This window comes from Zootoca vivipara, chromosome 4, assembly GCF_965207765.1.
Source record: "Zootoca vivipara chromosome 4, rZooViv2.hap1.1, whole genome shotgun sequence".
NCBI lineage: Eukaryota > Metazoa > Chordata > Lepidosauria > Squamata > Lacertidae > Zootoca > Zootoca vivipara.
The window spans coordinates 85,680,097-86,153,550 of record NC_142587.1 but is presented as its reverse complement, the minus strand read 5'-3'; the positions used below and the strand labels follow the sequence as shown (position 1 = coordinate 86,153,550).

The window sequence follows — 473,454 nt, the reverse complement described above, 5'->3', positions numbered from 1 at the left end:
CTAGGGCTTGCTGATCAGAAGGTCGGCGGTTCGAATCCCTGTGACGGGGTGAGCTCCCGTTGCTTGGTCCCTGCTCCTGCCAACCTAGCAGTTCGAAAGCACGTAGATAAATAGGAACCGCTACAGCGGGAAGGTAAATGGCGTTTCCATGTGCTGCTCTGGTTTGCCAGAAGTGGCTTTGTCATGCTGGCCACATGACCTGGAAGCTATACGCCGGCTCCCTCGGCCAATAATGCGAGATGAGCGCGCAACCCCAGAGTCGGTCACGACTGGACCTAATGGTCAGGGGTCCCTTTACCTTTACCTTTTTACCCTACCCTTTAGGTAATGGCTTACAAAAATCAATAAGAACATAATCTTGCATAAGATAGGAAGGAACATTTCATTTAGAAATAATGACTATAACTTTAAGAGAAATGAAAGGCTTCTTGTTTTGCTCGTGTGCCTACTTAGCCTAGTGTCCAGGGTGGGCATCTGGGTGAGTAACTTCGAGGCCCATCTGCCCCTTCTTCTTACGGTTCTGAACCTTTAAATAGGAATTTGACCGTCCTTCAAACAGAGAACTGGCAACCCTTCAGATAGAGGCCTGGACTCTGCAAAGTAGGACACACAGCCACTCCAGCCACTCATATGCATGTAGCCAATTGACATTCCACAGTCAGCAACTGGCATTGGCAACAAATGGGCCTGATCTCCGAAATGCAGCTTAAAACATGAGAAAGCTTCCTGACCCAACCTGATCCGGTTATCCCTGCTAGCTCCACAAAGAAGTTCAGTGGACAGGCTAATCCAGGGTTTCCCAGACTTGGGTCTCCAGCTGTTTTTGAATTGCAACTCCCATCATCCCTAGCTAGCAGGCCCAGTATTCAGGGATGATGGGAAAGCCACTTCCGCTTTAAGGAGGAGGTGGTGTTGTTGTTGGCTGTTCACGACCTTCCCACATGTGCAGGGGGTGGAAGGCCAGCCCTGCACGACTGGGGGATTCCCGGCTGCGTCACTCACCCAGCCAGCCAATCAGGTTGGTCTGGGGCCCCATAAACGCAGGGCACAGCCGGGAGATCTTTCTCTTTTCCAGCTTCCAGCTGCTCCGGTGTTGCAGTTACACACCTCTTGGCTTCTTCCTTCCATGTGGACGCAGGGTAAGGGAATTTTACGGCTGAGGCAACCCCCCCCCATGGTTCAGCGTCTTCGGTTTTACTGCCTGCTTCTTCATGCCGCTCTTGCTGCCCGCAGCCCGCGGAGGAGCTTCTCTCTCTTTTTCACGGAGCTGTGCTGCATGGAAGGGTATTCTGTTTAATGAGTCCGGGGTGTGTGGCCCTGTCCAAAGCCTAGGGAGGTTAGGGCCTAAGTCATGCCCCTAGCAGTGACCCCCGGGGAGCTCCTAGTTGATGTGCATCAGCAGGACTCCCCCTACTGGTGGTTAACCCTTCCCAGACTCCCAGCAGATGGGCTGGAGTCAGATATAGTCGGTTAGATCCCACGCCTAAGCCAATACCGCTCATCACCTGTAATCAATAAAGTTGTGGCCTTTTCCAGCCCATTAACCTTAAATAATGGTGTCATGTGTCATTATTCTAACTAAGGGGTGGTCGGGAACTTGCTACTCAACTGTAGTCCAAAAACAACTGGAGACCCAAGTTTGGGAAACCCATCCTTAGTCCAATCCTGATGAACTTTTCAGAATCACACTGGAGCCTTGAGTCCAACCTGCTCGCAATGCTCACCCCAACATTGACTTGTCCCTCTCTGCCGCCGCCAGCATAAAGCAGACAGAGGATCCTATCAATGTCGGGAGAAGCACAGATCGGCACAGAAACTCATGATGTCATCAGAAGAATCTTTCATAAACACTCCTCAATGAATTGGGTTTGGGGGTGTCTTTGTCACCTCACTGATGAAGGAATGCTGAAATTATGTAGACCAGGGAGTGGGTTGCTCCCAACACTACATGCAACAGGAATCCTGTATGCTAACATTCTTCTTCTTCTTCTTCTGGATCATAAACAATGACTGTAACTCAACAAATAGGAATGACATATAAAGCACAGCTTTCCAAGCGCAGTCCACAGAAAGCAAGAGTTCGTTATAGGCATGTTCTGGAATCCCATAATAACCTGCAGTGGGATCCCTGCATGTTTGCAAGCTTGCAGCACATCTCACGTGACCAGTGGGCTTTTCTGAAATATGTCCCCAGGAAGGCCCAGGAGATTGTGCCATAGATCTGAATGGCCAAGCTTTAGTTAGAGCCCAACATCCCATTGGCAAATTACATTGCAGGGTTGCAAAGGGGTATGTTTTCTTTCCAGCCTGTGCAGAACGTTGTATGTTGCATCTTCAACCTATTAATAAACATGTTTTAAATGTTTGCCATCTCCTTTGTAGAAGATGACATGTCCATCTTACAACGCCTATTTCTTGATGTTATTCTTTTGTTTGGAGGGGTTGGGGGTCTTTGGCCTTTTTGCTGCAAAAAGAGGTTTGTCAGTTTTATTCTTTTTTTTCTGTTTCCTTTGGATGAGATTGTAACAGAGCAGTCCAACTTAACAGGGAAGACTGTATTTTTGTATAATGTCATGATAATTTTAAAAAAAGATCATAGGAAGAAAAAAAAACTTTGTTCAGAAACCGAAACAAAGTCCTGTCTCAAAAAATGTTAGATATCTTGTATACAGCGTGTATATATTTACTATATATAATGGTATATACTATGTGAAAGACACAGTCAAATACTGGTTCCTGTGTACTGTTCTTGTAACATTAGATCTTTTTAATAAATTATTCTCTTTTTATTGACTTTTATCTTATGTCCTGTCAAATGCTGAATGGTATGGTTTCAATTCTGCATGTCCAGAGCAGTGACGAATGGAAAGCAGTTTTGGGAGAGAGATCTCTGGAATTGAAGATTACCTCCATACGCACTCCAATGTGGACATACAACTCCTGAACATAATGGTTCAGGAGTTCCATTATGCTCAGCAAAAGCCACACGTGATATATTCTGCAAAACCAATGGCATTCTTTGAACTTCACTTCACATCCACTTGAGCAGGCTCTTTCAGCAAACGTCAGCCTAGCAGGCACATATTGTAGTAGGATTGCTTCTTTTTTTTAAGTGGTGAGCTACATATTTGGGTTTGGACAATGAATGAAAGCAGCCAGACAAGTGCCAGTGCTTGTAAATACTGCAGGGGGTCACAAGACATAATAACATATGAAGAAGTTGCTGGATCAGGCCAGTGACCAATCTACTACAGCCAACCCACAAGCAAGACCTGAGCACAATTGCACTATCCCCTCCTTTTGTTTCCAGCAACTGATATTCAGAAACACAACAGAGGATTCCCCAGGCCCATTCTCTCTCTCTCTCTCTCTCTGTGTGTGTGTGTGTGTGTGGTTGTCATGGACTGGTTGGATGAAGAGGAGTGGTGGGGGGAACCATTTGGGGAACCCCCAAAGGCACCTCACAAGGGAAGATGGCTCAGAGCCAGGGAAATGGTGGTGGGGTGACGGTGAGTGGTCAGAGGGAGAAGAGGGAGCAGACTGGGAGGAGGAGGTAGCAGAAGCCAAAAAGCTTAACAGGGTTTAGTGAGCAGGAAGAGGCTGTGGCAGAGAGCAGTCCAGAATCAGAGGCAGAAGTGGAGGCTGGAAAGGAGCAGGGTCACGAGTCGGACACTGGGCAGGCTGCTGAAGAAGCCAGGGCGCCTCCCTCTCTTACTACGACCAGCTCCCCTTCTACCTGGCCTCCCAGGACCAGAAGAGGTATGAAGAGGGTGGAGCAAAGACAGACAAGGTGGAGAAGTCTCAGGGTGCTCAGGAAGGACCCTGGGGAGGAGAGGACTTAGGCAGTTGTGAGAAAGCAGGGACCTTCCATCCTCACAACAGCCTCATTGGGAGAAGAGTTGCTGTGACCACTAGGACTGAGCTGTTTTGGTTTCTTTGGATAAAAAGTTAACATCTCTGACATCAGGTGTTTTATTGCTGAACTGCTCCTCACTCCAGCTCCTGACAATAATTCTATCAGTGTTCAATTGTTTTTGAATGATTGGGTTTTCCCTATGTTTTTATGCATTCTTATTTTTATCTGTAAGCTGCCTTGATTCCCCGTTGTGAAAAAGTGAGGTATAAATAAATAAATAAATAAATAATCTCCCTGATAGGAAGCTTACCTAACGCTACATTGGAGACAACCTTCTATAATGAAGACTTTTATTCCTAAAGGGGTTTTTATGTTAAGGAAAGGCCTCCAATCTTTACTGACAACCTCTCTGACCTTTTAATAATTTGACTTATTGAAGGTTGGGAACTTTTCTAAGCACTCCTCACTATAGCTTTATGGCATGCATATTGTTAAGGGCGCGTGACTTTGCAAAATCATAACAAGTTTTCTTCCTTTCTTTTTTAACCTGGGGAATAAAAATAGATTGTTACTGTCTGCCAGAAATTTCAATTATAGAATGGCTGTTGCTTAAGTAGCATATTATAAGAGGCCTTGTTGTAAATTAGCTATGAATGTCACAGAAGGCTGTAATGACCTGGTGCTTTTCGCTGATGCAAACAGCATATATTGAAAATCCATAAGCCAGTCAGAACTTCTATCAATCTGCAATCTGCTCTTGTCTTTTCCATGAGGATCATCATCAATCTTGTGTAGACAAAAGGTGTTTCCTTTCTTAATTACTAACTGGGAGGAGTAGCAAAACAGACAGCAATAATAATAATAATAATAATAATAATAATAATAATAATAATAATAATAATAATGTACACTCGGTATTAGCTTCATTTTTCTACCTATTTCTAGAACAATTATTTGCTTCCAGACCCACAGATGTCTAAACCCACATGCAACTGGCTTCAAAAACAGGAACCTCGAAGTTTGAGGGTGTCCTTAACACGATGCCCCTTACTACATTTATTCCCCCTCCCAGTGGTAGTATCTATATTCTATATTCAGTTTGGAGGGATTATGACCCTGTGTCGCTAAAGTACAACTCGCATCATCCCTAACCATTGGATGTGCTGGCTGGGGCTGCTGGGAGTAAGAGTCCAACGATATATAGAGGGATACAAATACACACACACACACCGCTCGCTTTTCTAGTGAGGCCACATGGAATCTGACCTTGCAGACTGGACACAAGGCAGTCTACACTGGCTGAGTACAAATTGGGCCTAAGTCGTTTTGCTTGATAAATTGTACCCCATTCTTGAGGTTCTCAAAATATTTTCCTACTACAGAGTTCGCTGTTGCCCCTTCTCTGAGTGAGACAGAGACAATATGCCTCTTGTTTGTAATTGGGAAAGTTTAAGTGAATACGAATATAGAAAAATAGAAACAGATCCCTGCTTGACGGCCACTTATATATGCAGATGAACAACTGGGGCAGGGGGCAGGCACCTGCCAATCAGGAGTCACAATACTCAGCATATTTTTGAATCCCTGATGTTGTTTGTGACAGGAAATTGCACCGATTTCTTTCCAGAAACAGAAACCATCTGATGATTATGATTATTATTTAAAGAAAGAAAAAGAGGAGACAGTGAAAGCTTCATGAAGCGTATCGGTGTCAAAGCCCTAGCAAGTGGCATTTTATGCTGTTGACCTCACGCCTGGCTGAGCAAGCTCTTTCTGTCGTCTAATGATATGGCATCTTATCTGTGACACGAAGGAAGCTTTTTGAGGTGGCGAGATCCAATCGTCCTTTCGAGTGCCCCTTTTTGAAAAAAACATCACGAGCTTGCAAACGCAGTGCCAAACCAACCCATTATCTTTGGTAAACATGTTTCTAAATCCATCCATATATCGAAAAGCTGTCCTGGGAAGAGCATTGTATTGTACTGGATGCCACCTGAGATAAAGATTATCCTTGGTGGATTAGATGCGTACCTATGAACGCTACCTTAGAACTAAGACAAGAAGACATGTGGTTCCTTTATGTTTCAAAACAAATACTTTAGACAGAAGAGAGAAAACATCCTTGGGTGTTCTTAGAACAGATTATTGTGGCTGCACTTTGAATGTTGTCTGCGGAGTGGGTGGTTTGCCTTCTACAGTGGAACCTCGGTTTATGAACACCTCGGTTTACGAATTTTCGGTTTACGAACGCCGCGACCCATCTGGAATGGATTAATTCACTTTCCATTACTTTCAGTGGGAAAGTTCGCTTTAGTTTATGAACGCTTCAGTTTATGAACAGACTTCCGGAACCAATTACACCCATGCTTCAGGTCAAGTACACTTCAGGTTGAGTACTCTGCAGACCCATCTGGAACGGATTAATCCACTTTCCATTACTTTCAATGGGAAAGTTCGCTTCAGTTTATGAACAGACTTCTGGAACAAATTGTGTTCATAAACCGAGGTACCACTGTACTGCTATACAGTTCCAGAAAGTGAAGAAACTTATGATGTGCTGATTTTAGTCCTCAAGCTACTTTTCCAAACTCATGAGCCTGATTTCTTATCTTCTTCCAGTTCATGACAGTGTACTTTCAGGACTGAAACCACTCAACCCCTAAATAAATGTCCCTGCATAGCAGATGACCAAATGACCCTTTGGAGAAGTCCTTGCATAAACAGGACAATTTTGTCAAATGCGACCCAATACGGCTGCAGTCCTGGTTGCATATACCACCTGAGTTTGCTATCATAAGAACTGATCATGATATACAATGATGTTGAAAGTAGAACCATGACTGCACTGTCTTGGTAAGACCAAGCATTACCCCACCCCACCCTGCATCGTCCAACCCAGACACTGAGGTCCAGCTCTGGTGGCCTTCTGGTGGTTCCCTCATTGTGAGAGGTGTGGTTACAGGGAACTGGGCAGAGGGCCTTCTCAGTAGTGGTGTCTGCCCTGTGGAACACCCTCCCATCAGATGTCAAACAGATAAACAGCTATGTGATTTTTAAAAGACATCTGAAGACAGCGCTATATGGGAAATGGGTGCAATGTATGATAAGAACAACTATGGAGGGGAATGATATGCTACTTGCACATTTACATCTTCTAATTACTTATGGACTAGTTCCTTGAGTAGCCCAAACAAAAAATGCAGCATGTAACCCTTGCCAAGCATTGTCTACCTTCCCGTGATGAGTTCATAGGTTTTTCCAGCAAATGCTCTCCTCCTCCTCCTTCTTCTTCTTCTTCTTCTTCTTCTTCTTCTTCTTCTTCTTCTTCTTCTTCTTCTTCTTCTTCTTCTTCTTCTTCTTCTTCTTCTTACTTTAGCTTTATGCTGAGCACACTAAGCAGATTGATTTTGGCTTAATGTCGGAAGAATGCCTGATTGATGTAGGTTATAATTTTAAAACCTTAATTTTCAGTTTCCAAGTACTAAAGTACTCCCCAATTAACTTGAACAGCAGTTTATAAGACTGGTTTTGACTCTGCCCATTTAATGAGAGAAATCCAATCAACCACCCTGTTAGCATAAATGGAAAATACATGTCTGTAAGAATGATAAATAACTGATTGCAGTAGTGATTAGCATAATGTATCTCCTGGGAAGTTGTTTGGTATTCAGGCCTCAATCATGACTTTGAAGGATGGTGCTAAGTCTTACATTGGTATAAGCTTAGGAAAGAAATCTTTCTGGGTCAGACTTGACAGATCTACATTTTGATCCCTAGGAGAAAATGGATCTTTCTACAGCTTACCTAGAAATCTCTGTAGACCATTAAAAACTTGTGCATTTATTCCATGACAGTGGCTGCACTGACGCATCATTCATAAATTTCCATATTTTGTAGCTGATGTTAGGTGGACCTTAGAAAGTTGCACCAGAATCCACTGTACTGAAATATGAGCTTCTCCAATAAGATGTTCCAAAATGTAGATTTTCTGATTAACTCAAAATGTAGATTTTCTGATGCATCCGTTTCCTGTGTCCACTCTGCTTTAAACTCAGCCTTAAAAGCCTGTCTTCTGGTGCCTCTGCCCTTCAGAGGTTCCTGGAGAAAGTAGTTTTTCAGAGGTGGCACCCAGTTGTGAAATTCCTTCCCATTATAACACTGCATGGGTGGGCAAACGCCAGGGGCTCTGAAGCCCTGCCAGGGACCAACGCTGGGCCAGTTGGAGATAGATACAGATATTTCCTCTGCCGGTAAAAAATATCTGACAGAAGCCAGACAATTCCCATTGGTCCTGTCCCTGACATACCACCACTCCTAAGTAGTAGGGTTGCCACCTTTGGTCTGGCAAAATACAAGTCAAGGGTGGGGATTGACGGGTACACACACTCTCATGATACCAAATTCTCCACCGCTTTGGGGAAGGGATTCCCCTACATTCAGCCTCCTGCCTCCCTCACCACCCCAGCCCCATCCATTCGCTTGACTCACATAGACGGCCAGGAGCCAGGGGTAGATGGCCAGCTCCCAAGTATGATTTGAGCTGCAGCTCCAGCCTCTTGCCCATGCTGGCATCAGAAGAGACTGAAGGATGAAGCAGGAGGAGGGAGGAGGGAGGATGAGAGGTCAGGTTGGGGTGGCAGAGGGGGCCAAGCAGCAGCGAACCAACACCATACTAGACCGTGGAACCAGTGAGGAGGGGCACCAGCAAGATGGAATGAATGAGGGGTGAGGAAAGGATAATCATAATCATACTCATAATCATAATAAATTTCTACCCTGACCATCTGGCTGGTTTCCCCAGCCACTCTGGGCAGCTTCCAACAAAATATTAAAAATACAATAAAACTTCAAACATTAAAAACTTCGCTCACACCAGGCTCCTTGTCAGCTTCAACAACAACAAAGTAGGCACCATTTTGGACAGGATGAACTCTAATATGGGGGGGGGAAGGGTCCAAATGGGACAGGTGACACTTTTGTCCCAAAACAAGGTGATCCCATTTTTCTAGGGACATGTAGCAACCCAGCCTAAGGTCTATCTGTTACCTTCTACAGCATGCATCAAATATGAACATGTCAAGGGCGATGACTAGGCCAGAATCCTTTTGTGGGATTCCCAACTTTCTGTGTGCAAGGATCTGTTTCTAATGTGGGGAATCATTCTGCCCTGCAACATGCACGCCTACAATCCTCGGCCGTATAGTTCTGGAACGGTTTTACAAAGCAAGGAACGTCGGGGTGTCCCTCCATCATATTTCAAGGGGTACGTTTCTGTAATGTTGCCAAACCATTTCCTTCAACGCCTAACCAATTTGAACAAAAGAAACCCCGCAGCTTCTGAAGTGAATCACTTAACAGTTCAAATTAAAGCAGGTTTAGATAATGGCTCCCATTTTAGGGTTAAACTACCTCCTAGAGATTTGGTGTAATGAAATGGAGAGATAAATTGCAGCCTTTTAAAAGAAATCATTGGCTAAATGAGTTGGGCTGGGGGAAGCAGGAGAGGTGAGCGTGGCAGTTTCGTTTAATGGTAACAAAGGGAGTCCTCAAAGCCACTCGCTCAATTAAAACAATCAGTTTGCAAAGGGTGACGGTCGTGAGCAGCTAAGTGAGGAGACTCTCAAGAGATGCTTAATCTAAGGGTACTTTTCAAATAGCACCTCTTAAAGTGGCTCCAAGGACCACACGGTGAATACTTGGGTCACCGGTAAGCTTTTTTAAAAATTGAAACTCATCTTCTCTCCCCTGAGAGCTGCTGTATTTGGACTATTTCTGGCAGTTTTCGACTAACTGTTATGCCCAGGGGTCTAACAGGCTCATGCCCCATGGGAAGGACTTGGGGGCAGTGACCCAGGACCCAATTGGCACAGTGAGCAGAAAGATCCCCAAATGCAGCATGGTTGGTTTATCACTGTTCTCAGTAAGCGAAGCACTTTACCATAGAAAGGGAGGTACATGATGATGATGATGATGAATTGCATGCTGCTCAGTGCCAAAATGGGCTTCTACAAGCAGTTTAGAAAGTATAATAAAAAAACCACATAATCATTCAAATATAAACATTAAAAATTGAAACAATGCAAGAAAATCAGGAGATATGGGGCCAAAAAGTCATCAAGTCCAAGGCCTGAAATGTTAATTATGATTCTTTAATTGCCCACTAAAATGGAGAATGCCGGTATGTATAAGGCTGAAGGGGTTTAACACTGGAAAATTGTTCGGCATACTAAAGCTCTCTCTGAGCTCTTAACAGGTTGATAATTAACTGTTGATGTTCTCTGCTAGCTTTCATGTGAGTGTTTAACCTTAGATCATATGCTTGAGGTATTCAGTTGCGAATCTGCTTTTTAAAAGGGAGTTGCCTCTTGGTCTTCTGTTTCCAGGCACAGAGAGGAGGAGAAGGGTGGATGTGATAAGATGCATCTCCAGGAGCTGCATAGCCTAAGGCTGGTGCAGGTTATGGGAGACACAGAGCTTTGATTTTTGCTCTGATTGTAATTATGTTATATATTTAAGAAGAAGAACCTATGTTTAAATATGCATATGCTTTGTATAACTTTCTGGATGTATTGTGTTGCACCTGTTTTCAAGAAGTTCTGATTAGTAAAGCATTGAATAATATTTATAGGACTGGACAACTTTTTATTTCCCAAAGGAATGAGTTTTTAGGCATCCAATTGCTTCAAGCTACGCAAAACTATTTCTCAGCATCATATAAGTATATTGGCATATAAGTAATATATATTGGCAATATATATATGTATATTGGCATTTTGCCTTTCAAAAAGATTTCCATTAAGCATTTCAGTGCTTCCGCATCTCCATCATAATTAGCAGAAATACAAACATTACCTGTCGGCTCATTAAATAAGCCAGCATTATTTCTCCTTGTGAAATCAACGGTCACTAATGCTCATGATTGCTAAGCACACAGTTAAAGCAAAGTTGCTGTTCATTGTGGGGGTTTGGCAAGAAGGGTGTAATTCAGTATTTCCATCCTTTGCCTTCTGAAAATATGTGTTTGTGTGCCTGGTCTTGTTTTCTTTTTAAGAACTAGAAATTATTCTAAGTGGTACTCAGTTGTGTGGTCTAATTAAGATAAAGCCTTTTCAGAATAAGAATAATAAAATTCTTTCCAAAGACGCAGTAGGAGTGTCTCTGTCTATTAGTTTGCATTTTGCTTTGACCCTTCAACTGTACATGCTAAGGAAATCAAATGAGCTAGAAACTGCTCCTTGCAGTGCTTGGAATTCAGACCCTGACAGGGCAACCCTGTGTAGATTGACCTAAAAAGTAACCTCTCTCCATATATACCCAACTGATCATTGCACTCAGCAATGGTCTCCTGCAAATACCATCTCATCAAGAGATCCAATCCCTACAATGTACGAATTGGGCATTTAGTGTGACAACATTTACCCTTTGGTAAATCTTATATGAGGCAGGTATCATCACGCGGGTGGTGCTGTAGTCTAAACCACTGAGCTTCTTGGGCTTGCTGATGAGAAGGTTGGTAGTTTGAATCTCCGCAATGCAGTGAGCTCCCATTGCTCTGTCCCAGCTCCTGCCAACCTAGCAGTTTGAAAGCACGCCAGTGCAAGTAGATAAATATGTACTGCTGTGACGGGAAGATAAACAGAGTTTCCGTGTGCTCTGGTTTCCGTCACAGTGTCCCATTGCGCCAGAAGCAGTTTAGTCATGCTGGCCACATGACCCGGAAAGGTGTCTGTGGACAAACGGCAGCTCCCTCGGCCTAAAAGCGAGATGAGCGCCGCAACCCCATTGTCGCCTTTGACTGGACTTAACTATCCAGGTGTCCTTTACCTTTACCTTTTCGATACCTCTTAAAGATCTCCCTTTTTCAACAAGCCTTTAAAGTGAGGGCTTTTATTCCCGTTAGAATTGGATTTGTTTTTTTTTTTTTTACACACACACACACACACACACACACACACACACACAAACTTCATATATATATAATGTTCGAAGCAGTTTTACATATTTTTTTAACACTAATCAGTTGGGGAATAGTTGTAGCTCATCTGTATGGAGGAGGTCCCATGTTCATCTCTCCAGTGTCATCCCAATGTCCCCTGCCTGAAACCCTGAAGAGATGCTGTGTCATGGATTGGGTGGCTGCAGAGGAGTGGTGGAAGGCACCAGCTGGGGAACCCCCAGGGAAGAAGACTCAGAGCCAGGGAATTGGTGGTGGGATGTTACAATGCTTGGTCAGAGGGAGAAGAGGGGACAGACTGGGCTGGATCTAGATACATCAAAAAAGCATTTCAGGAAAACGTGTTGTAAACCTCATAGTAGGAAATCACGTTGGCAAAAGACGGGACTCCACGTTATAACACTGTGACACCAGATGTCACAGACACCATCTGGTGTCACAGTGTTATAACGCTTTCTCTTTACTAATGTAGCTGAGTCCTGGGAGGAGGAGGGGTCAGAAGCTGAAGAGGCAACAGGGTTTAGTGAGCAATAAGAGGCTGTGGCAGAGGGCAGTGCAGACTCAGAGGCTGAGTGTAGGCAGGCTATAGAAGAAGACACGGAGTCTTCTCCTCCTGCTGCGATCTGCTCCACTCCTGCCTGGTCTCCCAGAACACAGAGGTAAATAAAGAGGATGGAGCAACAAGAAGCTGATGTTTTAGGCAATTAGGGAAGGAATATTCAGTCCTCACAATTGCTTCACAAGACCAGACCCTCCAAGAGTCCCTATTTTCCAGGGACAGTCCAGGATTTACAGACACCATCCCAGTTTCTGATTTGACCCCAGAATGCCCTGCTTTTCCTTGTTTAGTTGTTTAGTCGTGTCCGACTCTTCTTGACCCCATGGACCATAGCACGCCAGGCACTCCTGTCTTCCACTGCTTCCTGCAGTTTTCCTTAGGACGTCCCTATTTTCATCAGAGAAATGGTGGAGGGTATAGAGTTATGTGACCCCCGAGCAAAGGAGATAAGTAACTATGCAACCTTTAGGAAACATCTGAAGGCAGCCCTGTATAGGAAGGGCTTTTAGTGTTTAATGTTTTATTATGTTTTTATATATGTTGGAAGCTTCCCAGAGTGGCTGGGGTAGCCCAGTCAGATGGGTGGGGTATAAATAACATTGTTGTTGTTGTTGTTGTTGAAGAATAGGAGGTTCCTATTTTCATCAGTGTGGTGCCAGTGTGGTGTAGTGGTTAAGAGCGGTAGACTCCTAATCTGGGGAACCGGGTTCGCGTCTCCGCTCCTCCCCATGCAGCTGCTGGGCGACCTTGGGCTAGTCACACTTCTCTGAAGTCTCTCAGTCCCACTCACCTCACCCCAGAGCTAAAAAATGGGGGGGGCTGCCCCCCGCTTGCACTTCTCCCAAACTCCCTGCCCTTCTGCAGAGTGCACCTTTATCTGTCATTTACAACTGGACACAGGCCTCTCCTTCCGCTTTGCCCTCTTGCCAGTGTGGTGTAGTGGTTAAGAGCTGTGGACTCATAATCTGGTGAACCAGGTTCGCTTCCCCACTCCTCCACATGCAGCTGCTGGGCGACCTTGGGCTAGTCACACTTCTCTGAAGTCTCTCTGTCCCACCCACCTCACAGGGTGTCTGTTGTGGGGAGGAAGGGAAAGGAGATTGTTAGCCGCTTTGAGACTCCTTCGGGTAGTGATAAAGCGGGATATCAAATCCAAACTCTCCTCCTCCTCCTCCTTCTTCTTCTTCTCCTCCTCCTCCTCCTTCATCATCAGAGAAATGTTGGAGGGTATGCAAGACCTCTTGGAAAGAGTTCCTAAGACTACTAGACCTGAGCTGCAGTTTGTTTCCATGAATAAAGAGGTAACTTCACTTGCCTTGGGTGATTTACTGTTCCATTGCTGACCTACGCACGATTCCAACCCTGACATGCTGCATGCCAGTGTACGCAATATTGACCAATATTGAATGTTTTGATGGTGTTTCCTGCTTGGCAGGGGGTTGGACTGGATGGCCCTTGTGGTCTCTTCCAACTCTATGATTCTATGACCATGGTGTGCCAGTGGTCTGATTCACTATAAGATGGGCTTCCTGTGTACCTACAGGAAATTATTCATAAATGGAATGAAATCCATCACAACCCCCACTGAGTTCCATGAGGCTTTGCCCCCAAAGTCCCTGTGTGACTGATGGCAGCCGCCGTCAGCTAACCAGTGCAAAGAGAGAAATAGAAAAAGAAAGCACACAGGACCACAGAAGTATAATCAGTTTAAGAGATTTGGGGTTGAGAAGAAGCTTCCTCTTGTGGCTTACAGCATTGCTAGTCTCAGCAGCTCAAAGTTGACGCTGTTTCCATTTGTCGAGGCCAAGAGGCAGGCTCAGGACGTGTGAGGCTTACAACTAATTTCTGGTTTTGAACAGAAGTATAGATGCATAGCTGAACAACAACAGGATCCTCCACACAGCAAGCTGGCCTCCTCTAAGAAGAAATGGATATGCATTTTTGAAAGATAGGTTTAGGACAGATCTGGGGCCTAAAAATTTGCGCAGCGCTTGAGATAATGCAGGAAACGTCACATCACCAAAACAAATGAGAAATTCTCATTAGACTAAGCAGTCCACCTCCCTCCCACCCACCCGGTCCCCCACAGCTGGTTGTTTGGGAAATAGAGAAATGCAAGATACACACATATACACAAGCAGAGACTGAATGGAGTAAATATTTGATTAGCTTTGCAAATGCTCACATGCTAACTCGAGAGTCGCATCTCATTTGCGGGCTAATCCACAGTATCCAATTCAAATGTATGTGGATGTTTTAATTTGTTTAAATTTAATTTTGAAGATGCCAGCAAAGATAAACACAGAAATCCTAACGAAAGATAAGGCCTGGAATGCCATGTGCCAGAGGGTAAACAACAGGGAAAAGGCCGAGGGGGGAGAGAAATTCAAAGTGACTGACATTTTAATTCAAAAGTACTTAAATGTGATTGAAACGGCATGTAGACCATCTCACATCTGAGCATTCCAGAGCACATCCATCAGTTTATGTCAGATAAGGGCTAATTGAGGCATTATTGGAAGCATCTTGTATAATGGTTGCTTATTCCAGATTTATGCATCAGTAACTGAGCCTGGGGAAATGTGACTTGTCCAAGTCTAGCGTAGGGGGGTGGGGACTCAGTGGCTGAGCTGAGATTTGAACTCAGGACTTCTCAGATCCCACATTTTAACCAACAGGTTTAGTATGGTTAAGAACTGCAACCATTCCCTTGCCTCCCTGCTGGATGTGGTCATATATATATATATATATATTCCTTTTATTCAAATGAAGAGAAGGCAAGTGAGTAGAAATGATACCGTTGCATAATATATTAGCAGAATTATCTATGGGGTGTCTGTTTTGCAAATTTTCATGAGGCATCAGCAGCTGTTTGCAAGCAAAGCATAAATCAAAAACTTAATGGGAGAGAAAGAAATTAGTCTGACTCCTTACGTTTATTTTATTCATTTTTTTAAAAAAAATAGCCTACTCAGCTCCAATTTGTAAAAAACAAACAACAACCACACAATAATATTCCAATCCGTGTAAACAAATTACAGCCCGAGTCGAAATAATAATACAACATTTTAAAACCCACCCTTCACTCAAGAACAGCCCATTTACCATAGTGATTTAAATAGAACTGTATCAGAGATCTGAAGAAGATCTGTATTGGTATCTGAAGAAGTGTGCATGCACACGAAAGCTCATACCAAAATAAAAACTTAGTTGGTCTTTAAGGTGCTACTGAAGGAATTTTTTTATTTTACTTCGATCCAGACCAACACGGCTACCTACCTGTATCAGAGATGGGCAGACGTACCGCCGGCATTAGTTATGCCACTTATTATGGCAGAGCTGGGAGGGGATGTGCCTGGCAGTTGCTAAGGCAACAGACTTTATGTAAGTGTTATCAGAACAAAAAACCCTACACCGTGAGCACTATGGCCAGGGAGATGCCGTGAGAGTAAATGGATGAAGGCACGGGAGCATGTAGCCCAGTGTTAGAGCACTTGCATGCAAGGAGACCCTGGTTTGATCCCTGACCTCTCCAGGTTGGGCTTGGAAGGACTCCTGCAAAAGGGAGCAAAAGGGAGCACGTGTTTACGAAGTGGATGGTTAAAAAGTGGAACTCACTCCCACAGGAGGCAGCGGTGTCCCGTCCCCCCTAATTTGGATGGCTTTAAAAGAGGATCAGACAAATTTGTGGAGGATGAGGCTACCGGCCATGATGATGGCCATAGCTGCCAAGTACCCCGTTTTCCCCGGGAAACCCCCGTTTTTACTTACCTTTTCCCAGTGGCCCCCCGTATCACTTCGTCTCCTGTTTTTCTCCATTATTTTCTCCTGCCGGCAGCCATTTTTGATGCCCATAGATGGGCGGAGCGACACCGGAAGTTGCGCCGACGCACTTCCGGTCATGCGTAGAAGCAACTTTTGAAGCCGGCGGCAGCCCATTTTTGTGCCCATAGAAGGGCAAAGCGACACCGGGAGTTACGTCTACGCAACTTCCGGTGTCACCCGGCTGCTGGTCCCGGATTCTGCAGTCCGGGACTTGGAAGGTAAGGATGATGGCTATGCTCTCTCTTGCATGGTCAAAGGCAGTAATGAGCACTCACATTTTACATTGTGGGTGCCCTTTGCAGGATCATGTGCAGTGCTACAGTTCCCAAGGAGCTTACTGGCAAACAGGGGCTGAATTGCCTCTCAGTGTTAATTTTTGGAGGTTCATGCCCAGTTTCATTGCTGGGAGGTGGGGCCGGTCCCATCATTTATAGGGGGTGGAGCTGACAGTAGCCAGGCTGTTGGCTCAGGAGATTCACCCACCCTCCCCTCCCTTAATTTAATGTTTTCTTGTTTGCAGGTTAACTTTTTCTTCCTCTTTAGTGGGTGCTGCTACAGTTTTTGAAGGACCAGGAAGAAATTTTCCTGCATTGGCAGGTTTTGTCTTCCCCGTAACAATTCATCACAACTTTGGCAGTTTATTCCACAACTTTGGTGGAATCCTTTAGTCTTTTCTTCCCTATAATGGGGTGGAGGTGGGCGTGAAGTGGTGACTCACCCTCCCCTGCGGCGGTGATTCCAGTGCCCCCTCTTAAAAGGGGTTCTATAAAGCGCGTTCTCCAATTAGGGAGAGCGCGGGTTGCGGAAGGGTTAAAAGACATCCCCTGGGTTGGGGGTGGTGCTGTTTGAGAGGGAGTGTGTGTCATAGGACCATCCTGGGTTGCTGAGGGGGAAAGCATGTAGCGATTTTTGATTGACAGGTACTGACCCTTAAAACCTCAGCGTCCAGCAGTTAGTTTCACTTTTGCAAAGTGCTTCGGATCTCCCTCCCACCCACCGCCTTTTCTTTTTTCAATTTAAAAATTTTTCCCCACCGCCTTTTCTAATGGTTTAGCCTGACATTGCTTTGCCTGTCATGGGGTCGCTTGCTTTGCAAGGGCCCAGTAGGAATTTTGCCATATGGCTGATTGGCTGTTGCCATTGGTTTTTGCCTACTGCTTAGCAAATCGTCACAACTTGTTAGGTTGGCGGTTAGGCATTGGTTAATAATTCTGGCTGGTGAAGGGGTTTGGCATGGAGGCGCCTTCCCCTCATTTAAATGCTGCTCCACATTTAAAGGAATCCTGGGGCTCCGGGGCTCTAGTCCATACACCCCCGCAACAGGCGGGGCTGGGGCCATTACAGAGCATGAGCCTTGGGGAACATTTCTGGTCGAGGGGAGAGTGCCTGGACACAGCTACCTCCTCTTCCATGGGGTGTTTACTTGACTTTCCTATACGGCTAGGGAAGTCAGAGCTGATCTGTCCCAGGCGGGGGACAGATGAATTAACCAATGCCTAAGCCAACACTCACATTTAATGTATTTTTAAAATGTTGTGGCCAAATTAATGCCAAAACCCAAACCAAAAATTCTGTGTGTGGTGTGAGTTATTTAGGGGGGATGTCCGGCAACCTCGTCACGCAATGGGTGTCACTGGCCATACACTGAAAGGTTGTCAGTGAACTACCCTGCGTGCAGGGATATGGGCTGGGCTGCCTGCGTACACATATGTCTTGCACTGCACCCCCCATATCCCACTTACCCTGATGTTCCCCAGTTCCACCGGCTGTGGGGCTGGGAAGGATACATGCTCAAGGCCTAAGCCAAGGTTTTCCTACATTTGGAAGTTTAATAAAGTTGTGGCCTAAATGTAATTCCATAACACGTTGTCAGAGTCTTTATTCCTTTCTTATGATCCCAGGCGGCTCGGGCTGTCACGGCCTGGTCACACAATGCGGTGCCATTTGCTGGAAACTGCAGGAGGGGAGAACATACCGGTGCCTGCTTGTGGGTCTAAATGGGCTGTGGGAATGATCCAGCAGTCTTATGTTCCCAGAGCTGTTGCCAAGCCAAGGTCAACAATACTGAGCTGGTTGGACCAATGCTAAGCAGTGGAGAAATGTGTATATCTGTGCTTGCCAAGTGTTCCAGAACTTACAGGGAACCTCCAAAGATGTACAAAGGGTTCTTTGCTTCCGACTGTTGAATTCTTGGATTTGGAAAGTGCGGGAAATAGTTACAGAAGAGGTGGAGTTAGTGTGTGTAGGGTAAAAATGAAATAAGTGAGGGAAATGACCGTTGAGCTTCTTTGTGCTTGGTGGGTTAGTGGTTGCGCAAGGCTGCTTGATAGAACTACTCTAGGCCCCGTTCCGCTCCGGGTCGTTTCTTTCTCTTAAAGGATTGTAATGGGAAGGGAGCTGTAAGTACAATTATTTCCACTTGCTTTAGCTCTGGAAGAAAGGTCATCAGTATCTTTAATACATTCTGGGGTAGGAACTTTTCTCTTTTTTTCATGCACATTGGTATAGCTTGTAAGCTGCCTCTCCCAGACATAATTTCTCATGTTGAAGCAATTTACACCTGATAGTCCAGTGCTTTTACATGATTGCTTAAATGCTTAAGTACTAAAAAAATACTAACTCGCAAGAACTGTATGGGTCCTCCCACGGGCTGGAAACTGCAACAATATTTGTGGAAACTTAATTAGCAGGCCTAAACAAGACTTCACTTTGCATGATAGCAAAAGGGGCATCATGTGCCCCGATGGGATCATAGGAAACTGATATATACCTCAGACTGGTTACAGGTAGGTAGCCGTGTTGGTCTGGATCGAAGTAAAATAAAAAAAATTCCTTCAGTAGCACCTTAAAGACCAACTAAGTTTTTATTTTGGTATGAGCTTTCGTGTGCATGCACACTTCTTCAGATACAGTGAAATGGAAGTTTCCAGGCACTTATGTAGAGAAGGGGTGGGGAGGGGTGGGGATGGGGAGGGGGGATCACTCAGAAGGGTGGTGGAAATGGGTGATTGACTGACTGATAGCTGTTGATGACCGCAAACGACTGCAAATGGTTTTGCATGAAAAAGCAAGGGTTGAGATGGCTGAAGATCGCTTATCATGTATAATGAGATAAGAACCCGATATCTCTGTTCAAACCAGGTCCCTCCATGGTTTTGAGCTTGGTGATAAGTTGCAATTCGGATGTGACCAGAAAACACCATCGCTTACAACAAAATCTAAACCATGCTGAAAGGAGAGCCATAGAAAATCTCAGGAACAACCCAGACATTATAATTAAAGAGGCAGACAAGGGTGGAGCTGTCGTCATCATGAACAAAACTGATTACATCCAAGAGGCCCACAGACAACTTTCCAATACTGCCTTTTACATGAAATTGGACTCAGACCCCACACAAGCATACAAAAAAGAACTGAACAAGATTATTAAGGAGCTACCCCTACACATCCAAGAACAGATCCTCACAAACACACCAGCGGAACCTCGGCCAGGAACTTTCTATCTTCTACCCAAAATACACAAACCAGGAAACCCAGGACGCCCCATCATCTCAGGTATTGGCACCATTACAGTGGGTGTTTCCGGCTATATGGACTCTGTTCTGAAACCATATGCTATCAGTGCTCCCAGCTACGTACGTGACACCACAGATTTTCTGAGGAAAATACAATATTTGAACAATCTTCCTAACAATACTATACTAGCCACTATGGATGTGGAATCCCTATATACCAACATCCCACACAATGATGGTTTACAAGCCATAAGGAACACCATTTCAGATAAAACCACAGCGGACTTTGCTACCAAACTCTGCCACTTTGTCCTTACCCACAACCACTTCAAATTTGGTGATGACCTGTTCCTCCAGATCAGCGGCACAGCCATGGGCACCCGCATGGCCCCACAGTATGCCAACATCTTCATGGCAGATTTAGAACAACGTTTCCTTAACTCCTACCCACTCAAACCTCTCCTGTACCTGCGATACATTGACGATATTTTTATTATCTGGACACATGGACAACAGACCCTGGAAACCTTCCACCAGACATTCAATGACTTTCACCCCACCATCAACCTAACAATGAACCAATCTATGCAAGAAATACATTTTTTGGACACTACTATAAAAATACAGGATGGACGTATAGACACCACCTTATACAGAAAACCAACTGACCGACAAACATATCTACATGCTTCTAGCTACCATCCCAAACATACCAAACAATCCATCGTATACAGCCAGGCCTTACGTTACAACCGCATCTGTTCCAACTCTACAGACAGAGAATCTCACCTAAGAGATCTACAGCAAACCTTTTTAGAACTAAAATATCCACCTGATGAAGTTAAACAACAGATCAACAGAGCCAGACAGATACCTAGAGAGAACCTGCTGCAAGACAGACCCAAAAAAGAAAATAACAGAACACCACTAGTCATCACATACAGCTCCCAAGCTAAAACAGTACAACGCATCATCAGAGATCTACAGCCTCTCCTGGACAATGACCGCTCCCTTTCTCAAGCTCTGGGAGGAAGACCTTTCATTGCCTACAGACAGCCACCCAATCTTAAACAACTCCTCACCCACAATAATACAACCACCAGACTTAACATGGACACTGGTACCAGAGCCTGCAATAAACCCAGATGCCAACTTTGCTGCCACATACACCCAGACAACACCATTACTGGCCCCAACAACATCCAACATACCATCTCAGGACTATTTAATTGCTCATCCTCTAACATTGTGTATGCCATCAAATGCCAACAGTGCCCTTCAGCTCTCTATATTGGACAAACAGGCCAAACCCTACGCCAAAGGATAAATGGACATAAATCTGACATCAGGAACCAGAAGACAGAAAAACCAGTAGGAGAACACTTCAATCTCCCAGGACATTCTATACAAGATCTCAAAGTAGCTGTCTTACTACAAAAGAATTTCAGAAATAGACTGGAAAGAGAAGTTGCTGAATTGCAACTTATCACCAAGCTCAAAACCATGGAGGGACCTGGTTTGAACAGAGATATCGGGTTCTTATCTCATTATACATGATAAGCGATCTTCAGCCATCTCAACCCTTGCTTTTTCATGCAAAACCATTTGCAGTCGTTTGCGGTCATCAACAGCTATCAGTCAGTCAATCACCCATTTCCACCACCCTTCTGAGTGATCCCCCCTCCCCATCCCCACCCCTCCCCACCCCTTCTCTACATAAGTGCCTGGAAACTTCCATTTCACTGTATCTGAAGAAGTGTGCATGCACACGAAAGCTCATACCAAAATAAAAACTTAGTTGGTCTTTAAGGTGCTACTGAAGGAATTTTTTTTATTATACCTCAGACTGTTGATGCATCTAGCTTGGTATTGTCTACACTGACTGGCAGCAGCTCTCCAGGGATCCATACAGGAGTCTTCCCCAGCCCTCCCTGGAGATTTCAGGGATTGAACCTGGGTACTTTCGCAGCCACATCATTCCCTGTCCCACTGAACTACGGGCTCTTCCCCCAGAAGCCTGTGCAACACGAGAGCCAGACAGCAGCATAGTGCTGATATAGTACATGCGCAAATTGAAGGATAAATATAATAATTTATAATAATAATAATAATAATAATAATAATAATAATTTATTATTTATACCCTGCCCATCGGGCTGGGTTTCCCCAGCCACTCTGGGCAGCTTCCAACAGAAAAATTTAAAATACATTAATTTCTTAAAGATTAAAAGCTTCCCTAAACAGGGCTGCCTTCAGATGTCCTCTAAAAGTCTGGTAGTTATTTGCCTTTTTGACATCTGTTGGGAGGGCGTTCCACAGGGCAGGCGCCACCACCAAGAAGGCCCTCTGCCTGCTTCCCTACAACTTGGCTTCTCGCAGCGAGGGAACCGCCAGAAGGCCCTCGGTACTGGACCTCAGTGTCCGGGCAGAGCGATGGAGGTGGAGACACTCCTTCAGGTATACTGGACCGAGGCCGTTGTGTCGAGGCCAATGTGTCGATTATGACAATTTGCTTCTTTGTGGGGAAAAGACTTAAGGGACATAGGAACTGGTCTCATACCGACAGAGACCATTGGTTCATTTACCAGCTCAGTATTGGCCTACAGCAGTCCTCACCAGCATCTCAGTCAGAGGTCTTTCCCATCAGAAGTTTGGTTGGCAGCAGTCTGTCTTGGGAGACAATAGAGAAGTATGTCTCATCTGGTTGTGCTGCTGCAGATGAACCATGATGTTTCTTCTCTCTGCGTTCCTCCCAGTGGCCATTCCTCCTCTGGTCACTGTTATGGATGCACAAATTGACCATCTGTTCCCAGGCGCTGCAAGGGATTCCCACATGGTGGGGTTGATGTTGCCAGCCTTCTTTCCATGTTTGCAGGCATCTTTGTAACACAGGGTTGGTGCTTAAAGCCAGCTCCCTATAGAGCACCTCCTTGGGGATCCTGCCGTTTTCCATTCTGTGGACATGACCAGGCCAGTGTAGACATCGCTGAGACAGGAAATGCTATAAGCTTAGCCTGGGATCTTCGGGATGTACTGTGTGTGGTCTACCACTAAAAATAGGGCCCCCCTCCAAGAAGGGAGAGCCCACCCACTTCCAACTAGCTTCTATGGGTCTTGAACCAACAGCCTTGTTGATACTAGCACCGTGCTCTGACCCACTGAGCTAGCAAGCCGAAAAGATTTGGAGCTTTTTCCTGGAAGTTCTGTAGACAAGCCTAACTTACGAAGATAAAAATGCAATGGAAAAATTGTGAAATGCTGATCACCAGCTATAACTCTGTTTCATGGCATTGAACCCTGTCTTGGTCAGGTGCGTGGGTGGCGGAATATATTGTCCTTGTCCCCGGTAATTATCTTTGGTCTATTTGTGCTCCAGCCAAGAGATTACTTTTTCTATACACTGTAAATGACCTTGGTGTCAGAAATTAATTAGGTCTACTGTACAGACAGACAATCATCTTCAATCAACTACACAAGGAAAATAAATCTCCTTGCAGTAGATCTTTCACCTTTTTTATATGTAAAAAAAAAAAGCACAGCCTAGGAAACAAAAAATGAAACACTTGCAAATGGAACACAGGTGTGCTGGCCTTTTTATTTTATTTTTAAAAGAAACTATTGGATTGCATCAGCCATTCCACTTTTACTGATGTTATGCAGTTGTTTTAAACATAGTGGTTGTAAGCTTACTTAAATTGCAAAATAGAGGCACCTGGTAGATTGAGGGTGCCATTTTAGGCATGCTTACTTAGGTGTACACTCCACTGAGCTCAAGAGGACTTATTTCTGAATAAATATGGATAGGATTACATTGCTGATACTACAGGGTGAGTCTTTTAAAAGAGGCCCCATGGAACATGTGTACTCTGTATCCACGGGGCCTCTTTTAAAGGACTCACCCTGCATATAGGCCAAATTCACAGCGTACATTTCAGGGGTGCCAACTTGAATAAAATATCACCCCACACAATTGATCACAAGACACACACCACTTGAATGGTAATGCCCATCAACTTTGTGGGGAGCCCTGCCCCTTCAAATATTTTGTTGGGTAGGCCGAAGGAACTCTGGCCCCTAGGAGTTGGCTCCCATGATACATTTAAAGCAATATGTTACCACTTTAAACAGTCAAGGCTGCCTGATGCTTGCCTGCATGATGCTTGCCTCCATTTCATGCACTTCCCTAGGAGTAAGGAACCGTAATGTCAGGAATGAGCCAGCTCCAAGCGAAGGTTTGCAGCCAACTGAAGAAAGCAGTCAGGAATAGAGAGGCTTATATGTTAGGCAGGGGGGAGCCGGCAGCTGCAGACTTCGGCTCTTCCTGGCCTTGATGGGCAGGCTGATAAGGCAGTAGCTGAGAGCAGGCTAGAATACAGCCAAAGCTTACAGTAAGATGTTGGAACTGATCCACTCAGTCTGAAGAGTCAGCAAATGGGAGGGCTGCTAGATAGGAAGCAAAACAAGAGACATAAGAGTCATAAGTTCAATATCCTCTGTCGATGCCGGAAGGAGTCCTCAGAAGGGTCACCTTGAGTAACGATGCCGGGGGCTTTGTTAGAGCCGTCCAGAGCCATCTGTTTGTTTTTGCAATAAATCCTCTTTTTTAATTACCTATGCTTACTGTGTTATCAAGCAGAGAACCTGGACTCCTGACACGTTACTCGGGGGCCTCTCTACCTGATCTTTGCAAATATCCCAGGCAACACCTCCTCCTCCTCAACTGCGCCCCCTCTCCCCAAGCCACATCCTGTTCCTTGATGTCACCGCCCCCTGGCTGGAATGCATTCTTGAACTCCGGTGCTGCTGCTTCGCGGCCTGGACAGATGGAGAGGTGTGCTTGGGTGCGTATAGAAACTAACCTACTGTACAAAGGTAACATGTGCATTCGTGGTTCCTCCCACATTTGCCTCTGGCTCCGCCCACTGCTGGTATGTTGCCCCTGGAAGGTTTCCCAAGGGGAATGTGGCTCCCAACCTGAAAAAGCTTCCCCACTTCTTTTCTTCTTCCATATTTGTGAATAAATAGGCAGAGCAATTCTCGGGTGGGGCCTGGTGGAATGGAATGGCCCATCCACATCCCGATTTCTGCCAGCTCGCGTCAGCCAGAGCACACAGAAAAGGATGTGTGGGATCTAAATCTATCTCCCTAACCGTTTTCTTCAGAATTTGGAGTATTTGAGACAGCTGAGTTTCGAGACCTTGGGGGATCTGTAAGGGTTTGGAGCCAATGGGTCTAAAGCCACCAGCATCTTGCCACAGAAACAGCCCACCCAAATGGCACATGTACTAAGCTTTTTGCTTCCTACAGCCAGTAACAGACCAACTAGCAATAACTTTCCACCCACCTGGGTCCCCAGGGGCAGTGTTTGCTCCCTGGTAAGACTGCAGCCTAAATAGTTTGTGTGGGGGTGGGTGGGGTAGAGAACACTTCATTATTTAAAGTTTTGCTCGTGACAATGTCTAAGTACATTTTAAATCTTCTACTCATTAAAATATTTTCACCCTAGTAAGTCGCTGCACACAGCCTTTGCAGTTAAGAACTGGGCCCCTATTTTGTGGCCATTAATTATTACATTTTAAAATGTGCTTCTTCAAGAAAGATTCTACCTTGACAAGTTGAAAATGCCCTTTTGGCTACATGAAGAACAGCAATTTTCCACTTCTCGTTAATGCCTCGGACAATCTGTTTTTCTAAAAGAGAACAATGAGTCTGTAAAAAAATATCTTTCACCATATGGGACTTCTTGAAAATCTGTTTAACAGGCCAAATGATCCTTACCCTTTTAAGAAGGCAGTGGTGGGGGCGGGGGGGGCGTTGCTAAGCAGGACATAAAATCTCATCTATCCAGTAACATGCACTTGGGAAAAGATCACAGAACAGCAATTAATGACACCCCTTGATCAGAGTCTCATAGACAGGAAGGGTCCTAAAAGAACACTATTTGACTTAACTTCAAGCACAAAAGGAATCGAAAAGTCCCAAACATTGTAACATTCCTTCATAGTGAAGTTGTTCCAGCACCACGGTCATTTTGCTTGCCCTTTATCAGCTGTACAATGTCCTTTTTGAGATGCGGCAGGCAGAACTGCTATTTCTCTTTCCTTTTAAAAGGAAGGATTTGTGCAAAAGAGTTACTGCATGAAGAACTTCCTGGCTGCATCAAAACCTGTGTGCAGTGGCGTAGCTAGCCGCCTGGCTGCCCAGGGAGGCAAACCCGTCACATGCATGTGTCATGCGTCATGACGCACGACGCAAGCGACGCACGATGCAAGCGGAGGGATGCGCCGCAGTGCCGCGGCAAACCCCACAAGCAAGCCGAGAGTGAGGCACTTTCACTTGCATCGGGGCTTCTCCTGCCCAGCCTGCCACCCGGGGCGGTGCACCCCCCCATTACTACGCCACTGCCTGTGTGCACACTGTCCATGCCTCAACATCCCATTTGCAAAATCAGCCCCTATCTGGAACCACCCTGTGTTACCCATGGAGAGATAAGAAGGCATCACTTCTTTTCCTCTCTGTATTCATCGCACACAGCACTGTTTCCTTTCCATTGCAGTTCACCTTCTGCCCAAAATTGCATTGTTTGCCTCACAGCCCACTGTGGCAAAATTACACGACTTTTGTAATTTGCTTAATTAATTACGTAAATTATATAAATTACATAAGTCACACCGTCATTGCGCTATTCCACCCAGGGGAGGAGCTACCTGCCCTGGGACCTGGAATGGTGCGTGGACGGGGCTAGCCGCCTGCTGCCCACGCGGAGAGCATGAGGGGCCCCACTACCTACCCACGGCAGCAGCATCCCTAGTGGTCTGCAGCGAGCGTGGAGGGGTGGCATGGCAATGTCACCCCCCCCCCTCACAACTGACACCCAGGGTGAGCCGCACTCCCCGCAGCCACCTTCCTCCGCCAGTGATTCCACCCCATTCCGTTCGATGCAAAGGGAATGCAGTGCAAATGAGGAGAGAAATGTAACCAGTTGCACCTCGTTTGCAGATTGAAAGCAAATAATGATGGTTTTTGCTGGATTGATTTCTATTATGGACATAAATAAGTGAAGGGATAAATAAGTGACGGTCAGCAATTTTGGCTCCTGCTTGTGTTAGAATTCTGCAACATCCCTAATGGAGACCTACTGCACTGGGTGGATTAAATTTCCTGCCCACATTTCCCACCCACCCCAAGCATCTCTGCAGCCCTCGGACTGACAACCAGAATCCAACTTTGAAAAACCGAGTAACCAAGCTGAAATCTGTCCATCTTCCTTCTACTTTACCAACAAAGATGTCAAAGAAAAAGCAGGAAAGGGCTCTTTTCCATTTTACGCTACTGCTTTTGCTGTGCCTCATTACACCGTCTGCCTGCCTTGGCTGCCTTCATTATCAAAAGCATAACCTGACAATAGCAATGTTTCTTAACTGCTTAATAACCGGGTGAACAAAGACCGTCGTTAATATACAAAAAGAAGAAGCCATGAATTTTGGATGATGTGCCCCCCAGTTCACTGGGAAGGCAGGTGGAGAGAATCTGGATAATTGAAAGGAGAAAAACATGTCACACTGTGGCGCAGAAGGAAATGCTCACTGAAGACAGAGGCGCTCGGAGGACAGAGTGCGTGAGCTTACAGGAATGAGGGCCATGAAGAGCTTTGAAAGAACGCCGCAGCTATGGGATGCGAGCTGCCTGATGTTTTCCGTGTCAGAAATCAAGGTACTCGCAATTCAAGGGCTGGTGGGGAATATACGTGCATGCGTTGCAAAGAACAAGTCAAAGTTTCAAATAGGTGGAGAGGGCATTCTGCCACACTCCTCTGAACCCAGCAGTAATCTGCTCCTTCAGTCGAATGCAGGAGACTTTTGACCCCGTCGGCTCCCACCGCTTGCTCAATGCAGGCAAGAAGTCCTGAAAAGTGTTAGTAAGAAGGAAATCAAGCTTTCTTTCACTAGAGAGAAGGCAAGGAGGCGCCTCTGTGACAGGGCTGCTCCTCTTGATGGAATCAACCGATGCATTCTCCAGCTTGGCTTGTTGTTGTCTGCCAAGGCTTTGCAGGATGGAAGAATCTGAGCTTGCCCTCCAAACATCACCTATATTAAAATGTGATGGTTTCCTCTTTGATGAAAAGAATCGATACTGTTTTGAAGACTTAAAGTCTGTGGATGTTCTCAGTGTTTTCTTATGAATGTTTTAGGCTGCTCAATATAAACTACTCGGAGATTTTTATTTTATTTTTCTATTAAACCGTCTGTAAATTTTGGTAAGGGATGCGGGTGGCGCTGTGGATTAAACTACAGAGCCTAGAGCTTGCCGATCATAAGGTTGGCGGTTCAAATCCCTGCAACGGGGTGAGCTCCCGTCACTCGGTCCCAGCTCCTGCCAACCTAGCAGTTCGAAAGCACGCCAAAAAGTGCAAGTAGATAAATAGGTACCGCTACAGCGGGAAGGTAAACGGCGTTTCCGTGTGCTGCTCTGGTTCGCCAGAAGTGGCTTTGTCATGCTGGCCACATGACCTGGAAGCTGTATGCCGGCTTCCTCGGCCAATAATGCGAGATGAGCGCCGCAACCCCTGAGTCGTCCGCGACTGGACCTAATGGTCAGGGGTCCCTTTACCTAAATTTTGTTAAATAAAAATGAAATAATTCAAGAGGAGCCGAGTGTCAGTCTGCATTTGCATTGACCTCTGGGAATGCAACACAGAAGCCCAGCATTTAAAACCGCTATTTCTCCCCCCCCACCCTGCATCCTGCTATCCTTTCTTTACTGTTGTTCAAAACTTCCATTTTCTTCTCAGTTCCTTCAATTTCTCCTTGTCTCAAGCTTCTGCAGTTGTTTTAAACTACCACTCTCCCCGTCACTGTCTTTCTCTTCTCACTCCCAAAATGAAAGCCTATGGCTATATTTAGCCAATTGCATTGATCCAGCCCTGCTTTTATCCAGGAAGACTATTCTCTTATATGAAATGGGTAGGTGGGTGCCACCAACCTCTTGCTTGGACCCCCCCCCCAAAAAAAAACCCACACGCCTTAGAAACCAGCATTATTACCTTCACAATTTTCTTTGCTTGAAGGGGAATCACAGTTTAGAAACCTACACATTTCACATAGAACTAACCGCTCTGCCCTTGTTTTTCTGGCAGGTTGTCTTTTAACAAAGCACTCAAAAGAAAAAAATTAATGAATGTCCATCCAAGTTGGAGAACTTTCCTTCCGCAGCCAGGGTGGAAGCAAAGCTTTTATTTGCATGTTTAAATAGGCAGGATTTGCATGCCTAATGATTCAGCTGTTTGGCCATGACAGATGGGAAATGTTCATGCACAAGTCTGCAGCTTTAGTTTAATATATTGGCTCCAGCTCCATGTAGAGATTAAGAGTGCTATGTCTATTAACAAGCGAAAACCCATCGAGAAAACCTGTCTTCCTTGGTTATCTTTCACAGTCTCCGGTGTTATATCATGTGCTGTTGACAACCGGTCATGCCGAAACGTCTATTCTTTCATGAAAAGAACTGTAAAGCCCATTTAAGTTCTGAAAATGGTTCGGTGCAAGTAAATTCCTCACCATGTCTTCAACGCAGACAGATGTCTGTCTGTGCTCCATGGTTGCAATGAACTACCGTACTTTTCTGTGTATAAGACTAGGTTTTTTTTCCTTTAAAAAGTGTGCTAAAAAGTGGGGGCCGTCTTATACATGGATTGCACAGGGTGGACGTTTGATTGGTTGCTGCCACGGCTGTCAGCAGCTATTTGGCGTGTTATTGGTGGCTGCGTCAAGGGCTGGTGTTGATTGGCTGTCGCTGCGTCATTTGGGCGGGCGATTTGCAGGTTCTGCCAGCGATGGGACAGACAAGAGGCAGATTCTGCAGCATGTGTGGGTGAGCAATTTTCGGCAACCCCCCCTAAAATTTTAGTCCCCCAAAATAGGTGGTGTCTTATACATTGGGGCATCTAATACACAGAAAAATATTGTATGTATTTTGAAACATAGAAGTATTTTTACCTACATTTTTTGCTGCCTTTGCAGCAATACAAGACTGTTAAGTAAGTAAGTGCTATATTCTAAGCTTACTTTATACAGTGGTGCCTCGGTTTACAAACACAATTGGTTCCGGAAGTCTGTACTTAACCTGAAGCGTACTTAACCTGAAGCGAACTTTCCCATTGAAAGTAATGGAAAGTGGATTAATCTGTTCCAGACGGGTCGGTGGAGTACTCAACCTGAAGCGTACTTAACCCAAGGTATGAGTATAATTGGTTCCGGAAGTCCGTACTTAACCTGAAGCGTACTTAACCTGAAGCGAACTTTCCCATTGAAAGTAATGGAAAGTGGATTAATCCGTTCCAGACAGGTCCGCAGAGTACTTAAACAGAAAATATTCAAACCGAAGCGTACTTAAACTGAGGTATTACTGTAATTTGTTGCCTAGTTCTTTTATTAAGAGGGAAACAAAGGGCAAGCCAGCTAATCTTCATTAGCTAGAATAGCTCAGAAAAGGAAAGCATCACCTCCAACATTTCTCCGATGAAAATAGGGACATCCTCAGGAAAAGCAGGGCATTCTGGGATAAAATCAGAAACCAGGACGGCTTCTGGGACTGTCCCTGGAAAATGGGGACACTTGGAGGGTCTGAGGAAAGGCTTCACAGCCTAGTTCCAAAGCTTCTATTTTGGTTTTCAAGGATGGGATCTTAACACTCTCCTTAACCCACACACATGGGAGACTGGAGGGATAAATTGTGTTTAGTATATCCTCTCCTTGCCATCAATAACCCATCCCACAGCTTCAGTCCAGGTGAGGTGGGAAAAGGCCCACCCATTTGTCTCTATGACAAGACAGCAACATAATTGAACATGTAAATGGCAGTACTTAACTGGCCAGCTAAAGTCCATAACCTTAACAAAGGAATTGGTTTATAGCACTATATGTGTACCCCACATTTCCCCCTCCACAAAAGAAATTGCTCATATCAGTTTTCAAATCTAAATGAAAAAAACAGCAGTAATCCCACCATGGATATACAAATCATCAAAGTAAAAACACGCAGGCAGATGCTGAACAGATAGGAGGTGGTAAAATAAATCATCCCTGGAAGTGTTTTACAGGAAGCTTGACAGGCCCAATTCAGATTCGAGCAACTGCATTGGGAAACTAGAGTTTTCAGTGAGTAAAGTCAGGCTCTCCTCCCACTTTGGCATTCTCCTTATATGGTGTTGTCCTTAATAACTGCAACACTTTGGAGACAGCCTGGCTTTAGAAAGGCTGCTCTTTGGTTCCAGATAGGCACAAATCACTACAAATCGAAGCGGGTCCATGCAACTCTGCCAAGGGGAAGGGCTGTAGTTCAGTGGTAGAGCACCTGCCTTGCATGCAGAAGGAGCCAGCTGCAGTTTTCAGCATCTCCATAAATGTCTGGGAGAAACCCGGGCCTGAAATCCTGGAGAGCCATGGAGAATATGATCAGCAGCTTGCTAAATGGACCAGTAGCCTGGCATAGTATAAGGCAACTTCCTATATAATGCAATTTATCTGTGGATGCATCTGAGAATGGGATTGCACCCCTTAATAAATCTTTACAATTTCGCCTTCTGATTTCTCTTCAGGGGGTGACCTTGCAAAGGTAGCATGAGATTAAATAGTGCTGCTATGACAATTTATAGGCCACTTACATTTCCTCTTCCTTTGTTGGGAACGTTGCTTTATCCTATACGTGATTAGAATTGATGTGGCGACTCTGCAAGAGCAGAAGAATTTCAGCCATTGGAAATTTGGCGAAATTGGCTCTTGTAAATCCTTTCACTGACTGCAAAATAAAACCAGCACAACTCATATTCTTTCTCCTATTTCAACTTGGGGTTGTTCTCCCATTGTATTTTGTTGCATGAAATCTCATGGGGTGTACATCCCTGCTTACTGTACTATGTGAAGAAGTCATACCTTTTATCTTCCTAGAATCTTCCAACGCTCCTCCTTCCTTGGAGGTTTTTAAGCAGAGGTTGGATGGCCATCTGTCATGGATGCTTTAGTTGATATTTTCTCCAACCCATGCGTAAGTGTATAAACTTCTACCATGTCGCCTCTCCCTTGCCTTTTCTCTAAACTTATCTGTTGTTTAAACAAAGGTTCTCAAATTGTGACAGAAATGCGGAAAACCATATTTATTTATTTACTAGCTGGCCCAGCCATGCGTTGCTGTGGCTCATCCCTGTGATTCCCCCCACCCTGTCCTGACCCATGACCTATTCTGTCCCCTCCTCCCCCCAACACCCACCCAGGCGAGTCCCCACCTCCATTCGGCCTAGTCTGTAAAGGCAAGGTGAGGTGGTGTGGAGAGGGAAGGTTTTCTAGCTGCAGTACCAGTGTAGCCACCGATAGAGGGTGCTGTTTTGCAACCTTTTCTGGCTTCTTTTTCCCACCATGCACTTTTGGGTGATTTGTGTGTTCTGAAACACAGGGTTTGGGGGGTTTTACGTTGCGCAGGGGTGTCATCTGTCTATGCAAAAGGTATATGCTTCCTCTCACAGTAGCATGGGACATTGTGTGCAAATTTGAACGCTATCAGTCAAGCGGTTTTAGTGGAAACACACCCACATGCCATTTTAACATTTATATATATATAGATTTAATTGAAATAATTTTTATTTGATTTTACAAATATAGAACTATAACAATATAAAATACATATCCATCTTTAGATATTTCTCTGAATCTCTGAACTTCCCACCTTCCCCTCCATGAGTCCTATTGTCAACCTTTTCAACTGCATATTATTTCATAATCCATATTTTATGTCTCTCCATTTTGTCCATAATATTTGCTACAAGTGTTTTTTACAATCCTGCTAATGCTTTCATCTGCTTACAGTGGAATCCTAGATAAATTATACCCCACACACACCACCATTCTTTATTGAAGTTTTGGTCTTGGTCCCTGAGCTTTTCTTGTCAGTTTTGCCATTTTGGCATAATCCAACAGCTTAGTTTGCCATTCCTCTCTGGTAAGGACTTTGTCTTCTTTCCATCTCTGGGCTACTAACATCCATGTGGCTGTTGTTGTATACCATATTTTTTCGCTCCATAAGACACACTTTTTTCCTCCTAAAAAGTAAGTGCGTCTTATGGAGCGAATGCATGGTCCCTGGACCTGATTTGTCGGGGGGGGGCAGATCATGCTTTTTTTAAAAAAATAGAAAGAGCTAAAGGCTAACAAGAGGGAAAGAGAACCCGCTCAGCAGCTGACTGCAAGAGATCGGGGAGGGAGATAAGAGACGCTAGCTCCCTTCCTGGCCCCACCCCCTTGCCCAGGCCCCCATTGTTGTGTTTTTGCAGCAACATGTGACTGGCTGATTAGATTATCTGTCTGGAAACTGTAGAAATGGCTCCCTTTCCTTTCCTAAAGAAGCTGCAGAACTGTGAGTTGAACCCCATAAAAACAGGATTTTTTCCCTTTGCAAGGTAAGCTCAGCAACTTTGAGCCGATGCTCAAAAAAAGGAGCTTTCCCCCTTTGCAAAAAAGCTGCACAGCTGTGAGCTGATCCCCCCAAAATGGGGCTTTTCCCATTTGCAAAAGAAGCTGCAAGAAGCTGCACAACTTTGAGCTGATCCCCCCAAAAACCAGGGGTTGAGTGGCAGGGCTAGAACCCACACTTCATACTCCGCACAACAGAATCCTAAACACAAAGCCTCACATTAAGCAGTAATCTAAGCCGGAAGGGGTCTTGTATGCTTAATAATAATAATTAAACATAAATGCTAATAATTAAAATATAACTAATATTTAACATGGTGTGGGTGTGAATTGTTTTTAATTTAAAATGTAATTTAATTATTTCTCATTGAAAATATTGCAAGAAGCAATTATGAATAAAGTCAAAGAGAATATTAAACAGTGATTTTGTTATTATTGGTATATATCAATTCAAGACATTTTCTCATTTTCTTTAAGTATCCCCCCCCCCCCGGAAATGCACAAAATTGTAAGGCTCCAGAACTAGTTTGCAAACTTGCCCTCACTCTGGGAACCAAGGATCCTTCTAACACGATGGGACAAATTCTGCTTTTAGGGGACAATCCAAACCTAAGAACTGTTGGGATGTGTCAGGAGTATGGGCAGGAGTCAGGCTCTGGGGCCTGTAGTGCTTTGCAGGACTGGGGCCTGCCTCAGCTTGTGCTGGAGAGGCAAGGAGTGGCCACTCAGGTGAGACCACTTGATATCTCACTGCACCTGGTGGCAGGAGCTGGGAGGGATAAAAGCTCAGCATTTCCCTTCAGCTCTTTGCCACAGCAAAGCTATCCCTGCCTGGTTGCATCTGGCCTCTTGCTCCTTGGGCCCTTGCCTTGCCGACGCCTTGCTCCTTGGAACCTCGCCTTTGCCGACGCCTTGATCCTCGACCCTTGGACCTCTGCCTTGCCAACGTCTTGATCCTCGACCCTTGGACCTTTGCCTTGCCGACGCCTTGCTCCTTGACTCCCAGACCTTCGCCTCTGCCTTGCTCCTTGACCCTGCGACTGCCTGCTGCTGGACCCTCAGCCCTGCACCCGTTCCTGCTTCTACACCACCATCTTGCCTCTGGTCCTGACGTCCTCAGCCAGGGCTTCAACCGCCCGCCGACCAGACCGTGACAGGATGAATGCGTTGGGATCTTCTTGCAGGTACCTCTGCTCAGCAAAGGTGCTCCCGTTTAAGTCCCCAAGTCCACCTCAACCAAAAATATGCTGCCGTAAGCCCCTCTGCCTAGTACTGCATGCTCTGGTAACTTCCAAATTGGTCCAGATTGATCACAAGGGCCATCCAGTCCAACCCCCCCCCCCAGGTGAACACCTGGGATAGTGGCAAGCAGGAGACCCAGATGAGCCCTGGACTCAGGCTCCGGGAACAACCCCACACAGGGAAGACCAACCATGAGTCCTTGGATTCCTTCTTAAAGGAATACCCAACACATAGGGATGGCTAGGCACCCTGCCACCCCTATCCACCTGAACCAGAGCCTATCCGCAACCTTAGCAGTTGTGACGATTTGCCACGTGACAGGCAAAACCCAAATGGCACCAGCCAATCAGCCAAGTGGGGAAAATTCCTGCCATGCCCCTGTCCCAACTACAGGTGACACACGAAGGCATAGCAAGGTCAAGCGCAACCCCTTAATATAGGGAGAGGTGGGTGGGTGTTCCGATGCACTGAGCCTGAAAGAGGAAGCTCAGGGACATGTACATCGGGTTAAATAGTGGTCCCTCGATCGCTTTGACTGGTGTCCCTCAGGCCCAATTGCTCCTAAGATCAAGGGGCCGCCAATAGGGTGTTGTGGCCGCTCCAATGTTCCCACCCACAACACAGGGCCTGGTTGCCAGGTCCCACCGCAACATGTGCCCCCTTGTTCGGTTTGGGAGGACCCAATTTGCCATGCGCTGCACATGGGACTGCACTTGAAGACAGCATACGAACTTTCATTGGCCCAAAATGCAGCGGCTGGATTACTGGTTGGGGTTCCATTTAGAATTCATATAAACCCTGAGAGTGAGTGGGGACAAACTGATGCTGAGGGAAAACTCTTCTGTTCTAGCAATCATGTACGAATGGAGGATGGGGTGAGGGGCCGGGAGCGGATGCTCTTATGAAAAGGAAAAGGAAACTCCAGGGGATCAACCAGTCGATCGCGATCAACCTGTTGGACATCCCTGCTATAGGTGATCCAAGGCTCCCAAGCATCACACTGTGGACAGGATCACATTACTCAAAATTCCTTGATGCCATGAGAGCAGATTAGGACAATGATTTTAAAGGGGGGGAAATGGATGCTTTTCAAGGAATGTCCAAGAAGCATAAAAAATGAGGATGTTCTAAACAAAATAAAAAAATCCAAGAAGCCGTTTTTCAACAGCTTATTGTTTGGTCAATATGTGGCTTTACTGGAATGAAAAACATCGTCTTTTTTAAAAAAAAGTTTCTTTCCTATTTTCATGTGATATCATCCTTCAAAGAATAATTGCAGGTAATCATATCAAGAGAAGAAACATATTCTCTCAGATGGGTTATTTCATGCTGCTTTTAATTGAATCATTTAGCTATTTGTTTCTGCCTTTCCGAAATGTATGTTTTATGTGTTTTCTCTTAATTGGGAAGGGATGATCAGATTTCAGTTTCGCAAATAATCTGCCCCCTTTGCTTACTTTCTGCTACATAATTGGCACACAGGCAGGCAGGAAGACCCCCCTCCCTCCAGAATTAGACTAATGATTTAACTTTTTAATTAAACTTTAAAAGCCTTTAATTAAACGCCTAAATTGCAAAGAAACTGCTTCAGTTTAAATTGTCTTTAGATTGCTGGATGCGCGTCTTCCTGTTGCATCTTTAGTGACCTGGAAAGTAACAAAGACCAATAAATCACGTTTACACTTCTTAATTGGTACCATTAACACTTCTTTCATTATCCTGACAGACGAAAACTGGGTAGGAAATGCTGCAGGTAAAATAGAAACTAATGCTAGTAATTGGATGGTTCCAAGCCTCTCTTTCTCGCTGTCTCTCGCTCTCTGCAACCTTCCTCTGCAAACATTTAAGGCGTATTCAGAAATACAACAGAGTAACCAGCCGATATTCTCAGTCACCAATTTATAGACATATAACACCAAATGACAAAATCATACACACAAGAATATGTAACATTCAAACATCATAGAAAAACGTACGACAAGATTCAGTCCAAATACCAGTTCAAAAAGAATCAAGTCTTAAATACAGCTCATATAGGGCATGTAAAAAGGTTCCAAGATCCATACGGCATATGAAAAGGTTCCAAGATGTTTTCAAATACAGTGGAACCTCTGTTTATGAACACCTCGGTTTACGAATTTTCGGTTTACAAACACCACGGACCCATCTGGAACGGATTAATTCACTTTCCATTACTTTCAATGGGAAAGTTCGCTTCAGTTTATGAACGCTTCAGTTTATGAACAGACGTCCGGAACCAATTACACCCATGCTTCGGGTTAAGTACGCTTCAGGTTGAGTACTCCGCGGACCCGTCTGGAACGGGTTAATCCACTTTCCATTACTTTCAATGGGAAAAGTTCACTTCAGTTTATGAACAGACTTCCGGAACCAATTGTGTTCATAAACCGAGGTGCCACTGTAGATGAATGAGGATCTAGGATCTACGCCTACATTTAAGACGTAGACACAACCAAGGTTGGCACAGAACTTCCGTTTGGCTTGGAGGTTAGCAAGGACGCTACTGAATTTCCAAACCAAAGCACAGCTATCCTTAAAAATGTGCGCTACTTAGAGACTACGGTGATGGAGCTGTTTACAGCCAGCTGAAATAAATCACAGGTTTCCAAACCTATTTGGCCTACTGCCTCCTTTTTAGAAAATATGTATATGACCCAGCACCAACCTGGGCTCAGTCCCAGGGGCAGGCCCGGCACCACAGTCCATCTGCCATTGGCCAAATGGGCAGGCAAGCTGTGATCCACTTCCTGGGTCTTGGTGAAGCCAAAAAGAGTTTATCCAAGGCTGGGGAAACCCCTCGCCTCCAGCACGATCTGGTGGTAAGCATCATTACAAAACAGGTGAAACATGTATGAACGGTTTTCCAAAATTGCCCTCTTTCTTTATGCTTCCACCGTCCCCTTATTTTTATTCGACGTCCCCCAATTGTACCCAAGGCTACTATCACAACCCTGGATCATTCCAGCGCTGCCCCCCCCCATTGGGATGGTATCACCCACTTTGGGAAGCCCTTTAAATACATGAACAATCCTTCACAGTTGTCTGAATTTTGTGGTGCAGTTTTCTAACCAAATCATTTGCACCATAATGCTCCTGTCAGGAGAATTTTGCACAAAAATGCAGATGCAAAGGGCTCCCCCTCCCCCCAATGCAAGCTGATGTAAAATCATACCTGCCAAGTTGCTGTCGGAGGAATAAGGGACTGGGCGGAAGTAGCAGACCGGAAGAAGTGCTGCCGGCATTTTGGAACTGGGCGGAGCATGCTCAGAAGTGACTTTTGATGCTGCTTTGCCCAGTTCCAAAATGGCCACCGCGCCAGAAGTCGCACTGCAGCCATTTTGGAACTGGGCAGAGCAGCATCAAAAGTCGCTTCTGAGCATGCTCCGCCCAGTTCCAAAATGGCCACCGTGCCAGAATAAACCAGGAAAAAACGAAAAAATCCATTTTTTCAGCTAGGAACAGCTGGAAAAAACGGGGATTTCCCGGGGAATAAGGGAGACTTGGCAGCTATGGAAAAATGCGGAGAACCAAACTGAAGAATGGACAGGTAAGAAACTGGAGGAAACCAAGAAACTGAAATTGACCAATACACAATACACATAAAACACACACAGTGGTGTACATTCACATATGCCCATCATCAACACCTGGTGTACTAGGGCCCACTGAAACAGACACTTATCCCGCTGCTTCCACAGGGGCCCTTCCCCAGCACTGCACCAACCACCAGAACTCTTAACCGACATTGCTGCTGTCACCGCTGAGTTGCATCTTCCCCCAGAAGCACTCCCCCCCCCCCGGATAATATTTTTGTAGGTGAGCAGAGCCACTGCTCAACTCCACAGCAGGCAGCCACCATCTTAGCAGGAGAGAAAGCAGAAATTGCACCAAAAGGAGGAGGAGTACTACTAAGTAAGTTTTTTAAAAATACATATCAATACTTCTATATGGCACTTTCTGGATTGAAACACTTTGCCTCTATTATCTTAGTGTAGCAGAGTTGAGGCAATGGGCAAACAGAACTCAGGAGCCAGAGACCAGACCAGCCTTAAATAAGAGTAGTGTCTCATGTCATGTTAGCCTGTTCCAATGTCCCTGAAACCAGTCAAAATGGGTGTGGAAGTTGGAATATTTGCTGCAGGATAATAATAATAATAATAATAATAATAATAATAATAATAATAATAATAATAAATTTATTATTTATACCCCGCCCATCTGGCCGGGTTCCCCCAGCCACTCTGGGTGGCTTCCAACAAAATATTAAAATACAGAAATCCATCAAACATTAAAAGCTTCCCTAAACAGGGCTGCCTTGAGATGCCTTCTAAAGGTCTGGTAATTGTTGTTCTCTTTGACCTCTGGTGGGAGGGCATTCCACAGGGTGGGTGCCACTACCGAGAAGGATGATTGGACTATAAGTAAAAAATACGACCACCACAGTACTGGGATAGGTGAAGCCCAGCGCCCTGATGGGGATGTAGGTTGCCCCTCCTGGTCACCAGATAGATTATCTTATGTTCAAAGAGGAGGCAATAAATCCATGGACCAGCTAAGAAGTGCTGGTTGTGTCTATGTGTGTACTTCAACATCAACTTCGTTGGACTGGTCATGTTGTGTGGCGATACCCCGATCCTTCCCAGAATAAATAAAGACGCAGGACACATTGCATAAGGTTAATGGGCGTAAAAAAGGCCACAACTTTATTGATTACGGATGTAGAGAGGTATTGGCTTAGGCATTGGATCTAACCATCTATATCCGACTCCAGCCCGCTCTGCTGGCAGTCTGTGAAGGGTTAACCACCGTTGGGTGAGCCCTGCAACGCAGATCAACCAGGAACTCACCCTGGGGCCACCGCCAGGGGGCGTGCCTTAGGCCCTCACCTACCACGGCTTTGGACATAGCCACGCCCCCGGACTCCTTAAGGGAGTACCCTTCAGCATTTTGGGGGAGGAGATGGCAGCAATCTCCCCCCCCCGGTACCCTTTCAGAGATAATCCAAAGTTGTGACAAGTTGCTACAAGGTAGGCGAAAACCACAAGGCCTGAGCCAATTTGCCAAGTGGGAAAATTCCTACCAGGCCCCTCAACGGCGACCAACCGAGGTCCATAGCAATGTCAAAGGAGAGCCCTGCCTAAAGGGAGGGTGGGTGGGGAAATGAAGTGGCTGGGGGTCAAGGAAAGAGAGGCAGACTCCCGGCCGCGCTTGCTTAAATCAGTGAGCCACGCCCCCTTGGAACGTCCGGATTGGACGCGCCAAGGGAGCGCCATGTCCGGGAGCCAGCCAATTGGGTTGGGAGGAATGGCCACCATTCCCCCAGCATGTGAATGCCTCGGGGTGCCCACAACCCCCCCTCCTTCTACGGCGGAAGGGGCTTTGTGTGGGTGCCTGATTACTGTATGCCAAAGCAACTACTCTATTCCGAACTTAAGAATGGAAAGCGTAATGCTGGTGGTCAACAAAACAGGTTTAAAGACTCTCTCAAGGTAAATCTAGAAAAATGTAGTATAAACACCGACAACTGGGAAACACTGGCCTGTGAGCACCTCAACTGGAGAACAGCCTTTACCAAAGGTGTCATGGGCTTTGAAGACGCCAAACTCAGGATGAAAGGGAGAAACGTGCTAAGAGGAAGGCACACTTGGCAAACCCTCACCATGATCAACTCCCGCCTGGAAACCTTTGTTCCCCACAGTGGAAGGACGTGTGGATCCAGAATTGGCCTCCACAGTCACTTATAGACTCACTATTAAAACTGTGTTTATGGAAGACAATCTTACTCAGTTTCAAGCGATCGCCAAAGAAGAAGAGGAAGACTATGTACGGATCTGCATAAATACCAGTTGTGGTTTCTCTCCATTTCTCATTTTTTCCAACTTAAGTTGAGTTTTCTACATCACTTTGCAATCATTATTTTTCAAGTCCTTATGAAAATCCCCCAGCATTTTGATTAATTTTTGTTTTTAATAGGACATTTTTCTGTGCAATTTTACCTAATATATACCCATTTGCAAATCAATTTCCCCCGTAATAATGATTTTGTACATTAATTTCACTAATATATGTATTTATACACATTCTTTCCCCTATGCATTTCTGTACACATTGCATGGCTAGAGAATTGTATCGCAAAATTCAGCAAAGTGCAAATTTCAATGGGTGGCTGTTTTTTGGTTCGTCCATTGTTTCAGAAAGTTCAAACTAGGTAGATCCGCCATTAAGTACAGAGCGATTTGTGTTTCTTGCCCATTCCTAGTGCTGTGTGAGAAATTATGGGTTGCCCCCCCCCACTGGCATACAGAACAAGGAGGGCCAAGAGTAAAGGTAACCTTTGACACAACCACCCCAAAAAAGGCTAGTTTACAGCTATCCCTGGAATAGGAAGATTTCCTAAGGTATTCCTGTGAGTTCATAGCTGAGTTGAGCTATTAAACGCCCCCATTTCACAGTCTTAGTTGTTATATCACAGCAACACTATTATTATTAAAAGTTGCCTTCAGTAAGTGGAAACTGGCAGCAATAATTCAATTTTAAAAATTAGGTGACAGGGTTGGTAAAGTTCCATTTCTTGCAGAAAAGGAGGGAAACAACAGCAGCAGCAAAGCAACCTCTATTCTTCTTCCTGAAGCCGTATAAGCTATTAAGCTATACCAATGAACAAAGCATAACTTTCATGGGCTAACTTGGTAATCCATCACTCTGAACCAGCTTTGTGTTCCTTGCTTCCCAACTCTTCAGAGGGCGTTCTTTCAGAAACAAAGCTGTGTGTCTAAATAATGCTGGCGAGGGGGGGGGAATTAATTCAGGCAAGGTGGAGTTTCTGCACAACTGGGTTGGGGGGGACCACTTTTGTCAGGTGGAATGGATCAGAAAGTGCCCAGTCCTCAATGAGGCACATTTGACAGATGGTGGGTACAAGGAATCTCCTAGCTTGCAGATGACCAACTAGCACACAGCTGTTTAAATAATTCAATTCATACTTGCGAATGAAAGGAGAGATATGGAGAGTCCTTGTGGCTCCCGAGGAGACCCTCCCCGAACCCAAAGAGGAGTTCATTGAGGGCAGAGAAGAGACTGGAGGCTCAGTGGGGCGTTGTTGAGGCTGCTCAGCTTCCCTGCCTAACAGCTGATGTGTGTGGCAGCACAGCAGCAGCCTGTGTGTTTTTCCACACGTCTTCCAGCCTCCAGTGGTACATTATCTTTGATCTGGATTGGAGAGAGAGCAGCAGAAAGGGTATTTTAAAGGGCATTTAGAAGGTGCTCCCCACTTACGTGATTTTCACTTATGCACGTGGGGTGCTGGAATGTAGCCCCCCAAATATAGGGGTAGTCACCTGGCAACCACCTGGAAAAATATGCATTCAATGCCAAAGTTTAAAAGATGCCAAATATTAAGCTAGGGTTGCAGAAAAACAGTAAGACACCCCCTGCCCATTGTTCCATTGCAACCACAGCTTTACCATCTTGCACCTGACTAGGGAGGGCATTCTACAACTGGAGAACCACCACTGAAAAGCCACCACTGAACCTGTCATGATTCAACATCAACTGGCCAGCACCGGTGTCAGGGACTAGACCGAGGAGAATGGTGGGGGCCGTCCCCCCTCCTCCTGAACCTTTCACGAGAAGAGGAGGACAGTATAGATTTACAACAGTGGTTTGCAGAAGTTCAGAGGCTGCAGAAGGGAGAAGATTGGAAATATTGGGAGGGGAGCAGCAGGAAGAAGCAGCACCAGGGGAGAGACAGGTGATAGACTCAGTGTCTTTAGAAAGCATTCCTGACCTCTCCCTCCCAGGACCAAGCGAGCATTGAGAGTAGTAGAACAGAAAGCTCAGAGGCAGAAAGCACAGATCAGCTGGCGCAGGGATGACGTACAATAGGAGATACAGAGGGGGTGGGACTTTACACCGAGCAACGCCATTATCTGAGAGACTGTTTCCTATGTCTTGTTCTGTGAATATTGAATAAAATACCTTGGTAAGAGTTTCCTGTTTTTTTTTTTTCCATTACTGGCAGCGTGTTGTAAGGGAGGGGGATCAGATTCCCTGGAGCCTGACAACTGGTGGCACCACCACTGACCACCACCAATATATATCTTATCTCTTTGTGTTGGTGTAGCCAATGATGTGCCCTCCAGATGTTCTGAATCCTAAACCCCATCAGCCCCAGCCAGCATGGTCCATAGTCAGGGGTGATGATCAGAGTTGTAGTCCAAGTACAGTGGTACCTCGGTTTAAGTACACAATTGGTTCCGGAAGTCTGTACTTAACCTGAAGTGTACTTAACCTGAAGTGAACTTTCCCATTGAAAGTAATGGAAAGTTGATGAATCCATTCCAGATGGGTCCGCGGAGTACTCAACCTGAAGCGTACTTAACATGAAGTATGAGTGTAATTGGTTTCTGGAAATCTGTACTTAACCTGAAGCGTACTTAACCTGAAGCGAACTTTCCCATTGAAAGTAATGGAAAGTGGATTAATCTGTTCCAGACAGGTCCTGCGGAGTACTTAACTGAAAGTACTCAAACCAAAGCGTACTTAAGCCGAGGTATGACTGTATACCTGGAGGGCAACCATTTTGTCTACCCTTGCTTTCAGCAGTATTTTAAGACCTGCAAAATTATGAGAGGCTATATCTTTCGGCATGGTACAGAAATTGAATTTCCGTCAAAGAGCATTGTTTCTTTCTCTCTTAAATTTATATACCAACATTTTAGGGTCTCTCTCTCTCTCTCTCTCTCTCTCTCTCTCTCTCTCTCTCTCTCTCTCTCTCTCTCTCCCACCCCCCTTTTTTACTTTTGCTGTAGACTAAAAAAAATGCTGTTCAAACAATAGAGAAGCTGGTACCTGTGTATATAGTCAACTGGCGTGATTAATGGAGGACAAGATCAAGGTTTCATGCAATTTTAATTTTAATGCTGTGGGCTTGATGGGCAAAGGATTTGCGCCGGTAATAGAACGGTTTTGATCACTGTAATACACTTGGCAGGGAAATGAAATGGCAAGAGCTTGACTCATTAGCTCTGCATGAGGCAAAAAAAGTGACCCGCAGCCTGATCAACATCAGTCTTTCAATTAGACAGAGACTGCAATCTCGTTCTCACTGGGATGGTAAAAGTGTGCCTGGGGTGTGCTACTTCAGATCGAGCTCCCTTGACTGCATGCAGCACCATCCAGAAAATACCACAGTTCACAGAGAATATAAGAATTCCAGTAAGAAAGATGGGTTTTTTGGTAGCCCAGGGATAGAAACAAGGTACAATGGGAAATTGGCCTTAAAAAGCAGATCATATTATAGTTACAGGAAACTCATTCACCATCTCAGAGTTTTGCAGGGAATTGCAAAACCAGAGGATTATGCAACCGTGTGGTAGACTTTCATGACGTACATCAATAATCACCCATACCTTAATATGGAGGAGTTTATCTGGAAATACAGTGGTACCTTGACTTACGAAGGCGATCCATTCCGCGGCGCTCTTCGGAAGTCGAAGTGTCCATTTTGCGCATGCACAAAGCGTGAATTTGCGCTAGGAAGTCGAGGCATTCGTAAGTCGTGATACCACTGTACCTCCGACTTTTACTCTGGCTGCCTTTCCTCTTTGTATCTTGGGAAATGCTTTCATTATCTCCTAGCTTTGCTATGGATATGTTTTACACTGCTATCCATTCTTGCAGTGGTTTTCAACCAGTGTGCCGTGGCACCCTGGGGTGCCTTGAATGATGGTCAGGCATGTGGCGGGCAACACTGGCCTCTGTCCCTCTTTCCTTCCCTCCCTCCTCTCGCGTCTCTGCCTCCCAAGGGCTTGCAGGGTTGTTGTTTTTTGCAGCAGCCTTGGCTACAAGCTCCCCTGGTGAATGGTGCCTCTGGGGGTGCTTCCCAGGCCCCTGTGGGGCAGTGTGAGGAGGACCTCTCTTTGGGGTGTGTGGGGGGCAGCTCAGAGACCAGGGCAACAAGTGCAGCTGCCCAGAGAACTCCTAAAAAGAGGGGAGAAGAGAGGAGACTGAGGGAACAAGGGAGGGTGTTTGAAGAAGGGGGAGGGGCTGCCACCTCTGCAGACAAGGGGTAGCATAACTGGAGCTCCTGAGCCCCACAGGGGTGCCGCAGAAAAAATGTAGTTGGTCAAGGGAACAATGGATTCAAAAAGGTTGAAAACCTCTGCATTATTGTAAAGCCTCTACATATTGCTCTGTATCCTTACCATGCTCTTTGCATTCTTTTATTTGGCTCCCTTTTCCTCTTACCCAAGGCTGTATACTGTTGAAATAAAATGAAATGGTGCAGTCCGGACACAGGTCTGCGCACTGTAATGCTTAGAGGTGTATAAAATGTTGCATGGAGGAAACGAATAGGGAGACATTTTTCTCCCTCCCTCATAAAACTAGAACTCAGGGGTCATCCAACGAAGCTGAAAGTTGGGAGATTCAAAACGAATAAAAGAAAACACTTATTTGCACAGTGCAGAGTTAAACTATGGGATTTCTTTCCACAAGCTCTGGTGTTGAGCAGTGGGCTTGAGTGGTTTTTTTAAAAAAATGATTTGACAAATTTGTGGAGGATAAGGTTAGTGACTCTAACCACAACGATTATTTTCTGCCCCCACTGTCAGTTGCTGAATACCAGTTGCTTGGAATAGCAGGTCATAGAATCAAAGAACTGTAGAGTTGGGAGGGACCAAAGGGTCATCTAGTCCAACCCCCTGCAATGCAGGAATCTCAGCTAAAGCATCCATGACAGATGGCCATGACAGATCCAACCTTTGCTTAGAAACCTCCAAGGAAGGAGAGTCGACAACCTCCCAAAAGAGACCATTCCACTGTCAAACAGTTCTTACCGTCATAAAGTTCTTCTTGATGTTTAGTCGGAATCTCCCTTCTTGTAACTTGAAGCCGTTGGTTTGAGTCCTACCCTTCAGAGCAGGAGAAAACAAGCTCACTCCTCCTTTCATGTGGCAGCCCTTGAGATATTTGAAAATGGCTATCATAACTCCTCTAAGTCTCCTCTTTTCCAGGCTTAACATACCCAACTCCTTCAACCATTCCTCATAAGGTTTGGTTTCCAGGCCCTTGGTCATCTTGGCTGCCCTCCTCTGCACACATTCATGTTTGTTCTCATTTGCTTGTACGTGCTGTTGCTCTCGGGTCCTGCTTTTAGTCTTCTCATAAGCATCTCATTGGCCTCACTGAGAACAGGATGCTGGATTTGATGGGCCATTGGCCTGATCCAGCAAGCTTCTCTTATGGTCTTATTTACAAAGAATGCAGCCTATTGTCTTGAGCCCGTCCTGACCATGGAGAAGGAGCTCTGTTACATTTTGTGGCCCCTAATAGGTTCTCCAACATGTATTCATTTTTTTTTTCATTTCTTCATTAAATTAGCATAACATAATCTTCTCCTCAATGTTTTCGCTGGAGACACTAATAACTTACAGTCTAAACCTTTAATAAGTTCTCTTCTACTAGCAGCCAGGCTCATAATAATGAGATAATGGGTGAACTTAGAGGGTACCTCTCTGACACATTGGTGGAACAAAATATGGCAAATAGCACTTCTGGGAAAATGAAATAATATGGCACAAGGCCTGAAGCACAAAGACTCCTTTGGAATTGATTGGCACAGCTTTATTACGTAAAAAATGGAAATGGAGGACCTCCCTCACATTATAAAACTTTTTCCTTAACGCCGACTGATTATTGCCTTCTATACAAATACTAGTCTGGAATAAGAACTTAATGTTATTCGGTTGTTATTTTTTTTACATATTGCTAAACACCAGCTTCTGGGTCAGTGTCAGTTATTTTATTATGTAGTTTTATGTCCTTTTTGTTGGTGGTAGTGTTGAAAGCATTTAATATTTAAAAAGAATAAAAATAAATTAATTAACATAGTCCAACTGTATTATTATTATTAATTATTATTATTATTATTATTATTATTATTATTATTATTATTATTATACCACCGCCCTTCACCAAAAGATATCAGGGCAGTTCACAGAATAAAACACAGGATAGTAAAGGGACCCCTGACCATTAGGTCCAGTCGTGACCGACTCTGCAGTAGTGGACCGACATCTCGCTTTATTGGCCGAGGGAGCCGGCATACAGCTTCCAGGTCATGTGGCCAGCATGACTATATTATTATTATTATTATTATTATTATTATTATTATTATTATTATTATTATTATTAAGGCGCTTCTGGAGAACCAGAGCAGCACACGGAAACGCCATTTACCTTCCTGCTTGGAGCGATACCTATTTATCTACTTGCACTTTGACATGCTTTCGAACTGCTAGGTTGGCAGGAGCTGGGATCAAGCAATGGGAGCTCACCCCATCGCGGGGATTTGAACCGCCGACCTTCTGATCGGCAAGCCCTAGGCTCTGTGGTTTAACCCACAGCACCACCCGGGTCCCTAATCTAATCTAGTCACCAATCTAGCTGCCGGATTCTGGATTAGTTGTAGTTTCTGAGTCACCTTCAAAGGTAGCCCCATGTAGAGCGCATTGTAGTAGTCCAAGCGGGTAAGATTAGGCATTGTCTATATATTTTTCACTCTCATTCATGTACCTTCCAAACACAAAGAAATCACGGTTTCTTTTCGAAACCACTGTTCACCCCATGCAAATATGTGCAGGTTAATTCTTTTCAGTTGTTCAATAGAAACTCATTTGATTAATTAACTGGGATTTCTCCCATAGGGTAACAGCCCTGCTCCTGCATTCTATCTCATGTAGTTTCTTAAATCAATGAATCCTCATAGCAACATGGCCTATGCATGCAGTTGACTGATGACTTTAAATGCAAATGATGTAGCAAAGCAAAATATTTTTTTAAAAAAACATGCCTGTGATAAAGTACAAAAGAATAATACTATTACCTTTTCAAAGATCCAAAAGATACACATCTAGGGTTCATTAAATACAAATGGTTAAATCTTAATACCTTGATGCATTCCTGTTTTCAGTGACTTAAAAACAACTGTAAGATTTAATATGAGATATTACAATGAAAGAATTCAGATGAAGCATGGATTAGGGAAGGTCTCAGATGACCATCTTGGGAGATGGCCAGTGGGCGCCATCCCATGAAGAGATGATAGAACTGAAAACCTGTTAAACTGGACTGTCCAAGCAACCCAGTGTAAATTAAGTTGGTGTGATATTACACTAGATCCAAACTTCACTCAGCAGCAAGGCTGCTGCTCTGTCTAAGCTTAACACAAGGAAAACAAGCCATTTGTATAGTGTTCTACCCAAGGTTGCCAGGTCACACAACCAAGCTTAGGGCTTAGAATCCTGTCTAAATTCCCCCCCCCCCAGTCCTGTCCCTGCCATGCTTCCATCATGCCCCCTTTTTGAGACTTTCACAGGAAGGATAAACTTATGCTTCCTCATCTGCCTAATAAGCACTAGAAATTTGCCTCCACATTTTGCTTTCTAATTTTCTTCATAAATGCCATATTGATTTTCTTTCTTTCTTTCTTTCTTTCTTTCTTTCTTTCTTTCTTTCTTTCTTTCTTCTTTCTTTCTTCAAACCTAAGGGTCCAGGCCTCCTGCTGGGGACAGGGGGAGGGAATAATATCAAGAAGAACTTGAAATGGTTCATAGTACTACCCCCAAATGAACTTAATTCACCTTTTACCCACCAAGCAATTACGGGAACTATTTTCAGGTGCAGTTCAGGAGATTTTTGACTTAGTTCAGTGAACTCTATTCAGCTGAACTAGTGCATGCCAAACTCTGGAAATGCCGTGGATTGAACCTGGGACCTTTTATTTACCAAGATATCCTCAGCCATTGAGCATCAGTCCATTCTGATGCCTTGCTGCTCCCAGGAGATCCATATCTCCGTTCAGCATTCTTACTGATAATTTATACTATGTATTTGCATCATGAACTCTATTTTCATGTTCTTTGAACATTGTCCACCTCACTGCTCCACACTCAGCATTCAGGAAGGCAAATCACATGCAGTAACCATGATGCATTAAACGCTAGAACTGCAGTGCCAGTGGGATTCGGTGTATTTATAGAAGACTATCTATTGGAAACAGATAGGCTGGGTAAATGCATCTGGGCAATTGATGGAACCATTCATAAACGGATGCCATGTTGTTTCAGCTGGAAATGGATGAATTATAACAACTGTTAACATCTTTAATCACTATAAGGCCCTCCACTTCTCTAGATGCAGCCAACTAAATCATAAATGCCGTTGCATATATTAGAGATTGCATACATTAAACTTTATGAAATAACATTCAGCTAGCTACTTTAGCAAGTAATTATGATGGTTAATATTATGCAGAGGATAATTAGGAGAACAAACTCCTGGTGGACTATAATGGTAAACAACCTAAGCCAACACTTTAAGCTGTATTCATTGTGTGTATGCATTTGTTTTTAACTCCGTTGCTCTATAATTAGTTATATCAATTCAGAAGAGGTTTATAGGCCAAACATGATTAACCTGACTAATTGTTCATGGACTTCAAATTTTTACAGGAAAACACACACACACACACACACACACACACACACCGAGAGAGAGGGGGGGTCATCTAGTCCAACCCCCTGCAATTCAGGTATCTCAACATGCGTTCTTCCATCCAATTTTAAACCAGACCAGACCCTGCTTAGCTTTGCAAACATGCTAGCAGTTTTATTAAAAGTGAGTGTGTGCATTTCGGTATGTTGTTGTCACTAATATGTGCATTTTTTCCTGCACACTTTACCCAACTATATGCATTTTTGAAAGCATTACTTTGGTGCAGAATGACATTGCCCATTTCGAAGGATGCTTGTTTCAGTTCCCTTATTGTTCTGGGAAGTGAAAATTGGATAGGTTTGCCTTTAAATGTGAAATGAACTGAACTGCTGTGTGAGCGGCATCCCATACAGCCTGCGCATGTGTGGCATCCCGCATGGAGTGCGCACGCGTGGCAGCCCGTACGTTCACTGTGCGAGAGGCAGCCTGTACAGACACCCATATGGACAGCACGCAAGAGCGGCAGCCCGTCACCATGCGAGGCAGCCTTATTATGTATTACTTATATCTGCCCGTCTGGCTGGGTTTCCCCAGCCACTCTGGGGGGCTCCCAACCGAATATTAAAAACATGATACAGCAATTAATCAAAGTCTGATCTCTAATTTTTGGTCTAGTCTTAGACAGAAATGTTTATTGCTCACCATTCTGTTTTCCTTCTTCTTCAGTCAACAGAAAAGCATTAAAACCAGGCTGAACACAGCTATCTACTTTTTATGACCCTAAGTGATCCCTCATTGATTTGTCCCCAGGGAAACAGCATGGATGGAACTTTTTTATTTTTGGCACTCCAAAATATTATAGACCTGTGTATCTCATAAGCTCTTTGGCCTTTTAAAAAAAAAGTACAGAAATTCTGTCATCTCGTCCTCTCTCGGCAATTAGACTGACTCATCTTGCGGCATGAATGAACAAATCATGAAACAGGGAAGAATTTTAGGGATTGCTGCTAAGGAGAAATTAGATTTGGGGTGTGTGTTTTAATAAGGAACTGCTTAATTCACCCTTTTTGAACAAATCCATGAACTGAAATGTGCACTTCTCTGAATTTTGCGATGCAGTTACCCAACCCAATAATGTGTACTAAAAGGTATTTTCTTAGGGGGTGGGACTGCTTGCCAAAATGGGAGCAATTGGTTTGGCTTGCATTTTTTAACTACCTGATTTGCACTTTCTGAGACAATGCATGGACTGAAAAACAGCTACTCTGCGAAATGCACATTTCTCCAAGTTCTACAATGTACTTTTCCAACCCTGTGTGTGTGTGTGTGTGTGTGTGTGTGTGTGTGTGTGTGTGTGTGTTATATGCAAGCAATGTGCTTATCAGGAGAAAGTGTGCATTTATTTATGAAGACAACATGCAAAAATGAATTATATTAGAGGAACTTGCATGCAAAATGATGTGTATATTAGTCAACATTGTATACAAAAATGTGTTTATTAGTATGCTAAAATGCTATGTTTATTTTCATGAAGAATTTTGAAATTCCTAAGAAGGACATCAGACATACGTACCTCATAGGATCATAAAGTTGGAAGGGACCCTGAGGATCATTTAGTCCAACTCCCCGAAATGCAGGAATATGCAGCTGCATCAAACCTGAAACCTTGGTGTTGTCAGCCCCATGCTCTAACCAACTGAACTATCCAGCTATGCAGAAAATTTTATGGTTGTTTTTATAAAGCAAACTAGCTGGCCCGGCCACGCATTGCTGTGGCTCATTCCTGTGACTGCCCCCACCCTGTTCTGACCCATGACCTATTCTGCCCCCTCCTCCCCCCACCCCCGGCTCATCCCTGTGATTGGCCCCACCCTGTCCCGACCCATGACCTATCCCGGCCCCTCAGCCCAGTCTGCCGGTTTTCTAGCTGCAGTACCAGTGTAGCCGTCGCTAGAGGGTGCTGTTTTGCAACCTCTCCTGTGCTCCCAGCATCCCCGGCTGTCTGAGTTTTGTGTTTGGGGACAGTGGGTTTTACCTGCTTTACCTGCCATAGGTGTGACATCTATCTACGCAACCTGTACATGGTCGCTTGCATATTCGCTTGGGATGCTGTGTCCAAGTTTGAACGCAATCGCTCAAGCGGTTTCGGAGAAAGGTGGAGACTAACCCACATGCCCAGTTTACATTTATATATATATATATATAGATTGCAGCTGAAATGTGGATAAGTAAATGTAATACTGGAAAAATGAGAAGCTGGGATCACTAATTTTGACAGCTGCATCCATCCCTAATTGCAGCCTTAATCAACTAAAATTGTGCCCCCTGATTCATTTCACTTATGTGCGTGTTATTTATATATATAATTCTTGATTCGAGTACAACTTGTAAATAACTGCAGGTGGCAAGTTCCAACCTTTTAAAAACTAGTTCACAGTCTCCTCAGAAGGCTGGAGATAAAGTTTGGAGACAATGAAATTCAGTGCTTCCTCTGACCTCCCTTACTCTATCTCTCCTCCCTACTTTCTAGACCTCAGTTGATCTAGCACAGAAGGTTCCTCCCTTGGCTTTAATTGATATAAAACATGGAAGAAATTAATTGCGCTGAACCATACAACCCTGCCGCTTTCCAATTTAGGTTTTGTTAGCTTAAGCCTTGTGTTAAGAACATAAGAGGAGCCCGCTGGATCAGGCCAATGGCCCACCTAGTCCAGCATCCTGTTCTCAAAGTGGCTGGCCTGATGCACTCTGCCCACCTGCAATTCCCAGCAAATAGCATTCAATTTCCTCTACACAAGGGGTGAGCAGATTGGAATCTACTGGTAGATCCCTGGGCAATCTGGAGGAGATCACACAGGATTTCTGACTCTCCCATGTTTAGCAATGACATTACTGAAATGGCTCCTATTATATTCCTGAAACAAAGTAAGCTGGTGGGTCAAGGAGAGACAGAGAGAGCTGGAGTGGATTTTTGGGTGAGTTCAATTCAGTTCTGGTACTCAGAATAGATGCTTAGGGGACAAGACAGTCTTTAATTCTACGTTTGATTCTAAGTGTTCTGGACTGCCCTTAATTCCCCCCCCCCAACCCATTACTATGATCAGTCCAACCACCACTTTAATTTCCCACAATGCCGCTCATCGTTCAGGAACATTTGGAGAAATTGAAATGGCAGCTAGATCCTGCCGCCACTGTTGTTTAACCATTTACCAGTATTCTACTGTTTGTCAGGAAAGTCCAGCAAGGGAGGAAATTCATGAGGCGACACTTCCCCCAGTGTGTGTGTGAGAGAGAAAATTAAAATCTTGAGCCATCCCTGATGGAGAGCCACAAATCTTTCATTGTCGCTGTCAATATTTGTAGGCTGCTTTCCCAAATTATGCTCCTCATGGCAAGAAGGGCCCTGACAGAGCCCACCAAAGTAGTGGAGACTGGTGTGTTGGGTCAGATCTTTCCACAAGGGTCGACATTGATGCCAAAATCCAGCATTGCCTGAGCTCTGCGAGTGCGGCTTTCTCCCGATTGAAGTGCAGAGTGTTTGAGGACCGGGACATTCGCAGGGAAACCAAAATGCTTGTTTACAAAGCTATTGTACTACCATCCTTACAATATGCTTGTGAAACATGGACCACTTATAAACACCATCTCCAACTCCTTTAAAGATTCCATCAACGGTGTCTCCAAACATTTTTACACATCACTTGGGAAGACAGGCAAACTAATACCAGTGTGCTGGAAGAAGCAAAGATCACCAGTGTTGAAGCAATGATTCTTCAACATCAACTTGGTTGGACTGGTCATGTTGTAGTGATGCCTGATTATTGTCTTCCAAAGCAACTACTCTATTCTGAACTTAAAAACGGAAAGCGTAATGGAGGTTTAAAGATTGTCTCAAGGCAAATTTTTAAAAATGTAGTATAAACACCACAATTGGGAAACACATGCCTGCGAGTGCTCCAATTGGAGAACAGCCTTTACCAAAGATGTCATGGGCTTTGAAGACACTCGGACTCAGGATGCAAGGGAGAAATGTGCTAAGAGAAAGGCACGCTTGGCAAATCCACACTGTGTGATCAACTTCTGCCTGGAAACTAATGTCCCCACTGTGGAAGGATGTGTGGATCCAGAATTGGCCTCCACAGTCACTTACGGACTCATTGTTAAAACCATGTTTATGGAAGACAATCTTACTCTGCTACAAGTGTCACCAAAGAAGAAGAAGAAGAAGTTAGTGTAGGTCAAATGGGGCAGTACCTCACCAACTTCATTCTGCCCTCAGCCAGCACCCACCTGCCTGCCTTTGAAGTTAGAGCTGGTCCAAGGAGTCGTTCCACCTGCTGGATTTCTCCTCCTTAGTCTCAGTGTTGCCCTTGTAGAACTCAGCTGGAAGGAGCACAAGCTCTTCCTATCGTTGGCTGTGGCTCCAGTTATTGTTGATCTTCCTGCTTTCTGCCTCACCATTCCCAGTGGGCACAAGCCACCACAGGACCAAAGGCCTTTCTCATCCAGTCTCCTGCTTTCTACAGTGGTCAACCAGATGCCAACAGGAAGCCCACCAGCAAGGTATGAGAGCAATAGCTCCCTTCTACTATTGTCCCCTGGTATTCCGAGGCTTGGTGGTACTAAAAAAAGGCCTGTTTTTCTGTACAACATTATTGGTTAGCTGATCCCGAGTGTTTTATTGAAGTGAGAGTTGAGTAGATAGAGTGGAAAAAAGTGTGAATGTTGAGCAATTCTCTATGTGGTGACTGTGTTTTTATATTGGATTTTGGAATACAATGTGCATGCGAAGGATTTTGCTGATTGTATTATTATGTGTGCTTCTTTTTGTAATTATGGGATTTTCATGATGATATATACTGTAATTCTGTTGCATTCTAATGCATCTTGATGTGTGTGATTTGCTTTGGTGGTTCTTGGTTGCTTTACATAGGCATCTTGTTTAGAGATATTTATTGCTGTTCACTTACATTATTATTTTCTTTAAAAAAAAATTGAATTAGTATTGTTTGGGCTTTGAATGTGGGATTTATATTGTATTTCTTATATTGATCCTTTTTGTGTTGGGATATGCATTAATTAGCCACTTTTAGAGTTCTGCTGAAATATGAAATGGTATATAAATTAAACTCTACCAAAACTGGGCTACTCTTACTTTCATGCTTAGTTAAATAAAATCTCACCACCCTCTGTGGGAAGATGGCAACTTATTGCATAAACTACACCCCCCCCCCCAGGACTGCAATGAATTACAAAGTAAGAGAAGCACAAATTGACTTTGGGTTCTTTTGTACATAACTGAGTGCACTTTCGACAGAGTGTATCTCATAAAGCACTGCCATGGCTGTCATGAATCACACTCCAGTCAGTTGAAAATGTTCCTGGAAGTCTGTTTCCTCCGATTATTGGAGATAATCCCCCCCCCCCGGAAATATGCAATTATTGGAACTTGGCTGCCAAAAAAAGAGTGGGGTGGGGGTGGGGAGGAAACTGGGAATGCTCATCAATTAGAAATCTCTGTCCCGATTAAAACCAAAATGAACTAGAATACGCAAAAACAAACAAGGATAAGCATTCTTTTTCTCCCATATACACTTGACAGATGCATTGTCGCCAGAGTTATGAGAGACAGCAGAAGTGCAAATGATGCCACATTTGGAATCCAATAAACCCTCAGTATTATACTTCAGAAAGCTGTGTAGTGGCCCTGAGGCTCAGAAACTGGGACTTTAATGGAATGGGGCATGTTGTTTTATGCAGCAGCATTATGCTGGTTGATAACTTGCCAAAAGTACGATAGGGGAATATGACAGAGAAGGGACAATTTTACAACTTTGGGGGGTGGGGGAAAGCATCAATCTTTTTTTCCTCTCAAGCAGCTAATGGGAAACTCATCTCTAATACTAGATCCTTTATTGTGCCGTTTAGCGCTTGTTAGGGAGAAAAGACCCGCTCCCATTTTCACTGGGCACTTTATGAAAGCTATGGGGAAAGGTCCCGAAACATGCAACCAAAATGATGGAGGAACTCCCTTCTGGACAAAGCTTGCGAATTGTGGGTCTTTTCAGCTTCGGGAAAAGACAAGCAAAGCAAGAAGGTTTGATAGAGATGCAAAGAATTTCTCCCTCTCTCATAGTAGTAGAACTGAGGGCCACCTAATGAAGCTGAGCGTGGGAGATCAAGGACAGAAGCAAGGAGCTCTTCCCACAGCGCATAGCTAAACTATGGGATTCGCTTCCGCAGTTTGTGGTGTTGGATGCCAACTTGGGTGTCTTTGAAAGAGGATTCGTCAAGTGCATGGGGAATACGGCTATTAATGGTGACTAGTCACATGACAAACCTAGACAGCATCTTAAAAAGCAGAGACATCACCTTGCCGACAAAGGTCCGTCTAGTTAAAGCTATGGTTTTCCCAGTAGTGATGTATGGAAGTGAGAGCTGGATCACAAAGAAGGCTGATCGCCGAAGAATTGATGCTTTTCAATTATGGTGCTGGAGGAGACTCTTGAGAGTCCCATGGACTGCACGAAGATCAAACCTATTCATTCTTAAGGAAATCAGCCCTGAGTGCTCACTGGAAGGACAGATCCTGAAGCTGAGGCTCCAATACTCTGGCCATCTCATGAGAAGAGAAGACTCCCTGGAAAAGACCCTGATGCTGGTAAGGATTGAGGGCACTAGGAGAAGGGGACGACAGAGGACAAGATGGTTGGACAGTGTTCTCGAAGCTACGAACATGAGTTTGACCAAACTGCGGGAGGCAGTGCAAGACAGGAGTGCCTGGCGTGCTCTGGTCCATGGGGTCACGAAGAGTCAGACACGACTAAACAACAACAAAAGTCACTGCCAGAGGCAATATGCCTCTGAATACCAGAGCTGCTTGGAATCACATGTGGGGAGAGGTCATGCTTTGGGGCTTCCTATGGGCATCTGGTTGGCCCCTGTGGAAACAGGTTGCTGGACCAAATGGGCCTTTCTGATGCTCTGATTTCTTGAGATTTCTCAAGGGCTGGATGCAGGTTTGCATGCCATGGTAGACATGAGATGGTAGTGCAGAGGTGGGCAACATTCAGGGGTGGAGCAAGGTGGGGGGTGGGGTAGGACCGCCCCGGGTGTCAATACTGAGGGGGGGTGACATTTGGTGCACCACCCGCCCGCGATTCCGGCCTACCACGATCCGTCGGGGGTGGAGCTGTACCACTTTACCAGTGGCCTTCCCCTCTTTCCCCTTCGTTTCGACAGCCCTGCGCTCCCGGGCTGCTGTAGGAGGCAGGCAGGCAGGCAAGCAGGAAGAGGACGGGAAGGAGGCAGACAAGCAAATAAGCAGAGGGGGGAGGGAAGGAGAAAAGCAGAATCTCCCTCGCCTCAGGACCCAAACCCTGTAACCCCAGAAAAAGCTCAACAACTTTGGTCAATCCTTCCCTTAAAAAAGCTCAGCAACTCCTGGCAATGACAATGGGTAGATCATAGCCAGTCTTTTATACTGTAAGTAGATCGCAGTATCTTGGGAGTCCAACTAGATTTCAATGTGTGTGTGGGGGGGGTGGCAAACAATTTTCCACCCCGGGCACCAGCTGACCTTGCTATGCCACTGGCAACATTTTTTCCCTGCCACTGTTTCCAACATTCCATCACACACCAGCAAGAGACAGAACCCAGCACGAACCTGTGCAGATCAAGAGGCACAGAGATTCAAATAAGAAGAAACTTGATTCTGAGGAGCTGTGGTCACCCAGCGTGGGGTGGGGGGGCACGTTTAGGAGGATGCAACCTTGACCTCTTTGGAGGACAGTTGGGGTGCAAATGCAATATATAATCTATGTTCCTGTTGCCTTATTGCAACGCTGTTAAAACAAAATGACTGCCTTGGTTTCTTCCATCCGTCTGTCTGGTCGTTTTAACTGTATCTAGTTTTGAAATTGTTTTGTGGGTCTTTGGACCTCAATAAAGTTTTGATTTGATCTGTAACGCTGCTGCATTGACAAAGCAATTAAATTCAGAAATAAGATGACAACATTTTGATCCTGATTTTTATTTTATTTTCGACTACTGGCATTTTAGTGATTTGAATTAATTGATGTCAGATTTGTTAAGTTGAATATGTCGTGGGGCTTGTGACAACTGTTCTTGTTTATGAAACAAATGTTTTCCATATGTTTAAGGAAGATTTAATAGTATCAAGTTCGTTAGCTTGCTCCTGTGGATATAAATTTTGGCTTGCATTCACAGTCAGACCTACTCAGAGTAGACTCATTTAAATTAATGGACATAAACTGAAGTTGGGTTCAATCATTCTAACAGGTCTGCTATCAGTTGGACACAGCCCATTATTTTTATGCACCTGGGATAGCTGATGATGTTTTTGTTATAACTATATATTGCTCGCTTTACTTGTGAGTTGCTTTGAATGTAAGGTTGGAAAGTGGCATATAAATAAATCTGATGACAGGCAGAGCAGAAACCTTGCCCATCAGTGGGCGGGCTTTGAGCGCATGAACAATGGCAGGAAAAATTGTATGTTGGAACCATGCCAGAGGTCATTTAAGAGTCTTGCGTCCATCATCAATTGATGCGACTCGAGAATTGCCAATGCAATTCTGGGCTGCATCAATAGGAGTATAGCATCTAGATCAAGGGAAGTAATAGTACCACTGTATTCTGCTCTGGTCAGACCTCACCTGGAGTACTGTGTCCAGTTCTGGGCACCACAGTTCAAGAAGGACGTGTCCAGAAGAGGGCAACCAAAATGGTCAAAGGCCTGGAAACGATGCCTTATGAGGAATGGCTTAGGGAGCTGGGTATGATAGCCATGTTCAAATATATAAAAGGATGTCATAATAGAGGAGGGAGAAAGGTTGTTTTCTGCTGCTCCAGAGAAGCGGACACGGAGCAATGGATTCAAACTTCAAGAAAGAAGATTCCACCTAAACATTAGGAAGAACTTCCTGACAGTAAGAGCTGTTCGGCAGTGGAATTTGTTACCAAGGAGTGTGGTGGAGTCTCCTTCTTTGGAGATCTTTAAGCAGAGGCTTGACAGGTATATGTCAAGAATGCTTTGATGGTGTTTCCTGCTTGGCAGGGGGTTGGACTGGATGGCCCTTGCGATCTCTTCCAACTCTATGATTCTATGATTCATCAGTTTAACCTTCATACTGCAGGGACTCCTGCGTTGCTTGTCCATAGCAGATTCCTGCAAGGCTGAGTGAGATAAATATTGCCAGCTCCTTGTCACCATTGCCAAGCGCTATATCTAAATGATTAAAAAAGGAATCCTGGAAAGGAGCAGAGATTTTGATTAATGCACCGAGGAAACACAAAGCAGTATCAGATGAAGGTCCTCGCCTGCTACCGATTGCACCTGAATGGGTTACCAAGAGGTAACATGATCAATGACAAGCCAACAGTGTTGCTTTTGCTAACCTGTCAAACCAGTCACATCTTGAGGAATTATAGTCAATGACAATCTTTTTACAGCCATCTAATCAATGTTACATCCCTCTCGGAGAAAGACATTTCAAGATTAACTGTTCCAGCGAAGCTGAATACTTTATTATCAGCAACAGGCAAGCATTTCGATAATAGCCGCGGAATAGCCTGGTTAAGGGATATACACTTGTTTGGAAAGCATTAACGATTGATTGACTTTGGATTCATTTATTAGATTGCTTTAAAAAAGAAAGAAAAGAAAGAAAATACATTTTTCCACAGTAGGGGTTCCTGGGATTAAGCCAGAGATCTCTAGAGTGAATAATAAGTCCATTGCTTATGAGTGAACATGCTCTGATTGCATTGAAAACCACTTACTTTAAACAAATATCAGGCTCCAGTTTCTTTGAATGCGTATGAGCAAATCCTTAAATGCATGGATGAAATGCCCACAATTTCCATTCAACAATGTCTGGCTTTCAAGAGAACACAAGAAGAGCAAAGCTGGATCAGCCCTTATTCCTCTCTAGCCATAGAACCATAGATTTGTAGAGTTGAAAGGGACCCCCAAGGGTCCTCTAGTCCAACCCCCTGCAGTGCAGGAACCTCAGCTAAAGCATCCAGGACTGGTGGCCGTCCAACCTCTGCTTAAAAACCTCCAAGCGCCCACAACTTCCCAAGGGAGGCTGTCAGAGGTCTCTTACTGTCAGAATGTTCTTCCTGATGTTTAGTCGGAATCTCCGTCCTTGTAACTTGAAGCCATTGGTTCAAGTCCTATCCTCCAGAACAGGAGAAAACAAGCTTGTTCCCTCTTCCAAGTGACAGCCCTTGAGATATTTGAAGATGGCTATCCAGCATGCTCTTTTTCCACAGTGGCCAACCAGACGCCCGCGTGAACCCCACATGAAAGGGGGGGGAATGGTAGGAGAGAAATGTGAAAATGGGGCTGTAGTACAGGGTCAGGGTATCAACTCTGAAAAAGGTTTCCCAGTTCAACCCGATTACAGTGGTACCTCAGGTTAGAAACGCTTCAGGTTACAGACTCCGCTAACCCGGAAGTAGTACCTCGGGTTAAGAACTTTACTTCAGGATGAGAACAGAAATTGTGCAGCAGCAGCGGGAGGCCCCAAAAGCTAAAGTGGTACCTCAGGTTAAGAAGAGTTTCAGGTTAAGAATGGACCTCCGGAATGAATTAAGTTCTTAACCCAAGGTAAAGGTAAAGGGACCCCTGACCATTAGGTCCAGTTGTGACCGACTCTGGGGTTGCGGCGCTCATCTCGCATTATTGGCCAAGGGAGCCGGCATACAGCTTCCAGGTCATGAGGCCAGCATGACCAAGCCGCTTCTGGCGAACCAGAGCAGCACACGGAAATGCCGTTTACCTTCCCGCTGTATCTACTTGCTAGGTACCTACTTTCTAGGTATCTACTTGCATTTTGACGTGCTTTCGAACTGCTAGGTGGGCAGGAGCTGGGACCAAGCAACAGGAGCTCACCCAGTCGCAGGGATTCGAACCACCGGCCTTCTGATCAGCAAGCCCTAGGCTCTGTGGCCACCTGCATCCCTTAACCCGTGGTACCACTGTACTATTATTATTGTTGTTGTTTGTTTGTTTGTTTGTTTGTTTGTTTGTATCCCACCCATCTGACTGGGTTGCCCCACCTAGATAAAACATTAAACATTTCCCTATACAGGGCTGCCTTCAGATGTCTTCTAAAGGTTATGTAGTTCTTTATCTCCTTGACATCTGGTGGGAGGGCGTTCCACAGGGTGGGTGCCACTGCCGAGAAGACCTTCTGCCTGGTTCCCTATAACCTCACTTCTTGCAGTGAGGGAACTGCTAGAAGGCTTTTGGCACTGGACCTCAGTGTCCAGGCTGAACGATGGGGATGGAGACGCTCCTTCAGATATACAAGGCTGAGGCCATTTAGGGCTTTAAAGGTCAGCACCAACACTTTGAATTGTGCTTGGAAACGTACTGAGAGACACCTTCCTATCTTGCTATGCTGATACTACTTGACAACTAATGTTTTGGTAGTTGCACAAAACAATTTCGTAACAAATATATCCCCTGCAATAAGTAAACCAGTACAGTCATACCTCGGTTTAAGTGCGCTTCGGTTTGAGTACTTTCAGTTTAAGTACTCCGCGGACCCATCTGGAGCGGATTAATCCACTTTGCATTACTTTCAATGGGAAAGTTCACTTCAGGTTAAGTACGCTTCAGTTTAAGTACTCCATGGACCGTCTGGAACGGATCAATCCACTTTCCATTACTTTCAATGGGAAAGTTCACTTCAGGTTAAGTACGCTTCAGGTTAAGTACAGACTTCGGGAACCAATTGTGTACTTAAACCGAGGTACCACTGTATGAAATATAATAGGAGGGCTTGCTTGGAAGCACTGACTTCTCACCCGGGACGAGAACCACACAGAAGACTGGTCCCACGGTTTAAAAGTAGAGTGGTAGGGGGCAGAGTCAGTATCTCAGTATGCCTCTATTTGGGGAAATTGCTTCTCTAAACTGTGTTCATTGGGCAGAACTGCATTCCAAAGGAAAAATTCACACTAAACCGCTGGCGAATTGTCATGAGGAATTTCACCAAGTCATAGAATTGTAGCATTGGAATTCTATGATTCCATGAAAGTCCTCATGGAAATTCATCAGTGTAGTGTGAATTATTCCTTTGGCATGTAGTTCTGCCCAGCATACAGAGTTTAGAAAAGCAAAAACAGATGCATTTTGGGATGTTACTTCTTTTTTAATGGCACACTGATGTGGAAATGTGGAGAAAATGAGCTTCCAATGGGAGAGACCAGAAGCTAGATGGAAATAGATGGATTGTTAATTTGGTTACTCTTTAGCTATATGTCACCTTTCAGCTGAAAAAAGGCCCCCAAGGCAGCTTACAAAGAATAACCCACAAATTCATACTCAAGTACAAAGAATTCAAATGATATAAAGAAGTGTTACTAGTGGTGAGTTAATTAATTGCAAGCTCCTGTTTGGGCAACGCATTAAGGCACCCCATTGACCTCCAGATGTTATGGGACTACAACTCCCATCTGTTGCTGGCCAGGGTTGACGGGCATTGTGGGTGAACCAGATCTGAAATTTAAATTTCCCAGGGTTTAATTCACTCTTTCTGCCTTTAAAGATTCTTTGTGAAGTTGGAGTGTCTTCTCTCTCTCAACACTAGAGGGCATTTCAGGACCGAGTCATGCAAACTGGGGAGAAAAAAACTTTTCAGAAGGAGCAGTTCGAGGCTGAAGCAAGTTTGAGTGAACCTGTTACCTAATCCATTCTAACTTGGGCAAATAGTCGAGCCAACTATTTTTAGGCTTATCAAAAACCTGGCTGAACCTTTCACCTAATACATTTCAACTTGAGCAAATGTTTGCGCAAACTATTTTTAAACTGTGTTTTTAAAAGTGCCACTTTAATAACAGCTCTTCCCTCTTCTTGTGGGGAATTGTCTGGAAATGTTGACTTTCATTTCTTAAATTGGAAATGTTATGGCTGGAGGAATTGTTTTATTTGCATTGGATGATATAAGGAAGAAAATAATATTCTAGTGCCATGTTATTGAAATCGTGTTGGGGTTTTTTGTTTTTTGCTTAAATGCAACGAAGCACCTGTATTCCCACAACATTTTAACTGTTTTATGTCAAACCTTCCTCATTCTGATGAGCGAAGCATGCATGTAAAAATGCATAAAACCCATCATGCAATGTGATCACAGCTGAAACCCATGTACAAAAATATTATTTATTTCCTTATCTAATATATTTGCCTCAGCTTCATGATACTGTCTTCCACTGCCTCCCGCAGTTTGGTCAGACTCATGTTCATAGCTTCAAGAACACTGTCATCTCGTACTCTGTCATCCCCTTCTCCTTGTGCCCTCAATCTTTCCCAACATCAGGGTCTTTTCCAGGGAGTCTTCTCTTCCCATGAGGTTGCCAAAGTATTGGAGCCTCAGCTTCAGGATCTGTCCTTCCAGTGAGCGCTCAGGGCTGATTTCCTTAAGAATGGATAGGTTTGATCTTCTTGCAGTCCATGGGACTCTCAAGAGTCTCCTCCAGCACCATAATTCAAAAGCATCAATTCTTCGGCGATCAGCCTTCTTTATTGTCCAGCTCTCACTTCCATACATCACTACTGGAAAAACCATAGCTTTAACTATACTGTCGGCTAGGTGATGATATAGCATATATTCAACAAACAAAAAACAGTGACCATTTGTTGTTGGAAAAGGACAACTGGACATAGAAATGGCCCCATTACCTTTAGTAGCTGAGGGCAGGCATAGGCAAACTCAGCCCTCCAGATGTTTTGGGACTACAACTCCCATGATCCCTAGCTAACAGGGCCAGTGGTCAGGGATGATGGGAATTGTAGTCCCAAAACAACTGGAGGGCTGAGTTTGCCTATGCCTGGCTTAGGGCCTCATCAAACCTAAATCCGGCCCTGTGCGTACGAATCCCTTGCAGACAACAACAGATCCTGGAGACAGTCAGGTCCTGCATGCATACTGCATTGACCAGAGGAGGAATGACCGCTGGGAGGAGTGAAGAGAGAAGAAATGCCATTGTGCATCTGCAGGTAGCACAAGCGGACACCTGGGCTACAAGAAAACATGTCTCTCACACATTGGTCTCTAGAGCCACAGCAGGCGTTGCAACCTTCCAACAGTTTGACTTCACCCCGCAAAGGAGCACTCCTCCATCGTCTCCCAAGACCGAGGGATGCCAACCAACACACAGTTTTAAAAGCGGGTGGTTCTTGCGTCGTGGAATAAATTTGATTTGCGGGTCTCCCACCAAAGAGAACGAGTAATCATTGCTTTCTTTCCTGTGAATCAGAAATAGTTCACCCTGGCCTCTTCACTTGCTCAGACTGCACAGCTTCCTTGCTTGGCTTTGCTTCATTGCCAAGGTCACCCGTTCCTTTCCTTTTCGGTTCCCATCCTTCATTTCCTGCCTAATTACCGCCCTTGCTTCTGATTAAACAAAAAACAGCAATCAAAACAACCAACAGGAGAAAAGGAGCAGTAGGGGGAGCCAGAGAGCACCAAAAGGAAGGGGATTCAGGATGAAGGATAAGACCAGAGTTTTGTTTCAGAGAGTTTGGGAATAAGTGGGAGCAGTTTAAATGGGCCTGAACCAAAGCCAGGGCAGTCAACCACAATGCTGAAATTTCACAGGTGATATTTCAGCTTTTCTCATCATGTAAAGCTTCGTTTGTCAAACTCCACCGTGTCTGGGACTGTTAAAGGTGCAGGATCCATGCTGGGGAATTGGCAACGTGAAACCAGATCTTCTTGGGAGAAAAGCAATGACAAACCTAGACAGCTTCTTAAAAAGCAGAGACATCACCTTGCCAACAAAGGTCCGTATAGTTAAAGCTATGGTTTTCCCAGTAGTGATGTATGGAAGTGAGAGCTGGACCATCAAGAAGGCTGATGGCCTAAAAATTGATGCATTTGAATTATGGTGCTGGAGGAGACTCTTGAGAGTCCCATGGACTGCAAGAAGATCAAACCTATCCATTCTTAAGGAAATCAGCCCTGAGTGCTCACTGGAAGGACAGATCCTGAAGCTGAGGCTCCAATAGCTTCACCTCATGAGAAGAGAAGAATCCTTGGAAAAGACCTTGATGTTGGGAAAGATGGAGGGCACAAGGAGAAGGGGACGACAGAGGACCAGATGGTTGGACAGTGTTCTCGAAGCTACCAGGATGAGTCTGACCAAACTGCGGGAGGCAGTGGAAGACAGGAGTGCGTGGCGTGCTCTGGTCCATGGGGTCATGAAGAGTCGGACACGACTAAACGACTAAACAACAACAACAAGAAACCAGATCTAATGAAGCAAGCCATGCTGGTGCATAGGTATTGGCGGGGGGGGGGGTAAATTTGATTCAGTTTGAGTTTAAAGGTGAATCTTCCTAAGCTTTACATCCCAAAGCAAAAAGCAAACAGGGTCCTTCAAATTTGCACTTTTCTGAATTTTGCAGTGCAGTTCTTCAACCAAGGAAATCCCCACCCCCCCTAAAATGCATGGTCTAGGGAAAGGGTTTACAAACATGCATATATTTGTGAAAATAACAGACAGAAATGCCTTTTATATTAGGGAAGCCTGTTTTGCAAAAATGTGGACATTAGGAAAAACTCCATTCAAAAATGTGTGTATTGAGAGAAAGCCGTACTAAAATGCTGATAAATGTGTGTGAGGATTGTAAAAATAAATCTCAGGCTGATATGGAAAGTGGAGAATGTGAGACTGGGAAAATGAGAAACAGAAACAAAAATGGACAAATTTATCCATCCCTGTTACTGTGTCTAGAGATCTTTCTTCAGTGCTGGAGACTGAAGCAGATACTGTATTCTTAGACCTGGGCCTGTCCTGTATACTAGTCGTGAATTCATTCTCCAAGGCACTCTCCCATTTACTGGGCACTCACTGCATTTCCAGTTCTGGTTTTTAATCCTTCTTTACAGGATGTTATCCAAAGTGCATAAAATACCACTGTTCATTGTGCTGTTTCTCAGACCAGCTTCACACTGATTGGAGTCTTAAGCTGTTGCTAATTCACCTCTAGCCAAGCCTTTGCATAGGGGGAAAGACACACCTGGCCTGTCAGTGCCACCCTGGTGCACATGCAAACAGAAATGAATCTGACATTAATGAAATCATGCTGATGTGAACAGCTGGGGGGGGGGAAGCACTGTGAAATGCACCGAGGGAGGGGGCCACTTTGCTGCATTCTAAGGGAGCAAACTTGAAGAGTGGACCCTTGTGATCCCATTCTCCAAGAATGGGTTCCAAAATGGCACTGCCCATCCTTAGGAGGCAAACTGTTGGAACTGGGAGTGGGGATGAAAAACTAAGTGGGAGCAGGAACAAAATGAGTATTACGCCTGGCTGGTTGGAAGCCCTCAGCGCTGCAACATTTTGCTGCAGATCCTACTTGTCATTTTTCTTATTCTAAAGATACATTCAGCCAGATTTTTTTTGGGACTCCAAATAAAGAATATAGGGGAAGATTGCCCAGAGTTGTTAAGCTTTTTTTTTTTTTGAGGATTACCCAGAGTTGTTGAGCTTTTGGGGGGGGGGGAATTGCACAGAGTTGTTGTTTGGGGGGGATTGCAAAAAAAAACAACTCACCTGCCTGACCGATGCTGCAAATCACACACAAACCAGCAACCACCAATCGCCTGCTCAATTGCCACAGCAGCTGCCACTGCCCAATCGCTGGTGACAATCTCCTGCTCATGACAGCAACCAATCACCAGTCCCCCATATGCACTAGGTAAAGGGACCCCTGACCATTAGGTCCAGTCGCAGACGACTCTGGGGTTGCAGCGCTCATCTCGCTTTATTGGCCGAGGGAGCTGGCGTACAGCTTCCGGGGCATGTGGCCAGCATGATTAGCCGCTTCTGGCAAACCACAACAGCGCACAGAAATGCTGTTTACCTTCCTGCCCGAGTGGTACCTATTTATCTACTTGCACTTTGACGTGCTTTCGAACTGCTAGCTTGTCAGGAGTAGGGACTGGGCAACGGGAGCTCACCCTGTTGCGGGGATTCGAACCGCCGACCTTCTGATCGGCAAGCCCTAGGCTCTGTAGTTTAACCCACAGCGCTACCCACATCCCATATGCACTATCCGTGTATAAAACGACCCCTAATTTTAAACTTCGAAAATTTGGGAGGAAATATACACTGAAAAATACGGTAAGTTGGGATGGTTCTCAGGAGGCATTGTGCTTTTCGCCTGCCTAGCTCTTGTCAGTGGAATGTATCTTGTGCAATGTGGGCTGCAAGTCGTTGCTTCTGCCTACCCACCCACCCACTTTCCCCATATAAATACAGAAGCCTCCCATCATTCTATAAAGGAAAAGGTTAAGTCTGAAAATGAAAGAGCAGTGATTTCCCAGTTATCAATGGAGATGTTTGGCTGGTGAGATCAAGTGGATCATGCTGTCTTTATGACAGATGAGTAAGTGGCGGGACACACAATAGAGGCTCTGTTACAAGACGCACTTGTGAAGAATAACAATTAATTAAGGGCCAGTGGATTCCAGCATCCACTTATGTCCTAATGCTCTGGTACTTTGGCTGATGTCATGAGGTCCCCGTCCGATTTTCCATTGCAGGTTCTCATCAGAAGAAAGCTAAAATCCTCCATGGGCGACTCTCAAAACAGTGAAAGGGAGAGAAACAAAGCCTGGCTCTATTGCACTGCCCTTGAAATGCACATCCGTATCACAATAACGGATGGCTCATCAGAGCCAGAAGAAGAAGAAAACAGATTTTATGACACATTTTCATTGGGTTCCCGGCTCTGTGCATAGTTTTCCCAGGCTGCAAATCCAGCACATCTTCCAAAATTAATGCAATCGGATCACCCAGATAACAGGATTCCTGTGTAAATCTTCCTTCTCAATAATATTAGACTTGGCAATAGGCTTGTCACATACAAGATGTCTAAAAAGCAGAACTGCATCACCAACCGCCTGCAAACCCCCCCCCCCAAACAGAATGTGAAGGTCTATAGGTTCCCCCATCTCTCTGATCTAACTTTTTATTTTTAAACAACTCTTAGGGTCTAAGTGCGTGTTACCTACAGTTACCTACCCGCACGATTCCTCAGCCAGTCTTTCCCAACCAGGTGTCCTCCAGATGTTTTGGACTACAGCTCTCAGTACTGGCTGGGGCTGGAGGGACTTGTAGTTCAAACAACTGGAGGGCACCAGGCTGGGAAAGATCTTCCGTCTTCTCCCTGCCTGGCATTTATGCAACAAATTTAAAGCACTATGATCAGGGCCGTCTTAAGCATATCGGGCGCCTGGGCGCTGTGGTGCGAAGATCGCTCCGGCGCCCCCCGCCACGTTTCCCACGACAGCTGTCTGGCGGGCGCAGCGCTGCTGCAGCGGATGCAGCCGTGCAGCGCCCCCCTGGCGGCCCTGCACCACCCAGCCTTGCCTTAGAGCCGGCCCTGACTATGATACCACTTTAAACCATTGTGGCATTCCCTAAAGAATTCTAGGAGCTGTAGTTTGCTAAGGGTGTCCTCCCGGGGCTACAATTCCCTGAGTTTCCTGATAATTGTAGCTCTGGGATGGGAATTGGGGGTCTTCTCGGAACTCTCAGCATCCTTAACAAACTACAGGCAGGGGCATGGGAAGATAGGGGCAGTAGGGGCGGGCTCCAAGGGGTGCTTGCCCCACCCCCAAAACGTGTGCCCCGCCCCCAAAACGTGTGTCCCGCCCCTCCGGGAGGCGCACCACGCCCCCGGAACGCGCGCACCACGCCCGGAACGTGTGTTACGCCCCTCCGGGAGGCGTGCCACAACCCTGGAATGTGCGCCCCGCCCCCGGAATGCGCCCCCCGCTCCTGCCCCTGGTGCCGGAGCATGAATCTCCGCCACTGACTACAAGCCCCAGAATTCTTTGGGTGGAGCCATGACAGTTTAAAGTGGTATCATAGCATTTTAAATATATGGTGTGACTCCCTTTGACTCAATCTCCATTTTCTCCCTCTCCCTCTTCCCTCCTCCTGAGGTATCAGGCGGCAGACACTAGCCCACCCAAGTCAACCGGCCCATGCCTCAGGGCTAGACCACAACGCTGTTTATTTTTCCACAAACTTGCAGGCTGCTGTTCTTCGGATTCTGAACCCTGAAGTGGGGGGAGGGAAGGTCTGACCTAAACAAATTAATCATCTATTTTCACAGGCTCGGAATGGACGGGCCCAAGATGGTTTATAATGAACGTGATATGTTTTGAATCGACGTGGAGACGGGTTTGCTGCTCCTAAGGAAATATCTGCAGGCAGCAACTGAAAACAGTGCAGTGGGGTGTGGGTGAAAGATGCCGAAGCACCAGCGCTCTCTGAACTGGAATAGGAGAAAAGGCACAGAATGGGAAAATATGGATGATAACCATTAAACTGCCCGCGGGAGGGCTCTCCCGTAGCTCCCATAATGCAATGAAAACACCGGGATCGAAAAAATAACAAAGCATCGTAAAAGGCAGTGTGTGTGGAGGGAAAGAGTTCAAGCAAAGTTCATTTCTCATTTCCCCAATAAATACTGACTACACTTTTATGGCCAAGTCTATTGAAATATGCATATTTCCCCCACCCACCCCATCTCGAAAGTGAAGCTTTTTTGGGTTGCTGTAAATTTCTCCAGCACCCAATTTTTGGGAGGGTCTGATGAATCATAAAACTAGGGATATATATTTTATTTATTTATTAAGGGTGGTGTCCTTAAGCAGTCCATAAGGACCTTTTTAGCTGGGAAATGAAACTTCTTTGTCTTCTCCTCTGTACCGGGGGTTCCCCTAGTACTCCAGATTTAGGAGTCAGGCAAGGGGCACGTGGAGAAATAAGGTGGTGAGCTGAAAGTCCTTGTGCAAGTGGAAGAATTCAGTCTGATATTGCCCCACATTTTTATTTTTAGGCCCGCCTTCCCTGCAAGGGTTTACCCCTCCACACATTATCCTGACAACAGCCCTGCGGGGTAGGTTAGGCTAGGACACAGTGACTGGTCCAAGGTCACTCGGTGAACTTTGTGGCTGAGTGAGGATTTAAACTCTGGTCTCTCCCAGGTCCTAGGCTCTAGGCACTCTAACCACTACCCCACACTGCCTTTCAGTACAATCGGGTATATATAACTGTTCCCAAGCAAGCCTTGGGGTGGGGGGAGGAAATGTAAACCTCCCCTGTCCCTTCCCCCCTGCAGCCGTGTGCTTGGAAGGGCTGTGGAAGATTTGGACCCTCTGCCTCGGTTTCCCTACCTCCCCCCTCCCCCGCCTAGCAGGATTGCTTTGCCCAAGTTCCATGAATGATGCTGCTGTTAATTATTTCCAGAGGAATGGCACTATAGGTTCTTTGTAGAAAGAACAACCAAGAGTCTCGTGGCATTTTTAAAGACCAGCAAAGTTATTATGGCACCCACTTTTAGAGAAAGCAGTCAGTTTGCTCCGATGGAAGCGTTATTGTTGGGGATTGTAAAAGTGAGGTCAGAGAGAAATAAATATGAAGCAATGACAAACCTAGACAGCATCTTAAAAAGCGGAGACATCACCTTGCCGACAAAGGTCCGTCTAGTTAAAGCTATGGTTTTCCCAGTAGTGATGTATGGAAGTGAGAGCTGGACCATAAAGAAGGCTGGTGGCCTAAAAATTGATGCTTTTGAATTATGGTGCTGGAGGAGACTCTTGAGAGTCCCATGGACTGCAAGAAGATCAAACCTATCCATTCTGAAGGAAATCAGCCCTGAGTGCTCACTGGAAGGACAGATCCTGAAGCTGAGGCTCCAATACTTTGGCCACCTCATGAGAAGAGAAGACTCCCTGGAAAAGACCCTGATGTTGGGAAAGATGGAGGGGACTAGGAGAAGGGGACGACAGAGGATGAGATGGTTGGACAGTGTTCTCGAAGCTACGAACATGAGTTTGACCAAACTGCGGGAGGCAGTGGAAGACAGGAGTGCCTGGCGTGCTATGGTCCATGGGGTCACGAAGAGTCGGACACGACTAAACGACTAAACAACAACAAAATCCCTGTCTAAACTTTTCTGCATTGTATTTCCCGATGACCTCACTTTTTACAATCGCCCCACCTAGCAGCATGCTTGCATATTTGCAACTCGTGATAACACTTCATGCATCTGATTAAAGTGGACTATTGTCGACAAAAGCTTATGCCACAAACAGTTCTCTTTGTCGTTGATAAATATGATAACTTTATCCTCTTCCACACATTGTTATATTTATAGTTTGGATGGTAGCATTATCTCTAACCCTAACCCTCATAATATTATTTTTCCCGTTTCTGTTTGCTATATTTATTGGGATATATTATTTCTGGCCTGTCTTACAGGCTTGTTGTGTAAGGATTACTACGGTAAGGTAATCAATTTGTGTGTTCTGCACATGAAATATTACATGTACAGTATATTTAAAATGTTTTCAGATTTCTTTTTAAAATGTATTGTTTCGCTGATCTGTTTGCCCTACTGGGATCCTTTGAGTGAGGGTGGATTAAAAATCCCCATGTATGCCTATGAAAACTTTTGTATGAAACCCCATTGTAGAAAAACTCAAGCCCTTTTGTTAGCCACTGGTGTAGGCTTAAGACAAAAGTTTGGAAGTTGCTATTTTTATTGGCCTGTATACAGTATTGAAATTGTATATATACTGCCTGCTTTTGAACTTTACTGGGTTGCATTCAACTAACTTTCCTTCAAAGCGGATCCCTTGAAATTAACGAACCTAAGTCATGCTCATGAATTTCAAGGAATCTGCTCCGAGTGAAAGTTAATTGAATACAACTCAGTAAAGTTCAAAAGCATGCATGGCTATGCGGGTTTTATCTTCTTTTTATTGATCTGTACATCCTATTGACTTTTTATAGCTTTTTTATTTAAAAAAATACTCTATGTATATTTTTAAAAGCATGCACAATACACAATAGAGAAACATGCAGCCCTCTATAGCCTATAACAGCACCATTTTATCACAAAGATAAAATAAAAACTATTTTCTTCTATATTTTTAGAGGGAAGCACTAAATTCTGATTGACAGCTGCATTTTCAAATATATACAGAGAGAGAGTGCGTGTGTGCCCCCACCCACCCACCCCGGATTATAGCTTAGTCGGGAGAACATGAGAGTCCTAGGTTTGAGCCCCACCTTTGGCAAAAGATTCCTGTATTTGTAGGAGGTTGGGCTAGATGACCCTCGTGGTCCCTTCCAACTCTACAATTCCGTGATTCTAAAAAGGATGCAAACCATTATAACATATGTAACAGCATCATTGAAACCTAGCGCAAATATAAAATAATACTCTTTTGTTTTACTTTTCTGGAGGTAGGGAAGCTCTTCATTTTGTTGGGCTGCTGAGTTTTCAAAAAGGTACATATAAAGCATGCATAGGCATATAGCGCCAGAGAGTTAGTCGATTGCAACCCATTATGACCTAGATTGAACAGCATAGTTTGAAACCTATGGCAAATGGAAAACAAATGCTTTTTCCTTTTCCTTTTTCCCTTCCCTTTTTGGAGGTACGGAGGCTCTCACGTTGGAATGTCCTTCCAAAAAGAACTTTCCCCAAGTCTTGAGCAGGATCCCTCGGGGGCGTGGCACCGTGGGCGCGGGAGGGGTGGGTGGGTGGCGGCCGTGCGCCCTGATTGGGCCAGACGCGCGAAACCAGAACTCTCTCCTCTCGGTCTCCCCCCCCCCTGCGGCGCGTCTCCCTCCCTTGACCTGGGAGGAGAGTTTCTTTGGCCCGGCCGAGGGAGCCTCAGAGAAGGGTTAAGCGCGGCTGGGCTGGCGGGGAAGACGGCAAAGCCCCGGTCTGCCGGAAGAGGAGTGCGGCAGCAGCGGAACACAGCCATCGCCGCGCCGTGGCTCCAGCGATGCGCCTCGGGCTGCGCCATGTAACCAGCTGACAGTCCCATTTTTGCGCGCGGCTTGGGCTGGAGAGCGGGCGGCGAGACCCTGCACCCCGGAGCCCGCGTGCTTCGTCGCCGTCCCCCCGACCCTTCTGCCCTGCGTTTCCTCCTCCTCGTGCTCTCTGCCGGTGCCATGGGGCTGCCCACCTTGGAGTTCAGCGATTCGTACTTGGATAGCCCGGATTTTCGCGAGAGGCTGAAATGTCACGAGGTGGAGCTGGAGAGGACCAACAAGTTCATCAAGGAGCTCATCAAGGACGGCAGCCTGCTCATCGGGGCGCTCCGGAGTAAGTAACCGCAGGATGAAGTGCGGGGGAAAGCGGGTGCGGACGGTGCGCCGGGGGGGGGGGGAATGCCCGGCGATGGCGCGATCCCCTTTGCGCGCAGGGGGCGGGGAAGGGGAACTGTTCTTTTGTTTGAATGGATCCGGCGAAAGCGCGCCCCTGTCGGAAGGCGAAAAAGTTCTCTGGCGGCGCCGTTGTCCCGGGACTGGGACACGTACGTGCTCAGCGGGGAAGGGGCGTAGCTCCGGGCCAGGGCAGCTGCTCGGCATGCAGAAGGTCCCGCTGGTGGCATCTCCAGCTGTGTGCATGTGCGTCCCCCTCCTTGTGTGAATGGAGAGCCGCTGCTGGCCCGTTTATTGACCCTTATTTATTTATTGTTATTTAATTACTTTATATACCTCCCTTTATCGAAAGATCTCAGGGCGTTGTACAGCGTTAAGAACACATTTTACAGAGCACAATAATAAAAACATTAAAAGCATAATAAATAAATAGCATGATAGTAAAATAATCATCATAACAATCCTTGCCTCCACAGCGTTAAAAGGCCATAGATTATTTAATGGTCAAAGGCCTGGGGGGAAAAGGAACATTTGTGCCTGTTGGAGGGGCTGAAAATATGTAATGATGGTGCCAAGTGAGCCTCTCTGGAGAGAGCATTCCAGAGATAGGGAGCCACCACAGAAAAGGCCCTGTTCTTGTGTTTTCACCCTCTGAACCTCCCAGGACTGGGGACATAGCATTTATAATTTATATTGCATTCATAATCCACCTTTCCCTCCAAGGAGTTCAAGGTGGCATGCATAGTTCTCCCCTCCTCCTTTAATCCCCACAACAGCCCTGTGAGGTAGGTAAAGCTGAAAGGCAGCGACTGGCTCCCAGTGAGTTTTATGGCTGAGTGGGGATTTGAACCCAGCTCCTAGCCTAACAGTCTACAGAGCCACTACACCACACTGGCTTTGCTGGCAGATGGGTCAAGCAGCTTTAGGAGAAGTGTCATAATTCAGTAGCAGTGTGTTTTATTTTCCTTCCTAATTCTTTTTTGATAGCCTAATAATTCTACTAGTCTCATTCAGAGTTGCTGTACAGGGTCAAAACCACAATGATGGGCCCCTGCCTCCTGGGAGTTTACAATCTCAAAACTCTTGCAGCTGGATCTTTGTGCATGTTTTCTCAGAAGCCCAACCCATTAAATGGTGCTTCCTTTCAGGTAAGACACCTGTGGGTTTGTAGTTGTCTAGTGGGTTTACTCAGAAGTAGACTGCACTGTGGTCAATGGGGCTTACTCCCTAGCAAGTGTGAGTTAGCATTGCAGCCTTAATTCCTTTTCCATGCAGTTCCTCGAAGCGGTGTCCCAAGATATTAATTTTTTGCAAGTCGCTTTAAGTCAGTATTGTATCTCTCTTCTGGTATATCGCTGTTATAGAAAGAACACGGAATGAATGGGAAGGGTGGAAACCAATTTATAAAACAGAACCAGGCAGAATAAATGTGCAGAAACTAAAAACCTTGGGTCAAAACTTGCAAAATACTCCTCCTAAACTTACGGCAAAAGCAGTTGGCAAGTGAAGTTCATCCACATTCTGCATCTGATGTTTGTGTTCTTATTTACAGGGGTTTGTTGATACTGCATGGTTCTGTGACACACATTGTTAGACGCACTCCCATTGAATTGGGTGGTGTTGCTTGTCTGTAAGAGGGCAGTGTTACGGCAAGATCCTCTGGGATGATTAGCAATTTAGGATGCATGCAGCAGGTCTCTGGCTAGGCTATTTAATTCTTGGCTCAGCCTGTGGCATTAAGTCTCCAGACTCAGTTTAGCTCAAGATATGCTGGCATCATTTCCTCATCCAGGTGAGCCAAGGATGGTGTAAGTCCCTGCAAAAGGGGGGTGGGTTCCTGGGGATGTGGTGGCCGCAGGACAATAGCTGCCAAGTCTCCCGTTTTTCGCGGGAAACCCCCGTATTTAAACACTTTTCCCGCTGTTATCCCGAATAGAGAAAATTCCCATAAATCCCCCGGATTTCCTACCTGCCAGGGAGGCTCCTTCTGCGCATGTCTGGACATGCGTAGAAGCGACTTCCGGTGCCACGCCACTGCTGATCCCGGATTTTTCTTACCGGGAGTTGGAGGGCATGCGCAGGACAAGAGGGGGTGGGGCTACTATTTCAAATCCTTGTTGCCCCTCTGCTGGCCTTAGACAGTGGTACATATATTTCCCCCCAGAGGGTTTCATACATCATAGATTGTACAGTGGAACCTCGGTTTATGAACACCTCGGTTTACGAATTTTCGGTTTACGAATGCCGCGGACCCATCTGGAACGGATTAATTCACTTTCCATTACTTTCAATGGGAAAGTTTGCTTCAGTTTATGAACAGACTTCCGGAACCAATTACACCCATGCTTCGGGTTAAGTACGCTTCAGGTTGAGTATTCCACAGACCCGTCTGGAACGGATTAATCCACTTTCCATTACTTTCAATGGGAAAGTTCGCTTCAGTTTATGAACACTTCAGTTTAAGTACTCCGTGGACTGTCTGGAACAGATTAATCCACTTTCCATTACTTTCAATGGGAAAGTTCGCTTCAGTTTATGAACGCTTCAGTTTATGAACAGACTTCCGGAACCAATTGTGTTCATAAACCGAGGTACCACTGTACAGTTGGAAGGGGCCACGAGGCTCATCTAGTCCAGCCCCTGCAATGCAGGAATCTTTTTGCCCAAAGTGGGGCTTGAACCCACAAACCTGAGATTAAGAGTCTGGTGCTCCTTATAGAATGAGTGGGCATCTGGAATTGTGAACCGAAGCACATGCCATGATGCGAAAGGATCGTTGTTCTGTGTGCCGTTCCTTGAATTCGATTCTGGCTGCCTCTCTTCTTTTCAGTGTAAGTTGACTTCCCATAATTCTCCCCCAGAAATATATTTAGGAAGCAGGGAAAAGAACAGGAAGCTCTGTTCTTAACCCTTGCCTAACCCTGTTGCTGGAGGTAATGATTGCAACCCCTGCTACTGAGGTCATTCTTGCTAAACGTTTATGCTTTGTCTCCTCTCCAACTGCTATCTTGAAGGGACAAACTAGCATTAAATGTGATAATTACTGGGAGGGCAGCAAGCAGGAGAGAGGGAATTTAACCCTTTTGACCCCAATTCCAGTCTTCAGGAAAAAGTTCTGAAACTTTGGGGAGTAAATTCTTTCATAGGTGCCAGTGGGAGGTTTTCTTCCCAATGCAAACAGCACTCCCATAGGAGGGATTTTCCCTCAAGACCACACATATATGGGGAGGAAAGTGTTAAACTCACTTCTCTGCCTGCCCACCTACTGGTATCTCAATAATTATCAGCTCCTCCCAGCTGGTGCTATTTGCAGTTGTTGTTTTTTTAAAAAAAAAAACAACTTGCATGTTGTTACGGTAATGTTTTTTTTTATATACTGTATATATAAAAATGAAAAATATAGCCCACGTGGAAAAAAGAGGGAAATTGATCTGTTAGATATGTTTAAGAGAAATATTAAGTGTATGTTTTTCTTTTGGCTGTTATAGAGGAAAAGACTAGACAGGAAGGTTTAGTCCGGGCATCCCCAAACTGCGGCCTTCCAGATGTTTTGGCCTACAACTCCCATGATCCCTAGCTAACAGGACCAGTGGTCAGGGAAGATTGGAACTGTAGTCCAAAACATCTGGAGGGCCGAAGTCTGGGGATGCCTGGTTTAGTCGAATTATGTATTAGATATCAATTACTTTTCAGATGTAAACTTGGAAGTATGATATCTGTATGAACTTTTGTATTTTGAGTTCATTTGTTTTGTTATGATTTGATATGTTTTAATTAAAATCTCAATAAAGTTTCTTTTAAATTTAAAAAAAAGAAAGAAAAGAAAAATATAGCCCACCCTTTCGTCCATGGCAAGCACAACAATTAAAATACGGTAAAAATGAGAGGCAAGAATAATGCAAAATAATTGGGCAGATCAGAGGTTACAAGTGAAATGCCACTGTCTTAACCCAAGGATAGCTACCCTGCCGCTACCCTGCAGATGTTCTTGAACTACAACTCCCAGCAAGCATGACTAGTGATCATGGAAGATGGGAGTTGTAGTCCAAGAGAGCACCAAGTTGGCTACTCCGATGTCTTAACCTGATGGTGAAAATCTGTAGTGTTGGCGCCAGTCAAGCCTCCGGGGGGGGGGCGGCATTCCAGAGTCACCACTGAGAAGGCAGATTTAACATCACATCTTGTTGGGCCTTAAGCTGAGGAAGGACGCTTCCAAGTGACGTGTTTATTGAGCATTCCTCCTGAATTGTTTGCACCAAGTTTGCGGGGAGGTTAAACGGCCACCTCCGCTGTTTATCGAACATTCATTTGTTTGCACAAAGTTAGCAGGAAGGTTAAGTGTTCATCCTGATTTGTTTGCAAGCGGGTGAGATGACTTTGCATCCAGCCGTTGTTATCCTCCACTTCCCAGTGCCTTTTTCTCTGTCCATTTCCTTGCCATACAAAGTTCTATTTTGGTGTGTGTGTGGGGGGGGGAGGAATTCAAGAGTACTGAATATGTTGTAGTTTCTCAAGCTGAACTCCTCAGAAAGTGAGTGAAGGGGAATGGGTTGCTGCATGCCTTGTCATTGCAGATCTTTCCGGGGAAATTTGTAGGAACTCAAGGCACTGTATGCCAAATATTCAACTGCAGTTTTTCCTTATTTATTTATATTTTTTTTAAAGGAGGTGATTGCTTAATGCCAGGAAAATAGCAAGAGTCTGAGTAGTTGAGGTCAAAGAACAATAGAAGCATAGTATTGTAGAGTTGGAAGGGACCACAAGGGTCATCTAGTCCAACCCCCTGCAGTGCCGGAATCGTGGGACTCGAACCCACGACCTCATGCTCTATCGACTGAGCTATCCAGGGGGAATATGCTATAGACAGCTTCTTATTTTAAGATAGTTATGTCTTTATTTAGACATTTTATATACCACTTAATGGCAGTTGTCTCTAAGTGCTGTAGACAGTGTCAGAAACTGAGAAATGAAAAATTGGAGCTAAATGGCATCTTAAGGCTAGGTTATGGACAGAACAATGGAATGTCTAGGCGCGCTTTTTTCATAACAAGAATACAAAGCTGGAAATGAATGAACTGCAGCTAAAATGTTATGTTTATTTTTCACACGGTCTAGTCCAGGCAAAGGCAAACTCGAGCCTCCAGATGTTTTGGGACTCCAACTCCCATGATCCCTAGCTAACAGGACCAGTGCTCAGGGATGATGGGAATTGTAGTCCCAAATCATCTGGAGGGCGGAGTTTGCCTTTGCAAATGCCCACCCATCCCCTAATACAGTGGGACCTCGGTTTATGAACACCTCAGTTTACGAATTTTCGGTTTACGAACGCCGCGGACCCATCTGGAACGGATTAATTCACTTTCCATTACTTTCAATGGGAAAGTTCGCTTCAGTTTATGAATGCTTCAGTTTATGAACAGACTTCCGGAACCGATTACACCCATGCTTCGGGTTAAGTACGCTTCAGGTTGAGTACTCCGCAGACCCGTCTGGAACGGATTAATCCACTTTCCATTACTTTCAATGGGGAAGTTCGCTTCAGTTTATGAACAGACTTCTGGAACCAATTGTTTTCATAAACCAAGGTACCACTGTATTCTTAAGAGGGTGTCTTTCCAGTCTTCAGAGTGTAGCCGGAAGTGGGGAGGCAGAAAAAGGTCCTCCTTTTCTTCCACTCTGCAGTTTTAATCTGAAATCTTAGGTGCAGCACTGTGCCCAGAGCTCAGAAACTGCTTGTGCTAATGAAATTTCCTGTCGCAAAATGCGCCTAGAACCATGGGAGGTTTGGACACTGGCTGTACAATTAGGATTGCAGCCTAAATTACAACCTTCCCTTCCTCTCCATGTCTTTAGAACCAGGTGACTACACTTCTTGCTTCCTGCGAAGAGTTAAATATTTGCAAGTGGCTTTCATAAGACTTTGTGCCTTGAGGGGTTGGATTAAATAAATAAATACAGTATCACATTCTAAAGGTTTCATCACAGTGCAACATTGTATCTAGTATAAGGACAGCAATTTTGACGGGTTATTCCGAAGTGTTCTGGTTTGTTTTTAATCCACAAGCATAAAAATACAGTCATTGAAAACATTTTATCGCATTTTCTTTTTTCTTTTTTTTTGACCAATAAATTTTTATTCAATTCAATTAAACAAAAATACAATAATGCATCTATACAACATAAGTCCAATACATTGTGACTTCCCTCCTCCCACCAAATGGTAAACTATTTCAATCTTCTCTCGTATTATCTAACTTAATTACAATCTCAGCGATGTAGGAGTTATGCCATTACCGCTAGCGATTTCATTCCCTTGCAATTGTCCTTAGCATAATCAATAGATTTACTCCATTCTAACCGAAATTTCTCATCGTCCTGGTCCCGAACTCTATGGGTTAATTTGGCCATTTCCATATATTCCAATACCTTCGTTTGCCACTCTGTAATTGAAGGAATCTCCTGTGATTTCCATTTCTGGGCAATTAATATTCTAGCAGCCACGGTGGCGTACATAAAAAATCTTTGATCCACTTTTAAGATTTCTTTATCTACTAGCCCCAATAGAAAGGCCTCTGGCTTTTTTTTTTTTGGAAAAGTATATCTCAATATTTTTTTAAAATTCATTGTATACTGATTCCCAAAAGTTTTTAATCCTATCACACTCCCACCACATGTGATACAATTCCCCAACTGATGTAAAAACATTTTATTGCATTTGATGTTGGGAAAGATTGAGGGCACAAGGAGAAGGGGACAACAGAGGATGAGATGGTTGTACAGTGTTCTTGAAGCTAGGAACATGAGTTTGACCAAACTGCGGGAGGCAGTGCAAGACAGGAGTGCCTGGCGTGCTATGGTCCATGGGGTCACGAAGAGTCGGACACGACTAAATGACTAAACAACAACAACATAAAGCATACAGCCCAGGAGTGTATCCCTAAAAAGGCACGAGAAATATAGTTTGCATTTGCAAAAAGGTGGCCTGAATAATTCTAGTAGTTTCCTCCCACCCACCCACCTCTGGCCTGAAACTTCTCTGCCATATTACACTTCAGAAGTCAACTGCCTCTGCTGTGAGACAATAGCTCCAGAAAGGCTAAGATCTTGAACATGCCCTGTTGATCTCAGTAGCACTCCCTGCTCATAATGAATTTAGGAAAGAGCTGTCAAAACTAACACGCCATTAGCAAGAAAAAGCTCGCCTGACTTAATTTCTGCAAATTGAATCTCTGAGTCCCTTTTACTGCCTTTGACTGGACTTGGCAGCAACAAAGCTAGCTGCTTTGTGCATTTTGCAACTGTTTTGTTTCTGTTTAGGGAAATGTATAAACCGCTCAATCGAAAAACAAACAAACCTCAAAGCAGCGTACATAATAAAACCTAAAATAATGTCTGGTAATGCAAAGAAACTTCCTTATACTGGGTCTGATCACCACCAGAGTATCAATTGCTGACTGGAAGAGGTTGTTGGACCTCAGACCTGCACAGGTGAAATCAGTAAAAATATAAAGGTAGGGCTGCCAGGTGGAGGTGACGTCCGGGGGGCGGGGCGATTTCTGGAAGCCCAACAACTTTGGAGTTTGTCTTAGAAAAAGCTCAACAACTACCAGGCTGTCCTGAAAATAGCTCTATTTGGGGGTCTTCCTAAAGAAAAAGCTCAACAACTTTTGGGGTTACAGGTAGGTAGCCGTGTTGTATCTGAAGAAGTGTGCATGCACACGAAAGCTCATACCTATGACAAACCTAGTTGGTCTCTAAGGTGCTACTGGAAGGATTTTTTTATTTTTTGTTTCAACTTTTGGGGTGTCCTGGTTTTTACTTTTTGAAATATGGCAACCCTATAAAGGAAGTACTAAATTATATGCAGTGGTAGGCTACCTTGGATGTCGAACGGCTTGGCTCCCGAACAAATTGGCTCCCAAACGCTGCAAACCCGGAAGTAAGTGTTCCGGTTTGCAAACTTTTTTGGAAGCTGCACATCCGACACGGCTTCTGCGGCTTCCGATTGAGTGCAGGAAGTTCCTGCAGCCAATTGGAAGCCATGCCTTGGTTTTCGAACTGTTCCGGGAGTCGAATGGACTACTGGAACAGATTAAGTTCAACAACCAAGGTACCACTGTATGTGAATATACCGTATTTTTTGCTCCATAGGACGCACCCGACCATAGGACGCACCTAGTTTTTAGAGGAGGAAAACAAGAAAAAAATATTTTGCTTTCTTTAATTGTCCTAGGCTCTTGCGCAGGCTCTGGCTCTGGGTGGGCTATGGTTTTTCGCAGTGCTCTGGCTCTGCACGGGCTCTGGCTCTGGCACTCGCATTCGCTCCATAGGACGCACATAATTTCCCCCTTCCTTTTTGGGAGGGAGAAAGTGTGTCTTATGGAGCGAAAAATACGGTATATGTGAATACCTTTACTTTACCTTTTCCAGATAGCTTCACTTTGCCGGATCAGTTTTAAAATTTCACAGCTTAGGTACCCAAATTTATTTTATCGTGAAAGTAGAAAGTACAGACGACCCACAAGAAATGGGTCATATTTCATATTTCTGCGTGTTTGCAATTTTATTGATGACAGATACTGATAATTGCACAGGTGTTCATTTTCTGGAAGGAATGCTGCGGGGAGATGGGATTTTAGACATGTGCTCTTGTGACCTTTTTCTGCTTCAACGCAGCATCAGGCAGTGTTGCCTTTTTTTTAATTCTCATTTTCATGAAGAAGGAAAACCCAGTTAGAGCTGAGCAAGTGGCAAGCTGAACAATGCGAAGACTCCGCTTCAGTTCCTTGAAGTCCTCTTACGCAGCCTCTGGCGCAGGATTGCCATCGCGATAGTAAAGATAATTTAAAAGGCTGTGCAGTAATCCTGAGTCACCTCTTCCGGCAAGAATAGTAGTCCGTTTCACCTAGTTAGTACTTTAAAGTATGGAGCAGTCTTGTGACATTGTAAAAAACTAGCAGCCCACATCACACAATACACAAAGTGTGATTCTGATTTGGCAAGTGTATATTTCTTTCTGGTATAGTGAGAATTGTAGAGGAGTAAGTTCAGAGGGTACCAATCTGCACTACAGTGGTGCCTCGACTTACGAATTTAATCCGTTCCGAAGGCACCTTCGTAGGTTGAAAAATCCGTAAGTCGAAAAGCGCCATTGGAAACGCGATTTCCCATAGGAATGCATTGGAAACGGAAAAATTCGCAAGTCGAAGCAATCCCATCTAAAAATTCGTAAGTTGATAAAACCCTATCTAGAACCGCCATGGTTTCTATTCGGATGTCGAAAAAAACGTAAGCGCCCGGCCATTTGCCCCATTCGTAAGTCGAAAAATTCGGTTGTCGAGTCGTTCGTAAGTCGAGGCACCACTGTATTTTGATTTCAGGGAATTGTTACTGCTCTTTTTGCATTACGTTTCCCCTTGACTTCTTTCTTCTACATTGATTTATTAGTAACTACCGATAAGTGTGTTGTCTTCGTTTGACACAGATTTCAGTCGAGACCCGTTAGTCAAAGCTTGACTCACGTCCCATCGATTTCAATGCGAGCAGTTTGGGTGCTTCCAAAAGTTGGCTTAGTTTGGAAATGGGTTGTTGGCTGCATTCCTTTCCTATTTTATTTTATTTGGGGCAGGGGATACACAAGGAGCACTGATCCCACCGATAAAATACCTATTTGAATCCTTTGTCCAGGTCCAGCTCTTAGTCTTCAAGACGCTCCAGGATTATTTGGGGGGCTAAAAAATGTTTTGTTTTATTTTATTAACATTTTTACTTTTAACAATTATCATCAAACACAAATCATAATCATTTTACAAGTAGGATTCTCAGAATCCTAGAACTTCCCTCCCCCACTCTAAGGTTTCCCCTGATATTCTTTTCAAACTGCATCCTATCATATTCCCCATGTTTTCTTAAAACTCTTTTTTTTTCATAGTTCTCGCTTCAGTGAAAGTGTTTTCAAAATCCCGCCAATGTTTCCAATAATTTTACAGTGTTCTTTCAGGTAACTTAGAAAAATTCCCCATTCTTTGATAAATTTATTGTTCTCTTGATCTCTGATTTTCCTGGTCATTTGGCATAGTCCATTCTCTTTCTAAAGATGATGGGGGTAGGGGCTAAAAATATTAACATGGCCATCTGTCTAGAAATTTACAAGTATAGTAACTTTACTTATCTAACCTAGTATATTTTCTAAACCAAGAAGTAAGTATAAATTATTTACTTTTCCAAAACAAGACATTTCTTCTGTCAAAACCTATTCATTTACAACACATATATCCCAACAGCCACCTAAAGAGGTAGACATGTAATAAGTGACTCAGGGTTAAAGTCTCTCTATAGCCCCATTTTATCCCCCTCAACCCTGTGAGGTGGGCTAGTTTAAAAATGTTCTCTCAGTGACACTCTCAGCTGAGTCTGGATTTGAAATTGGGCCTCTCTGGCCCGGTACTGAAACAGAGCCATAGAAGAAGCACAGACCCCAGGGCATGAATGCGGCCCTCCATGTCCCTCTTATTTGGCCCTCATGACTCTTATAACAGTAATATTTTTATTATTTGCACCCTGTCCATCTGACTGGGCTCTTCCATGGCTACAACCCTCCCTGGCCTTGCTTCCCACACCAAGTGTTTTTGCCTGGCTGGAATGTGTCTCATAATGCTTGCCTGGATGAATCACAGAACTGTAAAGTTGGAAGGGACCTCGAGGGTCATCTAGTCTGACCCCCTGCAATGGAGGAATCTCCAGTGGGAAGACTGTAGGAACTAGCCTGGTGTACAAAGGTAAGGTGTATTATCTTACAACGGTATGATTGCTCCGTCCACCCACCATTGGCATGTGGCCCCTAGAAAGCTCCCCAGAAGGGAATGTGGCTCTTGGGATGAACAAGGTTCGGCCACTCTTGCACCTAAACCAGTTTTGGCGGTTAGGGATGGGGGTGGGCTTTGGGCTTTTGCATTTCCCCTTCTCTTTTCCCATGCTAACTCTCACGGTGCTTCCCTTTTCCGCTCTAAGTAACAGCGAAGGATTCTGCGTGTGTAATCGTTTTTCACATCTGAAAATTTCGCACTTGTTACTGTTGAAAATGCCCTGAAATGTAAGCTCAGAAGAAGCGCATATTTCTCACGGTGCTTTGGAATTTGTTTACTTTTACAGTCCTTTGCGCGAGGAAGTTTCATGTTCAGTTTTGTTGTTTTGCTGCCTCTCGGCCAAAGCTTGAGAAATTCCACTAAATCTACGGGAAACCGCTTTGTCGATGCAAGGAAACAACTTGGCCGTTCCCTTGGATTTTGTGTTGGGTACAGTATAGGGACATTTCACATGGGTGTTGCATAGGACCCCGTGATATGTTTGCAAAGAACCAAGTATGCAATTTTGAAATCCCTTGAAGCCAATTTGCCGTCAAACTCCTGGGCTTGTGAGCCCTTCCATGTTGGGCAAGTGAGCAAGCATACCTTCTCCCTCCTCCAGAGACATATAACTTTGTAGAGTGTGGGCTTCTAATCTGCACACTTATCCCCCCTTCCAAAAAAAAGCACTTCTTCTTCTTCTTTGTACAGAAGTGTCCCACATTCTGCACAGAAATATTTCTAAGAATCAAGGCTAGGGCGTTAATTAAGATGCTTTTAATCTGCAACTAGGGTGAAAGTTCCAAATGAGTTCCATACTAAGAATAATTTTAAACGTAAGTGATTAAACTGGCAAAAGAAGGCAATTCAGAATGCAGGTTGATGGTGCAAAGTTTTCCTTGCGAAAGAGATGGTTCTTGTGTGTCCCCCCCCCCCATTCATCCATAATAAGCTTCAGGCAAGATGGTTCTTTGAACCTTCATGTCGCTGAACTGTGGCTGGTGTTCATTCTTCACAGAGATGTGATCTGCTGCAGCTATTTCTGATCCTTTCTCATTTGTAAGGCAGCCTAGTAATCAGGCGTTTTTATTTTTGTTTGTTTATTGGGGGTATATTTGAAGCTCGATTAAACGTACCAGTCGCTTGTTACCTAAAATGTCTCCAACCAACGTAAATTTAAAAGCATAAACATAAATCCATTTAAAGGTTCAGAATACAGGGTTGCAGTAGACCCACTGGGTTTAAGTAACTTACGTATTTGATGCAGTGAGTGTACTCTGGCTAATGTCCCACAATGGCTGCAGTAGAATCATAGATTTGTAGAATTAGAAGGGACCCCAAGGGTCATCTAGGGACGCCCAGCAAGGCAAACTTTAATCAAGGGTTTAAGTTATGAATATTTGCCATCTGGCCTTTTCCATTCCTGCTTTATAAGAGGTGTATAGTGCATACTTTTGCATGTCAGTACGCAAGTAAGTCCCGTTGAGTTCAGGGGCGCTTACTCACAGCCAAGCTGGCATGGAATTTCAACCTCCTTTCTTTTGCATCACACTTCTTACAAGATGGGACGCGGGTGGCGCTGTGGGTCAAACCACTGAGCCTAGGGCTTGCTGATCAGAAGGTCGGCGGTTCGAATCCCTGCGACGGGGTGAGCTCCTGTTGCTCGGTCCCAGCTCCTGCCCACCTAGCAGTTCGAAAGCACGTCAAAGTGCAAGTAGATAAATAGGTACCGCTCCAGTGGGAAGGTAAACGGCATTCCATGTGCTGCTCTGGTTTGCCAGAAGCGGCTTTGTCATGCTGGCCACATGGCCTGGAAGCTATACGCCGGCTGCCTCGGCCAGTAACACGAGATGAGCGCCGCAACCCCAGAGTCGGTCACGACTGGACCTAATGGTCAAGGGTCCCTTTACCTTACTCTTATGAGATAAAAAGTTTCTCCTCCTAAGAAAGTAGTTTTTGTGAATATCTCCCCCTCCCCCCCAATTAAGAGTGGAAAAAGTGACTTAACAGATCCTGTATGGATTCTCTTGGGGGTTTGCAGACTGGGAACCAGTTATGTCAACCTGGCAGTTTCCTGTTAACAATTAATTCAAAATGGTTTTCTGCTTGAGCTGTTCCCTGCAACATTGGTTTTGTTTTCATCAACCATATGCCAAGGACAAAACTTACTTAAAAAAAAAAAACTTGCCGTTGAAAGGGTATTTCTGTGTTTTCTTTTTCTTTGGAGAAGAGAACAGCATGCTGAGAACTCCTAGTAGAGTCAACATTTTTCCCAGAGTTAAATATCTAGGCTTATATAAAGCAAACAAGTTTGGTCCTTTGTCCACAGCACCCTGGCGAAAAAAGATGCTACTATTTTGTCCATCTGGTGTCTTTTCAGATGTTTTTGGACTACAACTCATATCAGCCTGTGTGCTGAGTGAGGCTGATGGGTATTGTAACCCAAAACCTCTGGAGAGCACCAGGTGATTTAACCAATTTTCCATTATATTCAAAGCAGCTAAGCACCTGGTTTGCAATCCAGTGGCTCCTTACTTCTGGGTAGATAGTGCGTAGGATTGCAGCACCAAAACCCTTCCCTAAAATACCCAAGTTGATGGAATGTTGCAGATTTAAAGCATAGGGTGAGCATGATAATTGTCCCCATTGTTTGTTTAAATTCCAGTGTTGCTGGGTTTTTTTTAATAGGACACAGAACAAAAGTTTTCAGGGTGGCTCCTCGCGGGAACTAAAAACAACTTGAAATTCAAACAACAGCATACGTTTGCATGACAGCAGTCACAGTGAAGAGAGAGCCAGCTGAAATCTAAAAGAGATGAAAAGGGCTGGGGAAATTCGCAAAGGTTTTCACTTGGTACCGAGCAATATCAAAGTAGATGCCAGGCGAGCCTTTCTGGGGAGGACATTTCGCTGCTGGGACATTGCTGCTGAAAAGGCTCCCTCCATGGGACCCCCTCAGCACTCCTCGTTTATGTGTCCCTCTGAATTGAACATGTGTTTCCAACCCAATATATATTACCCATCAGTCAGCACGCTACTGCTTCCCATTAAGCCCTAGTTTATTTTAGCTATGGCTATTGTATCGTGCAAGCCAGGGACTGTCAGCCCAGCCTACACATGAGAAACTTAAATACTGTCTACTCCAAACAATCAGAAAAATATTGTTTCTATTCTGTTCAGTGAACTTCTTGAAACTTAGCACTGAAGGGGTTGTTTCTGTAGTCATAGGTTTGTAGAACAATAGGATTAAGGTCTTTTTCTCAACTCTGTTCATGTTATAACATTTTTGCTGTGAAGAAGAGGCATGTGATCTCTGTTGAGTCAAATTCAGTTTTGAGAACTGCAAAAGTAAACCAATATCTTATAGGCAGAGAAACTGCCCAATAATCTTACAAAAACCTCTGGAAGAGCATGACATTGTGAATGGATTAATGGGATTTATTTACCCAAAAAATTAAACATATACAACCTTAGTCTACATAATTTAAAAACTAATCTTTATTTCATGATGGAACAACCTTTGGATGGTAATATATTTTCCTCAAAAGGCATTTTATTTTAAAAAATCTGATTTAAATCAAAAAATCGATTTAAATCAAAAAAATCATTGATTTTTATCCACCCTGCTTTAACTATTAACCTCAGTAGATTTAAACTACTTTTACCAGCCTCTCTCTCCACCTGCTTTAGAAACTGTCTTGAGTGGCCATAATTCTGTTCTGGGCCAGAAATTCCGTAAGCTACTTATGCATTCTGAAATGATCCTCTTTAACCAGGAACCTGTGCAAAGCGTTGATCAGATTCCTCTGTCCTTAATCTTGTTGGATTTTCTTTTCTTTAAATGAATCTGTAATGTTTTCATATAGTGCTTTTATGCCTGGCTGCCATCCCTTTAGGGATCATCACCAAAGTAGCTTATGATAGGATATAAACTCCAAACTATGCTATTGTTCATTTGGAGTGGACATGCTTAAATTCTTCCCCTTCTTGCCATGTACTTTGGAGAATCTGTAGTGAACCTTGCATTCAGTTCCCCCCGCTCTGTGTATATTTTTAATTCACAGGTCTCCCCCCCCTCTTAAATGCCCTATTGCTTTCTGATTCAGCATATATTGAGAGGAGCCCATTTGATTGAATATCCATCTCTGCGTTTTACAGCTCGGTGTCTTCTCTAATATATTGAACCTTTGCATCTGCAAGCCAGAGGTCAAAAAGACAAGTTGAAAGCATTTCAGCTTGCACATAAGGGTGTTTCCTGTTTATGTTCCTTGGAACCTTTGTGGGGGTTAGTAGGAGAGATTAGTACGTCTGCCATGTCACTTTAAAATACAGTAGGCGTCTGTTTTTGAGAGAAGATGCTTTGTGGAATTTTCTGCCTCGATTGCCCCCACCCGCCCCGGAAACGGTGCCCTGGTCTCCTGATTGTAGTTTCAGAATAAGCTGCAGGGTGGGGGAAGTTACATTCAACTGAAATAGGTATGCAGGCAATAAAAAGAGCCCGAGATGGGCCCTGCAGGATCAGGCCAAAGGCCAGTCTAACAACAGAATCATAGAATTGTAGAGTTGGAAGGTACACCAAGAGTCATCTAGTCCAACCCCCTGCAACGCTGGGATCTTTCACCCAACATGGGGTTCAAACCCATGACCCTGAAATTGAGAGTTTCATATTCTACCAACTGAGCTATCCCAGCTGTGGGAAGTAAATACTCTCTCTTGTCTGCCCTGAAGCTTCCAACATTTGGCTTTGTTGGATGACCATGAGTTCTACAATTTTCTAATATTTCCGAGGTTCATTTTGTAAACTGCTTTGGGGTGCTACAATGAAATAATGTTACGAGACATGGAAAAACTTATTCTGAGCTATTCTGTCCTAGCTGTTTCCTCCACACTATACATAATTTTATATGATTTATCATGACCCTCCTTACCTGTGGACAGTCCGGGAATCAGTGTGTTTTTACATGAGTAGAATGTGTCCTTTTATGTGAACGGCATCTCTGGGTTATTTGTGGGGCAAATTCGTTTATCCCCCCCCAATATATATATATATATATATATATATATATATATATATATATATATATATATATATATGTATATGTATATATATATATGTATATGTATATATATATATATAGAGAGAGAGAGAGTCCGGCCCCCCACAAGGTCTGATGGACAGTGGACTGGCCCCCTGCTGAAAAAGTTTGCTGACCCCTGTTCTAGGGTCAACTCTGCATGCTGCGATTGTTGTGGGAAACACCAAATATGTAATGTACAGATGCAATACGTGCATTGTTTTGAAAACCCTGTATACACTTGCTTGGTAACTCTGTCCGATTCAGTTCTCACAGATGTGTGCATGTGCATGTTTTATGTTCCTGAGCAAGTGTGTAAGGCTGGCATTTCCTGCAGCAATTTTAATGCAGTGGACCTGCCCTTGCTACTGGGATTTTCCTGGGATTGCCAGTTGTATTGTTTACATTTTCAGTACAATGGTCAAAGGTGGCCCCATTGAAACCAATGAGGCTGTTTTGTAGCATTATAGCTTTAGAAATTTCTGATTCAACAGAAGAAGGCTTTATAGCTCCATTTGTGCAACGTCTATATTCATTTTAGTAGGGCCAAGCGAATGTGCTTTTGATAGCAGCCTTGGAAGTACAGTGGTGCCTCGCATAAGGAATTTAATTCGTTCTATGAGTCAGTTCATTTTGCGAAAAATTCATCTTGCGAATCCCATAGGAATGCATAGATTTTTTTATTATTATCTTTTTGCCCATAGGAACGCATTAATTGAATTTCAATGCATTCCTATGGGAAACCACGATTCGCTAGACAATTTTTTCACAAAACGAATTCGTCTTGCGAGGCAACCTCCGATTGCAAAACCCATTCGTCTAGCAAAAAATTCGTCTAGCAGGGCATTCGTCTAGCGAGGTACCACTATACAGTTGCTCTGCAAGTTGTCTCCTGCTATGGAGATCAGACAGACAGCATTTCTCAGGGAACTACAGGGTAGAGATGGATTGTGTACACAGCTTCAAACATCACCAGTGGAAGAGCAATCGAGTTCAGCATTGTGATGGAAGAAAAGGAGATTGCGGATGTAATTTCAGAGCCTTTGTCTTTTATCTTTGAGAATTCTTGGAGAACAGGTGAGGTCCCTACAGACTGGAGGCGGGAAAATGTTGTCCCTATTTTCAAAAAGGGGGAGAAAAGGAAGACCCAGGTAACTACCAACCGGTGAGCTTGGCATCGATACCAGGCAAGGCCCTAGAACAGATAATTCAACAGTTGGTCTGTGAGCATTTAGAGAAGGATGCTGTGATTACTAAGACCCAGCATGGGTTTATCAAAAATAAGTCATGCCAGACCAATGCGATTTCTTTTGTTTGATGGAATTACAATCTTGGTGGATCAGGGAAATGCTGTGGACATAGTGTATCTTGATTTCAGTAAGGCTTTTAACAGAGTTCCCCATGATATTCTTGCGAGGAAGCTGGTAAAATGTGGGTTGAATGAGGTAACTGTTAGGTGGATTTGTAGCTGGTTGACTGACCGAACCCAAAGAGTGCTCATTAATGGTTCCTTGTCATCCTGGAAAAATGTGACAAGTGGGTTGCCACAGGGTTCTGTCCTGGGCCAGTTGTTGTTCAACATCTTTATAAATGACTTAGATGAAGGAATTGAGGGGATGCTCATCAAATTTGCAGGTGACACCAAACTGGGAGGGGTAGCTAATGCCACAGAAGACAGAATCAGGATTAAAGAGGACCTTAACAGATTGGAGAACTGGGCACAAGCTAACAAAATGAATTTCAGTAGGGACAAATGTAAGGTTCTGCACTTAAGGTTCTGCTCTGGTCCATGGGGTCACGAAGAGTCGGACACGACTAAACGACAAAGCAAAGCACTTAAGCAGGAAGAACCAGATGCACAAATATAGGATGGGGGACACCTGGCTTACTAGCAGCAAATGTGAAAAGGATCTAGGGGTCTTGGTGGACCACAAGCTTAACATGAATCAACAGTATGATGCAGCAGCAAAACAAAACAAAACAGCTAATGCTATTCTAGGCTGCATCAACAGAAGTACAGTTGTACCTCGGGTTACAGACGCTTCAGGTTACAGACTCTGCTAACCCAGAATTGTACCTCGGGCTAAGAACTCTGCTTCAGGATGAGAACAGAAATTGTGTGGCAGTGGGGCGGCGGCGGCAGCAGCTGGAAGCCCCATTAGCTAAAGTGGTACCTCAGGTTAATTACAGTTTCAGGTTAAGAACGGACTTCCAGAATGAATTAAGTTCTTAACCCGAGGTACCACTGTATAGTGTTCAGATCATGGGATGTAACAGTACAGTGGTACCTCATGTTGCGAACGGGATCCGTTCCAGCGACCTGTTCACAACATAAAAAGGCTGCAACATGAAGCGCCGCATCTGCGCACATCATTATGATACCGCTGTTCCCTCACAGAGCCACAACTCCCAGAGTGTCTTGCCAATCAATCCCTCTTCCCAGGGAGCTCTAAGAATTGCAGCTTTTTGAGGGGGGTGGCGCCCCCCTAGCAACTCTCAGCACCCTTCGCAAACCACAACACCCAAAAAATCTTTTGAGGAAGGCAGTGCTTTAAATGTAGGGTGTGTGTCCTTTGCAGCACAATTCTGGGGTGGCGTGTTACTATAGAAGTTGTGTTACTGCTCTCTTTCTAATTGCGTCTGAGCATCTTTTGGTGTTTAGCCTGCGATTCAGATGAGAGCAGCTCTCTTCCCTGAAACATGTAGTTTTAAATGCCAGGATATAAAGAGTGTCTTCTGCTTAACTACACAGTAAGGGCCTAATTTTGAACAGGGTGTTCCAACTATTTTGAACTCTTCAGCCCGAAGCTTCCTTGTCAGTGGGCTAGGCCTAGTTATCTCCATTCCCACCCCCTCTTTTCGTTTTGCTGAATCCCAGGAGTGAACGTAGGGTTCAAGAATGGTTGGGTCCTGGCCGTGCATAAACAGCGGTTGCACACAATAGTTTTGCTTTGTATGTGTGCTTATGAGGAACCAACTGCTTTTTGCAGCCCTGAACGTCATGTGAGCGATCCGAGCTTTGCGATCAAAGAAAGCTAATCAGCGGCTGTGTGTCACTGACTTCTTAAGGATCGATGGAATTTGCTGCAGAATGTGTTTCATTTCCTTTAAAGCAAAAGGCTTCCCCCCCCCTTCATCCCTTTTTCTTTTTAACCAAATATGCAGATGGCTCTCTAATTCTGTTGCCGTCCCCCACCTCCTTTTCCCATTCTTGCAAAACACAAATTGCTCTCCACCCAAGTGTAGAAAATCTTGCCAGGAAAAGGGGTGAGCGAAGCTTCTCTTTCCCATGACCCTCACTAGAGCTGCTTCTCTTGTTGTTCCAAGGGCTCATTACTCGACATGCCTAGATAACCACTCTAATTCCATATGTGCTCTGTCTTATCCACCCTCTGCTTTCCAAAATGCTAGGCAGTAAATTTAGCCCAACCTCAGTTACATTGCTTTCCCCCTTACACTGCCACTATTTTTGTCTAACTTACTACATGCAGGATAGTATCTTAAGCAATTTCAGTGCTGATTTGTAGGAGCACCTTCTATTTACCCTTTTAATTTATTTGTTACGTTTATATCTCACCTTTCCCCCGAAGAACTCAAGGTAGTATGCACTGTCCTCCTCATTTCGGTATCACCGGTACCTTCAGAACTTCCCTGTGAGGTGGGCTAAGAGTTTATGACTTGCCCAAAACTGTGTGGCCTGGTTCAGGTGTAATGCCCTTTGTTTTATTCATAAAACTGTGAATTACCAGATGTAAGAAGAAGCATCATGACCTGCCTACACCTTCGTCCCCCTCCCTTTGTGCATGCTTTAAGTCAACATTTGTTTAAACCACAGTTTCCTGGTTCAGGTGCAATGGGAAACTGTGGTTTATAATTTCCATTAACAAACCAGAATCTTAATTCTGGTTTTGTATGCAAAGGTTCACCCACAGATTCCTAGTAATTTCAGTGGAACCTTGGTTCCCGAACTTAATCCGTTCCGGGAGTCCATTTGACTCCCAAAACGGTTTGGGAACCAAGGTGTGGCTTCCAATTGGCTGCTGGAGCTTCCTGCAGCCAATCAGAAGCCGCACTGGACGTTCAACTTTCAAAGAATGTTAAAAAACCCTGGAACAATTACTTCCGGCTTTCAATCGTTCGGGAGCTGCAACATTCAGCTCCCAAGGTGTTTGGGAGCCGAGGTTCCACTGTACAGTGGTACCTCGGTTTATGAACACAATTGGTTCCGGAAGTCTGTTCATAAACCGAAGTGTTCATAAACCGAAGCAAACTTTCCCATTGAAAGTAATGGAAAGTGGATTAATCCGTTCTAGAGGATTAAAAACACCCCCTAAAGCAGCAATTTTTTTCAGCTTTCTCAGAGCTGAGTGAGGCAAGGGGTGCTCAGGTGGCGGCGGGAGCAAGCAGCGGTGGTGGCAATGGCAATGCAGCGCTGGCAGCCCAGTCCGGGCCGGCTCCTTCGGGCCTGACCTCCGGGCCCGTCCTCTTTCTCTCTCCAGGCCTTCGCTCCGATGCCTTCGCGGAGGCCGGGGAGCGCTTCTGCGGCTGCAGCCCAGTCGCGGAAGTGCTCCCCGGCCTCTGGGAGGCATCGGAACAAAGTCCCGGCTCCGATGCCTTCTGGAGGCTGGGGCTTTGCTCCGATGCCTTTGTAGAGCCCGGGGAGCACTTCCATGGCCGCAGCCCAGTCGCGGAAGCGCTACCCAGCCTCTGGGAGGCATCGGAACGAAGGCCCGGCTTCCCCGAAGGTATCGGACACTCCAGTGTCTTCGGGGAGGTTTGGCCTTCGCTCCGATGCCTTCCGGGAGGCCGGGCCTTCGCTCCGGGCCTCCAGGAGCCATCGGAGCGAAGGCCCGGCCTCCCCAAAGGCATTGGACACTCAGTAGGCCTCGGGCACCTTGGTTTACTAACTTCCGGGTTAGGAGTGTTCGTAAACCGAAAATTCGTAAACCGAGGTGTTCGTAAACCGAGGTACCACTGTATAAGGAATGCGGAATCTGCATGCAAGAAATGTGTTCCACAAAAGCAAACTTGTTTCCGCTTTTCGCTTTCATTTTACTTTGTCAAATATGTATTAAAAAAAAACTTCTTAGGCACAAGCTTTGGCACAGAAATGTGTAAACCAGCTTTTAGAGACACGTATTCAAATGGCCCAGTTTCTCTTACCGTGTTTTTTCTGTGCATCTTACAGTAGGCGCTTTTGAGAGTTTTATAGGGAGAAGCAGGTATAGAATGGACAAACAAATCCTAATGAAAATAACAATTCCTGTCTGCGGGACATGACTTACTGCTCTGGACTGTTCCGAGGATTAATGAGGAGATGAAAAATTGCACGCTGCTGTTTTTGTGGCCAGCATCCAAAAAAACCAGCACGGCTACTTTCATGCTCTCAAGGGAGGCTCTGGGCTTGTGTTTCACAAACTTCAGCCCCTTTCTGCCTTGCATGGCAAACAACTTCTGCATCTTGAAAACGGCTGTAAAAGAAGCAAAACATGTGATGGTGGGAATGGTTTGTGGGTTTGGGTTGCCTGTTCTTCCAAAGGCCAAGAAATAAGGATAAAAATCCCACTGGGTGTGTGCAAATTCCTGGGTGTGCACTTTCACCCGTAGAGCAACTTTTTAAACCCAGAAAACACCCATGAATTTCCAGTTGCACCTGAGCTCGGCGACCATGCTCAATGCAGGCTGTAATAACTTGAGTGCTTGTGGTACCTTTTAATGCCTAGCAAATGTGTTGCTGCGCAAGCTTCTCCATCCCACAAGACAGATGTATTTGTCTATAAGGCAGCCTGGGGCTCTCATTTACGTTTGCTGCTTCAGATGAGCACAGCTGCTGTTCTTGAAGAGATCACAGTACAGTCTTTGCAGGCGTGAATATCAGTTTTTCTTACTGTGTTTTTTTTTCCTGTGGAGGCTGGTGTTTTTATGAATTGATTTGTTAGATATTTGGTCATTTTCTATGTGTTTGAACTTCTTCTTCTTCTTCTTCTTCTTCTTCTTCTTCTTCTTCTTCTTCTTCTTCTTCTTCTTCTTCTTCTTCTTCTTCTGTCGTGTCCGGCTCTTCGTGACCCCATGGACCAGAGCATGCCAGGCACTCCTGTCTCCCACTGCCTCCCGCAGTTTGGTCAGACTCAAGTTGGTAGCTTTGAAAACACTGTCCAACCATCTCGTCCTCTGTCATCCCCTTCTCCTTGTGCCCTCAATCTTTCCCAACACCAGGGCCTTTTCCAGGGAGTCTTCTCTTCTCATGAGGTGGTCAAAGTATTGGAGCCTCAGCTTCAGGATCTGTCCTTCCAGTGAGCACTCAGGGCTGATTTCCTTCAGAACGGATAAGTTTGATCTTCTTGCAGTCCATGGAACTCTGAAGATTCTCCTCCAGCACCATAATTCAAAAGCATTAATTTTTTGGTGGTCAGCCTTCTTTATGGTCCAGCTCTCACTTCCATACATCACCACAACATAGCAAAACAGGTCGAAACAGAGAAAACAGTGGACACACTAGAACAATGCTTCATATGTAGTGGGATTGCTGTGTAGTTCAGAGACTCCGGACCCAAACTTTTGATACTCTGTTATCACCTCACAAGTATTATTCCTAGACCCAGCCCTGGCGCTCCTATCCTTGGAGTGGGGTACCAACTTGAACAAACCTCTTGTGTTTATGCTTCTTGCTATAACCAGATTGTTAGCGGCCTCCCATTGGAAGCCCAGATCAACTCCTTCCCAAGAGCAGTGGCTAACGGGAGCATGACACATTGCACTATCTTTTTTTTTTATAATAAATTTTATTCAATTTTCCAATTTAACAAATTAAAATAATAATAAAAAACAATCTTTTATACAAAACATCTTATGTTTTCCTCTTACATCTTGCTCTGCCGAGCTGTGACTTCCCCCCTCCCTTCATGCGGGTATCTTGTTAACTCCGATATTTGCAGTTCCTTTTTAACTTTTTTTTTAGTCAATTCGTAGGATTTATTTCAATCCTGCAAGTGTTTTTAAAGATCTACAGTTTTTCTCCATATAGTCCACATATTTACTCCAGTCCTTTTGGAACCTCGTCTCTCCTTGGTCTCGGATCTTGCAAGTCAGTCTAGCTAATTCAGCATAGTCCATCAATTTCATCTGCCACTCATCAATTGTAGGTACTTCCTGTAATTTCCATTTTTGGGCTAACAATGTCCTAGCCGCGGTTGTCGCGTACATAAACAATACTTGATCTTATTTTCTAATCTCTCCTCCTATTATTCCCAACAAAAATGCTTCCGGTTTTTTGGGGAAAGTATATTTAAACATCTTTTTCAGTTCGTTATATAACATCTCCCAAAATCTTTTTACCTTGTCGCATGTCCACCACATATGATGAAATTCACCGTCCCTCTCTTTACATTTCCAGCATGCTTTATCACTCATTCTATACATTTTAGCTAGTTTAACTGGTGTTAAATACCATCTATACATCATCTTATATACATTTTCCTTCAAGGCAGTACATGCTGTAAATCTTAAAGTTTGATTCCATAATTTCAACCACGCGTCATATTCAATATTATGCCCAAAATCCTTTGCCCATTTAATCATTACCTCTTTTGTCAACTCGTCTTTTGTATACCATTCTAGCAACAGATCATACATTTTTGACAGAAGCTTTGTTTTGCCTTCTAGCACTTCCATCTGGAATTTGGACCTTTTGTCCTCAAAACCTATTTTCCTATCTTCTCTAAGGACATCATTTATTTGATGGTATTGTATCCATCCTGTTAAAACCCCTTTAATTTCTTCATAAGATTTCAGTCTCCAGCCTTTTTCAGTTTTTATCAAAATTTCCTCATATGTGGCTCTCCTCCCCTCCATGTTTACTTTCTTGACTGTTAATACCTCTGCTGGTGATACCCACCATGGTGTTTTAGTCTCTAACAGCATTTTATTCCTTTCCCACACCTCATACAGAGATCTTCTTATCACATGGTTTGTAAACCCTTGATGAGACTTTTTTTATCATACCATAAATATGCATGCCATCCAAATCTATTATTAAAACCTTCCAAATCTAGCAGGTCCGTATTCTTTAGAGTTATCCACTCTTTTATCCAGCACAGACAAGATGCTTCGTAATAAAGTCTCAGATCTGGTAGGGAGAATCCGCCTCTTTCTTTTCTATCTATCAAGATTTTATGTTTTATTCTAGGCTTTTTCCCCTGCCAGACAAATCTTGACAAAATCCTCTGCCATTCTTGAAATTGTCTTGTGCCTTTCACAACTGGTATGGTTTGAAATAGGAATAACGTCTTAGGTAACACATTCATCTTTATTGCTGCTATTCTTCCCAAGAATGACATTTTCATATTAGTCCATCTTTCTAGGTCTTTCTTTATTTCTCTCCATACTGGTTCGTAATTGTCACTATATAAATTAATATTCTTTGCTGTCATCCATATTCCCAGGTATTGTACTTTTTTTGCCACATCAAATCCGTATTTTAGCTGTAGCTCCTGCATTTCCTCCTTCGTCATATTCATTACCATGACCTTTGTTTTCTGTCTATTTAGCTTAAATCCTGCAAGTTGGCCAAATTTCTCAATTTCTTCTATAGCTTCTGCAACACTTTCCTTAGGGTTTTCTACTGTTAAAACTAAATCATCTGCGAAGGCTTTCACTTTGAATTGTTTTGCACCGACTTTAATTCCTCTAATAGAAGAAAGATCTCTTAGTCTGTTCAACAATACTTCCAGGACCATAATGAATAATAGAGGGGATAAAGGACAACCCTGTCTAGTTCCCTTTGTGATGTCAAAATATTCTGTCAATGTATTATTAATTATCAGTCTTGCCTTTTGTTCTGAATATATTGCCTCGATCCCATTCAGAAATAAATCTTTCCCAACCATCGATTCCAAGTTTCTCTTCATAAACTGCCAAGATATATTGTCGAAGGCTTTCTCTGCATCCACAAACATCAAGACTGCTGGTTTATCTATCATGTTTTCCAGATATTCTATTACATCTATTATATGTCTTACATTGTCCTTTAGCTGTCTACCAGGAAGAAAACCAGCTTGGTCTTTATGTATCATTTCCTTCAATACTTCTTTCAGCCTCTTAGACATTATATCTGCAAATAATTTATAGTCGTTGTTCAATTATTGGACACATTGCACTATCAGGACACCTGTCCCATAAACGGATAGTCCTTAATGGTTCATTAAAACCAGATTTTCCTCCAATTCTTTTATTTTATGATGGTCTGGTCTGGGGAGAGTTCTGAGGGCAAAATACAGTGGTACTTCTGGATATGCACACCTCTGGATGAGAACGCGGCAAACCCGGAAGTGTTTTTCTGGGTTTCGCCATGTGCGCATGTGCTGAAGCACTCCACCGTGCCGTGCACATGCGCAGAACAGGCACCTCCGGTTGCAAATTCCTCGGGATCTGACCAGAGCACCAGAACGGATCCTGTATGCAACCGGAGGTACCACTGTAGATTCCCTTAGATTCCCCACCTCTTTTTGAAAGACGCTAAATACACAGTTGCTTGGGCATGCGAAGGAGCTTACAGAAGCCTGTTTGGTTATGATGATATAATCCATTCTCTGTTATTTTCTTTAAAGATCCATCTGGGAATGCAATAGCCTCACCTAACAAGGAAGGCTGGTTGCAGCAGCCATGTTTCATTCTAAAATATATGTACGATTGCAAGCTGCTTCTGTCTAGTGAGTTGAGTTTGCAGTTCATTGGGGAGCAGCAAACTGTGAATGGCGCCATGTATTTGGAAAGGGTAGGTCTGAAACACCTCGGAGTTCCGGTTTGCCTAGGCTGGAAGCGTTCCCTCATGGCAATAGTCTATAGAAATCCAAAGGTCAAGCAAGTCCACCGTTGATTAGTGTACCATAAACTGAAGTCCCAAGAAGGAAAAGGAGTGAGGAAAGCAGATGAACAAGTAAGGATAAGCGCCACCGATTTGAGTGAAAGAGCTGAAGTCACACTTCTTGACGGTTTTGCAGTCATAGAATCATAGAGTTGGAAGAGACCACAAAGGCCATCCAGTCCAACCCCCTGCCAAGCAGGAAACACCATCAAAGCATTCCTGACAGATGGCTGTCAAGCATCCGCTTAAAGACCTCCAAAGAAGGAGACTCCACCACACTCCTTGGAAGCAAATTCCACTGCCGAACAGCTCTTACTGTCAGGAAGTTCTTCCTAATGTTTAGGTGGAATCTTCTTTCTTGAAGTTTGAATCCATTGCTCCGTGTCCGCTTCTCTGGAGCAGCAGAAAACAATCTTTCTCCCTCCTCTGTATGACATCCTTTTATATATTTGAACATGGCTATTATATCACCCCTAAACCTTCTCTTCTCCAGGCTAAACATACCCAGCTCCCCAAGCCGTTCCTCATAAGGCATTGTTTCCAGGCCTTTGACCATTTTAGTTGCCCTCTTTTGGACACGTTCCAGCTTGTCAGTATCCTCCTTGAACTGTGGTGCCCAGAACTGGGCACAGTACTCCAGGTGAGGTCTGACCAGAGCAGAATACAGTGGTACTATTACTTCCCTTGATCTAGATGTTATACTCCTATTGATGCAGCCCAGAATTGCATTGGCTTTTTTAGCTGCTGCATCACACTGCTGACTCATGTCAAGTTTGTGGTCTACCAAGACTCCTAGATCCTTTTCACATGTACTGCTCTCAAGCCAGGTGTCACCCATCCTGTTTTTGTGCCTTTCATTTTTTTTTGCCCAAGTGTAGTACCTTACATTTCTCCTTGTTAAAATCTTGTTTGCTTTGGCCCAGTTGTCTAATCTGTTAAGGTCATTTTGAAGTGTGATCCTGTCCTCTGGGGTGTTAGCCACCCCTCCCAATTTGGTGTCGTCTGCAAACTTGCTCAGGATGCCCTCAAGCCCATCATCCAAGTCATTGATAAAGATGTTGAATAAGACTGGGCCCAAGACAGAACCCTGTGGCACCCCACTAGTCACCACTCTCCAGGATGAGGAGAAGCCATTGATGAGCACCCTTTGGGTTCAGTCAAAGTAAAAGAAAAGGCTTGCATGCCGAAGGCCCGACCTAGCGCTGTCACGTGGGTCAGTCTCAAGGTACCTTGGCCAAAAAATGTTGAGCGTTTGCTCAAGGGCAGGTCAAGCAGCTGTCAAGTGCCTCTTGGCAGTTAATTGCTTCAATTGCTTCATAGAGTTAAAGTCCTGCTCAATTCTGGGCTGTGGATGAAAGGGTGCCATTAGCAATCTTGGACTTGATCCTTAGAGTCGGGTTCGTTTAAGGGAAATCATGTGAGCTGGCCCTACAGAGCACCGCCCAGCAAGGGCTGAGTCGTACATGCGTGTGCAATGCTCTCTGACATGCAGCTGAATCCGTAAAATGCCTCCATTGAAGTGTTGGGCACGTTTGGACGTTACTCTGAACTAGACTCTAGACCAGGCATCCCCAAACTCGACCCTCCAGATGTTTTGGGACTACAGTTCCCATCTTTCCTGACCACTGGTCCTGTTAGCTAGAGATGATGGGAGTTGTAGTCCCAAAACATCTGGAGGGCCGAGTTTGGGGGTGCCTGCTCTAGACTCTCCTCAAGGTCACATCCTTCCCTGGCCCTTGCTTCTTGGCTGTTTTTGCATGGCTGGAATATGGTCTTGAACTCTGAAAAGGCCTCTTGCATTCCTGATGGAGGACGAGGAGGCACACATGGGTAGAAACTAGCTTACTACCGGTATGCAAAGATAAAATTTACATTCATTGCCGCATCCATTTCTCCCTATGACACCACCCACCGCTGGAAGGTGGCTAAGAAAGGAACGCAACCCCTGACCCAAAAAAGGTCCAGCACTCTTGGTGCTAAACCATAGTTTCTAATGAACTTGTTTGAAACACACCATAGTTCATATTACAGTGGCACCTCAGTTTAAGGACAGTCCGGTTTAAGAACGATTTGGTTTACAAACTCCGCAAAACCGGAAATAGTGCCTTGGTTTGAGAACTTTACCTTGGTCTAAGAACGGAAGCCGAACGGTGGAAGGGCACTGGCAGCGTGAGGCCTCATGAGGGAAAGTGTGCCTCGGTTTAAGAACGGTTTTGGTTTAAGAACGGACTTCCGGAATGGATTAAGTTCGTAAACCGAGGTACCACTGTATGTTGTACTCGTGTGTCAGTTGGAGCGAGTTGATATGACAGACTGCAGTGAAGTAACAAGTAGTTTACGGGTAGCTTGACACTGCTGCTTTAATTATGGGTTGATTGAAATCATGGTTCAGTGTAGGGGTAGTCAATATGATGTGCCACAGATGGAAGTCCCATCCGCTCCAGCTCTAGCCATGATGGTGATGATGGGACTTCTATTCCAGCAACATCTGGAAGTCACCACATGGGCTACCTCTGATTTTAGCACGGCGTAAAAACCGGGCGTTTTGGGCTGATGCCTGTGCATGGGATGAAAAATCTGTCTACAGTGGCATGATAGAGGTCTGATGCGACATGCCATCCTTTGGCATCGCTGTTGCTGAGTGGTGGCTGTGCATGTAAAACATTTCACCAGAGAGGCTGCCATGCCAGAGGAATCCTCTCGGGAAAGTAGTGGCATGTTGCCGTCAAAGCTCAGAAGCATATTTTCCAACATGCTTCTTGCTCAGAATATGCCTTTATATGCCTTTATATGAACTCATTTACTGAAGCAAAGTTCAGGGTGTGCGTCCTCTCTGCCTATGCGCACACAGAGCCTGAGTCATAGCCTCTGTCAGTGGCTGTTTACGACGAAGATGACAGATTCCCTTATTTAATTGGAAAATGTGATTTGTAAACCACTTGCTCAAAACTGCTAATCTCCAAGCGGTGTACAGATTTGGTAGTATATCTTCTTCTTCTTCTTCTTCTTCTTCTTCTTCTTCTTCTTCTTCTTCTTCTTCTTCTCTTCTTCTCTTCTTCTTCTTCTTCTTCTTCTTCTTCTTCTTCTTCTTCTTCTTCTTCTTCTTCTTCTTCTTCTTCTGCGATCACTCAGAGCCGAGTAAGATTGTCTTCCATAAACACAGTTTTAACAATGGGTCCGTAAGTGACTGTGGAGGCCAATTCTGGATCCACACATCCTTCCACAGTGGGGACATTGGTTTCCGGGTGGGACTTGATCACGGTGTGGATTTGCCAAGCGTGCCTTCCTCTTAGCACGTTTCTCCTTTGCGTCCTGAGATCGAGTTTCTCCAAAGCCCATGACACCTTTGGTAAAGGCTGGTCTCCAACTGGAGCACTCGCAGGCCAGTGTTCCCCAGTTGTCAGTTTTTATACTACATTTTTAAAGATTTGCCTTGAGACAGTCTTTAAACCTCTTTTGTTGACCACCAGCATTACGCTTTCCATTTTTAAGTTCGGAATAGAGAAGTTGCTTTGGAAGACGATCATCAGGCATCCGCACAACATGACCAGTCCAACAAAGTTGATGTTGAAGAATCATCGCTTCAACACTGGTGATCTTTGCTTCTTCCAGTACACTGATATTAGTTCGCCTGTCTTCCCACGTGATGTGTAAGAATTTTCGGAGACACCGTTGATGGAATCTTTATATAAAATGTGACTGAATTAGACCTTTTCAGACTCCATCTGTCTTTCCTGTCGGCAGGCAGTTTCAGCTGGCGCGATGTATTGCTGGTCTAAAACTGATACAGTGATCTAAACTCCATACCAGTTTTGGACAATTTACCAATATATTGCCCAGTTCTAGTCATGAGCAAACTAGATCTGCATCTGGTCCAGAACATGGTGGCCAGGCTATCAAGAATGACCATATATTGGGAGCATGTGACTCCCCTATCAAATTGGACCAAACTGGAAAAGAAAATGAAAGGCAAATGTGATCGTAAAAACCCTTCGTACAGTATGGGGCCTGGATAGCTGAAGGACCGTGTTCTCTTCCTATAAACATCTACCGATCTACTAAGAACTTTGGGACACAAGAATAGGGGCGATGCCAGTATCCCAGAAATATTCCTAGTTGGGAACAGGTAGGTGACTTCTTCAAGGCTCTTTAAGGCCTTCTTCTGAGTGGTTAGAATTTTTTTTTCCAGGGAAGCTTTTGGGTCGTGAATGGTTGCCCCCTCACAGGATTTTAACTTACCAGACAGCTGTGATGCGATATTTTTAATGACTATTGTACTTTTAAATCCTTTTATTCTTTTTTTTTGCACTACTGATATATGTGTGTGTTTCAGGATTTCTTCAATATACGTACTGTTCATTGTCTTGAGCTCTAGCTGAAATCTAAAACTCCATAGCTAAAGTCCGATTCGCCACATCAAAGAACTTTGGAAATCTTGACTCCTTTGCCTTGCACCAACTATACATTTCAAAATCTTACGGTTACCACTATGTGTCTATTTTTAGTGTGGTAGGCCACTGGAGACTGAAAATGCTTTAAAAAAGAAGTAGTAGTAGTATGCAAAGCTTTTGTGGACCGGCAAATTTCTGTTTGGTTTGTTTGCAGTGGAGGAAAGTTGAAATCATGACAGCAGTAAGCCAGATCTTAGTGTGCAAGAGCCAGTAATAATAATAATAATAATAATAATAATAATAATAATAATAATAATAATTTATTATTTATACCCTGCCCATCTGGCTGGGTTTCCCCAGCCACTCTGGGCGGCTTCCAAAAGAAAAATGAAATAAAAAAATCTATTAAACATTAAAAGCCTCCCTAAACAGGGCTGCCTTCAGATGTCTTCTAAAAATTTGGTAGCTGTTTTTCTCTTTGACATCTGATGGGAGGGCGTTCCACAGGGCGGGCACCACCACTGAGAAGGCCCTCTGCCTGGTTCCCTGCAACTTGGCTGCTCGCAACGAGGAAACCGCCAGAAGGCCCTCAGTGCTGGACCTCAGTGTCCGGGCAGAACGATGGGGGTGTTCAGGTATACTGGACCGAGGCCGTTTAGGGCTTTAAAGGTCAGCACCAACAATTTGAATTGTGCTCGGAAACGTACTGGGAGCCAATGTAGATCTTTCAAAAACTGGTGTTATGTGGTCTCGGCAGCCGCTCCCAGTCCCCAGTCTAGCTGCCGCATTCTGGATTAGTTGTAGTTTCCGGGTCACCTTCAAAGGTAGCAATGTACATAGTGAAAAATGGAAAATGTTAAATCAGCCTTTGCCAACCTGGTGCTCTCACAGATGCTGTGGACTACAACTCCCATTTGTGCCAGCCCAGCCATTGTAGTCCAAAACATCTGGAGAAGACTAGGTTGGTGGAAGGCCGAGTTTGATGATCCACAGGTTGTATTTCAGGTCCTGAAAGAGCGAGAGTGGGGCAGTAGAGGATCACTTTTTCACCTTTCTTTTGTTGAACGACTTCAAATGTACGGAAGAAGAGGAATAGTGGGACTCCTGTTTATAAACCTTCCTGCCTCCTGCCTCCAGTCCACTTCTTTATATTAGGAGCAGTTCTGGCTTGCATCCCTAACTTTGAAGAGAGAAGTCAACCCCCAAACGGCATAACATGGCTCATTATTATTCTGTTGCTTGCAAGCTGACACACGACGGAAATGCAAAGCATTGAGCAGATATGTGAGAGAGCATTCACTGACGAGGACAAAAAATGCTCTGTCGAAAAGGCCTTTTTGCCTTTGCATTTTTGGGCAGGATGTGCTCTGCTCTGCGACAGCGTGGGTTTTCCCCTTTGACTGGCTGACGTCTCTCGCAAACAACCAGCAAACAGTCACTGTCTTTATCAGGGTAGCAGAGGGGTTTTGAGGAGGCTGCTTTTGTCTCGTTTTCGCTGCCAGAGACCCTGTTTTATTCTGACCCGTGAAAGGCATTATTACAGGTGGGAAGCCATAAGAGTTGTGTTTGAGAGAGTGGGGGGGGGGGAATGACACATTATGTGGGGTGATGAACTACCTTGGCTGACTGCAAGCCTCAGGTTTCCTGCCCTGCATGAAAATATAGCCTCTTTCCGATTCATCATAAGGGATTTCAGAGTGGTGATAGAAAAGTGTCCCCATCCTTTTGAAGCAAAAGATAGATAGATAGATAGATAGATAGATAGATAGATAGATAGATAGATAGAACAGTGGTACCTCGGTTTAAGTACTCAATTGGTTCCGGAAGTCTGTACTTAACCTGAAGCGAACTTTCCCATTGAAAGTAATGGAAAGTGGATTAATCCGTTCCAGACGGGTCCGCGGAGTACTTAAACTGAAAGTACTCAAACCGAAGCGTACTTAAACCGAGGTATGACTGTAGAGTTACCTTTGTAGAAATGTTCAAGCTTGCCAGCTCAGGCACTGGTTTTTGCTGAGGGGGCAAGCTGGACCATAGACCTGCCTTCTGCAAACTGATGTCCTCCTAGTTTTGGACTATAACTCACACCTGGCCACAGGAAAAAGGCTTTGCACAGAGAGGCTGCTGCTGGCTGCATAGTTTCTGTCTCTGCACTGTTAAAGGACTGTTGGTCTAAGCCAGTGGGTTTTGTAAAAAAAAAGTTTACAGAGTCCCTCCTGCCCAGCTCTTTCTCTCCCTGATTTATTGTTGTTTCTGTCTTGCCTGCACCATATATGTAATGCATTCTAACCGTACCCCTTTGAACAATCATGGCTTCCATCATGGGTGTAGGCAGGGGGGGGGCAGGAAGGGGCAATTGCCCCCCCCCCGAAGCAAAAGGCTGAGGGGCACAGGCGCGGCAGCCCCAGGCTCCCACTCCCGGCGCAAAGCTCCAGAGGCGCACGGGGAACGTAAGTGAAGTAGCGCTAAGCAGGAGTGGGGAGCGTAAGCGGAGGAGGCAGCCACAGGCTCGCGTTCCCCACGCGCCTCTGGAGCTTCGCGCCGGGAGCGGGAGCCTGGGGCCGCCTCCTCGGAAGACCGGGGAGGCGCAGGCAACGTAGCCCCGCCCACACTCCCACTGTGGCTCTCCCCTCCTGCCCCTTGCCCCCACCCCTTGCCCCCCCTAATTTTTATCCTGGGTACGCCCCTGGCTTCCATCAAAGAATCTTGGGCGCTGTAGTTTGTTAAGGGTGCTAAAAGAGTTGTTAGGGGGCCTCTATGCCCCCCACAGAACTACAAGTCCCAGAGAGTTTCCTGGGAAGAGGGATCGCTAAAGCACTCAGGGGAATAGGACTCTCCAAATAACCCTCAGCACCCTTTTTTAAAAAAACTACAGTTCCCAGGATTCTTTGGGGGGGGCAGGGACTGCTAAAGTGGTATAATAGTACTTTAAATGTCTTGCATTGGCTGCTAATGTGTTGCAGCATGCAGTTCTTACTTCACTGCTACTACTTTAAAATATTTTTATGCACATTTGTTTTTTCCCCTCTAGCAGTTGAGAGGAATGGGGTGTTTGTGAAAAGGAGGTTTAAAATCAGGGTTGTAAAGGGGGAGGCTACCAGAGGTGAAACAGAATAGGATGGTTGGCAGTAAAGACTTCAAAGCCCCCTTATCTGTTCCTCTAATCCAGGCACCCCCAGACTCGGCCCTCCAGATGTTTTGGGACTACAGTTCCCATCATCCCTGACCACTGGTCCTGTTAGCTAGGGATGATGGGAGTTGTGGTCCAAAAAAACATCTGGAGGGCTGAGTTTGCCTATGTATGCCTGCTCTAATCGTTGGGCCCCATTGGATATGCCCGGTAATATTAACTTACAAAATACTTCTTTATTCATATTTTAAAGCCATTTTAATTCTTCTAGGCTTCGCTGAGCATAATCGCTTTACCAGCTGGCGTGTTTACAATCTTAGCTGTGGAAAAAGAAAAGCGGGGGGTGAAAAAAGGGAGATGTCCCACGGTGGCATGAAACCCAGCCAGACGGGTGGGGTATAAATAAATGGTTATGATTATGATTATAATTATTAGAGAGGGGGGAGATCCTGAGATTCAAAGCACAAACACCTCATACTAGTTAGCAGTCTTGTCCTCCTTTATTTATAAAGTACACACCCCCACTCTCTTCTATACTGTGAAAATGTACCAGAACAACGGCTAAGTGGAGAACTCAAATGTTTTGTACAATACAACTGCCGAAGCTGCAAACTGAAGGGAAGGGGGTCTTCTCCCTTGCCCCTCAGATTATTTTCCTGCCAAAGAATCACCGCCTCGCGTTGTTTCCTGTTGCCTCTTTTTAAAAAAGCTATTTCTCTTGCTTTGTTTTTAGTTCGTTTTTTATTAGACAGCTTGAGTACCGCATGAAAGAAAAGCAGGGCGGATGAATAAACCTGCAAGCAGTCTTGTATGTGGTATTGCTCAGGAATGATAACACCACTCTCCAAACTTGGTGAAGCTTTGAAAAGTTCAGACTGCCATTTCGATTCATCCAGTTCTATCAAAGTTGTGAAATTGGAAGGGACCACGAGGGTCATCTAGTCCAGCCCCCTGCAATGCAGGAATCCTTTGCCCAATGTGGGGCTCGAACCCACAACCCTGAGGCAGAGAGTCCTATGCTCTACCATCTGAGCTGATGTGGGAAAGCGATTCTCCGAAAGCAGGATGTTCTAAAAAACCACTGCTTTAAAAGCGATCGTTACCGAGGGATGTGTTTTCTCCTAGTGCCTTCATCTCGCTCAGTATTTTGCGTAACAAATGGGTTTGGTGTTTTACAACCCTAATAACATTTCCTTTTATAAAAACCCTCCCTATGCCATATGTTTCTGACTCGACACATCAAGCTGTCTGTGGGTTGACGCATAACCCCCAAAGCAGAGGGTGTTTCCATGCAATTGCTGGTTATAATGCTTGGGCTTTTATAGGAGACGCACACAGCATTAGATCGCTTAATTCCATAAAATTTATATGCCGTTCAATTGTAGGAAAAATCCCTCAGTGCAGTTTAGTAGTGGTTTAATGTAGTAGATTGTATTCAGAATGGTCACAGGACCAGTGGTGGGTTGTTGTTTAGTAGTGGTTTAATGTAGTAGATTGTATTCAGAATGGTCACAGGACCAGTGGGTTGTTGTTGTTGTTGTTGTTGTTGTTGTTGTTGTTGTTGTTGTTGTTGTTGTTTTCTGTGTGTGTAGGGCCTTTTCAGATGTACTGTTTGTCGGACTATAGCTGCTGTTTTCTTTCCAGGTTTTCCTGCATGCTTCCACATAGAAACCTAGAGTTGTAGAGTTGGAAGGGACACAGAGGGTCATCTAGTCCAGCCCCCCTTCAATGTAGGAATCTTAGCTGAAGCATCTATGACAGATAGCTATCCGACCTCTGCTTGAAGACGAATATTGCAGACATGAAAACACTTTCTCTTTTCTCACAATTGCAAAAGATTCAGAATAGTTCTGAGTCTTTATATTTATTGTGTGTGCAAGGAAATTTGTGTCGTTTCCCACATTCTGTGTGGCATTTTGGGTATATATTTTGAGCAACTGTCATTTCATGAGCCATTTTTGGCAGGATGATTATTATTATTATTATTATTATTATTTCTTTATTAAATTTGTGTACCGTCCTTCATCCGAAGACCTCAGGGCAGTTCACAGCATAAAAGTACAAAAGTTATCCCTAGCTCAGACCAAAACAGTTAAATCAAGAAGTTCATGATATCTATTCTCCTCCATGAATAGGGTGAAAATCTGGAGTGTGACTACAACCACAGTTCTCAATCGAAACACATCCTGTCCTTAGTGTGGATGGGGAAAAGTGTGATATCTTTCCCCAAAATGGTGACATTTGACCAGTAGGGAGAACAGTCCAGTCCACTTTGCTTCCAAAACCATTGAAACAAACAGCAGCTGTAGTGCTACATCTGAAATTGGGATAAATTTAAATGTGAATCTTAAGAAGCATGATCTGTAGATGTATTTATAACTCATTATGAAGGGGCACTTGGGGGATATAAACCAGAACTTCAACTTCCAGACATCCAGTTTAAAAACACACCCACACACCCCTGCAACAACTGTGTTTCGTGGATTGGATGTTTGGCCTGTCAGCCCGCTATTTAGTTGCTGAATTTTGGAACAGGGTGCAGCCATTCCCAGACTATACATAGCAGTGCTATTAAACCACTTGTTCTGTTCTGTTTAATGAGGTCATTTCATCTTGCACCCATGGCTAGTTCCCCTCTGCAACTGCTTCTTGCTGGGTGCGGCCCGTCATTTATTGTGTGATGCAGCAGCTAAAAAAGCCAATGCAATTCTGGGCTGCATCAATAGGAGTATAGCATCTAGATCAAGGGAAGTAATAGTACCACTGTGTTCTGCTCTGGTCAGACCTCACCTGGAGTACTGTGTCCAGTTCTGGGCACCACAGTTCAAGAAGGATACTGACAAGCTGGAACGTGTCCAGAGGAGGACAACCAAAATGGTCAAAGGCCTGGAAACGATGCCTTATGAGGAACGGCTTATGGAGCTGGGTATGTTTAGCCTGGAGAAGAGAAGGTTAAGGGGTGATATGATAGCCATGTTCAAATATATAAAAGGATGTCATATAGAGGAGGGTGAAAGGTTGTTTTCTGCTGCTCCAGAGAAGCGGACACGGAGCAATGGATTCAAACTACAAGAAAGAAGATTCCACCTAAACATTAGGAAGAACTTCCTGACAGTAAGAGCTGTTCGACAGTGAAATTTGCTGCCAAGAAGTGTGGTGGAGTCTCCTTCTTTGGAGGTCTTTAAGCAGAGCCTTGACAGCCATATGTCAAGAATGCGTTGATGGTGTTTCCTGCTTGGCAGGGGGTTGGACTGGATGGCCCTTGTGGTCTCTTCCAACTCTATGATTCTATGATTTCTCCCCCCCCCTCCACCCGCGGTGACAAGTGCCTGCTCACCCCCTCTGATAAACTCAGAAGCAACAAAAAAGGGGGACATTTCCATTGAGCTGTAAAGAGTGAATGTCCATTTCACTGAAGTGCTTCAGACTTTACAAATATTGCAGTGGCGTTTCTGTTTAGCCTGACCTCTCCTGTGGAGGCCAAAGCTTAAAATCTTCATGTGCATTTATTTACTTAAGATATTTCTAGCCTCCTCTCTTTGTTACGAAAAGGAATCCCAGAGCAGGTTACAAATGCAATGATAAAGCTATCAGATAATGAAACCATAAAACGCGTGTAGAAGTTACAACTGATAATCCTAACCACAAACTTGAGAGACACACTCGCCCCAAGACCTGAGTAAATAAGGAGGTCTATCTGGTGTGGAAAAGTCTTTTTAGACTTGGCACCAACCATATTAGGAAAGTAGGAGAGCTGAAAATAATTCCAATATATTTCACACCTGGCAACCCATGAACCCTTTGGTTTCAGATAGTACATGGGAAGAATTGTCTAAAACGCCCAGCGCAGAAATTTTCATGGCTCTCCAGCACTATGGTGGCTCATTTACCAGAAGTAATGTATTTTGCATTAATTACTGAAGGGTATACTGTCGTACCTTGGAAGTTGAACGGAATCCATTCCGGAAGTCCGTTCGACTTCCAAAACGTTCGGAAACCAAGGCACGGCTTCCAATTTGCTGCAGGAAGCTGGGCGGCTTCCAGGAAAACATTAAAATACAATAATTCATCAAATATTAAAAGCTTCCCTAAACAAGGCTGCCTTCAGATGTTTTCTAAAAGTCAGAGAGTTGTTTATTTCTTTGACATCTGGTGGGAGGGCTTTCCACAGGCCACTGCTGAGAAGGCCCTCTGCCTGGGTTCCCTGTAACTTGGCTTCTTGCAATGAGGGAACTGCCAGAAGGCCCTTGGCGCTGGATCTCAGGTTGAACGATAGGGGTGGAGACGCTCCTTCGGGTATATAGGACCGAGGCCGTTTAGGGCTTTAAAGGTCAGCACCAACACTTTGAATTGTGCTCGGAAACATACTGGGAGCCAATGTAGGTCTTTCAGGAATGGTGTTATGTGGTCCCGGCGGCCGCTCCCTGTCACCAGTCTAGCTGCCGCATTCTGGATTAGTTGTAGTTTCCAGGTCACCTTCAAAGGTAGCCCCACATAGAGCGCATTGCAGTAGTCCAAGCTGGAGATGGTGCTGGAGGAGATTCTTGAGAGTTCCGTGGACTGCAAGAAGATCAAACCTATCCATTCTGAAGGAAATCAGCCCCGAGTGCTCACTGGAATGACAAATCCTGAAGCTGAGGCTCCAATACTTTGGCCACCTCATGAGAAGAGAAGACTCCCTGGAAAAAACCCTGATGTTGGGAAAGATGAGGGCACAAGGAGAAGGGGACGACAGAGGACGAGATGGTTGGACAGTGTTCTTGAAGCTACGAACATGAGTCTGACCAAACTGTGGGAGGCAGTGGAAGACAGAAGTGTCTGGTGTGCTCTGGTCCACGGGGTCACGAAGAGTCAGACACGACAAGGCAGGGGAAGGCAGAAGTGCCTGGTGTGCTCTGGTCCATGGGGTCACGAAGAGTCGGACATGACTAAACGACTAAACAACAACAAACAACAAAGCGGGAGATAACCAGAGCATGCACCACTCTGGCAAGACAGTCTGCAGGCAGGTAGGGTCTCTCAGATGGAACTGGTAGACAGCTGCCCTGCACACAGAATTGACCTGCACCTCCATGGATTGCTGTGAGTCCAAAATGACTCCCAGGCTGCGCACCTGGTCCTTCAGGGGCACAGTTACCCCATTGAGGACCGCGGAGTCCTCCATCCCCCCCCGGCCCCCTGTTCCCTCAAAACAGTACTCCTGTCTTGTCAGGATTCAACCTCAATCTGTTAGCCGCCATCCATCCTCCAAATTGTACCTGTTTCCTATCTATCTGTGGTGTGTGTGTGTGTTTTCTGTTTTTATTTTCTTAAATGTTTACATCAAACAAGGTTATAATGTGATCCTGCATTATCCTTCTTGTCTGCCCTGAGTGTCTTCAGATGCATCCTATAATTGGATTTGCAGTCTTTAGATCTGCATTGGAGTGGTCCGTAGTAATTTTAGTGCCATGCATTCCAATCCTTTTCCTAGCCTATAAAGTATCAGATTCACCGGATGCATTTTATTTTCAGCCAGTTTGGCAACACCTTGAATCATGTAATCAAGTATACCAGGATACAGGAGAGAGAGAGAGAGAGTGTGTGTCTGTGTGTGATCCAAATATGTATTTCTCCGCAGTGTACGCTCTGATCATTTTCAATCTTTTTCTTTTACAGATCTATCCATAGCAGTACAAAAGTTTTCCCAGTCGCTTCAAGATTTTCAGTTTGAGTGCATTGGAGATGCTGAGACGGATGATGAAATTAGTATTGGTGAGTGTTCTGCACCGCTTCTGCTCTCCTTACTAAGATTTCAATCCGATGCAAAGTAGAACTTGTTAGATTTACAATACCAGTCTTCTCTTGGCACTTCTGTTCAGAAGCCAGGCATAGGCAGAATGATGGGTTTTCAGTCTGTGGGGAGATCGCAACAAAGAACACAGCGGGAGACAGAATGTGGATCCGGAAGGTCGCCCAGAATGAAAGCAGGCGCCCCCTTTTATTGAAAATTTTAAGAACTGTCAATGTTTAACCAGAGGTGCATCCTTCATCCAATGACAATTGGTCAAGCCCCAAAGAGGTGGTGTTCTTGCATAGGTCACATCCTGCCAACACCCCAAAAACCCACCATAAGGGAAGTCCCTGTTTCTCACGTTCACCATGATCATGCTTTTGTCACCTGCCCACTCCTCAAACATCCCCCTCCTCTCTAACTCGTGATCCTTGGGTTTTTTCCACCACTCTGCCATTTTCTCATTGTCTTTCTCCTCACCTGGGTCTGACCCTTCAGGTTTGGACTAGCCTCCCCTGTTCTAACCTGCTCTAACCGGTTCCACCAGGATCCTCCCAACTCTGGCCAGTCCAGTAGTGACCTGCTGCCCTCTAATGTCCTCCTGACCCAACTTGTGGATGCGTGTTTGTGCATACTGACGTACAGGAAGGTTTGCCAGCACTGTACGTTGTGTTTGATAGCTGAGGGTTTTTATAGCTAGTTTTTATCTGATGCGGTTTGCCGGCATCAATCTAAAATCACTGCTACATCAGTCTTCCTAATGCAAAATATTATAATTGCAACATTGCAAGATTGCATAGGTTGTGCGAGACAATAATTATAATGATTCTCATTGGAATACTTTTAGGATTGGATCTCGGCTGGGAGAGCCAGCTACAGAGTTTGACTGTCCTATCTAGCATGGGTGCCACCTGCTCTCCTTTCTGCCCTCTGTATAAATATGCCATCTCTACATGCATTGCAGTTTTGAACTTGCTTCAAATTGATAGCGTCATGCTATGTTTCTCCCATTCTTGGCTAATATCAACAATCACTTAATCCTTTTTATAGCTCCTATTCTGCTTCACTGTTTCTAAATCAGTTGGACAATGTATGCAGGAGCTGTGTAATGTGCTCTTTCATATGAACAGGATCACCCACTGTTCAAATTTCAGATCACCAGTTTTTTTTTATGCTGTGGATTTGTGCGAGTTCAAGCTTTTCCAAGGCTGCAGTGGCGTAAGATTCATGGCTCTCATCCTGTTAGCTTGACTTTTAATCAATGAGATATTGAAATGTAGCCTGAAACTGTTTGGGGTTTTAAAAATAACTGTTTACATGTGGTTAATCAGAGAGAGAGAGAGAGAGAGAGAGAGAGAGATGCTACAGCTGAAGAAAGGCCGATCATTTTGACCATCTATGGGGAGAGATGGCTAGAGAGAGATGGCAGAATGTGAAGAAATGAAAACCATGTAAAAATCCATATATTTTTAGCAGTTATCTGTGTTATCTGTGGGGTGGTATGATATGTCCATATTAATCCTTCCTAGATGGACATTAGATTGAAAATGCAATACATCATTCCCCCTATTGCTAATGACTGCAATTCCTTCATCTTCCAAAATGACACTTGCAATCTTTCAGCCGCAGATGATAGATGCATTATCATGAAGTGAGCTTTCATCTCTGAAACTGGATAAGAACTATAAATTGGCAGGGAATGGGTGACATTTGGATCAATTCCATGTCAAGTGCCTGGTGGGTTTTTAAAAAAATAAAAATTCAATGGAACTAAAATGAGAGTGTGTTCACTTAGACTGTGCTACGAAGTTCAGGTCTTGTTTTTGGGACTCCCATAGACATCTGGGTGGCCACTGGGAACAGGATTAGTAGTAGTAGTAGCAGTAGTAGTACCGGTAGTAGTAGTTATTGTTGTTATTTTATATGTTGCCCATCTGACTGCATTTTTGGGCCATTAACTCTTTCTTTTGTTTGTTTGTTTGGCACATAAAAAGTATAGCTGGCAGTATTCGTCCAGGGTGAGGGACCCCAACCGCTTCAAATTCCACAGTTGGGTAATACCTTTTATTAGGACCAACCAAAATGCGACAGGAGTTTGGCAAAGCTTTTGAGTTCTCTGGAACTCTTGATCAGACAAAGGCATGAGGAATGAGCGGGATGAGGAAAAGAAGAGGGGAAATGTAGTAAAAAGTTAGGCAGCCAAGAAGTTCATTTCCAAGACTCAATTCCAAGATGGTGACCTCTCGGGTCCACACAGCCACGATTCTGGTACGAAGAAGCAGTGCCTGCTCCCCGTATGTGACAAACGAAAGGCTGACTTTGTAACTCAGTTTTGCCCCAATTTTAAATGAAACACACATTTCTGCAGTTGGCAGAGCTACTTGGCTTCAACTGACTCTCTTAGCTTAGGCTCACATTCAGACCATACATTTCAAGCTCTTTAAAAGCCACCACTCCCCTCAAAGAATACCGGGAACTGTAGTTTGTGTAGGATTCCGAGATTTAGACCCCTCACAGTACTGCAGGTCCCAGATTCTTTGGGGAAAGCCATGACTGTTGAAAGTGTTTAAGTGTTTGGTATGGTTTACTTCTGTTCCCTGCCTAACACATGTGTTTTGCAAAAGTTCTCCAGGCTCACTTACTCCTGTCTCCCAGCTGTAAAGCCCTATTTGCACTGGCTCATTTATCACTGCTCTTGGGAAGCATTCTCTAGACAGGGACATTCTCAGATTTCCCTCTCTTTCCTGAAAGGCAACGTACGAAGCTTGCCTTGCAATGTCTCTTCCCTCATTCCCACTCTTCTTAAGGGTCAACTTCACAAGGTTCCCCCAATAAATGCACTTGTCTCATGCATATCGAAGAGTTGAGCAAAATTTGGGCATGAGCGGATCATAGTAGTTTGCTGGAATCAAGGTTCGTAAATCAAGTCAAGTAAGAATTGAATCTGCAAGTTCTGGTCTTGACGGTAGAACTTTTTTCCCTTTGGGGAAGGGCTGCAGCTCAGGGGCAGACGTTGAATGCAGAATGCCCCTCCCTGGTGCAACCCCCAGAATCTCTAGGTACGATTGGGAGAGACCCCAGTCCAAAACACTAGAGAACCACTGCCTGTCAGTATAGATAAAAAACCAAGCTTGATGGACTAATGACATAGCATAAGGCAGCTTCCGGTGTTCAAATGGAAGCAAGGTCTCTCTTATCACAAAAGGGCAAGTGACTTAGGTGGCACTAATGTGTGCAAATATTTGCCAGTATGTAAACTCACAGCTATTTAAGTCATATAGCCTCCTTAACAGCTCCCGTCTTTGTCCTTCGTGCTTGCACAAATATTCCTCAAGGTTACTCCCCAGAGGAAATATCTTGTTCCTCTCTCCTCCCTTTTCCCTGCCACTCCCTAAGAGTGAAGGTAGGTGTGTGTGGCGGAAGTGGCTTCAGTAGCTTGTTGAGTTTTGAGCACCTTTAAGTATGTTAGAGCTAATGGATTTAAAAACCTCTCCTCTTGGGTAATGTGCATTTTTGCTTGTCCGTAATGTGTCCTTGAAGTGTGCTAAGGACTCTTGCCTTGCCTAGATGGAGGCCAGAGTGGGGCCATTGCCCATGTGGGTGGAAAAAGGATCCCTCAACCCTCACTTAAAAGTCAAGGAAAGACTCATTTCATGAATGAAAACAAAACATAATGGTAACAAACTATTTTTGAAGTTTGTGTCTGGAGTGCAGAAGTAGAGGGTGGATTTGAAGAGTATTACAGCTGCAGTGGTGGCAATTTTGATAGTCACAAAATTGATGGCAATTTTGATAGTCACTGCAGTGGTGGCAATTTTGATAGTCACTGCAGTGGAAGGTAGATGGGGTTAGCTGAGTAGGAATGGGGGTAGTCTTTAGGAGATTATTAGTTCACCCCAGACTTCAGATCATTGTGAAATGATTTCCACAGATCCTCAGGCACTTGTGTTTATTAGTCCTGGGTGCAATGTGTGTTTAAAGGGCTTGAAAACCTACCATGATACTTACCTAGTGCTCTTAGCCCAGTAAGGCTGCGACAAAGCCATTTCATAGAGTTCCCAGATGTTCTCACCTCCGAAAAGCAATACCAAAAGCCTTAAGCTGTAAATTACAAGGTGTTGAGTAGCTTACCTAAGAAACCCACAGCCACCTACGGTTCACAGAGCCGGGAGAATGTGGCTTCCTGGTTGGGCTGCATAATGAAGCAGAATTCCTCCTCTGTGATGTGGTGGAGAAAATTAGTAAGGGATCACTGAGCGTTAGCGGTCACGGAATCAGATAGTTTTTGATCTGGCGTAGATTGCTGGCTCATGATTAACTGTGGCCGATGACTCCTTGGCCTCGGGCGTTTGTCTGTGTTGTCCTCTAGTGCTACATGTGTTTCGCTGAATGTTAATAGATAACGTAATTCGTTTTGTGAACCCAATAGGTCATGCACTGGTAGCTTCCCACCCCCCCCTCAGGTGTGCATGGGAAATGCATGGTGGGGGAGGGGAAGGATCTCTTGCTTTTCCAAAGTCACAGAATGACTCCCTCCTCTGCATCCCTCCCCTGACAAGCTGAAGACCTTGGAGGGTGTTCATGCTTCCTTTCAATTTTTGGTGGAAGACCAGGTGGCTTAACTGGAAGGGTAGAAGCATTTTAGCAGAGAGTTTGTAGGAGAGTTTGTCTATCCCTAAGTGGGGGGGGGGCGTGCACATGAGTGACCCCAAAACTTTCAGGTCTAAGAGCATGGGGCCATTACTCTTGCCCCTGTTCAGATGCATGCACACAAAAGCTCATACCAATGACAGCCTTAGTTGGTCTTTAAGGTGCTACTGGAACGAATTTTTTTATTTTGTTTCGACTACGGCAGACCAACAGGGCTACCTACCTGTAATATTTGACTGAATTCAGCTGACTAGTTAACTGGTGCTTGGGAATGATGTATTGACCAGACTCCCAAACCTTCATTTCTGCCAACTTTCCAGCTAGTAAGTTTGCTTAGTGTGAAGACTTTGGCTGTGGGAAAATATGTTGAAAATTCTTCCGTCTCTCTCCCCCCCCCCCCCCCCGGAGTTCAAGAGTATTTTGGGCAGGTGTTCTGGAAAGCAAGAAGCTATTTAACGAGACACAAGTTTTGCTTTGTTTTTCAAAACCCTTCCACTGCTTTTTATTGCTTCACCCACACGCAGCCACCCACATGTAAAGATTATACAGCTGCAGTTATTGAGATGTCAGGTGTGCATGTGCCTTACGGACTCCAAGTGGATAGCAGAAATTGTTTCTCCATTCTGTAGCGTGTGTGCATGTGTGCTTTTTGTGCTAAGAGGTATGGGTTTTGTTTGCAGACTAATATTAGCATACAAAAAGGGACCCAGGTGGCGCTGTGGGTTAAAGCACAGAGTCTAGGGCTTGCTGATCAGAAGGTCGGTGGTTCGAATCCCTGCAACGGGGTGAGCTCCCATTGCTCGGTCCCAGCTCCTGCCCACCTAGCAGTTCGAAAGCACATCAAAGTGCAAGTAGATAAATAGGGACCGCTTCGGCGGGAAGGTAAACGGCGTTTCGGTGCGCTGCTCTGGTTCGCCAGAAGCAGCTTTGTCATGCTGGCCACATGACCCGGAAGCTGTCTGCGGACAAACGCCGGCTCCCTTGGCTTATAGAGCGAGATGAGCGCCGCAACCCCAGAGTCGGACACGACTGGACCTGATGGTCAGGGGCCCCTTTACCTTTACCTATTAGCATACATACCAGAAGGCTGGGCAGGGCGCGGGGGGGGGGAGAGATAGAGCATTGGACATGGCCTGGAGAGTGTTGGGCTCAAAGCTTGGCTGTTCAGCCTTGAAGCTTGCTGGGTGGTATTGCACAAGCTACTTGTTTCTGTCTAATCCACATCTTAGTTGTGCTGAGGATACAAGTGGATGAACATGCGTTGGAAAGGAAAAGGAAAGGCCAGTGCCAGCTCCAGATTTTCTTAGAAACATGGAATCATAGTGTTGGGAGGGACCATAAAGATGATCATAGTCCAACTCCCTTTTGCCCAACATGGGGCTCAAACCCACAACCCTGAGATTGAGTCTCATGCTCTACCAACTGAATTAAAGGCATTTTTGAAGGGTCCTTGGGCATGTCAGCTTCTGTGAACCACACTCCCCTCTGCAGAGACTCTCCGCCATTATCACCACTGGATTCTTCTCATTGCTGTCTCTTGTTTGTTTCCTAGCCATTGAGCAATCCGTACGTGGCATCTTAATTGAACTTTCTTTGCCTACTGCTCTACCATTGGCTGGGCCGATGGCAATTGCTGAAGAAGAGGAGAAGGTCCGGGGAGCTTTGTCGGTTTGGGTGTAGCCCCTTCACAAGAAGCTCAAGTGTGCTGTGCATTGACACATGTGGAAAACCATGTGGAAACCCAACCAATTGGGTCTGTTGTGCTGGAGGCCACCATAACTCAGTGGAACAGCAGCTGCTGTACATGCAGAAGGTTCTAGGTCTAAGAATGTTTTCTATTTGAAACCTTGGAGAGCTGCTGCCAGTCAGTGTAGACAATACTGAACTAAATAGACTGATGGTGATGATGTAATCATCATCATCATCATCATCATCTGAGTATGGCGCCTATCCAAGTGGGTTGCCCCAGCAAAATGTTAGAAACACACGAAAACATCAAACATTAAAAACTTCCCTGTACAAGGCTGCCTTCAGATTTCTTCTGAAAGTCAGATAGTTGTTCATTTCCTTGACGTCTGATGGGAGGGCGTTCCACAGGGCGGACACCACTGCCGAGAAGGCTCTCTACCTGGTTCCCTGTAACCTCACTTCTCGCAGTGAGGAATCGCCAGAAGGCCCTCGGAGCTGGACCTCAGTATCTGGGCTGAGCGATGGGGGTGGAGAGTATAAAGCAGCTTACGCCATCAATTTTAGACGTCACTCTTACCATATCCATCCTAGTTACACAGCTAGGTCTCTATGGAGAGCGTTGGGCTCAAAGCTCAGCTGTTGTGGTCTCTATGTAAGCTCATGAAATAATGCGTTTTTGAAAGCAAACAAAATTCCCACCCTTCCGCCATTGATGAAGTTCATGCCCACCTGCGCTATCCTTTCCTTGCTTTGCCCAGTTCCTCACTGCATGGCTCATCACCTGAAAGAGCTAAGTGCCTTCAGATGCCATAAGAAGAGAGGCCAGAATTGAGTGGCACAGCTCGCCAAAGATCCTGTGCATTATGTGCCAGGCAAAGTCAGAGGAGCGTTGAGCCTCTGGGCCCATCAATTCTTTTTTTTTTTTTAAACATACTTTTTATTAATTTTACAAAATACAAAAAAAAGAAAGAAAAAGAAAACGGTACATACATAAACACCTTTTCCACCTCCTTCCTACCCACCCACATGGGTCCTCCCCTGCCACAGAAGTATCCCATGTATGTGAACAGTCAGAGATGGTCCATTTTATGCTTGGATTTCTGTCCTCCTCCCCCTCCCCTGACCCCAAAGCCCCCCCCTGCCACCAGGGAGCTCCAGCAAACCAGGGCAGTACGCAGGAGGCCATCCATCCAACCATCTATTGTCATACCAAAAAAAGAGAAAAATAGAAATAGGAAAAAAGAGAAAAAAGAAAGGGCAAAAAAAGAGAAAAAAACAATACAAAACAGAAATTTTTTTCTTACATTCATAATTGTAAAACCATATTTTGTGGGCTTCCCCTCCCCCCCTTCCCCGGTTTTCATCCCTTTTTTATCATCTGCAACAGTTTCTTACTTTATAAAAGTACACCTTTGTATCTTATACAACTTATAAATCAATTGTTAACATTTTCATCTAATATTCAAATCACTGAAAAATCAAACTCCCATTTTATCTTCCCGTGCCTAATTTTTACTCCCTCTATAAGCCTCCATATTTTCACATTTTTCCAAAATCCATTCACTTTTAAAACTATAACTATTCTCTATTTAACCTTACATCCCCGATTACCGGCTCCACCCCCCCAATCCAGCAAATTCCATAATCAGCAGACCAGTTATAAACCTGTTAATCCATCCTTATAATCACAACATCACTTTCCCTTCACCCCACCCCCTGTTTACAGTCTTTTGCCATCCAGGCCACCATACAGGACCCCTGAATTTCTTCTCTTCTCTGCATATTTTTTCCTTCTTCCCTGTGGGCGTTCTGGAGTTCCAGTAATACCAATCGTGCCCCCCTCAAAGGCAGGGCACTCCATCCAACTTTTTGTAGAGTAAAGTCATCATTTTTTTCGTGGTGTGCTTCATTTTGTGTTGAATCATCACAGTCCTCATCTTCATCTTTTCCTTCCAAATCACAGTCACCATCATTGTCATTCTCACATTCATCTTTTTCAGTGTCAAAAGCTTCATCTTCTAAAAAATCAAATTCTGCCATCACCATCTGAAATTGTTGCTGTAACTCTTGCCGTCGTGTCTCCTCTTGACATAGTTCTATTCTTGTTTCCCACATTAAGGTCAAAACAGACCGCTGGAACTCAGGGGAACACTTTTTTGTTGACATAGTTCAATCCTGCCAAGGTCAAAACTTGTCACGTGGGGTGGAATATAATCACAGTTTATTTTCTCGACTCCATTTTAACAAACTGGCTGCATTCTTCAAGTCTTATTAACAATAAAGTTCGAACTCACATTTCACAAACATTTAAACCAAAAAAGAAATTCCACAAAGTCCAGAAATACAAAGTGAAATAAAAATTGACTTATAAATCCTGATCAACTCACTGGGTTGTCTGGGCTGCTGGCTCCCGAGGAAAAGAAAGGTTTTTCTTAGTCTTTACCTCTTGCTGCAGGGCACTCACAACCACAGTCTCTCTCCCCTTTCACCCTGCATCAAAGGGGAGATTCTCTTTGATGCCTTTGAGGGATCCTTTTGAATTGCAAATCTTCTGTTTACGGCTTCGGGTTTCTATTTACTGTCTCTTTTGTTGCCGTGGGGGGGGGTGGCTTCCTCTTTTCTCCCCTCTCTCCCAGATCCAAATTGTTTTATAATCCAAATCGTGAGGTTACTTACAGTCTTGTTTCCAATCGTTTTATTTTCGGAAGAATCCAGCGCTCTCCGCCTTCGGCTTGAAGCTTCTCCCTGCTAGAATAACGTTGCCGCTCAAAATGGCCCCCGCGACTTCTACCCTCCTCGCTCCGGAGCTCTTATTAGAGCTAGCCGAAGGGTTGGGGAGTCCGGATTGGGGCTGTGCCGAGCAAATTAGCCCCCGGGACGCCCTTCCCGAGGTTCTAAGGGGCGCAGCGTCGCTCTCGCTGCCCTCCCCACTCCTAGCAGGGACGGGCCGTCTCGGAGACGAGACGAAACCCTGCCGATCGGCGCTGGCGCTGAACCCGGAAGCCCTGGGCCCATCAATTCTTTTCCAGCTCCATGGATATCTTGAGCATTGGGGTTGTGTTGGTCACATGCTCACCCAGTTCCTGGCTCCAAGGTTTTGCCCTTTGTTAACATTTTTCCTCAGGAGGGATGGATTCCTCTCTCTCTCACACATACCCCCATTAATTTCTTTAGCACGTCTTGTCTTCTCAACCTTGACCAGTGACGAAAGCAATAAGTAATTCAGTAAAAAAGAGACCGTGTGTAAATTTATTGGGAAAGAAACCAAGTTAATAATTTAGTTTTTAAGAGTGATTTACAGTACCCATTGTTAAACTTCTCTTGGCATAGATGTATGTGTGGTGGATCAGTATAATCCATCTTCTGAGAGAGGATGGGCAGTTCCTTGGCTCTTCGACTCGAAGTGAAAAGTTCACATTCCAGGCTAGGTGCAAATTGGCTCAAAATGTGGAAGATTTATCAAGTGTTCACATGATTAAGGAAAGGGACTTGGAAGCAACCATGTCAGCAATTCAAGATGATATATCGATTGGTTGGAAGAAACCCCCTTGAGACAAGGATCTTGCTTCACTCCAGTCAAATACATACAGGTGTTATTTATGACTTTCTAGATAGCGGATGGACCAAAATATGGCCTTGGAGTACTTAATTCTGTGGCAAAAGTTTGCTTCGCTTTTGAAGGGATTAACCTAAATTCATTGCCTGCACAGGAAGCCACTATGATCCCCATGCAAAGTGGCCTCAACTTTCCGAAGGATCGATGACATTAAAGTATAATGAAGCAGCAATCATTTTAAGATCTCAAACAACTTCCCTGTTCTGTGTTTAAACATTGATTTACACATTACTCTGTAGTCCAGTCCTTTTTAGCTAACGTAATCCAGAGCTTGCTGGATCAGGCCAATGGCCCATCTAGTCCAGCATCCTGTTCTCACGGTGGCCTGCCAGATGCCTGGGGGAAACCCACAAGCAGGACCTGAACACAAGAGCTCTCTCCCCACCTGCGGTTTCCAGCAATTGGTGTTCAGAAACATTACTACCTCTGCCTGGGGAAGCAGAGCCTAGCTGTCATGAATGGCAGCCATTGATAGTTTTATCCTCCGTTAATTTGCCTAATCCTCTTTTCAAGCCGTCCAAATTGGCAACCATCACTTCCTCCTGTTTCTTTATAAAGTGTGGAACTTCCCTTGTCTTTATTTACAACTAGACCTAGTTTTTGCCCAACTGCTTCTGGTATTTTGGGGTGTGCATCTGAATCCTTGAGACAACCCTTCTCAGCATGGATTTCCCCTGAATTCTTCAGAAGCGGAGACATTGTCCTGTGAGCCAAAATTCGGGAAGAATTTGGATTCACATTCTCAGAAGCGGTTCAGATGGAGCTGGGGTGGCAGCGCAGTGTTCGAAATTAGCCAGGTGCCAGGCGCATTTTGCACCTGATTTTTGACCACGTGCAACCAAATGAAGATGCCTGGGTGCCAGGATGGTGCCTGACATATCCACCATCTGGAGATCATTGGATCTGGACTGTTTTCACACACTAATACCCCATCCTGTAGAATTCCATTGGTTATATTTTATCTGCACAATCAGAATGAATTTCAGGAATGAAATTGCTTTTTCTGTGCAGCCTGAGCAGGAGCAGTCACCATTAAGAAAAAGAGGTAGAAACTGGCCAATATCTACAGTGGTACCTCGGTTTACAACCACAATTGGTTCCGGAAGTCTGTTCTTAACCTGAAGCGAACTTTCCCATTGAAAGTAATGGAAAGTGGATTAATCCGTTCCAGACGGTCCGCGGAGTACTTAAACTGAAGCGTACTTAACCTGAAGCGAACTTCCCCATTGAAAGTAATGGAAAGTGGATTAATCCGTTCCAGACGGGTCCGTGGAGTATACAACCTGAAGTGTACTTAACCCGAAGTATGAGTGTAATTGGTTCTGGAAGTCTGTACTTAAACTGAAGCGTACTTAACCTGAAGCGAACTTTCCCATTGAAAGTAATGGAAAGTGAATTAATCCATTCCAGATGGGTCCGCAGTATTTGTAAACCGAGGCGGTTGTAAACCGAGGTATGACTGTATATGGACTGTGCCTGGGGCAAGTGACTTTTCTTTAAATTCTTAACCTACCTCAAGGTTTTCATTTGAAGTAGGCAGGTGTTTAACTGAGAATCAATCACAGTCAGTCCGTCACTTGGAAAATGAAATTTGATAGCCGTCTTGCCCCCAAATGGCAACTAGAAATTCTGCTTGGGCGAGTGTAACCTTGGTTTAAGGAGACGTTTGGCGCTTAGCTTATATACCTGAGTTTCTAACACTGATATGTGTGCAGACGTTTTGGACTACGTCTCCCATCAGCCCTAGACTGAGGGCAGTCTAATAAAACACCTGGAGGGCATCAGGTTTGGTGAAGGCTGATAAAAAGCGACTGCGGTTATAATTATAGTTTCCTTGCAGTGTCATGCATTTGCAGGGTTTGGGCATGTCCAGTGGGATGTTTGGTTTATCTCAAAACTCTTTTTGAAACTCCCTGCAGTCTCTGAAGTGCTTTGAGAATTTGCATCCAGTTCGCATGGGGGAATATGGAGTTAGTTAGACTCTGAATCCAAGCCAGCGTTCTCTGCAAACTGTTTCTCTAATGGTAGTAGGTTTCTGAATACTACCGTCATTACAACATCCCTGTAGCCCTCCTGGAGTGATCTCATACTTCGAACTGGCTACAGATCTTACCTCCTTTGCAAAGTTTTCATGTTATGAATACCGGACCATATCTGCCAAACTTTGTGGGGCCTGGTGGTTGAATTGGATGAAGAGCTTGATAAAATACAGTTGATTACTATATCAGGAATGAGCATTATACCCATGCCTTTGCCCATTCCTAATTTTGTACACCAGTTGCAGACTTGTATCATGTTTACTTTGAAGCAGAATTTCCAGGAATGCCGATACTGTACTGGGAAGCTGTGGCTTCTTTTGGACCCTAAAACTCAATATGAAAACAGAAAACATTTCAAGTAGAAATGCAAAATTTGGGGTTTTGATCTTGGTGGTTTGTGTGATTTTAAATGCTTGCCTTGATGGAATATAGAGGAGACGTGGAGTTTTGTGTGTGTGAATAATAATAATAATAATAATAATAATAATAATAATAATTGCTGAAGCTTGACTCTAGAGCTGAAAAAGTTTCCCCACCCCTGACCAGCTACATGACCTTGCCTGTTTCAGAGTGTGCGGAAGGAGGGTTTGCCATCTACCCTGAAGCAAGGGCTTCCCCATTTTATTTTATTGTTGGGGCTACCTCTCCACATACAATAGTGCCTCGGACATTTTGGCAAACAGCATGAGGCTGCTTCGGGGTATTGGACTTCCCTTTCAGGTTTGATTAAACCAATTAGGTTATGCTTAAGATGTTAGTAATATAGTACTTTATTGGTTTAAAATATTTATATCCAGCTTCTCTGCCCACCAAGGGCTCCAAGGCAGTAAACAACAGTCAAAATCATCATCATCTAATTTGAAACTGATGCACAGTGGTACCTTGGTTCTCAAACTTAATCTGTTCCGGAAGTCCGTTCCAAAACCAAAGCATTCCAAAACCAAGGTGCGCTTTCCCATAGAAAGTAATGCAAAATGGATTAATCCGTTCCAGACTTTTAAAAACAACCCCTAAAACAGCAATTTAACATGAATTTTACTATCTAATGAGATCACTGATTCATAAAATGAAAGCAATAATACATAAATAAGCAGGACAGTATTGTAGATGATCAAAATAATATTTTTTTTGCTTACCTGCACTGATGATAGTAATTTTTGGGATGGGGGGCTTTCATCCATTTCCGCAGTCATGCAATCAATCAATCAGTAGCTGAACTGGGTTCCACACAGTCACAAAAGCAAATTAACAGAAAAAGCCTCAAAAACAAAAACACAAAACAAATAGCAAAAACAGAAGCGCCAAACTTGTTATGTATTAGTCCGTTCCAGAAGTCCATTTAACTCAAAAACCAAGGCACAACTTCTGATTGGTGCAGATGCCCCAGAAACAACAGCCGACAGCCTCATCAGATGTTCGACTTCCGAAAAACGTTCAAAAACCGGAACACTTACTTCTGGGTTTTCGGCGTTTGAGAACCAAAGCATTTGCGAACCAAGGTACCACTGTAAGTGGTAATAAACAAATAAAACACAAGCTCGGGTAGGAATTAATGAGGCGAGCTCGTTTTCTCTCTTTGTCTATATCATTAGTAACATAAAAAGGTGGGGATTTGTATTTCATGGGTTTAACACCCGAGGGTGCTGATCCTTAAGTTTCAGGAAGGGCAGCTGAGGGAGTCTGGATGAAACACTGCATCTGCCTTGGATTTGCCTCATAGAGGGAAAGTTGACTTCTCTTGACTTCTCTGTTAAATCTGCTTTTATGAACATTTGATTCGGGCTTAACAAAGATTCAGTGGGGCACAATACCTGCACCCATGTTTTCCTTAGATATAAGCAGAATCAGAAGGAATACTGATACGTTCCTGACAAATGGGGTTAGGCCTGAAGTACAACCCATCATTTTTGCTCTCTTCATTAAAAAACCTGTTTAGGAAGAACACCCGGAAAGCGCTTAATTTATTTATTTATTTTGAAAAAAAAGAACATCTGTCTGTTTCTGGAAACAAAGCCCTGTACATATTAATATCCATAAAATATTTTTCAACTGGATGATGTCTTTGATAACATTTTATAAATAATCCGAGTGAAGGGAGTAGAGCTCAAGAGAATTTATTAAATCATAACACAATAAAACCTTACTTTGGGTTTTAAGCTTCCATTAGTATTAGTCAACGAGAGACACTTTTTTTCGCTTCTAGAAACGAATGGGTTTCCTTTCCGTAAAAGAGTACAAAGATTTTAAGTGCTCCAGACAATACGTACTGTTTTTCAGGCTCTTTCTGGATTTGGGAAGGCTCCAGAGAAAACAGCTGCAAACCTGTTTTGGCTTTGGGGAAAGAAACCACCAGACAGAAAAAACAGTTGCATATTCATCCTGTTGTATATGTTAAAAGTTGGTTTCAGACGTTGTTCCTATTATAGCACAAAACGCGGTGTTGCATTCGATTTGCAAAACAGCATTGATATAGAAAACAGACTGCAGAGGTATCCAAGATAACTTCAAATGTGCCACAGAGTATAACATATTTGAGTTTCGTTGTGTGCGTTTCTATACTCTGCATTAAATCTGTGTTCTGAAACCTTGATAACTCCTTGTGGAACTTGCAGGAAAAGGTTTCCACTTACATGAACAAGCTCCAGTGAGTTTCTGTCTCGTATGGTCTGCCTCCCCCTTTCCTCGTCATATGTCAACACAGATATGCTTTGCAGCAAACCACTGTCCCCTGTTGTGGTGGTGGTGGTTGTTATGGTTTTAATTTATAAGCAAAGCATGCACTACTCTTGCAAGACAGTCTGCGGGCAGGTAGGTCCTCAGCCTGCGGACCCGATGGAGTTGGTAGGCAGTTGCCCTGGACACAGAATTGACCATGGACAGCTGTGAGTCCAAATTGACTCCCAGGCTGCGCACCTGGTCCTTCAGGGGCACAGTTACCCCATTCAGGACCAGGGAGTCCCCCACCCCCACCCACCCCATGTCCCCCAGAAACAGTACTTCTGTCTTGTCAGGATTCAACCTCAGTCTGTTAGCCGCCATCCATCCTCCAACCGCCTCCAGGCACTCACACAGGACCTTCACCGCCTTCACTGGCTCTGATATGAAAGAGAGGTAGAGCTGGGTATCATCCGCATACTGATGAACACCCAGCCCAAACCCCCTGATGATCTCTCCCAGCGGCTGCATGTAGATGTTAAAGAGCATGGGGGAGAGGACAGAACCCTGAGGCACCCCACAAGTGAGTGCCCAGGGGTCTGAACACTCATCTCCCCACCACCACTTTCTGAACATGGCCAAGGAGGAAGGAGCGGAACCACTGTATAACAGTGCCCCCAGCTCCCAAACCCTCTAGACAGTCCAGAAGGATGTTATGGTCGATTGTATCAAAAGCTGCTGAGAGATCCAGCAGAACTAGGAAACAGCTCTCACCTTTGTCCCTAGCCCGCCAGAGATCATCAACCAGTACGACCAGGGCAGTTTCAGTCCCATGATGAGGCCTGAATCCCGATTGGAAGGGATCCAAATGGTCCGCATCCTCCTACACAAATCCAGAGTGGAGTCCCTAAGATGGTTGGGTGGCGTCTTGTACGCCTCCTTCTGACAACTCCTGCAGCCAAGATGGTGCCAAACATATTGCTCTGCTTTCTGTTGGACCATGCCATTGAGGCCGAGAGGGGACTCTTGTCTTCTGGGCAGCCCAGGACCTCCAAAAACACTGTCCAGCATTGTACCCCGTGGAGGTCACTTGGGTGCTGCTAACATACAGCACAAACAACACAGGAGGCAGCAATTATGACCTGCCAGTCTCTGCAGCCGCAGCAGGCACTGTGATTCTCCAGCAGTTTGATTTCATCCCTGGAGGCACACTCCATTTGTTCTTGAGAGAGACAGATGCCAACAATCCAGGCCCTGCCCACTGCTGGCCCTTTAGTGGAAGAGCAGCTGCTCACCCCTCATATAATCTGTTTTGATTTGTTTTTAACATTGTGTTTTAATGCACCCTGGGACTTTAGGATGAAAGGCGGGTAAATAATGATAATAATAACAATATCTAGTGCAGGGGTGGGGAACATCAGACCCAGAGGCCAAATGTGCCCTCCCCATCCTTTCTTTCTGACGCTTGGTTCTCTCCCTAGGGCACACCATTCATTCCCTGATTCTCCACTTTTGTGGAATCCTAGAATTGTAGAGTTGCAAGGGACCCTGAGGGTCATCTAGTTCAACCCCTTGCAATGCAGGAATCTCAACCTCAAGCCATCCAACCTCTTCTTAAAAACCTCCAAGGAAGGAGAGTCCACAACCTCCTGAGGGAGTCCGTTCCACTGTCAAACACCTCTTACTTTCAGAAAGTTTTTCCATACGTGTATTCGGAATCTCCTTTCTTGTAACTTGAAACCATTGGTTTGAGTCCTTTCCTCCGGAGCAGGAGAAAACAAAAGTTGCTCCACCTTCCATATGACAGCCCTTGAGATATTTGAAGTTGCCATCGTATCTCCTCTCGGTCTCTTTCCCAGGCTAAACATACCCATCTCCCTAAACTGTTCCTCATAAGCCTTGATTTCCAGACCCTTGATCATCTTGGTTGCTCTCCTCTGCACACATTGTCCACCTTGTCAACATCCTTCTTAAATTGTGGTGCCCAGAGTTGGACACGTTCTAGTTCTACTTGCTGTAATTTATTCCTGAACCATATCTTCCTTGCCTGTGTTCAGTAGTGTAGAAAACTCTTTTGTTTTTGTGTGTGGCTGGACTGCAGCTCCTGTACAAAGATCACATCTGTTGCCTCACCCACCACAGGCATGTGGGCCTCAGAAGTTGGCCCACCAGGGAACAAAGCGAGCCCTTTGACTGGAAAAAAGATTCCCACCCCTATTATAGTGAGGACATACCAGTTCCTGAAGATTGGGCTAAACTTAAATCCCAAGTTTTTTTAAAATAATAATAATAATAATAATGGCTCTTGTAATTAAGATTATTATTATTATTAGATTCAAATGCCCTTTTGAAGAATACTGCAGGTGTGGCTGAGTTGATCACTCAGTCGGTGCTGTTACCAGGCCCAGCCATCTACTTCATCTGTCAACTGGGGAACAATTGCCAGCTCCAGAGGCGGGGGAGAATGTGAAAAGAAGCTAGACCATGCCTTGCCATATGCTTTCTTGACAAATCAAGCCCTTTTTTATTCATCCATATGCACAAAACTGTGAGAACAATACTAACAAGGGTTTCAGGGTAGTTCACATGTGTTTTTTCCCTATATCTTTTTGGAACACACTTGTGGGATAGGTGAAGCTGAGAGTTAGGGACCGGTTGCTCTGAATCATCTTCCCAGTGTCCTCTCTAGACGTGCCGAGCTGCACTTTATTTATTTTTATTTATTTTGGGGGGGATTTTTTAAATTTTTTAAAAAAAACTATTTTATTTTGACAAAGTAATACTGTCATCATAAATAAATAAGAATGAAAATGTGCACCCCCACCGCCGAGACCATTCCATTGTAACTACCCAACCTCCCAAAATTTCAACACCTCTCGCAATGGTTTGACCCCTTTCCGTTTTAACAGTACAAATTCTACAAACACCCTCCACATCTCCTCAGAATCATTTCTCCTGCATATTCCCCGTCTTACCATAAGGGCACATGTTAGTGTATCATTAATAGCTATATCCCACACCTCTTCATACCGAGGTCCCAACTTCATCTGCCTAATACAATCATACATTTCAATTCAATACCTTGGTTTTCAAACGCCTTGGGAGTTTAACGTTTTGCCTCCTGAACAGTCAAAAACTGGAAGTGATTGTTTCTGTTTTTGAACGTTCTTCGGAACCCGAACATCTGACGCGGCTTCCGTGGCTTCTGATTGTCTGCCTCCTCCCAGAGCCTCCTGCAGCCAATCAGAAGCCATGCCTTGGTTTCCGAACATTTTGGAAGTTGAATGGACTTCCGTTCAACTTCCAAGGTACCACTGCACTGTTCTCAGGGTACAGCAAAGACTGGTCCTCGTGTCTCCACCATGGATTGCCCAGGTTGGATTGGAAAGCTTGAAAAGTAGGCCAAGGCACATGACGAATGCATCCGCAGGATTGACCAAGGCTCCCCAAGATGGATCACCCTCTCTGATGTCTTGCTTAGGAACGTGTTCGTGAACCTTGAAAAGTTGTGACTCCAAAATAAATGTGCAGAGGTGGGAAGACGGAGAGAGCGAGAGCAAACAGTCGGTGCTCCAACCTTCCTAGGTGACGTGAAGTCTGTGTCACCGAATAAATGATTAGGAAGCAACAACACAGCATTTCAGACTAGAAGCTGGTCGCAACACCCACAAGTAAATGTGCAACTTGCATGACGAGTACCAAATCATACTGTGGTTAAAACCGACTTGTTTCCACAGTGATATAATCTGGAAGCATTTTGTCTAGCTGACTTTACAAGAAACTCAACTGTTTTGCAAAGTACTTGCCTGAATATGAATGAAAATGCAAACAATATGTTCCTTACCATCTTTACCGCAGATGAGTATGGCGCCTGCCTTTGCCAGTTGAAAATATTAAAAGTTGGTCCGGCGTGAATTGTATATCTGAGCTAATGTCAGATTTATTAGTGCTAATAATAATAATAATAATAATAATAATAATAATAATAATAATAATACTGGTGCTGTCTGTAATTTTACATCGGGTTATTTATTAGCCCATACTTTATGTTTACCATTCACACATTGGTTAAGGACTTAACATTGGTGGAGTTCAGAATGACAGAACTGGGAATAAGTGTTGTGGAAATTGGGGGCGGGGTGTTATTTTAAAAAAGGGTGTATTTTGCATGCTTGGTGGACCTGGGGGGTTTCCATATAGGCAAGCTGAGGGTCTCGACTGACATACCACCAAAGCATCCATTGTAGTAAGCAGTCTGAAACTTAACACATATGGGCCTCACTTAAGCTGCTGGGACCATTTGAACGCCTGAGTCTAGCAGGCACTCCTTTCCCTAATGGTCCCTCGATAACATTTAGATGCAGTGTTCCTGCGTAAAATGCAAAATAATTGCTGGTAAAGAATTAATGCAAAGCATAAGAGGAGCTTTTTTTTCTAAATCAGCAGTGCTGCAACACAATGTAGCAGTTTCTCCTCCAATCATGCAAGTTCGGTCTGTCTGTCTGTCTGTCTGTCTGTCTGTCTGTCTGTCTGTCTGTCTGTCTGTCTCTCTCTCTCTCTCTCTCTCTCTCTCTCTCTCTCTCTCTCTCATTCCTCCACCCCCATTTTGGAAAGCAAAAAAGCCAGCCTGTCCAAATATTTACTGCATAAATTTCTGAAACATTTCCTCCCCGTTTCTGTTTTCTGACTTACCATTTTATCTTGTTTTCATTTACCTCCATTCCCCGATCACCAGACTCCCACATCATAGCATTTGTTCCATATTTCATTCGGAAATAAAGTGTTATTCTCAAAGAGGCTTCCCAGAAATACGTTGAGCTCCTGTAATGTTTATTTTCCTCATAACACCTGCCTTTGTTCCCTTGACACTTTCCATACCAGAGTGGATGGATTTTTTTAAAAATATCAAGAGGACTTGGATCGTGGTTCTTCAACTGGTGGGTCAAGACTCTTGATGTGCCTGGATCACACCAATGACACCACAAAGACCTCCCTTTTTTATGTGCTTGATTTTCTTCCAGAATAGCATAAAAGGCAGAGATAAATGGGGGTCACATAGGAATGCTGACAAGAGTCCCTTTATTTATAGCAGATGCAAAATACTTTGTGAGGTGTTATGGTCTCATCCATGCAGAACAAGGTGCACTTTCCAGAATGCCCTCTTCTGTATAACTACAAAAACACAGGAGACCTGCCCTCCTTTGTATATGGTCATCCTTGAAGACAGGAGGAGAAATGGGGGCGGAAAAAGTAAATTCTAAGAGGTTCTAAGATTGTAGCTCAGGATTGAATGTGGGTCCTGGGTCTAACCAAGCTAGGAGACTCTGGACCAAATTTTTTTTTTATTTTAAATTGCTAATAAAACAAGCAGTTCAAATAAATCTGCTGGTTTTCCATTTTGAAATCCATATGTTTCCACAATACGTGAGCGTGCTAATTGGTTGGTGTTACAAGAATAGCATATTGGTTTGTGGCTAAATTGAGACGTTGCGTCGTTGCATGATGGAGGAGCATTATTAAAACCCTTTGGCTGTGCAGCCACCCTATACAAAGGCCTCTTTGGACGAATCAAAGCTCTGTCTTGGACCAGCACCTTGTTTTGCCCAGTAGCCAAGCAGATGCACCTGGGAAGAATGTTAGCAGAACATAAAGACAGGAGACCTCTCCTGCAGTTGTTCCCCAGCGACTTGTATTCAGAAGTGTGCTTCCAATCCTGGTGGCAGATTATAATCACTATGACTAGTAGCCACTGATAGCTTCCTTCCTACATGAGAAGCCAAGCTACAGGGAACCAGGCAGAGGGCCTTCTCGGTAGTGGCACCCACCCTGTGGAACGCCCTCCCACAAGAGGTCAAAGAGAATAACAATTATCAGACCTTTAGAAGGCATCTTAAGGCAGCCCTGTTTAGGGAAGCTTTTAATGTTTGATGGATTTCTGTATTTTAATGTTTTGTTGGAGGCCGCCCAGAGTGGCTGGGGGAACCCGGCCAGATGGGCGGGGTATAAATAAATTATTATTATTATTATTAATTATTAATTAATAATAATAATAATAATAATAATTATTATTATTATTATTATTATCCTCTGCTGTTTTAAGAAGTGCTTCCTGTTGCTGGACCCACCACTGAGCTTCATCTGACCCCAGATTCTTGTATTAATAAGAGAAGGAAGCAGCCTCTCTATTTCTCCACTTTGCCTTTACCCCCCTCCCAAACATTCTAACCTTTCCTAACAGGGGCATTGTTCCAGTTCCTTTTTATGTTGCAGGATTACCATACTTTCCTGGGTATAACGCGCCCCCGTGTATAAGATACCCCCTATTTTTGGGGACTCCTAATTAAGGAAATGGAGGGGGGAATCGCCCAGAGTTGTTGAGCTTTCTTTGGGGGGGGGGATTGCCGACAATCACTCACCCACCTGATAGCCGCTGACAATCGCACGCATGGCCAAAGACACCAATCGTCTGCCCAAGCAGCTGAAAATCACCTGCCCATTTGCCGCAGCAGCAGCCGATCACCAGCAGGCCTTGCCACAGCCAGCAGTCACCCGCCCCTATGCACTATCCATGTATAAGACAATAATTTTACACCTCTATTTTTAATTTAAAAAATCTCGTCTTATACACCGAAAAGTATGGTATATCTGTTATGGGACAAGAGGCAGATTTTCGTTTGGTTCTTTCTCTTCTTGTAGTGCGAGATTAAGGAAAACCCACTTATTTTAAACTCATGCTGCAATCCCATGGATTTGAAAGTTAGGAGCCCATTAAGCTGCTTTATAGAACCACAGAATTGTAGAGTCGGAAGGGACCATGAGGGTCATCTAGTCCAACCCCCTGCAATGCAGGAATATTTTGCCCGACGTGGGGCTCAAACCCACCACCCTGAGATGAAGTGTTTCATGCTCTACGACTGAGGCATCTCGGTTCTATGTAGAAAGTCAGACCATTGGTCCATCTGATTTAATAATAGCCTGCTGACAGAAGCTCTCCCAAGATTTCGGACAGTTGTTCCCAGCCCCACCTGCAAATGCCAGGGATTGAACCTTGGAACTCTTCACACACAAAACATGTGAGAGGCTGCCCTTCCCCAAAGATCAAAGTGGTCCTTACACCTAGAATCTGGCTTTAGCAAGCATCTGGAATGTCAGGGATGAGGGAGTTGTGGTTCAGAAATATCTGGAGGTCCAGCCTTTTCATTGCTTGCTGTTTTTTTACGATTGTTCATTTTTCTCTTACACTTTCTTTTTGCTTTAAATTTCCCATGAAACCTCTTCCCCCCCCCGACAGTCTGCTGTTTGTATTTCTACTTTAATTGACCCAGGAAACGGACATGCCATTCCTATCCCTCCCGACCCCCCTAATTTTCCTGCAGTGTCTCATTTTGTCTAATTTATGTTGTGTGGCAATGGGCTGGAATTGCCCTCTGTTTTTGTTTCGCCAGGGTGCCTAGTAGATTTTAGGCACTCTCAGACTAACAACAGGCTCTTGAAACAACAAAAGGAAGGCAAAGTGCTTAATCGAGATACTCAATCAACCTTGGGTTTATGTGTCATTCTGCCTTGCGTGTTGTTTTCCATCCTTCGTGCTCGACTCCTGCGGGTTGCCAGTCTACCACTGAATGGAATGTGGCCTTAGCCTTCAGTGCTCAGAAGAGAGCACCTCTTGATTAGAAAAACAGATGATTGCGCACTTCAGAGAATGAATATAAATGATATTTTCTTGGCCGGAATATATCCGCCGAGGAGACGGAAACCGCCTCTTTCTCCTTAGATGCTATTTCTTTGCAGTAATCGAATAAATTCAGGCAGGAGCATTTGGCAGGGAGTCTTCTCTCGCTTGGTACCATTTTTGATGGTGCACATATCACTTGAGTTACGTATAGGAAGAACGCTGAAAATGGTAACTATCCACGGAGTTGTTCACCTCCCTACCACTGCATGGATGGCAGATATTCTGTACTGTAGCCATTACCAACCTGGTGCCCTCCTTATGCTTGGGACAGCAACTCCCATCAACTACAGCCATGGGCATGTTAGCCAGGGTTGGTGGTAGCTGGATAGCTCGGTTGGTTAGAGCATGGCCATTTGAACCAACCTTTCAAAATCCATCTTCTCCCGATTTATATTCTGTCTCCTCTTTTTAATCATAAATATCCTAATCTGCAAAAAGGAGATCTAATTTGCAGAGCTTCTATCGTGCTCATTATCAGGCGCCGATAATGGCAAGGTTGCAGGTTTGAACCCTGTATGGGACAGCTGCCTGTTCCTGCATTGCAGAGGGTTGGACTAGATGATCCCCAGGGTCCCTTCCAACTCTACAATTATACCATTCTATGATTCTGTTAAAAAACAAAACATCTGTACCATTCTATGATTCTGTAAAAAAAATAATAATCTGTACCATTCTATGATTCTGTAAAAAAAACATGTGTACCATTCTATGATTCTGTTTAAAAAACATCTGGAACATACTAGGTTGGGCAAGGCTGCTGTAACAAGTGGTTTTTCCCCTGCTCTAAACCACGCAGGCAAGGATCAAGAAATGTAGGCTTAAAAATTGAATTCTCCCTACAGGGAAACTGTGGCTTTTTTGTTTTTGCTTTTTTATGGCATTCCTAGGGCAAGACTTAACATGTATACCATTTCCAAGGAACATCTCCTCACACTGTACGGAGGATAATCTTATCCTCCCGAAACAGGTTTTCGAAGTGTTGGAGCATTTGACTTTTGATTTCTGGGGCTCTTCCCAGAGGCTTCCATTTGTGATGGTTTTGTTCCCTCTTGGAGAGGTCGGGGCCTTGCACTGCAGATTAAGAAAGGGTTCTTGAGGGTAGTGCTGTGTGACAAATCTAAGCCAGTTTTACTGCTGCCGTTCCTCTGCCTCAAGGGGGACCTTAAAAATCCATAAGCGTCACTTACTCCTTTGCATGAAGACTAGCAATGACTTTGCAATATACAATTAATTCATTCTGCGTTGTTGTTTCCATCCCCGGCCCTCTTCTCTCATAGCCCAGTCGCTGAAGGAGTTTGCCCGGTTATTGATTGCGGTAGAAGAGGAGAGGAGACGCCTGGTAAGTCTGTTCCTTCAGTGTTTTCCTTCTCCTGGAAAAGCTCCTGTTTTTCATTCATGTTTATGGAAATCTCAGCACGCAAGAATCTGGGTTGTTGCTGTTCTTCTTGTTGTTGTTTTCACTGCTTCCTGACAAACCCCAAATGAATGCATTATTGGAGTTCTGCACATTTTGCAACGTTGAACTTAACATGCCCTTCTACGATAGTTGGTGCCCTTGAATGCCAAAGTGCGGTCTGTTCATCCCAGATGCATACAGGAAATGGTTGTTGAGCTGCTATTAGGACGTGGTCCATGACACAACAAACTTGCAAGAGCAAGCAGGTCTAGGTTTGGTTTGAGCCTGGATAGAACATCACTCGCAGGGTTAAAAATGTACTAAATAAAATATTGAACTAAAGAGAAGATCTGTTGCTTACAACAGATGCAATCACTTCATTAATATTCCACTAGAGTACAAAGGTATCTGGAAAAGTAGGCTTTGGGGAAAGTTGCGCCCTAAACACTAAAAACAAAATAAAACAAAATGTACATTTCGAGACTTAAATTCAAATTCTCTTTCAAATTCCAAACTTTTAGATCCCCCCCCCCCGAAATGATGCTCAGCTGCAGCTTAGGGCGTAGAACTATGTAGCTCCTTGTCTTCTTACAAAATGGCTCAGTTGGTTAGCACCTGGAGCTGATAAGGCCAAGGTTGCAGGTTCAATCCCCGTATGGAACAGCTGCCTATTCTTGCATTGCAAGGAATTGGACTAGATGAACCTGAGGGCCTCTTCCAACCCTACAGTTCTATGATTCTGAGATTCGTCCTCCTGGTGCTACTGCCACTTCCTACACTGGGAATTTGTGTAGCTAAGTCGTGCTAGAGTTCCGTCTTCAGACCACATACATTTGATCCTGTTTTCTAGAATTCAACCATAAGTGTGCATCCTTGCTGAAGATTACCTCTGGGGAAGGGAATGGGTGACGGGTGATGTGCCAGATTCTCAGCCTAACTTTCCAAGCGGCTTCCTAACTAGTAGGAACATTAGGAACTAATCTGATCAATGGTCCATGTGGTTCAGTATCAGCTACAGTGACTGGCAGCTCTTTAGGCTTTCAGGCAGGGATTTATCCCAGCGCTTATGTGAGGATGCTGGGGATTGAATCTGAAACCTTTGGCATGCACAGCACCTGCTCTAACATTCAGTTTCAGCTCTTCCCTAGTGAGTCACATCTCTTCCAGCTGCCGCCGCTGCCACTGATATCATATCCTTCTGTTGGGTTGTCAGCAGGGGGGGATATTCTATTTATCACACTTTTATCCCACCCTTTTCCAAAGTGCTGATGGCAGCATGCCAAATTCTCCTTCCGCCACCCAGTTTTATTCTGGAAATAGCAGCTGAACCAAGCTCTTAGTGGTTCAGACTGGCACCCTTCCGTAGGCCAGATTTGACCCAAGGGCATCCAGTTGCTAACCTTCCATGTCTGCATCATAGGTAAAAGGTAAAGGACCCCTGGATGGTTGTCCAGTCAAAGGCGACTATGGGATTGCTGCACTCATCTCGCTTTCAGGCCCAGGGAGCCAGTGTTTGTCCACAGACAGCTTTCCGGGTCATGGGGCCAGCATGACCAAACCGCTTCTGCTGCAAAGGAACACTGTGACGGAAACCAGAGTGCATGGAAATGCCGTTTACCTTCCCGCCACAGTGGTACCTATTTATCTGCTTGCACTGGCATGCTTTCGAACTGCTAGGTTGGCAGGAGCTGGGACAGAGCAACAGGAGCTTACTGCATTGTGGGGTTTCGAACTGCCGACCTTCTGATTGACAAGCTCAAGAGGCCAGTGGTTTAGACCACAGCACCACCCGCGTCCCTATGCATCATAACTAGTTGTGTGATAGAGGTTTCTTTAGTTCAAGCAGCCCACTTCACCATAGCTTTATAGTACAAAAACCTGGCTGGCGCTGGTCACCATTCCTCTGTTGCTTCTGAAGTCTATTACAAGCTAAAGTTTAACAGGAAAGCTTTCAAACAAGGGAGTAATTATTTTCAAAGTCCAGGAAGAACATTAAAGTCTGCAAGCTATATACATATATAGTGAACTATCAGACTCCTTAAATATCCAGCATTCTTTCAGCTCATAGTTTTCCTTTTACGGTAATGGCATTGAAACGTGAAATTTTAAATGGGGAATCTATTAACCTTAGCGAGGTGCTTGCAGTGACCTTTTAAGTGAGAGCACATTTTAACTTTGACTTGTATGAAGAAAATATAATAAAAAGTCTTATCTCCAATATAAAGGCACCAGAACACCAAAGCAAAAGTTCAGATCTTCCTCTCCACCCACCCCCAACTTCTTTGTCAAGGATGCTTGCTAGCTTGCAGGCAAGTCAAAATGCAAACTACGCTTCTTGCGATGGTGATCACTGTTAGCCCAGCATTCTCCTGCGAAATCCCAGGATGCATTTTCACAATTCGCCCACCTTTTCATGCTTCAAGCCTGTGAGGCAGGTTGGACTGCAAGTCCAAAAGTTACCCGGTAAGCTTTGTGAGAGTTGGAACTCGCATCTCTCTAGCCTGACACCCAGCAACTGTACCACACTGGCTGGCTGCCGTACGTGTCAGAGATGTACAATGAATTTAGGTCTGGATACAATTCTTCGACGCCATGCAAGCAGTCATTTGACTTAAAAACAGTGGTTCTCCCAAGATCTGTTGCCTGTGGCTAATGGGACAAAAGATCTAGAGAGCAGCAGGTTGGTAAAAGTGGATCCAAGTTGTTTTCAAATTCACTGCATGTTCAGAGAGGCCTCGTTTTAAAAACTGGGAAGCCTTCAAACATGCGGCTCCCTCCCTCCCTTCTGTCTGAAATGGCAAAGGACTGTGCCATGTGGTTTGGGGGCATGCTAAATAGCTGTAGATCATGGTACCATCCTTAGATATATTATGGTTTGTTTTCCAGCTTTCATATACAAGCACTGGGGCATGCTGGGTGCCTCTAATTTGTGTATAAAAGTTGGTGTCTTGCATGAAACATTGCCATGCGAGCCACCTTAATGCTCTCTTGGAAAAGTGGATGGATGTTTTTGCCGGCAGAGCGGACTGCTATTGTAGCATTAGATTTAGATGAGCAATTTTTGTGCGCATTCAGGAGAGCACTCGTGATAGATGGAGATGGCTCGGTAATGCTCCCATCGTAGTCATTCACAGCCAGAAATAAAGAATAACTCGCAGTCCGTTTTTTACTAGCCCATGAAAAATGACTTTAAAAAGAAAGTTTTTGTCTAGAGCACTGCAGAGTAGGAGAAGAGGGAACCATGCATCTTTTTATATTTGTGTAACCGAGAGCTACACAAAATACTGTTGTTCTTACTTTCAGAAGATTAATAGAGCTGGAGCTGCCACACTTCACTTTTCTTCACTATCTGGTGCTGCTGTGTCCCTACCTATCTGATGATCCTGTTCCCCTGCATAGTCTGGCGATCCTCTGTATAGATTTCAAGGCTTTTCTTGAAGACGCACAAAGTAATTTATCTTGGAGAGCAGCTTATAAATAGTTCTTCCTTTTTTCTCCCATCAGCCTTCCATTTATCTGAAGCTCAAGGAAGATGAAAAGCATTAGGGTGGGGGTGAGGAAGGCCAGAATAAGCCCTTGGGGACATATCTACAGATAGATAGATAGATAGATAGATAGATAGATAGATAGATAGATAGATAGATAGATTAGATAGATGATAGATAGATAGATAGATAGATACATAGATACATAGATACATAGATAGATACAATGGTACCTCACAAGATGAATTTAATTCATTCCACAAGTCAATTCGTTTTGCGAAAAATTCGTCTTGCGAATCGTGGTTTCCCATAGGAATGCATTGAAATTTCTTTTTTTGCCTATAGGAACGCATTAATTAAATTTCAATGCATTCGTATGGGAAACCGCGATTCACAAGACAATTTTTTCGCAAAACGAATTTGTCTTGCAAGTCACCATCAGATCGCAAGACGCATTCATCTTGCGAAAAAATCATCTTGCAGGGCATTCGTCTTGCGAGGTACCACTGTAGATAGAATCAAGCTTGTTTAATAGTCATTCTCTCTCTTTCTCTAGAGAAGTCTTAAATGTTGGAGGGGAGGGAAGACTTCTTAGCATCCTCTCCAAACTACTGTTGCCATAATTCCGCAGAAAGGCAGGTTATAAACATTTTAAATTAAAAACAAACGGACACCGATTTGGGAAGCAGCTAGCAGGGCAGCAGAGGAGAGGCAGGCAGGGAAATGAAGCCCAGTTTCTTTGCCATGTCCAAGCCTGCTGTCCAGAGGTTTTCTTCTCTTCTCTCCATCTCTACCTCACCCTGACTTATTGCAGAAGTCAGTAGTTCATGCATTTTGTGGCAAGCCATGTTCTATGAGCTTCCATGCTGCCTTTGTTTCTGTTTATTGCATTTCATGATTAGCAGTAGGCTAAAGAGATCTGATAGCCAATTTCATGTGTTCTTAATCCAAGAGATTGAAATCCAGATCAGAGCTGCTGTTGACATGATGGGAACAAGAATAGGCTTTGTTTGAGGCACCCTTTGGGGAGCTGTTGAGTTTCTCCCTTCTCCTCTCTCTGGCGCTTGTGGAGGAATTGACTGGCTTATCCTGGGGTCATGGTAGAAAGTGAACCAGGTATGCTAGCGTCATACGATACACTTAAGTGTTTGGCTGCTCTTTCTCCGAGAGCAAATTGCTCTAAAACCATTCCCGTCTAAGAAGCTTTTATTTTTAACCACTGTTTTAACAGTGACATGAAACATTCCATTCCAAGCGGAACCGTGAGTTCCGTTTCATGATGAATATTAATAAAGCGAGCAATGCACAGATCATGGGAACTTGGTGGGTTGGTCACACATAGGGCTGCTGGTTTCAGACTCGGGAGATTTCTGCATCCAATTCAGAGCAAACGAACAACCAGGAGGAGCTTTCTAGCAAAACAAGCTTCCCTCTCCCTTCCCTTAGTGTATGTCAAGAGAGTATGTGGTTTTCACAGGCATATTAAACTGGGAAAATCAGGAAGGAGAGTGTGCCTCCTCCACAAGAGGACTGGAGGTTGGCAACATGAGAACGGGCCTTTTCTGCAGTGGCTCCCCATTTGCGGAATGCTTTCCCCAGAGAAGTTCAGCTGGCACCTTCATTATACACCTTTAGGCGCCAGGCAAAAACGTTCCTCTGCAACAAGACTGTAAGGGGGGGGGGGAGTACAGAGAACCTCCTCTCATCAGAAGCAGTTCGTCCCCAAGCAGCCATGAAAGCGCGGGGTCTGAAGGGGCTAGTCAGGAAGCGGAGAGAGAGAGCCAGGTCTCTGGCAGCATGGGAGAGCCCCTGCTCCACAGGCGGGAAAGGAGAGAGACGGGAAGGGGGGAGAGGGAAAAGACGGAGCGCAGACCCTTTCCCCCGGCACCGGAATTAAGGAGGAGGAGAAAGGGGAGGAGATTCGCTGTCCCGCGACTCTTATGTTGGTCCAAGTCACGAAAAGGGGCAGTGCCGGATTCTGGTTCGGAATAAGCAGACATGTTTCCAGCACCTCGTTGCACTGTAAATAAAGTGCACCAATAAAGACTGTTAAAAGACAAGCATGTGGAAGGTCATTACTCTAGAGTAGTCGCAACAACCTCTGACAAAGACCTTGGGCTGATTGAAATCTTACGCCTCTTTTAAGCGTGTTTGCAGGAGTGGGAGTTATTTGTTTGTGTTCCCGTCTTCATTTTTTTTCATGTATCTTGTGTTTTTATATACTATATTTTTACACACTATATTTTTATGTTGTGAACAGCCCTGAGATCTATGGATGAAGTGTGGTATACAGATTTAATAAATAAAATAAATGTTCTGCCAGGGCATCTGCCCAGAGTGGCAGGGGAGACCCGGCCAGATGGGCGGGGTATACATAATAAGTTGTTGTTGTTGTTGTTGTTGTTGTTGTTGTTGTTGCCTTTTCCCTACACCAGGGTTAATAACTTGGCCCTCCTTGTGGCTACTATATTGGGAGGCAAATGCAGCAGTGGGGAACGCCTGGAATGTTGAGCCAAGCAGGGTCCTGTACAAACCCTTGTTTCTTTGAGGACCCCAATTTGAACACCTCAGATACCCCCTTATGATGTCTAACATATTATTGAGGTTGTGGAAGGCTACAGATTGTGTAGTGTTTCTGTGCCCTTTCATCATTTGTTTTCTGTTTTTCCTCTGTCGGCATTACCTTGATTTTCAGCCCTATCACTCAAGAACCTTTTGATGTAGATCTCATGTATTTTTGCCAACTCCCGTGTAGGTTTTAAAAAAGCCCCCTTTGTCTCCTTTGTGTCTGACCACTGAGGTGCTATGATTTCATCCAACCTGTTACAAAGAGAGCACAACAGAACACAACCAGTTGGGAAACTTCGATCTTCAGTCTGAAATCTGTATTGAAGTGTGCCTTCGTTTTGCTGCGTGGAACCCCGCGCAACCCTCTGCCGGCAAGGATATTGCAGATAGTATTGGTTGTAGGGCGTAATACCCTTCAGGGTTTTATTATTTCCACTTCACTTAATAAAACCTCTCGCTAAGGTGGCAGAACACAGCACACCTTGCATAGCTTTCAAAACTGCCATGAAATTATTATTATTATTAAAAAGGTGCACTACACAGCTTGGTGCGATATCTCTCTCTCTCTCTCTCCCTCCCTCCCTCCCTCCCTCCCTCCCTCCCTCCCTCTTGAAACACATCCTCTGTGGGAATGGGATAGATACTATTACCAGGCTGGGTTCAGCCAAAGTGCAAACTGATTGTAGCATGGGATTTCAAACGGCAAAGCCACTTGCCTTTTCTCATTTATGAAAGCAATCAGTTTCTTGTCCTTTTCCTCAAAGCCATCTTCTGAAATGACGAGCGCATCACACGCTGTCGGGAACAAGGCACCTAATTTCACCCCAAAATGTAAGAAGTTGGTGATGCTCGGTACTCATGTTGTGCTTTCAAGTGCTCATGTTATTTAGCTTATCCGGGCTTCCCCAAACTCAGCCCCCCCCCCAAATATGTTTTTGGTCTACAACTCCCATGATCCCTAGCTAGCAGGGCCAGTGGTCAGGGATGATGGGAATTGTAGTCTCAAAACATCTGGAGGGCCGAGTTTGAGGAAGCCTGGCTTATGCAATAATGGCTACTAGTCACGATGGCTGCATACTACCTGCAGGATCAGAGACAGCATGCTTCTGAATACATAGGGCAGGCATGGCCAGACTTGGCCCTCCAGATGTTTTGGGTGTACAACTCCCGCCATCCCTAGCTAACAGGACCAGTGGTCAGGGATGATGGGAATTGTAGTCCCAAAACATCTGGAGGGCCATGTTTGGACATGCCTGACATAGGGGGAAATAGCGGGAGAGGACTGTTGTTTATTTATTTTTTCTTTATTTCATAAAATTTATACACTGCTTGATTGTGACAACAGCAACAATTCCCCAGGGCGCTTAACCATAGACAACTTTTTGTTGCTGGACTAAATAGGTTGTGTAGTCTGATCCACCAGGGATGTCTTTAATGTTCTTAGATCCTGGAAGGTATGTCAGATCTGAAGCTCAACCAACCCAGACATCCTTCTCCATGTGCTCTCTCTGAGGGAGGTGTGGCGGGCGGCAGCCAAAGAACAAGCCTTTTTAGTGTTGGCTCCCCACTTATGGAACCCTTTCCTAAGGGAGGCCTTCCTGGTACCATCATTGCCTACTTTTAGTGCCAGGCAAAACCGTTTCTTTTCAGCCAGGATTTTGTCCTTTAACTTGGAGAGTTTTAGATAGCACGGCCTCCTTTTAGTGCGTAGGATGTGTTAGACTAGGCATGTCCAACAGGTAGATCGTGATCTACTGGTAGATCACTGGACATCTGCAGTAGATCCCTGGTAGATCATTGGCTCCCCCCCACAGAAGCTGAACAACTGTGGCTCCCCTAAAAAAAAGCTCAACATTTTACCTCCTCCCTGAAAACCCAACAACTTTGACCTGAACCCCCCCCCCCAAAATGTGCCTTCCTCCTTCCTAAAAAAAGCTCAACAATTTTGACTGGACCCAAAAAAGGGGGTAGATCACTGCCAGTTTTTAACTCTGTGAGTAGATCGCAGTCTCTTGGGAGTTGGCCACCCCTGTTTAGCCCATATTTTATGTACATGAATGTTTTTTAGCTTTTATTTTGCTTTACTTTATGCTGGCTTTAATTAAAGGAAGTCACATCGAGTTTACCTTTTGTAAAAAAAAGCAACTAATAAGTGCAGCAATAGTAACAACACACCTAAGGTCGCCCAGCAAATGCATACAAAGGTGAGAATCCAATTGAGGATTTCTGATTGTGATTCGTGACTAAGAAACTGCAGGTATCCACTAACAGAAGAATTTCTGCTTGTGCTGCAGTGGAAATTTGCCTCCCTGCTGCAAACCTCTGTGCTCACTCCTGATCTGCTCCTATTGAAGGAGGGACTTTTTTGGGGGGGGGAGGGGGTCACCTGTCCATCTACTTAAATTGTATGAAAAAGATGATGAGGTGTTAGAATGAGCCCATCACTTGACTATAGATGTCTTTCTCTCTTAATAAAAGGAAGATTCTGAGTTTGAGGGTTCCTTTCAAGTCTCCAGGAAGCACACACTTACCCCCCACCCCAGTTGTGAGAGATGTGGCACCACAATGCCAGTGGCATCTTCTAGCAGTAGGAGTTGGATAGTTATATACATACTAGTGTCATTCAGCCCATTAAAAAAGGGCGCTAGAACATACCGGTATGTGAGAGGAGCAGTGGGGCCGCGGCCTTCCTTCCCTTTAGCAGTGGGCGCTCCGCTGAGCCCATTTGGGCAGCGGGCGCCCAGGAGAAGGCCGTGATGCGCCCTGTTTCGACGGCGGCAGCGCAAGGGGGGGCGACTGGCCCTCCCTCGGCCGCCGCTTCCTCAAGGGCGCTCTGCTTCCTCAAGGGCGCTCCGCTGAGCCCAGCTGGGCAGCGGGCACCCAGGAGAAGGCCGCGATTCGGCCTGTTTCAGTGGCGGCGGCGCGGGGGGGCAACTGGCCCCTCCCACAGCTGCCGCTTCGTCGGGACGCTCCGCTGAGCCCAGCCGGGCAGCGGGCGCCCATGAGAAGGCCGCGATTCGGCCTCTTTCTGTGGCGGCGACGATGGCGGCCTTCTCCTGGGTGCCCACTCACTCGCACAGAGTGCACACGTTCGCACGGGGAGCGGTGGTTGGCGGCCACAGGTAGGTAAACCGTAGGCAGAGGGGTTGGGGGGGAGAGCGCGTGCGTCCGCGTCCAATCCCTGTGTCCGTGGGGCACATGCGCAGTAGCGCGGACGCAGAGACACAGGAACTTTATATAGGATTCTGACACCACATGCAAAATTCAAAAGTGCTATATTGTTAGTGTGGGACTTCTGTATTCCCTTAAAAGTGTGTGTGTGTGTGTGTGTGTGTGTGTGTATGTGTATGTGTGTGTGTGTAGACACACACACACACACACACATTTTCTTCTTCCCCTGCTATGAGTGAAGCTGTGGGCAAAATTTAGGGTTGCTAGGGGCTGGGGGGGGGAATCATTTAGGAGCCAGATGCAGTCTTTAAGCAACTGCTTGGCCATCCATTCGTATTACATTTAACATTCTTGTTCTCCTTTTCTCAGGATATTTTTATGGCATGCATAGTGTAAATCTGTGTTCTGACTCTCCTGAATCGAGGGCTGCACAGTAGTCTCTTACGTTTTAAGGGCTCCCAGGCATGGTACCATTACAAACAGCTACGCTGATTTTGGCTGGGTGCCTGGACATGTTCATTCATGAAAACACTATTTTAAAATACAACTTTCAATTACTTTCTTCCAGCACAACAGTTACGCTTGGATTCTTTCTGTTTTTTCTCCTTAACCCCCCAAACAGCATTTTTTGTGGGTCAGTGCTGCTCAATGTAGAGGGACCAAAATACAAAATCATTTCTCTATTAGCCTGTCTTCAAGCAGAGCTTTATCCTGACCTTAATGCTGTGGAAATACAGTGCTAAGGTCGGAGATAGGTCTGTGCCTCCTCCTGGCTTGAAATTTGAATCTTCGGGTGTCTTCTACAGAGTCTGGACCAGTTATGGATCCAGCCCTTAGGCTGAATAACAATCACACCCTTGGTTTAGCGTTGCATACAACCACTGACCTTTTTTTAAATGGAGCCTAGAAATTGGGGAGGGCGTTGCCGTTGCATCTGTAATATCTTATTCAAGCATTTATATTCTATGCATTAGGTAAAAGAGCTCCCAGAGCAATTTACAAAAATAAGTGGGAAGACATTGCTGCCTTACCAGGACCAAGATAGGTGTAGCTATGGCCATGGTACCTAAAGGTAAGGTGAAGCGGACCACAGTCTGCAATCCGTTCTAACATATGATCATATATTGTGGGCATCCATCTGTCTCGAGAGACGATGGAGTGCCTCTCCGGGGTGAAATCAGATGGTTGCATTAGCAGCACTGAAGTGACCTCCCTGGGGTGCAAGCATAGGCAGTGTGTTTGGAGGCCCTGGGCTGCCCAGATAACAAGACCCACCGCTCGACCTCGCTGATGTGCTCCAAAGGAAAACAGAGCAATACGTTTGGCACCAGCTTGGCTGCAGGAGTTGCTGGAAGGAGGCGTACAAGGCGCCATCCAACTGTCTTAGGGACTCCCCTCTGGATTGGTGTAGGGCAGGCATCCCCAAACTTCAGCCCTCCAGATGTTTTGGACTACAGTTCCCATCTTCCCTGACCACTGGTCCTGTTAGCTACGGATCATGGGAGCTGTAGGCCAAAACATCTGGAGGGCCGCAGTTTGGGGATGCCTGGTGTAGGGTTACCTCCTTGCAGCTCCTTAGCCTGCAAGGAAGCGGAGGCTTGGGATCAAAGGTAGGCAACCTACCCCAGAAGAAGCATGACATGTCCCCTACAAGAGGCACTCCTCTTGCCTTAACACCCCATACACCCCTGATCATATCTAGTCAGCCAGTATATCCTGAAACACTCCCCTATGCAGCCTCATGATGCTATTCTGCTTGTATTGACTTGCTGAAAAAGAAAACCCAACCCATGTTTGTATTTTGTTTACTTAAGGCTGTTAACATTTCTTTTTTAAAAAATGTAATTAAATGTGTTTGTTCACCTTGCACGTCGACCTCACAAGGAGGAACAATTGTGGCCACAGTTCGCCTTTTCTATGAATTCCTGACGTACGCCACTGCATGAAGATTTGGCTTGTATCGCTTGTGGAAAGGCTGGAATCGGGGAGCGGGGTGGGGAATCATTGACCAGCAACATAAGGTACTTATTACAGGCTTTTCTGAGTGATTTTTGAGAGCCAGCATTTGGGTGCCTGGGAATGCTTGTGTGTCTTTTCTTGTTCAGATGATCTCATAAACCAAAACCTCCTCTTGTGACATTAGCATTTGGGGATCTCTTGTGTTTGCTGAGTTCCAGATCTTGACGGAGGTACCAGAACGTGCCAACTTATTTTTCTACGGTATGAAATTTAATAATCTCTGACATTTTTAAATCTGTATTCTACGGGAAACCCAGTATTCATTTCTGTACTCAGAATGTGATGTAGTAGAGAGCTTTTCTTGTAGATTTTGAGTAATCCACACACACCCTTTGGTATAGAAGAGGAATGGAAGGCATACTAAACCCAAGTCAACCATGCCTGAAATCCCATGAACCTGCTTGGCACTGGTACCTCGGCTGTCGAACGTAATCCGTTCCGGAAGACCATTCGACTTCCGAAACGTTTGACAACCAAGGTGCAAAGAGCGGCCAGCAATTTCAATTGAGAAAATTGAGAAAAACACAGCGGAAGTGGTTCGGCTTCCGGAAAGGTGGGACCAATTCAGATGGTCCGCCCCTGCCACTTAATGGATCCAAATGGTTTCCAGAGAGTGGTAGGGGATGCTTTATCCCATGTTGATGGCCTTCCTCCCACTTGATCTCTTCAAGGAATTATAGTAGGGATAGACCAAACGGCCCGTCTGGTGCTCAATTATAGGTACACCTTGCCCTGTTTTGCACATATTTTTGGAAAAGGATGCACAAATAAGCTGACATCTAAATTGTACACGTGTTTGCTTGTACTTCTTTTCACAAAATACATGCTTTTCAATGCATTCCCCCCACGAACTATGCATTTTGTACTTTATCCCTTATGTGAAATTTATACTTCTGTGCGCTTTTTGTGCGCCATGAGTAGCAATCCGGAGAATTGCGATCTCAGTCCGGCATAATCGGACTGAGAGTTGTCTTCCATTCCGCAAGCAAGTTTGGAAGCATCAGATTAGGTTTGCCCAGTGCAAAAAGATAACAAATTCCTCCCCATCCCTAATTTGTAGTACAGCCATACCTCGGGTTACAGCTGCTTCAGGTTGCGTCTTTTCAGGTTTCGCTCTGCGCCGAACCCAGAAATACAGGAACGGGTTACTTCCGGGTTTCGACGCGCACAGAAGCACCGAATCGCAACCCACGCGTGCGCAGACGCGGGTTGCGATCGCTGCGAGTTGCGAACGTGCCTCCCGCATGGATCACGTTTGCAACCCGAGCGTCCACTGTATATCCTTTTGCTATATAATACTGAGTGTTACAAGTAGTTTGTAAAGCACGGCCACGAAACCTATTGCAGATAGGTCTCAATGACGGTGCTTGTGTGTGTCGTTCTTGTTCCATATGGGCAAGGTACTCTGGGTATAATTGATTTTAAGAGTAATGACTAACATGGTAGCCTCTTTCCCCCAGTTCAACGGACAGCTTTAAGCACCAGCTATCAAAATATCACCAACAGTTCATTTGGCATGTTAAGTAGAAGGTGATTATAACAGATAAAAATTACCCACCAAATTCAAATTATTTGTGGGTGAGGCGGGGAGAATAGCTGTATTAAACTTTGCTCCAGACAGTCGTCTTGCCCTTGTATCCCACAATTAGCACTGAAATACATCAGTGCTCAAACACTAAAACTTAATTACTCTAAAACAACTGCAGTTCTGGGAGTCTTAAGTATAATGATGTTTCTCCTCTTTAAATATTTACATGCTTTAAACCAAACAACAACAACAACAACAACAACAACAACAACAACAACAACAACAACCCCAGCTTCAATCTCACAAATGGGGAATTTTTGGAACAGATGGAATGACTATTTAGATTTCCTATCTAGAGAGATTGCTAGTAATACATGTAGTGGGAACAATAATAGCAGTTGGCCAGAAATCATATTTTTTAAAAACAAGTTCTTAGTGAATATGCAGTGCAATATATTTTAAACAGGCATCTGGGTATACTTTACTGGTACCTAGACTTACGAACGAGTCGACAACCGAATTTTTCGACTTACGAATGGGGCAAATGGCCACACACTTACGAATTTCTTGACAACCGAACGGAAACCGTGGCAGTTTTAGATAGGGTTTTTTCAACTTTAGATGGGGTTGCTTCAACTTACAAATTTTTCCCTTTCCAATGCATTCCTATGGGAAATTGCGTTTCCAATGGCGCTTTTCGACTTACGAATTTTTCGACCTACGAAGGTGCCTTTGGAACGGATTAAATTCGTAAGTCGAGGCACCACTGTATATATATTCTGCACCAAGCTAAACCAAATCAATATCAGGAAAGGCTTGATTTTGCAACTTGTGTTAATTATATGTGTGTTGGTGTGGTTCTAATATTGTTAAACATGGGAAGGAGTGAAGGACAATCTTTCCCCCAAATTCTTCATGTGTGGCTTGCTTCAGAGTTTAGATCAAGGTTAGGGCCTTTTCAGCGTGGATGCTCTATGGAAATACATTTTCCCACAGCCTACTCTTCTGTCTTTGAGGCCCCAAGTAAAAACTGTTTTAACTTCTTGTGCTTCCATCTAAGTCATACTTAGAGAAGAGAAATGAAATAAATAGGCACAACTACCGTATTTGCTCAAATGCGCACCTTTTTTGGCCAAATTACATCACGAAAATTTGGGTGTGCATTAGATTTGATGGCACATTTTTACATTCGCCAGCAAATGCTTTTTTTGCTTTGTTTCAAGGGTTTTAAAATTGAGGTACCCATTAGATTCATGTAAATAGGGTAACTTTTGTCTGTTGATTTCCAGTAGACTGACTTGTCAAGTTGATTTAGTCAGATATAACTCACAATCTCAGCTCAGTGAGTTGTTTTTACCAACTATATGTATATATGTATATATGTATATGTATATATATGTGTGTGTGTGTGTGCAAAATGATCAAGAGATGATTGTTTATCCACATAGTAGCAAAGCCTATTTTGGTGTCAGGAGGACTAGTAACTTGCTTTATGCATCATAAAGCAGAGGTTCTAGTCCTTTAACATTTAAAGGTAAGAACAAAGAAAGCAGAGGTTCCCGGGATGCTTAATGTTTATTTATTCAGAAATCAATCCAGCTGAATCCAATGAGTCTTAGGACCCAGCTACACTGGCAAACAAAAAGCGCTTTATATGCGTTGCTTATGCATTCTAACACAGTGATACCAGATGGCGCTGTGGAGTTCCGTTTTTGCTAACCCGATTTCTCATACAAAGTCTGCAACACGTTTAACTGAAATGCTTCTGCGATGTGTTTAGATCCAGCCTTGCGACTAGCCCTTATCCAAGATGGCGCTAGCCAGTCTCCTGGAGCCGCAGCTGCCCGTGAACAGGGCCGGGTTCTTCGGTTTCGGGGCCGGCAACGAGTTCCGACTCCCCACGCTCGGCACCTGCGGTGGGGGCAGCCATGGGGCGGAAGCCCAGGCCTCGGGGCTACCGCTGCTTCTGGCGGCCCCTTGTCCCGGCCTGGACCCAGGCACCGCCGCGGGGGATGCCAAGATCGAGCTGCTGCATGGCACGACCACCCTGGCCTTCAAGTTTCAGCATGGTGTGATAGTGGCCGTGGATTCCCGGGCAACAGCAGGTGTCTACATTGCTTCTCAGACGGTCAAGAAGGTCATCGAGATTAACCCTTACCTGCTGGGCACCATGGCTGGTGGTGCAGCCGATTGCAGCTTCTGGGAGCGGCTGCTGGCACGGCAGTGTCGCATCTATGAACTCCGCAACAAGGAGCAGATATCAGTGGCTGCTGCCTCGAAGCTGTTGGCCAACATGGTGTATCAGTACAAGGGAATGGGGCTCTCTATGGGTACCATGATCTGTGGCTGGGACAAGCGAGGGCCAGGACTTTATTACGTGGACAGTGAAGGGAACCGCATCTCGGGCAAAGTTTTCTCGGTGGGCTCCGGATCTGTCTACGCCTATGGAGTGATGGACCGTGGCTACTCTAACGATCTCACCGTCGAAGAAGCCTACGATCTGGCCCGTCGCGCCATCTACCAGGCTACATACCGTGATGCCTACTCAGGGGGCACAGTCAACCTCTACCACGTGCGCCAGGATGGCTGGATCCGTGTCTCCAGCGATGACGTGTCCAAACTGCATGAATTGTATAATGACAAAGCCACAGAAACAGTAGCTTGAGATGATGGACTTTGGGAGAAAGCTAGGGTGCTGATTTGGGGTCTCTTAAGGGTTGCTGGCTGGAGGAAGGGCGGGACTCATAGATGCCGCCATCTGGGAAGATGTCTCATGCTTGTAACCCATGTTTCATGTAGTATTTGGGTTTTGTTTTCGTTTTTTTTCCTTGTTCAGAATTAAACTTTTGCTGTCCAAAAAAAAAAAAAAGATCCAGCCTTGCACTCTACTAAGCCTGTGGAAGGTTACAGACTTAATCATAATTTAGCCGGTGTCTTCATATACAGCCTGCTCTTCTGAAATAGCTGACTCAACAGTCAGTGGAATAGCTCAGTCAGTGGAGCATGAGACTCTTAATCTCAGGGTTGTGGGTTCGAACCCCACACTGGGCAAAAGATTTCTGCATTGTTGTGGCGTGGAGCGGATGATCCTCGGGGCTCCTTTCCAACTCTGTGAATTATTTCAGAAATTTTGCCACTTCTTGACTGAGAAGTTTGTGCATCGGGATTATAGTTAACTAAAAATGTGTTATTCCAAACTGATGTATATTTTTTTTCACATGTATTTCAGATCCAGAATGCTAATGATGTTTTAATAGCCCCACTGGAGAAATTTCGTAAGGAACAAATAGGTGCAGCAAAAGTAAGTTGTTTCTGAATATTGTTATACGCAGACACTGCTTCATTTTGTGGTTTCTGTCCCTGGTACTAGACTTAATGTGATATTTTTTTAATTGTAAACATCACTTGTAAGCTGCTTTCAGAGCCTCTCGGGACTATAAAACAGGATATAAGTATTCCGAAACAAATTAATCAGCCCCACAGCTAAACTGCACTGCATGATGAAGCCATGAATACTCATCGCTGGGCACGCAGTTTATGGTGGACTTGCTGCTGTTCATACATCCAAGTTTCCCCCCAGCGTCCACACAAGGACATCCTCATCAATAAATAAATTCTGATGTTATGTTCCCACTTGGCGTTTCAGGTGGAAATCAGCAAAGTAAAGGAATCGGCAACAGTCTTTAATTAATGCCCATTGTTGTGAGATATCTTGATACCTTCCCTAGATAGGAACCATGATTTTTCATCTGCAGGCAGCCACTTCTAAGCTCAGCACACGCACGGAAACAAGCCTCAGTTAATTAAGAACGTAAGAGCCTGCTGGATCATGCCAGCAACCCAGCTAGTTCAGTATCCTGATCTCACAGTGGCCAACAAGATACCCATTATGGGAAGCCCAAAAGCAAAACCTGAACGCAACAGCTCTCTCCTGTTATATCTTCCTGTTGTGTCTGAACCAACTAGTGGCTTCCGGCTTAGCCAGGACATGAAGCCATGTTTTAAAGCGGACTGTGACTTCCTGAATGTGTATCTCTGCTTATGTAGAGCAAAATGGCTGCATGTGGACACACACTGCTTGGTTTATTAAGTCATGATTGCCTAGACCCAACTACAGTGGTACCTCGCAAGACGAATGCCCTGCAAGACGAATTTTTCGTAAGACGAATGCGTCTTGCGATCTGATGGTGACTCACAAGACAAATTCGTTTTGCGAAAAATTCATCTTGCGAATCGCGGTTTCCCATAGGAATGCATTGAAATTTAATTAATGCATTCCTATGGGCGAATTTTTTTTTCCAATTGCATTTCCTATGGGAAACCGTGATTCACAAGACGAATTTTTCGCAAAATGAATTGACTCGCGGAACGAATTAAATTCGTCTTGCGAGGCACCACTGTACTATGAATATTATAAATCTCTGCAGTATGTCTCTGAATGTGAAATGCTGGGAACAAGGATTGGAAGCTGCCTGTTATTGTGCATTAGATTGCTCCAGAGTTTTCCAAACTTGAGCTTCCAGCTATTTTTGGACTACAACTCCCATCATCGCTATCTAGCAGGACCAGTGGTAGGGGATGATGGGAACTGTAGTCCAAAAACAGCTGGAGAGCCACGTTTGGGGAACCCTGGATTATTCCAATGTGTTCAAAGAGAGTGGGGGGGGGGAGAGACTTCTGCATCTGCCCCTCCCTGAGTTGTGGGGCAGATAACGCATCTCTCCACACTGCAGATATGCACACATACCCTTTTTGCTGTAAAATAAAAGTGACATGTTCATTTGGAGGTGAGAGGTTTGCAAAGTAGCTGTGAATGAATCAGGAATTTGGACAGAAGTGTAGGCCAGCATAAAATTATTGTTTAGAATGCTGTTCGAGTGATTCTGAAGTTTGTGGGAAGTCTTCAGTGTCTGGGTGAACTGTTCTGATGTGGTTTCCAAAATGGAGGAGGAAACCCTCCAAGATACGAAACTTTTTCAGCGATATAAACAGTTTGTGTTCCCATGATTTTCATAGCTCCGCGGCTCTCTTCAGCTTTCCATTCTTGGAATCCCCACTCCTTAATATTTAATAGATACTCTATAGTTGCTCTGCTATTTTGAGAAGGATGTTTTAAAACATCAACTTAGAAATTTAGAAATATTAATTTTAATAAACACACTCAGGGACAGTAAAATAAAACAATTTCTGACATTTTTGGAAGTCTTAATACAGAGGAACTAAAGGATTTAAGGGAGAGCTTCATTTGTGCAAAATAATAACCTTTACTGTGTTGATTATGTAACTGTCCTGTGGAATGAAAATGTCACGGAGCAAGTTTAAATAGCTTCAGAATGTTACAAGCATATATGATGCGGGACACCTGGCTTACTAGTACAATGCATTAAAAGGATTTTGGCGTCTTAGTGGACCAGAAGCGTAGAAAGAGTCCACTGTGTGTTGCAGCAACAAAAAAAGCTAATGCTATTCTAGGCTGCATCAGCAGAAGTACAGTGCCCCTATTACTGTTCTATCCTGCCCTGATCAGACCACACCTGGAATATTGGGCCCAGTTCTGGGCGCCACAATTTAAGAAAGATATTGGCAACCTGGGACGTGCGCAGAGGAGGGCAGCCAAAAAGATCAAGGGCCTGGAAACCAAGCCCTATGAGGGACAGGACAGTTGAGGGTGTTGGGTATGTTTTACATGGAAAAGAGGAGACTGAGAGGAGCTATGATCTTCAGATATTTCAAGGGCTGTAACATGGAAGATGGAGCAAGCTTGTTCTCTCCTGCTCTGGAGGGCAGGACTCGCACCAATGGCTTCAATGTACAAGAGAGGAGATCCTAAGACAGGCATCCCCAAACTTGGCCTTCCAGATGTTTTGGGACTACAATTCCCATCATCCCTGACCACTGGTCCTGTTAGCTAGGGATCATGGGAGTTGTAGTCCCAAAACATCTGGAGGGCTGATTTTGGGGATGCCTGTCCTAAGATCTTCCTGACAGTAAGAGCTGTTTTGACAGTGGAATGGTCTCCCTTGAGAGGTTGTGGTCTTTCCTTCCTTGGATGGCCATCTGTCCTGGATGCTTTAGCTGAGATTCCTGCATTGCAGGGGGCTGGACTAGAGGACCCTTGGGGATCTCTTCCAACTCTATGATTCTGTGGAGGATTGGTCTCTGCAAATATAATTCTCTCTCTCTCTCTCTCTCTCTCTCTCCCTCTCTCTCTCTCTCTCTCCTCTACCTCCTACTCGCACCCCAAGATTACACAAGTCCAGCTATACATTATACGGCTCGCTAGGCAGTTTATTCCATTTGAGCTGTGAGGGGAAAGTGGGGGAGGGTGGCCCCTATCATTTATTGCACAAATGACAGAAAAAAGCAGAGTGAGCTAAGTGGGAAAGGATTTCAGGCACGAAGTCACTTTCCTTATTTGGTCAATGTGGTTTCGCTGGTCCCCAGCTGGTAATGTTGTTGAGATCACGGGTTGCTGTGCTGTCTGCATTTAGGCTAAGGCCTCCGTCCTGTACAATAGTATTTAGCAATGTTTGCTGAAGTGCTCATCTCCCTCTTTATTGCCACCAGTGTCAGATCAAAGAAAACATAAGGGGCAAACCGAGATACTTTTAGTTTTAAGACACTGAAGAAGTTTCCTTCTCTTTCCTCTAACTTTACATCTGCCTCTCTGTTGGTCTTGGCAGAGCAAGAGACAGAACTGTTTGTTGCTCTGTTGATTTGGCTCCGCTTCGCATTGATGTGGCATTTCAGAGTGTTCTGAGCGCTCTGTGTACATTATCCTTGCTGCGATCTTTCCAACAGTCCTGCAAGATAAGTCCGCCCCATTATCTGCAATTTGCAGATTGGGGAAGGGAGGGGAACTATAGTGAATTCACAGCAGGAGTGACATTTCAGATAGGGACCCCTTGGTTTTATTTACGTGGAACCTTTATAAGAGCGTTAAATGTTTAACAGTTAGAGAGCGGTGCACAAACTTAAAGCAAAAAAATGCATTTGAACGTGTACGATTGTCATAAAATACCACCGGCCAAATACTGTCAGTGAATAGACTTGTCTCTCTCAGAAAAACCTGAAGAAACAAATGTTTTGAGCAGTATTCAATAGAAGACAAAATGCCGTGTCCATCAGTTGCTGGAAGTGTGTTCTGCAGGAAAGTGTTCCGCTGTGCTAAAAGACCCTAGTCGTACAACCGTGAAACAAATACCTGGTGCATCACAAGAAAGACCTTCAGAGAGGACGGCAGGGAATGTAGGCAATGTATCCTCAGGTATCTTGATTTGCAACTCAGCTTCTTTAACTGTGCTGCTAACACCACCTCTCCCCTAGTCTCTGAAATAGGGTGGCCTGCAGCCCAATTAATACTGTAGAATACAGTGGTACCTCGTGTTTATGAACACAATTGGTTCCGGAAGTCTGTTCATAAACTGAAGCGTTCATAAACTGAAGCAAACTTTCCCATTGAAAGTAATGGAAAGTGGATTAATCCGTTCCAGACGGTCTGCGGAGTACTTGAACTGAAGCGTTCATAAACTGAAGCGAACTTTCCCATTGAAAGTAATGGAAAGTGGATTAATCCGTTCCAGGTGGGTCTGCGGAGTACTCAACCTGAAGCGTACTTAACCCGAAGCATGGGTGTAATTGGTTCCGGAAGTCTGTTCATAAACTGAAGTGTTCATAAACTGAAGCGAACTTTCCCATTGAAAGTAATGGAAAGTGAATTAATCCATTCCAAATGGGTCCGCGGCGTTCGTAAACCGAAAATTCATAAACCAAGGTGTTCATAAACCAAGGTTCCACTGTAATTCAATACCAAGGTAAAATCTGCAGCCGCATGAATATACAGTCATACCTCGGTTTAAGTACACTTCGGTTTTAGTACTTTCAGTTTAAGTACTCCGCGGACCCGTCTGGAATGGATTAATCTACTTTCCATTATTTTCAATGGGAAAGTTCGCTTCAGGTTAAGTATGGACTTCCAGAACCAATTGCACTCATACTTCGGGTTAAGTACGCTTCAGGTTGAGTACTTTCAATTTAAGTACTCCGCGGACCCGTCTGGAACGGATTAATCCACTTTCCATTACTTTCAATGGGAAAGTTCGCTTCAGGTTAAGTACACTTCAGGTTAAGTACGGACTTCCGGAACCAATTAAGTACTTAACCTGAGGTGCCACTCTATCTTTATTTCTTGCCTACTTAAAGCTTCTGTCTTGGCTTAAACCCAGGGCTCTGCATGTAAATTATCAGACGGTTGTCCCAGTTCACTCAGTGAAACCCTGTACATTGACCGGCAACAATTCTCCAGGATTTGATGCAGGGGGTCTTTCACAGTCATTCCTGGGGGGTGATGGGGATTGAACCTGAGACCTTCTTCATGCGAATTATGCACTCTACCCCTGATCGCTGCTGTGCCAAAAGCAGTATAGGGGGGTTGGACTAGATGACCCTCGGGGTCCCTTCCAGCTTTTCAGTTCTTTGAACAAATGTTGACTGATGGAGGTGAGGTGGCAAAGAAGAAGGCTGCTTAAACATCTTTCTGGGAAAATCAGAAATCAAGAGGCTCAAAACTTCAATAGAGAATGGGACAAATGTAGATTGTATTTAAAAGACCACTGCAAACATTCAAACTCTTTGGCAGGCTTTCAATAACTCTTGCAAAGTTACAAAGACTTTGGACACACTGGAGGATTATAATTTGGATTAACTATAATATGCAGTCGATTAAGTTATCTAAAGGACCCATGGAGGGGAGGAGGGAAGTCCTAAGATTCAGAAGAATCTTGTTTGATTTTGAAATTCTAATGTGTTAAATGTGGAATTTATCTTGTAAAACTAATAAAAATCATTTTTAAAAAAAGAATTTCACAAAAGAGATTTAAAAATAATAATAATAATCTTTTAAAGAAGATCTTTCTTTTGCCTTTTTCTCTGATATTGGGCATAACAGCTGCCAGTCTTCGTTTTAGATTATTTGCAAACGCGTCTCAAAACCCCTGCATGTTTTTCTTCCCAGCAAATTTCTGGGGTTGAGTGACGAGCCTATTAAGCGTCCTTCGGATGGTCTCAATTATTGCCTTATGTTGTCGGATTCCAACTCCCATCAGCCAACTAGCACAGCCAATGGTCAGGGAAGAAGGGAGCTTAGAGTCTTTGTGGGGAACAGGGAATATACTTTTCCAGGGCTTCACAAATGTTCCTAGATAGGGAGCTATAGCTTTTTCTGTTGCTCATTTCACAGACAAATGATGGACAGTTTCAGCTTAGAACAGTTGCTGCGCTGCCAGCTAAGACTCCTGCTTTTCCCTGAGCTTAGTCTGGGAAACCAGAGATAGCTTGAACTATGCACCCTGCCCTAATCTTGGCTGCCCAGTCCATGGCATCATTCTGGGGAATCATTTGGAGTTCCACAAAGGGTTTGAGAATTGCACATCTCCACTATGAGGTAGGAGGCACCAGACCCTGAGAATGAATGGACCTAAATGTGCCGATTTCTTTGTCAGGGCCAAAAAAGTGGGTGCTGTGGGCAGCAGGACTCCAGACTTTCACAACAACCCCACTGTAGAATCTGCCGGCAGTTGCTTAGCCAGCCCAAGGGAAGGTCTGCATGTCCCTGGTTAGCCTTTGGTTTAAGCCACCTTTTCCCATTAGTAAACAGGAAGACCATTGTAAACAGTTCTTGAGCATGAGATTTATTTTCTCATAAGATGGTTCTGGCCGTCCAACTGGGAAGGCCTGTTCTGAGATGTTGCTTGATAGTTGCTGGGAAAAAGTTGTTTTAGCAGATGCTGTTTTTTAAACTATGTTTGTTTCTCCATCTGCTGTTAGCCCTTCTGAATATTATATATATATAAAAAGAGTCTGAATCTGTAAATAAACATCAAAACACTTGGATTTAAAAGAAATATTGTGTAGCAGAAAGTGGAGAAGATGGATGTCATCATGGGCTGAATGTCTTAAATAACTTTTTTTTATGTAACTGGAAGATGTAAAATAGAAAGTCCTCTTTATTTTCATTTATTGCTCCCCCCTTTGTCTTTTTTCCCCCTTTTCTTTTTTCCTCTCGCTTTCCTTTCTTCTTCCTGCCTCTTTTTTCTATTTTTAACCCCCTCCCTTTCATTTTTTTCTCTTTCTTCCTTGGCATCCTCTGTTTGGGGCCTTTATTAGGGTCCAAAGATTGTACACTCACAGGGGCGGTAGATGGTTGATGGAAGTTGGGAGGCAGGGATATGTTGGCCTCCCAGATGAATTTTCATGAGAACTCTTATAAAAGCTACAAACTGATTTGCAAAACTGAATCGTAAGGGAGTTATTGGTTAGTTTCTGTTCTTGTTTTTATTATGTATTGTGCTGGGTTTTTTTTAACTTGCGTTTTTATGTTGCAAACTGCCTTGAGATCTACAAATGAAGGGCGGTATACAAATTTAATCAGTAATAAATAATAATTATACAGGGTAAAACCTTGTGCTAAGTCAAACCATTGTTCCAGCTATATTGTCTGCCCTGATTGGTAGTGAGTCTCCAGGTTTCTATCTTTCCCCGTCCAACGTGGACATGTCGGGGCTGGATCCTGGGACCTCCTGCATACAGTTTTTTAAAAATAAAATAAAACACTCTACCCCTGAGCTATAATCCTTCCTGAATTAATGATGGCCAGGGCCTCTCAGGTGGGCAGCACCTGGCCAGCCTTAGCAAAGCCACGCTGCACCTCTGCCTGACAAAGAAACCCTCCCCAGATCCCGAAGTGGACATCCTCTATACAAGTTTGGGAGAAGCACAGTGGGGCTTTGGCTCAGCCGGGAAAGCTCCCCTGTCCCTCCTGCTTGTAAAGGTAAAGGACCCCTGGGCGGTTAAGTCCAGTCAAAGGTGCCTATGGGGTTGCGGCGCGCATCTCGCTTTCAGGCCGAGGGAGCCGACATTTGTCCACAGACAGCTTTCTGGGTCATGTGGCCAGCATGACTAAAACAACGGAACACCATGACGGAAACCAGAGCGCACGGAAACACCATTCATCTTCCCACCACAGCGGTCCCTATTTATCTACTTGCACTGGCATGCTTTTGAACTGCTAGGTTGGGAGGAGCCGGGGCAGAGCAATGGGAGCTCACCCCCAGTTTTTCCGGGTCATGTGGCCAGCATGACTAACCTGCTTCCGGCACAATTGAACACCCAAACCAGAGCAGCGCATGGAAACGCCGTTTATCTTCCTGCCGAAGCAGTACCTATTTATCTACTTGCACTTTTTTGCGTGCTTTCGAACTGCTAGGTTGACAGGAGCTGGGACCGAGCAACGGGAGCTCACCCCGTCATGGGGATTCAAACCGCCAACCTTCTGATCGGCAAGCCCAAGAGGCTCAGTGGTTTAGACCACAGTGCCACCCGCGTCCTCCTGCTTGTGTATGCCAGCCGAAGAGGCAGGGCGGCTTCCTTGACCCACAGAGCTGAGGTGCAGGGAAGAAGTCTTCCCACACCTCAGCTGAGCAAGTCTCTGGATCATGTGGGGCAAGCGGCCAGGGCGGGGGGGGGGGTCCTTAAGCTGCTTGGCTGAGGTGCAGAAGGCTCCCAGTGCCCACCCCATGCGAACACCTCTCCTTCTAGAAAAAGGCACCGGTACTGGCTAGGTATATCAACAGCCATAAGCCATAACAGTTAAACGAAACCACCATATTTTGAGATGAGCATCTCTGGACCAGACAGTGGGAGCAAATGGCAGAAGACATTTGCCTTCTTTCCATCTTCGAGATTTCAGAAGTGCCTGTCGGCTCGCATGCTGTTAGAATCAGAGCCTTAAATCAGATGAACCTGTTCGGTTTCTGATAATTGGTTCTCATGGGAAACTTACAGATTCTTGCTTCACACAATTAACTCAAGGCAGTGTCAATTTACACTTGGCAGAAAGCCAAGGTCTGCCTGGCCTGGAAACTACTCTCTGATTGGTTAACGACCAGCACTGAACTCTGTTATCTAGGAATGCTAGCACAGTAGTTCCTTGTTGGGTGTTAGGAGTAGGAGTGCTGCATATGGTTGGAGAGAGAGAGATAGAGAGGATTTATTTTGCTTTGCTTTGTATGCAGAAACTCTGCTGGTTTTATTATCTTTTAATAAATCCTGTAAATAGTTATTCTGCATCTAGCCGACTAGTCATTTCCACCTCAACTAGCTTCTGCGCTGTGCAGGAAAACTCTGCTACGTTTGGGCTAAAGCCACTAGAGCTATGCCTGACACTTCAAAATTCTAAGAGAACCTTTGGTCTTAGTCGAGCAAAGCAGCTCTTAGGATGAATTGTCCAAGGGATATATACACACTATGACGTTTCATTAAACACACTCGAAGAGGATGAATAAAGAGGGCAACCAGACTCCACTCCTTTGACTGTTCGTTTTCAAAACAGGATACTGTTTCAAGTAACATGCTGAAACAATTAAGAAAATCAAAAGAAGGGAAGAAAACCTTTAAGAAATATTACATTTCTGAAAGCTACTCTTCGCATGGATCGCAGTATGGAAAAATATTACAGGGCATTATCTAAAGTTTTCTTCCCTATTGGGAGGGGGAAGCCGTATTTCAAGCTGTTTGTTTCAAAGATGTGACAGAAAATGCAGAAAAGTAGAATTTTAGAAATATTTTTTACATCTCTGGTGTGTTATTTCTGGCAGGAAGCATTTTTGCAGTTGTCACACCAAAGACTTAAGTAATATTTCAAAAAGTGCATATTTTGCTATTAGATTATCTGCCTATTTTTCATAAGGCACACTGGCACTTCTGTAAGTTCCATTGATTATATCCTGGGTTTTGTTTCTGAATTCACATTCTAAAAGTAATTCCTCCTTTGCTGACCCTTCAGAATTGGCTCGCTGTTCTGAGATGTACCTTCAGAGTCATTAGGAAGATGAAGGCAATTTCTAAATAATTTTCTGTTTGGCTACCTATATCAGCAACCGAGTCTGTTTTTGTAATTGTCCCAAAACTAAGCAGTCTCTGTTCAGAGCCCATTTTTACTGGTCTCTGCAATTAAATAAAAAGGTTAGACTTCACTCTCAGTTCTTAAAACAATCAAAATCAGGACCCCAGCAATGGAGAGCTTCGGGACCACTTTTCTCTCCATGGAACTCTGCACATGCTCTGAAGCCCAGATTCTTTGATAGTAGGTAAAAGATAACGACATAAGTTAGATTGCATTTTGATTTGATGAGCAAGTTTCTTTGTGTGTGGCTCCTTTCTCATTCTCTCCCCACCCCACCCCACCCCGACCCTCTCCCTTTTCCCAAAGTAAAATTCTCTATTTGTTGACATTTGGCTTTAAAGGGCAGTTTTCTGGAATTTCTCACTTAATCTTCCTGACATTCTAGACCCAGCAGTTGTTAAGCCACTCCTTTTGCATTCGAAGGTTCACAAGGCTTTGTAAGAGTTGGGCTTTGAGCCGGGGGGGGGGGATCTAAAACTCCCATACTGTTTCAAAGTCTCTATAGCTAGGCTTAAGAAGAGGGGTGCTTGTCAGTTGGGGTGATAAACTGTCCAGATAGCTGGGCTGCCTAAGGCTTCGTCAGGAGTTTCGCCTGACTGGTGGCAGCATCTCATAATTTTGTATGGATGAACCTTCACAAAGAGGAAATCAGTCACAGTCTTCATGTGACGCTTATCCCCTCAAGGATATAAGCAGAGTTCTATTGGATAAGATGAATGGTCTAGTTGGCTAAGCAGATGCTTATGGGAAACACACAAGCAATGGAATGAAAGCAACAGCCCACTCCCAGTTTTCACCATCAGCCGATACTGTTATACTGCCTATGTTGTTATTTAGTCATTTAGTTGTGTCCGACTCTTCGTGACCCCATGGACCAGAGCATGCCAGGCACTCCTGTCTTCCACTGCCTCCCGCAGTTTGGTCAAACTCATGTTCGTAGCTTCGAGAACACTGTCCAACCACCTCATCCTCTGTCATCCTCTTCTCCTTGTGCCCTCCATCTTTCCCAGCATCAGGGTCTTTTCCATGGAGTCTTCTCTTCTCATGAGGTGGCCAAAGTACTGGAGCCTCAGCTTCAGGATCTGTCCTTCCAGTGAGCACTCTGGACTGATTTCCTTCAGAATGGAGAGGTTTGATCTTCTTGCAGTCCATGGGACTCTCAAGAGTCTCCTCCAGCACCATAATTCAAAAGCATCTATTATTCGGCGATCAGCCTTCTTGATGGTCCAGCTCTCACTTCCATATATCACTACTGGGAAAACCATAGCTTTAACTATACGGACCTTTGTCGGCAAGGTGACGTCTCTGCTTTTTAAGATGCTGTCTAGGTTTGTCATTGCTTTTCCCCTAAGAAGCAGGCATCTTTTAATTTTGTGACTGCTGTCACCATCTGCAGTGATCATGGAACCCACTATCATTTTTTATTTGTATGCCGCCTTTCCACAGTAATAAAAACAATGCTCAAGGCGGCTTATAGCATGGCAAGATTTACATAATTACAAAAGTCACAAACAATAAATAAACCACATCAAAAAAAATGCACAACCAAATGGAAAACAATTTTCACATAAATCAAAATCTAAAACATTAATCACAGTTTAAAATGACCCAAGAAAGTAAATTCTCTCACTGCCTCCATTTCTTCCCCTTCTATTTGCCAGGACGTGATGGGACCAGTAGCCATGATCTTAGTTTGTTTGTGTTTTTTTAATGTTGTGCTGCCTATAAATTCCCTATATCTCTCATGACTGCATGAAATAGACAAATTCTAATCCTCTTTGAAAGTCATCTAAGCTAGGGGCTGTAATGTTTCTGGGCCCATTTGAGATAGATAGATGATAGGAATGAGGAAATGGACAGCTTTATGATCAGCAGCTGAACCCCACAGTTTGTACAGACAGCTGGCCATCTGTCATGGATACCTCTGTTGAGATTCCTGCATTTCAGGAGGCAAGACTAGATGACCCCTAAGTTCTCTTCCAACTCTACCATTCTGTAATTCTATGGTTCAAGCATTGTTTTTGCTTTAGCAACACCAGGGTCAGTGTGTTCACATGGGCCGAGTTTCCAGCAGGAGGCGTCAGAAAGCATTCCTTTACTCTTTCGTTATAACAATCATAATATTTTATTGTTTATACCCCGCCCATCTGGCTGGGTTTCCCCAGGAAACCTGGAACCGGAGGTGTGATTAACATTAACTATGGTTAGTTTACACCAGGTTAGACTTTTTTTAAAAAAATGAGTACAGCTAATGTTAACCATGGTCTGTCCATCAAAACACAGCTGAGCTAAAACTGAAGTTCTCCTCCCAGCCATGCAACAGGGAAGGGGTTTTCTGTGGCTTTTTCCTGCACATACATGTTGTGCTAAGCCATGGTTTGCAGGGTTCAGCAAACTTTTTCAGCAGGGGGCCGGTCCACTGTGCCTCAGACCTTGTAGGGGGCCGAACTAATTTTTTTTGGGGGGGGGGAATGAACGAATTCATGCCCCACAAATAACCCAGAGATAATAAAAGCATACATTCTACTCATGTAAAAACACCATGCAGGCCCCACAAATAACCCAGAGATTCAATTTAAATAAAAGGACACATTCTACATGTAAAAACACATTAATTCGCAAACCGTCCACGGGTCGGATTTAGAAGGCGATTGGGCCAGATCCGGCCTCCGGTCCTTAGTTTGCCTACCCATGGTTTGGTGTGACATTTTAGCACAGTAATCATGTCCAGTGCTACATATTCCTTTTTAAGAGGGAAAAAGTAGACTGTTTAGTGTTGAGCAGACTCCTACTTTATAGAACCCCTTTGCCTGTGGTAGGTCCATTATATTGTAGTTATTCCCGCTTGACACTCATACTGTCTTTAACAGCCTTTAGTGTTTGGCAGACAATCTAACCTTGTTTTTAGGGGGTTGCTACGGGACCCTCAATTTATGACCGTCCCACTGGTCATAAACTGGAAGCCTGTGGTGGTCACACATTAGAGGAAAAGTTTGGTCCTTGGCCAAGTGGCTTCTGGGAGAATCTTCTCAGTAAGAATTGGGCCAAGCCCTTAGCATAGAAGCAGGAGCGAAGCCCATAAATTCCACAAGTCTCTTAGAGGGGTGGGTATTGAAGATTGAATCAGAGACTTCATGCAGGGGGGGAAACCAGAGTCTGACTTTGCGGCCAAAGCTTAACAGCTGGCTAAAGATTTGAACAAAAGTGATGGTGAGGTCAGCGTTCCTCATTGATTAAGGAGGCTGGAAAGAATTTATTGCTTCCAAGATACAGTACAGGAGACTATCTGGGAAGTCAGATCTGTGTAAACAAAAGAAAGTGCTCCAGATTTTGTGACATTCCACCAGGAAGGGGGAACCTCTTCCTGAAATGAGTGATGGCTGCCTTCTGATACTACCTAGAAGTATAGAATGGACACCTGCAATAGAGGCTTAGACTGATTCAGCTAAACCAGCTCCACCAATTTGGTTCCTAACAGATGTTTCTGACTACAACTCCCAGTTGTAGTCAGAAACAACTGGAAGGCCCTGGGACCTCAAAGGCTGAATAAGAAAAAAAATAGAAGGGGGCCAAAGTCCTCCTCTTCTGATGCTGTTAGCTGCTTATACTGTTAGCTGTGAAAACAAGTGTGGGAGGGGAAATAATTCAATTTGAGGAACAAATACAATACAGGTGAAACGCGGAAAATTAGAATATCATCAAAAAGTGCATTTATTTCAGTAATGCAACTTAAAAGGTAAAACCAATATATGAGATAGATGCATGACATGCAAAGCAAGATATGTCAGGCCTTTATTTGTTGTAATTGTAATTATTTGTCATTAGGCGGGTAAATTATAAATGGAATGTAATTAATGAAATGCAATAGCAATGTTTATTTTTGTATTATTGTAACTATTTGTTTTATTACTGTGGAATTTCCAAAAGAAAGCATTTGTGAAAAATAAAAAATAAAAAGTTGCATTACTGAAATAAATGCACTTTTCGACGATATTCTAATTTTCCGAGTTTCACCTGTAGGTGATGAAATGTTTTGCCTTGAGCTTTCCAACCATATTTGGCAGGCAGGGGTGGAGTTTCTTTTGCAGGTTGTTCCTGGCAAATAGGAGGTTACTGAATTATTGGAGGAAAGGTAGCACTGATCTTCATGGATGTTGCCTATAAGCTACATGCTGCCAGGTGTACAAGGATGGGGAAGCAGCCAAAGGCAGAAATAAAATAAAATAAATGGGTGGAACAAGGGATGCGACTTGTACATTTGTCCTATGGAAGGCTTGCACGTCCACCAGGCCCATGCAGAGCATGCCCGAGGCGAGAGTTTTGTTAGAATGAAGTTATAAACTCAAACAAAAAAAGCTGGCATTCCCCTGCCCCCCAAGTCATCTTAGTCTTCTGAGGCCTGGGGCAAGTGTATCTGACTGCTTCCCCCCTCCACTCTGCACGGGCCCGGCATCCACACCTCTCCATAGAATTGTAGAGTTGGAAGGGACCCTCGGAGCCATCATTTCCTAACCCCCTGCACTATAGGAATATACAGCTGCCTCAGAGTTCAGTAATAATTCCAAGTGACGAAAAAGCAGTTGAGGAGCCGGTGGATCAGGGCCAGTGAAAAGTGTGCCCTGAGGAGGAGCCATTACTTAGAGGGAGTCTGTCGGGGACGGGGGACGGGACAGAGAGAGAGGCTCCCAGATTTGAGGCTTCCCGCCCTTGTTCCATAAGATTTGTCGACTTACTCAAAAATGATGCTGGCTTTTTTTTACAATGTAAATCCCTTGATATGGGATTTAACCTGCTTTTGATTCCCCCCCCCTCCATATCTATTTCATTGGTAGTTCTGCATGAACTTTCACATGTGTTGGGGGTGAGGTTGACCTGAAAATCATTGGCAATTCTATGGTACTTGCTGACCTATCGGTTTGGAAGCCTGGCTTAAAAAAAGAATAAAAATTGTAGCGTTCCTGGAATATTTGTCCAAGTCATTTATTTTTTAAAAGCCAGAAGAGTCTGGCTCGCTAGCATTTTATGGAGAGATTCCCAGCAGTTCCATCATGTCCAAAATAAAAAAGAAGATGTAAATTCAGTCGAAACTGCTGAGTGATGGCTCAGGCACCTATTGCAATTGTTCGCGCACTTCCAAATCTCGGGTCGTTTGAAAGAGGAATGTTGGCATGTGGTGAATAAGAGAAAATTAAAAAGCAGATTTGTAGCATTGCTTTCCAGTAAATGCAGCTCTCAGACCACAGGGTACCCCAGTAACAGGAAGTCATGGTTGTTAAACTTCTCTCTTTCAGAATAGCTGTTTCAAAACAGTTTAAAAAAAATAAGATAAAAGGTGGGATGAACTGTTGCACATATCTTAGAAGGCTACCTTTTGTTTGCCTCTGCGAGGGAGGCAGGAATTTTAATCGTCTGTTAGCCATGCTTGCTAGTTCTGCATGTGGGCAGAATTTGGGCAGGAGCCACTGTGAGATGTTGCAGAATTTCAAATGGCTCATTTATCACAGTCACAACAAATTGAATGCTTAACTGTTTGTTACAGGAGCTCATTTTGGATCGTGATTCTCAACTGTAAGTTTCACGTAAATATTGAGTGAAAGGAGCATTCAGTGAGAATTGCTTCCCTCGGGATTTCTGTTGTAATGTGGAGAGAGAGAGAGAGAGAGAGAGAGAGAGAGAGAGAGAGAGAGAGAGAATTCAGCCCCATCTCTTATCACATGCATGCAAAACTGACTGGGATTTTGAGGCTGTAATCCTGTGTCCACTTAGGGCAGTGTTTCTCAACCTTTTTTGGGCCACGGCACACTTGTTCCGTGAAAAAAATCACGAGGCACACCACCATTAAAAAAGTTAAAAAATTTAACTCTGTGCCACCCTATATTATAATTATGACTTTAAGAAACACTTGCCAAATATTGCTTTCCGGCGGGTCAGCGTTGTGTATTGGCGGCCGCCAGGCTCGTTTGCACTGAGCTTTGGGAAAGAGGAGGAGAAATATTGATTTCCGGCGGGTCAGTGTTCCATATTGGCGGCCGCCAGGCACGTGACAATGCAAATTGCCCTTCTCGTCGCCGCACATCGTGGCACACCAGCCAGTGTGCCGCGGAACAGCGGTTGAGAAACGCTGACTTAGGGAACAATCCTCTCGCAAGATCCATGGGGGGTGGGGTGGGTTAGAACCCAGCGGATCTCCACGTGATTTCTAAGGTTCCTCAGTTGGCTTACTTCCATCTGAAGCTTTTATCCATCACATGTGTTTACTTCTTCAGGCGCATTGTGGTCTAGACTATATCACAGGAAGATTATCCTGCCTCAAAGTGGGACACTGTTCTAGATCAGGGATGGGGAACCTGCAGTTCTCCAGGTGTGGCTGGACTACAACTGACACAGAATAGTTAGGGATGATGAACTAGCAGTGTGGAGTTAGCCAGTGTGGTGTAGTGGTTAAGAGCGGTAGACTCGTAATCTGGGGAACTGGGTTCATGTCTCCGCTCCTCCACATGCAGCTGCTGGGTGACCTTGGGCTAGTCACACTTCTCTGAAGTCTCTCAGCCCCACCCACCTCACAGAGTGTTTGTTGTGGGGGAGGAAGGGAAAGGAGAATGTTTGCTGCTTTGAGACTCCTTCGGGTAGTGGTAAAGCGGGATATCAAATCCAAACTCTTCAAATCCAGTATTCAGGACTTTTTTATACTGAGAGCAGGGTTTCCCAAATTTGTGTCGCCAACTGTTTTTCTACTACAATTCCCATCATCCCTGACTGCTGGTTTTGCTAGATAGAGATGGTGGGAGTTGTAGTCCTAGAACAGCTGAGGACTCCAGTTTGAGAAAGCCTGGTTTAGAGAAAAGAGGAGACATGACAGAGGTATATAAAATTTATATGAAAGCTTTTCTCCCTCTCTGATAATGCTAGAACGCCAAGGAAGCTGAATGTTGAAGGATTCAAGATAGATTAAAGAATTTCTTCCTTCAGCACATACATGAACTCTCCCACAGGGGGCAGTAATGGGCACCAACTTGGATGATTTTGAAGGGGTTAGATCAGGGGTCCCTAAACTAAGGCCCGGGGGCTGGATGCGGCCCAATCGCCTTCTCAAACCAGTCTGGGAATCAGCGTGTTTTTACATTAGTAGAATGTGTCCTTTTATTTAAAATGCATCTCTGGGTTATTTGTGGGGCCTGCCTGGTGTTTGTACATGAGTAGAATGTGTCCTTTTATTTAAAATGCATCTCTGGGTTATTTGTAGGGCATAGGGATTCATTCATTCCCCCCCAAAAAATATAGTCCAGCCCCCCACAAGGTCTGAGGGACAGTGGACCGGCCCCCTGCTGAAAAAGTTTGCTGACCCCTAGGTTAGATAAATTCATGGAGGAAAAGGCTATGGATAAACCGATCAATGCTCTGTGAAGGTACCCATCTGTCATAGAAACGTAGAGCTGGAAGGGACCCTGAGGATCATCTAGTCCAACTCCCTGCAATGCAGGAACATGCAGCTGTCTCATACGGGGATTGAACCTGCAACCTTGGGGCCATCAGCACCATGTTCTAACCAACAGAGCTATCCAGGCTTGTCTTGGGAGACAATAGAGAAGTGCGCCTTTGGGGATGAAATCAACCCATCTTTTTGCCTTGTGCAGAAGTTCAGTCCTCTTGTCGAGTGATACTTTGAGCTCCGAGCACTCACTGAAGTAGTAGGCGGTCAGTGGCGAGTCAACACTTTATTGACCGGGAGGCTGATCAGCTTAAGGCAGGCAGTAGTTGACCAATGAGACACAATTTGCCTGCTCCAGCAGACTCTTCTTAAATTCCTAATAATCAATTTATAGTGGACCCTCCTGATACAAACTTAATTGGTTCCGGGGGCTTGTATGTACCCCGAAAAATCCGCAACATGAGGTGCCGCTTCTGTGTACGTGCGCGGCACGATAAAGCGCTTCTGCTTTATCCAAAGGTAACGTAACCCGAGGGTCCACTGTACTGCAGGTGGTAATCTCTTATTTTGTTCAGATTTTGCTTTCCTCTGAAATAATACAACTGCCTTCTCCTACCTTAGCATTGCTGTGGTTTTTGTTGCTGTTTTTTAATCTTGTTCAAACTGCTGTTGCTGTGTAGCTGTATTCTTCCATATGTTTCACCACGCGTAGTTGGAAGAAATATGAAATTATGGGCTTTGCCTGAGAAAACCCAAGGGGCGGGTCTGGATGAGAGAATGTCCTGAAGAGGGACAAAATTAAAAACTCAAAAAACCCCAAGGATCCGACTTGTTCCTCCTTGCAAAAGGGTGTGAGTTGCATGTGGAAGACCCATTCACCCAGGGAGTTCCTTGCACATTGACACTTCCTGTCCTCCGGAAAAACGCAACATTGCTTAGTCCCAAAATGGATCAGTGCACCTGTGGATGGTAGTTGCTGGGAATCGCAATCAGGGCATCTGGCTGGCCACTGTGAGACCAAAGTACTATTGGCGGGCTTTTTGCTTGATCCTGGAAGAACCTTTTTTACGTAGGTAGGACATTCTGTGGATTTTTTCTCTCTCACCAGAAAGCTCCTCTGGGCATAAAGGCAGGACTTGATGACAGGAATGGGACAGGTCAGCAGCCAGCGTGCTTTAGGCCAGTGATGGCGAACTTATGACACGCGTGTCAGATGTGACACGCAGAGCCCTCACTGCTGGCATGTGCCCCATCGGCCCATTCGCACTGTTGTTGTTGTTTTCCCCCCATTTGTTCTCCCGCTCCTCCTACAGCTTGTCTCCGCTACAGCTTGTCTCCGCTGTTAAAACCCGGATCCTTTTTTGTTGTTGTTGCTGCTGGTAGCCAGAGATTGGTTTTTTAACCCTTTCTGTGCTGTTTTTTCCTGGCGCTTTGACAGACTATGATTGGGTGTAACAGCGTTCGTTTTTAACCCATTCTGTGCTGGGGTTTTTGGCGCTTTGGCATGCTATGTCGGTGCTGTGTGTTAGTTCCAGTGAAGGTATTATTCGTCATTTATTTCTGTTCTCTTTCTCCCCAAAAAAGCGCAGCAGCTTGGGGGCACCACCCCAAAAAAAGCAAAGCAACTTTTCCACCAGCCCTCCAAAAAAACCTCCAAAACTTTGGTCAGCAGCTCCCCCCAAAAAGCTCAACAACTCTGGGCACTTTGTGATAAATAAGGGTTTTTTGGTTTGGTTAAATAATTAGTTTTTGGTTTATTAAATACAGTTATATATTACAATTATACATTTTTGTTATTTAAACTATAAATATCATGAAATTATGGGTTTTTTTCTCGAGGTGACACACCACCCGAGTAATGCTTGGTTTTTTGGGTGAATTTTGACACACCAAGCTCAAAAGGTTGCCCATCACTGCGTCTAGGCCAAACCCACATGTCTGGCTAAGGGCTGTGGTGCCGGCTGAGTTAGAGGCTTCTAGGGCTGAGGGCTGCACTTAGTGGGCAGGGGGGGGGACCTACTTCTCCTCAAAGCTGCGTTGGCATCTGCTGGAACACCTTCCTCCTTTTAAGAAGCAAAGGGCTTTCAATATATGTCTTAACCTGATGTATATCCATGTTGCATTAAAAATGTACCATGAGGATATTTGATTTTTTTTTAATCATATGGAGGGCAAAGATAAAATAGGCTGTTGTTATGCATGAATTTATTTTCTTGCTTTCTAAAAACCACCCTGCAATGTTAGGAAGGGGGCTCCCGGCTTACAAAAATAATGAGAATCAGAGTTTTGTTCTGACCTTGAACATTTCTAGACGTGTGCGTGCGCGTGCACACACAATTAAATATATGTATTTTAAATTACTTTAAATGCTTTTGAATTGTGGTGCTGGAGGAGACTCTTGAGAGTCCCATGGACTGCAAGAAGATCAAACCTATCCATTCTGAAGGAAATCAGCCCTGAGTGCTCACTGGAAGGACAGATTGTGAAGCTGAGGCTCCAATACTTTGGCCACCTCATGAGAAGAGAAGAATCCTTGGAAAAGACCCTGATGTTGGGAAAGATTGAGGGCACAAGGAGAAGGGGACGACAGAGGACGAGATGGTTGGACAGTGTTCTCGAAGCTACCAACAAGAGTCTGACCAAACTGCGGGAGGCAGTGGAAGACGGGAGTGCCTGGCGTGCTATGGTCCATGGGGTCACGAAGAGTTGGACACAACTAAACGACTAAAAACAATTTTAAATTAAATAAAATATATTAGCAGCAATAATAGTTAGCTTTTGTGCAACAAATTGAGGCACTGCTACGTCAGTATATAGGGATGGCTTAAGCATGAGAATTGATGGTAGCAGAAAGCTCTCCCATCAAATGAGAATTTGCAGTGCAGGGTTGGGAGTTAAGTAATAACGAAGGTTTATTAGCAATGTTTGTTAGAGGACCTTCACTTCTGGAGGGCAGTGTGCAGCTCCCTGGACAGCTGTCACACTTGTCAAGATGCCTGTTGTCTTTCTCCTTAGGCACAATCCCCACTGCTCTCTGTCACCTGTGCAAGTCGCAGCATGGACTAAATCGGACTGTGCAGGCGATGAATCTGTAGACCTGGGGGGTGGAAAGGGCCTAAGAGTGGGAAAGAAGTTAAAGATGCATAGTGTGAAAGCTGTGATTAGGAACGATGAAGAAATAACGAATGTGGGCATGCACAGAGCGGACCTCCCATCCCAGTGAGGAACCTCTGTACAGTCATACCTCGGTTTAAGTACGCTTCGGTTTGAGTACTTTCAGTTTAAGTACTCCGCAGACTCGTCTGGAACGGATTAATCCACTTTCCATTACTTTCAATGGGAAAGTTCACTTCAGGTTAAGTACGCTTCAGTTTAAGTACTCCGCGGACCGTCTGGAGCAGATTAATCCACTTTCCATTACTTTCAATGGGAAAGTTTGCTTCAGGTTAAGTACGCTTCAGGTTAAGTACAGACTTCCGGAACCAATTGTGTACTTAAACCGAGGTACCACTGTAAGGAGACGATTCCACACTACAACAGTATTACTTCCTTATTATTATTATTACTATTGTTACATTTTTACGATTCCTAGTAATGGGGTCAATGATTAACAAATGTTGATTATGTATTGGTATTTCTTGACTTTGTTTCATTTACCTTCCCAAGAATTTGGGTTGGGGTTGATGAGAAAGCCATAGGCTCTAGAATGAATCTAGAAAATAGAGGGATATGTAGTAAAATTTGTACAGAGCAAAGAAGTGGAAACCAAAATAATAAAAATGAAATGCTTATAAATCACAAAATTGTAAAATAACACAATGAGAATAGTTGGAAGTCAAAGCACTTGGGTGTATTCATTTTGGGTATGTATATTGGTAATGTATGTGTTGTATGTGTGGTATATATTGTATATAATGTAATGTGTTGTCTGATCTTAAGCTTAGGGAGAGAAAAAACTCCATAGGCTCATGAAGGGGTCGGTGAAGTGAGAGGTTTGGGGATCCTTCATCTAATGAGTGAGAAGTCTTTTCTTCAACACGTTCAGTTCTATATTCCTGTTCTTTACTTTGGAATGTCTTGTTTTCCAGGAAGGAAAGAAGAAGTTTGATAAAGAAAGTGAAAAGTATTATTCAACCTTAGAGAAGCACTTAAATTTATCTGCAAAGAAGAAGGAATCACACCTGCAAGACGTAAGCTCTTTACCATTGGGGCTTTTATTTTATTGTTATTTTATTTGCATTAATAAGGAGGGGGGGAAGGGGAAGTATCAACAAGGGTAAGTGACAATCACCTTCTGAATTTATGTAGAATGCTCATCCATGCTTCTGTTCAGAGATTTGACGTACATATAAACAACTTGCATATGGATTTTAGATACATGTTTAAATATAATGATAAATTTGTCACTATACTTCATTTGTTGATTCATTGCCTTTTTAGATCACCCTTTCTCCCAAAAGCAGCCCAGGGTGATGTGCAATAAAAATAAATAAAAACGCAAAATACACACCATAAATAAGATTTAACTTAGCAGTATCCTCCGATCAATAATGGAATCCAGTCCAGTAGACCAGGCATAGGCAAACTCGGCCTTCCAGGTGTTTTGGGACTACAACTCCCATCATCCCTAGCTAACAGGACCAGTGGTCAGGGATGATGAGAATTGTAGTCTCAGAACATCTGGAGGGCCGAGTTTGCCTATGCCTCCAATATAACTTACCTATTTCCAGGACTTAGAGCAAAAGAGTGAGATTACGCAGTTTGTCTTGTTTGCCATTAACCTGCCTGTCTAAACACAATACAGTAATGAATTCTCATCTGAGGATGGTGGAATGCTGTTCATGCCGGCACCCTTGCCTTTTTATTTTGCATATTTTTAGGCCACCCATAGCACAGTTACACAATACTATTACGCAAGTCAGCAGTAAGAAATTAAACAACAGTCAGACCCAAAAACATTAGCATGCGATAATATAATACAACTTAAATCAGCAGCAACTCGGCATAAACATCTGGAAGAAAGTCCAAGGAGAGCAGTTATTTTTTTGAGCTTTCCAGAAGGTTTGCAATGATGAGGTCTGGTAAGACGTTCCATAGATGTTGGGTCAGTTTGTCTGAATGTGACGATCTACAAAAGACCAACTCAACTGTTTCTACCTTCCCAATGTGGGATTTATTTGTTTTTGGTCATGTTTTGTAAAATGTATTGGCTGATTGTGTAGAATAATATTCCCTTCCGCTCCATACTTTCCACGTTTGACTGCTCTACAAAACCATTTTCACCATCCATAATATTCCCCTTCGTAGCACATCAAGAACATTTCCTGTCCCACCAAAAAATAAAAATATTCATATAGCTCCCCATTCATTTAAATCAAACTCCCACCTTGTACCTAAAAGTTCCCATCATTCCTTTAAAATCTTCATGCCTTAGAACTGCAGACACCCCTTTCTCTCTATCCTAAGCCCGGCTGCGTCACATAAGAGTCTGTTACAGATTTTTGCTGTTGCTGGATTTGCTCACAGTGGGCCTTGAACTAGTGACCCCAGGAAAGTAAGGTGGGGATTCAGCATGAATGGCACCCTCCAGGTCCGGTCAAATAGAAGGAAGATCACTAAGGAAGTTTCTTTATAATTAGCAGAGGCAGGTAGCGGTACTTGACACTTCACAAAGGGCTTTGGAAAGCATCTTGTTGGGATATTTAGCATCCAGGAGACTTAATTAGTTTGTGATCTTGGTAGACCACAAACTTGACATGAGTCGACAGTGTGATGCAGCAGCTAAAAAAGCCAATGCAATTCTGGGCTGCATCAATAGGAGTATAGCATCTAGATCAAGGGAAGTAATAGTACCACTGTATTCTGCTCTGGTCAGACCTCACCTGGAGTACTGTGTCCAGTTCTGGGCACCACAGTTCAAGAAGGATACTGACAAGCTGGGACGTGTCCAGAAGAGGGCAACCAAAATGGTCAAAGGCCTGGAAACGCTGCCTTATGAGAAACGGCTTAGGGAGCTGGTTATGTTTAGCCTGGAGAAGAGAAGGTTAAGGGGTGATATGATAGCCATGTTCAAATATATAAACGGATGTCATATAGAGGAGGGAGAACGGTTGTTTTCTGCTGCTCCAGAGAAGCGGACATGGAGCAATAGATTCAAACTACAAGAAAGAAGATTCCACCTAAACATTAGGAAGAACTTCCTGACAGTAAGAGCTGTTCGGCAGCGGAATTTGCTGCCAAGGAGTGTGGTGGAGTCTCCTTCTTTGGAGGTCTTTAAGCAGAGGCTTGACAGACATATGTCAGGAATGCTTTGATGGTGTTTCCTGCTTGGCAGGGGGTTGGACTGGATGGCCCTTGTGGTCTCTTCCAACTCTATGATTCTATGATTCTATAATTTTTTGCTGCTGCTGCTGCTGACTGCCATAAACTCAACCTCAAATAGTTGCCGGAAATGATAACTGGCCCATTCTAAGTTTCCTCAAACAGCCAAGTTCCATCAGCTGTTCCTTTCCCCTGTCCCTCTATCTCCAACCCTGCTAACACTGAACCAATACAGTTTTGTCCATCTACCGTGTTTCTCCTAAAATAAGACAGTCCTCAAAAATAAGCCATGTCAGGCTTTTAATTATTAGAATAAATATAAGACATCCCCCGAAAATAAGCCGGGGGTGGGAGCCGCTTCGGGGAGCGCAGCGCAGCGCGAAGAGCCTGTTGAGAGGCAGCTGCAGCTGCAGGTGAAGCCCGGGATCTGCGTGGGTGACTGGGGGCGAACGCACTGAGCGCTGCGGTGGCGGCGAAGAGGCGCCCGATCAGCCCGCTTCTCAGCTGATCGGGCGCCTCTTCGCTACCGCCGCAGCGCTCAGTGCGTTCGCCCCCAGTCGCCCACGCAGATCCCGGGCTTCACCTGCAGCCGCAGCTGCCTCTCAACAGGCTCTTCGCGCTGCCGCTTCGGGGAGCACAGTGCAGCGCGAAGAGCCTGTTGAGAGGCAGCTGCGGCTGCAGGTGAAGCCCAGGATCTGCGTGGGCGACTGGGGGTGAACGCACTGAGCGCTGCGGCGGTAGCGAAGAGGCGCCCGATCAGCTGAGAAGCGGGCTGATCGGGCGCCTCTTCGCCACCGCCGCAGCGCTCAGTGCGTTCGCCCCCAGTCGCCTACGCAGATCCCGGGCTTCACCTGCAGCCGCAGCTGCCTCTCACCGGGCTCTTCGTGCTGCCGCTTTGGGGAGCACAGTGCAGCGCGAAGAGCACTCTTCTGGTGCTCTTGTGCGTGCGTGCGCGCGAGGGAGAAGTCCCCTTTTCCTTACCCAGGTGCAGCAGCAGGAGGTTACCCCCGCGAGGTGGGCAGTCTGCCGCTTCGGGGAGCACAGTGCAGCGCGAAGAGCACTCTTCTGGTGCTCTTGTGCGTGCGTGCGCGCGAGGGAGAAGTCCCCTTTTCCTTACCCAGGTGCAGCAGCAGGAGGTTACCCCCGCGAGGTGGGCAGTCTGTGCTCTGCACACACACACACACCGCTTCGCCTCGCTCCGTCTCTCCCCCCTCCGCAAAGACACCAAAAAAAAAAAAAGACATCCCCTGAAAATAAGCCGTGGTGTGTTTTTTGGGAGGAAAAATAAATATAAGACGTGTCTTATTTTAGGAGAAACACGGTATCCTAGTACTGTCGACTCTGGCTCACAGCAGTTATCCAGGGCATCAGGCAGAGAGCTCTCTCCCATCATCTGCTTACCTGATCCTTTCAACTAGAGGAAGGATTCAGAACATGGGTAGACAAACTAAGGCCCGGGGGCCGGATGCGGCCCAATTGCCTTCTCAATCCAGCCCGCAGACGTTCTGGGAGTCAGCGTGTTTTTACATGACTGGAATGTGTCCTTTTATTTAAAATGCATCTCTGGGTTATTTGTGGGGCATAGGAATGTGTTCATTTTTTCCCTCCAAAATATAGTCCGGCCCCCTACAAGGTCTGAGGGACAGTGGACTGGCCCCCTGCTGAAAAAGTTTGCTGCCCCCGTGCTGTTTTCACAGTGGCCAAACAAACATCTCAGTGGGAAGATGCAGTCCTACAGGAATAATTGAACTTGAGGCCGTCTGCATGGGTCCGAGTGGTGGGAGGAGGAGGTTTAGATTCCGCTCATGCCGAGAACCCCATCTCTTTTAAAATTCACTGCCGTTCTGTTTATTTGTTCCTGCCACCTCCGTGTTATAAGCAAGAGGTTGTAATGTACTTGTAAAAGGCTGTTTTATGGACTTGGAATTAGGTCTTCATTATTACTCACTAAACAGATGTCTGCGTGGTGAAATCAACTGCAAGCAGGCAAAGAAGAAGTAGTTTTGTTACCTGCATGTACCAGATTTACACATACAGAATTCTCACTGGGGCGTAATTCTGTCTCTGTTAATGGCAGGCGAAGAAATAGAAGCACTTGCCATTAAAGAGCAAGTTGGAATGTGTTTCCATAACATTCTTCACAGCCAATCATGGTCTGGCTAAGTAGAGTTAAGTGCTTATTTTACTCTCGAGTTTGAATAAAACCTTTCTCCCTGCAGGGGGTTTCTATGGATTATTTATAAAATTGCAGTATCTGAACAACAATTACATTGAAATGGAGCGCTAGAACTCTGAATATAGTGTTCGTAGAGAATTGTCTTTTCGTTTGAGCCTAGTTATATAAATGCATGTGTTTGGATACTTTCTTAACTAGAATGAGTAGCTGTCTTTTTCCACAATAGATGCAGGTTTCTGGAAACCGTTGTTTCACATGTGAAAAATAAATACAAACTGTAAATTATCGCTGTGTTTTTTGCACTTTGGGGTTGTTTTAAGTTTTGTGGATTTCTAGCTGCATTTTATTGGTAACGTTATTGTGTACCTTGCTTTTATATACAGTGGTCCCTCGACTTACGAATTACTCGACATCCGTAGGTTTCGACTTACAAACGGGACAAATGGCCACACGCTTACGAATTTTTCTACATCTGAACAGAAACCGTTGGCAGTTTTAAATGCGGTTTCCCCGACTTACGAATTTTTACATGCGGTTTCCTCGACTTACGAATTTTTCCGAATATTTTTTTCCTATGGGAAACCGCGAAAACGAACTTTTCGACCTACGAATGTGCATTCGGAACGGATTAAGTTCGTAAGTCGAGGGACCACTGTAGTTAAATGGTAAATATGTCAATGAATGTTTTATTCTATTTCTCTTTTTATTTTAGGCAGACACACAGATTGACCGAGAACACCAAAACTTTTATGAAGCGTCGTTAGAATATGTCTTTAAAATCCAAGAAGTGCAAGAGAGAAAAAAGTTTGAATTTGTTGAGCCCGTAAGTTCTTGTGGTTACCAAAGTAGAAATATAAACAAAGAAGGAAGCAATTGCACAACCCAAACTTACAGTGTGTGATATATCGTAATATATATGCATATACATTTAAACGTGTTTTTTAAATAGTTGTGTTACACTTCCTTTCTTGTAAGTTAGTGGTTTAAATTTCTTATCCTCAAAGCTCTTTTCGTATCGATCTGTCTGCTGATGAGCTTGCCTGTATGTGAAAATCCTTCACGTTGCAAAGAATTCTGTGGTTGGTTTATGTAGAGGGCCCAACATGTCTAGAAAGCCTTCCTAATACTGCACTGAGGCTAGATGCTGTAGAGAAAGAATTGTTATGACACGGAAGGGATCATTCCAGGCATAATGTTAAGCCATTGGCTGTGTTGAGATAGCACAGGCATCTCCAAAATTCGGCCCTCCAGATGTTTTGGACTACAATTCCCATCTTCCCCGACCACTGGTCCTGTTAGCTAGGGATCATGGGAGTTGTAGGCCAAAACATCTGGAGGACCACAATTTGGGGATGCCTGAGATAGCACATTCCAAATCTTGCAAACCATAGTTTGGAGGACTGGAATTTCGCTTTCTTCTCATGTCTCACCACTACTCTATCCTCTGTAAGTATTGTTATACTAGATAAGCTTAGATCTGCTTATCTACTTTTCTTTTTCCATCTGGTGAGCATTCTCATTTCTGGGTCACATGGGTCTCTGGAGGCAGACCAACAGGCCTCATTATGGTTTGTCAACTCAGATTTCATACCAATCCGCATTTAGCACAAACTACAGCGGCAAACCCACTTTAAATGTAAATCATTGCTTCAGAACTGACTTGCTGGCTGATCGCAAATTGTGTTTTTTTCTTCTTCTCCAAATTCATGCATCATGACAAACCTTGGGCCAGCTGCTTTCATTGTAGTTTAATGTGACGCCTGAACTATGTCAGCTTATTTACCTCCGTAAGGAACTCAAAATTTGCTCCTGAAGAACCCTCAGGTTCCCAGGAACAGAGTTCTGGAAAAACCACTGACTTAAACCTGCAGTTAATCCATTTAAAATGGAATATATGGGTTAATTAAAGAAGGGAATTTATCAGAAGCCGTCAAAGGCCTGTTCTTAACAATAATCTCCGTTCCTTGAATGGTCACGTAAAAGTTTCCTCATCCAGCGTGGAATGAAATTGCAGACAACTTGCCATCTATCTGCATGACATTTTAATGACTTGCGCTTAGCAGTGTTGTCTGTGCAACACATGACATAACGTACAAATTTCATAATGTAAAAATTGGCTCAGAATGCCTAACCAAGGCATTAGTCTTCAAACTTCAATAAATCTGTTTGACCTTTTATTAAATAAGTAAAAGAAAGGGAGAGTATGGAAGTTATTTAAAAAATATGGAACTGCTAAGGAAGGGCTAAGCAACATATGACTTTGATTGCCTCATCATGGCTGAAATCCTAGGCATGCTTACCTGGGAGTAAATCCAGTTGAATTCAGTGGGGCTTGCTTCACTCTCTAAGGCTGCACTCCTGTGCACACTTGCTTTGGAGCATGTAAGCATACAGTACTTAAGATGCTTACATAGAGAGAGTTAATGCACTCATGTCCTCTTGGGGTTTTCATAGGTGCATGTTTAGCCACTTCGAGAACTGGTGGATTGAGCGGATGAGACCAATAGTGGGTCCAACGGTCAAGAAGGCGGTTTCTGCACATGCTGGAGAGGGAAATAAGGGGGAGGCAGGGCTCATCAATCTGGGAAGGCAGCCCATCTAGGAGAAGGAAAACTCTGCTCCTAAACCTTCACCGCCTTGTGAAACATCTCCAGGAGAAGAAAATCTGGAGTGGAGTCCCAAAGACGGTTGGATGGGGCCTTGTATGCCTCCTTCCAGAAACTCCCGATTTATTTATTTTTTACTTTTAGCAAGGAGTTAAGATATTAGACACAACTGCAGGTTTTCAAAGCAAACAAAATCAGCTCAGATTTTCCTTGATGTTCTTGAGAAGATGTGTGTGTGTGTGTGTCCATGGGCGTACCCAGCGAGGGGCAGGGGGGCAGCTGCCGCCCCCCAGAAGCAAACATAATAATAAATCGTTATAAAGTGATGAAACGAAACAAAATTAGGTAGGGCAATGGCAAATAATCAGTTGTTTACCACACTGAAATGGTGTAAAAACCGAGAAGTATCTAGAGCCACTTAGCGACTGGTAGAGGAATCTATGTCAGCGCTGGATAGGGAATGAAAGAAGCGCGATGGAGCGAATGGTCGAGGCGGTGCGCTCCCCCCCCCCCCGTGAGAGATGCCCGCTTCGCCTCTATCTGGAGGAGACGACGGCGTGAAGAGCCGCTGCGGAGCAGATGCAGCTGACCACGTGAGCAGTGGGGCAGCTGGACCATGGTGGGGGCGTCCAGACTGCTCTCCCTGCAATGGTGAGACCTCGCTCCTTTTGGGCTGCCTGTGCGCGCGCACGCACCGACTTCTTTGCATCCAATTCTCCCCAGTTGCTTTATTTCCGATCGCTGGCTTATTTTATCTCTGAACCTCTTTTCCAAAAAGGAAAGTAAGCCACAGTTGCCTCTCCTATAATTATATATAAGTTTCTTTTAATTTTTTTTCATTTGCCTTTTCTATGCTGAAATGTCACAAACTGAATGACCATGGCTTGCCCCCCTCCCCAGTTTTGATCCTGGGTACGCCCCTGTGTTTGTGTGTGTGTGTGTGATAAAAAAAATAACCCAGCTCCTCACTTTTTATCAGCTGCTTTCTCAAAAATATTTCCTGGGAAAATGTAGCAGCCGTCCTTGCTCTTGACCCTGGCAGAGGAAGTCCAATGCTGCTGAAATGAAATGGAATGAACACTATTTAATTAAATGCAGGCAAATTTGCATAACAAGACATTGATCAGAGCAAATAAGCAAGTGCTTTTTTTACACTTAAATACACAGATGCATGGATACTGGCAGGTAACCTGCATAAGTACAAAGTAAGTACAGTGGTACCTCTACTTACGAATTTAATGCGTTCCGAACGCACATTCGTAAGTCGAAAAAATGTGTAAGTCGAATCGCATAGGAATGCATTGGGAGAAAAAAATCGTAAGTAGAAGCAACCCTATCTAAAAATTCGTAAGTAGAAAAAATCCTATCTAAACAGCATCCAAGATGGCGGACAGAGCTCCATTCGTAAGTAGAAACATTCGTAAGTAGAGTTATTCATAAGTAGAGGTACCACTGTACCATCATTGATGGTAGCAGACATCTCTGTTAATACTTCATTGGCAAATGTGGGTCGGACCGGTGATCTTTCTGGCCCAGGGGTTGGCTAATACGTGGCCTTCCATCTGTCATTGGATTCCAGCTCCCATCAGCTGCATCAATCATGGCCAATAGTCAGGGATGATGGGAGTTGTAGTTCAGCAGGACTTTGAGGCACCCTGATCTTCCCACGTGAGCAGTGACTCTCGCAGAGTTCTTCTCCAGACCAGCTGCCTGAGATCTTTTTAGGGAGATGCAGAGAATGGAATCTGAGACCTTCTGCATGCAGAGAGTCCTACAAAAGGATCGGTGCCTCTGCTGCTCAACAAATAGATGGAGAAGCACTTTGGCCGCACATGGAAGACCAGCGTTGTTACATGCCCCGCATCACTGGATTTTGCAGTGTCTGTGGAAATGGCGTACTTAACTATATAGGTGAGGGTCATCTCAAACATCAGCTTTTAAAATTAGTGGCAGCAGAAGATGGAGGGCCAATCAGAACCATAGAATTGGAGAGTTTGGAAGACACTACGATGGTCACCTAGTGCCAGTACCCTGCAATGCAGGAATCTTTTGCCCAACGTGGGGCTCAGACCCACAACCCTGAGATTCAGCGCCTTATGCTATACCAGCTGAGCTGTACCTTAACTTCACATAATGTCTGTCCTTGCTCCCATTTGCAATTGAACTAGCTCTATCGAAAGGCAACTCTGTTGATTGGTCACCGATGACTTGTTCACATGCGCAGGCCATGTGCTGAAAGGGCTTGTTGCGTGAACCCGCCCTCTATTACGACTGGAGGTTGAGGAGGCTGATTTTGGCCGGTTGTGCTTTTATCAGTTGCATGTTTACCTAGGCTCTGAATCACTAAATAAATCAGTGCAATAAGTCAAAGCTTATGGTAGTTTAACGCAGCCCTAGCCATGAGGGCGAGTTAGCAGCTGAGCGACGAGGAGCAAGGGAAAATGACAACATCTGAAGCCCGCAAAAAAAAAAAAAGTCCTATATTTATTTTTATGTAGTGTTGGTGACCCTGAGATTCTTTGGTCATCTCATTCTCACAGGAAGAAGATTGCTCTTCCAGTTTGGATAGGGTAGGAATTTGACCTCTAGCCTTTAATTCATCAAAAAGTTACTGTCTTCCTGGTTCATGTATTTATTTAAAAAATACAGATAGCTCAAAAGATCCTTGGTTATCCAGTCTTAAGTTGATTTGGTTGGTGATCTGGAATATAGGGATGAGGGGGAGAGAGAGAGAGAGATGGGTGTTTTCTAACAATCAAATGGGCCAACGTTTTGCTTTAAGGATAATGGACCCTGAATTTTACTTAGTGTTTGTTTTCTGCAGGGCAAAAGCATTTTAAACAGCTGCATAACGCGTGAATGGATTAGATTCAGAGTTGGTCCTACTTAAAGTGGACCTGTTAAGCTCAATGGGACTTAGTCATGAGTAATTTGATTCCCATTGGTTTCAGTGGATCTGCTCTTAAGTATTACTCTGGATTAAACCCAGAATCTCTTACCCTCATGGTTATGCTCAATGAAGTTTCCTCTGACATTGAGGGGCAGTAATGGAAACAGATTCACCAGCCACGCATTGGTGAAAAATGGCAATCCTGAATTCAGACGGACCATGCTGTCATCAACCCCAGTGACTGTGTCTTGACAAAACACAAATCTATGGTTGATTGTTACAGGAATAAGCCTAGGCGAGCCTCAGTTGTGCATGCTTTCTCCCTCTTCTCTCCACTAAGAGGATGAGGAGAGTATAAGCATCTTGCTTCTATTTTGAATTAAACACAGTTTAGTGTTACATCTGAACCGTAAACTGCATCTAGTTAATCTATAAAACTATAGTTTATTAAAACATGTTGGCTTCATAAACCAAGGTTTGAAGTTGGCTTGTTTCAGCAAACCATAGTTAAGACTAACCAGGTGCAGTTTAGGGTAGAAATATCACACTAAACTGTGGTTAATTCAAAATGGAAGCAAAACAGAAGTTTCTGCTCTCATTGCGGCTGCACCAAGGAAGGGACTGTGTTAGTCTAAGACTTGTCTGGGCTCATTCCTTAATAATTATCCATTGTTTATTGTTGTGTCTGAATGCAGCCTGTAGAAGTTTAGCCAGATCTGACTTAAAGCACTAAATAAAAACAGCTGCATTTAAAACAAAGCTACCAATAAAAATCTCTCTCACGGCCACAGCTGATGTTATGCATATCGGGTAACATTACCCTCTGTCGGCCCTTTTAAAAGAAACGGCAGCAGAAAAGCCACTTCCAGAGGAGCAGTTAGGTCTGGAATAATTATACTTTGCTTGCCATTTATTTGCCTAACTTCAAATTGCCCTTCCCAGGGGCTTTGCCCCATGTCCTGGAATTTGGAGTGGGTGGGTAGGGGGTTTATTGGTAGAATAATTGAGAAACAGCAGGGAGAAAGAGTTCATTTATTTATTTGAAAGTATTTTAACCCTACCCATCCTTGCCAAGGAGATTGCAGGGCAGAATCCAGTCATTTTGTATTTAAGCAAACCTTTGCCGCCCCTGCTTTTACTGTCCAAAACACCGCTTGGAACTGGTGTTTCCTCTCCCGAATTAAATTAAGTGGAACTTTGGGTCGTCAAATATAGTGCTGGGTTCCGCCTCTTCCAGGTGCCTCCCTGGCTCTCTCTGTTGCTCGAGGAGTCTGACAAGGAGCAAGGCCAGATCTGCAGGGTGGAGGAGTTGGGTATTTGCTTATTGGGTGAATCAGTGGCGAAGGCCATCCACACTTTCCACAGAAGCACTCAGTGAAGTCTAAGGACCTTGAGAGAATTCTCAGTTTTCACACTTTCCACCTTTCAGGCTTAAAGGGGGGGGGGGCGGCTTGAGGGTCAAACTAGATGCAACAGAGACAAATGCCCCATTTGCATTTTGAACGGGAATTCCACAACCCCCTTTCCCAAAAAACTCCCTTTCAAGGCTGCTTGTAAGCTGAGGCAGAAGGATATTGCCATATTCAATGGCAAAGCTGCTGCCTGAGAGCCTCTGGAATTCTGAGACTGAATACTAGTGAAGGTTGAAATGTTTCACGTGTGTTGAGAAATATTTCGAACCTCTTAGCACACACTCAGCATCTCCACATCCCCGTAGATTATCTCCAGCAGGTATACTAAGCAGTACATTTGCAGCTCTGAACATTGTGGCTGCAGCATCATACACACTGACCACATGCATGGGTTGACATAAACACCAGCCCTTCTCCTGGGGAAAAAAAAGGAAATGTGTTTGGAGCTATAGCACTGGAAACCTTGCTTGCTCAAACAAATAACCCGTATTAACTTGCAGTATTGGGAACTGAATGCTTCATGTTAAGTTTGACATTGCTGCCATCTAGTGCCAGTAAGTCTTTTTCTTCAGTACAGAACAGGTTTGTTTTTCTGTTTGTTTTAATGATAGTAATAGCAAAGCAATTTTTGATCTGATTTGTGGAAGCAGCACTTGAATAGTGAACGGGTGTGCCTGGAGGGTTTAAAAAGCAAAGATGGGCTACCAGGAGATTCAGAAAGGTTGATGTTTGCATTTTTTTGGACCTTCTGCTGGCCCTGGAGCATTATCAGTAAGACTGAAAGGTTTGTTTGACAGGTTTTCCCGCCGATTAAAAACCGGGCCTCTGTTTAAATGGCAAAACAGACTAAGTAAACAAAATCTTTGGGTGTTTGTTCTCTTGAGGGGTTGCCAGATACAGTGGTACCTCGGGTTAAGAACTTAATTCGTTCTGGAGGTCCGTTCTTAACCTGAAACCGTTCTTAACCTGAGGTACCACTTTAGCTAATGAGGCCTCCCGCTGCCGCCACGCGATTTCTGTTCTCATCCTGAAGCAAAGTTCTTAACCTGAGGTGCTATGTAACCCGAGGTACCACTGTACATCACCATTATCCCTAGGCCAGATATGATTAAAACTAAATTTAAAGGCAGCCTTCCCCACCCCCTCGGAGTTTGCTGTTAGTTTTGAAAATAATCATCATCATCATCATTCTTACCCCGGCCATCTGTCTGGGTTTCCCCAGCCACTCTGGACGGCTTCCAACAAAATATTAAAAAATACAATAAAACAGCAAACATAAAAGACTTCCAAATTGAAATGCACATTTTTAAACCCACTCATCTCTCGGGCTCCTGGCTGTGTGCATCTTTCTCTTCTGCAGCTCTTCTGTCCCTGTTTCAAACTCCCCTGTGTCTTTCCTCTTTGTGCCTTTGCTCCAGTCCATCTTCCACTCCTTTTCTTGACCCGTTGTGATTGTAGACCATGGGCGTAGCCAATCAAGTAAATCAAGAAAAATACATAACTAACTCAGGTTCTCCCCCCTCCAACATGAAGCCTGCCATGCCCATCCCCACCCCGACATTAATCTTGGCTACGCCCATGTTGTAAGCTCTTGCCTGATCCTTCTGCAGCATCAAAAGCAGTTGGCAAAATGGCTGAAAGGGGCTTCACCAGAACTATAAACCGCCCTTGGCGAGTTGCAATAACCACAACGTGTGTTCTTCCCATTGAAAGTAAACTCTCCCCTCTCCAAAACTATCCTAAGAGTTCTCTGTTGCATGCCTGCTTCATACGTGCATTTGTGTGTGCATGCCCCAAACAATGTGGGCCTCAAATATCTGAAAGAGCACCTCCTTCCCTATTGATGAGTCGATCGATTTAAGATCAGTGGAGGAGACCCTTCTGCCGCTCGTGAGTTTTGCGGGGAAGCAAGCAGCTCTTGAGAGGGCCTTTTTGGTGATGGCCCCAAGAATGCGTAACACCTTCCTGACCGAAATATGCCTGGCACCATCTCTTTACAGCTTCTGTTGGTTGCTGAAGAGGCATGCCCTCGAAGCTTACTGATTTGGGAGTCCTCCCTATAACGCGTTGCACGGAATTATTGTTCTGGGATTGTGGGTGGTTTGTTTGCTTTTACTGTTTTGATTGTGTTTTATGTGCTGTAACTTGCCCTGGGACCTTCTGGTGAAGGGCAGATAAGGAATACACTTAATAATGGATAGTACATTTTTTTCCTTTTCAGCTTTTGGCCTTTCTTCAGGGATTATTTACCTTTTACCACGAGGGATATGAGCTGGCCCAGGAGTTTGCACCGTACAAGCAAGAGCTGCAGTTCAACTTGCAGAATGTAAGGTGGAGCAGCGTTTATCATACCTTCTCAGATAACTGAACTCCAGCATTAATGAAAGCTACGCTGGCAGCGCTCTGTTGCGAGGCTAAAATCTCTTGAAAACAAATCAAGGGAGCTCATGCATAAATGCAATAGGCTCCATTTGTGTTGCTCAGTCACGTTGATTTTCACCTGCCTGCCTTGCGGGGATCCAGTTATCGATTTCATGTCTCTACGCTTTGAATTAGTACAACTTGTGTTGCCCCCATTTCAGATAAACAACCCCATTCAGGAGGTCCAGTGAGTTAAACGGACTTAAGAAAAAGCATGTGTATAGCCTGCCCTCTGTACAGAGGTAGACAGGCAGAGTCACACTAGCTCAGTTGGCAGAGCATGAGACTCTTAATCTCAGGGTCGTGGGTTCGAGCCCCACTTTGGGTGGGGAGGACAACTATGTTTCGCCCATCCAATTTTGGAGCCAAGCAAGGCCCAATTTTGATGGCCCTATGAATGATCAAAATCAAATAAATTTTGCATGTTTTTTCTTTCTTTTGCATGCTTTTCTAAAAAAAAAACAACGAACTATTTTGCTGTTTTGCTAGACATGTGGAAGAGGAGGGAGCTATACAGACCATAGAAGCCCTATCCCAGCCAAACAGGGTTTTTTTAAAAATAAAATAAAATACAGCCACCCTTTGTGCTCCTGAAAGCTGGAGCCATTGCTCACACTTCTAAGCATACCCTTGTAATGTAGCCATAACGGCAAGCAAATACATGATCTGGGGAAAAAATAAAAGATAATTTAAAATCAAGGTTTCCAGGCAGCAAAATGTTACATTCTGATGTCTGCGATTCCCTTTCTTGCACTTCCATATAATTGCAGCATGCACCTAGTTCTGCGCAACAAGGGGCTGAAATAATAATATTAATAAAAAGTGAGTGCGGAGCTGAATAACTGATTCAGACAGACGGCAAGGTGCAGAGAAAATAAGCTTCATTTGAGACAGGGCTAGGAAACCTCGGGACTCAGGAATCTAATGCAGCCTGCCCCAGCCCCCAGGCCTCTCTTAATCTGCCCCATAGAATTTTCTCTATGCCACACCCCTCTCCCCAGACCACATCCCTCGCAACCCTACATTGCACCCTGAACACTTTTCGCTCAGTTGCTTCGTGTGCCTGATGTGTCAGAATGGAGAATAGAAAAAAAGTGTGTGAGTGTGTTTTAAATGTAGCTCACTGTACAGAGGTGAAATTTGCATTCATTGCCCTGCCCACTTTTGCTCCTGGCCCCTTCCAGCAACAGCATGTGGCCCTCGGACGCTTCCCCAGGTGAGGTGCGAGGCTGCCCAGAAGGGACCGTGAGCCTTGGGGTGATGAAAGAGGTTTGCCGCCCCTGATTTCAGATGACCAGCACTAAATCTTGGCTCCAGATCTAAGGAGATGGCAGCTTGGACAAAATGTGTTCAGTGGAAAACATACGCCCACATCTGGCGTGGGTTTGCCTTTTGGCCATTTCCCGGTGGTCCTAATGCATGCTGTTGGGTCAACAAATGGAGTTTGCATCTGCTTCCTCTTCCTCTTGTCATGGTCTGCCCAGCAATGCCAGTCTCTGGTGCGGATTTTGCCAGCACTTCACATAATGCAGTTAATTGGAAATGCTCCCCCAGTAAGAATAGTTCAAAGGGAGAAATCTTTGGAAGCAAGCAGTTGGCAAAAGGGAATGACCTGCAGTCAGAATTTCAGAACCTCTTTGCAAATCCAGTCTCTGTGAAAAGTACAGAACTGGTTTTTTGAACTTCCGCCCTTAACATCCAATACTGTAGGCCGTTCGAGATGGAAGAAATTTGGCTAATAAAAACTGTCTTCCATCCAGATTACATAGTTGGTTAGGAGTGGTTACTTTCCTTTTAAAAAAAAATCCCTGAAGGCACTCCTAATAAGTGAAGTAAAGTGCCCACCTGTGGGAAATTTATTTATTTACTTACTTGACAAGATTTGTGTTTCAGTTGGTAAGGCTCGAGGATGTGGATAAGGGGCTCGTAAACCTCTAAGTAATTTACAGAAAACAATATGAACTATTCATGAGAAAATATTGATAAAGATCAAACGTTAAAAACTACTGGACATAGTCCATCAATACAAATTTGTGTGTGTATGTGTGTGTATTTACCTTCCTTCAAGGAGCCCAAGGCAGCAATTAGCAGCTTTAAAACAAATATGCACAACAAAATGACTTGTGTGGGTAACAGAAATGGCTGAGTTCTTCGCTCAAAGGTTCAGGTTCTGCAGAGAGGCCCTGTGCTGACGTGAGGCAAAGGATTGGGAAAATGTGGGGAGCAGAATATGGCCCCTGTGGGAGTTGCCTCCCACCTTTATCTCCCTCCCCAAAAGAACCGAAGCAGATATGAAAGTTGGGGAGGGGAGAAACACGTTAAGGGCAATGTGATTAAGATTGTAACTAAACCCTTAACTTTTTTTAAGCACCAGAGGTCACTGTTGCTTCACGGCATGCAACATGTTCCTTCTCTTTACTCTTGTCGTTGCTACTCTAGTGGTGCAGGGCAATTTTTACTGTTCATAATATGCACTGAGACCATGAGTCCTTTAGCTAAGGCACAGAATAAGTTTCTAGGTCACAGGGCGCTTCTAGCCACGAGCGTGCATCAGTTAGATGCACGAGCTTCAGTTACACGGCAGGGTGATTCCATGCCCCTGTTGGACTTTTGAAAGTATCTGTGCTTGCTGTTGAATTTTTGCCACGCAGGAAAAGGGGTTCGTGGGGGGTAAGCGAATTTGACTTGTGCTAGTTACAAAACCTGTCGTCGTGTATCTGGCCCGCGTTCCTGCATCTGCCACGCTTTTGACAAATCCAGTGCATGTTCTTTCCGGAACAGAAAGTCTTCATTGTTGCCATACCCAAGTCAACAAGCATTAGGTGTTCTCACAATATCTGGATCTCTTGCAATCCTTTAATCCTTTTATTCCTGGACATCTGTAGCCTTGGCAAATCTAGTGCTATCCAGTGTAGCCTATGATAGGCTCTTAAAAATGTGTTCAAGCCTATGCATGTCAACTCAGAAGTAAGCCCTGTTGAGTTAAAGCGGACTGCAGTTCTAAATAGCCTCCTGCTCGATCCCCCCCCCCCTGACTGTTTCTAGTAGGAGCATCGTAGGAAGACCATTGCACTTTTGGACAAGCACTGATTGGTACAACGGACAGGGGCAAGAGGAAACAGGGGCCCCTACACCATTTGGAGTTGTGATGTCCCTTTCATGCATCCCCAACTCCCTCCAGCCCACCCCTGCATGAACACCATAGGTGCCAAGTACCCCGTTTTCCCCAGGAAAACCCCGTTTTTTCTTACCTTTTCCCGGCGGTCCCCCGTATCACTTCGTCTCCCGTTATTCTCCCTCATATTCTCCTGCCGGCAGCCATTTTTTCTGATTTGCCCATCTATGGGCACCGAAAATGGCCAGCGCCAGCTTCGAAAGTCGTGTCTACGCATGTCCGGAAGTGCGTAGACGCAACTTCCGGTGTCGGTGGCGGCCATTTTTGGTGCCCATAGATGGGCAGAGCGACACCGGAAGTTGCGTGTATGCACTTCCGGACATGCGTAGACGTGACTTTCGAAGCCGCCGGCACCCATTTTTTGTGCCCATAGATGGGCAAAGCGACACCGGAAGTCTATGCAACTTCCGGTGTCACGCGACTGCCGGTCCCGGATTCTGCAGTCCGGGACTTGGCAGGTATGATGGACACATTGCCAAAGCAACTTCAATTAGTGTGACCCCTCTTTGCATGGCAAGTTCCCGACCCCCTCTCCTTTGGTAGAATAATGACACATGACACAATTATTTAAGGTTAATGGGCTGGGAAAAGGCCACAACTTTATTGGTTACAGGTGATGAGCGGTATTGGCTTAGGCATTGGATCTAACCAGATATATCTGACTCCAGCCCATCTGCTGGGAAGGGTTAACCACCAGTAGGGGGAGTCCTGCTGATGCACATCAACTAGGAGCTCCCCCGGGGGTCACCGCTAGGGGCATGCCTTAGGCCCTAACCTCCCTAGGCTTCGGACAGGGCCCCACACACCCCGGAATCTTTTAACGGGATACCCTTCAATATGCGGGGCAGGTGATGGTGCTACCTCCCCTCTTTTCATCTACAGGAATATTCCAATGCCTAACTGCCAATACCCTAAAAAGTTGTGACGATTTGTACGAGGTAGGCGGGGGGGGGGGAACCAAGTGGCTGGAAAAATTCCTACCAGGCCCCTCAACGGCAACCAACCAAAGTCCATAGCAAGGTCAAAGAAAGAAAACTTTAACGGGGGGAAGGGGAACCGGATCAGCTAGAAGCCGAAAAGAGAGAGAGATCTCCCAGCTGCGCCCTGCCTTTATGGGGCAGGCCACACACACCCGACCAACCTGATTGACTAGCTAGGCAAGTGAAGCAGCCGGGAATCCCCCAATCATGCAGGGTTGGCCTCCCACCCCCTGCGCATGTGGGGAGGTCGTGAAAGCCCGCAACACCACCTCATCCTGAAGGCAGGAGTGGCTTTAGTGTAGATAGCACAAAATTTTGGGTAGCTCTGCAAGTAAGCTAAGTAGAATTACAGCCCGCTCTGCTGGAACACAAATTCCATTTCCTTTGGAGCGAAAGATTTACCCGAGAATTTTCCTGTCTCTTTTTGTTGGTTGGTTGGTTGGTTTAAAGCACCTTGCTGCAAAATGAGTTGTGCACATGGTGTTAGTGGAGCCATACAAACAGGGGTTGTGTTCTTCAAACCTCGCACGCCACCTCTCCGTTCCAGAACCCTGTATATTTTTGCACTTTTTTTAAGAATTCGGAAACTCATACAAGCAGTGTGGTAGAAGAACAGAAATCATAGGGAAGCTTCCTTACATAGGGTTGACGGCTTTTTGTTAATAGACCTGAGCTACTTAGCTTCTCGTTCAGTGCCCAAACGAATGAATGCGTGAAAAGGATGCTTGACATGAATGTGTCTCCTCAACCTTTCAGCGACTTTCAACACCATGGTAACCTTCTGGAGCAGCTGTCCAAGTTAGGGGTGGGTGGTAAAAGCAGCATTTGACAAGACTTGCTTTTTATTGCAATTCCCTCAGAGCAGACGTCAGTTCCATTTTGGTAGGCCGCTCTCAAAATTGCATTGGCACCAGCTTAATTCATCACTTCTGTTGTTGTTGTTGTCGCCGTCGTTTTGCTACTCAGACCCGGAATAATTTTGAAAGCACGAGGCAGGAAGTAGAACGGCTTATGCAGAGAATGAAGTCCGCCAGCCAGGACTACAGGCCACCAAGCCAGTGGACAATGGAAGGCTATCTCTACGTTCAAGAGAAGCGTGAGTATTCAACACATCCGAATCAAACTGCATACTTAGCCTCTGTTCACCAGCTGCTGGGAATCGCTGTTGCACTGAGGTTCTACCTTGTGGACTTCCCACAGGCACCTGGTGGGTCATGGTAAGAAAAGAAACCTGGGCTAGATGGGCCATTGGCCTGGTCCAGCAGGCCTCTCTCTTACCTTTATGACAGATGATGCTGTCTTTCCCTTCACTGTGTCGATATTGGCTCCCAGTACGTTTCCGAGCACAATTCAAAGTGTTGGTGCTGACCTTTAAAGCCCTAAATGGCCTTGGTCCAGTATACCTGAAGGAGCGTCTCCACCTCCATCATTCTGCCCGGACACTGAGGTCCAGCACCGAGGGCCTTCTGGCGGTTCCCTCGTTGCGAGAAGCCAAGTTGCAGGGAACTAGGCAGAGGGCCTTCTCGGTGGCGGCGCCTGCCCTGTGGAACGCCCTCCCAACAGATGTCAAAGAGGAAAACAACTACCAGACTTTTAGAAGACATCTGAAGGCAGCCCTGTTCAGGGAGGCTTTTAATGTTTAATAGATTATTGTGTTGTATTTTTCTGTTGGAAGCCGCCCAGAGTGGCTGAGGAGACCCAGCCAGATGGGCGGGGTATAAATAAATTATTATTATTATTATTATTATTATTATTATTATTATTATTATTATCTTTGAGTAAGGTTTGATTGGCATGAAAGGGATATGAGAGTTCTCCTAGTCATCCAGAGGGCCAGCATCCAATCATAGTGACATTTTATTGAAAATATCTCAATTAAAATAAAGTGAACAAATAAAAAAAGGAAACAAAAATTGCAGAAGAAACAAAGAAGAAAAACACTACAATTCCATACGTTCTTGTCTAATGCAAAGGTATTTAAATGAAATTGTTATTCTACTACATAAAAAAATGACTTCTTTATGACATTGCAAATATCATTATATTTGCCCATGTACAATCCGTGTCTACAAGCTCTCCATACACAATCTATGTCTACAAGTTTGCATTTTGCAAGAGCTGTCATGCCTTCTAGGTAAAAGTAAAAGGTAAAGGACCCCTGGACAGTTAAGTCCAGTCAAAGGTGACTTTGGGGTTGCGGCGCTCATCTCAATTTCAGGCCGAGGGAGCCGGCGTTTGTCCACAGACAGCTTTCCGGGTCATGTGGCCAGCATGACTAAGCCGCTTCTGGTGCAACGGGACACTGTGATGGAAACCAGAGTGCATGGAAAAACAGCTTACCTTCCCACCACAGTGGTACCTATTTATCTACTTGCACTGGCATGCTTTCGAACTGCTAGCTTGGCAGGAGCTGGGACAGAGCAATGGGAGCTCACCCCGTCGCGGGGATTTGAACTGCCATCCTTCCGATCGCCAAACCCAAGAGGCTCAGTGGTTTAGACCACAGCCCTTCTACCCATTGATTAAAGGGGGCCATAGATTTATCCTTCCAGTGGATCAATATCAGTCTTTCAGCTGTATTGGGGGCGTGAGGAATCCATTTAGGCTGACCAGTTGTCAAATTCCATATGGTTAGTACATAATTTAAAAGAATATTATCCTATGACAATATTAGCTTCCCCCCCCCCCCGCACCATGGAAATATTTATATAATCTAGTACTTTCCCCCAAAACTCCATAAGTGTACAACATTGCTTAAACATATGCAGTGTTTGTATAGAAAGCAACTATTTACAACAACATTTTGTTGCAAGGATAATGCTTCTTTGAGCCAGCATCTAACCATGGGAATGCTGTCAATAAAGGAATATCAGTGATGAGCACACAAACTTTCCCCTGTAATAATAGGTGTTTTCTCAGCCCTTAGCCACACAGTGAGCCATCATCACATTGGCCTGTTTCGCACAGCACAATAAACAAAAGTATTCCTTGCTGAGACTTCATGGACCTAGAGGTTCTGAAAGGGCCTCACAGCCACTTTGGTCGCCTGCAGTTCCCGGTTCTCCTCATTGCTCTCAGCTCAGCCCAAGTTTGGCTTTGTGTGCTGTCCAAACCAGGACTTGTGGTTAAACTTTCTCCCTTGTAACGACAACCAGTAAGAAAGGATACAGGTCATGGTTATTGGGGAGAGGGCTCCGTGTAGCCCAGGAACAAAAAAGGGCCAGGGAGGAGAAAATTGGCTGTGAGTTGCTCTCCCGGAGCCTGGGTGTTTGCATGCTCCCAATAAGCCATCGTTTGCCTTTCTGCGTCATGCAAACCGGACTATTGTGAGTATCCTTACCAGGAGCCACTATAAACATGGAGCGGGAACAGGGAGGCTTCTAGTGCGTTGACATCATTGTATCAGGAACTTGAAAAATGTTATTTTGGGAGCTTCTCTCCCAGAACGCCCCCCCCTTTTGCAGCATGATAAGCTCTAAAATGTAGACTTGCTCTTAAGCTGCTGGCTCTGTGGCTCAAAAGATCTTTCCCCAGTCTGCATCTGGGTTGTCAATATTTTGAATGTTTTTAGTTTTGTTTTTTTGCAGTTTTATCTCTTGTTGTTTGCTGCCCTGCCCTGCTTTGGGAGGAGGGGCAAGATATAAATATAATAGTTAATGAGCAGTTGATGATGATGATGATGATGATGATAAGAATAACATTAATAACAGCATCGAATTCTAAAATGGCACGTGCAATGACAGTGTAGCTTAAAGTTACGACTGCATTGCAGGGGGTTGGACTAGATGACCACCGAGGTCCCTTCCATCTCTACAATTCTGTGATTGGCTTCCTCATCAAGGTGTTTTTTTGTCTTTTGATGAACCCTCTCCCCCTCCACCACCCTCCATGGGTTTTTTTCTTCTTCCCTGAAGCAGAGCTCCCCACTTTAGTAATAGCGGCAGGTTGTTTTGAGCACCTTTTGTACCCTTTTAGTTGACTGATAATAATGAAATGTGATTAAAAAGAAATCTGCTAATCGGAAATTACCTTGGGCATTATTAATAGGAGTGCAAGGACACCATGAAATGCTGGGCACACACAGTGCTTCATTAAACAGTGAAAGGCCATCTCAACACGCTCTTATTGCAGAGGAAAAGGATTTGGTCATTTGTTTAAGCTGAGGAGGTGGGGAGGGGTGACGCAGTCATTATCTTGGTCTCAGAAATGAATGCACTATGCCTGTTTGTTTCACTACCCTATGGACTTTGTTGAGAATGTTATCCAAAAAAAAGGATAGAATCTTACTTTGGCAATGGGGGGGGGAGGCAGTAATGGGTTGCATTTTCCACTGGCATTGCTAGCAAAGTTCACCTTGAAATACACCAGGTACCTCTATGTTCAGGTTACAGACTCCGCTAACCCAGAAATAGTACCTCGGGTTAAGAACTTTGCTTCAGGATGAGAACAGAAATTGTGCTGCGGCGGCAGTGGGAGGCCCCATTAGCTAAAGTGGTACCTTAGGTTAAGAACAGTTTCAGGTTAAGAATGGACCTACGGAATGAATTACGTTCTTAACCCGAGGTACCACTGTATATTAATACAGTCATACCTCGGTTTGCGACCGCAATCTGTTCCGCAGAGCCGGTCGCTCCCCGATGCAGCTTCTGCGTTTGTGCCAAGCACCGATAGAGCGCTTTTTGCGCGCGCTGCACAGATCGCTTCTGCACATCCGAGCGCCGCAGGACCCGGATGTAAACACTTTCGGGTCCGTGGTGGTCGGAAACCGAAGCGGTCACAAACGCAGGCGGTCACAAACTGAGGTATGACTGTACTTCACTCTCACCAAGTCTTGAGTGTTTTTTTTTCCTATGAGCTGGCATAACAGAAAATACATTAAATATGTGTGAAATAGAAAAATAGGCTGAATATCTCTCCTCCTTTCATTCCTCCAAACTGCCAAAAAATAATAATTCTGGGGCAGACTCTTAGGTCCAGCCTAAATGACCCTGAGCAGAGAGAAACCAATGTTCTATCTATTTTGCCAGGAATATTTTTTCCTTAGGAAGCATTTATGCAAATAAGATAAGTGCAAATTTTCCTTCTTCCTTTTCACCTCTCGGTCTCTCTCCCTCCCTCCCTCCCTCCCTCCCGTTTCTTTTTCTTTTTCTTTTTAGGACCTCTAGGGTTCACCTGGATAAAACATTACTGTACCTACGACAAAGGGACAAAAGCATTCACGATGAGCATTTCTGAAGCCAAATCTGGAGGGAAAGTCGTAAGTGTTATCGTGAGCTGTCTTCTAAACTGGAAAAGGGCACCGTGGCTTTTCCTCCATTGATTTCAAGTTAGGGAATGGACATCAACTAGGAAAGGTGTTGCGAGTTAGAGGGTTAAGGTTAAGGTATGTCCAAATCAAAACGGTTTTTATGTAGTCTGCTATTGACCGTCAAAGACAGAAACCCAAAACCACATCTTTTTGCAGAAAAGCTTCTACTTTTCCACGTTTGGTCTTCACAGAGTACACAGCATACATTTAAACCACTTTGTCCTACCCCAAAGAATCCTGGGAACCATAGTTTACCCCCCACAGAGCTATAATTCCCAACACCCTGAAAAAAACTACAGTTCCCAGGGTTCCTTGTGAGTGGGGGGTGACAGAATGTGCTTTAAATGTACACAGCCCCAGACATGTTCTGCTGATCTTTTCCTGGGCCCGACCACAACCCTCTATTCATTATCATAAGCGCAATGGCAGTAATTTGTGGGTTCTTTAACCTTTTCCATGAATTACAGGTAGTAATTACAGGTAGTGCCATCGCACCCATTCATTCATCCAACAAGGTACACTGTGCATTTTCCAAAAATAATAATAATAAATTCCTTCCAGTAGCACCTTAGAGACCAACTAAGTTTGTCATTGGTGTGAGCTTTCGTGTGCATGCACACTTCTTCCGATACACACTGTGAATTTTCAGCAACCAATTTAACTTCGAGTAAAAGCTAAACCTCAAGAGACAGGCTACCTTCCGGGGGTGGGGGGTATTTTTGAAGGTTCTAATGTGCAACTTTCCATAATTCTTTGCACAGCTCCTTTTGCATAATTTTTGGTACATCTTCAGTCATTCTCCACTCAGGCAGTAGACATGTAAAGAAGGATTCTTGTCGCTTTGCCCTTAAAATCTCTCTACCCTCCCTCCTCAATCTTTGCCTATAAAGAGTCTCTTTTCAGACCTACTTGGTCTGAAAAGGGGAACCTGCTAGCGACGGTTGGAAGCATGCCTAATATCACTCGCCACTTAAAGAGGGCTCTTCTAGCTCTTTACTTCACCACATTGTGGCTCACTGTTCCTGGGAAGTTATTTGGAACATAGGTGCCAGCTCCTTGGGTGCCCGATCACCCACAAAATTCCCCACGAAGGGGCCGGGCACCCACAAATTTCGGTGCCAGTGCCATGCACGTTGCATGGCACCCACGCCCCCCCAGGTACCCATGGTCGCAGGGCCAAGTTGGCACAAGTTGGCATTTTTTTTTTGCAAATAATTTTCATTCATTTTCCAATCAAGAGGAAAAAACATTCATCTTAATAACAAATCGAATCAAATCTTACCACATTCAAAAAACCAATGCAGCCAATTATAGAGTCCGAATTAATTAGGGTAATTTCAATGGGACCTCCCATGTTCTAGATTTCAAGAGCTAAATGTCCATCCTTTATCTTTCTGCTATCTTCTTTGTTACTTCACAATTTTTCAATCCTGATACTGACAACCTCCTCTCTCAATCAGTCACTGGTATAAAACTATCTTGTTTTATGTAACCGTCCCTTATTTCTATAATCACGCAGGGGGCTTTTCCCACATTGTTCTCAGTCTTCATATTTTAAAGCACAGTCCTCCTTTGATGACCCCTCCTGAGGAAGTGTACATGCGCACGAAAGCTCATACCAATGACAAACCTAGTTGGTCTCTAAGGTGTCACTGGAAAGAATTTTTTATTATTATTTTGTCCCTCCCTTTCTGCTGGTTGTTGCTTTAATAGGCTCTGGGCTTCCATCCAAGGTTGAAGTTAATTCGCTACTTCTCACTGTCTTTGATCTTTCCAGACCAGCCAATGTTTCAAATGTACTGTAGGGGTGTACTTAGCAATCAGTAAGTTACACAATGATTGTTTCGGTTTCCCCATAAAAACCCATGTCAGCTCTCTGGGGCCCTCGGACAGCTGGCAGGCACCCAGATTTTACAGTCACTCTCTTTTCAAACTGTATGTGATAATATTCCATGCAAGCAAATGCACCCTCTGTAAAGTACACCCCTTTTGTAATTCCAATAAAGGAGACTTTTTCTGATCATATCCTTTTTCTTCTACCGTCGCCACCTTCCCTCCTCAGCCCGAGCTCTGATCTGATCGAATCTGATCTTACTCTGCCAGTTTCGATCAGGGCTCTCCGCCGAGGACTGCGATGATGCCAAGGTGGCACTCCCGATTGGGAGGAATATTAGCGCATGAGAGGAACTGCATAAATTCTCAAGGGTGTCGCTTAGTTAAAGAAATCGTGACCAAATGAGGTTCAGTTTGGTCAGTTAACCAAGCTGAGCTTTTAACGAATCTGCTAATTAATCAAGTAGCCCAGTAACCCACTGGCCCCGGGGAGAGCAGGCCATAGGAAACATGAGATCTCCCTCTCTCTCTCTGCGGATGGAGAGAGACCTCTGACCTGGGAGAAGAGGGTACAATGCTAGTTTTCTCCCTTGCCGCCACTGTAGAGTCTCCAGCAACCTCTGCCCTGTTGACTCCGACGTTGGTTGGGCTGAAATGGAGGCATGCCAGGGCACAAGGGTTGGAAGCATGTCATGGGAGAACCAGGGGTAGGTTTGAATCCACCCCAATACGCCAACATGCTCCCAAACCACAAATCAAACCACACCAGCCCTGGAGTTGGTGTAGCTTACTTGGTTTTGTTTCCCCTCTTGTTGTTCCCATTCGGAAGGAAATAAGTGTAAGTTAAGAAGAGGGGGAAAAATCGGAATGAGCTCAAGGTCTTGTAGGGCATTGGATGAGAGGGCAGAATTGCTTCCCTGCCTCCACAACTCCTCAGCCTTTGGCATCTCAAATCTGCATCTGTCAAGAAGTAATACCGCAGAAGGGAATCTTGGTTTGGGGCAGTTCCCATATCTGTCACAGCAGACAGCATGTCAGAAGAGCCTTTCCCCCTGTGTGAGACGCTCCTCCTGAGAACACGTCTGCCCCCCCAAAAAAATTCGTTAAGTGCTGTCGAATTTAGTACGAACCGCAATTTTGCACCAGAGAAAATGCTTTTAGTTAGTTGAATATTGTAGCCCTCCTTTTGTGGGTGAGGGATGAGCCTTGCAGTTACTGGAAGTGTGCAGATGAGTTCGGGGAAGGGGAAATCTGTAAAAACTAAACAGAAATGTCACAACAACCGGAATTGTTTTTGCACAGCTTTTAAATGTTTTGTAAGGGCAGCTTGTGCCTTTGCAGCTATTTGGGTTAGAGGAAGAGCTGGAGGGAAGGCCATTTTTCATTGGGGAGAAACATGGTGCAACTTTGGCTGGCTCGCGAGTGAGCCAAGAAAATCTATAGCTCTGAGGAACCTGTGACCCTTTAGCAGTTCTTGAGCTCCAGCCCCCTTGACTATTGGCCACATTACCTGTGGCTGAAGGGAGTTGGAACACAACACCTGGAAGATGGGTGGCATTCTGTGCCACAGAGGCCACCTTTGCCTCAATTGTCAACAGCAGATTCAGGAGAACCCCCCAAACGTCTTCCTCCAGAGGGACCAAATCTAGAGCAGGCCACCCACATCACTCAGCTGGTCAGAGGAACCACCCCCCAACAGTAGCTCAGTCTTATCTGGATTGGCCCTCGTCCAGTCCCTTCCAAACACTGATTCAGCACATCTGCTGCCTTACTTGGTTGTTGGCATCTGTCTGTCTCGAGAGAAAAAGGAGTGGGCCTCCGGGGGTGAAGTCAAACAGCTGCGTTACCAGCACCAAAGTGACCTCGCTGGGGCGCAAGCATAGGCAGTGTGTATGGAGGTTCTGGGCTGCTCAGATGACAAAAAATACCCTCTCGGCTTTGCTGATGTGGCCCAAAGGAAAGCGGAGCAATAGGTTTGGCACCAGCTGGATGGCAGGAGTTGCCGGAAGGAAGCGTACAACCATCATAGGGACTCCACTCCATAACAAACACTTTGTCGGTTCAGCATTCCAATTCCCCCGTTTCTGATGTTTTGCAGAATGGTCTTGTCCCAAGTACGCCAGAAGTGTTCAAGTTGAAATCCTGCATCCGGAGAAAGACAGATTCAATTGACAAGCGCTTCTGCTTCGATATTGAAGTATTTGAAAGGTTTGCATTTTTATACATGCCTTTTAAGAAAATGAAAGTATTTACGCAACATTGTGCCGTACCGTTAAGAGCAAACGAAAACATAGGTTTGCATCTGAGAAATTATATCGAGTGTTTCACTTTTTCATTCAGAATAAGCTTTGAATGGGGAAAAGAATAGCACTCTTATCTGGGTACGCTCATAAAGACCATGTTTTAAGCAGTGGTTGGATGGCCATCTGTCATGGATGCTTTAGCTGAGATTCCTGCAATGCTAGGGGGTTGGACTAGATCAGGCATGCCCAACCTTCGGCCCTCCAGATGTTTTGGACTACAATTCCCATCATCCCTGACCACTGGTCCTCTTAGCTAGGGACCATGGGAATTGTAGCCCAAAACATCTGGAGGGCCCCAGTTTGGGGATGCCTGGACTAGATGACCCTTAGGTCCCTTCCACCTCTACGATTCTATTATTCTATGTTGAATTAAAATAAAAACCTACATTATTATTATTATTATTATTATTATTATTATTATTTGTTAGTTTATTTATCTTGCCCAGGGCAACCCAGTCAGAAAGTTCCAGAGGCCTTTAAAATTCTCCAGTCACCCAGCCTACACCTTAAAGAGAGAGCTTAGCTCAAATGGGCTCTCAGATCTTTTGTAAGTGTTACGTTTATAAGATGTGGATAACACTCATCTCGTACAACCTTTACTCGGTCTGCCCTTTCTTTCACGCCCCCTTCAAGCCTAAGATCATGAAATATTTTCCCTCCCTACCCCTTATTTTTATTATGATATATTTTATATCCCCACATTTTTCTCCAAAAATGGCATACATGGTTATCCTCCTCATTTAATCCCCACAACAACCCTGTGAGGTAGGTTAGGCTGAAAGACAGTGACTGGCCCAAGTGAGGGTTTGAACCCTGGTCTCCCCGGCGCTCGGCCGGCACTCTAAGCAACTACACCACACTGGCTCTATAGATGGATATAGATAAAACCTAAAACCTACCTGGTTTTATTCAATCATAAGAGCCCTACCGGGCCAGATCCACCTAGGCCAGCATCCTGCTTTCTAAAGCGCCTCACCCAGATGCATTTGGTAAGGCTACAAGTCAGATATAAAAGTTGTAGCCCTCTCCCTTGTTCCTCCCCACCACTAGGAGGCGCCCTACTCTGCTGCAGACAGTGCAGAGCTAGATGGACCTATGGTCTCTCTTGGTCTACAGCAGCCTACCTATGATCCTTTGTGTTACCTACAATGTGTTACCTACCTTCTACATGGAGGTCTCTGGAAAGGTACCAGAACTCCCCCTTGTACACAGTCACTCCTGTTTATCCCACTGAAACCTCCCCCCCCCCAAAAAAAAGGCTAGGGGGTGCATTGCTGGTAGAATGATACACCCCAGGAAACCCCATGTTTACTATAGATTTATAGCAATGTGCTGCGGTGGCACCACAAGTAATACGCCATTTTTGTTTTAAACACAGTGAAATCTTTGGGAAGGTGTAGACCAGGCATCCCCAAACTGCGGCCCTCCAGATGTTTTGGCCTACAACTCCCATGATCCCTAGCTAACAGGACCAGTGGTCGGGGAAGATGGGAATTGTAGTCCAAAACATCTGGAGGGTCGAAGTTTGGGGATGTCTGGTGTAGACAGTACATGTGTGTTAATTCTGCAGCATCTGCAAGCCACTCAGTAACAAAATATTGCCAGGCGATGGCAGTTTACCAGCACTGCAGATGGGCAAATCGTTCGCGGCTGCTTTTAAATGTTTCCCCTGTTTTGAAGAGAGAAGTTCTGAAATAAATAGGGTCCCTCCCCTCCCCGCCCCTCGTTCCTTGAATCTGTTTGACCCTAGAGACTTTTGTTGTTGTTGCTTTAATTTGGGCTCCTTGAGAAGGCCTCCTTGACAAGGCAGAATGTGGCCAAAAGTCTACATCAGAAACTTTTAATGTTGTTTTTGATAGTCTGCTCGATTAACTCTGTCGTTTTGTTTAGTTGTCTCAACTGCTGGCCCTCAAGAGCTCCACTTGGGAAGCTCTTATAATGAAAGTGAGCATTTTGTATAGAGATAAGAAGTTCACTGGAAATATTCAGTTCAACTCTAGCACCTAACTCCTTCTCATTTTACTCAGCATGGTGCTTTTCTCTCCAGGCAATCTTCACAATTTGTGAAAACAAAACAAAACACGTTTATTGCTTGCTTTTGTTGTTGTTTAAATAGGCATGGGATCATTACACTACAAGCTTATTCCGAATCCAACCGGAAGCTCTGGCTGGAAGCAATGGATGGAAAAGAACCGGTAAGGAAATCCTTGTTTTATCATTTGTTTCTTTTGATTTATTTTTTTCCAGGCAGAGAATTAACAGCAAATTTACTTTGCCTATTTTAAGACTGGGGTGGGGGAGGCTAAACACGTGACATGGGGGCCTAATCCTGTCCCCACAACACAATTTCCCCCCTCCAAAGCCCCACAATTTTTGGCTGCAGCAAAAAGAAATGAAGTAAATAAAGAGACCTTGGGTGGGTGGAGATTCCAGTTGCCCCCTCCCCAAGCCTAATAATAATAATAATAATAATAATAATAATAATAATAATAATAATAATTTTATTATTTATACCTCGCGCATCTGGCTGGGTTTCCCCAGCCACTCTGGGTGGCTTACAGCATATCTAAAAACATCAATCCTTAAAAACTTCCCTGAACAGGGCTGCCTTCAGATGTCTTCTAAAAGTCAGATAGTTGTTTATTTCCTTGACATCTGAAGGGAGGGCGTTCCACAGGAAGGGTGCCACTACTGAGAAGGCCCACTGCCTGGTTCCATGTAACTTCGCTTTTCGCAGTGAGGGAACCAGCAGAAAACCCTTGGATGAGGACCTCAGTGTTCGGGGTAAGCGACGGGGGTGGAGATGCTCCTTCAGGTATACTAGGCCGAGGCCGTTTAGGGCTTTAAAGGTCAGCACCAACACTTAGAGAGCGATGTTGATGACGATGTTGATACATTTATTTATTTATACCATGCCTTTTTCCCTGACAAGGCTCAAGGCAGCTTATAGAGAGAAATAAGAACCACTAAAAATATAGGGGGGATCGTTAAAAAACAATTAAACATTGAGAGAATTAAATCCATATATAAAATCTGTTAGAGCCATACCAATAATTACAATAGAAGGAGAATGGCACCAGCCCTTTCGATAAAAGCACTCAGTTCCCAAAGTCATCCGCCGCAGGAGGAAGGACAACAAGGAGGGAGCCAGTCTAGTTTTCTAGGGAAGGAGTTCCAATATCTGGGAGCAGCCACCAAGAAGGCCCTTTCTCGAGTGATTACCAAAGGTGCCTGTGTGTCCCAGGCACCCCAGTCAAGGAAGACACATGTCTGATAGGTAATTTTTTTGCTGACGAAAGCTCGCACTTGCAGCAATTCGCGTGGTATTCCAGATACACCTGTACACACACTTCCCCAGGTCTGTGCCCTGCAGAGCAGTTGCAGCAACAGTCAGACCACACACAAACCTACCTTCCTCTGACAGGTTGCATGCCTGCACCCTGAGACTTCTCTTATGTGGAAGCTGTCACTCCTCTTCCCTCTTCAGGCCCCTCCTTGTTCTCGGAGACAGTGGGATGGGAGATGGCAGAGAATCGGTTGGCCCATCCCTTGGCTGAACAGTCTCTTCCTCCACCTCTGACACATCCTGCGCACCTCCCTCCTCCTCCTCAGACCGCTCTGACCATTCCTCTCCCTCAGCTACTGCCTACCCTGTTTCCCCTCTTTTAAGACGTAGTCATGAAATACAGTGGTGCCTCGCAAGACGGATTTATTTCGTTCCGCGAGTCAATTCGTTTTGCGAAATATTCGTCTTGCGGATCGCGGTTTCCCATAGGAATGTATTTAATTTTTTTTCGCCCATAGGAACGCATTGATTAAATTTCAATGGATTCCTATGGGACACCGCGATTCGCAAGATGAATTTTCCGCAAAACGAATTCGTCTTGCGAGTCACCGTCAGATCGCAAGACGCATTCGTCTTGTGAAAAATTCGTCTTGCAGGGCATTTGTCTTGCGAGGTACCACTGTAAGCCATAGCAGGATTTTAAAGCATTCAAGGAATATAAGCCATACCCCGAAAATAAGACATAGTGATAGGCACAGCAGCAATGCCAGCCATGGCAGGAGGAGGAGGAGGAGGAGGAGGGGAAAAATAAGACATCCCCTGAAAATAAGCCATAGTGGTGTCGTTGTTTTTTTTTGTTTTTGTTTTTTTGAGGAAAAATAAATATAAGACTGTGTCTTATTTTCGGAGAAACACGGTAGCTGGTGGTGCCAAGCCCCATAGATTCCTCTCCTGGGTCAATCCCCTGGCCTTTGCCATACACCCTTCACAGCCCTTCCAATCCCTAACACCATGGAGGTGGTTGGACCTCTGATTTCCAGGTTGCCTTACATCCCAGCTCGATCACTGAGTGTCATTGGTCATTCCCCAAGTTGGTGAGGCTCATTTGACAACAATGAGAAACCAAGCTTTTGGTCTGTTGGCCTAGTCCTGTGGAATAGTACTCTGCCAGTGGAAATTCAGCCTCTGCCTTCTGTGCCAACTTCTGAACGCCTGTTGAAAACTTTTGCTTTCTGCCAGGCCTCGGCAGACAATTAAGAGTACACCCTTCTGCGATGGTTAATTGTTTTTAACCTTTTTATGGTTTTTATTGTGTGGTTTTATGTTTCATCCCTGCAAACCGCTTTGATGCATGGCTTGTTGCTCTGTCCCAAAATGGACTGTGGGTTGTTCGTTTCAAGTCAGTCGGCAGTGTTAAGGAAGAAATAAATCACTTAGTTCTTGGGTTTATTTCCGGCTTGCGGCTCGTGACTCGTTTGAAACGAACAAGCCGTCGTCGGTCCCGTGTTCAGACACTACAGCAAATCTTGCTGAGGCTCGTCTGAGCCATTTGGCTGCCACATGGTGGGAGGGAAACACATTCACAATTCAATCTTGGTGAAATACAAAACTATGGTTTATCGTGGTGTGCAAACCATCTCGCTTGCTCTCCCCCTCCCATTTGGGGTTGTGGTAAGGATAAAATGGTGTTTCCCCAACCTGAACTGCTAGCAAAGTAAACAAACAAGTAAATATGACTGTGATGCCTGGTTTCTTTTTTTAGATTTATACCTTGCCAGCTATTATTAGCAAGAAAGAAGAAAGTAAGTTAATATTCAATTATATGAGATTGTTAACTATGCCTTTGAGTCCTTCTGCATAAGTGCATACTGCTTCTTAACAACTTTCCCCTGTTCTGCTGTACCATTACACTCCCATTTTTCATGACCACGCCTTCAGAAAGTCTACCCAAATTACTTACAGCTAGTAGATGCTTCCATTTATTTTGTGCTGTATCTAAGAGGCCATAGCTTACTACTGTGTGCATACAGTTCGTTTTAAATCACAAAACTCAATAAACCACAGTCGTGTCTATCTGAAAGTTGTGACTTCTCTCTGAATAACCTATACAAACCGCAGATTTTATTGCAATATGTAAGCTTGGTTTGTTCGCTATTTCATCTACAGTTTGTTTCAGTGATTTGGGGGGTGAGGGGTGGCAAATCTGCCCTGTGAAATAGAGGAATTTGTTGAGGAGTCTTGTTGCTGCATGCTTTTGGTGTGTGGCATGGTGACTAGTGGATTCCAAGTTCGTCTCCCTTCTTCGTCGATATAACTTAGCCGTCCAGCAAAAGCTCTGCTTGTAGGTCACTGCTGTTGGATATTTACTGACCATTCTCCCCAGACCTCTCCACTGGCAAGGAAGAGGAAGTAATAAGAGGGGGTACCGTAATAAGAACTTCCCACTCATCACGCTACCTATCTGAAGTGACCCTGGAACACTTTTTTCTGCACAAAACTATATATGAGTGTTAAAATTGTAAGCCGTTTACTAGCTCCTGACCAATTACGGCAATCTTGTCAGGAACATTGCTTTTATACATTCTGTTCTTCTTAATTTAGCCAGTTAACTTTTGTAGAAATAACTACGAAGAACAGCTGATTTTGGCTGCGCTAATTAGAGAGCCCCACAAATAGCGCCTTTCCTGCCTTCAAGTGTTTTTAGTAGATGTTGGCAATAACCTGTTTTGTTTCCGCCCTGCAAATGCCCTGGGATGTCAGTTTAGCCTGACATTTCCACTTTTCCAAGGAGCTCATCATGATGTAATTCTCAGTTTCCAACGCTTTCTCTTGAATAGTTGGCGCTAAGTACTGCTCTGTCTTAGATTCCAAGTGACAATAATGTTATCACACTGTGCCCTTTTTGTTCTTCATGCCAGTTTTTTTTTTAAACACATTGAATGTTTCAAAGATGTGCTTTAAAAGGTGAAGGCAGTGGGCATGATCCTAAGAAACATAGGTGCACCAAAACCCGAGGGATTTCAGGCACACATTTAAGCATTTGCGTTTTATTGATTTTGTGCTTGAGATCTGTGCTTGAACTCCTTCGGATTTCGGTGTGCCTTTGGATCCTGCATAGGGTCTCTTGAAATGAGTGAAGTTAGAAAAGCTACCCAGGTATCAGGATGGGGCCCCTTCCCCTCCACGTTTTATTTCATTTGATGGGTTTTCCATTTCTCCCCATGAGCCTGGCCCCGTCTCTTCAACACTTGCTATTAACAAATCACATTTCTCCTTCCCCTTTCCTTCCGATATTGAGCAGCAACTAAGCTGCAAGAAGACAACCAATTAGAGGTTTGTAATAACAAACCACTGTTGTTTAGAAAAATGTCCAGAGATTGCAATAATTTCCGTCCCGTAACTTCTGACACTGTTCTGAGAGGGCTAGGCCTCAAAAAAATAAATAACTGGAATGAATCAATTGGATATTGAGATAGGTATTTTATTTGCGTGGCCGTGAAGTCACAAGCCACGAGTTTCTGGTTTGTTTGCTTGCTGGACTGTGACAGATTTGTTCCTCCCATTTTGACAGCGTTCCTCAATGAAGCTGGCTTTAACTTTGTAAGGAAATGCATTCATGCAGTAGAGACGAGAGGTATGTATTAAGTGATGTGCAAGCCATTTGGTTCTGCCTTAGCAGAAATGAAATTTTTGGTGCCTCTGTTTGACACAGAGCTGTAGTAAATCTCACCTAGGCGATACGTAGCCCATTGCATGTGTTTGTAAAGTGTGGCTTGATTTAAACATGGAACAGGCTGTGCACAATAGGCTGCACACACACACACACACACACACACACACACACACACACACACTCCACCATATGATGTTACATGTGGCAATCTGTTTGTTTGTTTTCAAACGACAACATTAATAATGTTATTTGTTTGTTGAATTACTTACTCACTCTTCACTAAAGGGTCCCCAGCTTATTTTAAACTGTGGTTTAATAAAAAAAATGAACCGAGTACTGGTGCACACTGTTCAAATGTTCCCAATTTGCTCCTTCCCATGCTAACCGTTTTCCATGGCAAGAAGAAAACAAACGATTCACATTACATGTGAGACAGCTTCTGTGGTTTGTTTTCCCCTATGATCAGGAAGCCAAAAAACCCTTTGCTTCTCGGCCAAATCAGAGAATTTTGAGGAAACAAACCACAAACACTGATTCACATGTAACACAAAGCCAGCCACAAAGCCGATATTATAAGTAAATCAAATTAGCTGCCCAAATGCAAATGTCTTAACACGGCAAAAACTCCCATTTTCTGTTTTGTCCTTTGAAGGTATCACAATTTTGGGGTTGTACCGAATAGGTGGCGTGAATTCCAAAGTTCAGAAGCTGATGAATACCATATTTTGTAAGTGTGGCTGCGCGTCATCTTACTTATTTGAAGTCTTCTATTGTTGTGTATATTGCTATGTGTGAAAATTGGGTATTTATTTGCTTGTTTGTTAAACGAGAAAAGCTTTAATGCAAACTAATTTCTTTGCACGCTGCACTTTCTCCAGTGCAAGTAGAGATTTAGGCATATAGAGCACTCTAACCCCCTTCTGCCCTAGTGTAATAAGTTTCATTAAAGTTACAGGTAGGTAGCCGTGTTGGTCTGAGTCGAAACAAAATAAAAAATTTCCTTCAGTAGCACCTTAAAGACCAACTAAGTTTTTATTTTGGTATGAGCTTTCGTGTGCTTGCCCACTTCTTCAGATACACTGAAACAGAAGTAACCAGACCCTTATGTATATTCAGAGGGTGGGGGTTACTTCTGTTTCAGTGTATCTGAAGAAGTGTGCATGCACACGAAAGCTCATACCAAAATAAAAACTTAGTTGGTCTTTAAGGTGCTACTGAAGGAATTTTTTAATTCAGCTCTTCTATTTATGCATCTCATCTGCACTCAAGACCAAGGAGTGAGCATTAGCGAAGGACCCTGCCAAAACCTCATTTGGGAAAGCAGGTAGAGGCTTCAAGCCCTTTTCTCTCAGGCGAATGAATGCGCACGCAAACTGGCTGAAGTATATAACGGACTTCCTCGCCATCCCTGGCTACTCTAAGGACAGATAAGAAACCTAGCTGCTTAACCACCAGCTTTAATGTGCTTCCAAATATATCACTGATTTCGTAAGTCACTCACTGGATACGTAGCAGGGTCAGAGATGCTGCACTTAAGGAGGGAAAGCAGGATAAAAATGTTTTAAATAAATATCCCTGGCAGAGCAATGGAACATGAAACTTCTTCAACTGGGGCTGCTGGTGAGTAAACCTAGGATCTCTCATGTGCAGAGAATGAGCAGTGTGCTTCCAGTGGTTGGAACCATAGAAACTGATGACTCTCGAAACATGCACTAAACGCTTCTGCTTCCATTGATGTATTGGGGCAGTCATGTTAGGTTTTTTTTTAAGATAAATTATTTATTGTTTTAATAGTTTTAAAATACAGCATATATACTTTACACAAGACAGGAGTGCCTGGCGTGCTATGGTCCATGGGGTCACGAAGAGTCGGACACGACTAAACGACTAAACAACAACATACTTTACACAATATTTACACCTTTCGCAAAATATGTGTATACAGGAAAAATGCAATCAAAAAGAATGAGAAAAAAAGAAAAATATAAACAGTAAAAAGAAAAAAGATACAACAATAAAAACAACGCTTCCAATTATTCTCTCTGTAGCCTATATGTTTTCATTATTTTATCGCACAGTTGTAACTATCTACTTGCTATTTCATTTCTTTCTCTTTTCTTCCACATTCTTTATTTCTTTAAATTTATACCAGGTTCAGCCTAGATCTGCCATTAGGATTTCAGATATACCATTACTCGTTAAATACTCTTTAAACACCCTCCCTTCCTTTTGTGTTTTTTTGTTTCATTTGTCCTCTTATTCTTCCCGTTGTTTTTTGCCAACTGTAGGTACTCTAGGGTCATGTTAGATATTTAAGACACATTCTACATTCCTCGCTTACTACTTTTCACGCGGAGCAGTTGAGTAATGCATTGTCACGCCCCTTTCTGTTTCATAGCTCCAAAATCCCCTCCTGACATGGACATTGATTTGGAAATTTGGGACAACAAAACTATTACCAGTGGACTAAAGAACTACCTCAGGTGAGTAAGCTGTGCGGGTTCAAAATTTCTTGTTTCCTTCTAGCTTAACAATATTTCTTTCACCCTGCAATCCCGATGTAATATAACGGGGGAACAGCACCATATAATATCGGAGATAACCAGCCAATATTCATTTATATTAATAGCTATCTGTTCCGGTTATTGTGCCACCATAAACCCCTCTGCTTGCAACGAGGCCTGATTAATTTCTAAATGGTTATCTAATGTTCACAGCACCGGGCAGTAAATCTCTCTTTAATTGGCAAATTTATTCTGTCAAAACAGCCTAGCATTATTTTCCCTAACTTGGCGTTCAAGTAGGGTAAACAAAACTATAACTCCTGGAATAGTTCTCATGAATGTGGGGGTATGAAAAAATAAATAAAATACCAACCTGCCATTCTAGGAAGGCTCTATTCCATGTGCCTTCATGTAGTAGAAGTAAGTTATGCTTCTACAAAGTAGAGAACCTTTTCTACGTGCTGCCCGAACTTTGGAATGCCATCCTAAAGGAAGTTGGTCTGGTGCTCTGCATTATAAGCTTTATGGGGGAGTGGGTGGCACTGGGGTCTAAACCACTGGGCCTCTTGGGCTAGCCGATCGGAAGGTCAGCGGTTCGAATCCCCGTGACGGGGTGAGCTCCTATTGCTCTGTCCCAGCTCCTGCCTACCTAGCAGTTCAAAAGCACGCCAGTGCAAGTAGATAAATAGGTACCGCTGCGGCGGGAAGGTAAATGGCATTTCTGTGTGCTCTGGCATTGTCATGGTGTTCCATGCGCCAGAAGCAGTTTAGTCATGCTGGCCACATGACCCAGAAAGCTGTCTGAAGACAAACCCCAGCTCCCCATAGTTGCTGCACCCCATAGTCCAATTCGACTGGACTTAACTAACCATTTTCAGTGCCAGGTGAAGACCTTCCCATTTGTCCAGGCATTTTAGATTTCCTGCTAATTTTGGAACTGTGTTCTCTGTTGCTTTTAGTTTCGTTGGGAGGGGGATTGTTTTGTTTTGTTTTGCTTTGCTTTGTTTTGCTTTGCTTTGTTCTTGCTGGTTTTTTTATTTTAAAATGCTATTTTTAAATATTGTGTGTAACCTGTGTGAAGTCATTTTATTCACACCAGTTGGTTAGGGAGACCATCTAGAGCCGATTTTTTTTTTTTGTTGGTGGGGTGTGTGTGGAGCATAGACAGATGAGGAAACAGAAACCCCATTGCACCAGCAGAACTCATTGGCACAGCACTGGATGCAACCCGTAATAGAATCATAGTGTTGGAAGAGACCACAAGGGCCATCCAGTCCAACCCCCCGCCAAGCAGGAAACACCATCAAAGCATTCCTGACATATGGCCGTCAAGCCTCCGCTTAAAGACCCCCAAAGGAGGAGACTCCACCACACTCCTTGGCAGCAAATTCCACTGCCAAACAGCTCTTACTGTCAGGAAGTTCTTCCTAATGTTTAGGTGGGGAATAGGCAAACATTGATTCCCCCACCCCATAATTTGCATAAAGAACATCATAAAAATGACTTTGCTTGGTCATCAAACAACAACAACAACAAAAGTAGGCATCCAAAAGAACACAAGGTTGGGATGAGATGCACTTCAGTGGAGAGATTGTTCCACACAGGTGGGGCCACCACAGAAAAGGCTCTTCCACAGGCCCCTGCAATACACATCATTTAAACCAAGGGGATATCTCTGACTGATCTTAATGCACTGGCCAGCCCACAGGGATGTGCCCTCTCCGATATGTTGAGGAAGGTTGGTAAAGTTGGTAAAGTATGATTTAAGAAAGATAGAAAATTGATGCAAAAGGGTACTTGGAATTGCCAAGACACAGTACAGCTGAAGGAGGAAGTATGGCAGCTTAGTTATAGCTTAGTCCAAGCTTACCCACCCTTGTGTCAGCCAGACATCTTTACTACAGTTCCAAGAAAATATTCCTGCCAGCCACCCAGTGTAGATAATATTGGGTAGGTGACCTGATTTTGTAACGCAGCTTCGCATATTCCAAATGCTGGTTGGAGACAAGTATCAACAGGTGATTCTTCCGCTTGAGAATTCAAAGAAGCAGGCAGACATACACAGCCCGGTAATCTTAACAATTGGAATGATCTTCCCTGTAGCAGAAAGGAATCTGGCAATTGCCCACAGTTTAGTAGGCAAATTGGCTCTCCTCCCGCGTTGTCTGTTTAATTCCAGCACAGCATGCCAGGATAACTTAATCTGTCTTTTCCAACTGTACTGTTGATTTCTCCTTCCAACTGTACTCTTGCTTGAAGTTTCACTGGAGCTATCTTTGATTTACATCTTAGCAAGTTTAGGGTGGAGCCATAGCAAGAGACTATCTTGCAACCAACAAGAAAATTGAATAATGTACTAAACTCTTCTCCTTTCTCCCCACCCCCACCCCCCAAAAATGTTTTGCCCAGGTGCCTTGCAGAGCCACTGATGACCTACAAATTGCACAAGGATTTCGTCGTTGCCGTCAGTAAGTGAAAATTCAGTCGACAGCTGGTGACTGCAAATCCTTGGGAAACCTTTGGAGAAACTTGCATTCACCAGCTGCCCAGGGATTTTGTTTGAGAGATGAGGCACAACAATGGAAATATTGGGCATAGGGCCAAACTAGATAACTGTGTTATCCAGTCATATAAAAAATGGGAGGTCTAGTTTTCATCCGCTGCATTTAGCAATGACCTGGGTAGGGCAAGGCGTGGTGAACCATGAAGCTTCCAGTTCCTGATGAACTACAACTCCCATCAGCCCCAACAAGCATGGCCAATGGCCAGGGATGAGGGGAGCTGTAGTTCTGCAACATCTGGAGGGCCAGAGGTGGTGGTTATTTTTATTTATTTTGCACTCGCATAAATACAGTACAAAACCAATGATGAAATCCATTCATAACTAAAATGCACAAAGTAAGCGATTCCATCAAAGCATTTAGAACATCTGTGATTTAGTAGTAGTAGTAGTAGTAGTAGTAGTAGTAGGGACCCAGGTGGCGCTGTGGGTTAAACCACTGAGCCTAGGGCTTGCTGACCAGAAGGTTGGCGGTTCGAATCCCTGTGACGGGGTGAGCTCCTGTTGCTTGGTCCCAGCTCCTGCCAACCTAGCAGTTTGAAAGCACATCAAAATGCAAGTAGATAAATAGGAACCGCTACAGCGGGAAGGTAAACGGCGTTTCCGTGTGCTGCTCTGGTTCACCAGAAGTGGCTTTGTCATGCTGGCCACATGACCTGGAAGCTATACGCCGGCTCCCTCGGCCAATAATGCGAGATGAGCACGCAACCCCAGAGTTGGTCACGACTGGACCTAATGGGCAGGGGTCCCTTTACCTTTCCCTAGTAGTAGTAGTAGTAATAGTAGTACCCCGCCCATCCGGCTGGGTCCCCCCAGCCACTCTGGGTGGCTTCCAACAAAGATTAAAATACATTAAAATGTCACACATTAAAAACTTCCCTAAACAGGGATGCCTTCAGATGTTTTCTAAATGTCAGGTAGTTGTTTATCTCTTTAACATCTGATGGGAGGGCGTTCCACAGGGCGGGTGCCACTACCGAGAAGGCCCTCTGCCTGGTTCCCTGTAGCTTTGCTTCTCGCAGTGAGGGAACTGGCAGAAGGCCCTCGGCGCTGGATCTCAGTGTCCGGGCAGAACGATGGGGGTGGAGACGCTCCTTCAGGTATACTGGGCTGAGGCCGTTTAGGGCTTTAAAGGTCAGCACCAACACTGATTAAAACAAAACAAGTCAGTTTTTTAAAAACAAACAAACACACAGTTGAAACCATTAGACTAGGGCATTTGAGCCAGGGGAATTCCAAAATCATAGATCATAGAATTGTAGACTTGGAAAGGGACCCTGAGGATCATGTAGTCTCCCGCTTTTGTTGGACTACAACTCCCATCATCCCTGACCTCTGGTTCTGCAAGCTGTAGTCCATCAACATCAGCCCCATATGGCCTGACCAGTGGTAGGGACATGCTGGGAGTTGTAGTCCGGTCACATCTGGATGGCGGCAAGTTCCCCATTCCCGGTTTAAATCAATCCTTAGAGCTAAAATGCAGCCTGATTTGTTCCTTGATAAGTTTAACAAACAAACCAACAAACCAATGTATTGTGTGTGTTTTGTTTTTTTAATCATTATTATTTTAATAGAGTCTGATGACCAAAATTACAGGGTAGAAGCAGTCCATGCACTTGTTCACAAACTGCCAGAGAAAAACCGAGAGATGCTGGACATCCTGATCAAGCACTTGGTCAAGTAATAACTATTTTCTTTCCTTTGTGGTGATGGGGCTGGGAGGAGAGATGAAAAGGAGGGAAGATGCTTCTGTGTAGTTTATTTTCTGGCGCCACTCTTCACCTTCCCTAATTGCTTTGTTCCAAAGAGATGAAATTATTATTATTATTGAAAAGTATTATTAATTGAATTTATATACCACCCTATATGATGCTTAAGCTGTTTAAGGTTGTGAGCAAAGAGCTGCTGACTGGAAATGTATTTGTCGCTGGAGCCCTGGAGGTTCTTGACAAATAAGCAGCGCACATTAAATTAACCCATTAATTGTAATTGCCCTCTGTTTCTGCCAGGGAAAATGAGTCTGTGGAAAAGAAGCTCAAGGCCCTTTCCCTTTCATCTCCTGTAATACTTTCATGTCTTTCTAAAAATACACAAACTGAAATGACACTGCTCTGCTTAGGCCTAACATTTGTGTGCTGTAGGAAGGATTCTTGTTTCCTCCTTGTTTTCGTTTTGTTGAGCTTCCCAATTCAGAAAATATCACCGGGTGAAGCCCATAAAGAAATCTATTCAGAGTAATTAGGTGTTATACTGGAGTGGATGAAGTGAAAAATATTTTTATATAGCGGACAGACGGAGAATCAGAAGTTCTTTAGCTTCTTAACTTTTCTTTCTTTCTCTCTTCTCTTCTCTTTTCTTTCTCTTTCTGTCACTTTATCTCTTTTAATTCTTTTTCTGTTCTTTCTTTCCTTCTTTCTCCCCCCCCTCTTCTCTTTCTCTTTTTTGCCCCTGGATTAATGCTTTAGTTTGGACCAAAAGACACTAATCTTTGTATTTTTCTTTATAAATTATTTTCATAAAATGAAAAAGCACCCCACCAAAAAACAAAAACAAAAAAGGAATGATGAATCTGTTGGTAGAAAGGAAAGGTGAGACATGAGGAAGGATAGTTGGTTTATTTCTAAATAAATTGCTTTATGAATTAGAATGGGTGACTTTCACATGTAAGTATATGTGTTCACGTGCGTAGCTAGCTGAGATGCACATTCTCATTTCCAGAAGACAGCAAGTGATGGTTTTGCTGGTGTGAATCTGTGACCACGGGCAAAGTGACCATTGAGGTCACATCCCCTCAAGCACAGTGTTTTTTGGTGGATTTGATTTACACATTTAGTTGCCTGTCAACAAGACCTGATTTGTACATGCATGCATACACATTGCTTGATTTCTCTGCACATTATTACTGGAAAGGGCTACCTTTGGTTTTTTTTTAAGGTAGGAGATCTGTGATGGCGGCATTTTTTCATCTCCGCCGAGCTAAGCAGTTGGTCCCTTATCTCTCTTGCCCTGACCTCGCCACTGTGATCCATGCGACGGTCACCTCCAGGCTTGATTATTGTAACTCACTCTAAGTGGGGCTGCCCTTGAAACTGAGCCAGAAACTCCAGCGGGTGCTGAATGCCGTGGCGAGGCTCCTTACAGGGTTCCGGCCGTGGGATCACATTCATCTAGTGCTTTACCAGCTGCACTGGCTCCCGGTGGAGTACAGGATCAGGTTTAAGGTGCTGGTTTTGACGTTTAAAGCCCTATGAGGCTTGGGACCCTCGCACCTACGGGACCGCCTCTCCTGGTATGCCCCACAGAGGACCTTAAACTCTGCAAATAATAACACCCTGAAGATCCCAGGCCCCAGGGAGATTAGACTGGCCTCGACCAGAGCCAGGGCCTTTTCGGCTGTGGCCCCCCCAGCCTGGTGGAATGCTGTCTCACAAGAGACCAGGGCCCTGCGGGATTTGACATCTTTCCGCAGGGCCTGCAAGACGGAGCTATTCCTCCAGGCCTTTGGTCGGGGTACAGTCTGATTCTTTTCTTTCTGTATAAGAACAAGCATTAAAGAGGCCTCCTAGCCTGCTCACAGGTCCTTTATAAGACCTGTGGTACTACACTTGGGCAAAAAAAATGAAAGGCACGAATACAGGATGGGTGACACCTGGCTTGAGAGCAGTACACGTGAAAAGGATCTAGGAGTCTTGGTAGACCACAAACTTGACATGAGTCAGCAGTGTGATGCAGCAACTAAAAAAGCCAATGCAATTCTGGGCTGCATCAATAGGAGTATAGCATCTAGATCAGGCATGTCAAACATGCGGCCCTCCAGATGTTTTGGCCTACAACTCCCATGATCCCTAGCTAGCAGGACCAGTGGTTGGGGAAGATGGGAATTGTAGTCCAAAACATCTGGAGGGCCGCAAGTTTGACATGCCTGATCTAGATCAAGGGAAGTAATAGTACCACTGTATTCTGCTCTGGTCAGACCTCAATGGATTCAAACTACAGTATAAGAAAGAAGATTCCACCTAAACATTAGAAATAACTTCCTGACAGTAAGAGCTGTTCGGCAGTGGAATTTGCCGCCAAGGAGTGTGGTGGAGTCTCCTTCTTTGGAGGTCTTTAAGCAGAGGCTTGACAGGCATATGTCAAGAATGCTTTGATGGTGTTTCCTGCTTGGCAGGGGGTTGGACTGGATGGCCCTTGTGGTCTCTTCCAACTCTATGATTCTATGATTTGCCCCTGGAGAATATTAACCACTCTCAATTTTACCCATGGACTGCCATCTGCCCAGATTTTAATTTGCCCTGAATTAATTTTAATATGTATTTTAATTGATTGATTGCCTGTTTTTTTATGTTCTTATGTTCTTTGTATACTTCGTTAGTTTTATGATGTTAGCTGCCCTGAGCCCAGCTCCGGCCGGGGAGGGCGGGGTACAAATAAAAATTTATTATTTGTTATTACTATTATTCACACATGCAAGTCATCGTATGATGTCGTAATCACCAGGTGATGTCCGTGCATGTGTGAACCAGCTCCCAAGTGTACAGCAGTTAAAGTACCATAAAAGTGAAGCAATGTAGATGCATTTTTGTACGTTTCGAAATTTACATTTTGTAAAGCTCACTGAAAAACCTGTGATGCCCCAAGTGCAGGAAATAAATGAAAAAAATCGGAATAAAAGTTTTGCAAATAAGCAGATCTTGCTTCTTACTCTGAGGATTGGATTGTGGAAGCTATTTTTGCATGTTGTGCCATCTTAATAGAAAAGAGGAAGGAGGAAAATCACCCCATAACTTACACACCGGTCTGCAAATTAGCAATATTCAAAACTTCACATTGGCCTGTGGTAAAGTAACAGTAATAGTTTCAGAAGACAGTGATTTTGGTTTTTTGGGAATAAAGGATATTGCCACCTTTCCCTTACCTTTCAATACCGGATTACTTTTCGCAGGGAAAAGTAAAGTAGGCCAAAGGAAAATAGGTTTATTAAAAAGTTCCAGCTTATTAGCATTCTGAAAAAAAAGTAATGTTCTAAAGCTTCTGCAAGAACCTAAGCCTTTGAACCTGTTTGCAGATTGGTGGCTAGCCATTACTCAGAATGATATCAAATTCAATTTTCTGTTTTGTCATCTGAACTATCCAATTTGTCACCATGGTAACCTGAAGCAACATAATATTCCGTGTTGTGGACGATAAATTCAGAGTGAAAGGGAAACTGGTTTAGTATTCCTACCTGTGTCTGGACCCTATTTGTCAAAAGTCCCTTTCTGGATAAGGAACTGAAAATCTGCATAGCACCCTGGAACCACCTGACTTAACAAAATGAAGCTGTGAAGCGCCATGATTTTTATTTTAGTTTTAATACGTATAGTTCAGAAATACAGAGTTCTGCAGGATTGAGCTGCTGAATTTGAAACTGAATGCTTTACCGAACTCGGGGCTGCTGGCAAAATTGGCAGCCTTTGTCGGGTTCCTCCTATAACTCTCCGTAATGCATATAACTTGCCACATAACTGAAAAGGCTCCCTCCCGTTTACACTTCAGTGCCAGCCACATTGACCATGGTCCACCTCCACCATCAGAAGCAGGAGGCCTCAGGATGGCAGTTGCTGGGAATTTCTGGTGGGAAGAGTGCTGCTGCAGCACTCAGGTCTTGCTTGTGTGCTTCCTACAAGCATCTCTTTGGGCGCCATGGCAACAAGGATGCTGGACCAGATGGGCCAGTGGCCTGATGCAACAAGGCTGTTCTTATTGTCTTCCTCAGTCTCCAAAAACAAAGCTTGGGTCTAGGAGCAGCATGAGAAGATGGTGCAAAAACTCACTCTCCAGATATATGAGAGCCAAGGAGTGCCACAGTGGGTTCATTCCATATCAAGGAATCCAATTTTTAACGTTTTTTTTTAACCTGATGTCGTCCAATTTTCTTTGCTGAACAATCAAAACTTAAGTTTAAATCTAAGAGCTTTTTGTATAGCCCGGCAAGGCCAAAATTGTCATATATATTTTTTGAATTAAAAAACCTCATAACTCAAAAACGGGAGGAGATAAAAATATAAAAGTTTAAATCTAAACTTTTATATTTTTATCTCCTCCCGTTTTTGAGTTATGAGGTTTTTTAATTCAAAAAAAAAATGACAATTTTGGCCTTGCCGGGCTATACAAAAAGCTCTTAGAAATAGGAAACAATCAATACAGGGTTTGGGGGGGGGGTATCACTTTTTAAAATTTTAAAATAAAAAAAAATCCTTCAGTTGCACCTTAAAGACCAACTAAGTTTTTATTTTGGTATGAGCTTTCGTGTGCATGCACACTTCTTCAAGCGTATCTGAAGAAGTGTGCATGCACACGAAAGCTCATACCAAAATAAAAACTTGGTTGGTCTTTAAGGTGCTACTGAAGGAATTTTTTTATTTTGCTTTGACTCAGACCAACACGGCTACCTACCTGTAACTAAAATTTTAAACTTCGTAACTTAAAAAATTAAACTAAGTTGATCAAGTGCTATATCATATTAATAACCATGATGTTCTGAAGAGATCAGTATTTTCAGTTTTAAAATATCTCACTTCTGGGCTGAGTTTTTGTTTGTTTGTTTTGATATTTCAAACCCTCATAACTCAAAATCGAGAGGTGATAAAAAAATAAAAAAACTGAGATCTGGGACCTTTTCTTATACTACTGTTAGGAAACTGAAAATGAAAGCAATAGATATAAAATGGTACGGTAAAAATCATTCGATCACTTGACATGGAATGACCCAATGTGAAATTGACCTAATCTAGTTGGCCCTGTTTTGGTGGGTGTTTCCTCTATACCTTCCCTGTTTAGCAGAGAACCACTTCATAAAAACACAAGTGCTGCAGGTGTATCCCGCAAACACTCCATCCCAGCACCAAGAAAGTCCCCTTGGTGAGGCCCTCTTCTACATTGGGGTCTAAGTTTCCCCAGCCACTCTGGGGGGCTCCCAACAGAATATTAATTAAAAACACGATAAAACGTCAAACATTAAAAACTCTGAAGGGTTGCCTTCAGATATAGCACGAGTTAGCTGCAGGAATGCATTGAAACTTGCAGCCTTTCTTAAAATATGCAGGGCACAACCAGTAAAAATATTTTTGGATTTCTTGCAGTCTGTTTTCTTTTCCGTGAGGAGAAACATTTCCATCATTCTGAGGTGTATTACCATGTCAAAATTATAAGCCTGATAGAAAGAACAAATAATAACCCTGCAATTCTGCTGCACCTCTTCTTCGAACAGAAAGTTAGTGGTTGGTGATTAACTTCCTCCCTTTTTTTAAATTGTTTTCTTTTCAGGGTATCACTACATAGTCAGCAAAATCTCATGACCATCTCCAACCTTGGGGTTATCTTTGGCCCCACACTGATGAGAGCCCAGGAGGAAACTGTGGCTGCAATGATGAACATCAAGTTTCAGAATATTGTGGTTGAGATTCTCATTGAGCATTACGAAAAGGTAGAACACTGGAATCCTGTAGAACTTCTTGAAAGGCACAGACTTAAAATAAAATCCAAAAGCAGAAATGCCATATAACCTTGAACCTCACAATTGCTGCTCCATATCCTAACCTACAGAGGGACGTGGGTGGCACTGTGGGTTAAACCACTGAGCCTAGCGCTTGCTGATCAGATGGTCGGCAGTTCAAATCCCCGCAACGGGGTGAGCTCCCATTGCTCAGTCCCAGCTCCTGCCCACCTAGCAGTTCGAAAGCACGTCAAAGTGCAAGTAGATAAATAGGTACCGTTCCGGCGGGAAAGTAAACGGCGTTTTCGTGTGCTGCTCTGGTTCACCAGAAGCGAATTAGTCATGCTAGCCACATGACCCAGAAGCTGTACGCCGGCTCCCTCGGCCAGTAAAGTGAGAGGAGCGCCACAACCCCAGAGTCATCCGCAACTGGACCTAATGGTCAGAGGTCCCTTTACCTTTTTATCCTAACCTACATCCCGTTCATGTTTGATAATGGCAAGAACAGCTTCTTCTTCCTTGATTCTTATGCTAGTTTGCGGTAGACCCTGCAATCATCTTCTGAGGTAAAGAGGATGGCAGCACAAGAACGGGCCTTTTCTGTGGTGGCACCCCATTTGTGGAATGCTCTCCCTAGGGAGGCTCGCCTGGCGTCTTCATTATGTTAAGGCGAAAACATTCCTCTTCTACCAGACTTTGACTGATTAAACAGTCTGTTACCTTTTAAATGTGTCGAGGAGGATTGCTTTTTTGGTATTATGTATTTTGTGTTTTTATGTTGTAAACCTCCCTGTGCTCTTCGGATGAAGAGTGGTGTATCAGTTGTAGTTGTAGTAGTAGTAGTAGTAGTAGTAGTAGTAATGTAGTAATAAATAATAGTTGTTGTTATTGTTATTATTACCGCGAAATCACAGCATTAGGCTGGCCGTTGTCTCTTGACCTAATGAAATATAGCTGCTCCTAAAAGATTCTCAGTTATCCTTGCTTTTAACTGACAGATATTCCACACAGCCCCAGACCCCAACATCCCTCTTCCGCAGCCTCAATCCCGATCGGGCTCAAGAAGGACGAGAGCAATCTGCCTTTCCACAGGCACTCGCAAACCAAAAGGACGATATACCCCGTGCCTGGCAGACCCAGACAGTAAGTGCATCTTACTCCACTAGCACATTCTCACTTACTGAAGTTGGATGGTAACGGTTCTTTTGCTCTGAACATAAAGGGGTGCTGCTCTGCAGACCATTCTCTCTCTCTCTCTCTCTCTCTCTCTCTCTCTCTCTCTCTCTCTCTCTCTCTGTGTGTGTGTGTGTGTGTGTGTTGCATTATCCCCTGAAAGGTTCCGAGCTTTTGCTGTGTGTTTCATTTCTCTATTCTGTGCCCCATCCCACCCTGGCCCAAGCAAGACCGTCTTCATCTGTGCTAATCGACACAGTGGAATTTTGTTTAGTTCAAAAGACAGGTAGAGTTATCCCCATTCGTTCACCCTCTGCACCAACCAGTGAAATCCACCAAGGAAATCGGTTCCCATTCTGTGCCATCCCATCAGCAGGGAGGTGCATGATTGGTTGCAGAGCACAGTCTTCAGGGCAAGAGGGTACAGCTTCCCTGCTCAAAATAAACTGGTCTGGTCTGGGTCATTGCCTGGGCAAAAGACTGTGTGGGAGCTCATGTATCCTGCCTTGAGCTCCAGAATGGAAAAAAGGCTGGGTGTTAATGGAGTAGATTTTTGAAGTGGTGTCACTGTGCATTTTAGAGATGTTGGTGAAATGATTTCTGCATACCTGGCAGAGGAACTGCAAGTGTTTATTGCCCAACGGTGGCATTGCATTCCAGTGCCTTCATTTCTGGTGGATTGAGATCAAGGCTTATTGCACTTCTATGCCTGGAAGGCTATAAAGATAGTTTTAGCTCCTAACATCATCCAGATTCTGCTCAAAGTAAGCCTGGCATCTGCAACCTGTGTTAAGTAAGGGTGCAAACCTGAACGTATTTTCTTAGTTGGCAAATTCTGCTTCCACTAATCACAAAGGGACGGGGTTATTAAGCTTGATTATAATGCTGAAGTTCTACCTCCTGACCAGTAGGGGAGCCCCACTAAGTCCTCCTCTGGCTTCGGAGGCTTCGCCCAGTATGGCCCATGCATTTAGAACCCATCATCATAACAAGAATAGCTCTTTTACCTCTTTAAATTGAAGCCAGGATTCTCTGGATTCTGTAGCCAATACCAAATTATGTTGGATTTCATGCCAAGGAATAGAACTGGCAGCCGGTGGTCCTTCATACGTCGTTGGACTCCAAAACCCATAATCCCTGATTGTTGGCCAACTTGGTTGGGGCTGATGAGGTTGGAGTCCCAACATCTGGAGGAACCACAGATTGCTCACCCCTGATTTAGACCATGCTTGGATGCTAATGAGCAAGTACCGTATTTTTCGGACCATAACACACACCAGACCATAACACGCACCTAATTTTTGAGGGGGGAAGCCCCGTTTTTGGGGGGGATCAGCTCACAGTTGTGCAGCTTCTTTTGCAAAGGGGGAAAGCTCCATTTTTTTAGGATCAGCTCAAAGTTGTTGAGCTTACTTTGCAAAGGGAAAAAATCCTGTTTTTAAGGGGTTCAACTCACAGTTCTGCAGCTTCTTTAGGAAAGGAAGGGGAACCATTTCTACAGTTTCCAGACAGATAATCTAATCAGCCAGTCACATGTGCTGGGGAAACAAACAGCCTCCCTCTGCAGAACATTCAACAATGGAGGGCGGGGCAAGGGGGCAGGTCGGGAAGGGAGCTACCGTCCCTTATCTCCCTTCCCGATCTCTTGCAATCAGCTGTTGAGCGGCTTCTTTAAACAGCCTCTTTCCCTCTTGTTAGCCTTTAGCTCTTTCTAAAAATAAAAAAAAGCACGAGCTGCTTTTCGCCCCTGGGCTATTTGGCTCCAGGGACCACGCTTTCGCTCCATAACACACACAGACATTTCCTCTTACTTTTTAGGAGGAAAAAAAGTGTGTGTTATGGAGTGAAAAATACGGTAGCGTTGCCCTCCTACCCACAAGAAAGCACAATTGCACCCTGATAAAAATCATCTGTTTTTCCACCTCCCCAACCTTTAAACCTTACAGCTGATTCCTACAGTAGCAGCCCAGACAGCACCCCGATGGGCAGCATAGAATCTCTTTCATCTCACTCATCAGAACAAAACAGCACCACAAAACCTCCGTCTTCTCAGCCCAGGGATAAAGCCGGAGGAGTTCCATGGATTGCTTCGTCCCCATCATCCAACGGACAGAAAAATTCAGGCCTTTGGACGCCGAGTCCTGAATCTTCCTCAAAGGAGGACACAGCAAAAACAGACATGGAGTCTGACTGCCATAGTGTTACTTCTGTCACCGGTCCAGAGACCGTGACTCCATCAACAGACCTGACCAAAAGAGGACTATATAGTCTCTCCGGATTGAAAAGGTCAGCGGCTTCCTCTATCCGGTCAATCCCTTCTGCCGAAGGTGAGCCCTGGGTGTTGTGTGTTGGCTTAGACTTAATAAGGAAGATTTGGGGTTGTATCCAAAGTAGCACTACATGAGCCTTTGATCACTGCAAGGATTTGTACTTCAGTGGCAGAGCATTCTCTCTTCTCTCCTCCTGCCACTGTCATCTGTTCTGGGGGTTCCCCTCCCCCCAATCCTCTGGAACACATTTGAGGGGAGGGGTGGGCAGGGAGTGGGGGAGAGGTCCCATTGCAGAAGTGAAAATCCTTGCACTGCATTAGTTGAGTAACACCTGGTATATTTAACATTACAGTGGACGCTCGGGTTGCGAATGTGATCCGCGCAGGAGGCACGTTCGCAACCCGCAGTGCCGCATCTGCACATGCGCGGGTTGCGATTCGGCGCTTATGCGCAAAGTGCGATTTAGTGCTTCTGCGCATGCGCAAGCAACGGAACCCGGAAGTAACCCGTTCCGGTACTTCTGGGTTTGGCGCAATGCGCAACCCGAAAACACGCAACCTGAAGCGTCTGTAACACAAGGTATGACTGTAAGTGCAAAGAAACAAATGAAGGATATATAAAATGAAACTGGTGATGCTCCTTTTAAAAAAACAAACAGCCCGTAAGGATGTTTTTCTCCATTGAATTTTGGCTGACTAGACAAACCTGGCAGAGCACCAATAAACCAGTCATAAAAAGTTAAATTAACTAAAGGGTGTATCCAGCTATTTGGGCCAAGTGTTAGGCATATTTTGAAAATTCCTCATAAGGACAGAATCATTGAAGAACAAATCATCACAATGTTGTTTGCAATAATTGCACATTTCTGTGTTAAACTTCCATGTTTATAATATATCTAAATTGACGTTGGCTATAATGATTATTTATCCGTTGCTGTAAGTTTAGATAATTAGAAAAAAGGCAAAATAATAAAAAATAAAAAATACCCCACCAAAGTTTAGTCAAACAGAAAATTCCCAGGTCACCAAAACCTGGGGTGTCAGTAGTTTCTTCACCGCTTATGAGTCATGTTTGGATTTTAAGCTAACCGATCCTGGAAACTTTGGCGAACGCATCGCCTTGAGAAACAATCTTTATCATTTCCAGTGATTGCATTTCAGAGCCTATCTCTCATCTCACCAGTGATAAAGATCAGGCTGCTTCGTTATAGTGTAGGCTTGTTTCTGTATATTGCAAAGAGCTTCCTCCAGGAAACTTCTCATTCAGCATTAGCAATACATGGTGCATATGCAGCGAGGGCAAATTGCAGAGGCTTGGTCTCTGCCTCTCTGCCGCAAAGCCCAGGGAGGTAGATTTTAAATTTATTTTTTGCAAGGTAGAAGCAAGAGGAAAGTTAATCCTTTCCTTACCATAGGAGCCTTATACCAAGCCAAACCATTGGCCCATCCAGCTCTGCATTGTCAACGTGGACTGGCAGCAGCTCTGCAGGGTTTCAGGCAGGAGTCTCAGCCCTGCCAGGGATTGAATCTGAGACTTCTGCATGCAGCGGAGATATTCTGCCGCTGAGCTTTCCGCTACAACTGCCTCTCGGCTTGCTCTCTCGACTGCATGCGGCAAACAGGCGATTGGAACAAACCAACGGGGAGGTTAAGCACCACCCTGAGCGAAACAGTCAGTAGAGCACGGGCCTCTTAATCTTAGGGTCATGGGTTCGAGCCCCACGTTGCGCAAAAGATTCTTGCATTGCCGGAGGTTGGACTAGATGACCCTTGGTGTTCCTTCCAACTCTACGATTCTATGATTCTAATGCCAATTGCCCACCTCCTCATGGTCTTGCAGTGAGGTGGTGGCAAAACGGGTTCTCAAGCCTCTTGTTTTCTCGCCAGATGCTCAATAATGTTTTTTTTTTAATATGCTTGAGATCATTTTAGTTTAGGGAGGCTTTTAATGTTTAATAGATTATTTTATTTCATTTTTCTGTTGGAAGCCGCCCAGAGTGGCTGGGGAAACCCAGCCAGATGGGCGGGGTATAAATATATTATTATTATTATTATTATTTTGTGTGACGCTGTTTTACTCAGGTAACAAAAGCTGCAGCGGTTCGGTACAGAGCTTAACTTCTCTGGACGCCAAAGAGACGCCCAAGGCCCCAGCAAACCCAGACCTGCCTCCAAAAATGTGCAGGAGACAGCGGCTCGATACGGCATCAAGTAACGGCTACCAGAGACCGGGATCTGTGTAAGTCATCTCAGAGGGTTGTTGTGCATGTTTGTGTGCAGGTATTTGGATCCTCGGGTTGTTCTGAAGAGCATGCGTAAACTAGAAATGATTTCCTATGTTCCAGGGTAGCAGCAAAGGCCCAGCTGTTTGAAAGTGGTTGCTCACTTAAGCAGGCTCCCTCTGGAAGGTAAGTTACACTTCACAATTCCTTCAATTCCTCCAATTCAGTATATATACATGGTTTTATTATCATGCTCTCGTTTCCACCATGCAATCATGAAGGCCCCAAAAAACCACTGAATCTAAAGATAGGAAAGAGATTGTAACTGGGAGAATTCAGAGTAAAAAGAACTCAGATTTTTTTTAGTGTGGTAGCGCCCACACCTTGGGAACTCCCTGCCTCTTGACATTGGGCAGGTGCCTTCCCTGTTCTCTTTTCAGTGCCTGCTTTTGGTTTAAGCTAGCCTATCCAGACATGTAGAATGCTGACGTGTGGTTTTTAGCTTATATTTTTGAAAGTTCTAAGTTGCGAGGGGGGTTACAGATAATTTCAGGGTTTTAATCTTTTTGTAAATCACTTTGAAGTTTGCTCGATTGTTTGTTTGTTTACGTTTCCGAGCACAATTCAAAGTGTTGGTGCTGACCTTTAAAGCCCTAAACGGCCTCGGTCCAGTATACCTGAAGGAGCATCTCCACCCCCATCGTTCTGCCCGGACACTGAGGTCCAGTACCGAGGACCTTCTGGCGGTTCCCTCGTTGCGAGAAGCCAAGTTGCAGGGAACCAGGCAGAGGGCCTTCTCGGTAGTGGCGCCTGCCCTGTGGAACACCCTCCCATCAGATGTCAAAGAGAAAAACAGCTACCAGATTTTTAGAAGACATCTGAAGGCAGCCCTGTTTAGGGAGGCTTTTAATCTTTAATCGATTATTTTATGCTTCTGCTGGAAGTCGCCCAGAGTGGCTGGGGAAACCCAGCCAGATGGGCAGGGTATAAACAAATTGTTGTTATTGTTGTTGTGTTTGTTTGTTTGTTTGTTTGTTTACAATCAAGCGGCATATAAATTTAATGAAAGAAAGAAATTTAAAAGTTGGGAGAGCTTCCCATCATTTGAAGTGGAACTCAGGCCTGCTAAGATTTGGGCTTGTCCTCAAGACAGCCCTTTCTACCATCTCCTTTCCCCAAGGCAACACCCCTTACCTTTGAGAAGGGAGAGGGTTAAATGGTGCTAAAAAGATATCAGTACAGATAGGAGAGACTAAGGGTTGTATTGGTTGATCTGACCCCATAGCTGACCTTAACAGAATCTTCTCTGTTCTTCATTATGCTTCATTAGGAATATCCATCGGTGGGTCGGCTGATTTATGATAAGGATTATTATGCCGCACTTCAGTTATGTCATTGGGCTATTTACAAAAGTAATAAAATAATTGAAATGTAAATAAAATAAGTTTCGACCCACAAAATGTAACTATAACAAGCTGAAAGGCCAGACTCAGGAAACCACCAGCTTCTTAAAAATAGAGGTGCCTTTATATAACTCTCTTAATGTGTACTAGGAGGCCTTATCTTATTCCAGAGAAAGGAGGAACTTCCTAAAGGACATGTTCCACCTGACAATGTTCCTTTCACACCCTCTCTTCCTGGCTGTATCAAATGAAGGGGGGGCACTGCAAAAAGATAGCATCTCACCTTCACAAAGGAACACAGTGAGATCTTTTCTTAGAACATCAGAGCTCCTTAGGCTGTTAATAGTTAAAGGTGGGTGATTAACAATCGGGAGCAAATCGCATTTCGGTCCACAGACTTGGGAGATGGGAAAGAGCAGGCGAAACAGTTGGCTGCAGAATAAGCCAGAGATAACAAAAAAAACCACACACACAGACACACAATTTGCTAGATGATAGATGAACTGGCTGCAGTCAGAATGCCAAGTCACGGTTTGCACAAACCACCAAGCTGTATTTTGCATACCAGATGTACAACTGTATTTTGCATTCCAGATGTGCAGGTGAACTTGCCAAGTCACTCTTGATGGAGTGTCTGAGAGAGAGAAAATTGAGCGCTGATTAGGAAGGCGCTCTGGTTGAAGTCAGGGCTTTCCCTGGGCTGCATGCAGGAAACATATGGGAGACAATGGGCTAACTCCCAGCACTGTCAAGGATAAATAGAGACACATTATTTAAATCGTATTAGCAGTGAACTCCTGAGGCTTCCCCCCCACCCAGCTCTTTTCCCTCCCTGCCTTGCCTTTTTCACTTCTCCTAAATGATATCAAGTGCCAGAACAATTTAGCCACAATAAGGAAACTTTGCCCATGGTATGACTATTTTCCACCTACCCACTTCGACTCTTTGGCACCCTATCTGCATAACCTAGCGATTCTAAAATATAGGTGGGCTTTTACTCTCGCAAGATTGAATGTTTTGCCCTCAGCTGTACTTGAGGGACGATTTCCAACAGATTCCACACGAAAAACGCTTATGTCCCTATGGAGATGGCAGTACCGAATCAGTGGCGCATGCCCTTCTGGTTTGCACTCTTTAAAAGACTTGAGGAATGAGGTCATCACCCCTCTTTTATTGTCCATTCTGGGTCACCCAGCCACTGCCACAGTATCCTTTCTCTTGGCAGATCAAGATGAGCAGGTGACAGCAAAGGTTGCAAGGTTTTTAGCTGGGGCAATTAGAATAAGATCCACTATTTGACTATTGATTCAAAGCCCTAAAATGTATTTTATATAACTGACTTTTTATTTTTATTCTTTGTAAATCGTGTTGTTGTTGTTTTATTGCTACGGCCGATGGCTGGCGCAAATAAAGATTCAGTCATTCATTCTCTGCTAGGGCAGTTTCTAGCTCCCTTCTGCCTTTCTTGTTCTTCAGTTTGCATGGCCAGCCTCCCATGCCGCCGTCTTGAATTGATTACCTGGTTGCAGGGCTGCCTTATAAGCCGCCCAGGTCCAAGTACTGTTGCTAAAGGTACAAACTGCATACTACACACCCTACATTTAAAACACATTTCCCTCCACCACCACCACCACCCAAAAAATCCTGGGAACTGTAGTTTAAGGCTGCTGGGAATTGCAGCTCTCTGAGGGTTAATGACAGTTCCAATGATTCTTTGATAGTGGGGATGTGCTTCAAATTTCTTTTCAATGTGTGGTGTGTCCACAGATCCAGGTAGGTAGCCGTGTTGCTCTGACACAGACGAAATAAATAAATTAAATTAAAAAATTTCCCAGTAGCACCTTAGAGACCAACTAAGTTTGTTCTGGGTATAAACTTCCGTGTGCATGCACACTTCTTCAGTGCCCCACTTTTTTTCGTCTCTCACCTCTCAATCAATGGCCACTTCATTGACTGCTACCAGCAGCGTTCACAGTGTGAATGTTTCTGTTTCTGTAGCAACGTAAACCATGCTTGTTTGTTTTTCAGGCAAGCCAAAGCCATGTATTCCTGCAAGGCTGAACACAGTCACGAACTCTCCTTCCCTCAGGGAGCCATATTTTCCAATGGTAAGACTTCTCCCGTTGTTGTTGTTGTTGTTGTTGTTGTTGTTGTTGTTGTCGTCGTCCTCGTCATAGCAGAAACAACAGAAAGCCCTATGGCGCCAAAAGTACTCCATTCGCATCATACAGTTAAAGCACTATGGCGCTGCTTTAAACTGTCATGGCTTCCCCCCAAAGAATTGTGGGTACAGAGAGTTGTTTAAGAGCCCCCCCCTATTCTCCTCACAGAGTTACAATTCCCAGAGTTCCCTGGAAAGAGTGGTTGTTAAGTTTGCCAACCCACTCTGGGAACTGTAGTTCTGTCAGGGGAATTAGGGGTCTCAGAACCCTTAAGAAACTACAACTCCCAGGATTCTTTGGGGGGAAGTTCGAAGTGGTATCTTTGTCTGAATGTGGCCTGACAAATTTTGTTAGCTTCTAAGGTGTACAAGACAGACTTAACGCTTCTCCCCTTTCAGATTAGATGCCACGTGTGTTGTTGTGCGGCGTGGTTGCCATTATGTATTCACAAGAGAGTAATGAGCTACCTTCTCTTTTTATTTTCTTCTTAACAGTATATCCATCTGTGGAACCAGGATGGCTCAAAGCGACGTATGAAGGCAAAACAGGACTTGTTCCAGAGAATTACGTTGTCTTTCTCTAGTAATAGTTAGCAGACAGCAGCATCTTCATGGTATCCATGGTAGCAAGCAATAAGCACTGTGATTTATATATATATATATATATATATATATTTAATCTGACACAGATATGGGGGTCTGCCAGTCAGCCCTGTGTGTGGCAGATTTCCTATGACTTCTGCAGCCGCAGACAATGTAGCTCCTTATAAACAGAACAAGCCTGATTGCAAATAGTCAACAGGGTTTGTTTTCGGATGTTTGAAATTGAACATGGTACTCTTTTGGTCGTCTGCTGCTAGCAACCAGAAATTCATTTTCTTTTTAAGGCAAAATGATAGCAGCCAAAAACAATAAGGAGCTGAAAACAAATCGTTGTTGCTTGGGAAAGCTCTGCCTTACCCCATTCGATTCTCGATCAGTCCCCAGCCATTTCAAAGAAGTCTTTGATTTACTATATTATTTAAACTTTTGATAAAAGTCCACGGAAATCACAATTTGCAGATGCAATGCATGTCATTTATAGGGCTGCAAAGGCAATTAGTTGGAGCACCAGTTTAATCAAAAGCGTGCTTTTCGTTTGTAAGAGGCATTTTTTTAAATACAATTATGTGTCCGTGTATGTTCACTACTTTGTGTCTTTTCCATATAATTATTATTAATAAATTATATTTATAGATTCCCGTCTTCCCTGAAATGCTGTAATCCTAAATTGGAACACCAACCACAGGAGTAATTTATGGCTTTTTTTATTTATTTATATTTCCTTTACCTTTGGTCCTTCAAACTGGGGGGAAGGTGTGGTGTTTTTCCATTGGATAAACAAAAGCAAATAAAGCAAACAGGACCCTGAAATTTACACTGTCCACAGGGCAACAAGTGAGAACTGGGTAATTTCGAGCCTTTAAATAAAATCTGTTCTGTTGCTGCCACTCATATCCACACATGAAATGGTTTTAGGCTCTTGACTGGTTTTCTCTCGCAAATTTCCACAAGTACCTTTGTGGAGTGTCTTCGTTTCATATGTTCTGAAAATTATGCTCGGAACAAGTATGTGCAGCACTTTCACAACAAATGAAACATTCCGATGGGCCGATCAATACGAAATATATTCCGTATTAATAAATTCAGTATTACAAGAGGTCCGCTCAAAATCCACGCTAAGACCTTGCAATAGAAAAATAGAAAGCAAAATCGAAATAGAAGAACAAATATATATATATCCCGTCCGAAACTACATGGGACCCAGAGCAGTAACAGCAAACAAAATCACCAAGTCATTTGGAATGAAAACCAGAGCTTCCAGGACTGTCAACCAGGTAGACACCACTCAGGTGGAGTTACTGGTTTAAAGAAACGGTGCCTCGACCCAAATGTGGCTGCACTGCAAACCACCTCCATCTTCACAGGGACTCACCTGTGTCGTTCATCGTTTGACCATAGCCTCCACTGATGACTTGCGTGTGCGAATGGACCATCGCAGGCCTAACAGTACCGTCAAACTCTTTCAAAATGGTACAGATAAATCTTGCATGTATAGGCTTCCACACCATGCTTTTCGGGGTGTGACACATCACACATTTCGCCTGCCTGCAATCAAGTGTGGAGGAATCAAGCGATGGCCATGCATGTGTGGCCCATTAGCTTGGTACAGAAGACATGATATGGCTACCGGGGGGTGGGGGGGGACACTTGTCTTGGCGCTGCTCCTTGGGTCACTTAAGCAGGATCTGTTTTGTTTTGCCGTCCTCACTTTTTCCACCATGCAAGAGCAATGATGGAGCAACGGAAGTAACTGAGAATAGACAACCCCAAGCAGCCAACAAATAAAATTAACAGCAACGCCGCTTCTTATTTTACAGTGTGCATTCCAAGAAAGGGTGATTGCCCAGGCAGTTGGCATTAATGGATCACCCTGGTTGATATTGTGCCTTGTTTTCCTCCTAGTGCCTTGTTTTCCTCCTAGTAAAGACACAAGCTTTAAGTGATAATCTGCCTCCTCCCTCTTCTTATTAACCTTTGACATCTAATGAAAAGGACTCCTTGGCAAAGCTTACCATCCTATAAACACATAGCTGTCATATTAAGAGTGACTTTGTAGCTCTTAAAAAAACCTAATGGATTTTTATTTCTTTCGGTCATCTGCTGCTGGCAACCAGAAATTCGTTTTCTTTTTTAAACGGAATGATCGGTTGTAAAGGCATTTCTGTTGAGGTACTGTCTAGATTCTGTGTGTTGATGTTTGAGTATAGAGTTCCAAAACTGCACGTTCTGCTCGTAGGACAGAATGGTGATTATCCTTCACAAGAGTCCCCTTCAGTTTATCTCTGAACGGTCTTAGGTTGCATTCGCAATAGTTCCCGGTAAATGTGAGACTTTAGAAGTAAATATTATAGTTCTGTGTCATCGCTTATGGTTATGCAGCTGAGAGGAAATGGGGACTGTGAGGGCTGGAGATGTGTTTGGAGGTGCTGCCCCATGGTCTGCCACAAATGCGGTCTGCCACAATTGACCAACCTACAGGGAGAAATGTGGTGCTCAGCCATGGTCTCATTCTGACATGCTGAAGTATTTGAAAGATGCTTTCCCCGGGTGAAGCCTGTTTTCTCACACGTGGCAGTATGCGCTGCCGTATGTTCTTGCGACAGATTGTGTGGCGCAGTATTAAATGGTCCCAACTTGCCAAAAAATCAGGCGTTCAGGTGCCATTGCACTCTTGTCCTCTTGGATAAAATGGGCCTTTGAGGTTCTCCTTATGTCCAATGGTGCTTAGAATGTGCATTCCTGTCTTATTCCATTCTCCACAGATCCATTTGTGTAAATAATTTGGTAGTGCACTATGGCCAGGGGGGTTGTTCAAGTAACCCCGACTACAACTACTTTTCCATTCACCCACAATGCTCCTCTTCAAACTTTTAATTGTGTTTGTTGTGCCATCCCCTTGAGGAAAGGACTTTCACTACTGGTAGTTGTGGGGATAATAAAATGAGCACCATAGTTTAATCCCTGCTTCTGCTGCTACACATTTGATTTAGATCTGCTCCGTTTAGACACTCTCTGAGGTGAGTTGTGAGGGATAAACTAGTGAGCTCGCTGGATAAACATTGAGCCATTGAGCAAGCAGGTGTTACTTATCCAAAATCAAGGGGATTGCAAAGTTGCCCCTTGCTTTTATATCACATATTTGCAATCTGGCCACATAAAAAGAAAGGCTCTGTGGGGGGCCTCTAAAGGAACTAACAACACATCAACACAAATGCACTTCTTGGAGCCTGTGTGGTGTTATTTGTGTTATACAGGAATATGCCACCACATGAGCCGCCTTCAGGCATTTTAAATCTTCCCAGTTATGATGAACCACAGGGTCAAGTTCATTAGTTTTGTTTTTTTTTTAAAAAAAAGCTTCAACTCCAGCCAAGATGGCAAATGGCCAGAGATGGTTGGCATTGGGGTCCAAAACATCTGGAATGTACCATGTTGGGAAAGGCTACCATGTTTTGGCAAATCCATTGGGAGATTTCATGTGAATTGCGCAGGAAATCTGGCGCACTCAGCCGGTAGGGAGGGAGAAGGTTTAGGAAGCCTGCATGTGACTAGCACATCACTTGCATGAGTCAATTCTTAATGAACATCCTGTCCGGGATGGGGAGTGCATTTGGGTGCACATGGAATCTAGGAGCTAAAACTGTGCTGGCAAATAAATACTTATGTGGATCTATTTCCTCCATTGGAAATTGGGTTTGCCAGACCCCCGGAACCGAACTGAAATCTCTAGGTAGCGGAAAGGTTTGAATCTCCAGACGGACAAGAACATTTTCCCTGTACAGGTGAAGCAGGAATGATCCCCTCACTTCGACTTGTGATCACCCACATTAGCTGAGGTGTCCAGTGATCAATCTGCTCATTTGTTAGACTTTTATTTGAGCCTGGCTGGATTGGGGCAATTCCAGTTTGCCAAATATAACTTAAATGTCACACTGTTCAGGGCAGCTTAGTTCGTTTTCTCACAGAAGACTGGAGTCCCTTGTAATATTTTCTGTTGGCCACTGAAAACTACGATGCAGCATAATACTGTTGCTCCACATGTCAGTATTTCATAATTTATGTGGCATTGCTCTGATTATCTGATGCTCTTCGTAGGTCCCTTTTTGCAAGAAGGTCCTCCGTGCTTTGGAATGTAAAAGATGCAAATAGGACTTGGCGGTTTCTGCATCTGTAAATTCCATTTAAATTAATAATAATAATAATAAATTACAGCTACTAGAGTTTTATATAATTGTGAGGTATTGTTTTGTATTTTAATACTTGGAATCTGTATCCAATAATACCACAAAGTCAAATATATTTAAGAAGTGGTTGCAAGTAAAGATTTGTTTATTTTGTAGTGTGATTTGGTAATTATCTGCACTCTGTACAGCCACCTGTATGTGTTTGTGTAAATAATAACCACCAACATGTAATTCCTGGTGCATTTTGCTACTTCCGTCTAACTGTGTAGTACTTTTACACTAAGAATGTAAGAAATATTTAAAATAATTAAAAGTTCCTTTTGTTCCTCCTCCTGTTGTATATGCTTATTTTATTATTTAAGTTCCAGGAAATGCACTCCGTCTATGAGCTTCAGTCCCTCCCTTTGTGAACCAATTCAAGGTGCTCGTGTTCGTGGTTGAAGCCCTAAATGACCCAGGTCCAGATATCTGAAAAATCACCCCCTTGCGAGTGTTAAGATCAGCAGAGCTAGGTCGTTCCACCACCCTCAGAAGCTCAGGTGGTGGCCTTAAATAGGGCCTTCTCTGTGGCAGCCCCTTAAGATGTGGAACTCTCCCCCCCCCCCGCCCCAGAGGTGTGTCTGGCATCTTTGCTATGGAACTTTTGACAAATGTTGGAGATCCACCTCTTTACCCTCCCTGACACCTGAGATGTATATTTGTGATTGCAAGTTGTTTTAAACTGCTTTTAAGATTGACTTTTAATTGTTGTCACCTGCATTGGGACCTTAGGGCGAAAGGTGGGCAAGTTCTCCTCCTCCTCCTCCTCCTCCTCTTCTTCTTCTTCTTATTCTTCTTCTTCTTCTTCTTCTTCTTCTTCGACGAGCAGAAGCTAAAGTTAGATGTAATACAGTGGAACCTTGGTTTACGAAGTTAATCCGTTCCGGAAGTCCGTTCTTAAACCAAAGCGTTCTTAAACCAAGGCATGCTTTCCCATAGCAGCGGGGGACTCAATTTAGAAATGGAACACACTCAACAGGACGCGAAACATGTTCTTATTGCAAGACAAACCAAAACACCCACTTCCGGGTTTGCAGCATTCTTAATCCAAGTTGTTCATAAACTAAGCTGTTCTTAAACCAAGGTACCACTGTTCAAGGATGGGAACCTCGAACCTAGGGAACCAAATGTGACCCTCCAGGCCACACCCACTCCTTAGCCACAGCCTTCCTCCCAAGGCTACTCCATGCACACACCTGCTCTGTACCCTCCTTGAGTGTTTTTGCCTGACTCCAATAATGCTTCTTGCTTGCCTGCACGGAGGTGTTCATCTGCCCCACCAGTCATTATCATTATTATTTATTTATTCATACCCCGTCCATCTGGATGGGTTTCCCCCCAGCCACTCTGGGCTGCTCCCAACAAAATTAACAGCACAGTAAAATGTCAAACATTTAAAGCTTCCCTAAATAGGGCTGCCTTCAGATGTCTTCTAAAAGTCATATAGTTGTTTATTTCCTTGACATCTGGTGGGAGGGTGTTCCACAGGGCGGGCGCCACTACCAAGAAGGCCCTCTGCCTGGTCCCCTGTAACCTCACTTCTCGCAGGAAGGGAACCGACAGAAGGCCCTCAGAGCTGGACCTCAGTGTCCAGGCTGAACGTTGGGGGTGGAGACGCTCCTTCAGGTATACTGGACTGAGGCCGTTTAGGGCTTTAAAGGTCAGCACCAACACTTTGAATTGTGCTCAGAAACGTACTGGGAGCCAATGTAGGTCTTTCGGGACTGGTGTTATGTTGTCTCAGCGGCCGCTCCCAGTCACCAGTCAACAAAAACGTGTCTCTCCCATATCGGTCTCTACAGCCACAGCAGGCGCTGTAACTCTCCAGCAGTCTGACATCACCCCAAAAGGCGCACTCCTTCGTTGTCTCCCGAGACAGACGGATGCACGGCAAAACTGTAGAAAGGTAACATCTACGTTTGAAGCCTCACTCACTTTTTTGTATACATTTCCCACCCCAGGCACTTGTTCCCCCTTTCCCAGAATGGAATGGGCCCTTGCAAAAAGTTTCCCTGCCCCTGGAGCCTGACTGCTATGGCCTTCGGGAACCATTTGCCTTCCAGAAAGTGTTGCGAGTTAAGCGCAGGCACTGAGCCACGGTCACATTTTTTTTGCTGCACCCCTTTATCTGTTATGGTTCCGACCACAAAAATGGCAGCTCGGTTGCCTGCACCAGCCACGGGGTGCTGCACAAAAACTCTGCGGAACAGCAGGAGGCGGCGTTTAACTTCTGATATCGTCTTCTGATTGAAATATTGCTTTGAATTCTTTAGTGGTGGTGTCAAGTCTCCCGGTTCTCTAGTGTCCTTACAGTAACGAATTAGGATGCATAACTAACTTAGCAGGAGACCCTTTGCCAAAGATCGTGGTGTACTTTTCAGTTATAAACAGCAAAGAATTCATGGGAGCGTTGGGTGACCTTCGCCGTCTGTACAAAAAGCGAGTCTTTTTATTCTCGTTGGAAGCATTTTGGAGGCTGAGAAAAATCTGCCAGCGTGAATGAGAAGTCAATTAGTTTGATTTACTTGGTTACAGTATGTTTTGCATGGCATTATTTTGTGTTTTCCTTATAAGGGACTGGTGTCCAGCCTGGGAGAAAGGAATAATATGTGTTATTTTTGCTGCTGTTGCAGCATCAAGTTCTCTTCCTGACAGGAAGAGCCTCCTAGATTAGATTAATAACCGAAGATGGCATATTTTGTCTTTGAAAACTTTCCAGGAAGGGAATAAGTATATTTTCTGTATACTACCCCACCACCAAAACCTTGGAGCTTATCAGTAATGTAAGAATTTAAGCAGGAATCAGAACTGAAACCGGTGATTGTCCTTTCAAGGACCATAATAAGCGATCACAGAGAAAACACATTTTTGAGTGGATCTACACAGCTGCCTTTTTCATAGGATAACAATTGCAGAGTAGCCAAGTCACTTTACGTATATTTCTGCATTGGGAGAACTGTGATCCCTTCACCCTATAGACATTCCCTCATTATAGAAGAAGGGGACATACATTATAACCCTATAAGACACAGATCACCTGATATTTGAACAGTTTCAGGTTTAATTTGTGTCGGTGTGGTGTAGCGATTGGTGTGCTGGGCTAGGACCTGGGAGACTTGTCCATAAAACTCACTGGGTGACCTTGGGTCAATCACTGCCTCTCGGCCTAACCTACCTCACAGGGTTGTTGTGGAGATTAAATGAGGAGGGAGGGAATCCTGTATTTCCTTGCCCTTGGAGGAAAAGGTTGGGTAAAAATTAAATAAACAAACAAATACCTACATCTTTCAGGATAAAAGTCATTTGTCAAGTCTTTGTTAACTTGCATATTTTGTACTCTCTGGAGTATCTACATCTATTCTTTCCCTCTTTTCTTGTACCTGGGATCCTGTTCTCGATCTCAAGCTCCTGATCAATCAACAAATAATACTAGATTTTTGTTGTGTTACTCCATTGTGATCTATTATAATATTATAGGTAAAGGGACCCCTGACCATTAGGTCCAGTCATGACCGACTCTGGGGTTGCGGCGCTCATCTCGCATTATTGGCCAAGGGAGCCGGCGTACAGCTTCCAGGTCATGTGGCCAGCATGACAAAGCCGCTTCTGGCAAACCAGAGCAGCACACAGAAACACCATTTACCTTCCCGCTGTAGCGGTACCTATTTATCTACTTGCACTTTGACATGCTTTCGAACTGCTAGGTGGGCAGGAGCTGGGACCGAGCAACGGGAGCTCACCCCGTCGCAGGGATTCGAACCACCGACCTTCTGATCAGCAAGCCCTAGGCTCTGTGGTTTAACCCACAGCGCCACCTGGGTCATCATATTATATATATGTGCCAGAACAGTGCACAAGATGGACAGCAGTCGTATCCCCCAACCATGGTCCTGGGATCCCAAGCGTGCCAGATATTGACTCCAGGTCTGCAAATAAATTTTAAAAGTTATTGTCCGTGAGTATATAACAGGCACCCCCAAACTGCGGCCCTCCACATGTTTTGGCCTACAACTCCTATGATCCCTAGCTAACAGGCCTAGTGGTCGGGGAAGATGGGAATTGTTGTCCAAAACATCTGGAGGGCCGAAGTTTGGGGGTGCCTGGTATAAAACACCAAGAAAAAAATGCAACAACAGTCTGCAAACAATTGTCCCATTGGTGCATGTGCCATAGCTCATGGCAAGGAATGCCTCTGCCTTAAATTTGGGTTAGTCAAAGTCATGAAAGATAGATCTGTCCAGAGCTGTTAGCCCCAATGCCCTGCTTGTAGGCTTCCCAGAAGGATCTGGCCGACTGCTGCTAGAAACAGGAAACTGGACGAGACAGAATTGTGGCTCATCTACCAGGGAGATAAAGGTTCTTCCGGGTTCAAATGTCCAGCTTTCGGGCAGCTGTGAACTCGGCAGCAGGTTACTTTTGTCAAAAATTAGCCACGCACTCCAGGAAGTCATCAGTAAATTGGGTTACTCTGCGTCTTTGTGCATTTCTGACATAGATGATCTTTGTGGCTTTAAAGAAACTGTGCGCCATGAGTGTTGGCTAAGTGCTAGATCTCTTGAGCTTTTTTTTGTGCACCAGGTGTTCTTTAGTTCAATTGGAGAATAGCCTTTACCAAAGGTGTCATGGACTTTGAAGATGCTCAAACTCAGGACGAAAGGGAGAAACGCACTAAGAGGAAGGCACATTTAGGAAATCATCACCATGATCAACTCCCGCCCGGAAACCTTTGTCCCCACTGTGGAAGGATGTGTGGATCCAGAATTCGCTTCCACACTCACTTAGGACAGACTGTTAAGGCCGTGTTCATGGAAGACAATTTTACTTGGCTACGAGTGGTGGAAGAAGAAGAAGAAGAAGAAGAAGAAGAAGAAGAAGAAGAAGAAGAAGAAGAAGAAGAAGAAGAAGAAGAAGAAGAAGAAGAAGAAGAAGAAGAAGAAGAAGCATTTCTGACAAGTCACCTGTTCCTTTGTAACAACAGCATGGAATTTAATAGGTGGCATTGCCTTCCTCACTGCAACTGTACTTTGAGAAAAGATGGATTTCCTGAATTTCTGGGTGCCGTGTAGCTATGAAAGGCAGCATAGGTCTGGCCCGATGGGTGGACTGATGGCAGCCCTACCTGCAGTCAGACCAAAGTTGATGTTCTACTGGTATCTTCCAAGGACTGCAACAAAATGTTGGGAGGGCAGAAACCATCTGATTCGCCCTCCCCTCTTGGTTTTCCATTCCAGTCTCCCTAAAAGTCAGTGCACTGTGTGGCCCATGAATATGCTCAGTCCTTACTGAGAGCAGCTTTGGAGGGATGGGGTGGGGGTGGGAATCCCATTTTAGTTTTCCCATATATGTGCTACTTCAAACTTTGGGGTTTCTCCAAGCCCACCAATACCTCCTTGCTGTGCCATTTTGGATGGGGCCATTTTGTCTACCTTAAGTTTCGTATTTTCAGGATGAGTGTGCTATTAGCATGCAGCAGACTTGAAAAAGAGGGGCGAGATGACCGACAGTTTCTGCGGCTTTTGCTGCACCTCATTCTACACAGGTCAGCACTGAAGTAGCACATGCAACATTCGACTCAGATTACAGTCTGCCGGAAGAGACCGCTGCTTGCAGGAATAATGCTTTCACCTTGCAAGAGCCCAGCAGGTGGATGCTGAACTATTATGAGAAGATGGAGCAATTTTTTCCTATTGAATGCTTCCTCCGAATGTCTTGTGGAAGGGAGAGGGGGAAGAAAAGGTTTGAAATTCTCCATCAAAGAATAGATCCTATCAATAGCTGAATAGGCTCCTTACAAGAGTCTATGAGATAATGAAGATCTATTTTGTATGATAGAGGGACTCACCCCTCACCCTCAACAAAAAAATAAAATAAAATCCAGTAATAATCCAATGCTTTCCCTTGAGTCTCCTTTTCTGAACGTTATTCATTTGCCTGGCTTTTTTTCTGGGGAAATGCAGGTCAGTCCAATTACAAATTTGTAATTAGTCATCAGCATACCCATTAGCTGCTTTGTGGCATGCATCACGTAGATGGCTGAGATTTGTTATATCTAAAGCTGTGCTGCTAGACCTGCATGGATTGATGGCGGTTAAGGGATCGAGGTTGAATTCCAAGAGAAGCACTGTTTCTTGGGGATGGGGGCAGACAGGTGTGGGGGACTCTCTGGTCCTGAATGGGGTAACCGTGCCCCTAAAGAACCAGGTGAGCAGCTTGGGAGTTATTTTGGACTCACAGATGTCTGTGGAGGTGCAGGTCAATTCTGTGTCCAGGGCAGCTGTCTACCAGCTCCATCTGGTACGCGGGCTGAGACCCTACCTGCCTCACCACTGTCTCACCAGAGTAGTACATGCTCTGTTTATCTCCTGCTTGGACTATTGTTATGTGCTCTACGTGGGGCTACCTTTGAAAGCATCTTGGAAACTACAACTAATCCAGAATGTGGCAGCTAGACTGGTCACTGGGAGCGGCTAGACTGGTGACTGGGAGCAGTGTCTGGGAGCTCCCAGTCTAAGTCTGGGAACTAAGTTTGTTCTGGTATAAGCTTTTCGTGTGCACTGGTCTATAAGGTGCTGATAGACTACCTCTATTATTATTATTATTATTATTATTATTATTATTATTATTATTATTTCAACTGCACCAGACCAACACGGCTACCTACCTGAATCTAAATTAAATCTTGTATGGCTTGTGTGGTGTTTTGCATCTGCTTGTTTTAACTTTAATTTCAAAGGGATGATGCAAAGATTTCACAACATAAGCAACCTTGCAGATCTGGGGGTAGAAAAGTCGGGATGTTAATATTTTATACTGCAACACCAACTCCTAACTCCCCTTTTTAAAAACAACAACAACAAACAAACCTCTGGATCTTGGGCAGGGCAGTCTCGAGCAGGTCGGGCGCCCTGGCGCTGAGGCGCGGAGATCGCTCCGGCGCCCCCGCCCTCGCAGCACACAGCATGGCTTCCGCGCCCCGCGCCACCGGGACTATACATAGAGCCGGCCCTGATCTTGGGCAGGGAGGAAGGTGGTTTCTACCACTGTGCAAGCAGCTATTTGAATTTTATGTTTAAAATAGAAGGGAGAGAGACTTCTGTCTTCGTTTCTCATGTTTCATCATTGGTCAGTTTTGCCTTTGGGGGGTGGATTCAGAAAAGGAACCAGAAATCTGCATTTAATTTGTACATCTTCTGTATATATCTTACACATGTGCATCCCTGAAAATACACAATTTGTATTCCTTTGAATGCCTCGCCCCATAAAATATGCATTTCTCTATTCATCTTAATGCAAAATGCCTATTTTTGTGCACCTTTTTAAAACCCAAACTGCATTGCAAAATTTGGAGAAGTGCCTAGTTGCATTCTAATCTGAGAATGAGACATTAGGTGTGTTTTGCTTTTTTAAAAAAAAGCAGGTTAAGCAAATTTCTCTTCCAACCCTACCTTACTAGTCTCACTGGTAAATAAACGACCCAGTGTGTGCTATGGGCAAAGATGAGGCAGACCAACAGCAGTGGGGGATAGCAGGAAGAGCAGGGGTAGGGTATGGATATGGGTGGAATGAAGGATAGAAATGACAGCAAAGGAGAGAAAAATGTATGGATGAGAAACTTTATAGGAGCTGGTGTGTTGTGATGGTTAAGGATTAAACGCTCTGCCTCGCCACAAAGCAAACTGGTGTGACCTTGGGCCAGTCACCCTGTCTCAGCCTAACCTCTCTCGCAGGGTTGTTGGGAGGATAAACTGCCATTTGTGCCTTGGTGGATAAAAAAATGTCTCCCCTCCCTGTCTGACTGAGTCATTTCATTGCTCAGCAGAAGCATTTGAACTGCTCTGTAATCCTTCTACCCTAACCCAAGCTGAGGTTAATAGTAAAATAATGCAGAGAGAGGGAGAAAGCGAAAATGAAAGAAACCCTATCATTATTCGGTTTTCACTTTAGGCACATCACTTCCATTTTTCCTTCTTGCCCAGCTGCCGCCTGGGGACCCTTGGAGAAAGATTTAATCTACTCACCTACAGAATCAAATGAAAAAGCATAGGAAACCTCAAAGCAGTAACTGAATCAGCCTCTTCCTTGCAGGCTGTGACTGATAGACCCCACTGTGTATTCTAAGGTTTCAGCTGCGAGGGTGATTACAGATGCCTTGATGAAGTAGCAGTTTCACAACATTGGTTCAAGATGATTAACATCTCAGCTTCCCCTGCTGCAAATGTCCATTCAGCTTCTCAGGTCAATAGGTCGAGTTTGTTGTCTTCAACCAAGATCCATTCATAAGTATGCCCCCGAGTGGTGTCCAAGGACCCTGGAGCTGTTTCCTGAGGACTAGTAACCTCATATATATGTGTATGTATGTGTGTGTGTGTGTGTGTGTGTGTGTGTGTGTGTGTGTATATATATATATATATATATATGATTTTTATTAGATTTTACAATAACACACACACACATAAATCCCAAAGGAGATATAAAAACAATAATAAAAAAGAAAGAAAAAGACAAAGCGGTAAAAAAGAAAAAAATCATTACAATACAATACGACACCATATAATAAAAATACACAACTTGAATATATATTTCATCACATTTTTTAAAAATGGGGACTTCCTCGGATTCCCCCTAGTAATTAGTAATCATTTTTGGCAAATTCTACATCTTACTTTCTCTAACCTCTAGTTACAGGTAGGTAGCCGTGTTGGTCTGAGTCGAAGCAAAATTTTAAAAATTCCTTCAGTAGCACCTTAAATACCAACTAAGTTTTTATTTTGGTGCATGCACACGAAAGCTCATACCAAAATAAAAACTTAGTTGGTCTTTAAGGTGCTACTGAAGGAATTTTTTTATTTTGCTTTCTCTTACCTATTTACTTCTTCTGTATCTTATTTTTATATTCATGTTATATCATACTACACCTTACCCATAATATTCTTCAACTTATTTTCCAAAGCTGCAGTTTCATATGTACTTCTGATTCTCTTCCTATTCAATTCTACAATATTTTTTAAAAAATAAAATCTAAAATTCTTCCAATCCTCTCCCACCGACTCTTCTCCCTGGTCACGTACTGTCCCGGTCAGCTCAGCAAGTTCCGTAAAGTCCATCATTTTCATTTGCCATTCTTCCACAGTTGGCATCTCTTGCATTTTCCAGTTCTTAGCTGTCAAGAGTCACCACCGCTCACAAAAAAAGAAGAAGAAGCTAATCAGATGCACCTGCATTGGGACTTATTCTGCTCCTGCCCTTGCTCAGTGTCTCTGCCTAGTCGGTTCCCCTCGTTCAAAGTTAGACTGTGTATTCCTTAGGAGAGTGGTTTTCAACCAGTGTGCTATGGCACCCTGGGGTGCCTTGAATGATGGCTGGGGTGCCACAGGCAACACTGGCCTCTGTCCCTCTTTCCTTCCCTCCCTCCTCGGATGCCCTCTTGCGTCTCTGCCTCCCTGAGGCTTGCACAGCTGTTTGTTGCAGCAGCCCTGGCTACAAGCTCCCCTGGCGAATGGTGCCTCTGAGACTGGTCAGGGGGTGCTGGTTGCCAGGAGCTGAGGTGGCCTCAGATTAACCAAGCAAGTGGGCAAGGGAGGCAAATGGGTGGCTGAGCAGGCAGGCAGGTGCTGCCCTGGCCTTCCTTGGGCTTGCTGTGTGCAAGGCCTGCCTGGGAGCTGAGTGCCCGGTGCTGAAGGGGAGCCTTTCCGCCACACAGACCCAGCAGCACCCACGTGCAGACCTCACGTTCACCTTTGGCCAGTCACCGTTGGGTCACTAAGGCTGGGGGGCATCCTCTTCCCAGGCCCCTGTGGGCGGCAGTGTGAGGAGGCACTTCTCTGGGGCAGGGAGGGAGCTCAGAGACCGTGGCGGTGGCGGCTGCTTTCCAGGGGACTCCCGAGGAGAGGGGAAGGAGGCTGAGAGAACACTTCACAAGGGAGGATGTTCAAGAAAGGCTGAGAGGCTGCCAGCTCTGCAGGCAAAGGGTGACATCACTGGGCTCCTGAGCCCCACAGGGGTGCCACAAAAAGAATGTAGTTGGTCAAGGAATCAATTCGAGTATCAAGGGTTTTTAATGTGACTGTGATTTGGGAATAGTGTGTTGATACTCAAAGAAAATGTAGCAGCAAGTTGTTGTTGTCGTTGTTGTTGTTGTTAATAGTTATTATTATTATTATATCGGATGTATGTTTCCGAGCACAATTCAAATTGTTGGTGCTGACCTTTAAAGCCCTAAACGGCCTCGGTCCTGTATACCCGAAGGAGCGTCTCCACCCCCATCGTTCAGCCTGGACACTGAGATCCAGCGCCGAGGGCCTTCTGGCGGTTCCCGCACTGCGAGAAGCAAAGCTACAAGGAACCAGGCAGAGGGCCTTCTCGGTAGTGGCACCCGCCCTGTGGAACACCCTCCCATCAGAGGTCAGAGAGATAAACAACTACCTGACATTTAGAAAATACCTAAAGGCAGCCCTGTTTAGGGAAGTTTTAAATCTGTGATATTTTAATGTGTGTTGGAAGCCGCCCAGAGTGGCAGTGGGGACCCGGCCAGGTGGGTGGGGTATAAATAATAAAAAATATATTATTATTATTATTATTATTATTATTATTATTATTATTATTATTATTATTATTATATCCCGCCCATCTGGCTGGTTTTCCCCAGCCACTCTGGGTGGCTTACAGTACATATAAAAACATACCTTCCAGAAGCACCTTAGAGACCAACTAAGTTTGTTATTGGTATGAGCTTTCGTGTGCAGGCAAACTTCTTCAGATAGTGAAAAAGTGTGCATGCACACGAAAGCTCATACCAATAACAAACTTAGTTGGTCTCTAAGGTGCTACTGGAAGGTATGTTTTCATATGTAAGCCACCCAGACCAACATGGCTACCTACCTGTAACTATAAAAACATAATAAAACATCAAACATTAAAAACGTCCCAATACAGGGCTCCCTTCAGATATCTTCTAAAAGTTTTCTAGTTCTTTATCTCCTTGATAGCTGATGGGAGGGCGTTCCTACCGAGAAGGCCTTCTGCCTGGTTCCCTGTAACCTCACTTCTCGCAGTGAGGGAACCGCCAGAACGCCCTCGGAGCTGGACCTCAGTGATGGACGTGGAGACGCACTTTCATGGATATTGGGCTGAGGCCGTTTAGGGCTTTAAAGATCAGCACCAACACTTTGAATTGTGCTTGGAAACACACAGAAAATTTATTGTTTACTTTCTACCTCTGCCCCCAAACGCTGCAGACATTCATGCCTGGGACTTTTAAGCTGTTGTGATAAAGTCATTGTTGCCCACAGCAATTATGCAGCCCACATTTTAGGGAAGGCTCATCAATGGTGACAGAGTGCATGGTTTGGTCCCAGATCTGATCCCCAGGTTCTCTAGGTAGGGTTGGGGACGTTTCATTTCTGAAAACCAAGAGCCTGACTCAGTACAAAAGAGTTTCCTTTGTTGAAGGCCACGTGGTACTTCCAGAAAGCTCTTTTAAAAATAAAAATAAAAAACTGGGTGCAGCAAAACACTTCTTAAAAATCATGGAGTGCTGTCTGATTTGGGACATGTGAAAGGGCAATGATGTTCCAAGTAAAACGGCAGTGATTCCAAAAGAATGGCACCCAGGCGCCTTGCAGAGAGAGAGAATACTCAATTTGTCGGCTCGAAGCAATAAAGAAAACCTGGGGAAATAAACATCAGGGTCAAGGAAACCTTCATATGTATATGCAAAGTCTGTTACTCCCACTTTGAAGGCCACAAGCTGGCAAAGTGCTGGAGAGGGTGATATAGATGCTAAAGTCTGCAAAAGCTCCTGCGCGGTGTGCAGCAGAGGGGATTTCAGCAGACTTGCCAGACGGACGATATTCTCCCTTCTGCACACCCGTGAAAGCTGCTTTTGCACAGAAAGTTCCAGTTTCGATCCCTTGAAGATCTCAGCTGGAAGACCAAAAAAAGTCCTCCTTTGAAATCCCAAGAGAGCTGCTGCAGGCAAGACCAGCCTTCCTCAGCCGGGTTCCCTCAATGTATTTTGGACAACAACTTCTATCAGGCTGAGCCAGTATGACAGCCAAGCTGATGGGAGCAGGGCAAGGCAGGAGACGGGAGAGGCAGGAGTAGACCGCACTGACTAATCAACACCTTGGTCTATGGCAGCTGCCTGTGTTTCTTTTGCAAAATGTCTTGCAGCCACAGAGGATGGATCTCAGTCAGTGTTAAAATTAGGAGCATGAGATCTGGCCAGTGGCCCAGCATCTAGTCCAGCATCCTGTTTTAGCAGTAGCCAATTTGTGCAAAACCTACGAGCAGCATTCTAGGAAAAGAGAGCTTTTCCTTGCCGTGGTTTCCAGCAACTGGTATTCAAAAACGCTGCTGCGTCAGACTGTGGAGGCATAGCAGTTATTTTGGCTAATGGCTGGGCTTCTCTCCCCCCCCCCCAAGCTGGTGCTCAACTCTGGCACCTCTCAGGTGGGCGCCATTGCCATTGTAAGAGAACGAGGGAGGCGTTCCTGGTGAGTTCCGGCACCTTTCTCTAGAAAAATAGCACCGGCTAATAGCCGTTGATAGCCCTCTCCTCCATTTGAAAAGTCTTAGGCTTAACTTCGGCCGGAAAAATCGGCAACGGCGTTGACAATCAAGCACCCCCCCTCCCTCCCATGTTCTTGCTTTTCGCCTCTCCTTTTAACAATCCATTCTATGGATCCGAAATTCAGGCCACCACAGACGCTAGAGACCTTTTAGCTGAAAAGGGGCCACAAATAAAGAACATGCTTGCTCTTTAACAGCCTTAGAACATGTTTTGTTTTCTCCATTTGAAGAAGGGCGGGGGGGGGGGGGAGAGAGAAGAATTAAATTAAAAACAAACCCTGTGCTTGATACTAGGTCATCCTGATACAAAGCAGCGAAAGCCAATAAATCTAATAAGGCTGATGGTTTAGGCTTTGCATGACAGCATTTCCACACGTTTCTGACCTGGGGAAACGGGGAAGGGTTCAGTTATTGGAGGCAGCAGAGAGAGACTCCCTCAGCCAGAGGGATGGCAATGCAAGTTAGCTGCTTGCCAGAGGGAAGAGCTGGTCTGTTTAGTGACAAAAAGCCAAACCCCTCCTGGTCTGCTATAAGCGGAGGGTAGTGGGATTTGGGGGGGGGGCAGGTTTGAACAAAATCTAAAAAAATACAGAATTCTTCACCACAATGAAACAAAACGAAAGCCTGCCTTCACAAACCCCGAACCTCAAAATTAACCTTCACAAGACTCAGTGGCTTCACCAGAAGCTTTCAGTCATCACCAACCTGGGGCCTGCCAGATGTTTTTGGACTACAACTCCCATCAGCCTGAACCTGCTGTTTTGGGAGTTGCAGTTCAAAACACCCCGAGGGCATCAGGTGTTGAAGGCTGCTCTAGACAAAGGTGATGAATTTGTATAGGGCAGGGGTCAGCAAACTTTTTCAGCAGGGGGCCGGTTCACTGTCCCTCAGACCTTGTGGGGGGCCAGACTATATTTAGGGGAAAAAATATGAATGAATTCCTATACCCCACAAATAACCCAGAGATGCATTTTAAATTAAAGGGCACATTCTACTCATGTAAGAACATCAGGCAGCCCCCACAAATAATCCAGAGATGCATTTTAAAGAAAAGCACACATTCTACTCATGTAAAAACATGCGGTCCAGATTTAGAAGGTGATTGGGCCGCATTCGGCCACGAGCCTTAGTTTGGGAACCCCTGGTATAGGGTGTGTGTAGGTTGGATTAACTGGCCTGAGGAAGTTTGCATGGGTGGTTATGTTGTTGTTGTTGTTGTTGTTGTTGTTGTTGTTGTTGTTGTTGTTTAGTCGTTCAGTCGTGTCCGACTCTTTGTGACCCCATGGACCAGAGCACGCCAGGCACTCCTGTCTTCCACTGCCTCCCGCAGTTTGGTCAAACTCATGTTCGTAGCTTCGAGAACACTGTCCAACCATCTCGTCCTCTGTCGTCCCCTTCTCCTTGTGCCCTCCATCTTTCCCAACATCAGGGTCTTTTCCAGGGAGTCTTCTCTTCTCATGAGGTGGCCAAAGTATTGGAGCCTCAGCTTCACGATCTGTCCTTCCAGTGAGCACTCAGAGCTGATTTCCTTCAGAATGGATAGGTTTGATCTTCTTGCAGTCCATGGGTTATATCAAAGAGTAATCATTGGTTAAGTCTTAGAGAGCTTACTTTTGAGTTTGGGATTTGTGAAAGCAGATGCTTATTTTTAATTAGTGGCTGCTGGAAATTTGTCAGTTTATCCAGGACAATGGAGGGCCAGAGTAGAATAGTTTTGCTCCCACCCCGGCCCCTGGAGTTTCCCATGCTTAGTGGTAAGCCTCACCTTGCTTTTTCTTTCTTTCTAGAAGTGCCAACCCATTAAACTTTTTTGTCTGTTACAGATTGATCGTGTTTAGCTCCTGCTATATTAGGCCACCGATGCAGACCTTTGTCTCAAAATGTGCCTGGTTTACGTTGAAATGTACTACATAGGATCTGGCCTGTTCGGAATTGGCCACTGCAGTGTTTGTACATATGATTATTAAGTTATTATAATAAAGAACCCTTAAAAAAATACATTTCCTCCTTACCTCAGATTTTGGTTGCTAGAGATTTGCTAGCTGTTAAGAGCCATTTCTGCCTCGATTGTTTGATGTACTGCAGCTCACACCTGCACCATACATTTGAAGCGGTGTGCTATCACTTTAAATTCTCGTGTCTTCCCCCAAAAGAATCCTGGGAACTGTAGTTTGTTAAGGGTGCTGAGAGTTGTTAGAAGAACCCTGTTCCCCTCACAGAGGTACAATTCCCAGAGTTCCCTGGGGAGAGAGATTGATTGGGAGATTCCACCCACCCAAATATATTTATATAATTGCTGGTGCTACCACCATAGCTGCCAAGTACCCCGTTTTCCCCGGGAAACCCCCGTTTTTACTTACCTTTTCCCGGTGGCCCCCCGAATCACTTTGTCTCCCGTTTTTCTCCGTTATTTTCTCCTGCTGGCGGCCATTTTTTTTCTTTCTGATTTGCCCTTCTATGGGCACCAAAAATGGTCGCCGCCGGCTTCAAAAGTCGCATGTCCGGAAGTGCATAGACGTGACTTCCGGTGTCGGCGGCGGCCATTTTTTGTGCCCATAGTTGGGCGGAGCGACACCGGAAGTTGCGTCGACACACTTCCTGACATGCGTACAAGCGACTTTTGAAGCTGGCGGCTGCCATTTTTGGTGCCCATAGAAGGGCAAAGCGACACCGGAAGTTACGTCGACGCAACTTCCGGTGTCACACGGCTGCCAGTCCTGGATTCTGCAGTCCGGGACTTGGAAGGTAAGGCTACCATTGATTCTGACCATCACAGCCACAATTGAACCAAGAACCTAAATAATCCTAAAATGTGAAACCACCCTCATGTTTTCATTGGGCTACTGTAAATAAATCACCACCACCCTCTGACCAGCAAGATGAATCTCAAAGTAGAGAAAGAATATATTTCCCAAGCTAGAAGACAATTTGTATTTTATTTTCAACACATTCTTTGCATTTTATATACATATACACATATAGCCACGCGCTCGCACAGATGTATTAAAAGCTAAAACCTTACTACATTGCAGAAATTTAAAAATGAATAATATGAAGAGGGGAAATGTACAAGGTAACTTTCTGTTCTCAGAAAACAACAAAACAAAACTGATCTCTTGTTTATTCCTCGGGAGAAATTCAATCAGGCCTACTTTATAAAACATTTCTTATGACAAATATTGGTCATGATTCCGCCCTCCCCCCCAAAAAAAAAACCCTGTTGTAAAAGAATAGTAATAGTAGAAAGTTTTACCATTAAGAACACTGTGGAGCATTTGCAGATTTGAAGACATAACTCACAGGTGTCGGACACAGGCTAAAAACCCTGGCACTGCAAAATCCCAAACCCCGAACAAATTCCCATAATTTTTTTTTAAAATGTGCATTTGCTGGGTGTTATTGTTATCTCAGCCAATGAGAGATGGGGGCTGGGTGGGGAAGAGGGTAGAGGCAGCCAAGAGAGACAGCATTTCATTTCTTATGAAACAGGAGAGGCTTCACCATGCCTGCCAGAATCTTGGGTAGTTGGGCAGCGATGACTTCCGACATCATCTCTGGAAAGTCGATACTCAGCGCCCGAGATTGGAGGAAAGTATTCAAGCAGTAGAGATGGAGTTGTTTCACAAGCTGTATTTTTTTCATTTTTTTTTACAAGAAAATCAATAATTTAAAAAATCAATAAATTATCCAAACAATGCACGTTGTTCTTCACTCTGCCTCCCCTCCCCCACATCCCATAATTGCCCGGTACTTATGAAGCTGTGTGCAATGCAGAAAGTTATATTTTCTCTCTCATCTTCCCTGCTTCTCACAATCTCACCCTCATCCCCACTTTACAATGAGAGACAAAATGACAGGTGAGCATTTCTAGGTGACCACTAAGCTACGGTGGCAATGTAAGAATGAGACCCAGTGATTAAATTGGGAATGGGCCAATCTGTGAGTTTCTGTTTCCCTCAGTTTCTCAACCCGCCCACCCCCATCTTAATTCTCCACATTTCCACCCTACTTTGCAGGGTATTTCTTTTAAATCCTCATTAAATTCACCAGCATTTTAGTGCAAATTGATCTTTAAATATACACAGGTTTGTATGCATTTTTCCTAATGTACACATTTGTGCAAAGCCATTTCCCCTAAAATAATGCATTTTTGTGTTATTTTCATGTATTTGATGTACACTTTTCCCCAATACATGCATTTTTGTGCACATTATTACTGGGCTAGAGACATGCACTGCAAAATTTGAAAAAAAAAGTGTAGATTTCAAAGGATGGCTGTGTTTCATAGCTCCTATTGTTTCAGAAAGTGCAAATTAAGTTGGTTTGCCTTTAAGTGAGAACTCAAGTCTGATTTCTTCTCCATCCCTACCAGCAAGGAGAAAATGATTGCATAATTGCATATATTTGCTATCCTATTGCTATCCTAAGCTCAGCTTCAGATTCCTTTTGGGGGCAGGGGTGAGGACGCATACATGTGTAAATAACAGCATACATCCTAAAGACAAAACAGTCTCAGCTGGCCTTCATTCCAAGGCAAATGAACCCTGGCCAGGCGCTTCGAAGCCTTGGAGTCTTTCACTGCTCAGAGATTGGGGTGGTGTGTAACAGTAAGATAATCTTACGGATTGCTGAAATAAACTTACATCGTGCATGGAGTCCATAAGTTTCGTCAGCTGATAGAAGCGTTGCGAACTAGCCACAACCCCTTTCTGCCGCAACCCAATTGCCTTGACCAGCTCTCTGATGTAGCTCGTTCTCATCTCCTCGAACTGGCTTTGGCTTCTGAGACCTTCCAATGGAACTGAAAGAGGGAGGGAAAGCCAACACACATTGTTTTGTTTTGTCCCCCCGCCCCCCATTGCTCAAATTCTGAAAGGGCACGTTCTCGTCCTCTCTCAGGGGTTGTGCAGATTCACAAAGTTACCTGGGTGTGTTGGACAGAGTTAGAGGCAGATAAAAAAAGGTAAAGGTAAAGGACCTTTGACAGTTAAGCCCAGTCACAGATGACTCTGGGGTTGTGGCGCTCATCTTGCTTTACAGGCTGCAGACAGTTTTTCCGGGTTATGTGGCCAGCATGACTAACCTGCTTTTGGTACAATTGAACACCCAAACCAGAGCAGCACATGGAAACGCCGTTTACCTTCCCGCCGGAGCAGTACTTATTTATCTACTTGCACTTTTTTGCATGCTTTCGAACTGCTAGGTTGACAGGAGCTGGGACCGAGCAACAGGAGCTCACCCCGTCACAGGGATTCAAACCGCCAACCTTCTGATCGGCAAACCCAAGAGGCTCAGTGGTTTAGACCACAGCGCCAGCCACGTCCCTCTGAAGCAGATATCCAAACTTAAAGTTAGTCACCCAGTTAACCATGTTTGATCAGAGTTGGGGTGGTGGATAGCAACTGGAGGCTGGGGAGATTTGCATGATGGGTAAGGCTGATGGAGGGGGGGGAGAGTCCCCTCCTAACACCATCCTCCTATTCACGCTTGTGGGCTCATCCTCATGTGTTTAAGGGCCAATTGACGCAGAAAAGGCTATGCACCAGAATCATGAAACTGCTTCCTTGCCCACTTCTGCGATGTAGTGATGGCTACCAGCTAGGATGGCTTTAAAAGGGGACCAGACATATTCATGAAGGATAAAGCTATCAATGGGCACTAGCCATGATGCCTCTTTTCCTGCCTCCAGCGCCAAAGGCAGTATACCTCAGAATACCACTTGCTAGGAATCACCTTTGAGCTATAGTCCCTAACCATTAAGACCTTGCTGTCCTTGAAAATTCAGCTTTCTGTTTTCACCCAGGGAGTTGGATGGAGCATACATAAAATGTGCCATGAGAAGAAGAAGAAGAAGAAGAAGAAGAAGAAGAAGAAGAAGAAGAAGAAGAAGAAGAAGAAGAAGAAGAAGAAGAAGAAGAAGAAGAAGAAGAAGAAGAAGCTGTGTCTTACTTGTATTGAGAAGGAGCAAGGCTTTCATGCAGAGGTATTCTTCACTGCTTACTTGCAGCTTGACAAACTCCTGGGGGATTTGCCACATGGTCAGGCACAGTGCATAGAACGATGATTCCTTCATCCTCTGTCTTACACCCAGAAAACAAGAAAGAGAGAAACTTAAATAAATGAATGCTAAGTCCATGATTATTCCGTGTACAAACCTTGGAAGAGTGTGCTGGGTATCTGATCATGACTTTGATGAGCTTGGAAGCCACAAAGGCTTCGCTTTTAAAAAATAAATTCATTTTGCCAATTGCAGCAGTATAAAACAGCAGTGACAAATATCTCATGTGCCGATGTTACAGCATATGACTGGAAATAAGTGATAAGCATTAAAATCGGATGATCAATAAGTAAAACAACTAACTGATATAGCCCCTCCAAAACCCAGTATGGGTATGTGAAGGCTGTGAACTCTCAAGTTAAGTGTTTGTGACAATTACCATTCAAATCTCAATTCTGCCATGAATTGACTCAGTCACTTTATACACTCCTTTGGTCTCAGTCACCCATGTGTAATTCTTGGCAATTCCCTCCTCCAATCAAAAATGGATTGGAAGAAGGCCAATGAATCATAGAATCATAGAGTTGGAAGAGACCACAAGGGCCATCCAGTCCAACCCCCTGCCAAGCAGGAAACACCATCAAAGCATTTCTGACAGATGGCTGTCAAGCCTCCACTTAAAGACCTCCAAAGAAGGAGACTCCACCACACTCCTTGGCAGCAAATTCCACTGCCAAACAGCTCTTACTGTCAGGAAGTTATTCCTAATGTTTAGGTGGAATCTTCTTTCTTGTAGCTTGAATCCATTGCTCCGTGTCCGCTTCTCTGGAGCAGCAGAAAACAACCTTTCTCCCTCTTCTATATGACATCCTTTTATATATTTGAACATGGCTATCATATCACCACATCAGGTTCACAGTCTAAAGGAACTATCAAATTAGTCTTATCTTTAAAGGTCCATGTGGCCTTTGGGTTTCAAAGCACCCATCATCATCATCACCATCGCCAGCTGTGACCCCTCCTGGACAGAGAGAGTCTTGCATGCACTGCCAACATCTTGCATTGGCTGCTGCCATGCACTATATGTGGGGCTGCCTTTGAAGACTGTTCAGAAACAGCGGTTAGTGCAAAACCCAACAATAGCACCTGCTTTATCTGGGTCTGGTCCTATGGAAGGTATCATGCAAGTCTGAGAACACCTGAAGTAGCTTCTGGTCCAAGCACAACTCAAAATGCTGGTTTGAAGTTATACACCCTTAAACTGTTTGGGAGCATGAAGCTATTTATTAGCACCAGCTGCTCCAGGTTCACCCTCCAATGGAAGAAATGTGGGTGGTGATTAGAGATGGGACCTTTTCACTCATGGTACCACATTTATGGAACTCACCGCATCAAAAATATTCACCCGGTCCTTCTTTTCTTTTCTTTTTCATAGAATCATAGAGTTGGAAGAGACCACAAGGGCCATCCAGTCCAACCCCCTGCCAAGCAGGAAACACCATCAAAGCATTCCTGACAGATGGCTGTCAAGCCTCTGCTTAAAGACCTCCAAAGAAGGAGACTCCACCACACTCCTTGGTAGCAAATTCCACTGCCGAACAGCTCTTACTGTCAGGAAGTTCTTCCTAATGTTTAGGTGGAATCTTCTTTCTTGTAGTTTGAATCCGTTGCTCCGTGTCCGCTTCTCTGGAGCAGCAGAAAACAACCTTTCTCCCTCCTCTATATGACATCCTTTTATATATTTGAACATGGCTATCATATCACCCCTTAACCTTCTCTTCTCCAGGCTAAACATACCCAGCTCCCTAAGCCGTTCCTCATAAGGCATCGTTTCCAGGCCTTTGACCATTTTGGTTGCCCTCCTCTGGACACGTTCCAGCTTGTCAGTATCCTTCTTGAACTGTGGTGCCCAGAACTGGACACAGTACTCCAGGTGAGGTCTGACCAGAGTAGAATACAGTGGTACTATTACTTCCCTTGATCTAGATGCTATACTCCTATTGATGCAGCCCAGAATTGCATTGGCTTTTTTAGCTGCTGCATCACACTGCTGACTCATGTCAAGTTTGTGGTCTACCAAGACTCCTAGATCCTTTTCACATGTACTGCTCTCAAGCCAGGCGTCTCCCATCCTGTATTTGTGCCTTTCATTTTTTTTGCCCAAGTGTAGTACTTTACATTTTTCCTTGTTAAAATTCATCTTGTTTGCTTTGGCCCAGTTGTCTAATCTGTTAAGGTCATTCTGAAGTGTGATCCTGTCCTCTGGGGTGTTAGCCACCCCTCCCAATTTGGTGTCATCTGCAAACTTGCTCAGGATGCCCTCAAGCCCATCATCCAAGTCATTGATAAAGATGTTGAATAAGACTGGGCCCAAGACAGAACCCTGTGGCACCCCACTAGTCACTACTCTCCAGGATGAGGAGGAGCCATTGATGAGCACCCTTTGGCTTCGGTCAGTCAGCCAGTTAGAAATCCACTGAATGGTAGCATTGTCTAGCCCGCATTTTACCAGCTTCTTTACAAGAATATCATGGGGCACCTTGTCAAAGGCCTTGCTGAAATCAAGATAGGCTACATCCACAGCGTTCCCTTCATCTACCAGGCTTGTAATTCTGTCAAAAAAGGAGATCAGATTAGTCTGACATGACTTATTTTTCAGAAACCCATGCTGACTTTTAGTGATCACAGAGTTTCTTTCTAGGTGCTCACAGACTGTTTGCTTAATGATCTGCTCTAGAATCTTTCCTGGTATTGATGTCAGGCTGACTGGGCGGTAATTGTTTGGGTCCTCTCTTTCCCCCTTTTTGAAAATAGGGACAACATTTGCCCTCCTCCAGTCTGCTGGAACTTCGCCTGTTCTCCAGGAATTTTCGAAGATTATTGCCAGTGGTTCTGAAATCACCTCTGCCAGTTCTTTTAATACTCTTGGATGTAGTTCATCTGGCCCTGGAGACTTGAATACATCTAAACTAGCCAAGTAATCTTGTACTACCTCCTTACTTATTCTGGGCTGTGTTTCCCCTGCTGAATCATCTGCTCCATATTCTTCAGGTCAGGCGTTGTTTTCTTTTTTGGAGAAGACTGAGGCAAAGAAGGCATTGAGGAGTTCTGCCCTTTCTCTGTCCCCTGTTTGCATTTCACCATCTTCTCCTCTAAGTGACCCCACTGTTTCCTTGTTCTTCCTTTTGCTACGGACATACCCATAAAAGCCCTTTTTGTTGCTTTTAACCTCTCTGGCGAGCCTGAGTTCATTCTGTGCTTTAGCTTTTCTGACTTTGTCTCTACACGTGCTGGCTATATGTTTGAATTCCTCTCTGGAGATTTCCCCCCTTTTCCATTTTTTATACATATCCCTTTTAAATCTTAACTCAGTCAAAAGTTCTTTAGATAGCCACCCTGGCTTCTTTAGGCACCTTCCATGTTTCCGTCTCATTGGTATTGCCTGAAGTTGTGCTTTTAATATCTCCCTTTTAACAAACTCCCAACCATCATGAACTCCCTTCCCTTTTAGTATTACTGTCCATGGGATTTCACCCAGCATTTCCCTAAGTTTTCTGAAGTCGGCTTTCTTAAAGTCTAGAATTTGAGTCTTAGTATGCTTGGTTGCTCCTTTTCGCTGGATAATAAACTCCAGAAGAGCACGGTCACTCCCACCTAATGATCCTGCCACTTCTACCCCACTAACCAAGTCATCACTATTGGTTAGGACCAGATCTAAAATGGCTGATCCTCTTGTTGCTTCTCCCACTTTCTGGACAATGAAGTTGTCTGCAAGGCCAGTGAGGAATCTGTTCGACCTTATGCTCTTGGCTGAGTTTGACATCCAACAAATATCAGGATAGTTGAAATCCCCCATTACTACTATCAAAATTCAGCTTTATGGGTCACTTCTTGTGCAGGCTTGGCAAAAGATAACCTTTTGAATGCTTGGCCATCTGTTCCAGGAAGGCATCATCTGTGTCCTCAGTTTGGCTTGGGGATCTATAGTAAACTCCCACAATGAGATCATTGTTATTTTTCTCTCCCTTAATTTTGACCCAGATACTCTCAATTTGGCTTTGAAGTTTTAAATCCTGGATCTCTTCACAGGTATACACATCCCTGACATATAAAGCTACTCCTCCTCCTTTCCTGTTTGGTCTATTTCTCTTAAATAGATTGTATCCCTCTATTACTACATTCCAGTCATGAGACTCATCCCACCAGGTTTCAGTGATGCCTATTATGTCGTATTTAGTTTGCTGTACCAAGAGCTCAAGTTCATCTTGTTTATTTCCCATGCTCTGTGCATTAGTATACAGACATTGAAGACCGTTGATCATTCCCCCATGTCTCTTATTTAAGGATATTTTCCTCCCACCACTAGGTCTGCATGCTGCTTGCTCCATTTGGTCCTTGACATTTGGATGATCATCTTCAGCATTTGATAGACTCCTACCTTCAGGACCACTGTCTCCCTCCCCCACATAAGTCAGTTTAAAGCCCTCCTGATGAGGTTTTTGAGTTTCATGGCAAAAACATTCCTCCCAACTTTTGTGAGGTGCAGCCCATCACTTGCCAGAAGTCCATCTTCCAGAAACTGCAGACCGTGATCTAGGACTCCAAACCGTTCCTGTTTGCACCATTTGCGAAGCCAGTTGTTCACTTCCCCTATTTTCCCCTCTCTCCCTGGGCCATGTCGTTCAACTGGGAGGACAGAAGATGTTAGGGAATTTTATAGGGGGGGGGGGCACCCAAACGAGGCTTCATTTGGGAATCAAGATTGGCACTAATGCCCTCAAGGGGACCCCATTTGATCCTACAACACCACTCTAGTATCGCACCAACACGAACCCCCTCAAGATCAAGCCCTGAGTAATAAAGGCTCCCTTTCCTACCCTTTCTCTGTTGCCTGAGACTCTATGTAACCATATTTCTTTATGAATGAATACCGTGTATCTTTATTTCTAAATGAAACCCCCTTTTTCTACTCTGGCCAAAGGCTCTCAGGGATGCAGGGAACAGCCATAATCCCTTAAGCGAGAGGTCAGGTAGCCAGGGTGGTGGTGCTCTGCATATCCATAATCCATTCAAGTACCATCTCCTGCCATTCCCAACCCTCCGAAGCCAGAGGCAATACTCACACCTGGACTCATTGTTTTTCCCCACCAGGTACTCAAGGATCCCCTCCCAGATACTTATTGGTACTTGCTTAACAATGTCCTGGGACCTGCATTGTTACCTTATGCTAATCCTGCTTACCTCCTGTTTACCTGTATGCTAATGCCCCTTGCACCTTCTCCTTTTCTGACGTTTTACCCTGTCACAAGTGATGTATGTATGATGCTTTCGATGTGCATTATGGGATGGTGGTGGGAAGTTTTAAAAGTTCTTGCAGCCCTGTTCACGGTGTTCAGTCTGGCATTGAACCTGCTGCGCAATAATAATAAACCTTGCTGTTTGCTCCGGATCATGGCTGGACTCCTTCCTTTTATACTCCGCAACGACCACAGGCCCTTGCCTGATGAGCTGGGTGGCTGAGCATTCTCGCACCCAGAATTTTGCCCTAACATAAGAGATGACAATTTGTGCATTTAATTGCTTCAACTTCCTGCCCAGAGCCTCATAATCATTTTTGATCTTCTGTAAGCTATGGCTTGCAGTGTCATTGGTTCCCACATGCACCAAAAGGAAGGGGTATTTGTCGGTGGGTTTTATGATTCCTTGCAGCCGTTCTGTTACATCTTTGATCTTGGCCCCGGGTAGACAGCACACCTCTCGAGACATCTTGTCAGGCCCACAGATCACTGCTTCTGTACCCCTCAGCAGGGAATCCCTCAGCAGGGAATCCCCTATCACCACTACACGCCTCTTCATAGGCTTGGTCGGGATTTCTTTTCTTTTTTACATTCAATCTTTGTTATTTAATTTTCTTTCTTTAGACAGTTACATATTCCAATCCATACTTTAATATATATTAAATATAAAACAAATCCAAACAAAACCCACATTTCTTCACCTATGACTTCCCACCACCTCATTGCAGCTTCTTCTATCCTATTTTCTTTTCAGTTGTGTTGATTACCTTGATTATCTCATTTACACGCAAGAAATAACTTACCTATGTGAATTTTTACTTTGTGAAATTTATTCAGTGCATATCAAGGGGTTGATTTGGGAACAATGTTTTGCCAGATATTCTTTCCCACTCATTTTTTAAAAGTTTTTGGTTTGATTGTTGTCTAATTATCGCTGTCATTTTAGCCAGTTCCAGATACTCACACAGCTTATTTTGCCAGTCTGCTTTTGTTGGTACCATATTACCTTTCCAATTCCTGGCAATTAACATTCTGGCAATCCGGTCCTTATTTTCTTTTGGCACAGGTGGAAACAATTTTATTCACCCAGGCTTCTAAAATACTTCATCTATTTTAACCTCCTGCTATATTTGTACTTGCTACGGTTTACCTACCGCTGCAGGTAGTTGGAATTGGCATTGCTTAATAATGCACATGAATAAGAGAGCAAGAGCACATGAATAAGGGAAGAGAAGCTGGAATCCTTTACTTACTCATTCAGTATTAAGTCAGGTGCAAAATACAGCATCTGCCCACAGACATGCTTATAAGACCTCCATCCCATGGCAAACACCATTAGGCTCATCCAGGAGTACTGGATAAGGGTTATCTGATCGTCGATGTGGAGGCTCCGGAATCCTGGAAAAGTGGAGAGGAGGAGGCAGGAAGAGGTTAAGAATGTGAAAAGGTACCTTTTACCATATGTGGTGGTAAGAAAGTAAAATGCTTCTGGGAAATGATATATAATGAGATGAAGAAAATGTTGAAATAGAAATTTGTGAAAAAACCAGAAGCATTTTTTACTTGGTATTGTAGGTACAGAAATTAATAGACAGGATAAAAACTTGTTTTTATATGCAACTACAGCAGCGAGAGTACTATTAGCCCAATGATGGAAACAGGAAGAATTACCAACGAAGGAGGAGTGGCAAATAAAACTGATGGAGTATGCAGAACTGGCAAAGTTGACTGAGAGAATTCGGAACCAGAAAGACCAGGACTTCCTTAAGGATTGGAAGAAATATATGACTTATTTGAAAGACAATTGCATTAATGTAACATCGCTTGTAGGTTTATAAGACGTTTTGTAAGGAGGACTATATAAATTATTGTAAAATGATTTAGGAAGGAAATAATTAGGAGACAAAGTTTAAAAGCATTAATTATACTGTATTTTCCTGCCTATAAGACTACTTTTTAACCCAGGGAAATTTTGTCAAAAGTCGGGGGTCGTCCTGTATGCCGGGTCGTATTTTTTATACGGCGAGTATATCCCAAACTCTATATTTTAACTGGAAAAGTTGGGGGTCGTCTTATACGCCCAGTCATCTTATACGCCGGAAAATACGGCAATAATAAAATGCAAGATCAGATAACAAATTTGAAAATCACTAGACAGGATTGGCTATAATAGCCAAAATGAGGGTGATGTGATGTGAAGTTTTGTTTGGAAAATATATGCAAAAACTAATAAAAATTATTTAAAAGAGAGAGAGAATTTGCAGCCCTTCCCATTTCAAACGCCACGTACGGTGGATGGCGTCTGGCACAGAGGGTCTCAAATTGCCTATGCAATCATCCTACTATGGACAAACTGGGTTTGCATTAATATGCTCAGTAAATGAGAGAAGCACATGTCTCCTCTCCCCGCAGCCACCTTGTTGAAACAACGATTAAAGCATTGCTGAGAAAGGCACAGGCGTCTCCTGTTGGAAGCATTGAGGGTGAGAAGAATGCAAGAAGAATCAGGCCATCTGGTGCAGCATCCTGCTCTCTCAGTGGCCAAACAGATGCCCTTATGAGATGCCCACAAGCAGGACCCAGGTGCAATGGCACCGCCCCCATTTGCCGTTTCCAGCAACTAGTATTCAGCAGTATGCCATCTCTGGTGGTAGAAGAGGAGGAACTGCATAGCCATTGTATAGACTCTTTCGATAGCAACCAACAGGTTGGACAGCGAAGGAAAACATGGCTTGTCTCTCTCTGTCTTTCTTCCTCGGAGAGAGAACCAAAAAAACCAAAAGCTACACAGAACGGAACAGTCTATCTCAATTTCCGCTCACAAGACTCCCAACAATCAGTGCTGGAATGTAAACATTTGACATGTTCACACATCTGCAGCACAAGAGGAATGGAATTCTCAACAGTAGATAGGTTGGAAATTTATTGCATGGGAAAATATGGAAATATTCCCTCATTTTTGCTTTTTTTCAAAAACCAAGTAGCATATCCATTCACCAGACGTTATCCTGTTCAACATGAGCGAAAATAAAATGGATTCTTAAAAACCCACTCGTTGGTTAGAAGGAAATGTGGTCACAAGGGATTAGATCTAGATTTAAGCCTTGCCCATGACTCTAAGGGATTAAATGAATGTTTGACCTGTCTTTCCTCATATGAACTTGCCTGAACCCTCAGAAGTGCCGCCTCCATGAGAACAAAAGGAGAGCTGTGCTGGATCAGGCCACAGGCAAATCGGATCCAGCATCCTGTTCTCACAGGGCCCAATCAGATGCTTGGAATTCCTTTTCACTTCACAACAGCAAGGGGAACCAGAAGACAGTACGAACAGAAGGCAGATCCACATCACCCTGGAAACTGCAGTTTGTTAAGGGTGCTGGGACTTGTAGCTTTCTGAGTGTGAAACTACACTTCCCAGGATTCTTTGGGGGAAGCCATGTGGCTTAAATATACTTTGGATGTGCTTTAAATATATGGTGAAACATTCCATCGGTGTCCTATTAAAGCATCTGAACCATTTATTTATAGAAGTATTACTTAACCACCATATCATGAAAAATATCAGGGCGGTGTACAGTGTCAAATCCTTAAACCCTTCAAAATTAAAAATACAGATAACCATTAAGATGGCTGGTTAATCAAAATAAAAATTAAACAACCGCACAGGCCTGTTGGCATAATAATGTATTCAAGATACACTTAAATATCAAAGCAGCAGGGGAATTATTGTGGATAGGGCACTTAATATCTATCTTATGCAACTGATTTTTGTTTTTATTATTATGTTATTATTCTTTATTATTATTATGTTGTTGTTTGTTTGTTGTTATTTTATGTTTTACAATGCCTGCATTGTCTTCTACCAAGCCAATTGGTTCATTTAGCACAGTATTGTTAACAAACAACCCATACCATCACAAATTTCGTCCTAATGTTTAGTTGGAATCCCTTTCCGGTAATTTGAAAAGGTTGGCCTGAATCCTGCCCTCTGAAGCAGCAGAGAACAAATTTGCTCCATCAAATATTTGAAGGTAACTATTGATCATTGTGGTGTTTGCACGTTCCTTTGGAAGTGTCTGTACAGGGGGAGAGAAAGGGTTAACAGGTAGACCAATAGAAAAACCCAGAAGCAGAGCTGACCTGCTTTTAAAAGGCTTATTAGCCAGAAGTTTAGACAGAGGGGAAGATAGTTGGAAATAGAGAGACAGTTAGTTCGGTTAGTTTCTTGTGGGTGGGAGGCATAGGAGTAAGAGTGGGTTAGAGACGGAGAGGAGACAGAGAGCGTGAATCGGATTACAGTGTTTCAAAGTATTTAAAACTTGTTTGCATTCACAATAAACTGGAATCTTTGTTAATACACAACCAGACTGAGTCTGAATATATTACCGGGGAAACCTGGTTGGTGGCAGTGGAAGAGAATTGACGTGGTGGCACAGGGTCAATAGTCTGTGGAACTACCGGGGGCTCTGTGTGAATGCCACAACCATCCTTTTCCCAGGCTGAACATACCCGATTCTTTCAGTCCTTCATCATAGGACTTGGTCTCTAAGTCCCTCCCCATCTTTCTCACCTACTTCTGGACCACATTCTAGTTAGTCGATTTCCTTCTTAAACTGTGACTCTCAAAACTGGGCGCAGTTCTCCAGATGAGGTCTGACCAAAGCAGAACAGAGCGGTACCGTTACCAAAAACTGTTACCTGGTAATGACTTGGACCACTTGACTACACAAAGGAGCTGCCTCTCACATAGTTGATTGAGGCTGGTCAACAAAGTGCTTGGGGTTTCTGGTTGTGTGTTGTCATATCCTGCATAGACCACTTCCGGTTCGATGCTTTCCAAGACATTGATCAACGGAGGAATTAGCTGGATTTCTTGTGTTGGAGAAAAAGAGAGCCTTTGTGCCAGGGCCTGGCTGTCCTTAGGAAGGGCTACCGATGGCTGGAGTGCAACATCTAATGTTCTCAGCACTTTGAGCTTATTGAACTTCTTAAACTTTCGACCTGCAATCCAAAAAAAAAAAAAAATGTATCTAAGGGGCAGCAAACAGAGAAACGCAAATCAGATAGAACATAATATAAGCATGCATACTTAATTCAAAAAGCAGCTTTTTGAACAATCGCAATGTTATATGTCTAGTAGCGCAGCTAACATTGGGAACTGGTGAGATCAGAGTACAAACCAACTCTGTTTTAAAGTGCTTAGCTAATGATGAATTGAGCCTGGGCTCCTCGATGGCATGGTGGGTAGCTGCCATTCACCTGACCTCTAGTTGGCCGCATTGCTGCTACTTATAAGGAAATAGGGGCAGTATACCTAAGGGAGCGTCTCCACCCCCATCGTTCTGCCCGGACACTGAGGTCCAGCTCCGAGGGCCTTCTGGCGGTTCCCTCATTGCGAGAAGCCAAGTTGCAGGGAATCAGGCAGAGGGCCTTCTCGGTGGTGGCACCTGCCCTGTGGAACGCCCTCCCATCAGATGTCAAAAAGGAAAACAGCTACCAGATCTTTAGAAGACATCTGAAGGCAGTCCTGGTTAGGCAGGCTTTTAATGTTTAAGAAATTAGTGTATTTTAATGTTTCTGTTGGAAGCTGCCCAGAGTGGCTGGGGAAACCCAACCAGATGGGCGGGGTATAAATAATAAATTATTATTATTATTATTATTATTATTATTATTATTATTATTATTATTATTTATTGTGCTGCAAGGGCACTTGGGGAGCCAGACTGGTGCTCCTGCCAGTGGGTTGGTACCATGCTGAGCTTGCCACCACCTCACCCTCCTGGTAAAGAGCAGCAATGCAACTGACCAGAGGTAAGGTAAATGGAGAGACTTCACCATCTGCTACTGATGAGGCTCAACTCACAGTTACCATATTTTCCCCTCTATAGGATGAGGTTTTTTTACTCAAAACTCATGTCAAAAAACAGAGGTTGTCCAATACACGGATAGTGGCATGGGGGGGGGGAGAAGCGGGGTGCCGCCAGCCATCCAGTTGATGGGAGGGCGGCTTCCCCCAATGCTGCAGCAAGGGGGGAGCGATCTGGGGGTGTTTCCTGCCCGCAGCTGCGTGGGGGGGGGAGAGAAGTTGCGTGCCGCCAGCCAGCTCGTTGGCAGGTGTGGAACTTCCTCCGATGCCGCTGCGCACGGCAGGCACTCCCTGGATCCTCTCCCCCCCCCCCACGGCAGCATTGGGGCAGGTTGTGCTCCTGCCCACCGGGCCATCTCCCCTCATTTTCTTAAAATTGAGTCCCCCAAAATAGGGGGGTCTTATACATGCGGGTGTCCTATTGATGGAAAAATATGGTAGTTTGGCCACCAAAGCAACCCCCTTCATTCTCTGCTGTTGCCAGGAGTCTGAGAAATATAGCAAGGACCCCCAAAGCCTTGGAAACTTGCAATTCTCTGCAATCGTGGTACTGAATCATGGCTGCAGGAGCCCTTCTATCACTGCCAGCTATGTTTTGCAGAAAAAGAAGAGGGCAGCAGGGGCATTACGAGAGAATCATAGAAACACATAATTGTAGAGTTGGAAGGTACCCCAAGGGTCATCCAATCCAACCCCCTGCAATGCAGGAATATCAACTAAAGCACCCATGACAGATGGCCATCCAACCACTGCTTTAAAACCTCTGCTTTAAAGGAACGAGAGTCCACAACCTCCTGAGGGAGTCTATTCCACTGTCAAACAGATGTCAGATCATTCTTCCTGATGTTGAGTTGCAATATCATTTCTTGTAACTTGAAGCTATTGGTTCAAGTCCTACCCCCCCCCCCCAGAGCAGGAGTAAACAAGCTTGTTCCTTCCTCCATGTAAAGATGGCTGTCATATCTCAGTCTCTTCTTTTCCAGGCTAAACATACCCACCTCATAAGGCTTGGTTTCCAGACCGCTGAGGTTGCCCTCCTCTGCACCCATTCCAGCTTATCAACATCCTCCTTACATTGTGGTGCCCAGTAAAATAGCACAGAAAGGCAAGGTTTCCGCGGCTTGTAGTGCTCCATCGGGCAGGTACAGTGGTACCTCGACTTACGAATTACTCGACTTATGAATGTTTCAAGTTATGAACAGAGTTCCATCCACCATTTTGGATTCGGTTTAGACTTACGAATTTTTCGACTTACGAATTTTTCGACAGGATTTTTTCGACTTACAGTTTTTTTAAAAAAAATTCCCCATTGGCTTCGACTTACGAATTCTTCGACTTATGAAGGTCCATTCGGAACGGATTAAATTCGTACCACTGTATTTTAAAAAGGGATCTCCAGGCTTATTGTCTGCTGGATGCCATCACTCATTGCACCAAGACTTGGAGCTGAGCATAAGTCCAAGCATACACCAAGCTACTTTGGGCCTGCTATATAAATGAGTCTGAATCACCGCATTTTAAGTGAACGTGTTCCAAGTCAACCTGGAAATGGTTGTCTGTTATTCAACATAAACATTTTGGGTCTATTGTTGCCTATGGAACCAACTAGGTTCGGGATCAGAGACACTCTAGCTATGTAATATCTTGAGCCACATCCTGGATCATCTTCTGCTAATTTAGGTTTATAGTCTGCTGTGCCCCATAGACTCAAGGCAGCTTATAGAAATAAATGGGCAATTCTCACCCTTGCCCTGGTCTAGAACAGGGGTGGGGGCTGAATGAGATCCACTAGGCCTCCCCACTTGGTCTGTGAGGCCGTTTCAGACTAGCCACGGCCACCTGCCCTACAATCAAAGGTGGGGCTTTGATAAAATGGACTTTGCAGGCATTGCCGATGGGTTGCCTGCAAACAAACTGATTGCTTGGGAAGCCCCATGCAAAGGGTGTTGCCACTGCTGACTGTTGCTACAAGGCTCTGTTTCAAAGTGCATGGGCAAAAATGGGTCACCAGGTGTCACTGTAATGTCAAGTGATCGACAGGTGTGCAACCTGCCAGCTGTATGCAGTGCACCAACCCTGGCCTAGAAAGTTGTGCCTGCTTATTTCATCACTTTGCTCCTGCAATTTTCCACATTAAGGGGGCTGACAACAGGGTTTCCCCACTCCCCCGGCATCAAACAACATGGAAATGAGTGCTAAGCAAGCTCTATATTCCATTACTTTTCCAGAAGTGGCTTTTTTACATCATGTGAAAGTTCAAATAGAATGCAGAAATTAACAGTTTGAGGAAATGTTGGGGAAAGGGGATCAAATGCTGTATGGATGCAGCCCTAAAAGAAGAGAAAGGGATGCTTCACAGAATGGAGGAGGGTGCAACATAACAGGCTAGAAAGCAATTGGGCAAGGAAATATTATGAGCACTAATTGCAATAAATGGGTGCACAATAGGTATCCAATCTTTCCTTTGAACCTAATGAGTGCTAGTTAGATCCAATGGATGTGAAATAGCTAGTATCTGCACAGTATCTGATTTCTATGCCTTTTAGTTGGCGAAGAAGAAGAAGAAGAAGAAGAAGAAGAAGAAGAAGAAGAAGAGGAGGAGGAGGAGGAGGAGGAGGAGGATGAGGAGGAGGCGAGGAAGAAGAAGAAGAAGAAGAAGAAGAAGAAGAAGAAGAAGAAGAAGAAGAAGAGGAGGAGGAGGAGGAGGAGGAGGAGGAGGAGGAGGAGGAGGAGGAGGAGGAGGAGGAGGAGGAGAAGAAGGAGAAGGAGAAGGAGAAGGAGAAGGAGAAGGAGAAGAAGAAGAAGAAGAAGAAGAAGAAGAAGAAGAAGAAGAAGAAGAAGAAGAAGAAGAAGGAGGAGGAGGAGGAGGAGGAGGAGGAGGAGGAGGAGGAGGAGGAGGAGGAGAAGGAGAAGGAGAAGGAGAAGGAGAAGGAGAAGAAGAAGAAGAAGAAGAAGACTGTGCTGTCCATCAGACTGGGTTGCCCCAGCCACTCTGGGTGGCTTCCAACAAATTAAAACATTAAACATCGTGGGGAATGAAGTCAGATTTCTGTGACTTTTAGGCTGCAATCTACACAATGCTTTTGTGGGACCAAGCCCCACTGAATACAGTGGCATTTACGTCTGAGTAAACCTGCAGAGGTTTACATTGTGAGGAAGGAACACAGCACAGGGATGTTAGGGTTCAAATTTCATGCGAAGTCAGCATGAGCATGCAATTAAAAAGGGGAAATCTGCTTCTTCCCTTTTGCAGGTGCATGTCGGAAACATGTAGCAGCTTTTGAGGCAATGTGGAAATATCCGGAGAAAAACATAAAAGGTCTCCCAGATCCATATTCTGCATTAGACAACATTTGGTGTTTGTCTTCTCTGGACCTTAGGAGTAACACTGGAGGAAAAGGCAAGAATGATCAATAGTCTGTTTGGTCTCCTGCAGAACTATTCATACTTAATTCTCGATTTAGATTTATTCCACTTTTCCCAAGGGTTTGGAAAAGAAGGTACCAAGCTGTGCTAGACAATTCACTGCAAACAGACAAGCTTCTATGAAGAATGTTTCACCAAATAAGTAGATGAAAAATGTTGACGATTTATTATTTCCCGACAGACTACCATAATTCTGCCTCCAAGGTCACTCTGCCCTGGTAGTTCTCTATGTACTCCAGAAGAAGTGGGCCCAGGCTAGAGAACAAAGCAGGTGTGATAGATCAAGATTTCTAAGACAAATTTGAAGTAACATCTTGTGAAAAATCTTACTTGCAAAAGGATTTCATTCCCCCCCCCTCTTGGGATGTGACACAGATAGGATAGCTGTTAAGTTTATTGAAAAGGGACACGAAGGGGCTCATCGTACTAGTTTCTCCAGTGATTAGTAGCAGGTGGAATAACTATTTAGCCTCCACTACTAGGGATGGGCAAATCTGTCAGTTCCTGCTTCTCTCAGCTTCTCATTTCTCCACCCTTCAGTTTTCCACATCTTAAAATCGGTTTGCCCATTTGCCTGCAACAGTTCCTCATGAAAATTCACCAGCACTTCTGCACGAACTTCTCCAAGTGTTTGTATGCCTAAAATGCATTGTTTTTCAAAGCCATGTTCCTTAATAAAATGTATTTGTGTATGTTATTTTATGCGCCCACTGCTTGCCTGAAGAAATGCATTAAGAGAAGTGTGGTTTTCAAAGGACAGCTGCATTTCGTAAAGTGCAAATTGGGGAGGTTCGCCAACTGCATTGCCTTTCTCTCCCTTCTTGGTGCACTGCTAGCCACAAGGAACCTTAATGCCATCCTCGCTCTCTTCCACACCCAACCCAGCCCGGAAAAGAAGCATTTTACAGGAGGAAAGGTGAGGCGTAATCCCCATGAAAATTCGTCAGCATTTCTGTGCCAATTTCTCCTAATGTACACATTACTGTATGCAATTTCCCCTTGTGTTCATGTTTTTTTTTTGTAAAGCTATTTCCCCTAATATAATGCATTTGTGTTTTTGTAGTTTTAAAAAACTAATATATGCAGTCATATGCATCGTTTACCCTTAGTAAATGCATTTTATACATTTTACACATTGGCTGCAGGACTGCACTGAAAAAATTGGATAAATGTGAATTTCGAAGGATGGGTGCCCTTTGGCTTACATATTCTATTGGAAACTGTAAATTAAGTAGGTATGCCTTTAAATGTGAACTGAATCGAACTTCTTCCCCATATGCATTGCCACACTCCATAAAAAAATAAAAAAACTGGATTGGGCAAAACAGTTTGCTAACCCTTGACCCTGCATAAGGCTTCACAGAATGAGCATAATAAATATAACAAAGTAAACTAAAAATAATGTGCAATGGTGATCTGATCAGCTTTACAAAGGATCTTTTTTTAAAAAAAATGGTCTCAATTATGCCTCTGGTCACTAATGAAATTATGATGATCTCATGGGCAAAGCCATTGTCTCTGAGCAGTAGCGGAACAATAGAGTGTTCAATCCTGCGCAGGGAAACTGTCGGAAAAATGATAACAGACCCAACATGGGTGCCAATTGAGAAGGAGTGAAGGAATGTGACATTTAGAAGTAGTAACAAGGAAAGAATGCTTAATTGCGGTGCTATAAATGCAAATTTATAGGGACCCAGGTGGCGCTGTGGTTAAACCACTGAGCCTAGGGCTTGCTGATCAGAAGGTCGGCGGTTCGAATCCCTGTGACGGGGTGAGCTCCCGTTGCTTGGTCCCAGCTCCTGCCAACCTAGCAGTTCGAAAGCACGTCAAAGTGCAAGTAGATAAATAGGAACCGCTACAGCGGGAAGGTAAACGGCGTTTCCATGTGCTGCTCTGGTTTGCCAGAAGCGGCTTTGTCATCCTGGCCACATGACCTGGAAGCTGTACGCCGGCTCCCTCGGCCAATAATGCGAGATGAGCGCGCAACCCCAGAGTCGGTCACGACTGGACCTAATGGTCAGGGGTCCCTTTACCTTTTTAAATGCAAATTGGAATGCAAACACCCGATTAAACAAAGCAATTCTAGCAAATACTTATCGCTATTATTTGGCGGGTCATTGCTGCTGTTGTCTTTTTTTTTAAAAAAAAAAAAAGCTGCTGGCTGTTCAGAGCTCTTTCCTGAGCTGTTTGAAAGAAGGCTGGGCATTTCTGCTGAATTTTAGGCACAGCGGAGAGGGTCCCTAAAACTTGGGCGTGACCAGTGAAAACTTTGCAGGCACCAGGACCATGCCGACACACACACACACCCCTCTGGCAAAGAAAGGGGAGGAATGGCTTTTGCCCCAAACCAGGAGCAACCCCACAATCTCTCTGAACCCCTCCAAGCTTGGGACTGGGCAGGGCAGCTGGGGATTCTGCCCAGAAAGGAGGCTTGCTTTGGCTTTCAGCCTGTTCTCCTCAGCTTGGAGCTATGAGACTGTGGAAACAAATTGGCCTACTTCTGAGACGTCGAACCCAGAGACAAGCCCATGTTCCTCCATCAGTGATGGGCGGACCTTGGGTCATGCTCCTGAAGACCCAGAAGCCAACCAGGTCAACCAATCTCAATAGGAAGTGGAGAATTTATAGACAGAACCTGACAAAATAATAATAATAATAATAATAATAATAATAATAATAATAATAATAATAATATTTATACCCTACCCTGGGCTTCCCCTGCCACTCTGGGCGGCTTCCAACAAACATTAAAATACATCAAATATCACAGATTAAAAACTTCCCTAAACAAGGCTGCCTTTAGGTATTTTCTAAATATCTCTTTGACCTCTGATGGGAGGGCGTTCCACAGGGCGGGTGCCACTACCGAGAAGGCCCTCTGCCTGGTTCCCTGTAGCTTGGCTTCTCGCAGTGAGGGAACCGCCAGAAGGCCCTCGGCGCTGGACTTCAGTGTCCGGGCAGAACGATGGGGATGGAGACGCTCCTTCAGGTATACTGGACCAAGGCCGTTTAGGGCTTTAAAGGTCAGCACCAACACTTTGAATTGTGCTCGGAAACGTACTGGGAGCCAATGTAGGTCTTTCAAGACTGGTGTTATGTGGTCTCGGCGGCCGCTCCCAGTCACCAGTCTTGCTGCCGCATTCTGGATTAGTTGTAGTTTCCAGGTCACCTTCAAAGGTAGCCCCACATAGAGCGCATTGCAGTAGCCCAAGCGGGAGATAACCAGAGCATGCACCACTCTGGCGAGCCAGTCCGCAGGCAGGTAGGGTCTCAGCCTGCGTACCAAAATGCTAGATAGGGCTCAGTTAGGGGTAACCAGGGGCTGAGTTACACAGAGACTGTGAAGTTAAGTTGAAAGAAGACTGTGAAGACCAAACTCAATACAGTGGTGCCTCGGTTTACGAAATTAATCCGTTCCAGAAGTCCGTTCTTAAACCGAAACCTTCTTAAACCAAGGCGCGCTTGCCCTAAGGAGGCCTCCCGTTGCTGGTGCCCTTCCACCATTCGGCTTCCGTTGTTAGACCGAGGTAAAGTTCGCAAACCGGGACGCTACTTCTGGTTTTGCGGAGTTTGCAAACTGAATTGTTTATAAACAGGACTGTTCTTAAACCGAGGCACTGTCACTGTATGTGTGCAATGCTGGATGTAGACACATCAAAGAAGCGTTTCAGTTTAAAGCGTTGTAAATTTAAACAGGGAAAACAGGTAGAGAGAAATGGGACTCCACGTCGTCACCTTGTGGCACAATGTTATATCGCACATACAACGCATATAAATTGCTTCTTCTTTACCAGCCTAGCTCAGTCCTAAGTCTGATTGACTTACAACAACAACAACAACAACAACAACAACAACAACAACAACAACAACAACAACAACAACAGCAACAACATATCCACCCTGCGCTTTTTTCTTCAAAGGAAAAGATCTTGGCAGGGTTAGCATCTTGGGTAGGTAGGGTTGCCAGACTCAATAGTGGACAGGACTTCTGTGCCTTTAATTGCCCTGCTCTCTTTTGAGTCTGGAAACCTTAAAGAGAAACCAGCAGACCCTTTGTTTAATTTCCAAGCAAAGGGTCTGCTGGTTTTTCTCTTGAAGGTTTCCAGACTCAAAAGAGGGCAGGGCAATTAAAGGCACAGAAGTCCTGTCCACTCTTGAGTCTGGCAACCCTATGGGTAGGGAGGTGAATTTTGGACAGAAAATCTCAAAAAAAGCAGGCTCTGGCAGCTGCTTTTCATCAAATGGAAATAAGTTACACACACACACACACACACACACACACACACACACACACACAGTTGCACAACAGCATGTGCGGTGTGGCCCAGCTGCAGAATGAACAGCTATAAAGCCAGATGTTGCACATCTGCACTGTGGCTCAAAAGACATCTGCACTGTGGATCAAAAGACAGTTTCTAGGTCTTAAGAGCTGTCAACTCTTAGAGCAATCTCTTTTTCTTTTAACAAAAAAAATGTGTCGCCTTGCAAGGGCTCCTTGAAGCAGACAAGCTGAAATTTCCTAGAAGACATTTTCCGGAGAACATTTCTGAGAAGTTTCTCTTTCCTACCCCTACCTTTGCAGGATCTTATCTGAATACTAGGCATTGTGTGTGTGTGTTTTCTGTGGTGGCCACCTTCTACCCGCACCCACCCCCCGCCCAAATTTCCCTAGCAATTTTCTGGAAGTACACCAGAAAAGCTACGTTTTACTGAGACCCATTAGAATTAATGAACATGACTAAGGTCATGTTTACTCAAAATGAGTTCAATACCTCCCTCTAGGTTGAGCTCACTGTGAAGTATGCGAAGTGATGGCCAAAGTAATATATTTGTACTGGTAGAAGAGGGGAGGGAGAGGGGGAATCAAACAAGTGATGCTACAATTACTGCAAATGTTGAGCCACACAGAATAAATGGCTGGATAATTTCTCTTTCCCCTCATCAATGAAATGATCGTCACTCCTCATCCAAATGCTACATTTATTTCAGCTGCATCCCACAAATTTACCTGCAATTTATGGAGCCGATCTGCACTCCACCCTTCCAAAATGCAAGACGGCTAACAGGATCTATCCATTAATGGCAATGTTAAAATTTAACAGCTTCTGAAGCCCTGGAAAAGCAGTTACGTCGCCAGCTGCTAGGATCAGAAGGTTAGCACAATGGGCTCGACTTGTTTGCTAATGATCCACGTAGGCTTGCACTGCTTCTCTCTGCCAGCAGTAAATTTAGTTTGCAAAAACCCGGGAATTTGTGAAGGCACTCCGGGCCAAACGAGATGTGACATTAATTAGGCAAATGCAATTAACATCGGTTTTTTTGGGTTTTTTACTTGCAAACAGCAGGCATGGGGAATCTTGGCGGCCCTGACAAAAATAAATAAATCACGTCTCACAGAAGCTGCTATTTGTGTTTCAAAGGACATTTCCAGTGACCTAAATGGAAGTTTCCCTTGAAATGCAAAGAGCAACTTCTAAGAGGTGCATTATTTATCCACACCGCGGCAAGGAAAGAGTTGAAAATTCCCCTCCCCGCCTCATACATCCATGGCTGCTCCCTTCGGCTTCTATCTATGTAACAATACAAGTTAATTGCATTCACTCAATTGACATCATATCTATGGCCCTCAGGGACTACTGGTAGCAGTTCAGGAGCCCCACATGGAAGGTTGAGAGGGACCCTAATTTGATGCATTCCAAGGCCATGCTATCTTTCTGGCTCACGTGACGTGGTTGCCTACCGCCTGCCTTTCCATAAGCAAGCAAGACCAACTTGTATTCTGTGGGACATTGTGACAAACACAGTGCTATTTTTCTGGAAAAAGAGGCACCTGAACTCAACATGAATGTCTCCCATGTTCTCAATAGTGCCCAACTGAGAGGTGTTGGAACTGAGTTCTGGCGAGTTCTGGCTGCAGAAAAGGCCCTGGGCAAATGTATTTCTTCTGGCACTGCTAGCCAGGGTTAGAAAATGCTCCAGTGAGGGCGGTCAACAGCCCCACATTCCTGGTTTTTAAGCAAATATATCACTAATCCAGTCCAAAGTATGAGACGGTGCCACTCAGGCACACACTGCGTAAAAGAAACAGGCAGGTGATTTCTCATTTGGTGTGATTTCGCCTCTCGTCAACCACAGATGGAAGCGTAATCTGGAGGAGAGCGGCAGTAAAATAATTTGTATGCCACAACCAACTCTGTAGCTCCTAGCTATGTTGGCTGTGCTCATTAACCTTTTGAACACTAGTTGCTGGAAGCCATGGGGGGGGGAAGAGAGGGCTCTTCTGCTCAAATCCAGCTTGGTGGATGCTGGTGAGATGGGCCATTGGCTTGATCCCATAGGCAGACCTACACATTTGGAACCCTGAAGCCTGAACTGCTTCAGAGATCCCTGTGCAACCAGCAACAAGGTCTGGGTAACCACAGTTTCCTTCTTCTATGGGATTGTTCCATGACAGACCGCCACATTTATATACATATACATATACCTACACACACACAGTGGTACCTCGATCTTACGAACGACTCGACAACCGAATTTTCCGACTTACCGTGCGCTTACGAATGTCTCGACATCCGAAAGGAAACCGCGGCGGTTTTACATAGGGATTTTTCGACTTACGAATTTTTAGATAGGGTTGCTTTGACTTACGAATTTTTTCGTTTCCAATGCATTCCTATGGGAAATTGCGTTTCCAATGGCGCTTTTTGACTTATGAATTTTTCGACCTACGAAGGTGCCTTTGGAACGGATTAAATTCATAAGTCAAGGCACCACTGTATATATATATACCCTGTTTCTCATATTTTAAGACATACCCATAAAATAAGCCATAGCAGGATTTTTAAGCATTCAAGGAATATAAGCCATACCCCGAAAATAAGACATAGTGATAGGCGCAGCAGCAATGCCGGCCGCGGCAGGAAGAGGAGGAAAAAAATAAGACATCCCTTGAAAATAAGCCATAGTACACCCCTTTTTTACTTACCTTTCCCGGTGGTCCCCCGTATCACTTCCGCCTCCCGTTTTTCTCCGTTATTTTCTCCTGCCGGCAGCCATTTTTTTCCTTTCCGATTTGCCCTTCTATGGGCACCAAAAATGGTCGCCGCCGGCTTTAAAAGTCGCATCTATGCATGTCCGGAAGTGCATAGACGTGACTTCCGGTGTCGGCGGCGGCCATTTTTGGTGTCCATAGATGGGCGGAGCGACACCGGAAGTTGCACCGACGCACTTCCTGACATGCGTACAAGCGACTTTCGAAGCTGGCGGCGGCCATTTTGGGTGCCCATAGAAGGGCAAAGCGACACCGGAAGTTACATCGACGCAACTTCCGGTGTCAAATGCCTGCCGGTCCCGGATTCTGCAGGCCGGAACTTGGAAGGTAAGCTCTCCGGCAGTTTTATGTAGGTTTATTTACAAAAAGACACATCCAGAGCCCGGCTTCTCGCCTGCTCACATTTACGTTTGTTGGTCAGTCTGAAGTTTTGCTCCTCCCACAACAGGAAGGACGCCAGACTTCTGCCTTTCCCTTCTTGCCCTTCTGTTGCCTTTTGATTTTATCGCCTGGATTTGGGACCGAGAGGCTATTGTCCCCCCTCCTCCTCACTCTCACTCCACCCAGACCACTGCTTATCTGCGGATTGCCTAGCAATACTCTGGCTGCCTTCCAAGTCTTCCTCTCCTTGAGAGCTAATAAGAGTTCTTTCCAAAAAGGGATGTGTGTGTGTCAAACAGTCCTTTCTCAATCCTGACAGGTAGTTCTCGTCTGCAGAGTCGGCTCCTGGTTCAATCTCTGAGTCTAACTCATTCCCTGCACTCGGGGGGGGGGCATTCATAACAACTACTATATCTCAGATTTTAAATAAAATTGCTATACTGAATTATCTCACATGTCAAAGTCACTGGTGTGAATAAAAATTCACTATGCCTTATAGTTTTTGAGTTATATTTTTTTTGGGGGGGGGAGGTGAAAATTAAAGAAATGTTATCTACATGTAAGATGCATCATAAAGGAAACTGAGTCAAATTGGATCTACAAGACCCCAAAAAATTAAGTAATGTGAACTAAGTCGCTTCTCGGGCTCTTCTGGGATTAGGGGTCCGGAAGCTTAAGTTTCATGAGTTTCATACGCAAGCCTATTTAGGGAAGTTTTTAATGTCTGATGTTTTATCATGCTTTTAATATTCTGTTGGGAGCTGTCCAGAGTGCCTGGGGAAACCCAGCCAGATGGGCAGGGTATAAAAAATAATAATAATATATTCAATTATTATCATAGTAGATCTGCACCTGGTTATATCCAAGCACGCAACAAGTCCTTACAGTTCATTATTCTGTTGTCTTGCATGCTGCGGGTGGAATGCCAATGGAGCAATAGCGAAGGTGACGCCCTATGCAAGTTGTAGACTACAATTCCTATCATCCCTGTTCCCTGGGACTTATGGGTATTGTAGTCCAAAACATCTGGAAGGCAACACAATGGCTGCCCCCAGTATAACTAACTACCTGCAATTCTGGTTACCAGCACTGTGCAACTAACCATACCAATTTGCCTTCCCCACTGCCGGCATCTCCCTATTACATCATCTGAACTGGATATGCCAAACGTGTTTATCTTACATGTCTAAACTGCAGCCCTAGGCTGGTTTCCACACAAAAATAAGTGTCGCCACAGTAAAATCAAACTAAGGGTGCAATCCTAAACACACATACTGCAGATAAAGTCCCAACAGGATATAACCTGCAAGTAAATAGGCATCAGATCATGCTGTTAATATATTTTGGGGTTTTTTCCCCTTACAGTGGTACCTCTAGTTACGAATAACTCTACTTACGAATGTTTCTACTTATGAACGGAGCTCCGTCCGCCATCTTGGATGAGGTTTAGATAGGATTTTTTCTGCTTACAAATTTTTAGATAGGGTTGCTTCGACTTACATTTTTTTTCTCCCAATGCATTCCTATGGGATTCGACTTACAATTTTTTCGACTTACAAATGTGCGTTTGGAATGCATTAAATTCCTAAATAGAGGTACCACTGTATTTTATAATGTTCATTTATTAAAACTTTTCAACATATAATGCAATAAAAGCCAAACACATGCAAAAAAGAAAAGAAAAGGGAGAGGGGAACACACACACACACACGGCCTTGGCCCTGGTTGAGGCCAGTTTAACCTACTTGAGGCCTGGGACCTCCAAGATATTATTATTAAAAAGACTGTTGTGTCTGCCAAGCATATCCTTCCTGCAATATGGTGGCAAGGCCTTTGCACAACACAGCCACCAATTCCTCTTTCTTCAGATTCCTCAAACTTCAGCCTTTGAAAGAAACAGGTCTATGTTTGGAAATGCGCCAAAATCAAGAAATAAACTGGAATGTGAAAGAGCAGAAGCTGAGTTGTACATAATGCATTTTATGTTCCTAAAGTAACAAAGTAGGTTTAGACATGTAAAAAGTACATTAAAAAAAGTATTGCATACACACACACATACACACACACACTTTTCCCTAAAAGTTCTATTCTTTTTGGGGGGGGTCAAATCACCCCCAATAGTTTCAAAATTTCTGGAAATTATTCACCTCTACTTTTGAGTTGTTGTTGTTTAGTCGTTTAGTCATGTCCGACTCTTCGTGACCCCATGGACCATAGCACGCCAGGCACTCCTGTCTTGCACTGCCTCCCGCAGTTTGGTCAAACTCATGTTCGTAGCTTCGAGAACACTGTCCAACCATCTTGTCCTCTGTCGTCCCCTTCTCCTAGTGCCCTCAATCTTTCCCAACATCAAGGTCTTTTCCAAGGATTCTTCTCTTCTAGTGAGGTGGCCAAAGTATTGGAGCCTCAGCTTCACGATCTGTCCTTCCAGTGAGCACTCAGGGCTGATTTCCTTAAGAATGGATAGGTTTGATCTTCTTGCAGTCCATGGGACTCTCAAGAGTCTCCTCCAGCACCATAATTCAAAAGCATCAATTCTTCGGCGATCAGCCTTCTTTATGGTCCAGCTCTCACTTCCATACATCACTACTGGGAAAACCATAGCTTTAACTATACGGACCTTTGTTGGCAAGGTGATGTCTCTGCTTTTTAAGATGCTGTCTAGGTTTGTCATTGCTTTTCTCCCAAGAAGCAGGAGTCTTTTAATTTCGTGACTGCTGTCACCATCTGCAGTGATCAAGGAGCCCAAGAAAGTAAAATCTCTCACTGCCTCCATTTCTTCCCCTTCTATTTGCTAGGAGGTGATGGGACCAGTGGCCATGATCTTGGTTTTTTTGATGTTGAGCTTCAGACCATATTTTGCGCTCTCCTCTTTCACCCTCATTAAAAGGTTCTTCAATTCCTCCTCACTTTCTGCCATCAAGGTTGTGTCATCTGCATATCTGAGGTTGTTGATATTTCTTCCGGCAATCTTAATTCCGGTTTGGGATTCATCTAGTCCAGCCTTTCACATGATGAATTCTGCATATAAATTAAATAAGCAGGGAGACAATATACAACCTTGTCGTACTCCTTTCCCAATTTTGAACCAATCCGTTGTTCCATATCCAGTTCTAACTGTAGCTTCTTGTCCCACATAGAGATTTCTCAGGAGACAGATGAGGTGATCAGGCACTCCCATTTCTTTAAGAACTTGCCATAGTTTGCTGTGGTCGACACAGTCAGATGCTTTTGCATAGTCAATGAAGCAGAAGTAGACGTTTTTCTGGAACTCTCTAGCTTTCTCCATAATCCAGCGCATGTTTGCTATTTGGTCTCTGGTTCCTCTGCCCCTTCGAAATCCAGCTTGCACTTCTGGGAGTTCTCGGTCCACATACTGCCTAAGCCTGCCTTGCAGAATTTTAAGCATAACCTTGCTAGCGTGTGAAATGAGCACAATTGTGCGGTAGTTGGAGCATTCTTTGGCACTGCCCTTCTTTGGAATTGGGATGTAGACTGATCTTCTCCAATCCTCTGGCCATTGCTGAGTTTTCGATACTTGCTGGCATATTGGGTGTAGCACCTTAAATATCTACTTTTGAGTAGATATGCTAAATTAGGGCTGCACTGCAGCTGACCCAGCTCCTCTATTTTAGGGGATTACTCCCTGTTCTTCCATGAACCTCTTTTTACACAGTATTTCCCAGTACAGTGGTACCTCGGGTTACGAACATCATTCATTCTGGAGGTCTGTTCTTAATCCGAAACCATTCTTAACCTGAGACGCGCTTTCACTAATGGGGCCTCCTGCTGCCGGCGCGCCATTGGCGCGTGATTTTCGCTCTCATCCTGGGGCAAAGTTCTCAACCCGAGGTACTACTTCTGGGTTAGCGGAGTTTGTAACCTGAAGTGTTTGTAATCTGAGGTATTTGTAACCCGAGGTAGCACTGGACTGCTTTCTCATCTATGGAACGCACAAAAATGACAATTTATGTCCAAATACCACCTGCTGACAAACTTATTAAGACCCCTTATTTGAAAGATTTATGTTTGGAAAATATAAACTGTTCCTTTCTCGTTTTGTTTGGAATTGCTGTTAACTTCCTATAATAACAATATAGCCTGACAGAGTCATCGAGGCTGTTGCTTGCATTATTAACCCATATTTTAAACTTGCTTAACGGAGGCCTTTCGAAACCCATTTACAAAACCTCATTTTCATTTTCTCCCACGCACTGTGATTCACAAATGTTGTGGTTGAACTGCAATTTTAAATACATGTAACATATGAAAATATGTTAATCACCGAGGTGTCTAAATCAGGTTAGCGAAATTGCTTTTATTATTGCATTTTACATCACACGGCTCAGTAATTACATTTGACCTCAAACACACTTCCCAAATCATATATTAATTTCACGTGCCAGCTGGAAAAAAATGGTTTTATTAATCCCTTGCAGAGGCTACATTTTCCTTGTAAACATATCTCCAAGCCAATAGGCAGAATTAAGAATGAAATTTGAAAAAAGAAAAAGACTCTTTAGTGGGAAAATACCTTCCTTGCATGCAGAATGTCCTTGGTTCAATCCCTAGCATCTCCAAGCAGGACTGGGAGAAAACCCATCTAAAATCCTGAAGATACAGATTGCCAGTGTAATACTGAGCTAGTTCGACCAATGATAAGGCAGTTACTTCTGAGAAGTACTGTAAGGTAGCTATACAAATTCTTGGAGAATCCTGGAGAATCACAGCGCCTGCTGTGGCTGCAGAAACCAGTAACTTGTAACTGCTGCCTCCCAGTTTGATTTTGCTGCATTAGCAAGCACCCAAGTGACCTCTGAGAGGTACAAGCTGGGCTTTCTGTATGGAGGTCCTGGACTGCCCAAACAACAAGACTCCTGTCTTGGCCTCACTGGTGTGGTCTCAAGCAGGGGCGGAGCTACCTGCCCTGGCACCTGGAGTGGTGCGGGGACGGGACTAGCCGCCCGCACGGCGAGCGTCCTCAGCTGCCCACCGCCCATGCGGCGAGTGGGGGGGGGGCGCTGTTAGCTGCCCACGCAGGGAGTGTCCCTAGCCACCTGCCACCAGTGTGAGGAGAGTGGGGGTGCGCCGCTTGCCGCCCATGCGGCGAGCTTCCCTAGCTGCCTGCCACCCGCACAGCGAGCGTCGGGAGGGGCGCGGCAGCATCGTACCTAGCAGGTCGCTGCCCGCACAGCGAGCGTCCCGGGGTGCCGCCCGCACAGCGAGCAGGGGTGGGTGGTGCGGCGATATCACCCACCCTCAAGCTGACATACCCCCTGCACCCACTTTCCTCCGCCAGTGGTCTCAAGGAAACATTTGGCACCAGCTTGGCTGCAGGAGATGCCACAAGGAGGCATTCAAGACCCCAGCTTTGCATAAGGGCATACTCCTTAGCCTTTTCTTCTCTTGAAGATATCCTGCAAGGCAGTGGAGGTTTAGGATCAGACTTTTTCTTCTCCTAAATGGGCTACTTTCCCATCTACCCCTCACTTCCTTCTACAGCATGTGCAAAAACCACCTTCTTGACTGTTGGACCTACTTTTGGTCTCATCCACTCCATGCACTGGGGCCTGTCTTCGCATACAGGGGAAGTCCCTAAGGCACTGAATGTTTGAGATGCATTGGCTACCCTCACCTGGTTTAGCCAACTGACCGCAGTCACTCCTGGGGTGCGGCAGCTGTCTCATGCTGACAGCTTCTAGGAGCCACAGGTGAAAGCTAAGTGCAAGATGGGGACCAAAGGTGGACAAACCACCCCAGAAGGACAACCCCTTCTGTGCTTTTCCGAGGAGAATTGGTGTTTGTCCCACCAGAGGGACTGCCTGTCCCCTAACACCCCATACACCTCTGAGATGAGAGCTGTAGCCCAGGAAAATCTGGGGGAGGGAGTTAGAACCTTGCTAGAGTTAGAGTCACCTTCCTTAGGCAATGCCTTAGGGAGAAACAACCGCTGTCCCTCCTGGTGATCTGAGGTTCCATCTCTTATTGGCTCCAAGGAGAATGTCCAATGGGGAGGGATGATGGGATTTGTCGGTCACAACTTCCCTAACCTGGTTCTAGCATGAGCAGAAGACACACAGCTGTGATTCCTGCATTACAGCAGGTTGGACTAGAAGGCCCTTGGGGTTCCTTCCAGCTCTCCAATTCTTTGACTGTATCTACAGAAGGACCTTTAGATCCAGCTCAGTTTCCTTACATTTGATGCATTCCTTACAACTCTGGCTGTTTCCTGCGCAGCAACACTATCCCAAGATATCCCTGTACCAGCCCTGCCACATCTGCGCTACCCCACAGGTCATAAACTTGCACAGTCGACGTGCTCCAGTCAAATCACATTTGGCCCAGTGTCCTGTTTGCAGCCTTGGGCAGCTAATGTTTATAAACCTTGAACTACAGTTAACAAATGCTTAACAGCAAATAATGACACAACCAACAAGCCCTTCTGTGCTTTTCCAAGGAGAATGAAAAGTGGCCTGCTATTAGTTTTCAATCAGCTGCTTGGTTCCTTTTCGTTGAATAAGTGGAAGCACTACAGCAATTCACCAATACTGGCTTAAAAGCTTGTCCTTATAAGTGGATCTGAATAATGGAGACATTGTGGCCCAGTTTGAATACACCACCAATCCATCTCACACACACACACACACCGGTTTAAGATCCAGTCTCTTGGAACATCCATCTCAAACCTGGCTGCTTACCCATGGTCTGTTTGAGGCTAGCAAATCAGGGTTGTAAACCACAGTGGAGAGTTGGCTTCTGAAACTCTGCTTGCTTTAACTATGGTTTGTAATTACATTCCAACCCAGCATCCTAGTTTAACGCTTGTTTGTTGTGTCATTCCCGCCTAGTGCCCGGCAGAGATGCGAGAGATGAGCAGTTTGAATATCATCCACAAGCACTGAGGCCCTCACTAGGAGTTTCTCCATCTCCTCTTCTCACACTCTGACTGGGAATGGGTTCCTTTTCCTGCCCACCTCCTTACAGGCAAGCTCCAGATCCAGAGGAGCCTTTATTTCCTTAAAGCATTTATTTGCACTCTGCATATAGGCTCCGCCAAGCAACTTGCAAAAAGAAAAACCCAACAGCAAAGCAATCCCTTCTCCCAACAGCAAAGAAATCCCTTCTCCTTCCTGATAATATACCTAATAATAAGAAGGTTGTACAGCCTCTTGAATTCCTCTCTGGACACATCCATCTAACTGCACAGAGTTTTACACTGCACTTTGCTCCACCCTTCCTGCTCAGGTCTGCTCTCTGGACCTCATTGCCAAGTGCAGCCAAGCAACTGAACAGCCATAGCAACTGCACCCTTCCGTTTGGTGGTTGTGATGCAGGAAAAGGGTGATTTGCACCCCTCGCCACGACAGGATTCCATTCGTTGCCTGTGTTGCCTGTCACCTCTCCTGCCCACCCACAATTTTTTCTGTACGTCTGACAATACAGCTGCTTCTGCTGCTGCTATAGCCCCAAAATGAGGTTCACTTTCGCTGCCTTTAGCTGTTCTCTGGAAAGTGCTGATTAAACTACTCATCAGGGCAGAAGCGGCTGCAGAGACCTCAGGAGAAAGAATTGCAATATCTTACTATCCATGTTTCCTGGGAGAAAGTAAATGACATGCTTCAATTTCTACTTGAAATCTCCTCCCGCACTATGGGTAAGCTAAGTCCATTATATTTCAAGAAAGAAACGCCACACAGCCAGCCACTGTAATGAGAAGTTCTCTTTAATCATCAAGCGGCTCTGCTGAAACTCCGCTTGGCTCCAAAAAGAAAGATGTTTTATAATAATAATAATAATAATAATAATAATAATAATAATAATAATAATAATTTATTATTTCTACCGCGTCCATCTGGCTGGGTTTCCCCAGCCACTCTGGGCGGTTTTCAACAGAACATTAAAAACAGAATAAAATTTCAATCAAACATTTAAAACTTCCCTAAACAGGGCTGCCTTCAGATGTCTTCTGAAGGTTGGTTACAGTGGTACCTCTGGCTACGAACTTAATTCGTTCCGGAGGTCCGTTCTTAAGCTGAAACCGCTCTTATCCTGAGGTGCGCTTTTGCTAATGGGGTCTCCCACTGCGCGTGCATCCTGGGGCAAAGTTTGCAACCAGGAGCAGCTACTTCCGGGTTAGTGGAGCTCGTAACCTGAAGCGTTTGTAACTAGAACCGTTCGTAACCAGAGGTACCTCTGTAGTTGTTTATTCCTTTGACATCTGATGGGAGGGCGATCCAGAGGGCAGGTGCCACTACCGAGAAGGCCCTCTGCCTGGTTCCTTGTAACCTCACTTCTCGCAGTGAGGGAACTGCCAGAAGGCCCTCAGCGCTGGACCTCAGTGTCCAGGCTAAACGATGGGGGTGGAGACGCTCCTTCAGGTATACTGGGCCAAGGCCGCTTGGGGTTTTAAAGGTCAGCACCAAGACTTTGAATTGTGTTTGAATTGTTTTCTGGCAGATGGCATGGTGGGGCTGTACTATTCACCTGGCCGCCCCCGCCTCCCAGTTGATGGGCACTGCCATTCAAATGGTATCCGCGCACTGTGTCATGTGATTGGTTATGCGGGGCTGGGCTTACTTGCCCCCCCAAATATTTTATTCAAGTTGCCACTCCTGCTAAGGCAGCAAGGCAGCAGTTACGAGTTACCAGTCTCTGTGGCCGCAGCAGGAGCTGTGATTCTCCAGTCGTTTGACTTCACCCCCAGAGGCACACTCCATTGTCTCTCAAGACAGATGGATGCCAACAACAGCAGCCATTAACAGTGTTCCTCCACGATAGCTTAACCAATCAATGTGCCCTCTCTTGTTTATGTGCCACACTTTCTGCTTTAAACCCCACCCAAAGTTTGAATGGCATGATGGTGTCATAGCATGGTATGGGTGGGATCCTTTGTACCGTGTGACTGGCACTCTGGCAGGCATCAGCTGTGAAAACGAGAACCCGAAGCCTCCTCCATCCAAGCAGAGGTTGGGTGGCCATCTGTCATGGATCCTTTAGCTGAGATTCCTGCATTGAAAGGGGGCTGGACTAGATGACCCTCGGAATCTTGTCCAACTCTACAATTCTATGACTGTGATTTTGTGAATCAAAACTCCCTACCTCCAAGCACCATGCCAGCTTGGCAGCATTTCCTCAAGCGGCACGCAGGGCAGTTCTTCCGGCGGATCTTGTCCACAATGCAGTCGTTCCGCCCGGCACATAAATAATTATGTTGCCCTGTAAGAAAAAAAAGAAAGAAGATGGGGAAAATGAACATTAGATTATGGAGAAGTAAAAGAAAAGGCAGGGCAGGGCAGTTCAGAAAGCTAGGGTGAATAAAGTGCAAAGCATCCAAACAAATCACTAAACTATAGCCTGGAAACAACGTTAGTCAGCTTCAATGTCAGCCATCCTGATCTGTTTTCAGAGGTGTAAACAAAATGTATAAACCGTCCTTCAGGCTAAATGCTCAACAACAACTGCTTCCAAAGTAAAAGGTCTTTTTAAAATTACTATTATTCTAGCAACTAGCTGGATGGGACCATCGATTCATCCGTCACTTAATGGTTCTTTAATTATTGTTTCTATCTTCTTGGTTGGGTAATTCAATGCACCTCGGAGGTGCTTTTATTAGCTACAGGGGAGGAGGGGGCAGGGAGATTCAGAAGGGAACAGCCTTGGTACTGAGAGGCTAAACAGCCACGTTTCACTTGGTGTGTTTCTCCCCCCCCCAACCCCCCCCCGGCATTGGGTCATATTAAGAAGGAACGAACCAATCTGTTCCTGTTCAACATGACTCAACAGATGAAAAACTAGTATCTTATGGACTTTAACAATGTAAGGGTCACCATGACATTAGCACAGTGATATTATGATCAGTCGGTTGTTATTGGTGAACTGCTTCTATTATGGACGTGGCCCTCGAATGTATTTTTAAACATATCCCTTGCTATGTAAGCTTGCACAAAGTGCAAGGTAGTGAGAGAGAGAGAGAGAAGAAACAGGCTTCCTCTCCGCTCGCCTCCCCCCCCCCCCAAATTCTTTTTTAGATACTAACTTATTAAAACCTGCTGGGAACCAGTGTAATAATAATTATTTATTTCTTATACTTTTAATATGTAATGTTTTGTTATGTTTATATATGCTGGAAGCTGCACAGAGTGGATGAGGCAACCCAGTCAGATGGGCGGGATACAAATAATGAAAGGAAGAAGAAGAAGAAGGAGGAAGAGGAGGAGGAGGAGGAGGAGGAGGAAGAGGAGGAGGAGGAGGAGGAGGAGGAGGAGGAGGAGGAGGAGGAGGAGGAGGAGGAGGAGGAGGAGGAGAAGGATCCCAGCCCATCTGACCGGGTTGCCCCAGCTACTTTGGATGGGTTCCAACAAAATATAGCATCAAACATTAAAAAACCTCCCAATACAGGGAGCTGAAACTGCCTTCAGATGCTTTCTAAAAGTCAGATAGTTGCTTATTTCCTTGACATCTGATGGGAGGGCATTCCACAGGGCGGGCGCCACCACCAAGGAGGCCCTCTGCCTGGTTCCCTGTAACCTCACTTCTCACAGCGAGGGAACTGCCAGAAGGCCCTCGGCGCTGGACTTCAGTGTCCGGGCTGAACGATGGGGGGTAGAGATGCTCCTTCAGGTATACTGGACCGAGGCCGCTTAGGGCTTTAAAGGTCAGCACCAACACTTTTAATTGTGTTCGGAAATGTACTGGGAGCCAGTGAAGAACCTACAGTGGTGTCTCACTAGACGAATTTAATTCGTCCCGCGAGTCGCTTCGTATGGCGAAGAATTCGTTTTGCGAAGCGGCTCCCATAGGAACGCATTGAAGTGCGGTTTCCCATAGGGTGCCTCGCAAGACGGGGGGGATTTCGTCTTGCGAGGCTCCCTATGGGACGAAAAAATTCATCTTGCGAAGCGCACCATAGGAAACTTCGTCTTGCGAGTCTCCATTGAAATCGCAAAACACTTTCGTTTTGCGAGTTTTTCGTCTTGTGAGGCATTCGTCTAGTGAGGTACCACTGTAGTGTTATATGGTCCCAGTGGCCGCTCCCAGTCACCAGTCTAGCTGCCACATTCTGGATTAGTTGCAGTTTCTGAGTCACATAGCCTCACATAGAGCACATTGCCGTAGTTCAAGCAGGAGATAACCAGCACTTGTACCACTTTGGCAAGGCAGTGTGCAGGCAAGGCAGGGTCTCATACAAGCCTACCCCGCAAGGGTGCTGTGGGGATTAAAGCGGGGGAAGGAATGAACCAAGCGTGCCACACAGAGCTCTCTGAATGAGGTCAGTATATAAAAGTAATAAACATGGACTTAGTCAGAGTAGAACCATTTAAACCAACGGGATTTTAAGTAGATCCAGACTTTGCCAAATCAATGAGAGTTGTTGTTGTTTAGTCATTTAGTCGTGTCTGACTGTTCGTGACCCCATGGACCAGAGCACGCCAGGCACTTCTGTCTTCCACTGCCTCCCGCAGTTTTCTCAGACTCATGTTCATAGCTTCAAGAACACTGTCCAACCATCTCGTCCTCTGTCGTCCCCTTCTCCTAGTGCCCTCCATCTTTCCCAACATCAGGGTCTTTTCCAGGGAGTCTTCTCTTCTCATGATGTGGCCAAAGTATTGGAGCCTCAGCTTCACGATCTGTCCTTCCAGTGAGCACTCAGGGCTGATTTCCTTCAGAATGGATAGGTTTGATCTTCTTGCATCCATGAGACTCTCAAGAGTTAGTATCAGTTAATAATGACTTAAGTCCCACTGAACATCAACAATGCTCACCTGAACAGGAGGCCAATCAGGCACACAGGCTACTTGGTCACAGTCTTCTTCCCCACAGTATTTCTGATTAAACTATAGTAATTATTACTAAATTTCCAACCAGGTTCTCTCCAAGATCTACCTGGAGATGGCAGGGATTGAACCCGGGAAATTCTGCAGGCCAAGCAGACGCACCGCCACTGAACCACGGCCCTTCATTACAGATCCAAATTGAGAAGGCCCAAGTTGGCTCCGCAAACATCAGGGGCACGGACTGCCCTGAAAAGGGTCAGCCACAGACTCCAAACAAATGGACTGCACAGGGTTTTTTTATATCACACATTAGACTTTGGCCACAGGTGTCCAATCCATCTGAAGATGTGGAACCTGGCTTTAGGAGGTTCAAAGAGCAGCAGGGGTGTGTTTGCAAAAGGGCTTTCAAAGAGCCCAGTTTTGGCCTCTGTAGTCCCAACAATTGAGGGTTTCAAAGTGCAGCATCACCTGATGTCATATGGTGTCAGATGATTTGGCCTACCAGGGCACCACAGTTCAAGAAGGATATTGACAAGCTGGAACGTGTCCAGAAGAGGGCAACGAAAATGGTCAAAGGCCTGGAAACGATGCCTTATGAGGAACGGCTTAGAGTCCTGGGTATGTTTAGCCTGGAGAAGAGAAGGTTAAGGGGTGATATGATAGCCATGTTCAAATATATAAAAGGATGTCATATAGAGGAGGGAGAAAGGTTGTTTTCTGCTGCTCCAGAGAAGCTGACACGGAGCAATGGATTCAAACTACAAGAAAGAAGATTCCACCTAAACATTAGGAAGAACTTCCTGACAGTAAGAGCTGTTCGGCAGTGGAATTTGCTCCCAAGGAGTGTGGTGGAGTCTCCTTCTTTGGAGGTCTTTAAGCAGAGGCTTGACAGGCATATGTCAAGAATGCTTTGATGGTGTTTCCTGCTTGACAGGGGGTTGGACTGGATGGCCCTTGTGGTCTCTTCCAACTCTATGATTCTATGATTCATTGGCCTTCTTCCAATCCATTTTTGATTGTAGGAGGGAATTGCCAAGAATTACACATGGGTGACTGTGTATGATTCTAGGGTCAGGGAAATAAGGATCCATTCCACTTGCCAGACAACGTTCCCCATCCCTGCTGTAGGCACTTATCCCTGGCAGCTTTGTAGTGCTTGCCCATTGTGGTCTCTTTGTAAACCGGGTAAGAGCTTCCTTGCACTAATTTAGGCTGCAATCCTACACACACACCATTCCTTTGAATTCAGTGGGGCTTACCTCTGGGTAAGCATGTATAGGCTTGAGCTGTCGGTTATCTGCACAACGCGGAGGAAAAGAGAATCAAACCACGTCTGAAATAATTAGGAAGCAATTTGCTGATTTGCCTGATGCAGGTAATTTGGACTCTCATTTGTCTCCCTAACGTATTAGTTCTAAACATGTGAATATCTGTATCCGGTTGAACAAGTTGAATAGATTTTGGGGGGGAATAATGATGAAGAGAATATTTTAAACACCAACACAGACACACAAATCGTCTCAGGTTAATATCTGTGCTTTTAGAATGCCGAAACCAGTCCTTTGACCTTTGCATTCAAATTCCAGCATCTCTCTGAAGGGTAGAATGTGTGACTAAGAGGGGGGAAATATGCAAGGCATTTGCCTAATTTCAAAATTACAGTAAGGTATTGAACTGCCCCAACCCATCTCCCTTAGTATGCTGTAATACTTGAGATTCTTCTGGCCAAATTCTAATCAGAATACCGTTTTCCTGCTATGCTATCTCTCTGCCCAGCCTACCTCACAGAGCTGTTGTGAGGATGAAATGGAGAGGAGGTGAATAAGCATGAATGTCACATGTTGCTCCTTGGAGGGAAGGCGGGGAATATAAGTGTAATCATAATAAAATTAAAATAAATATGTAACTGGAAACAAGGTTGCTGATAGTATAGCTCCCATCAGCAGCTGGAGTGGGTAGGACTTGGACCACTCTAACATCTGGAGGGCCACAGCTTCCTCATCCCTGGTGCAAAAATTACTTCTCCACCACCCAGAAGTGGGCGGGAAAATATTGGAAATGACGAGAAGCTCAAAGGAGCCTGCCGGGTTCTGCTGGTGACTGCAGCAGACAGAGCGTGGTCCAAGCTCCACTGACTGCCTCATCTGTCCCATAGCTGCCAAGTTTTCCCTTTTCTCGCGAGGAAGCCTATTCAGCATAAGGGAATTTCCCTTAAAAAAGGGAGAACTTGGCAGCTATGCTGTCCTGGCATACCTGTCTGCCCACCCATGTGAAAAGGAAGCAGCCTAGTTTTGTTTATTTAAGGTATATCCCACCTTTGAAGCAGGTGAAACAGGTGGTCTCCCATCCAGGTACCAACCAGAGCCAGAGTGGTAGGCACTCGTCCGTTCATTAGATTCATATGTGATGTAACAAGTTTCTGACTAAATTCTAACTAAATATCACAGCTACTACTATGTCACACTAATGTGTTACATCACATATGCATTTGTACTACTGATGAAGCCCAGGACGGCGAAACAAGGTTAATATTATGGAAATCCTTAGACTTTGTGAAAGGATTCTGTGGAACTAGAACAACTCTTCTTGTGGATTGCGTGGACCAAATGACTCAGCAGGTGGAACTGACTCTAGCGCATGTTTGGAGCTGACCTGATCCATGAATTGATTAGAGTGTGAACTGATCTACTGATTCTTCTGCTTTTTCTGTTGTATTTTATGGCTCGTTTCTGTTTAAATTTATAATATGATACAGTGAATAATATACTTGATTTATGCTCAAGAGTAAAGCCGGTTACGTCTCACGTGGGTACTGAGTATGTTTTACGTAACTAAAGGTTTGATGTTGTTTTGCTTCCAACAGCCGCCATGTGCAAAGCTCCCAAATAATGATTATTGTTCTACTACCCCAAGAAATATATTAGCACAATACATAAAGCACGCATCTGTCAAAAGTGAACCATGGTGCCTATTGTGCAGATGCAAAGGTGAGAGCAGGCAAGCGAAATGAAATAGCACCCAATACAATGTTGGCAGATAATTGGATTAACTATGGAAACAAAACTGATTGCGGGGTCGTTAATCATGGTACACAGGGCAGAGCTGCTTCAGAAGCAGGTGAATGGGGGAGCCAGAAATTAATTTCCAAAAGGAGAGTTGCCAGGGATGCAGACTCCACAGGAGGGCCACCCAATCCCAACAGATATTCTCATAACATGCAAGTGGTCCGGTCAATACCAGACAGCGTTGCAACCTCCCTCCAGCTGTGTCGCTGCTGCATACCAAGGGGAGGGGGGCGAGGCAGTGGCTGGGTGGCTGCGGTGAAAACACACCAGCAGGAGGGGCACCATTGGCTCCACCAGCGGGTCAACACTGCACCAACCTTACTGCCCCCTCTCTCAGTATGCAGGAATGTCTCAGCTGGAGGTAGGCCAGGTGAGAGGTCCAGCACCACTGTCTGCTACTGGGTCTGCTTGTTATCCCACTCGTAACACCCTTCACAGGATCAAAGTCTATCCTGGAAGATAGTCCAGAAGCTATGGAACCATAAACAACTTGTGACACAAGTCCCTGAGGAAGCATCTTCCCCAGCATCAACAAACTCAAGACGTTTTGATCAGTAGGAGATGCTCTGGTGTCCATAGCAGAAGCTAGAAGGGTGGTGACAGGGCATTCTTGGTGGTAGCACCCTGCCTACAGAACTCCCTCCCAGGTGACATTTTGTTTTCTCCAGCCACTGACATCTTTAAACAAAGACTCACGTTAACCCAAGCATCTGTAACATGAATTGTAGTGTTTGGGGCTTGAGGCTTTATAGTTATTTGTTGCTGCTCTTTATTTGTCTTGTTATTTTATTTGTATGGTATGGCCGGTCTAGTTTTCCACGTATGCTAACCCATTCTTAGCTTCCATATGCAGGAACTGGAAGTATAAAAGTATCAAATAAAGTCATAGAAGCCTTTATTTTAATTCACCCACCCGCGTATTCTGCTAAGCCACCTGGCCAGGAGATTCCAGAGTGGAGACCAGTTCAGATTGCTCATTTCCAGAAGAAGAACCAAACAGTGATCTAAGGATGTAATCCTACAGTCTCTGGAAGGCCATTGGGAGGAATGGCAGGATATAATTAGGAAAAAATGATAATGATAATGATATACTGTTTTTAGCTGATCTCCAGTCAAGTGGAGAGGGAGGTTCATCCTTGGGTGCCCCCTTCCAGTCATTACTCATCTGGAGAGGGCCATTCCATGGAGGCTTTGAATCTAGTGGATCCAAAGCCCTCATCTTCAAGCACAGACCCTGGAATGGGGGGGGGAGAAGTATTTCAGCCTTTGCATAATAGGAAGTAAAATGTTTTCTTTCAAAAATAATAATAATTACTAACTGACGGGAAGAGGAAGAGGGTCTATTCCTACCTTCCAACGCTGATGGTGCAAAGTCTAGCAGCGCTTCAGATCTGCCTATCTGCCTGTCAGGGCGACTTTCTCCTCCCACTGAGCCTACAGGACTGCTCTGTAACAAAGAGTCTTGCTGGCACCTAAAAGGCGAATAGATTTATTGCAGCACAACTATTGTCCCGCTTCACCAGATCCCAGATTATGAATGTTTATGCCGCCATAAATCATTTAATCTTATAAGTGCCAAGAGGCTCTGTGTTGTTTCTCCTGCAAACACTGCTTTGTTTCTGCTTCAAAAAAAGTTGCTGCTTCTCTGGTAACGGGGATCCAGAACGTCTTTCCACGGGGAACACGGGTGGTGTGGATGGGTGGGTGGGGGAAGTTACATGGTAACAAATCTGACACGGCCAAAGGATCACAGGTTCACTTGAGGGGAAATCAGCTCCAAGCCCAGACATTACCAACGTCAAAAAATGCTTCGCGCAGGGCAGGAGTAGTAATGCTTGCCAACTGCGTGGCCCAAGGATCCAGCTGATGATTCAGAGAGCCTCCTCCAAGATGAGACTGCCAAGTATGGAAACTGTGGACACCTTAATCAATACAACAAACCAGGGTAGGAAACCTCAAGCCAAGGGACTAAACCTCTCTGTTCAGCCTTCAGAATTCTGTGCAGTCCACACCCCTTCCCTGAAGGCCACACCCCTCCCTGGCCCTGCTTCACACCCCAAGTTTTTTTGCCTGGGCTGGAAGGTGTCCTTTAACCCTGATTGTTGTTGTTTAGTCGTTTAGTCGTGTCCGACTCTTCGTGACCCCATGGACCATAGCACGCCAGGCACTCCTGTCTTGCACTGCCTCCCGCAGTTTGGTCAAACTCATGTTCTTAGCTTCAAGAACACTGTCCAACCATCTTGTCCTCTGTCGTCCCCTTCTCCTAGTGCCCTCAATCTTTCCCAACATCAGGGTCTTTTCCAAGGATTCTTCTCTTCTCATGAGGTGGCCAAAGTATTGGAGCCTCAGCTTCACGATCTGTCCTTCCAGGGAGCACTCAGGGCTGATTTCCTTAAGAATGGATAGGTTTGATCTTCTTGCAGTCCATGGGACTCTCAAGAGTCTCCTCCAGCACCATAATTCAAAAGCATCAATTCTTCGGCGATCAGCCTTCTTTATGGTCCAGCTCTCACTTCCATACATCACTACTGGGAAAACCAGTAGACAGCAGCTACATCCTGGGAAATGGCTTCGACTGGCTGGCTAAACCAGGTGATGGCATCTGCTGGGTATCAAACCCTCAGTGAATTAGGAACTTCCCCTGTATGTAAAGACAGGCTCTGGCAGATTGACTGGGTGAGACCAATAGTGGGTCCAGTGGTCAAGGAGGTGGTTTGTGCACATGCTGTAGAGGGAAGTGAGTGGCAGATGGGGCTCATCACCTGGGAAGGTAGATTATCTAGAAGGTAAACTCTGAAACCTAAACCTGTGCTGCCTTGCAGCATATCTTCGGAAGAAGAAAAGGCTCAGGAGTAAACCCTACACTAATCTGGAGTGGACTACCTAAGAAGGTTGGGTGGTGCCTTTTACATCTCCTTCTGGCAACTCCTATAGCAAAGCTGGTGCCAAACATATTGCTCTGCTTTCCTTTGGACCACATCAGTGATGCCAAGAGGGGGGTTCTTGTCATCTGGACAGCCCAGGATTGCCTAGGCTTGCACCCTGGGGAGGTCACTTCGGTGCCCCTAACGCAGCAAAACCAACACGAGATGCAGTCATTACAAGTAACGGGTCTTTGCAGCCACAGCAGGCGCTGCGATTCTCTGGTGGTTTGACTTCACCCCTGGAGGCACATTCCATTTTCTCTCAATGCAGACCAAAAATATTATTCTAGACCAGGGTGAAGGGCCACCAAAGATTTCAAAGAGGGGATACAGATGTTGCCAAGAGTGCAAACTCTTAGCAGATGGTTTCCTTTTGCTGCTCTAATTAGTACTGGGTTGCTATGTATTGAGATGGGTTGCTATCAGAGAACCTGTTTACTGCACATTCATCTTGAGTGGTTTGCACAAAGTTTATGGGAAGGCTATACAAGATTGACAAATAGCCAAACATCCTTGCTGATTTATTTGCGGGGAGGCTCTTATTTGTTTCAGAAAATGGAGTTTGTTGTGCAATAACCCCACAGCCACGACACAATTTTTCCATCCACAAAATTGTGAGGGGCTGGAAGCAGCGGCTCTGAAACAGTGATTGGCACCAGGGTACTACTGCTCAATTATATCAAAAAGGCGAAACAGAAGTAACTTGGAACTGTCTGCTGTTAGTCATGTCGTTATTCCTCGGAGAGATGTCTCAGTCGTATGAAACCTGCTTAGAGATGCGAGGGCATTCAGGGTCAACAGAAGCTACCTGCAACATTCTTCTTTTTAGAGTTTGCAAAAACTAACTCTGCATTCTAAGTAGGGGAATTATGCGGATGTTGGAGCATTTTTTCTTGGATATCTAATAATCCTTTACAATGTGTCCAATTTTTCACCACAAACCCTGAAATCATGTTTTTGTGTATGCAAGTTGAGGCACTCATGCCAATTCTGACTCAGAGCTGTTTTTATTAATTCCCATTTCATGAACCATAGAATTGTAGGGTTGGAAGGGACCTGGAGGGTCATCTAGTCCAACCCCCTGCAATGCAGGAATCTCAAGTAAAGCATTCGTGACAGATGGCTATGCAGCCTCTGCTCAAAAACCTCCAATGAAGGAACATCCCTTCTTCCGAGGGAGTATGTTCCACTGTCAAAGAGCTCTTACTGTCAGAAAGCTGCTGTGGCACCCCTCTAGTCACTGTTTTCCAGGATGACAAGGAACCATTAATGAGTACTCTTTGGGTTTGGTCAGTCAACCAATTACAAATCCACCTAACAGTTACCTCAGTCAACCCACATTTTACCAGCTTCCTCGCGAGAATATCCTGGGGGACTTTGTCAAAAGCCTTACTGAAATCAAGATACACTATGTCCACAGCATCCCCTTAATCCACCAAGCTTGCAACTCTATCAAAAAATGAATGTAAGTAAATGGCCTCAAAGTAACACAGGCAGAAAATGATTTTTCGGGGACTATTTATATGAATGAGAAAGCCAGGATTTGGTATCCCGAAAACTTCGTATACACTTCTGGGTTTGCCATGGCTATAACCCGAAGATTCCATAACCTAGAGGTTATGCAACACGAGGTACCACTGTACTTGGAAAGAAAAGATTCATAGTCCAGCTAACCAGCTCAGCTGGGGAAGCCAAGTCGACCATGCCTGCTCCCTGCTTCCAAGGGAGCATGAACAAAGATGTTCTCAGCTTGAGGTCCAAACAGAGAACCTAAGAATTCCATACCACATTCAAGGAAAGACAACCAGTGCAGGTCAAAAGGACAGAGACCACTGAGGAAGCTGGAGGTCCCCTGCCCCATGCAAACCCTTTATCCTAGCAAGCAACACACTGTTGTTGTTGTATAGTCGTTTAGTCGTGTCCGACTCTTCGTGACCCCATGGACCATAGCACGCCAGGCACTCCTGTCTTGCACTGCCTCCCGCAGTTTGGTCAAACTCATGTTCATAGCTTCGAGAACACTGTCCAACCATCTCGTCCTCTGTCGTCCCCTTCTCCTAGTGCCCTCAATCTTTCCCAACATCAGGGTCTTTTCCAAGGATTCTTCTCTTCTCATGAGGTGGCCAAAGTATTGGAGCCTCAGCTTCACGATCTGTCCTTCCAGGGAGCACTCAGGGCTGATTTCCTTAAGAATGGATAGGTTTGATCTTCTTGCAGTCCATGGGACTCTCAAGAGTCTCCTCCAGCACCATAATTCAAAAGCATCAATTCTTCGGCGATCAGCCTTCTTTATGGTCCAGCTCTCACTTCCATACATCACTACTGGGAAAACCATAGCTTTAACTATACGGACCTTTGTCGGCAAGGTGATGTCTCTGCTTTTTAAGATGCTGTCTAGGTTTGTCATTGCTTTTCTCCCAAGAAGCAGGCGTCTTTTAATTTCGTGACTGCTGTCACCATCTGCAGTGACCAAGGAGCCCAAGAAAGTAAAATCTCTCACTGCCTCCATTTCTTCCCCTTCTATTTGCCAGGAGGTGATGGGACCAGTGGCCATGATCTTGGTTTTTTTGATGTTGAGCTTCAGACCATATTTTGCGCTCTCCTCTTTCACCCTCATTAAAAGGTTCTTTAATTCCTCCTCGCTTTCTGCCATCAAGGTTGTGTCATCTGCATATCTGAGGTTGTTGATATTTCTTCCGGCAATCTTAATTCCGGCTTGGGATTCATCTAGTCCAGCCTTTCGCATGATGAATTCTGCATATAAGTTAAATAAGCAGGGAGACAATATACAACCTTGTCGTACTCCTTTCCCAATTTTGAACCAATCAGTTGTTCCATATCCAGTTCTAACTGTAGCTTCTTGTCCCACATAGAGATTTCTCAGGAGACAGATGAGGTGATCAGGCACTCCCATTTCTTTAAGAACTTGCCAAAGTTTGCTGTGGTCGACACAGTCAAAGGCTTTTGCATAGTCAATGAAGCAGAAGTAGACGTTTTTCTGGAACTCTCTAGCTTTCTCCATAATCCAGCTCATGTTTGCTATTTGGTCTCTGGTTCCTCTGCCCTTTCGAAATCCAGCTTGCACTTCTGGGAGTTCTCGGTCCACATACTGCCTAAGCCTGCCTTGTAGAATTTTAAGCATAACCTTGCTAGCGTGTGAAATGAGCGCAATTGTGCGGTAGTTGGAGCATTCTTTGGCACTGCCCTTCTTTGGAATTGGGATGTAGACTGATCTTCTCCAATCCTCTGGCCATTGCTGAGTTTTCCAAACTTGCTGGCATATTGGGTGTAGCACCTTAACAGCATCATCTTTTAAAATTTTAAATAGTTCAGCTGGAATATCATCACTTCCACTGGCCTTGTTATTAGCAGTGCTTTCTAAGGCCCATTTGACTTCACTCTCCAAGATGTCTGGCTCAAGGTCAGCAACCACACTACCTGGGGTGTACGAGACCTCCATGTATGAAAATGCAAAACATAAAAATAAGACATTTTGGTCTACAGCAAGTGTGGTGAACCTTTGGCTCCCCAGGTGTTGCTGACCTTCGAGCAACAGTCAACTCCTTAACCCAAAATAATCATTTGAAAGGATGATAAAGCAACCCATCTTACTAAATGAGTACCGTATTAGCCCGAATATAAGCCGCACCCGCAAATAATCCGCAGCTTTAAAATTCAAGGGAGAGAAGAAAAACAGACAATACCCGAATATAAGCTGCTCCATTAAAATTCCTCAGGCCAGAGCCGGCCCTATGTGCAGGCTGGGTGGCGCAGGGCAACATGGCGCCGGCCCGCCAGGAGGGCGTCGCGAGCTGCGCCCACCCGCTGGCCGACCGGTCCGCCGCGCAGCTGCGCCTGCCCGCCCGCCTGCCGCGCAGCAGCGCCTGTTACACCCGCGCTGTGCGCGGCGCCCACCCGCCCACAGCGCTGGGAAACGGGGTGGGAGGGCGCCGGAACGGGGCGGGAGGGCACCGGAGGGATCCGGCGCACCACGGCTCCGGGGGCGCTTAAGACGCCGCTGCCTCAGGCACTCACACCCATTCCATTTTACCATATGTCTATTTCAGCAGTGATATTGTAAAAGCCAATTTTTGTGAGGTCACGAATTTAAGCCGCACTTCAACTTTTTCATGGTCGGAATTGGGGGGGGAGTGTGGCTTATATTTGGGCCAATACAGTGCTTGCAAACCATAGGATATGGTGTGTGTGTGTGTGTGTGTGTGTGTGTGTGTGTGTGTGTGTGTGTAAAGGGAAGATTGAGAAGACCATCTGCAGTTTTTATAGCAAACTGTATTTTTAGGAAATACAGAGCAACCTGTTGCTAGATTAATGGGGGCATCTTTTTCATCCGTCAAAAGGGGAAAGAATGCAGCTCAGCGGGCAGGGCTGCAGAGGATCTGTCAGGCATGCAGGAGGTCACGGTTTCACGGTTTCAACCCTTGCTTGGTGTCTCCAGAAATACCTTGGGGAAATACCATGATTGGATGCAATTTTAAAAATCTATTACAAGTTGTTGAGAGTAGCCGAGAGGTGCATGGGGGGGGGGCAAGGTGTCAGCTATTTCTCATTAAGATCTGCACCAGGAGAGGCTGTGGAATTCCTGAGCTGGTGCCTAGATGAGATGGGAGGATGGATGAGGAAACACCAGCCAAGACTGAATCCTGGCAGGATGGAAGCACTGTGGGTGAGTTGCCATACTTGAGAAATTGGTCAACTGCCAACCATGGATGGGGCTGCTCTCCCTCTGAAGGAGCACGTTCGCAGTCTGAGGGGACTTCTGGATCGAGATCAGATAGCCGCAGTGGCTAGGAGTACCTTTTACCAGCTGCGGCCAGCGCAACAACTATGGCTGTCCCTGGACTGGGAAACCTTGGCCACAGTAGTTTGGTTACTTCAAGATTGGATTAATGCAATGTGCTCTATGTGGGGCTTCCCTTGCACTTGATTCAGAAGCTGCAGTTTTTACAAAAGGCTGTGGCACAGTTGCTGGCATGAGTCAGAACCTGTCGGCATGCAACAATTCTGCTCAGAGACCTGCACTTGTTTCTGATGATCAGCCAAGCCTAAGGTGTTACTATTGGGACCAGTTTACCTGAAATATCGCCTCTGCCACTTCAATCTGCGGAATTTGCCGCTGTTACAGATACCTCATAATACTCATCTCTGCATTTTTAAGAAACTGGACTTTTAGTGTAGAGCATTCCACTTTGGAACTCCCTGCTGATTGACCTCAGGCAGGTGCCTTCACTGTATGCTTTCCAGTTCCTGCTTAAAACATTTTTGTTGAAGCAAGCCTATCCAGACCTGCAGGGTGTTGGCATGCGTTTTAATCTGTTTTTAGTGTACTGTTCATTTTCCTTAATTCCCAAATATTTTTAATACAGTAATGCAGTTGTATTTAACCGTTTCTTACTGGCGATTTCACTCTTCTGTTCTTTTTGTAAACTGCCTTGAGGTTTTGTTCCAATCAAGTGTATATAAATCTTGTGGAAAATAAAGAAATATATAAAAAATAACTCTCCTGGAAAGCCATTGCTGTTCAGAGTAGTCTGACTTAGTAAAGGTCAGTTTCCAAACGAAGGATTTCTATTTGTGCAACAGGACTTCTCTCCCCCGAAACACATGTTGGGGGAGTGTAGTGGGAGGAGAGCAATAAAAGTGCCATTACGCAAGTTGAAATCTTTGTCCTGGCAGGACCATTACTTAGTGCTGTTTGGCATGCAACCTTATTTTCCTAATTAATTTAGCCAATTACTTAAGCAAACATTGCAACCACAATGCATGCAACAGGGTGAGCTCCTGTTGTTCAGTCCCAGCTCCTGCCCACCTAATAGTTCAAAAGCACGTCAAAGTGCAAGTAGATAAATAGGTACCGCTCCGGCAAGAAGGTAAACGGCGTTTCTGTGCGCTGCTCTGGTTCACCAGAAGCGGCTTAGTCATGCTGCCCACATGACCTGGAAGCTGTCTGCAGACAAACATTGGCTCCCTTGGCCTATAGAGCGAGATGAGCACTGCAACCCCAGAGTCGTCCGCGACTGGACCTAATGGTCAGGGGTACCTTTACCTTTATGTTTTGGTTATTTATTGGTTGCAAGCCGCTGTGAGGTTCATTTGAATGAAAAGTGGCATAGAGATGCAATCGATCAATTGAATCAAATCCTTTAAAAGTATTTTTAAGACTTCTGTTCCATATTAATTATTCCATAACAATTCCACATTAATTATTAGGTGACCATGATAATGATAAGGAATGTATAATACTTATAATTCTTATATGTAATAATTATTACACATTCCATGATAATTATAAGGCGACCACGACAACGAATGACACTGCACAATACCTTCCATTGCTCTCTTGAAGAAGACTTTGCAACTTCCACAGGTAAGCACTCCGTAATGGCAGCCCGAAGCTTCATCGCCGCAGATGAGGCAGATCTTCTGAGGCAACGATTCAAAAGCATACTGAGGGCTCTGGCCAGCTTCTGCATCCGACCTGGACAAAGGAAACAAAAATGAGAAGCGTTGGAATAGAAATGCATCATGGGTAAAGCAGGAGAAATGGCAAGTCTTACTTTGCAACGGACACCCAATGTTGCAAAGGCAGAAGTTTGGAGAGAAAATCACCCAAGTCTATAAGCACCAAAACAGTGGTCCTTCAACAGTTGTGAGGTCACCCCTACGCCAAAACTGATGAGGCATCGGCAAGTGTGTCTCTCGAAATGCAGGTCAGCCTCCATCAATTACATATAGAGTGCCGGAGGTCCGATTTTTAACCCACCTACAGACTCTCTCCCTACATCAGGTTGGGGAACCTCTGGCACTCCAGATGTTGCTGAACAAGTGTGTCCAATGGCGCCAGGCATCCTGGGAGTTGTACTTCGGCAACATCTGATGTGCCAAAAGGTTCCCCTTGCCTGTCACTCATGATGCTCATCTGGTACCTCCTACTAGATGTGAGCCAAGTGGAGGGAAAGAACCAGGGGAGAAGAGATATATGGAAGGTAAAATGCAGCCGATTAACTTTAAAAACTACACTGTTCCCCTGACATATTGCTGACATGTGTGCTATCCACTATTAGTGGTGATGGTGGGGAAACCTTTGGTCTTTGAGGTGTTGCTGAACTTGGGATTTATGGGAGCTGGAATTTAGCAACTTCTGGAGGGACCAAAGGCTCCTCACAGCTGCTGTATCAGGAAACTCCTGATACTGAGTCAGACCACTGGTCCATCTTGCTCAGTGTAATTTGCAGAGGGGTTTCATCCAGGACCCTTCACAGCTGTACCTGGAGATGCGGGGGACTGAACCTGGGACCAGGCAGATGCTACAACACTGAGCTATTTTACATTCTGCATGATAGTCTTAAAAAAAGACAAGATATCCATGTCTTGAGAAGAAACAAGCTGGGAGCTGCAACAAAATGTTGCAGTGTATCCTCACCTCTTGACACGGTTCTAGTCAACTAGCTATCTCCTCCCCTAGGATACCTGGGAGCCTGCATGGCTCAGTTGGTTAGAGTGAGGTGCTGATAATGCCAAGGTTGCAAGTTCAACTGTGTTGCAGGGGGTTGGACTAGATGATCCTCAGGATCCCTTCCAACTCTACAATGCTATGATTCTTCTGGATGGACTCTCTACCTGCAAGTTTCCATTTTTCTTTTCTAGCTGATAGTCAACATTCCCTGGCTACTAAACATGCTCAGTCCTCACAGGGAGAGTTGCTGTTTTGTCCTTCTGCAATCCTCAAGGTTCCCTGAAGCATTCCACTATTGCCCCCTCATTTCTCAGGGACCCCGGTCTGGCACCAAGGCTATCAATGCTCGCCACCCGAGTTGGCTATTAGAAGCAGTGACTGTCTCTATCTCAGCGTTTAAGTTCTGCCTTTCGTATTCAGAAGGTAAAATCTGCCCTCTGGGGCTATATGAAACAAACAAACAAACAAACAAAAAGATTAGGGCTATTGAACACTTCAGCGAGATTTGGGTTGATGAATAAGCTGACTTTTGATTTAGCAATCAACTTGATAGATCAAGGAAGGGGAACCTGCAGCCGTCCAGCTGTTGATAGACTTCAAGTCCCATCAGCCCCAGCCAGCATGGCCAATGGGCAGGGATGATGGGAACTGTAGTCCAATAACTACCTTAAGGCCACAGGTTCCCACCCCTGCAGTACATTTTTGGTCTTCAACAGGTGGGAACCAGAAGATCAGACCCTGTTTCTCATGGTTGAATCCCTGTTGAGTTGGTGTTTCATTGGTTTTAGGCTGCCATTTTGAGAACCGTTGCTTCAAACAGTGTTCCAGATATTTCAGCTCAGTTGCTACCAAAGTGGACAGTATTGCCTCCTGGGGGGGGGAGGGATTTCCTAGGGGGACACTAAGAGGCAAAGGGGTCACTGGAGGTGCAAATGATCATCAGACTTTGAAAAGCTTGTATCACCGGAGCTTGTTGTGTTGAATTCACTTGTTGTGTTGAATTTAGCTAAACCAAACAGTTTAATCGTGCTATCATCTTCCTCAGTGGGTCATGCAAACCACTGAATAATGCTCTGTATAGGGTTGGGTAGAGGGACCCAGGTGGCGCTGTGGGCTAAACCACTGAGCCTAGGGCTTGCTGATCAGAAGGTCGGCGGTTCGAATCCCTGTGACGGGGTGAGCTCCCGTTGCTTGGTCCCAGCTCCTGCCAACCTAGCAGTTCGAAAGCATATCAAAAATGCAAGTAGATAAATAGGAACCACTATAGCGGGAAGGTAAACAGCATTTCCATGTGCTGCTCTGGTTTGCCAGAAGCGGCTTTGTCATGCTGGCCACATGACCTGGAAGCTATACGCCGGCTCCCTCGGCCAATAATGTGAGATGAGCGCGCAACCCCAGAGTCGGTCACGACTGGACCTAATGGTCAGGGGTCCCTTTACCTTTACCTTTAGGGTTGGGTAGGGGGCACTAGGGATGAATTTGTGGAACCAAGGGGAGGGTTGCCAAAAAGGTTTGGGGCCACCGTTATACAGATTTAGAGATGCTTATCGATTCTAAAAATATTAAGTTTATAAATATATAGCACACTCACATTTGCCTGTCCTGAATATCCCTCTGTTGAGTTCCATTTGATGACCCCCCACCCAGCATCTAAGAGGGAGAAAAACTTCCCTGTATCCATTTTCTATGCACCGTGCCTTGTTTCGTAAACCAAAATGTTTCCTCCTTCGTTCTCTTACAGTAACGCAACACCAAACCAAAACTGCCTCAAAAATTAAGCACCCCTGAACTTTGCACCCCTGCTGATTTAAAAGGAAAAAAACACCTGCCCCCACGTGGAGTAAAACCCACTTCAGCCTCACCAAGTTGCAGTACCCAAAAGGCAATTCCTCTTTTAAAATGCTCTCAGTGAACAACATACTAAAGCCCTCTCTCTGCCAAGCAGTGGCAGAGCACATGGGGCGACAGGCACACACACAGGGTCTGTGTCCCTTTGGCAGGGCCAGATTTATGTATAAGCTAAACAATTGATGGCTTAGATCCCCACTCTCTTGGGGGGCCCCAAAAAAAATTAAAGGAGAAAAAAAACAATGTACATTTCCAAAATATAAGATTTAAAAACCAATAAATTAAAAGCTACATATAGTAACAGTGGTTGGGTTGTGTATGAACCTATTAGGTCCACAAATTACCATATAGCATGTATTCCACACACAAAAAACAGTGACAATTTGTTGTTGACAAAGGACAGCTGGACATATAAAAGGCCCTATTACCTTCAGTAGCTTAGGGCAGGCATCCCCAAACTGCGGCCCTCCAGATGTTTTGGCCTACAACTCCCATGATCCCTAGCTAACAGGACCAGTGGTCGGGGGAGATGGGGATTGTAGTCCAAAACATCTGGAGGGCCGAAGTTTGGGGGGTGCCTAGCTTAGGGCCTCATCAAACCTAAATCTGGCCCTGCCTTTTGGAGAACAAAGGACACGGCAGAGACTGCCGTGCTTTAAGGAATAGGGTTTATTCACCTATTTACACCTTCCGTCTGCATGGAGGAAGTCCAGACCTTACAGCGTGCACATTTTCAGAGGCCGCAGCGCAAGTATCCGTCAACCTGCTTCCCTCAAAGATGGATCCCAGCCTCTCCCCCCCCCTTCTTCTTCCCAGGCACCCCTGCTTCAAAACTCCATACACAGTTACCCCAGCATCCTTTATGCCACCTGACTCCCCAGGCCAAAGGATCCTTCTATCAACACCTTTTTAAAAATAATAATAATACTAACAGTTTTGCTCTTCCCCCAGCCACCCAGGCTGGTTTGCATAAGCCAGCACAGGAATTCCCATGTCTGGCACAATTCTATACTATCCATATCCCAATTCATCAGAATCCTAGCATTTATTCGTTCCTAGCGTTTAGGAGGACACCCCCCCTGCCTCCCCCTCCCCACCGTTCTATAAGCAATACATTCTATAGCCCAAGCCATCACCCAGTTTAATAGAAGCACCCTCAAGTGAGATGTTTGGGTCTCTCCAGCCAAAGATGCACGAAATGGTGTCTCCCAGGGAGGGCTGGCAGGAGCAACATCGCTGACCAAAAAGATGACCACATCCTGTCCTCGCCCCCACCCCCACCCCACCCCGCTTCCCCCATGGAAGCACCACGTTGCACCTCCTTCCTCTCATTAGTAATGAAATATCGCTGTTGTGAAGAAACCTCAAATTAATCAAGCCCTGAGAGATCACACCATTTACCAACTTCAATGGAACTTCATCTGAGCTGACCACAAGTAGGCTGGGGGTTGAGTACTGCACAATCTACTTTTGCATGCAGCTTTCTAGTGTGCTTTGATGCCTTCCTTTATAGCCTTGTCTCAAACCATAGAACCTTTTGAGAATATATTCTCCGCCAGCAAGAAGCAGGAGGGAAGCAGCTTCCTCGGTACGGCTATCTGCTGGCGTATACCTCATGTCAGTGCATTTAATATCCATCGGTGGTAGGATTCTCTATGTGTCACTTTCGCAGCTGGATTCAAGAACTTTGCTAGTGTACTAACTTTTCAACATTCTTAGCTTCATGGTTTCTGGTAGGGTCTGATACACAGATTACTAGCATTTATTGCATGTTAAGGACAAAAAACGGTATTTTTCCTTGTTGGCCGAGAAATGCGCATTTTTGAATTTGAGGTTTTCAGAGGTTTTGTGGGAGTGCCAGCTAGCAGACTTCTGAAGTGCTCTATCAGGTATACTTCGGCTGCCTCTCCTCTACGTGTTAATGTTGAATTTCTAACAAAGGCAAAGGCATAGCAATCAGCTGCACCTGTTTGAATGGTGAGATTGATCGGCTACATAGCAGTTTTAAGATAAGTTTTGTGGGGTTTAAATGATGCATGGTTTGTCAATCACTGCGAACTCTGAAAAGCATTCCGGGAATGAACCGCTGTTCATTTACAAACAGTAACTGAAATTCTGCAAACCACCGTTTTGAGGGGAAGCGACATTTGTTACAATTTGAAGAATTTTTTTGGGGGGGGGAACAGTGAGGATGTGTTTTCAAGAAATAACAGGTCGTACGCCACTCCATAATTCTTCCATTTTGCTCACATTGTAGAAACTCTTGTCCATAAGTAGAAAAACTTGGTCTGAACGGAATGTAGATGTTTGTGTTTGTGTAGTTTTAATTTGCTATTGGTTTTGCTCCCTTGCAACAAGCAGATCTGGTAGGTTTTGCTGAGGGACAGCAACTGGTCCATGAGACTAACTGAATACTCTAAGCAACTCAAACAAGCTTCTGATAGGGGGCAAAACACATTTCAATTTGCTTTTTGCTTCTTCTTTTTTTAAAAGAAAGGAAATATCAAAGAGAAGCAGTGACTGTATTATTTTAAAGAGGACTAAAGCATAGCAGTTAAGTGGCACTCTGAATAGTGAAACCGTTGTGCAAGGTAATAAGAGGCTGTAATTATTAAGCGTCCTGTATTTCAAATATGTGTTTAAATCAGTACAACCATAGACTTGTTTACTCAGCTCTCGCGTATCAGTGGGGAATAATTGCCAGTGGTTTTATTTAGGACTACAACCTTAATGCAGCTAAAGCAATACAATTAGCTATAATGAAAATCAGCGGAGTGGAATATGACGATTTGCACTCTGTCCTACCAGGCCCTCCCCCTGTTCTGCTCCACTGAAGGAGTGGATCACAGGACTGTGTGTAAGTTGTAGAGCTGCAAGCTTTAAATGGTTGATTAATCAGTTTATGAACCCTGATTGCTCCAGTTAAAAGGGAGAGGAAAGACCCTTGCCAGAGGCTTTGGAAAGCCAGCGCCAGCCAGCTAGCTTAGGTAAGCAGTACTGTACTCATACACACCCCATGCCCGCCCCTCTATCGCAGGAGTTCAATGCATTTTAAAAATTATTTCAGCAGTGGTCCATGGGGTCACGAGGAGTCGGCCACGACTAAACGACTAAACAACAACAATATATTTCATAGAGCAGAAAAGTGAAAATATTGAATAGGGAAGGGTTTATTTACAGAACCTATCAGTCTTCTGAAACTTCTTTCTAGATCTGCAGAAGGCACCCATGTTGCAGCTTTCTCAATGGATGGCTTTACAATTGACTTTTTAGTGGAAAGATGAGTGACAGTACTCAAATGATAAGGGAATCAGAGTTTTTTCTTTCTTTCTTTTTCTTTTTAAAAAAGAATACTGTTCTTTATTTGCACGATTTACATGCTGTTTAAACCCAACCGTCTCTAAACAGCGTACAAAGAGTGCAGCACAAGGAAAACAAAAATAGGTTGACACTATAATATCACCTATGTTTGCAACAGCCCCCTCAATTCCTATTTTTAGAAAGCTGCCAGGGGGCGGAACTTTGATCAAGCCCCCAAAGCCACCTTTTTGGCCATAACTGGAACACTGACTCACCTCAAAAATTATCTCTCTGCCCCTAATAATTTTCTCAAGTTCCACCTAAACGTCACTTAACCCCCCCCCCCCCCAAATAGAGGCTGGAAAAGCTCCTACCTTAGATAATTCAGATAGGGCGAGTAGAACTGAGGCAAGCCGTCTCTGAGGCCGGCGAACTGCTGCGGCGCGTGCAGGGCAAGCGGCTGGTAAAGGATCGGAGGCTGCGCGCCCGACGTGGAGGGCAAACTGAGGATGTCCCTCTGCGCCCCGCAGCTGGTGGAGGCTTTGCAAGGCGCTGGTCCGTATGGGCCACCGGGGGCGGCGTCTGCAGCAGCTGCAGCAGCCTCTGCTTTATAGAGAAAGGACTCGAGCGAGGAAGAGGGGGCCTCGGGAATGCCGCTCATGCTATTCTTGGGCAGAGGAGGAAGCGCACTTGGAACCACGCTCGGAGGCGAGTAGTCTGAGCAAGGCATCGCTGGCGCTGCTGCTGCTGCTGCCGGCGGCTGCAGCGGCAAACTTTTGGCAGTCGAGTAAGAGCCGCCGCCGCCGCCGCTGTTGTCCTTAGCAGACGCAGCCACCAGGCTTTCTTCCTTGATCTTGAGGCTGCGCTGAAAATCCCCGACGGAGCCGAACGCGTAAGGCGGCTGCGGCGGCTGCCCGTCTCTGGCCGAGTAAATGTGGTTTGTAAAATCCTGGAGGGAGCAAACGGATGGCGAGAGCGGGGTGCTCGCCTGCACGCCGAAAGGGAGCATTTCACCATACTCGTCCACGTCCAGCAGCTGCCGGGTCCTGGCGGCTAGGTACGCCTGGTTGAGAGGGAGGATGGGCAGGTTGAACAGGTCGTGGGAGCTGGGCTGGTCAGCTGCCGCGATGTCCGAGCGCCTCTCGGGCGAAGCCCGGTTGCCGCCGCTGGAGGAAGCGGCGGCGCCGTCCGATTCCTGCTCCGCCGACCTCCGCTTTGCGAAGCCCTGCTCCTCCCTGGAAAATGCCGAGGCGGCGGATCCTGGCGCCTTGCCCTTCGGGCTTTTGAAAGGAGGCCCGTCCGCATCTTTGAATGTCTTCAAGTTGGAAGAAGAGGCTACAACCGGAGAAGGTGACGTCGGCGCCGGAGGCAGCGAAGAGGCGTTTGCTGGCGCGTCCTCGCCTTTCCCGTCGGAGCGGCGGCTCATCAGCGCGCTGGAGAACTCGGGGATGTCCGAGCCAAAGAAAGACCACGTCGAGGGGCTCCCCGTGTTGCCTTGGCTGGAGGAGGGGGCCAGGAAAGTATCCAGGACCCGGTCCAAGACGTCTTTGTCCACTGGGGATCCGCAGCTGTCCCGGACCGAGGAAGAATCGCCGCCTTTCCTCTCTCCCGCCTCCTCATTCGGGAGGCACGACTTCTGCTCTTGGTCGTCTTCGTCCTCTTCTTCCCCCTCCTCCTCGTCCTCTTTTTCCTCCTCGTCGCTGCTTCTGGGATACAGCAGCCCGTCCAGAGACAGGTCTATCGCTTCCACCGTCTCCCGTCGGGCAAAGGGGCCGCGATCGGAGAGGAGGGGCGCCTGAAGAAGGTCCGCTCTATCCTGGATAGCGGTGGCGGAAGCAGACAGCTCCCTGGCATCCGCCTTCGTTTTCATTTTGCTTATAAGTAACCCTAAGTTCGACGGGGCGGGTTAACGGATCCGAAAGGAGCGGTGGTGGTGGTGCGGCTCGGAGGCTAAGCAGTGAGGGCACCGGCCTCTCCGAGGCTCCCTTTGCACATCTTGATTCCCCTTCGGACGGTATCTGGATTGTGCTCTGTCAAATTCGCACGGCGTGGCTCAGCGCCAGCTGCTGCACTCCTACTTTGGGAGACGCGACCGGCGCGGAGAGGAAACAATGCAACTCCAGCTCTTCTTCTACCGAAGAAGAGAAGAGGGCTTGGAGGAGAATCCGCACGGGGGCGAAGGTGCAGAAGTTTGCCAACGCTGCCTTGCATCCAGACGCCGCTCCGGTTTTGCAAGCGGATCGCTGTGCTGAGGTTCCTCGAACTCTGCACACATACACACACACACACACACACACACACACACACACACACGCCCCAAACCACACCCCCTTTGTAGCTCTATTTTGCGAAGGCAAAACCCAGATGGCGGCAGGTGCTGCAACAAGTGGGGGGAAGCGCACGAGAGGCGCCGTCCAGAACCGAGCAGAGCTCAGGACAGTCTGCTGCAGCCGCGTCGTGAATAAAGTAAAATAAAAATCCCTACCCTCCGGGCAGGGCGCAACTAGGGCTCCGCGCGTCGGTCCCCTGCGCGCCTAGGGTTGGGAGACGAGGGAATTTCTCCTTTCTCCTCCCCTCTGGTGCGGACGTTCCCTCTGACCTCGGGCTGCACAGGCGTAATTGCGCGAGCGCTCTCTCTCTCTCGCTTGCCCGCACCGGCCCGCCGAGCAGCAGGCAGCCAAAGGGGTCGTCCCAAACCCGGAGACCTGCGTAGGGAATAAGGAGCCGGGCCAGCAAACTGCTGCAACTCCTTTCACCCCACCCCCCTCCTGCCAGCCTGCAGATGAGCCCGAACTCCGCGCTGCCTCCTGGTGGCCAAGCCCTGGTTCTGGGCTTTGGACGCGCTGGCTGCCAGCGAAGGTGCACGAATCCCGCAGACTCTGCATCCTGCTTCCTTCTAGCTCCTCCTCCTCCTGGTGATCTATTCGCACATGCACACAGTCATGAGCTGTTTCCCCTACCAACTCTCCCCCCAAATCTCTTTTCTGCATCTCCAGGATATGGGGGTTCTTCTTAGAAACCCACTGTGGCAGCCACTCCAATATCAGAGCAGTGCAAGGTTCCAGGGGGTTTCAGGCATGGGCGTAGGCAGGGGGGGCAGGAGGGGGCAGCTGCCCCCCCTAGAAGCAAAAAAATTAATGTATTTTACAGACCATAACCAGCACTTTTCCCCTCCAAAAACTGAAGTGGAAAGGGCTTTGCTTTAGCAAGAGCAGCTAAGTCTCAGCTTGCTGGGGGGGGGGACACAGCAGTAACAAAAACACATCAAATAAATAAAGCAAAGTGGCTACCAGTAGTTAAGCAGTTAAGACAATGGAGCATATATCCCCAGGCAAGATTCGATAGCTGACCATTTCACCCTATTGTTCTTAAGTGGGAGTTGTTAATGAGCATTCAGGAGCATTAAGAGTTCTATTGGCGATTTAATGAGGGTGCAGACTCAGAGGATTCAATTTGACTAAGGTGGCTCTGCAAGGCTAAAAAGAAGTGAATAAGAAAGGGGGGAGGCTGTAGCTTTGACAGACACAGTGATGTTTATAAAAAGCATTGGTGTTCCAGTCTGCCCCTCCTCCTGCATCTGTATACTGTAAATCAGGGGTGGCCACCTCCCAAGAGACTCTGATCTACTCAGAGTTTAAAACTGGGGGTGATCTACCCCCTTTTGGGGGGTTCAGGTCAAAGCTGTTGAGTTTTTTTTAAAGGAAGGGAAGTCCTGTTTTCTGGGGTTTAGGTCAAACTTGTTGAGCTTCTTTTAGGAGGGAGGGAGGCCCATTTTTGTTTAGGGCTTCAGGTCATAGTTCAACTTTTTTGAGGTAGGAGGAAAATTTTGGGTGAGCTTTTTTTAGGGGTGCCAGTGACCTACCAGTGATCTACCACAGACATCCAGTGATCTACTGGTAGATCACAATCTACCTGTTGGACGTGCCTGCTGTAAATCAAGCAGAGAGAAAGCTGCTTACAAGGCTCCTGTACATGCAGAGTTCCAGCATCACAGCGTCACCCAGAGGCACCCACAAATATGAGTTATCCCTCTCTCTATTTCTTCCTTCCTTCCCTCCCTCTTCCATCCTTAATAAAATACGGGGGGGGGGGCAGATAAGCCCCACATAGAAAGCCCATCAACATGGGGGGATGACTCTTTCAAATACGGTATTTACCAGTAATTGGGGGGGGGAGGCACCTAGGCCTCTAGGAGTTGGCTGCTATGCCTAGGAGTAGGACAATTCAAGAAAGCAGAACGATGCATATGGTATGGTAATATATCAATAGAATCGTAGAATTGTAGTCGGAAGGGACCACAAGGGTCATCTAGTCCAACCCGCTGCAATGCAGGATTTTTTTCCTAAGGTGGGGCTTGAACCATGGTTGAAATATTATGCTGATATGCAGCAACGCCTCGGAGCCGTCGTGGCTGCAGCCATGCCTTGCCCCGCCCTCGCCCGCCCTTCCACCCCCTCTCGCCTGCCCGACCCTCCTGTCCTCTTGCTGCAGAGTTCCAGCATCACAGCGTCATCCAGAGACACCCACAAATATGAGTTATCTCTCTCTCTATTTCTTCCTTCCTTCCCTCCCTCTTCCATCCTTAATAAAATACGGGGGGGGGCAGATAAGCCCCACATAGAAAGCCCATCAACATGGGGGGATGACTCTTTCAAATACGGTATTTACCAGTAATTGGGGGGGCACCTAGGCCTCTAGGAGTTGGATGCTATGCCTAGGAGTAGGACAATTCAAGAAAGCAGAATGATGCATATGCTATGGTAATATATCAATAGAATCATAGAATTGTAGTCGGAAGGGACCACAAGGGTCATCTAGTCCAACCCCCTGCAATGCAGGATTTTTTTTTCCTAAGGTGGGGCTTGAACCATGGTTGAAATATTATGCTGATATGCAGCAACGCCTCCCGTCCTCTCCAGCCAAGCAGGGTAGCCGCCAACGCTACCAGCCCCAGAAGCACAAGGTGGCCGCTGCTGCCGCCGCCACAATATCATCAGGCCCGCTGGCCCTTTAGCCCCGCCCACTTCGTGGCCCCTCCCCTTCCGTGCCTTGGCCCCGCCCCTGAACGACTATGGCTTGCCCCCCCCCCTAGTTTTGATCCTGGCTACGCCCCTGGTTTCAGGCACTTTGCCCAGGGTTTGGTTTCCTTGGAAAGAAGCAAGGAATTATTATTATTTTTTATTTTTATTTTTTTTGCCCTACTGTGCATAGAGAACCCTTTTTGTGAAGCTGTGGGGTCAAAGTTCATTACACTAACACACTGTTAAGAAATGCAGAAATATAAAAGGATTAAACAGGCGGGGTCGTCTGTTGCAATTTGCAAGATCTCATCTGGGAGTGTATGAAGCCAGAGATGCATCGTGTGTCAACCTTGCAAGTATATAAGCATGAGTTAATGCAATAGTGAATTTAATTACGGTATTAGGAAACAGGTAAGTAATAGACATTGGCGGAGGAAGGGCGTGCGGTGGGTGCGGCCCACGCTGCGTGTCATCCCTGGGGGGGTGACATCACCATGCCACCCCCCTGGGACACTCACCCTGCCCCTGCGGGTGGCTCGGCCTGCCCCCGCAAGCGGCTAGACCTGCCCCTGGGGTGCATAGCACGTGCGCTGCTCCAGGTGTCAGAGCAGCTAGCTCCGCCTCTGGTAATAGATTATGAGGATTTTGATTTCTCAAATCTTTATGTGTGTCTTATTATATCCTGCACAATCCCAAACAAAAAAAAATCTTTTAAAAAAGAACTTATGTGACAGTAAATAAACTAGTTTTCTGCAGTAAGACACTGGCATGAAATTTGTCTATCTGTAGGTGGAGTCATACTTTTCTATTAGAAACAGAACCAATCAAATTTATAAGATTGAAGTTGTCGCACTAGGGCAAGGAATTTCCTCTCCCTGATCTCCCCCTCTACAAATCTGCGGTGGATTGTTGGGGTGAAAACCTAGAACAGATTTAAGGGGCTGTGTGCTGTTGAAAGGGGCACCTCTGTGTCGTGTTTCCCCCTTGCCTTTTTAGAACGTGCAGTAAAAACTTCCCTTATGTCCCATGCCATGTCATCATGTTGTGCACTTCCTCCAACTCCACCAGCAGCAACAGAAAAAAAGAGGAAAGAGACTGGAGAACATCCATTGTATACTTCACTATAGCTTGTTGCAAGGAAGCCCTTGGTGCGAAATGGCCATTTGCAGTCCAGACATTAATCCTACATGTGGACTAATTAGCCCTGAGACATTGCCGGGCTTGGGCTTGGAATGGCCATCTGTGGTCAATGAGGAGAGGGAAGAGAAGGATCAAATGGGGGCTGAGAACAGCGAACAGAGGCTGGAAGGGGTAGGAGTCTAGATGGGAGGCAAGAATTGTCCTGGGGAGAGGAGAGCATCAATAGAGTCTGGGGAGGGTATCAACCAACCTTTGTAAACAGCGGAAGTGGACTCAGAAAGGCCCAGGAAATGCTTCTTCCACCAGGAACACACTCAACATCTTCCATGGACACCTGCATCCTTAACATTCCCACAAGGCAGAGGAGCTTTGCGAGTAATCTTGCCCTCGGCATTAAAAGCTTGGTGTGTCAGCCTGTTGGGACAACTTCATTGTTTCCATGCAGTTCTGAACACGTTGCTCTAATCTTGGACTTCTTAAACCCGGATTCCTGCTTCTAGCTTAGCCAGCCACACTGTTCCTGTTGCCTATGTTAATTCACACTGAAATGGAGAATGCCTCACTTACCTAAGTTAAACTTTTTAAAGCCTACAATTCATTTTTATCATGAAGTTGCACATCTACATGGTGGACTGAACAACTAGCTGATTCAACCAACTTAGCATGTGTGAAATTCTCTGTTTGCAGTACGATCTGGAGTGTGAATGCCACTGGGCATTTCCAGAATATTGCTATTTTCCAGGGGCAATTGGTGGATTTTCTGCTCTTGCACAACAAACCCACTCCCCCCCCCCAAATGGACCTTTTTGCGAGGAAAGCAGTGGGAAAATGCAGCAGGGTAACAATTGATGGATACATCATATAACCAGCCATAAACATATAAAAAGGAAAACTCAATAAACAGCTGGTGTCATATAAACTCCCCGCAAATTTTGTACAAATAGATCTGGATGAATGCTCAATAAACAGATTGTCTGGAAACAACCACAGATTCTCCCTCCTAATACCGGTAGTAGCTTTCATAGGGCTCTAGCTTGCCTCAGGCAAAGTTTATCGCTCTGTCTCCTGTAAATCATGTCCCAGATTTTTTAAGGGTTACATTGTGTGTTTGTATGGTATTCAACCAATTCAGTGGTTCAATGGAATATGCGTAGCCTGAGCCACAGACTTTGAGAGAACGCCACCAGACACTGAAGCACAATTCATTGAATGCCAGCTTCTGATGCTTGTTTTCTCTGTTTAGTTTCTCCCATTTAGTTCCAGCAAAGGGGAGGTGGTCTGCTAGATCAGTGTTTCCCAACTGGGGGCAGTATTGCTCCCTGGGAACCCCAGGGAGGACATTATGTAAATGGGAGACACAAAGCTAGGGGGCCACAGAGGGAAGTGAGAAGAAAAGAAATTATTTTTAAAAAGAATCCTGATTGGCTGGGTATCTGCAAGCAGGTAAGGGGGCGGCCAACCAGGGGGCGCCCGAGAGCTTCTTTTTCCCCACATGCATTTTCTTGGCACAGTCCTGATTTGTTTCCAGGGGAAGAGGGCGATCACTGAGGTTCCCGTTTTGACCACTGCTTGCAGCTGCCACCAGTGCTGGGCCAGGTGGCAGCCTGGGCCTGACTCCGCAAGGTGTGGTGTGCAATCCATTCCAGCGCCCAGCAGATCGGGGCCTTTGGATGCTGCCCAGGGGCACAGGGCCCATCAGCAGCGCTGGCCTGGCTCTGCAAGGCACGGGGTGAAATCCACCCCAGCGCCTAGCCGAGCAGGGTCATCTAGTTCTGCTGACTTTCATCCAGTAAATAACTAAGTGCCTACTCAGAAGAAAGCCACACTGAGTTCAGTGGGCCTTACTCCCAGGTAAAGGCGTATGGGGCTATAGTGTTTTATCTAGGCAGCCAGGGCTCCTCCAGATTACTTGCACCTTTTGCAGACCCTCCAAGTATCCCTATTTTCCAGGGACAGTCCTGGATTTACAGAAGTCATCCTAGTTTCTGATTTGATCCCAGAATGTCCAGTTTTTCCTTAGGACGACCTTATTTTCACCAGAGAAATGTTGGAGGGTATGTCCCTATTTTCATCGGAGAAATGTTGGAGGGTATGCTTTAGGACTGTTATCAGTAGGTTTCCCCCTCTGTGTCAAATAAATGTTGTTTAGGTAAAGGTAGAGAGACCCCTGACCGTTAAGTCCAGTCGTGGACGACTCTGGGGTTGCGGCGCTCATCTCGCTTTACTGGCCGAGGGAGCCGGCGTACAGCTTCCGGGTCATGTGGCCAGCAGGACTAAGCCGCTTCTGGCGAACCTGAGCAGTGCACGGAAACGCCGTTTACTTTTTATAATACATGGAAGATGGATCTCCCTTGGGAGGTTCTGGAATCTCCTTCCTTGGAGGTTTCTAAGCAGAGGTTGGACGGCCCTCTATCATGGATGCTTCAGCTGAGTTTCCTATGTTGCAGGGGGTTGCACTAGAAAGATGACCCTGTTGGGGTTCATTCCAGCTGTATGATTCTAGGTTTTTCTGGTTCAGCAATATTTCATTATGTTCCTATCATTTTATGTAATTGTAAATAGCTACCTTTCTACCGGTAGGATGGGCTGGGGACCCACAGGAAGGAAACAAGGTCAGAAGGAGGCAACAGTTTGGAAAAGGTTGGGGAACACTGTGGTAGATCATTAGGCTCCTTTTGGTTATCTCATTTCCCCTCATAGTGGTTTTTTTTTTTTTTGCAAGCCTTGGGGTTCCCCCAAGTCTAACGATACCTCCCTCTTGTGTGTGGATGACAATGCTTTGGCTGCATAATCACCCGCACACAGAAAATGGGTTCTCTATTAGTATATAGAAGATGTTTATCTCTCTCCTTTCTACTCCTTCCAAGGTGGCTATTAAGCACCCAGTGCACATCATATTGTTCCATCTAGCCAATGGCCTTGCTCCTTTAACAAAGGACATCGGGGTCTTGCTTCCCGCAGCCTCACAACAACGTGAGACAATGTAACACAGAACGAGGACTCTGTAGCTTCTTCTCCACAGATAAGACTATTTTAAGCTGAAAGGTACATTTCAGTATTTCTTTTCTAACCAAGCTGGAGACATTTTCCCAACTCTGGGCAGCATAAGAGCTTTTCTCAGATCGGTCCTGGAGAGATCAGCTAATAATGTTCTAGGACGAGATGAAACTTTCATTAAATACCTGACTGATTCTTCGCTAGTAGCTCTTGTGGCTAGATCATAGATTGAATAAAGATGCTGGTTGGTTTTTCACACAGAGAGAGAGTGGGGGGAGAGAGAGGACTTTTATTTATTTTAAATCTAGCATGGGGAACTGCTGGCCCTCCAGATGTTGTTGAATTCCAACTCCTACCATCCCCGATCCACAGTTTCGAGTGCTGTGGCTGATGGAAGCTTCCACATCCCTGTTCTAGACAAACAACTTACAGGAAAACCATATATTTGACAATTGGAACTACTTTCTGGGCCAAAGTGGCCATTGTAAGAACATTTGAGTGTTTTTTTTTGGGGGGGGGGAGATTTCCAGAAGTCTGTCCCGGTTGGAGGATGGATGGCGGCTAACAGATTGAGGTTGAATCCTAGCAAGACAGAAGTACTGTTCATGGGGGACAGGAGGCGGGCAGGTGTGGAGGATTCCCTGGTTCTGAATGGGGTAACTGTGCCCCTGAAGGACCAGGTGCGCAGCCTGGGAGTCATTTTGGACTCACAGCTGTCCATGGAGGCGCAGGTCAATTCTGTGTCCAGGGCAGCTGTCTATCAGCTCCATCTGGTACGCAGGCTGAGACCCTACCTGCCTGCAGACTGTCTCGCCAGAGTGGTGCATGCTCTAGTTATCTCCCACTTGGACTACTGCAATGCGCTCTACGTGGGGCTACCTTTGAAGGTGACTCGGAAACTACAACTAATCCAGAATGCGGCAGCTAGACTGGTGACTGGGAGCGGCAGTCAAGACCACATAACACCGATCTTGAAAGATCTACATTGGCTCCCAGTACGTTTCCGAGCACAATTCAAAGTGTTGGTGCTGACCTTCAAAGCCCTAAATGTCTTTAATATATTTTTTATTAATTTTATCAACAAACATACAAAATACTAACTACAAAAATACAAATACAAAAAACATCCAAATACAAAATACAAAAATACACAAATCAACAACATATAACGGAAAAATATATCATTTCTCAACCATTTTAATATTCATTGTCTTCCGGCTTCCCCAGTTCCCTACTATCTGATCTTCATTTTTATAAACTTCTATAGCAGTTTCTAAATCATCTTCCTTATCCATCATGTAATCCCTTTAACACTTCAAAGTTAATTCATCTTCATATCATCTACCCTAATTTCTAACTTTCAATCTTCTATTATCTCCCTAATGCCTTAACCTCTTTATTTTCCTGGATATTCAAACTCTAATTGTCAAATACATTCCCTATATACGTTTTAAATTTCTTCCAATCTTTTAAAACTTTATCATTTGTCTGGTCCCGGAGTCTTCCTGTCAATTCTGCCAGTTCCATATAGTCCATCATTTTCATTTGCCATTCCTGCATCGAAGGCAATTCCTCTTTTTTCCAATATTTTGCTATTAGAATTCTAGCAGCTGTGGTGGCATACATAAACAAATTAACATCGTCCTTGGGAATTTCTTCCCCAATTATTCCAAGCAAAAAGGCTTCCGGTTTTTTCAAAAATGTGTTTTTAAACATCTTTTTCAATTCATTATAAATCATTTCCCAGAAGCCTTTTATCTTTGGGCATGTCCACCACATATGGTAGAATGAGCCAACATCCTGCTTACATTTCCAACATTTATTGTCGCTTTTGTGGTACATGTTAGCTAACTTGACCGGCGTCAGATACCATCTATACATCATTTTCATCAAGTTTTCCTTCAACACCGTACAAGCCGTAAATTTCATACCCTTCTTCCACAATTTTTCCCACTCCGACATCATCACATTATGACCCAGATCCTTGGCCCATTCAATCATAACTGATTTCGTTTGCTCATCTTTCAAATGCCATTCTAACAACAAATTATACATTCTGGACAAATTCTTGTGGTCTGTCTCTAATAATTCCGTTTCTAATTTCGATTTTTCTGGTTGAAATCCTATTTTTTTATCTAACTTGAATGCTTCATTTATCTGCACATACTGAAACCAATCGCTCAACCTATCTTTCAGTTGTTCATATGGTCTTAACTTGAAGTGGTTTCCCACCTCCATCAAAATATCTTTGTATTTCAGCCTATTCTCATCCATATTTGTCCTTTTAGGTTTCTTTGCCTCAAGTGGTGAAATCCACCTAGGAGTTTTTCTTTCCAACAAATCTTTATATCTCATCCAAACATTAAACAATGATTTCCTAATTATATGACTTTTAAAACCTTTATGCAATTTCACTTTGTCATACCATAAATATGCATGCCAACCAAATGCATTGTCATGGCCCTCTAGATCCAACAAATCATCGTTATCTAACAAGAACCATTCCTTCAACCAACAAAAAGCTGCGGCTTCGAAGTAAATCTTTAAGTCTGGCAAGGAGAATCCTCCTCTTTCTTTTACATCAGTCAAAAGTTTATATTTAATTCTTGGCTTCTTCCCCTGCCAGACAAATTTAGACAATGTCTTCTGCCACTCTTGAAAGCATTTCATTTTGTCAACTATCGGTAGGGCCTGAAATAAGAACAACATTCTCGGCAATACATTCATTTTAACAGTTGCTATTCTACCCATTAAAGATAAATTCAACCTTGTCCATACTTCCAAGTCTCTTTGGATTTCTTTCCATAATTTCTCATAATTGTCTTTATACAAATTCAAATTTTTTGACGTCATATTAACTCCCAGATATTTCACCTTTTTTGCACACTTCAGTCCTGTGCAATCCTCTATATTCTGTCTCTCTTGCAATGTCAAGTTCTTATCTAATACTTTAGTTTTCCCTTTGTTTAACTTAAAGCCTGCCACCCTGCCAAATTCTTGAATTATCTGCAGTGCTCTCACCGCACTCTGTTCAGGGTTCTGTAAAGTCAGTACTAAATCGTCTGCAAAGGCTTTTAACTTATATTGTTTTGTACCCACTGTAATTCCTCTTCAAAGCCCTAAATGGCCTCGGTCCAGTATATCTGAAGGAACGTCTCCACCTCCATCATTCTGCCCGGACACTGAGGTCCAGCACCGAGGGCCTTCTGGCGGTTCCCTCATTGCGAGAAGCCAAGTTGCAGGGAACCAGGCAGAGGGCCTTCTCGGTGGTGGCACCTGCCCTGTGGAACACCCTCCCATCAGATGTCAAAGAGGAAAACAACTACCAGACTTTTAGAAGACATCTGAAGGCAGCCCTGTTCAGGGAGGCTTTTAATGTTTAATAGATTACTGTGTTTTATTTTCTGTTGGAAACCGCCCAGAGTGGCTGGGGAAACCAAGCCAGATGGATGGGGTATAAATAATAAATTATTATTATTATTATTATTATTATTATTATTATTATTATTATTATTATATGTCCCGAGCTGCATGTGGCTTTCAGTTGAAAATTAAAATAAATATATGTATTGGAAGAAGAGCTTTTTTTCCAGCCGGAACTCATCAGAACTCAGTTCCGGCACCTCTCAGGTGTGAGCCATTGCCATTATAAAAGAACAGTTCACCGTGAGTTCCAGCACCCTTTTTTCTAGAAAAATAGCACGGATTGGAAGTGTTCTTACTTCTGAACACCAATTGAATGTGTCCACCCTCCAGAAATGCCTAAGATACTTTTAAGGGCTTTATTCTCTAAGTAAGATGGATCATAAAACTCTCATATTTCAGAATTAAGACCTGCTTGTAAACTTCAGATTTTGCTTGGATTCAAAGTGTTTCCAAACACAATAGATGGATGATGGTTCCATATCACATTCAAATGTGCGTGTTTTTTCAGCCATCCAAGCCAAAAAGCAGATTCCCCAAGTTTCAATATGTTCAGATTTACTTGTGGGACGTTTCACTGTGTAGGCTGCGTTGAGAAAAACAAGTAATTCATCAACTGCGAGTGTCTATGCAATTATTTGCAGCTGGCTCCAGCCAGGCTGAACCTTGCAAACTCCCCACACAGCATAGTCTTTTTAATAGTATGAGAGAGAGAGGGTTAAAATCTCAACCTGGAGATTCTAGGTCAGACCTAGAGGTCTGGCAACCCTAGCCCAATCCCCTACTGTTCTTCCTTCACACCCACCTTGGGTGTTCTTGCCTGGAGGGTCTTGGTCTCTTATAATGCCTCTTCCTTCTGTGGACAGAGGACAGAGAGAGAATGTGAGTTGGAACAATTGCACAGAGGTAGAATTTACATTATCTGCTCCACCCACTTTTGCAACTGGTCTCGTTTGCCACCAGCATGTGGCTCCCAGAAGGTTGTGAAAAAAACGAATCAGCCTTAAAAAGTTTCCCTATCCTTGGTCTAAAAACATCGCCATCATTTTAAAATGTACAGCTTGTGACATACCTCTATTTCAGCCTTTACATTTTTACATTTAAACTTTTTTTTGACAGACACAAAAAACCCCAAAGTGAAACCCAAGTGAAATAAAGTCAAAAGGCCACTTTTAATTGTATTTTATTTACACTTTGTTAAATTTGCAAAGCGGATTCTGGAATTGATTTTGGGATCTGGGTAATCTTTCAAAGCAGCTTACTATACAAAACAGGGAGGTGAACGTGACATGTTGAAGCACTGAGCAAGACCCATAAATCTCCCAGATGATGAACAGAACACTGCATGATTTATAAATAGTGCGCTGGAGTAGTTTTGAAAATCATCGAAAGGAAGAAAAAATGGAAGCAGAAAAATCCTATTTACAGGGGTTCATACCTGCCAAGTTGCTGTCGGAGAAATAAGGGACCGGGCGGAAGTAGCAGACCGGAAGTAGCGCTACCGCCATTTTGGAACTGGGCGGAGCATGCTCAGAAGTGACTTTTCATGCTGCTTTGCCCAGTTCCAAAATGGCCACCGCGCCAGAAGTCACACTGCAGCCATTTTGGAACTGGGCAGAGCAGCATCAAAAGTCGCTTCTGAGCATGCTCCGCCCAGTTCCAAAATGGCCGCCGCGCCAGAATAAACCGGGGAAAAACAAAAAAATCCATTTTTTCAGCTAGGAACAGCTGGAAAAATGGGGATTTCCCGGGGAATATGGGAGACTTGGCAGCTATGCATGGGTTCAGCACAGCAGCAATGGTCCCTTTGCCACTACTCCATGCTCTGGTAAGTTACAGACTGGTTTATTCCAATGCACTCTATGTGGGGCTGCCCTTGAAGACAACTCTGAAACTTCAATTTGTCCAAAATGCAGCAGCCAAATTGTTGGCTGGGCTTTCACTTTGAGAATGAGTTCGTTATTGATAAACAGGATGCTAGCAATGCTTTTAAAGTGTGTGTGCATTGGTCCTAGAATTGCTATTCATCATCTTCCAACTTCCTGCCCTCTGAGGTTGAAGCTCGGAATCAGAGGCAGGGATGCATGTTGGCTGCAGACCAGGGCACAGACTTTTGTATCACTAAGGAAGGGTGACTCCATCAGTTTTGGTTTCTATCAACTTCTCAGAGTTCCATTCTTAAGTTCAGCTCTCCACATTTCTACAACAATCCCCACGAAAATTGGTCAGCATTTTATTGCAATTTCCCCCTAACACAGTGGTACCTTGGTAATCAGATGACTTGGCTCACGAACAAATCAGCTCCTGAATGCCACAAACCTGGAAGTAAGTGTTCCAGTTTGCGAATGTTTTTTTTTGGAAGCTTCCATGGCTTCTGATTGACTGCAGGAAGCTCCTGCAACCAATCGGAAACCATGCCTTGGCTTTCAAACCATTTCGGGAGTTGAATGGACTCCCAGATGGATTAAGTTTGAGAACCAAGGTACCACTGTATAGAACAGGGGTAGGTAACTTAAGAACCATGGGCCGCTTGTGGGGTCATTTTACCGGCCCACAAGCTGCCCCCTAACCGAGCTGCCCACTCGGTTAGTCCCTGCGAGCTGCGCAAAACCAGTGCAGCGCAGCATGGGGACTCCCTTCCGCGGGACTGGAAATAGCAAATTTCCAGTGCAGACACAGGAAATCATGCAGATCCTGGAAATTGCGGGTGCGTGCACAATCTGGCCCACAGAGGGATCTCCGTTGGAGTAAACCGGCTCAAGGTAAACCTTGCTGACCCCTGGTATAGAGATTTGTGTGTTTACGCAAAGCAGTTTTTCCACAGTATGTGTGTGTGTGTGTGTGTGTGTGTGTGTGTGTGTGTGTGTGTATTGCATGCTATTTTCATTTATATGCATAGTTATGCCCATTTAATTCTAGAGTATGCATTTTCAGCTGGAAATTCAGAGAATTTGCAAAATTTGCAAATTGCAAAATTCAGAAAAGGGCAAATTGTGAAGGGTGTCTGTGTTTCAGTTTGCATAGTGTTTCACAAAGTGCAGATGAGGTCAGTTTTACTTTAAATATGAGCTGCCTCAAATTTACCTCCTGTTCCTGGGCCCCATGCAGCTCAAAGCTTGCCATCAGGATCAGTAAGCATCTCTTGACGGAGCAATAGGGGGTCTTCTGAATCTACAAGAGCACCCTTATTTTCACCAGTGAAATATGTTGGCAGGTACAATGGCTTTTCAAAACACAACATTAGCACTTGCACCGGGGGGGGGGGAGGGATTGTGCAGCCCAGTCCTATTTGCTCATTCATTAAACATGTCTCCACCAAACGGTGCTCAAGCAGCTAACTCATGCAACACAATAAAAGCAGTGGTAAAATGCACAACAGCCATTTGATGCAGGTTAGCCTGAGAGTTGCTGACTGGCCCAAGACTGTGGTTTATAAATCTGTAAAAGAATAATAGTAGTAGTAGTAGTAGTAGTAGTAGTAGTAGTAGTAGCATCAGTCTTTCCACTACACTTTGGATACTTTTAAATTTTATTTCTTAATTTAATGTTGGACAGCTTGAAAACTCCCTCCAGAACTCTTGATGGAACCACTGGCACTAAGTGTAGCTTTAGAATCCTTCTGCCTGGGTTTCTCAGTTTGAAAAATTGGAATTTATTATTATTATTATTATTATTATTATTATTATTATTATTATTATTATTTTATATGCCACCCATCTCATTGGGTTGGACCAGGCACTTTGGGTGGCTTCCAGCAAATTTAAACATCAAACACAGTAAAGCAGTAAAAACCTCTGTATGCATGATAATGAGAGTACCTTTTTAATGCATTCAGATGAAATAACAGCACTGCTAAGTGTTGGTTTTATTATCTCCCCAGTAACTGCCAGCCAAAAACAAAGCAACACTTACGCATCAAACCCTCCAGAGTTTTCAATTACAGTTGCAAAATGGTCATTACCTAAGAGGGCATTGTAATTATGAAACTGAAGTGTTGGCTTCCTAGCAAAACTCTGAAACATTGACCAGATTTTTTTAAAAAAAGCAAACAAAAAAAAACCAGTCTGGCTTTTCCTTTACGCTTTGGGATTTAAGTGTGTGTTCCCCCTCCCCCCATTTTTGCTCCCCCACCCCAAAGTGAAAATAAAAGTGACCTGTCTGATCTGTGCCAAGATGAGGGAAGAGAGATTTGATTATAGATGCCATGCTCCATTAGCAAAACTGAATAGCTTATTGTGCAGGTCTCACCCATCCTGCTTAGCCAAAGCAGCTCCGTTGGCTCATGCTGGGAGAGCTGTGTTAAAGAAAGAAAGAAAGAAAGAAAGAAAGAAAGAAAGAAAGAAAGAAAGAAAGAAAGAAAGAAAGAAAGAAAGAAAGGGGAAAATCTGTGGGCTGATCAGTGAGCATAAGAAGAACCTGCTGGATTAAGCGAATGACCCATTTTGTCCTGCATCCTCTTCTCACAGTGGCCAACCAGATGCTTGTGGGAAACCCAGGACCCAGCAGGACCAAGGCACAGGAACCCTCTCCCGTCCTGTGGCTTCCAGCAACTGGTATTCAGAAGCATTGCTGACTCCCTCTGTGGACGCAGAGCACAGCCGTGATGGCTATGAATTTGCCAAATCCCTTTTCAAAGTCATCTCGGTTGGTGGCCATCACTAGCTCCTGTGGGACCAAGTTCCATAGTTCAACTAAGCCCTGTCCCAAATCTCCCAGCGTTCTGCTTCAGTTGGATGTCAACCAGTTCTAGTGTTGTGGCATCCCTATCCGACATCCTGCAGGGGAAAATGTCCATAAGGGACACCCCAGGATAGCTGCTGGTATGCTATTGGAGAGGGAGAAAAACTTTTCTCTATCCACCCTCTCCATTCCACACATGATTTTGATAAGTTTGTGAGTTCACAGCCTAAGACTTGGAAGGTCTGCTAGCAGTCAAAGTAGACAATACTGTGATGGGTGAACAAACTCACCTAAACTCACCTGTCCTGAACAGGCTTTACACCAGCGATGGGCAACCTGAAGCCCTCTAGGTCCCATTGGACTACAATTCCCATTATCCCTGTCTGTTGGCCATCTATTGTCTGCGGCAGGTTGGAGTCAGAGTGCAACATCACTTGAGGGCCTCCCGCCTAATCCCGGATGAGCTCTCCCATTGGCTAACTGGAGCTCTGTCTTAGCTGTACGGACGTTCTTCATCACTGTTTACAACCTGCCATTTGAAGGGCTGTAGTTTAATGGTCTGCCAAAAGACACAGCTTCCATCTTCTGCATCTCCGGGTAGGCCTGAAAATGTCCCCTGCTTGGATTTCAGAAGAGCCTCTGCCCAGCAATGTATCGCATCCTGAGCAAGATGGACCAATTGTCTGACTCCACGCAATAAGCTTCCTGTGTTGCTTGTTGTTGTTTAGTCGTTTAGTCGTGTCCGACTCTTCGTGACCCCATGGACCAGAGCACACCAGGCACTCCTGTCCTGCACCGCCTCCCGCAGTTTGGTCAGACTCATGTTCGTAGCTTCGAGAACACTGTCCAACCATCTCGTCCTCCGTCGTCCCCTTCTCCTAGTGCCCTCCATCTTTCCCAACATCAGGGTCTTTTCCAGGGAGTCTTCTCTTCTCATGAGGTGGCCAAAGTATTGGAGCCTCAGCTTCAGGATCTGTCCTTCCAGTGAGCACTCAGGGCTAATTTCCTGAAGAATGGATAGGTTTGATCTTCTTGCAGTCCATGGGACTCTCAAGAGTCTCCTCCAGCACCATAATTCAAAAGCATCAATTCTTCGGCGATCAGCCTTCTTTATGGTCCAGCTCTTACTTCCATACATCACTACTGGGAAAACCATAGCTTTAACTATACGGACCTTTGTCGGCAAGGTGATGTCTCTGCTTTTTAAGATGCTGTCTAGGTTTGTCATTGCTTTTCTCCCAAGAAGCAGGCGTCTTTTAATTTCGTGACTGCTGTCACCATCTGCAGTGAACAAGGAGCCCAAGAAAGTAAAATCTCTCACTGCCTCCATTTCTTCCCCTTCTGTTTGCCAGGAGGTGCTGGGACCAGTGGCCATGATCTTGGTTTTTTTGATGTTGAGCTCCAGACCATATTTTGTGCTCTCCTCTTTCACCCTCACCCTCCTGTGTTGCTACGTCATGCGAAACCTATTCCTAGCTTCTTGGCTATGTGCAGAGTGTGGGGATCTTCTCTTTCCACCTAATCAAGTCCTTTATGTTTTGTTTATTGGTACTTGTTCACAGATACACAGAAATACATGACCATTACACAAAGTATCCTTTTATAATATACTGAGATAAATCAGCTACTTAATCTGAAAAAGTCAGAAGGAAGAAAATACAGGAAAAGGAGAAATCTAAAGAAGAAGAAAGCATGAGAAAAGGAGGAGGAGAAATCTAAAGAAAGACAGAGTAAAAGACTGTCCAGCTCTCTGCAGCTACATAGGCTACTCATTCTTTAAGCTCCAAACATTCTGTCTTCTATAAACCAGTATTTTTTCAGTCTCTAAATCCCGATTTTACAAGTTCATTTTCTCTTTCATGCAAGAAGTTCATAATGATTTTTCTCCGAACATGTTAGCTTAGCCATCTCAGCCAAGTCCAATAATTTTATCAGCCTATAGTGGGTAGGGCTGTGTTTCCATCTTTGTGCCCGTCTAATGAAGTCTGTGCATAGGGAGTTCAATCTACTGACAGCAATCCATTTCTGGGTGGGAAGAAAATAAGTTCAGGGAAAGGACGTCCAGTAAGCCTTTAATGAAAAATAAGGGACCCTCCAGCACAGTAGCGTCTGCAATGAGAGCCAATTACCTTGCCGGGCTGTCTGGAAGAAGCCCTGGCATGCTGTGGCAGCTGAATTTACAGTGAAGCCGGCTGCAGAAGCAGTAAATTCAAGCCTGTATGAGCTGTGGCTTCCTCTCTGGAGATAAGGAAGACCTCATGGCTCTCTGGGTGTGAGCAGAAGGGACTGGAGGGTGAAAAACTATTTGCCACTTCAGAAATCCATGAGATAAACATGTTAATAATGGGCATGATCTGCATTCGCAAATCATAGATCAGGAATGCTGGAAAAGCCATATCATGCAAGGCTACAAGTTGGATTCAGTGAACCCCCATGGAGTAATAATAATAATAATAATAATAATAATAATAATAATAAGTTTATTATTTATACCCCACCCATCTGGCTGGGTTGCCCCAGCCACTCTGGGCAGCTTCCAACAGATATAAAAACATAATAAAACGTCAAACATTTTTTTAAAAAACTTCCCGGGAAAGGCTGCTTTCAGTAGCTGCTGATAAAAGTGGGGGGATAACCCATTTTTGCTGATTTCTCCTTCTTCCTGCTGCCCCCTGGATCCTCAGAATGGGAGGCTCCAGTAAGTAAACTCACCTCTCTCCTCCTGTTAGTGGAGGTTAAGCTCTCTCCTCCCTTCTTGGCTGTAACCAAGAAGAAACCTAGAGAGAGAGTTTGGCCACAAGCTCCATTTCAGGTGACATGCTAAGCCAAAACTTGGCTTAGCTTTGTTGAGTCTTTGCTAAGCCAGTTTAGCTTAGTGTGACATGCAAGCCAGGTCATTCTCCATGGAGCCATTGGTTCCCAGCCTTGCTATGCAAATGATGGCTGCGATCCTGTGCACAGCTACTTGGAAGCAAATCCCGCCGAATAAATTGGGGAGAAGAGCCATAGTTCGGTGGCAGAGCATCATTTTTGCAAGCAGATGGGCTCAGGCTCAATCCTTCACATCTCCAGAGAGGACTGGGAATGCTGCCAGTCAGAAACTCTGGAGAGACACTGCTAGTCAGTGAAGGCATTACTGATCTAGATGGAGCAGTGGTCCGATTTGGTATGAGGCAGCTGCTTGTGTTGTTGTTGGTATCCATCTGCCTTGAGAGGCGGTGTGTGTGTGTGTGTGTGCATCCCCAGGCATGAAGTCAAACCACTGTGTCAACAGCTCCTGGAGCACAACCCTGGGCAATGTATAAGGAGGTCCTGGGCTGCCAAGATGACAAGACCCCTCTCTCGGCTTCACTGATGTGGTCCAAAGAAAAGCAGAGCAATAGGTTTGGCACCAGCTTGGCTGCAAGAGTTGCCAGAAGGTGTCACCCAACTGTCTTAGGGCCTCCACTCAAGAACTGTGCAGTGTCTACTCCATAGCCTTTTCTTCTCCAGATGATACATCCCACAAGGCAGCGGAGGTTAAGGATCAGAGTTTCCCTTCTCCTAGATGGGCTACCTTCCCAGGTTGACAGGCCCCATTTGCCTCGTCTACAACCATAGCTGCCAAGTACCCCGTTTCCCCCGGAAAACCCCTGTTTTTACTTTCCCCGGTGGTCCCTCGTATCACTTCGTCTCCCGTTTTTCTCCGTTATTTTCTCCTGCCGGCGGCCATTTTTTTCTGATTTGCCCTTCTATGGGCACAAATAATGGCCGCCTCCAGCTTCAAAAGTCGCATCTATGCATGACCGGAAGTGCGTAGACGCGACTTCCGGTGTCGGCGGCAGCCATTTTTGGTGCCCATAGATGGGCGGGGCGACACCGGAAGTTGCGCCGACGCACTTCCGGTCATGCGTAGAAGCTACTTTTGAAGCCGGCGGCGGCCATTTTTGGTGCCCATAGAAGGGCAAAGCGACACTGGAAGTTACGTCGACGCAACTTCCGGTGTCACACGGCTGCCGGTCCCGGATTCTGCAGTCCGAGACTTGGAAGGTAAGCCCCCACCCCCAGTTATGTAACGAGAGAGAGAGAGAGAGAGCCAATGTTATTTTTCTAGAAAAAGAAGTGTCAGAACTCACCATGAACTCACCTTTTTCTCTTATAATGGCAATGGTGCCCACCTGAGAGGTGCCGGAACTCTCGGCGGCCATTTTTGGTCCCCATCGAAGGGTAAAGCGACACTGGAAGTTACGTCGACGCAACTTCCAGTGTCACATGGCTTCCGGTCCCGGATTCTGCAGTCCGGGACTTGGAAGGTAAGTCTACAGCATGCGCAAAAATTGCCTTCTTGACCACTGGGTCCGTTTGACACCCATCAGCTACCCTCACCTGGTTTAGTTGGCCCATCTCAGCTGCTTCTTGGGAAGTAGCCACTCCTGCATGCTGACAGCTTTCAGGAACCACAGGTGAGAGCTGAGTGCAGGGTGGGGACCAAAGGTGAACAAACTACCCCAGAAGAAGCATGTCATGACCCCCACTAAAGGTACTACCCCCCCCAACACAGCACACACCCCACTTTCTATGTACAGTCATACCTCGGTTTAAGTACGCCTCGGTATAAGTATTTTCAGTTTAAGTACTCCGCGGACACGTCTGGAACGGATTAATACACTTTCCAGTACTTTCAATGGGAAAGTTCACTTCAGGTTAAGTATGCTTCAGGTTGAGTACTCTGTGGACCCGTCTGGAACAGATTAATCCACTTTCCGTTACTTTCAATGGGAAAGTTTGCTTCAGGTTAAGTACAGACTTCCGGAACCAATTGTGTTTGTAAACCGAGGTACCACTGTATTGGCATGTATAAGATAGGGCTACAAAATTTCTGTGCAACTATAGGGATGGATTACACTGAACTCACTTTTTTAAAACAAACAAACAAACAAACTTTTTCTTATCTCTCCTTCCACCCTGTTCTGCTCCTTTATTCCCCTCCTTTAAAATGACAGATATTATGCATTGTTGTGACCAGGAAGCATATAAAAGCAATATTGTGACTGTTTCACATTTTTCAAATATCTTTATTTTTCTGAGAAGTGGAGAATCCCAGAGGGAGCATCAACACAAGATAAGGTAGCTATGAACCATCTGGAAAACTCTGAATTCCAAGAAAAAGAAAGATATTGCAGGGATAAGAAAGAAAGAAATGGGTCAGATGCTAACAAAATGTAAAAATGGTTGCTTTGAAATTTTGTTTCCTTCTTCAAAAATACAGAGGGCTGTCCATTTGGGGGTGAGTGGGGTGAGGAGGCAGACTCGGGAAATGAAAGTATTCTAATTCCCATGATCTGGAGTAACTTACCCTCCTATTTGAAACAAGGATGTGCAACATTTATTTCCCTGTTAGCTGGGTGCTTGACCATCTGGCTCCTGTTTCATTTATGAGCTTGCTTTGCATGTTGGAAACACAGAGAATGTCGGCATGACTCTAGGAACAGCGTTCGTGATTTAACTTGTGTTGGCTGGGAAATAGCAGGACATAAAAGAATGTCAGATTCTTCCATTACAAAGGCTTCCTCTTCTAGTGGAAGGTGTAGATCCCCCTACCCAAGTTTTTTTCATTTTAAATAAACACTGAAAAGACAAATAACACTCATATTAATCTTTCTATGTTGCCTGGAAACCATTCAAGCTTCTGATCAAGCATCTGATCAAACTTGTGTTATTGAACACACAAATCTATCTATTATCTATCTATCATCTATCATCTATCATCTATCATCTATATCTGACTCTGTGGCCCCTCCCAATGACCAGTTTGTTCTGATTTGTTTGTGGGAAGGCTATGCAACAACGAACATTTATTCTGCATTCACTCTGATTTCCTTACTGGTTGCTTATATGCTTCCATCAAATGCCAACAGTGCCCTTCAGCTCTCTATATTGGACAAACAGGCCAAACCCTACGCCAAAGGATAAATGGACACAAATCTGACATCAGGAACCACAAGACAGAGAAACCAGTAGGAGAACACTTCAATCTCCCAGGACATTCTATACAAGATCTCAAAGCAGCTGTTTTATTACAGAAAAATTCCAGAAACAGACTGGAAAGAGAAGTTGCTGAATTGCAACTCATTAGCAAGCTTAAAACCATGGAGCCACCTGGAATGAACAAAGACATAGGATTCTTATCTCATTACTGTATACATGATCAAGCTTTCCTTAGCACCTCAGCCCTTGCTCCCCCCCCCGCAAGACCAATTCCAGTCATTAACAGTCGTTAACAGTCATCAACAGGTTTACCACTCCTATCAGCCCATCACCCATTCCCCATAGCTGCCAAGTTTTCACTTTTCTCGCGAGGAAGCCTATTCAGCATAAGGGAAAATCCCTTAAAAAAAGGGATAACTTGGCAGCTATGCATTCCCATCACCCCCACCTCTGAATATACATAAGGGTCTGGTGGCCTCTATTTCAGTGTATCTGATGAAGTGTGCATGCACACGAAAGCTCATACCAAAATAAAAACTTAGTTGGTCTTTAAGGTGCTACTGAAGGAATTTTTTTATTTTGTTTCAACTCAGACCAACACGACTACCTACCTGTAACTATATGCTTCCAGTTCAACATTCTTTCATTTCCATTCGTTTCATTGTCACTTTCCAACCTGCAAAAAGGTCTTATTCTTTTTAGAAAGTGGATTTGTTGCAGAGGGGCAAGAGAGTGCTTCAACCCACGTTAATAGCACAAACCTAAAGTTCTGGCATGCACTTGAATCCCTCCTGCAAAATAGTGGCAGTTTGGAGACACCGTATGTTGTCATGTGTCTTATATCGCATTCATTTATTTGAAAATACTTTTAGTCTGCTTTTCTATATATAAGTGCCCATCCAAAGTGCCTCAGAAGCAAAATGAAACCTAAGTGTGGTGCACAATTTAAAATAGCACAACATTTTAAACTTCAAAGCACTACACATAACCACTTGACATACTATTACAGATATTTGGCATTTAACATTACATCTAGTTTGGCCTTTCAGGTGCTGCAGCTATTAAGGACAGCTCAGTCAGTAGAGCAGGAGACTCTTAATCTCAGGGTCTTGGGTTCGAGCCCCAGGTTGGGCAAAAGATTCCTGCATTGCAGGGGGTTGGACTAGATGACCCTCATGGCCCCTTCCAACTTTACAATTGTATGATTCTATGACCTGTGAAATGCTGGAAGGTGTGGAGCAGCTCCCATGTGCTTCTCAGGCTGTCTCCCACCAACAGCTGAACTGCACGATGACCCTCCCGACTTCAGGAACCACCCCACCAGCAGCTGGTCAGAGTCTTAAAAAAACATCGTGAAGCCTCTTGGTGCTTAGAAATCACATGCAAATTTATTGGCACATTATCTTGTTGTACTAAGGAAGCCTGCTTGCCTAACCTTGATTTAATTGTACTCTGTGCATAAGCAGTGACCTCTCTTGGGTCGGAAATCAATGGAGCACAAAGTACCACTTGTGACCTTGGCATTAATGACAAAGCTTTTAAAGAGTACAGCATTGTGTCCTAAGCCCAACATGCTTACATTTCCCTTTGATTGAATGTGAACACAATGTGGCCATTTAAAAATGACTCTTAAAACCCAAAAAATGCCATCTTGAGGGGACAGCACAAAATCTTTATGTGTTGACTTAGAAGCTGGTATCATGGATTTACATGGAAGTCATGTCATAGAATCATAGGGTTGGAAGGGAGCACAAGGGTCATCTAGTACAACCCCCTGCAATGCAAGAATCTTTTGGCTCAACGTGGGGCTCATTCTTGACATATGGCTGTCAAGCCTCTGCTTAAAGACCTCCAAAGAAGGGGACTCCACCACACTCCATGGTAGCAAATTTCACTGCCGAACAACTCTTACTGTCAGGAAATTCTTCCTAATTTTTAGGTGGAATCTTCTTTCTTGTAGTTTGAATCCATTGCTCCGTGTCTGCTTCTCTGGAGCAGCAGAAAACAACCTTTCTCCCTCCTCTATATGACATCCTTTGATATATTTGAACATGGCTATCATATCACCCCTTAACCTTCTCTTCTCCAGGCTAAACATACCCAGCTCCCTAAGCCGTTCCTCATAAGGCATCGTTTCCAGGCCTTTGACCATTTTGGTTGCCCTCTTCTGGACACGTTCCAGCTTGTCAGTATCCTTCTTGAACTGTGGTCTGACCAGAGCAGAATACAGTGGTACTATTACTTCCCTTGATCTAGATGTTATACATTGGAGAATGAAGGAGAATGAAGGTGGAATAGCCTTTAGTAATTTTGTGGAGAGAAAGTCCTCAAACCAAAATTATAACAGACTGTTAATTGTATTTATTTATTTATTTCATATCATTTAAATACCGCCACTTGATTATAATAAAACCTTTATGCCCATAAACTCTTGAAATGTTGGCCCGGCCATATTCTTTTATGTTCCTTAATGTTCAGGCAATGTCCATTTATGGCATAAAGAGACACCCACTGAACATGATGGAACATCAATCACCCATTAAAATTCTTTTGCCTGACAAAGGAGATGACCAGACCAGCATTCATAACAGTGTATGTTATGACTTGCTGGAATCTTCCAAGAGAACACCACCATTTACAGTTATTTGTTTCTCAGAATCAAGTTCTGGGTTTCTGTTTAATATGTTCATCATAAATTAAACCAGATATTTGCTTGAGTTTATCTGGAGTCTTTTCAGAATCAACCAACCTTCAGTCTTTGAAAGGGGCTTGGTGAGAAAATCCAAACAAGATTGCAAAGGAGAAATATTGTAAGATGGGTTGCAGAAAATATTCACCTTTTGCATCTGAAAAGCCTCCCCCTCCCACCCGCCATCATTTTGGTTACATTATATTTGTGATAATACAGCTATGAGAATGAAGAATTTGGCAGGAAATGGCTTCAGATGAAATATTGCAGTGAAAACAAAAATAAAGAGCCTTGTTTTAGGATAAATAAGCAGAAAGGTTGACCAGGAAATACAGGAGATATCACTAGACGTGCCAACGCTGGACCCCAAAAACAAATAAAATAAAGAAGCAAATTACCTATGCACTACAAACCAAAACTGTGGTTGTGTACACAGTATAGAGTATACCTTTAAATCACATTCAAAGCACATTCTTTCCTTCAAAGAATTCTGGGCACTGTAATTTACCCCTCACAAAGCCAGGACTCCCAGCAATCCTTAACAAACTACAACGCCCAGAATTCTTTGAGGGAAAGAATGTGCTTCAAATGTGCTTTAAAAGTATGTTGTTGTTGTTTAGTCGTTCAGTTGTGTCCGACTCTTCATGACCCCATGGACCAGAGCACGCCAGGCACTCCTGTTTTCCACTGCCTCCCGCAGCTTGGTCAAACTCAGGTTGGTAGCTTCGAGAACACTGTCCAACCATCTCATCCTCTGTCGTCCACTTCTCCATGTGCCCTCCATCTTTCCAAACATCAGGGTCTTTTCCAGGGAGTCTTCTCTTCTCATGAGGTGGCCAAAGTATTGGAGCCTCAGCTTCAAGATCTGTCCTTCCAGTGAGCACTCAGGGCTGATTTCCTTCAGAATGGATAGGTTTGATCTACCAAGGAGTGTGGTGGAGTCTCCTTCTTTGGAAGTCTTTAAGCAGAGGCTTGACAGGCATATGTCAAGAAAGCTTTGATGATGTTTCCTGCTTGGCAGGGGGTTGGACTGGATGCCCCTTGTGGTCTCTTCCAGCTCTATGATTCTATGATCTTCTTGCAGTCCATGGGACTCTCAAGAGTCTCCTCCAGCACCATAATTCAAAAGCATCAATTATTCGGCGATCAGCCTTCTTTATGGTCCAGCTCTCACTTCCATACATCACTACTGGGAAAACCATAGCTTTAACTATATGGACCTTTGTCGGCACGGTGATGTCTCTGCTTTTTAAGATGCTGTCTAGGTTTGTCATTGTTTTTGTCCCAAGAAGCAGGCGTCTTTTAATTTTGTGACTGCTGTCACCCAAGAAAGTAAAATCTCTCACTGCCTCCATTTCTTCCCCTTCTAGTTGCCAGGAGGTGATGGGACCAGTGGCCATGATCTTTAAAAGTATAGTGGGTACCCAAAGCCTTCATTTTAAATAAAAATATAAATGAGGAGGCCAACGAAAGCCCAGGAGGTGTTTGAGGGTACCACATTGGGGATCTCAATACTAATAAAACAACTTGCATCTTGCAGGAACAAATGCCATTCTTCAGGGTCTTTGACAGAGGCCTTTCACAGTCCTGCAACCAGAGATGTCTGGGATTCAACCAGAGTCCTTCAGAATGCAAAGTTCCACCACTTTGCTGCAGGTCCTCCCATAGAATTTGGGTGATAATGTCTAAAGCAGGGTTTGCCATTCCAATTACTGGAAGATCCCTCCTCTTCAGGGAGGGGGGACTTTGCGGGTGGGACCCGCTCTACGCACTGAGCAGGGGGGCCGTGTTCGGCCCCCTGCTCCACCTACACCTATACCTGTTGCCGTGCTCAGGGCCAGCTCGTGGGTGGGGTTATCTGTCTCAAAAGAGAGTGGCAGCCTCCAGATCGCCCCTTTTCGCGCTGCTCCTCACCAGATCTCCCACCCACCCTCTCTTTAGGTCTTCCCTTAGGGCAGGCATGTCAAACCTGCGGCCCTCCAGATGTTTTGGACTACAATTCCCATCTCCCCCAACCACTGGTCCTGCTAGCTAGGGATCATGGGAGTTGTAGGCCAAAACATCTGGAGGGCCGCAGGTTTGACATGCCTGCCTTAGGGTGTTCGCTTTGACCTTGCTATGGACTTCGGTTTGTTGCCTTTGGTTGCCCAAGGGGCCTGGTAGGAGTTTTTTATCCAATTGGCTAATTGGCACCGGCCTCTTGGTTTTTTCGCCTACCTCATAGCAATCCGTCACAACTTCTTCGGTATTTGGCAGTAGGCATTGGAATACGGAGTTGTCTGGTGTGTTCGCGGACTGGTTGTGGCCATCATCCAACCCTCCCCCCTTAAGGGATCCGGCGGTCCTGGATCCCGTCCGACTCCCAGCTGGGGGCTAGGGCCATGGCACGACCCCCGGTGACACCAGGGGGAGCTTTCAGTTGTATTTGCATCAACAGGCTCCTTCCTCAGGGTGTTAACCTGATATGACCCCCCCCCCCCGCCAAGCGGGGTGGAGTCATGCTTGCTAACGAGTCCAATGCCTAAGCCAGGCATCCCCAGACTGCGGCCCTCCAGATGTTTTGGCCTACAACTCCCATGATCCCTAGCTAACAGGACCGGTGGTCAGGGGTGATGGGAATTGTAGTCCAAAACATCTGGAGGGCCGAAGTTTGGGTATGCTTGGCCTAAGCCAATACCTCTCACTTGCTCTAACCAATAAAGTTGTGGCCTTATTCTACCCATTAACTCAAATACCATGTGTCACTGTGTCTTTATTTCTTGCGGGGGGCGAGTCCTCAAACCGCAATTGTTCCAAATGTCAATTGAGATGGGAAGAAAAAAATCACCTCCTTTGCCCATTAAAACAAAACGAGGCATCAATTTCTTCTTGTAAGGATCAATTGAAAGAGGTGCAAATGACCTGAATGCTATGAATCATTTTTAGAACACCAGAAGAAATAACTAAGTGCTGGAGAGGAAAAAGGAAAACATAACATGACTGATAGAAGTGGATGCATTTTGTCATATATATTACTCCCCACCTGCCCTTTGATGTTGAGGGATCTGCACCTTTCCAAACACAAATATTTACCTGTGTGTACACAGTGGTTCTCTCCACATACAAAATGAGCTTCTGAAACCATACCTTTATGTCTGTATAGCTGTGTACCTGAAGTGCTTTGAATCAGCTTGGCCTATTGAACTCAACCTTGAAACTCTTGCTGATTTACAGAAGCGGCTGTCTTAGATGCAGTGAATTAGAGCCTATTTTTCTCAGATGAGTCGGGAGCAGACAACGCATTTACTAGCTCAGACTTCTGTCAGACATCTAGAGAGGCACCAGCGAGAATTTGCCAATAATAGGCAGTCATTTTGCGGAGCACCCTGACAGATTGGAAGATGGCACAATTTTACAGGATTAAAGGGCTGCAATTGTGTCTGAGTTGTCCATATTATTTTAATATCTAGCTATATTGCCCAATTTGAGCCTGCCTGGAAATCACTGATTCATTCTGAAAAATCTATGTGCCATATCCCTCAGCATTCTGCAGGAGCCCTGTTTTCTGCCACCATACAAATTCCCTCTCAGCTCACTGGGTGGCCTTGTGCCTAATCTATTCCACAGGGTTGTTGTGAAGACAAAGTTGGGTTGAGTGGGGAGAAAGATATACACACCACTTGAAGCTCCTTGGAGAAAAGGGAGATGTAACTTTAATGATAAATATAATATAATAATATTCCCTTTCCCTACAAGGGGAAGGAGAGAGAGAGAGAGAATTTACTAAAGGTAGCCAATCCAGGAGAAGGAAAACTCTTATCCATAACCCAATCCTCAAACTTGACCCTCCAGATGTTTTGAGACTACAATTCCCATCATCCCTGACCACTGGTCTTGCTAGCTAGGGATCATGGGATTTGTAGGCCAAAACCATCTGGAGGGCTGAGTTTGAGAAAGCCTGCCATAACCTCTGTTGCCTTATGGCTAGACTCATTTTTGAGTAAAGCTTCAGGAGTAAACCCCAAGGAAAAATCCGTACCCACTACCTTGAGGGATATCTTTGTGAGACGAAATGGCTAAGGAGTAAACCCTACACAGATCTTGGAGTAGAGTCCCTAAAACCATAGAATCATAGAGTTGGAAGAGACCACAAGGGCCATCCAGTCCAACCCCCTGCCAAGCAGGAAACATCATCAAAGCTTTCTTGACATATGCCTGTCAAGCCTCTGCTTAAAGACCTCCAAAGAAGGAGACTCCACCACACTCCTTGGGAGCAAATTCCACTGCCGAACAGCTCTTACTGTCAGGAAGTTCTTCCTAATGTTTAGGTGGAATCTTCTTTCTTGAAGTTTGAATCCATTGCTCCGTGTCCGCTTCTCTGGAGCAGCAGAAAACAATCTTTCTTCCTCCTCCATATGACATCCTTTCATATATTTGAACATGGCTATCATATCACCCCTTAACCTTCTCATCTCTAGGCTAAACATACCCAGCTCCCTAAGCCGTTCCTCATAAGGCATCGTTTCCAGGCCTTTGACCATTTTGGTTGCCCTCTTCTGGACAATGGTTGGATGGTGTCTTGTACGCTTCCTTCTGCCAACTCCTGCAGTCAAACTGGTGCCAAACGTATTGCTCTGCTTCCCTTTGGACCACATCAGTGAGACTGAGAGGGGTCTTGTCATCTAGGAAACCTGGGACCTCCATACACTGTGCTCAGGTTTGCGCCCCAGAGAAGAGGCACACTCCATTGTCTCTTGAGACAGATGGATGTCAACAACAACAACCTGCCAATAATAGCAATAATGCGTGAAGACAGTAGGCAAAACATATTTGACCAGAGGGGACTTTGTAGGAAGAAATCTATTGCACAAGATGGACCAATGGTCTAATTCAGTAAAAGGCAGCTTCCTATGTTCTGAAATTAATGCATTGCACCAGAGGCATAGTGACAGGGTGAACATCTCCAGCCGGGCTTGGAACTGGATTTGAAAAATCCATTCTTGTCATTTATTAATTTTAATTTTAAAAATGCAGGTAAAATAGCTTGGTTTACTCTGATTCCAAACTTAGTGATGTCATCAGGAATGCAAAAAGGTCAACTCACTCCTCAACATGTCTCATAACCCCTTCCTTCCCTCTGGCCTGTCTTCCTGGCTTACTATTCTAGAAATGGCACTCAAATGTTCGCTCCTCCCACGCCCATGACAATTACCCAGGTACAGGGAGAAGGCTTTTATTCTTTGTTCCCACCTGCACTTCCATCACCACCTCTTCAGCAATGGAAGAAAGCAGGTAGGTGGGAAAGAGAGGGTGGAGGCAGGAGGGTGGGCAGGAAGGCCAGTGTGGTGTAGTGTAGTGGTTAAGAGCGGTAGACTTGTAATCTGGGGAACCGGGTTCACGTCTCCGCTCCTCCACATGCAGCTGCTGGGTGACTTTGGGCTAGTCACACTTCTCTGAAGTCTCTCAGCCCCACTCACCTCACAGAGTGTTTGTTGTGGGGGAGGAAGGGAAAGGAGAATGGTAGCCACTTTGAGACTCCATCGGGTAGTGATAAAGCGGGATATCAAATCCAAACTCCTCCTCCTCCTCCTCTTCTTCTTTCTTCTTCTTCTTCTTGGAAGGAGGAGTCAACCTCTTCTGCAGTTCAGAGTATAACCTATACTTTAGAAGAATTTTAGGGCATATTTGAGGCAAGCATTGCAAGCCACCAAGATTAGGTTCTCCTAATTAGCAAATGACAAAATTCAACCATGGTTGTTTCAATAGTGTCTTTAATCTGGGGTGGGATTCAGTCACATACCGGGAAACTCAAGATGCTCAATTAAATTTGATTTGGAGCTCTTGCATTCGTGAAGGAGAAGACTTACCAATGCCAGCTCACCACAGTGCTTCGCTCTGCCTCCCTAGCTGGAGGCCATATGCCTCTGAATACTAGTTTCTAGGCATCCCAAGTGGGGAGAGTGAGTGATTCTGCACTTAGGTCCTGCTTATGGGCTTCGCAGAGGCTGCCTGTCTTTTGAGAGGCCTTTGCTCTGATACAACATCTTCTTCAGAAGGAATGTGAGCTGCGTAGGAGGGGAGTTTGCGTCCAAACCTTGTTCTCACAGAAACTTTGGCTGAGTCCTCTTTCAACTCTGCAAAATTGCCTGCCTGTAGCCACAGTTTATGTCAAGATGTGGCAAAATAAATGAGGAGAAAGCTAATACATGGACAGGAGGCACTCAGTGAGCCAGCCTCCCGCCACACCAACTAGGGTTGCCTGGACACCCCGAAAGTTGAGCTTTTTTAAACAAAAATGCCAAGAAAACATGATATTTTGATATTCGTCCAGGACAAAGCACCTGAATAACCGTGGGAGCTTGAAGCCGTGGGTTTCATGCAGCAAAATTTGTGGGTGCTCAGCCCCTTCATGGACCCCAGGGAGTTAGCACCTATGACTTGGAATGCCCCGCACCAGTCTCTCAGGATTAATTTGCATTTCTGGGTCACAATCCAGGCAAAGTCCTACTGATTTAATGCTTAAATTGTGCAGTTCATGGTTTTTCTTCTGGGGGAAGAATGCCCAGGATACCAGGCAGGTAGGCAGTATTTATTTGCTGCAATTATTAGGTCACGGCATGAAGCAAACTTGCCACAAAGGAGCGTCCACAGGGGCCTGCAATGGAGTGGTTTTGTCCAGAGCTCCAGCCAGCCAGCCAGCCAGCCAGCCAGCCAGCCATGGCCTTTCCCAGGATACTCTGTTCCACTCCTCCTCTCGTCAGGCTTTCCATTCTCTCCCTTAACATTTCTGGAGCCAGGTGTCCTACTTTACAGAGAACACTCCTCTATTCCAAGGGCTTTTCAGTCTAAATTCTTGTAAGTCACTTTGAGTAATATGTGTGTGTGTGTGTGTGTGTGTGTGAAGGGTGCATGTGTGTGACACCGAACAGTTCTCAGAAACCGCTTGACTGGTTGCGTTCAAATTTGGACACAACGTTCCATGCCACTATGCGGGTGTTGTTATAAACTTACATTACAGAAATATGATACCTATCACAGGTAAAAACGGCATTTTATGAAAAAATAGCACCCTCCAGTGGACATCAAAGGAACACAGCTAGAAAACCTTGGCCCTCTATCGGAGGCTAACTGGTACTGCAGCTACTAGGCTGAATGGAGGCTCACCTTTACAGACTAGGCCGAATGGAGGTGGGGGCTCGCCTGCCTGTGGGTTGGGGGCAGGGGGGGGAATGGGATAGGTCATCATGGATCAGGACAAGGTGGGGGGAATCACAGGGATGAGCCACAGCAACCCGTGACCTGGCCAGCTAGCTATTATATTATACAGTGGTACCTCTGCTTACAAATAACTCTACTTACGAATGTTTCTACTTACGAATGGAGCTCCATCCGCCATCTTGGATGCGGTTTAGATAGGATTTTTTCTACCTCTGAATTTTTTCTCCCAATGCATTCCTCTGAGATTCGACTTACAATTTTTTTCGACTTACGAATGTGCGTTCGGAACACATTAAATTAGTAAGTAGAGGTACCACTGTATTATATTATATTATATTATATTATAACTAGTGGTTTTCAGCCCGTTCAATAACGGGCGCTAGAATCCTGGGGTTCGGAGAAGCGCTTGCGCAGCGCTTCTCCGAACCCTGGGACCTGTCCTTGCTGTCGGCGGCAGGGGGACAGGAACGGAGGAGGAGAAAGCGCTGCTTTTTCCTTCTCCGTTCCTCTCCCGCAGCCGCCGACAGGAAGCAGATATCCCAGGGTTCGGAGAAGCGCTTGCGCAGCGCTTCTCCGAACCCTGGGACCCGTCCTTGCTGTCGGCGGCAGGGGGACAGGAACGGAGGAGGAGAAAGCGCTGCTTTCTCCTTCTCCGTTCCTCTCCCGCAGCCGCCGACAGGAAGCAGACATCCCAGGGTTCGGAGAAGCGCTTGCGCAGCGCTTCTCCGAACCCTGGGACCCGTCCTTGCTGTCGGCGGCAGGGGGACAGGAGCGGAGGAGGAGAAAGCGCTGCTTTCTCCTTCTCCGTTCCTCTCCCGCAGCCGCCGACAGGAAGCAGACATCCCAGGGTTCGGTGAAGCGCTTGCGCAGCGCTTCTCCGAACCCTGGGACCCGTCCTTGCTGTCGGCGGCAGGGGGACAGGAACGGAGGAGGAGAAAGCGCTGCTTTCTCCTTCTCCGTTCCTCTCCCGCAGCCGCCGACAGGAAGCAGACATCCCAGGGTTCGGAGAAGCGCTTCTCCGAACCCTGGGACCCGTCCTTGCTGTCGGCGGCAGGGGGACAGGAACGGAGGAGGAGAAAGCGGCGCTTTCTCCTCCTTCCTTCCTCTCCCCCAGCCGCCGACAGGAAGGACGCGCGCACTCTCCCCCCCCGCCTCCTCCAACCGCCGCTCCTCACGGCCAGGGAGGGTTGTGAGGAGGCCTTCGCCGGCCTCCACCCCGGCGGGAGCGGCGGTTGGAGGAGGCAGAGTGGGGGGAGAGTGCGCGCGCGCAGTCTCTGCTGTCCAATCCCTGTATCCCTGGGGCACATGCGCAGTGACCCAGGGACACACGGGACATCTGGACGCAGGGACAACATGGACATTATTATATAGGATGTAATAAAAATAAAATAATCTGCAGCTAGCACTTGGATAGTGGTCCCTTGAAATCTCTCTCTGTGTCTGTCTGTCTCTCTCTCACACACACACCCATATGTTTAAAAAATAAATGTTTTTTTTCCCATACTGATTGCTCCCATAGGTTCCCCACTGAAATGCCGAACCTTCTGTGGCTCCTCGAGCCCCCCCCCCAAAAAACTGTCAATTTTATATATATATAAGAGAGAGCTCAGTCAGTAGAGCATGAGACTCTTCTGTCCAAATGACAGGGCTTCCCCCCCCCCACAAGCCCTCGTGAAAATTCACCGTCATTCTAGTGTGAATTTCTGCCAGGAAGAGCATCGGTGGGTGGGATTCACTAGCACCCATCATTACTGAAGCACCAATGAGATCAAAGGCAACATGAGAGAATCTCCCGTTTGCATATTGTTGTTGTTGTTTACAGAATTTTATAGCTCTTCACTGAATATTTTCAATCCCAATGTGGGGAACAAAGTACTAAGTATAAACAGAGAAAAACAGGTGAATATAGGTAACTCACAGCTTACCCAAGGGTTCAGTTTCGAGGTTCCATACATAAACACAAAATCACATAAAGCCAGGAACTCCAGCAGATTACCTGGAGAGGGCTGGGGAAATCCCAGGGTCCTTGCTGGTAAATAAGGCTGTGCTGTCTACTGGGCTCTGGGAAGGTTGTGCGAGAGCCCTGCGACACCCCACATCCTTCCTAGAGGCTGGAAAATGAGGCAGAGGCCTTTAAAAAGTTCTTTCTTCGATGGGTTCCCACCCTCCCTCTCTTCATTCGTTCATGCATTCATTTTCCTGTTGCTCCCATAAAGTCGTGGTCATGTACGTGAAATCGTCATATAAGCTACAAGCTACTAAATACGAGTGGTGCCCAAACTTGGTCCTCCAGCTGTTTGGGGACTACAATTCCCATCATCCCTGACCACTGGTCTTGTTAGATAGAGATGATGGGAGTTGTAGTCCCAAAACAGCTGGAGGGCCAAGTTTGGCCACCACTGCTATATACAAAAGCCCTATGAACAGCTCCGATAAACAGCAACTTCCCCATTCTGTCAAATCCGAGCAAATGCCTAGGTAAGAACAAACCCAAGGCATTCAGAGAGATTCAACAACTGCAGGTGTTAGCAGTCATTCCGCCCTGTTTTTCACGGCTCACGGACCCATCCCTCACGCCAAAAAAGGGCCCCACTGTGTGCCGGCTCTGTGGCTTTTTAGTAAGTTAAGACCTTTCTGGCCACACTCTCCAACGTATCCAGGCTCTCACCTTGGATGGTATAAATTGTTGCCCACAAGCATTTGCAGACTGAAACACCTGCCCCTTATCCATAGCTGCCAAGTCTCCCGTTTTCTCCGGGAAACCCCCGTTTTTCCAGCTGTCCCCAGCCGAAAAAACTGATTTTTTTTGTTTTTCCCCGGTTTATTCTGGCGCGGTGGCCATTTTGGAACTGGGCAGAGCATGCTCAGAAGCGACTTTTGATGCTGCTGTGCCCAGTTCCAAAATGGCTGCCGCACGACTTCTGGTGCGGCAGCCATTTTGGAACTGGGCACAGCAGCATCAATCCACTGAAGATGGTGGCTGAGATGGCCTGTTGGCCTGATCCAAAAGGCTCTCCTTACCTTTTTATGTTCTACCTCTTCTAAACCTGCACACAGCATCTTGCTTCTAGATCCCTGGAAAAAGCCCTTCAGGTGACTAATGCCTCCAAGATCACTGTGTTTTTCAAAGTGGCTTAATGTCACTGTGCTCCCAACCTCTTGATGCCTACTACAACTGTTCGTCGGTGAACCATCTTCAGTGTTTCCTTTCATTCTATGCTTTTCAAGCTCCACAGGCCGAATTTTACCTTATTAACTTAACAACACAATCCTGCACATATGTGCTCAGAAGAAAGCCTCCCTGTGTTCAATGGGGCTTGCTCCCAAGTAGAGCAGAATCCAATTGCTGCCCCAAAGTGGCGGTTTTTATTTTATTTTTAAAGAAAAGACCAATCATGTTTTCCTCAGATGGGCCTTGCTAAACAAGAAAACTAAGAACAACACAACTCTAGCCTAAAGTATTATGTTGCCTAGCAACGATCATCCTGGCCTAGCGAAGTAGCTATGCTTACAACTGGAGGATCAAGGTGTCCCAGGAAAGATGACTGAAAACAATTCAGAGATAAAAGTTCTGCACCGTTTCACTGTGCAAAGCAAGAGCAGCATTTTGAAAATTATGGGGCTGCAGCTGCCTCAGAATTTCATTTCAAGTCATCCTTTTAAAGGGAGATTTGTAGGCCCATGCCCTCAAGAGGGACTGTCGGAGGAGTTTTGAAGGAAGAAGGGGAGAGACTAGAGTTTCAGCAGAAATAGTGAAATATTCCTCACCATGCCATTGCTGTTGTTGTTGTTAAAATCTGTTAGTCTCTTTATCTTACCCAGCGTAACCTAAATATTCCTCACCATGCCATTATTATTATTATTATTATTAATTATTATTATTATTATTATTATATAAATCTGTTCAGTCTCTTTACCTTACCCAGCGTAACCCAAAGCAACTTACTAACAAACAGACAAAAATCCCCACATGGATACATCAAAACCAAGAAGAAAAAGAAATGGTTGTCGGTATTTGTCTGTCTCAGGAGACAGTGGAGGAATGCACCTTTGGGAGTGAACCTCTATTGCTATGACTGTAGAGAACGATACAGGAGAGACATGTTATGTTGCAGCTGGGGCAGACGAAGGCATCCAGTTGTGATGCTGAAGATGCATCATTGTGCCCACCATTGAGGGCACAAGGAGAAGGGGATGACAGAGGACAAGATGGTTGGACAGTGTTATAGAAGCTACCAACGTGAATTTAATGAAACTGCGGGAGGCAGTGGAAGACAGGGGTGCCTGGCGTGCTCTGGTCCATGGGGTCACGAAGAGTCGGATGCAACTACAGTGGTACCTCGGTTTATGAACACAATTGGTTCCGGAAGTCTGTACTTAACCTGAAGCATTCATAAACTGAAGCGAACTTTCCCATTGAAAGTAATGGAAAGTGGATTAATCTGTTCCAGACGGTCCGTGGAGTACTTAAACTGAAGTGTTCATAAACTGAAGCGAACTTTCCCATTGAAATTAATGGACAGTGGATTAATCCGTTCCAGACAGGTCCGCTGAGTACTCAACCTGAAGCGTACTTAACCCAAAGCATGGGTGTAATTGGATCCGGAAGTCTGTTCATAAACTGAAGCGTTCATAAACTGAAGCGAACATATTGGAGATCCCGAGTCACAAGGTGGTTAGGCTGGCCTCGACCAGGACCAGGGCCTTCTCAGTACTGGCCCCGACCTGGTGGAACACTCTGTCCCAGGAGACTAGGGCCCTGCGGGATTTGTCATCTTTTCGTAGGGCCTGCAAGACAGAGCTGTTCCATTTGGCCTTCGGACTGACGCAGTCTGACCCCACGGTTACCCTCCCCTAAGGTTTTATTTCATAATGGTTTTATCCTATTCGTAGATTTTTAATTTTAAAATTGAATTTTAACATTGTATTAATCTGTGTTTTAACTGAATTGTTTCTTTTATACTTGTGTTATTATTTGTTGTTAGCCGCCCTGAGCCCGGTCCTGACTGGGAAGGGTGGGGTATAAATAAAAATTATTATTATTATTATTACTGTGAAACTACCAGATTGCTCAACAGAGTAAAGCAAATCGAAAAGAGCAGTTACAAGTAGATAGCCGTGTTGGTCTGAGTCGAATCAAAATTAAAAAATTCCTTCAGTAGCACCTTAAAGACCAACTAAGTTTTTATTTTGGTATGAGCTTTCGTGTGCATGCACACTTCTTCAGATGCACTGAAACAGAAGTAACCAGACCCTTATGTATAGTCAGAGGGTGGGGGTGGGTGATGATGGGAATGGGTGATGGGCTTATAGGAGTGGTAAACCTGTTGATGACTGTAAACGACTGTTAATGACTGCAATTGGTCTTGCGGGAAAAAGCAAGGGCAGAGGTGCTAAAGAAAGCTTGATCATGTATAATGAGATAAGAATCCTATGTCTCTGTTCATGCCAGGTGTCTCCCCATCACCCCCCACCCACCCACCCTCTGAATATACATAAGGGTCTGGTTACTTCTGTTTCAGTGCATCTGAAGAAGTGTGCATGCACATGAAAGCTCATACCAAAATAAAAACTTAGTTGGTCTTTAAGGTGCTACTGAAGGAATTTTTTAATTTTGAAAAGAGCAGGTAAAAAAAGCCCATATTCAAGTTGTCTGACAAGCCTCTGACAAGCAGCTGTTTTTTGCCTGTGCATTGCCACAAAAATGCACAGAGCCAGGACTGGAGAAAACCTCACTTGCCTGCCACCTTAAAGAGCCATATGGAGCTCTCTGTATGAGTGCAGACCTAGGTAAGCGATAGCACATTCTACTGCACTGAAAGTTTAGACCACAGTGCCACCCGCACCCCTTGTATGCTACCTTCCAGCAACTCTTGCAGCCAAGCTGGTGCCAAATATATTGCTTTGCTTTCCTTTGGACCATATCAGTGAGGCTGAGAAAGTGGTCTTGTCATCTAGGCAGCCCAGGACCCTCATGTACACTGCCCAGGCTTGCGCCCCAAAGCGGTCACTTCGGTGCTGCTAACAAAGCAGTCAGACTTCACCCACAGAGGCGCACTCCATTGCCTCTCGAGAAAGATGGAAGCCAACCAGCATGTGCCCCTCCTTACGTCATTTCTTTGCATTTGTTTTAATCTGGATTTATTTTCCGAGGCAAGTTTCCTTTTTGTTGCTGTTATTGTTCTTTTGCAGCATGATAATTGATGAAGAACCATAATCCATTATAGATTTTATGGTTATAGCTTTTGGCACAGCTTAGCAGATGTGAGTCAGCTTGTCGCTCTGGCCAAATCATTTGATATGGCTGGTCAACCTCTGCGAACGACACTTTGCATTTTAAGTGCCCAATATCTTCTAGCACCAGTGTCTGCAAAACCCTATTTCAAACTGCAAATAATCAAATAAGTTGGTAAGTATGGTATTATTGAAATTTCAGGTGTTAAACTTTAATAGTTGGTCCCTTTAGTCTGGAATGGTGGTAATTTGCCAATGGGATGCAGCTACGATTCTGTTCCTCAGGAGAGAGTCTCACTATTATGTAAGCCATCTATTTCATTTAAGGAAGGGGAAAAACTTAGCACAAAGGCTCTCAACTTCCTCTGACCTCTTTTTCCTGTTCCCAAAGTGGAACTTTAGCATAGAGACTTTCCTAAGAGCTAAGATTTATGGTAGGGTTTAATTAAAAAAAACAAGGCATTGAAAAAATCAATAACGGCATCCCTGTGGGTCTTTGAAGTCCATGTCTTCTTTTTTTGTAGCAGCAGTGACAGGACATAACTTAGAATCATAGAAATGGGAGGTCCTTCATAGGCCATCTCATTCGACCCCTGGCCAATGGAGGAAATCTGCTTTTAAACACCCATGGCAGGGAGCCAGCCTCTCTTTGCTTAAAAATCACCGATGAAGAAGCGTCTACCACCTTCCAAGTCACTGAGTTTGAGGGATGAGGAAGAAATTCAATCCAATTCATCTTTTTAAAGCGAATCTACTTGATCCCCACTTTCTGAAACAATATGTAAAATGAAACACAAAATTGCACTTCTCTGAATTTTGCAATGTAGTTCTCCAGCCGAGCAAATGCATACCAAAAACACATATGTTGGGTAAGGCAATATACAAACAAACAAACAAACAAAACCCCATTATAGTAAAGAAAATTGCTTTGCAGAAATGTGTATCAGGCAAAACCGCGTGCAAAACGTGTACATTAGAAGAAATTCACGCAAAAACGTTGATGGATTTTTTCCTTCCTTCATTTTCTTTTAATTGCAAGCTGATGTGCAAATGTGGGGCACCAAGCTTAAGGGTGGAAAAATGGGAAACTGAAAATGGACAGAGTTGTCTAGTCTTAGTATGTTCCACTGCTAAACAACTCATGCCATCAGCAAGTTCTTGTTTTTTTTTAAAAAAAAGGTAAGATAAGAAGGACACTGGTTCCCATAAAATTTGCACATGCCTCTTTATATGTCTCGATGCAAATTTTAAAATAACAGCTATAATCTAGATAGAAATATAAAACATCTCACCATAAAGGGGAAGATAGCGATCAGGCGAGTTGGCTCGGTCTGGTCTCCAGGTGCTGCTGTTGTTGGGCAACTTCAAAGCTCACCTGCTCTCCTTTCTACTGCTTTTTTTAAGAAAATACATTTAATCCAGACTTTGACCAGTCACATCATTCAGAGAACATCTTCAAACAGAGGACTGTCCTCATCCTCCGAGAGCAGCAACCAGTTAGGATGGCTATGTGTCTTACTCTGCAAGGGACGATCCTCTGTTTAGACTGTCCTCTGCAAATTAAGACACACACACACAGTCATATACTAATGAAACACCCACCCAATGTTAGTGGAAATGTATCCACACACTGGCAAGACAGATGAATCAGTGTAGGTGGATGAAAATGCTCAAGGAAATTCACCAGAATTTTAATGCATATTTATTGAGTTTATTTAGCATATTTATTTAGCACATTTTTCTCCTAATATGCACAATTCTGCAGGCACTCTTGCCCCCCCTTTTTTTTGCAAGCAGCATTCCCCTAATAGAATGCATTTTGCAATTTATCTTCACTAATCATTTATGCTTAGTTTCCTGCTTGGCAGGGGGTTGGACTGGATGGCCCTTGTGGTCTCTTCCAACTCTATGATTCTATGCACACAATTCCCCCTGGTAGATGTCTTTTTGTACACATTATACAGTTAGAAAGCTGCCTCGTAAAATTTGGAGAAGTGTGAATGTCAAAAGATTGCTGTCTTTCAGTTTGTACAGTTTTAGGAATTGTGAATGAGACAGATCCATCTTTAAATGAGAACCGAATCCTATTTGTTCTCCATCCTTAGCTCCGAGCAATGCTGCATCTTCATTCCCAGAATTACACGGGCCTTTTCTGTAGGTCAGAATTTCCAGGAAGGCTATCTAATAGAGAGAGGGTCAGCACACACTTGTTTATTTTCATACCTGCCCATCTTGATAGGCTTTGCCAAATGTTTGTTCTGGCAATGTCTAGCTGTCATATGTCACATTGTCCCTTTGCCGCACACATTGTGAGCCTGCATGGCAGCTTTACAGATCCGCCTAGGAAATGGTTCCATTACAAAGAAAGCATTAGTCAAAGCAAACAGCAAACCTATAGGTCTCTTCCATGCAAGAAGTGCTCAGGTCCTGACCAGACCAACAAATTGCTAATATGCAAATAAATACCATATTAGTTCTTCTATGGATTGTGGCATTTTATGTTTCTATTATGAAGTTTTTCCAAGTTTGCGGTTTCCATGCTTTCCAGCTTCGGGAAATGCTCTCCGCACTAACTCGCCTGCTGAGAAGATCCACTGCCCTTGCAACAGAACTGCTCTGCATTGCAAAGGATTCTGGGAAGTGTTCTAGAGGACTTAGGCCCTGCAGAGGACCAGCCAGGCCTATATGGCCTCCCCTCCCCTCTCTTATAAACTGAGGTAAAAGGTAAAGGACCCCTGGACGGTTAAGTCCAGTCAAAGGCGACTATGGGGTTGTGGCACACATCTCGCTTTCAGGCCGAGGGAGCCGGCATTTGTCCACAGACAGCTTTCAGTGGCCTGGATGTGGCCAGCATGACTAAACTGCTTCTGGCGCAATGGGACACCGTGACGGAAGCCAAAGTGCATGGAAACGCTGTTTACCTTCCCGCCAGAGCAGTACCTATTTATCTACTTGCACTGGCATGCTTTCGAACTGCTAGGTTGGCAGGAGCTGGGACAGAGCAATGGGATCTCACCCCGTCCTGGGGATTCGAACCACCAACCTTCTGATCAACAAGCCCAAGAAGCTCAGGGACCACAGCGCCACCTGCATTCTTATGAACTGAGCAGCAGGTGCTGACGCATTGCGAGATGAACGCCGCAACCCCAGAGTCGGTCACGACTGGACCTAATGGTCAGGTATCCTTTTACCTAACAACACTTGTAACAAACACTATGGACAATATAGGTAAAGGTAAAGGGACCCCTGACCATTAGGTCCAGTCATGACCGACTCTGGGGTTGCGCGCTCATCTCGCATTATTGGCCGAGGGAGCCGGCGTATAGCTTCCAGGTCATGTGGCCAGCATGACAAAGCCGCTTCTGGCAAACCAGAGCAGCACATGGAAATGCCGTTTACCTTCCCGCTATAGCGGTTCCTATTAATCTACTTGCATTTTGACGTGCTTTCGAACTGCTAGGTTGGCAGGAGCTGGGACCAAGCAACGGGAGCTCACCCCGTCACAGGGATTCGAACCGCCGACCTTCTGATTAGCAAGCCCTAGGCTCAGTGGTTTAACCACAGCGCCACCTGGGTCCATGGACAATATGGAGATACAAAATATGGATTATTAAATAACATGCAGTTGAAAATGTTGACAATAGGACCCACGGAAGGGAGGTTGGGAAGTCTGGAGATTCAGAGAAATCTCTCTATATGGATATGTTCTTGGTATTGTAAAATCAAATAAAAATTATTGCAGAAAAAAGAAATAAAACCATTACTCTAAACCCCACTCTATCTGCATGCCCAGCAACTAATACACCTGCTACTATGGAAAGGGCCAAGGACTGCCATGCTTAGCAAGTTTGCAAGTAGAAGGTGAAGAATGAATGTGGGCACAGAGAAGTGGGCAACTATCAGCTTTTATCCATCTGTCTTGCCAGTATATGGACACATTCCCATTCCCATTTGGTGGGTGTTTCATTAGTATATGGCAATACCTAAGATTCCCCTCCTTTTATTCTGTTCCAAGATTTGGGGCCTTGATTAAAAGGTCCTAGAGGATGAAAATCAGACTGGTTCTTACTAGCCCCGACATATTTCTGTGTTTTTATTTGAGGGGCCAAATAAAAAAGGACTGTGACTCAGTTCATAAAAAACAAGCTTAGTTTTAGATTCTGTAATTGAGAATGGATTCAGGCCTAATATCCATAGTTAAAGCTTGAAAGATAACAAACTGGACCCAAAGTGCTTTATAAAGTTTATTTTATTGCCACTGATATAGGAAATCGGTGGTGTATGATTAAACAATTCTCATTATGCTGTGGGGTTTTTTTTAAGCAAGCCAAAATTGCTGTTAAGATGCGATGCAGCTGATACATCAAAGATTCACAAAGATTGCATCCCTAACTCATCCAAATGGCTTGGGGTGCTTCCAAGCTTTTAGGACAATCAGAAGACTGAATAAACAGGAGTGTTGTAGACGTGAGGTTAGGATGACATGCGTGCATTACGCAAACATTTCATCATTTTAGTGGTGCCCAAAAGCTTTGGTAATGCTACAGATGTTTTCGCTGTAAGATTCCTGGTGGGGTGGTGGCTTAAACCAAGCCTCCCAGCAGGTAAACTTTAAGATTCCTTCTGTGCTTGTGGTTGTGTCCATGCAACTGCTTGTGCATGTAATTGAATTGTAAGGGGGGGAAAACATAAACTGAAAACTGTGGTTGTGGCAAATGCATCAAAAATGAACCATTTTTAAAATAATAATAAAAAGCTCCTAAAAAACAGTTCTTCTAAAAACAATGATCTCAGTGTTGCCAGGAAAAGTGTCTTTCAGCTGTCAAATGCCTGGGTAAACAGGAAGGTTATGAAATTTCTCCTGAAAGTCAGAGGGTGACAGATGCATCGCACCAGGCAGGACATTCCACAAATAGGGGCCACCACTGAAATGGCCCTGTCATGGATCAATGCCAACCAGGCAGCCCCCCAAAATTGCAGACATGCTAGTTCAAAGCTTAATTTTATACATTTTTCATGTTAAGCCAAAAGGCAGGCAGAGCAGATTATGTAGGATTTGAACCCTAGTCTCCCAAGATCCTAGTCCCATGGAAAGGGACTAGTTCATTGCTTTGTTCCAGTAATGGAACCTTAAAAAAAAAACCCTATACAGCATGCTTCCAAATCTGTGCATGAAAATTGTACAAAACGTACAATTTTGTACATTTCTGAGGAGGAGGGATGGGACAAATATATATTCACCATGTTGAAAAGTCACCAGGCTGGAATGCTTTTTTTCTTCCAATTAAGTCTTCTGGCCTTCTCTGCGGAGTTCAGAGACTAGTGCAGCCTAAGGGAATAAATGAAATATAGACTCTGTCATGGAAGGTTTAGAGCACAAAACTCTTGGGAATTTTATTGCCTCTTTGAAACAAGACAGACAAGTTTAAACCGGGAAATTCACTGTTCCACCTAGATGCAACTAAGCCAATAGCCATCCTAGTGTCTAAATCATATAATGACATTATCCACACAAATCATGCACATTTCATTTCCATTAGTGTTGATATTGCTTGATCAAGTTCTTCCACACAGCTCCCCCCCCATCCTCCCAGATCACATCGTGAAATTTAACTGTTTGTTGAACTGGCCAGAAACCTGGAAGGTGGTGGGTCATGGGACAGGGAAGCCCATAGCTGCCAAGTTCTCCCTTTTTTTAAGGGAAATTCCCTTATGCTGAATAGGCTTCCTTGCGAGAAAAGGGAAAACTTGGCAGCTATGGGGGAGCCACTTTTTCAGACTGTACAGCAAACTTGAGCAAAGAATGGTCAGATGAAAAACAATTAAAGGGGCTGCTGGACCACTAATTGTTGGGAGTCAAGCAACAACAACCCTTTCAATAAGTTGGAAGGAAGGAAATAACCCTCATTAAGCCGGGAGTGTCAACACCTAGGGGCTGACCTCTCTTGCTCCCCTGCCCCACCAATGTTCAGAAAGGGGGGGGGAGAGAGACTCAGCACAGAGCCAGGCATGGCATGGCTTCAATGGCTGGCTCCTCCTCCTGCTGCATCCTTTGCTCAGATGCACCTACCTGAACCTTAAGAGCCTCAACAAAGGCCCTGTTCTGAGAGCCCCTGCCAAATGAAGCAAAGCAGACAACCACAAGTGTCTGGATGTTTCCCCTAGTGACATCACATTATGGAATAGCTTTGCCGGAGAGGTTCAATTGGTACCACCCAAATGGTGTGGGGTTTTTATTTTGTTTTTGGACCTTCTTGACCTTTTAAACAACTTGCACAGTGCCTGAATGCACATTCAGGGCCTCTCCGTTTTAAACGGAGTTTTTTTTTTATAAAAAGAAAAACGTATTTTAATTGTGTTTGTTTAGGTAAAGGGACCCCTGTTTGTTAGGTCCAGTCGTGGATGACTCTGGGGTTGCGGCGCTCATCTCGCTTTACTGGCCGAGGGAGCTGGCATACAGCTTGACTAAGCTGCTTCTGGCGAACCAGAGCAGCGCACAGAAATGCCGTTTACCTTCCCGCCGGCGTGCAAGTAGAATGCTCACTGAGTGCTGAGTGCTCAGTGAGTGCTCACTGGAAGGACAGGTCGTGAAGCTGAGGCTCCAATACTTTGGCCACCTCATGAGAAGAGAAGACTCCCTGGAAAAGACCCTGATGTTGGGAAAGATTGAGGGCACTAGGAGAAGGGGACGACAGAGGATGAGATGGTTGGACAGTGTTCTCGAAGCTATGAACATGAGTTTGACCAAACTGCGGGAGGCAGTGCAAGACAGGAGTGCCTGGCGTGCTATGGTCCATGGGGTCACGAAGAGTCAGACATGACTAAACGACTAAACAACAACAACACTTTTTGGCGTGCTTTTGAACTGCTAGGTTGGCAGGAGCTGGGACCGAGCAAAGGGAGCTCGCTCCATCGTGAAGATTTGAACCGCCGACCTTCTGATTGGCAAGCCCTAGGCTCTGTGGTTTAAATGTAATAAATCCTATTGTTTTATGTTGCACAGGCAACACACATTCAATATGTCTACAACCACGAACCTGGAAGTGACCAAGGGCAGAAACGGCCCTAAAAGAGCACAGAAGGGGTGAAAAAACAGTGCCTGGCAATCCCACAAGCTTTGCAAGTGCATTCCCAGAAGTCCTTGCAACCAACCATTGTGGAAAGTTGGAGTTTGAGATTTGGAGGGAGTGATTGTGGTGTTTGCAGGCTTTTTTTGATGCAGTTCCCAATATACATGATTTAACTTAAACGCACGGTGCCTCAGAACGTAAATGAGGAGTTGACTATATCTTGTTATTATGAATCACTGTTGTTATTTAGCTTCGTGAGCACACCAAAACTGTTGAAGGGGCTCATGTCTGGGCAGGGCTCATACATCTCTCCAGTCTTGCCGTTTCATTCCTTGATGCAGCTAATCCGTTTGCTTAGCTTGGTGCAAGCTGAGGAGTTATCTTTGTTTACCCGCCAGAGAGATAAGCACCACAACAATGTCAAAAGTACTTGAAACGCAGAACACTGACGTTCATACTATAGAGACTGTAGCAACTGGGCAAATCCTACATCATCCACAAGAGAGATGTTTTATCAATGGATCAAGGAAAGCACCAATCGCCATTATGGATACCATCATGCATGTGCAACACTCCTCCTTACCTATCCATTCTAGACCATTGTCTCAGACTTCCTGTCTCAGCAGGAAGTTGACGTATGATTTTTTTTTGAAAAGTAAATAGCAGCCATGGAAGGGGTGAGTTTGATCTGCAGCAGGGAGCTAGGGGATTTAATCCTTTTGCTCCTGGTTCAGTCCTAATCCAAATCACTTCACCTTGCAGCTGCTGTCTACTTTATTTGAAAGAACGGCACAACTGCAAACTGGGTGATGACCACCATCTACTTTTGCCTCCAGCCTTGCTTATCTGCGTGTTTTAAAACTACAGGGGTTTTAGTTCACACCTTCTAGACCTTGCCATCCATTGCTTCTCAAGGCCACATCACATGTTACACATTCCCTATGCAGGAAAGCACTCCCATGTAGAAAACAAAGTGAAATTATGTGTGGGTTGCAAGATATGAGAATTGCACATTCATGCACGTTGCGCATCTGTGTGCCCTGTGAAACATTGCAAAGCACCACATTTTAAGAATGGCATAGAGTGAGTACAGAGGCAACTTTCCAGGATGGTGGAGCATCTGGGAACCAAGACCTATGAAGGATAGCTGAAAGAGCTGACCCCGGAGTTTGGCTCAGAGAAGAGGAAGTTAGGGGGAGCATGACAGCTGACTTAAAATATCTAAAGGATTCCCCATGCAGAAGGTGCAGAAGGCCTTTCTCTGTTGCTCCCAGAGAGCAGGAAATTGCAGGAAGCAGATTTTGGCTAAAGATTACAGGGAACTGCCTGGTGGGAAGAGATGTCTGGCAGCAGAACGGATTGCCTTCGGAAGTGATGGACTGTTTTCATGGGAGATATTTAAGCAGAGGATGGAAGCCCATCTGGTCAGCAATGCTACATGGTTGCAACCTGCATTGAAGAAGGGTTGAGCTCGATGACCACCAGGGTGGCTCCCTGCCAACTTTACGATTCTATGAAACACAGGCAGTTACAAGAGTCAGGAGAGCAGGAAATGTGTAACTTATGAAATGGCCCATGGGTCCCTTATTGCACACAATGAAGTAGGCTGATGAGGGAGTAGCCAGTGTGGTGCTCTACAGAAATTGCTGGAATGTAGGGCTGCCGTACGTCCAAATTTTCCTGGACATTACTGGGACTTCAAAGGTGGAATTGATGTCCAGCGGGGAATTTCCAAAAGCTAGAGCTTCTTCCTGGATCAACAATTTTTAAGGTGACCTGGTTTTTACTTTTTGGAATATGGCAACCCTTTGACTGTGGCTACCATCATCCCTGACTATTGACCACCCTGGAGGGGGCTGATGGGAGTTGGTCCCAAGAACATCTGGAGAACATAAGAATATAAGAGAAGCCTGCTGGATCAGGACCATCTAATCCAGAATCCTCGTCCAACCAACCAGATTCCTGTGGGAAACCCACAAGTTGTATATAAGGACAACAGCACTCTGTTTACCCATGATTCCCAGCAGCTGGTATTCGGAGGCATAATGCCTCTCACCATGGAGACAGAGACTAACCATCGTGGCTAGTAACCTTTAATAGCCCTCTCCTCCAAGAACTTGTCTAATCATCTTTTAAAGCCATCCAAGTTGGTGGCCATAAGCACCTCCTTGGGGAGCAAGTTGGTGGTATGAAGAAATCCACCTTCATTGCCCCTGGGCTAGTGCCTGCTAAGGCCACAGCATGCCAGTGAGTTTCTAAGATACCTCTACATATTGTTACAGTGGTAGCAAGATTCCAGGGGGTTCCAGGCGCTCACCCAGGGTTTGTGCTCCTTGGGAGAATGGAAGATGCAGTTGGTGTGGCTTGCCTTTCTAAATATGGCCAAACGTGGCCTCCCATTCCAAACTAGGCTTGAGTTGCAAGCAGGCCCCAATACTGCCTCACATCATGTATCAGAGGAGGTGGCCGTCCATGGAAGAATAGGGCAGGAGACACAACAGCTGGACCTGCATTTCCAGAAGGCAGTGCAACGTTTTTATTCTGCAGCTTATTGCCCCTACCTACTCATATTTGCAAGTCACTTTAATAAGTCTTTTTCAATAGCTCATGTTTGTGCTGCAAGGCAAATGGGTTAACAAGGCTATAACATTTAAAGTGGGACAGCTATAAAAATGATGATGCAATCTTTGGATTGTTCTTAAGAACAATGAAAAAAAAAGAAGCACAAGGAGAGTCCTCCTGGATCATCAGACTAAGGCTACACCCATCCCAGAATCCTGCTTCCTGCACTGGCCGATCAGAGGCCTCTGGCAAGCAGGTCGTGAAGGCAGTAACCATTCCCCGATGTCCATAGCAGCTGGTATTCAGCGGTATTATTCAGCCTCTGAAACGGGAAGCTCCATACAGTTTTCATGAGTACTAGCCTTTTGTCTGATTGCCATTGTCAAGCCATCGGAGGAGTCCATGGTGAGTGTCATCTCCTCCAGTGAATTACCATCAGTGGTGCAGAATTCCAGAGCTTTCTTTCTCTCCCCCACCCCCAAAGCAGGAGCGATGGCATCATCTGGCAGAGCACCCAAGCTATTAAGGGACCTTTCTTGCTCGGCAAGTGAATCAGACTCAGGGGTTTGTCTGTGGCAAGTTATTATAAAGGAGGCTAGGTACTTCTTTCCATTTTTTTAAAAAAAAATGGGGTACACCTACGTCAAGCTAACAGTTTACATATAGTTTGCAATTCCTATTAGAGGCCAAAGGCTGCATTTCAGATCTTTTGTCAAAGCTCAGTGTGTTTTACAGCTCGAATGTTTGCAGCCAGAAGTAAGAACCACTGGCTTAAATGAAGCTTACTCCCAGGAAACCATGCCTAGGGTTGCAGCTACAGTGGAGCCGCGGTTTTCAAACATAATTCGTTCCGGAAGTCTGTTTGACTTCCGAAAAGTTCGAACACCAGAAATCAAAGGGCTGTTGGCAAAGTGAATGGTGAAAATGAAAAAAAAAAAACATGCAGCAGAAGCCATTCGACTTCCGAGGCACATTTGAAAACAAAAGCATTCACTTCCCGGTTTTCGGCATTCACCTTACGAATCGTTCGGCAGCCAAGACATTCAAAAACCGAGGTTCCACTGTATGGTGATCCTAATGAATGAGGTATGTGCTATTTCTAGGGCTTTTTCCAGTAGGAACTCACAGGGACTCAGTTCCGGCACCTCTCAGGTGGGCACCATTGCCATTATAAGAGAAAAAGGTGAGTTCATGGTGAGTTCTGACACTTCTTTTTCTAGAAAAATAACATTGGCTTTCTCTCTCTCTCTCTCTCTCTCTCTCTCTCTCTCTCTCTCTCTCTCTCTCTCTCTCTCTCGTTATATAACTGGGGGTGGGGTGGGGCGTCCCCCCTAAACACAAAAAATTATAAATACTAGGATTTGGGGTCATTTGTGATATGAAGGGAGAATATAAGCTGCAGATGAATTCCTGGGTAGTTTGGCCAGCGCCGTCTTAAGCGCCCCTATCGCCATGGTGCGCCGGATCTCTCCGGCGCCCTTCCGCCCCATTTCCCGGCGCGGTGGGCGGGTGGGTGCGGCACTGCTGCGCGGCGGGCGGGCGGGCAGGCACAGCGCGATCTCTCCGGCGCCCTCCCGCCCCGTTTCCCAGCGCAGTGGGCAGGTGGGCGCCGCGCGCAGCTGCGCAGCGGACCGGCGGACCAGTCGGCCAGTGGGCGGGCGCATCTCGCGGCGCCCTCCTGGCGGGCCGGCACCATGGTGCCCTGCGCCACCGGGGGTCTACGACGAGCCGGCCCTGAGTTTGGCCAAACTAAGGCCATTAAGAGAGCCATTGTGGGTCAATGGAACTTCTTGTCCCAGGCATGACCAGAGCCTGGAGAATTGAAAGGTTGACAGGGTAACTGCTCTGGGGGAGGGCATGGGGCTTCTGGGAAGAAGAAAGGGGAAGAAAGGCCAAGATCCCTCTTGGCAAGGGAGAAGGAAAGACTTCCTGCAATGTTTTGGACCATGCTGTAAGATGTGGACCCCCTCCATGGTGTAAATAGGCAAATAAACCCTATTTCTTAAAGCACAGCAGCCTCCGTCATGACTTCTATTCTCAAAAGGGACACAGATTCTGTGTGGGCTCCTGAGATCCCATGCGCTCTTGCCACAGCTTTTGTAACAGCATTATAATTTCTCAACACATCTGTCTGTATCTTTGGACTTGTCTTAAGGGTATGGGGGCTGCCCCCACACTTCCAAAGTGAATGTTTATGCACACCACTTTGTGGATATTTTTTTGCCCCCTTGATGAGCAGTGTAGAAATGTGTGGATAAATAAATAAAATAAAATTTTGCCATGACACCCCTGGACTCATATTTAATTTCTTAAGTGCATAGGGCTGCCTATGTCAGCAACGCTGACAGCAGTCACCTTTGCGTTATTTGTACAAGCTGTGCTATTCTTATCATGGAAAACAAGGTGTTTGGATGACGATGAGCTGCTTTTCTTCCTCATAGGCCTTGAGAATTAATCTTTAGCGAACCATTTGCTGACCTTGCTTCAGCGGGTAGCTGGGATCAGCCCAAATGCATTGACATTTATGTTCCACTCACTTAGCTACTGGATTGTTCTGGCTGGAAACTGAGATCTTCAGGGTTAGACTCCTCGGCACCCACACAGAAGGGTTGAGAAAGGGGCACCCCTTTGCTGCTCACTGCCAGCCAAGTTTTGCTCTTTTCTGAAGCGCTTAAGAGAGGAAATTCCTGCAATTGCATGGAAGCCTTTTTATAACCCCGGCGCAAATTATTTAATGCTGGAAACTCTGGCCAAATTGCTATTGTCCTCTGCTCTTCCACCCATATAAATTCCAGAAGGGCTGTGATTTTTAACTACGGGAGCCAAAATAGAGACATCAACTCAGAAGTAATTATGCTGAGAAGTAATTCTATTCAGTTCAGTGAGACCTACTCCTAGGTAAAGACTAACCTGGAGGTGCACGCCATGGTCTCTCGGGGTGCCAATAACATCCACTGTTGGTGGCAGTCTGCACTGGAATACAAGTTGCTGGAAATTGCAGGCCAAGAGAGTGATGTTGCACTCTGCTTGAAGGTTTTTCATAGGCATCTCTGGTTAGCCACTGTGAGAACAGGAAGTTGGAGACGATGAGCCTTTAGCCGGATCCATAAGGGCTCTTCTCACACACACACACACATTCTGTTTTACAATTTAGAGCACAGTGGTGCCTCGACTTACGAATTTAATCCGTTCCGAAGGCACCTTCGTAGGTCGAAAAATTCGTAAGTCGGAAAACGCCATTGGAAACGCGATTTCCCTTAGGAATGCATTGGAAATGGAAAAATTCGTAAGTCGAAGCAACCCTATCTAAAAATTTGTAAGTCGAAAAATCCCTATCTAAAACCGCCGCGGTTTCCTTTCGGATGTCGTAAGTGCACGGCCATTACCCCCATTCGTAAGTTGAAAAATTCGGTTGTCCAGTCGTTCGTAAGTCGAGGTACCACTGTATTTATTTAAACAACCTTAAAATATCAATGGCTTCCCTTCTTCTCTTTCCATGGTTCATTTTAAATAGCATGAATCCCTGCATATTTTATAAAAACTAAACCATTCAGTATTCTATTATTACTTCCATCAAAAGTTATTTACACAGTTGAAATTCCCTTAATGCTGCCCATGTTTTCAAGTGTACACAATTTCCCCCCATATATTGAATAAATGTTTTCCAATCTTCTCCCAATGTATGTTCTTCTTGTTCTCTTATTCTATAAGTTAGATCCGCAAGCCATGCATATTCCATCAGTTTAAGTTGCCATTCTTCTTTGGTTGGGACCTCGCTCGTTTTCCATTTTGGGGCTAACAAAACATGGGCCACCGTGGTAGCATACATAAATAACCTTTTTTGACACCTGGGAATTTCCAGCTGAATTAGCCCCACCAAAGAGACTCTGGTTTTTTTCCGTTTTGTTTTTTTTGAAAGGTACTTTTAAACATTTTTTTCAATTCATTATAAATTCTTTCCCAATACTCTTTTACCCCTTTACAGGTTCACCACATATGAAAGAACAAGGGCTCTTCTTACTTTCTTAATACTTTTCCAAACAGCTCTTAGTGTGCATATTGTAGATCTGTTTTAAGTGGGTGATCATAACCTCACAAAAGAGACACTTTTTATTCATTTTTAAAAAGGGGGGGAGGATATCACTCCTGTGACTTTTTATGAGCTTGGAATTTATTGCACTCTTACCAATGTTCTTGATGTAGAAGTTCAATACACATGCATGGATGGACCAGCCCACATGCATCTGCACACAAGAGTGTCTAGATCAGGCATAGGCAAACTTGGCCCTCCAGATGTTTTGGGACTACAACTCCCATCATCCCTAGCTAGCAGGACCAGTGGTCAGGGATGATGGGAATTGTAGTCTGAAAACATCTGGAGGGCCGAGTTTGCTTATGCCTGGTCTGGATTCAGGTCTTCACTTACATTTTCATTGATTCACACACACACACACACACACACACACACACACACACACACAATTGATGTGACATTGTGGCCAAACAGAACCCTTTCATCAAGTGCTCTTAATGTAAGAAAAAGAAGATGGGCCCTCTGGATCAGGTCCATCGAGTCCACTATGCTGTTCTTTACAATGCTTGCATGTAATCTTCAAGCAGGTTTCAAGCACAGGAGCCCTCTCCTTTCCTGCGGTTTCCAGCAACTGGTATTCAGAAGCATTGCTGCCTCCAACTGTGGAGCATAGCCATCATGGTTAGCCTTTGATAGCCCTTTCCTCCATGGCCCTTCTCATGCATTCGGCAGCCTTTAAAATGACAGCTTGAGGATTTAGCCTGCAACCCTAGAAGCAACTTTCCCACTGAACTCATGCACAGGGTTGTTGTTCTTCCACTGCTGTTCTTTTTGGGGGGGGGGCCCTCCAGACTGGTGGTTGGGTTTGTGTGTGTGTGTGTGTGGCAACAGTCAGGAACATATTGCTAGTGCAATAATGGTGTGTTTATGGTGGATTTCTGCTGGGCCATTCACAAGTCATCCCACTTTATGGGTTGCTCTGCAATGCTTCTCCAACGTTTTTTGTTTAATTGCCTTCTGGAGGGTCAGTCTTGTCCTACAGCAGAAGAAAAGCAGGACCAAAATAAGAAAAGAAAAAGAAAGACCCAGTACATTTGCATATAAAAAGGTACAGGATTTCAGCAGGAAACTATAGGACATGGGCCAAATGGAAACAAATCACCCCCAAGCTCTTGCAGGCATAAAAAGCATTGAAAGCTTCCCCGATACCATCATGAGCACAAATTGTCATGAATGCACAATAAAAAGGACATTGTAGGGGGCCCTTTGACTATGTATTATTTTAATACATTATTTTAAAACATTAATGCATATTTTATTATTCCATTTGTGGAATGCTCTCCCGGGGGGGGGGGTGTTGTTGTTCGTTTGGCACCTTCATTGTGCATCTTTATGCGCTATGCGAAAACATTCCTCTTTAACCAGGCCTTTGGCCGATTGAAGTCTATTGCCCTTTTAAATTGTGTTATGGAAAGAGGGATTATCAGCTTGTCTCTGGTTTTGTTTTTATTACGCATTTTTTTGGGGGGGGGCGTTTCCTATTGTAATTTTATATTGTGAACCGTCCTGAGGTCTTCAGATATAGGGCAGTATAAAGGTAAAGGGACCCCTGACCATTAGATCCAGTCGTGACCAACTCTGGGGTTGCGGCGCTCATCTTGCGTTATTGTCCGAGGGAGCCGGCGTACAGCTTCCAGGTCATGTGACCAGCATGACGAAGCTGCTTCTGGCAAACCAGAGAAGCGCACAGAAATGCTGTTTACCTTTCCGCTTGTAAAGGTAAAGGTAAAGGGACCCCTGACCATTAGGTCCAGTCGTGACCGACTCTGGGGTTGTGGCGCTCATTTTGCGTTATTGGCCGAGGGAGCTGGCGTACAGCTTCCAGGTCATGTGGCCAGCATGACAAAGCCGCTTCTGGCAAACCAGAGCAGCACACGGAAACGCCGTTCACCTTCCCGCTGTTGTTGTTTAGTCGTTTAGTCATGTCCGACTCTTCGTGACCCCATGGACCATAGCACGCCAGGCACTTCCTATTTATCTACTTGCATTTTGATGTGCTTTCGAACTGCTAGGTTGGCAGGAGCTGGGACCGAGCAACGGGAGCTCACCCCGCCACAGGGATTCGAACCGCTGACCTTCTGATCAGCAAGCCCTAGGCTCAGTGGTTTAACCCACAGAGCCACCTGGGTCCTTTCCGCTTGTAGCGGTACCTAGGTAAAGGTAAAGGGACCCCTGACCATTAGGTCCAGTCGTGACCGACTCTGGGGTTGCCTGCTCATCTCGCATTATTGGCCGAGGGAGCCGGCGTATAGCTTCCATGTCATGTGGCCAGCATGACAAAGCCGCTTCTGGCAAACCAGAGCAGCACATGGAAACACCTTTTACCTTCACGCTATAGCGGTTCCTATTAATCTACTTGCATTTTGACGTGCTTTCGAACTGCTAGGTTGGGAGGAGCTGGGACCGAGCAACAGGAGCTCACCCCGTTGCGGGGATTCGAACCACCGACCTTCTGATCAGCAAGCCCTAGGCTCTGTGGTTTAACCCACAGCGCCACCCGCATCCCTATAGGGCAGTATATAAATGTAATTAATTAATATAGTACTGAAAGCTGCCTATTGAAGGGCATTTTAAACAAAATAAGCACGTTATTGCTCCAAAGATGTGTTTCTGATGAAGGATTTCAAGAGCTCCGAAGATTCACAGAGTGCTTTACATTTGCATTTGCCCAATGAAAGGATACTGTGTTTGCTAATTCTATTTTCTGCATCCTGAGAAAGTGGCATGTCAAACATGTGTGTGTGTGCACACACATACACACGTCTGAGAACGGAGGAGACACGGGAAGAGTTCCCTGCAAAATACTCATAAAAGTTGCAGTTGTAGGATCCGGTCCAGATTGTTTATCTATAAGCAGCAGCCAATGTTTTATTGCTGGGAGGGGAACGTTATAGTGACAGCGACAGTCTATTTACAATACAGGGAATTTGTACCTGATTTTATTGCTAATTGAATTATGGCTATAAACTTTAAGGTCATGTTGTTCCATGCATTTCCTCTGGGAATCACATGCTGGTCATTTGTAGCCAGCTTTTCATATACGGTAGCTTTCTAAAAAGACATGCTCATTTTAAGAACCAACAGAGAACCTCCTTAAAACTCCCGTCTTTTGCATTTTGGATCTTCCTGTGTTCAATCCATTCCACTGAATTTAAAGCAAAGAGTAGAAGGCAGACAATCCATGCAATTTTTAAATAAAAAAATGATTATGGATAATTTTTATGTTGTGAACTGCCCTAAGATCTATGGATGAAAGGCAGAATTCAAATTTAATAAATAAACTAATTAAAAGTGTGGTTAACAGAAGAAAGCAATGAGAAATCTGTTTATTTCCAGTAGGGAAATGAAAATTATGCCTGTCTTCTCCACTATACAGAGAAGTTTAAATTCATAGAATCACAGAATTGTAGAGTTGAAAGTGACCCCAAAGATCCTCTAGTCCAGGGGTCCCCAGACTTACCGGCGTTTGGGCCGGTTCCCACCACGCCGATCGCGCGGCGGGCCGGAGGACGGGGGAGTGCGGGCCTGTGCGGGCCGGCGGCGCGCTTCCAGGGTGGAAAAAGCACCAAAAATCCGTTGTGCACATGCGTATGGGCCTCCCCCGACCCGGAAGTGCACCAGAAATGACCTCTTCCGGGTCGGGAGAGGCCCATACGCATGCGCACAAAGGATTTTCGGTGCTCTTTTCCCGACCCGGAAGAGCGCTGCCGCGCTGCGCGCCGTAAGAGCGGGCGGCGGGGGTCGTCGCGGGCCAGATTGGCAGGCCAATTGGACCGCATCCGGCCCCCGGGCCGGAGTCTGGGGACCCCTGCTCTAGTCCAACCCCCTGCAATGCAGGAATCTCAGCAGGCAAACTCCTATCCTATTTTAACCCATACCAGACCCTGTTGCAAATTCCATTAGTTGTTTCTGATTTTGCATCTATACATATAAACTACCAGATGAAAGTTCTGATTTTGCTTTACTGACACAATTTCTTCTTTCTTTTTGGGTTGGGTGGGTGAGGTATAAACTGGCATCCTCAGGCTTGCTTAGGAAATACTGGACAGGCCACAAGGCAAACAAACACCTCTGGCTTCCTAAACCTTCACATCCAGGCTTGCTGTTCCCACAAGCTCTTTTTTTAAAATAAAAATCATTTTTATTAGTTTTCCAATACAATCAGCCAATGATAATGTTCCAAATATAATATTCCAATTAAAAACAATAAACTAAAAAAACAGAACCAAATTGTAATCCAAATTATTGATTTTTTTTGGGGGGGGGGACTTCCCATAGTCTGGACCTCTGAAGCATATTTCCATTATCTCATTCCTGCTCTTCTGTGCTATTTTCCTGTTTTCCACATTCCGGTGTTATCACTTTAAAAATTCTCCATCCCTGGCTCTGCGATTCTCAATCATGTCCAAAATCATATATCTTTACATCCATTGAGCTCAGCTTCCTTATATCTATCTATCATCTATCTATCTATCTATCTATCTATCTCTCTCTCTCTCTCTCTCTCTCTCTCTCTCTCTCTCTATCTATCTATCATCTATCTATCTATCATCTGTCTGTCTGTCTGTCTGTCTGTCTATCTCTATCTATCTATCTATCTATCTATCTATCTATCTATCTATCTATCATCTATCTATCTATCTATCTAAAAATGGTGAAGGTGCATGTGTGTTATTCCCCAATTTCTCCCACAAGCACTTACCCGATCGCCCTGAAATTTTGCCACAACCTCAGAGTCACATGAGAGCAGGTAACCATGCACTTACACTGACCGGCTGACACACCTAACACAGGTAAAAACCTGGATTTGTGGTCAAAAAAATTGCGCCCTCCAGTGGACATTCAACTAACAACGGACAAACATACTCCCACAATCCCTCACGCCCCGGAGACCACTCCTCCAACAGAGAACAAACCACCCGAGACCACACCGTTTCTCAGGGAACCAGGCCTGCCTTGGAGATCGCAGCCAAGACCAGGCCTCTCCCCATGGATCCCCTGCCGTCGCAAAGATCCCCCTCCATCCACGGAACACCCCACTCCACACACACACCCCACACACCTAGGCCTCTCCACAGCTCACGGATCATGCTGCCGCCAATCTAGGCCTCTCCACAAACCCCACCCCACCCCGCAGATCGTGCCACCGCCGATCCTGATGCCCCCAGGGACCAGGCTGCCCTCCAAAAAGCTCCTAGACCTTTCCATAACCCACACACACACACACACACACACACACACACACACCCCGCCGCCCCTGGATCATGCCAATGCCAATCTAGGCCTCTCCACAACTCCCACCCCATGGATCGCGCGCTGCTGAGCCCGCCGCCCCCAGGGACCAGGCTGCCCTCCAAAAAAAGCCCGACATCTCTCCATAACCCCCCACCCCACCTATCCTGCCCCTGCGATCCCACTGAACACCCCTGCCCCCCCCGGATCAAGCCGCCACTGATCTACCCTCTCCACAACCCCCACGGACCTCCTCCACTGATCCACACTCCCCCCCACCCCGCGGATCCCACCTCCACCCATCCTGCCTCCCCTAGGGACCAGAACAACTCCACAACACCCATAGGACGATCCCCCCCACCCCCAGAGAACGGACAACCCCCACAACCCCCATACCCCTCTCCACAGCCCCGCCCACCCCACGGATCCTGTCCCCCCCTTATCCTGCCGCCTCCAAAAGAGCCCTAGACCTCTCCGCAGGGACCCATCCCACGTCCCTCACTGGCCCAGGACACCAGGAACACCCACAAACAACTCCACTACACTTTCCCCTTCCCTACCATCTATCGCACACCCACTGATCCCACCACCCAGATTCCCCCGCCACGATACACCAGGCAGACTCTCGCCCGCTACACACATTGCACCACCAACAAGGACCACACAACCCCAGGAGACAACCCACATCCAAAATCCACTCCGTCCCTGGAACCAGACCGCCTACAGAGACATCCCAACCCTCCATCCAGACCGCCGAAGCAGACAGACCACATCCCGGACTTCCATTACACAGAACAGTGTCTAGGTGGGGGGAGGGGGAGGGGGGAACGGAATGTAGGTCAGGACAGAGTTGGGGTATTCACAGGGATGAGCCGGGGGGGGGACAGAATAGCCTTTACAAACTAGGCCGAATGGAGGTACTGACTCGCCTGAGTGGGGGTTGGGGGGAAGAGGGAGTTGGGGAATTCACAGGGATGAGCCGGGGAGATGAACAGAATAGGTCATGGATCGGGACAGGGTTGGTGCAGTCACAGGGATTAGCCACTGCAACGCGTGGCAGGGCCAGCTAGTATATCTATATATCTACTCCAACTTGTTTGGCAGCGCAACTTCTCCTTCGTCATTCCAATCTCCGATCCGGGCTATTATCCAAATCTTCTTTTGAAGTTTAATGATGCAGCTACTCCCATACTATCAAATTGTTAAGTTATTCCCTTCCAGGCTGTTGTCCAGATCTGTCTTTGATGTTGCAAGAGAAAAGCAATGACAAACCTAGACAGCATCTTAAAAAGCAGAGACATCACCTTGCCAACAAAGGTCCGTATAGTTAAAGCTATGGTTTTCCCAGTAGTGATGTATGGAAGTGAGAGCTGGACCATAAAGAAGGCTGATCGCCGAAGAATTGATGCTTTTGAATTATGGTGCTGGAGGAGACTCTTGAGAGTCCCATGAAGATCAAACCTATCCATTCTGAAGGAAATCAGCCCCAAGTGCTCACTGGAAGGACAGATCCTGAAGCTGAGGCTCCAATACTTTGGCCACCTCATGAGAAGAGAAGACTCCCTGGAAAAGACCCTGATGCTGGGAAAGATTGAGGGCACTAGGAGAAGGGGACGACAGAGGACGAGATGGTTGGACAGTGTTCTCGAAGCCACCAACATGAGTCTGACCAAACTGCGGGAGGCAGTGCAAGACAGGAGTGCCTGGCGTGCTATGGTCCATGGGGTCACGAAGAGTCGGACACGACTAAACGACTAAACAACAACAATGTAAATGAACTGTTTTCCACAGCTATATCCCAATTTATTATCTCAGTTCACTACAAAATCCACTACAAAATCCACTCGGAAAGTGCCAGCCATGTCCTGCTCTGTTCCCCAGTGTCCTGCCTCTTGTACAATGCAAGCTGGCAATCTTGGACAATCTGCGGGTCTTCAAGACAGTCTTCCCCCATCCTGGGGAGTCTGCCAGGGCTAATTACCCCCATATCAGCCCTGAATTACTGGCACGGCTAGGGTCCGATCGTATGGGAGTCAGCCATTTCCTACCACCGGAAACAGGAAGTGCGTTGTTCCCACAAGCTCTATTCATGCAGCTGCCGGGAGTCTAGAGGCCTGCTAGGGCTCATTGCAGATACCTTCCCAGGTAAGAATGGACAAAGCTGTCAATCTCAGCTGCTCACAGTTTCTCATTTCCCCAATCTTATGTTAAGTGCCCTGAATTTCTAAAGCAGTTTGCAATTCAGTGGTCTGTTCCATCATGCCCTATTTTCCCAGTACAACTTCTGATTTATCCCGGAATGCCCTGGGGATGAGCCGCCGGCCCAGATGTTTGCAGTGGTGCTGTGCTCTTGCCCGAGGCAGCTGACTCGTGTGGCACCAAAAGATGCACGTCTTGATTTTCATCAGGGGAATGTTGGAGGGCATGGTTCCACTTTGGATGGACTGCAGGGGGAGGGGCGGCACTGACATGATTGAACCTTCCTGGAATGATCTCTGGCAGGCAAGCAAGCAAGCAAGCCCTGATAAGAAGTAATGACTCTCCGGGAATTTATGTAGGTTTATTTTCAAAAATACACATCCAGAGCCCAGCTTCTCACCTGCTCGCATTTACATTTGTTGGTCAGTCTGAAGTTTCGCCCCTCCCACAGCAGGAAGGACACCAGACTTCTGCCTTTCCCCTCTTGCCCTTCTGTTGCCCCCTGATTTTATCCAGAGGCCTAGAATGGGGACTGAGAGGCTGGTCTCCCCCCTCCTCCTCATTCTCACTTGACCCAGACTCAGACCTCTGATTATCTGCTGATTGCCTGGCAACGCTCTGGCTGCCTTCCAACTCTTCCTCTTCTTGAGAGCTAATAGAATCTTCCACGGGTGTGTGGGTGTGTAAAACTGTCCTTTCTCAATTCTGTCAGCCAGCTCTCATTTGCAGAGCCGGTGCCTCGTTCACTTGGTTCAATCTCTGAGTCTAACTCATCCCCTGCACTCTGTGGGGCCATGTTCCTGACACTACCTTTAAAAGAGATGTAAGTCCCTATACTGTCTATACAGTGGTGCCTCGCTTTACGAATGCCTCGCACAATGAAAAACTCGCTAGACGAAAGAGTTTTGCGTTGCGCGAGGCATTTGTAAGACGACAAAATTTTCTATGACCGCCGCTTCATCTTACGAAGCGTGGCCATGGAAAGCGGCAAAGGAAGATCAGCTGTCAGCGCGGGAAGCTGACAGCTAATCTTCCTTTGCCAGGGGGGACAGAGCCGAAACGCAGCGGTGCGGCGACTGCCCCTGCCTGTCTTCCCCTTGGCTTGGGGAAGACAGGCGGGGCAAGCAGCGCCCGCTGTGATTCGGCTCCGTCCCCCGGAGCCACTGCACCGCACCACCGGCACAGAGCGCAACTTCAGAGACCTCCGAAGTTGCGCTCCATGTCGGGGAAGGCAGGCGGGTGGCGGAGGCGGGTGTAGGTCTTCCTCCGCCGCCGCCTCTCGCCCCGCACCACCGGCACGGAGCGCAACTTCGGAGACCTGCGGTGGGAGAAGGTCTTCCCCCGCTGCCGCCTCTTGCCCCGCACCACCGGCACGGAACGCAACTTCGGAAACCTCCGAAGTTGTGCTCCGTGTCGGGGGAGGCAGGCAGGAGGCAGCGGGAGAAGGTCTTCCCCCGCCGCCGCCTCTTGCCCTGCACCACCAGCATGGAGCGCAACTTCGGAGACCTCCAAAGTTGCGCTCCATGTTGGGGGAGGCAGGCAAGGCGGTGGCTGGGAGAAGAGAGCTTCTCCCCCCGCCGCCTTGCACACAGCCGGCATCGGACGGGGCTTCGGAGACCTTCTCCGAAGCCCCGTTGCATGCCGCTTCCAGTCCCCCAGAGCCTATAGGAACACATTGATTAAGTTTCAATGCATTTCTATGGGAAACTGGGACTCGCTAGAGGAAAAATTCGTTACACGGATTGACCCATGGAACGAATTAATTTTGTCTAGCGAGGCACCACTGTAGTTCAGTGCTCAAATCACAGGGCAGTTCAGACAGTTGGATTTGATGCCCTGTAAGTCTCCCTAAAATTGCATTATTCTGCATGCCCCCCATTATTAACTGATTGATTGATTTGATTGATTGGATGGATTTATCAAATTTGCATTCTGCCCTCCTTCCAAAGTAGGTCAGCAATCACGTGCACATTAAAAAAAACCCACCATTCTTTTTAAAATTAATAATGCTTATTCACTTTAGTATAGCTATGTAATAATAAAATGGAGAGGTAGGAAATGAGTAGCAAAGTCGTATTAGGAAGAGAGGGGAAAGACCAGATATAAATAACACATTGCAATAGGAAATTAAATGAACGTGGAGCTATATAATCTGCTACTTTGTTGTTTCAGAATCATCTGAGCACCTTCTGATAAATTTGTTTTGATATTATTATTTTTTCAAAAAGATTCCTGTTTCAAGTTTGCTTTATCTGCAAGATTGTTACCCTAGTTTTCTTCAGCCGTTCTGTAATTGTTGAGGGATTTGTACATTTCAAAGAATAGGCAATACAAAATGTTGCTGTCATCATTAGAGTTTGCATTAGTCAAAATACAAAAAAGCATGCTAAAACAGTTAAAATATTATACAAACTGTTATGTATAAAAGACATTATTTCAGCCAGTTGACATCACTGTTCATTCATTCATAGATATCAGTGCCCTGTGGTATCAGAGCAACAGTGTTTTGCTCCATTAATAACCAGCCCTTGTGGATGAAGAAAATTGTGCAAAGTCAGGCAAGCCAGACACAATGTTTCTGAGGGTCAAGCCTCTCAGTTTTAAATGCCCTTTTCAAAGACTGTTGTGTGTCATTTCAGACATTAAAGCCTGTTTTAATGACATCGTTAATGTTACAGGGTTCATTTGTTTTCATAGTAGTGTCCCATTTATCTGGTTTATCAGGAACATAAAAGAGGGAAAGAGTGCCTAGTAAACATGAGGATGGCATCTGCGATCAATTTTGCATTGCAGCAACAATCCGATAATGATTCATCTTGCTGGAAGGATGTCCTTGATATGGCCAATCTCACTCTCTAGCCTAGGCCAGAGGTGGGGGATCTTTTTCAGCCCGAGGGCCACATTCTATCATGGCCAACCTTCCAGGGGCCACATGCCAATGGTGGGTGTGATCAGAGGCACAATTGGTGCCATGGACTGGTTGGACGCAGAGGGAGGAACCAGGTGGGGAACTACCAAGGGTAGAAGGCTCAGAGCCCAGGGAGTGGTGGTGGAACAATAGTGAGTGGTCAGAGGCAGAAGAGGGAGAAGACAGGGAAGAGGAGGTGTCGGAAGCTGAGGAGGTAATACGGCCTAGTGTGCTGGGAGAGTCTGTGGCAGAGAGAAGTCCAGAATCAGAGGCAGAAGCTGAAGCAGGAGGGTGGAAGGAGGGAAGCCAAGAGGCAGAGATGAGTCAGGCTGGTGGAGACTCACTGCTGCGACAAGCTCTCCTCCCCATTTGTCTCCCAGAACCAGGAGAGCCATGAAAAGGTTGGAGGGGAGATGGGTGATGTGCAGAAGTAGCCTCCAATTGCTGGGGTGGGGGAAACCCTGGAGAAGATGGGACATAAGCAGCTGTGGGAAGGTGGGGAACCTTCAGATTCAGCAACTGCTTCATGGGGGCATGACGTACCACGGATGAGTTGCTGAGCTCATTAGCTCCAGTGCAGCTTGCGTTTTTGCTAGTAAAGAGTTAACCCCAGTTTGCATGTTGTGATTTACTGCTGATCGTTTCTGACAAATGGTGAGGAATGGGTGTGGCTCTTCTCTTTGTACTTCCAGGCTACATTCCAGCCATTCAAAAGTCAGAGGTTTCTACACACTCACACCCAAGTCTCCATCAGCCTTCAGCCAAGCAAGCAACACACAATGTAACAGTTCAAACGCACATTCCAGCAGGGCAGAAGCACTCAAGGTCGTGGAGCAGGATCAGTGAGGAGTGTGACCCAAGGAAGGAGGTGAGGCCTGGGGAGGGCCCTGGGGCATAGCTGCCAAGTTATCCCCTTTTTAAAGGGATTTTCCCTTATGCTGAATAGGCTTCCTCGTGAGAAAAGGGAAAACTTGGAAGCTATGCCCTGGGGGCCAGAGAGAAGGCTTGGGGGCCACATTTCAGCCCCAGACCTGAGGATCTCCACTCCTGGTCGAAAAAGAACTTCTGCAGAAGGAGGGAGAGTTATAGAATCACACCAAATCATTCTAAGCCTATCCCTTTGCTCATCAGCCAAGAACTTTGATCTAGTAATACCTGACTCTCACTCCCTAATCCCCTAACAATCCCCAACATGACATTGCATTGGCATGATAACCAGACTTTCAATAGCCTGTATGCTGGGCACTTGGCTTGATCAACTGGCAATTCAAAGGCTGGATACATATAAACGATGATCCAAAGAGCAGGTTGGTGCATAACCTGGACCTCTCTTTCCTGCAGCAATAAATGTGCACAAGATGACACTGGCATCACCCTGTTTGGCTGACTGATGGCTATGAACTTCACTTGCACGAGACTTCCAACCCAGTCATTCGTCAGCTTGTGAGCATTATATAACACAAAGAGTCTTACTAGTCTTCACGGAAGAAACACTTCGTTTCTGCAAAGCCCAAGAAAGCATTTCCAAGAAACCGAAGGCACATTGCTATCATTCTTCTTAAGGCTGAACAATACAGTCTCCTGGAACAAATAGCATTCTCCCCCCCACCAACCAGCAGAGGTTTTCAAATCACTAGAGCAAGGCTACCCAAAAAGCAGTAGGGGAAATGAAGCCAAACCCAAAACAGTAGAGTAGACCAGGTGCTAACATACTCTGTCCGGAGATTGCTTCAGGAGGCAAAACAAAACATGAGGAAAACTTAGCATGCTCAGATGCTGTTAATCTTTAGCTGGGCATCACAGGCCATGTGTTTGTGTGAATCCCTCTGCAATACAAAGTATAGAATTTACTCACAGGTCCTGCTTTACAAAAATTCTCCATGCGAAAATTCACTTATCCAGTCGTGAGCCAATTCATCTAATTCACAGTTTCTGTGGATTGAAACAAAGCTGTCCTTTGAAAATCACACTCCACCAGATTTTGGAATACAGTTCTCCAGCCAAGTAGAAAAAATGCATGTTATTGGGTAAGTGTGCCTAAGAATGAATATATGAAAATCACATGCAAAAGTGCATTATACCAAGTGGAAATTGCTTTGCCAAAATGTGTGTATTGGGCGAAATTGCATATTGAATTATGTATATTATGAGAAAACTGCACTAACATGCTGATAAATTTGTATGAGGACATTTTTTAAAAAGGCAAATGTGGAGACCTGCATTTAAGACTGGGGAATTGAGAAACTGAGAGAAACTGAAACCAACAGATTTGCCCATCCATTCCTGGTGATTAATTTCCCTTCCCCTTTTTCTCTTTAGCAACACATAAGTGGCCACTCAAGCCTCTGACCCCTTGTTTCCTATGTGTTGGCAAGGCATTGCTCTGTTGCCCTGCCAATGAAGTATTTCGAAGAGGTCAAAACCGAAAGAGGGCAAAAGCGATAACATTCCAACAGATTTCAGCAGAGTGATTCATGCAGGCAAGGAGCGTGGAAAGTGGGAGAGAGTGGAAAGGAAGAGCAGGGTAGGAAATCTTAATATTCACCGCTAGACACCACCTCTCTTGCAGACAAGAGTACAGTCCAGAGACCTTATTTCACGAGGGCAGAAGAGTGTTGGACTTCTGTTTCTTAAAAAGCAGGATCTTCCCTTCCCCACATGCCCAACTGCTTTTGAAATGGCAGGGAACTTCAAGAGCAGTTTGTGATGCTGTGAGAGAGAGGAGGAGGAAGCTAGACAGAGCATAAGAGGAATGTGACTTCCTGCTGGATGCTCGGAAAATCATTTTGGAGCACAGGGAATAATCATGCCATGTTGTTGTTGTTTAGTCGTTTAGTCGTGTCCGACTCTTTGTGACCCCATGGACCAGAGCACGCCAGGCACTCCTCTCTCCCACTGCCTCCCGCAGTTTGGTCAAACTCATGTTGTTGTTTAGTCGTTTAGGATGCCAGGCACTCCTGTCTTGCACTGCCTCCCGCAGTTTGGTCAAACCCATGTTCGTAGCTTCGAGAACACTGTCCAACCATCTCGTCCTCTGTCGTCCCCTTCTCCTAGTGCCCTCCATCTTTCCCAACATCAGGGTCTTTTCCAAGGATTCTTCTCTTCTCATGAGGTGGCCAAAGTATTGGAGCCTCAGCTTCAGGATCTGTCCTTCCAGTGAGCACTCAGGGCTGATTTCCTTCAGAATGGATAGGTTTGATCTTCTCGCAGTCCATGGGACTCTCAAGAGTCTCCTCCAGCACCATAATTCAAAAGCATCAATTCTTCGGCGATCAGCCTTCTTTATGGTCCAGCTCTCCCTTCATGGATCAATGCGTTGTCATGGCGAAGGGGCTTGAATAACTCAGAGAAGCTATGAGCTATGCCATGCAGGGCCACCGAAGATGGACAGGTCATAGTGGAGAGTTTTGACTAAACGTGATCCACCTGGAGAAGGAACTGGCAAGCCACTCCAGTATCCCTGCCTAGAAAACTCCATGGACAAAGACAATCATTCCATAGTCCACCCAAATGGAAGGAGTCAATAAGCAGTGGGAAAGAGTAAGAATGAATGGGAGACAAAGAGTTTCATAAAGGGTGTGCGCAATCAGTACCAATCCTTTCCACAAGGAAAGCAGGACTGCAGGACAGGGAGAGTTGGTTCAATTGCTGCAACGTGTGACAAGATAACATTAGATGACTTTGCCATGTGAGGGCCAGGACGTGTGTGTGTGTGTGTGTGTGTGTGTGTGTGTGTGTGTGTGTGTGTGTAAGCTCCATCTCTGTATATCTGAAGAAGAGGAAGATGGAATAGCTTTAACATAGGGGGGGGGAAGGGACACCAACCCTATCCCAGAAAGCCCAACAAGTGCAGACATTTTTTGCAGGGTGTGTCCATTTTCCTACCTGTAGCCAAATTCCAATGACTTTGGGGTAGTAAAATGTCCCGTGTGGTGTCCAGACGTAGGGCACTTAAGTCTGCTTCCGTGGTTTAGCACTTAATTTTAAGAACCCCTGGGACATATCTTTATCCCAATACTTTACACTGACTGGGAATAAAAAGGTTATCTGGGATATTTTATGTCGTGGACATTTGTTTGCTTTTTTACAGGCAGAAAACTGTAGTTGGAGCCAAACTACATGTGACCTTAGCCACGAAGTTCTTTCCTTGAGTGCAAGAGATTTTTCTGCCACCCTCTCCCCACAAATTGTCAATGTGGGACCCCCACCAATCCAGATTTGGACCCTAGTACTGTATGTCGGGGGTGTCTCTTTACAGCTGTATCAGGCCCCACTGAGCTTGCCATCTGAATTTTTAAAAATAAAAAGATGCCATTAATTTCAGGCTCCAAACTTAAATTCAGTCTCCCAGATTTCCACATCCGTATGAGATCTGTTTATTTATTCCTTTATTTATTAAAATGCCTCCTGGAAATTCATTTGCATTTTGGTGTGAATTTCTCCTAACGCAGACGTAGTGCTTGAGTTCTGAATCCTCTTTAGAATCTCTAACGGCTAATAAAAAGCGAACTGATAAAACCGCAGAAATGTAAACACTCTCCTTTGCCTTAGTAGCTGATGACGACTTGGAAGACAGCTTGATGCAAGCCAAGTATTTCATCACCCTGGTTACAAGCCACTGTTGAGTCAGGGACAGGGGAGAAGCAGCGATAAGTGCTGAAAGTCTCGTTCGTAAATCTGAACCCTTGGAAAAGAAGGTAATCCCAGATGTTTTCCTTTAAGATAAGATTCCCCTCACTTAACTTGGAGCGGGAGTGGATATATTGCAATGCAAATTCTTGCGATTGAATCACATCACGCAAATCTGACATCTGAAATGACAACATTTGTACACCAGACAGCGAACATATCTAGCTATCAGACTGTTTTGCCAGTCATCTTAAGATCTCCATATTTGAACAGAGGAATTTCAAAGTGCAGCTTCAGCATGCAAGTTACAATTAGTCAAGACGTTCAACGCAATTTATAGAGATAATGTGGTCCTTTCCCACTACAAAGGTTACTTGTCTATAAAAGATGCACAGTACCGGGGGCTGTGCCCTGCTCCCATTGCTCACCGACCCCCCACCCTCTTAGACCTCACCATATCTCCCTTGACAAAAAAACCCTCATCCCTTACAACTCACCCCAACCCCCTCCCACTGCATTTCAAGAACTCCCACTCTTACATCTTGCAAGAAACCTTGCCCTTAGGTTTCCCCTCTACCCCCTGCTTATACTGTCAACCTCACACCAACAGCTCCATTTTTGGCCTCAGCAGTGAGGAGGATCGAAGCAGCAGGTGGAGGCCGAGCAGGCTGGTTGCTAAGGAGATGCCACAGCTTGTTGTGGCTATTCCTTTACAGCTCACCTGGGCTGCCTGGTCATGTGCCTGCCTGCCTGTATCTCTGCCTTCCTCCCCTTCTTCCCTTCTGTGTGCCAAGCAGATGAGCTATCTTTTTTTGCTATTGGTTCCCACATTTCTGCTTTACTGCTATTGCTCCAAACCAGAAGTTTGTGGAATTCCTTGTAGGGCCATATCCTGGTCAATGGAATCCTATGAGTGTACAGCTTGAGAGAAGGTCCATAGCTCAGTGCTAGAGTATCTGCTTTGCATGCAGAAGTTACCAGGTTCAATTCCCAGCATCCCCAGGCAGGGCTGGGAATGCCCCTTGTCTTGAACTCCAAAGAGCCTCTGCCAGTCAGTTTAGATCAGGCATGTCCAAAGTCTGTTTGGGGGCCTTCAATCCTAAAAAAATCTCAGCACCTTTGTTGGCCCTCATGCATGTTCACCTCATCAAATCTGGCCCTCTTTGGGGGGGAAATGGGCACCCTTGAGCTAGATGGACCAAGGATCAGCTACTAAAGTTTAAGATTATGTATTCAAGAGAAGAATTAATTTCACACCATGGTGACTACCATAGTATCTCTATATCTCATGCTGAACACAAGGAGAACTATAGTACAGTGGTGCCTCACAAGACGAATTTAATTCATTCCGCGAGTCAATTCGTTTTGCGAAAAATTCGCCTTGCGAATCGCAGTTTCCCATAGGAATGCATTGAAATTTCTTTTTTTGCCCATAGGAACGCATTAATTAAATTTCAATGCATTCCTATGGGAAACCGCGATTTGCAAGACGAATTTTTCGCAAAATGAATTCATCTTGCAAGTCACCATCAGATCGCAAGGCGCATTCGTCTCGCGAAAAATTCGTCTTGCAGGGCATTCGTCTTGCGAGGTACCACTGTACTTAGACTTCATCGAAGTGCCAGGGAAGTAAAATGATTGATGTTCCTCCTGGCTTGATTCTGTTAGAACAGGGGTAGCCACTGTGGTCTCCTTCAGATACAGCTCCCATCACCTTTGGCCATGTTGGCTGGGTCTGTTGGGAGTTGTTGTCCAAAGAACATTACCTACCACTGTGCCAGTCCATGGCCATACTACCCTGAACGTGCCTGATCTCATCTGATCTTGGAAGCTAAGCAGGATCAGGCCTGGTTAGTACTTGGATGGGAGACTTTCCACTGTGCCAGAACATTTAGTTGAGCAATGATCAACGTGGGTATTGCCACAGTCACTCTCTGATTTGCAGCATCCAGCATCCTGGATCAATGCGCCAGATGCACACCAGATCGCTGTAATCTATGTGGAAAGCCAACATCTGGGAAACATTGTAAATATTTATGAAGTGGAAGAAAATCAAATAGAATTCAACACAAGTGTTCATTAACTAAGCTGGAGAAATGGTTATGTCGAGAAGCCCTCTGTAGTTATTGCACAAGTGGTTTCTTTGCAAATCGATCTCATTAGGCCCAATGGAAAATTACTTGCCCACCCACCGAAGTTCAGCTCATCACCTTTGGAGAAGACATTCCCAGTCCAGAACAGTGAAGCTACGGTAGCAACATTTCCTTTGTATTCACTCAGCCTGTGGGAAAAGTTTGTAGCTGGCAGCTCCCAGCTGATTGCAAGCAGGTATGAACTATTCCTCCATCTCTCATGAGATGCTATCTTGGCTGATATAACACCTTGTCAGAGTGGAATGGCCAGCTGGATGAAAGCAGTTGTGAATGTAAGACTGAATGGAGGAGGGATCCTGGCCACCTTTGTGGAGGCAGTTATTAGGCCACTCCTAAAGAAACTCCTTGGACCTCGTTTGACTGCAACGACAGCTAACTAGTTACTGATCTCCATTTTTTGGCCAAGGTGCTCAAGTGGGAGGTGGTGGCCTGACGCCAAACATTCCAGGTTGACGCAGAAGATCTGGATTCATTTCAATCCAGCTTCTGACCTGGTTTTGACTAGAGCTCTACGTAAATTTAGCACACCAAACTTCTCTTACTGGAAGATTTCCTCTTGACATGAAGAGATGCTGGCCAAACTGAGAATTGAGTTTGGTGGCCATAGAATGTTGATTGACGGTTGTCATTAAATTTTTTATTATTTTCCATGAAAGAGAAAAAGGACAAAGAAGAAAAACGCAAACGAAGAATAAACAAAATTAAATAAAAAAGATATAAACATAAAGTTACACCTGTGTGACTTCCCTCCACCTCAATTCGACATTCTTTATATAATAAAATCTTGTTACCATTGCGTCCTATAGATGATGGTCCGTCCCAACCTAAGATTAATTTCCCCAGTTATACCTTAGAGTCAACTTTACATACAGTACTTAGTTGACTGCTGTTGCTGTTAGAGAAGTAATGGAACGGAAAGGAATATCCTGGGAAAGGTTATGACTGAACACCAAATCACTCCATATGGCAACATTCTTTTGCAGGGCTTTTGCACAACACAGTTATGCTGTGTGTTCTGTTCCATACATACAGCTGTTTTATGATTAAACTGATGCAAGTGGTTTTTGGGGAGGGAACATACTTTTAGAATAAATATCTCTATAAATAAAGGCTTGACATTTAATCCACATTTATGTATATTGTTTGCAATTTTACTTTTTTTATTTATGGACGCTAAAGAGAGAGAGGAGGACAGAAAATCTATTCGGTTTGATTCATTAATCCAAAAGGGTGTGTTGCTTTTCATTTTCATAATTCAACAGGAATTTTAGTCCAATATCTTTATACATCATAAATTCATATCTCTCAAGAAAATAGCTGCAGCCATCACTTTTAGACTTTACGGCTCCAGAGGGCAAAACGTAATTCCATTTGTGATAGACTTGAATCTCACACAAATACATCCTAATGAACCTTGCTGCATGTGATGCTGAGCCATTCAAAGTTAGTTCTATCACTCACAAAGTTTTGTTCTAAACACACACAAAAGCCACCTTTAAACAAAACATCTTAAACTCACATTTAATTGAAACAAAATAAAAAAAATCCTTCCAGTAGCACCTTAGAAACCAACTAAGTTTGTCATTAGTAGGAGCTTTCGTGTGCATGCACACTTCAGATACACTGAAACAGAAATCACCAAACCCTTACATATAGTCTGAGGGTGGGGAAAGGTATTACTCAGAAAGGGTGGTAGGAATGGGTGATTGGCTGATAGGTGTGATAAACCTGTTGACGACTGTTAACAACTGCAAGCTGGACCATAAGGCTGGACCATAAAGAAGGCTGATCGCCGAAGAATTGATGCTTTTGAATTATGGTGCTGGAGGAGACTCTTGAGAGTCCCCTGGACTGCAAGAAGATCAAACCTATCCATTCTGAAAGAAATCAGCCCTGAGTGCTCACTGGAAGGACAGATCGTGAAGCTGAGGCTCCAATACTTTGGCCACCTCATGAGAAGAGAAGAATCCTTGGAAAAGACCCTGATGTTGGGAAAGATGGAGGGCACTAGGAGAAGGGGACGACAGAGGACGAGATGGTTGGACAGTGTTCTCGAAGCTACGAACATGGGTTTGACCAAACTGCGGGAGGCAGTGCAAGACAGGAGTTCCTGGCGTCCTAAACGACTAAACAACAACAACAACTGCAATTGGCCTTACAGGAAAAAGCAAGGTGTGAGATGGCTAAAAATAGCTTTATCATGTATAATGAGATAAGAATCCAATGTCTCAGTAATAATAATAAATAAATAAATAAATAAATAAATAAATAAATAAATAAATAATATATATTTATACCCCACCATCAGGCTGGGTTTCCCCAGCCACTCTGGGCAGCTTCCAACAGAAAAATAAAATAAAATAATCTTTTAAAGTAGTTCTATAGCAACAACAGTAACAATAAATTCAAACAGTGCTATTTTTCTAGAGAAAGAGGTGCTGGAAGTCATTCTCTTAGAACAGCAGTGGTATGGTACCCACCTGAAAAGTGGGTACTGGTGAGTTCCAGCTGGGGGGAAGCCCTGGATACAAACATATTATCAACATTTTTCAACCTCAACCAGCATGGTCAATGGTCAGGGATGATAGGAAATGCAGTCTGGCAACATCTGGAGGGCTAAAGAAGTAGAAGAAATGTGGAAATATATTGTGTTGAACACAGATGTAGAAAGCCTTTGAAGCAAATAAGTGTTAGTTACTTAGTAACATTTTGTTCCTTCTGGAATGACTGCCATGTGCAAATTGAAATTCTAGCAGCCATGAACAGTGGAGCTTTCTCTCAGGCTTTGTATCCTAAAATGCTCAGTATATGTTACCTTGATGCTGCTTCAGTGAGGCCCTCTAAAATTAAACCAGCTATGAATGATTACCTGTATTCAGATGGAAAAGCAAAGTCTAGGAACTAGGAAGAACTCATGAAGGCAGAGATGTGATCATAGTTCCACCTGCTGATGTGCTAAATACAATCCAGCACCTCGCAGGAGAGAGTGAATCTCGAAGGAGATGGAGGGTCAGATGTAGAGAGTCCACATTTTTCACCTTGGGAAATCAAACCACGAGCTTTGCAGAAGGAAAGGGAGATAACAATTTTAAGCGTTCCATAGTAATTCACCTTGTTTCCTCAAAAAGGTTGGCATTGAGAGAAGCCCAGCAGGGTTAGGAGGAGGAGGTAGAAACAGGGGTAACCAACATGGTTGTTCAGATGCTCCTAGACCCCACCCGCCCAGGCAATGGTCAAAGTTGATGGCAGTTGCAGACCAACAACATATGGATGGCACCATGCTGGGTACCTAAGCTGGAAGGTACCTCCCTGGGAGATGGCACGGGTATCTTGGTTGAGAGTTGTGCAGGGCAGTGGGTGGGCCCCCTGCCAAAGTTAGTGGGGTCTTGGGAAGGCCAGGAAAAAAATGCTTCTGGGGAGCCAGGGTGTGTAGTGATGTAAAGTGAGAAGGGAGGGGGTGGAACGGATGACCTAAAAGGAGGAGAATTCAGATATTAACTATTTCAACCCAGTCCTGTGGACTGAGTTCAGAAAGGGCTGCCTAAAGTCAAGGGGCATGCTTAAAATGGCAGTGAGGCTAAACTCCTTGCTAAGCAGTGTAGTATCCATTTCCTTGTAGTACATCCCATGCCAATAAGGTATGTGTGTATAAATATATCAACCACATGAGCCAGGGAAATCGCACAAGCCTTTCACACCCAGTTGTTGCCCAACCAAGAGGAAGTACAGTGGTACCTCGTTTTAAGTACACAATTGGTTCCAGAAGTCTGTACAGTCCTACCTCGGCTTAAGTACGCCTCGGTTTGAGTATTTTCAGTTTAAGTACTCCGCGGACCCGTCTGGAACGGATTAATCCACTTTCCATTACTTTCAATGGGAAAGTTCACTTCAGGTTCAGTATGCTTCAGGTTAAGTACGGACTTCCGGAACCCATTACACTCATACCTTGGGTTAAGTACACTTCAGGTTGAGTACTCCGCAGACCCATCTGGAACGGATTAATCCACTTTCCATTACTTTCGATGGGAAAGTTCGCTTCAGGTTAAGTACGCTTCAGTTTAAGTACTCCACGGACCGTCTGGAACGGATTAATCCACTTTCCATTACTTTCAATGGGAAAGTTCGCTTCAGGTTAAGTACGCTTCAGTTTAAGTACTCCACGGACCGTCTGGAACGGATTAATCCACTTTCCATTACTTTCAATGGGAAAGTTCACTTCAGGTTCAGTATGCTTCAGGTTAAGTACGGACTTCCGGAACCCATTACACTCATACCTTGGGTTAAGTACGCTTCAGGTTGAGTACTCCGCAGACCCATCTGGAACGGATTAATCCACTTTCCATTACTTTCGATGGGAAAGTTCGCTTCAGGTTAAGTACGCTTCAGTTTAAGTACTCCGCGGACCGTCTGGAATGGATTAATCCACTTTCCATTACTTTCAATGGGAAAGTTTGCTTCAGGTTAAGTACGCTTCAGGTTAAGTACAGACTTCCGAAACCAATTGTGTTTGTAAACCGAGGTACCACTGTACTTAACCAGAAGCGAACTTAACCTGAAGCGAACTTTCCCACTGAAAGTAATGGAAAGTGGATTAATCCGTTCCAGACAGGTCCGCGGAGTACTTAAACGGAAAGTACTCAAACCAAAGCGTACTTAAACCGAGGTATGACTGTACTACAATTGGGCTGGAAACACACACACACACACACACACACACACACACACACACACACACACTGCCTGTGATAGATTTGACCATGGGAGAGTTGCTCCCATACCAATGAATATGAAAGGCACCACAATCTCTCTGGGTCCAGATTCTTCTCTTGTCCTATAATTGTACCACAATAGGTAAATCAGTCAGGTTTTCATTGGTTCTGTGCAATACCACAATCTCCCTGCTTTCTGTGGTGTGAACTTAGCTCAATAGTACATCATCTAATTGCTACAATGGCACCACGGGGGGGGGGGGTGTTTGCCGCCTGCCCCTGCCCTAACTATGCAGTATGGCTTGCCTAATGAAGCTGGGAGAGAAACTTGATTCAGTGCACATTTAAAGGTGAACCTACCCAATCCACACTTTCTGAAACAAGTTGCAAACGAAAACAGAGCTGTCCTGCAAAATTTGCACTTCTCTGAACTTTTTCAGTGCCATTCTCTGGCTGAGTAATGTGTACAAAAATGCACTTGCAAGGGAAATGTGTGCATATGAATGCATATACTTGTGCAAAAATGCATCGCGCCAGGGAAAGCTTTTAAGTCCCATTTGAATAAATAATCACCTAGAATAGCTGCAAATAATTTATCTTGCTGATTTCAGCAACTCTAGTTACAGGTAGGTAGCCGTGTTGGTCTGACGTAGTCAAAACAAAATAAAAAAAATTCCTTCCAGCAGCACCTTAGAGACCAACTAAGTTTGTCGTTGGTATGAGCTTTAAAGCTCATACCAATGAGTGTGTATCTGAAAAACGAGTGTGTATCTGAAGAAGTGTGCATGCACACGAAAGCTCATACCAATGACAAACTTAGTTGGTCTCTAAGGTGCTGCTGGAAGGAATTTTTTTGTTTTGTTTTGATTTCAGCAGGACATACATGGCTGTGTGGATAAGTCTCATCCTCCTGGCCTATCACCCTTCATTTTCTAAATATATCTCGTGAGGAATTTGTACTCTGGAACCTGTCCTAATGCCATTCTTGGCAGGGTCAAATTACTAAGATCAGTCATTCTTGTTCTGAGAAGAAGAAGAAGAAGAAGAAGAAGAAGAAGAAGAAGAAGAAGAAGAAGAAGAAGAAGAAGAAGAAGAACAACAACAACAACAACAACAACAACAACAACAACAACAACAACAACAACAAAGCAACTTGCAATGGCTAGAACAGCCCTGACCAACTGGGTCCCCCCCTCCTACAGCACAGGAAGTGGTAACTTGGGCTGATGGGAATTGTAGTCTAAAGCATCTCAAAGGACACCAGGTGAGTGGAGGCTGCGCTAGAGACTATGCACCTCTCTTCCCAACCACTGTGCCTGCAATACTTGTTGCAGAATGGGCAGCAAGGGAGTAATCTGGATATATTGCAATAGAATCCCTGCATTACATTAACTCCACATTCTCACAGCTGATTTGATGGTTTCTTTGACAAAGCTGCACCTGGTCACTTCCCCAGCACAGTTGGGTTAGGCCAGGGACCACCAACCTGGTGCCCTCCAGATGTTGTTGGACTCTAATTCGCATCAGCCCCGGCTGGGGACAGGAAAGCAGTTCATTTGCTTCACCTTTTTAATGCGAGCCTACATAACCTGCACTTCCCAAACCAACAGGTTGACTGACACAAGCTATTCTTTGAAATTCACGCCTCTGAATTTTGCGCTGCAGTTGTCCAACCCAGAAATGGGTGCAAGATGCATCTATAATATGGAAAGTGTGCCCCAAAAATGATCATATGGATTTGGGGGTGGGCCGTTTAAAACGCTGTGAGCCCTTGTGGAGAGAAAAAACAGAAGAAGAAGAAGAAGAAGAAGAAGAAGAAGAAGAAGAAGAAGAAGAAGAAGAGGAGGAGTTTGGATTTGATATCCCACTTTATCACTACCTGAAGGAGTCTCAAAGCGGCTAACATTCTCCTTTCCCTTCCTCCCCCACAACAAACACTCTGTGAGGTGAGTGGGGCTGAGATACTTCAAAGAAGTGTGACTAGCCCAAGGTCACCCAGCAGCTGCATGTGGAGGAGCGGAGACGCGAACCCAGTTCCCCAGATTATGAGTCTACCACTCTTAACCACTACACCACAGAGGCCTTTTCGTTAGGCATTTTAGGTACAGAAATTCCGAAAGAGCAGAAAAGACTTTTTATGTACATGACAACAGCAGCGAGAGTACTATTCAGCCAGAGATGGAAAGAAGACAAAGTTCCAACTAGAGAGGAGTGGCTGATGAAGATGATGGACTATGCCGAAATGGCAAAGCTAACCTGGAGACTCAGGGACCAGAATGAGAAGAAGTTTAAGAAAGATTAAGAAAAATTTATAAGTTATTTAAGACAATACTGTAAAGATTTTTTTTTAAAAAAAAGCCTTGGCAGGATTAGAGTAATACTTGTAATATAAAAAGTATAAAGGAAAAGGTAACAACATTACTAACAAATTAGAAAAATTGGATAAGCGGAATGAAAAAAGGTGTGACAATGGAAAATGGAAGAGGGTGGTGGGAAGTCAATGGATTCAGAGAATCCTATATGTAATGGTGAATGATATATTTTAATGGGAATTTTATCTGCAAAACTTAATAAAAATATTTATGAAATAAAACACTGCGAGCCCATGCAAAACCGTACTTAAGATTTTGAAAATGTGACTGTGTTTTTTTATGAACTATGTGTCATGGGAGTGGGTAGAGAGTGCATGTGAATTCAGCAGTGCGTAGTTTGTGTTTTTGCTTGTTAGTTTGTTAGTTTGTTAATAATGTTTTGTGGTTTATGAGTGTTGGAATGCTTTGTAAACTTTATCATATGACTGTTTAATCTATTTTTGTTTCATTAATAGTGTTTTATAGAAGACGGTTGTTTCATTTAATTTGTTCAATTATTTTATACAACTTACGTTGCAATTGTGATGTTTGGCCACGTTATTAATTGTTTGTGTAAGCCGCTTTGTGAATCATGGAGGGAAAAGCAGCACAGAAATATAGTAAATGAAAATGGAGAGAAACTTGAACTGACAGACTGACCAGCATGGACAAAAACCAGGTTTGGTGGGAGCTGCGGTGCACAACAGCTGGAGGGCATGTTCCTTGGTTCTGCCGGGAGGAAATGGGGGATGAATCTCAATTGAATTTCCTCCCAGTAAGATCAGGAAAGAAACCAGACACCAAAAAGACTTCTAATGAGAAACCAAAGAAACCAAAAAGACTTCTGCAACACTGTTCCTTCAGAGTTTACAGTTTCGTAGTTCTGACTTCAAGGTGGACAAGAAATGAAGAAGGGGAAAAGCCCACTACACAAGGTTAATAATATCACATATATTTTTTAAAAAACAACAACCTGAGTCTAGTGTTAAGCAGGTAACTGTTTGCTTTTTGCACCTCTCAATGTTAGCTGAATAAATAATCCAAAGGAAGAACACGTTATTGTATATTATGATTTTAGAGCGGTTTCTAGATTCTGCTGCACAAAGACGCCCACTGCAATATGCCGGCTGTTCTCTGCCTAGAGCGAGGTCAGCAGGATCCGGTTACCCATGACTTGAAATCTGTCCACTGGCTGTTTCAAAAGAACCATGGTTTCAATGTGAGGAACTTAAGCATACAGTATTGTAATAAAATTATCCTGCTGGAATATAAGAGGCTTTACAATGTTTACTTGGCAAGATTGCAGCGTTAAGTATATATAGCAGCCTTTCTGAACCCGATGCCCTCAAGATGTTTTGGGTGACAACTTCCCCCTATCTTTGTGACATGTTGCTCTCCTCTGCTTAAGGAATCGAATCAATATGCTTCTGACATCAGCAACCAAACCTCAAATTGCCACTTGCACCTCAGGCCTATTTGCACACCAAGCAACCAACATCATTTACACCAGAGGTGGGGGATCTGTAACCCTCCAGAGGTCGCTGGACTCCAACTCCCATCAGCCCATGGCCAGTGGTCAGGGAAGATGGGAATTTTAGTTCAGAACATCTGGCAGCCACCAGGATGGGGGAGAATGATGTATAACATTCACAGTAAGTGCTAGAAGGATGTAAATGTCAGAGGGAGAATTTTTTTTTTACTCCTGTCCTAAACATGCTTACCCAGAAGTAAGCTGCAAGTGTGCAAAGCCTGCAGCTTTGATGGTGCATATTTAAAAGGCACAGGGCCTTCTCGGTAGTGGTGCCCGCCCAGTGGAAAACCCTCCCATCAGATGTCAAGGAAATAAACAGCTATCTGACTTTTAGAAGACGTCTGAAGGCAGCCCTGTTTAGGGAAGTTTTTAATCTTTGAGGTTTTATCTTGTTTTTAATATTCTGTTGGGAGCCGCCCAGAGTGGCTGGGGAAACCCAGCCAGATGGGTGGGGTATATATAATAAATTGTTGTTGTTGTTGTTGTTGTTGTTGTTGTTGTTGTTGTTGTTGTTGTTGTTATTCAACCATTGCACCAGTTTGACAGAAATGGCTGTTTCCTGATAATTCTGGGAACTGTAGTTTAGCAATGATGTTAAGAATTCCCTGACCTCCCTCACACGCCTCACAAAACAGACTCTGGAAATTTACTGTTGGAGCAGTTTAGTAAATCATTATAGAGTACCACAGAAAGATCTTTCAAAAACGGTGTGGACATTATTGTTTTCTGCTCTAACAGGGGTTGGACTAGATGACTTTTGAGGTCCCTTCCAGTAAGTTTTCCTCACTGTTGACCCAGTGAAATGAATGAGCATGACTATGGCCACACCTGCACTATGCGTATAAAGCATGATCCTTTCACTTTAAGCAGTCTTGGCTCCCCCCCCCATAGTAGTAGTAATTGTTGTTGTTGTTGTTGTTGTTGTTGTTGTTGTTGTTGTTGTTATCATCATCATCCTGGATTTGTTAAGGGTGCTGTGCAGTACTATTTTTATAGAAAAAGAGGGGCCAGAACTCACCATGAACACCTTCCTTGTTCTCTTAGAATGGCAGTGGTGTCCACCTAAGAGGTGCTGAAACTTTCCGGCGAATTCTGGTTGGAAAAAAACCCTGGGACTGAGAGTTGTTAGGAGGCCTCAATTCCCTCACACAGCTGTAATTCTCTGAGTGGTTTAGGTCCGGAACCAATCACTCTTCCCAGGGAACTCTGGGAATTGTAGCTGTTTGAGGGGAGAATGGGGTCTCCTAACAGCTCTCAGTTCCCTTAACTAACTACACTTCCCAGAATCCTTTGGGGAAGCCATAGTCATGACTGTCTAAAGTGGTATCATACTGCTTTAAATGTATAATGCAGATGTGGCCTAAGTTAGGTCCCTTAACGTCAATAGGTTTACTCTTAGTAAAACATAGTTGAATACCACCCTATGATTCTACAGTGGCACCTTGGGTTAAGAGCTTAATTCGTTCCGGAGGTCCGTTCTTAACCTGAAACTGTTCTTAACCTGAGGTACCACTTTAGCTAATGGGGCCTCCCACTGCCGCCGCCACACGATTTCTGTTCTCATCCTGAAGCAAAGTTCTTAACCTGAGGTACTATTTCTGGGTTAGCGGAGTCTGTAACCCGAAGCGTCTGTAACCTGAGGTACCACTGTATTATCAAAGATGCACTTATGCATAGATATTTGGGGGATCAACTCTCCCATAAGGCAGTTTTGCTTTCTAAATGATACGTTTCACATCCTTAAGTAAGAAGAACGCAACCTGGTGAGAGTCCATGTTGGCGCCCTCCATCTTTATCTAGTACACATTTGCCTTGGTCTGCAGAAGGATTCAGAAGCTTTTTGCCATTGTTCCCAGGAGTCACATATGTTGCATTTTACTTATTTATTTTAAAACATTCATATGCCACTGACTTGACAGAAGACCTGTAAGCAGTTTCCAAAGAGAGAATTTAAATATTCATTAAAAAAAAACCCAAGATAAAACAAAACGTGAAAAAACAAGCAATTAGAAAAAACCACATACCTAATTATTTATGTATATTACAAGGCAGCAGCTGTGATCTGCATACAATTATGCACCCAAGAGGCACAGGATCTGGGGTCCAGGAAACTGTATTAAAAGATTCTAAGCCAGGAAATCCTTCCAGGATCATGACTTTTGGCTTCTATTGGAAAGGAAAGCGAGGCACCACTGCCCCCGTGTGGTGCATTCAATTCCTAGACTTGTAACAGTTCCAAATGTTTCCAAATGAACAAGAAAACTCTTACTGCTGAAATATGAAATATTTTGTATCTCTTCGTGATGATGGATGAGCCTCACTAGTTGCAATCTGGAAGCCAAATCAGACGTACCCAAATTATCTTTCCAGACGTCCCCTGGAAGTCTGGTTTGCTGCTCCAGACTCCAAGTTGTTCCTTACTTTGTCATCTTTCCGCAGGGCCTGCAAGGCAGAGCTGTTCCGCCTGGCCTTTGGGTTGGACTTAGTCTGAGCCCTGCGTTTTTCCTTCCTCATGGCTTGAATTTGACTACTCAAAATGAGGCTGCATTTTAAATTTTAATACTGTATTTTAATCTGGGTGACTGCCAACAAAATATTAAAATACAGTGGTCTGTTAAACAATAAAAGCTTCCCTAAACAGGGCTGCCTTCAGGGGCTGCCCTTGGGTGTAAAAGATAAAAAGGTAAAGGACCCCTGGATGGTAGGCTACACATTATACAGTTAGAAAGCTGTATAACAAAATTTGGGGAAGTGTGATTGTCAAAAGATGGCTGTCTTTCAGTTTGTACGGTTTTAGGAATTGTGAATGAGATAGATCCATCTTTAAATGAGAACCGAATCCTATTTGTTCTCCATCCTTAGCTCCGAGCAATGCTGCATCTTCATTCCCAGAATTACACGGGCCTTTTCTGTAGGTCAGAATTTCCAGGAAGGCTATCTAATAGAGAGAGGGTCAGCACGCACTTGTTTATTTTCATACCTGCCCATCTTGATAGGCTTTGCCAAATGTTTGTTCTGGCAATGTCTAGCTGTCATATGGTTACAGGTAGGTAGCCGTGTTGGTCTGGGTCGAAGTAAAATAAAAAAATTCCTTCAGTAGCACCTTAAAGACCAACTAAGTTTTTATTTTGGTATGAGCTTTCGTGTGCATGCACACTTCTTCAGATACAGTGAAATGGGAGTCCCCAGGCACTTATGTAGAGAAGGGGTGGGGAGGGGTGGGGATGGGGAGGGGGGATCACTCAGAAGGGTGGTGGAAATGGGTGATTGACTGACTGATAGCTGTTGATGACCGAAAACGACTGCAAATGGTTTTGCATGAAAAAGCAAGGGTGGAGATGGCTGAAGATCGCTTATCATGTATAATGAGATAAGAATCCGATATCTCTGTTCAAACCAGGTCCCTCCATGGTTTTGAGCTTGGTGATAAGTTGTAATTCAGCAACTTCTCTTTCCAGTCTATTTCTGAAATTCTTTTGTAGTAAGAAAGCTACTTTGAGATCTTGTATAGAATGTCCTGGGAGATTGAAGTGTTCTCCTACTGGTTTTTTTGGCCCTCGCTTTCAGGCCAAGGGAGCCGGCGTTTGTCCACAGACAGCTTTCAGTGGCCTGGATGTGGCCAGCATGACTAGCTGTCATATGTCACATTGTCCCTTCGCCGCACACATTGTGAGCCTGCATGGTAGCTTTACAGATCCGCCTAGGAAATGGTTCCACTGTAAAGTCAAAGCATTAGTCAAAGCAAACAGCAAACCTATAGGTCTCTTCCGTGCAAGAAGTGCTCAGGTCCTGACCAGACCAACAAATTGCTAATATGCAAATAAATACCATATTAGTTCTTCTGTGGATTGTGGCATTTTATGTTTCTACTATGACGTTTTCCCAAGTGTGGTTTCCATGCTTTCCAGCTTCGGGAAATGCTTTCCGCACTAACTCGCCTGCTGAGAAGATCCATTGCCCTTGCAACAGAACTGCTCTGCATTGCAAAGGATTCTGGGAAGAGGACTTAGGCCCTGCAGAGGACCAACCAGGCCTATATGGCCTCCCCTCCCCTCTCTTATGAACTGAGGTAAAAGGTAAAAAAGGCAAAGGACCCCTGGACGGTTAAGTCCAGTCAAAGGCGACTATGGGGTTGTGGCACACATCTCGCTTTCAGGCCGAGGGAGCCGGCGTTTGTCCACAGACAGCTTTCAGTGGCCTGGATGTGGCCAGCATGACTAAACCACTTCTGGTGCAACGGAACACCGTGGTGGAAACCAGAGCGCATGGAAACGGCATTTACCTTCCTGCCACAGCAGTACTTATTTATCTACTTACACGTGCTTTCGAACTGCTAGGTTGGCAGGAGCTGGGACAGAGCAACGGGAGCTAACCCATCACACGGATTTGAACCACCGACCTTCCGAACGGCAAGCCCAAGAGGCTCTGTGGTTTAGATCTGCGTCCGTTGGGTGTAGGTAACTAGCATCATGTGATAGCTCTGCTAAAACAGCTGCACCAGCTGCCTATATGCAACTAGGCTGGGTTCAAGCCTTCTGAGCAACATAGATACTTTCTGAGCCCTTATATCCCAGCTTGATCAGTGAGATTATCTGGAGGAATACTCTTAGTTGTCTCCCATGTTACAGACACCTGACTGGCCTCAAACTAGAAGTTGGCTATTTACTGTTGCCAGTCTCATGCTCTGCAGCGATGTCCTCCAGCAGATTCATCAGGCACCCTCACCTTTGACTTTGGGTTGACTCTTGAAGATCTTTTTATGGTGACAGGCTTATGCAGCTGCTTAAAACATTTTTTAAAAAATTAGCCAGTCATTTTAATGACTACTTTGTACCATTTTTAATAGTTGTCCATTTTTTTATTGTATACAGGCTGTCACATCCCACCTTGATGTTTTACAAGATGGCAGTATGAATACAATACAAATGGAAGGGTGATGCAGAAGATAAAGCTTTCGCTTTTTTATCAGCCCTTCATGACAAGCTACCTCTACCCGCATTTCTCCGAAAATAAGACACCATCATATATATATTTTTTCTCAAAAAAAAACCCCACTATGGCTTATTTTCAGGGGATGTCTTATTTTTTTCCCTCCTCCTCCTCCTCCCGTTGTGGCCAGCATTGCTGCTGCGCCTATCACTATGTCTTATTTTTGGGGTATTGCTTATATTCCTTGAATGCTTAAAAATCCTGCTATGGCTTATTTTATGACTACATCGTAAAATAGGGGAAACAGGGTAATTGCACATTTCAAAACTGGCCATTGACAGAGTTGTTGTTGTTGTTGTTGTTGCTGCTGCTGTTGTTGTTGTTGCTGCTGTTGTTGTTGTTGCTGTTGTTGTTGTTGTTTAGTCATGCCCGACTCTTCATGACCTCATGGACCAGAGCACACCAGGCACTTCTGTCTTCCACTGCCTCCCGCAGTTTGGTCAGACTCATGTTGGTGGCTTCAAGAACACTGTCCAACCATGTCGTCCTCTGTCGTCCCCTTCTCCTTGTGCCCTCCATCTTTCCCAACATCAGGGTCTTTTCCAGTGAGTCTTCTGTTCTCATGAGGTGGCCAAAGTATTGGAGCCTAGGCTTTAGGATCTGTCCTTCCAGTGAGCCCTCAGGGCTGATTTCCTTCAGAATGGATAGGTTTGATCTTCTAGCAGTCCATGGGACTCTCAAGAGTCTCCTCCAGCACCATAATTCAAAAGCATCAATTCTTCGGCGATCAGCCTTCTTTATGGTCCAGCTCTCACTTCCATACATCACTACTGGGAAAACCATAGTTTTAACTATACGGACCTTTGTCGACAAGGTGATGTCTCTGCTTTTTAAGATGCTGTCTAGGTTTGTCATTGCTTTTCTCCCCCAAAAAGCAATGACAGAGTAATCATCCCATTTCACAGATGCTCAGGTGCACTAGACAATTAAAGGCATCATATAACTTTAAGCAGACACGGCTTCCCCCAATGCATCTTGGGAACTGTTGAAGTTTGTTAAGGATTATTAGGAGAGTGACAATTCCCAGAGTTCCCTGCAAAGAGGGATTGACTGTTAGAATGTTCCCATTACTCTCCCACCAATCCCCTGGAAAGCCCATTTTTCCGGGCTTATGTTGGCGTAAGATCTGCTGGTACTGGCTGAGCCGATTGACCCCCTGCTCAGCTGCAATGAGAACAGGGCTTTGCTTCAGCTGGAACTGACCAGAACTCAGTTCCAACACCTCTCAGGTGGCCGCCATTGCCATTCTAAGAGAATGAGGGAGATGTTCATGGTATAGCATCCAGTTCTGAGGGGCCGAGATCCCTTCGCCCCCAATAAAATATTTGAGGGGGTTGCCTCCCCAAAGTTGATGTGCATTGCCATTCAAATGATGTGTGATCAATTATGTCGGGTGAGGATTCCACACACACCCACACCCAAATATTTTATTCAAGTTGGCATTCCTGGTTCATGGTGAGCACATTGTTTTCTATAAAAGTAGCACCAGCATAGGCTGCATGCACTGGGAATCATGCATATGATGTGGAGATCTGCTAGATCCAATCTCACTCATCCCAGTGGATCTCTGGTTTGGATGACCCCCTCAGTCATTAATATAACATCTTTCGTTGTTCCTCATGCAGAGGAAAGGACTAGAAATTGCTAGCTGAGGTTTTAGTGCAGTCTTCTAAACAGTGACTTGAAACGATCCTTGAAAAGATTTGCCCCTGGCAACATGTTTGCCCCTAGCAACAGGTATCCCCCAGCAACAAGGTTTCCCTTAGCAACATGCTTCTTTATAAGGCAGGTTCTGGTGGAGAGGTTTGCATGTTGTATTGCATGAAGGCTGTTACTCTGGCCAGGTGGCTGAAGAGTCATGAGATAGAATGAATCTCTATATACAGTTCTACTTTATTTTCATTTGACCAGTAGTTATAAAAGCTGTAGTGTCAATTTTACAATAAATACTTTAAGAAGAAATTGAAAGGGGTGGGGTGTTTATTACCACATGGGAGCTCCCCAATAGATGAGCTGAACTGAGAAAGGAGATTCCTTCAGACTTTCTGGGTGACTCTTCTGACTGGAAAAGGAACGCCAAACAATTGGCAAACTGCACTAACATGAGAAAAATGCAAAACAAAAGTGCAAGCAAGCAGGACTGACATTGAACAAAGACATTTCCTTGCAGGGATGTTAAGGCCTTGCATGCTCAAGAGAATAAGGAGTTTGAAGGGAGTTCCAAAACCTGATGTCCAAAACCTGGCAGAAGTTGTGACTCGGTTGGGCACTGCAGTTTTAGAAGAAACAAGCAGTACCTGCAACAAAAGGTTGTAGCATATCGTGCTTCTCCCTTCCCTATAGTCAGTCAACATGATGTGGTCACTGCGCACTGGGATGTCTTAGAGGAGCAGTCTCCATTAAGAGACCCCACCCTGCCCAGAAGACCTTTGCACATCATCAAATTTCAGGTTCCCTCCCAAATCTGCTGATACTTCTCTCCTATCCATGTGTAATGCTGTTACGACTACATATAGCACTTGAATAATTATGGTATTTATTTCCTTTTTATTAAAGAAAAAAAGCATTTTAAAAGTTAAAGCACAACAAAGAAAAGATTTTTTTTTAAAGACTTGGATAATTATTATCATTTTGTTTCATTTATGAATCACTTCCCATGCAGCATCTTGAAGTGGTTTAACAATGCAAACAGATATAAAAATGACTGCATATATAAACACTGAGTTTATTATTGGTATATATGACCAATATATTATAAGGTATATTATAAGCACTGCCTATAATAATAAATGGGGACCCAGGTGGCGCTGTGGGTTAAACCACTGAGCCTAGGACTTGCTGATCAGTAGGTCGGTGGTTCGAATCCCTGTGATGGGGTGAGCTCCCGTTGCTTGGTCCCAGCTCCTGCCAACCTAGCAGTTCGAAAACACGTCAAAGTGCAAGTAGATAAATAGGAACCGCTACAGCGGGAAGGTAAACGGCGTTTCCGTGTGCTGCTCTGGTTTGCCAGAAGCGGCTTTGTCATGCTGGCCACATGACCTGGAAGCTATACGCCGGCTCCCTCGGCCAATAATGCGAGATGAGCGTGCAACCCCAGAGTTGGTTACGACTGGACCTAATGGTCAGGGGCCCCTTTACCTATAAGCACTGCCTATAATAATAATAATAGCACAGTCAGTTCATGCTTTAATTGTAAAGACCATGTTGTTGTTACCCACCGTGAGTATCCAGGATAGGGAGGGATTGCACAGGTGAACAAATACATGAAATACATATCCAAATTTGTCTTCAAACCAGTGTGTTTCTCTCTCTGCATAACTGCTCTCTTTTTTTTGAAGCTACGTCACGGGGTTAAATGCATTCAAGTACCGATCAGGGAAACCTCTTTTCGAAAGGTCAAAGCTTAAAATACACGGCTGAATAATCTGCCCAGTGCTTACTCTGGGTGTGAGTCACCAGAACATGATTCATCCAGGGAGAAAAACAGCTGCTGGCGGAGATGAAAAGTTTATGAGAAGGCTGGGCTCTTGAATCAGATGGTTACCTGCTGCTACAGTTACTACCTGTTTTCCTTGGCTGGTTGCTACGCCTTTAACTGCAACCTGACACCCACAACTGAGGTTTCTCCTGACAAGGAGGTTGTAATACGCCACCTCCCGAGCTTCACAGCGGTATGAGATTCCAGGGAGTTCCAGACACAGTAAATATGTCTCTATGATACATGGCTTCTCTATGATATATGGTTTATTTACGAATATATACAACCTGAGCCTGCCATGGAGGGGTTCGGACCAACAGCATTCCTCTGCTTCCTCAGATCCAAAATAGCATCCTTGCGCTGCAGCTCCTCTTGCTTCCTCAAGGCACATCCCAGCTTCCTCTAACTGCCGTTCTGAACTCTAACCTTCCCTAAAACACTGGCGTTGCCTTTTTAAACTAAACTCCTGGTTGAGGGACGGAGGAAACTCACCCATGTGCAAACGAGATTTGCCCTTTCATCCTCTGTCTCACTCATGCAGGAGGCTAGTCCTGATTTTGTTGGCTTTTGCCACTTGGCTTAGCAAGGTCTAGCACACGGTTCAAATACGCACTGGGTCTATCCTGAGTACACATGAGTCTGCCTATTTCCTGGTTTCACTACGCTAAGCCTTAATTAAATTCTAGCACCTACAAACCTCTATCTATCTATCATCTATCTACCATGCTATATATTATACTAGTCTCATTCAGCCCGTTAAGAAAACGGGCGCTAGAGGTGCGACGGGGCCGCGGCCTTCCCTCCCTTTCTGCGCTCGGCCGCGGGGCGCACCAGGAACGCAATTAAACAAAATCGCTCTCCCGTTGTGTCCCACGGCCGAGCGCAGAGAGGGAGGGAAGGCCGCGGCCCCGCCGCTCCTCCCACGGGCCAGGTAGGGTTGTCAGGAGGAGGAGGAGGCGGACCAAGATGGCGGCATCTTGGTCCGCCGCCACAGGGAAACGGGAGGCAGAGGGTTGAGGGGGGGAGAGAGAGAGCGTGTGTGTACATCCCGCCTCTTCGTCCAGTCCCTGTGTCCGTGGGGCACATGCACATTAGCGTGGACACAGGGACACAGGGACTGGACGCAGAGACACAGGGACTTTATTATATAGGATACAAGATATAGTCTTCATTCGGTACCTGTGGCTAGCACTGTCCCCAGAGGCCAACGATCGTGCTGCTGTGTTGATCACCAACCTTTGCAGAGGCCAGAAGGCACAGGTATAATTTTGGGGTGCTTGCAGGTGCCAGTCACAAAAATGCCTGCCATGGGGGTGTGGCATAACACATGGGGAGGCTGCATTTAAAAAGGCGGAAAAAGGTGACATGAACGTAAAATGAAGAGGCTGGTCTGGTGCAAAGAAGGACTGAGCAGGAAAAGCAAATGGTCTCTGTGCAAAACAAAATAAAAAAAATCCTTCCAGTAGCACCTTAGAGACCAACTAAGTTTGTCATAGGTATGAGCTTTCGTGTGCATGCACACTTCTTCAGATACACTGAAACAGAAGTCTCTGTGCCCGTACACAGAATATGCACCCCCTGTTCCCATACCTGGAAGAAAGAAGCAAGACACCAGTAGTTGGATAACTAGGACCATAACTTTATTTGAACATACAAAAGGAGATCTGCAGTACTCTAGTTGTGCCAGAATTGCTGGAGCTGCTTATGTGTATTTGAAAGGCTGGACTTATCCTGCCCTGGGCTTTGGGCGGTATGTTACTTGCCTCCTTCCAAAGCCAAGGCCTTTATGTGCAGGGAGGGAGGCTCTCCTGACTCACTGCCTCCCAGGGCCATCTTACCCATAGGCGCTAGGGGTGCAGGGCACCCGGGCGCCGAGCTCTCAGGGGCGCCAGGCCGAGAGTCCAGTGCCCGAGAGTCGAGTCCAGGGAAGAGCCCACCCATCGGTTGGAGTGCCGCAGCGGGCTCTTCTGCTGCAGTCGGCTCTGTGCCACGAGTTTGGGGGCAACTGAGCCAGCAAGACCCTGAGGCGGCCGGCCAGTTCCGCCCTCCTGTGCGCCTGGGACTGGGCAACCTGGGGGGGGCCACTGGGTGGATCTTTGCACCCTGGCGCAGCCCTGCTGCCTCCCCAAGTCCCACAGCTGTAGGCGTGTGCACTGGTTAAACCCCAAAGGGAGTCCTTTCCCTTCCCCCAAGGGCCCCACAGTGTTTGGGAATCAGTCTAGGATTGAGCCCAGGGGCCACATTCTCTTCTGTTCCACCTTCCAGGAACCACATGGCAGTGGTGGGCAGGGTCAAGAGGCAGAAGCAGAAACATGATCCCAGCAGGAGCTGCCACTGGTGACAGGCCGTCCCACTGCACAGGAAAAAGACACACCACAGATTTTCTTGCTGGGGCTTTTGATACTGAACTACATGCCCGATTATCCCTGGTGTGAGGTGACATTCAGGAATGCCATTTCTAGCCAGTGAGCTGTAGGGCTGCAGAGAATGCCTGTGGCATCAAGCAATGCTTATAGGGATGCAATTTCTTTTACCCAATGATTTTCTGACAACAGGGATCTAAGGCCGTGGCTACCAAACTTTCACTAGGGAACACTTTCCAGACTGACTTGTTTGCTGAATAAGAAAAAGAAAACCTGAACAGCATTTCCCATGAGATTTCTCTGTTTCTTCTTTTTTCCAGCCTTCAATTCAGTTCCTCACATTTCCACATCAGTTTGCAATTTTATTTTATTCAAAAAGGCCTCATAAAAACTCACCAGCGTTTTAGTGCAAATTTATCCTTACACACACATTTTTTTGGTATGCAGTTTTGCCTTATACTTTTTGCAAAGCTGTTTTCCCTAATGCATTTTCGTATGTACATTTATATGCAGTTTAGTGCAAGCTTTAGCCTGGTGTATGCATTTTTGCACACACTGCTTGGCTGGAGAACTGCACTGCAAAGAATTTGGAGAAGTGCTCATTTTGAAGGATGCTTTGCTTTGTGTATTGCTCTGGAAAGTGCATATTTAAATGCAAACTGAATCCAACTTCTCCCCCTTCACTATTACGGGCTGCACACGGAGTTCTCTTAGGCTTAAGCCTCATGCCCCATGTTCCCTTCACAGCAGGATCCATCTGATTATTGGTTGTACAATTTCTTCCTCACAGGTTTTTTTTCCTTAATGGAAGATTTCCTCAGAGATTCTGATCAAGAGCACTAGAGAAGAGTGCTCTTCCTGCTGCTCTGTTCCCCCCCCCCCAGATAAAGGAACAACTGATATGAGGCAAGGTTGGTTTTTTTAGGATGGCCATAACTCAGATCAGTTTTGCAAGTTTTACCACTGTCCTTTCATATATCTTACAAAATAAGATCTATATTCTGTGGGCTTCCTCTGCCTTAAAGAGGCCTTTAAAGCTTCTATACACCCTGAGTTCACTGGTCTTAAGGCTCCCAGTGGATGAGTCCATTTCTCCTATTAATTGACTGAGGAGGTGAGGCAAATGCATTTAAGTACAGAATGCTTCTTGACTTGAGAATCCACAAGACGACCTGCTCCAAAACATTGTGACCTCCATGATGATTATGTTATCGAAAGTGGGGCAGAGAGACCAAATGTAGCCTTGTTGTTGTTGTTGTTGTTTAGTCGTTTAGTCGTGTCCGACTCTTCGTGACCCCATGGACCATAGCACGCCAGGCACTCCTGTCTTCCACTGCCTCCCGCAGTTTGGTCAAACTCATGTTCGTAGCTTCGAGAACACTGTCCAACCATCTCGTCCTCTGTCGCCCCCTTCTCCTAGTGCCCTCAATCTTTCCCAACATCAGGGTCTTTTCCAGGGAGTCTTCTCTTCTCATGAGGTGGCCAAAGTATTGGAGCCTCAGCTTCACGATCTGTCCTTCCAGTGAGCACTCAGGGCTGATTTCCTTCAGAATGGATAGGTTTGATCTTCTTGCATCCATGAGACTCTCAAGAGTCTCCTCCAGCACCATAATTCAAAAGCATCAATTCTTTGGCGATCAGCCTTCTTTATGGTCCAGCTTTGACTTCCATACATCACTACTGGGAAAACCAAAGCTTTAACTATACGGACCATTGTCGGCAAGGTGATGTCTCTGCTTTTTAAGATGCTGTCTAGGTTTGCCATTGCTTTTCTCCCAAGAAGCAGGCATCTTTTAATTTCGTAACTGCTGTCACCATCTGCAGTTATCAAGGAGCCCAAGAAAGTAAAATCTCTCACTGCCTCCATTTCTTCCCCTTCTATTTGCCAGGAGGTGATGGGACCAGTGGCCATGATCTTGGTTTTTTTGATGTTGAGCTTCAGACCATATTTTGCGCTCTCCTCTTTCACCCTCATTAAAAGGTTCTTTAATTCTTCCTCACTTTTTGCCATCAAGGTTGTGTCATCTGCATATCTGAGGTTGTTGATATTTCTTCCGGCAATCTTAATTCCGGTTTGGGATTCATCTAGTCCAGCCTTTCGCATGATGAATTCTGCATATAAGTTAAAGAAGCAGGGAGACAATATACAACCTTGTCGTACTCCTTTCCCAATTTTGAACCAATCAGTTGTTCCATATCCAGTTCTAACTGTAGCTTCTTGTCCCACATAGAGATTTCTCAGGAGACAGATGAGGTGATCAGGCACTCCCTGATGTAGCCTTACCACATATTAAAACTATGCACTGCATGTTAAAAACATGTTCAGTAAAGCAACCGGCTCTTCATCAGGAAAATTGTCCTTTAGCCAGTGGGCCAAACTAGACGGGATCCTAAATTTGTCTTTGCATTTAATGTGCACATTTTTAAAAAGTGCAGCCGTTGGAGGCAGGGTGGGGGCTGATAATTAGTTATTTAGTTATTTATTGCCCATTCTTCACCCCAAAGTCCCAGGCATAGCAGGAGGCAAAGACAATTTAACTCTTTCTTCCTCTTTCTACAGTTGTCACCAAAAAAAAACCCCAACTAACTCCTCTGAAGCTTCTATTTGCATTGGAGGAAAATTTCCCCATTGGTACCAATGCAACTTTCAATGGTAATGGCGCCTTCAAAGGAATAATTTTCATGGAGGCAGTTGCAGGGGAGAAAAGGGCGAAATTCTCCCTCTGCGCCTCCTTGAGATCCTGATAATTATCTGCCATGCTCCAATGACTTTTATGTGCATTTCTAAAACGTGCATCAATTGTGAAGATGCATTTAATGCCATGTCTATCTTGGTTCTGTTTATTTTACAGCTTAAAGGCCACTAGAGCAGCTTTTAATCGTTTTTTTTTTAAAGCCCAGCTCAAGTCTTGGTTTATGCAAGCTGTTTATACAACATAAGCTTCTCCGGGTATACTGCTTATACTTAAACCGCAAAAAGCAGTAAAATCCCAAGTACATCAACTTGCAGCCTGACCAAGGACTTGACCAAGTTAATAAAACGGTCGTGTTGATGTTAATAGCTTCCCGGTATGCATTAGGCCATATGCGTGGATATATTTTAAAAAAACACGCAGCACTTCATTGACAGCCTTTGTTTAAACCTCCATTATCAAATCAGAGAAATGGAAGCAATATACTGTGGGTAAAATGTATTCTAAACAGAGAAGGCAACTGGTCAAGGAAGGTCAACCGAATGCTTCATTTCTCCAAAGAACTGCTGCTTTCTTGAAACTCTGTTTGTTGGTGGTTATTCATACATGATGGGAGTGGGATGATTGTGCAAATGGATGATTGCTAAGGAAAAAGGTAAACATTCTTCATCTTCCCCGTTGCATCCTGGAAGCAAAAGTGGAATGTTTTAGACTTCTTATGTAAATGTTTGTACCAGGGATTGCGAACATGGCACTCATAGCTGCAGTAGCACCCTTGAGGGGTTCCCCTGGCTGCTACAAATCCTCTGAGCACCCAACCCCCCATTGCCCCCTCGAGGTGGTGAGGGTGGCTACCATTTCGCTCCCTCGAAATGTACATAGAGCTGAAGGAGGAAGTTGGCAAAGTGACAGTCTTTCCCACTTCCTCTTTCAGCTCTATGCCTTTTTCAAGGCTCAGATTAATTATACTCGAACCAGCTTTCATCTGGATCCCTTGGAAAAGTAAGTTTGGGGTGTGCCTTCTCTTTTTGTAGGGGAATAGGGGGAAAAGTGACCCAAAAAGTGACCAATAGGGGGGAAAGTGACCAAGACTTATGGCCCTCACTCAAAACTACAAATGTGGCCACAGACCTGATTACTGCTTTGTATTGTTTCCATAATTCCCACCTTCTGCTAATTGACTCGGGTCAGCGTTAAACTGCTGTAATTCTACACTTATGGATGGATGGTTGTGTCATCAGAGTATACCCCTAGATGCCCTTGCAGGACATAAGCGGGGGGGGGGGGTTGTTCCATAGCAGACTGAATAGGGGTTCCTGGGGAGAATCTACCTGGTGCCGTGGGAAAGTTCATAGAACCATGGAAGGGACCCAAGGGTCATTTCGTCCAACCCCCTGCAATGCAGGAATCTGAGCTAAAGCATCCATGACAGTGCTTGTTATTGGTTTGGCCCACAAACCATTAATTATTAAGCAGAGCTTTTTTATTTGTGGTGCCTGGTTTAAAGGAGACTTGCATGGGCACTTGTGTGATTAGGTCAACCCATCCTAATCTGCAGATTAGGCAGATATAAGAGAAAAGGGATAAGAGAGTGGGTGGTATTGCCTGAGCTTAGCTGCCAAGTATCCCGTTTTTCACAGGAAACCCCCAGATTTTAATCTGTTTCCCGCTGTTCTCCCGAATGGAGAAAAATCGCGGAAATCTTCCGGATTTCATACCTGCCAGGGAGCCTCCATTTTGGGTGCTGCTCTGCCCATGTGTGGGCACCGGAAATAAGGCAGAGCGGCACCGGAAGTCGCTTCCACGTATGCCCGGCGGCCACCACCAAGATGGCCGCCGGGCATGCGTAGAAGCGACTTCCGGTGCCACTCTGCCCTATTTCCAGTGCCCACACATGGTCAGAGCGGCCCCGGAAGTTGCTTCTACACAACTTCCGGTGCCACACCGCTGCTGATCCCGCATTTTTCAGTCTGAGACTTGGCAGGTACAGTGGTACCTCGACTTACGAAGGTGATCTGTTCCGCGGCGCTCTTTGGAAGTCGAAACCTTCGGAAGGTGAAGCGTCCATTTTGCGCATGTTCAAAGCACGATTTTGCGCTTTGCACATGTGCAGACCGCACGCGCCGCTTCTGCGCTTGTACAGAACGCACGCGCGGTGAAAATACTTCCGGGTTAGCGGACTTCGGAAGTCGAGGCATTCGTAAGTTGAGGTACCACTGTATGTGCCTGAGGTCCTGCCTTCAATGCTTAGATGCCAGTTAAAATGATCAAACAACCCCAAGATAAATCTGCCAAGTAGGAATTTTGCACATACTTTGGGTGCAGGCATAGGGCAAGGTCCCCCAGGTATTGCTAGACTACAACTCCTATCATTCCTGACTTTTGGACATGCTAGCTGAGCTTCATAGAATCATAGAGTTGGAAGAGACCACAAGGGCCATCCAGTCCAACCCCCTGCCAAGCAGGAAACACCATCAAAGCATTCTTGACATATGCCTGTCAAGCCTCTGCTTAAAGACCTCCAAAGAAGGAGACTCCACCACACTCCTTGGTAGCAAATTCCACTGCCGAACAGCTCTTACTGTCAGGAAGTTCTTCCTAATGTTTAGGTGGAATCTTCTTTCTTGAAGTTTGAATCCATTGCTCTGTGTCCACTTCTCTGGAGCAGCAGAAAACAAATCTTTCTCCCTCCTCCATATGGCATCCTTTCATATATTTGAACATGGCTATCATATCACCCCTTAACCTTCTCTTCTCCAGGCTAAACATACCCAGCTCCCTAAGCCGTTCCTCATAAGGCATCGTTTCCAGGCCTTTGACCATTTTGGTTGCCCTCTTCTGGACATGTTCCAGCTTGTCAGTATCCTTCTTGAACTGTGGTGCCCAGAACTGGACACAGTACTCCAGGTGAGGTCTGACCAGAGCAGAATACAGTGGTACTATTACTTCCCTAGATCTAGATGCTATACTCCTATTGATGCAGCCCAGAATTGCATTGGCTTTTTAAGCTGCTGCATCACACTGCTGACTCATTTGATGGGAGGTTGATGGGAGTTAAAGCCCAACAACATCTCGAAGGGCCACACTGGGCAAAAGGGTTATCTGTATCAAACTTGTGTAGACTCAAAGTGCAACCACCATCAAATACCTGGCCGTGACTAATGGAAGGTTTCCTTGTGGGTTGTTCTTTCAGTGGTGCTGTTACTAGATGAAAGGTGGTAGCAATACAAACATGTGAAATGAGACAAGGTAGGGCTGGCTTTTGGTTATCAGTTATTTATCACAGGGATGCACAATGGATCAGGGCCAAGAAGGGAGTAAGGCAGTCATAGACCAGGCATACAGCGTACCTCCCTAAGAACACTTATGGTTCCAGTCATTTGCTCCTAGACACAAGACACATTGGGTTGCATCCCATTGCATTATTCTCAGAGGAAACCCAATGAAACAAATGGACTGATTTTTTTTCAGAGTAGACCCACTGAAATAAATGCCCACTGATTGTAGTGTATCAACTCTACGACTTAGCTCAATGCAACTCATATTGTGTATCTCAACATATAAACATTCGCCAAGGAAAAATGCTAAACGCAGACAAGGAATTGCTGCTTGGCAGTGGAACGCCTTTCGTGAGATGGATATCAAGGCTCTTGGCACCTTGGTCCTTGGACGTATCTGCAATAGAGACTTAAAGCATTTTAACATTTCTCCCCAATGATTGCTGTGGATTGCAGTTCTCTGAAGAGGAAGAGGACTACTGATCTTAGCACCCCTCACCTAGGATTCTTTGGAGAAACCCTCGGCGATTAAGCCAATATAGGTTTGTATTGTAGATGCACTCCCAAAGAAATGTACCAGAACGCCTTCTTGCAATGGAGGGATTTGAAGAAAACACTGTAATGTCACGGTAACATCATGGCTTTCGGATGTGCTCTGTTGAGCCTTCCTCTTGTCCATCCCAAGCGCTTAGTTAACGGAACAGAAATTTTTTCTTTTTTACTTTAATTAAAGTAATGTAATTGTATTTTTGTTGTTGTTTATTTAAAGAAAGACCAGTTCATTTTTTAAAAAAGAAAAAGAAAAGAAAAGAAAAGAAAAGAAGAAAGTGATCAGGACCTTATTCCTAAATGCTTAATTTGTAAACCTCATTCATCTCAGTGGAATTTACTTCTAAATAAGCATACGTTTGAAGTGTCAAAATATGTGTGCACGTTAGTGGGAGTGTGAAAGAGAGTGAGAGAACAAGATAGCTCCCTGGCACCAGTAGAACCAGTAATTAAAAGTCTTTAATTGTGCGGCTTCTTCTCAAACCATATTTTATGTCTTTTCCTTTCAATGGTTGAGTTGGCCTCCGTGGATGGGGTTAAATAACATCTGCTCAAAATGCTGGTTTCCCCCAGTTAACCAAAAAGAAAGAGAATTGTCAAGATGTATCTATTTTTGTAGCTGCTGCAAAAGTGTCAATTACAATTGAAGGAGAATTGTGGGGGTGGGGGGGTGGGGTGGGGTTGTAGATAGAATTGATATGGCTTTCACTGGACTGCCGGCTTGGAGGAGGAGTGTGCCCCCTTCCCCCCCCCACTTTCTTTTTCAGAGAGAAGTCCTTTGTTCCTGTTTTGGCTCAATACACAGTTTCTCCCCAAGTTTCTGGATGAGTTCTGCCAGGTCTTCTGTGTTCTGTGACTTTTCTTCAAGGAGCTCGTAACGGAGGCTTGAGATGTCCTGTTTAATTTCTTTCAGCTCACCTATAAGAGAGAGGGAGAAAGAGAGAAAGAAGATCAAGGGCTTACTAGAAGAAAAAGGAGAAGCCGGGGGTGTGGGGGGTGGGGACGGCACTACGAAGAGCCCTGATTAATCAGACCCAAAGGCCCATTTGGTCTAGCAAATAAAACCTTACAACCCCCTGGACCATAGGGAATTGGCTGGCCTCAAACAGGGTTCTGCCACCATTACCTCTAGCTCCCCCTTCAGCACACCAATGATTATTAATTTTTGTTCTTGGGAGAGTTATAAACCCAGAAGCCACAGCAGCTGTTATGCTAGGTTATGCTGCGAATCAAAACAGAAGCATTGTAGCAAAGGTGCCATTTAAGTATGGGGCGGTGGAACCCCAAAACTTTTTGCTAGCCTTTTAATTCTGCTACCCGATATTCCAAACTACGTCAATTTTTGGAAGCCTACCTTCATTGACTTCGTCACTTTCCTTGTCCACTTGAGCTTTCAGTACATATCGCTTTATAAGACGTTTCATAATTTTCTGGGAAAGAGAAGCAGAAAAGCCTTTCAAGTATTGACTTGTGCATCCTGATTCTAGGCAGCAGCAGCAGCACACGGGATGAGGCCACTGGATCACTCGTTATTTTATTTTAAACCCACAAGCAGGGTGGAGTTGAAACAGGTTGACTGTTTCCCCAGTCAAAGTTCCCCCTAAGTGGCCATGTGCCCTTCATCACATCTTTGGGTAGGGAAGGTGGGGGTGGGCACTTAGGGTTCACCCTACACCCAAGAAGCAAGCTGGTGTAAGTTAAGTCAATGTGAAGTTATGTCGGATCCAAAGTCCTGTTCAGGAGCAAGGCTACTGGCAGCTGAGCTGGCCCAACTTGTCAGAGAGAAAGCAAGGTTTGGCTCCGATGGATAGGTCCTGAATGAGCCAGCATATCTTTGGCTAAGATGAGGTTGGGGGCTTAACACCAGCTGAGCCAGGAACTTCCTGGCTCAATAGGAGATCTGCTGCATTCTAAGCTGTTCATCCTGGTGGATATTGCCATAGGATTTCCCCCTGCATTTGTCTTGCACTGTTTCGAGTAACTGAGACTAGAGAAATAAAGCCTAGCAAAAGGAATGCAATTTTTGGCTACTCAATTTTCTGGGCTGTGGATAATCCTTCTCTGTTTGGCTGTCAAGTTCTTTACAGTTACTCTGTTAGCATCTAGATCCTACCTGATACTTCCTTTGAGGATTCCTTAAGCTGTTTAAGTTGAGGTCATCTGAGCTTCGTATACTTGATTCCTTACTTTGACCTAGCTGAAAAACAGAAAGGAAAAAGTACTAAGTGAGGATTGTCTAATAAATCTCCTCTCCCCCCTTTCCCCTTCTTACCACATATTTCATTAGAATACTGTACTCCTTAAGCAGCACTCCTATGCACAAGACTAGAGAGAGGATTTGGAGATATTTTTTGATAAAATAACTCTTAATGGGGGAAACTGCTGGGGAGGAAATGAAATGTAAATGTTCGCTGAAGAAATGAATGTCTTCAAGTTTGTTTAAGGCCACATTCACATCATCCACTTGAGACACTATAAACCACGGGTGTCAAACACAAGGCCCGGGGGCCAAATCCGGCCCGCCAGACCTCGTCATGTGGCCCGCCGAGCGCCCCAGCCAGCGGGACCCAGCAGCGGGACCTTGCTGCTGAAGCGCCGCGCCGACAAAGCGCCGACAAACAGCTGGGGCCGGGGGGGGGTAGAAAGGCGGCCGGAGCAGCGCCGCACGGAGAGTCCCGAGCCTCTGCGACGCAGCAGTGCTCTGTAGCACTTTGAATCCTCCTCCTCCTGCCATGGCTCGGCGCCTGGAAATGGCTGCTGCTGCTGCTGCTACTGCTGCTGAAGCACAGACAAAGCACCCAGCAGCGCCGCGTGGAGGAGGAGGAGGATTCAAAGTGCTACAAAGCACTGCTGCGTCCCAGAGGCTCGAGACTCTCCGCACGGCGCTGCCGGGCACCGACCCGGCAAGCCTCCTCCTCCTCCTCCTCCTGCTGCCGCGGCTCAGCCTCATGAACGTGAGCTCAGCAGCGGCTCAGCCTCACGAACGTGCAACTCTGAGGCTTTACGCACTTCTCCTAAAACGGACACTCGCTGCCTCACGCTGCACGGGAAATGCTTTTTGCCCCTGGGTCCCTTCACACTCTTTTCTGGCGCTGAATCAAGGCGGCGACCCCCCTTCCCTTTCTTTCTTCCTCTCTCTCGTTCTTATTCTTTCTTTCTCTCTCCTTCCTTCCTTCTTTATCTCTGTCTTCTCTCCCTCTTTCTTTTTCTTTCCTTCTTTATTCCTTCTTTCCTACTCTTCTTTCTCTCAGCTCTTTCCTTCCTCTCTCCCTCCTGCTCCCTCTTTTCTTTCTTTCTTCCTTACTTCCTTCCTTTCTTCCTTCTGTCCTTCCCATCTTTCTTCCTCTCCCTCATTCTTATTCTTTTCCCCCCTCTACTTCCTTCCTTCTTTCTCCCTTTCCGTCTTCTCTCCCTCTTTCTTTTTCTTTCCTTCTTTATTCCCTTCCTTATTTCCTACTCTTCTTTCTCTCCCCTCTTTCCTTCCTTCCTCTCTCCCTCCCACTCCCTCCTTCCTTCCTTCCTTCCTTCCTCTCCCTCTCCCTCTCCCTCTCCCTCTCCCTCTCCCTCTCCCTCTCCCTCTCCTCAGAAACATAGGATGCTGCTTTATACTTCTGGCCCTTAAACCCTGGAACCAGGAGAGCAGCTCCAGTGAGTCAACCTCAGCCAGTCCCTTTGGTGAAGGGTGGTGGCTCACTGGCAGAACATCTGTCCTGCATGCAGAAGGACCCCCGCATCTCCAGGTACTAGTAGCTCTGCAAAGGTCCTGCATGAAACCCTAGCGAGCCTCCACCACCCAGTGCAGTTACCAAAAATCATTTTTCAATAAATTGTACAATAATTGTACATTTGAATATCTACTTGCCATTATTCTGACTATGTTTCTGCTTTCAGAGCTAGTTATTACTTACATTATTACAAAAAACAGTAATAATTGAATGCAGTGACAATAATTTATGATAATAAAGAGTGGACACATAGTCCTACAGATACAACCGGCCCTTTGAGGGTGACCAAACTGCTGATGCGGCCCCCGATGAATTTGAATTTGACACCCCTGCTATAAACAATCATGGCTTGCCCCAAAGAATTCTGGGGGCTATGGTTTGTTAAAGGAGCTGAGAGTTGTTCTCACAGAGCTATGATTTCCAGAGTGGTTTAAACAATCAATCCGTCTCCACAGGGAACTACAGCACCCATAATTCTTTGGGGGAAGCCCTGAGTGGCGTCATAGCGATTTAAATGTGTGGTGTGAATGGGGCCCAACTGCGTGCTTCAGCAGCAGGCATTACGGAAATCCCATTGCTCCAAGACCAACATGGAAACCCAAAGGACTGGTTAAGAGGGAACGGAAAGGATTGCTCAATCCCTCCGCCACCAATTCACTGGAAGAAAGCTTCTAAATTTTATAACTAGCCTACAATGAAGATGGAATCATGCAGGTCATAGAGGGTGGGGGCATCCTATCTTCTGCAGCATCCCAGAAACACAGATCCCTTGGAGCAAAGTTACCTAGTAACATGTTCTTTGAGGGCTAGCAACTTTTGTGGATTTATTTACAAGGCTGCCTTGAGATTTCTGCAGTGCAGCTTTCAAGATGCCAAGTGCCTGTGGGGCCATATGCAAGAATTCATTTCTTCTAATTGTGGAAAATCTTCTTTTTAATTACACTACTAACATGAGCAGACAGTTCTCACAAAACATTTGCTTGGACCGGTTAAGACTTGTTACAGCAATGCCTGGACTGATTCCTGGATTTCAGTTGTGTAAGCAAGCAGTACCAAGATAACGTTATGTTGCATTTCAGAATGTGACCACTTGGTGGCAAGCGATGCTCAGTTTCTAAAGAAGCCTTTTATTCTCTCACAGGAGTTGGAAGGCTGCCGTGAAGGTTTATATCAGCAGAATTGGACGGGTAAGTAATAGCCATTCATTTTACCCGCAGGAGTGAATCATCAAATTTGGGGAGCTGATAAACATTCTCTGTGAAGATGCAGAAACGCTCAGGCTGAACTCTTATTAGAACATCTACACATCCTAACTACAGTGGACGCTCGGGTTGCGAACGTGCCTCCCGCATGGATCACGTTCGCAACCCACAGCATTCGCAACCCACAGCATTCGCAACCCACATCTGCACATGCGCGGGTCGCGATTCGGCGCTTTTGCGCATGCACAAAGTGTGATTTAGTGTTTCACATGCGCGAGCGCCGAAACCAGGAAGTAACTGTTCGGGTATTTCCGGGTTCGGCGCAGGACGCAATCTGAAGCATCTGTAACCTGAGGTATGACTGTATTAACTTTAGCCTTTTTTCCTGAAAAGGGGAGGGGAGGAATCAGACAGCAGAGTTTTTATGGAGCTTATCTTCCTCTGGCTCTCATCCCTTGCCCTTCTCTATTACTTTGGGTTGTATGCGTGAGCGGAATGACTTTCATGAGCGCAACAGAACTTCCCCTCCATCTCTTCCTCCTGTGCAGCATGCAAATCTGCTATGGGAGTTCCCCTAAGACTCTGGAGCACATTTGAGGGAAGTGCTGCTAGTGGTGATGGTTAGGAGAAGTTCCACTGCACTTGCAGAAGTTTTTCTGCTCATGCAATGACTTAGTGGGATTCAACCCTACGCCCCCTGGATGGCTAAGTCCCGTCAAATTCGACTATGGACTATGGAGTTTGACAGCAATACACTGCCCAAAGATTTTCCTGCTTACAGAATGTCCTTTTACTACGCCTATTTATAGGGTAGGCCTGTGTCCCAACATTACAGAGTTCTCTTTTGAAGAGCTGTCAGGGGGCAGTCATCTAGTTGAAGGGATGTCCACCTCAGTTCTGTTTCAAAGATGAAGAACCATCAGAAGGCAAAGCAAGGGCCTTGAAATTGGCCCATTAAAAATGTGGGGCCTGGGCAGCCGACTTCCGTCTATGGTGATAAGTTTTGCATTCTATTTCCCCTATAGTCATTATTTCCAAAATTGCATGTATACACATAAATTAGCAAATGCAAATTTTACTCAAACTGATACCACCTTCTGATTTCTGTGTTTTTGATGATGCATACATGGCCACCCTACCTAATTAGCAGTTTCCTCCCAATTGTATAAATTGCAGGTATGAAATAGATATACGTTAACATGGGCAAAAAGGATGCCCTGGTCACTCAATTTAAGGTTTTCTTAGCAATAATTGCTATCCTGCTGATGTGGACAATAATCCTGAAACTTCAGTATTCTACATAATTTTACTTTCCACTTAGCGGCAGAAATGATGGAAAGTTGCACAGATAAACTCCTCTTCAAGTTAGTTGGGGGGTGTAAGGGGGAGGGATTACAGAGGAAACCCCCCCTCATCAGAAGCAGCCCGTCTCCAAGCAGTCATGAAAGCGCGGGGTCTGAAGGGGTGAGTCAGGAGACGGAGAAGGAGTGCCAGGGCTCTGGCAGCACTGGAGAGCCTCTGCTCCACAGGCAGGAAGAGAGAGAGGCGGGAAGGGTGGACAGGAATAAGGCAGACCGTAGACCTTCCCCCCCCCCCCGACACCGGTATTGAGAAGGAGGAGAAAGGGGAGGAGATTCACTGTCACGAGGCTTTTATGTTGGTCAAAGTCGCGAAAAGGGGCAGTGCCGGATTCTGATTCAGAATGAGGAGACATGAAACCAGCAGCTTGTTACACTGTAAATAATGTGCACTAATAAAGAATTTTGAAAGACAAGCATGTGGAAGGTCGTTACTCAGGAGTAGTCATAACAACCCTGACAGGGGGGGGGAGGGATCTAGAGGTTAAATGCATATGTCCATACAGATCTCCTGGCAGCCCCGCAATATTGGTGGCACTGTGGTCTAAACCACTGAGTCTCTTGAGCTTGCCAATCGAAAGGTTGGTGGTTCGAAACCCCGTGATGGGGTGAGCTCCCATTGCTCTGTCCCAGTTCCTGCCAACCTAGCAGTTTGAAAGCATGCCAGTGCAAGGAGATAAATAGGTACCACAGTGGCGGGAAGGTAAATAGCATTTCCGTGCACTCTGGCACTCATCATGGTCCTCCGTGTACCAGTAGCAGTTTAGTCATGCTGGCCACATGACCCGGAAAGCTGTCTGTGGACAAACGCTGGCTCCCTCAGCCTGAAAGTGAGATGAGCACCGCAACCCCATAGTCGCCTTTGACTGGACTTAACCGTCCAGGGGTCCTTTACCTTTACCTTACTCTTGGGCAATATGCATATTCCAATCCAAACCTAGTAAAACTAGTCAGCAGGCAGTACTGCTCTATGGGATATCTGTTTGTGTGTTCAAAGCTAAGCCCATGGACATTCCTTCCTGCACATATGACAATTGGTTTAGGTTCCACATTTCCGCCACAATGGACACTGAATCAGAGGCAATTCACTCTCCAGACTTCAATAATAGTAATCAAGAGAAATGAAGGATGCTTTTCTCTCTATCAAGAGTCCCCTCTGGCAGCATTTGCAAACTCAAGACTGCATTTAGAAACCCTGCGGCCAGCAGAGCCAGGCTGGGCTAGGCGTTTGACCACCTCCACACTCCCTCCAGCATAGCAGATCCGGAATTTGGATTGCTCTGCCTGTTTCTAAAATTGCAGCCAGCCATAAAATTAACTTTGTAGGCTAGGGAATTTCTACCAGAAACCCTTGAAAGAAAACAACCATTTTGTTTAGTGGTGTAGGTCTGGCATGAATTGCCCTCCTCCAACGAAGTCATGCATTGCATAAAACGGTTTACAATTCCAGAATGTGGCGGGTTTACTCCATTGCGAAGTTACCTTATTCATCTCAGCATCTTCCTGGAAACCTTTTCTATTGCAAAACAACAACTTAAAAATCCACTTCTTTATTCTAAGCGAGAAGTAAATCAGAGATTTGGGGCTAGGCACTAGGTTGAACGGCACCGGGAGTGTTCTGCCCTCCTCAAAATAGGAGAACCACAGTTTTGCTCTTGCAAACTTCCATTCCACATCAGCATCATCCTGGAAGGCAGAGGAAAGAGTTAAGCAGTGGTCATTTGAAATGATACGCAAAGGTTGCTTTGCTGGATGCTCAGACTCCAGCTAGCGGCAGTTTGGGTTTCACTACTCTGAACTAAAACTGCAGGAAATAACAGTAACACTACGGTACTTCATAGGAAGAGCTTGCCTGGATCAGATAAGGGGTGGATTGAGGTTCTACCTGTGTTCAGCCCGTTTCTGACTGTGATCAGCTAGGTGGTTGGAAGAAGCTCACCGGCAGATCATGATTCTAAGGAATTTGACTTGGGCACAGTCTAATGTAGTTGAACTTAGGTTCGATTGAAATCTGTAGGACAAATTAATACCGACTTAGCTCAAGTCCTGTTCAAATAATGGCACTTTTTAAGCAACTCGCGGTTGTAACCAGTGCTAGTCCTACTGAGAGTTTGTTTTTTGATTATGAATTTATATTTGTTCTGAAAAAAATGTACTGATTTAATAAAGCAGGGATTGAATACCTGTGGCCCTCCAGATCCCACTGGACTATAATTCCTGACATACTTTGACCACTGCCCATGCTGGCTGGGGCCAAGGGGAGCTGGGAGCCCGACCACATCATTACTCAATGATGACTGAGTAAGCTAAAGGTAGTTCAAAAGAGCATTATTACCTCAATCTCTTGGAATGAGCTGTTGATCATCGCGATAAGCATGTTCAACAGAACAATAACCATGGTGACGTTATAAACCCCATAAAGGACATAACCAATGTTCTCAATAAATTTGTGCCTATAGTTTATGACAACTGATTTCACTTCTGAGAGTCCAAATATTGCCCAGAACAAAGTCTTGAAGCTTTCCTCCACTCTGCAAGAAATAAAAATAAATCCCAGAAACATGAACATACAGTGGAGTAAAAGATCTGTAAAAGCTGAGTATGGGACCATCCAGGCTTACCCTTGCCCCACTTTTTTCCCCTGGGGAAACCTGACTTTTGCCACTGAATCAGAACAAACACCAATCAGGTTTTCTCCAGACTGGTGTTTGCTCTGATTTATTGCTTAAGACTGGGTTTTCCTGGAGAAAGAGGCAAGGGCAAGGGCAAAACCACTCAGACCGATGCCTAGAAAGCGCGGGAGAAGCAGAACAGCTCAGACCCATGCTTTCTAGGCCTGGGACAAGCCCTATGTCGGCACCAGCTTGCCTCCAATTCATTATGATAGAATCAGAGTTGGAAGGGACCTGAAGGGTCATCTAGTCCAACCCCCTGCAATGCCGGAATCTCAGCTATAAAGCATCCATGACAGATGGCCATCCAACCTCTGCTTAAAAACCTCCAAGGAAGGAGAGTCCACAACCTCCCAAGGGAGACCGTTCCACTGTTGAACAGCTCTTACTGTCAGAAAGTTCTTCCTGGTGTTTAGTCGGAATCTCCTTTCTTGTAACTTGAATCCATTTGTATGGATCCTACCCTCCAGAGCAAGAGAAAAGAAGTTTGCTCCAACATCCATGTGACAGCCCTTGAGGATGGCTATCATATCTCCTCTCACTTTCCTCTTCTCCTGGCTAAACACATCAGCTCCATCAACCGTTCCTCGTAAGGCTTGGTTACTAGACCCTTTGCCCTCCTCTGCATATATTAATGGTGCAGGAAAATTGGGTATGTCATGATAATGTTTAAAATGTCCACATTTTAAATGTTCAAACAGGGCATGATCAACCTCTGCTTTTGCAGAAAAACCATCGGGGAGAACGTGCAATGGAAGTAGCTGCAGTCTGTACTTTAGCATGCACATGCATAATTTAAATTTTAATGGAACTTGTGACATATATGGACACTAGCAACTAAACTATGCAGCATTGACTAAAGATGTCTACATCACACTCTTGTTATGCACAAACGGACCTTGTCCTAATACATCTCGCATAAGAGGAGTGCATTATGTATTTATGCAAACTAAATAATATAAAAGAGGACCTAATCTATAATGCAAAGCAGGTGCTTCTATCTGCTGGTTGTTGCGGCTGTTCAGAGCTACCATAGCCGCTGCTTTTGGGGGTGACATCTGAACTGATCCTGGTAGTAGAAATCGAAGGATTGCCCCAAAGGGGTAACCAGCACTTTCATTGAATGCACCAATCAACATGAATCCATTAACATGGAAGTGCCTTTAGAATTACTTTATAGTAAATGTGCTTGGCATTTAGATGCATCACTACTGCTAGCTTAGGAAAGATGGCTGGGCAAACCAATATTTAGGAATTGCAGACCATAGCTAACCATGGCCATAGTTTGGATACTTAACATTACAACAGCGAATGCGCTTAAATCCAACTGATTGCCTTCCAACAAAATAATCTACACTTACTACAGCAAAAGCAGATTTCAGCATTTACTTACGTAGTGAAGGCTTCGTTTTGCTTTGCCCCCAGGTAGTAAGAGTAGAGATTAAACATTCCTATCATGAAGGCCACAAAAACCATGATAAATATGACCATGAACTTGAATATGTCTTTCACAGTTCTGCCAAGCGATATCTGTAGAGGTCCGAAGCTTTCATTGGCTGGCAGAATATAGGCGATTCTTGAGAAGCTTAAGACCACAGCAATTGCATACAGGCCTTCAGATATGATTTGAGGGTCGGATGGATCCCAGTCTATTCTTGCTGTAAAAAAAACAAAAGAAAAACCACAAGAACATCAGTTTAATGTTTTGATATATGTTCCATATTTATCTGCCCAAACGTTCAGCCAATATATGGAGATCTTGCTGTGCATCCCCTTGCTATCAGAAGTAAAGCGCTTGTGAACAAGAGAGAGAAGCACCTTTCAGAGGGATGTCAACACAGAGAGACAACAACAAAATGGCTGCTTCTTTTCAGGCAAATTTGTGACATTACCCACATACCATTTCTGTGGCTATTAATGTATGAACTGCAGGCCCTAGTTAGGGTTGGACAATATCAGCTTTTCGACATTTCAATTTATCACCAGTCGAACATCGTGATATAGTGATACATCACGGTGTTGAAAAGCGGAGGGAGGAACAAGCTGCATCGGGCCTGGTCCTGTGAGGCACCAGGGTGAAATCGCCTCAGCTCCCTCGGTGGGAGTGGCGGTGGATTCACCCTGGCCAGGGTGAATGCCAGCTCTTTCCTCCGTGCGCCATGCGCTGGAGGGAGTCCCTCTGCTGTCAGTGCCTGGCGCACCGAGTGAAAAACAAGATTTTAAGTGAAGAAACTAGTTATACGGTAAGGGGGTGTATAAACTGCAGCTAAAAATGAAGATTCCTATTTCTTCGTTTGAATTACAACCTGCTGTATAAGCCCAGAGCAACTTACAGCACTCTTTCTACATATTAATACTGTAGTTATGTTCCCAAGAGGTTCACAGTATAAGGAAATCAAATGGTTTAAGGATAAAAAATAAGCTAAATAATTTTAAAAATAATATTTTATTTAAAAAATGATGTTGTAAACATAAAAAACTGATGTGTTTATGTATATCTATATAACATCACAACTACATCAGTCCATAAAGCCATGCAAAGTCATTCCCATCGGGGGATTTTCTTCAAGCAGCAGAAAATTATTTTTATAGGATATTTAAGGAAAGAAAATGAATATGAAACCTTGCCTTGCCAGGCAGGAGTTATTAGCTCACTAAAAATCTCCACCAGTTGCATGGGGTGTGAAAAGAAGAGGACAAGCAGCCCCACTCAGTAGTAATGAGTTCCCCAGCCAGATTATACACAGACAAGAACTCATGGTGGGAAGCCTATAAGGCTCAACCATGTGAGATGTTCTTCAGGAGAAAAAAAAAGACTATTGTATTATAAGTTCTAGATGAAAACATTTTATCCCACAATGGCCTTACATGTGAAAAGCATCATGGGGTCTTAAAGGTAAAGATAACCATTAGGTCCACTCGTGACCGACTCTAGGGTTGCGGCGCTCATCTCGCGTTATTGGCTGAGGGAGCTGGCATACATGTGGCCAGCATGACAAAGCTGCTTCTGGCGAACCAGAGCAGCACACGGAAACGGCGTTTGCCTTCCAGCTAGTAGCGGTACCTATTTATCTACTTGCACTTGACGTGCTTTTGAACTGCTAGGTTGGCAGGAACAGGGACCGAGCAATGGGAGCTCACCCCATCGCAGGGATTTGAACCTCCAACCTTCCAGTTGGCAAGCCCTAGGCTCTGTGGTTTAACCCACAGCGCCACCCACATAGACTACAAACTTAACATGAGTCAACGGCAGGCACCCCCAAACTGCGGCCCTCCAGATGTTTTGGCCTACAACTCTCATGATCCCTAGCTAACACGACCAGTGGTCAGGGATGATGGGAATTGTAGTCCAAAACATCTGGAGGGCCGAAGTTTGGGGATGCCTGGTCAACGGTGTGATGCAGTAGCAAAAAGAGGTAATGCTATTCTTGGCTGCATCAACAGAAGTCTAGGGAAGTAATCAAGGGGAGTAATAGTACCACTCTATTCTGCCCTGGTCAGGTAACACCTAGAGTTCTGTGTCCAGTTCTGGGTGCCACAATTTCAGAAGGATATTGACGAGTTGGAACGTGTGCAGAAGAGGGTGACCAAGATGATCAAGAGTCTGGAAACCAAGCCTTATGAGAAATGGTTGAGGGGTTTGGATATGTTTTGCCTGGATAAGAGGAGACGTGAGAGGAGATATGATAGCCATCTTCAAATATCTCAAGCGCTGTCACATGGAAGATGGAACAAGCCTTTTTTCTCCTGATCTGGAGGGTAGGATCTGAACTAGAACAGTTCTCCTTTGTTCAGCCAACACAAATCTCAATGGTTCATAAACTCACCCAAAGTGTAGTATTTTATATTGGGATGCAATGTCGCCGTTTTCAAGTCCTTCATATCCGCATCTGCATCGACTATGCTCTGGGCTCTGGAAGCATGCCAAAACGCCATGAACCTCGCAATGAACGAAGCTGCAAAAATAGCTAGCATCCCGAAATCCAGCATATTCCACAACTCAAACAGGTATTCCTTGGGACCTTGGGACCAAATCTCTTTACACTCGGACCATATCATACCTAGGGGAGGAAAGAAGAGAGCACACACAGCATTAGCTTTCCACAAAATGTCTCAGAAAAATATCAAATATATCTGTTTGAGTTCCGTGTCTTGAGAAGTAGAGATACCTGCTTCAAAAAATGAAAGCCAAGCTCTTATTTTATTTATACAAGAAATATTCCACCCACTGCTTTGTGGGACATCTTCGGGAGAAGAAGAGCCTAAGGAGTAAACCCTATGCAAATCTGGAGTGGAGTCCCTAAGATGGTTGGGTGGTGCCTTGTATGCCTCCTTCTGGCAACTCCTGCAGCTAAGCTGGTACCAAACATATTGCTCTGCTTTCCTTTGGACCACATTGGCAAGGTTGAAGAGTGGGGTGTTGTCATCTGGGCAGCCCAGGGCTTCCATACACACTGCCTAGGCTTCTACGCAGGGAGGTCAGTTTAGTGCTGCTAACGTAGTAAAAACGCGGGAAGCAGCACTTATGAGTTCCCGGTTGCTGCAGCCACAGCAGGCGCTGCGATCCTGCAGCTCTTTGACTTCACCCCACCCCCACCCCGGAGGTTCATTCCATTGTCTCTCAAGATGGATACCAACAAATTCTATTCAGATTCCCTTTTCATTATGTAAAAATGGTGGGGGGTGGGGTGGCAATTGGCTTTGTGGAGAGTTGTCAAATTGCAAGCTGGATATTAGCACTCTAGCTTTGAATTTACCAGCACAGCAGGAGATGTGGCAGCTATGGGTTTTCATACACCAACAGCTTTTATCAGTACCCCTTCTATAACAAACGGTGGTGAGAGAGGCCAGTTTGCTAGCGATCCTGGAATGGCAGAGAGTGTCAAGGCTAGCTGTGCCTCCCGATATTTGATGAGTACATAAAGAATAATGGTATATCTAAATCCTAATGGCAGACTAAGATTGAACCTAAATTGAATTTAAGGGAAGATTATAATAAATGGAAGATAAAAGTTGTGTGATACGATATAATAAGGTGAATACATAGATTACAGAGAGAATAATTGGAAGTCAGTTAAAAGAAGATATAAATGAATGATTTTATTTTTTCTATTTTTTGTTTTTGTTTTTGTTTTTGTTGTTTTTTGTGATTGCATTTTTGATCATTCAAATAAGGTTTCTGGAGTAGTGAATTCATAAAGAAGAGATGTTTAGAGCCTAGCAATTGACCACGCCATTTTTGACTGCTGTGACTTGGGAGCAGAGTTTTGCTGCAGAAGCAGAAGCTGATATGAGCAGAGAGCTAGTGGGGAGAGGGAGAGGGAGAGGGAGAGGGAGAGAATTGAGCAGCCTCTGAACAATGAGTTTCTCATTCTACTAACATCCTACACTATTTAAGAATAGTGCATGTTTCATGCAGTTGGGATCCCTTTTGAATTTAATATTTAATTCAACACTGGGCCACCTTGATCAACTGCACCCTAAAAGCACCCCCTGCTGTTAGCAGACAGCAAAAGAGGAAGATGTCTTAACCGAAGCTGAAGAAGATTTGGGATGAGCTGCATCCATCTTCCCCTGCAGCTGCAAGTGTAAAGGTACTGCACAGATCTTCGGCTCGCTATGAGTTTTAGATGGCATTTCAAACGAATGAATGTGTGTCATAATTATTATCTTACATTTGTGACTGTGTGTGTTTCTCCTTCACAGCTTTCAAATATCTACTTGCTCCTTCGTGTCTCTCACAGTTCTCGGTTCATTAACTTTTTATTACATTTTATAGTAGCTTCTAATGCATAACACCTAATCAACCAGAAACTCTATCTCCTACCAATTTGGATTTATCTGATGTTGCATGTTAGTAATCTCCAGTGCTCACTGTCAATATCTGAACACACTCATTAGCATCAAGTTACTGTCCTGCTTGTTAACTGTAAGGGGAAGAGAGTATAGAGAACCTCCCCCTCTCATCAGAAGCAGTTCCTCCCCAAGCAGCAATGGCAGCGAGGACGCTGAGGAAAGCAGTCAGGAAGTGGGGAGAGAGGGCCAGGGCTCTGGCAGCACGGGAGAGCCCCTGCTACACAGGAGGGAGGAAGAGAGAGAGGGGGAAAGGGGGGAGAAGGAAAACATGGAGCGTAGACCCTTTCCTCCGGTTCCGGAATTACGCAGGAGAAGGAGGGGAAGGAGGTTTGCTGTCGCAAGACTCTTATGTTGGAGGAAGTCAAGGGGCGGTTCAGTGCCAGATTCTGCATCGGACTGAGCAGACATGTTGTACATACCCAGCTCACTGTAAATAGCCTGCACTAATAAAAAGCTGTTTAAAGACAAGCATGCGGAGCGTCGTTACTCTAGAGTAGTCGCAAGAACTTTCTTTTTAAAAAATTGGCTTTAAAAGATTTAATTCTTATTTTAGATAATGCAGCCAGAAATGATTGGTTTCATTTGATGTAACATGCTGTCACTTCTATAGAGCATTCCCCTGAATTTTCGGTGCTTTCAAAGTAACATGCCACCTCTTTTTTCTGCATAAGCCTTTTTTTAAAAAAACTATAACAAGAGTAACGTGTGTACACATTGAAACTTGCACCCCTTTTCCTAGGCTTCTGAAGTGTAAATTTTAAATGAATTAATAACAACATGTCATCTGTACAGTGCTGGGTGCTTTAAGATGTGACAATCAACTGTGTTTTCTGGGGTGAACTGTCTTCTCTATAACCAAGAAAGTAGGAGCTGGGTTTTGGAATCAGGTTAATTGGCAGAGAGTTAACAGATCTGATTCAGAATGTGTTTGCTTGTATGAATAAGCAGATCATCTGATATAATCAGAGCATTCTGAAAATGCACCTCAAATGTTCCTTGTTTGGTGTGCTAACACACAAATGCATGTGTTTCGTGAAAAGTACCAAAGAGGGGGGAAAGGAAGAACACTGCGGCATTTTCCACCCACAACCTACGCAAGGGATACACATAAATGAATGTGTAATTCAACGTGACCCTTCACTTTGTGTCTTGTACTTCACCACTATAAGAGAAAAGAGTCTTAACAGACACACAGTCCTCTGCTATGGTTGCAAGACACAGCTTTGCAATATGTTTTTTACCTATTACCCATGAGATAATAAGCAACTCCATCCACGAGAAGCACGAAGTTTTCATCCTGAACAGCTGTTTTCCATCCGTTCTGCTTTCATTGGGCTTCAGTTTGGTGCCATCAAACCTGTCTGCCGCATTCATGACCAGCAAACCAAGGAAAATGGTGAAAGAGGCTGCATGTGCCACAAATTTCATAAAGGGTCCGCGCATTATTCTACCCAACTGCAAAAATAAAAAAGAGAGGTTTTAAAGATTACATCATTCCCCCACCCCCCACCCAAATACATTTATCCTGAGAAGGCTGCTATCAAAAAGAAACAACAGCCAGACACAGCAAAGAATGCTCTGCATAAAATAATCACCCCTTAATGCTATTTCTAATTAGCCTTTTGCAGTTTTCTGTACTTCCATACACCCTGTATGTATGTTGCTCAAATTGCCCAGGGACTTCAGGATTACAGCAGTGCAGGGGGCAGAGGAGTAGAAATGCCAGGTGATGCTATGGCACAATGGTTGCTGCCACCTTCAAGGTGGGAACCACAGATTGAAGATACACAGCTGGGGAAGGGGCATAACTGAGAGGTAAAGCACACGAGTCCCATGCAAGAGTCCCTAAGTGCAATCTCTGGCATCTTCAGGGATGGCTGGCAAAGACTTCTGGTTTAGATGAGCCAGAATTTTGACTTGGTATAAAAGCAGTTTCCTATGTTTCAATGACCACAGCGTGGTCAGGCAGTGGTCCACTTACAGGGCATCTCTCTCCAACTCATCCTATATAATAAAGTGCAAGTGTCTCTGCATCCAGATTCCCTGTGTCCCTGTGTCCGCGCTACTGCGCATGTGCCCCACAGACACAGGGACTGGACGCACACACGCACGCACTCTCCCCCCCCTCTGTCTACCGTTTCCCTGCGGCCGCCAACCGCCGCTCCTGGCTGGACAGCACCTCACTTGCGCTAAAGCGCGAGGAGGAGGAGGCTGCTCTCAACACGCGCAGCGTGACGGGCTGCAGCTGCCAGCTCCACAAACGGGCACACTCCATAAGCAGCGGCGCCACTCCTACACGGGCCCCCGACCGCGCTTCCACGCGACTCGGGCGTGTGGGCGCTGCTTCCCTTCCGCCGGCAGCACACGTGGGAAGGGAGGAGCAGCCTTGGCATTTGGGCTCCCGAGGCGGAGCTTCTGCACTGACGGGGAAGGGAGGGAGCCAATGTGTCGCAAAGAGGAGGAGGCTTTGGGTGGCGTGTGATGCGGGGATCGTGAGCACCAGAATCGGGGCAGAGGGAAACCCCTAGCCTCCGTATCAGGCCCCAAAGATGCCTCTACAAATGTCCCCGAGGTTGCTAGAGCAACAGGTCTGCTCTAGCACCCGTTATTTTAACGGGCTTCAAAATACTAGTGTTAAGGATAATGGTTTAAATTCCTGAAAAGGGAATGTTTACTTATGTTAAATTACTGTGTTCTTTTAACATGGGGGAGTTCCTTTGGCAGTAGCTCTCAAGTGATTGGCTGACTGTGAGTCACATGAGAGCGGCATTCCATTCTGCTGTGACTGTTATTCCAGTAACTGTCGTTTTTAAACTGCTCTCTGTTTTCTCTGTGTGTGTGAGGGAGAATGGCTGCTGAGATAGACTTCTCAGGAATCTGCTGTGGATAGTGTGTGTCTGTGAGATCTGTCTGAAGTAAAACAAACAGAGGAAGATCCCTAAACATTAATAGGGAGAAACCCGTGCTGGAGCTCTCTGTAAGGAACTAAGAGAAGATACTGTTGAGGTGAAAGTGAAAACCTTTCATAAGAAACTTCAAAAACTTCCATCTACAATTCAAGTGAGAACATGCCTATGTTTGACTAAGCATGTGATTGTAAATATATTCTTCTCAGTTATATGTTTATGAAAGTAAAGTTCTTTTGAATATAAAGACATTGGACATTGCCTTTACAAAGAAGCTATCAATCACCTAGAAGAGTTATTTAGCTTCCTAGCTGCAAGCTACTCTGTTACTTTGCATATCATCAAAATTTATTTTTTATATATAAACAACAACCCAGGAGAGGGTCAGGCTGTGGCACTTGTGTGTGACAGGAGTGCATTGTGGGGAAACTGCTTCCCTTACCCTCTGCCTCAGACAGAGTCTAGACCAACAACAACTCCAGGAGGATCTCAGCCCAAGAAGTGGAGTAGAACCCTGCATAGACCTTCAGCACCAAAAACACCCAGCCCCCCAAAAACGCTGTCTGCCCCTGATGACGCCACACACACCAGACCCCCACCTGGACCCCTGACTATCTTCCTTCGCCTGTAGCCCTCCCAAGAGCAGAGGTGTCATTGCTGGCCTGGCAAGAAGTCCAGAGCTGGCACAGATGCCCTTGGCTGGCAATCAGAGTGGGCTTCACTTCCTGGGCTGTACTCGGGAGGAGCCAGAGAAGGACCTAGCACCCATTGGGATGTGGCAGGTGTCAAGGAAGGGGGAAGAGCTGCCTGAGAAGATCTATACATCCCAGTCTTTTCTGAACCTTTTCTGGGATTACAGCTCCCCGCCAGGCTCTGGGGAACTGAAGGCAGACAGCTTCTTGGGTAATAAGGGTGTCAGGGCATGGCTTAAAAATGACAAATGCAGATCAATGTGAGGAAGTGTGAAGTGATTCACAGAAGAGCAAAAAAAGGTCCTAGCTCCAAATATATGCCAATGGAGTCTGAAGTGGCAGAGACTTGGGGTTGTGATGGATAGCTGAGCCGTGGAAAGGTCAAACTCCACGCTAGGTTCGTAACAAAAGGGATTGAAAACGAAACTACCAAAACATAAAGCTGTTTTACAAATCTATGGCACAGCCACACTTGGAATTCTGGAGATCTGGTTGCCTCACCTTAAAAAGGGATATGGTAGAGCTGGGAAAGGCTCATAAAAGGGCAGCAAAATTATTCAATGGGCTACAACAACATCTCTGTAAGTACAGGTTAAAACGTTTGGGGTAAGGGGCTTTTTAATTTGGGGGGGGCAAGTAAAGGGGAACAAGATAGAGATTTATAAAAATTGTGCATGGAAGCAGATAGAGAGATGTTTTTCTTCCTTTTTCATAATACCAGAACCCAGGGTCATTCATAAAGCTGAATGCTAGAAGCTTCAGGACAGACAAATAGTAATATTTCTTAACACAGTGCATATTTAAACTATGGCATTCACTTCTACAAGATATAGCAATGGCCAGAAACATGGACAGCTTTAGAATGGGATTGGATGATAAATTAACATGTGCTATTAAGGTAAGATGGGGAGTATGCAGGAGAAATGATTTTGAGGAGATATGGAAGGTCTTTGTAGAATTTGTACTGTTAAAACGGAACCATCGCAAGAGGTGTTGAACTTTTGGGAGGTTGAATAGTTACAATGGAATAGTCTCGGGGGTGGGGGGGCACATTTGTATTCTTATTTATTTTTTATTATGACTTTGTCAAAATATAATTATAAAAAAACACCAAAAGCCGGAAATAGAAAAAAAGAAAAAAATTGTAAGATGTGTATAATAAATTTGGAAAATGCAAAAAGAAAAAGAAAAAAGAATGGGATTAGACAAAATCATGGACAAAAAGGCTTTATCAATGGCTATTAGTTTATAAGCTTTTTTGTGACGTCTACAGGGGAAATGTATGATGAAATTTAAGTGGAATTACTAGGGATTAAATATGTGCCTCATTCTATGGGAAATAGTTTTGTGCGTATACTTGTCTGTGTATGATGGGGTATGTCCCTGTATGTTGAGGGTGTGTCGGTCGGGTTGAATGTGGCCCTGCCCACTATTGAAATGTGGCTCCTGCCAGCTTTCCACCACGTAATGCAGCCTTCAGCCCGAAAAAGACTTCTCACCCAAGGATTAGAGGGTCAACTCAGTATTCTGAGCGCATCTGTGACTGTCTCCCTCCTCTTGCTAAACCTATTCAACGGAAGCAAATCCCACGTAAGTGTGCATAGGATTGCAGCTTTAGAAATTGTTTCCCTAACCACCAAAAAATGTGGACAAGATGGGGAAGATCCAGGATTCTGTGTAAGGCCTATGGAAAACTTGAACCACCCTGTTTGCTCAGTTCTATAGGAGGGTAGCAAATTTTCTTTTAGAAAGCAAATAAATATAACCAGTAGATTGAAATTAGAGACTGTTAGAAATAGTCTAGCATTGGAATTTCCCATAGGTTTTGAAATACTTTCATAGTCGGCACTCCAGGGCCAGATTAATTTGAGAGGCATGCAGGCGCTGGTCAGTTCACACGGGGAAAGGGGTGCATGACATGTTGGAACACAAGACGTCAAAAACGTCAGGCAGGAGGTTTGCGGAGAAACTTTCCAGGATGTGGTGAGTTGGCTGCTCACAGTTCATGGGAAAGGGTTTGGGAAGAGAAGGAAGCAAACAAACATAATATCTCACTGAATGAGGGAAACTGTATTTGCAATAACGATGGTTCATATGTAAAGGGGGGTTAAATGGTTTTCATTTCTGAAAACATAGTCAACCACAAATACTCCCATTTTTTTTATTTTTCCAGCGACTATTTAACAGGCACCATTACAAAGCGTCTCGAGCTACTTTATTTCTTTTCTTATGAATGCTTAAGCTAGGAAGGAGTGAAAGGTCAGTGGAAAATGCCCAAAGATAAATAAACTGTTTATGAAACGTTAAGTATGGCTGAATCTAATATTAATAAAGGTTGGTAAAGCCAAATGCTGGGCACACTAGTCTGCTAAATTCTTTAGGAAATCTTCATTCCACCCTCATCCTCCAGCCAAATAAATAAGTAGCAACACACACTTTAACTCAGAAGCAAGTCTAATTCATTGGGACTAATGCTCCAGTAAGTTTGTTTAGGGCGGCAGCCTAAAAATAGTTTCGTTTTTCTTTTGCAAAACAGTCTGTCAGTCCCCTCAGAGGCTAAATGACTATTCCCTCCCCCTAATAAAGCTTGTTGTTTATACCGACAAGCTCCTTTTTAAAGCTTCCAAGGGGATGGTTAAAGACAGCAATGATTAAAACACACTTTGTAAATGATAAACAAAATACATTGGCAGTGTCCTTTCAAATTGATTACCTGCCTACGTTCACAAGTGAGGATGAGGCTGGGAAACAGCGTCACTTGAAGGTGCCAGGAAAGCAGGTCAGAGCGGGCAGAAGACAGATGTGGGATGTAATAAGTAGCAGTAAAAGAAGCCAGAATGGCTGGCAGTGACTCTCCAGAGTTTCAGTTGCCTGGGAACATTTATGCCGCAATGGCCTGGTCCACATGCAATGCTAAGCCAAGCCATGACATAACTGAGCAAGTGCATGGAGTAAAAATCACAGTTGTTTAGCTCCTCCCAGCACTGCTGCTGCCATGCTGCACAGCGCTAAGCCATGATTTGGTTCATCATTACTTTTGAACCCAGGCTAGTGGCTTGTTTTACTCTAGACAAACCACAATGTTTGGTTTGGCACTCATGGTTTGTCTTCGGGAGCCTGGGTTTGGACATACAGTAACACTAAGCCAACCCATGACTTAGCTCCAGTCAGCAGCAAAGTAGCCTTGATTTTCGCTCCATGGACACTTGCTCATTTATGCTCAGCCATAGTTTGGCTTAGTGTAACATGTGTACTGGGCCGTTGAAAAGCAGCTAGTGTTCAACATGTCACAAATCTCTTTATCTTCTTATTGCCCTGGGCCTGCTCCCCTGGGTCTTCAATTTAAAGGCAATTGCACAGCAATGTAAACGTTTAGCTACTCTGCTCATGTAACTGTACTGCAGCACCAGCATGGCCCCTTGTTTTGTGTTGATGCTGTCATTGCTGTTGATATTTCATAATGTAATGTTGATGTTGGATGTTGGTATTTCATAATGCAATCGGATTTTTTGTTAGCTTCAAGCTGTCCCATTTTCAGTACCAGTATACTAGTTTAAAAGGCTTAAGGCTTCATCTGATAAAATACAGAGAGAGAGAGAGAGAGAGAGAGAGAGAGAGAGAGAGAGAGAGAGAGAGAGAGAGAGAGAGAGAGAGAGAGAGAGAGATTATATGCATGTGTGTTGCTAACAAACAGCACAGGCACAAACACAAAAGGCATAAGTGATGCCTTTCAGTTCCTCCCCCAGTCCTGCCACCTTCACAAATGAAAAGCAAATTAAGTTGAACATAATGCTTTCGCTGCTTTTTATTGAGAACAAGGCGTGTGATCCTGCCATCACACCATTACAATAAAAAACTTGCTACTAAAGCATTGCTAAGTGCCTCTCTTGTTTATTGTGCATGCTTCACTTTAGCCCACTTTCAAGTCTGCATGCAAACGAAGAACAGAAACTGTTTTAAAAGGCTGATGCAACCTTGCACCAACTAGTACCTTACTGCATGGAGCAATCCAATAAGCCATCGACAGGAATGGCAGCCCAACAGCAACTGCAAGAACCACTAAAAACTTCACCGCCATCGTCTGTTGTCGTAAACCTGACAGATTCTCATACCAGATAGAGAGGAGCTGCTGCTGGCAGTTTGGATGTGCTACAAACTAAACGACAAAGGAAAGGAGTACAAGAGAACATTACCACCACTCATTTCATATTTAGCCTGCCAATGAAGGTATTAAAACAGAAACGATCCAGGTAATCTTCATGTGATTATCACAAAGGGAAGAGCAGCAGCTTCTGTGTGCTATATGAGGCAGGAAGTTTCCTTGTCAAGACAACACACTTGGTTTTAAGTTTTCTGCAATTTCATCCTTTAAAATGTTTGGGGTTTTTCCCCCTCCAAGTTTGCCCAGAAGATTCTTACTACAAATAAAAACTGCCAGGTTGGGTCAAGCAGATGGTGTAAATTGTGTTCAGACATGGCTTGAAAGATGCCTCTGGGAAATTTTTCAGTCTAGGCACGGTGGTACCGGTAGCATCCATCCGCTTTTTATTGGGTAACAGCATTTTGTAGGAGAGGCCTTGTGCCTCTGAAAATGTGAGATGCACTTTAGCTACATTTAAATAAAATCTGCACAGCAGGCACATCGTGGAATCTATACAGCAACTTTCTCCAAAGTTGGGTGTCCCCCCCCCATGTTGTTGATACTCACATGGACCCCTCCACACCTTCAAAGGCTTCCATTTTATTGAAACTGGGTTTTTTGGGATGAAGGGACTGTAATGCAATCGGGCTATATTATAATTTTGGCTGGTGCAGCCCAGGTTTATGCGTAACATGCCAATTTTGAAAGCACTTCAGTGACAGTCTGTTAGCATTTAGGACTAGTTCCAATGATTGATATTTGCCTTTAAGCTGTCACAACACTGCTTCGTCAGACTGGAAGTGACTCTCCAAGGTTTCAGTTACAGGTAGGTAGCCGTGTTGGTCTGAGTCGAAGCAAAATAAAAAAATTCCTTCAGTAGCACCTTAAAGAAGTGTGCATGCACACGAAAGCTCATACCAAAATATAAACTTAGTTGGTCTTTAAGGTGCTACTGAAGGAATTTTTTTATTTTGCTCCAAGGTTTCAGAAAGTGATCTTTCCCAGTCCTATCTGGAGATACCAGGGATTGAACCGGGATTTGCTGGATGTAAAACATGTGCGCTTCCACTTAGCTGTAGCCCTGAAAGATGCACTGCATGTGGGCTCTATGTCCTGTAGGTTTCTGCTTATGTACTGCAGGATATATAAATGCTAAATTGAATGTCAAAAGCACTTCCAAATTATCCAGAAAGTTCATGAAGGTTTATCTTCATGTGATGATTCATTGGGACAAGGACAAATGTTCATGGAACTCTGTGTGTTATTTGATGCTCGATATCACCAGTACTTGGATAGGAAGATAAATGGGAAGGAAATTAATGGAAACATCTCCAACCCAATCAGCTGCTTATGCCAGAGCTTACCTTTTTGACTTCATACTTTATGGCAAGTTTTAGGCGGCTAAGGCTAGGGCGTCCGTGCTCCCCGTGGTGCAGCTCAACATCTCCATTTAGAATAGCTTCTACTTCTTCAGTGTTTCTGCATAAATCAAGAAGTCCAACCACAAAGTCTTTGCACTGCATAGACAATTTTTTGTAATCATTCTGTGAAGGAAAAGAAGCCACAGAAATCGGCCATTTTTATAATAAGCAACAAGCATAACATTAACTAGTGACCCATCTAGCTCCAAGTCCATTTTAGGAGAAGGAACGGGAGGTGGGGCTTGCATTTTCGCATCAGCAGTCACGCAAGTCACCAGGCCGCAGTCTCCCCCACTATGGTGATAGGCATTGTTTAAATTAAAGTAATTATTTATAAATTTGCACCTGTACACACAAATTAGCATGAGTGTCATGGGTCCCTTTACCTTTACCTTTAAGCAATTTAAAGGTGGTTCATTAGATTCCCCAAAAACTGGCATGACAATATATATATATTTTTCTACTGTAGGCTGAGTAATGAATAACATCCTTAGCTGGCTTCATACCCTGTGGCCAAACAATGACAGCTCCACATTTTCATAACTAAATTGACCCCCCCAAAAAATGCTCTGGGGTAGTATACCTCTGAATTCCAGACACTGGGGAGACAAAACTTCAATCCCTATTTGTAGACTTCCTAGAGACATTTGGAGGATAAGGCTATCAGCAGAAAGAGCGAAGCAGTCCTTCTCTACCACAAAGTCGCATGGCTAGAGTGGCCTGTGTGTCATTGAAAGGAGGAAAAAAAGAAGCTCTAGCCACCCCCATTTTGTAGTAGACCAGCTTTGGCAGGTGGCACCAGAACGCCTCGGGGGGGGGGGGGAGCAGCGGCAGAGTTGGCAGCCACCACATACCCCCTCAAAAAAATCCTGGCAGGAGGGAAGAGTGTGTTTGGGTCCTATTTGCAGGTTCCCCACAGTGGTTGGCCAGATGGGCCATTGCTCAGATCCATCAGGATCCTCTTATGTTTTTATGACGTTGACCAATGAAAACAGGAGGCTAAAGTAGATGATCCAGCAGTGGCCTCCTGTTAAAAAACTAACCCCAGGAGAGAAAAAACAAAACAACTTACTTTGAATTCTTTTTCAATGTTAGCAAGCACAGCCAGCTCGTTGCTTAGTTCTAAGGCAATCATTACGGGGTCCTCGCTAGACAAGGAAAGGTAAGCAGGGCTGGCCAGACCTTTGTAGGCATTGATCCTGGACCTGGAATGGCTGAAGGAATCGTGCTTTTGCTTCTCGTTGCATTCGCTGCATTTGCAGAAGTAGTCGTGAGGCCTCTCGATGCGAGCGCCTTTCCTCAGCAAGGTGTGCACGATTTCGTACTCGTGGCAGTGAGCAGCTAGGATGATGGGGGTCACATCGTGGGAGAAGCGGGTGCCGTCCTCGTCATAGGCATAAAAGTCATCGTGCTGCACCTCCGATTGGCTGGGGCTTGTGGCCAGCCTCTTGCCTTCGGCGAACGCAGGGTGACCCAAGATGGCTTCTACTATCCGGACGTAACCTTTGCTAATGGCCAAGAGCAGGGCGTCCCCAACCCGTGACAGGTTCTCCTTATTAAGCAAGAGCTCTGTGATTTCCAGGTGCTCATTTGCGACGGCGAGCTGCAGAGCATTCTGCCCCATGTAGTCCACGCAGTTCACGTTGAGTGAGGTACATTCCTCCAGCATCTTGCGGACCACAGGAATGTTGCCATATTCTGCCGCTTCCAAAAAACGCTCCTCTTCAATAGAAAGGCTGGTTGAGTGGTCATTAAACATATATGCCGGTCCACGATTTGCAAGCCTCCTGCCTTTCTCTCGGACAAGAGTCTGCTGTCGGAGGGCATGTCTGTTCTCAGCGCCTCTACTGTAGGGAAAGAGAGAAATAATGAAGTCTTCAGCTTTGCTTTGCTTTCTTTTTAATGCATTTCTTAGACCTGTGTAAGGGAAGATTCTTTGAGCCAAGGCTGAGGAATCCTTATCTCCATTCCCATCCATGGGCTGAATTTGATAAACAGATGGGTCCAACCCAAGTGATGCCAAGTGACCTATTTTTGCCTGTGCAGGTTGAAATCAGCAAAGTACTTGCCAAGCCCTTTGCACAATGCTTCCCAAGAACCACTTATCAGCTGTCAATGCTTCAGAATCTGTGTGCAAGGGGCTCTACAGGCACTACTAATAAGCTGGTCAGTGGTTTCTGCAAAGACCCTTTCATCCAAGCCCCAGCTTTACCTGGCATCAGGTGTGAGGTAGGTGGGTGCAGATTGGACAAAATGCATACTCTTCAAGTGTCCCGATTTTCCCAGGACAATCCTGGAATTACAGAAGCCATCCTGGCTTCTGATTTAATACCAGAATGTCCCGTTTCCCCCCTCCAGAACCACTAACACTGTGCTCGGGGAGGAATATGAGCCAACACTTGCAGCTGGCGCTTGGAGTGGTGCTGTGCTCTCATGTGATTCAGTTGGCTCCAACAAGAGCATGGCTCCAAAAGACACGTGCCCTGGTTTTCATCAGAGGAATGTTGGAGGTTATGAAAATGGCTTCACAAGCCAAATGGGCAGGCTTCCCCACCCCTGCTTTGAGCCTTACATGTTACTAAACAACACCTCCAGTTATAGACTGACAGAACCAAATTCACTTAGCATTAAAAACAAACTGTGGAAAGAACGGGTGAAAGCAGCACCCAATATGGCTAACAACTACAATAAAAAATAGCAAAAGGGGTACAATGGACAACTAAGTGGCATGGCACATTCATAGGAACTCATAGGAAGCTGCCTTATCATACCATTGGGGGTGTATCTGGCTCAGTAATGGCAGTGTAGTGATAGGGTTCCAGACAGAACCTCCCAGTCCTACCTGGAGATGCCAGGGATTGAAACTGGGACTTTCTGCATGCAAAGCAGATGCTCTACCTCTAAGCTATGGGCCCTTCTCCTTCCCTGCTTCCCCCATGTGCAACAAGGCACCACCCCCACGCTAACTTTCCCAACTTAAGTGCCAACATTACAGAGCTGTCCTGGTTGCAGGGGATAGGTCCCAGCAGCCAGCAGATTGATCATTACATATCACCTATATTGTTTATTTGGGTTGCTCATCGCTGTGTTTGGGTGCAATGCACAAGATATAACTGTGCAACAAGTGGTTCCCTGCATACTGCTGCATTACAACAGCCCCAACGTGGTTGCTCCTGCAGTTAACCTCATGAAGAAGCTTCGACATCTCACTACTGCAGTGTGGGCTGTTGTTGTTGTTGTTGTTGTTGTTGTTTAGTCGTTTAGTCGTGTCCGACTCTTCGTGACCCCATGGACCAGTGTGGGCTAATCATATGCATTTTGGGAACTATAATTTAAACAACCTGCTCTCCAAATTATAGAAGAAATAGGTACACCCTGCTTTGTGAGTAGACACAGGCCAACATCACCCTACCCACCTCATTGATTTCATAGCTCAAAGAAAACAGGAAATTTGTAGGAAAATCTGCTGTCTTCTCACTCTCTGCTTGTTCTCTGTTTATTCTCAAAGAACCTCAGCACCAGCAGCACTTTCACTTCCAGATTCTCAGAAACATTTAAGGAAGGAAATTCCAATGTGGAAGAGCAGAGCCGATGGCGTATGAAAAGTTACTTGCACCACGATAAGCTATAATATGTCAGAAACGTTTCCACTGGCCTTACCTTTATCCCAGCAGCATAAGATGATTTTAACAGTAGCTAATCTCAACTCACACCTAGTCTTTAGTCCTCATCCCCAATCTGAATTAAGACCAAATCCTGATAGCTTCACTTGCTCCCCTTCTCTCTCATTTGCATAAATCATCACAAATTACAAGCAAATCAAATGTATCCCTTGCATTGCATCTGGCAGAATTCATAGCAACTTGATCATCTGAAACAATAACTGAAATTGGCTTTTCTTTTTAAAGAGAATTTTGTTGGGTTTGTTTGTTCGTTTTGGAGAAGTACATTAGAAGATTCCACTGGATGTCACAAAACAAACGTGCATATAAAACAAGAACAACAAAAATATGTATGAGTTACAGGTAGGTAGCCGTGTTGGTCTGACGTAGTCGAAACAAAAAATGAAAAAATGTATGAAAAGAGCAACATGTCTGCTGAATGAAATAACTTGTCAATAAACATAAAAAGATTTATATTGTTGTTATCCTCATTATTGGAGTGCTGTTTGGGATGCTGGTGATCCAGTGAAACCATAGGATTTATTGATATAACTGGAATCTATGCAACATCTAAATTATCCTGTTTCGCTTTACCCTCAATGACTCGCCTGTGTTGGGTCAAATGTTGAGATAATGCTAAGATTTGTTTATGTGAAGCTTTTTTCATCCTTCTCCTCAGCCAAAAAAAGCTCCCCAGGGCAGCTTATGTAAGGCTAATAAAAGCAAGACAGTTCATGAAATGGGAAAGAAGCAGAACCACAGCTAGAGGTTGTGTCTAGCCTACAACAATATCCAAGCCAGGTCACCTACGAGAGGCTGCTGAGACTTTTGTCTACGCTAGAACCACCCCCACTGGGCACTCACGGGAAACTGTTCCAAAACTTAGTTCCATGCCCAGCTGATAATACCTATTAAACACTTGATATTATAATTCTGTTTTTCTTTTTTTTAGGCTTAGGACTTTACTAGTTGCAGAGGCATCAACCAGTTTTCAAACTGAGCAACAAGGGGCAGGGAGCAGATTCCAGAGCTGCTCCCTTACAAAACCCACTAGCAGAGAATTCAATCCAAGACCATTGGCTGTTCTGCTAGATAAGTGTTTAATGGTTATTGTATTTGTATTTATTTATAAACCAATAAAAAATGTTGTAGTTGATTTTAAAAAATAACAGTTCTTGGATTCGTTGGTTCATTTATTCATGTTTGGTGGGAACGCCCTTACGTTAAAAACTTTTGGAGAATCGTGTATTCTCCATTATAATCTGCAGTTACAGGTCAAGCCCTTTCTCCAAATTCTGCCTTAGCCCTGCTATCTTTGGATATAGACTTAGACTTCAAAGCAAGCACAGTTTATAAAATGGGAACTAAAATTAGATGCATGAAATCATAAAACTTCCTCCTTCCCAATAACCCAGCAGAAAAGAGGAAGCGAAGAAGAAGAAGAAGAAGAAGAAGAAGAAGAAGAAGAAGAAGAAGAAGAAGAAGAAGAAGAAGAAGAAGAAATCAATTCTGTGGATCAGCTGAGTAAGTTTGAAAGGGCTTGCTTTTGATGCTCTCAATATACACCACAGTAGGAAACCCAAATCCAAAATGGGCCTGACAGGCTAAGAAGCAGGACCAGATTCTGACTAAGCGCGGGGCATGTAGCAATGGGCCCTTTGCTGGGTCCTAGCAGTATTCTGCGATATCTTCCACTGATTTGGGGGTCCCCATGACAGACATCAGTGGTTGGCCCCCTGGGTCTCCACCAACTCCCCAAGGGTGCCCTTATTCTGCCCCCAGGACTGGGAAGGACACATGTGCTTATCTTAACATCTGTTTGCATGAGAGGCCTCTTTTCACATGGTGAGAACCATCGATTTTCTATCATGACTCAGCACACTCAGGTCACTAAGGGTGCTACTTCACCTACTATCACTCCCTGAATCTTTCTAATACCACAATGTATGCAGCGTAAAGTATACTTGCAAGACAGCCTTTCAAAACACTTTCCTGCCAAAGCACTCTGCAGAAAATCCTCTGTAGAAGGAAAACCATTAAACCAAACAATGCTGCTTGCTTTTAAAGAAAAACCCCGGAAAGACCTTCAGAGAGATTGCAAAGGCTTTTCAACAATAAAGAAACCAACACCCACCACCACCACCAAACACACAAACACACACATGCACACCCTGGATAAAATCTGGTAGAATTCACTATCTGTTTTCCAAATCTCCTAAGCAAATAAGAGACAAACCTGGGGTGTATAGATTGGCGATGACTGAAGAATAAAACGACCTCAACCAAATGATAGGGGGCAGTGCATTTGATTTATTTTCATTCTTGAACAGGAATGCCAATTCAGCACCCAAGGATTTCAACACAGAAACACGAAAAAGCAATGCCAAAAAAGCAGTAAAACAATGAAAACTAAGGCCACTGAACCAGTAGAAAAAGCAGCAGCAGCTAAGAACAGTGAAATAATATTAAAATAACCCCGCTTTGGAGTCTGCAATGCTCCACTACACTGCAGTTGTGCAGAGTTTTTTCTCTTACTGGCACAGTCCACTGACCCCATGCTCACGTTTATTTACAACCCATAAATATGGTTCCTTCTAATTTCTAACAAATTTTGACCGAGTATTTTTCACAAAGTTCCACATCCTCAGGAACATAAATATTTTAAAAGCGGATATTTTAAAAGCGGAAATAAATTTTACTGATAAAGAGTCATTTGATCATTTCATTAAGATTCCCTGTCAAATAAATATGTTACAAGTCCAAATCTGTTCCCATGTTTCAGACATCTCGGTCTTGCTGTATCAAGGGTTTAATTAGGGTTGTCAAGCAATTACAAAATTGGGAAAGATTAATCATCCGCCTGTTAATGGTTTAGATTTAAATAAATCTGCATACTGTCAAATCCTCAATATAGATGCCTACAGGAAGTGTGAGGCAACATATAGCTTTAATAAATAATAGCTGTCATTAATAATAAAGATCGTTTCAATATTCTATTTTTCACTCTATGTTACAGCAACACACCACAATCAAAGCAGCATACTGAGTCACAGCAGCCACTATGGAAAAATAATCTTAATGCTTCAGACTGAAGTATATTATTATTATTATGTTTATTAATAATAATTAGATTTATATACTGCCTTTCCTCACAAGATCTCAGGGCTACTTGTGTTTATACTTTTAGTCTCATAACTAAAGATACAAAGTAAAAATACAAGAACGGTATGTAGTTGAAACAAGGACAACAAAATATTATTATTGATTTGATTCATAAGTATACACTGTGGATGTGATCTTAATATGCAAAATAAAAGTTTTTCCAAGTTTGTTTTGATGCCATGTGGAAGACTGCATACAAGATTTAACATCTGTGCATGTATTTGTCTTGGAGGACAACACTTACTGCTTGGCAATTGTTTTAAAAATATTAAATAAATAGAAAAGCTTGGAAAGGGGAGAGTCATTTCATCATTTTCCTGCTGTGTTCTGTAACGATCCTCAAATTTAATCACTTCTGGCTGGTGCTGGAAGCAGAAATTTGAAGACATCCATCGTGTTCAGGTCTGATGCCAAAGCCCACTGGGCTTCAAGGTGGTCAGGCAGGTCAGAAGTTACAGGACCACAGACAGCTCCAAGTGAACAGCTTGCTTTCACAAGAATCTCTCTATTGCACTGAAAACCCACACATCTCTTGCACATGTCAGATTGTTCAATCGCCTCACCCTAATAGTGGCTATAAAGAAAACCCTTCCAGTTGCAAGCCAGGATGGCAGTGTTTGCATTACTCCAGCTGAGTGACAGGGTGGAGTCCCAGGATGTTCGCAGATTGAGCCCCAGATCCAGACAGGTGCATCAGACAGGTGCATCATCTGGGACGTGGCACTTCTAATACTTTCTTATTGCTATTGCTAATTTGATAGGCTGTAAGCCACTCTGAGCACAGTTTTGCAGGGAAGTGGCACAGAGAGAAACAGACAACAAATACAGGATTGCTGGGGAAAGGCAAGCAGGGTGGGAAAACGGAAAGAAACACGGGTGCAGTTCGCTTCCGAAACGTCACCACCTTTCTTCCTGCTTCTTATCTCCTATGAAGGCTCATTTGCTGCCAGGGCACATGTCTTTCTTCGGACATGAGGCCTTCCACGGCACCATTAAAAGTGTCCAAGCAGCATTATTTTGCTCTTCTCTAAGGACAGAAAAACGAAAGAGGGAACTCATCTCTGTTGCTAACAGGAACTGACACCATCTTCCTGTAGTTATCAATCCAGATTTAAGCTCTGAAAATCTAATAAATATCCGGAATTAATGAAGAGATTGGAAATGTAATTGTTCACCGTATTGCTAAAGACAGGCTGTCATGCAGGAAAAAGGTATCGCCAAAGAAGCAAAGCATTGTGTACTGCAGGCATCCCCGAACTTCGGTCCTCCAGATGTTTTGGACTACAATTCCCATCATCCCTGACCACTGGTCCTGTTAGCTAGGGATCATGGGAGTTGTAGGCCAGAACATCTGGAGGGCCGCAGTTTGGGGATGCCTGGTGTACCGTTTTGCTTTTCTAAAGAAGGAGGGCCTCCACAAAACCAGTTTTAGAATAAGTAAAGGAATTTGGCGTATGGGGGAAGAAATTCCTTGGCATACCTAAGGAACCACCACCCAGTCCAAATATGGTTATTAGAGAGCCAGAAGTATGCTTAAAGAGTCTGGGTATGACCTTATTTAAGCCTCATCCATACTAAGAGCTGGAAAAAAACATAGCAAGGTGTGCAATCTTGAAGGGGGATTAGACAGAGCCCTCCTGACCAGACTACAGCACGCATCCAAAGTAGTTCTAAATCAGCTGTGATCTCCCAGCTGCAGAAGGGCTGTCTTTGAATAAAGCTGGAAACTTGCACACCATAATTTAGGGAACAGATAGACATTTATTCCATAAAAAGCTCATCGTATAGCAAGGCACAAAGGAGTAACAAGATATGATGGTTCAGATCTCTTAGGTGCTGCTTTCTTTCATCTGTCCCGAATCTTCCAACTGTCAAGCTCATGGGTTGCCCAGGAGGTCTAGTGTTATGGGGGGGGGGGTGGACGCTTTTTTCCAAGACATGCATAATTTTGCAAACTTCCATCCTGTCACCTTTACTCACCTTTTCTCTAAACTCAGAAAAGTTCCAAACACTGCAGCCTTTCCTCGAAGGTAAGTTGTTCCACCCCCTTGATCATTTTAGCTGCCCTTTTCTGAACCTTCTCCAAATCTACAATATCCCGAGGCGACCAGAACTGTACACTGTATTTCAAGTGCAGTAGCACCATGGATTTGTATAACGGCATGATGATATTCACGGTTTTATTTTCAGTTCTTTTCCTAATGATCCGCAGCATGGAATTCACCTGTTTCACAGCTACTGCACACTGGGTCCTAGCAGTCGTGACCATTAAGTACTGCCATTACTTCTTAGCATCTGGGAACTGTTAATGAACAGCCTTCAAGGATTTTCAGGCCAGGTATGAAACTAGATTAGTTCGTTTCTATGAGCTAACAAAGACAAATATCTTTTTTTAAAAATCTTTTTATTTATTTATTTATTTTAAACATAATTTTTATTGATTTTACAATTTACAAAAAAACGGTACATACATGAACACCTTTTCCACCTTCTTCCCACCCCCCTCCATGGGTCCTCCCCTGCCACAGAAGTATCCCACGCAGGTGAACAGTCAGAGATGGTCCATTTTATGGTTGGAATTCTGTCCTCCTCCCCCTCCCCTGCCCCCAAAGCCCCCCCTGCCACCAGAGAGCTCCAGGAAACCAGGGCAGTACGCAGGAAGACGTCCATCCAACCATCTATTCTCATACCCAAAAAAAAAAAGAAAAAGAAAAAAGAAAAAAAGAGAAAAAAAGAGAGACAAAAAAGGAAAGACAAAACAAAAATAATCTTTTTTCATTCATAATTAATAAACCATATTTTGTGGGCTTCCCCAACCTCCCCCCTTCCCCGGTTTTCATCCCTTTTTTTATCCTCTTCAACAGTTTCTTATTCTATGAAATAATTACCTTTATACCTTATACTACTTTAAAACTTAGCTATTATCATTTTCACCAAATATCCAAATCACTGAAAAATCAAACTCCCATTTTTTCTTCCCGTGCCTAATTTTTCCCCCTCTATAAGCCTCCATATTTTCACCTTTTTCCAAAATCAATTCACTTTTAAACTATAACTATTCCCAATCTAACCTTTCATCCCCAATTTCCGGCTCCAACCCCCCAATCCAGCAAGTTCCGTAGTCAGCAGTCCAGTTTTAATCCTAATAATCCATCCTATTAATCACAACTTCACTTTCCCTTCACCCCACCCCCTTTTTACAGTATTTTGCCATCCAGGCCTCCATACAGCACCCCTGAGTTTCTTCTCTTCTCTGCTTATTTTTTTCCTCTTCCCTGTGGGCATTCTGGAGTTCCAATAAATCCAATCGTACCCCCCTCAAAGGAGGGGCACTCCACCTGACTTTTTGTAGAATAAAATCATCTTTTTTTTCGTGGTGAGCTTCATTTTGTATTATATTGTCACAGTCCTCATCTTCATCTTTTCGTTCCAAATCACAGTCCCCATCATTGTCAAAATCCTCCAAATCACTGTCACTGTCATTCTCACACTCGTCTTCCTCAGTTTCAGTAGCTTCATCCTCTAAGAAGTCATATTCTGCCATCACCATCTGGAATTGTTGCTTTAACTCTTGCTGTTGTGTCTCCTCTTGACATAGTCCTATTCTTACTTCCCGCATTATGGTCAAAACAGTCCGCTGGAACTCAGGCAAATACCTTTTTGTTGACATAGTTCAATCCTGTCAAGGTCAAAACTTGTCACATGGGGTGGAAAATGGTCACAGTTTATTTTCTCGACTCCATTTTAACAAGCTGGCTGCATTCTCCAAGTCTTATTAGAAATAAAGTTCAAACTCACATTTCAAAAGCATATAAACCAAAAAAAGGATTTCCAAAAAGTCCAAAAATAGAAATAAAAATAAAATTCCACTTATAGATCCTGATCAGCTCACTGGGTTGTCTGGGCTGCCGGCTCCCGGGGAAAAGAAAGGTCTTTCTTGATCTTAACCTCTTTCTGCAGGGTATTCACAACCGCAGTCTTTCTCCTCTTTTACCCTGCATCTAGGGGAGATCCTCTTTAATGCCTTTGAGGGAACCTTTTAAATTGAAATCTTCTATTTACGGCTTCGGGTTTCTATTTACTGTCTCTTAGGTTGCCGGTGGGGGGGGGTGGCTTCCTCTTTTTCCCCCTCTCTCCCAAATCCAAATTATTTTATAGTCCAAATCGTGAGATTACTTACACTCTTATTTCCAATCGTTTTTTTCGGAAGAATCCAGCGCTCTCCGCCTTCGGCTTGAAGCTTCTCTCCGCTAGGATAACGTTGTTGCTCAAGATGGCCCCCGCGACTTCTACCCTCCTCACTCCGGAGCTCTTATTAGAGCTTGCCGGAGAGCTGGGGAGTCCGGATTGGGGCTCTGCCGAGCAAAATTCGCCCCCGGGACGCTCTTCCCGAGGTTCTAAGGGGCGCAGCGTCGCTCTCGCTGCCCTCCCCACTCCTAGCAGAGACGGGCCGTCTCGGAGACGAGACGAAACCCCGCCGATCGGCGCTGGCGCTGAACCGGAAGCCCAAAGACAAATATCTTTGTGTCTTAAATCAACAAGGCCTGAAACTTTACTGGGAGTTGGTATATTATAGGTTGCAGACATCTGACCAGACATTTTTAAAAATAAAACAATTACTGACCCTGCCTAAAGATGCTGAACAGTGCTTTATTTTATATTGCAGAAGCCTACTTTTTCACGAAGAGTCGGACACGACTAAACAACAACAACAACTTTTCTAAACATAACTGTTAATGATGTTATTTGAAATAACCATATAGAGAGAACTGCCTTTGTGGCTGGACAGGGAGGAGTGAGATTCAAAACCACAGATCAATATAAGAAATAGGAATACTAATCAATTAAACTGCAAGGAATCTGTTTTGTTGTTTCTTGTGTAATGAACATGCTTGAAAAGTGGATGAGAGCTGCTTCTGCTTTAGAAGTTTCCCAGAGTTTAAACTTGCTTCTGGCAGCAGCTATTAATCTTTGGTAGACTCTGCTGGAAATCGAGCTTTTTATGTTGAGCTTCCAGACTTTCGGCATCTTTCAGAATATTCAGATGTTTTTCCTCTTGGTGACTGCTTTTCTTAACAACGGCCTCCTGCTAAAAGGCTTTTAAAGTGTCCCATATAGTCAAGATGGAATACCAGAATTAGTTTTCATATAAAGAGAGGAAGAAAAGGGGGGGAGGGGAAGTGTTTTAATTATTCTTCCAAGTTCCTAGGCAATAAATGCAATGAGTAGGAACAGCTTAGTTCCTGGATCTAGGCTCAACATGTTTAGGTTTAATGCAACTTTCTGCCACATACACAGTCTGGCCTTGCAATGGTACCGGCATTAAGAGATTAATACTATTCATGCCTCCTTCAGCAGCCAGGTGCCCTTTGAATGCTTTGGACTATAACTCCCATCAGGCCCAGCTACCATGCTTGCTGGGGAAGACAGAAATCATAATCCAAATCACCCGGAGAGCACCAGGTTGGCAAAGACTACATTAGAGAATGAAGAAAAAGAAGAAGGGGAGGAGGAGGAGGAGGAGTTTGGATTTGATATCCTGCTTTATCACCACCCTAAGGAGTCTCAAAGCGGCTAACAATCTCCTTTCCCCTCCTCCCCCACAACAAACACTCTGTGAGGTGAGTGAGGCTGAGAGACTTCAGAGAAGTGTGACTAACCCAAGGTCACCCAGCAGCTCTGCATGTGGAGGAGCGGGGAAGCGAACCCAGTTCACCAGATTACGAGTCCACCGCTCTTAACCACTACACCACACTGGCTCTCAATGAATGAAGTGGGAGAGTTGTAATAAGAGACCAAATCACATCAACTCACTCGGTTCTTGAGAAGCTATGCTTCTTTGGAAGTCCAAGCTACTTCATCCAGGTGCTGGTTTGGTTTTAAGGCCATAAAAATGTGGGGCAGGGAACAAAGGTAGGATCTGGACATCAAAGCCACCTGCTGATCCATGTCACGCAACTCACCCACAACCAATTTACTAAATTCAGGGCAGCCATGGGCCAAGATCCAAAGAGCTACTTTAGGTTCCCCAAGACTTGAGTGTGCCTGTTAATATTTCTTTGGCTTGCTTACTTTGAACATCAGACACACCCCATGTCACTACAACACAACTTGCTTTTGAATGTCCCCTGTGTTTCAAAGCAAGTTTTGCTATGTGGCATGGTGAAATTTCAGCTCAAGGAATGCAAGCAAGTCCTTGGGGTATGGGTTGGCTTTTTGGGTCCCAGCAATCAATTTGCTTTTGCCTTCTAATCAATACAGTCTTACATTATATTTATAAAATGAATTTGTTTTTAGGAGTTGAGCTTAATAGGCTAGCATTGATCTGACTCTACGCTTAACTGGTTTGCATTGTATGAAATCAATGAGTCATTCCATTTCACAATTTTTATTCAACAACATTTATATACTGCTTAATTGTAAATAAGATTTGTAAGTATATGCAGAATGTATGATCCATTACAAGCAGGGCTGGTTGTGCACCAAATCTCTTGTCTCATTTTCCTATTCCTTTCACTCTTGGTGAAACAGTGCCACTCTGATGCTGTGCAGCAAAACATACCAAGGTAGTATGAAATGAAACCATCCATCTCCATTTGAAATGTCAGCAATGCAATTTAACTTCTGGGTGGAATAAATTGGGTGCTCTGCTTTGAGCAGCCAAAGTAAATGGATCCAGCAGCTTGAGATTCCCTTTCACTGGATGTGTTGCGGTAAACAGGAAGCTTGACATATTCCAGCTAAAACATTAAACACTCATTCCCTTTGCTTTAGGTAAAGGTAAAGGGACCCCTGACCATTAGGTCCAGTCGTGACCGACTCTGGGGTTGCGTGCTCATCTCGCCTTATTGGCCGAGGGAGCCGGCATATAGCTTCCAGGTCATGTGGCCAGCATGACAAAGCCGCTTCTGGCAAACCAGAGCAGCACACGAAAATGCCGTTTACCTTCCCGCTGTAGCGGTTCCTATTTATCTACTTGCACTTTGATGTGCTTTCAAACTGCTAGGTTGGCAGGAGCTGGGACCAAGCAACGGGAGCTCACCCCATCACAGGGATTCGAACCGCCGACCTTCTGATCAGGAAGCCCTAGGCTCAGTGGTTTAACCCACAGCGCCACCTGGAATTCTATAAAGGACACTACCATGGCTTTATGTGGAATTCTATAAAGGACACTACCATGGCTTTCTCACCCAGTTAGAAAGAATAATTACATTAGGCAGTATCTGACGAAATACTGCCACTTGTGCAATGGAACTTTCCCTTCCTACCCTCTTCCTATTCATCTCCTTGCCCTCCCCAAATCTGAAGGGCTTGAGGGAACCCTGGAACAGATTCAAGGGGTGCACAGAGAAATGAGAAGGAAGGGAAGTTTCATTATGCAGCCCTAAGTATTGTGCTAGCAGATCTACTTTGTTGAGTAGCACCCATTTTAAAGTCCTCATAAAAATAATGGAGGGAGGGAGGGAGGGAGGGAGGGAGGGAGGGAGGGAGGGAGGGAGGAAGGAAGGAAGGAAGGAAGGAAGGAAGGAAGGAAGGAAGGAAGGAAGGAAGGAAGGAAGGAAGGAAGGAAGGAAGGAAGGAAGCTCCAGTATGGCTACCATATAAAAAATACAGAAAGGACAATAAGTATCATTTTCTCCTGGCTCTACTAAGGATTCATTGGGGCATAGACAAAGTATGGATGGTTGGAGCCAGACTACATTAGTTGAACTTAGTTGCAATTTAAATTAATGGGACTTAAGTTATTAATGCCAACCTAGCAGTTCGAAAGCACGTCAAAGTGCAAGTAGATAAATAGGGACCGCTCCGGCGGGAAGGTAAACGGCGTTTCCGTGCGCTGCTCTGGTTCGCCAGAAGCAGCTTTGTCATGCCAGCCACATGACCCGGAAACTGTCTGCGGACAAACGCCGGCTCCCTCGGCCTATAGAGCGAGATGAGCGCCGCAACCCCAGAGTCGGACACAACTGGACCTCATGGTCAGGGGCCCCTTTACCTTTACCTAAGTTATTAATAAATTATCCAATGGATTTCATGGGACTGAAGTTCAACTAACTTGCAGCACAACTCTTATCTGTATCTCATTGACTTGAATGAGGCATATGTCCCAGGTAATTTATATGTTTGCAGCCTTCGTTTGTATCCAACCTGGATCCAGGAGAGGCATGGCAGAGTTCAAAACACAGCATGGGATTTTTATTATTTTTACCTAAAGTGGTCTCCTTTTTGGAGCGACAAACCTGTTTTTTAAAGGCCTGTTTCTTCTCAATACACCTTTAAAGGTTTTTAAATTGTTTCGTATCTGGTCAGTTCGGATTTTTAAGAACCTCATTTTTAATTTGTATGAAATATACACCTGATTTTTTCAAGCCAAAGTGCAAGCATCTCTTAATAAAGGTCTTCAAACACATAAAAACAAACACATAATTTAGGCAAAATCAATCCATGTAATTAGATTTGTGTAATTAAACATTGTAAGGCATTTGAAACGTGTTTGTGGGTGGGGGGCTATTGCTTTGCTTTTTATGATGATTATGTTGCAGGGAACCAGGCAGAGGGCCCTGTGGAACGCCCTCCCATCAGATGTCAAAGAAAAAAACAGTGACCAGATTTTTAGAAGACATCTGAAGGCAGCCCTGTTTAGGGAGGCTTTTAGTGTTTAATAGATTATTTTATTTCATTTTTCTGTTGTAAGCCGCCCAGAGTGGATGGGGAAACACAGCCAGATGGGCGGGGTATGAATAATACATTTATTATTATTATTATTATTATTATTATTATTATTATTATGTATTTTGTGTTCTCATTTTGTATTTTTATGTTGTGAACTGCCCTGTGATCTTCAGGTGGATGGTGGTATACAAATTTAATGAACAAGTAAGTAAGTAAATAAAATGTAACAGAAATGTGCTTGCCCTTGTCCCGTTTTATGATGCAAGATTTTGTTTTATGTTTCCTAACTCACATCTCCGCTCCTTGAAGCAGAAAATGGCCAACATTTTTAATGGTAGCAAGGGAAATCAGCTATTATTTCTGCCTAATTGGGCATTTCTAATAAATATTTATCTGATAGGATGTGTTTAGCTTAGAATTATTTAGAGGCCTGATGTTGATTGCTGTTTGTACTCAGGAGGAAGAGAAGAAGAAAAAATCCAGCGCTGGCTCCAGATATCAGGGGTAAACTTGCCATAAGAAAACAAAGCACTCATCTATTTCATTTGTCTTTCAAACAAGATAGAGCAATTAACCCACTGCCAGAAAGAAACCATTGCCGCAGCAATTTATATTGCAATGCATTGAGGTCCCATCACCTCCTGGCAAATAGAAATGGAGGCAGTGAGAGATTTTACTTTATTGGGTTCCATGATCACTGCAGATGGTGAAAGCAGTCATGAAATTAAAAGACGCCTGCTTCTTGGGAGAAAAGCAATGAATAACCTAGACAGCATCTTAAAAAGCAGAGACATCACCTTGCCGACAAAGGTCCATATAGTTAAAGCAATGGTTTTCCCAGTAGTGATGTATGGAAGTGAGAGCTGGACCGTAAAGAAGGCTGATCGCCAAAGAATTGATGCTTTTGAATTATGGTGCTGGAGGAGACTCTTGAGAGTCCCATGGATTGCAAGAAGATCAAACCTATCCATTCTTAAGGAAATCAGCCCTGAGTGCTCACTGGAAGGACAGATCGTGAAGCTGAGGCTCCAATACTTTGGCCACCTCATGAGAAGAGAAGAATCCTTGGAAAAGACCCTGATGTTGGGAAAGATTGAGGGCACTAGGAGAAGGGGACGACAGAGGACGAGATGGTTGGACAGTGTTCTCGAAGCTTCGAACATGAGTCTGACCAAACTGCGGGAGGTAGTGGAAAACAGGAGTGCGTGGCGTGCTCTGGTCCATGGGGTCATGAAGAGTCGGACACAACTAAATGACTAAACAACCAACAACAACAAAATGAAAAGTTCTGGAGAACTCAAAGCTTGCACACTATTTTGTGATGCTTTGATTGGCCTAATAAAGGTATTGGCCCAGTATTGATTTGGAATGTCACCCAGGAGTAAGTTCCATTGAATCAGAGGGCTTACCTCTGAGGATACATGCACAGAATTGCCCTGCTAGTGTTGTTATTGACAAAATACTGAATCTGAAATTTTATGGACAATCCTCAAGAAGGAATGGGACCGTTATCTAGAGTAAGCTGTCACTGACTTCAACTGCACCAATATTTGAGTCTGAAAATAGAAGAAAACTATTAAAATTTCATTAGCACCAGCTTCATGTTTACTCCAAACACTGCACCATCCACTATAAATCAGAGCACAGCAGAGAACTCAAGAAGGCACAGAAGCATAAAAAAAAAAATCACTGCCATGAAGGACTTTTAATTGCAAAGACTCCCACAGTGGCATTTGGAATTATTTTTCCAAGAAGACAGTGAACTCCAGAAGCAGAAGACCTCATTTTGATATATTTTCCTACTCCTAAGGATCAGAAATGATTATTTGGAACCAAAATACTAAAATAATCTGCTTCTCTCATGTTTTTATATAAAAACAAGCATCTTACAATGGAGGCAAACATTCCTAAGAGAATTCCAGTTTCTCTTGAATGAGACAGATTTTCTAGATTCATTTCAATCAGGGTTTAGAGCTGGTTTTTGGCATGGAAACTCCTTTGGTTGCTCTGCTGGACAACAGACGGGGAGTGTGACCCTGTTGATTCTTCCCGAATTGGTGAGGGTTTGTTTGACAACAATGAGAAACTGAGCCGTTAGCATCATCGGCTGTCAGGGTTGGAGTCAGACACATGTCAGCAAAGAAAGAAGCAGACATCTGTTGTCAGTGAAGTTTACTCTCCATTCAAGGAAACGAACATACAACTCGGACTAGTGGTCTCAGCACATTTTCCAGTAGGTCTTGCCCCTCTGGAGCAGTTGCCAGGACTGAAGGTATCTGCCATCCACCCTTTCTAAGGTTCCTCCTCCCCTAGTTGTTTCTCAACCAGTCTCAAACTGCATCTGCACACCTCTGGCCTCCGTTCTGCTCTCCTCATAATTCTGCATGTTCTTGGAGACCAGGGTGGAGAGGAGCTTGTTGCAGCAAGAGAGGGAGACATTCTGGATTCTTCTGCAGCCTCTTGACTCCCCTCCTCTGCTTCAGCCTCAGAGTCTGAACTGCTCCCTGTCACAGACTCTTCCTGCTCACTAAACCCTGTTGCCGCTTCAGCATCTGGCACCTCCTCCCTCCCCCCCTTCTCCCTCTGACCTCTCCTCTGAGTCCCGCCACCAATCTCCTGGCTCTGAGCCTTCATCCTCTGGGGTTTCCCTTGGGATTTCCCTTCTGGTGCTTCCTACCACTCTTCTTCGTCCAGCCAGTCCCTGACATCGGCCAGTCCTGTGCAACACCCTGCCAACAGAGATTCAACAGGCACCTTCTGTGCCAACTTTTAAATGCCTCCTGAAAACTTTTCTATTCCACCAGATTATATCCCCTACAATGGTTTGTTAATGTTTGCTTTTAATTTGTTTTTAACATTTTGAGCTTTTATTGCCTGGTTTTACTTTTTTATATTGTTGTAAACTGTTGCGATATTTTTTATGATACAGCAGTGTACACACACACACAATGCTAAACATCTGGAGGGAACCACATTGGCTACCCTGGCATGTAACTTAACACATCAGTATCAAAAGCCCACACTACATAAAATCTCAATTGCTACCAGTAAGTTGCTGCAGCCAGTCACAACCACCAGCCGAAGTAGAAAGGCATTTGGGTCAATGCTTGATTTTGGCTTTTTGTTTCCATAGGGCAAGTTTCATGGGGAAGAAAAATCCATTCCTAGAATTACATCAAAGACTGATGCTGGTAGATTAAGGATAAGGCCACTTAATATCTAATTAGCAACAAGCCCCCTTGAGTTCAATGGGGCTTCATACCAGCTAAATGAATATAAGACTGCAGTCTTAGTGAGGATTTGTAAAATCTTATCCTTCAATGCTTGTTTTGTTCCATTGATCACACCGACTTCAAAAAATCAATATTTACATATTTTCTTTTATTTTCTTCTGAAATTCATTTAAACAGGTAAGTGGTGTTAATCTCCAACACTGTTTGTCAGAATATGTTGACTGGTGTGAGGTAAGGCACAAACTCCAAAAAGTTTGTCAGCCGGCCCCATTTGTATAATCAAGTCCATCTTACTCTTCAACAAGCACCTATAACGCTACTCAGAGTACACCTGCTGAAATTAGGGTGAAAAGTGAAAGAATTATAGTAGATCAACAGAGTATTTCAGCTTGCATCTTCAAGGGGAATCTGGAGGGGAAGGTTCTGTTGTGTTTCGGGGCGTCCCATTCCACTCTGCACTTCATGCCTCAGGAACCCCCTATATCTGTGATTATGAAGCATAAAAAGTAAAAGCAGCAAGTGGTCTCAAAAGTCCACTACATTTTGCACTCTAATCTAGAATAAACCAAAAAGCATGTCTTCTTTGTGAATCGCTTCCTGCTCTCTTTGCCCCTGTTCAACTTTGTGGATTGCAAATTGTAAGGCTTTAGTCCAACCCAAACTTTGGTCTCCAGCTGTTTTGGGGCTACAATTCCATCATCCCTGACCACTGGTCTTGCCAGCTAGGGATGATGGGAATTGGAGCCCCAAAAGAACTGGGAAACACTGGTCTAACCTAATTGACAGTTATTATGTGGCTAAACATGCTTCTCTGATCTCCTTGGTGAAAAAGAAAGCTATCTGTGCAAGAAACAAATAAATTTAGTGCTGCCCTACGACCATTAGCAAGCATCTCTTAACTAGTTCCCTGGTGACAGACATCCACAGAGACAAATGGGCATTAAGGCTTTCCATTTAAGACTTGAGACAGCATTATCACTGGCACAGAAACTGTTTTCATGGTAGAAATATGACGGAATTGGATGTGGAGAGGATCTATGCTAAAAGCCTTTATGTTATTAACTTTATCTTGAAGACATTACTAAATCCCAATGAGGGAAAACTATGGATCTGCCACTAAACACACTGTGGGGTGTAAAGTGAGCTTCCCTGAGCATATCTGCTTGCATGTTTCAGCCTCAATAACACTTTCAGCTGATAATAATAAAGAACCTGGAGAAAGGTCTGGAGGTTATATGTGCTATTTAGCCACATTTTCCCACAATCCTTCCATTTTTTCTTTTGAGGTGGATAGTGGAAAATAAACCATGAAAGGCATCTTGGGCATGGATGTCAGTGAAGATACATGTCATGTTTTAAGTACGAAGGTGAGTGTCCTGAGTGACCCCCAGTTATAAGCAGTAAACTAAACAGAGACGCAGAGTAAAAGGTTGGGGTAGCCAGTGATGCAGGTTTGCAGAAAGGAATTCAGGCCAAATTAGAACCAAGAATCTTTTTGTGATCTGTCCAGGGTGCTGAAAAGACCTGCTGCCCCTGACCACCTTTGCTCTCTGCTCCATGATTCCCAGCCTCACACAGGACATTCAGACCCCTGTGTATCAACAACCCACTGACATCAGCTCAAGATAACTTGCTGAATAACTGCAACATCAAGGCATGAATTAGACAGTGTAAAGTGTAATTACAAAGGGCACTTCACATCTCAAGAATAACTTCATATCACCTTGTCTGGGCAGGCACACCTTCAAAAGCTGGGTGAGTTGTTACCAACCTGAGGGATACTTCCATGCCTTTGGCCCAACTATGGCCAGCAAAAGAGTTAAACAAAGTCTGGCAAAACCCATTTAGAGATGTATGCCCCCTTCTTCCTAAAGGACTGTCACATGGAAGCATAGCTGCCAAGTCTCCCATTTTCCCTGGGAAACCCCCATTTTTCCAGCTGTCCCCAGCCAAAAAAATGGATTTTTTTGTTTTTTCCCGGTTTTTTCTGGCGCACTGGCCATTTTGGAACTGGGTGGAGCATGCTCAGAAGCGACTTTTGATGCTGCTCTGCCCAGTTCCAAAATGGCTGCAGTGCGACTTCTGGTGCGGCGGCCATTTTGGAACTGGGCACAGCAGCATCAAAAGTCACTTCTGAGCATGCTCCGCCCAGTTCCAAAATGGACGTCGCGCTACTTCCGGTATGCTACTTTCGGTCCGGTCCCTTATTTTTCAGAGAGGAACTTGGTAGGTATGCATGGAAGAAGGAGCAAGCTTGTTTTCTCCTGTTCTGGAGCATAGGACTCAAACCAATGGCTTCAAGTTACAAGAAAGGAGATTCCAGCTGAACATAATGAAGAACTTTCTGACAGTAAGAGCTGTTCAACAATGGAACAGACTCCCTCAGGAGGTGGTGGACTCTCCTTCATTAGAAGTTTTTAAGCAGAGGTGCTTTAGATAAGATTCCCGCATTGCAGGGGGTTGGACCCTTGAGGTCCCTCCTTCCAACTCTATCATTCTATGGTCTGACAAGCAGACAAAGGCATCCTTGACTGCAAACTAGCACTATGTACCTACAAGGAAAGGAAGGGAATATTGGAAGGCCGGGTAGCTTTCTGCCAGTGCTTAGCTAAGGGACACCTGATTAATTCAGAAGCCACCCTGTTTTATTACGCTGTGCCCATTCAATATAAACCTAGTAAAGCACTAATAGAAAAGATCCCACTTCGTTGGCAGGTAAAAATACAATTCATGCTCTGCTTAAAGCACTATTCAATTCACAGGAAACAAAGCCTAAAGTGTTTGCTCAAGCAGGACGAATTTTTATTAGTCATATGGAAAATGCTCATCATTTATACCGCCTAGAATGCTCTGCAAGTTTCAATCTTTAGAAAAGTATCAGATGGAACCTAACTGACTTTTCACATTGCAATATATACTGCCTCATACTGTAGATCAGGAGTGCTGTCAGGCTTGGGCAAGGTGGGGGCTGCATCACCTCACCCTCTGCTGATCTGTCCCCACCCCTATAAGCAATGGTTGGATGGCCATTGTCATGGATGCTTTAGTTGAGATTCCTGCACTGCAGGGGCTGGAATACACGATGCCTGGGGTCCCTTCCAACTCTACAGTTCTATGATTATATGATTCTACATACATAGTCCTGGACTAGCTGCTTTGGTCTCTCTTTGCCCGTCATCCTTGTTCTGCTCTCCTCATAAGCTTACTAGATGGGAAAGGATGGCTTTTAAAGGGCCCTTCCCCTATATGCTTAGCAAGCAGGAAATAGTCCTTTCGATGGGGAGGCTGGGTCGCAAAGAGCTCACTGCAAGGAGTTTCCTGCCGGCAGATGCTCCTCCAGCTCCCTGTCATCTTCGTTTGCTCACAATGTCTCTGAACCTCATGGCTCAAAGGCATTCTATGCAAGTGAGGATGATGGCTGGCTGGAGGCACATCGACTGCCACTTCTGCTTTGCTCTGAGGCCTCCTGCCAATGTCCTCATTATTTGCCATCATTCACTCTGGGAGCCCCTTCATCTGTAAGGCCCTGGACCTCTGCCCTGAAGCCCATTCACAATGACACCACCGACTGTAAACTCAACTTCCTAATTACAGGTAGGTAGCCGTGTTGGTCTGACGTAGTCAAAACAAAATTTAAAAAATCCTTCCTATACATAGGGTCTGGTGACTTCTGTTTCAGTGTATCTGAAGAAGTGTGCATGCACACGAAAGCTCATACCTATGACAAACGTAGTTGGTCTCTAAGGTGCTACTGGGAGGATTTTTTTAAATTTTGTTTCAACTTCCTAAGTAAAAGAATGCTATATAAGATAAATGTGCATTTCATCCTCATCACAGCTGCTATCAGAGCACCAGCCTTAAGAGGGAGGAGAGATTAAATCAAGAAAGACAAACAAACAAATAAATAAATATAATAAGTTGCTTTAATAGTATCTAGGGTTTAACATAAAAATTATTATAATTATTATTATTATTTAACATAAAAATATCTTGCTGGCCCATGAAAAGTTGCAGGCATTGCCTTGGATTAAATTAGGGATGGTGAACATTTTATTACCTGTTAAGACTTATATTACAGTGCATGAATAAAGAAAGTGAACTACAGACTGAAGTCATCACAGTCTCCAAAGAGAAACTATTACGGTCAATATTAAATATATTGATTTATGTTTCTGCCCAGTTATTTATATTCAAGTATTTTGCTGCTGCTGCTGCTGCTGCCTTGCTTCCAGCCTCTCCACAACAAAAGGAATTATCTATATTAGGTAAAGGAGAAAGGTGGAAGGATGAAAATGAAGATGGACACAAGCCTCTGAGAAAAACAAACAAAGCAGGCCACTGAGTCACTGGTGGGGACAAGGAAACTTTTGATGTTAGCAAATAATGCAGTGAGTTATGCTGGATATTATGGTTGCAAGGTAGAGCTAAATCACAGGGGGTGCCAATTTCCATGAAAAGCGTCATATGTGAACAAGGCCACTGTTGGGGAGCTTATTTCTTTTATATCTAATATATAAACAAGTAGTGAATGCAATCCATACCGTTCCCTGGTTCTGAGCAGTTCTGCAGTCTCCTGTATCTCCATCACTGCAACTCTCCTCTGTGTAGCTAAGATGCTGTTTTCGTCATGAGTGTTGAATTATTTGGTGTCTGTAGCCATGCATTACACATTCTGCAATGATCTGTGTAGCCTTTGATCATCTGAATCTGACACAAGCGCCAATAAAAAGGAGAGGCCTTTTACTTTTCTTAATGATCAGACTGCCCAAACTTCTCGAAGCCCTGGGTTGCTGACATTTACACTGTAAATTTATCAACAGTTGCAGCTTACCACAAGTCAAATGTCTATCGCACTGATCCTCGTAGCTTGAACTAACATTTGTCTGTTCTGCAAGTTGCTGTTTATAAACTAAACAGCCTGCTTACGCAGTTATGAGCTTGCCATGCCTCAAAGGCTGTCTTCAACCTTTGTCAGAATTGATTTTACCCACCACATTGCTGTCTTGTTTGCCACCTTTATAGATCTGTTCACGTTTGTGTTGAGCTTTAATCTTACAGTACAATAGAGCATAGATGTGGAATCTCCAGGCATTCCTGCCGTCCCCCATTTCCCCTGCCTTTCAGCTGTTTCCCATGGATCAGATGAGGGAGGAGACTGTGAGAAGAGGAGGCTTCAACCTCCCACCTCTACTATCTTTCCCACATGATCTACATGAAGCACCTACATGAAGCAACCTCACTGAGTTACAGTGCCAAGCAGGCAAAGGAGAAAGATTTCTCTCTTCCTGCATCAAGAGCTTGCTGTGTTTCCTCACTGTTCACACACCATCTTAAGATGTAAAATAGACTAGCCTGCTAGCATACAGCCACCACAACTGAACTAGCCAATATTTACAGAGGTTTTACTGGTGTTTCTACAGGTGTTTTTACTCATAATGTTGCATGTTGTATACTGCCTTAATATACTTTTTATGAAAGTGCGGGTTGTACATATTTCAATTTAAAAAAATAGAATTTGCCCAGCTCCCTTTTAAAAGCATCTGTGTTGATGATGGTCATCGCCACATATTGTGGTAGCAAATTCCACTTTAATTATGTGCTGAGTGAAGGAGGACTTCTGCCCTGCATTTCCCATCTTTCAGCTTCTGCTGAAAACTGGAAGGCTCGGGTTTCCCAGGACTTGACCCTGGAGAGAGAATTGAGAGATGTTTCATATATCATGATGTCATGAACAAACTGTGAGGAGCCACAGACTGCATACAAGGAGAGAGGTGAATCTACATGTTGAGGCTCCTCACTGCTCATTCACTAGACCATGGTGTTTGCTGTCTTGTCTGAACTGGCAAACCAAGCTCTGTGCTTGCCATGCAACCCAGGACAGGAGACTACCCAATTGGGCTTCTGTGTGCCTCTAATATCAGAAAGCACACTGATATTTTTCTAAGCTTTAGTACAGGACTTCATCCCTTACATGCTGGACTCAGGACCGAGAGCCTGAGAGAAGGGCAAGGAGTTGTCCCTGATAAGGCACATGCTTTGGGGAGCCTCCTTGCTTCCACGTGCCTCCAAAATGACTCAGAAAGCTCTGACTGACAGTGGGTGACCTGCCAGGGCTGGTCTTAGCAGGTGCCCAATCACATAGACCACCAGTGCTGGACTTGGATGGGGAGTGAGAAGGAGCACTTATCCCAGAAGTGGAGAACCTGTGTTCCTCCAGTTATACACCATTTTCCATAGCCATTGTCTATACCAATGTTTCTCAACCAGTGTGCCTCCAGATGTTTTGGGACTACAACTCCCATCATTCCTGACCACTGGTCTTGCTAGCTAGGGATGATGGGAGTTGTAGTCCCAAAACATCTGGAGGCACACTGGTTGAGAAACACTGGTCTATACTCACTGGGGCTGATGGAAGCTGGAGTCCAGCCAGATCTTGAGGTTCCCCATCCTTGTTTTAACCCTTTCCCTACAAATGGCTGAAAGAGGGGAAAACATACATTTAGGGCAAAGCCGCTGGAGAAAATATGCGGTGTTGGAAACCAACTCCCACCCGCTTTTTGCTAAATGTATATTATCACTTCTCACATAACGTGTACTTTGTCCCTGAGAGGGGAAGGAAAACTGAGAGCGAAAATGGACACAGAGAGGTAGGAACCGCAGATGTGAGAAAAGCTGAAGTTCACATATAGTTTTCAAATAACCAGCCAAAATATTTGGCTGCAGGCTTCTTAACTCCATTCAGCAGGGATCCAAAGGGCTTAAGCTTATTCCAGAAAACCACAAGAATTTGAGTTTTCTATCCTTCTTCATATCTACCTATCTATACATTGACTTGATAAAATTGTTTGATTTTCAATTTGTTCTCACATTTAAGAGCAGGCAAAATGAGCTGCGGTGAAGTGTAACTGAGCGGTCCAAACAGTGTAGTCAGCTTGAAAACTGGCAAACACCCAGTTGAGCAACCAATAGCCATAGAAGGAAATTTTTGCTATGGGAAGAAGGTCAGATTGTATCAAGCCTGAAGTGTATGCGCTTGGGTTTACACACAGCTTTTGCGGCGGAACAATTGCTTGAGTAGGCGGAAGACGACAGGGAGTGGTGGAGATCAGATTTAACAGGACAAGTGAAGGTCCAGAACAGGTGAGCAGGACATATGATGCCTGGACTCTGGACAGGAAGAATGCTACAAATGAAGCTGTCTTGGAGAACATGCTACCTTATCTTGTAGAAATGTCTTAGCATAAGGCAAGGAGCTTGAACATTCATTATCTCAATCTCTTATTTCATTTTTTGGGGGGGGTACAGGTTTTGGTGGATGGGTGTATAACATCATTTTGAATCTTCATGTGTTGGTGCCAAAACTAACACACAAGTGCAAAAAACCTGCAATAGACCACAAGTGCAAAAAACCTGCAATAATGGACACAAGCCCTCAAAAGAACTCAATGCACAGGATACTGAAAAACTTGCAGAGAGGACTGATAACTGGGTGGGAGCAGGCTGGAGTGGGTGGAAGAGGAAGGCACAGACACAGTCATAAAGCCATAACTGTGTGTGTGTGTGTGTGTGTGTGTGTGTGTGTGTGTGTGTGTGTATGTGTGCATGTTAAAAAGAACCATGGTCTGGCTAGTTCACTCCCTGGTTCACTATTTTTAAATGTCTCCAGGGATGGAATTGAGAATGTCCATATAAATCCATGGAGAAATCAAAGAAGTCCAAGTAGCTGGGAATGACACAGGTGTGTGTCTTTATTTCATTTCATTTCACTTTTAATTTGCCTTTCTAGATTACTACACACAAGGTGGTTTGCAAGCTGAAAAAAACAACAAAACAGACTGCAAGGATCACACACCTAAAAACAATCCGATCCAATACCAAAAAAGTCATAATAAGAACATAACTTTAAAATGAACAACTTATATCAAATAAAGAATATTCAATAACCCATTAGAATATATTAGTAAAGAGTAAAAATAAATATAATCAAATAATAACCAAACAGTTTACACTTAATAAAGAATTCTACAATAAATAATTGCTAAACTATAATCAATAAAAAATATCGGAAAGTCACAGTGCATGAAATACAAAAAAAACATGTAAAAGGATCCAACTGGGAAAACATGGTCACACAACTTATAAATTTATTTTTTAAATATTTAAATAATGTCTTCCGCCCCACCAGGGGCAAGAACAACCTCAAAGAGAACACAGGACTTGCCGTATGCCTAGTGTAGAGAAACTGAAGAAAGAGACATCCTTCTCATAATACTAAGGTAAAAGACCCCTGGATGGTTAAGTCCAGTCAAATGTGACTATGGGGTGTGGCACTCATCTCACTTTCAGGCTGAGGGAGCCAGCATTTGTACACAAACACCTTTCCGGGTCATGTGGCCAGCATGACTAAACCGCTTCTGGTGGAACGAGACACCGTGATGAAAACCAGAGTGCACGGAAACGCCGTTTACCTTCCCACCGCAGTGGTACCTATTTATCTGCTTGCACTGGCGTACTTTCGAACTGCTAGGCTGGCAGAAGCTGGGACAGAGCAATGGGAGCTCACCCCATCACACGGATTCGATCTGCTGACCTCCTGATCGGCAAGCCCAAGAGACTCAGTGGTTTAGACCACAGCACCACCTGCGTCTCTCGTAATACTAGAACTCAAGAGCAACCAATGAATCTGAACGGTGGACTATCCAGAACGGACAAAAGAAAGTACTTACTCATACATCACACAGTTAAACTATGGAATCTGCTACCACCATAGGTTCTCTATGCCTGGTTTATTTTTGAACTCTGGTGGTGCAAGGGGAATTTACGTGCAATCCTATCCCTGTTCAACAAGAATAAATCAATATTAGGGTGGCACTGTTCCTGGAGTGCAGAAATATAAGCAACAAGTCAAAACCCACATCCCACAATTTCCAAACCATTAACTATAAATCAATTCGATATGAATCAGATCACATGCGCATAACAACCAAGAGCTCAGGGACCAATAGGTTGTGGACTTGCCAGGAAAGGGGAAACAAATGAAGCTCCTCAGGAGTCATTAGCCCCTGTTTCTTGCTTCCCTGTCGCCAGACTAATGCAATTATCGTACTCAAAATGCCAAAGTTTGCATAAGTAGGAACAAAAATGAACTTTATTGGTTTAAGTAATACTGTTCTAATGTGCACACTGCATTACAAGGCATGACTCGTTTTCGAAATGACCGAAGCAGGGTTTTCTATAGGGACAGTGGAAACTGAGTTTAGGAGCAATTAAAACAAATAAATAAAAATCCTTCCAGTTCATTGTGAAGGCAGGACTACTAGTGTAAAATGTGGTTTCTAAAGTTTTATGTGGACTTTTCTGATACAAAAGCAGTGGAAGAACAGTTGCAGTTTATGCCAGACCTGTTCTGCTGTAAAAACACTGGGAGATCTAAGTGGCAAGAAACGATCCCATGATGTGGCTACTATGTCCATATTTCCAACTTTAACCTTGATATAGCTATCTATGGCATGTTGGTGGCAAGGGAAAAAAATAGATATATAAAAGATGAATTCCTGGATGCCAAGATTCAAGTTTGGGGCAAGTACTCTTTGATGAGAGTCACAAAATCACAAACATGCAGCAAAGTAAAGCATGGAAATATAGGCTGTTAGACCTTTAAAATATGCTCTTCTAGGTTCCTTCCAAGGTTTCCCACTTCCTTTAGCATAGAAAAAGACACATATTTGGTAAGTTAAAAATAGGTTTACTTACAAACTCTTCAAGGGTCCAGTTCATGTGCATTTCCAGTGGGGAGGGTCACTGTTTTGTTTTTGTTCTTGTTTTTATTGTGTATTTTTTGGTTTTTTTGGTTTGCATTTTTATCTTGTGAAATCTATGGATGAAGGGCACCATACAAATTTAACAAACAATAAATCAATAACTTTCCATATAGCCATCAGAAACCACAGGCAGTGAAACCTGGCTTAGTTACAGTGATGAAAGTTCCTAAATTACTGGTATAGGAACAGAAGAAAGGCTTGTTAGAGCCTTGTGGCTAAATTGCAGCAACCAGCTTAGCCTCTTCACACACTGAGCTTCTCTGGTAGACTGAGGTGAACAAAGGCCTTGATTGCCCTCCTCCCAAGGTGAGGGGAAGTAGCCTGGCCCTAGCTAAACCCAGCAGGACAGCTTACTCTATGGCATTAACCCCTTCATGCACTAATTAGACTTAAGCATGTTGGTTAAATGAAGCTGGATATCCCACAGCTTGGTGGTGTCGTGGTGAGATTACTAGAATGTACTTTATGTGCGGATACTTGCAAAGACCCTTTGAAGACTGCAGTAAGTTTCAAGCACAAGTGCTTGGCTGTTAATCACTACTCGCCCTGTCATATTTCCAACCTCCAGTGTAAAAAGATCATCACTAGATTAAGTATCATCACAACTGAAAGCATTGGTTTTAACCTGTAAAGTAGTGATGGCGAACCTATGACACGCGTGCCCCCCCCATTTTTTTCTCCCGCTCCTCCTCACGCTACAGCTTGTCTCCACTGTTAAAACCTGTTGTCTCCGCTGTTAAAACCCAGATCCTTTTTGTTGTTTTTGTTGTTGCTGCTGCTGGTAGCCAGAGATTGGTTTTTTAACCCTTTCTGTGCTGTTTTTTCTGGCGCTTTGGAAGAGGATGATTGGGTGTAACAGCGTTCGTTTTTTAACCCGTTCTGTGCTGGGCTTTTTGGCGCTTTGGCATACTATGTTGGTGCTGCGTGTTAGTTCCAGCGAAGGTATTATTCGTCATTTATTTCTGTTCTCCTTCCCCCCCAAAAAGTGCAGCAGCTTTGGGGCATCCCCCCCCCCAAAAAAAGGAAAGCAAAACTTTGGTCAGCAGCTCCCCCAGAAAGCTCAACAACTCTGGGCACTTTCTGATAAATAAGGGGTTTTTGGTTTGGTTTGGTTTGGTTAGGTTAAATAATTAGTTTTTGGTTTATTAAATACAGTTATATATTACAATTATACGTTTTTGTTATTTAAACTATAAATATCGCGAAATTATGGTTTTTTTCTCAAAGTGACACACCACCCGAGTTATGCTCGGTTTTTTGGCGAATTTTGACACACCAAGCTCAAAAGGTTGCCCATCACCGCTGTAAAGCCTCAAACAAGGGACAATCTTCTCCTCTATGAACCTGCTCTTTGTAAATTTATCCTTTGGCGGTGAGACAGGTTTCTTTCAAGGAAGGTAAGGCCATGTGCATTGTTTTCCATTCAGGCACTTCAGAGTCTCGAGTCTGCTTAGCTTCAGAAAGGCTGCCAAATCCTAGACTTTCAATGATTAAGTGCGCAGGATTCTTATCCAGCACTGAATATTGCAAGAAGAGTATATGGATCACTGCTCATAATATTTTGTTGCAACAGGTTTGTTTTTCTTCTTTTTCTGAAATCCATGTTTTCCTTCTTCACAACTGAAACTGTTCATTTTAACAATGCCACAAACAGTTTTCTGATGAGGTCTCAAAAGACTTGCTCCACAGACTGGAATGTTTCTGGAAATGTTTTTACCCTGTGAGCACACACCCCGCCCCCAAATAGTTTTAGAATGCTGTTTGAAAGAGATGAAAGAACAATTTAAAACACTTAGGGATAGGGGGTGGGGAAAGCAACGTTATTGAAACTAGTTCAGAAAACTCAAGAAGTGCATAGACTGGGGAAAGAACAGAATGCCTCAGTCAACAATCTAGAATAATGCAGTGGGGAGTGCTCTCCATTACTGCTTCACTAGTGATGGAACAAGAGATCAGTGCTGAGGCATTAATAGCAAGCAGATGCACAGCAGCAGGAGCCTCACTGAGAAAACAGCATGCAAGCATCTGCAGATCAGGGGAAGCTAACTGCAAGGCTCTGGCAGCTTATAAAGTGCACCCACAAGAGCAGAGGGGAAGGAAAAGGTACTGAAGTGTAAAGGGCAGGAGCTCAGAGCCAATCACAATGGGAGTGCGCCTTTAACAGCAGTGCAGGATTTTTAGCAAATGTTGGTATTTAATAATTTTTATATCTCACTTTTCCTCCAAGGAGCTCATGGTTCTTCACAGCTACCATTTCATGCTAACAACCCTGTGAGGGAGGTTGGGCTTAGAGAAAGTGGCAAGCCGCCCTAAGGTCACCCAGTAAGTGTCATGCATAAAATGGTAGAACTGTCAAGTTGGAAGGGACCCTGAGGATCATATAGTTCAACCATCTGCAATGCAGGAATATGCAGCTGCCCCATATGGGGATCAAACCTGTGACTTTGGTTTTATCAGTCCCATGTTCTAACCATCCTGTGTATATTTGAACCCTGGTCTCCCAGATCCACACACGGGGATCGGGGATGCTATAAGTAAGTCATAAATTCAATTGTTATAGCAAAAGAAAAAACCTGTACGTAAAATTGCATCGAAAGGTTTTGTGCTCCACAGTGCCATCTGGTGTTACAAGTGTATAACACATTTAAAATGCTGGTTTTTTACTAATGTAGCTGAGTTCCTAGTCCAAAACCCTCACAACACTGCACTGGTCTCACCTGTATTAGAACATTCAGCTGCCAAAATCCTCTTGTCTACAGAAGAGGTTAAAAAGTACAAGAGAAAGCATAACTCTGCACAATAGACACTGAAGCCAACCAATGGCCTTGCCAGATTTATTAAATTCTATTAGGGTGGTTGGTCACCCAAACAACTTGTGACACCGAAAACCAGCATCAGCACCCAGCTCCCTGAAGAATTATTATCTCGGGCATGCTCTTTCAAGAAGGTCTCCTACACCAAACCCTTTCGAAATGAATGGGGTCTGTGCAAGATTCAAATATTGCAGGCTTGAGTGAAAATGCCAAGCAAAATATACAGAGACAGAGGGGGGAGGAGTGAGCAGTATGATAACTGAAAAGGAAGACTGGTCATATTTTCTGAACCAGCTAATTACATTTTCTGCTCAAAGTTGATTCATTATTTTAGCATTTATGAGGAAATGAAAGTCAGCCATGCAGAAATATGACTACAAATTACTGTTGCTCCAGACAAGTTTTTTCAAGTTGTGCTATAAACCATTTGTGCATTAATGTTCCACAGAGTTTAGCAGGGCACTATTCAGAGAATGGAATTGCAATTAGCGACACGCTTTCGAAATATCTGAGATTCAAAGTATTGCAGCCTTTTTTTATTAACTATCGATCGCCTTATTTTGTAATGTACAATTGAGGGCTTATTTTATATGTAAAGTAGACAAAGAGTTAGAAACAGCTATCCCATATAGCTAAAATACTCCAACCTTGACCGTTGTGACCGTTCTCACTCTCTTAGGTATTCACAAGCAGGTTTCAGGTAGTTTCCATGTTAAAGAATAACATGAACCTATAAGGTGGCCCTTAGCAGTGTTTTGGATTAATAACTGGATTCATTCCTGACATTTACACAGCTGAGGATCTCCAGGGAGCACTAAGCCTTCTGCCCCTTTCTTGCCAGCACTTGGACAGGCATACTACCAGCACAGGAGGTGCAGCTCTATGGAGGGATGGGACTTCTGAATTTGGCCACATAGCCTAGTATTGTTGATGCTGATAGGTACCAGCTTAGTTCTCACAACAACCTTTGTGTGAGTTATGTCAGGTGGAGAAACAGCTAGATGCCCAAGGCTGCTGAGAGATCCTCCTGATGAGGTTTTTGGTGCCCTCCAGATATTGTTGGAACTACAACTCCCATCAACCTCATCTTACATGGACAACGGATGATGGGAGTCATAGTCTAACAACATCTGCAGGACACCATTTGGGCTATTTCTGCTCTAGGCAGACCGACGGCTAGTGAGGGGTGATACCTGCAGTGTGGGAGGGTGGACTGCTGAGATCTGGGTTCAAAGCCTCACTTGAAAGGCTTTCTGGGCAAACAACTTCCAGCATTTGGTAAAACTGTTTTCGAACTATACCATAAACTAGAACAGGATGGCAGAATATACTCATAAGAGCATATAGTGCTCAGTGCTGCAAAAATCTGCAATCAGCCAATGGCAGAAGGTGTGGGATTATTTTGGGGTTGTTGAGCATATGTTTCATGGCAAAGTCGTACCATGCATTAAGTATCATTAGTTTGGGATTATATGCAAACATATCCATTATATATGTTAGCAATCAGTTGTTGCTGTTGTTTAGTCGTTTAGTCGTGTCCGACTCTTCGTGACCCCATGGACCATAGCACGCCAGGCACTCCTGTCTTGCACTGCCTCCCGCAGTTTGGTCAAACTCATGTTCGTAGCTTCGAGAACACTGTCCAACCATCTTGTCCTCTGTCGTCCCCTTCTCCTAGTGCCCTCAATCTTTCCCAACATCAGGGTCTTTTCCAAGGATTCTTCTCTTCTCATGAGGTGGCCAAAGTATTGGAGCCTCAGCTTCACGATCTGTCCTTCCAGGGAGCACTCAGGGCTGATTTCCTTAAGAATGGATAGGTTTGATCTTCTAGCAGTCCATGGGACTCTCAAGAGTCTCCTCCAGCACCATAATTCAAAAGCATCAATTCTTCGACGATCAGTATCGTTTGGAATCAGTATCAGCTGGAATCAGTTAGCAATCAGTATCGTTTGGAATTGCCGCATTATGTACAGAGATAGGTAAAGGGACCCCTGACCATTAGGTACAGTCGTGACAGACTCTGGGGTTGTGGCACTCATCTCGCATTATTGGCCGAGGGAGCCAGCGTACAGCTTCCAGGTCATGTGGCCAGCATGACAAAGCCGCTTCTGGTGAACCAGAGCAGCGCACGGAAATGGTGTTTACCTTCCCGCTTTGAGCGGCGGTACCTATTTATCTACTTGCATTTTGATGTGCTTTCGAACTGCTAGGTTGGCAGAAGCTGGGACCGAACAACGGGAGCTCACCCCGTCGTGGGGATTCGAACCGCCGACCTTCTGATCAGCAAGCCCTAGGCTCTGTGGTTTAACCCACAGCACCACCTGCGTCCCTATGTACACAGATAGAGAGCTTTATTTCATTCCCAACTGAGGCTATAGTGTAATTTCAATACAGTGGTACCTCGACTTACTAAGACAATCCGTTCCGCGGCCGTCTTCGTAAGTCGAGGTTTTCAGATGTCGAAGCCCTGCTTGTGCACATGCGCGAAGCACATGCGCGAAGCGCGATTTCGCCAACCGTGCGTGCCACTCTGCACACGTGCAGAACGCGCACGCAGGGCACGAAGCATTCGGATGTTGAGGTATGACTGTACTGGAGGATAATATAATACTGGCCAGTAAATTGCTTACATGTTTTTTTATTCCTTGTGAATTTATGCAATTTAGTGAAATGATGAACTGAGAGAGGACACTGGGATTGTATGGCAGGCAGTTTTTCTCCCTAGGCTAATTCTTTAAATTGTCATAGCAGACAACAGTGAATGATGGGAACTGTTCTTCCTGGCATCCATCTGTCTTGAGAGACAATGGAGTATGCTTCCAAGGGTGAAGCACCAAACTGACCTCCCCAGGGCGCAAGCCTGGGCAGTGTGTTTGGAGGTCCTGAACTGCCCAGACAACAAAACCTCCCTCTCGGCCTCGCTGATGTGGTCCAAAGGAAAGCAGAGCAACATGTTTTACACCAGCTTGGCTGCAGGGGTTGCCGGAAGGAGGCGTGCAAGCATCCAACCGTCTTAGGGATTCCACCCCGGATATGTGTAGGGTTTGCTCCTGAGCTTTTTCTTCGCCCTACGATACCTCACAAAGCAGCGGAGGTTTAGGGGCAGAGTTTTCCTTCTCCTAGATGGGGTACCTTCCCAGGTTGACAGGCCCCATCTGCCCTTCACTTCCCTCTACACAGCATGTGCAGAAACCGCCTTCTTGACCATTGGTCTCATCCACTCAGTCCTTACTGACTGGTTGAGCAAAGCTATGCTAAAGGACGGTTTATTGACATGAGAATTTAGCCTCTGTATGCTGAAAACAAATCCCAACAGCAAATGAAATGAAAGATTTCAGTATCTTTGAATGCAGCGACTGTAGCATTCATGGATCCCACCTTTTAGCATGGCTTATTTTGAATTAGTCGTAAGAATGGCAGAGTTAATGGGAAGCTCTCTTTTTTTCCTAACAAATTTTATGTTGTGGCTGAATGTGATTGCAGAATGAACTCATCTGTGCTGTTACCATAAATTACAGCATCAATTCTATTTTTTTCTTTTCTTTTTGAAAGAAAACAAAATTAAAGCTGAGTCTCAGCATTGAACAGATGGCGAAGCTGCAAATGCTAACAGCTCTGATCACCTGCTGGAATGTGGGTGTGGCTGCAAACAACCTCCCTGACTCCAAACAGCTGATTAGGGTACAGTCACTACTTTTCTCTCTCCTTATGGATGTGTAAAAGTCTCTGGCAGCCCCTGGGTGGCATCACAAATGGACCCAAACTGCTCCATTTGCACCCCTGTCACTTGGGTAGCTTAATTTTCTTTCATAAAGCTTTTTGGAGGGTGTTATTTTCTGCGTGGGTATGTTTGATAAATCAGGCACAAAACCTTTGCTGTATTTCCTAGCTTCACTAGATGTGAATTGCTCATTCAGCAATACGATCTTCTAAAAAGCTGCCTGAGAAGGACTCACAGGAACCATTGGTTTATCTAGCTCAGCACTGTCTAATTCTGTACACATCATAGAATCATAGAACTGTAGAGTTGGAAGGGACCACGAGGGTCATCTCATGCAACCCCCTGCGATGCAGGAATCTTTTGCCCAAGGTGGGGCTCGAACCCATGACCCTGAGATTAAGAGTCTCATGCAGTGGCTCTCTGCGGTTCCAGACAGAAGGTCTTTCCTACTATCTGGTGATCTTGGGACATGAACCTGGGAACTTCTGTGTACAAAGTCTTCCCCAACATTTAAGATTGGCACTTAAGATTTAAGAAAGGAAGATGCTTCTGTAAAGGTTCGTGGCCACTGGAATGTGCACCTTCCTGTCCAGTTGTTTTTGGGGGTGAGGGTGCATAGCATATGTTTTCCTAATGAGCTATGGCCCTTCCCTTCCCTGGAACTGACTCTGTTCAGTTCCACGCAACCAATTTTTTTCAAGCACCAAAGCAACATGTCATCCTTCCCAAAAAGGCAAGCACATAACCTCTTGCCATGCAGCTCTCTCTACAGATTCCACACATGGTGCTCTCCACAATCGTAAGCAGCCCTCTGTAATATGGAGGCTGGCTATAACATGGCACTGGATATAAAGAACCACTGAGCCTCTTGGGCTTGCCGATCAGAAGGTCGGTGGTTCCAATCCCCACGACGGGGTGGGCTCCTGTTGCTCGGTCCCAGCTCTTGCCAACCTAGCAGTTCGAAAGCATGCCAAAAAGTAAAAGTAGATACCGGTAAATAGGTACTGCTCTGGCGGGAAAGTAAACAGCATTTCCATGTGCTGCTCTGGTTTCAGTGTTCCGTTGCGCCAGAAGTGGCTTAGTCATGCTGGCCACATGACACAGAAAAACTGTCTGCGGACAAACACTGGCTCCCTCGGCCTGTAAAGCGAGATAAGTGCTGCAACCCCAGAGTCGTCTGTGACTGGACTTAACTGTTAGGGGTTCTTTACCTTTACCTTTTTATGATGAGTTCTACACACATAGGGAACCTTTGGGTCTGTTTTTTGTGTAGCAGTTCCCCATGCTGCATAGCAAGCCTCTTCTAGAATGGAGAAGACTTGAGGAAGACAGGTAGCCCTGTCCACATGCAGCAGGTCCCAGGTTCAGTCCCTGGCATCTCCAGGTAGCACTGCAAGAGGCTCCTTCCAGAAACCCTGGAGACCTGCCACCAGTGGGACCAATGGACTGACTTGGCATTAGGCAGCTTCCTACATCCCTATGAATGACTCCTCAGAAGGAGAAAGTCAAAGATTCCACTGAGCATCCCTGAAGTAGATCCTGGACATCAACCACAATTTGCAAGTTGCAGAGGAAATGTGCACTAGATTAAACTTCATAGAGCACGTAATAGTTTCTTGGATCTCTTCCCATTTAAAAATTCAGTGAAGCACCTTGTCTAACTTTGCTTTATTCAGCAATGCCTGTGCACTCCTTATGCCACCCAATCCTATGTAGCTTAATTTGAAAGTAAGCTGGACTGGGAAATTTGGCCCAACTCATCTGCTACCTATGCCTGCTAGCTGTTTTTCCTCTTCAGGGACTGTTCCGTTTGTAGGAATTTGAATTTCTCTACTTTCTTGCTTCATGCAGTATTAAAAAGTACCACCATTCACCAGGTTGCCATCAAGGGATTATGTATGTTTGGCCTTAATAAAGCATAGAATTACAGTCTGCAAACACAGGTAAAACTGTATGCTTGGTGGGCGTAATTAAATACAAAGGCCAGCTGGCTCTCTGGGCTCTTAAATAAAAAGGAATTTAATCTTAGTTTAACAAGATATAAAGGAAACACATTTGTATAAGAAAGCCTCGGGATTTTCCCTCCTCTAATTACTACTTCACCCACAAATCCTTCTATCCTCCCTCCCTAATGCCTGGGGCACTGGAAGTATGTTTTGCAGGTAAACAGCACCCTGTTTATCATTCATTGCAGAATGAAGCTGCAGTGTAGAAGTGTCTGTAAAGGTGAATGTAGCCAAGAACTTAAGTCTGAAAATGGGGAAAGCTGCACTTGCATGGGGATTCCACCTTTGTGCATTTTGACAATCCTTGGATTGTGCAAACAGCGTTTGTGTGTACTGTGTGGCGGCCAGAAACATTTTTGTCTTGCAGAACTGCAGGCTACTGTATATTTACTGGAACATTTGTTGGTACCTATAGAAATAAACATACCTTCCACATTCATGCAGATTGCTTACTGGTTCACAGCATAATATAATGTGAGTTTTGGTGTTAGCTAGGGAAGTCTTAAGGCAGCTTAATAGAAGTGCTAATGGGAAGTGAATGCACAGGTGATAAAAGTTTTTTTCCTTGATCCCTCCAAAGGGTTGTGTAACTAAATAACTGTCCCACTGACAGGACTGGCAGCAACAGCAGCAGATATGTTCTATGCTTAAGTAATATTATTTTAGGGTCATTTGGTAGTCAATATCTATCTAAGCAAGGAGCTGGGCTTTGGAAAGGAGGTGCAAGACTCTGGCAGGGTCTTCAAACCCTCCAACGTTTTCCCCAAAGCTGGGAGTGTGCGGCAACTTTTCAGTATGGCCAGTGAGTCTGGGGTGATTGGAGTTGGAGCCATAGCTGCCAAGTTTTCCCTTTTCTCGTGAGGAAGCCTATTCAACATAAGGGAAAATCCCTTTAAAAAAGGGATAACTTGGCAGCTATGGTTGGAGCCCAACCACATCTCTGCCTGAGACATGTGCACAAACTTATAAGCAGTTATTTTAGACTTAATAAGAAAACTATAATGGATTTATGTGGAAACATATGGTTATGTAGGAAGTCTGCAGAAGAGAGAAAATGTACATTTGTATGTCATGTGCTAAACTGGGGTGGAGGAATGACCCAGTAATCTTTTATTTCTGATTAACTTGCTTGCTTTATACATTTAAAGTGCTAATCATTCGACACGCACAAACTTTTATTATTCCTACAACTTTGGTGAGAAGTCATTAAGATTCTGCATCTGAGAAATGCTGAGCATTTGGGTCAAACCTAAATTTATTTTCACCTCACTCTGAAAATAATGTATTATCATTATTATTATTATTTCAAAGCAGGTGTAATAATTTCACGACACATTAAAAGTATATCGCCTCTGAGAACTAGGCCCTAGGATGGATGGCATAGCTGCCAAGTTCTCCCTTTTTTTAAGGGGAATTCCCTTATGCTGAATAGGCTTCCTCGCGAGAAAAGGGAAAACTTGGCAGCTATGATGGATGGATCGCTTCCCTCTTGAATGCTGTTCTCCCCGATTAGGAAAAAAGAAAGGATATAAAGTGAGGCAAGTCATTTTGACTCAGGTTTTCTCTAAGCAAGCACACTGCAACCTTCTGTTAGCAACAGACAATGATCAATAGCGCTCACCCAGAGACTCTGGTAAAAATGTGTTCCGTCAACTTTTGCTCAGTTTTACAATCTAAGAGGGCCTGTTGCAAATCACAGTGATATTGTGGCTGGAGAGTTGGTTTTGTTGAGTTCAAGTCACATCCTTTCGGTGAATTAATTTATTGGCTACTGGAGGCCATTTATTTCACAGCAGCTGCCTACAATTCCCAAACTGTGGGATATATGTCAGATAGACAACAGCCTACACCTTATTGTTTCCAGCAAGTGCAAAACAAAAAACAAAAAAACTTTTTCATTCCTGCAAAATCATCTACCTGTGCTTATTTTATTTTATTTATTAGCTTTATATATCACCCGGATTTTGGAATAAAATCCTTAAGGTTATTAATGAAGCTTTTAAAGTGAAGTTACCTATAGACTTCAATCTCATGACAATGGGTATACTAGGAAACACGGCCATATAGAAAGGTGACCAGCACACCTTCAAAGAAATGATACTAGCAGGAAAGGCAACAATAGCTTTAGGTTGGAAAGCTAGAGAAAAATAGATAGCAGAGGTCTGGACTAATTATTTGTTTGAATTTATTCAGTCAGACATCGTGGCAGTAACGTCACAGGAAATAACATGGAGGGCCAAGTCTACTACGGTATTATAAGGACCAGATGGAACCCCTATCTTCAATGGATAACAATTACTGGATCAGAAGACATTCAGTGGAAAGTAAAGACATTGTGCCCGTGGCTGAGGACAACTGTTTGAACCCTTCCAATGGATTATGGGTGGGGGAGGGGTGGGAAAGAAAAGGAAAAATGGTACGGGAAATAAAAAATTGGAAGGAGAGAATATAATGTATGTAAAAATTCTCGTACTTTAATAAAAATCTTATTAAAAAAAGATTTATATATCACCCTCCACAATAATCTCAGGGTTGTGGGTTCAAGCCCCACATTGGGCAAAGGATTCCTGCATTGCAGGGGGTTGGACTAGAAGACTCTTGTGGTTCCTTCCAGCTCTACATTTCTATGATTCTATGTTTTTGTGGTTGGTATCTTTATTGTTAGTAGTGCCATTTTTTCAAGAGCTTGTTTTCCTATTCATCAAGTTTCTTTTATGCTAAGTATGTATGTATGACCATCATGGCTGTCTCTTAGTGAAGACCCAGGTCATTGAGCATGAGTTTCCACAGCCGCCAGCCACCATGAACCAGCATCGGCAGTATTGGCAGCGATAGCAGCAAATACGTTCTGTGTTTATAACATTTCATCCTCTTGCTAATTATGCTGTTTTAAATGTGCATTTTGTATTTGACTTCCTTTAGCCATGTTTTCTTTTGAAATGCTTAAGTTAAAAAAAATGTTAGCCACGTTAAATGTGTATTCTGTACTTGACCTCCTTGGCAAAATTTTATTTTGAAATCTTCAAGATAATATTTTAGTTTCCTGTTAGCTATGGTATGTTGTTTTGAATGTATACTTCACATTTGACTTTATTCAGAAATGTTTTATTGAATTTTTTTATGTAGGCTGCAAACTTAAAAATATAAAGTCATTTAGAAATGAAATGAATAACAGTGATAATAATATGTAGACTTATAACCACTGAGCTCCTTAATCTTAATCCTTTCCTATTGCTGCTGCCTCCTACCAACAGTCCTATTCTGTGCCAGGCTGTGTTAATAGGTTTTGGCAAGTTTAAGTGGTATAAATCAGAGGAGGTGGATAACAAAATGACTCATGTTAAGTAGTTAAGATACAAAGGGAAAGCATTAGCGAGGAAGAAACTATGCCTCTTACAGCCATCACTGAACGGTTCAGATTCTTGTCATGTTACATAGTGTAATCAGTTCTTATTCTGCACAGAGGAATGACTGTACCTCTCCAACACATTAACAAGTTAAAAGTTGTCAACAGCAAATCAAGAAACAGAAAAACAGGAAGCACAGCATGTTAAGTTCATGTGACTTCTCAGAAACTCTATTCCTTTAAACCAGGCACCCCCAAACTGCGGCCCTCCAGATGTTTTGGCCTACAACTCCCATGATCCTTAGCTAACAGGACCAGTGGTTGGGGAAGATGGGAAATGTAGTCCAAAACATCTTGAGGGCTGAAGTTTGGGGTGCCTGCTTAAACATCTGTATACATTTCCATGCATTATTTTGAATGTATACTTTCTGGATTTAAAAATAATAATAAAATAAAACAGGTAAACAAACACAAATACACCATTTAAAATAGCTTCATTACTGGTAATTTACAGTGATACCTCGGATTATGAACACAATTGGTTCCAGAAGTCTGTTCATAAACTGAAGCATTCATAAACTGAAGCGAACTTTCCCATTGAAAGTAATGGAAAGTGGATTAATCCGTTCCAGATGGGTCTGTGGCGTTCGTAAACCGAAAATTCGTAAACCGAGGTGTTTGTAAACCGAGGTTCCACTGTATTTCTAATTTGTTTAACATGGCTACACTGAAAGGTGCTTTCAGATTTACTCATCCAGAGACAAAATTGATGAAATCTGATTCTCCTGGCTAACCCAGAATGTACCTGGTTTGGCAGCTCAGGAGGCGTGGAAAAGTGAGGTGCTGTGCTCGGTTTCTTTCGCACAAACTTTTTTTGAGAAGATGTGACCTAAATCCCAAACTAAGTGTCAACATTTCCAAGGAATTTTGCATATTGAGCTGCAGTCTGCAACAGCTTGATGTCAGCTGTCTTTAACCTATGTGGAGATTATTCTGTTTGGAAATACCAGTGTGTCTGTCTTGCTAACTAGAGTGTTGTTAGGATGGATAGCCAACTAAAATCATCCTTACCTTGTTTTGGATACAGGTAGGTAGCCGTGTTGGTCTGGATCGAAGTAAAATAAAAAAAATCCTTCAGTAGCACCTTAAAGACCAACTAAGTTTTTATTTTGGTATGAGCTTTCGTGTGCATGCACACTTCTTCAGATACAGTGAAATGGAAGTTTCCAGGCACTTATGTAGAGAAGGGGTGGGGAGGGGGAGGGGGGATCACTCAGAAGGGTGGTGGAAATGGGTGATTGACTGACTGATAGCTGCTGATGACCGGAAACGACTGCAAATGGTTTTGCATGAAAAAGCAAGGGTTGAGATGGCTGAAGATCGCTTATCATGTATAATGAGATAAGAATCCGATATCTCTGTTCAAACCAGGTCCCTCCATGGTTTTGAGCTTGGTGATAAGTTGCAACTTATCAGTTGCAAGCGATCTTCAGCCATCTCAACCCTTGCTTTTTCATGCAAAACCATTTGCAGTCGTTTCCGGTCATCAACAGCTATCAGTCAGTCAATCACCCATTTCCACCACCCTTCTGAGTGATCCCCCCTCCCCATCCCCACCCCTCCCCACCCCTTCTCTACATAAGTGCCTGGAAACTTCCATTTCACTGTATCTGAAGAAGTGTGCATGCACACGAAAGCTCATACCAAAATAAAAACTTAGTTGGTCTTTAAGGTGCTACTGAAGGATTTTTTTTTTGTTTTGGATGAATCTTGACACTAGGGTAAGGGAATATGCCATGCAGATTAGCAAAATAAAATTACTGCTGCAGATGGCAGTGGTTTGTGTCCAACTTTCCCTTATATTCACAAGGCATGCACAACTGGTTGTGACCCATTCATGTGTGGCATGGACTCCTGATGTTACCCCCCCCCTACTCCTATGGGGGAAAAGAGTTGAAATGTTGGTTGGGGAGGGGAGGGGAGCAAAAACATCTGTCGCATAACTGGATTATGCTTCAGGGGATGTTAATAATGGGCTGCTGAAATGAGAACTCTCTGGCAAGGACTTACACAGATATTCCATGCCAGAGTGTGCTCATCTCTCCTCCTCATCAGACCCTTAACAACATTCCCTGAAGCATTATTCACTTACCTGACAGATGCTTTTGGTTCCCTTGTCTTCCCCACCCCACCCCCAAAATACACATTTCTGCTCCATTTCACACACACACACACACACACACACACACACACACACACACAATGCCTTCCTACACATATGTCGAGTCCAAGACGGACTAGTGTTATGTAGCAACTCCTAGTTCTGACACTTGAAAAGAGATGCCTCTTTTTTTCTCTTTTGCATTTATCATTTCCTTTATCCTCTCCACTTCCTGCACTGGGCTGTAGGCAGGAGATAGCATTACTCAGTGCATCTGGAGAGAATTCATCAGTTCTTCAAATCTTTTTCAAGTACTGTATGTGTATTGCAGTAGAGTGGGAGGCCAAAGACTCAGGTTGGCTGTGCCTAAAAGTGCCTCTCAAGAATACAGTAACTCAAAGAATACAGAGTTCTCAATAAAGGTATTTCTGGGCACCTGGGGGTACCCTCCCTTTCTTTTCCACCTTCCTGGTGGTCTCCCCCCCACACACACACTTTTTTTTTCTTTGGAAGAGACCACTGAGTGTCAACCTGGGGGGGGCGGAGGTCTCTGCATCATTACCAGCAGACATAATGGGATAGGAGGAGGGGAAGCAGATTTCAGAGAGGTTTCAGAGAGGCATCTGGGTGAGCACAATGAGAGATCTCTCTTCCAGGTTCCCTTGGCCAGAGTGCAGGCTTCCCCCCAATCCCCCAGGTCACCACAAAGCAGCGATGGTCTCTTCTCTCACCACCCCTCTGTGAGCCATTAATTGTTCATATTGCTGGCAAAAAGCAACCCAATCACACACTCCTGGTGCCTTGTAGCCTTCCTCCAGCATGTGGCAGGTAGATCAACTCACATCTTTGCATCCTGCTAACCTTAGTTTGTACTCGCAATCATTTGTGGACATTAGGAGTCTCGCTCCATGTGAAAATGCACTGGGAGAGAAAGAGAGAGCGGAATATGTCCCTCCCACTCCCTCCCTTATTTGTAACTGCCCTAGTTAGAAGGAAACTATTATTCATTTCATTCCACTGGGATCTTTTCTAGTCTACAAAGGACCTCAAGGTGTTTAACGCTAGCACTGTAGGATCTCTAGAGCAGCTACACACTCCCCTTGACAGCACCCCTGACAAACAACCTGCCGTAGTATATGAGTTCTCCACATTCACCTTATCCCCCCCCTTCTTTCAAATACACCTGTAACTGTAACAAAAAGCTCACGGCCAATCCTGTGTAAGAACCGTCGCCTTCTTTATGCACCCTGCCTTGTTAAGAGCAGGGGTGGGGGAACAAACCTGTGGCTCTCCAGATGTTTCTGAACCAGAAATCTCACCCTCCCTGACCACTGCACATGCTGGCAGAGCCTGGTGGGAGTTGGAGCCCACCAACACCTAGAGGGCTCAGATAATGCACCTGCACCCCTGTGTGTCACCTCCCTCCTTCGACATACACTTTACATACATTCTCTTCCTCACATTCCACTTCCCACTGATTGCCACACACAAAGGCTGCTCACTTACAGCCCTCACCAAAACACTCCCCACACATCCCTAAACCTGGGCAGGAAGGCGCATGCTCAAATGGTTGCCAACCTTGATGGAAGCAGCAGCGCTCAAAACCTCAAATCTTAACACATTAAAGAAGAGCTGTGGCTCAGCGGGAGAGCGCATGCTTTGCATGGGAAAGCTCCCCCTCATCTCTGTGCAGGGCTGGGAAAGCCTCCCGGCCTGAAATCCTGGACAACTGCTGCCAGCCAGTGTAGGCAGTACTGAGCCAGGTGGAACCCATGATGAGATGCAGGATAAGGCAGCTTCCTATGCTTGTAAATAGGCACTACATAAGTGTGTTGGTGTGGGTTTCCTCTTTGGCTATTCATTCAGCTGGGTTGTGAAGCAGCTCAGCAGCTAACAGTTCTGGGGTGCCAGGCAGGCAGGAGCCCAATGCCATATCCAGCCCACAGGGGACCTCCATTCCTATTTATTTCTCCGCTGCTTTTGGACAACAGGTTGGCCGCCTCTGCCCCTTGGGCATGGCATTGGCTACCTTCTACATCCCATCATTCCCACAGTTCCCACGCCTAGAGAGCTGGGCAGCAAGCAGCCCATATCTTTAATTCTTACCTGTAGCTAATGCCACCCTCAATTTTACACACCACCTTGGGATGGAAAGAGGGGCTGCCCCCCCCAATCAATCAACATCAATACAAATCTGAGATTCTGCACACACACACACACACACACACACACACACCAACAAAAATCCTGGCTACACTCATAGGGGATGCCTCTCTGGCAGAGAAAAACACACAGACTCCATTGCACTCTTACACGAGAGAAACTACCAGCGCCAGCCTCGCTGTGGCCAAACCTATTCCCTATCTTCCCTCCACGGGTGCAGATTTGAATGAAATATTTGAGGGGGGGCGCAGGTAAGCCCCGCCCCGCATAATCGATCACATGACACGGCACACTATTTGAATGGCAATGCTCATCAACTTTGGGGGTCCCCCCCTCAGATATTTTATTGTGGGGGACGAAGGCTTATATTTCAGCTTCCTTCAAACCCCACGGCGGAAAGGCTCCCTAGATAAGGATCGCCCCCCCTCCAGCCCTGCCACATCTTCCGCGCCGCGCTTTCCCTTTCCAAGCGGGGGAGGCTGGAAGCCACAGGTGCAGCTCCGTGAGGGGGAAAGCTCCGCGCGCCCCGCGGAGCTGCCTGAAGGAAGCCCTGAATCCGGGAAGCGAGTCAGACCGACCTCTTAGCAGCAGCCCCGCTATTGTTTCACACGACAGCCCCCCCCCCTTTGAACTCTTGTGTTTGGAAAATGAGAAAGAGAGAGCAGCTGGCTTCCCTCTGCCCCATTCCCACACCGCCGTCGTCGTCGTCGTTTGCGCAGCGCGTGAGAGAGACGCGCCTGACTTCCCACCCCTCTCCAAAAAGCGGCGCCCACCCCCTCACTTTGGCGGGAAAAGCCACTCACGCGGGGTAGTAAGCGTAGGGCGCGGTGCAGTTCTCCTCACACGCCTCCGAGTCCATCAGCAGGTAGTCGCGGCTGTCATTCCTCCGCGCCCCGCTCGCCGCCGGAGAGCCGTTCGGCCCGAAGGGCAGCTGGCCAATTTGGCTCATGGTGCTGCTGCTGCTGCTTCACCCCGCTCTTGGTTGGGGTCGTCGTCCCTGAGAAAGCCCCTCGTTTTCTTCTCGAATTATTATTTAAAGGATGACCCCCCCCCAAAAAAAACCTGACACAAACAAAGGTGGAGAGAGTGGGGCGCTCCTCGCACTCGGGGCTGCTGCCTTTCCTTCAGAAATAAGGAGAAAAAGTGGCCCCGGGGTTCCCGCCGCCGAGGAGGAGACTCGCCTGCTGGGCGCACCCTCCGCCTGCCGCCCCGCTCGCAGCTACGGGCAGCGCGGTGTCCCCATGGCGAAGGAGCCGGGGTCGCCGGAGCTCCAGCGGAGGCAGCGAAGCCCCGAGCAGCCCTTCTCCTTCGCTTTGCTGCCGGGGTCGCTCGCTGCAGTCCATGAAGGTAGCGGTGGCGGCCGCGGCGGCAGCAACCGAGCAGCCCCTCAGACACCGACTGAGGCGAGCAGAGAGGGAGAGAGAGAGAGGAGTTACTATGTCAACCAGCGAGATCCGCCGCCGCCACCCCTCCGAAAGTCGTCACTGCCCGCAGCCTTTGCAAAAAAAAGGAGTGGGCTTTAAAAGTTTACGCAGCTCCAGCTGGCGAGGAAGAAAGAAGGGGGAAAGGGGTGGAGAAGAAGAGCGAGAAAGAATCACATGGCGCAGGAGGAAAAGTTCTGGCGCGCCCGGCCGAGATGCGAGGCGCACCATTCCTCGCCAGCCACGCCCCTCGGTTCCTGCCCGCCCCCTAGGAGCTGTCGACGTTCCCTAGCTTTCCCCCTTGTAGTAGCGCAGGCACGTCCAACAGGTATCGTGGTCTACCAGTAGATCACTGGATGTCTGACGTAGATCACTGGCTCCCCCCATACCTTGGCTCGCCGAAAAGAAGCTCAACATTTTCTCTCTGCACCCCTAAAAAACGGGCCCTCCTCCTCCCTAAAAAAAACCAACAACAACAACAACTCAGCAACTCTTTCACCTGAACCCAAAAAACAGGCTTTCGTTTGGGAAAAAAAGCTCAACAACTTTGACCTGAACCCCAAAAAAGGGGGTAGATCACTGCCAGCTCTTAACTCTGTGAGTAGATTGCTATCTCTTGGGAGTTGGCCACCCCTGTAGTAGCGCATCAGGAGGAAGCGTCCGAGGGAGCAGCTCACCTCTCTCCATCGCCAAGCATCGTGGAAAGGTGTAGCTCCGTAGGTACAGCATAAGGCTCTTAATATTGGGGTCGTTGGTTCAAGCCCCACATTGGGCAAAAAGAGTCCTGCGCTACAGTAGGTTGGACTAGATCAGTGGTTCCCAAACTTTTTTTGGCCATGCCCCACCTAAGAATCTCTAAAATCCTGATGCCCCCCCCCCCCCATATAATTCTTATTCAAAAAGTTAACTATTCACGTGGAGGAAGCTTAAATTCCATTCACTGTTAATAACTCATTCTTGAATTGCCCGTCTTAAAAATCAAATTGCCCCCCCTCGTAGGGTGTGTGCCCCACATAGGGAACCATAGAACTAGATGATCCTCGAGGTTCCTTCCAAGTTCCAACACTATGATTCTATGATAAAGGTAAAGGTAAAGGGACCCCTGACCATTAAGTCCAGTCGTGACCGACTCTGGGGTTGCGTGCTCATCTCGCATTATTGACCGAGGGAGCCGGCATATAGCTTCCAGGTCATGTGGCCAGCATGACAAAGCCACTTCTGGCGAACCAGAGCAGCACACGGAAATGCAGTTTACCTTCCCGCTGTAGCGGTTCCTATTTATCTACTTGCATTTTGACGTGCTTTCGAACTGCTAGGTTGGCAGGAGCTGGGACCGAGCATCGGGAGCTCACCCCGTCACAGGGATTCGAACCGCCGACCTTCTAACCAGCAAGCCCTAGGCTCAGTGGTTTAACCCACAGCGCCACCTGGGTCCCTTATGATTCTATGATACCCTCAGCCAAAGAAGGTGCAGCTGCTCCAGTGTTTGCCTTCCTCTTACCCTCTCATTGCTTTTTTTATTATTATCCAGTATCATGATTGTTAGATAATGAGCCTGTGGCAAGGACTGCCTTATCCTTTTAATATCTGCACAGCGCTTAGGAAAGTTTTGACACACTTTACAAGTGTGCCATCCATCTCTTTGGCACAATAGCTGGCCATTAATCTGTCTTTTCAGGAAATACATTTGATAAATATGTTCTACTCATCTTTTATTTTTATTATTTCTTTTTTTAAGAAAAAATCCATAATGGACTGTAATCTTTTTTTTAAGGGGGAGGGAAGAGAAGAGGCATAAAGGATAACAAGGTCTTGTTACAGGATGACTTTCATGTAAATAAAATGGATGGCTTGCGTTACGAAAATGTATTTCAGCCTCATGATCGGCGGTTGACTGGAAATTGTGTTTATATAACACAGATGTATCCATCTTCATGCTTGGCATGGTGCATGCCTTGCAATTAGGCATCTGGTTGTCTATTCTGGACAAATATCTAATTCAGAAATTTCACATAAGGGCCACAGAAGAGCCTGCTGGATCAGGCCAGTGGCCCGATCCAGCATCCGGCTCCCATAGCGGCCAGCCAGATGCCTGCGGGAAGCAGGCAAGTCATGGCACAAGAAGGTCTGGCTGAATGGTTATTGGAAGCAACACAGCTCTGCTGCTGAGTGCAGAGTTAAAGGATAAAGGGAGGAAAGCTTCAGTGTCTGAGAAAAGCTAGGAGGAAGGAAAAAAAGCAAAGAAATTCAAATCACCTCTACCACACTAGCTTTAACTCACTGCTGTAACGTGACTTTGGGGAAAAGGGAAAAGTCATCTCTACCTCACGTCCAGTTCATTAGACACCACATTTAAGGTTCACAAGTAATTGCAATCATACTTGAAAACGATACAGCATTTTCCAAACTCGCTTGCTGTTGCAAAGAAATACTAATTGGATTGAATTTATTCCACTTAGGCTTGCCTTCCTTATTGTCAAATTCCCATCTTTCATAAGATTTTTAGGCAAGCATGCTCAATTTTGTATGGATTTCAGTTTCTTTTACTAGCTGATATCAGTGCAGGGAGTTAAGGATATTGTGCTGAATATCAAAGACTAGGAGTACTTAGTGTTGTGTTTACTTGCTTTGGGGCCTCAAGAAAGACAGAAACATAGGATTAAAAAACCCAACTGAAATACTCTGTAATTGCTTCTCCCTGAATTATAGCTATTGAAAACATGTTGAAAACGCTGCTATGGACTGAACACAGTTTTGTGTGTGATGATTATTTTTTATTCTCCCCACAATTCAAAACATTGTGATTGTTCCTTTATTGCTTAAAGAAGGGGGTAATCAAAATATTATTCAGCCTACTGACACAGTACTTATAAACAAGCTTCAGCAGATTTTTGCTGCTTTGTTGCCCTCCAAAATTTATAAACAACACATTGAAGAGAATGGAGGAAAGAAAGAAGCGCATTTGGTTTCTGTTGCAAAATGACTTTGTAACCCAGGCTCAGTTGTGGTAAAATTATTAATCTGTAATATTA

The 473,454-nt window shown here is 44.8% G+C and overlaps 4 protein-coding genes and 3 long non-coding RNA genes across 9 annotated transcripts; 5 read left to right on the top strand and 2 right to left on the bottom strand.

Moving 5' to 3' along the window:
• Positions 1 to 71,589: 71,589 nt before the first annotated feature.
• ARHGAP42 (Rho GTPase activating protein 42) lies at positions 71,590 to 229,572 on the top strand. Its single transcript, XM_035116468.3, has 24 exons — positions 71,590 to 72,107; positions 111,127 to 111,222; positions 134,903 to 134,964; positions 151,022 to 151,093; positions 172,271 to 172,372; positions 177,392 to 177,502; positions 185,809 to 185,913; positions 191,130 to 191,259; positions 195,320 to 195,420; positions 199,403 to 199,512; positions 201,724 to 201,802; positions 204,656 to 204,695; positions 206,465 to 206,527; positions 207,219 to 207,293; positions 208,965 to 209,049; positions 211,480 to 211,538; positions 213,205 to 213,310; positions 218,939 to 219,098; positions 220,106 to 220,250; positions 222,227 to 222,607; positions 224,632 to 224,788; positions 224,895 to 224,957; positions 228,203 to 228,282; positions 228,831 to 229,572. The coding sequence occupies exons 1-24, from the start codon at positions 71,954 to 71,956 to the stop codon at positions 228,917 to 228,919; spliced, it is 2,625 nt and encodes an 874-aa protein (XP_034972359.1). The 5' UTR covers positions 71,590 to 71,953; the 3' UTR covers positions 228,920 to 229,572.
• LOC118085624 (proteasome subunit beta type-5) lies at positions 149,589 to 150,661 on the top strand. The gene has a single exon (XM_035116469.3). The coding sequence runs from the start codon at positions 149,603 to 149,605 to the stop codon at positions 150,455 to 150,457; it is 855 nt and encodes a 284-aa protein (XP_034972360.1). The 5' UTR covers positions 149,589 to 149,602; the 3' UTR covers positions 150,458 to 150,661.
• Positions 229,573 to 248,648: 19,076 nt separating the features above from the next.
• Positions 248,649 to 306,786, bottom strand: PGR (progesterone receptor). 3 transcript variants are annotated; one of them, XM_035115742.3, is made up of 8 exons: positions 304,510 to 306,786; positions 297,858 to 298,009; positions 282,850 to 282,966; positions 261,725 to 262,027; positions 258,280 to 258,424; positions 251,681 to 251,811; positions 250,375 to 250,532; positions 248,649 to 249,358 (listed from the first exon to the last, which is right to left on the bottom strand). In XM_035115742.3, the coding sequence occupies exons 1-8, from the start codon at positions 306,003 to 306,005 to the stop codon at positions 249,203 to 249,205; spliced, it is 2,658 nt and encodes an 885-aa protein (XP_034971633.3). In that variant the 5' UTR covers positions 306,006 to 306,786; the 3' UTR covers positions 248,649 to 249,202. The 3 variants fall into 3 exon arrangements, with proteins under 3 accessions (XP_034971633.3, XP_088524511.1, XP_088524510.1); XM_088668385.1 differs by having other exon boundaries at positions 306,621 to 306,696; XM_088668384.1 differs by lacking the exon at positions 304,510 to 306,786 and adding an exon at positions 301,513 to 301,602.
• On the top strand, positions 302,179 to 433,801 carry LOC148686033 (uncharacterized). Its single transcript, XR_015949718.1, has 4 exons — positions 302,179 to 302,271; positions 405,137 to 405,182; positions 428,186 to 428,268; positions 428,858 to 433,801. It is a non-coding gene; the product is annotated as an uncharacterized LOC148686033 (long non-coding RNA).
• LOC148686034 (uncharacterized) lies at positions 349,803 to 367,630 on the top strand. The gene is made up of 3 exons (XR_015949717.1): positions 349,803 to 353,520; positions 354,219 to 354,298; positions 367,111 to 367,630. It is a non-coding gene; the product is annotated as an uncharacterized LOC148686034 (long non-coding RNA).
• Positions 399,704 to 470,648, bottom strand: TRPC6 (transient receptor potential cation channel subfamily C member 6). The gene is made up of 12 exons (XM_035115113.3): positions 469,805 to 470,648; positions 425,316 to 426,090; positions 424,187 to 424,366; positions 422,673 to 422,837; positions 416,325 to 416,538; positions 413,055 to 413,288; positions 410,621 to 410,885; positions 408,891 to 409,086; positions 408,038 to 408,241; positions 402,384 to 402,467; positions 401,625 to 401,700; positions 399,704 to 401,188 (listed from the first exon to the last, which is right to left on the bottom strand). Exons 1-12 carry the CDS (start codon positions 469,948 to 469,950, stop codon positions 401,034 to 401,036), a joined length of 2,694 nt encoding a protein of 897 aa, XP_034971004.3. The 5' UTR covers positions 469,951 to 470,648; the 3' UTR covers positions 399,704 to 401,033.
• On the top strand, positions 450,002 to 463,641 carry LOC148686032 (uncharacterized). Its single transcript, XR_015949719.1, has 3 exons — positions 450,002 to 450,110; positions 459,157 to 459,285; positions 463,525 to 463,641. It is a non-coding gene; the product is annotated as an uncharacterized LOC148686032 (long non-coding RNA).
• Positions 470,649 to 473,454: the final 2,806 nt, after the last annotated feature.

Coding starts and splice junctions, on each gene's coding strand:
- ARHGAP42 (XM_035116468.3), top strand. CDS start 71,954: ATGGGGCTGCCCACCTTGGAGTTCAGCGATTCGTACTTGGATAGCCCG. Junction 201,803..204,655: donor CAATGGATGGAAAAGAACCG/GTAAGGAAATCC, acceptor TTCTTTTTTTAG/ATTTATACCTTGCCAGCTAT. Junction 224,789..224,894: donor TACCAGAGACCGGGATCTGT/GTAAGTCATCTC, acceptor CCTATGTTCCAG/GGTAGCAGCAAAGGCCCAGC.
- LOC118085624 (XM_035116469.3), top strand. CDS start 149,603: ATGGCGCTAGCCAGTCTCCTGGAGCCGCAGCTGCCCGTGAACAGGGCC.
- PGR (XM_035115742.3), bottom strand. CDS start 306,005: ATGAAAACGAAGGCGGATGCCAGGGAGCTGTCTGCTTCCGCCACCGCT. Junction 282,967..297,857: donor CTTCAAGAGAGCAATGGAAG/GTATTGTGCAGT, acceptor TTTTTCTTACAG/GGCAACATAATTATTTATGT. Junction 251,812..258,279: donor CCTGACTTAATACTGAATGA/GTAAGTAAAGGA, acceptor TCTGGGTGTAAG/ACAGAGGATGAAGGAATCAT.
- TRPC6 (XM_035115113.3), bottom strand. CDS start 469,950: ATGAGCCAAATTGGCCAGCTGCCCTTCGGGCCGAACGGCTCTCCGGCG. Junction 426,091..469,804: donor CCCTACGCTTACTACCCCGC/GTGAGTGGCTTT, acceptor CTTTCCCTACAG/TAGAGGCGCTGAGAACAGAC. Junction 424,367..425,315: donor ACATTGAAAAAGAATTCAAA/GTAAGTTGTTTT, acceptor TTTCCTTCACAG/AATGATTACAAAAAATTGTC.